This window comes from Moschus berezovskii, chromosome 6, assembly GCF_049115385.1.
Source record: "Moschus berezovskii isolate FMDL1 chromosome 6, NW_MosBer_1.0, whole genome shotgun sequence".
NCBI classification, from domain to species: Eukaryota; Metazoa; Chordata; class Mammalia; order Artiodactyla; family Moschidae; genus Moschus; species Moschus berezovskii.
This window is the reverse complement of record NC_142465.1, coordinates 49,580,917-50,147,713: the sequence shown is the minus strand read 5'-3', so window position 1 is coordinate 50,147,713 and position 566,797 is coordinate 49,580,917. Positions and strand designations below refer to the sequence as shown.

The 566,797-nt window shown below is 39.7% G+C and overlaps 6 protein-coding genes, 2 long non-coding RNA genes and 1 other non-coding gene across 31 annotated transcripts; 6 read left to right on the top strand and 3 right to left on the bottom strand.

Moving 5' to 3' along the window:
* Positions 1-57,575: 57,575 nt before the first annotated feature.
* Positions 57,576-86,035, bottom strand: SAXO6 (stabilizer of axonemal microtubules 6). Of its 2 annotated transcripts, XM_055396030.2 has the most exons (15): positions 85,430-86,034; positions 84,291-84,405; positions 81,994-82,355; positions 80,793-80,927; positions 76,600-76,767; positions 75,121-75,224; positions 74,940-75,039; positions 69,318-69,347; positions 68,808-68,983; positions 67,490-67,783; positions 66,586-66,698; positions 66,379-66,488; positions 60,804-61,056; positions 59,147-59,206; positions 57,576-57,775 (listed from the first exon to the last, which is right to left on the bottom strand). In XM_055396030.2, exons 1-15 carry the CDS (start codon positions 85,445-85,447, stop codon positions 57,663-57,665), a joined length of 2,151 nt encoding a protein of 716 aa, XP_055252005.2. In that variant the 5' UTR covers positions 85,448-86,034; the 3' UTR covers positions 57,576-57,662. The 2 variants fall into 2 exon arrangements, with proteins under 2 accessions (XP_055252005.2, XP_055252006.2); XM_055396031.2 differs by lacking the exon at positions 69,318-69,347 and having other exon boundaries at positions 85,430-86,035.
* Positions 86,036-120,605: 34,570 nt separating this feature from the next.
* Positions 120,606-251,875, top strand: LOC148777610 (uncharacterized). 14 transcript variants are annotated; one of them, XM_088837019.1, is made up of 7 exons: positions 120,606-120,838; positions 133,108-133,153; positions 141,981-142,184; positions 147,462-147,604; positions 179,606-179,752; positions 193,562-193,639; positions 249,609-250,104. In XM_088837019.1, exons 4-7 carry the CDS (start codon positions 147,518-147,520, stop codon positions 249,753-249,755), a joined length of 459 nt encoding a protein of 152 aa, XP_088693145.1. In that variant the 5' UTR covers positions 120,606-120,838; positions 133,108-133,153; positions 141,981-142,184; positions 147,462-147,517; the 3' UTR covers positions 249,756-250,104. The 14 variants fall into 14 exon arrangements, 3 of the variants coding, with proteins under 3 accessions (XP_088693145.1, XP_088693144.1, XP_088693146.1); XR_016037597.1 differs by lacking the exons at positions 141,981-142,184; positions 179,606-179,752; positions 193,562-193,639; positions 249,609-250,104 and adding exons at positions 148,557-148,652; positions 250,145-250,274; positions 251,776-251,875; XM_088837018.1 differs by lacking the exon at positions 141,981-142,184.
* Positions 193,781-341,055, bottom strand: LOC148777609 (uncharacterized). Its single transcript, XR_016037607.1, has 3 exons — positions 340,913-341,055; positions 194,755-194,817; positions 193,781-193,907 (listed from the first exon to the last, which is right to left on the bottom strand). It is a non-coding gene; the product is annotated as an uncharacterized LOC148777609 (long non-coding RNA).
* Positions 341,056-344,149: 3,094 nt separating this feature from the next.
* RAP1B (RAP1B, member of RAS oncogene family) lies at positions 344,150-389,142 on the top strand. 3 transcript variants are annotated; one of them, XM_088837013.1, is made up of 8 exons: positions 344,150-344,319; positions 379,073-379,154; positions 380,161-380,229; positions 381,436-381,492; positions 382,356-382,496; positions 384,256-384,399; positions 385,041-385,157; positions 387,897-389,142. In XM_088837013.1, the coding sequence occupies exons 2-7, from the start codon at positions 379,098-379,100 to the stop codon at positions 385,125-385,127; spliced, it is 555 nt and encodes a 184-aa protein (XP_088693139.1). In that variant the 5' UTR covers positions 344,150-344,319; positions 379,073-379,097; the 3' UTR covers positions 385,128-385,157; positions 387,897-389,142. The 3 variants fall into 3 exon arrangements, with proteins under 3 accessions (XP_088693139.1, XP_055252759.1, XP_088693140.1); XM_055396784.2 differs by having other exon boundaries at positions 344,151-344,310; XM_088837014.1 differs by lacking the exon at positions 344,150-344,319 and adding an exon at positions 344,808-346,190.
* A 30,218-nt stretch (positions 389,143-419,360) lies between these two features.
* Positions 419,361-470,650, top strand: NUP107 (nucleoporin 107). Of its 2 annotated transcripts, XM_055394940.2 has the most exons (28): positions 419,362-419,500; positions 421,851-421,942; positions 422,721-422,807; positions 423,456-423,571; positions 425,452-425,596; positions 430,606-430,709; positions 435,543-435,670; positions 436,326-436,374; positions 442,282-442,353; positions 442,759-442,847; positions 446,841-446,919; positions 448,402-448,515; positions 450,898-450,988; positions 451,133-451,209; positions 453,229-453,288; positions 454,047-454,192; positions 454,318-454,366; positions 458,840-458,909; positions 459,218-459,336; positions 460,028-460,066; positions 460,385-460,535; positions 460,857-460,969; positions 461,579-461,681; positions 462,270-462,430; positions 463,045-463,170; positions 463,544-463,657; positions 469,565-469,732; positions 470,319-470,650. In XM_055394940.2, the coding sequence occupies exons 1-28, from the start codon at positions 419,493-419,495 to the stop codon at positions 470,424-470,426; spliced, it is 2,778 nt and encodes a 925-aa protein (XP_055250915.1). In that variant the 5' UTR covers positions 419,362-419,492; the 3' UTR covers positions 470,427-470,650. The 2 variants fall into 2 exon arrangements, with proteins under 2 accessions (XP_088693138.1, XP_055250915.1); XM_088837012.1 differs by lacking the exons at positions 458,840-458,909; positions 459,218-459,336; positions 460,028-460,066; ... (6 more) ...; positions 469,565-469,732; positions 470,319-470,650 and adding an exon at positions 455,056-458,832 and having other exon boundaries at positions 419,361-419,500.
* Positions 457,959-458,090, top strand: LOC129537322 (small nucleolar RNA SNORA38). Its single transcript, XR_008681989.1, has one exon. It is a non-coding gene; the product is annotated as a small nucleolar RNA SNORA38 (small nucleolar RNA).
* A 9,189-nt stretch (positions 470,651-479,839) lies between the features above and the next one.
* Positions 479,840-497,042, top strand: SLC35E3 (solute carrier family 35 member E3). The gene is made up of 5 exons (XM_055395732.2): positions 479,840-480,592; positions 481,405-481,515; positions 485,361-485,519; positions 490,501-490,583; positions 494,850-497,042. The coding sequence occupies exons 1-5, from the start codon at positions 480,191-480,193 to the stop codon at positions 495,034-495,036; spliced, it is 942 nt and encodes a 313-aa protein (XP_055251707.1). The 5' UTR covers positions 479,840-480,190; the 3' UTR covers positions 495,037-497,042.
* LOC148777608 (uncharacterized) lies at positions 495,209-506,369 on the bottom strand. Its single transcript, XR_016037595.1, has 3 exons — positions 506,256-506,369; positions 497,257-497,378; positions 495,209-495,292 (listed from the first exon to the last, which is right to left on the bottom strand). It is a non-coding gene; the product is annotated as an uncharacterized LOC148777608 (long non-coding RNA).
* Positions 506,370-534,512: 28,143 nt separating this feature from the next.
* On the top strand, positions 534,513-561,610 carry MDM2 (MDM2 proto-oncogene). Of its 6 annotated transcripts, none has more exons than XM_055394355.2 (11): positions 534,513-534,869; positions 535,593-535,677; positions 538,469-538,543; positions 540,679-540,812; positions 543,054-543,103; positions 546,660-546,727; positions 546,864-546,960; positions 550,639-550,799; positions 556,185-556,340; positions 557,345-557,422; positions 559,590-561,610. In XM_055394355.2, the coding sequence occupies exons 2-11, from the start codon at positions 535,597-535,599 to the stop codon at positions 560,163-560,165; spliced, it is 1,476 nt and encodes a 491-aa protein (XP_055250330.1). In that variant the 5' UTR covers positions 534,513-534,869; positions 535,593-535,596; the 3' UTR covers positions 560,166-561,610. The 6 variants fall into 6 exon arrangements, with proteins under 6 accessions (XP_055250330.1, XP_055250328.1, XP_055250332.1 ...); XM_055394353.2 differs by having other exon boundaries at positions 534,513-534,880; XM_055394354.2 differs by lacking the exon at positions 534,513-534,869 and adding an exon at positions 535,307-535,453.
* The last annotated feature ends 5,187 nt before the right edge of the window (positions 561,611-566,797 follow it).

The following is a 566,797-nucleotide window of genomic DNA, read 5'->3' as shown; positions in this document are numbered from 1 at the left end:
CAATATCAATTTAAACTTGAAAATATTAATGCTGAACAATCTGATTAGTATTTTTCTTAACATGCAAGTATTTTAAGAATACAGTGAAGTAGTTCATTTTACGTGCACTCATTCTAAACAACGCACAAGTGCCCAAAAAGTATTTCCAAAAACCTTATAACACTTTTTATTATACACATGAAAGTCTAAAGAAGAGAATCTGGCAATTTGATGATTACAGTTGGTTTCTATTAAAATACATTGAACTCTAAATAATACCTAAAACTGAAACCTTCCCAAGGAGGTGGGATCAGGGGACAATGGCACTGATCTATTGCTAAGGGAAGAATGTAAATTTGTGCAGATTAGTTTGATCAGATTTTTCTTTTTACAACAAGCTTGGATCAGGAGCATCAAAGAAGGCATGTGAATAATTGTAGAAATTTGAATATTTTGTGAGATTGCACAGGCCTTAGGCAAGGAGCCACAGTGAAGAGTTAAGACATCATGAGGACACTGAGCATTTGGGAAGGTAATTAAAAGGAAAGGTTAGGGAGAGTACATAAAAACCGTACCCACTGCACAAGTTTGCTTGAGCTGATTCATGAATGCCAGATGAGAAAACTCTTCTTTTCCAATTTCCTACTATATAAGATATGACCATTTTTGTCCAAAATGCTATATAATTATATTAGCATTAGAGTTAAGAGTTAAGCTCTTTAACTCTATGCATAGTTACGCTCTCTATGTAGAGTTAAAGTATATAATGGATTAAATTAGGCTTCTGTTGGTTTGCCTGAGAACCTTACAAACATACATAATTTTGTTCCCAGCAGAAAATAAATTCTGACATTATTGAATTATATGCTCTTGAGGAAAAAGTCTATCTCTCTCTTTCATCTTTGTATTTCCAGCACTTAGAACAGTGCTACACACATAGGAGGGACTTGTTAAGAGCATATTGAGTGAATAGATAATAGATTAAATAATTTACTAAGTGTCTTTGGGAACCTGCATGGAGGTAATTTGGGAATTGCCTTCTTATGTTGGGGTTTGACCCAGTACTACTTGCCAGCTTCATTATTGATCCTGTATAAGGAATTAATAGTTGTGAAACAAAAATAGAATGCCAGAAAATTGCAAACCAGTCTTTAGTAGCAGCAATACATCTAATGTTCACTATGTGGCCCTGACGAACAACCATTAGTAAAATAGTGTTAATGGAACTAAGATCTTAGATTTTAGTGAGCTTGACAAGGACTACTAAGGGGAAAGTCTGCTCTAGGGCTGTATGTGGATTTCCAAACCATCACACAAGGAGTCTCACAAGTATGTGCCATTAGGAGAGATAATAGATACATCATAAAACTGCTTCTATGAAAACAACTATTCATAGAGACGTATGTGTGCTAAATAATTCCAGATTATTAATGTGTCTTCTCTAAAGTTATTTCTTTGTGAATTTTCAAGTCTATCCCAGAAGTCACACTGGAGAAAGGGCAACTGCAGCATCATGCTCCCTGGCCCCAGACAGATAGACTGCACCCATGGTTGATCGTAACTACATGCAACAATCTGCCTGGCCTAATGCCAGGACGGGCTAACCAGAGTCTCCAGCCAGAGGCAGGCTTTGTGTCTCATTCAAACACCATCCCAGCACCTAGAACAGTGCCAGACACACAGCAGGTGATGAATGATGAATATTCACTGACTCCTTGATTACACTCCTTCCTGACTCATTGGCCGATGCTTGGAAATCCACAGTCCATTCTTTAAAGTATACATCTCTCTAGAAGCAGGACTTTAGGTAGCTCAGGTAAGAAGTTTTGTATTCATCATACTCTTCAGTACAATATACATGAGCATTGTTCCATATGAGGTTCCTTCTGTGTGTGTGTGTTTGTGTTTGTGTGTGTGACTCCTACCCTCATTGTTCTCTTTCCCTCTGCACCCATCACTCACCACCACCTCTAAACCTGCCATAAACAAGTGCTCTCATGTATTTGGCATACATTTGTAAATATATATTCATCCTTGTAAACTGCTGTTTAGTGGGGGTACAATTTTTATTTCATAGAAATGGTTCTCTTTCTTAATCTTTCACTCACACTGTGTTCTTGCAATCTATCTGTATTGCTGTGTGTAGGTCCTGTTCCTAACATGACATTCTATCCTGTGTGTCTCCACGTTTTATTATTGGTTCCCACGTTTTATCACTTATTACTTGTAAACCACCTCTGCTTCACTGCTCTACAGACATCACAGCACTAAGCAACCTCATCTCATCCAAGTCATTTTAATGGTAATTTTGGAGAGTATTTTTGAAATAGTTACCCAGGAATAGCGCTACTGGCCACAGACATAACTTCATTTGCTAGACACAGCAGAGTCAGTATTGATTTACTCTCTCATATCGGTGAAGTAATATTTCTGTTTTCTAAGATACACACACACACTTGACATCATTCAGGTTTTAGAGGTTTAAAATGGCATCTCATTGTTAAAATTAGCATTTTTCATATGTTTGCAGCCACTAGGGTCCTTTTTTATAAATCGATTGTTTCCGTCAATTGCCTGTTTTTTTAATGGGCTTTGGTCTTTCATTGTTATTGTTAATGATAATTTGTGTGTGTACCCTATATATTTTATGTATTATTTTCTTTTGGGTTGCAAGCATAACAAACTCTTCTCCCAATTTGTGTCCTGCCTATTAACTTTGTCTACTTCTCCTTTGTTGAACAGAAAATGTGATTTGGATGTCATCTTAAATTTCTTTTTTTCCTTGTATGATTTGTACTTGCCAAGGATTTGTGTAAAAAGTCTCCCTTCATCCTTAGGTCACAAAGATATTTCTCTGTCTTTTCTTTTTTTTTTCCAGTTTATTTATTTTAATTGGAGGCTAATTACTTTACAATATTGTATTAGTTTTGCCATACATTGACATGAATCTGCCCCGGTGGAACATGTGTTCCCCATCTTGAACCCCCCTCCCACCTCCCCCCCCATACCATCCCTCTGTGTCATCCCTGCACACCAGCCCCAAGCATCCTGTATCATGCATCGAACCTGGACTGGCAATTCGTTTCACATATGATAATATACATATTTCAATGCCATGCTCCCAAATCATCCCACCCTCGCCCTCTCCCACAGAGTCCAAAAGACTGTTTTATACACCTGTGTCTCTTTTGGTGTCTCATATACAGGGTTATCATTACCATCTTTCTAAGTTCCATATATATGTGTTAGTATACTGTACTGGTATTTTTCTTTCTGGCTTACTTCACTCTGTATAATAGACTCCAGTTTCATCCATCTCATTAGAACTGATTCAAATGTATTCTTTTTAATTGCTGAGTAATACTCCATTGTGTATATGTACCACAGCTTTCTTATCCATTCATTTGCAGATGGACATCTAGGTTGCTTCCATGTCCTCGCTATTATAAATAGCGCTGTGATGAACATTGGAGTACACATTGTCTCTTTCAGTTCTGGTTTCCTCAGTGTGTATGCCCAGGAGTGTGATTTCTGGGTCACATGGCAGTTCTCTTTCCAGATTTTTAAGGAATCTCCACACTGTTCTCCATAGTGGTTGTACTAGTTTGCATTCCCACCAACAGTGTAAGAGGGTTCCCTTTTCTCCACACCCTCTCCAGCATTTATTGCTTGTAGACTTTTGGATAGCAGCCATTCTGACTGGTGTGAAATGTACCTCATTGTGGTTTTGATTTGCATTTCTCTGATTATGAGGGATGTTGAGCATCTTTTCATGTGTTTGTTAGCCATCTTTATGTCTTCTTTGGAGAAACGTCTGTTGAGTTCTTTGGCCCATTTTTTGATTGGGTCATTTATTTTTCTGGAATTGAGCTGCAGTAGTTGCTTGTATATTTTGGAGATTAATCCTTTGTCAGTTGCTTCATTTGTTATTGTTTTCTCCCATTCTGAAGGCTGTCTTTTCACCTTGCTTATAGTTTCCTTTGCTGTGCAGAAGCTTTTAATTTTAATTAGGTCCCATTTGTTTATTTTTGCTTTTATTTCCAATATTCTTGGAGGTGGGTCATGGAGGATCATGCTGTGATTTATGTCGGAGAGTGTTTTGCCTATGTTCTCCTCTAAAGTTTCTGGTCTTACATTTAGATCTTTAATCCATTTTGAGTTTATTTTTGTGTATGGTGTTAGGGAATGTTCTAGTGTCCTTCTTTTACAAGTGGCTGACCAGTTTTCCCAGCACCACTTGTTAAAGAGATTGTCTTTTCTCCATTGAATATTCTTGCCTCCCTTGTCAAAGATAAGGTGTCCATAGGTGCATGGATTTATCTCTGGGCTTTCTATTTTGTTCCATTGATCTATATTTCTGTCTTTATGCCAGTACCATACTGTCTTGTTGATTGTGGTTTTGTAGTAGAGACTGAAGTCCAGCAGATTGAGTCCCCTAGTTCCATTCTTCTTTCTCAGGATTGTTTTGGCTATTCAAGTTTTTTTGTATTTCCATACAAATTGTGAAATTTTCTAGCTCTGTGAAAAATACCATTGGTAACTTGATAGGGATTGCATTGAATCTATAAATTACTTTGGGTAGTATACTCATTTTCACAATATTTATTCTTCCAATCCATGAACACAGTATATTTCTCCATCTATTAGTGTCCTCTCTGATTTTTTTTACCAGTGTTTTATAGTTTTATATATATAGGTCTTTTGTTTCTTTAGGTAGATATATTCCTAAGTATTTTATTCTTTTCGTTGCAGTGGTGAATGGAATTGTTTCCTTAATTTCTCATTCTATTTTCTCATTATTAGTGTATAGGAATGCAAGGGATTTCTGTGTGTTGATTTTATATCCTGCAACTTTACTATATTCATTGATTAGCTCTAGTAATTCTCTGGTAGTCTTTAGGGTTTTCTGTGTAGAGGATCATGTCATCTGCAAACAGTGAGAATTTTACTTCTTCTTTTCCAATTTGGATTCCTTTTATGTCTTTTTCTGCTCTGATTGCTGTGGCCAAAACTTCTAAAACTATGTTGAATAGTAGTGGTGAGAGTGGGCACCCTTGTCTTGTTCCTGACTTTAGGGGAAATACTTTTTCAATTTTTCACCATTGAGGATAATGTTTGCTGTGGGTTTGTCATATATAGCTTTTATTTTGTTGAGGTATGTTCCTTCTATTCCTGCCTTCTGGAGGGTTTTTATCATAAATGGATGCTGAATTTTTTCAAAGGCTTTCTTTGAATCTATTGAGATAATCATATGGTTTTTATTTTTCATTTTGTTAATGTGGTGTATTACATTGATTGATTTGCGGATGTTGAAGAATCCTTGCATCACTGGGATAAAGCCCACTTATTCATGATTTATGATCTTTTTAATGTGTTATTGGATTCTGATTGCTAGAATTTTGTTAAGGATTTTTGCATCTATGTTCATCAGTGATATTGGCCTGTAGTTTTTTTGTGATATCTTTGTCAGGTTTTGGTATTAGGGTGATGGTGGCCTCATAGAATGATTTTGGAAGTTTACCTTCCTTTGCAATTTTCTGGAAGAGTTTGAGTAGAAAAGGTGTCAACTCTTCTCCAAATTTTTGGCAGAATTCAGCGGTGAAGCCGTCTGTACCTGGGCTTTTTTTGCTGTAAGATTTCTGATTACAGTTTCAACTTCCGTGCTTGTGATGGGTCTATTAAGATTTTCTATTTCTTCCTGGTTCAGTTTTGGAAAGTTGTACTTTTCTAAGAATTTGTCCATTTCTTCCAAGTGGTCCATTTTATTGGCATATAATTGCTGATAGTAGTCTCTTATGATCCTTGGTATTTCTGTGTTGTCTGTTGTGATCTCTCCATTTTCATTTCTAATTTTATTGATTTGGTTTTTCTCCCTTTGTTTCTTGATGAGTCTGGCTAGTGGTTGTCAATTTTATTTACCCTCGCGAAGAACCAGCTTTTGGTTTTGTTGATTTTTGCTATGGTCTCTTTTGTTTCTTTTGCATTTATTTCTGCCCCAATTTTTAAGATTTCTTTCCTTCTACACACCCTAGGGTTCTTCATTTCTTCCTTGTCTAGTTGCTTTAGGTGTCAGTTCAGTTCAGTTCATTTCAGTCACTCAGTCGTGTCTGACTCTTTGCGACCCCATGAACCACAGCACGCCAGGCCTCCCTGTCCATCACCAACTCCCAGAGTTCACTCAAACTCATGTCCATCGAGTCGGTGATGCCATCCAGCCATCTCATTCTCTGTCATCCCCGTCTCTTTCTACCCCCAATCCCTCCTAGAGTTTGGTTATTTAGTTGACTTTTTTCTTGTTTCTTGAGGTATGCCTGTATTGCTATGAACTTTCCCCTTAGCACTGCTTTTACAGTGTCCCACAGGTTTTGGGTTGTTGTGTTTTCCTTTTCATTCATTTCTATGCATATTTTGATTTCTTCTATGATATGTTGGTTATTCAGCAGCGTGTTGTTCAGCCTCCATATGTTGGAATTTTTAATAGTTTTTCTCCTGTTCCGTTTGCGTTCCGTCACTCAGTTGTGTCTGACTCTTTGCGACCCCGTGGACTGTAGCCTAACCAGGCTTCTCCATCCATGGGATTCTCCAGGCAAGAATACTGAAGTGGGTTACCATTTCCTTTGAGATCTAATCTTAATCCATTGTGGTCAGAAAAGATGCTTGGAATGATTTCAATTTTTTTGAATTTACCAAGGCTAGATTTATGGCCCAGGATGTGATCTATCCTGGAGAAGGTTCCATGTGCACTTGAGAAAAAGGTGAGATTCATTGTTTTAGGGTGAAATGTCCTATAGATATCAATTAGGTCTAACTGGTCTATTGTATCATTTAACATTTGTGTTTCCTTGTTAATTTTCTGTTTAGTTGATCTATCCATATGTGTGAGTTGGGTATTAAAGTCTCCCACTATTACTGCATTGTTGTTAATTTCCCCTTTCATACTTGTTAGCATTTGTCTTACATATTGCGATGCTCCTATGTTGGGTGCATATATATTTATAATTTTAATATCTTCTTCTTGGATTGATCCTTTGATCATTATGTAGTATCCTTCTTTGTCTCTTTTCACAGCCTTTGTTTTAAAGTCTATTTTATCTGATATGAGTATTGCTACTCCTGCTTTCTTTTGGTCTCTATTTGTGTGGAATATCTTTTTCCAGCCCCTCACTTTCAGTCTGTATGTGTCCCTCGTTTAGAGGTGGGTCTCTTGTAGACAACATATATGGGGGTCTTGTTTTTGTATCCATTCAGCCAGCCTTTGTCTTTTGGTTGGGGCATTCAACCCATTTACATTTAAGGTAATTATTGATAAGTACGATCCTGTTGCCATTTACTTTATTGTTTTGGGTTCGAGTTTATACACTCATTCTGTGTTTCCTGTCTAGAGAAGGTCCTTTAGCATTTGTTGGAGAGCTGGTTTGGTGATGCTGAATTCTCTCAGCTTTTGCTTGTCTGTAAAGTTTTTTATTTCTCCTTCATATTTGAATGAGATCCTTGCTGGGTAGAGTAATCTGGGCTGCAGGTTATTTTCTTTCAACACTTTAAGTATGCCCTGCCATTCCCTCCTGGCCTGAAGAGTTTCTGTTGAAAGATCAGCTGTTATCCTTATGGGGATCCCCTTGTGTGTTATTTGTTGTTTTTCCCTTGCTGCTTTTAATATTTGTTCTTTGTGTTTGATCTTTGTTAATTTGATTAATATGTGTCTTGGGGTATTTCGCCTTGGGTTTATCCTGTTTGGGACTCTCTGGGTTTCTGGGACTTGGGTGATTATTTCCTTCCCCATTTTAGGGAAGTTTTCAACTATTATCTCCTCAAGTTTTTTCTCATGGTCTTTCTTTTTGTCTTCCTCTTCTGGGACTCCTATGATTCAAATGTTGGGGTGTTTAACATTGTCCCAGAAGTCTCTGAGATTGTCCTCATTTCTTTTCATTCATTTTTATTTTTTCCTCTCTGCTTCATTTATTTCTACCATTCTATTGTCTAACTCAATTATCCTATCTTCTGCCTCCGTTATTCTACTGTTGGTTCCCTCCAGTGTGTTTTTTATCTCATCTCTTGCATTGTTCATTGTATATTGACTCTTTTTTATTTCTTCTAGATCCTTATTAAACCTTTCTTGCATCTTCTCAATCCTTTTCTCCAGGTTATTTAACTGTAACTCCAATTTGTTTTCAAGATTTTGGATCATTTTCACTATCATTATTCGGAATTCTTTATCAGGTAGGTTCCCTATCTCTTCCTCTTTTGTTTGGGTTGGTGGGCATTTATCCTGTTCCTTTACTTGCTGGGTATTTCTTTGCCTCTTCATCTTGCTTATATTGCTGTGTTTGGGGTGGCCTTCCATCTTCTGTCAGTTTGTGGAGTTCTCTTTATTGTGGAGTTTCCTCGCTGTGGGTGAGGTTGGACAGGTGGCTTTTCAAGGTTCCCTGGTTAGTGAAGCGTGTGTCGGTGTTCTGGTGGGTGAACCTGGATTTCTTCTCTCTGGAGTGCAATGAAGTGTCCAGTAATGTGTTATGAGATGTCAATGGTTTTGGGGTGACTTTGGGCAGCCTGTATATTGAAGCTCAGGGCTATTTTCCTATGTTGTTGGAGAATAATTTGTGTGGTATCTCTTGCACTGAAACTTGTTGACCCTTGGGTGGTGCTTGGTTTCAGTGTAGGTATGGAGGCGTTTGATGAGCTCCTATTGATGAATCTTCCCTGGAGTCAGGAGGTCTCTGGTGTTCTCAGGATTTGGACTTAAGCCTCCTGCCTCTGGTTTTCAGTCTTGTTCTTGCAGTAGCCTCAAGACTTCTCCATCTGTCACTTCCAAGGTGGTTCCCTCTGTTTTAGTTTCTGTTTGCTGGTCTCTTCAGTGTCTAATTTCCACCCTGACACTAGGGGGCAGTGGTGGACACTTTTTAAGGCTCACTTGTTCAGTCGTGCTGTGAGAAGGGAGGAGCACTGCAGACAAATATCTCTGGTGTCTGTGGGACGTGCTCGCAGTGTCTCGGCCACACTGGGTTTGCCCCAGCTCACGGCGTGTGTGCTGTCCCAGTCTACACTGCACAAGCTCTAGTTTGCTCAGCTGGGAACTGCCTGAGGCCAGCGCTGTGTTGCATGCACATCCCAGGTCTAAGCTGCTCAGGTTCAGGTACTCGGGTACTCCACAAAGGCACAGACTCGGCTGGGCCTGAGTTTTGTGCCCTTCCCTGGTCTGAGCAGCTCAGGTGACCAGGTGTTTGGCGAGCATGGTGGCTGCGACTTATCACCTCCCCAGTCCCTGCCACTCAGTTTTCTGAGTTTACAAGAGGCGCACCTTCTCAGGAGGATGTCGACCATCCAGAGACCTAAGAAGTCTTGGTTAGCAATGAAGCCTGCTTGCAGTTTGGTATCAGGTGCCTGTCTGGGGCCGCGACTGCCCCCTTCTGGCTCTGGCTGCCCTCCCCTGCCTGTCTCAGCAGGGGATTGGGGATGAGCCATCCACAGCCGGCTAGTTCTGCTCAGTCCTTTGTTCTGTGAGCAGGTCTGGCGGAATCGTCAGTTCAGTTAAGTTCAGTCACTCAGTCGTGTCCGACTCTTTGTGACCCCATGAATCGCAGCATGCCAGGCCTCCCTGTCCATCACCAACTCCCGGAGTTCACTCAAACTCATGTCCATCGAGTCGGTGATGCCATCCAGCCATCTCATTCTCTGTTGTCCCCATCTCCTCCCGCCCCCAATCCCTCCCAGCATTAGAGTCTCTTCCAGTGAGTCAACTCGTCGCATGAGGTGGCCAAAGTATTGGAATTTCAGCTTTAGCATCAGTCCTTCTTAGGTTAGGGCTTTTCACCTTTCCACGGGTAGTTATCCCACAGTCTGCTTTGCTATCTCAAGTTAGTTCCCTTAGATTGCCGTCGGGGCATTCAGGCCCAGTCCTCACTCTAAGCAATGCAGCCATGCCTCCCTGCCCAGCCCCAGTTTGCTAGTGGCAGATGCGGGAGTCTGTGCTGCTTCTGTGCTGGGAGTTACCATTGGGCACCTAATCTGTGGGTTTTAATTATTTATTTATTTTTCCTCCAGGTTATGTTGCCCTCTGAGGTTCCAAGGTTCACCACAGACTCAGCAGTGAGAGTGTTTCCTGGTGTTCAGAAACTTCTCTCTTTTTTAAGCCTCCCTTCCCGGGACAAGTCTCCGTCCCTACCTCTTTTGTCTCTCTTTTTATCTTTTATATTATTTCCTACCTCCTTTCGAAGACAATGGGCTGTTTTCCTGGGTGTCTGATGTCCTCTGCCAGCATTCAGAAGTTGTTCTATGGAATTTACTCAGCGTTCAAATGTTCTTTTGCTGAATTTGTGGGGGAGAAAGTGGTCTCCCCGTCCTATTCCTCCGCCATCTTCCTCCCTCCCCTGTCTCTTCTTGTATTTACCATATAATTTTGCCTTTCACAATCAAGTTTTTAATGCCTTTTGTATATGATGGAAAGTAGGAAATCGGTTTTTTTTTCCTCTTAATGAGACAGTTTTACCAACACAGTTACTAAAACAGTGAGTCCTTTATCATATGTGAATTTCTTATTAACAAACAGTTATCTTTGAGCTCTCTGCTTTTTTCCCATTGATTTACTTGGTTTTTTCTTTTTGTTCTTGAGCCAGTTCCATATTTTTTATTACTGAGTCTTTATATCTAGATGTCTACCCTCTTTTCTCTACTTTTTCAAGGCTGGCTTAGCTATTCATGAACTTTTGGCATATATTTTACATAAATTTTATAACAGATTTGTCAAGTTCCTGGAAAAATGCTGCAGAAACTTGAGAATATCGTTTAAGTTAAAGACTAATTCAGAGAGAATTAGCATCTTTATAATATGAATTCATCCCATTCCAGAGCATTTACCATCTCTTTGCTACATAAATGAGATCATTTTTATACCCTTTGATAGCGTTTCCAGATTGTCTCCCTGAGGTCTGGTTGTATTTTTAATTCCTAGCTACACCCTAGTAGAAGATATGAAGCTTTTATTAATCACTTTTAATTGGTTGTGAATGAGTACCAACTTGGCTTGGAGAAAGAGATTATGGGATGCTCATTTCCTAAAAACAAAACGAGTATGCAGTTTTCTTCAAGGTCAGTAGAGAGAAGAGCTAGAGGTATCCAGCAAAGAACAAGCTAGAGACTATCTAAGGTTCCTAAACATGAACTTTCTCTGCTTTTCAGTTCTCCTCGAAGATAACCCTGTCAGCACCCAGGACAACTTCCTACCATGTCCAACCTTCTTCTTAACACTTTGCCCACAAAGACACTTGTCAACCATAGGCACCTTTCTCTCCTTCCTGAGGACTAAACCTTATAAATCTGTACTTTACCTCATCTTAAAGGGAACACTATACCACGGGGATGTGTCATAATATAAATGAGTACAGTTTCCTCTCTAGTAATACCAAGTACTCAAACTGACTGAAATGACAAAAGAAAGCAATGTTTATGCAATTCCTCACTACTCTAGGGCTTAGACACAGAATTTGGCATTGTCTTCTTAATGTCTGTCCTTTACTAGCATAGATTTTTTTCTAATCTGTCGGTCCATCCCAGTCTTTCTTTTCATTGATTATTTTAACTAGCAAGTCACTATTAAAAAAAATCCTAATTCACATATGCTTATGCCACCAGATATTCAAAGTCATTGCTAATTACCTATTATCAATGAATCTTTTATCCCAACTCTCTAATCAGTTTTAGGGTTATCAGTTTTTCTCACAATCTTTTGCCCAGGTTAAATTGTATTTTAAAATGTTGCTTTAAAAATTCATATTGAAAATTCTGTGTATCTTAGTGTAGTTTTACCAAACTTTCTCAGTCTCTGATGGGAAAATTGTGGGCCAAGTAAACTAGACCTTTCCTAGGTTTTCTTGACCCTGTTGAACTTGTTAAAATACAACTGACAAAATACAGTTCCAATTCTGAGGTAATTTGGTTTTAAAATATCACAAACGTCAGTCCTGAGAAAATGCCCCCTTTCCCTTTTCTTTGTCATTGTCCTAATTCAAAGGCTGTTTGTGCTATAAAGAGGGTGAAGCATTACCAATGTAGGTTAGTTGGACAAGATTTCACTCTAAATCAGTGGCAAGTCTGAAACGAAATATGTTTTAAAAGACGTGCCATTTTGTTATTACTTCCACATTCTTAACAACCAGGCACACTAAGCTAATCTATTTCAGTCTCTTTAACAAACATCTGTTTTGTTTCTATTAGAGTATAGTACCAAGTCAGGATTCTTGAATCCATGTTTAATACTTTTGAAAAATACAGTAATAGTTAACATAGTAATTTGGTTTAGTAGCCTTTGAATTTATCTGAAGTGGGAGGAAGTACCTTTGAGAGGAAACATAAGAAGTAACTAAATACTGAGTAGAGAACTAGAATTGAAATTGAACTCATGAACACAGCTTTAGAGAAATTGTGCTGTGATTCACGGGGTCGCAAAGAGTCAGACACTACTGAGTGACTGAACTGAACTGAACTGACAGGCCCTTCAAAGAGTAGGGAGGGAATTATATATAAGAATCAGATGGAAATAGTATTGTAACACTTAAAAGGCTAAAAGAGAGAAGAGTTAACAATAAGTAACAAACAAGTGGAAACTTTCATCCAGTTGAATGGGTCAAAGAGGAAATATCTGAGTGAGGCTTACCAGGAAGTAGAGCAGTGACAGTACCACGTGCTGGACGAGAAAAGGGGGAATCTGCTTTATTTATTCACTTATTCACTTGCCCATTGTAACATCAGCTCCATAAGAGCACAGGTGCTCTGTGGCACTGTGCTTAAAACATAATTTTCTATATGTATGTTGCAGTAATGAATGTTTTAACATCACTATTCCTCAGAATCAGTGACACCTTTTCAGCAGTGACCCTGTCCACATTTTTCTCTAATTTGGACAATAATTTCCAGGGCTGTTTCTGCTCAGTTCTATACTTCTCAAGAAGGGCTGCCCTTCACTCTGTTCAGGTTACTCTTCTTAGGTTATGGACAAAGCCAAGGCCATACTTGATTTCTAGAGCTCATCCTGCACATCCTACAGTTAGTCTCTTTTCAAACCTACTCTCTCCAAGCATGATAATTCCTACTTCTTTATCTTGAGAACTCAGTGTAATAATGACAGCTGAATATCTGCATGTGCCTAGTACTGTCTTGGGCATTCAGTTCAGTTCAGTTCAATCGCTCAGTCGTGTCCGACTCTTTGCGACCCCATGAATTGCAGCACGCCAGGCCTCCCTGTCCATCACCAACTCCTGGAGTTCACTCAAACTCATGTCCATCGAGTCGGTGATGCCATCCAGCCATCTCATTCTCTGTTGTCCCCACCCCCTCCTACCCCCAATCCCTCCTAGCATCAGACTCTTTTCCAGTGAGTCAACTCGTTGCATGAGGTAGCCAAAGTATTGGAGTTTCAGCTTTAGCATAAATCCTTCCAATGAACACCCAGGATTGATCTCCTTTAGAATGGACTGGCTGGATCTCCTTGCAGTCCAAGGGACTCTCAAGAGTCTTCTCCAACACCACAGTTCAAAAGCATTAATTCTTCGGTGATCAGCTTTCTTCTTTTTTTTTTTTTTTTTTACTTCATTAAGAATTTTTTTTTATTTTTTTTTAATCAAATAATCCAATTTTATTTATTTTTTCAAGTTGAACAGACTAAATTTCTTTAAACAAACTTACTTATACTCCAGAGTCCTTTAAAAACTTAATAGCATTTATACATTGAAGGTATTTGATTTTCTTGTAACTAGCACTTCAAATGCAACAAGCATTTGAAGCAACAAGCATTTGACCCAACAAGTAAAACTTTTTACAGTTCATAACTTTTATAAATAAAATAAATTAAATGTACAGTGAATAAGTTCTCTGAAATATTTCAATATTTCTGCACGTTTAGTAACATCGTAAAATACATTTCAACTAAAATTCACAAATCTAAAAACCTGTTAGGCATTTTTAGGCGTTTTAAGTTGGAAATGAAGACCAATGTTACATCGTAATATGCCAATTACAAATAGTACTTCAAATAGCAAATACTACAGTTTGTCCCAAACTTTAAAAACTATTCATGAACTCAACACTGAACTATTGATGGCTATGAGAATTGTTTCCTAGCCTTTTTGAAAATTTCAACCCATTTACGTTTAAGGTAATTATTGATAAGCACGATCCCGTAGCCATTTTCTTTATTGCTTTGGCTTCAAGTTTATACACTTTTTCTGTGTTTGCTGTCTATAGAAGATCCTTTAGCATTTGTTGGAGAGCTGGTTTGGTGATGCTGAATTCCCTCAGCTTTTGCTTGTCTGTAAAGCTTTTGATTTCTCCTTCATATTTGAATGAGATCCTTGCTGGGTATAGTAATCTGGGCTGTAGGGTATTTTCTTTCATCACTTTAAGTATGTCTTGCCACTCCCTTCTGGCCTGAAGAGTTTCTGTTGAAAGATCAGCTGTTATTCTTATGGGAATCCCCTTATGTGTTATTTGCTGCTTTTCCCTTGCTGCTTTTAATATTTGTTCTTTGTGTTTGATCTTTGTTAATTTGATTAATATGTGTCTTGGAGTATTTCGCCTTGGGTTTATCCTGTTGGGGACTCTCTGGGTTTCTTGGACTTGGGTGATTATTTCTTTCCCCATTTTAGGGAAGTTTTCAACTATTATCTCCTCCAGTATTCTCTCATGATCTTTCTTTTTGTCCTCTTCTTCTGGGACTCCTATGATTCGAATGTTGAAGTGTTTAACATTGTCCCAGAGGTCTCTAATATTGTCCTCATTTCTTTTAATTCGTTTTTCTTTTTCCCTCTCTGTTTCATTTATTTCTACAATTCTATCTTCTAGTTTGCTTATCCTGTCTTCTGCCTCTGTTATTCTACTGTTTGTTCCCTCCAGAGTGTTTCTGATCTCATCTATTGCATTATTCATTGTATATTGACTCTTTTTTATTTCTTCTAAGTCCTTATTAAATCTTTCTTCCATCTTCTCAATCCTTTTCTCCAGGTTATTTATCTGTAACTCCATTTTGCTTTCAAGATTTTGAATCATTTTCACCATCAAAATTTGAAATTCTTTATCAGGTAAATTCCCTATATCTTCTCCTTTTGTTTGTGTTGGTGGGCAATTATCTTGTTCCTTTACTTGCTGGGTATTTCTCTGCCTCTTCATCTTGCTTATATTGCTTTGCTTGGGGTGGCCTTTTCCTCTTCTGGCAGTTTGTGGAGTTCTCTTTATTATGTAGTTTCTTCGCTGTGTGTGGGGTTGGACGGGTGATTGTCTGGGTTCCCTGGTTAGGGAAGCCTGTGTCGGTGTTCTGGTGGGTGGAGCTGGATTTCTTCTCTCTCCTTTAGAAGACAATGGGCTGCTTTTCTGGGAGCCTGATTTCCTCTGCCAGTATTCAGAAGTTGTTTTGTGGACTTTACTCCGCGTTCAAATGTTCTTTTGATGAATTTGTGGGGTGAAAGTGGTCTTGCCGTCTTATCCCTCTGCCATCTTGTTCCTTCCTCCCCAGAACACTAGATTCTTATATTCCACTTGGTCGTGGAGTATCTCTTCCCAGTTGCTCCAGCAAGGCGCAGCCACTGTACCTTACCTTGGACGAGGGGTATCTCCTCAAGGCCGCCCCTCCTGCTTTGAATGTGGCTCAGCTCCTCTCGGCCCTCCGGTGCCCAAGCAGCCACCGTCTCCTGGACGTGGTACAGCTCCTCTCGGCCACCGCCCTAACCCTGGGCGCGGGGTAGCTCATCTCAGCCACGATTCTGCACGTGGTCGGTTGCGCCGGAGCCGGGCGTCTCCCGCGTCTCGGTGATCAGCTTTCTTCACAGTCCAACTCTCATGTCCATACATGACCACTGGAAAAACCATAGCCTTGACTAGACGGACCTTGGTTGGCAAAGTAATGTCTCTGCTTTTTAATATGCTATCTAGGTTGGTCATAACTTTCCTTCCGAGGAGTAAGCGTCTTTTAATTTCATGGCTGCAATGCAAAATGACTAAGACATGGCCCTGACCTCAAGAAGTTTATTAATACAACTGATTTGATAACATTTTTAATTAAAGTGCATGTCCCAGGCACTGGATGGACACTAGGGGTGCACAAATGAATAAGGTGAATTTCTTGCTTTTGGAGCACTCAGAGTATAATGGAGATGGTGACTACTCAAAGAGAAAAATAATATTCTATGTATTATTAACCTACAAGTTAACATTAAAGGAATAAAACATGTTATAATGGAATTATAGTAGAGGTGTCTGATTACAATGAAGTAGGGACTTCCCTGGCAGGCCAGTGGTTAGGACTCCAAGCTTCCACTGCAGAGGGCGTGGGTTCTACCCCTGGTCAGGGAACTAAGATCCCACATATCCTGTGGCATGGCCAAAAAATATATATAAATAAAATATATATAAATAAATAAAATTTTTAAAAATTTCACAAACACAAAACAAACAAACAAGAGAACGGTCAGAATCCAAATATACTTGAGCCACCAATGGGTAAGATTTAGAGTTAATGCTAGTTTGAGTTTGTGACCAAAAAATATTTAATATTTTCAGACAATTCGGTATAAAGAAAAAAAAGTCAGCTACTTAAAATGTTTTAGGAACGAATGATCTGTGAAGCATAGTCCCATACAGTGCTGGTGATCAGCCTGAATGGTCTGCCTAATAGTTGGCATATCCAGAGTGTAGAGGTGCCATATGTGGGGGGAGGGGGTACCTGAGAAGCTGCAGCCACTTAGGAGAAAGAGATAAATGGAATAGGAAACCTTGACTCTGAGGGAAACTTAGGCCAAATTTAGAAGCTTTGGAAGGAATCACTAGACGGCTGCCATTGATTATAGCTCAGCAGCCCAAAGGCTTCTACCAGCTTTCTCCTTTTAGTTGTTTCATGAGCTCAACAGATTCCATTCTATTCTCAGGGATTACTCCTCCTCCTCTACTCCAGCTGAAATGACTGGGGTGGGGGGGCAGAGGTGGATGGGGTGATGGGGTGGGTAACTAATTGGAATAGAGATGAAACATGGCTTCCCCTGTGGAATGGGGTGCAGTGGGGGGAAAGGATAAGAATGGCATGCTGGGGACACAGAGCTTGTATGTTTTGGAGAGAGGGGTAAAAGGGAATTGTTGGCTCCTGGATTTTGTCCTCATAGAATTGACCTTCTCACCTAAGACAGAGATCTGCTAAGTGAAAACTACTAGAAAACAAACATTCTAGTTGTTTTGACAAGTTCTCAACAGAGCCCGAGAAGGAGCATGAACTGATTAAGACCAAAACCCTTCTACTTAGACACTCGGTCATCTGGAGGCAACACAGTAATGAAAATGGATATCTTCAGCTTCAGTGTAGACTGTCCTCATCTCCACACATTCTCAACAGAGGGAAGCACAGAGGAGAGTTGTTTATGCTGAACTTGACCCCAAGGCAGGACTTCATCCAAAAGCATCAAGGATGGGAAAAGAGACATTCCTGCTTGAGGAAGATCTTTGGCATGATCTTTTAAACTCTCTTTCATACAAACACCCTTTGCAGTTCACTGTTGGGATCTTTTCAACATTCCCAATCTTCCAGTCCCACCCAGAAGCTCTCTTTTCAGGCTCCCTAAGAATAACAGCCGTGAAATTAAAAGACGCTTACTCCTCGGAAGGAAAGTTATGACCAGTCTAGATAGCATATTAAAAAGCAGAGACATTACTTTGCCAACAAAGGTCCATCTAGTCAAGGCTATGGTTTTTCCCGTGGTCATGTATGGATGTGAGAGTTGGACTGTAAAGAAAGCTGATCGCCAAAGAATTGATGCTTTTGAACTGTGGTGCTGGAGAAGACTCTTGAGAGTCCCTAGGACTGCAAGGAGATCCAACCAGTCCATTCTAAAGGAGATCAATCCTGGTGTTCATTGGAAGGACTTATGCTAAAGCTGAAACTCCAATACTTTGGCCACCTCATGCGACGAGTTGACTCACTGGAAAAGAGTCTGATGCTGGGAGGGATTGGGGGTGGGAGGAGAAGGGGACGACAGAGAATGAGATGGCTGGATGGCATCACCAACTCGATGGACATGAGTTTGGGTGAACTCCAGGAGTTGGTGATGGGCAGGGAGGCCTGGCGTGCTGCGATTCATGGGGTCACAAAGAGTCGGACACGACTGAGCGACTGAACTGAACTGAACTGAAGAATTGAATTTAAATTATTTAACCTGGCTTCATCTTGGTCTCTGAATCTGATTTGTTCTGCTAACCACTTAGACATTTTCAGGCTGTTCTCAGCCAACCATGAAAATATGCCCCTGTTGGGCTTTCAGAAACTCTGCCAGCTCCTGAGACTGAGAAAAAAAGAAAGGACGTTTGATGATGTCAGTATAGTTACTGTTGGAAGGAAAAGAGGCGGTTTATCTGTGGACAGCATGACACTGACTGAGTCACATGTTCTAGTCTTTCTTTCCTTTTCCTCATTAGTAACGGGGTCAATTGTTTGCATTTCTCAAAAACTATTATCTTCAGTTAGAATTGATTTGAAGCAAAACTGTGGAATAAAACAAGGGTGCTTTGGGACCTTCTTCTCTTCCTTTCCACACCATTTCATTCACCATCATCTCTCTAGCTCCAGCCTCTTCCCAGACTCTTTTATATCTCACTAAGTCATAAATCATAAAACTAATATCATCCATAATTTTCAGCTGCTGCCTATGTTTTATCTCATTTGCTCCTCATAATAACCTCTCAAATCATGTTATGCCAAATTCTGCAGAGAAGAAATAGGAAGATCAGAAAGGAGAAATAACTTTCTCCAAGTCACACAGCTACACAATGACAACTTGGGGCTAATGAAGGGTTTTTTCCCTCCCCATGCTATCTCAGAGTGAGGTGTCAAGCTAAATGCTTCTCCAACAATAGGATTTCAGATATTAGTGATCCAGGCAAAGCAAAGATTTGGTCAGCAAAGAAAGTTTCCTGGAATCCATGAATCTATACCACTTTCTCTTCCACTAAGTCACGCAGTACCTTGTGTTCATTCCTATCACGGCACATGTGAATTTGAATTTAAACTGCTATTTCTCTATTTCCCCAACTACATGGTCAATTCCACCACAGCAGGGAGCATGGCCGGGTCAGTTTTTATTTGCTTCTCCATGTAATTCCATTAAATACTGTGGTCTGTCTGAGTCTGTCTGTCTCTCTCTCTCTCTCTCTCTCACATACACACATATTTTCCAACACTTTATAGGGATGGCCTGGAGTAAAATGAAAAGAACAAGAAGTGAGGTGATGGCTATTCTACATAACATCCAACAAATTACATGATTACTCAAACTGGACCTAGAGAGTATTTTTAATAGGAAGTGTCCCTCTACATTAGGAGCAGAGATTGAGAGAGAATGACAAGGAAATAGAAGAGTGCCGTGGATATCAAAAGGAGATAAGGAACAAACCACCTCCTTCCTTATTTTGTGAAGGATAAATGCTGCACCTATGTGATCCCAGCCTTGCTGTGGTTCATTCTCTGAGCTAAGATCAGACCGGGAATTTCACTCAAAGAAGTCTTCTCAAAAACGATGCTATCTTCACGTATCACAAAAGTTATCCAGTTCTTACCACCATGTGCAGACACACATGCCCCCAGAGTGACCCAACTCCAAAGACCAGCCAGGTTCACAGCTTTTCCACTCTCTGCACAGTTACCAGGCCACCCTGAGGGCACTGTAGATGAAAAATGGAAGCTGTGGGTAATTGTTAGTCAAATGCATTTCACCTGCCTTCACTATTCAAGCTCATTTTAAGACTTGCGTGTCCTGCAAGTGTCTTGTAGCCTAAAAGTATTTGCCCAAGTGGTTTTCCAGGAACGTGGAATCAGCTGTGTGTAGTCGGAACTGAAATGGTTGAGACTAGTTAGGACCACGGACTCTCCAACTGGACATGGGTGAAGATCCACTCATGATCTTTTGACCTCAGAGAAGCCAAAAACTCCACCCTCAGATGGTGCTAAGCACCTCTACATTTGAACGTGCAGAGGCCTGGAGCTTAATTACACCTTCCCAGTACCACAACCACTGCACCTTTTCTCAATCACCTTTCAACAGGCTTCCCATGCCTCAAACCACTCTGCAGCTTCATTCCTCATCCTGTAAATACCCCAAGCCCCTCGCTTTCAGGGAGGGGGATCTGATACTTGTTCTGCCATCTCCTCTCTTGACTGCCTTGGGAATAAACCCTGCCTTTGCTCCAAACCCTCGCACCTCAGAATTTTGTCTTGCTGCACTCAGGCAAACAAACCCGGCTGGGTAACAAACCCACAAAGGTAGCCACAACTCTTCTTTACTAGACCTGTTCTCTTCCACCTTATGTTGAACCCAGACTGCTCAGGGTGTCCAGTGTTTCCCCCATGGAGGCACAGCCTCAGCAGAAACATGCCATACCCTGGACCTTACCTCCTGTTCCAAACTTTATCAAAAATTGTTCTGACCTTTTTTTCCACTACCCATTGTGGCACCGGGTAATTATTTGAAACAACTTGTTGTTATTGTTTTTCAGTCACTAAGTTGTGTCTGACTCTTCTTTACTCTGTGAACTGTAGCCCACCGGGTTCCTCTGTCCATGGGATCTCCCAAGCAAGAATATTGGAGTGGATTGCCATTTCCTTCACCAGAGGATCTTCCCAAACCAGAGATCGAACCTGCCTCTCCTGCATGGACAGGTGAATTCTTTACCACTGAGCCACAAGGGAAGCAACTGAGACAATAATGGATAACTAATCTAAGCACTAATAGCTAAGAAATTCTAAATACCAATAGGCATTTTTGCATAAGTCTTTAACATTTTAGCTCAAAGGAATGACTAGTGGGAAGCTGATACAAAAAGACCAGCTTGTAGAGGAAAGATTTTGGATATGTGTCTCTGGGCAAATTTCTTTGGCTCAAAGAAATGAATATGTTGATCTAGGCCCTATCCTGACCCTCTGACTTTCTTACAACATTAAAATTTCTGTGACTTCTTTGGAAATATTTGTGGTTGGCTACAACTCCAATACTTTGGCCACCTCATGCAAAGAGTTGACTCACTGGAAAAGACTCTGATGCTGGGAGGGGTTGGGGGCAGGAGGAGAAGGGGATGACAGAGAATGAGATGGCTGGATGGCATCACCAACTTGATGGACATGAGTCTGAATGAACTCTGGGAGTTGGTGATGGACAGGGAGGCCTGGCATGCTGTGATTCATGGGGTCACAAAGAGTCAGACACAACTGAGCGACTGAACTGAACTGAACTGAACATTCACTGTAGTTGATAGAGTAGAGGATTTTATTTAGATTCTCACATAAGATCCCAGAATGTATGACTGCATTATTTGGCACCAGGTTGGTTTGGGGGACTTTATAGCATGCACACTACTAGGCTTCCCTGGTGGTTCAGATGGTAAAGAATCTCCCTGCAAGGTAGGAGGCCTGGGTTCAATCCCTGGATTGGAAAGATCCCCTGGAGAAGGGAATGGCAGCCCGCTCTAGTATTCTGGCCCGGATAATTCCATGGACTGTATAGTCCATGGGATCGCAAAGAGTCAGACACACCTGAGCAACTTTCACACACTACTGGGTAGCCAGGATGTTCAGAAAATCTCTTCCAGAGACCCTTCTGAGAATGTGTTCTAATATCATGTTTGCCTATGGGATTCCCCTGCATCACCCTGGTGGTTTAGTATTCTCGACAATGACATACACAATGAAGGGGATTGAGGGAAAGAACTAGAAGCCAGCATCACTTTACCTCAAGAGCCACAAATGCTTCCTTCTTTCATTTTTTCACACCCACAAACAGAACCAAAACTCTACCTTGATCTTTTGAGATAATCCACTTTTCTAGATGTCTATATTTGTCACACAGTGTTGCTAGGTGCTGGCAAAAGCATCATTCATCATAATGATTTAAATTAATTGAATTAATTTGAAATAAAAGTTCTGACATTCTGATAGAGGTTCTGTCCTGAAATCCTGATATGGGCACCTAAAACCTTTCCGTGAATTTACTAAAAGTCACTTCTTCCCTCAAGTCAGTCTCTCACAAGAGCGTTTATTGAGTGACTTCTGTGTGCCTGACACTGGTCTAGTCCTCATTATGAAGGAGGAAAGAAAGATAAGGCAAAACTCCCCACCTTATATTTGAGTCAATGAGACAAACACAAAGAAGTAGCAAACTGGAAACATTAAAATAACAGATGTTGCTGACATTAAATATGATAGAAATTTAGAGCAGGGTGAGTGTTGGGCTATACCCTGTAGGTCTACAAGCCCTGTGCTTGACCAGCCTCAAGACCGAAGAAAGAGCTCTGAGTCATTGACAGAGATGTAGATGGTTGAATGGACAGGAATCTTACTTGTCTGAAGCAAGGTCCTGGAGCAACACCCCACCATGTTATGAAGTCTTTGCTATGGGGAGCAAGCCAGTTATAGGGGTAGGTTGCCAGTTATAGATTGATGTCAGGTTGACACAGTGGTTACCAGGGAAACCAGGAGAAAAGCAGACCCTTCACTGCCCCTTTGATAAGCTATCATAGTGGAGCCTTTCTGATGTAAACTTTAGAACAATCATAAACTGGTGCCAGGGGAAAGTATGTAGGCATTTACTGATTCAGCTCTATAATTAAGATAGAAATTTAGTCAGGTAAGTAGGGTGTAAGTGAAGTGTACTGGTTGAGCAGCGGGTGTGCAGAGAGCAAGAGAACAGCCATCTTAAACAGCAGGATCATAGTGAGAAACACGTACAAATTTCTTGTTAAAAATCTCTCTTTTTATAAATCTTGCTATCTTTCTTTTTCTATTTTTATTGGAGAAGAGAAAAGAATTTGACCTTCAGGGCCCCAAGTGAAGCTAAAGGGTTATCCTTGACTGTTCACAGTTTCTGCTCTGAGACATTCATAAAGGAATCCAAATGCAGGGTAACTTGACTTTGGAATATCAACCTTTTAGACCAGCAGAGACTCAGCCCAAAATACAGGCACCCCTTTGGATGTCCACGCCCCCAAAACTGAGAATAAGTCAGAATCATTTGAAATTAGGGAATCCCATTTTAGCAGAAGTGGAAGCATCACAAACTCTGTACACTGCTTTGAGTTGTCATCAACAGATAATTAATAGAAAGTTAAAATCCCTTGACTAGGGTGTGGGGGTGGTCGTAAGAATGCATACATTTATCGAAATTCATAGAACAGTGCTTTGAAAAAGGATGCAATTTACTAAACGTAAATTATATCTCAATAAACCTGATAAAAGAAGAGAAAGAAGGAAGGAGGGAAGGAACAGAGGGAGGGAGGCAGAAAAAAAGAATTTGGCTAATATTTGACTCTTGTATTCTAAAATCTAATTGGGATTGAAAAACTAAAGTGGGGCTTACCAAAAGAAGGTATTAATGCCCAGTTTTGCCAGTTTCAAGGCAACAGTTTTCTCCTGAATAAAACTGCTTGATAATAGAATAGAATGGACTGTCTTGTAAAGGAACAAATTCCTATCACTAGACTGTGACCCATACTTATATAGAACTTACTCTGCTAGGTGGTTTGCATGGCCCATTTGTGATCCTTACCATAATCCTCCAATAGAGGTATTTTACAGATGAGGAAACAGAGACTCAGAGGACTGATGTGATTGCTATTTGGTCATGGAGCAGAATCTCTTCATGCACTGGATAGATATGCATTGATTCCAAACAAGTGTCCATTGCTCTGTTGGACATGTTTATCACTGTCATGGATCTGGCCCTATCTTCACAGAGAGTACAATCTACCTAATGAACAACAATCCCCCTAAAAGACCATCATCTTATAGTGTGCCAAGCGCTTACAGTGTATCAAGTGTGTTGGAGTTGGGGGTGAGGGACACAGGAAGCACAAGGAAGGTGTACTTACCCCCAAACTAGGGAAATATGAAGAAGTGGCATCTAAGCTAAGATCTGATGGCTAAATGAGGAGTTAATGAGGAGGTCTCAGTGGGAGTGGGGCAGGCTGGTGTGCCAGGGACGGGGGTAATGGTTTAGTTATGAGTGAAGGAAATAATACGTGGGAAGACCAGGAGTTAAAAAGGAAAATAGTGCATTCAAATAACTGAAGTAAGTTCCACATGGCTTCAGTGCTATAGGAAGATTAGCAAGAAATCTTCCCCAGATATGCACATGACTCACTCTGTCATCTCCTTCAGGGTTTCTTTCTCTCTCCCCTCTTTAGAATCAATTTTTAGTTCCCAGGGATTTTCCATATACCTTCCAACTCCATGCTTAAGTTCCCCATTATCAACATCCCACACCGGAATGGCTTTTTTGTTTCCACTGATGAACCTCCATTGACACACTGAAAGTGAAAGTCACTCAGTCACATTCTACTCTTTGCGACCCCATGGACTGTACAGTCCACGGAATTCTCCAGGCCAGAGCACTGGAGTAGGTAGCCATTTCCTTCTCCAGGGGATCTTCCCAACCCAGGGATCAAACCCAGATCCCTTGCATGCAGGCAGATTCTTTACTGTCTGGGTCATCAGGGAAACCCCCATTGACACGTTATTATCACCCCAAATCCCTCAGATGTTTGCTATAAAACTCTTTCTCAGAGAAGCCTCCCCCATCCACCCTGGCAACTGCAGACACCACCCACCATATAAATTCACTATTTTCTTTTTTTATTAGCCACCTCTTGCTATGCAACAAGGGCTACCCTGGTAGTTCAGATGGTAAAGAATCCACCTGCAATGCAGGAGACCTGGGTTTGATGTAACAGATTGTCCCAAAACTTAGCAGCTTAAAACAACAAACTTATGTTATCTCATATAATTTCTAAAATTCTGGCTCTAAAAATCATGAGGATTTGGTCGTCGAGATGACCAGGGCTGCAGTCATCTGAAGGTTCTTTTCCATGACTGCTGTTGAGAGTCCTTGAGTTAAACAATCTGACAAATCATGGGTGTCACAGAGGGATTCTTCTATCGATTGCTGCATTTGAACCACAGTCTTCTAATGAACTTTCTGATTCAGGGTGTGGTCCATATTGCCATGGCACAAGCCTCATCAGCTCCACTGCTGGAGGCATGGTCCAGAGTTCCACTTTCTGATGATGTAGTCTTACAATTTGGAAATTATTTGCTGCAAGCAACTGATAAATTTTAGCTGTGGGGGAAATTATGATTCACTGACTCATGAAAGTCTCAGACTTTTCATCATATCATTGAAGAACAAATGTCCCGGGACTTCTCTGATGGTCTGCTGCTGCTGCTGCTGCTGCTGCTGCTGCTAAGTCACTTTAGTCGTGTCCGACTCTGTGTGACCCCATAGACGGAAGCCCACCAGGCTCCCCCATCCCTGGGATTCTCCAGGCAAGAACACTGGAGTGGGTTGCCATTTCCTTCTCCAATGTGTGAAAGTGAAAACTGAAAGTGAAGTCGCTCAGTCGTGTCTGACCCCCAGCAACCCCACGGACTGCAGCCCACCAGGCTCCTCCATCTATGGGATTTTCCAGGCAACAGTACTGGAGTGGCTTGCCATCGCCTTCTCCATCTCTGATGGTCTAGTGGTTGGAAATCCACCTGCCAATGCATGGGACACAGGCTCAATCCCTGGTCCAGGAAAGTTCCACAAGGCAAGTAAGTCCATGTGCCACAACTACTGAGACTGTACTCTAGAGCCCATGCTCTGCAACAAGAGAAGTCACCACAATGAGCAGCCGGTGCACCACAGCTAGAAAGTAGCCCCTACTTGCTGCAAGTCGAGAAAGCCCACACACAGTAACGAAGACCCATTGCAGCCCAAAAATAAATATTTTTTTAAAAACTTTAAAAAAAAGAATAACATGTTCCAAAATACATAAACAAAAGAGACATACTAGGCCGAGCTATGATCTCAGGATGATATCCCATTCCGTTTTTAAAAACTGGGAACAACTGCTTAGAGAAGAGACTAAGCAAGAAAACATTTCCCCCAGCATCATGGGAAATGAGAATAGTGGCAGCAACGACAATGATGAGCCAAATTTTCAAATGATGTTTCAGACAGCACTTCCGTTCTGAGGATGAACAAAAGCAAAATAGCTCCCAGAATAAAGCTATAAATAAAAATATTTCTAGGACTTTCTGCACATTTTTGCATAGCAAAAGCAGAAATCTGTAATGCGAAAAATGAAGTTCTCTTGTGATCCTGCCCTCCAGAAAAATCCTCTTTAACAGCCTGGTGCATAGTCCTCCATGTTTTTGCTATAAGTATGCTAACTCAATCATTTTACAAAAGTGAGGTCATGGCATATACAGTTTTGTATTTTTATTTTTGTGTTTTATTTTTTAAGGTTCTTCTTAAGTCAATATACATTTTTCTTAAAAAGTCCTGCTTAAAACTGTTTATAACCATGTCTAAAAAATTATGCCACAGGAAAGAATATTTTCTTTCTTTGGTAGCTACAGATTATCATCCAACAAATAGGGTATTTGAGTCCCTCAGCTCTATGGTGATCTTCATCAGGAGGAAAGATGAATAAATCAAAATGTAAATATGGGCACATCAATATGATACAACAATTCTAGCTGTAAGCCCATCATTTTTCCACAAAAATAATCAATGACATAGAAACATATTGCATTGTGCAAACATTACGCAAAAGGTAATCTGTTGCCTACTTTAAAGCTAGAATTTTCTTCAGTGCTGGAAATGGTTGTTGTTGCTGAAACTTAAGGAATCAGAGGAAGCAGAGCCAAGCTGAGATGTGTTTCTGAAGGCATAAGAAAGGTAGAATGTTAAAAGATTCCAGAAACGTGGATGAAGGGATTGACTTTCTTTTTCCCCAAAAAATGTCAGTCTCTGATGTCAGAGGATCTATTTACTCACATGAAGGAACAAACTTTCAATTTTGAAGGGTACAATGAATTGGTCGATTAAATATATCCCAAGTCATCATACCCTTCAAAATTGAAAGTTCGTTCCTTCTCTCAGCAAACAGCTGTACCTTACCTCCTCCACGCTGGCACCTGGGCTACACTCTGAGGATGGTACACAGTTCTTTTCTTCAATGGGTTTAAACTGTACAAAGTCAGAGGCAGAGTTTTCTGAACATAGAGAAAACACTCCAAGCTAGAAATCCTCTGAGCTGACTTGTGAAGGGAAATACAACTTATGCAGCCCAAGAGGTATGCACAAAATCACCTTTGAGTAACTGTGTGCAAATATGTGAGTATGAAAGTCTTATGGGAAAGGGAGAACTAGAGAGAAAGGAGGCTGGAGAGAAATGCAAGGGCTATTAAAAGATCTTCTTTCTTGCAAGTTTGTACTTTATCCTGAGGGCAACTGTACCTGAGCAGGACCCTGTGGGGCCCTCCTGGGACAGACCTTCCCCCCCCGCAACCGATGTCCCCTACCTCCTCTTGTTTGTAGAAAACCTTTAGCTTCCTAGGCCTTCTCCAAGTTCCAAAGAATAAATTTAATCAGAGAAGTGAGCAAATGTAGGAAAAAAGGGAGAACGGTCAAGCCAGACAAAATAATGATAGTTTAACCATTAAACAAAGTCAAGGACCTTTAGTTCTTTTTTTTAATTAGTTTATTTTACTTGGAGGATAATTACTTTACAATATTGTGATGGTTTTTGCCATACATTGACATGAATCAGCCATGGGTGCACATATGTTCTCCCATCCTGAGCACCCCCTTCCACCTCCCTCCCTACCCCATCCCTCAGGGTTGTCCCAGAGCACCAGCTCTGAGTGCCCTGCTTCATGCATTGAACTTGCACTGGCCATCTATTTTATATATGATAATGTACATGTTTCAATGCTATTCTCTCAAATCATCCCACCCTCGCTTCTCCTACAGAGTCCAAAAGTCTGTTCTTTACATCTGTGTCTCTTTTGCTGCCTTGTATATAGGATCATTGTTACCATCTTCCTAAATTCCATATATATGCATTCAGTTCAGTTCAGTTCAGTTCAGTCGCTCAGTCGTGTCCGACTCTCCGCGACCGCATGAATCACAGCACCCCAGGCCTCCCTGTCCATCACCAACTCCCGGAGTTCACTCAAACTCATGTCCACAGAGTTGGTGATGCCATCCAGCCATCTCATTCTCGGTCGTCCCCTTCTCCTCCCGCCCCCAACCTTTCCCAGCATCAGAGTCTTTTCCAGTGAGTCAACTCATCGCATGAGGTGGCCAAAGTATTGCAGTTTCAGCTTTAGCATCAGTCCCTCCAATGAACACCCAGGATCGATCTCCCTTAGAATGGACTGGTTGGATCTCCTTGTGGTACAAGGGACTCTCAAGAGTCTTCTCCAACACCACAGTTCAAAAGCATCAATTCTTCGGCGATCAGCTTTCTTCACAGTCCAACTCTCACATCCATACATGACCACGGGAAAAACCATTGCCTTGACTAGATGGACCTTGGTTGGCAAAGTAATGTCTCTGCTTTTTAATATACTATCAAGGTTGGTCATAACTTTCCTTCCAAGGATCAAGCGTCTTTTAATTTCCTGGCTGCAATCAGCATCTGCAGTGATTTTGGAGCCCAAAAAAATAAAGTCTGACACTGTGTCCACTGTTTTTCCATCTATTTCCCATGAAGTGATGGGACCAGATGCCATGATCTTTGTTTTCTGAATGTTGAGCTTCAAGCCAACCTTTTCACTCTCCTCTTTCACTTTCATCAAGAAGCTGTTTAGTTCGTCTTCACTTTCTGCCATAAGGGTGGTGTCATCTGCATATCTGAGGTTATTGATATTTCTCCCAGCAATCTTGATTCCAGCCTGTGCTTCTTCCAGCCCAGTGTTCCTCATGATGTACTCTGCATATAAGTTAAATAAGCAGGGTGACAATATACAGCCTTGACGCACTCCTTTTCCTATTTGGAACCAGTCTGTTGTTTCATGTACAGTCCTGACTGTTGCTTCCTGACCTGCATACAGGTGTCTCAAGAGGCAGGTCAGGTGGTCTGGGATTCCCATCTCTTTCAGAATGTTCCACAGTTTATTGTGATCCACACAGTCAAAGGCTTTGGTATAGTCAATGAAGCAGAAATAGATGCTCTTCTGGAACTCTCTTGCTTTCTCCATGATCCAGCGGATGTTGGCAATTTGATCTCTGGTGCCTCTGCCTTTTCTAAAACCTGCTTGAACATCTGGGAGTTCACGGTTCACATATTGCTGAAGCCTGGCTTGGAGAATTTTGAGCATCACTTTACTAGCGTGTGAGATGAGTGCAATTGTGCGGTAGTCTGAGCATTCTTTGGCATTGCCTTTCTTTGGGATTGGAATGAAGACTGACCTTCTCCAGTCCTGTGGCCACTACTGAGTTTTCCAAATTTGCTGGCATATTGAGTGCAGCACTTTCACAGCATCATCTTTCAAGATTTGAAATAGCTCAACTGGAATTCCATCACCTCCACTAGCTTTGTTCATAGTGATGCTTTCTAAGGCCCACTTGACTTCACATTCCAAGATGTCTGGCTCTAGGTCAGTGATCACGTTATCGTGACTATCTTGGTCGTGAAGATCTTTTTTGTACAATTCTTCTGTGTATTCTTGCTACCTCTTCTTAATATCTTCTGCTTCTGTTAGGTCCATACCATTTCTGTCCTTTATCGAGCCCATCTTTGCATGAAATGTTCCCTTGGAATCTCTAATTTTCTTGAAGAAATCTCTTGTTTTGCCTTTTCTGTTGTTTTCCTCTATTTCTTTGCAATGATCGCTGAGGAAGGTTTTCTTATCTCTCCTTGCTATTCTTTGGAACTCTGCATTCAGATGCTTATATCTTTCCTTTTCTCCTTTGCTTTTCGCTTCTCTTCTTTTCACAGCTAGTATTTGTGTTTCTCTTTCTGACTTACTTCACTCTGTATAATAGGCTCCATACACATCATTAGAACTGACTCAAAGGACTATAGATAATATTCTGAACCACATCCTTTGAGGTGTTTTACAGACATTGAAAGCCCCACCAGTGGAAGAAGTTACCTGTATGCTGCTCATAAGCACATAGACCCCAGACTGGCTGAAATCAGAAGACTGATGAAGCTGACTCCCGATTACCTCACCACCAACCAATCAGAAGGATGTCCACAAGCTAATAATTCATACTACAACCCTGCCGCTCACCCTGTCTTTGGAAACCTTTTCCTGAAAGCCACTGGAGAGTTCAGGCCTTCCGAGCATTAGCCGTTCACATTCCTTGTTTGGCACCCTACAGTAAATGGTGCGCTTTCCTTCACCAAACCCATTGTCGCAGATGGGTTTTACTGCGCTCAGGTGAGTGGACCCAAGTTAGGTTTAGTAACTCAATGTCAAGGTGCAGAAAGGTTACAGAGCCAGAAACCAATGAGCTCCTGCTTGTTCTTTAGAAAGAGCATTCTGATGAGACTGAAAAGAACAGTTTTGGCAAGATTGGAGATAGAGAAGTGAGGTAGGAGGCTGATGCAGAAATGGGAAGATAGTGGGATAGAGTGACCGATTTGGGTGGAGAGAAAAGTGATGGCTGCAAAACACATGAGTAGGACGGACCTAGGATCACTAGAACATACAGATTGATGGTGTATTAAGACAGAGGGAGAAGAAAAAAGTTGACTACTCTGAATTTTCTACCGTGAATAGCAAACAAACGGGGTTTCATTCACTGGGCATCTAAAAGAAGAGCAGCTTGGAGACAGAAAATAATTAGTCAGTTTGGTTTGGACCACATTAGTACAGAGGTCCAAGTAAGCTATTGGATAGAGGGATAAGGATCTGAGCAGAAATACCTGATCAGCTTATTAGATTATTATTGACTAGAAACTCACCATCTTATTGATAGTTACTGAAGTCATGGGAAGGGATGAACTCACCCAGAGAAAGGATGTAGAATATGAAGAGTTTCCATAGAGAAGTAAAGACATTTAATCAGTAAATGTGGTAAAGTGATGCTGAAACTGAGATTTCTGCAGAGTATAGTGAGAACAGAAAGGGTGTGGCCAACTCTACCTGGAAAGCTTAAACTGAGTGTGGTAAGTCCAGTAATATCTTACACATGGACAAGGAAAGAAAGATCACAGCAAGCAGAGGGCATGACTAAAGAATGGCATGGAAATGTGGAGCAGCACAAGGTGTTTGGGAAACCATGGATAGTTTGGAATTGCTGGAGAATAGGATGCACAGAAGGGTAAGAAAAATTTGTCAAGAAAAGAAGCTATAGAAGTAAAGCAGACTGAGTCATAAAGGGTCTTGTTTAGTGATCAAGAGTCAGGATATCAGCATCTTGGAACTCAGTTTCCTTTGATGGCAAGTGGGTGTAACTGTGTACACCATGAGAATTATACATAATGTGTGTCAGGTCTCTAGCACAGTGCCTGGGACACAGAGGTGTGAAGTAAATGCTAGCTTTGCTTTGATGAAACTCTCACTCTGGCTGAAGTCTGGAAGCTAGATTAAAGTCGTGAGAATAGGGGTACAATACTGAAAACAGGCAGGAGAATCGAGAAACCAGTGAAACACTGTAGGTAAGCAGTCAGAGTCTAGCTCAAAGGGGGAGCAAAGTGAAGGAGGATGAGCTGAGATATCAGATGTAGAATCAACCACCTAGGGGCTGGAGATGGGTGTATGGGATCAGAGAAGTCAGAAGCACAGGTTTACCTCCCTGGGTGGCACTGTTTGTGAAACTGGGGACCATTTTGGGGAGAAATGGCAGTGAGCTAGTGAGTACAGTTCAGGATTCTGAATTGGGAAAGCCTGTGGAGTACAGTTAAGCAGCTGGATATACAGGTGTAGAGTTTAGGAGAAGGTTTAGTCTTTCCTAGAAGAGAAAGGGGTTGTTTTGGAGCATTTATAGAATGAGAGGAAGTCTTAAATGATGCCAATATTTAAGGAATGATAGAGAAAGAGGAGCTGGATTTAAAAATACAATTGACTCTCACTATTCAAGGTAGTTAAACTCTTTAATCCCCCAAGTTTATTGAGATGTAATTGATATAAGACATGTAAGTTTAAGGTATACACATGATGATTTGATACACACATGTATATACTGTGAAATGATTACTAAAACAAGGTTAATTGACACTTTTATCACTTCACATAATGACTATATTTTTGTGTGTGATGATAAGATTTAAGATCTACTCTCTTAACAACTTCCAAGTACATAACACAGTATCATTAACTATAGTCACCATGCTGTAATTAGATCTTCAAAATGTATTCATCTTATAACTGGAAGCTTATACCCTTTGACCAAATTTCCCACACACCGCACTCACACCCCAGCCCCTAGCAACCACCATTTTCCTCTCGGTTTCTAGGAGTTCACTTTTTTTTAGATTAGATACAAGTAAGACCCATATTTTCTTTTCTCTTATTTCACTTAGCATAATGCCCTCAGGTCCATTCATGTGGCCACAAAAGGCAGGATTTCATTCTTTTTGTAGCTGAATAATATCCAATGGTGTATATTTCTATACATGTATAACACATGTTCTTTTGTATTTATCTGTTGAAGAATACTTAGGTTGTTTCATGTCTTGACTGTTGTGAATAATGCTGCAGTGAACACAGGGGAACAGAATGTCTTCAAGAGAGTGATTTCATTTCTTTCAGATATACCCAGAAGTGAGATGGCTGAATGATGTGGTAGTTCCATTTTTAATCTTTTGAGGAACCTCCATGCTTTTTCCTTATGGTTGGTGGTTATGTTCCATAAAGTCTCCATGAACACTGAATTGGCAATTACTGAGCAATTGCTCTCAGGGAAAATATAAGGTTAGGTTCCTGCAAGTCTCTGGTCACAGCATTTTTATCAATGTATCAATTATAACCATTTTTTAAACCTGTGTTTAAAAATACCTTTATATATATATATATATATATATTGTTGATTCATTAGCACTGAACTTGGAACCAATAACATTATAACTCATACTTGAATGAAACTTATCTAACATGCATATTTCACATCGCATGTATTTTTTCTGTAAGGTACATCACATCGACCTTTATCTGTAAGGTCTATAAGGTGTCTTGCACTTAGGATCCCTTGACAGGACTTTAGCATTATGCTGGGGGAATGAGGGGCATGTGGCTGGGCAGGCATTTTAAACTGCAAAATCGTTAGTGTAAAGCACCAAAATTAAAAAAAAAAAGTGGTACTAAATAGGAAATTAAACAAGTATACCACGAGAGCTTAAACAAAAAAGCAGAGCATCACCTTGTTGTACATTGGCTGAGAAGAAGAAAGTGGGGCAACTCATATTTTTCACTGTTCTGTGCATGTTTGCAAATGACTTCGAAAGCACCATGTATTTTGGTTTAAGGGTTACAAATAAATTTTATGGTAGGTGAATTCACAGGTATGGAATCTTCAAATTGTGAGGATTGACTATATATTCAGAAGAAGAAGTAAGCATTTTCAGAAGAAAGTGTGCTGTGGAAGACTGTTGATAAAAGAAGAAAATCATGAAGGTGTTAACTTCCACATAAAGCTCGGGTAAAATGAAGACCAAATAAAAATCTGCTGGTGTTTGTTAGAGTTCTTTCTTAGGAGTGGTTGAAGCAAGAACATTGTTGCCAAGTTCTGGAGAATAATTGGAGGGTGAAGAAATGGAGAGAGTGGAGATAGAATTGTTTGAGGAAGCTTGGGTATGCTCTTCAGAGGGGGCAACATTCAACACTGAAATGGAAGCTTTCTGAAGGAAGGGATTTTCTTGTGTTCATGGCTGCTTCCTCAGCACCTGGGACAGAGTCTGGGGCATGGATAGGTGCTCTCTGCATCTCTGTTCCCAAGAGGGCTGGTCTGATAGAGCTGAGATCACGTGCCCACCCCTTAACTTTACAAAGAAGAAGACTGAGGCCAAAGAGGCCTAATAATTTTTCAGTAGTCCCCCAGCGAGCTAGTGGAAGAACCACGACTAGAAACCCAAGGCCCCTCAATCTTCAGTGTCCTTTTTCCCCGCAGCATGCAGCCACAGATAAGAGAAGGAGTGGGGTGAGTATTCTGTATCATCACCACAACAGAGATTTCAGCAAATGAATAGGCTTGGAGGACTTCCTAAGTGAAGAAAGCTAACTGTGAAACAGTGTGCTTAACATGACCCTACTGTTTTAGATAAATAAAATAAGAACAATCTAGGCAGCATACCTTTGAAAAAAAATGGTTTCCTCTATAAAGTGGCATTACAAAGGACCTTCATTTCTCACAGTACGTATTTCTGCAGTCTTTGGATATTTCTAACAGTACATATTACTTTAGTTAAAAGAAAACTGAAAAAAAAAAAAGTTTAATGCCTGTAGAGAAAAATCTACCATTGTTAACAATGATTAAATGTTGTCTAACTATATGAGTGATCAATGCAAAGAAATAGAGGAAAACAACAGAATAGGAAAAACAAGAGACCTCTTCAAGAAAATTAGAGATTCCAAGGGAACTTTTCATGCAAAGATGGGCTCGATAAAGGACAGAAATGGTATGGACCTAACAGAAGCAGAAGATATTAAGAAGAGGTGGCAGGAATACACAGAAGAACTGTACAAAAAAGATCTTCACGACCAAGATAGTCACGATAATGTGATCACTGACCTAGAGCCAGACATCTTGGAATGTGAAGTCAAGTGGGCCTTAGAAAGCATCACTAGGAACAAAGCTAGTGGAGGTGATGGAATTCCAGTTGAGCTATTTCAAGTCTTGAAAGATGATGCTGTGAAAGTGCTGCACTCAATATGCCAGCAGATTTGGAAAACTCAGCAGTGGCCACAGGACTGGAAGAGGTCAGTCTTCATTCCAATCCCAAAGAAAGGGAATGCCAAAGAATGCTCAAACTACCGCACAATTGCACTCATCTCACACGCTAGTAAAGTCATGCTCAAAATTCTCCAAGCCAGGCTTCAGCAGTATGTAAACCGTGAACTCCCAGATGTTCAAGCAGGTTTTAGAAAAGGTAGAGGCACCAGAGATCAAATTGCCAACATCCGCTGGATCATGGAGAAAGCAAGAGAGTTCCAGAAAAACATCTATTTCTGCTTCATTGACTATGCCAAAGCCTTTGACTGTGTGGATCACAATAAACTGTGGAACATTCTGAAAGAGATGGGAATCCCAGACCACCTGACCTGCCTCTTGAGAAACCTGTATGCAGGTCAGGAAGCAACAGTTAGAACCAGTCATGGAACAACAGACTGGTTCCAAATAGGAAAAGGTGTACGTCAAGGTTGTATATTGTCACCTTGCTTATTTAACTTATATGCAGAGTACATCATGAGGAACGCTGGGCTGGAAGAAGCACAAGCTGGAATCAAGATTGCTGGGAGAAATATCAATAACCTCAGATATGCAGATGACACTACCCTTATGGCAGAAAGTGAAGAGGAACTCAAAAGCCTCTTGGTGAAAGTGAAAGAGGAGAGTGAAAAGGTTGGCTTGAAGCTCAACATTCAGAAAACGAAGATCATGGCATCTGGTCCCATCACTTCATGGGAAATAGATGGAAAAACAGTGGAAACAGTGTCAGACTTTGTTTTTTTGGGCTCCAAAATCACTGCAGATGCTGATTGCAGCCATGAAATTAAAAGACGCTTGCTCCTTGGAAGGAAAGTTATGACCAACCTTGATAGTATATTAAAAAGCAGAGACATTACTTTGCCGACCAAGGTCCGTCTAGTCAAGGCAATGGTTTTTCCTGTGGTCATGTATGGATGTGAGAGTTGGACTGTGAAGAAAGCTGATCGCCGAAGAATCGATGCTTTTGAGCTGTGGTGTTGGAGAAGACTCTTGAGAGTCCCTTATACTGCAAGGAGATCCAACCAGTCCATTCTAAAGGAGATCAATCCTGGATGTTCATTGGAGGGACTGATGCTGAAGCTGAAGCTCCAATACTTTGGCCACCTCATGAGACGGGTTGACTCACTGGAAAAGACTCTGATGCTGGGAAAGGTTGGGGGCGGGAGGAGAAGGGGACGACGGAGAATGAGATGGCTGGATGGCATCACCGATTCTGTGGACATGAGTTTGAGTGAACTCCGGGAGTTGGTGATGGACAGGGAGGCCTGGCGTGCTGTGATTCATGGGGTCGCGGAGAGTCGGACACGACTGAGCGACTGAACTGAACTGAACTATATGAGCAAAACACAGAGCAAGTTTTGGGAAGATACCAATCACAGCCTGGAACAAACACTGAAGCTTTCTTCAAACACCAGAGGGATCTAGGAGAATTAGAGATGACAAAATTATTACTGCAAAGTGGGAGAAAGAGAAAGTGTGGGGAGAAATAGGGAGGCATTCCCACTATGGGGTGTGGTGAAGTTACCCTGAAACAAACCACAGATAATCTGGGGATGGATAACACGGGCACCTACTGAGAAAATGACTCAGAAGTTGGCAGCATTGAGAGCAGAGGGTTTCCTGCCCACTCCCACTCCCACCTCCTCAGCCAGCTCACATTCACCCATGCACGCACAACCCTGCCAGGCTCCTGCTTGAGCACAGTTAGTAAGTTACTAAGCCCCTCAGAGCTAACTTCATCTGAGCTATCGGAGGATCCAATGCAGTGATGCATACAAAGAGAGAAGCGCAGCAGCAGACCCATAATAGGCTATTTTCACAGCGGCTGAATGACAAGCAATCCTCATATTGCATACACCTTGGGGAAACTCACAGGATTTGTTTTATGCTACAGGTACACTTTCTCTTAAGAAAATACTGTTCTACAGCATTGCCTGGAAGTGGGAAGTACTAGGTGTACACAGGTCCTACATAAAGATGGTGCTGGAGACTCTCCCATATGGTGGTTCTGCTTTTTTCTTTTTTTAGAACATAGTGGACAAGAAATGGTTTAGGAGTCTTATTAGCCAAAGTTCAAGGTGGCATTCCCTTTTCTTTTCCAGGCTCTAAAGTAACAGGATATTTTTGAAAGTCAACCCGGGGCAGATTCATGTCAATGTATGGCAAAACCAATACAATATTGTAAAGTAATTAGCCTCCAGTTAAAATAAATAAATTTTAAAAAAAGTCAATGAACAAAAGATTTAGAACTCTGAGAGACATGCCTCAACCATAACACTTTCAACCTAGATTCTGTCTGGTAGTAATTAGATATTTCCTGTATTAGTTTCTCAGAACTCCTCCAAAGAAGTTCCATAGTTGAAATTGCTTCAAACATCCGAATAAAACAAGAGACCACCTCCCCTCTTACCCCTAAACCCTCACACTTCTCATGCCCCTCTGCAAATTAGGAGCATCATCCATTACCTGTCTCATACATAACTGCCCACTGCTGCTTCCCATGCTAGGAGGCTAGTGATGGAAGCACCTCTGGTTCTAAGGTGTATTGACCTGTAAAAAGGTGAGACTTTCAGACTCAATATAATTAACAGGAGTGACTTTCTCATTTGAAGCACTAAGAGAAGGTCTTTCTCTCACCCCCCAAAAGCAATACTATAAATTAATATTTATATTGATTAACATAATATAAATATTATAAATTAATAAAATGTTGTATATATGCATAATGGAATACTATTCCACCATAAAAAAGAATAATGTCATTTGAAACAACATGGATGGATCTAAAGATTATCGTACTAAGGGAAAAAAGTCAGAAAGAAAAAGACAAATATCATGTGATACCACTTATAAATGGAATCTAAAACATGATGCAAATGAATTTATTTATAAAATAGAAACAGATTCACAGACAGAGAAAGGGGATGGGGGAAATAAATTAGGAGTTTGGGATTAACATATACACCGAAGAATTGATGCTTTTGAACTGTGGTGCTGGAGAAGACTCTTGAGAGTCCCTCGGACTGCAAGGAGACCCAACCAGTTCATTCTAAAGGAGATCAATCCTGGGTGTTCATTGGAAGGACTGATGCTAAAGCTGAAACTCCAATACTTTGGCCACCTCATGCAACGAGTTGACTCACTGGAAAAAGAGTCTGATGCTAGGAAGGATTGGGGGTGGGAGTAGACGGGGACAACAGAGAATGAGATGGCTGGATGGCATCACCGACTCGATGGACATGAGTTTGGGTGAACTCCGGGAGTTGGTGATGGACAGGGAGGCCTGGCGTGCTGTGATTCATGGGGTCGCAGAGAGTCAGACAGGACTGAACGACTGAACTGAACTGAACTGAACTGATATATAAAACAGGCAAACAACAACAATGAGGACCTACTATACAGCACAGGGAACTACACTCAATAATTTGTAATAATCTATGGTAATAATATACCAAGAGCAAAGTCAAAAGATAAGTGAAACAGGGAAAGATACTTGTAATTCGTTTCAGACAATGTAAGCCCTCCCTCCCTTTTCCTAGAAAAGGAATATAAATGTCCTTAAACATATGAAAAGATTCTCAATTTCAGTCATAAAAATACAACTGTAAATCAAAACTGTAGTGGGAAACCGTTTCAGGCTTTTCAGATTGGCAAAAATCCAAGAGTGTGACAATACATTCTATTGTCAGGGCAAAGGAGAGAGAGGCTCTTATCTAACACTGGTGGGAGAATCCTTTGAAGGATAATTTGACAATAACCATCAAAAGGGTATTTACCCATCAACCTAATAATCCTACTTCTGGAAATTTATTCTAAGAAATAGATGTGTAAGAGAAAAAGTCATTCATGCAGATTTATTCATTGCAAGGTTGTTTATAATTATAAGATTTCAAACAATCTGAATGTCCATTAAGTTTATCTTAATGCCCTACTCACAAATTAATGGGGACTAGTTAGATAAACTATGGTATAGCCACACAATAGAATACTGTGCTGTGCTGTGCTTAGTTACTCGGTTGTGTCCAACTCTTTGCGACCCCGTGGACTGTAGCCCACTAGGCTCCGCTGTCCATGGAATTCTCCAGGCAACAATACTGGACTGGGTAGCCATTCCCTTCTCCAGGGGATCTCTCTGACCCAGGGATCGAACCCAGGTCTCCCACACTGCAGGCAGATTCTTCACCATCTGAGCCACCAGGGAAGCTACACAGATGTAAATAGTAAAAAGTGAATAACTTCTATGTGTTAATATGGAAAGATCACCAATTCTTATATTGTTACATAAAAAGAAATATATGTTTGGTTCCTGCTTCCTGGTACAGAACTCCTAAAACCCTTTTAATTTCCTGGGTAGTAAGGATGACAGGAACACCTTTTGTTACTTGTTTTTTTCTGTCCCAGGTTCCTAACACAAGGGCTTTTAAGATCCTTGGGATCTCAGATTGATGAGTTATTTTTATAAGCTGATGGAGTGCCTTGTGGCTTCCCTGGTGGCTCAGTGGTAAAGAATCCACCAGCGAATGCAGGAGGGTTCTACCTAGGGTTCAAACCTTTAAGATGGACTGGTTGGATCTCCTTGCAGTCTGAGGGACTCTTAAGAGTCTTCTCCAACACCACAGTTGAAAATCATCAATTCTTCGGTGCTCAACTTTTTTATAGTCTAACTCTCACATCCATACATGACTACTGGAAAAACCGTAGCCTTGACTAGACGGACCTTTATTGGCAAAGTGAAGTCTCTGCTTTTTAATATGCTATCTAGATTGGTCATAACTTTCCTTCCAAGGAGTGTCTTTTAATTTCATGGCTGCAACCACCATCTGCAGTGATTTTGGAGCCCCCCCAAAAGAAAGTCAGCCACTGTTTCCACTGTTTCCCCATCTATTTGGCATGAAGTGATGGGACCGGATGCCATGATCTTAGTTTTCTGAATGTTGAGCTTTAAGCCAACTTTTTCACTCTCCTCTTTCACTTTCATAAAAAGGCTCTTTAGTTCTTCTTTGCTTTCTGCCATAAGGATAGTGTCGTCTGCATATCTGAGGTTAGTGATATTTCTCCCAGCAATCTTGATTCCAGCTTGTGCTTGATTCCAGCCCAGAGTTTCTCATGATGTACTCTGCATATAAGTTAAGTAAGCAGGATGACAATATACAGCCTTGACGTACTCCTTTCCCTATTTGGAACCAGTCTGTTGTTTCATGTCCAGTTCTGACTGTTGCTTTCTGACCTGCATTCAGATTTCTCAACAGGCAGGTCAGGTGTTCTGGTATTCCCATTTTGTGAAGGATTTTCCACAGTTTATTGTGATCCACACAATCAATGGCTTTGGCATAGTCAATGAAGCATAAATAGATGTTTTTCTGTAACTCTCTTGCTTTTTCGATGATCCAACAGATGTTGGCAATTTGATCTCTGGTTCCTCTGCCTTTTCTAAAACCAGCTTGAACATCTGGAAGTTCACAGTTCATGTACTGCTAAATCCTGGCTTGGGTAATTTTGAGCATTAATTTACTAGTGTGTAAGATGAGTACAATTGTGCAGTAGCTGGAGCATTCTTTGGCATTACCTTTCTTTGGGATTGGAATGAAAACGGACATTTTCCAGTCTTGTGGCCACTGCTGAGTTTTTCAAATTTGCTAGCACACTGAGTGCAGCACTTTCACAGCATCATCTTTTAGGATTTGAAATAGCTCAACTGGAATTCAGTCACTTCCACTAGTTTTGTTTATAGTGATATTTCCCTCTAACCTCCTTTCCCTTTTTTGTGTGTGATGAGAACATTTAAGCTCTATTACTCTCTTAACAGCTTTCAAATTTCCTTTCCCCATATTCCCCATGCCTCAGACCACCCTGCTGCTTTTACTCCTCATCTTATAAATACCCCTAGCTCCTCACCTCGAAGGTGTTGGGTGGAGGGCTTCTTCTCCTGTCTTCTCTCAACTCTCTCTTTGCTGCAGACCTCAGCTTCTTAGCATTTTTTCACTTGCCAAGCTTCAGGACAAGACAAACCTGATTTGGTATCTCCTGCTATACATTATATTGCCCAGATTTTATTCATCTTATAGCTAGAAGTGTGGCCCCTTCAATCAACATTTCCCCATTTCTCCTACTCCCCCCTGCCCTTGGTTACCACCACTCTACTTTCTACTTCTATAAATTCAGCTATTTAAAAATCCACATACAATTCTGATCATATGGCATGTATATTTCTGATTTCACTTAACATGGTTGGACCTTGAGGGCATTATGCTATCATAAAAGGCAAGATTTTCTTTTCATGGCTAAATAAGATTCAATCAACAATGGAATCAAATTGGAATCAAGATTGCAGGGGAAATATCAATAACCTCAGATATGCAGATGATACCACACTTTTGGCAGAAAGTGAAGAAGAACTAAAGAACCTCTTGATGAAAGTGAAAGAGGAGAGTGAAAAAGCTGGCTTAAAACTCAGCATTCAGAAAACTAAGATCATGGCATCCGGTCCCATCACTTCATGCCAAATAGATAGGGAGACAATGGAAACTGACAGACTTTATTTTGGGGGACTCCAAAATCACTGCAGATGGTGACTGCAGCCATGAAATTAAAAGACGCTTGCTCCTTGGAAGAAAAGCTATGACCAACCTAGACAGCATATGAAAAAGCAGAGACTTCACTTTGCCAACAAAGATCCATGTAGTCAAAATTATGGTTTTTCCAGTAGTCATGTATGGATGTGAGAGTTGAACTATAAAGAAAGCTGAGCACCAAAGAACTGATGCTTTTGAACTGTGGTGTTAGAGAAGGCTCTTGAGTCCCTCAGACTGCAAGGAGATCATACCAGTCAATCCTAAAGGAAATCAGTCCTGAATATTCATTGGAAGGACCAATGCTGAAGCTGAAACTCCAATACTTTGGCCATCTAATGAGAAGAACTGACTCATTGGAAAAGTCCCTGATGCGGGGAAAGACTGGAGAGAAGGGGCTGACAGAGGATGAGATGGTTGGATGGTATCACCGATCCAATAGACATGAGTTTGAGTAAGCCCCGGGAGTTGGTGATGGACAGGGAAGCCTGGCGTGCTACAGTCCATGAGGTCGCAAAGAGTCAGACACAACTGAGCGACTTAACTGAACCGAATATTCCATTGTGTGTATATACCACATTTTCTTTATGCGTTATTCCTCCATGGACACTTAGCTTGCCTCCATGTCTTGGCTATTGTGAGTGATGTCACTATGAACATGGGAATACAGATACCTCTTCAAGACAGTGCTTTTGTTTCAATCAGATAAATACCCAGAAGGAGCATTACTGGGCTTTTTCCAGAATTTTGACAGCAATACCATAGATATGAACACCGCTTCTACAAGACTCTTAGGCAAGCAAAACTTTTTATTAAAAGAGGTTGTGCACAAGGGAGAAGGAAGGAAAATGCCCGCTCCCTGAATGGGAAGGGCTGAGTCACTTTTCTAAGGAAAGGTAGAGTTTGTCTCAAGACCATTGATTTCCAGAAATCAAACATCTTTGATTAGCAGCAGGTGGCTATCAGAAACAGGTAGTCCTTTTGTGAAGAAAAAAGAATGCATGAAAATTCTATTCAGGAATGCACCAGAACAGATAAGGTTAAAATAATTGAGGTTGTTGTCTTGTGATAACTAGATACATTTGTTAGTGAAACAAAGTTCATCTTTTATCCCTGCAGGCTTTTTTGCTTCCCCCTCTGGGACTCTGGCCCCCAGGGCCTGTTTTAGCTTGTAAGACCTGTTTTGGCCTAGGCTGTTCCCCGGTCCTTTTCCAAGATGGCTGTACTCTTGTCTTCCGGTCTCAGTAAGACTACTGGATCATCCTATGTGTGTGTGCTCAGTTGTGTCTGACTCTGCAATTCTCTACCGCTGAGCCACCAGGAAAGTCCTGCAGACCATATGGTAGTTCTATTTTTAACTTTTTGAGGAACCTCCTTGCTTTTTTTCCATAAGAGCTGCACCAATTTGCATTCCCACCAACAGAGCAGGAGGATTCCCTGTTCTCCACACCCTTGCCAACACTTGATAAGTGCTCTTTGACAGGTGTAAGCAGTTTGGCTCTAGCTGCTGTATCATCCTCTTGGTTGCATTCTCTCATTCCCTTGTTCACAGTAACAGTAATATCTGTACCCTAGAGGAGACACAGTAAATGCTATACTTGGTGACTAAGAACTGAGCCGCTGCCCAGAGAAATCACTGCATTGGGACCTTGGTACAGGGGCATTTATCTGTTACTTGCTGAGACATCTCAAGTTCTAAGAAGCTGGTGCTTATCTGGGAATCTCATCTAGGGAAATCCAGCCTACTTAATTCCAATGGTATTTTTATGACAGTTTTGCAAGTTTTCAAAGGGGAATCAAATTTAGTAAGACCTTTATTATTGATGCTTTTGAACTGTGATGTAGACTCTTGAGAGTCCCCTGGACTTCAAGGAGATCCAATCAGTCCATTCTAAAGGAGATCAGTCCTGGGTGTTCTTGGAAGGACTGATGCTAAAGCTGAAACTCCAATACTTTGGCCCCCTCATGCGAAGAGTTGACTCATTGGAAAAGACTGTGATGCTGGGAGGGATTGGGGGCAGGAGGAGACGGGGACGACAGAGAATGAGACGGCTGGATGGCATCACCAACTGGATCGACCTGAGTTTGAGTGAACTCCAGGAGTTGGTGATGGACAGGGAGGCCTGGCGTGCTGTGATTCATGGGGTCGCAAAGAGTTGGACATGACTGAGTGACTGAACTGAATTGAAGACCTTTATTGGAATCAATGCACTTGACTGGCCTACTTTCGAAAGCAGTTTTGCAATGGTGCATTTCCAAAAAATATCAGCATTTACAATCAATGTGCATATAAGGATGTTTATCAAGTCCTTAATGAGACTGAAGTATCAGAAGAGGGGGAGGTTGCTTTGATCTGGAGAGGCAGGATGGAAAAAGCAATGGAGTTGAAAGAGTAACTTCATGGTTTCACGCTGAAGCCCAGAACTGGATCAACCTCACTTTAAATCCCTCCTCTACCCCCGACTAGTTCTGAGGAGCTCAGAAATCTACTGCAGTCAGTTAACTCTCAGTTGAAATGCCACTGATTTGAGGGAAGGCTGTAGGTACCCTTTTCCATTGCTCCGTGGTAGTGGAGAGGAACATACAGGCTTTAGAGTTAAGAGCTGGGTTCAGATTCCAACTTAACCTCCATTTTCTTAAAGGCTGCTGCTGCTGCTGCTAAGTCGCTTCAGTCGTGGCCGACTCTGTGCGACCCCATAGACGGCAGCCGACCAGGCTCCGCCGTCCCTGGGATTCTCCAGGCAAGAACACTGGAGTGGGTTGCCATTTCCTTCTCCAATGTGTGAAAGTGAAAAGTGAAAGTGAAGTCGCTCAGTCGTCTCCGACTAGTAGCGACCCCATGGACTGCAGCCCACCAGGCTCCTCTGTCCATGCTATTTTCTAGGCAAGAGTACTGGAGTGGCTTGCCATTGCCTTCTCCGTTCTTAAAGGCAGATGGGAGCTAAAGTCATAAGATCATTCTGAATATTTAATTAAATAATATAAACAAAGAACAAGTCACATAAAACCCATTGATTATGTTGCAGAGAAGCCAATTCTGGCTCCATGTTAGAAACTGTTTCTTTGACTTTCTTTTCCTTGTTTTTGTTGCTATAATCATACATAATAACCTGCCTCAGAGGACCCAGACCCTCTGTTTTGTTGAGTCGCTCAGTCATGTCTGACTCTTTGCGACCCCATGGACTGGAGCATGCCAGGCTTTCTGTCCACCTTCTCCTGGAGCTTACTCAAATTCATGTCCATTGAATCAGTGATGCCATCCAACCACCTTATTCTCTGTCATCCCCTTCTCCTCCTGCCTTCAATCTTTCCCAACAATCAGGGTCTTTTCTAATGATTCGTTTGTTCATATCAGGTGGCCAAAGTATTGGAGATTCAGCTTCAGCATCCTCTATTTGATTGTAAACGAAAGTGCTTTTGTTCCACTCAGAGAGAGATAATCTGACCCTGCCTACCTGTGAATCCGTTCCGTTCCGTCGCTCAGTCGTGTCTGACTCTTTGCGACCCCATGGACTGTAGCCTACCAGGCTTCTCCGTCCATGGGATTCTCCAGGCAAGAATACTGGAGTGGGTTATCATTTCCTTCTCCAGGGGATCTTCCCGACCCAGGGATCGAACCCGGGTCTCCCACATTGGAGGCAGACGCTTTAACCTCTGAGCCACCAGGGAAGCCCACCTCTACCAAAGGTTGACCATTCCCAGAGAGGTTTTGCAAGACTGAAAACCCTTTCACTTTCCTTCCCCACTGCCTCTCCCTCCCTATTCTGCCTTTAGACGTTAGCTCCTCATTGCTTCTCTAACTCTATAAAAGAACCTGGCGTCCAGATCTCGCAGGAGGGTTCCTCTGAGACATTAGTCTGCCATCTTCTCAACCAGCTTTCTAAATAAAGTGATATTTCTTGCCTCAACACCTTGTCTCTCAGATTCACTGGCCTGTCATGTAGCAAGATGAGCAAGCTGGAGTTGGTAGCAAATCTGGCTTAGCCAGCCAGGAGCCTTGCTGCTTGTGACTAGACGGCCCCAGTCAGAGAATATTGGAGCAAGGCCCTTGCAGCTGCTGGGACCATTTGTCCTGAGGATCTTTCCTTCAAGATTCCCTGAAGCATCACTGACTGTCCCCAGCGTTTGGCAATTGAGACAAGGAACTGACAAACTTCGAGTCAACGGATTTTTTTTTTTAATTAATTTACTGTTATTGAAGTATAATTACTTTACAGAATTTTGTTGTTTTCTGTCAAACTTCAGTCTGAATCAGCCATAGGTATACATATATCCCCTCCCTTTTGAACCTGCCTCCCATCTCTCTCCTGAGTCAACGGATTTGATTTCATTTGTAGGATAAGTCTAGCCAGTTCAGCCAGTTCATTTGTTTGTGTTTTTGTGCCACCTTTTCTGTTATGGGTTTATGGGCTCGATTTTGGAGAGTAAGTTGCCCCAGTGTATACACCGGGAAAATATTTCCCCCTTAATTTGGGCATTTCCTTTACAAGACAAGCCAATTTGGTTGGGGTACCCTGCTGGAGAGAGGAAGTTTTGTTGGACTCTAACTTGAGCTGGTTCATTGGGGAATTGGTTACTGTGGGGCAAGCCTACCCTAGTTGAAATTAGTTTGTTTTGTAGGGTAAATTTATTTGCCTGATTTGGGAATCAGTTCATTTATGCATCCATGCTGAAATTTATGTCATTTGTGTTAGAATTTGCCTATGTCTTTTATGTTTTGGTGTTATCAAACTTATAAAAATGGGAAATATTTCATCTATCACAAAGGAAAGCTCTTTGGGGCATATATTAGATATGTTAAATAAGAAGAGCTATGGCCCCTGAATGGCTCACAATTAAATAAGCTGGCAGTTAGAATCACTTGGCAAAGGAGAGGAACACTCTGAAAATGAGGAAGCCTGGTGACTCCCTTGAACTTGAGGCATCTGATTCTAAATTTTCCTGGAAGAGCCCTGGGTAACTTTGTTAGTGGGGAGCTTCAGCGCCAGTTTGGGAAGCTTCCCATAGAAGAAAAACTCCAACCTTTTGGAGAAAGGCCACAGGTTTAATGGGACTGGGAAGTCACATTAATGTGACTTACAAGCTGGCTAGGTTTTGGTTTATTCTGGTACTTTGGTAACAGGCAGACATCTGGTACTGTTTCCTCTAAGGCTTCCTCTATGTTTTCCTGCTTCTTTCTTCTCTGAGAACAGGCAAGAGGTTGTGGAAGCAACTGAGGAACTCTGACCAGGGTTACTCTCTGGTAACTTCGCGTCAGCACCTTGTCTCTCGGATTCATTGGCCTGTCATGCGGCGAGCACATGAGTTTGGACTTGGTGACAGATTCTGTCGTTTCCCTTCTAGTAATGGCTGGCATTTACTGTCTGTTTGCTGTGTACACAGTGCTGTGCAGGAATCCTCTATGGATCTGAAACAGAGCAGGACCCCCTATGGTCCTTATACAGCCTGCCTTTTGTCTGTGGAAAACTTTAGTCAAAGAGTAAGCTTAATCTGAGAAGTGAGAAAATGCAGAAACAAAGGAAAAGAGTCAAGGGAGACAGAATAATAATAGTATAGTCATTAAGCATAGTCAAGGACCTTCAGTTCCTTCTCAAAGGCCCTAGATAGTATTCTGAGCCATACTCTGTGAGCCGTCTTACAGATGTTGAAAACCCAGGTAAAGTTAACTACATGATAACCAGACTGTAGCCATGACATAAGCTGCCACAATTCTGAGAACTGGCCTAAAGAAATGAAAACAAACTGACTTTGGAACTGAAGATTAACTGTACCTAAAACAATCAAGATGTTGCTGGTCAGACCACTGATGACTGATTTTAAAGAGAACCGTCAGAGTTGGCTGTGCTGTTTTTGCATATAGCTCTGTCCCTCTGTCTATAAAAGCTCTTACCCTCTGCTTGTCAGCTGGGAAAGTTGGCCTTTGGACAGACTTCTGCCCTCTCCCCCGGTTGCCAACATCCGAAATAAAGCAACCTTTCCTTTCAGCCAACCTACTGTCTTTAAAGTCTTCTGAGCAGTGAGCAGCCAGACCCCAGTTTTGGTAGCAGACCTACTCAATTAATCCTTTACTTTTAATGACTACATATTGAAATTAAGTCAAATAATCTTATATAAAAAATTGAAATTGTGTGTAACCAGTGGTTTCTTTTATTAACAAATCCTTCAAACCTAAAACAAAAGTAAAACTTTTGGCAAAACAGGAGGACAGAAGAACACAGTGTTGCAGCAAACACTAGGCGCTCCTGTGTACCTGCCTCTCCATCTCTTTGGTTAAACCTGCTGCCTTCCAACTGCAGCACCTGCTCCCCTTGGCCTGAGGGCTTTCTTGTCCGTGCAGGAGTCACAAGAATGTTGATGCTACTGATGCTTATTCACTTTCTTTCCATCCTGCATCCTTCAGTTGGTGACTGATGGGAGCTCCCTCAACCCTCAGTGCTCAGATATGAGCTCCCAGAGCTTTCCCCGCTGTGCCAAGCTCCAGTTATCTAGCACGGTAGCTCGTTTAGCAATACATTCATTTACTGGATGTTTCTCTGAATCTGCAGGGTAGGTGCATTGCTGGAGAGGCAGGCTTCAATGTGAACAGCATCCTCTCTCTTCTCTTAAACTTCTCTTTCTAGTTCCACTTGGGTGGGTGGTAGAAAAGAATCAGAGCAGAGACCATATTCAGGGTTCAGATGAAAAAGAGGCCCGTAAGTGTAGTGTACCTCTTAGGATTGACCCGCATTAGCCCTTAGGCCGCTGCTCTAACTTCCTGTCTCACTTGCTAATTAGAAATGTTCTAAATGGTAAATTGAAATAACTTTCATTCCACCCAACTTCCCTCATCTCCAATAAAAGTGAGCAATTTTATGAAATAAAATAGAAAATAGTTAAAATTTTTGAATTCTAACTATGCATCAGCATTAAGTGCTTCAGGTGCATGGAATTCTTTAATTCTCACAATAACCATTAAAAACAACTTATGCTTCTTACCCTACTTAATATACTCATTAACTGGAGCTCAGAAGATAGGTAACTTGCCAGGATCACACAGCAAACAAGAGGCAGAACCAAGATTTAAACATCCTTTTATCTGGCCCAAGAGCATAAGCTCTGCTTAAAATGAGTATTTGGGGGTGTTTGTTTTTTTTCAGCTTCATTGTATTCTTAATACTGTTAAAGAAAATCTATTGTAGGAAGACTTATAGAGATTGTACCATTCACCCAGAGAAAGATATGGTAATATACTCTAACACATCTGACCTTGAATCCTTGTCAAGTCTCAATTTGAGATGGCCTCAAAGGCCAAAGGAAATGTGAGTTCCAGAGAAACTGGCATCTTGGAGCCCGGGTAAACCAGAAGGCAGAGACAGGGCAAATGTTCTTTAAAGCAGCTTGATTTGATAGAGAAAAATCATGTAAGATTTGTTTATATTTCTTACTTATTTAGTGCACATAAAGGAACAGTCGGAGAAGGCAACGGCACCCCACTCCAGTACTCTTGCCTGGAAAATCCCATGGACAGAGGAGCTTGGTAGGGTGCAGTCCATGTGGTCGTGAAGAGTCGGACACGACTGAAGCGACTTAGCAGCAGCAGCAGAGGAACAGTAGTGTTCTAGTATCATCAGTAACACACATGCAAACATCCATGCACACACACACAACCATGTAGACCTGGATTTGTTATTAGTGACTAGGAAACAGAGTTTAACAAAGGGAACCTGATGCAGAGAAAAGGAAGACTAGCTGGCTGGCTCCAATGCTCTTCAAAGAGAAGGCAATGGGAATTAGTTGTTACAGAAAATTTGAAAATCCATAAATCATGAGTGGAAAGTGATTTTTCTCCAAATATAGAATTAAGAAAAAAACTAAATGAATAGCAAATTACTTTGCAATTTGCAACAGTGACTTATTTAATCCTAAAGGGACACCAGGATTAACACTGTGCATGGCAGAAAATATCTGTGGAATTTTTGCATGCTGTTTAATAAATAAATAAATGAACATAGTCACTAAACTTATAAGGATTGTCAGAATTTTAGGAGCTTCTCTAATCAAAAGTGTTCTGCCTCTAAGGTTTTTTTTTTAACATATTATTTAAGTAATTAAAGAACTGTACATGTTGCTATATTAGTCTTTACTAATCTTTTAAATATTCAAACTATAAACACAAATCCAAATTTAAAAAACTACAAAATTTTTTCTTGGTCCCCACAGCTTCATTCTGAATGATGAAAAAAACTTAAGGCCTTGACCTGTGATGCTTTTAAAGTCTTGGCAGCTACAATTCACTGTAATTAAGTAATCAGGCTGCAGTGTTTAATGCTGGGTTATACACTTCAATTAATACAGTACTTTGGATGTTTCATCTTTGCAAAATTACAAGTTAAAATTATTACTTGTTCTTTACGGAACAAAAGTGTGAGCATTGTCATACAAACCTATTTTCAATTTTCTTTGTTTTTTTTCCAGAACCTTAGATGTTTTGACCTGAATACAGTAATTTTTAACGGGAACCTTAACTGCTAAGGTACTTACTGTGGGCAAAATTTCCCTGGGTGATATGTTCAGCCTCTGACTACAATCGAATTTATGAGTGTGGTGCTTCTACATTTTCCCATAGGGTATGGCATTTAGGTTAGTTTATATTTCCTTCTTAAAGTTAACAAAACTCTGAGTTTTAGTTAATTCATCTCTAAAAAAAAATAGCTTGTAGCAAATGTAGAAAATCTTTATTGACTGTGCATTCATTCAGGGACCAAGTTCGCCTATCTTTCCTTTCATCAGTAATTATCGTGAGTCCTCTGTCTCTGCATTGTCTGAGTCATACCTGATAACATCTCCAATTCATGGTTCCTCTAATACAGTTTGCATGTATCAGGTAATTGATTCCACCTTCTAGAATCGCTGAGTCACAACACTAGACTCACAGTCTTCTTTGCTTTACCACATAACGGAAATAGACAAATCATTTCAGCACCCCTGCCCCAAACTGCCTCTGTGTGAACGGAATGTAGGTCATGCATGGCAGACAGTGCTGCGATAGGAGATGCCACAAAGTCAGGATACGTTGTCTCCGGCTTTTAAACTTAAATTCAGCCTCTCCCTTCCCATTGTTTTATATCTGTGTGTATTGTGTATATTAAGTGTATATATATGACATAAACGCACATATTGCTGTGCAGGCTTTTCTCTAGTTGAGGCTAGCGGGGGCTACTCTCTAACTGTCATGTGCAGGCCTCTCACCGCGGTGGCTTCTCTTGTTGCTGAGCACAGGCTCTAGAGTGTCTGGGCTTCAGGAGCTACCGCACATGGGCTCAGCTGTTGTGCCTCTCAGGCTTTAACTCACAGGCTCAATAGTTGTGGAGCATGGGCTTTAGTTGCTCTAAGACACGTGGGATCGTCCCCGATTAGGGATCAAACCCATGTCTCCTGCATGGCAAGTGGATTTCTTACTACTGAGTCACCAGAGAAGCCCCCATTCTCTCCATTGTTTTAATGAAAATTTGCCTTCAAAATAGCAGAAGTAACACTTTCAGTTGAAAATGAAATTTCAGGTTTGGCTGCTCGCTGCTCATAAACCAATAATTTGAGAGGCAAGTGTAGTAGAAAGGAAAGTCACTTTAATCAGAAAAGCCGGCAGTCTGGGGAGAAGGTAGACTCATGTCCTGAGACCAACTCCAAAGGTTCTGCTTAGCCATGACAGTTTTTAAAGGAAAAAATGGTAGATGGGGTGGGGTGGGGAGAGAATCTCAGAAGGTTGAGTTCTGCTTCCTTCTCTGTTGAGTACAGACTGGCTGACTATCTTCAGATGTCTTGCCTGGATGATCTGCCTGCAGAAAAGCTTAGGGGGCTGCTGTGGGTAGACTTTATTGTCCTAATCATTAACTGCTTGGTTTTGTACTTGGTGGAAGAGGGACTTCTGCTTGGCTGCAGAATGACATTTGGGTAACATACATGAAATGTCCTTACAGACTTTAAGTAATTTAATTGTTAAGTCTTATAGGTGAGAAACAGACTCAAAGGAGTTTAACCAGCTTGTTCCAAGTTGAGTTGGGACTCCACTGTAACCCCAAAACCAGTGGTTCCCAAACTACCTGAATATCAAAATCACCCAAGGAAGACATATACAGATTCCCAGGCCCCATCTCTGGATAGTCGTATGGGTGGATTGTGGATAGTGTCCCTTTACATTCTAGTATCTGCTATTTGTGGCTTATTTTTATTTTCTAGGTAGACTTCAGCCAAGAAAGGAAACTAAACCACTTTATTTTTATAATCCAAGGAAGATGTGAATGGTTTAGTAAATCTTATAGCAGCTTATCTTGAGCTGTTCTTTTCACCTTCCTGAAGTGGACTGTTTTCTCTATCAGGCAAATTATATGAAAAAAAACACAGAGATTTGTGTAGTGGCTGCTGTGGTAAGTTTATAAACTGCCTTTGAGGGTAATGGGGAGGAAACCCTAGCCTACCATTTTCAAATGGTCAATTTCAAGCTATTGATTGTTTAACAACCTGCTCACAAAAGTTCTGAATATTTAGCAAGTGACCCAAAAGTCAGCTTCACTATACTATTGAGTGTAAAATACATAGTCAGAAACTGAAAATTTTCCCAGCATTATCGAAATTGTCCATTATGTGGCTCCAATTCGTTGTGTGGTTTGAATTCCCCAAACATCATTATATCTGTTAGCTTCCTGCTCTGACTTCCAAAGGGACTTAGGTGGCCCCAGGCATCTCTCAATTGCCAAGAACACAACCCGATATGGTCCTCGGGAGTAATGGGTAAGGAGCATTTAGTGGAAGAGAAGCAGATTCCATTTTTATATTTAGTCATTTTTAAAAATAATTCTTATTTAGTTAATTTATGACTGTGCTGGGTCTTCGTCATTTGCGTGGGCTTTCTCTAGCTGCCATGAGAAGGGCCCGCTTTTGGTTGAGGTGCACGGGCTTCTCATTGCAATGGATTCTCTTGTTGTGGAGCACAGGCTCTGGGCACTCAGGTTTCAGTAGTTGCAGTTCTCAGGCTCTGAAGTGTGGGCTCAGTAGTTGTGGCGCTTAGGTGCTTCCCAGCATGTGGACCAGGTTCACATCTCTGGACCAGGGATGGAAACTGTGACTCCTGCATTAACAGGCAGATTCTTATCTACGGCACCACCAGGGAACAGATGCCATATTTAGGATAACTACTTTTTCTTCTTACCTGCGTTATAGCAGGTGTAGTACAGCAGGAGAGCCGTCCTCTGAGAGAGGCTGCTACCCTTAGCAGGACTTGTAGGACCATGTGAAAATGAAATATGAAACAGAGTTTAAGACAGTTTGAATCTGAAAGGAACAAAAAAAGGCTGGAGCTTTTTATGCCTCCACTCACCACGGGAGAAAGATGCATAAGGTCAACTCAGATTGCAGGATCACCATTAGTGAAGATACCACTGGCTTGCTTTTAATTCGATTGGCTAGACTGCAGGCTCTTTTCTCAGGCAGGGCACAACCCTAGCTCATCCAATGACAGGGACTGTTCTTTTGTCTGTGGTAGCCTTTGCACCACTGACTCATCTTGAAAGAGCGATGATGGCAGCTTAACAAAGACTGTGCCCTGAGCATGCCATCATGACTAATGACACCACATGTAAAAGGTCCTAAAACATTTTCCAAAACCAAACATAAATAATTCTAGGATCATTCCATTTTAGAGTATTTGTTCCCTTGGTAAACTTCTAGAAGTTGTGATAAATACTTTGGGGGTGTCTGCAACTGCAACAAAGGTACATAATCCATCCTGAGCTCCCTGTGTAGCCAGCTGCAACACTACTTATATGAGAACAAATTTGTTTTGAATGTTAACTCATTTTTATTCTGATTGACTCTACCAGTACAACAACTTGTTTCCCATATACTTTTTTAACCTGACTAGAAAGAAAAATGTTTATCTTCTAAGATGATGTAGTTAAAAAAAAAATTAACTTCCAAATGAATCAACCAGGGAAAATTGAATCACAGTAGGACTCACATATTTAGTATAAACACTCCAGAGTAGGCAGTGTGGATAGATTGAATAAGATGTAGATCGAACCCACCAGCTATCAGGTCTTAGTCCAGTCATTTAAGAGGGTTTTCCCATCTGTAAAATGATAATATGTATACTTAAATCTCAAGGTAACATATTCCACCAAGTACTAAGCATGTTTTGTTGTTGTTTATTCACTAAGTCATGTCCAACTTTTTGTGACCCCATGGACTGTAGCTCATCAGGCTCCTCTGTTCATGGGATTTCTCAGGCAAGAATACTGGAGTGGATTGCCATCTTCTCCTCCACGGGATCTTCCCAACCCAGGGATCAAACCCAGGTCTCCTGCTTGGCAGGCAGATTCTTTACCACTGAGTCACCTGGGAAGCCCCACTAAGCATGTTTATCATGTGCTTTACCCTTAATCCTCAAAATCATCCTTGAAGAGTTCTTAACTTAGGAGTTCAGACTCCCATGAGATTGAGATGAGATGCAACATGAATATCCATTCCCATACATGTATACAAAACTTGAATTATATGTATGTGCATTTTAACCTGAGTTCTCAACCAGGGACACATGAGCATCTCAGCATCTGGGGTGAAGATAGGAGCAAAGAACAGAGGCAACTGCTGTGCTACTTCCATTGTGATCCTGATGTTTGCTCCCCTGTCTAGTTTGAGATACCAATTTCAACAACAACAAAAAAAAATCACCAGTTCATAATAGGGTGTACCATATACTTGAAGTTATATTAAAGATTAAAAAAGTTGAATTACCTAGGATTTTCCAGAGAAATGAAAGTTTATGTCTATTGCACAATAGATTTTAATTATTCATGATAGTCCCAAGTTGCAAATAACCCAAAAGTCCACCATAAGTGAGTGGATTAAAAGGGAACATAGGTGCCCAACACATAGATGACTTTCAAAAACATGCTGAGTGAAAGCCAGATAAAAAAGATGGTTCTATGTATACAAAATTATTATAAACCAATACTGACAGAAAGCAGATTAATGATTTCCCCGAGGACTGGGGTGGGAGGGGTGGATTGAACAGCAAAGTGAAGTGGGGAAACTTCTGATGACGGAAAAGCAGTGTATCTCGGTTGTCGTATTGGTTTCACCGATGTATACATTCTTTCCAAACTCACTGAGCTGTAAAATTTTTACATACTTTTTTAAAGATTCTTTTTATGTGGACCATTTTTAAAGTCTGTTTTGAATTTTTTACAGTATCATTTCTGTTTTGTTTTTGGGTTTTTTGCCACAAGGCATGTAGGACCTCAGCTCCCCAACCAAGGATCAAACCTGCACCTCCTGCATTGGTAGGCAAAGTCTTAACCACTGGACCACCAGGGAAGTCCCTGAACTGTAAAATTTTTAATAACTGCAGTTTATTATACATAATTGTGCATGAGTCTTTTTGAATTCTGATTTTCTCAGGGTATATGCCCAGTAGTGAGATTGCTGGGGCTTAGTAACTATTTTTTTTTATTTTTATTGGAGGCTAATTATTTTACAATATTATATTGGTTGGTTTTGCCATACATTGACATGAATCCGCCCCGGGTGTACATGAGTTCTCCCTTCCGAACCCCCCTCCCACCTCCCTCCTCCCCTTATCCTCCCTCTGGGTCATCCCCGCATACCAGCCCCGAGCATCCTGTAACATGCATCGACCCTGAACTGGCAATTCGTTTCACATATGATAATATACATGTTTCAATGCCATTCTTCCAAATCATCCCACCCTCACCCTCTCCCAGAGTCCCAAAGACTGTTCTATACATCAGTATCTCTTGTGGTCTCGTATACAGGGTTATCATTTGCGTCTTTCTAAATTCCGTATATATGTGTTAGTATATTGTATTGGTGTTTTTCTTTCTGGCTTACTTCACTCTGTATAATAGGCTCTAGTTTCATCTCCCTCATTAGAACTGGTTCAAATGTGTTCTTTTTAATGGCTGAGTAATACTCCATTGTGTATATGTACCAAAGCTTTCTTATCCATTCGTCTGCAGATGGACATCTAGGTTGCTTCCATGTCCTGGCTATTATAAACAGTGCTGCAATGAACATTGGAGTACATGTGTCTCTTTCAATTCTGGTTTCCTCGGTGTGTATGCCCAGGAGTGCGATTGCTGGATCATATGGCAGTTCTATTTCCAGTGTTTTGAGGAATCTCCACACTGTTCTCCATAGTGGCTGTACTAATTTGCATTCCCACCAACAGTGTAAGAGGGTTCCCTTCTCTCCACACCCTCTCCAGCATTTATTGCATGTAGACTTTTGGATAGCAGCCATTCTGACTGGTGGGAAATGGTATCTCATTGTGGTTTTGATTTGCATTTCTCTGATTATGAAGGATATTGAGCATTTTTTCATGTGTTTGTTAGCCATCTTTATGTCTTCTTTGGAGAAATGTCTGTTTAGTTCTTTGGCCCATTTTTTGATTGGGTCACTTATTTTTCTGGAATTGAGCTGCAGGAGCTGCTTGTATATTTTGGAGATTAATCCTTTGTCAGTTGCTTCATTTGCTATTATTTTCTCCCATTCTGAAGGCTGTCTTTTCACCTTGCTTATAGTTTCCTTTGCTGTGCAGAAGCTTTTGATTTTAATTAGGTCCCATTTGTTTATTTTTGCTTTTATTTCCAATATTCTGGGAGGTGGGTCTTGGAGGATCCTGCTGTGATTTATGTCAGACAGTGTTTTGCCTACATTCTCCTCTAGGAGATTTATAGTTTCTCGTCTTACATTTAGCTCTCTAATCCATTTTGAGTTTATTTTGGTGTATGGTGTTAGGAAGTGTTCTAGTTTCATTCTTTTACAAGTGGCTGACCAGTTTTCCCAGCACCACTTGTTAAAGAGACTGTCTTTTCTACTCTTTATATTCTTGCCTCCTTTGTCATAGATAAGGTGTCCATAGGTGCGTGGATTTATCTCTGGACTTTCTATTTTGTTCCATTGATCTATATTTCTGTCTTTATGCCAGTACTCTGTGGAATGTAAGCAAATAGTTTGTATGCCTACAGTTCTTTATAACCTCATGATAACATAAGATCTTTAAGGCCCTTATTGTGAACCAGTGATTTGCAAAAGTACTCTTGACCAAATTAAGCACTTTAGAAAGAACAGACTATACACTTGTCTTTTCCAGTGAGTCAACTCGTCGCATGAGGTGGCCAAAGCCTGGCGTGCTGTGATTCATGGGGTCGCGGAGAGTCGGACACGACTGAGCGACTGAACTGAACTGATACACTTGTCTTCTAACCAGCAGGCATCAATATTCTGTGTCTTATCTTCAACAACTTCTATCTATTGTAAATATTTATGTAAATATTTTATTATTATATTTTATGAAATCCATATTTTTTAGAAAATTAAGTTTATCATGATTTGCAAGAGTAAGACCACAGAACATGTCCTAAGAGTAAAGAAGTATAATCAAAAAGTTTGTGTCAAATTTTTAAAAAATGAGTCTGCCCTGTAAATTCTACATTTTTTCCTATATTTGTGCAAAAGTATTGTGGACTTAGTTTTGCTGCATTTGGATAAATGCAAAAGAAGTATGATGTGCTTAAGCTGTTGTGAGTAAAATGTTTTTAAAAGATAATCATTTGTTCCATGTAATAACTCTCTGGAGAAGCCAAACCCTTGAAACGCTTGAAACAAACAGAACTGAAACAGTTGATCATTTTATTTCAAAATATCTACAAAGTTTTAATTTTTCATTATACAAATTTTTCAAAATTCAGACATTATTCAAATGTAAGTCAAAGTCCTTATACAAACAATACACACAAAGATCAAAAATATACATATTCTCTCAGCAAACTTTGTTACATAAATAAGAAAAGTATATACAAAAGCTAGTATTTTCAATATGAAGTACAATTATTTTAACACTGAAATCACAAACAGAAGGTACTAAAATAAACACCACAGCAAAAGTTAAAGGAACAACAAATTCATTTTATGACATCTACAATTGTAAAGATACAGAAAGCCAATCTTCAGGTAATCTATACTTCACATCTAGATCTTAATTTTTACTTTACTTTATTCATATTTAAGAATATTCTCTGGATAGGGGAAATTCACAATTCTACCAGCTAGCCCTGACACTTTATACAAGTTAGAACATGTGAAGAACTATATCATCTATGTCTTTATACTTTGGGAACAGATGCAAAAAGAATCCTTCAAAAGTTAAAATTTCATGAACCTGTGTTAAAAATTTTCCAGCAGATTGAATTGAGTATTGCAAAAAAAAAAAACCAACCAATTCTTTTTAAGTGGGAAATGTTAGCAAAAAATCCTAATACTTGAAGTCTTAACATAGTAAAGCAATAATGAAAAAGTATGCAATGGTTCCCCCAGATAAAAGCAATTCAACTAGGTGTCTGCCTAATTATGTTTTGCCCCAGAAATTCTCCTTTCTTTTCTGAGCTCGTGCCAGAGTTTGAAAAGCCTGGAGACTAGAAGCTGCAGAGCGAGCAGAAATTTCAGATAATCTGTCCTCATCTGCAATGAAAGAATTATATTCAGTGCAAAAAATCTCTTATAAAAATACTATGTTTCAAAACATCAAGAAAAAATTAAAAGCATCAAGCTCTGTAATGTCAATATTGACTATCTGAAACACAATCTATTAAAATGTAAGATTAGTATTTTTAGGATGATTCACAGTAACTTTCCAAGTTTATCATATTTAGAAATCAAACATTTCAATATTAAATGAGCATTCTGTTTTTTTCCTGAAATCATGCTATGTCATTACACAAACACATGGACTGTGATTTTGGTATTACTTGGAAACAATTCATCATCATACTGTCTTGTCCTACTTTAAAAAGCACAGCTGTTTGAGCAAAAGAAACCTTCACATTTTAAAAACAAAATATCATACCTTCACATGGTACCCACATCACATTTCTAAAGTAATTTCACCTAATAGAGAAATGATGTCTGACTTTAATATGCTGCTGCTGCTGCTAAGTCACTTCAGTCGTGTCCGACTCTGTGCGACCCCATAGACAGCAGCCCACCAGGCTCCCCCGTCCCTGGGATTCTCCAGGCAGGAACACTGGAGTGGGTTGCCATATCCTTCTCCATTTAATATGCTACCCTTCATTATTACTGAAATTCCTCATTCTGAGTAAGCAAATCAATTATCAAGTTACTTGTAAACACTGTTCTTCCATTAAAAAGAAAACAAGACAGGATTCAGTGTCCAGATATTGGCATTTCAAAACATAACAACTTGATTTCTAGATCACTGAATTCTGAAAGGAGTCTCAAACTTGCTAAGAGGAAAGAACCTTCAATGTGTGTGAAGCCATAATACATAAAGTATTCAAACTTACTTTCAAATCCAAAATTTATAAACAGTAATTTTATACTTCTTAGGTTGCATTAAAATAGTAATTTCAATTGTCCAACATCAAGAATTCAAAATTCCTCCTGCCATCATTAGAAGTAACCGAATTTTTCAGAATAAAAACTACACAAGAGAAAAACACTCATTTTCCCTAATCATGTATTTTTTGAGAATATACAGACATTTGAAGAAAACGATGGATGTAATGCTAGGCCGAATTCCTGAGCCACCAGCCAGCCAGGGTGGAAAACAGAGTACTGATCGTTGGTGTGAGGCATCTCTTGCCATCCATTTGCTTTAAAACAGATTCTTCAAGGCTTAGTGCCTAGTTTATTCATATATAAAATGGGGATAGTTTACTCCCTTCACAGAGTTTTAAGGATCTAATGAAAAGATACCTATGGAAGTACTCTGTAAACTATAAAGTGCTAACCGAATGTAAAATCATTATACTATTATAAACTACTATCTAATAAAATATACTTTTATCTTGTGTTATTTGACTATTGAAATACCTTCATCATTAAAGGCTTCATGCTGAGGTAACTGGAAATTGTTCATCCTTGATTTTCCCACTTAAAGAAAAAAAAAAGCCATAAGAAATTATCCTTCAAAGCCACACAACAATATATCTTACAGTCAACTTGAAGAGAAGGTAGACTGTTAAAAAGTTTAATTTTATACCTTTAATAGAAATTCCTGCCAAAGGGCCATTCATTAATTCATAATATGCTTAACAAATATGTAAACAAACAGGGGATAACCTCCTGGGATTCTTCCCAATGACAATACTAATCTAACTTGAAAGAAATACAATAAGCTTCTCTTTAAAGATGATAGTTGGACTATACACATGCACAAAAGCAATATAAACCTAGGACAAAAAAATGGGAAACAAGAAAACAGAAACAAAAGTTTGAAAAGTGGAAAGCAAATGAAAGGCAGTGAGTGTGTGGTTATCATAGCCAATGGAGCCGAATCCTAAGGCAGCAGAAAAGGGAAACCAAGAAGCAATCAATTTGCTCCCCTGATGGCTGGGTGGTTGGGAGTACTGAGTACCACTGAAAGTTGAAGTGAAGGGAAAACTGAATCAGGAATCTAATTGTCTTTCTACAAAATAGTCTACCAGATCCATTTTTAATTTTGCACAGCAGGGTAACTGCCCATCTCCCAAAAGAGGAATTGAGGTCTTATTGCTAAAGAAGGTTTATCACAGCTACTTTGACTGAAAGACACCAGATTCAACTGGGGGAAAGGAGAAACCATATTCCAAATAGAGGCATTATGTATATGCATCGTTTATCTCCTCAACCAGGTAAGACAAGCTATCCATGAAATAATAAAAGAATACTTACATAAAAGGAGTATGCAATGTTTAAAAAAAAACTTAGAAATTTAAAATGTAGCAACATATTTTAAAACTCAAGTAGAAGATAAAAGTTAGTAACCCTTTCCAATTAAAACAAAAACACAGATGGAAAATATGACAGCTAAGATAAGAAAACAGCATCGTCAACATGTCTAACATCTGAAAAATAACAGTGCCAGAAGGGAGGAAGAGAGACTGGAGGGGAAGAAATTACTGACTAAATAATTTAAGAAAATGTCCCAGAACTGAGGAACATGACTTTTCAGATTGAAGAGCTCTACTGAGTACTAGCAAAATGAATGAAAAGGGACCCACCAAAAAAGTTCAGAGCACTAGGTATAAAGAGACGATGCTAAGAGCTGTCAGGGGAAAAAAAAAGTCACACACACAAAAGATCAAAAATAAAAAGTGCATCAGATTTCTCAACAATAATAATGGACGTCAAAAAAGAACAGAGCAATAGCTAATAAAACTGAAGGAAAACATTTTATGACTTGAATTCTATATCCAGGTAACATTTGGTAATGTCTGAAGACATCTTTGGTTTTCATACCTGGGGAAGAGGTGCTATGGCATCTAAGGGGTTGCCTATACATTTTTGGAAAAGAACGTGAGAGACATCTCACACTTAGAACAAAGTGAACGTGGGTACAGCACAATTTAGTGTGTCAAATATGAGATTTTTTTCTGTTTAAAGAAATCTATGTTAACTAAAACTAAATAACAGTATACTTACAGCCTTTGTATACATCAGTATAGCACTTTCATTTTAATAGACAAAAAATTAAAACCTAAATAATTACCATTATGCTGGAATTCTGGATCTCTCAGGGAGCCCTGAATTCGACGAGAAGGATGCCAGTAGGATGGGGCGCCGGGTGGAGAAGCAGATTTCCCAGGTGTGTTAGGTGGGTATTCTGGCATTTTTGAAACTGGAAGAGTTGTCTCAATAAATTTGGGGATACTGGGTTCAGAATCTTCCCTCAAAGGCAAGGGATCAACTGTTTTAATACCAGCAGCTGGAGAAGTCAGGAGGGATACAGCACGACTGTCTTTCTAAATGACAAAAAAAAAAAAAAAAAATAGCATATATTTGGGTATACATATATAAGTAAAACAAACATTTAAATACACAAATAACCATAAATGAAATAGGGAAAAATATGGGGAAAATTTATGAAACCTTCACGTGGGGAAGATTTTATAAGACTAACAACCAGTATAATGATATTTAGCTAAATAAAAACAATATGTAAATACTTTTAAAAAAAAAGAAAAATGACAAACTTGGGGAAAATACACAAGTTATTGGATTGACAATGAATTACCATTGTTACATAAATATTTCTTTAAAAGTAGCAAGATAAACCTAATTTAAAGGTAAAATAAGGATGTGAAGTAAAAGTGAAGTCGCTCAGTCGTGTCCGACTCTTTGTGACCCCATGGACTGTAGCATACCAGGCTCCTCCATCCATGGGATTTTCCAGGCAAAGGTACTGGAGTGGGTTGCCATTTCCTTCTCCAATAAGGATAAATATCAACAATTCATATACAAACTACAAACAGCAAACACATTCTATACCTCACTTATCAAATAATTTCAAAATACAAGTATTAATATAAGTACTAACTTTTCACTTAACAAATCATAAAAATAAATTTTAAGAGACAAACTGTAATACCCTGAGCTGACAAAGATGTAGAAAAACTGGCACTCTCATCAGTGTTACTGGTAGCACAACCTTACAGGGGAGCTGGTAAATCACAGCAAAAGCCTCAATACTGTGGTTCTCTGACCACAAAATTAATACTTAAGGAATATTTACATAAACAGAGGTAACAACAGTAAGAAAAAAAATGTAGGTAAAGGATGGATGATTTCTTTACAGCATTTTTTCAAAACAGGAAAATTAAGATATAACAATAGGCATCTAGTTTTAAAAAATGTTTCAACAATAAGCATCTAGCCTTTAAAAAAAACTATAGTATAACTATAGATATCATATTCACAATTAAAAATCAAATTATAAATTAATGACATGGGAGTACATTTATAATACACTGCTAGGTGAGGAAAAATATATTATGAAAACTTATCTACAGTATAATAAATAAATACACTTTATGTCAAACTCAACAATGGATGTTTCTACAGAAGGTATGATTTTAACTTTTTTGGTTTGGTCAGTATTTTCTGTTTTTCCACAATGATTATGTATCACGAGGGTCAAAATCCCTGTATAACTTCACTTTTAGGATAATGTAAACCAGTAAAATCAAATATAGCGCCAAATTTTCCTGATTATTCCTTGCAATTGTTGCCTTTAATTATTAACTTCGAGTTTATCAATGCAATGTTCAAAACACTACTTTCTGATCTTAAGCATGATTTTCTTCTATTAGAAGGCTTGGCTTATTGCTTCAAAGGGGAGATAGCCTGAGGTCTCACCCAAAATAACAGATTTTTAAAAATCAAGATCTATTAATAAGATAAAAAACACAAATCTTCCACTTGCTTCCCTTTTTAATTACGAAGATGTCTTATGAAAATTGATTTTTTTCTTTTTGTACATATATACAGAATTTGGAATTTCTGTCAAATTGATTTTATTATTGTTAAAACCTGAATTAAATCTGTAGAATACTTGTAGTACATGGGGTTCCCAGGTTTAATTTAACTGACTTCATGATCTGTTCTTGAACCTAAAAATCTCCATACTGGCCTCACTGCTTCTACTCTCCCCCAGCATAATGTGCTCTCCACTGAGCAGCCAGTAATTTTATTTATCAAGTGTATCAGAGATTTATATTTGTTTAATAGCTGGAAATCCTCCAAGGGCTTCCCACTGACATTAGAACAACATCCCCACTCCTTATCCAGCCTCCCTTCCCAACTACATTCCCCACCTCTCCTCTGCCTCCTTCCTCCAGGCTCCACAGGCCTGTTCCATCTGTGAAACTGTCACTGTTGTACACGTGCTGTTCTTTCTATCTGGAAAACAATCACTGGCCCACGTCTCTGCACTGGGCACCTCCCTCATTAGCCAGGTCTTGTTAAAATGTCACCTCCTCAGAGGTGCCTGTTTTGATGACTTAAAAACAGTCTCACCCACCTCTTGAAGGTTGTCTGCAATTTTATTTAATTCACAGCACTCACTACTATCTGAAATTCTTTTAAAAAATCATTTGTCTATTCTGCCAATGAAAATGTAAGTTTCATGACGGCAGAGATTTTATCTTGATTACCGATGAATCCCCAGATCCTAACAGTGCTTGGTACACTGTAAGAGCACAGTAAATTGTGAACTGAATGAATGAAAATGAAACTCCTGATATTCCCCTCCAAAGATGGCTGTGGTGCAGACTTCTCTTACTCAATGCATGGCACGCTCCATCAACCCTGCTGGGTAAGTCAGAAACCTAGGAGGCATTATCCAACCTAGAACCAGGCCTTGATGTTCTTCCCCTCACACAATTCTTTAATTTCACTCATGTCTGTGCCCACCTTCCTAGTCCAAGCTATCATAGCTCCTACCTGGACTATTGCAACGGGCCTTCAGAGGTATCCATAGTCTATTCTTGCCTTCCACGGCAGCCAGAAAGATCTTGCAAAACATAGATCAATCACAACACTCCCATATTTAAAATATTTCAATGGCTTTCTGTTTTACTTGAGATGAAAGAAATTCTTCGTATTGCTCTCTTTTCCAACCTCATCTTGCACCTGCTTCCTGCCACTCATATGACTGGCTTTCATTTCTTAAAACTCTATGTCCTTTCTCTCCACAGATCTTGGCATATGTTATGCTTCTCCCCACACTTTTTACCTAGTTAGCTCTTCTCTGTATCTCAACTCAATTATGATGTCTTCAAAGAAGAATCCTTGACATTCAAGAAGCTTCCTGGTCTTCATTACTGGGTCAATTTCTTCCAGAATAGCAGTATATACTTCTCTGAAACAATTACTAGTTTTAATTTTACTTTTTGGGGGGTGTGATTCTCACAGGACTGTAGGTTCAGTAAAATCATGTACCATGTCTGAAAGTGAAAGTCACTCAGTTGTGTTGACTTTTTGAAACCCCATGAACTATACAGTCCATAAAACTCTCCAGGCCAGAATACTGGAGTAGGTAGCCTTTTCCTTCTCCAGGGGATCTTGCCATCCCAGGGATCGAACCCAGGTCTCTTGCATTGCAGGCAGATTATTTACCAGTTGAGCCACCAGGGAAGCCCAAATATACTGGAGTGGGTAGCCTATCCCTTCTCCAGCGGATCTTCCCAATCCAGGAATCGAACCAGGGTCTCCTGCATTGCAGGTGGATTCTTTACCAGCTGAGCTACATGGGAAGTCCAATGTACTATGTCTACTTTCGCTTATTATCACAAGCACAGAATCTAGCATGTAAGTAAATGGATAAGAAACATATGCTGAATAAAGTGAGCTAACAAACACTTGGGTTTTTAATCTCATTTACAAAATGTACAGATGGTACTTGACAAACCAATACCATGAAAACTCTACTCTCAAGTCTTATGAGACAGTGCTATTTAAGAATTAAAAATGTGGGCTCTGAGAAGAGACTTCCTGGGGACAAATTCAGCTTCACTGTTTGGCAACTGTATCACCTCAGTTTCACCTAAGTGAGAATATTAACAATATTTACCTCACAGAGTCATCATGAAGACTGAACGAATTAATACATGTAAAGTACTTAGCACAGAGCCTAGAACATAGTAAGTGTTCAGTAAATGCTAGCTATTATGATCATCTCCACGTAAGTTTCCCAAACTGCTGCTGCCCCATAATACTCCCACAATTCAAGGTATGTCATTAAAAGTTACCAGCAAAAAATATTTCTGGATATTATGATAGTAATTCTTGTTAACTCCCATGGTAAAAAAGATAGGATGATATTAAACAATGGCAACTGAATGACAGGGATAATTTATTGCTAACTGAATACATTGCTAATTGCTAAATGAATTATCGATATAAATTTATTGATAATTCAATGACTTATGGATTTAATGTTATGATAGTAGCTTTTTTAAGGAAAAAAGGGGGGAAAATCATTGTGTATAGCAGGTTTAATGACTCCTCTGCCTACCAGCAACCAAAGCGTAAACAATGGAGAAAAAAAAACAAATCTAGCTCCTGGTATGGCTACCATTATGATCCAAATGATTGTCACCTCTTTCCTGGATACTGCGATTGATTAACTAGTTTCAATTACTTGCTCTTGCACCTCTATTGTCCATTCCCAATACAGTAGCCAGAGTGACCTTGGAAAAACCTAAGTCAAATCATATCATTCCTCTGCTCCTCCAAAGACTCTGCATTTCATTCAGAATAAAATGCAAAGTCTTTGCTGTGACCGCTAAGGCCCTACACAATTTAATCCCTCATTATGCCTCTGACCTCACTGCCCATTCTACTCTCTCTCTTGCTCTCATCTCCAGCCATGCTGACTCCCTGCCTGTTCCTCAAGGAATCAGGCACCTACTCAACTGGAGGACTTTGCACCTGCTGCTCTTTTTGTAAAATGCCTTCCTAGATATGCATATAGGTCAGTCCCTTACCTGGTTCAGATTCTGCTCAAATGCCATCATCTCATTGAGAACTTCCCTGGCCAATTCCCACTTACTTGCCCTGCTTTATTCTTCTCCTTAGCCCTTGCTGCTGCTGCTAAGTCACTTCAGTCATGTCCGACTCTGTGTGACCCCATAGATGGAAGCCCACCAGGCTCCCCCATCCCTGGGATTCTCCAGACAAGAACACTGGAGTGGGTTGCCATTTCCTTCTCCAGTGTGTGAAAGTGAAAAGTGAAAGTGAAGTCGCTCAGTTGTGTCCGACCCTTAGCGACCCCACGGACTGCAGCCTACCAGGCTCCTCCATCCATGGGATTTTCTAGGCAATAGTACTGGAGTGGCTTGCCATTGCCTTCTCCGCTCCTTAGCCCTTATCACTATCTAAAATCCTGTGTATTTTACCTAATTATCCTGTTTACTGTCTCCCTCCTCCTCTAGAATGTGAATGCAGTGAGGGCCAGGATTTCTACCTGCATCTTTCACTGCTACATCTCCAGTTAAATCAGTGCCTGGACAAAACTGTCAGAGTAGATGCACAATCAATAGTATTGTTTTTCTTCTCTCTCTGTTGTCACTACTGACAGTATTTGAAAGTATACAATCAAAATACAATGGCAATACCCTCAAAAACAATTCAATGCCTTTGCCTTCTGAAGGTAAGTTAATAACATCATCTCCACATATGACAGACAGAATTTTCTAAAATCTGAACCTCTCATGTATTTATTGCATGTGACTAAAATAATCACTTCCTAAAGAGATGTTTTTCTTCAAAGTGTAAATATTTACCTTCCTAAAGTCACTCTTCAAAGTTTCTAAGCCATCCTGAGAGGATATTCCTTTCCTCTGTTCTATGATTGGAGGCTTCACTTTAGATGGAGACACTAAAACAGCACCGCCTGGAAAAATACAGAAGATGCCACTGTTTCAATTTAAACTAAATTATCACGTGGAGGAAGCAGGTGAAATAAGAACTGAACGGTGTCCGCCTATTACCAACAGCTGGAGTGGTAAGATCATGATGAGTCCTCTGGATTCCACCCAGTTCTCTCAGCTTTGGGGTAGGAAGCCTGCCTCCTTTCCCTGAAGACACAGAAGGCGACTCTGACCTACAAATTAAGACAATTATGAAGCATGTCCTCTAGAAAATATGACAAAAAAAATACTTTGCCATCATTATGCAATTAAAGCATAAACCTATAAGAGAAGGCCACTTTGCTTCTGAAAAAATAAGAAATCCACACGCAGTTAAGAGAAACTGACTACTGGAAAAGAGGGGAGATCACTGCAAGTCAGCAACACACTGGAGCATTCTTCCCCTGAATCAGAGCCTAGGTTCCATTAGCTGCAAAACTCGTGAATGAATAATAAGGGGGTTGGACTACGGACAAAAAGCACTATAATCAATGGTAGAGAACCATTCCCCAAAACAATTTGCATATAAATAAACAGAAATTAGCTATTTGCAGAAATCACTTATTTTAACATCACAAAACTTTCTTTTTCAGTATAACCTTCTGATATAAAGAATATTAGTTATTTTTCCTTAAGTCATAAAGGAAGTCATTCTTTCAGAGATATCTGGCTAATCATATCTTGAAAATCATAATTAGCAGGATATAAATAAAAAGAACACTAACTACTTCCTCCCCAAGTAATTCAGTGTTCAAGTGTTCAATTCCCAATTAGTACAGTGCAACTAATGATTTGACTCAAATTCCTGAGTGAATCAAATTATATAAACCATATAGAAATGCCTATTTCATGACATTAAAGTAAAATCTGCTTTTTATTAGTCATGAAACAAAAAATGTAAACTACTATCATTAGTGACAAAATGAAATACTTATTATCTGTGAACAATAATGCGTCTACATACTGATTAATTTAAAACACTTACTCTTCTTTTATCTTGTCTGCTTCAGATTTTTCCTGTACTTCCAACTTCTCCAGCTCTTCCACATTAACTGGCTTGTCCCTTTCCTCCTCCTCCTCCTCCTCTCTTGGTTGTTTCTGTACGTCTTCAGTGGTGTCCTCAGCATCCCAAGCCAGACGCCTTGTAACAGGTATGGGAGCATTTGACACACCCAGTTTCTCTGTGGTAGTTTTCTGGGGCTGTTCTTCCAAGATAGTTCTTTTTTCTTCTAGCTGTGTAGAAGGACATTTCTGCAAAGTCTTATGGCTTGTAGGATCTCTGCATAACAAAGTAAGTTTTATTTTAAATTTAGTAGTTTGAGGTTTCTAGTTGATACTTATTAAGTCTGTCATTTCCTTTCATGGTTCACAACTATGTTTCCCACTGATATTGCTTTGCCCAGATATTGAAGGGAAAAAAAATCAAACTAAGAATTCATTTTATAGACGTTAAAGTTATAATGTATTAAAATATTCCAAAATAAATTTACGTCCTTTTACGCCTACCATCACACATATATGCCTGTACTACTACTGACAAAACTCCTATGTATCTTTCAATTGATAAATGCATACATAAACTAGGACCCCCTAAATGGTTTAACTTGTCCAGTTACTCAATTAGGGTTTGTGCACAAACTCGTGTGTACTTATACACCAAATTTTCAAATTTTGTATTTTAGATTAGGTTAATCTTTTTGAGTCACTGTTAAAGAACAAATTTTGTGGACTTTTAAAATCAGATGTCACATAGTTAGAATTTACAGTTCAATTTGGTATATATGATCATACTAATACTCTATGAAAACAGAAAACTATTTGCGGCAAATCAACGTGCTATTCCTCTTAATAGTTTGTGTTCACTTTAAAACCTAAAATAGAAGATAACTGTTCCACAGAATCAGGGCCAAAGTTCCATATTAATCACAAAAATCCATTAATGAATGATAATGGATATGTACCAATAGCTAATATTCTCTAAGTTTTTATTATTGTTGTCTTTTGTTTTACTTTTAAAGTTTTATGTCTACTGCTAGTCATCCCCATTTTACTCTTAATTGCTAACAAGGAATATGATAAAATCCAAACTTCCAGATTTAAATTATGCATTATTTCTACATAGGTGTGTAAAGCAAGTATGTATAGCTTTACTTTTCACAAAAAATAAACTAAAAGTAGTTAGTGGCTGATATATTTCCATTTGACTATACAAATTTTGAGTCTTCATATCATTTTCCTACATAATTCTACGATCCACATTACTCGATAACATACTTTTCCACCATCCACTAAGAATATCTCACCCAGCAAGATCGAGCGCTCTGATGTTGCTGCTAATGGTTCTTTCTGAGCTCGTGGTTGAGGAGACATCCCAACAGCGGTTGTTTTCAGACAGAATCTGATTCAGATGGTCCCGAGAAAAATGGGTTCCCTGAACTCGTTTCCTATAAAACTCAGCCTTCTCTCGGAGTTCTTTAACCTACACAGGAAAATTGAGATACCATGTATTATTTTAAACGCTCCTTGCAAATACCACCAAGTAGCATATCCAAGACACTGCACAAATACTGCCAGAGACCAAGGAGAAAGAAAGGCAAATATAGCCACATATATTCATAAGGCTATGTGCATTTTTAAGCAGAAATTAAAGTAGTCAAGCTTAAGCACAATGCAATTATTTTATTTCAGGCCAGCAGGCAGGGAGAAATTTGCAGCAGCTAAGAAAAACACTAACACCTACTTCTTTCTTCAACTGAAATTACACAAGTACTCTATGCATTATTACAATTTTGAAAAACATGAAAGCGACCAACCTCCGCATACCACATGGCATTTAGAGACGCCTAGGGGAGGAATACAGAAACATACTTAATGACAGGTTAATGCCATAATTTAATATTAATGGGAATCAGTGAAATATCTTATTATTCTTCCTTCTAAATATATACCAAAACTTGTCAATCAATATTTTTTATAGTACTTTTAACATTTAATTTGGTAACCAAGATACCTTAACATTGCCTTGAAAACCAACGACATTCTTGTATGAGTGGAATGCTATCCACCACAAGGTAATCTAATGACTATTTAAAAGAGTACTAACATGCCAGAAAGCCCTAGCCTCAATCTTTACTTCTTGGCTTATGTACAGCTGCTACTACCACAGAAGTGCCACTGAGACAGTCTCATGACTTCCCCCTCCAAATTCCTCAACATTCCCTTTTAATCAGCCAAACCAGTATTAAATACATAATTTAAAAGACTATCACAATAATAGATGTAATAAATGTGACAAGGTAACAGGATACCCAAAAAAAATATTCTGATGAACTATATATAAGGTGACTCACATATTAATTCCCTCATATGAAATAATATATTTTCACATGAAAAGGAGTCTATTATACTCACTGGCAGAGAAGGCAATGGCAAGCCACTCCAGTACTATTGCCTAGAAAATCCCGTGGATGGAGCAGCCTGGTAGGCTGTAGTCTGTGGGGTCGCTAAGGGTCGGACACGACTGAGCGACTTCACTTTCACTTTTCACTTTCACACACTGGAGGAGGAAATGGCAACCCACTCCAGTGTTCTTGCCTGGAGAATCCCAGGGACGGTGCAGCCTGGTGGGCTTCCGTCTATGGGGTCACACAGAGTCGGACACGACTGAAGTGACTTAGCAGCAGCAGCAGCAGCAGCATACTCACTGGAACTCTTTCATTTTATACATTATACTGCCACCTTCTGACTTTCTTAAATACAATTCCACAATGTAAAAAAATTAAGTTGCAGCTTAAAACTGTTTTCAATAATCTGTTTGATTTATTCTCAAAAAAAAACTGTGTAATTTTTTCCTATCATAAAGACAGAGTATTAGCCTGAAAAGGCTATCTGGATGCTGTCTGCTAAAGCTGCTCTTCTCTCACTTGAAAACAAAAAAGCATATAATGAAATTAGCACTGTGAAAGCAACTGGAGAAACATATCCTCAGCTCCTTAAGGATACTACTGATGCAGAGGGAGGCAAGCGCTACGTCTAATGAATCAGCCAAAGCAAAGGACAGCACCTGCCAGGGCAAAATACCCCCACAAAATCCCAGTAGAATCCTATTGCTCTAATGAACCAAACCTGAAACATTTCCAAAGGATAATTCAAAATATTGTTTTCGTCAAATGTTTTCTTCACTGTCAAAAAAAATTGAGCCATATTCATTTACCTTTTTTTTTTTAACTTACAAAAAATTACTAGTTAATGGTTTTTTTCATTTAACAGGTAGAATTGAGACATAGGGATTGAGTCTGAACTCTTCAGGGTATTCCGAATGCACAGGAACCTTGTAATAAAGTGCCTTGATAGAACCCAGATTTTATTTCTAATAAGCCCCTGCATGCTTCAAATGTATCATGGTCACCCCCATCACCTGCATGATAAAATCTTCATGTCTTAGGATCACTTCCTCTCAAAGCTCTTCGTGCATATCCTCATCAGTACTTAGTTCATTTTTCTGGAATTATTGCTTGTGTCATTCTCCCCTGCTAACCTACAAATCCCTTGAGGTAAGGAATAATGTAGACTTTCAACATTGATTTCACAACCTGTTCCTGAATGTGGACTAAGTGCTAGGCCTGAGCTACACGGCTGGTCGCAAAACTCAGCAAGAAAGGGCCTGCACTCAGTGAACTCACAATCTGGCAGAGGAGGCCGACTTCCTCCTATATGATAAATCATTATCATAACACTGGTATGATCTATGCCATAATAATCAAATGAGATATAAACTGAAGGAAGGTTTCAAAAGGGGGTTCTACCAGTCCTGCGCCGAGTGAGGGCTGAGCAAGAAGGAGCCATGGAGAAGGCTGCATCTATCCATGGGGAGGACATCACTGACTGATGAATGAGAGGATGGACAAACATCCCCCAGTTTTATTTGACACTGATTCTTTTTAAAAAAGGAAGTGGAGATACAGAAATTCTGTAAAAACTTTATTCAGCTTTGTCTGTTACTGACATTTAAAACTCAATGTTTTAAATTGACTTTATCAGCAATCTTTGTTAATAATCTTCATGCTAATGTTGCGATATTTTGCAAATACATAATTTTAAATTTCTGTAATCTAAACTAATATGAAAAAATAGGAGGCTGATATTTTCAAAGTAAGGTGTTTGTTCCGCTAGAAAGCATAAAAAAAAAACAGTGGCTTGAACTCAGTGTTAAAAACAATCCTCACAGCCAAAAACTAGAGTCACTAAAAAATATATGAATAAGCCATGGCAAACAATTAAAGCAATACACACACCCCTTCCCAAGCCAAGTAATATAATCAGATTACATGACATAAATGCTGTAAATAAAATGTCTTCCTTTCTGAATTTCTCTTTCTAAATTAAGAAAACAACTAAATTTGTTTAATATTTAAATGTAAAAATTCAAACTCAGAAAATTGGGGAATAAAATACTTCTTTTTCCCAAAATTCATCCCCTGAAAATGAAGAGTCATCTTATACCTAAAAGTCCTTAAAAGTCTGTCAAATTATAGAACGTCTCTCAAAAGTGGCACTTCATCTTGAAACAAAGTCCAATTTCTGGAGGCACATTAGAAAAAAATGATCTCAACCAATGTAGTTGGGATGATAAGAAAACTACCTAAAAATCAAGGAAAAAAGGCATTTAACACAGATCCAGTAGTTAATCTGAGGATGGGACTTAACAATTGCAACTGTTGGTTGTTATTAAAAAACAACCCTTGAAGTGAGCATTTTGAAGAGGAATAGTGCCACTGGTTATAGTTTGGAGGTAACAATTACTGGACCAAAAAATCAACAACCTTAATGTTATGTGAATACGAACTTGGGACTTGGTTTAAAATACCTAGTGAGTAGATTATTTATAGATTCAAAAAGTACAATATCTCAAAGAGGGAAATAAAGATGACACATGGACTAGAAAACTGTAACACGACTTCAAGGGAGTTAATAAAGTCACCGATGTCCAAGTGCATTTGAAGAGTGTGAATAATACTACATGAAATGTTAGAAGTAGGATAATGTGGGTATACCTTAATTGTTGGTACAGCAAAAGCAGCCACATAAAGTATCTTCCAGGGAAAAAAATGTATATAAGATTTAAGTAAAATATTAAATGTCTATGACCTGGTCAACTAAAACTGTTATCACCATCAGTGATCACTAATCTCATAACTAAAAATTCTTATTCTTTTCTAACTCCAATTTGCTTTTTGAATGATTTTGACCATGAAGTTAAGGCAAACTATTCCACTAATTTAAACACTTTCAACCACCAGTTCAGTTCAGTTCAGTTCAGTCACTCAGTCGTGTCCGACTCTTTGCGACCCCATGAATCACAGCACACCAGGCCTCCCTGTCCATCACCAACTCCCGGAGTTCACTCAGACTCATGTCCATCGAGTCAGTGATGCCATCCAGCCATCTCATTCTCTGTCGTCCCCGTCTACTCCCACCCCCAATCCCTCCTAGCATCAGACTCTTTTCCAGTGAGTCAACTCATTGCATGAGGTGGCCAAAGTATTGGAGTTTCAGCTTTAGCATCAGTCCTTCCAATGAACACCCAGGATTGATCTCCTTTAGAATGGACTGGTTGGATCTCCTTGCAGTCCAAGGGACTCTCAAGAGTCTTCTCCAGCACCACAGTTCAAAAGCATCAATTCTTTGGCAATCAGCTTTCAACCACCAGTAGTAATTAATAAAACAAATGCCCCAGAAAAGTCACATTACCATAGGAATCTTAAAAGAAAGAAATCTTAAATAGGAAATCTTAAAGAAAGATCTTAAATTAACAACAAAAACAAAAATGTCTTCTTCCATGAGGGTAAGAATAAGGATTGTTACCTTATCATGACTTTAGATGTAACAATCCTTCGTAGTCCATTAAATGTTTAGATCTAAACCTTAACTACGCTAAAGCCTTTGACTGTGTGGATCACAAAAACTGCGGAAAATTCTTAAAGAGATGAGAATACCAGACCACCTTACCTGCCTCCTGAGAAATCTGTATGCAAGTCAAGAAGCAACAGTTAAAACCGGACATGGAACAACAGACTGGTTCCAAATTGGGAAAGAAGAATGTCAAGGCTGTATATTGTCACCCTGCTTATTAACTTATATGCAGAGTACCTCATGAGAAATGCTGGACTGGATGAAGCACAAGCTAGAATCAAGACTGCCAGGAGAAATATTAATAACCTCTGATACGCAGATGACACCACCCTTATAGCAGAAAGCGAAGAACTACAGAGCCTCTTGATGAAAGTGAAAGAGGAGAGTGAAAAAGTTGGCTTAAACCTCAACATTCAGAAATAAGATCACAGCATCTGGTCCCATCACTTCATGGCAAATAGATGGGGAAACAGTGAAAACAGTGATAGGCTCCAAAATCACTGCAGATGGTGACTGCAGCCATGAAATTAAAAGGTGATTTCTCCTTGGAAGAAGAGTTATGACCAACCTAGACAGCATATTAATAAGCAGAGACATTACTTTGCCAACAAAGGTCCATCTAGTCAAAGCTGTGGTTTTTCCAGTAGTCATGTATGGATGTGAGAGTTGGACCATAAAGAAATCTGAGCACCAAACAATTGATGCTTTTGAACTGTGGTATTAGAGAAGACTCTTGAGAGTCCCTCAGATTGCAAGGAGATCCAACCAGTCAATCCTAAAGGAAATCAGTACTGAATATTCACTGGAAGGACTGAATGTGAAGCTGAAACTGCAATACTTTGGCCACCTGATGCGAAGAACTGACTTACTGGAAAAGACCCTGATGATGTGAAAGATTGAGGGCAGGAGGAGAAGGGGATGACAGACGATGAGATGGTTGGATGGTATCACTGATTCAATGGACATGAGTTTGAGTATGCTTCGGGAGTTGGTGATGGACAGGGAAGCCTGGCATGCTGCAGTCCATGGGGTTGCATAGAGTCAGGCACTCCTGAGCTACAGACACTACTGAACGGACTGAAACCCTAACTACCAACTCATCTTAATTTTAAAAAGTGTCAGGCCAAGAGATAATCTTTCCAAAACAAGGAGCTAACAGTGGGTGCAGTCAGACAAACTAAACTTGAAAAATGAATCAGTCTTCACTTAAGAGAGTGGAGGTCTGCAGGTTATAAAATAATCAAGTCTATAATGCTACAACTCTATAAACTGACTTAATTAACGTAAGTAGTTGATTTTAAAAATATTTTTAACTTTGAAGACCTTATAATTAATCTCTAAGGAGCTAGTTGGTATTAAAAGGAAAAGCAAATACACTGATCAATAATATCTAACTGATACTTCTGGTGGTATCACTGTATCATATATCTTCAAATTGTAGTCTCTACTACTAGGTAAAACTATTGAAATTAAACTGAAGTAGTATCAGAGAAAATGTGGGTTTACTGAGCTTATATACTCACCTGATTTGGTATGTTTTCCTTCACACGTGTCCAAGCCCCAGCTTTATATAAATACTGGGCTGGGCTCAGAAATTTTGCTCTATATTCTGAATTCACCTTCCTAACAGAAATGAAATGAGAGTAAATATTTCACCGTGCTGATCAGCTAAATACTATGATATTTTTCTTACAAAATACATACCCAAGCCTTTGATGTCTCCAAGGAGTAAGTTTCTTTTTAGGCTGGTTTGAATCTTTTGATTCCATCTCTGCTTCTGATTTTAAAGGATCATCTGTTTTATTACACTAAAATGAAAATAATTTGAACTTTTCATGCTCCATTTATGTTATACATTAAAGTGAAAATACAGATGTCATAAAGTATATTTGGATACTGAATTATAATTGCTTTTAAAACTAAGATTTTACTACTAAGATAATGCAGAAATCACAAGTCAACAAGCAAGTTTTGAAACTAGTATATCTGGTTAGTTTCTTGAAGTATATAGCTCAGGATATGGTTTCATTTTCTAACAGTAAAAATTTTACATACTTGGCTAGGAAAAATGTTTTAATTATATCGTTTACTTATTTAGATGTTCAACTACCTTTTGAACATTGGTCTTACATTTTCCTTTGATATTCTAAATCTACACTTAATTGTTACAATAATTAAATGGAAGGTCCCCAAAAGTAAGTTAGCACATTGCTTTACTGAATAACTTAACAATTCTTTTTCCCTTTAAGAATATCGTAAGTCCAAATAAAAAAGTATTATACATTATTATACACATACATTATATATAATATGTATGTATGATTTTTATAATACATATATGTTTATTATATATGTATAAATCATTTTACTTTTAGTCATATAGTTTTCACTCTTAGAATCCATAAAATAGGTATGACATTCCAGGAGATTCAAAAATAGGACCTATCCCTGATTTACCTATAATTTACAATAGTTTTAACTTGATGATGCAACTCAAATAGATGTAATTTTTTACAGAAGTAGGTGTTTGTATGTACTGAGGTAAGTTGTGTGAATTATACTGGCTATAATTTGGTATACTAAAGCTTCAGTTTAAAATAACATGTGTCCATGTGTATTTCTGTCTTAATTTTCATTATTTAATTTAAAGTATGTGTTTCTATCACAACTGTAACCCCTGAAGTTCACATTACTGAAAGGCCAATCACTTGATATTAGGCATAGCAGACTTACCTGCTATATTATTAAGCATTCGTTGCACTATATTATCAGAGAAGGCAACAGCAAGCCACTCCAGTACTCTTGCCTGGAGAATCCCAGGGACGGGGGAGCCTGGTGGGCTGCAGTCTATGGGGTCGCACAGAGTCGGACACGACTGAAGCGACTTAGCAGCAGCAGCAGCACTATATTATACTTAATTATTTACATCTCTGTCTACCCCATGCAACAAGAGCTCGTGGCCCAAGAGCTGCTTAAGACTTAGTGTGGTTATAATTGTATCCTCAGTACCTACCAGTGCCTGGCTTCTACCAAGCACTCAATGAACATCTGACATTTAGTGAACAAATTAATGAACTAGCTAAAAACAAAAATCTCAAATGGTGGTAAGTAAAAGAAAATGTGATATTGCAAAGTAATTGGCCTCCAACTAAAATTAAAAAAAAAAAAAGAATTGACAAATACCTTCTTTTCAGGAGATACTGTTTCAAAATTTCCGTTTTCCTTCAAATGACTTCTTAATTTTGGTTCTTTCACTGGGGATAAGCCCTTAAAATTTCTTTTGTATTCAGTTTCATGGATGACTGAGTTACCTTTGAATTGTGGAACAAATTTGCTTTTATTGTGGAAAACCTTAAAACAAAAATTACTTTAGTTTAGTTTTGTTAAATATATAGAACTCAGAACTTCAATTCCTTAAAGCGTTTCACATATAAAGTTGAATCATCAGGATACAAAAAAGGGAAAATTATATACGACTATAATTTCATTTCACATGGCTAATTAATAGCCATTGCAACAAAAGCAAAAATAGGCAAATGGGATTGTGTCAAACTTAATAAAAACTTCTGTACAGAAAACAATCAACAGAGTGAAGAGACAAACTATTGAGTACAAGAAAATACCTGCATTCATCTTGTAAGGGGTCAATTTTTAAAATATTTAAAGAACTCAAGGAACTCAACTGAATAGCAAGAAGCAACCTGATTAAAAAATGGGCAAAGAGGCATAAAAACAGACATATAGATCAATGGAACAGATGAGTCCAGAAACAAGCCCACGCATATATGGTCAATTAATTTATGACAAAGGAGTCAAGAATGTAAAATGGGGAAAGGGTTTCTTCAATAAATGCTGCTAAGAAAACTGGATAGTCACACGTAAAAGAATGAATCTAGACCACTATCTTATGCCATATATAAAAATTAAATCAAAATGAATTACAGATTTGAATGTAAGCCCTGAAACCATAAAACTGCTAAAAGAAAACATAGGCTAAGCTCCTTGACATGGTTCTTAATGATTTTTTGGATTTGATGCCAACAACAAAGGCAACAAAAGCAATCATAAACAAGTGGGACTACATCAAACTAAAACATTTTATACAAGAAGGGAAAACATCAACAAAATAAAAAAATAACCTATGGAATGGGAAATTTTGCAAATCATATGCGATAAAGAGTTAAAATTCAAAATAATAAAGAACTCATAAAACTGAATAGAAAAAAAACCCAGCTGATTAAAAATAGGCAAAAGAACTTTTTTCCAAAGAAGACATAAATGGTCAACAGGTACATGAACGCATCACTAATCATCAAGGAGTAAATCAACGTCAATGAGACTTTACCTCACATACATTAGAATGGGCATTAACAAAATATGAAAGATAACAAATATTGGTGAGGATGTAGAGAAAAGGGAACCCCTGTCCACTATGTGGGAATGTAAATTCATATAGAAAGCAGGAATGAGGGGTCCTCAAAAAATTTAAAATATAATTATCATATGATCCAGCAACCCTATTCCAGGTATATATCCAAGGGAAATGAAATCAGTATCTCTAGATAATCTACACTGCCATGCTCATTATAGTATTCACAATAGCCAAGATATGGAATCAATCCAAGTGTCCATGACAGATGAATGGATAAAGAAAATGGACTACTATTTGGCATTTAAAAAGCAAATTCTTTCATTTGCTACAACATGGATGAACCTGGAGAACATACGTTAAGTAAAATAAGCCAGGCACAGAAAGACAAAAATACTACATGGTTTGATCCCACTTATATACGGAATCTAAAAGAATTCATAGAATAGTGGTTGCCAAGGACTAGGAGATGGGGTAAATGGAGATATGTTGGTCAAACGGTACAAAGTTTCATCTATGCAGGATAAAGAAGTTATGGAGAGCTAAAGTATAGCATGACTACAGTTAAAATACTGTAAAAAAAAGTGAAAGTGTTAGTCGCTCAGTCGAGTGTCCCACTCTTTGCAACCCATAGACTGAAGCCCACCAGACTTCTCTGTCCATGGAATTCTCCAGGCAAGAGTACTGGAGTGGGTAGCCATTCCCTTCTCCAGTGGATCTTCCCAAACCAGGGATCAAATCTAGGTCTCCTGCACTGCAGGCAGAATCAATCATTTGAGCCACCAGGGAAGAACTCAGTAATACTGTACTGTATACTTAAAATTTGCTAAGAGCGTAGATGTCAAGTATTTTTAAGTGTTGTACATTCACACACAAAAACAAATGGCAACTATGTGAGGCAACAGATGTGTTAATTTGCTTGACTATAGTAATTATTTCAGAATGAATGCATATATCAAAATTTTATGTTGTAATCAAAATTACAAAATTTTTCTCAATTATACCTCAATAAAACTGGAAGGAAAATCCAAAGGCCAACTTTTGATGCTCACTACTATGTTCCAAGTAATAGCTATTATAATCAAAATACTACTTAAGTCAAAAGAAATAATGAATCATATCTTTTCTCCCAAAGTTCCCTACCACTCTGTTAGTTTGGCAATAGGATAAGTAAAATAGGCAGATTTTAAATCACATGAAAATACACATTAGCTTTACAAGGCAACTTTATCAGCTCTACAGGTTTTTACCTCCTTGACATCAACTTTTTTCTTCCTGCAACAATAAAATATTCTTAATATTTTCAATATCTGACATGCATTTGTTCATTTTTTTTCCTTTGCTTACTTACTTTTAGCCTGAAGCAAGGAAAAAAATCAGGTAATTATCATGTTTCTATTTATAAATGTTTCCTTTTATCCTTATTATTCCATGATATGGTTTCCATTTTATGGTATATTGCCACTGATTACAAAGAAAGTAATGGAAAAGATATGGAGTTCAAATAAGGTGTTTAATTGCTTCATAATGCTGAATAATACACCTACACTTCAAAACCAAACAGTATATCTTTTTAAGTACAGTATAATCTCAAGAACTTTTCTGCCATAAATTGTTCTTACTCCTTTATATATAAGACATCCTTTCAGAAAACAAGTGTCTGATAAAACAAAAACGAATAGCTCCTTTAGGAGTTTCCCCATCAACAAGCATGGAAAAAAATTCTGTCACACAACTCTCCAATCCACAGGCCTGAAACTGCTGATACGCTTTAACTAACAGAGCATTTCTTTACAAAAAATTCTCTGAAATCTTCACTAATGAAAGCAATAAAGCTAGTAGTAAAGGTATTTGCTAGTGGCTTATACTTCTGATACTATAAAAAGAACATTTCTACACAAAGCTTTTCACTGAAATATGTAAAAGTTGTCAATAGGGCTTTGATTTGAATTACCTCTAGCTTATATTCCATAAAAACTAAACAATCACAATTTTCAGGCCATATTTTGTAGGTACATTTTCTATCTAAGAACACTTGTGAGCCAGCAAAAGAAGTATTGATTCTATTCACTAGGTTTATAAAGGGAATGTATTGCTTTAGGCTATATTTTATGTTCCTAAAATGTTATATATATTTCAGGTTTTTAAAAACTGAATAACAAGTAAGCCTAAATCTGCTACAATTTATAAGAGTGGAAATATTATCTTAGTATAAGATGACACGTTATTGTCTTTCTGAATCTAATTATCCTCTCAGTCTTTGGGGATGTATAAAATACAGAGGTGGGTGAGAAAGAAAAGACTAAGCTGCCATGAACCTTTGGGGATATTCTAAATGGAAGTATTTCCTACTTAAACCTAGGAATATAGTTAAGAACATAAATGAGAGTTAAGAGCTAAGAACTTTTTAGAGAATTATAGTAGTAAAAAAAACAGTATATTTTAGTAATGGTAGCCCAATACTAAAACTGTATGAGAATACAATGAAACTTTATATCATTTCTAGTTACCATTTTAGCTTTTGAATTTTATAAACATAAATTGACAATTTCTATCACTGCTCATTTGATATAAAGACAAAATTATATATCTTGCATCACCTCAACCTATTTTTTTACTTATTAAAGTAAATATCCAGAGCAGTTATGCCTTTCTTAGAAAACATAATATATTAGTCAATGAAACACAACACTTCAGAATAAAACCAATTTAATAATTTTTTAGTAAGTAAAAAAAATTCACAGCATGCAAAAACTTACCAGTCCTCAAGTTTTCATTACCCTGTCTCATATTTAGTATATGTGATGGATCTGGCAACAATGATCATCAGTAGCCTAGGACAGTATAATATTACTGCTATAAATCAGAAGTAATAGGATGATTTTAGTAAAATTCTCATTTTTACTTTTCTAGAACCTATCTCCAGATCTACTAATTTCTTTCTATGTAAACTGTAAAACTAGATTAGATAATGGCACTCAAAAATGTATTGCATCCATTAAACTACCTGACTGGCTGCAAAAGCTGGAGCAGGTTGTTTAGGGGTCTTCCAAACAAACTGCCTTTGATATTCAGAATTCCTCAAAACATTATGTGAAGGAACAACCGTCAATCCAGCTTTCTTCTGCAGAAGTCTATCCAACTGTTGGGGGAGAAAAAAAAAAACAGAACATTTAAAGTTATTAAAAATTTCCATTCAAACTTTTAACTGTGATTTAAAAAATATATAAAAATCTACACTCCTAACAAATGTAATTGTATAGTATAGTATTGTTAACCATATGCACATTGTTATAGAGCAAACTTTCAATCGGATAATGTTCCTTTTAAATTGTGACTCTTTAAAATTCCTTTCTTAATACTGTCAAGGAATTATTGTACATCCCAGCAAAAGGTAACACATTTCTCAGTTCCTTCCTCCAATTATTCATAAATGGATCTACTAGTAATAAACAACAGTACATCACCTCACTCACAGCTTGCTTTTGGGACACCTCTTCCCCTGCCCATCAGACTTACATGTTACCTCCCTTGATTCCCTTGTGTCCCCTGGTTTTCCAACACTTCTAAATGCCTCTCCGTGGTTCCAGTCAGTGGTTGGCATGAAATGGGGAGGAAGCAGTAGAGTGGAGAAAACTGTGGAAGGCAGTGAGGTGTCTGCACAGGGCCCTGCGGCCTCTGCTTATGTGCTTGCAGGGGACTTCCACAGGCCAGCTGTGACATAAGAGAGCAAAACTGCAAGATCTTTTGAGATCCAGCCAGACCTCTCCTTTCTTTTGCATTTTGCCAACTGAGGCTTTGTTTTTTTTCCTCTGGTATACAACAAGAAATTGAAAAGGGCCTAGGTATAAGTCAGCTCACCATCCCTGCCAGAATAGCCTACTCCCCTTCTCTGTCTCAACTTGATCTCTCCCTTAGGACTCAGGTGCTGATATATGATAAATGAAATCCAGAGGCAGAGGCAGACTGTCTTCCCAATGAAGGGATATCTGAAAATAACCAGTACAAAATGGCAACTGTTAAGAATAGAATTAATTCATAACAACTCAAGTCAACTATCACCTTATCGTCTATTCTACAGACTTTGAACAAGAAAACAGCAGAAAAAAATTAAGCACAAAATGTAATATTACTGAAATGATAAAATTTATAGAGAATTCTATGCTTCTGAAAAGAAATACAGTGAATGCACATACTCTATCACCTACATTTTCTGAAAGAGGCTTGGTAGAATGTTTCAGCTCCACATTTTCATTAGCTGGTACGTGGTTTGCTTTTACATCCTCCTTATTTTCTACAATATCTGAAGCCCCCTCAGTTCTAGAGTCTGCAGAGTGAGATCTGGTTCTCTTGGGACCCCTGGAGGCTTCTACTGCAAGAAGTCTTTCTTGGTTAACATCTTCTGTTTGTTCTGCCTCCTGTGATTCTGGTGTTCTAGGAGCTTCAGTTTCTGGTGATAGGACCACATCATTCTCTGAGGTAGCTCCATTCCACTCAAGAGATTTTGAAATCTGTGGGTCATGATGAGGGACTCTTCTTTTCGAAATAAAACTGGGCTCTTTTGTGATTCCTACAAAATATAATATGCAAAATTAGCAGAAACCAAAGAATAAAGCCACAAAGACAACTTTGAATCACATGTATGAGAGAAGAAATGGAATTTAAAATTCACTTGAGATACACAATATCCTTCCAGTTACAGGATAATAAAAAAAGTACAGTTTTTCAATGTAAAATCTCTAATTTTGCTTTAAAGAAATAGTAAAAGTTTGACCATAATTTTAAATTGGGGTCACGATGTTCAAGTTATCCTCACACAAGTCACTAGAATTGCAACGTGATGGACCTGGCAAGCCAGGCGGAATGTGTTGCCTCCGTTTCTAATTACTTTCCTGTGCTACTTAGTAGAACAATGGGCCCTGGTACTGTCAAAATTTGGAACTTTTCACAAAGCTTCTCTTATGCAGTGCAGACCAAGATGAGAAGGGATGAGATGTCATTATGCTGGATCTTGGCTCTGTATCTGCCTTGAGTTCCTGAGAAGTTAAAGAGAATGAACCCTTTGAACCAGAGCTAAGATACTATTTCTCTATATTTCTCTCTGGAAAGCAAATGTCCAAAAAACTTAACCTTCTACCCAGGTAAGAGGAGCTCTGCAGAATGACAGCCACTGAGATACTGCCCTAGTTTGGAGCTATTCTTTAAATAGAAAGAAGACGGTGTAGGATGGAGAAGAAAGATTAAGACTAGAAGAGAAGGGAAGGTGGACAGACAATCTGGCATTAGCTAAAAAGAAATCTTTAGCTTCTATCATGGACGTTTTGGCCGTTGGACCCAAAGTCTCCATTGGTGCAAGTCTCCCCTAGACCACGGTCTTCACACTGGATGCATATATGTCTGGAGGCATATAAAGACATCTGGGTGAGGGGTGCAGAAATGGCAGCTTAAGGGAATCACTTTCCAGATCCTCACTTCCATATGTGCCACTTCCTGACACTGATCTGCCTAAGGGCTTCATCTGCCATCTGTAGTTTCCTTTCTCACCGTTCCTTTCATAATCACCCTTTGCCCACTTTACAAAAGAAAGACACGCCTCTCAACCACCCTATGGAATAAAAAAAAAAAAAATTGTCATAGGTGGGGAGGACAAAGGAACAATTCAAGAAAGCACAACTCCTGACGCGGAATATTTGACAAAGCAAAGAAGGCAGAGATTAGAAATAACAAAGGAACAGTACCTTATTTTATCTAGCTCCACTACATTTGAGAGATTTATATTGAGACACTTAATCTAATAGAGCCTCAAATTCGTGGAATTCTGGTCATTTGGAGAAGATGATGAGCACCACCCTGCCTAAGATGCAAGGACACTTGGGCTTTGAAGCCAGGCTCTGGGCAAAGGAGCCTGACAATTCAGAGGAATATTAAAAGAACCACCCACACTAGTCCACTCTTCCCTTTGTTCTCCAAACCTAATCCTGGAAATATGCTCTTCTTACTAATTTCCAGACTTGGCATCCCACTCTTTGAGTCTTTTTCTGGCTTCAAACATCTAAGATTGGAGGAAATATCCTACACATCTGCACTTTCACAGGGGTCACAGGAGGAGCACCTAGCCCTTAACAGGAACATCTCATTCATCACTCCCAACAATCCTGTGCAAGGGGCTTCCCAAGTCCCGCTTGGTGAAACAGGCCCAATTTGTCCAAAGTTACACAGCAAATGTGGACTCAAACCCAGGTTTATGCATTCATTAAAAAAAAAAGTTTTAATAAGCTTTAGAATGTGCCAAGGCCCTATGTCAAGTACTGGACAGGAACACAGTGATGAAGACAGAGCTCTGTTCTCAGAGATCTTATATTCTAGTGAGGGAGAATTAAGCAAGCAGGTTGAATCAAATCAGTCTGTCTCTCTCTCCTTCTATCACACTCTGGGAAACCACAGATTTTTAATCATTTTGCCCAAGGTTTATTCAGTTATAATGACAACTAATTGTTCAACTTACCTAACTGATCTGATCTAAGTCCAGCCCATGGGTGTCTTCTCCCCACTGAGGAATTACAGGACTCTGACAAATACGACTTTTTCCACAGAAAATTTCTCTGGTATTCACTCAACCCCTGTAATGCAAAGTACAATGTAATTAATGAAAGTTGTTTTAAAGTATATATCAGTAAAAGTCATTTCTGAACCTCTAAAAAGAGTGGAAATACTTAAGACTAATTAAACACAGAAGAGCTCCTTAATAATAGCTCCTAATATTTACCCAACCCTGCGCTAAGCAGTTCAGTATTATAACCTTAATCCCCACAACCACTTGAGGCAGATGCTACTACGAATCTGAGGCTCAGAGTGGCTACCCTTTTGCTGGATGTTGGATTCAAAAGCTTGAGCTTTTGTCTGAAAATGGGTGGCAATCTAAATCCTCATCACTATAATTATCCTAACTAATGAAGTTCTCAGTAAGTACACAATATTATATTGCAATATTATGCCTAGTTCCTTGTGAAGTTTCGTAAAGTTAACCAAGAAAGACAAATTCCCCTCCCATTCTGAATACAAACCCTCAAGATAAAAGAAAACTGCAGGGCTTGTGGAGCACTATGGTCAACTGTTATGCTGCAGGGTGCTTGACCATGACAGCTACCAATTACCTGGAACTATCAACAAATCTTAAAGAAATGCATGATTATGAATAATGTGTTTCTTATACCCTGTCTTTAATCTTGTCAAGGTTCCATTTCTCAAGTCTTTAAAAGACATAAAGCACTCTGAAGTTTTAAAGGGAAGGGGTGTTAAATGCTTAGCAGTGATGTGGTCCACAGGTACCCCAATCTGAAGCCGCCACAGTTCCCATTATAAAGTGCCCTCTATATACACGCCTCTGAGCACCTCCCCCCCAAATAAATCCATCTCAAACAATCTAACTCTTCCACTCGACAACTCAGAACGGAGTTTGAGCGGAGATGGGGCTAGGTAAGAGGAGATGAGCATCCTCCGGGATAGTGACAGGCAGGCTCGGGAGCTGACAGGTTCTACGGGGCCGAGGGGCGCGGCCCAGAAAGCCAGTGAGGTTCCGGCACGCCACACCCGCCCCGCCCTAATTCCCCACATCAGGCTTCGGGCCCGGGACCCCGTCCTCACCTTGAAGCGCACCGGCATGTCGGCCTGAGCTGGAGCCCCCGCCACCCCGACAGTTAACGGGACAAAAAGCTCCGAGGGGGCGGGGCGACAACAGTAGCTTCCCTAGCAAAAGCTTCTGCCCAGCGTCCGCGACTACGCGCCGGCGCACTCCGCGATTCCCTCCTTGAGCCCTGTCACTCTGCTTTTCCCCGCCCATTCAGAAGCCTAAGAGCCAATTGAGACTCGATAAACCCCATGCCGTCATTAAGATTCGACCAATTAGTGTCGGAAAGGAAAACGCCCGCCTCCCGAGCCAAATCCCGCGGGCTGGTAGAAGTGGCGGGCCCAAGGCCTGCCAATGAGGCTCCCGGACCCGGGGTGGGCGGGACCACGCGGGAGCTTCGTCCTGAGGAGATCTTGATGGCGTCTGGTTTGTGGCCCACCCTGCAACAATGGTTTAACTGCTGGGATTCGTTGAGTCACCGAGCTCGCTGGGCCCCGATTCTTGACGTCATAAACAGGACGGTGTGTTTTTAATTCCAATGTGTATGACAGAACCGAATGTTTCTTTTTATGAAGTGAAAATATTCAGGTCTGTTCTTTGGAATATCAATTCCTGTCATGAACAACCACGCTACACTGTTTACTATCATATCAAAGGAAAGAGGCCAGAAAATAAATATAGCTTAGGCAGGCCAAAGCCCATTTTTTTTATTGCATCTTGAAAGGCAAACTGCTGTCTTCTGGTGATGTTCTTGCCTCTCACAACCCCTTGCCCTAGAAGATATACATATAACTCCTAGATTAGGACGCATTCATTAATGATGGTTGTGAGTCTCAACTCTCAGAGCCTCGGCTTTGTTTCTCCTCTCATCCTTTTTAAAAAATGAAATTTCGCTTGATTTTTATGAATTATTGCTGTCATCATCAATAAATATTTCTTGAGATTCTACCTTTGAGAGAATGCCATGCTGACCCTAACAACGGAAAAGAACTCTAATCTGCTTGGGGAGAGTGAACATATAGTCCGTAATAGTACAATGTATCACGTGCTAAATTGCCAAATAAGTGGTATTAACAACATAGGAATTGGAGGAAGGAGTCATCCCTAAAAGTGATGGGTAGAAAAAAGTTCAGGAAGAAAGATTCAGACTCAGCCTTGAAGATTAGAAGAACTAAAATAAGTAAAGAAAATGAAACAGTTAAAGGATAGATGTCTGAATGGAATGCTGCCAGGCTTCTTCCAGGAAGAACAAACGCAGTCTCATTTTACTTTCGTCACTTGTTAACTGAAGAAAAGGATACCCTCTTGTAAACTTTCAAATATTAATATTAATCCTTGATGCCCTCCTTTAAGCATTTTCTGCAGAGGCTTGTCTTCTGAATCCTAATTAATGTGTCTGTTCTTCATCATCTGAGATACTTAAAAATTCATTTGAAGGAGCCACCTGATATCTGAAATAAAGAGAATATTAAATTAGTCCCTGTATAGCCATGCATCCAAGGGGCCCTTGATAAATATTAATTGGCAATGACAGCATCTCTGTTGTGTAGATTAAGAATGGCACAAACAAGATGCAGTGAAACATAAAACAAAAATCCTCTGCAGGAAGGCAGACCAGATCTAGGATCTTATAGGATAGGAAAGATACAGCTCTGGTTGTACACAAAATGAGAGTTTTATAGCCAGTTTTGTGTTTCACCAGCTTTTAACACTTCACTGCTGCAGGCCACAGACCCAGTACCCTACCAAGTTCCACCTATATGTTCTGGGGAGGCCCTAGGAAGTATCTCAAATGCACTTACAGCCACCACATAGAATTTGCCCAGCAGCACTGTCACTTCTTACAATAGTCACACATCTCTAGGTGTCACTCTTCCTGTTGACACTAACATTTACTGGGGACTGAGTCACTACTGGGCACAGACAGCATGGAGCCTCCTTGGCCTGCTCAACCCTGCTGGCAATCTGTGGCAAAGAGCCTCCCTACACTTTTTGTGTTACCCCTCTTATTGACGGAATACCAAAGTGTCTCACAGAGTTCTTCCACTTATGTTTTGGCCTTCCTCTTCTCCAAATGGCTCAAAGTGAAGTGCATAATTAGAATCTAGGCCAGAAAATAATTATTTTAACTGATGGGTAGCATTCTGTAAGATAAGGGTGTCACAACTGGCTCCCTCTTCCCTTTCTTGATTTCTCTGTTTCTCATGCAGACAGATTCTGTTTATTGCCTATGAGCAACTAAACCAATACAACCTCTAAAAAGGCAAGTTGGTGATGCTTTTCACCCAGCAATTCCACTTTTATAAATTATCTTACAGGTATACTTACCCACATGTGAAAAACATATTGTCTATACCTGGTGGCTCAGAGGTTAAAGCGTCTGCCTCCAATGCGGGAGACCCAGGTTCAATCCCTGGGTCGGGAAGATCCCCTGGAGAAGGAAACGGTAACCCACTCCAGTATTCTTGCCTGGAGAATCCCATGGACGGAGAAGCCTGGTAGGCTACAGGCCACGGGGTCGCAAAAAGTCGGACACGACTGAGCGACGGAACGGAACGGAATATTAACAAATGTTGGAAACAACTTATATATCCATCTGCAGGGTACTAGTTACATACATTATGGGTCCTCCGCGGCCAGGCAGGAACAGGTCATGCAACAGGTCTGCACAGCAGTGCAGGCTGCTCTGTTCCTTCTGGCTTTCTGACTCAGCACAAGTACATATTATGCATATCTGTCAGGGTCTGGTAGGGAAAACAGAAACTACCAGGAGCATTTCAACAGAGAAAACTTAATATAAGCTATGGGTTATTGGAAAACTTAAAAAAGCTAAAAAGAGAAAGAGAGCATGGTAATTCCAGGAAGTGCCTCACATCCTGAAGCTGGAAGAACAGAGGGAAAATGTTGAGGTTACTGGAGCACAGGGCTTCCCTGGTGGCTCAGACAGTAAAGAATCTGCCTGGAATGTGGGAGACATGGGTTGGATCCCTGGGTCAGGAATATCCCCCTGGAGAAGGGAATGGTAACCCACTCCAGAATTCTTGCCTGGAGAAGCCCGTAGACAGAGGAATCTGGTGAGCTACAGTCCATGGGGTCACAAAGAGTCAGACACAACTGAACGACTTACACACACACACACACACACACACACACATTGGGGCACAGCTTCAGGTTGGCTGGAGAAATTTCATGGGAGTTGGTCAGATCACTGAAAAAGAGTCATTGCCTAGCTGGTGCTGGTGCCTCTGAGGGGACAAAATGAGGCTGCCAGAAAAAAAGAGGGAAGGAAACAAGGAGACCGTACCAACTGCCACCACAGAAGTAAAGGTCATTGTTAAGGAGCCGCAGAGAGGAACAGCTAGCAAAAGAGAATTTTCCTATCTCTCTAGTGTCCTCTCTTAGCAGACCTAACAGGGAACTAGCAGAATCCAAAGGGTCTATAGGTTCCAAAGGGTGAGACTAGAATTGAGACAACAGTTATTAACTTACACACCCCTATACAACTCTTAAAAAGAAATAAGCATTGTTTTGAGCTGACTTGGAATGATTCTCCCTCGTCCCCTCACCAAAAAAAGACAAGTTGTAAAAGAGTGTGTGTGGTATACCTGTTAACTGGAATAAAAGAAGGACAAAGAAAGAAAGAAAGATGGTACCATTCATAAACACTTTTTTCTTCACAAGTCTAACTCCATTAGTAGCAGCTATGAAGATGAATGTTTTATTCATAGTTTTCAATATATGGAAATTTTATGGTATTGATAATTATCATTAGGGTTATCCTCCTACTTAAAATGACTCCTTCCATTAAGCCTTTCTAGAGTCACTTTGATTTATATCTATCTCAATAGGGCTCTTGATTCTTTTGGAGACAAAAATGTATCAAAATCGCTTAAAGCGATTATTTGTACTTGAAGTGTAAATACACTACTCATTCTACTAGGAACAGGAAGTCAATCATCTTCACAAAGCTAGCAATCTCCCATCATTTTCTTGGTAACAACTGAAACATTAGAGAATTTGTATTTGCCTCTAACTATATTTTCATTTCGGAGAAGGCAATGGCAAGCCACTCCAGTGTACTGTTGCCTAGAAAATCCCATGGATGGAGGAGCCTGGTAGGCTGCAGTCCGTGGGGTCGCTAAGAGTCGGACACGACTGAGCGACTTCACTTTCACTTTTCACTTTCACACGTTGGAGAAGGAAATGGCAACCCACTCCAGTGTTCTTGGCTGGAGAATCCCAGGGACGGGAGAGCCTGGTGGGCTTCCGTCTATGGGGTCACACAGAGTCGGACACGACTGAGTGACTTAGCAGCAGCAGCAGCATATTTTCATTTAGCCAACAAATGTATTATCTATAAGCAAAACAAAAAACAAAAGTTGAAGAAAGAAGATACAAAGATGAGTAAGACACAGTAGGACAGACATGTATACAAAGAACAAAGGAAATGATAGAGAAGGAAGCTGCTGCTGCTGCTGCTAAGTCACTCAGTCGTGTCCGACTCTGTGTGACCACCTCACGCGACGAGTTAACTCACTGGAAAAGAGTCTGATGCTGGGAAAGATTGGGGGTGGGAGGAGAAGGGGACGACAGAGAATGAGATGGCTGGATGGCATCACCGACTCGATGGACATGAGTTTGAGTGAACTCTGGGAGTTGGTGATGGACAGGGAGGCCTGGCGTGCTGTGATTCATGGGGTCGCAAAGAGTCAGACACGACTGAGTGACTGAACTGAACTGAACTGACTGAACATTAACCCTATATGCGAGACAGCAAAAGAGACACAGATGTATAGAACAGTCTATTGGACTCTGTGGGAGAAGGCGACGGTGGGATGATCTGAGAGAATAGCATTGAAACATGTATATTATCATATGTGAAACAGATCACCAGTCCAGGTTTGAGGCATGAGACAGGGTGCTCAGGGCCGGTGCACTGGGATGACCCAGAGGGATGGGATGGGGAGGGTGGTGGGAGGGGGGTTCAGGATGGGGAATACATATACACCCATGGCTGATTCATGTCAATGTATGGCAAAAACCACTACAATATTGTAAGGTAATTAGCCTCCAATTAAAATAAGTAAATTAAAAAAAAAAGAAACAAACAAAAAAAAAATTCCCTGCATGAGTCACAGTTAAAATATATTAAAACAATGTTTTTTTCAACTGACCAGAATTTTAAAAATTTATAAATCCTTGTGTTATAAAAATATGTGGAATTATAACTTAACAAGCCGCCATAGAGTGTTTGCTCTTAAAACAAGTAGGTCTTGCTCAGGAGAATAAGGATTTTATTAAACAAATGAATAAATCTGTGAACTTAATATTCATAAATAAATAAATAAATTCCATCATGGGCAACGCCTGATCTAAAGGACGTTTCACTTTCTCTTTTGTTATGCCCTCAGGGAGCTGAATCCAGGCCAGAGATCAGGAAGATTTTAACTAACTTTTGCTCAAGATTCTTCCCCAAAAGGTAAATTACTTGCTCTCTGTTTGTCTCTTATTCTCTTACTGCTTCAGAAATGAGAGTAAAGCTGGTTAAGAAATCACCATTTTAGCACCATGGTGAGACATCATCCTCATATATGTATATGTATAACTTTCTCTTAAATACCTGACAAGGTAGCTGAAATTCTAGTTTCCAGGCTCAGCAATGTTCTGGCACTTGTAACTTCCCCTCAGGTCACACTTACATGGGCTTCCCTTGGTAAATCTTGAGCTCATTTCAGTTCAGTCGCTCATTCGTGTCCGACTCTTTGCGATCCCATGAACTGCAGCACGCCAGGCCTCCCTGTCCATCACCAACTCCCAGAGTTCACTCAAACTCATGTCCATCGAGTCGGTAATGTCATCCAGTCATCTCATCCTCTGTCGTCCCCTTCTCCTGCTGCCCCCAATCCCTCCCAGCATCAGGGTCTTTTCCAGTGAGTCAACTCTTCACATGAGATGGCCAAAGTATTTGCATTTCAGCCTCAGCATCAGCTCAGCCTTTGCCAAAAAAGTCTGACCACTGCTTTCTTTGGCATTTTTCCATAGGTATTAACTGCCTTTTCCTCAAATGAATGAATTTCTGATTGCACAACTGAAAAAAGGTAAAAAAAAATTAAGTCAATGGATTCTGCCTTGGAAGCAGAATTGCTGATACTTCACGATTTTTGTCAGCAAGAACCAAATAAACAGTCTGTGATTAAAGCTTACGACTGAGCCAAGTGCAATTTTCCTTACAGACTTTTAGCCCTATATGCCTTTGTTGACAAAGTGTCTAGCTTTTGAATCAGTGGGGCACCTTTTGGAGGGACTCCAGTTCTTTCTGACAACACGGACTTTTTGTGTGTGAAAGCCTGAGGGACTCCTTGCCATACAAGGCTGTGGCTGAGTACAGTAATTCTCAGTAAGGCATAAACCACTGCAAGCCTTCAGTTCAGTTCAGTTCAGTTCGGTCACTCAGTCGTGTCCGACTCTCTGCGACCCCATGAATCACAGCACGCCAGGCCTCCCTATCCATCACCAACTCCCGGAGTACACTCAAACTCATGTCCACAGAGTCGGTGATGCCATCCAGCCATCTCATTCTCTGTCGTCCCCTTCTCCTCCCGCCCCCAACCTTTCCCAGCATCAGACTCTTTTCCAGTGAGTCAACTCGTCACATGAGGCCAAAGTATTGCAGTTTCAGCTTTAGCATCAGTCCCTCCAATGAACATCCAGGCTGCAAGCCTTACATATCATAATAACATTGTGCCTCCACTGAACAAGGTACAGAGAACAAAATTGTGGGGGGGGGGTGATGAAATTCCTTCCATTTTAAAGCCTTCACAGCTTAAGATCCTGTTATCTAAGAATTACCTTCTCTTATCTTCACTGATTACTCATCATCTTAAGTCACCATCCCTACAGATTTTTCTAGAGTTGTTAATTCAGCAGATTTGGAAGTTTTCATTTTCTGACCACTTAAAACATGTTGTATCTTAAAGATCAGATCAAAGGATGTTATCCACTTGCCTTCCTTAGAATCTTGTAAATTTCTAGTCTGCCAAAATAAATTTTGAAATGGTTTTTTATCACATAGTTGTGTATATACCTTGATAATTGCAGCTCAAGACCAAATATTGTTTCTGAAATCACTGTTCTTTCTATTAGCGTTGCTATATCAAGTATCAATAAGGGAGCAAGAATTTCTCAGCACATAAATCAGTTTTCCTTTCCTTAGTGACTGATAGTTGTTGGTTCCCTTAAGAAATTTGTGTTTGAATTTTGCTGAAGCAATGAGTTCACAAATTCTTGGTACTGTGTTGTTTATCCTTTACTCTTAACTTCTGTTAATTGAATTAATGGTGATTGATAGTGTAGTGAGTGATATCCCCAATTGTGAAATACACTGAATTTAAAGAAGTTGTTTCAGTATTATTGAGAACTACCTGAATTTAAAGAAGTTGTTTCAGTATTATTGAGAACTACCTGAATTTAAAGAAGTTGTTTCAGTATTATTGAACTACCTGTGAAATAAGTTTTGGTATAATGCTCACTTTAGTTAATCATAGCTGTTGCAGACACTGAGGAGGACTTACTCCAAGTCCATTCCAGCCTCCCTCTCATGTCCTGCAGAAACTAGAAAGGTAAAAACTCCCTTTGACCTTAGATGGCTTGTCTGAAATGCAGGGAACCCAGATTCAGTCCCTGAGTTGAGAAGATCCCCTGGAGAAGGGAATGGCTACCCACTCCAGTATTCTTGCCTGGAAAATCCCATGGGAAGAGGAGCCTGGCGGGCTATAGTCCATGTAGTCACAAAGAGTCAGACATGACTGAATGACTAACACTTTAGAGGGTTTGCAGATGAAGTTCAGTTAAAACTTACATTCTGTTCATAAGAAGCACTTAATGAATTAATTGGAAGAAAATGAACTAAGCAGAAGAAAGGATATGTTTATAGGTATCTGCTATCATGGCATAAATCATGGCAGTAACAGCAGCAGCATGATTCTGAGTTAACAGCTTCCTCATTACAGGAGAGGTGACAGGGCTCTGGAAACAGGGCTTGTAGCAGTGGCTTGTTAATTTAGCAGTGAGTGTCCTGCTTCTTGGAGAAGGAAATGGCAACCCACTCCAGTACTCTTGCCTAGAAAATCCCATGGATGGAGGAGCCTGGTAGGCTGCAGTCCGTGGGGTCGCTACGAGTCAGACATGACTGAGCGACTTCACTTTCACTTTTCACTTTCACACATTGGAGAAGGAAATGGCAACCTGCTCCAGTGTTCTTGCCTGGAGAATCCCAGGGATGGGGGAGCCTGGTGGGCTGCCATCTCTGGGGTCACACAGAGTCGGACACGACTGAAGTGACTTAGCAGCAGCAGTCCTGCTTCTACAACTTCATGACTTTAGTGAATCTGTCATGTGGCATGGATCCAGAGTCTACTTCTTCAGATATCCCAGTGAATCTTTAAGCCACTTCTATCTGTTACCATAATAATGTTGTATAGCAATTATTTCTAAATGCAGCAACTTAAAACAATAACCATTATTATTGCATGAATCTATCAGTCAGTTCTACTGGTTCAGGTTGAGCTTGGCTGATCTTACTGAGCTTGCTCATGTGTTTATGGTCAGCTGATGGGCTAGCCAGAAGCTGACTGGTCTCAGATGGCCTCAGCTGGGACAACTCATCACTGCCCCATGTGGCCCTCATCTTCTAGCAGCCTAGACTGGATTGTTCTCATGGAGTTCCAAGAGGAAGAGCACGGTGTACAAGGCCTTTGAGGATTCGGCTTAGAAACAACACACAGTTTCTACCACATTCCATAGGCAAAAGCAAGGTTCAGTGAGAAGGAAACAGACTCAATCCTTTGATGTGAGGAGTTACAAAATCACGTTGTAAAGGAGGAATGAAAAAATTGGGGCCATCATTGCAATAAATCTGCCTCAACACTAAATGCACTGAAAATACTTTTTCTGTTTTGAATTGCTAGAATAAATTACGTTCTCTGCAATTTAACTCCAACTTGCACAGTGGTGGATTTAATACTTTCATTCATCTCCAGTCCCTCTTAAAACTCTAAAAAATGACAGTAAATGAGGAAAACAGGTATAAACTGATATGGTCGAAGAGAAAGGCAGAGGCAACAATGGCGAAATAGAGATACCAACAATACTGGTGATATGAAGAGCAGTCTGTGGCAGACTGGGTTCTCTGGGAAGCAGACTCTGAGATGTGGTTACATGTGCCAGATGTTTATTAATGAGGGCCCTGGGGTTCCACACCTGTGGAGGGAGAGCAAGGGAGCAGGAGTGAGCAGAAGTCCAGTTGCAAGACCAGCCTCACCACAGCCTCAGCCAACTCCATAGGGAGTCCAAAACTAGCCTGGCCCACCAGAGTTGTCCTGCATTGGACCCCATTGGCCTCCCTAGGAAGTGTACTGGAGAGGGCAGTGGCAACCCACTCCAGTACTCTTGCCTGGAAAATCCCATGGGCAGAGGAGCCTGGTAGCCTGTAGTCCCTGGGGTCGTTAAGAGTCGGACGCGACTGAGCGACTTCACTTTCACTTTTCACTTTCATGCATTGGAGAAGGAAATGGCAACCCACTCCAGTGTTCTTGCCTGGAGAATCCCAGGGACGGGGGAGCCTGGTGGGCTGCCATGTTCGGGGTCACACAGAGTTGGACACGACTGAAGCGACTGAGCAGCAGCAGCAGGAAGTGTATGGCCTTGGACACGGTGGCTGTCTGCAGTGAAGGTAATCCCTAAAGGGGTTGAAAGCAGGATATAGCCTGCTGAGCTATATTTTTGTATTATTTTATTATTAATACTTTATTCTTTAATTTAAAATATAATTTTATAAATTATATATTTAAATACAATTTTATTTTAATTTAAAATATAATTATTTATACTTTATACATTATTATATTATTTATATTTTTTGAGCCAAGCTCAACACAGCCAATAGCAGCAGGATATGGACAATGTATCACTGTAAGCATCTTCCTACTACATAGTCAGTGTTATAACAAGTAGCATATGTTTGAAGCCATGGGCCAAAAAATGTCTGTTCCCACTGACAGCTAGTCTCAATGCAGCTATTAGAGTTTTAGACCCCAAACCTTCAGGAGTGAAGAAGGGTACCTGCCAGCACTTGGCTCCCTTCATTCAGGCACTAGGCCTAGATCTTGCTGTGCACTTTTCATTCCCTATGCTGATCTCCCCTGCCTTCCCATGTGGCATGGTGTTATACTTGGCCTCCACAGAATATCATCCATAGCCTTGTATTTCCAGAGATTCAAGCAGAGTTGATGCAAGGCAATTAGGAAAGCCAGATCCAGGGGCCAGAAGGACATTCTGATGAGGGGAAGTGCACAAAAGGCGGAAGAAGGATGGGAATTAGACATGAGAAGAACACAGGAACCTCTACTCTAGAGGGGAGCAAGGAAAACAGAAATAATCTGAGGATCTGGACCCAGAACTCATCTTTCTACCTATAGATGTGTAAAACACAGCATTAAGGAAAATTATCAATATTAGTGAGCCCAAAAGAGATAAAATATTGGCTTCCTAAAATTAATGACAATTATAGTCATTTATAAACTCATACTACCATTGAGATGGCTGGATGGCATCACTGACTTGATGGACATGAGTTTGAGTGAACTCCGGGATTTGGTGATGGACAGGGAGGCCTGGCGTGCTGTGATTCATGGGTCGCAAAGAGCAACTTAGTACCATGAAGCACAATAGCACATATACATGTCATAAAGTGTGTGTTCAATATATTAATTGGAAAGCTAAACTCTGCAACTCTGTGAACAGTTGTTAGTGTTTGTTACTACTTCCTTGTGATCCAAAGCTCACACCACGGCACTAGAGAACACACAAGCCAGAGGGCAGCTTCCTTCTCTTCTCCTGAGAGAGAACTCTGTGGAACAAATCCATGTTTCCAATAAGTGTTCTTTTTCCGATAGAAGTCACTCTGTTATTGTAGCTGTATTATTCTCTTGATCATGGGCTTTTACTGTTAAGAAAGTGTTTGTTTCGAATATATGCTTTATCTTAGACAAGTGCAGTAAGGTATGTGTAAATACGTCGTGAATTGAAAAGTGTTATAGAAATGAGCAGTTTTTGCTATTAGGTATAAAGAACCTTTTATACAACTTCTCATGTTTGTTGTTCCTAAATAGTTAGAACTGGACATGGAACAACAGACTGGTTCCAAATAGGAAAAGGAGTACGTCAAGGTTGTATATTGTCACCCTGCTTATTTAACTTATATGCAGAGTACATCATGAGGAACACTGGGCTGGAAGAAGCACAGGCTGGAATCAAGATTGCCGGGAGAAATATCAATAACCTCAGATATGCAGATGACACCACCCTTATGGCAGAAAGTGAAGAGGAACTCAAAGGCCTCTTGATGAAAGTGAAAGAGGAGAGTGAAAAGGTTGGCTGATGCTAGGAGGGATTGGGAGTAGGAGGAGACGGGGACGGCAGAGAATGAGATGGCTGGATGGCATCACCGACTCGATGGACATGTGTTTGAGTGAACTTCAGGAGTTGGTGATGGACAGGGAGGCCTGGCGTGCTGTGGTTCATGGGGTCGCAAAGAGTCGGACACGACTAAGCGACTGAACTGAACTGAACTGAACTGAAACAGTAGAACTCACATGGTTTAACAATTTTTCTTTTTTCTTATTGATGTGTAATTGCCATATAACATTACATTCATTTTAGGTGCACAACATAATGTATGTACTGCAGGACGATCACCACAATAAGTTAACATCCATTCCCATACATAATTGCAAAATTTTTTATCTTTTAAGAACTACTCTTTTATCAGCTTTGAAATTGTAATATAGTGTTATTAATTATAGCTGCCATATGGTATATCACATTCCCATGACTTATTTTATAACTAGAAGATTGTACCTTTTGACCTCCTTCACTCATTTCTAACATCATTAATCTGTTCATCTCAAGTTTATTGTAAACAATACCTTTTATGATTAGTGTTATTATTTATTTTTTTTTTGGATTTTATTTTATTTTTTACATTATTGTATTGGTTTTGCCATACATTGACATGAATCTGTCCCGGGTGAACATGCATTCCCCATCTTGAGCCCCCCTCCCACCTCCCTCCCCATCCCATCCCTCAGAAAGAAAAACACCAATATAGTGTTATTATTATTGTCTAATATTTATTGAGTTCTTGATGCATGTCTTAGGACTATATATACTGTATCAGAATGGTTCTGTTAGGAAAACAGAGCCACTATAAGTGGTATAGGAATAAGAAACTTCATACAGAAATGACAGCTTACCTAGATAGAGAGGAGCTAGGGAAGTAAAGGTCTAGAAGGTGGCAGCTGTAGGAATGGAGAGTCACTGGTGACTTCAGCCTGAAGCCCTGGAGTGTGGGTGGAGAATTTTAGCTCATGGGAGAGCTCTGAGAATGCTGCCAAAACCACAGCGTGAGAGCTCATGAAGAGAGCCGTGAGCCCCTGTGTCTGGTGAAGCCCTGATGAACCTTGGCAACTGTTATCCCCAAAACAATGGACTCCCTTCATATACCTTCCAAGTCTTGCACAAGTCACAAACTCAAATTCTCACAAACTCTAACCTGGAACCACTAGGAAGGGGGATTCTGGGAAAGGTAGTTCCCAGCCTTAGATAGAAATGATGTCAGTGGTGCCAACTTACCAATAGGCAATGCAGCACACAGACTGCTCTATTATCTACAAAGGACACGTTGCTGCTAACATCTAGGGGCAGTTAAAATTGGGGTCACAAAGAATCGAACACAACTTAGCAACTGAACAACAACAGCAAAAAATTATGAGATACTCAGTAATTTGCTTGAGGTCACAGGCTAATAGGTGGCAGAGCTAAAACTCAAATGGAAGTTTGTTTGATGCCCATGATCATACTTCTGATAACTATTCTCTAATGGCCCCTCAAAAGATCAGTAGAAATACTGATTATCTGTCATAATATTTCTTTTCATATTATTTCCTGTCTCTATGAGTACCGGAGGCATATGTTATGCAGTCTAGAACATTGTGGGTAAGAGATACAGATCCCAGAACTAAAATGATGTGTCAGGGCTGCTTGTCTCCTTACGGCTAATGGGACATTTCTGCTGCCCGCAGTATCAAGTGAACTGCTAGGCAGCTTCCAGAGCTACATTGTCAGAAAGTTTCTTTTCTTCTTCTGATTGGAGAAAAAAATAATAGCTATGCTACTCAATTCTCCAGTTTTCTCCACATACTATGCTCTAAACGATGTACCTTGAACCTCCTTTTGGAGAGAGGTAATGCTTTCCATTACCTCAAGATGAGTGAGAAGAGCTTCAAGGGAACATTTGGAGAGCCTGACGTGGAGAACCTCTTTGGACTCTGTGACACAGAAAGGCTATTATCTCATTCCTGCCTGGGACACACAAAATAGTGAAAGATTACAGCTAAGTTTTCTGGTTTAATGGCAGAATGATGAGAGGCGGCTGCATTAGAAACAGACTACATTTCTGCCCACAGTAGGGCAAGACTGTTTGAGTTTCCTAGTGAGCCAAATTGAACAGATGAGAGGGAGCCAATTGACAGTCATCATGTTCACTCCTACCTAAGATTGGAGGGGAAATGTGACCCAACAGTGGATGGCCAGAAGTCCAGGTGCTGAGGGTGGTATCGCAGTGGCTACTGCTGTACAGCCCCACCTGCACCAAGAGAGCTGTGGTCAGAGGTGGGCACACCTCCAGTCCCTTGAGGGACAGAGCCAGCAATTGGGCACCTGCCCCATCAGAGGAAATCATCAGGTTACAAACTGCACAAGCTACAAAAGGTCTTTTTTCTTATTTAATCCTCTCTCCTTTTGAGCCTGGCCCTGAAAAGGTCAGAAACAGCACCTAGAACATAAGGAAGAGAAGGAAGGTAAAACACTGAAGGAGAGAAATCAGTTATGCATCTCTCTCCAGTCAGGCACGTGTCTGGGTGGAGAGAGGCAGGAGGAAGGGAAAAGGGAAGTGAATCAGAGTTTTGTACTTCGTGAGAACTTTAAAACCACTAACTGGAGGCTGTTTTGTGACTAAAAGCAAACAAGGGATTTCTTTTTTATCTGAATGACTAAAAAAGTTTGGGACCTAGATGAGATTCAGTCCAGAAAGAGGATTTAACAGGAAGAAATGGGAAAGAATAAACCTGATTTATGTTTTATCCTATTCAGTCCAGCTTGTAAGTAAAATGATTATACCAATACAATGGGAGAACGTAAAGGAACTTGTAGAAACTAAAGACATTATAGCAGAATTGTAAAATGCCATATAAAGAGCTAGAAAATAAAATTGAGGACACCTCCTGGAAGCTGGATCAAAAAGAAAAATAAATCCATGAAAAGACATAAAAGTCATAAATCTACAGTCATCAAAGAGGTCCAAAATCTGACATAATATAGGAGTTGAAAATGAGAAAAGAAGAAGAAGAAATGTAGAGGGAAAAAATGCTAGAAATATTTTCAGAATTGAAAATATGGGCTTATAAATTAAAAGTGCATATGTATTAATTATTTAGCAAATATTTGAAAATATCTTATGAGCTTAGTCATATTCTAGAACTACAGCAAAGACTAAAACAAGCAAAGTTCTTGCCAAGGGGCTTGCATCTTACTGGGAGGAGCTAGGTAATAAACAATGAAATAATAACATGATATGTGAGAAGGGGGTAGATGTTATTAAGTAAAATGAGGACACAGGAATATGGAATGATGGCGTGGTGGGAAAGGATTGCTGTTTTAGATCAGGTGGTCCGCAAAGCTGTGCCAAAGGAGTGATAAGTGCAGACATGTTGGAAATGTAAGCAGAGCAAGGGCAAAATTCTTTTTCCATTGGTTTATGATAAGTCCCAGTTACCTTGACGAGGATAATAGGAACCCAAACAGGTGAATGAATGAATCAAGGCATAGGAGCAGCATATGCAAAGGCCCTAAGATGAGAACATCCTTGGTTTTTTTCGGGAATGCCCGTGTAGCTGGAGTAGAGGAAGCCTGGGGGGAAATAATAGGTGTGACCTTGTAGGCTTGGCAAGGACTTTGCATTTATTCTGAGATAGACAAGAATCCATTGTAGGGTTCTAGACATCAGAGTATCATTATGCAATCGACATTGTTAAAGAACTAACCTTGTTACTGTGAGGAAAACAGACTGTACAAGGTCTAGGCAGGGTGGAAGCCAGGAGACCACGCTAATCCAGGCAAACATTATCGGTAGCTTAGAGTAGGATAGTATCAGTGGAGATAGTCAGATATAATCTGATTATTGATAAATCTTAAATATATATTGGATGAGACTCGCTGATGAATTGGAGGCCATATGTGAGAGGAACAGAAACACTAAAGTGAGGCCAAAGGTTGTAGCCTAAACAACTAAAAGAATGGAGGAGGAAATTCTTAGATGCAAGGTGCACATGCAAGGACCAGAAGCAAGGGTGAGAAACTGGCAGTCATTTGAATTTTAATATTAAGATGCCTAAGAGACATATAAGTGGAGATAGCACATTTATTTCTTTGCTAAATAAATAAATTTGGGGAGGGGTGTGGCATCAAGTTTATCTTCCTCAATACCCTGTATCTATCTCAAGGACTAGACAAGTGACCATATTTTAAGGACCATTTCCAATACTGAGACTTGACAATCCAATAGTCCTCTCCTCACACTTAAGTAAAAGCCACTGATTCTCTCCTTTTAAAACTCCTGTAGGATCTTTTCTTCCCTATATGTATGCCCTTCCTTTTCCACATTACATTCTCCCTGTTGCCTCTGGCTTCCTGAAGTATGAAACTAAAAGTCGCTCAGTCATGTCCAATTCTTTGCAACCCCATGGACTATATAGTCCACGGAATTCTCCAGGCCAGAATACTGGGGTGGGTAGCCTTTCCCTTCTCCAGGGGACCTTCCCAACCCAGGGCTTAAACCCAGGTCTCCCACATTGCAGGCAGATTCTGTACCAGCTGAGCCACCAGGGAAGCCCGAGAGTACTGGAGAGAGTAGCCTACTTTCTCCAGGGGATCTTCCCAATCCAGGAATCAAACTGGGGTCTCCTGTATGGCAGGTGGATTCTTTACCAGCTGAGCTGCCAGGGAAACCCTCTTGAAATATGTCTCTCTTATTAGTCTCTCTTATTTTGGAAAAAAGAAAAGAAATCCCTCCACTTGGCCATCCTGCCCTTTCTTCTTCATTTCCCTGAGAAGACTATCTTTTCTCCATTTAGTCTCTGAGGAAACTCTTTCTCCTTAGCCTTGATTTCTATTCCCAGACCCATCCCTGAACCAGTCCTTTCAAGGCTAAGCCAGCAGCCTGTTCTCTGGTCTGTTCACCCTCACGGAGGCTCTGCACGCTCTGCACGTTTGTGGGCTCGACTTCTCAGTGCGGGCCTCCCCCAGGATGCATTCTTGGCCATCTGCTCTCCTATCTGCCTGCTTTCTACTTCAGAAAGCTAATCCACTCTCATAACTTCAATTAACACCTCTGTGCTGACAATCCCAACTGTTGTTTTCAGGCTTCACTTCCTGTCAGAGTTTGGACTTCCTGAGAGTACTAAGCACCGTGGTGGTCTAGCGCAAGCACTAGAATCAGATGGCTTGGGTTTAAATCCAAGTCTAACTGCATAAACTGTATTAACTATTCAACCTCTTGTCCTTCGTAAAAGGGGAATAATAAAAGTACCTATCCCAAACAGTTTCCATGAGGATTAAATGAATTTACAGTGTAAAACATATAGTGTCTGGTACATAGTAAATGACAAGTATCAGCTATCATTATTGGAGGTCATATTGTCATTGCCAACTATATTTATACAACACCAGGCTCCTCGTTTGCTTCTCTCCTCTTTTAATCAATTTTCCTCCAGTTTTCTATGGGATCTCTAATTCCCAGATCTAGAAAGTTGAATATTTGTAATAACCTTTGACTTACCTCTACTTCATTTCCTCAGTCCAGTCAGTTAACAGATAGGCCTCGCTAACTTGCCTAGTTTTTCCTCAAAATGCCACTTCAGGCTTTTTCTTTCCTCTCTTCCTTCTGCCATACCCCAGACTGGCCCCCATCTCCTCACACTGCCACAGCCAGAGCAACCACCTCCTCAGTGGTCTCCACGGACTTAGCCTCCAACCTCTGAACTATGGAAAATCTTCTCAAAGTGTTTGTCTGTTGTTCTGTTCTTCACTCAGAAATTTGCTGTTCTCCTCTGTTTCCACTCCATAAGACAGAGAATTCTCTAAGTACAGTGAACTTTCTGGAACTACCATAATGAAGCTCCGTTCTGTTCCACTCACCTGCTTTGCCAGCTCTGTCTCCCACTGCCCTAAGACCAGCTGACACTCTCTCTGGTCTCTCTGCTTTCTTGCATGTTATTCCCGCCTGGAATGCCCTCCTCACTTTGCTTCATCCAACTCATTCTGCCTGTTCTTCCACTCAGCTCAAACTCAACCTTCTCCCTCAAGAGCATAAAGCCATTTAATCTCATTCTTTACTGCTGCTACTGAAACCAGCGTTTGATTCTGATTACATATTGTAGCATGTTATTCCATATAGTTTTAAATATGTCATTTTTTGTATTAGATTATAAGATCCTGGAGGGTTGTAATGTTTCCTAAACTGCAGTGTTCCTGTTCCCCTACTGCACACCTAGGGAAGTCATAAGTAAATGGTAAAGATTCAGAAAACTCAACTGATAATATAAAATAATAGTAATAGTAATAATGCACACTATACTATATGCCAAGTACTCATCTAAGGGGTTTTATATTTATTAACTTTCTTAATCCTCACAATAAGTTAATAAAGTAGAAATATTATTATTACAATTTTATAGCCAAGGAAACTGAGGCACAAAGGGATTAAAAACATGCTCATGATTGATTGCTGACCCAGAGTAATCTTCACATATGGAGATATGTGAAAGAATGCAGAATATAATCTAGGAAGATTATATTTTAGAAAATATATTGAGTACCCAAGAAAAGAAATTCTAAGATTCATCCTCACTTCAGTTATGGGAAAATTTCATTTCTGGGTTGTGAAGGGAAAGGCATAAACAAGGGATCACCTAAATAAAAAGATACAATTTGTCTTCTCTTTATTTCTCTGATTCTAAATGAATCACAGAAGAGACCTAAAAAACATCTCATCCCACCTTCCACCTCCCCACTCCCATTTTATAAGTGAGGTCATTAGGATTATTTTGAAAGCTCGCCCAACCATAGCCATCAGTCATTATGAAATAAGCATCTGTGTAAATTGGCAACTGCCTTGCCCTAGAAGGAGATCCATGTTCCATGGTGTGCTGTGAAATTTACTTACTCTCTTCTTTATCTTGCCACAAGGAAGTTTGGCTATATCCAAATAATGAAGTGCTGTATTAACTTTGTCTGTTTGAAAATCAGTTAAGTATTCCCCGTGAATAACAACTCGTCCACACCTACCTGAACTCCAGTTCTTCACTCCAGAAGAGCACAACAGGGCTGAGTGGTCCCTCTGTGACTGGCCGAACAGCCCTTACTCTTACTGAAAGCACCATTTCCTAAAGCTAGGCTCTCCCCTTCCCCCAACCCTCATCACCTCCTGTGTGAAGGAAAGACTGCAGCTTGTTTCCAGCACACAACTAAGGTAGTGAGTTGAAAAGTTGAACAGATCAGTCTTTTTCTGTGGCCTAAGTAGGAATCTGTACCTCCTGGCTTTTTGTGAGGAGGGAAAAGCTGTGGCGTGTTACCTCAGAAAACTCTGCCCCGTAAGAGACTGGCCATTAAGAGGATCTGCCCTGGTTGTCACACAGGTTTTGCAGACCTGGTTAAAAAGTTCTTGAAATGGTTATCTTTGTTTACAGTAGTAAGTTAAAAAAATAAAATGAAAATTAAGAAAGCTTGTAATATAATCAATATTTTATGCCACCTGATTAGTATTTGAATATGTTTTTGCTAAGCTCAGATGACTTCCATATAGGTGGGAAATTTCAGATTTCATTTTATTGAAGACAGTTAACATCACTTTGAAACAGTAGTTATCTACATGTCATTCTACCCCTGGAAAAATATTTGTGCTTGAGGAGGTTTGAGCTGCCACATGCATTCTTTACTGGCGTTCAAATGGATTATTCACTGTCTTGCCTCTAGCATCAGTTCAGCTTTAATGGCTTCTATTCTCCAACAGTGCTGAAAGTGACTTGAGGCACTACAGATTCCAAAAGCAGCCTGCTGGATGATGCAGAGAAGCTACAGGGAGCATACATTGTGAGAGAAAGGTGAATGCAGTTTCCCTTAGACAGGTGTGCATTAATGTAACCATGGTTTTTAATCTCCTCCGATACTCTCCCTGCAACTATACAAGCTTTGTATAGTATATTCAAAGGAAACATGATAATAGCTAACAGCTGGACACTTTCTAGTACTTTCTTATCAAGTCTTTCTAGTTTGCAGTTTTCCAAAACAAAGGGTATCCCTAACGCTTAAGCCCGGAAGCTTGATTTATAAACTTAGAATAATGAACCCTGTCAAAATTTTATTACCAATTGGTTTGTATCATAATATATGCATGGAGCAGCTTTTGTACACAAGGATGAGTTATTGTAATACACTAGCATTTTCCATTTTAAGCTTTCTCTTAACTCGGATATTGTAATGTCTCCTTTGTTTTTGTTTACTGCTACTGCTGCTAAGTCACTTCAGTCGTGTCCGACTCTGTGTGACCCCATAGACGGCAGCCACCAGGCTCCCCAGTCCCTGGGATTCTCCAGGCAACAACACTGGAGTGGGTTGCCATTTCCTTCTCCAATGTGTGAAAGTGAAAAGTGAAAGTGAAGTCGCTCAGTCGTGTCCGACTTGTAGCAACCCCAGCATTTTCCAATTTAAGCTTTCTCTTAACTCGGATATTGTAATGTCTCCTCTGTTTTTGTTTAGGTAGCTGCCAGTTAGCCAGCTGCCATAAAGATAGCCATCTCCATATGATTTCTTTTGGAGCTGCAATTCACATATTAAAGTGGAATCCATCTTTCATCTCCTTGGTTGATGAACAGAAAAGATCTGTTCACAACTAGCCTAACACCTGTGTGTTCTCTGTCAGAAAACTCAATCCCACAGTAAATCTTGGACTGTGTGTAATCATTCCGGTCTTTCTGGAATCCACATACGCCAAGACATTTGCTCCACAAGACAGCCTGGAACCAAGGTGTAATCAAGCCTTTCACTGGTCCCACTGGATTGGCTATGAATCATCTTCCTTCCTTACCCAGCTGGCACAGATAAATAGCAACTGAATAGCATGTTATCTCCTGAAGAGTATAATTTCCTTAAATTACCATAAGGTAGCAGTTGCTGTATTCACTTGCTGCTTTTATAAGGCCAGACCCATCTCAGCAAGGCCAAACTAATCTCAGGAAGCAACTCACATGTGGAGAAAACCCATTGCAGAGTTCAAAACCTCTTAGGAGATGGATTTTGCAGAATCATCCTCACAGTCACCTGCCTGGGAAACTTAAGCTGATTGGACCTGAACAGCATCGCAGCTCCAAGCAAAGACACCACCTTTTGTTCTCAGTTTCATTTCACTGCCTAAATCCTTCTGTCACCTGCCTCTTCCCTAGGGGCTAAGCTAATAGGAGATTGTTACACCTATCAGCAAGTCCATCTGGTTCACTGAAATTTATCTCACAAATTGTAGCTAGTCAAAAGATGGAAGAATGGCACAAAGTAGTCTAATTTCTGTAAATCCTGCCCCACCATCCAACTTTGTGAAAAAGAAGCACTAGCTTAGCCTTCATTGGAGCAGCAACCTGTAAGGTAATGGACCCTTTCAGAGCATTCATATATGACCTGAATTGGGGCTGATATTTATTTGTCTTGTTCCTGGTATTTTATTCAGGTTAAATTTGTAATGCTTCCATCTTCCAGCGAGAGTGACTTTCTTTCTTAATCTTAATAAGCTGGGGGGAGTGCAGATTTTCTAGGTATATACAAAAGGAAATAATGTATTCACAGTATCGACAAAGAGCAAGGAGATCTTTTTTTTTCTCCCCCTTGTAGATTCCTGCTGAATGTTTTAAGAGTCAGTAGGAGTTGTGGTACCTACTCATGTTTTAACCATGGGTCAGATTGGCAGCACTCTTCTCCTCCAGTCTGTGGCTAGGACAGTTTCCCCTACTATATGCTGTGGTAGTAAAATACTCACACACTGGGCCCCTGCCCGTGTTTGAATCCTGGCTCTGCTACACTGGCTGTGTAAGTTAAGGCAAGTTTCTCAGTCTCAACATGCCTTGCTTTCCTCTATTTGCAACATAGGGATAATAGTGCCTGCCTCATGAGATGGTAGTGAGGATTCATTTTGTTAATGTAGGTGAAGTATTTAAATAGTGACTGGCCAATCATAAGTGGTAGATATTATTAGAATTATAGTTCACAGAATACAAGTTCCAAGAGATGTTCCTGAGGAAACAAGAATCTGTGGTCGAATAAGATTGGAAATGTTTCACATTAACATATTTCATCAAACCTATAAAGGATTGCTTATGTACCACTAAAAAAGAAAAGGCAGTGCCAATTAAACTAGGCCATTCTGCTCTTCCAAGGATTTGGCACTTCTCCTGAATTTTGTTGCATTGCTCTCTGGCAAATGGCAGGCAATCTTTTTACCCCTACCTTAGCTAAATGGTAAAGAATGGTAGCTAAATGGTAAAGAATTTCCCTGCAATGCAGGAGACACAGGTTCAATCCCTGGGTCAGGAAGATCCCCTGGAGAAGAAAATGGCAACCCACTCCAGTATTCCTTCCTGAAAATCCCATAGATGGAAGAGCCTGGTGGGCTACAGTCCAGGGGATTTCAAAAGAGTCAGACACAACTTAGTGACTCAACAGCAAGGACAACACAGTAACAAAATATATCCTCTGCCAGTTGGTATTTTCCTTTAAGTTCTATTAAGCACTTGATTATTGTTTTGCAAGAAAATACGGCATTGCTCTTAACCCTGTATGATCAATTTTGGTTGCTGTAACATCGTACATACACCCCCCACTGCTCTGTTTTCAAACCTCCTGGCATATACAGTAACATTTCATTCCAGTGCCAAATCATGATGCGATCTTTATAAAGACATTTTAAAGAGCAATTAAACGTACATATGTTGTTCTAAAAATGTTCCTAACTCAACTGACATACGACAACAACAACTGTGACAAGTTCACATGTGCCCACACAGTGACCACCATCGACAACTGCTGCTTGACCAACAGCCACTGGAAGATGCCTCTGTCCATGAGAAGCATCCTAGCTTTGGAGATGATAAAATGTGGGAGGAAAGCGCTGCTTAGAATCGATGAAATATTTATGTCCCCCTTTAGGAGATTTCAATGCATGTTAGCATATTAAAGGTGGGAGGACGCCCCGCAGTGAAAAAACCATCGTTCCTTATTGAAGCCAATGTATTGGGCCACACAGACATCTTTACAAGCTGCACCTATGAACACGTTGGAATGTGCTGAAATAGAATCTAACAAATCTGAGCATTATAAAGTAATTGGAAGGGATTTTTCCAGACACTCTATAATCAGGTAGCAGCAAAAAGAAGGCTGACTGACCCTGATGGGGTTCAGGACTTGCTAACCCAAAATATGGCACCTTGGTATATTGAACATTTTCAGCTGAAGGGAGTTTGAGAAAACAGAAACAAGAAGGTCACTCTGACGTTCTCCCTTCATAGCCTTCTCCCTGGATAAGTCATAAAACCCTTATGTGAGAAGTACCTTCCCTATACCCAGGGGAAAGAAGCATGATTATCTCTGAAGACAAATGGACCCTTAAAGAATCCCAACACACATACCTTGCTAAGTCTGCTCCAGTTTACTATACATGCTTCTTCATACTCCCTAACCTATCATATTTCTACATTGACCACACTTCATCAAACCCAGCATAAAACTACATAGGTCTGTTTCTTCAGATCTTCTTTTCATTATCACAGGCTCCCATGTCACATAAAACTTACATTCAATAAATTTGTAATGCTTTTTTTTTTTTGGTATGTTCATCTGTCTTTGTCAGTTTAATTCTCAGACCTAGCCAAGGACTCTAAAAGGATCAAGAAAAAGTACCCCCTCACCAAAACTCCTAGAGACTAGTGACAAGTCAATATCTCCATACTCTCTTTTTTTAAATAATTCTTTTAAATTTTGTCACAGTGCACAGCATGTGGGATCTTAGTTCCCCACTAGGCACCTGCAGTGAAAAAATGCCAAGTCCTAACCACTGGACCACCAAGCCAGGGAATTCCCACTATCTTGACACTCTTAAAAAAACACTTGCCTTCATCCCAGTCAAGGATTTCCACCATGATGGTACTAACTCCTTAGAACTGGTCAAATTTCAGTTAAGTATCATGCAACGAGTCGACTCACTGGAAAAGACTCTGATGCTGGGAAAGGTTGGGGGTGGGAGGAGAAGGGGACTACCGAGAATGAGATGGCTGGATGGCATCACCGACTCTGTGGACATGAGTTTCAGTGAACTCTGGGAGTTGGTGATAGACAGGGAGGCCTGGCGTGCTGTGATTCATGGGGTCGCGGAGAGTCGGACACGACTGAGCTACTGAACTGAACTGAAACATTCTTGAGCCCTCAATATGTATCAAGCTCTGAGCTACAAAATGGTTAGTGAACCTCAGTTTCACCTGTAAAAATGAAATAATAACAACACATAATAATAGTGCTTATTAAAAGTAATAATAACAGTAATTATTGTAGGTATGCCATTGAGATGTATGTAAAGCACTTAATACAGTGCCTGACACAGAATGTCACAGGGTTTATTCCAGTAAGGGAGATGGAAGGGAAATGCAGAAAATGCTGAAGAACTTGGGGCCACTGTGAGCCATGAGAACCACTTCCACTCACTTGTTCCTTATTCTAAAAGGGCAGGTTACCATAGAGACCACCAAGCAAATGTCTTTCTGTACTCTGGTTTAATTTAACTTTAGGTTCAACTCATTCTAGTTCGTTAGTGCGCTCTAACCAGAAGAATTGAATGAGGCTTCAGCCAGCCTGGCCTCTGGTCACCTGCCCCCTGAAAATCCTGGGACATGGCAGAGCAAAGCAGTGACCTGTTCTACCGTCAGCATAGCATTTGAGATGAGAGCCAGCAGTGAGAGGGAGAGAGAGAGGAAGCATGTATGGGCACAGGGGGTTAAGCCAGACATAAACATCAACTCAAGGCTTTCACTTCCAGTCCCAGATTGGCAAGCTGAGGGAAGGATAGCACCTCAAATCCTGCCTGACAATCCCCGCTGGCCCCCTGAACCGGGGGCTGCCTGGAACTTCATGAAACATACAGGCCTGCTGTTTACCAGGGCCTGCTTGAATTAGAACCACACCAGGTACAGAGAGTTTGAAGACAGGGAAACTTGTCCTCAGGGCACACACTTCACAGCCCAGTGACCAGTCCTTCCTTCCTGTCAAAGAGGCTTAGCCAGAGGCCCCTACAGTTTTGTAGTGCTTTTCACATCCTCACAGCTACTCCATGGCAAGACGTCTGCCGCTTAGATGTTAGTATCCTGCTGGGAAGGAGAAACTAAAGTGAAAGAGAATGGTTTAAAGAGGATTATCTGAAGGATGGGAAAACTATTAAATCAGCGTACCTTCTTTTCCTGTTTTTCATCTTAAGTGACTCAAAAGAAGGGAAGGGAAAAGGGCGGGGGGCACAATTTAACACTGAAAAAATGACTACTGGCAGCAAGTTTCAATAGAAGTGGTTCAGGATGTTCCCTTCAAAGCAAGATACCGTTTTCTGTTACTGTAGGGTCAGGTTTCACTGTATTAGTTTGATAACTGAAAAATACTTGGTAGCATGGAAAAACATTTGAAATATTCACTAGGGGATTCATATGTTTCATTGCTCCAGATTAAATGTTGTAATAATGAACTGTGGAAAATTCTGAAAGAGATGGGAATACCAGACCACCTGACCTGCCTCTTGAGAAACCTGTATGCAGGTCAGGAAGCAACAGTCAGAACTGGACATGGAACAACAGACTGGTTCCAAATAGGAAAAGGAGTATGTCAAGGTTGTATCTTGTCACCCTGCTTATTTAACTTCTATGCAGAGTACCTCATGAGGAACGCTAGGCTGGAAGAAGCACAGGCTGGAATCAAGATTGCCGGGAGAAATATCAATAACCTCAGATATGCAGATGACACCACCTTTATGGCAGAGAGTGAAGAGGAACTCAAAAGCCTCTTGATGAAAGTGAAAGAGGAGAGTGAAAAGGTTGGCTTGAAGCTCAACATTCAGAAAACAAAGATCATGGCATCTGGTCCCATCACTTCATGGGAAATAGATGGGGAAACAGTGGAAACAGTGTCAGACTTTATTTTTTTGGGCTCCAAAATCACTGCAGATGGTGATTGCAGCCATGAAATTAAAAGACACTTACTCCTTGGAAGGAAAGTTATCACCAACCTAGACAGCATATTAAAAAGCAGAGACATTACTTTGTCAACAAAGGTCCGTCTAGACAAGGCTATGGTTTTTCCAGTGGTCATGTATGGATGTGAGAGTTGGACTGTGAAGAAAGCTGATCGCCGAAGAATTGATGCTTTTGAACTGTGGTGTTGGAGAAGACTCTTGAGAGTCCCTTGTACTGCAAGGAGATCCAACCAGTCCATTCTAAAGGAGATTAATCCTAGGTGTTCATTGGAAGGACTGATGCTAAAGCTGAAACTCCAATACTTTGGCCACCTCATGTGAAGAGTTGACTCACTGGAAAAGACTCTGATGCTGGGAAAGATTGGGGGCGGGAGGAGAAGGGGACCACAGAGAATGAGATGGCTGGATGGCATCACAGACTCAATGGACATGAATTTGAGTGAACTCCAGGAGCTGGTGATGGACAGGGAGGCCTGGCATGCTGTGATTCACAGGGTCGCAACGAGTTGGACACGACTGAGCAACTGAACTGAACTGAACTGAAGAATACTTTAATGTGCCAAATAATCTCTCAAGAAACAGAGAATATCAGATTTTCAAAAATCTAATTGAACTCACTTACAAAATGTTAATAAAGACAACCTAATATCCATCAAGGTGGATAGCCCCATAGGTGAAGTAACTAGTATTAATTTGATTGCATTTATCTTCAAGAATTACAGTTTAAGCCATTTATTTATGGTAGTTTCTTAATAACTGAAGCAAAACACCACACAGACATTGAAATCTCAGTAACTTGCCACACTAATAAAGTTCATAACTTTAAGTTGGCTTGGCTTCTCCTTGCAAACATTAATAGGGATAAAGGACAACTTGGTGAATCATTAAAGGTTGTTCCCACCTACAAGGAGGAAAGAAAGACTAAAATAGAAGAGAACAAAGGAATAGAAAAGCTGCTGCCCAGAATTACCCTCATGAAAATGAGTGGGGGCTAATCTAGAATAGAAAGGTGGTGGTGGAGGTATAGGGAAGCATAGAAGGAAAAGTTTAGTAGAGATGGCATTTGTAAACCAGTGAAAGAACTTAAAAACAGTAAGAAGAGGGAGTTAATCTTATTTTTGCAGCAGTCTCTGCAACTGCCTGGAGAATGGAAAGAGGCCCTGGAGCAAAAGATAGCATATATCATTGGTTTCCATGGTGATGACTATCAGTGTCACCGTCAGAACATTATGACTTCAGAATAGGAATGAGGATATAATAATAGCATATACTGACATACTCCTTTAATTCCTCCCCAAGTTCTTAGCATTTATTCATTAATTTTAACAATGCCTGTGAAGTAGAGAATATTATCTATTTTATTTCAGTGATTAAGAAACCAAGACAGGAGCAGTCTAAATGGACACAGTCCCTGAAAATTAATATTTCTACTCATCTTTTACTCTACAGCATAAACATGTGAAATAATCAGTGTGAAAGACTATTCCATTGGTTTTATGATAAGTAATAGGTCCGTCTAGTCAAGGCTATGGTATTTCCCGTGGTTATGTATGGATGTGAGAGTTGGACTGTGAAGAAAGCTGATCGCCGAAGAATTGATGCTTTTGAACTGTGGTGTTGGAGAAGACTCTTGAGAGTCCCTTGTACCGCAAGGAGATCCAACCAGTCCATTCTAAGGGAGATCGATCCTGGGTGTTCATTGGAAGGACTGATGCTAAAGCTGAAACTGCAATACTTTGGCCACCTCATGCGACGAGTTGACTCACTGGAAAAGACTCTGATGCTGGGAAAGGTTGGGGGCGGGAGGAGAAGGGGACGACGGAGAATGAGATGGCTGGATGGCATCACTGACTCTGTGGACATGAGTTTGAGTGAACTCCGGGAGTTGGTGATGGACAGGGAGGCCTGGCGTGCTGTGATTCATGGGGTCGCGGAGAGTCGGACACGACTGAGCGACTGAACTGAACTGAACTGAACTGAACTAATACGAGTATTTTGAGTTAATCATGTTTGGAAAATGTACTAGCATTGTATGGAGGAAAAGCGATTTCAGAAATTAGTGAAAAATGAGTGAAAAGGTTGCCTTAAACCTCAACATTCAGAAAACTAAGATCATGGCATCCGGTCCCATCACTTCATGGCAAATAGATGAGGAAACAATGGAAACAGTGGCTGATTTTATTTTTCTGGGCTCCAAAATCACAGCAGATGCTGATTGCAGCCATGAAATTAAAAGACGCTTACTCCTTGGAAGGAAAGTTATCACCAACCTAGACAGCATATTAAAAAGCAGAGACATTACTTTGTCAACAAAGGTCCATCTAGTCAAGGCTATGGTTTTTCCAGTGGTCATGTATGGATGTGAGAGTTGGACTGTGAAGAAAACTGAGCGCCAAAGAATTGATGCTTTTGAACTGTGGTATTGGAGAAGGCTCTTGAGAGTCCCTTGGACTACAAGGAGATCCAACCAGTCCATCCTAAAGGAGATCAGTCCTGGGTGTTCATTGGTAAGACTAATATTGAAGCTGAAACTCCAATAGTTTGGCCACCTGATGCAAACAACTGACTCATTTGAAAAGACCCTGATTCTGGGAGAGAGTGAAGGCAGGAGGAGAAAGGGATGACAGAGGATGAAATGGTTAGATGGCATCACCGACTCAATGGACATGGGATTGGGTGGACTCCGGGAGTTGGTGATGGACAGGGAGGCCTGGCATGTTGTGGGTCATGGGGTCGCAAAGAATCTGACGTGACTGAGAGACTGAACTGAACTGAACAGCAATTCATATATTTATCTTTTAATAACAAAACAAGAAAACCCCAAATTTTAACCTGTTCAATGGATAAACTTTTCCTTCAAAACTTTTTGCATTGAAGATTATCAGTCCATCTTCCCCAGAGGTTACTTTCATTGCAACTGGAATTTTTTCAGGGTTCCCTCGCCGCCGCCCTCCAACCCACCCAGGCTTTGTTTCACTTTAGTCTTCTATTCTGTCCCATTCTCTCCTTCTTCATTTGTCTATCCCATGGTTCCCTGCATATATACCTTCAAAACCAGGAGTAAGACCTGTGACCATATCACTATCAAATTCTTAGTTCTAGTTGACATGGAAAGGAAGTTTGTACCGCAGTTGAGAAGACTTCAGAGTCAGACAAACTGGATTCTAATTCTTCCCCAGCCACCTACCAGCAGGATGACCTTGGACCAACTACTGCCCTAGCCTTAAAATAACATGATATCAGTATATACTTCCCAGAATTTTATGAGAATAAAATGGAGAATGTATACAGGCTCAGATGGTAAAGAATCTACCTGCAAATTTAGGAGACCTGGGTCCGACCCAGGGGTTGGGAAGATCCCTGAGTATTCTTGCCTGGAGAATTCCATGGACAGAGGAGCCTAGAGGGCTACAATCTATGGGGTTTCAAGGAGTTGGACACAACTGAGTGACTTTCACTTTCATATACAGAGCAGTTAGCAATTATTATTCTTGGGGCTATGAAAATCCAAGAGTCCCTCCCTAGCTAGTTCTCCTTCCACTTTCTCATACTCTATTTCAAATTCTTCACCTTGGCTCTCAGGCTTACACTAGCCTCCTTGTGGAGGGTTCTCTCTATTCATATCTTGAAGACAAAGAAAAGTGCTCAGAAAAGCTATGTTCATGCTTGGGATCTATGAAGACGTCAGGACGTGGCCACAAGGCTGTAGATCCAAGGATCAAAGTTTTCTTTCTCTGTGCTTCCCTTACAGTTTGTGTATTCTTGGACAAGCTGCTTAACTTCTCAGACCTCAATTTCCTCTTCTGCAAAATAACATCACAGTGCTTCATAGGTGGTCAAGGGACCCCATGAAAGTTAAATGTGATTATGAATATGAAAACTGCCTTATGCAGGAACACAGAATATAACAGATATGTAATAAAGGGAGAAAAAGTAAGCATGCAATTTAGAAAGGAAATTATGGCAAATTTTTAAAAGTATTATATGGTAATTCTTAGGGATATAAAGCCTGACCATAGAAGAAAAGCAGTAACCACAGAAGGGAATGTGGAGCAAGCCAAGGCAGGTAAGGGGAGGGAGGAAGGAAAAGAGGTCAGAGAGAGGACAGGAAGTAAGTTGAGGTTAAAACTCAGAAAGAGTCTTGTTGTCTCCCTAACATTTGCTGCTGGTACTGCCAAAAAAACCTGTGAGGATATAAGTTTGTGTCCCCAGGCAGGCGGGCTGCCAAAGTTTAAATTTTACCAGGGAATTGGGCGTCGGTGGGTTTCTGAGCCCCAGAAGCTTTGATCTGCCTGTCTTTTCTGTCTCAGGTCCATAGAAAAGGTGATGTACTTGCCTGCTTACATAAAAGCTAAAGGATGACCCAGATGGCCTCTATGTGGCTTTAGGCCCAGGAGACTGATTGATTGACTAAGGTTTGGTTTCCTTTCTTCCAATGAGCAATAAACCAAAAGCTATCGCCACTAGGTGGCATGCCCCAAATACTATTTCACTTTGAAACTGTTAGAAAAGTTGGTGTGTCAGGGAACCACAGCCATCCAGTAAGTCAAAAGCATTGTTAGAGGCAACAAAGTAAAGACGATTTAAGGTTGTCAGTTTCTCCCTATTAAAAACCAAAACAAACAGTCATGACCACCACAACAAACAGTCTTGTCCAGAATAATAAAGTCAGTGTGTTTCTCATGGGCTTATCTGAAGGTCTCCTTGGAAGATTTGCATCCCCTCACCTCTCCATCTGTGTCCTTTGCCAACCAAAGTGAGTGTCTTCACAAGACTCCAAAAGTGGAAGCAGGTATCTAGGGTTGTCTTAGACTAGACTAATGTCCAACCAAATAAGTAAGATAAGCTTTAGTTGAGGTAGGACAAGAAAGGTCCCCATGTGGATCTGTTATAGTTGAGGAAGGACAAGAATGGTATTTAGCCCAAAATGAATATACTCCTTTTGGCCTAATAAATTTCTCTTTCTGAATGTCAGTGCTACTGCCAGGACCTCCATATTTAGCTATCAGTCATTCACCCTTTGCTGTGGATTGGTTTTTCTCTGCTGTCTTTTCTTCTAAAATTACTATTGGTGATCCTGTGAGAATAGAATTTTGGTCCAATAGCTAAAAAGAAGGATAACTTTGCAGCACATGAAAGGAGCACCCAGAAAAGACAGGACAGAGTGGGTCCTTGAACTTGCTCTACGTGTGATTGCTGATGCTCACCGAACATTTTTGAGTGAGGAGAGGAGAGGAGAGAGTAGATGGAGAAATAATTGAAAGGAAGTGCTGAAAGAAAGGGACGTAGCAAGATACGTTTTGCCTAATTCACAGATTTGCCTAGGACTATCTGGATTATAAAGCCTCAGTGATGAAATGTGAAGAAATACAAGCAATTTGGTGTTTTCTAATTTTAAAACTCTAACAGGAAACTCCCCAAGTTCTCTGTTATTTAAGTGAATACATGAGACATGAAAATAAATGTAAGGATGGATTTTTAAAAAAAGCATGTATACACACATAAATGGGTATTACCCATTTCAAAATAGAAAACTTAGGAAGCTGATCACTCATTTTAATGATGCAAACCATTTTGTCAGTTTCTCTCTTTGAATTGACTTTAGCAACTGACACAATATCTCTTGAAAAGCCACACTGCTAACAAAGCATCATTCTTTTTGAAGATGGATTTCATTTGTTGATAGAATCAAACATCATTTGGAACTAAATCTGGCAAAGAGGAAGGTTAATCAATAAGAATGCTCCATTTCTAGTCAAAAATGAGATGTGACTTTGAAGTATTGATCAGATGTATGTGCTCTGAGATCAAGCTGGGCCCCAGTCCCCCACCCGATTCCAGTATTGCATGAGCTTTGTGAATATAAGCAAGTTATGAAATCATTTTGTGTCTCAGTTTCCTCATCTATAAAAGCAGATGGTGATGATACCTACTTGATGATGTTGCTATGAGACAAGATAATGTGCATAAAATACTTCCATGGTGCCAATACATACTATTTACTAAATAAACAGTAATATTGGTAGTAGTGGCAATAGCAATAATAAATGTAGCCACAACCATAGTAATAGGTGGTTTATGAACCCAGAGACAATTAAAGTATACAGTCTCCCAGAGTAGCAGCTTTCAATAAGCACACTAATTTGCATGTGTGCTCTGACATATTTTTTAATGTTCTTTTTTGCTAATTAGCCAATCCTTATATAAACTCAAGTAGTACATATTTTCCAAAGAGCTCCCCCAGTCATTAGAGAACATTCAAACAGGCCGTTTCTGCATCAGTGGTTTTAAACTATTGTACTAATACATTAAAATTAATTAAGATACTCTATTCTCCAGGGCTTCCCTTGTGGCTCAACTGGTAAAGAATCTGCCCACAATGCAGGAGACCTGGGTTCGATCCCTGGGTTGGGAAGATCTCCTGGATAAGGGAAAGGCTACCCACTCCAGTATTCTGAGCTGGAGAATTCCATGGACTGTATAGTCATCCATGGAGTTGCAAAGAGTCAGACATGACTGAGTGATTTTCACTCACTCGTTATTCTCCGGACATGTCAAATTGTATGACTTTTGTTAATTCACAATAAAGATGTACCAAGCTAATGCAAATCACTTTAAAAACTGCTAAAATAGATCTAGTCAGTCATTGATTAAAATAGATCTCATGAATCACAGATTAAAATAGATCTAGTCAGTCAATGAACAGATAATTATTAACAATGAATTTTGGACAATACCAGCTGGCCTCTGTGTTAGCCACCAGAGATACAGGGATGAACCAAAAAGACATAGCAGACCTCCAGGAACTTCTTGGGTTCTTGAAACTCTTTCTAGCTAAGACACATAGACACGCATACATACATACACACACACATACAGACACACACACACAAACACACACACACAGAGGGCATCATTTCTGGAAGAACAGCCAAGACACTAGCAATATTGGTTGCTTCTAGGGAGCAACCATTCTGTAGCATTTTGTACTGACACACCACGTGCTTTGGTCTTCCCAGTGGTCATGTACAGTTTTGAGATGTGGACCATAAAGAAGGTGGAGTTTCAAAGAATTGATGCCTTTGAACTATGGTGCTAGAGAAGACATCTTCAAGTCCCTTGGACAGGAAGGAGATCAAACCAGTAAATCTTAAGGGAAATTAACTCTGAGTACTCACTGGAAGGACTTATGGTGAAGCTGAAACTCCAGTATTTTGGTCATCTGATACCAACAGCTGACTCATTGGAATAGTCCCTGATGCTGGGAAAGACTGACAGCAGAAGGAGAAGAGGGCATCAGAGGAAGAGATGGCTGGATGGCATCACCGAAGCAATGGACATGAACTTGGGCAAACTTAGGGAGATGGTGAGGGACAGGGAGGTCTGGTGTGCTGCAGTCCATGTGGTAGCAAAAAGTCAGACACACTGGTCAACTGAACAACAACCACCATGTGCTTGTGTTCATTACCCTTTCAAAAAGTAAGTAGAAACTAAAAGTTAAAATTTTTATATAAGCCAAGAAATTCAGCAGCTCATATCTATGACTCAGATCCATCTATTCTAACTATGTGAAATCTTTGCATTTCCCTCTTAATGCAGAAAGAAAATTAATCATTCCCTGCAAGATAGTACTGCTATTGATCCCCAGCCCATTAATTACTCCTAATTTCCCTTGTAAGCATAAAATAACAGCTGTGCAATCCGTCAATCCATGTGCCACAGTGACAGCCTGTTGAAATGCTTGGCTAAATGAATTTGGTCATGGTGGGGTGATCAGGAATTCCTCATATGACTGCATAACTGTTCTGTAATGGCCAACAGGATCTGCAACCCATACAGCAGAGCTGTTTCAGCATCCTACTCCTCCATCAGCACCATGTCTAACCGAGGCGCTAGGCAATGACCTTCCTCCAAGAACTGAGGCTCATTTTCTTCTTTAAAGCTCATTGCTATGTACCTGACTCCAGAGAGCAGTACTTCCTTCAGCTTTAACCTTGTCGAGAAACCGTCAATCAATCTAACAGCAAACATTTATTCATCATCTCCCACGTTCGGGGCACTGTGATGGATGCTTTTGGGTTTGTCAAGCAATATAAGATGTGGCTTCTAACCTATAAGAGTTTATTGTCTAATTCAAGAGATAGAATATTTAACAATTCAAAAGGTGGAATTGTAAAAGGCGGAATGTTAAAAGTGACAAATTAAGAGGTGATGGGGGAAAGGGAGCTGCTGCTGCTGCTGCTGCTAAGTCACTTCAGTTGTGTCCGACTCTGTGCAACCCCACAGACAGAAGCCCACCAGGCTCCCCCATCCCTGGGATTCTCCAGGAAAGGGAGCTAACATTTATCAAATGCCTATACATTGTACTCAATGCTTCACATATGCTTTTCACTTAATCATCCTGCCTTGCTTTCAACTTCATCTTACAGACTTAGTGATGAAGAAAGTTGCCTAAAATCATCCAGATAGATAAAGGCAGCACCTACATTAAAACTTCAGTAAATGTGATTTCAGAGCTCTGCTCTTGTGAATCCAAAACTTTGTTCTTCCCAGTGTGTAGAATACCTCTCCAAAGAAAATAAACACTCTAAGAATTCACTGGAATAAGTTATCAGTTTGATAGTGCCTGAGACATAGTTGGCAGGCAACAAGTAGTTGAATGAGTGAATCTGGTAGTCTTTGGCACACAAAGGTTTTGTTTTTATAAAGCATGGATCAAAGTAAACCACCTGTGAAGAGGCAGAGAGAAAGTGGGTATAAAATTTTAAACAAATTGCAGAATTTGTATAGTATAATCTCATTTTCAAAATTATATATTTGGGTATATAATATGGAGCACTGTATGTTGGCAGTTTGATAAACATATTCTATCTACATCAGCCATATAATATACTCTTATACAAATGTTTGCAATTGCATGAACAAACCTCTGAGAAATACACACCAAACTATTGGAGACTAGAAATGACATCTGAGGGAGCAAGGGAAGACAAGCTTTACGTTATACATTTCTCCATGAGCTGATTTATAATGGGATGTGTTATTTTATAATTTCAAAAGGAAAACATCTGAAAAAACTTGAGTATCAGTCTTATTTCCATTTAAAACTTTCTATTTTCATTTTTAACTTCTCAAAGAATGTTTCCTTTGGACTTGGAGTGTGTGCTAACTTCCATGGTAGTTCTGTCTCAGGAATTCTTTCTTGGCTACTATAGAAGACATTTTACATGTGTCAGTGCCATCCAGAAAGCAAAGGACAGTGACGCTTTCTTTTTATCTTTAGGGTTGCATTTTTAAAAAATATTTCCTGTTTTTATTGGCATGGTTATGAAATGTGAGATAGCACACACAGGATTGCCACCATTCCCATTTTCGACCTATCTTTGTGTCCCACACATTCTTCAGATTCCTATCACCTCAGTATCTGTAGTTTCCACACGGAGAGCATAACAGTGTGGTGCAATTGTCCTTTGCAACGCAACAGACCAACAGAAGGATGCCGAGCCCTGCTGCAGTTTCACAACACAGAGGGTCTTTCCACTTCAGCTGGACAGATGCCCAGAAAGGCTGGGCGGAGGATACTTGAGGTCTCTACACAGAGGCCAGGCCTGTCAGAACTGAAATGGCTCCACCCAGTCAGCAAGGGACGCTGCACATGGGGCAGTCTGCCTTGCATCCCTCTGTTTTGTTGTTTAGTTGGGCAATTTGGGCAGTTGTTCATGGGGCAACAGGGACTCCACCACCTACAACTGGGCTCTCACTGCTGGGCTTCTGAGAGTTACTTCTGCCTGTTGGTGACCACGCCCTTTCCCAGACTGGGCCACAGGAAGTAGGGCCGGGAGGGGAGGAGGCCCTGCAAGTGAGCGGTGGGAACCACACAATCTCTGTGCTGCTGACCAAGATCTACTCCACCCCTCACCAGAGAAACTGGCCCGGAACCAGCTTTCCTCCTCCTCCCCAGCCCTCCTGCCCTGAATGGCTGACTTGGGTGAGGTTTACATTCATTTTCTTCATACTTAAAATGTTTGGGTACAGGATCAACTTGCTCACCACTCAGACTGCACACACGAAGCCTTACCTTGAAGTATGCTCAACCTCCATTAATCAAGTCACACATATGGGAAAAACAACTAGATAGCATTGTATATTTTTTCTTTTTTTACTGATGGTAACAGTTGTTGCCAATTACTTGGTTTCGGTTATTTGCAGCTGGAATGTAAAGCCTTGGTACAAACTTTCTGAAAGGTAATTTGACAGCATGGATCAAAAGCCTTACAGATGTTTATATCCACCAGTAATTCCACTTCAGGGAGTTGAATCTAAAGGAACGCAAGATGTACACACAGGATTTTTTTCTTTGTAAAGTTACAACCATAGGGATAGAATACTTTAAATAATACTTCAGAGCATTTTTTAAAGGAATGAGGAAATGCTCATGATAAATGAAAAAAACCTATATTTATGTAAAAGATACAGTCTGTGAAAAATATGCATGTGTAACATACGTGTAACATATGGATGTAAGTGTTGTATGTGCAGAGAGGGAGCACTTTCTTTCTCTTGAACTGCCTTCTATCCTGGGTACCACCCACTGCGCCCTCTCCGAGACTGCCTGCTGGTCACTGGCTGATCTCCTGTGCTGCATCCTCCCCTGCTTCCAAGAGAGACATTTTGGACGCCCTCGGGTCTCTGTGCTCAGTCTTCCTCTCCATCTGCATTTAACTTCCCTAGACCAGTCACCTCCTGTCCATCCTCTCTAGGCTGATGATCCTCAAGTTAAAGTCTGCAGTCCCATCTTCTTCCCCAGAACTCTCACCACATATCCAATTGCCTACTCGAAATCTCCACTGGGGTATGAAATTTTCAATCAGGCTTCTTATATCCAAAAATAAACTCCTGGTTTCCACCACCACGCCTCTCCCACACACACTTCTCTCCCATTGTTCCCCACCTCTGTACCTGGATCATCATTGCACCAGAAATGGGACTAGAAATCTGAGCATCATCCTTTTCATGCCTTCCTTCCTTTCATCCAATCCATCAGCAAGTCCCCTTGCCTCTGTGTTCAAAACATATGTGCTCAGTCCAATAACCTTTCACTATCTCCATGCTCGGCTCTCAGCCCAGGACACCAGCATCTATTCCCTAGACTTTTGTAAGAGGCTCCCAACTGGTCTCTCCGCATCCACACTGCCTGCCTACAATCCATTTTCCATACAGCACCCCATGGTTATTTAAAAATATTAATAAATCAGATCAAAGACGAGAAATCTGTAACCAAAATATTAAGTTGCCCAGGAATGATGAGATTATGAGCTGTTCTTATTGTCTCTGTCTGCTACTCTGTTATTTGTCAATTTTCCAGTGACAAACACATTTTACTTTTACCGGCAAGAAATCAAAATGTTGTTTGGGAAAACCAAAATCATTACAGATTTCAACCTGAAATACTAGTATTTCTCTCCTATAAATCAGTCTGGCAGACCAGCACCAAACAAGCTACAGAGCAGTAATGAATGCTCAATTTCCAGATCCAGCCCAAGGAGCATTGGAGGAATGTCCTAAACCAACGTAGCAAATACATAGCACTTGTAATGCCATATCTCCCTCCTGAAGGTATAGCGGACGTCACTAAATGATTGCTGCTATTGCCAGCTGAGCTTAGCTGCAGCCTTGAAATCCTCAACACAGAGGCAGCCCCTATCACTCAGTTAGGATTGACACTTAAGAGCAAACATTAGTCATCTGTAATTAGCATTCTATGTGAAGACTGAAATGTTAAAATATCACTCTCCTTTTAAGTGAATATAATCTGCTAAATATTTTCAAATTATCTTTACATCTAAAGCTTTATATATTTTCAAAGACTCCTATAAGGTCAGTAGGGCAGGTATTTTTATTTCCTTTATAAATAGAACTGAGGGGCCCCAGGGTTTAAAGTCACACAGCAGAACTCTGGTCTCCTTATGCTTGTCCGTGGTTTCCATAAACCTCTGCAGGCTACGAGAGAGGTCAGAACCACACACCAGACACTGACCACAGCAGCGAGGGAGGTGGGGGCCTGGGTTAGCACCAAACCCGAGCAAAGATGAACTGCAGGTAATGAGTAATTCGTTACTATTAACAACTTTGAAAACAAATAGTAGAGAAACAGACGAAGCGGAGTTCACAAATATCATAACAAAAGCCATCATCCTCTTCAGGGTCAGGGCCTCTGGACGCCACATATGTTTGTTGGGTACCATAGCAACTATGACTGGCCAGCTATCCATTTGACCTATTCTGAAGTACTAGCTTTTTATTTGGGACTCCCAAGCTTGCAAAGAACAGATTGCTCAACTGGCTTTAGTATCTTTTCACACTTCTTTGTCACCTTCTCTGCAGTTGTACACAGGTTCAGTGACCAAGAAAAATAAAGCATTCACGTGACCACTACAAAGTAGAGTACAAATTCCCACTGCTGGTCCATCATCGAAAGTAAGCAGCTTATTCCATTGGCTATGAAGTAATTCTGATTGCCATCAGAGATAGTGTGACCCCTGTCCTTGGCAAGCCAATTAATGGAAGTTCCATGGTAGGAAATAAGTGGAGAAAACTCCTATTCCCAAAGGACTAGGCATGGCACTTGAAAATAGAGACTATCAAGGAGATTAATCTTTCTGTAATGTTAAGGACCATGCTACAACATCGGAGAATGGGGAAAATCACCTTCTCTTCATTCTCCCTCCCCACCACACACCACTAACTGCTCCACCTGCCCGCCACCCTCCTAAGGCATTCCCCTACAATCACATACCCCGAGGTTTATGTACCCATCTCTCAACCTTTTTACTCTAGTTTTGGAATAAAATGCTGTTTCACTGATCAATAAGCAAGTAAGTGGGGGGAGCCATTCTCTGGCCAGAGAATATCTTCTTCTTGATGTATATAAGAATGACCCTGGTAATAGACCTGTTCTACAATTTTTAGGTGCAGGGATGGAGTGGGAGTAGGGAGAATATAGAACACTGGGGTTGTGTTATCAATCCCACGTCCTTTAAACCTTACTTCACCCTTCCCACCCTCCTACCCTCATTACCAGCTCCTGGAATCCAAAGCTCTGTTTCAATTAAGGGCAAGAATGTCCTTACTTTGCCTGGATCACTCCTCCTACTGCTGGCAGATGAGATCCTAAGACCTTCAGGTACACTGGGAGAGAGTGATTATGCAACAGCACACAATAATGTTGAAAGAGCGTGGGCTGAAGTCAGAACACCGGGATCAGAACACGGTACTGGCCCCTTCCACTTGTTAATTATGTGTATGGACTCTGTGTCTAATTTCCTCTGCAGGATAATAATGGCTATAAAGTGTGATGTGCTCTTGTGAAATTAATGTAGCACCATGGTGGATACCATCAATGCCAATTATAGATGCTAGAGAAGTAAAATGAGATGAGAAAAACAAAGAGGGTCTAGCCATATGAAAGAAGTAACATAGCAGCAAACTGCTTATCGGGTGTGCCTAAGTGCCACGAAACCCAGTAACAATCACGTATCTATTAAATATGTGCCAGACTGAGTCTGTTGCAAATTCAACTCAAATACAATAATCAGATTTATCCAGGGCCCTTTGCTCACATTCAAAAGAGAAAAAGGATCCCTTCCATCTCCATGCCTGCTCCAGGAAGTGAGGGAAATGGCATCTCTAATGTGCCCTGGGTTACAGTCTCCTAAGTCTGCCAGTGGCCCAATGTCCACTTGCACCATCTGTTTTATTCTGTGCTACTTACGCACCTTCCAGCTCTGTCATTTCCATGGATTCTCAGGTTTGGGCAAAGGGAAATAGGGATCCCTGTCCCTGTCTCTCAGGGACAGCTGACAACGTGACTTCCTTGAGGGGAACTGACAAGTGCTGCATGGGAATGGCAGGCCTTCCCTAATGGGAAGGGCAAGGCAAATGGGATCCAAGCAAGTAAGTGGGTGAGGAGGTAGTTTGCCCCAAAACGATCAGTGACAGGCAGAGTTACCAGTGGAAGAAGCCAAAAGCTGTGTCAGGTGTAGGGATTGCTGAAGGGAGAGAGAGCACCAAAGTCACAGGATTCAGAGGCCAGAAGGAAAGTGCCCCCAAAGAAGGCCATTCGATGGGGCTGGGAGGCAGCAAGCCTTTCCATTAGCAGAGCTCGCTCTCGAAAGTTCTCCTTGTGGGGAGCCTCTCTTGCACTTACAGGGCCTGACTCCTCACAGCAAGACTCAACTAGACCCCAAACAAGTCTAGTAGAAATGAACCAAGCTGGGTAAAATTCTATTCCATCAGACCAAATGGCAGAGTTCAAGGGAAAGCCATGATTCCACATTCATGTTAAGACCACAGAAATAAAAGGATGTTCCCTCAGGTTACCAAATCTGTATGGAATCTGCTGTCATCTTAAAAAAAATGGCAGCCAGCTCTGGACTCCACTTCAGGAGTGAGGTTCCCCTCTCACTAGAGGAAATATGGACATCAAAACATAAGGACATATGTTAATGAGGGGAGTGTAGTCTTATGTTTGTTGCCTGGTAATGACTGGGTCCCAAAACAATAGGTTTGGAAGGAGTCTGGTCCTCCACACCCAACAGGGAGAATATGGGTCACAGGGTGAGCAGAGATCTGTACAAGAACTCACCAGTGAATTATCCCCATCCTACCCTCCCCACCACACACAAATATTTTAGTTTACGCACTGGAGGAAGCACAAACTGGAATTAAGATTGCCGGGAAATATATCAATAACTCAGATATGCAGATGACACCACTCTTATGGCAGAAAGTGAAGAAGAACTAAAGAGCCACTTGATGAAAGTGAAAGAGGAGAGTGAAAAAGTTGGCTTAAAGCTCAACATTCAGAAAACTAAGATCATGGCATCCGGTCCCATCACTTCATGGCAAATAGATGGGGAAACAGTGGTATCCAAACTCCTGACCACAGCCTACAAGGCCTGGCATGATAGGGGCCCTGTCTGCCAGCCAGCTGTCATTGTTTGGTGTCACTGGCCTCTTTGCTCACCCTGACCCAGCCCCTCTAGGCTGCTCTCTGTCCCTTCTCCCTGCCTCAGAGCCCTCTGCACCTGCTGCTTCCTCCTCCTGGGGCCTCTGACACCACCTGCCTTCACCAAGGGCTCTTTTGCATCCTCGGGCCCCAGTTTAACATATGCTAAGAAGTTGTCCAGGAAATACTTATTGAGAACCTGCAGTGGGCCAGGCTCAGCGGTGAACTGCAAAATCCCTGCCCTCCTGGAGCTTACATTTGAGACTGATCCGTTCCGTCCCGTCGCTCAGTCATGTTCGACTCTATGCGACCCCGTGGACTGTAGCCTTCCAGGCTTCTCCATCCATGGGATTCTCCAGGCAAGAATACTGGAGTGGGTTACCATTTCAGTAAATAAATAAATCTGAAACTGAAGAAAAGAAAACACAGATGGGGCTAAGTAAGGAGGAAGGTGATTATTCTACCTAGAGATTTTTTCCAATATTCTCTGACTCGTTCTTTGTCTGTTTCAATTACAATGCCCATCACACTGTGTAGGTTTCAATGTATAGGTTTGCTTGTTTTTTTTAACCTCTTCCCCAATAGAATACAATTCTGTGAAGGCAAGAACTGCTACTGCCTTATTTTATATGTACCCCAGCACTTATGGTTGATGTAGTAGGTGCTTGATAAATTTGTTGAATAACTGGGTAAAGAAAGGATGGAAAAGGGAGGAAAGGAGGAAATGAGGTGAAAAGTAGGAACTAGAGGGACGAGTAAAGGAATCAGAGAGCCAGGAAAAAGACAAAGAGAGTGGAAGGGGATCTCAGTGGATATTGCCCTCAGGTGGACCATAAGTTATTCGTGAGTGAGCGTGTGCTATGTGTGTGAGAGAGAGAGAGTGTGTGTTGGTGGAAGTGTGGGAAATGAGGGTAGAGGTTGCCTTGAGTCCATCTAAAGGATTTATAATAGGATAAACAGAAAATTTAAAACTCTCACTTCCCTGAGAGGAGTAAACAGATGCTCAGAGTGATTATAGAGCTTAGTGGGCTAAGAATTAGGCAAGTCTGCATTCCAAAAACTGAACTGAGACACTGCCCAGGGAAGAGAGTGAGAAGAGGGACAAATGTTGTCCCTGTGTCCTTAGGGCCGCCTTTGGGAGGTACACGTTCTGGTTGAAAAGGAAGTGACTTTGATGAGGATGAATGAAATGACTGCTCACATAAATTGCTGGTGGGAATATCAAGTGAAAAATAACACTTTGCCAAAGCAGTTGAGCAGCATGTAATAAGAACTTTAAATGCCTATTGACCTTAACATTTTACATTGGATGTTTTAAGGAAATAATTCAAAATACAAAAAAGCTTTAAGCCCAAAGATAAACAAAGATACTTATAGCAAAATTATTAACAAATCGTAGCAGGAAAAACAATCTCAAATGTCCAAAAATAGAACAGAAATTAATCAGAGTACATGCACCTGATGAAATAGTATGTGGTCATTAAAAATAAAGTTTACAAAGCCGGACTGCAGTACGCCAGGCTTCCCTGTCCATCACCACCTCCTGGAGCTTGTTCAAACTCATGTCCATTGAGTCAGTGATGCCATCTAACCATCTTGTCCTCTGTCGTCCCTTCTCCTCCTACCTTCAATCTTTCCCAGCATTAGGGTCTTTTCTAATGAGTCATTTCTTAGCATCACGTGGCTGAAGTATTGGAGCTTCAGCTTCAGCATCAGTCCTTCCAATGAATATTCAGGACTGATCTCCTTTAGGATGGACTGGTTGGATCTCCTTGCAGTCCAAGGGACTCTCAAGAGTCTTCTCTAATACCACAGTTCAAAAGCATCAGTTCTTCATCGCTCAGCTTTCTTTATGGTCCAACTCTCACATCCATACATGACTAATGGAAAAACCACAGCTTTGACTGGACAGACCTTTGTTGGCAAAGTAATGTCTCTGCTTTTTGATATGCTGTCTAGGGTTGTCATAGCTCTTCTTCCAAGGAGCAAGTGTCTTTGAATTTCATGGCTGCAGTCACCATCTGCAGTGATTTTGGAGCCCCCAAAAATAAAGTCTGTCACTGTTTCCATTGTTTCCCCATCTATTTCCCATGACGTGATGGGACCAAATGCCATGATCTTGGTTTTCTGAATGGTGAGTTAAGCCAGCTTTTTCACTCTCCTTTTTCACCTTCATCAAGAGGCTCTTTAGTTTCTCTTCACTTTCTGCCATAAGGGTGTCATCATCTGCATGTCTGAGTTTACTGATATTTCTTCCTGCAATCTTGATTCTGGCTTGTGCTTCATCCAGTCCAGCATTTCACAGGTTATGCTCTGCATATAAGTTAAATAAGAAGGGTGACAATATACAGCCTTGATGTACTCCTTTCCCTATTTGGAACCAGTCCATTGTTCCATGTCTGGTTCTAATGGTTGCTTCTTGGCCTGCATACAGGTTTCTCAGGAGGCAGGTCAGGTGGTCTATATTCCCATCTCTTTAAGAATTTTCCACAGTTTGTTGTGATCCACACAGTCAAAGGCTTTAGCGTAGTCAATGAAGCAGAAGTATTTTTTTATACTTTATAAAGTTTTATATAGCAGAAGTATTTTTAAACTTTATGTAGTTTTATATAGCAGAAGTATTTTTATATTTTGTATAGTTTTAGGGAATAGTGGTATCTAAATTCTGCACCAGAGAGATAAAAGATGAGAAAGATAAATACAGGCAAGTAAACAGAGGGAAAGGCCCAAGAAAGGTGGAGAGGATCCCAAGCAGAGTGAACAGCTTGTGAAAAAGACCAGAGGCAGCAAGAGAAGATGTCGCTTGTTTAAAGAATTAAAGGAAATTCCATTTGGCACTAGTATAACATGATAGGGCTCGGAGGATAGGAAGCTGAAGAGACAAGCAGAGCCAATGCTGCTAAGGAGTTTGGACACTGAGGGCAACAGGAAGCCTTTGAAGTGTTTTAAGGTCTGTGTTTTAGAACGATTTCTCCCTGGCCCTATGACTAGATTGGAGGGAAAGGTGCAGGTTTCAAAGCTGTTTCCCTAATCTAGGGGAAAAGAAGGATGGTTTGTATTGAGGTAGAGGGATTACGGATAACTTTTCCACTTTTATATTTTTCTGTCATTTTAAAACTGTATTTAACAAGCATGTGTTCTTTTCATTAATGGGAAAAATAAGATGTTTAAAGGAAGATGAACTTTATGGTATTCTGCCTGAAAGTTCCTCCGAGCCTTTGGGACTATCTGCTAAGCCCAGAGCCTGTGTCCATACAAGAATCCACACCCACATGCTGACCCAATGCCCTGGGAACCACCCAGTATCTCTACACAGAGAGGGTGGAATATTCCATCTTCCAGGGACTCGAGGTATTTTGGGCAGAAGTTGTAGCAACATAGAAAAGAGAGCAATGATTTGCATTTCATACATAAAACCCAAGTGTTCATTCATTCACAAATGTACCTACAATGTGTCAGGCATGGTTTGAGGCACTGAACAAAATTACAAAGTCCTGGCTATAATACATTCTAGCAGGCAAGACAGATCACCTACAAATACAAATCCAGCTAACTGTGTTCCCTATGTGATAAGGGAAAAGCCTTGTGCCCTCCTGCTACTTATTGGCAAGAATGTTTTAGGAAACTGAGAAATAACTGCAGGTTTGCTGATTCACACCCATGCCAAATGGGGCACCTGTTTACAGAGACCTATGCTGCTGCAGTTTTTTGTGACTAAATTGAGTAATAGAGCTTTCAGCAACAATTTCATATGTATGTATGTACATTTACAGATGTAACTCATTCCTCCAGTCTTCCCAGACAGTGGACACAAATGAGGTTACAATAACAACTCCCATTTTATTAATGTGCTCTCCTGACCACTAAGGAGGGATCTCGGCAGTCTTGTCTTCCATGCTTCTATTTGGGGGCATCCAAGGGCACCTCATGTGTGTTCACAAACAGGCTTTTTATATTCTTCTACCCCAGCCTCATCAGGGTTTTATGCTACAAAAGCATCCGTTTAGAGCAGTATCTCATTGAAGCCCTCCATAAGAATTTTGCTTCCCTGCCCAGGGAGCAGTTTTCAGAGATCCCCGAATAGCAACTGTTGAGGTGGAAAAATTCTCTTCAGAAGAGGAAAATAGGAAAAATATCCCTTTCCCTTCATGCTATGAAAAGACCCAACCTGAGCCCATGTTAAGTGTTCAGGACTCGAAGCTGGAATTCAGGAAGTGATTAACATGTCTGGGTGCACTCTGAGGAGCATTTTCTCACCTGGTCCTGGAAGGTGAGATTGTTGATCACCATTTGTCTCAAAGTTCAGTTCAGTCACTCAGTCGTGTCCGACTCCTTGCGACTCCATGAACCGCAGCACACTAGGCCTCCCTGTCCATCACCAACTCCCGGAGTCCACCCAAACCCATGTCCATTGAATCGGTGATGCCATCCAACCATCTCATCCTCCATTGTTCCCTTCTCCTTCTGCCCTCAATCTTTCCCAGCATCAGGGTCCTTTCAAATGAGTCAGCTCTCCGTATCAGATGGCCAAAGTATTGGAGTTTCAGCTTCAGCATCAGTCCCTGCAATGAACACCCAGGACTGATCTCCTTTAGGATGACTAGTTGGATCTCCTTGCAGTCCAAGGGACTCTCAAGAGTCTTCTCCAACACCACAGTTAAAAAGCATCAATTCTTCAGCACTCAGCTTGCTTTATAGTCCAACTCTCACATCCATACATGACTACTGGAAAAACCATAGCCTTGACTAGACAGAACTTTGTTGACAAAGTAATGTCTCTGCTTTTTAATGTGCTGTCTAGGTTGGTCATAACTTTCCTTCCAAGGAGCAAGCATCTTTTAATTTCATGGCTGCAGTCACCATCCACAGTGATTTTGGAGCCCAGAAAAACAGCCACTGTTTCCAATGTTTCCCTATCTATTTGCCATGAAGTGATGGGACCAGATGCCATGATCTTAGTTTTCTGAATGTTGAGCTTTAAGCCAACTTTTTCACTCTCCTCTTTCACTTTCATCAAGTGGCTCTTTAGTTCTTCTTCACTTTCTGCCATAAGGGTAGTGTCATCTGCATATCTGAGGTTATTGATATTTCTCCTGGCAACCTTGATTCCAGCTCGCTCAAAGAGTTGTAAAACAAAAAAACCACCAAAAAAAAAAAACAAAAACACCTTTATCATCTGCTTATAGACCCCTCTCCACTAAGCACAAACCTAATCCACAGACTGGTCTGGGAAGCCCTGTGGTGGCCTCCTCAATGCCCTCTTATCAGCTCCAAGCCCCATGCACAAATCCCCACTCAGGCCAAGCAACACAGCTGGGGCCATTCAGGGTCACCAAGTAGGCCCAGATGTGGCTAAATCTCAATTCAAGACAGGTAAGATGGAAAAAAATCCATTCAAAAAGATCAACATGGTTTAGGAGAGTGTTAGGGTAGAAAGTCCATTCTGTACCACTGAGAAAGAAGGGATAACCAGAGAGGAGAGCAGGCTGGGATCAGTAGTCTGCCCCTTAGGACAATGAGCAGCATGATGCAAATGGCCAGCCCAGGGGAAATACCCTTCCTCCTTCCTTCCTGCCTTGCTACGGGGCCTGCTACTTCTCACACATGATCTTCTAGTCCATTCTAAAGAAGATCAGTCCTGGATATTCATTGGAAGGACTGATGCTAAAGCTGAAACTCCAATACTTTGGCCACCTCATGCGACAAGTTGACTCACTGGAAAAGACTCTTCTAGTTTAGAAGCCTGCTATGGAGAACAGAAGGTCTCAGGGAATCAGTAAGTGAAGACAGAAGAGATATTGCCAAGAACTATCTCTAAATTTTAATTCTGGGCTGTCATCCAAATTTTCTTTGACTGCAAGCTTTGCTTTGTAGAGGTTCAGTGTCCTTTCAGATGGCAGCTTTGGGGCCCTACCACCATCAGTTCTGATGCCACTGACTGAAGTTAGTTATTTACACAGATAGACCTCAGTCCTCTCCCTACCTGAAACAAGCCAGAGATCCTGAGGGAAACTCCCAGAGACAGAAACATTAGTCTCAAAGCCAATTCAAGTGCTGCTTCCTCACAAAGCGCACCTGGAGCTCCCACTCCCTATCCAAATTCCTTATAAACTTTCTTCTTCCTATAAAGTTCTACAAGGCTGTTTGCTCCCTTTGCCCTGTGGTGCAGTGACTTCTATGCTTTTATTTCCCAAACTGACTTCTATGACAGTTTAGCAGTTGGGGCTAAACTCTCTGTGACAGATGCCAGACTTTACAGCAGCCGCCCTCACAGCACCACACAAAGTCCCTTCTGTAACAGACAGCAGATAATTAGCCAAGTACATTCCCAGGAGACTACTTACAAAGGCCATTTTCCTTGGCCCTAAAATGGAAGGACACAAGTAGTAGGGAATATTTACCCAGTCTATTGTAGTCCTCAGGGACAAGCCACAGAGGCTGTGATTCCTTGACTCAGCATGAGGGCTCCTCAGTCTTTCTGTGACTCCAGCAGAAGTGGTCAAGGATTTTCTGACACTGTCTTTTCTCCAAGTCCCTGCTGTCATGTATTATGGTAACATTTGGATGTTTTCCACGGGGATAAAGACCTACCCAGAACTGATAACCCAGCCAGTCCAAGCATCTGTGACATAAAGGCCTACAACTGTTCTGGTTAGTCAGGGCTCTCTCCCTGGCCTTCCCCATACATCTTTAGGGGCCAGTTTCCCTAAACTTCCTCTGAATGCTCCATTGCCTTTGTTTATCCTCTTCCCTCAGGCAGACCCATATCCATCCCTTGAAGTCCAGCCGAAGAGTCACCTCCTGTGTGGAATCCCTCTGACCTCTTCTTATAGCAGGGAGAAGAACATTCTTTCCTCTCCCTTCGCCAAGCCCTCTGTATCCATTCTCCCACAGCACTTATTTTAGGCTGAAATTGCTTTCTGTTTCCATCTCCCCCACTCATGCGAGCTTACATTTCGCTCATCTTTAGCAGATCCAGTAAGCACGATGTCTGGCAGGAGAAGGAGCCCCTCAGCAAATGTTTCTTGAATGAAAGAATGGGCATGACCCTTGCAAATGTTTTCCAAAAACAGAAAGCAAGGAAATCCCCCAAAGCACTAAGATTAAAGTTATTATTTTGTTCTCTAAATCATGTCTTGCTTTTTAAAGTTAAAAATAATAATGGCTAATATTTATCAAGCACTAGTTAACACATGTTAAAATTCAAAGCAATCATCTGAGGTAAAGATTATCACTACCTTGTTTTACAGAAACGGAAACTGAAAAAGATTAAGAAGTGTCCACATTACATAGCTGGTAAGTGGGAGTCTGTTTGGTTTGAAAGCCTGCTTTCTCAGCTACCACACTTTCCACACAGCCCTTCCAATACGAATTACAGTATGAGCATTTTCTTATATCTTTAAACTATATTTAATGTCTTTATAAAGGACAAGTTTCTACACATGACTGTAGTACTTTGCTACTTGGAGTGTGGTGTGCTCACCTGGTCACTTGTTAGAAATGCATATCTCAGGTTCCACCCCAGGTCTACTGAATCAGAGTCTATATTTAACATGACCCCCTAGTGAGGTGTATCAGGGCTTCCCTGATTGCTCAGTTGGTAAAGAATCCGCCTGCAATGCAGGAGACCCCAGTTCGATTGCTGGGTTGGGAAGATCCCCTGGAGAAGGGAAAGGCTACCCACTTCAGTATTCTGGCCTAGAGAATTCCATGGACTGTATAGTCCATGGGGTTGCAAAGAGTCAGACTTTCTAGTGAGATGTATGTGAGTTAAAGTTTGAGAAGCACTGCTTTAGATCAGGAGTCAACAAACAACAATCCATGAGCCAAACCCAGCCCATCCTGTTTCTGTACAGCCCAAGAGCTAAGGATGGCTTTTACATTTTTAAATGGTTGAACATTTTTTCAAAATAATAATACTACTTTATGACATGTGAAAATTATGTGAAATTCACATTTCAATGTCCATGAATAAAACTTAATTGAAACATTTTTTTTTCCTGTTACTTACTGCCTGTGATTGCTTTGGCGCTCCAATGGCTGGTAAACTTGAGTAGTTATAACACAAAGTATTTTCATACATGTATGTGGATATTACTTTTTTCTGATTTTTATTCATTGTGTAAACTACAAGGCAGATCAGGAGAAGTCAAACGAACTCACCAGCTTCTTTTGCTTTCTTCCCCTGTGCATGCATGGTAAGTCGCTTCAGTCGTGTCCAGCTCTCCACCAGGGTCCTCTGTCCATGATTTCTTCAGGCAGGAATACTGGAGTGGGTTGCCATGTCCTCCTCCATGGGATCTTCCCAACCCAGGGATTGAACTTGCATCTCTTAGTCAGGTTCTTTACCATTAGTGTTACCTGGGAAGTTTCTTTCTTCCGCCATCTTCTCTAAATCTAGTCTTTCCACCTTACTTAATGTCTAGTTTTTCACGCTCATATTTTTCATTCTTCTTAGTGTTAACGTAAAATTTGACTCATTGACTCCTTGTCCTTGACTCCTCTTTCCTACCCTCCTGTGTCTAGTCTCCATTTTTCAGCCACGGGCTATCTCTTGTCCCTAGGCTGTGACAGTCTGGTATCTTCATATTCCACATATAGGCCCCTACAATCCATCTTCCATGTTGTTGCCAGAATGATACATATATTTTTGGCCATGCCAAGAGGCTTGTGGGGATCTCAGTTCCCCCACCAGGGACTGAACCTGGGCCAGTAGAGACAGTGCCAGATCCTAACCACCGGGGAACTCCCAGAATATCTTTAAAACAAAAAGACAGCCTCTACTCAAAGTTTATTTGCTTCAGAGATAAAATTTTAAATCCTAATGGTCATCCAGCCAACCCTCCCTTTCTTAATAGCTTCCACTTCACCACTTTTTTGTTTTTGAACATGATTAGCATATCAGTGTCAGAGAAGGCACTGGCGACCCACTCCAGTACTCTTGACTGGAAACTCCCATGGACGGAGGAGCCTGGTAGGCTGCATGGGGTGGCAAAGAATTGGACACGACTGAGCGACTTCACTTTCACTTTTCACTTTCATGCATTGGAGAAGGCACTAGCAACCCACTCCAGTGTTCTTGCTTGGAGAATCCCAGGCACGGGGGAGCCTGGTAGGCTGCCGTCTATGGGGTCACACAGAGTCGGACACGACTGACGTGACTTAGCAGCAGCAGCAGCAGTATGGGCCACAAAAATATTTGCTATCTGGTCCTTTACAGGTGAAGTTTGCTGATCCTTTCCCAACTCTATCCCATATTCACTGCCACCAGCTCATAATGGGAGTAGGAAAGAGGACAGCCAGCATTCGGGAAGACCAGAGGGGAAAGAGCATCCTTAGGGAGAACCAGAGTTCAGTTGAGGCCAGAGGCTGCAGGAACTGCTGGAAGGGGATTTACCATTGAGTAGAAGTCCAGAGGGAGGGGGAATTGGGCTGAGTGTGTGGTGTGGTAAGACAGTGGTGGTTAGGGAGAGGAGGCACAGAGCAGTGAGCAGACCAGAGTACAGAACACAGCCGCTGTGAGGAGGGAGCTCCTCAAAGGTGCATGGGAAGGCTGGCCAAGGCCAAGGATGAAAGGTCAGGTGGAGTTCTCAGCTTCAAGTTTCCCCATGGAGCACAAGTGCAGTTGTTTTGAGACTGCTGCAAGTTGAAGGGTTGGGTGTGTCCCGGTTGTTGAAATTGGCAGACTTTTCCTGAGGTTTCCAAACTGTGAGGGTGAAAAGGCATTCTCATCCTTAAGAAGAAATTGTAATATTGATATGTATAGGGATGAAATTATCTCTCTGCACCTTTATCTTGAGATGGAATTGGCTGCCTAAGTAAGGAGCTTGTTACACATGTAGACTCCCCACCCCACCAGAAAGAGCTTCATTCAGTGGGAATCTGATTTTAAAAGATGACTAATACTTTGAGAACTACTGCTTCAGTGAATGAAAGAACTCAGGCCTCTGGAAGGGGTCGGCTTGAATAGGTCATGCTTCTGAAAGGGATCATTTATATGAATGAGAGATTGTTTCCTAGCTTCTGATGGCATACAGGACATCAGGAAGAGGCAAGAGCAGTAGAGAAGAATTGATGGGCTCTCTCTGCTAAACCAAGAAGCAGGAGAAATGGGGGTAAGTTTCAGGCACCTGGGAAACTCTAGGAAAGGCATTAGCCAGGAGAAGGCCTTGAAGGAGCTCAGGGACTAAAGCTAAGGGTTCTGATGCAGAGGACACCACCAAGTGAGATTCAATATTCAAACAATGCCATAGAGCAGAAATATCTGCCTCTCCCTATGACATGGGGCTTCCCAGGTGGTGCAATGGTAAAGAATCCACCTGCCAATGTTGGAGATGCAAGATACCTGGGTTTGATCCATGGGTCAGGAAGATCCCCTGAAGGAGGAATGGCAACCCACTCCAGGGTTCTTGCCTGGGAAATTCCGTGGACAGAGGAGCTTGGTGGACTACAGTCCATAGGGTTGCAAAGAGTCAGATATGACTGAGTGACTGAGCACACACACACACATGACTTGAAGATCTCAAGTGATTGACAGATGAGGATGCTCAGGGCTGAGTTATGAAAGGCAAATGGCAGATCTAATATGTATTTAGATTATTTTCTGAACTTTCAAAAATTTCACCCCTATTTCACTGCTCCCAGTGTCTTTCACAACTGTCCCCCATATATTTATTTTCTCAGATGCTAGATGGGGGCTCAGTACCAATTAAATTATGACACTGGCCCCCAGAGAGTCTCTGACACCAGGGCATATATGCAGGAGCAACTTATTTTTCACAAGTCACAAAACTAAAAATATCAGATAGTGTGAATACAAGGCATCATCTCATACATCAATAATTCAGTTTCCGAAAAAAGATGGATAGGGAGAAGAAGGTTAGGATAGGAAATTAGTTCTTTTTAAAATACGCTTTAGACCTGCCATGCAAAAGCAGTCATCTTTTCTGTTTTTCTGTGTTTCCATTCACTGAAGGAAACATGCTGGAAACAACTACATTTGAGGCACAGCATGAAACATCTGTCCAAACTGTTTTGGTTTTTCACTGAGACATTGGTTTGGTTTTTGCAGGCAGCACCTTGCTGTCATGAGACAAAAAAACATTCCCAGGCTCTTTAAGGTATTATGTAGGGTTGCTATTAGGAACTGAGTGCACTTAAACAGATTCTCAGCCCACCCAGGAATATAGGTCTGACCCTTAAGGATAGTAAGTCAGGGAGTCAGACCCAAGAAAGGCCGACACTCCCTGCCCAGTTATTTTTAAACCCCAGAGGCTGCTTCTGCATATGATATCACTTATGTAACTTCTTTCCGCAAGGACCCCTCTGCTTCCCCACCCATTCCACCCATAACATCAGCACAATGACACATGAGCTGCTCCACCCCACTGCGAATTTGCCAACAGGCTAAGGATGTGGACACTGAGTAAATAAACACACAACAGTGAAATTGGCTTTTGTGCAACCAGCTTTCAGGAGTTACATTTTGTTCCTTTAGGTTTAAAATTTCAGTGCAATGGGATAAGAAAATTGCTCAAACTATATTGCAAAGCTGATTAGGAATTTCCATCATTAGAAATACCATTATGTTATTTTGGGATAAAAGACTTTTAAATTTATACTGCAGCTTCCATGTATGAATATTAATCTAGAACAGTTCTACTGGTTTCTATATGCTGGATTTACACATGAGTTTGATAAAAATCATATATTAAATCTTTTAAATAAATTCTAATAGTAATTAGTGACCATCCACTCTAAAAAGTGAGCACTAACTAATGGGATTTTGCTATAAAGAATCTGGTCTATTAAACACGACATTAAATATTCATCTATTTAAAAAGCTGCAAATGTCAATGAAAGAACAAAGCTGTCAAATCTAGGAGTGTTTCATTAAGAAATACTGACGGGATTTTTATGAAGTTGGGGACTCAGACAAGCTTTATCTGCCAGTGAGACAGCCATTCATATTTTTGTTGTTGTTAGCAAAATACCAGAAGAGCATAAAACAGCAATATGCTAACCTGAATTGAAATTTTTCATTTTCTATATTTCTACTAGCCCAATCCTATAAAACCTTTATATAACTAAATTAGCATCTATTTTGATGGAAAGCTGTTGACATCGGTACTATAATTAATTTGATACCCATGGCCAGGCTAAGAGAGGACTAGAATGGATAACTGGAACATCAAGTCATTTAATAGGGTCATTTTAGCTGTTTCTTTTCATCTTCTATACAACTAAGTGTTTCAGATGTGTATGCTTTTGGCTGCAGGTAACAGAACATCCAAATAACAATGGTATAAAAAGAGTGTTTCAGTTGTTTGACCCTGCCCAAAATTTAGTGGCTTAACATCTATTTACTCATGAATCTGCAATTTGAGAAGAGCTTTGGTTGGGTGGAGGTGGGGGGCGGGGCTTGTTTGCTCTCCTTGGCATCAGCTAGGGAAGCTTGAAGACTAGGGGCTAGAATCCTTTGAAGGCTGATTCACTCATGTATTTGTCATTTCTTGATGAAAAGAGAGTTCAGGCTGGGACAGCTGGGGCTCCTTGGGTATCTCAGTCTCTGTGTGGTCTTCTGAAATGGTTTCTCCAGCATGGCAACTTCAGTGTTCACTACTTCTTTTTTTTTTTTTTTTGGTTGTACCAGGATTTAGTTGAGCCATGTAGGATCTAGTTCCCTGACGAGGAGTTGAACTTAGGTCCCCTGAATTGGAAATGTGGAGTCTTAGCCACAGGACCACCAGGGAAGTCCCTAGACTGACTTCTGACATGTCAATCTGAGGTTCTCAACTGCACAAGAGAGAGAGGGACTGATAACAAAACAGAAACTGTATCACCTTTTATGACTTGTGGAGTCATTCATTATCACTCCTACTGCATTCTATTTATTGGAAGCAAGTCATTAAGGCTGCCCTATATTCAAAAGAAGAGGAATTAGGCTACATCTTTGATAGGAGGAATGTCAAGGAATTTGTAGCTACATCTTAAAATCACCATGAAAGGATTTGTTCTCCCTATATAATATCTAGAGGGAAGCAGTTCTATATAGTGTAGGGCTCCACGATGTAATAAAAATCAAGTTTTTTTCCTGTAATTCTGCTCTACCATTTTCAGTACATTGCCTCATTGTCTCAAAGTCACACGATGACTGTTACAGATCCAAACATCATAACCATGTTTAAGACCAAAAAATAAAGTGGAAGAAGGAAAAAAAAAAAATTAGCTTCTAGCTCCTTTTTTCAGGAAATAAAAGACCCTTCCCAAAACCCTTCTCAACAAAATTCCACTTATGCTGCACTGGCTGGAACTCTGTTCAAAGGCCACCCCTTGCTTCAGGGGAGGTAAGAACAGTGACTATTCAGCTTCTCCAATCTCTATTGTAGAGGTAGGCAAGGGTGGAGAGATCTGAAAATCAGCCAAGCCACGCTTTTGCCCTCCATATCAGACCCATAAAACTCCTCCCATGACTAGGAGGAGTTTCAAAGACCTGTTTCTCTTCCCTCAGCCAAAATTAACAGTGAAATGACTTGAAAATGTTTGGCAGAGGGAAAATCTTTCAGCTAATGAATGGAATCACTTTCAACTATATATTTCCAAATAGGATCAAAAGCTAAATGTTGAATTTAATGAATCATTTGTACAGTTTAACAGGAAGCAGAATTGGGTCATCACAGAAATATTTGCCAATGAGATAGGGAGGACAAAGAAGAGGGGAGACTACTAACTTCTGACAAAATGTTAAAGCTGCCTCACAGATTACCTTGGGTTCAGAGGTTCAGGGCTAAATATAATTTGGGAGCAAGGCAAAAAGGAACAATTACCTGATAACCCTAACCCAAATCTTATATCTTACTTTATGGAGCTTCTTTTTTTAGGCTTCTGTTGCCACTAGTGAATAAAAACAGGAAAAATACTGTGAGTTGATGGATTTTATTTAACCCAACAATTATTTGAATTTTAGCTTTAAAGATTTTATAACATTTAACTAAAGAAAAGAAAATTAAAACCCCTCTCTTTCCTCCTCGAAAGCATAGAGCTCCCTAAGTCTATTGACTTGTGCTGTGGTCTCACACAAGAATAAAGAAATCGCACTACACAGGTATTTTCTGGATACACACAAGCTTTAACACATGACCCCAACAACAGCTAAGACTGAAGAATGAGACAACCAGATTTACTGACTCTGATGGTGTCGAGAGGTCTTTTTCAGGTAAACTAGGAGAAGGCAATGGCAAACCACTCCAGTACTCTTGCCTAGAAAATCCCATGGATGGAGGAGCCTGGTAGGCTGCAGTCCGTGGGGTCGCTAAGGGTCGGACACGACTGAGCGACTTCACTTTCGCTTTTCACTTTCACACATTGGAGAAGGAAATGGCAACCCACTCCAGCGTTCTTGCCTGGAGAATCCCAGGGACGGGGATGCCTGGTGGGCTTCCGTCTATGGGGTCACACAGAGTCGGACAAGACTGAAGTGACTTAGCAGCAGCAGACATTCATGAAAATACATGTATGAAAGGGCAAGAGCTGAGCATGAAGAAAGAACATGCCCACAGTGAGAATGCCCGTAACCCCTGGCATTAATTCCCAGTGCGTTTAGGGGAATAGTGAGAGTTGGTGATGGACAGGGAGGCCTGGTGTGCTGTGATTCATGGGGTCGCAAAGATTTAGACATGACTGAGTGACTGAACTGAACTGAACTGAATCCTAAAAAAAAAAAAAAAAAAAAAGGAATGGGGAATAAGAAACCTTCCCCTTCATAATGAAAGAATTCTGACATAAAGAAATTAAATAATTTATCCAAAGTGATAGGCTACATATGAAACAGAAAAAAAGCCCAAGCATTTACATTTATAGTTTAATTTGGAATAGAAAGTCATGCAGGTCTTTATTCTAAACAGTGACCAACTTGATCTAACACAAAATACATACCTCAAACAAAATCATATATATTATGGGAGTTACCAATCCTTTTCATAATTTATAAGTTATTACTTTATTTTCAATGTTTCTATCATCTGCAAAATTTAATTAAGAAGCAAAGAATCAGTTTATAGCAATCACCATTCCATATATTTATTACTCATATTTCAAATTACAATCATGTTATGATGACTCTTGATCCTCATAGAGTACAACAAAATAATAATTTGAGCTTTTCCTTATTAAAAAAAAAATTTAAAGACAGACTGTAAGATACTTCTGATATTCCCAAGCACATAGCAAAATTCCAAAGTGCAGAAACTATCATAAACTTGTAACTCTCCAAAGCAACTGTCAAGTTCCAGGCTCAGGATAAGAGGCTCATACTCTCAAAATTACTTTAGATAGTCAACATCTCTCACAAACTCATACATATTTTTCATGTATGAAAATATTTTGAGATCAAATATTTCCCACATTCATTTCTAACAAGAAATACCAGGGTTTTGATTGAAAAGATTCATTAGATATTACTCAATTATGTGACAACATTATTAGTCCCCATTAAACATTAATTTGCTTTTTATCCTGCAAAAACTAACATAGATGTAAAATAGGCATTGGCCACTCCTAGAACGTACATCTGATGATAAGACAATGAGCAAGTTGATGGTAATTTGATACATGAGCTGTTGTTTGTTCCATGCCTCCTTTTCCACTACTACTTTTGCCAGAAATGAAAATCAACAGCAAATGCTTCTGTTTTCTACATTGTGTCCAACCTCCTTATGTGTGGGACATACACACACTAGTTTAGATCAACAAGCACTTATCAAGTATCTACTGCCAGGTGCCACGCTGGTATTGTAGACAGTGCCAAAAGGGGCAGCCTCTGGCTGTCTAAACTCTCACTTGAGGTCATCATTTGCTAACTGTGTAGCCTCAGGCAAGTTCCTCAGTCTTTCTAAGCCCTAACTTATTTATCTGCAAAATGAGAATACTAATAATACTTTCATGGGAGTTTTGTGAATATTAAATAAGATAATTCATATATAGAGCCTGGTATTTAGTGAGTGAAATGAACTTTGCCATCATCACCACCATCATCATTATCACAGCATGATCTCTTAATCTTTATTTCCCCAGTTGGAGGAAAAGACACATAAACAATTTTCTTTTTGTGTTTTGTTGATCTCAGAGGACAGGTACTTCGAGTAATGTCTCTGAACCGAGAGCTGAAAGATGAGTAGAGTCGGCCAGATGAAGGAGAAAGGTGTTCCAGAGGGAAGAGCTTGAGCAAAGTCACAAGGAGCATATTGTGCACAAGAACTGGCTGTGGTTTTCTATTTTTAGACAGGAAGTTCAAGATGGGGAGTGGTCAAAAATGAGCTTCATAAGGAAGGTGAGAACCAAGTCATGGGAAGTCTTACACACCACCTTAAGCCAACTAGATTTCTTTCTGTAATTTCCTAAGCTAAGTTATATGAAGTACTGGTGTTCACAGAGGTAATTCACAAGGTGTTCTTCAAAATAATAGCTTTACTGAAACTTGTGTCTGGAAATATCCTTAATGTTACCTCTACTGAGTGATTCATAATGCATATATGAATGCTTACATATATATCAGCATACTGAAGGCTCTGAAAAGTCCTGCAACAAAAGGGCCTTATTATCTCAGGTTAGCCTGATATTTATAATTGATTAGCTTCCCTGGTGGCTCAGAGGTTAAAGCGTCTGCCTCCAATGCGGGAGACCCAGGTTCAATCCCTGGGTTGGGAAGAAGGAAATGTTAACCCACTCCAGTATTCTTGCCTGGAGAATCCCATGGAGAGAGAAGCCTGGTAGGCTACAGTCCACGGGGTCGCAAAGAGTCGGACACGACTGAGCGACTAAATGGAATGGAACGGAACTGCAAGTCATCATTTTTACAGAATGCTGAGATTTTTCTGGGTTTTAATCAGAATAGTGAATTAGACACTATAGCTAAGTAAAATCACTCTAGCTACAGAGATGGATTTCCAAGGAGTATGACTATAGAGTGTGAGTGAGATGATGATGATCCAAGGTGGAGGAGATGTAAAGATTCAAGATATATTTAAAGGTAAAACTATCAGAAGTTTTACTGATAGAGTGGAGTGAGGGAAATGGCTGTTTAGAATGATACCTCGAGTTATGGCTCGAGCCAAAGAATAGTAGTGCTACTCGCTTCAAAAGAACTATAGAAAAATATGACATAGAGGAAGGAATGAGAGGTAGGTAAGATAAAGAACTCAGTTTGGGACATGATAAGTTTGAAACACCCATGACATTACCAAATGAAATTATCAGTTCAGTTCAGTCGCTCAGTCGTGTCCGACTCTCCGCGACCCCATGAATCACAGCACGCCAGGCCTCCCTGTCCATCACCAACTCCCAGAGTTCACTCAAACTCATGTCCACAGAGTCGGTGATGCCATCCAGCCTTAGCATCAGTCCTTCCAATGAACACCCAGGATCGATCCCCCTTAGAATGGACTGGTTGGATCTCCTTGCGGTACAAGGGACTCTCAAGAGTCTTCTCCAACACCACAGTTCAAAAGCATCAATTCTTCGGCGATCAGCTTTCTTCACAGTCCAACTCTCACATCCATACATGACCACGGGAAAAACCATTATAGGTGGCAGTTAAGTCAACAAACGCTTGTTTAGTCCCAATCTAAACCAGGGTCATCTGACAAATAATGCCCTGATCATCCTAGTCTAAACTTCAAAATTAATTTCAGATTCTATAATGCATTATATTAATTTTACCATCAGCATATTTACTTAGCATAATGTACTAATATTAGCACTTGGTTATATTAAATAATTCAGGGTTTTCTTAATGCATTTCTAAATTCAAATATGCAGATGGACATATACAGACAGATGAATCTCAAATCACTCAAGATAAATTAAATTCTCACTTAAAATATAGATATGCAATAGAACTACTGTCATAATTCAGATTGGTGTTACCACCTATATAAATGAATTTATTTTTCATGTATCATTTATTAAAACTGATTTGTTTTCTTCCTGTTCTAACCCTAAGCTCTATGAAAGCTTCACCTTTATGCCCTGAGAGTCTGAAACAGTTGTTGACACACAGAAAATGTACATTAAAATTTTGTTGAATAAAATTAATTAGAGCAGGTCACAGTAGTAAATACAAAAGAACAAATTTCCAACTCTATTCTCTCCCTAGTTGATCTCATCTACCTTGTTAACTTTCAATATCATCTACATGCTGTTATCAGCTCTGCCCTCCCTTGAAAATCAGACTTTACTTTCCAGTCTTATTTGACTTTCCCATTATAACATTCAACAAGGACCTTAAACATAATTTATCCCTGGTGACACTGCTAATTGTCTGCTTCCATAATATCCATTCACCCCTTCAGTTCAGTTCAGTTCAGTCGCTCAGTCATGTCCGACTCTTTGAGACCCCATAAATCACAGCACGCCAGGCCTCTCTGTCCATCACCAACTCCTGGAGTTCACTCAAACTCATGTCCACAGAGTCGGTGATGCCATCCAGCCATCTCATTCTCTATTGTCCCCATCTCCTCCCGCCCCCAATCCCTCTCAGCATCAGAGTCTTTTCCTGTGAGTCAACTTGTCACATGAGGTGGCCAAAGTATTGGAGTTTCAGCTTTAGCATCAGTCCTTCCAATGAACACCCAGGACTGATCTCCTTTAGAATGGACTGGTTGGATCTCCTTGCAGTACAAGGGACTCTCAAGAGTCTTCTCCAACACCACAGTTCAAAAGCATCAATTCTTCGGCGATCAGCTTTCTTCACAGTCCAACTCTCACATCCATATGGAAAAACCATAGCCTTGACTAGACGGACCTTTGTTTGGACCTTTGCCAAGTAATGTCTCTGCTTTTTAATATGCTATCTAGTTTGGTCATAACTTTCCTTCCAAGGAGTAAGCGTCTTTTAATTTCATGACTGCAATCAGCATCTTCAGTGATTTTGGAGCCCAAAAAAATAAAGTCTGACACTGTTTCCACTGTTTTTCCATCTATTTCCCATGAAGTGATGGGACCAGATGCCATGATCTTTGTTTTCTGAATGTTGAGCTTCAAGCCAACCTTTTCACTCTCCTCTTTCACTGTCATCAAGAGACTTTTGAGTTCCTCTTCACTTTCTGCCATAAGGGTGGTGTCATCTGCCTATCTGAGGTTATTGATATTTCTCCTGGCAATCTTGATTCCAGCTTGTGCTTCTTCCAGCCCAGCATTCCTCATGATGTACTCTGCATATAAGTTAAATAAGCAGGGTGACAATATACAGCCTTGACGTACTCCTTTTCCTATTTGGAACCAGTCTGTGGTTCCATGTCCAGTTCTAACTGTTGCTTCCTGACCTGCATACAGGTTTCTCAAGAGGCAGGTCAGGTGGTTTGGTATTCCCATCTCTTTCAGAATGTTCCACAGTTTATTGTGATCCACACAGTCAAAAGCTTTGGCATAGTCAATGAAGCAGAAATAGATGTTTTTCTGAAACTCTCTTGCTTTCTCCATGATCCAGCGGATGTTGGCAATTTGATCTCTGGTGCCTCTGCCTTTTCTAAAACCTGCTTGAATATCTGGAAGCTCACGGTTCACATATTGCTGAAGCCTGGCTTGGAGAATTTTGAGCATGACTTTACTAGCGTGTGAGATGAGTGCAATTGTGCGGTAGTTGGAGCATTCTTTGGCATTGCCTTTCTTTGGGATTGAGATGAAGACTGACCTTTTCCAGTCCTGTGGCCACTGCTGAGTTTTCCAAATTTGCTGGCATATTGAGTGCAGCACTTTCACAGCATCATCTTTCAGGATTTGAAATAGCTCAACTGGAATTCCATCACTTCCACTAGCTTTGTTCGTAGTGATGCTCTCTAACGCCCACTTGACTTCACATTCCAAGATGTCTGGCTCTAGGTAAGTGATCACACCATGGTGATCATCTTGGTCGTGAAGCTCTTTTTTGTACAGTTCTGTGTATTCTTGCCACCTCTTCTTAATATCTTCTGCTTCTGTTAGGTCCATACCATTTCTGTCCTTTATCGAGCCCATCTTTGCATGACATGTTCCCTTGGTATCTCTAATCTTCTTGAAGAGATCTCTTGTTTTTCCCATTCTGTTGTTTTCCTCTATTTCTTTGCACTGATAGCTGAAGAAGGTTTTCTTATCTCTCCTTCCTATTCTTTGGAACTTTGCATTCAGATGCTTGTATCTTTCCTTTTCTCCTTTGCTTTTCGTTTCTCTTCTTTTCACAGCTATTTGTAAGGCCTCTTCAGACAACCATTTTGCTTTTTTGCATTTCTTTTCCAGGGGGATGGTCTTGGTCCCTGTCTCTTATACAGTGTCACGAACCTCCATCCATAGTTCATCAGGCACTCTATTTATCAGATCTAGTCCCTTAAATCTATTTCTCACTTCCACTGTATAATCATAAGGGACTTGATTTAGGTCGTAACTGAATTGTCTAGTGGTTCCCTACTTTCTTCAATTTAAATCTGAATTTGGCAATAAGGAATTCATGATCTTAGCCACAGTCAGCTTCTGGTCTTGTTTTTGCTAACTGTATAGAGCTTCTCCATCTTTGGCTGCAAAGAATATAATCAATCTGATTTCGGTGTTGACCATCTGGTGTTGACCATCTGGTGATGTCCATGTGTAGAGTCTTCTCTTCTTACAGAATGTGGTCCACTGGAGAAGGGAATGGCAAACCACTTCAGTATACTTACCTTGAGAACCCCATGAACAGTATCAAAAGGCAAAATGATAGGATAATGAATGAGGAATTCCCCAGGTTGGTAGGTGCCCAGTATGCTATTGGAGATCAGTGGAGAAGTAACTCCAGAAAGAATGAAGGGATTGAGCCAAAGCAAAACCAATACCCAGTTGTGGATGTGACTGGTGATAGAAGCAAGGTCCGATTCTGTAAAGAGCAATATTGCATAGGAACCTGGAATGTTAGGTCCATGAATCAAGGCAAATTGGAAGTGGTCAAACAGGAGATGACAAGAGTGAACGTAGACATTCTAGGAATCAGTGAACTAAAATGGACTGGAATGGGTGAATTTAACTCAGATGACCATTATGTCTACTACTGTGGGCAGGAATCCCTTAGAAGAAATGGAGTAGCCATCATGGTCAACAAAAGAGTCCGAAATGCAGTACTTGGATGCAATCTTAAAAACAACAGAATGATTTCTGTTTGTTTCCAAGGCAAACCATTCAATATTACAGTAATCCAAGCCTATGCCCCAACCAGTAATGCTGAAGAAGCTGAAGTTGAATGGTTCTATGAAGACCTATAAGACCTTTTAGAACTAACACCCAAAAAAGATGTCCTTTTCATTATAGGGGACTGGAATGCAAAAGTAGGAAGTCAAGAAACACCTGGGGTAACAGGCAAATTTGGCCTTGGAGCACGGAATGAAGCAGGACAAAGGCTAATAGAGTTTTGTCAAGAGAAAGCACTGGTCATAGCAAACAGGAACCATGGTTGGTATTGAATCCCCTTCATCACTGAACAAGAAATCTTTAAGGCCCTTCCCATAGTGGAAGGGTTGGTCCCAGAGCCTGGGCTGGGGCCGAGACTGCAGGTAGCCAGACAGGGAAGCAGACAATCACAGATACATCTTGTTTTCTTCTTTTACAGTTGAGGAATCTGAGGCTCAAAGAAGTTACACAGTTTGCCTGAAGACTCAGTAAACAATGGAGTCAAGAATGGATCTCAGAACTCCTAATTCCAAGATGGAAGCTGTGAACTGGCTTTTAGAAATGGACTGGCAATGTCAAATAGTAAGTGACCTGGGCAATGGGTTAGCAGTATGGTTAAAAATGTGTGCTTGGTAGCGAGACTCCAGTTATGCCAAACACCTTATGATCTTTAAAGAGCTACTAACCTTTCCTGAAAACAGGTTTCAGTTCAGTTCAGTTCACTTCAGTCGCTCATTCGTATCCGACTCTTTGCAACCCCATGAATCACACACGCCAGGCCTCCCTGTCCATCACCAACTCCCCGAGTTCACTCAAACTCATGTCCATCAAGTCGGTGATGCCATTCAGCCATCTCATTCTCTGTCGTCCCCTTCTCCTCCCACCCCCAGTCCCTCCCAGCATCAGAGTCTTTTCCAGTGAGTCAACTCTTCACATGAGGTGGCCAAAGTATTGGAGTTTCAGCTTTAGCATCAGTCCTTCCAATGAACACCCAGGATTGTAATAACAACGTCTGCCTCTTGGAGTTGCTCTGGGAATTCTATGAAAAAGTTCGTGTGTAAAAATCTGATTGCCCAACATACAGTGAGTGACGTCACTCAGTCGTGTCAGACTCTTTGCGACCCCATGACTGTACCCTACCACGCTCCTCCGTCCATGGGATTTTCCAGGCAAGAGAACCGGAGTGGGTTGCCATTTCCTTCTCCAGAGAATCTTCCCGACCCAGGGATTGAACCCCAGTCTTCCGCATTGTAGGCAGACGCTTTACCGTCTGAGCTACCAGGGAAGTCCAACATATAGTATCAACATACAGTAGGTTTTCAATAAGTGGAAACTGTTTGAGCGGCTGTTCCTCTTATCCTGCTGAGTGATGACAAGCTCTGAGGCAGCCCAGATCTTTCCCCTAAGCCATTTTACCTCCTTACACTTAATAGACTACAAGATGGCATAAACATAACTTTTATATGCACTGGGCGTATATTCTGGCTCAGAATATCAGTGCTGAAAGGAACATTAGAATGTTGTTATTTTTCAGTTATGTCTGGCTCTTTGCAACCCCATGGACTGCAGCCCACCAGGCTTCCCTGTCCTTCACCATCTCCTGGAGCTTGCTCAAACTCACTTCCATTGAGTAAGTGATGCCTTCCAATCATCTCATCCTCTTTCGTCCCCTTCTCCTGTCTTCTGTCTTTCCCAGCATCAGGGTTGTTTCTAATGAGTCAGCACTTCACATCAGATGGCCAAAGTAATGGAGCTTCAGCTTCAGGGTTGATTTCCTTTAGGATTGACTGGTTTGATCTCCTTACAATCCAAGGGATTCAACAGATGAGAAAATTGAGGGTCAGAGCAGTCACATATGTTGCACAAGGTTTTATAGCTAGTTATCAGGAAAGCAATTTAAAAATCTTTAATTTGCAATTTAAAAATTTTCAAAGCTGTTAGGAGGAGGTAGAAAAGAAGAAAACTTAAGAAGTGAAATTGTGACAGTTTCCTGTAGCCCTTCAATCCTGAACGTAAGGCACGGGAGAAGACCTGCCACCCCTGAGAAAACCTTGACCACTAATGATGCTCTGGCCAAACCTGTCCCCACTGTCAGCGTACACAGGTGAAGTGATGCTTCCCAGCCAGCAGGAAGTATTGCTTTCAGATATTCATCCCATATCAGCCCACCCTTCAGTTCAGTTCAGTTGCTCAGTCGTGTCCGACTCTTTGCGACCCCATGAATCACAGCACGCCAGGCCTCCCTGTCCATCACCAACTCCCGGAGTTCACTCAAACTCATGTCCATCGAGTCAGTGATGCCATCCAGCCATCTCATTCTCTGTCGTCCCCTTCTCCTCCCGCCCCCAATCCTTCCCAGCATCAGAGTCTTTTCCAGTGAGTCAACTTGTCGCATGAGGTGGCCTTAGCTGATGGTATAGTCTGTACTGAACAAAGGAAACTCAACCTTGGGTGATACACAACAGAAGTTAACAAAAGGGTGGGAACCAGTATCTTGGAAAGCATATGGTAGGTATGGGATTAGTAAAAGGATCAAAGGGGGAAAAAAAAATCCTTTTATAATTCTTGAGTAGATTGCCTTAACTTGCTGAAAGATTAGCTGAAAAGTGAATGAAATTAACAAGCAGGTGTTAGATGGGGATGCAGGGCATTAGAGACGGTGTATTGAACTGAACAAGTAATAAAGAGCCTCAAGATTGAGGCCTGAGGAAAACAAATGTGTGTGCTTGCACATGTGCACACATATATATTTAGCTGAGAGTGCCTGTCTTCCCCCCTTTGCAGTTAATTTAAGAGCTGCCCTCAAAGGCAAATTAAATTGTGTCCACTGTGCTATTTCTAAGCATTGGGGGAGGTCTGGGGGCATGATGGGAGAAGTGGTGGGAGTATGACAGGGCAAGGCAGATAAGGATGAAGGAGAAGAGGTTCCAAACTGAAATTGCTGGGTCCACCTGCTACACATTAATTACGCAACAATTACTGTCTATTTAGTGTCACTGCTGCATCTTTTAAGAAAAAGAAGTACATTTGGGAAACACTTGACAAATCTACTCACCAAAGAAAGAAAAGGTTAGAATTCTGTGTATTTTTTAGCTACATATATTATTAAGAGAAACTAACTTGACCCCGCTTGATAAAAACACAGCAAGTGACTACTGAGCAAAGAAATCAGCCTAAACATCAAAGTTTTCCATTGACTACAACCAATGTTCTAGTCCTGTCTAATAGTTTTTAAGTACCCAAATGATATTAATCTGTGCACTGTTTTGCATTTTGAGTTAAAAAAGCACTTGGGGGGGGGAGGAACAAGATGGCGGAGGAATAGGACGGCGAGACCACTCTCTCCTCCACAAATTCATCAAAAGAACTTTTGAACGCGAGTAAAGTCCACAAAACAACTTCTGAATGCTGGCAGAGGACGTCAGGCACCCAGAAAAGCAGCCCATTGTCTTTGAAAGGAGGTAGGAAAAAACATAAAAGATAAAAAGCGAAACAAAAGAAGTAAGGACGGAGCTCCGTCCCGGGAAGGGAGGCTTTAAAAAGAGAGAAGTTTCCAAACACCAGGAAACATTCTCACTGGCGATTCTGTGGCGAGCCTTGGAAGCTCAGAGGGCCACATAACCCTCTTTTTTTTTTTAAGATTTTTTTTAAAACCCACAGATTACCCGCTAAACGGTAACTCCCAGCGGAGAAGCAGCGCAGACGCCTACATACGCCATTAGCAAGCGGGGGCTGGGCAGGGAGGAGCCGGCTGAACTGCTTAGAGAGAGGACTGGGCTTGAATGCCGCAAGAACAATTTGAGAGAACTGGGGAGAGCAAAGCAGACTGTGGGATAGCTTCCCCACGAAAAGGCGGAAAGCTCTAACCTATGACTCGGCCAGCCCTGCTCACAGAATAAAGTACTGAGCAGAGCGAGCCGGCTGCGGTCAGCCCATCCCCCATTCCCCGCCGAGACAGGCAGGGAGCGCAGCGAGAGCCGGAGCGGGCAACCGCGGCCCCAGAAAGGCATCCGATACAAACTGCAGGCAGGCTTGTTGCTATTCAGGACTTCTTGGGCTCGGGCCAGTCGATATCCCCCTGAGAAGGTGCGCCGGTTGTACACCAGAAAACTGAGTGGCGGGGACTGGGGAGGCGATAAGTCGCAGAGACCGCGCTCGCCAAACACCTGGTCCCCTGAGCTGCTCGGACTGGGGAAGGCACAAAACGCAGGCCCAACCAAGTCTGCGCCTTTGTGGAGTACCTAAGAACCTGAACTTGAGCCGCTCAGACCTGGGAAGTGCATACAACCCGGTGCTGGCCTCGGACAGTTCCCGGCAGAGCAACCTAGAGCCTGTGCAGTGTAGACTGGGACAGCATATGTGCTGTGAGCGGGGGCAAACCCAGTGTGGCCGAGACGCTGCGAGCACTCCCCACAGATGCCAGAGATAATCGACTGCAGCGTTCCTCCCTTCCCAGAACAGGACTGAACAACTGAGCCTTAAAAAGTGTCCACCCACCCCCTAGTATCAGGGTGGAAATTAGACACTGAAGAGACCAGCAGACAGAAGCTAAAACAGAGGGAACCACCTTGGAAATGACAGATAGAGACATCTAGAGACTACTCCAAGAATAAGACCAAAAACCAGAGGCAAGAGGCTTAAGCCCGAATCCTGAGAACACCAGAGAACTCCTGACTCCAGGGAACATTAATTGATAGGAGCTCATCAAACGTCTTCATACCTACGCTAAACCCAACGGTCAACAAGTTCCAGAGCAAGACATACCACGCAAATTCTCCAGTAACACAGGAAACTAGCCCTGAGCTTCAATATACAGGCTGCCCAAAGTCACTCCAAACCCACTGACATCTCATAACTCATTACTGGACACTTCATTGCACTCCAGAGAGAACAAATCCAGCTCCACCCACCAGAACACCGACACAGGCTTCCATAACCAGGGAACCTTGACAAGTCACCTGTCCAACCCCACACACAGCAAGGAAACTACATAATAAAGAGAACTCCACAAACGGCCAGAAGAGGGAAAGGCCACCCCAAGCAAAGCATTATAAGCAAGATGAAGAAGCAGAGAAATACCCAGCAAGTAAAGGAACAAGATAAATGCCCACCAACACAAACAAAAGAGGAAGATATAGGGAATCTACATGAAAAAGAATTTCGAATTTTGGTGGTGAAAATGATTCAAAATCTTGAAAGCAAAATGGAGTTACAGATAAATAACCTGGAGAAAAGGATTGAGAAGATGGAAGAAAGGTTTAATAAGGACTTAGAGGAAATAAAAAAGAGTCAATATACAATGAATAATACAATAGATGAGATCAGAAACACTCTGGAGGGAACAAACAGTAGAATAACAGAGGCAGAAGACAGAATAAGCGAGCTAGAAGATAGAATTGTAGAAATAAATGAAACAGAGAGGAAAAAAGAAAAACAAATTAAAAGAAATGAGAACAATATTAGAGACCTCTGGGACAATGTTAAACGCTCCAACATTCGAATCATAGGAATCCCAGAAGAAGAAGACAAAAAGAAAGACCATGAGCGAATACTTGAGGAGATAATAGTTGAAAACTTCCCTAAAATAGGGAAAGAAATAATCACCCAAGTCCAAGAAACCCAGAGAGTCCCCAACAGGATAAACCCAAGGCGAAATACTCCAAGACACATATTAATCAAATTAACAAAGATCAAACACAAAGAACAAATATTAAAAGCAGCAAGGGAAAAACAGCAAATAACACACAAGGGCATTCCCATAAGGATAACAGCTGATCTTTCAACAGAAACTCTTCAGGCCAGGAGGGAATGGCAAGACATACTTAAAGTGATGAAAGAAAATAACCTACAGCCCAGACTACTGTACCCAGCAAGGATCTCATTCAAATATGAAGGAGAAATCAAAAGCTTTACAGACAAGCAAAAGCTGAGAGAATTCAGCATTACCAAACCAGCTCTCCAACAAATGCTAAAGGATCTTTTCTAGACAGGAAACACAGAAAGGGTGTATAAACTCGAACCCAAAGCAATAAAGAAAATGGCTATGGGATCGCACTTATCAATAATTACCTTAAACGTAAATGGGTTGAATGCCCCAACCAAAAGACAAAGGCTGGCTGAATGGATACAAAAACAAGACCCCCATATATGTTGTCTGCAAGAGACCCACCTCAAAACGAGGGACACACACAGACTGAAAGTGAAGGGCTGGAAAAAGATATTCCATGAAATAGAGACCAAAAGAAAGCAGGAGTAGCAATACTCATATCAGATAAAATAGACTTTAAAACAAAGGCTGTGAAAAGAGACAAAGAAGGAAACTACATAATGATCAAAGGATCAATCCAAGATGAAGATATAACAATTATAAATATTTATGCACCCAACATAGGAGCACCGCAATATGTAAGACAATTACTAACAAGTATGAAAGGGGAAATTAACAATAATGCAATAATAGTGGGAGATTTTAATACCCCACTTACATCTATGGATAGATCAACTAAACAGAAAATTAACAAGGAAACACAATCTTTAAATGATACAATAGACCAGTTAGACCTAATTGATATCTATAGGACATTTCACCCCAAAAAAATGAATTTCACCTTTTTCTCAAGTGCACATGGAACCTTACCCAGGATAGATCACATCCTGGGCCATAAATCTAGCCTTGGTAAATTCAAAAAAGTTGAAATCATTCCATGCATCTTTTCTGACCACAATGCAGTAAAATTAGATCTCAATTATGGGAGAAAAACTATTAAACATGCCAACATATGGAGGCTGAACAACACGCTGCTGAACAACGAACAAATCATAGAAAAAATCAAAAGAGAAATCAAAATATGCATAGAAATGAATGAAAATGAAAACACAACAACCCGAAACCTCTGGGACACTGTAAAAGCAGTGCTAAGGGGGAAGTTCATAGCAATACAGGCACACCTCAAGAAACAAGAAAAAAGTCAACTAAATAACCTAACTCTACATCTAAAGCAACTAGAAAAGGAAGAAATGAAGAACCCCAGGGTCAGTAGAAGGAAAGAAATCATAAAAATTAGGGCAGAGATAAATGCAAAAGAAACAAAAGAGACTATAGCAAAAATCAACAAAGCCAAAAGCTGGTTCTTTGAGAAGGTAAATAAAATTGACAAACCACTAGCCAGACTTATCAAGAAACAAAGGGAGAAGAACCAAATCAATAAAATTAGAAATGAAAATGGAGAGATCACAACTGACAACACAGAAATACAAAGGATTATTAGAGAATACTATCAGGAATTATATGGCAATAAAATGAATAACCTGGAAGAAATGGACAAATTCCTAGAAAAATACAACTTTCCAAAACTGAACCAGGAAGAAATAGAAAATCTGAACAAACCCATCACAAGCACAGAAATTGAAACTGTAATCAAAAATCTCCCAGCAAACAAAAGCCCAGATCCAGACGGCTTCACAGCTGAATTCTACCAAAAATTTAGAGAAGAGCTAACACCTATTCTACTCAAACTCTTCCAGAAAATTGCTGAGGAAGGGAAACTTCCAAACTCATTCTTGAGGCCACCATCACCCTAATCCCAAAACCTGGTAAAGACCCCACAAAAAAAGAAAACTACAGGCCAATATCACTGATGAACATAGATGCAAAAATCCTTAACAAAATTCTAGCAATCAGAATCCAACAACATATTAAGAAGATCATACATCATGACCAAGTGGGCTTTATCCCAGGAATGCAAGGATTCTTCAATATCCGCAAATCAGTCAACGTAATACACCACATTAACAAACTGAAAAATAAAAATCATATGATTATCTCAATAGATGCAGAGAAAGCCTTCGACAAAATTCAACATCCATTTATGATAAAAACCCTCCAGAAAGTGGGAATAGAAGGAACATACCTCAACATAATAAAAGCTATATATGACAAACCCACAGCAAACATTATCCTCAACGGTGAAAAACTGAAAGCATTTCCCCTAAAGTCAGGAACAAGACAAGGGTGCCGACTCTCACCACTACTATTCAACATAGTTCTGGAAGTTTTGGCTACAGCAATCAGAGCAGAAAAAGACATAAAAGGAATCCAAATTGGAAAAGAAGAAGTAAAACTTTCACTGTTCGCTGATGACATGATCCTCTACACAGAAAACCCTAAAGACTCTACCAGAAAACTACTAGAGCTAATCAATGATTACAGTAACGTTGCAGGATATAAAATCAACACACAGAAATCCCTTGCATTCCTATACACTAATAATGAGAAAATAGAAAGAGAAATTAAGGAAACTATTCCATTCACTGTTGCAACGAAAAGAATTAAATACTTAGGAATATATCTACCTAAGGAAACAAAAGACTTGTACATAGAAAACTATAAAACACTACTGAAAGCAATCAAAGAGGACACTAATAGATGGAGAAATATACCATGTTCATGGATTGGAAGAATAAATATTGTAAAAATGAGTATACTACCCAAAATAATTTATACATTCAATGCAATCCCTATCAAGCTACCAAAGATATTTTTCACAGAACTAGAACAAATAATCTCACAATTTGTATGGAAATACAAAAAACCTCGAATAGCCAAAGCAAACTTGAAGAAGAAGAATGGAACTGGGGGAATTAACCTGCCGGACTTCAGGCTCTACTACAAAGCCACAGTCATCAAGACAGTATGGTACTGGCATAAAGACAGAAATATAGATCAATGGAACAAAATAGAAAGCCCAGAGATAAATCCACGCATCTATGGACACCTCATCTTTGACAAAGGAGGCAAGAATATAAAATGGAGAAAAGACAGTCTCTTTAACAAGTGGTGCTGGGAAAACTGGTCAGCCACTTGTAAAAGAATGAAACTAGAACACTTCCTAACACCATACACCAAAATAAACTCAAAATGGATTAGAGAGCTAAATGTAAGACCAGAAACTATAAAACTCCTAGAGGAGAACGTAGGCAAAACACTCTCCGACATAAATCACAGCAGGATCCTCCATGACCCACCTCCCAGAATATTGGAAATAAAAGCAAAAATAAACAAATGGGACCTAATTAAAATCAAAAGCTTCTGCACAGCAAAGGAAACTATAAGTAAGGTGAAAAGACAGCCTTCAGAATGGGAGAAAATAATAGCAAATGAAGCAACTGATAAAGGATTAATCTCCAAATTATACAAGCAGCTCCTGCAGCTCAATTCCAGAAAAATAAATGACCCAATCAAAAAATGGGCCAAAGAACTAAACAGAAATTTCTCCAAAGAAGACACAAAGATGGCTAACAAACACATGAAAAAATGCTCAACATCCCTCATAATCAGAGAGATGCAAATCAAAACCACAATGAGATACCATTTCACACCAGTCAGAATGGCTGCTATCCAAAAGTCTACAAGCAATAAATGCTGGAGAGGATGTGGAGAGAAAGGAACCCTCTTACACTGTTGGTGGGAATGCAAACTAGTACAGCCACTATGGAGAACAGTGTGGAGATTCCTCAAAAAACTGGAAATAGAACTGCCATATGATCCAGCAATCGCACTCCTGGGCATACACACCGAGGAAACCAGAATTGAAAGAGACACGTGTACTCCAATGTTCATTGCAGCACTGTTTATAATAGCCAGGACATGGAAGCAACCTAGATGTCCATCTGCAGACGAATGGATAAGAAAGCTTTGGTACATATACACAATGGAGTATTACTCAGCCATTAAAAAGAATACATTTGAATCAGTTCTAATGAGGTGGATGAAACTGGAGCCTCTTATACAGAGTGAAGTAAGCCAGAAAGAAAAACACCAGTACAGTATACTAACACATATATATGGAATTTAGAAAGATGCAAATGATAACCCTGTATACGAGACAGCAAAAGAGACACAGATGTATAGAACAGTCTTTGGGACTCTATGGGAGAGGGTGAGGGTGGGATGATTTGGGAGAATGGCATTGAAACACGTATGTTGTCATATGTGAAACAAATCACTAGTTCAGGGTCAATGCATGTTATAGGAAGCTCGGGGCTGGCATGCGGGGATGACCCAGAGGGAGGATAAAGGGAGGAGGGAGGTGGGAGGGGGGTTCAGGAGGGGGAACTTATGTAAACCCGGGGCAAATTCATATCAATGTATGGCAAAACCAACCAATATAATATTGTAAAATAATTTGCCTCCAATAAAAAATAAATTAACTACAAAAAAAAAAAGCACTTGGTACAAATATGTAAAGGAAAAAAGCAGTTAATATTGCAGACTACCCACTAGCACTATCCACTGAGACATCATACATTAATAAGATGGATCTCAAAGATCACAGGTCTTCCTGGAGATGTTGCCTCAACAGGAGAACCACAAGTGTTATGCAAAAAAGAACTGTCCCCAAATTGAGGAACATTGACACCAAATATATCTGTGTACTCCTCCTGATGAGTGATGCACACATGTTCACTGGTAACTACCACTCCAGAAGCTACTATTCATTGCCTGTATGCCGGGGCCACCGGTTTTTCTATACATGGGGCTGAAGTTAGGTGCTCTGCTCAACTGGCAGCTTTCTTTTTTTGTGGAGACATCCTTGGGGAGGCCCAGTTTTTGTCCATATTCTTATATCTTCTGGTCTTGGAATTTTGATGGTGCTTGTCCTTTTGTCTTCATGGAGTATTTGCAAGCTCACCTGCAATCTTCTCTAGCCTTCCTCTCCCTCCACTTTTTTCACAGATAATATTTTAGCTTGGTGGGAAACTATTGTTTGCCTAGGAGCTGCTGGGTTAACACAGTTTTGTTGGGATCTTCTGTGTTATGTTTATTTACATATTTGTTTTTGTCTGTTTATACCATGGCTTTGATCCACTTTAGTCATTTGGGGAACTTATATTTAAATACAGACCCATGACTAGAGTTATGAGCACCACTTTCAAGATGTTTTTCTTTAGTCTCATCCATATTTTAAACTGCCTTGGCCACATAAATACACATAGAAGTAACTGGAATATAATTTCTATATACCTCTACTGGCTATGTTGGTCTACCTCTAAGACAAATGTTGTCAACTGTCTCTTGCTTAAGTAAATTAGGTAGGAGATCAGTAGCGGCTCTCACAAAAGGGGAGATGGAATTGGAGCCATCAACAGGATTAGATTTCACCACATTCCATTCCCTCTGGAGCCAAAATGCCAACTCAATTGGCATCAAATATCTTGGGTTTACAAGGTATGAGAAAGAACCAAAGGGTAATAACATCTCTTATGAGAAGAGTGGAGATTCCAGAGGGAGGGGACATGGCCACAAGTCTGTAGGCCTTAGAGGGGGTTGTAATAAAAAGAGGGATTGAGGCAAGAAGGACTGACAATTTAGAAGACCCTCTTCCCCAAATCTAAATCCTTGGAGCCCCTTCTTCTGTGTAGAACATAGGGAGAAGACTTCAGTTTAAATTGGCACTGCTTCTTTTCCTCTTCGGAGAAGGCAATGGTACCCCACTCCTGTACCCTTGCCTGGAAAATCCCATGGACGGAGGAGCCTGGTAGGCTACAGTCCATGGGGTCGCGAAGAGTCAGACATGACTGAGCACCTTCACTTTCACTTTTCACTTTCATGCACTGGAGAAGGAAATGGCAACCCACTCCAGTGTTCTTGCCATCCCAGGGACGGGGGAGCCTGGTGGGCTGCCATCTATGCGGTTGCACAGAGTCCAACACAACTGAAGCAACTTATCAGCAGCAGCTTTTCCTCTTACACTGCATAGTTCTTTTTGAAACATATCTGATCCTAGGACCAAAGTGTCATCAGGGCAGAAAAGAACAACCTCCAGATACTGCTGAACAGTGCAGCCTTTGCTCTAGTGATAAGGCAGCCCAGAGGCCCCCAGCCTTCCCCAAAGACATGACTACAACAGTTCTTCCATCCTTCTCAGTGGAGAGGTTCAGTAAATCAAGCACTTCAGTGATCCACAAAATATTGAATCTTCCTGAATCTGCATGAATTCTGTCTTTCTGTTTCTAGAGTCCTTGCGAAACTAACATGTTGATTTGGAGGATTTCAGAAATCATGAGTTTCCTAAGAACCAATACGGAAGGGAGATTTATTTATCTACTGCTATTCTTTGGGATTGTAGAATTTCTGTGCCCAGGTTTTCTTAAAAAAAAAAAAAAAAACTTCAGAAAAATAAAAACCCTAAAGGGAAATATAGGAAAGCCTCCTAGACAAATGACCATCCATAGGAATGCCTCCAGGACAAACAACCATTTGGGTTATACAAATGGAACATACTTACAGTATCTTAAATCTGGTAGCTACTTAATCAGATGTACGAAAAAGGGCACAGAGAGGACATGGGTTCTCAAATTTCAATGTGCCTCAGAATCACTGGCGGGACTTGCTAAAAGTGAAGATCCGAGGGGGCCATCCACTGAGATTCTGGAGTGGGGTCCCCAAATCTATGTGTTTCATAAGAACCACCGGAGCTTGTTGCAGGTGGTTCAGTGAACAAATTGTTAAAAGACATCAATTTGTCCCAGGAGCCTCAGTTCCTACCTTCTCCACTTGCTCTCCTTCCCTTCTCCTGCTCCCCTAAAACAGCTCTCATCAAGGCCACCATAACTCCCATGTTCCCAGTCTGTGATCCGTTCTCATCCCCTCTGGCATGACCTAAAGGCAATAGTTGACCCAGCTGAGCACTCTCTCGCCTTTGAAGCGTTCTCCACTTGGCTCAAAGGGCAGTCCTCTCTCTTGGTATCCCTTTCCCTTTCTACTTACTGTTTCTCAGTTTCCTTGGCTGACCTTACCTTTCTAATTTCTAAATTTTGGAGTGCCCCAGGGTTTCAATTTATTGGACTTTCCCCTTCTCAACCTACACTCATTTCTTCAGTATTTTCATCCAGTGCATTGGTTTAAATGCTCTATTAATGCTGGGAATTTCTGGATGTGTGTTTAGAGTCCATTCTGCTCTCCTGAGCAGAGTTATAGATCCAGTTGCCAACTCGGCATCTCCAGTTGGATGTCTAAGCAGTATATGATAACATATGCAAACACCCTGACTGATCCTTTCTCTCTCAAAACCTGCTTGTTCATCAATGTTTTTCAGCTTTCAAATGGGTAACTCTTTTCTTTCAGTTGCTAAGTCTAAAACCTTCAGTCACCATTGACTCCTCAGTTTCTTCATATTCCACATCTAAACCATCAGCAAATCCAGTCAGCTCTACTAGGAAAAACATCCAAATCCAACTACTTCTTGCCATTCCCAGTACTCTCAACCTGGTCTAAGCCATGATCACCACTGGGTTACTGCAGTAGCCTCCTAACTAGTCCCAGTGCCTGCTCCCCCCACACTCGGCAACCAGATTGTGATCCTCTTCAAACAAGAGTCAGGTCACATCATGTCACTCCTCTGCTCAAAACCCTCAAAAGCCTTCTTGCCTCAAAGTAAAATCCAAGTTCCCCACAATGATCCACAGGAAACTTCATTGTCTAATCCAGTGCTGCTTTCCCGACCTCATCTTGCCTCCTCAGCCTTTGCACTAGCTACTCCTCTGCCTAAAAGGCTCTTCTCCCAGGTGCCCACGCTTGCTCACTCAGCTCCTTTGGGTTTCTGTTCAAATGTCCTCTCTTTAGAAAGGTTACCTAAATGTGGTAGGCAGTGTCTAAGATGATCTCCACCTCCTAGTATTCATACCTTTATACAATCTCCAACACTTGTATGTGGGCTGAATTTAGTGTCGTGCCTCTAGCGAATAGAACTAGACAGTGGCAATTGATGTCACCTCCGAGAGTATATCACAAGACTGTGGTCTGCATCTGGGGCACACTCATCTCTCCTTTGCCTGCTACTCTGTGGGAAGCCAACAACCATATAGACAGGCCCAGGTGGCAGGGACTGAGGGTGACAATAGCCTGCAAAGAACAGAGACCCTCAGTCCAACAGCCTGAAATGAACTGAATCCTGCCAACTCTTCCAGCTGACACACTGAATGGATCTTTTGAGAGACTTGAAGCAAAGATACCAGCTAAGCCTTTTCCAGTTCCTAATACACAGACACTATAAGTTAATAAGTTTATGTGTGTGTGTGTTAAGCCATAAGCATTTGGGTAATTTGTTACTTGGCAATATACAATTAACATTCTGATCATCCTATATATTCACAAAATCCTGTTACCCTTGCCACCTAGTATTCCTATTCCTTTTACCCCCAGAACTTTCTACATAACCCTGAGCTCTCAAAACTTTGCACTTTATCAGTTTGTTTAGTTCTGTCTCTACCCACTAAAATAAAAGCTCCATGAGGCAGGGATATTGCTAGACTTTTTTCACTACTATATTCCCAGCACCTAAAACATGCCTGGAACATAGTAGGCACTCAATAAAAATGTGTTGGGTGAACCAGTGAAGCTGAGTAAGGGAAAGACCTTCATAAAATGGTGAAAATACAACTCACAAAGTTGTGGCAAGTGTTCAATAAGCAAAATACACAACACCTCTGGTTCTTAGTAAGTGATTAACAAAGTAAGGTTCTCCCTCCAAAAGAAACTTTCATCAAATGACATTAGTACAAACAGATAAAATTGTAGTATTTTTTCAGACTGGGATGCTTATTTGCATAATTCTCGGCAAAGAAGAAGGGACAGCTCATTTAAACTAAGATACAAAGCGTTATTAGTTCAGTGGCTGTTTTAATTGTGGGTATTACCCAACTTGTCTCCACTCTTCAGGATCTCTGAAAGCAAACAGCACTGCACTAAAATGTGAGCCACACCTTCAGTTTTCTATATTGTTCTATAACTCAGTTTCCTTTCAGCATTAAGGACTTTGAATTCATCAGAGAAGTTCTTTCAGACCTCTACAGGCTCTGAATTAGCTTCTCACTTTGAGAGTCATTCAGGGAAAAATAAAAAATAGTTCCTTCTGTCACTCTTATTGAATGGCCTCTTAAAACCCCACTGTCTTCATAACCATTGCCAGACAATAAGATAATCCCCTGAGCAGTAGGCAATTATTACCATTTCTAACCATTGTGCAGTTGCCTCTGAAACAAAATCATTGAGTTATATGATCTTCAGTTATTATGAACTTAGCCATTCTCCAGCAGGAAGCAGTGTAAGCAGACCATTTCTACAGAACAATAATGTTTAAAACTTTAATATCAGCCAAGCAATAGGAGCAATTTTCCTAACAGGATTGAACTAAAGATAAATGGATGTCTGACAAGCTATTCAACTGCACTGATGTTTCTTGAAGCCTTCAGGAACTGTATGTTGTTCATTGTTTTATCCAAATCTGGCACAGTTCCTGTTACATGAGTGGTGCTTAGAAAATGTTTGTGGATTATATAGATGAATAGGCAAATGAAAACATTATGATAAGCCCCTGAATGACTGTCTCCTTGTATAAGCTAATCCACCTGGCTGCAGTATCTGGGTGGTCACTTCTTTCTTGCCTGAATCAACTGATGGCCTCACTCATCTAAGTAGTTAAATAGACTTTCAAAATCCTGACCTGCAACTCCTTGAACATGTATATTGGTCCTGATACTGCCACTCTCAGGCTTGGTCTCCCCGTCTGTAAAGCTCGCATAATAATATTTACCTCACAGGATTATTAAAAAGATTAAATTAGCTAACATGTAAACATAATACCTATAACAAACACACCTAGGCAATCAGTACATAATTGTTCATTAAATCTAGCTTTGTCCTCTGTCTCTATGATCAAAAATATCCCATTTGACCCGTTCTTTCTCAGTTAGTTTTATTTCCCAAACCCCTGGGGAAATGTTGGCCCTTAGTACGGAGAAATTTATGCACCAGCCTAATATTTCCATCATTGTGTCTGCTAATTTCTCTTACTGAAAATTTTTCTATCTACAAAGTGCTGTTGAATACATTATTCTTTGAGCTCACAACCTAAAAGATTAGTAGGACAAGAGCTAAGGCCCTGTTTTACAGATGAGGACACTGAGGTATAAAGAATTAAATTATTTACACAAGATCACAAGATGGGAAAGTGGAGTCTTAGCCTCAAGCCCAGAACCTTTTCATTAAGCCGTATAGTCTCTAGCAAGTGAATTGAGTCAGAAAGCCAATAGAAGAGCCCAGATACATTTGCCAGTCAATATTCTGCCTGAAGCAGCACAAGTAACATAAGATACTGGGCAGGCAGCCCCTTCTGGAATCTCAAACCTGGGTCTTTATAAATTGACCTACCAGTAAACATCTATAACCCACCGTGGAAGGGAGCCTTTGAAAGGGTGGTGCCAAGCCTCCTTTCATTCATTCCCTTAGTGTCAGGTGATGGTGACAGGCATGGGCCACTCCCTCCAGTAATTGCTCTGGTGACAAAAATCTTGGAAATGAGAGATATTTGTGTGTTTGTGTGTGTGTATGCACATCACAATCCTGTTTTACTGGTCCTCCAAATACAGAGCCCCAAGCTACCCAAAGGGGATCTTTTCTAACCCTTTACCACTTTGTAGCACAGCCAGCTAGATCCAAGAAGGAGGAGTATTCACAATCATTGACCACCTACTATGAGCCAAGCACTGTGCTAGGCCCTTGATATATAATATATCATTCAGTAAAATGTTCAAAACAATCGCTATCTCCCTGTAGTGGACAAAGTAGTACCTTCCCCACCTCTAGTCCCTGTTTTCTTGGTAACCTTTCCAATTCTGTTAGGGTGCCCACACCTCCTCCACATAGTCCATATGTTCTAGAGAATCTGACCTGCCCTACTCCTAGGAGGTGGGACAACTGGATGGGCTTAAAATGATCAGTATAAGCACATCCTCTGGTTACAATTCAGGAAAGACATGTGGCCGATATTAGGTCAATAAGAAATTTGCTGGGAGTATTAGAAAGAAGCTCAGTTGTCCCTCTCCTCCTCTACTTTCCTCTTCTCTCTCTTCCTAGAAAGTATGCTAAGTTAATATGAAGACTGGAATCACCATAGTCATTCAAAACCAGCCATAGAGTGATGCTGACTCCACAAAAGGCAGAGCAAAGGGATAGGAAGAAATCTGTTCTCTGATGATGTCATTGCACACTGACTCAATTCTATAAAGTTTTCCCCACTTCTCAAATTCTCTGTATATGGGAGTCAAATTATAGCATTTATCAGTTTACCTCGTTTGAGGTGGGCATTCTATTACTCACAACATAGTCTTAACTGTATCAGTTAGGGTAAGGCTAGGCTGTCGTAACAAGGACACTCAACAATAACGAAATGGCTTAAAGAAGTCAGAGACCATTTCTCTTTCTTGTAACGGTGGACATGTATTCCAGGTGGGCCACAGGTCTGCTCCATGTATTCACTTAGAAATCCAGGATTTTCCAAGTCATTGCTTTCTTACCTATGGTCTCGTCCTCAGCTCCGTGGTCAAGGTTAGGGTGCTGTGGTTTCAGTCTTGTAGAATGGGGAAAGAGCATGGAGGAATCTTATGTTTCAGAGCCAGTTGTGTCACACAGCACTTCTGCTCACATTGCTCTGGCAGGGGATTCATCCCTTGGCCACACCTGACAGCAAGGCAGACTTAGAAATAAGTTAGTAGCCATGTGCCTAGCTACATGACTATTACCACAAAAGAAAATAAGAATGGATTTTGATGAACTGCTTACAGTCTTAGCCACATTAACCATTATAGAACCCTTTTTATAGAGGAGAAAAGTAAGGCTGAGAAAAACTGCTTAAAGTCACGTAACCAGTAAGTGGCAGAGCCAGAATTTGAACCCAAATCTCCAACTCTCACTCCTGCACATTCCATAAGGTAGACTCTTCCATGTATATAGTTATGCCTCTCTACAATTCCAGTTCTTAAATAACATCGCCCACCATCAGCAACATATATATAGGTATAGGTTACTAACCAGAGTTCTGTCAGTTGCCTGGTTCCCTGTAAAGGTTGCTGCCTCCTCCTTAACTCCCAACCAGTATGTTCTTTCCCATTATCTAGGGGAAGAGGTGTTGAAGGAAGGACTGAGGCAATTGCCCCAGGTCTGGCACACAGAAAAAGAGGGTCTACATAGTTATACTCACCTGTAATGGTTGTTACTTGAGAACTTCAGGAGAAATCAAGAGACAAACTGAGGTCAGAAGCAGAGACAGAAAAGGTATGACATGTAGAGGAGCAGGGGAAATGCATAGGTGGAGGATGGATGGCCATTAAAGTCAATTTAAAAAGAGACTGAATGGAAAAATTGAGGATCTAGTACAGACTGAGTGAATTTAGATCATTACAGATTTAGTCTGTGTCAGAGCATTGCTCTTATTAAAAAGTATTATTTTCTAATTTGAATTGGCAGCACGTTCTTTAAAAGAACAAAAGAAATACAAAGTAAAAAAAAAAGCACCTCTCTTCCACCCTATGCCCCAGGCACCAATTCTTCTCCACTAAGGGACTGATTATTATCAATTTCTTGGATATCCTCCTGGACGTGCTTTATTCCAATCAAGCAAATCTAGTATAAGTATTCTTTTTTTTCCTCTTCTGTTACCCAGTTTTCTGCACCTTAATTTTCTGTCACTTAAAATATCTTGGAGATCTTTCAATGTGTGTACATAAAGAGTACCATATTGTTTATGACTGCATCATATTCCATTATATGGATATGCCATAATTTATTAATCTCTTAGTGATAGATATTTAGATTGTTACAGTCTTTTCCTATTACAAATAATACTGCAATGTAACCCTTAGAAACTTGTCATTACCTATATCTGTGAAAAAATCTGTAGGATAAATTTCTAGAACTGGCTTTGATTCATCAAAGCATATGCCTAAGTGCTCAGTCACTGGGTCATGTCTGACATCCCATGGGCTCTAGCCCACCAGGCTCCTCTGTCCATGAGATGATCCTGGCAAGAATAGTGGCATGGGTTGCCATTTCCTCCTCCAGGGGATTTTCCATACCCAGGGATTGAACCCATGTCTCCTGAGGCACCTGCATTGCAGGTGGATTCTTTACTACTGAGCCACCTGGGAAGCCCATCAAAGCATATCAGTTCAGTTCAGTTCAGTCACTCAGTCGTGTCCGACTCTTTGTGACCCCATGAATCACAGCACGCCAGGCCTCCCTGTCCATCACCAACTTCCGGAGTTCACTCAAACTCATGTCCACTGAGTCAGTGATGCCATCCAGCCATCTCATTCTCTGTCGTCCCCTTCTCCTCCTGCCCCCAATCCCTCCCAGCATCAGAGTCTTTTCCAGTGAGTCAACTTGTCGCATGAGGTGGCCAAAGTATTGGAGTTTCAGCTTTAGCATCAGTCCTTCCAATGAACACCCAGGATTGATCTAGATACTCATAATTTTGAAGGATATTTCTATATAACCCTTCATAAGTTTGTAGCAACTTATTCTCCCACCAGCACCTGTCCTCTCACACTCTTAACAATACAGCTTATAATTTTTTTTTATCATTACCAATCTAATTCATGAAAAAATGGGTGTTTGTATAAATTTAATTTCTAGTTCTCTTACTATGAAACTGGTTTTTAAGTATATTTTTTAAAGATTTGTATCCCCTTTTCTACGGGACTGTTTTCACATTTTGGAGGGGGTTGGCCATTGGTCTTCTTCTTATTGATTTGTGGGAACTTTTTAGATATAAAGAAAATTAGCCATTGTGTGTGAAATGAGCTCCAAATATTTCCCCCTTTATAACTGTCTTTTGACTGTGCTTATGATGTGTTTGCATTGCAGAAAAGCATTTCTTTTATTCACTCTGAAGCATCTCATTTAATTGGGAGGAGCAACTCCTGAAACAAACCAAACTTCACTACACAGATAAGAAAGGAGTATGAACATGAGAGAATTTTACTGTTGAAGGTTTCCTCTCCTGTTTGACTCCATCCTTAATTATTCCCTAATGATGATATACAGAACTTACCCCACTGAGGAAAATTAAGGTTTCTGACCATGACTTCCAACAGTAACAGTGTGCAAAGGAAGTCAATTTCCTGCCCTTTGGCATCCAAACTAAACCATAGAGGAAAGTAATGTTCTAAAAATCCCCAGAGAATGTTGTTGACACATCAGTTTTCAATCTTTCTGAACTTACTTCCTCAATACAACTCAATTATGCAAGTTCGTCTTAGGTTGTTACTCAATGAATGGGACTGGGCTGAAGAAGAATGAGTCTGTGGATAGGTTATCAGATGACAGGGAAAGAAAAGAAATGGAGTAAAGGAGTAACAGAAAACATTAAGTGTGAGTGAGAGGCATTTCATAAGAGGAATGAATGTATAGCTGCCACAGGCAGGCAATCAGATTTCCCCACACAGTGGAGGATGGAATTCTTTGCAGAAGGCCAAACATCAGTCTCCGTCATGAACATTTCAGGACCCCAGAGACTGACAGTAGGGGGTGGGGAAGGCGGATGAGCGATGCCCCTTTTCAAGGTCTAGGAAGGAATGTAAGCAGCATTTCTTTAATGTCACCAAGCAGATGTGCTGAGACAGGCTCTGGAGAAGATTCTGGTTCCTTCTGCTTTCTCAGCCTGATCTGTGGCAGTTGCTGAACACCCCAATCTTACATCTTAGCTGGTCAGTGTCTGAGTGAATTCTGACTCTGCCTTGCTGGACATTTCCCCACTCCTCGATGAGTATGTAGTCTAGAACTCCGGAGGTGTACTGCTGTCTTCTCTCGTGCTTTCCCCTTCCTCTAGGCTTCACCTTCCTCACCACCTAAAGCACAAGGCTGTGCAGCATCAGGCAGGGAAGCCCTTCCAAGGCCTAGGCATCTGCCTGGCTTCCTGACTCCCATTCCGGTGCCTGTTCTTGCTGGAGCATTGCCCTGAACTTCAGCCTCTTTGGCAAGGACACTGACAGCCTTGCTGGCCCTCAGCCACCATCCTGTTCCTCTCAGCAGCCGGCAGCATCCTGTTTCAACCTGAATAGCCCTCCCCATGACCCTCTGCCACTCCCCTTCCTGACCACCAATTGGATAAGTGTTTCCATGATCCAGTGCTCAGTTTTACCCCTGCTGTGCTTCCCTCCCTCCACTAGATGGGACCCCATGGACATCTGTACCAGCCAGGTCAAGCCCAGTTTCATTACATATAAAGACCAACTAACCCACTTTATTTAAGCATGTTTATTAACTCATGTAACAGGAAGCCCAGAAATGGGAAGATTCCAGGCTTGACTAATTCCATGGCCCAAGTTGTCACGGGGGACCTATAGTTTCTCAGTTTTCTGCTCTGGCATTGCTACTATGTTGTTTATCCCTTTCCCAATATGGGCACATCAGCTCTGAACAATCAGTGGTGGGCTGGCAGCTCTGAACAATCAGTGGTGGGCTGGAGTCAGTAACCTCAGGCTCCCAGGAGCCAGTTACTAAATTTGCCAGTCAGTTGTTGAGCTATTGGTAGCTTGAAATCAGTCATTATGAGAGAATACATACCACAGAAATGGAAATAGGAAAATGCCACAAATCAGGGCTCTTTGTTTTTTGGAGAGTGGGTTATGACTGCATGACATCATCACACAATAATACCTAGAGACAGAATGGGTCTACTTCTCAAAACATCTTTTTTGAAAAGTAAAGAAACATCTAGAAACCTTACAGAATATTTCCCAACTCCTATCTCCTTGGCCTGACGGTGTCATGTGCCCATTTTTCAACCAAAGATTGGCAGATCAACAGGGTTATGATGACACAACCTGAGTGCCTGAGAGCTGAAAATCAGAGTTCTCTTAGCTAGAAATAAGGTGGGAGACGGCAGTTAGGTGAGCAAACAGAGGGTTTGTCACACACACACGCATACACACAGCCCGTCTACTCGGCTGACTGAGAGCTTATATCTCTGCCTTGGCCCACTGTGGAGTTTCCAGTAGGTTTAAGGGACATACAGGTTACAAAAGCTGAGCTGTTTGCAAGCCTACCTCTGTAGAATAGTAAAAGACAACAGAAATCAATGAGGGGCCATTTTTTCTTAGGTTCTCGGCAAGCACCTGGCTTCTTTGAAGCACGGTTAAATAAATAAAAATTGTCCTGTGTTTCCACTCAGTAATGCTTTTTCTATAAAGAAATTCACATTCCAAAAGAATTAAATGTTAGCCAGGAAGAAAATAACATTAGTTTTTATGTGTTGACATGCAATTTAAATTGAGTTAAATACAAAACTAGATTTGGTTAAGCAGATCACTCAAAATTAACTTTTCTCAGTTCAGGTTTAACCTAATACTGATTTCTCTCCACCTTGAGTAGACTCTTAAGTTTGCTCACCTGAATCTTTCTTTTTTTTTTTTTTTTGAGTTGGTCCCTCTGAAGATTGCAGAACTTTTCATTGATATTGTAAAGACTCAGGCTCTATGCTGTCTGTCTTCATGTGACTTTCATTGCCCACAGGAAGGGATCTCAAGCCTGCTCTCTGAAAATTTCAAGAAAGTGTCTAAATTGCCCTTCTTTGCATCCTATCCAACTTCTTGTGCCTTTTCCCTTCCATTAATGAAAACAGAAATAGAAATCTTCTGACCACATATGCCTATGTTTGTCATAAACAGTCAGGCTTAAATATATTAAACTTTTATACAAGTCTCTCAGTTCAGTTCAGTTCAGTTGCTCAGTCGTGTCTGACTCTGCGACCCCATGAATCACAGCACGCCAGGCCTCCCTGTCCATCACCAACTCCCGGACACATACAAGCCTCTATATGGTATAAAAACAAGTACAGAACTCAGTCTTCATCTTCAAAGAACTGATAGTCTGGTTACAAGTTACATACAAACAGTGAATGAGCACTATAAAAAGAAAAAAGAAAGCAGACATTTGAGAAAGGGAGAAATCATTTTTGAGGAGGTGGCAGAAATTTTGTTTTCTTTATTAATGTTTTTCACTATTTTGTATGAAATTTTGAAATACACAGAAAAGTTGAAATAACAAGAAACACCATATCCCCATCAGTTAGATTTAACAACTATTAATATTCTGCCATATTATTTTCTACATAAATATTTTGCTGTACTTTACCCTAAATACTTCAGCATACTCCTCTTAAAAAGGATATTTGCCTAAAACCCACAATAGCTTTATCATATCTAAGATTACTAATAATAGTTCTTTAATATCATCTAAAATCCAGTCGATATTAAAAATTCCCCGATTTTTTCCCCAAATACCAAAAGCTGTTTTTACAAACCAGGTTCATATTTCATATTTGGTAGTTATGTCTCCTTAGTTTATTTTAATCTAGAAGTGTCTTTGTCATTTTTAAAATAATATTGGCCTCTGAAGACACCAAACCAGCTCTTTTATAAACTGTCCCAAATTTTGGATTTGCCTGATTATCATTTCAAATTGTTGTTTGACTTGTTTTTCTAGTCTTGGTGTCTTGTTGAAGTGAAAGCCTGATCAGATCTTGGCCAAATCAGTCCAAGTCCTGACTGGAAGCAGATGGCACAAATAATTTAACTGAAGGGACTGTTTAAGGGACTGTTTACAGATGTGTGGACAGGCTAGAGAACACGGTGGTGGGGAAGCACGCAGGAACTACCACCCTGGAGGTGGAGCAGTGTTACTGAAGCATAGCAGGAGCTAGGGCTTCAGAAGAGGGGCCCCAACCGGAGATGCAGGTGTGAAAGGAACAGAGCAACACCAAGAGTGCACCCAGGTGAAGAGTGAGGTGATAAGAAATAAACACCCCAAACCTCTCTCCCTTATCCTTCAAATTTGGGCCAGAGCCTCCACTGGCCACATCTAATTAGAAGCCAAAATGTGAGGAAGCCTGAGCCTGAGTGATTCATTGTGCAGAAGGGCATCACTGGGGGCACAGAGCAGGATGGAGAGGTACCAAATGGATTTATAAGGGCAAATAGGGAATGACCAGCACATAACTTAGACTTTTTCTGGCTAGAATGCTTCATAGGTCATGCTGTGAATTTCAAATTATATCAGAAGCGGAGAAGCACGGTGCTATCTTGTCTTGCCATTAGCAAAGCTAAACTTCACCAGTTAAAGTGATGACAGCCAGATCTCACCACTCAGACGTAAAGGTGTGTTTTCACTTTAACAACAAGCAAGTAATCTAAGCAGAGAGCCTTTGGCACCAAGGGAATGTGCTTTTGCCCCAACAACTTTTCAGAGAATCATTTCAACATCTCTTGATGATTCTGATCTGAATCAGTTATTTCACTGGGGTTGCAAAGTGTTGATTTTTCTAACTCTTTTATTGCATATTTGATTGAACCAGGTGAAGTTTTATAGATTAAAAATGGATTTATATCAATAATTTCATTGGGTTCAAATTAAAATATTTATTACCTAGCATTTTTTAGGAAGGAAGTCTTTCTCTCCTCAACCAGGAAAAAACTACAGTTCCTCCTAAATAGACAAGGTAAATGTTTACTTCCTTTCCTTTATATACGATTGTCAAAATAAGAGCCACCACTGAATGAGTGGGACTTCCCTTGTAGCTCAGTCAGTAAAGAATCTGCCTGCAATGGAGGAAACCCAGGTTCAGTTCCTGGGTTGGGAAGATCCCCTGGAGAAGGAAATGGCAACCCACTCCAGTATTCTTGCCTGGTGAATCCCATGGACAGAGGAGCCTGGCAGGTTATTTACATGGGGTTGCAGAGTTGGACATGACATATTGACTAACAGCAACACCAGCAGCTATAAGATAATATCATTTCCAAAGAAAAGCAAAACTAAAAAATAAGAAAAGAAAGAGAATAAATTTATCAATATTTTCACCATCTTAATACAACCATTTTAAATATTTTTATGTAAGTCCTCAGTTGTTAGGATTTGAATAGAGAGAGATGACAGGGGGAGATTCCAAAGAGGAGAGTGCATGTCTTAAAGTATGTGCAGTACTTGAAACAGGTTTGTATGAGACACTGTTCATCTGTAGGTCTCTGTTCACACTGTATTTCCTCGATACATAAACTTTCCCCTATTTCTGCCTGTCGAAATCCTGTTCATCCTTCAAAAGCAGTTCTCTGGTTCCCTGCCAAGCCTTATTCTATCTACAGTGCATTTCTGTGAACCTGATACCACTTTTCACTTTATCTTTTAGAGGTACTTGTGTAGCTTTGTTATCTTCCTAACTGGTTGTCAAGCTCCTTGAAGTCAGGGGTTATATTTGGTTGTCATTATATTCTTTGAATGCAGAGTCCCAAAGAATAGCAAGGAGAGATAAGAAAGCCTTCCTCAGTGAACAGTGCAAAAAAATATAGGAAAACAATAGAATGGGAAAGACCAGAGATCTCTTCAAGAAAATTACCAAGGGAACATTTCATGCAAAGGAAAGTGAAGTCGCTCAGTCATGTCCGACCCTTGGGGACAAAGATGGACACAATAAAGGACAGAAATGGTATGGACCTAACGAAGCATAAGATATTAAGAAGAGGTGGCAAGAATACACAGAAGAACTATACAAAAAAGATCTTCATGACCAATATAATCATGATTGTATGATCATTCACATAGAGCCAGACATCCTGGAATGCGAAGTCAAGTGGGCCTTAGGAAACCTCACTATGAACAAAGCTCATGGAGGTGATGGAATTCCAGTTGAGCTATTTCAAATCCTAACAGATGATGATGTGAAAGTGTTGCACTCAATATGCCAGCAAACTTGGAAAACTCAGCAGTGGCCACAGGACTGGAAAAGATCAGTTTTCATTCCAATCCCAAAGAGGGACAATGCCAAAGAATGCTCAAACTACCACACAATTGCACTCATCTCACACACTAGTAAATTAATGCTCAAAATTCTCCAAGCCAGGCTTCAATAGCATATGAACCATAAACTTCCAGATGTTCGAGCTGGATTTAGAAAAGGTAGAGGAACCAGAAATCAAATTGCAAACATACACGGGATCATTGGAAAAGCAAGAGAGTTTCAGAAAAACATCTATTTCTGCTTTATTGACTATGCCAAAGCCTTTGACTGTGTGGACCACAACAAACTGTGGAAAATTTTGAAAGAGATGGGAATACCAGACCACCTGACCTGCCTCTTGAGAAATCTGTATGCAGATCAAGAAGCAACAGTTAGAACTGGACATGGAACAACAGACTGGTTCCAAATAGGGAGAGGAGTACGTCAAGGCTGTATATTGTCACCCTGCTTATTTAACTTATGTGCAGAATACATCATGAGAAACACTGGGTTGGATAAAGCAAAAGCTGCAATCAAGATTGCTGGGAGAAATATCAATAACCTCTGATATGCAGATGACACCACCCTTACAGCAGAAAGCAAAGAAGTACTAAAGAGCCTGTTGATGAAAGCAAAAGAGGAGACCAACCTAGACAGCATAATAAAAAGCAGAGACATTACTTTGACAACAAAGGTCAGTCTAGTCAAAGCTACGGTTTTTCCAGTAGTCATGTATGGATGTGAGAGTTGGACTATAAAGAAAGCTGAGCGCCGAAGAATTGATGCTTTTGAACTGTGGTGTTGGAGGAGACTCTTGACAGTCCTTGGACTGCAAGGAGATCCAACCAGTCCATCCGAAAGGAAATCAGTCCTGAATATTCATTGGAAGGACTGATGTTAAAGCTGAAACTCCAACACTTTGACCACATGATGCAAAGAACTGACTCTTTGGGAAAGTCCCTGATGCTGGGAAAGATTGAAGGCAGGAAGAGAAGGGGATGACAGAGGATGAGATGGTTGGATGGCATTACCGACTCAATGGACATGAGTTTGAGTAAATTCTGGGAGTTATTGATGGACAGGGAGGCCTGGCATGCTGCAGTCCATGGGGTCACAAAGAGTTGGACACGAATGAGTGACTGAACTGAACTGCTATTCTCAAAGCTCCTTACTGGGTAGCTGACATGTAAGAGGCTTTTAGTAAACATTTGTTACATTGAGTTCTGGAGCATCCAAAAATGAGTCTAACAAATTAGCACTGTATTTTCTTCCCAGATTGTAGAAAACCTACATGACCATCTTTGGATGACCATCTTTCACCCTAATTATTTATTTTTGAAACCTAGGGCTTAGGTTATTTCTAATTGTGAAAATATACTCAATATTACTTATTACGATCCTTTCAATTGCCTGGTAACGCTTCAATTTACTTTTAAGGCTGCTTCTAATTTTCAGACAACAGTCTTAAACACCTTCAAGGAGAAGTTATTAGTTTTTAAATAGACATATAAAATGTTCCACATTTACATGTAAAAATGTCATTAGATTGAGAGGTGTGAAAAATGTTCTGATGGCTCATAAAGGAAGTGACTGAATTGCCTTCATAGTAGGCTGTGAAGAAAAAGACACCTTCTTTAAACTCTCTGTGATAGAGGCAGATGGATACATTATTGTAAGAGACCTGGAGGTCCCTTTCAGCTCTCTGATTTTAATTGAATTATATAAATTTACACAGTCCCACCTGTCTTGTGACTAAACTCAATTGGTTTAGCTCTTAACCTCATTATTGGCAAATAGTAATTTCAGTAATACTTGACAACAAAGAAATCCACTGGCCTCCGTTTTCTTGTCTATAAGATGGGAAACCTGAGCTGACTAAACTCCATGGTCATGAGGCACGTTAACTCCATAAACCTTTTGAGAGTTTAGTTAGTTCAGGTACATGCCTTTAGATAGTTCAGGTACATGCTTGAAACTAACCTTTAGATAGGTTAGGTCCATGCTTTCTATGATATTGACTGAAAATTATTTTTTTGTCTGTCTTCCTAATAGCTGATAGTTTTTTAAAAGAAAAAATTTAGCTCTATTGAGTACCATTAGATGTCTAACAGTAGTATTACAGCTGAGGAAAAGGGGAAGGGCAGACAAACATACTAAAAGATATCTGGACATGGATTTGAATCCCAACTCTGCTACTTACAAGCTATATGACCTTGGGAAATTTCTTACCCCCAGTATTTGCATTAAAACTAATTAACAGCCACTACCTCACAGCCATTAAAATGGCTACTATCACAAACACAGAAAATAGGAAGTGTCGGTGCTACTGGAATAACACCAACTATTCCAATACTGGAACTCCTGTGCCCTGTTGATGGGAATGTAAAATGGTACCGTGTTGTGGAAAACAATATGGCAGTTCTTCAAAAAATTAAGAATAGAATTATCCTATGACCTAGCAGTTCCATTCTGGGTATATACTTAAAAGAATTGAAACCAGGGTTTCAGATATGTGTGCACCCATGTTCATAGAGGCATTATTTACAATAGCTAAAACATGGAAGCAACACAAATGTCTATGGATGGATGGATAGCAAAATGTGGTATACACATATAAGGGAATTTTATTCAGTCTTAAAAAGAAGGAAATTATGACACATTACAACATGGATGAAACTTGAGAATATTATGCTAAATAAACCAGTCACAAAAAGACAACTAGTATATGATTCTGATTATGTGAGGTACTTAAAGAAGTTAATATCATAGAGACAGAAAGTAAAATGGTGGTTGCAGGAGCTGGGGGGAGAAGGGGATGAGAAGTTATTATTTAATAGGTACAGAGTCTCAGTTTTGTAAGATGAAACAAACTGTGGAGATGGGTGGTGGCAATAGTTGCACAATATGAATGTACTTTGAAGAAGGGCATGGCAACCCACTCCATTATTCTTGCCTGGAGAATCCCTCTTTTCTTTGTCCAATCCCATGACACAAGCCTTCATCTTCTACTGATTCCATTTGTCATTAAAGTCTGTGCCTTGTTGGAGCCTTAAACTCAAGTCTTAGGCCATATGAAATTTCTGGCTACCAACCTAGTTAGTCCTCTGCATTTCTGTACTTAACATTTTTCCTTTGATGTTGCAGTCTAGGTTAATAGAGGCTGTGCTTCCTTTGATGTTTATTTGTAAAATGAAACCTGAAAAGAGGTCAGGGCAGTAGATGACCAAGGAGTAAGGAAGTGGATGCTTAAAATTTGAGGAGAATAAAGACCATTGGACTAAATAATTTATGCTTCCAGTGAGAAACATCAGAACATTTTCACACTACCTATTTACTACTGAGTCTAATGCAATGCACATTAGATTGCAATGCAGTCTAACACAATGCACCCAAGAGTTTATTATGAAACAAAAATCACACACCCCCAAACGTCATCCTAAGGACCACAGCATGGATTAGGACAGTACCATAAACCAGTAAGGAGCTAACAAGAATCTGATTTCTAGTTCAGCTTTGAATAAATAAGCTAGGTTGCCATGGAATATTTACTTACCTCTCTGAGGCTACCTCTTCTCCTTATAAAATTTGGGGGTTGAATCAGATCTGGCCTGTAAATCTCTTCCTGCATTTATATTCTATGTTTCCAAACAAGGTATAGTCAGACCTTCAGTGAAAACTAAAAAGAAGAGTTAAAGCAAGGTAGGGGGAACAGAGAATGACCAGAATTCTATTTGAGATGCCACAGGAGATGTCCCTCTAAGGAGATGACATTTTCACAGGTTGAAGGAAGTGAGAGAGCCAAAACAAGTTATCAATTTAAAAGGACCATTGAAGAATGGAATCCTGGGGCTTAAACGAGTAGAGAAAAGAGAGAAGTTGAAGTCCTAAGAAGTCAAGTTGTAAAACAGAAGTTGTCCCAGAGTGATGTTTTTCAAATTCAGAGTAATGACCCATTGGTGAGTTATTACATCAATTTAATGGGTCATGATGAGCTTATTTTAGAAATTAAACTAGAAGAGAATGGACTTACCTTACATCACATAGAAGAAGGGCAAGAGACTGTTCTGTGAAACTTTTGTTTCAGTTATACGCATATATATGTTAAGTCACTTTGTAAATTTTACTTCTCACTGTGAGTCATGGTCAAAAAGATCTGAAAGCCAGTGGCTTAGAGAAATTCCAGATATGGAGTACAGATAGCAGTGGCCACTTTTCATTCAAAGATTTATGTGGGTGGGCCAAGTTTATTTAAAGGGGCCAAAAAAGAACATAAAAACACTGTTCATGGGAGAATAAATGCAGTCGTTTTGGAAACATTTTGTTGATATATCGCAGAATGAGTACTTTCATTTTCACAAACCTATCCTGAAGTGATAACCCAAAACATGCAATCTTATGCACTGAGATTTCATCACATTATTTATAGAAGTAGAAAATTGGAAACACCTAAAAGTTCAACTTTAGAGGAATGGATAAATTATTATACACCCTGCATCAGCTCTCTGAAATTGACCTAGAAGGAATGGGGATCTCACTAAAAAAAGAAAAACTAAACAAAATAAAAAATGAAAATTATGACTGAATCTGCTTAGAGGTTACTGTGGGTTCACTTTCCCATCCACTGGCTTCTTCACTCCTTGGTCATCTGCTCCCTGACCTCCTTGCAGGTTTATGGCAGGGTGTCTTGGCCCCATTTGTCATCTACCCTGTGGATTTTGGAACTCTACATTTTTGGACTCTTTTCTCATCTGAAATTTCTCTGTCTTAAAGTAACCAGTTCTAGTTCCAGTTCCAGTTCAGTTGCTCAGTTGTGTCCGACTCTCTGCGACCCCATGAATCACAGCACGCCAGGCCTCCCTGTCCATCACCAACTCCCGGAGTTCACTCAAACTCATGTCCACAGAGTCGGTGATGCCATCCAGCCATCTCATTCTCTGTCGTCCCCGTCTACTCCCGCCCCCAACCTTTCCCAGCATCAGAATCTTTTCCAGTGAGTCAACTCGTCGCATGAGGTGGCCAAAGTATTGCAGTTTCAGCTTTAGCATCAGTCCTTCCAATGAACACCCAGGATTGATCTCCTTTAGAATGGACTGGTTGGATCTCCTTGCAGTACAAGGGACTCTCAAGATTCTTCTCCAGCACCACAATTCAAAAGCATCAATTCTTCGGCAATCAGCTTTCTTCACAGTCCAACTCTCACATCCATACATGACCATGGGAAAAACCATAGCCTTGACTAGACAGACCTTGGTTGGCAAAGTAATGTCTCTGCTTTTTAATATACTATCTAGGTTGGTCATAACTTTCCTTCCAAGGAGTAAGCGTCTTTTAATTTCATGGCTGCAATCAGCATCTGCAGTGATTTTGGAGCCCAAAAAGAGTTCTAGAATCTCATTATTTGTTGGTATCCTATCCGTACCACCTCTTGTCTCCTCTCTTCCTCCTACTGAACATGTCTTCTCACTGGACCTGCCTGATACTGAAATTTGACCCATTAGGAAGGTCAGGGACTTCCCTGTGGTACAGTGGATAAGAACCCACCTGGCAGTGCAGGAGACACAGTTTCGATCCCTGGTTTGGGAAGATTCCATATGCCTTGGAGCAACTACCCTTATGGCAGAAAGCGAAGAAGAGCTAAAGAGCCTGTTGATGAAGGTGAAAGAGGAAAGTGGAAAAGTTGCCTTGAGTCAAGATTCAGAAAGATCATGGCATCCAGTCCCACTACTTCATGGCAAATTCATGGGGAAACAATGGAAACAGTGACAGACTTTATCTTCTTGGGCTGCAAAATCACTGCAGATGGTGACTGCAGCCATGAAATTAAAAGACACTTGCTTCCTGGAAGAAAAACTGTGACAAACCTAGACAGCATATTAAAAAGCATAGACATTACTTTGCCAACAAAGGTCCATCTAGTCAAAGCTATGGTTTTTCCAGTAGTCATATATGGATGTGAGAGTTGGACCATAAGAAACCTAAGTGCCAAAGAACTGATGCTTTTGAACTGTGGTCTTGGAGAAGACTCCTGAGAGTCCCTTGGACTGCAAGGAGATCCATCCAGTCCATCCTAAAGGAAATCAGTCCTGAATATTCATTGGAAGGACTGATGCTGTAGCTGAAATTGATGCTCCAATACTATGGCCACCTGATGCAAAGAGCCAACTCATTGGAAAAGACCCTGATGCTGGGACAGATTGAAGGCAGGAGGAGAAGGGAACAACAGAGCATGAAATGGTTGGATGGCATCACTGATTCAACGGACATGAGTCTGAGCAAGCTCTGAGAGATGGTGAACGACAGGGAAGCCAGGCATGCTGCAGTCCATGGAGTCGCAAAGAGTCAGACACAACTGAGCGACTGAACAATAACGGAGAAACTAAGCCCATGATTCACAATTACTGAGGCTGCACTCTAGAGCCCAAAAGCTGCAACTACTGAGCCTGGGCACCTAAAGCCTGTGCTTGGCAACAAGAGAAGCTGCTGCCAGGAAAAGCCTGCACACCACAACAAAGAATGGCCCCCTTAGCCCCCTCTAGCTGCAACTAGAGAAAGCCCTCACGCAGCAACGAAGACCCATCACAGCCAAAAGTATAGAAAATAAAACCAAGGAAGGGCAAGAAAATGGGATATGTCTGTATATGTGAACATTGTTCAGCCACTAGAATTAATTTTCATAAATAATTTTAATGACATGGAGAAATGTTTATAATATCATTGTGCCTGGGTCAACTGCCAAGACCTAGGCCGAAAGAGAAACCAAGGGTTTAAGGAGAAGTGACCTGGGTCTCGCCGGGCTCTCTTTACTGTTAAGCGGTGGGTGAAAGCACAGAAGGAGGAAGTAGTTTCTTAGCATAAAAAAAAGTCACTCTTATTAGTTCATAGGAGTATGGCTAGTTACATAAATAATATGCATAATAGATTTGGGAAGTGTTTAAGGAAATGAGTCCTCTAGATGTAGTACTTGTTTAAATTTCAGATACACCAGGAGACAAAGCAGAAGTCAGAACATGAAGACCTCTGCTCTCTGACCTTCTCCAGCAAGAAGAGGCCACTCCCTCCTACCCATCACTTTGTTACCATGGCCACCACCACAAAAATTACAGCTCTGGACCTGAAATATTGGGTAAGCATTATTTTTAAATGAGAAGAGAGAAAACGCAAATGCCCTCCCAGGTCTTGAGAATAGCAAGTGAACAAAGCTGAGTGTAAGAAAAATAGGAGTGGTAGGGACTAGGATGGATGAAATATGTGGGCCCTACCCTGCCATGCTCAAAATTCTCCAAGCCAGGCTTCAGCAATATGTAAACCGTGAACTCCCAGATGTTCAAGCAGGTTTTAGAAAAGGCAGAGGCACCAGAGATCAAATTGCCAACATCCGCTGGATCATGGAGAAAGCAAGAGAGTTTCAGAAAAACATCTATTTCTGCTTCATTGACTATGCCAAAGCCTTTGACTGTGTGGATCACAATAAACTGTGGAACATTCTGAAAGAGATGGGAATCCCAGACCACCTGACCTGCCTCTTGAGAAACCTGTATGCAGGTCAGGAAGCAACAGTTAGAACTGGACATGGAACAACAGACTGGTTCCAAATAGGAAAAGGTGTACGTCAAGGTTGTATATTGTCACCTTGCTTATTTAACTTATATGCAGAGTACATCATGAGGAGCGCTGGGCTGGAAGAAGCACAAGCTGGAATCAAGATTGCTGGGAGAAATATCAATAACCTCAGATATGCAGATGACACTACCCTTATGGCAGAAAGTGAAGAGGAACTCAAAAGCCTCTTGATGAAAGTGAAAGAGGAGAGTGAAAAGGTTGGTTTGAAGCTCAACATTCAGAAAACAAAGATCATGGCATCTGGTCCCATCACTTCATGGGAAATAGATGGAAAAACAGTGGAAACAGTGTCAGACTTTGTTTTTTTGGGCTCCAAAATCACTGCAGATGCTGATTGCAGCCATGAAATTAAAAGACGCTTGCTCCTTGGAAGGAAAGTTATGACCAACCTTGATAGTATATTAAAAAGCAGAGACATTACTTTGCCAACCAAGGTCCATCTAGTCAAGGCAATGGTTTTTCCCGTGGTCATGTATGGATGTGAGAGTTGGACTGTGAAGAAGGCTGATCGCCGAAGAATCGATGCTTTTGAACTGTGGTGTTGGAGAAGACTCTTGAGAGTCCCTTATACTGCAAGGAGATCCAACCAGTCCATTCTAAAGGAGATCAATCCTGGATGTTCATTGGAGGGACTGATGCTAAAGCTGAAACTCCAATACTTTGGCCACCTCATGCGACGAGTTGACTCACTGGAAAAGACTCTGATGCTGGGAAAGGTTGGGGGCGGGAGGAGAAGGGGACGACGGAGAATGAGATGGCTGGATGGCATCACCGACTCTGTGGACATGAGTTTGAGTGTACTCCGGGAGTTGGTGATGGACAGGGAGGCCTGGCGTGCTGTGATTCATGGGGTCGCGGAGAGTCGGACACGACTGAGCGACTGAACTGAACTGAACTGAACTGACCCTGCCCCAAAGGCAGCTGCTCTCAGTTCCCATCATCTGCTGCCCTGCAGGAATGTGGCCCCAGTGTTGTCAGATATTGATGATATTTTCAGCATCAAGAGAACCTAGTCTAGGTTTTTATATGAAAAACATTTTAAAATAACGTGTAGGCCAAACAAAACTTGTCTCAAAGCCTAACACATACTACACCAAAATGTGAAGAGCTGCTGAGTGATGGGACTTGAGGTAATTTTTTATTTTTATTTTTAGTTTGCATGTTCTAGAACCATAATAGTGAACATGCTATTGCTTTTATAATCAGAGAAAAATTGTCACATGTTAAATTTTTAAAAATTAATTACTAAAGAGAGAGTTAATAAATAATTACTAAAAATTACTAAATGACATTAAAACCACCATCAAACAACAAATGGTACAGGAACTTGCTCTGGGTAGATGTTTACATGAGACTAAAGTTTTATAATATGGTTTCCTTCAAAAGTTTGCAATATATCAAGAAGAATTTTAGCCTAAGCATAGCAACACACTAAGCCTCAGGCTTCCTGATTCTCAGCTTGTGGTCATGATCTTTAGCTACTGTTTCCAGATCAGGGTTTACGAAAACAAATGGTTTGTTCCATAATATTATCAGCATTTCTATTTGATTAAGTATTTAGCCTAGACTCTCCTTGTTCTGACTAGACGTTGAAAGAAAAGAGCATGTAAACCTTCCTTCAGAGTAATTACAGGATAGTCAGCTACAGAGAGAGTGGTTATGAGTATTAAATCAGCTAAAACTTGTAATACGCTTAGATGAATGTCTAACACAAAGCAGCCATGAATTGACTGTTAGCTGTCATTGTATTATGATTGCTGCTAGCATTTTCATTGTTGTTATTTTTTTCATTATTATTCAGAAAACAGCAACTAAAAATGATCATATTTTGCTAGGGAGTAGAAGAGGTGTGAGAGGGAAAGAAAGGGAGATATAGGAAGGAAAGACTAGAAAAAGAAAGAAAAGGCATTTCTGATTTGGTGTTTCTTAACTTGGAAGACAAAAAGGAGGAAATGGAAGAATTGAGACTGATGAGTCTGAGGCATCAGGGTAAGGGTAGTGGGCTCAGAGTGAGGACAAAGTCAGTGGGATGCAGCAAAGTATTATATATCTATTAGACCGCGATTTCCAAGACTCCAGGTGATACCCGTTATAGACCCTTTATGAAATTAATTTAGTTTGTAATAATCCATGTTTTTCTGATGAAAGAGAACGGACCAGAGCAAAACACAGTAGTGCAAACAGTGAAGACAAGTATTGCTTATTGAAAATTTGTTTTTTTCTTTTATGTGGATGTATGTATGTGGAGTTGACAGTCATGGCAATCAAAAACTTTCAAAAATCTTTCACTAGGCCAAGGTGAAGGCTTTCCTCTGCATTGTGATCCTTCTTTAAAAGAGGGGAAATGTGTGTGTATGTCTGTGTGTGTGTGTGTGCGCGCACATGCATGAACACACATACATCAATTACCCTGAAAGAGTTTCAGAAAATGGAACTTTTTAAGAGAGCTGAAAAAAAGCCCCACTCAAATGGAATGCCCTAGATATAAAGATATTATTCCAAGGGCAAGCTGTTAAGTAACAACTAATGTTTATTAAGACCTTCACTGCACTATAGGTACTGGGCTAAGTACTTCACATTTAATCCTGCCAACAGCAAACACTGTGAGAAAAAACAAACTCCAGCAATGCAGGACGGAGAAGGCGATGGCACCCCACTCCAGTACTCTTGCCTGGAGAATCCCATGGGTGGAGGAGCCTGGTGGGCTGCAGTCCATGGGGTCCCTAAGAGTCAGACACGACTGAGCAACTTCACTTTCACTTTTCACTTTCACGCATTGGAGAAGGAAATGGCAACCCACTCCAGTGTTCTTGCCTGGAGAATCCCAGGGATGGCGGAGCCTGGTAGGCTGCCATCTATGGGATCACACAGAGTCGGACACGACTGAAGCGACTTAGCAGCAGCAGCAGCAATACAAGAAACCCCTGGGATCAACAAACACTACAGGTTTACAGCCTTCCCTGTTTTCTCTCCTTCTCTCCTTCTCTTTCTCTCCTCCAGTTTCTTATCACAGGAAAGGAAAAGAATGATAAAAGAGAACAAAAAAGTAAAACCATGAAAATAAAACAGATGGGAAAAACAGGAGAGGAGGAGGGAAGAAGATGAGGAAAGGGAAAAGGGAGTATTGAACGTGGAAATGCTATACCATATGCCTCTGGGAAGTTGTCATTTTAAATATAAAGCCTTCCACGAAGCTCTTTAAGGGGACTTATTATTAAAGGTAGGGTTGAGAAGGGCCAAGGCTGGGTGGGTGTGCTAAAACCAAGCCCTTCTCCTTCATTCTGCTCAAGGTCAGCCTTGGCTGCAAACATTCATCAGATCTGGCCTGACAGCCAGCTTCAGATAGACTGCTTCTGTGAAACCAGTTCGAGGTATTGATGTTAGCATCTTGTGCAGAAGTAGCCTGAAGTCATGCGTTTTCTCTTCTCAGAGGAGCCCTCTATATCTATTTTATTTCTGTGATGCATGCCAGCAGGTTTTGGCTCAATGTTAATGATTTTGTTCCCTTTGAATTCCTGTGAGATTTTATTCCTTTTGGTTTCCAGGAGTTACATGCCACTGTGATTTCAGCCCAGTCACACTTTTGCTGTGATTAAAAGAAACTATGGGGAAAGCTTGCTCTGTATCCTCTGCCTAATGCTGCTACCAGACATGGTTATTAAGACTTCCTTTCAGAGAATGCACGGAATAGATTCTGTTTCCAGGGTCCTGGTCATGTGCCTTTACTGTCAGATAAACTGAGAACTCTAAACCATGTGTCAGTAAAGCGATTATACTCCAATAAAAATTAATGTTAATTGATAAATGAAATTATACCTAAGAACAAAAAAATTTAAATAAAAATTATAATTAAAAATATTAAAAATAAACCATGTGCTATTCACATATACTTTCTACCTGGAGAAGACCCCTTGTGGCTTATGTCAGGTGGACTGTGATTGGGTAGACAAAATTGTTGTAGTTAGTGACCCAGCTCTCACTTCTTAACCATTACGTTACATTACAAACAACCAGCTGATAAACAACTTTATTGTTAGGTATACTTCACCAGCATTTTTGTCATTGCTATCATTTCAATGTTTTGAACTAAGGTTTTGTTTGTTGACTGGCTGCCCCTCCCCCGCACACATACACAAAGACACAGTCATGTCCTTCCTTCGTTGAAGTTAAGGGGCTAGGTTAGGAACACATCTACTTGAACTGATAATTAAGCTATCAAAGTAAATTTAAGGTAAATTTCTAGTTTACCAAGTAATACCAGATTTCAGAAACTCAATTTTCAATCTTCCTGACCCCAAAGAAATCATGAAAGTATCCCCTTTTGCTTTTGTATCTTCCACCTGGGACCCAGATTTTATCTGTGTCAATGACACTCTAAATATAGGATCTTTTAGTGACTCAGGTCATGCAGAGGCATAAGAAAACTTCAGGCTGGGGCACCAGACCCTCATCCAGTCTTTGAAAGCACCCCAAAGCGTTTCAAAATATAATGAGGGCAGCAGCAGCAAAAAAAGAAAAAAAAAAAAAAAGCCCTCAAATCAAAATTAATTTTAATCTATTTTAATTAAATGCCTTTTAGCACTTTGTAGACACAGATGACAATTACAAAATAAAAATCAAAAGGCAAGTGATTCTCTAATCTTGTTTTGTTGCCAAGGTCTAGCTGACCTACTTTTAAGTTGCCCTGCAAAATGTGGCCTCCACCCACTGCCCCTCCTTCCTGTCCACCGCCCTTCTGACCTCTGTACCTCATCTCCCTTCTGGTTCTGCTGGGTTTTTCGCAGACTCCTCCTTCTCCTCTTACTTTCGTCTGTGGGAGGGTCCAGAAGCTGGTCTTGACAGTCCCCTCTTTCCTCAATCTGCTGATGAGATACCCATCCTCATGGCTTCTCCTGTGTCCCTCTTCAAGAGAAACACCCAAATCTCTAGACAGGATCTCTCATCAACTCTCCAGTTCCTTTAATCCAGGGTGATCACTTGACCCCTTTGCTGGGACAGTCCCATTTATGTCTGTCATTCCAGCTTAATTAATAGTGCCCACTTTGACTCTCAGAAAAGTCTCAGACAAAATATTATTTGGTCTTCCTACTCGAGAGTAAGGATTTCGCCCTGATTTTACTTGATCCAACATTTCATTACTCCACTCTTCTTTTTCTGGAATGCTTGTCTTCTTTCCCCACATTGCCATTTCTGTTGGCAGTTCTGTTGCTCTTCCACAGCTCAGAAGCTGGAAGCCTTGGTGCCTGACTGACCCCTCCCTCCGCATCCCACCTTTACCATGCACAGCACCAAGGTCAGAGGAATGGACACATCTCCTGTGTCACTCACCAGCTCTGTGCTCTGTCTCCGTGCCTTGGTATGATATTGTCCTTTGTAAAACAAAGAAGACAGTACTTTCTGACAGGGTCCTTGCAAGGAGTCAATGATGCCATTTCTAAGGGAGCACCTGCCACTGTGCTGACACAGCAAATCTGATGACTTCTTAGATGCACATTGGATTCAACCCCTATTTACTAAGCACCTCCTATATGCCAGGCACTGTTCTAGGTTCTGCAGATGCATCAGTGAGCAAGCCAGTCAAAGATATCTGTCCTTATAGAGCTAGCATCCTAGTGGAGAAATTAGACAACAAACAAAGAACTTGTGTCAGGTGGTGATAGGGAAGGAAAAGCCAAGCAGAGTAAGGTAGACAGAAAGTGTCAAAGTGAATGGAGAAAGGTTGCTATTTTCAGAAGGGTGGTCAAGGAAGATATCATTAATAAGATGACATTTGAGCAGAGACTGAAAGGAGCTGAGGGAATTAGCTCTGTGGCTGTTTAGGGGAAGAACAGACACAGGCAAGTTCCCTGGGGCAGGACAAGGTCCCATGTGTTTGAGGACCAACAGGGAAGATAGCTTCATGGAGTAGAGGGACAAGTAGGCACCAAGTAGAGGGTGAAGTCAGAGGTAACGGGAGCCCATTGGGTGCAGCCCTTATAGATTCTGGTGAGGAGTTCAGCTTGTCCTCTGAGCAAGGCTGGAGCTATTGGACAGTATATGCAAAGGCGTGACTGTCTTGAGAGAAGACTGCAGGAGGTGAGGCCAGAAGCAGAGAGAGGTTAGAGGAGATGCAATAATACAAGCAAGAGATGATGGTGGCCTGGGCCAAGGCAGAGGCAGCCACAGTGGTGAGAAATGAAAACCTTCCCTTTGAAGTCTCTTGGATTTCCCACTGCATTTCTGTCTCACAGCCACAGCTCTGGCCCTGGCCTGCGTCACCTAACACCTAATTATTGCAATAGCTCCTTTCTATCCTCACTGGATCTCCTACCCCTGTTTCTCCCTCTCTCGCTTTCATCATATCGCTTCCCAGCTCAGAGAGAGCAGTTGGGCCCTAGCAGTTAGGCACCAAATCCAAACTCCTCCCCCAGCTCTCAAGAGCTTCCACTGGATTCTATACATTCAGCGTTCTTTCTACCGTAAACCAACCCCAACCAGTGTACCACGAGTTCAGTAGCAGCTCAGAAATTCCCTGGCTTCCTAAGTAACCAACAGATTTGTTATTCAGCATGCAGTTCAAAATTAAGAGCAGTTCTTTTCATTGAAAACTACTTTTAGGTGTGATTACAGCAACAGATGATAATGGCTGACATTGTGTTTACTAAGTGCCAGACACTAATCTAGGAACTTTACAAACAGCATTCTCCTTTATTGCCTACAACACCTCTAGAACACCCCTATGAGATGGATATTACTATCATCATCCCCAATTTTATTGATGAGGAAACTGAGGAACAGAAACAGTAAGGAAATTGCCTTACCTCACAGACGCTGAAATGGGAAGAGGTGGGTGTGGAGCTGGGATTTGAATCTAGAAAGTCCAACTCCAGGGTCAGCACTCGTAGCCAAACCCTGTATTGCCGCCCATATTTGGACATTCTGTCTCAGATTTCTTAATGTGAACTGTTAAATTGTCGGTGTGAGTACTGCAGGACTCTCATTACCACCCCCATGCCTTGGCTTAGCCTCTTCTCCACCTCCCCACCTAGCTCTGCCTTGCCAAGTCCCACCCAGCTCTCAAGTAACTCAACCTCCTGTTCTTCCACAAAACTTCTCTAAGCATATTAGACCTCGCTGACCTTCCATTCTCTGAGCTTTTTGAAATCCATTGCAAATCGCCATGTTTTCTGTTTGTTTTTCTTGTATCTTCCCAACTGCACTGCATTCTTCCACAAAACTTCTCTAAGCATATTAGACCTCGCTGACCTTCCATTCTCTGAGCTTTTTGAAATCCATTGCAAATCGCCATGTTTTCTGTTTGTTTTTTCTTGTATCTTCCCAACTGCACTGCAAGCTGCTTATGTAGAGCAGCTATAAATTATATATCTTTTTATATCTTCACAATATGTAAAGCAATTCTGGGCCACTCAGCTTAACAGACATTTTAAAATAAAGCCTACAGCAAACCAGATCCTGAATAGGTCCTAGAAACACAGTGAAGACAGTGCTTAATAACCTTTCTTGCCCAGTTAGGAGGATCCAGGAAAAATGCTTCCTGAAACATAATCATCTATTCCAATTAACCCTTTGGCATAAATGCCATCAGTGACACTATTCATATACAAATACATGATTTTCATGTTATTTCAGTAAAAATTCATTGAGTACCTATCTTGTCCTAGTTTGTGTAGAATGCTGTGCCAAATTCTTGTTCCAAGAGGAAATAAGAAAAAATCCCAGTCAGAGATTTCCCAGTCTGTACTACCAACTCTCAGTCTATGTTGCCATCTGTCTCAGAGCATAGTTAGACATAAAGAACAGAACAGTCATTCAAATCTGCTTTACGTGAAAGAGAGTATAGGAAATCTCACAGAAGAGCAGGATAAAAGGAACACCTTTTCACCCACAGTATAAAAGGCCTGTGGGTGACTGTGGAATAAAGAAGGACCTAAAAAGTTATTCTCCATCTTTCTGTCCCCCGTCCCCTCTCTCTTCATCAAACCTACTCCCAGATTGCCTCCTTCCACTCTGTCTTCACCTGATCCATCATGGCTTTCACAAAATGTTATTCTCAGCCTCCAAACACCTCCATGGTGGACTTCCAGGAACGACGTCACTGTCTATTCCCTAGCCTTTCCATATTCAATCTCAAATTTCTAGCAAGAGAATCCAACAGGTCCACTGTGTGATAGGTTTCCAGATAGCTGGGGAATGGGGAAAGGATGCACAGGTCATGTTGAATGGCACGTAGGGCTTCAGGGGACCACTCTTCCTGAGGCAGAACCCAAACCTGTGGAATGACATCCTCTGTAGAATATAATGTGATCCATGGTACAATAGTTGCTTAGAACACAGATGCACCTCAAATTCACATTCTGTACACTTCATAGATTCACGGAATTAGAGAAGAGTAAGAATTATAGGAATCACTTGACACAACCTTCACACTTGTGCTCATGCATACTTAGTCACTCAGTTGTGTCTGACTCTGTGCAATCCCATGGATTATAGCCAGCCAAGCCCTTCTATCCATGGGATTTTTGAGGCAAGAATACTGAAGGGGGTTGTTGTTTCCTCCTCCAGTGGATCTTCCCGACCCAGGGATCAAGCTTGCATCTCCTGTGTTTCCTGCGTTGCAGGTGATTTTTTACCTGCCAAGCCATCAGGGAAGTGGATACTTGTGTTCAATGGAAACCAAAGCCCAAGAGTGTTAGGGGTACAGCCCTGGGTAGATCCTATAGTCTTTGACTCCTAAAGTGCTTCCTATTTCATGGCCAATATTTACCAAACCAGCAGCCCTTAAAGACCACCTCTGATATGGAGGTACCCAAAGATAGTCTATGCATCATTTTGTGGGTTTATTTATTCTTTTAGTATATTTTCAGTACCAACTTAGGCATCTTCACATATATTATCTTATTTTGAACTCATAACAATTAGGAGAAGAATCTTTAAACCTATTTCATAGATGATAAACTGAGACTCAAAGAAGTCAAGAGACTTTCTTATGGTTTATATACTCAGTATTGGGTTCAATTCAGTTCAATCGCTCAGTCATGTCTGACTCTTTGCGACCCCATGAATCACAGTACTCCAGGCCTCCCTGTCCATCACCAACTCCTGGAATTTACCCAGACTCATGTCCATCGAGTCAGTGATGCCATCCAGCCATCTCATCCTCTGTCGTCCCCTTCTCCTCCTGCCCATAATCTCTCCCAGCATCAGGGTCTTTTCCAATGAGTCAACTCATCGCATGAGGTAGCCAAAGTATTGGAGTTTCAGCTTCAGCATCAGTCCTTCCAATGAACACCCAGGACTGATCTCCTTTAGGATGGACTGGTTGGATCTCCTTGCAGTCTGAGGGACTCTCAAGAGTCTTCTCCAACACCACAGTTCAAAAGCATCAATTCTTCGGCGATCAGCTTTCTTCACAGTCCAACTCTCACATCCATACATGACCACGGGAAAAACCATAGCCTTGACTAGATGACCTTTGTTGGCAAAGTAATGTCTCTGCTTTTCAATATGCTATCTAGGTTGGTCATAACTTTCCTTCCAGGGAGTAAGCGTCTTTTAATTTCATGGCAGCAATCACCATCTGCAGTGATTTTGGAGCCCAAGAAAATAAAGTCTGACATTGATTCCACTGTTTCTCCATCTATTTGCCATGAAGTGATGGGACCAGATGCCATGATTTTAGTTTTCTGAATGTTGAGCTTTAAGCCAACTTTTTTACTCTTCTCTTTCACTTTCATCAAGAGGCTTTTTAGCTCCTCTTCACTTTCTGCCATAAGGGTGATGTCATCTACATATCTGAGGTTATTGATATTTCTCCCGGCAATCTTGATTCCAGCTTGTGCTTCTTCCAGTCCAGCATTTCTCATGATGTACTCTGCATATAAGTTAAATAAGCAGGGTGACAATATATAGCCTTGACGTACTCCTTTTCCTATTTGGAACCAGTCTGTTATTCCATGTCCATTTCTAACTGTTGCTTCCTGATTAAAATGGACTGGAATGGGTGAATTTAACTCAGATGACCATTATATCTACTACTGTGGGCAGGAATCCCTTAGAAGAAATGGAGTAGCCATCATGGTCAACAAAAGAGTCTGAAATGCAGTACTTGGATGCAATCTCAAAAATGACAGAATGATCTCTGTTTGTTTCCCAAGGCAAACCATTCAATATCCTGGTAACCAAGCCTATGCCCCAACCAGTAACTCTGAAGAAGCTGAAGTTGAATGGTTCTATGAAGACCTACAAGACCTTTAAGAACTAACACCCCAAAAAGATGTCCTTTTCATTATAGGGGACTGGAATGCAAAAGTAGGAAGTCAAGAAGCACCTGGAGTAACAGGCAAATTTGGCCTTGGAGCACAGAATGAAGCAGGGCAAAGGCTAATAGAGTTTTGCCAAGAGAACACACTGGTCATAGCAAACACCCTCTTCCAACAACACAAGAGAAGACTCTACACATGGACATCACCAGATGGTCAACATCGAAATCAGATTGATTATATTCTTTGCAGCCAAAGATGGAGAAGCTCTATATAGTCAGCAAAAACTAGACTGGAAGCAGACTGTGACTCGGATCATGAACTCCTTTTTGCCAAAATCAGACTTAAATTGAAGAAAGTAGGGAAAACCACTAGACCATTCAGGTATGACCTAAATCAAATCCCTTATGATTATGCAGTGGAAGTGAGAAATAGATTTAAGGAACTAGATATGATAGATAGAGTGCCTGATAAACTCTGGATGGAGGTTCGTGACATTGTACAGGAGACAGGGACCAAGACCATCCTCCTGGAAAAGAAATGCAAAAAAGCAAAATGGCGGTCTGAGGAGGCCTTACAAATAGCTGTGAAAAGAAGAGAAGTGAAGCGCAATGGAGAAAAGGAAAGATATATAATCATCTGAATGCAGAGTTCCAAAGAATAGCAAGGAGAGATAAGAAAGCCTTCCTCAGCAATCAATGCAAGGAAATAGAGGAAAACAACAGAATAGGAAAGACAAGAGATCTCTTCAAGAAAATTAGAGATTCCAAGGGAACATTTCATGCAAAGATGGGCTCGATAAAGGACAGAAATGGTATGGACCTAACAGAAGCAGAAGATATTAAGAAGAGGTGGCAAGAATACACAGAAGAACTGTACAAAAAAGATCTTCATGACCCAGATAATCACGATGGTGTGATCACTCACCTAGGGCCAGACATCCTGGAATGTGAAGTCAAGTGGGTCTTAGAAAGCTTCACTATGAACAAAGCTAGTGGAGGTGATGGAATTCCAGTGGAACTATTTCAAATCCTAAAAGATGATGCTGTGAAAGTGCTGCACTCAATATGCCAGCAAATTTGGAAAACTCAGCAGTGGTTATAGGACTGGAAAAGGTCAGTTTTCATTCCAATCCCAAAGAAAAGCAATGCCAAAGAATGCTCCAACTACCACACAATTGCACTCACCTCACACGCTAGTAAAGTCATGCTCAAAATTCTCCAAGCCAGGCTTCAGCAATACGTGAACTGTGAACTTCCAGATGTTCAAACTGGATTTAGAAAAGGCAGAGGAACCAGAGATCAAATTGCCAACATCTGCTGGATCATCAAAAAAGCAAGAGAGTTCCAGAAAAACGTCTATTTGTGCTTTATTGACTATGCCAAAGCTTTTGACTGTGTGGATTACAATAAACTGTGTAAAATTCTGAAAGAGATGGGAATACCAGACCACCTGACCTGCCTCTTGAGAAACCTATATGGAGGTCAGGAAGCAACAGTTAGTACTGGGAAGGCCCAGGATATATACCCAGTCTGCTAGTGCACATGTGCACTCAGTTTTGTCCCCTGTTAGTGATCCCATGGACTGTAGCCTACCAGGCTCCTCTGTCCATGGGGGTTATCCAGGTAAGAATACTGGAGTGGGCTGCTGTTTCCTACTCCAGGGGATCTTCCTGACCCAGGAATTGAACCAGAGTCTCTTGCATTGGCAGGCGGATTTTTACCACTGTACCACCTGGAAACCCCATTAAACCCTGTCTATCTGACTTTAAACCTTTGCTGATTCTGCTGTGCCATGGTGCCTTCACTCTTCAGAAATCAGTTAGGTGTCAATCAAAAATAAGGAACTGGAGGGGACTTCCCTGGTGTTCCAATGGTTACGAATCTGCCTTGCAATGCAGGGGACACGGGTTTGATCCTTGGTGGGAGAACTAAGATCCTACATACCGTGGAGCAATTAAGTCTACATGCCCTGGAGGTTGTATGCGACAACTGAAAAGTCCGTGCACCACAATGAAAGATCCTGCAACTAAATCCAAAGCAACCAAATAAATAAATGTTTAGAAAAAAATAAAAGAAGGTATTGGAAAATCAGACCGACAAGTTCAGGGGTCAAGGAATTAACATGTACAGGAGTGGGGTGTTCACCCAATGGACACAATGTCCTCCATATCTGACAGTCATGACTTCTAGCACTTCCCTCCTTCAGCATTCATGCCTCCATAACAGAAGACGAAAAGACAAGAGCATTTTCCAAAGAACAGATCAATTCCATTTGAGGGGAGGGGAAAGCTGGTTCTCACATAAGATTGTTTTTTTGCAGCAGTGATTCATTCTATCAAAGGCATCACTGCTGCCTTTGATATGGACGCTATCATTATCAGCCCCTTTGGAGTCAATCTTGAACCCATGTAAAATTTGGTTAGCCTGGTGAAGTTCTTCACAGTTCTCTAAACAACTTCAAATGCTTCTGGATAACTTGTACCTATGTTCTTGGGTCCAAAAAGGAGTGACGCATCCAATGTTTAAATCCCGGAGTGGCTCCAAAGAATAGTACTTCAAAGAACTCTTCACAAGGCAATTTCTTAAAATGTGTATATTTTTACTGCCTATTGATTTAAGGTTCTTTGCCATGGTGGGGATTTATTACCCTTTAAAATGCAATTCTGGACTTCAAATCTATTTCATGCTCTGGTTTCAAGAAACCCTGATAAAGTCCTCTGAACAATTCAACTGGGGAGAGGATGAGCAACCTTCTCGGCTTGCCCAGGACTGAAAGAGTTCTAGGGATTTGGGTCATTCCATTCTAAAATTAGGAAATTTCCTGGCAAACCAGAACAAACTAGCCACACTAATATAGAGATGATTTTGAAGGGTAAGTCTTTTGTCTTATTGTCTGTAGAACCAACGAGCAATGCAGGATGGATGATAATTGTCCTTTCGTGTCTTTCTTTAAACATCATATTTTTATAGGGATGCAGAAATCCCAAAGTATAAATGTGTGACAACAAACACAATAGATCAAACAGTGATTCTTAATACTTCCAAATGCAGATGAAATACATCAAGCAAATGAAGAGCAAAACTGCCACAGGTGACAATGATTCACTTCAATATGTAAAGGCCTGGCAGGTACGTCTACATAAAAGAGAGTCTTTAGCAGTCAGCTCTGTGGTATTTGATTCATTGTTATGAATCAAAATGTGCCAGATTTCACTCTTCTAGTGGTGAGAGGCAGGGGTGCTTCAGTCCCAAGCTCCTTGTCCAAACTCTTACCTCTGCCTACATCCAGCAGTGTTAGAATGGTCAGCCCAGCTGATATGCACGTTAATTAAATCTTCAGTAGCAGCTGAAGAGAGGAAGCCAAGCCTGGTGAGAGCCTAAATTTCTTTAATCCTTTCTGAAGAATATAAAGAGTTAAAGTTTTACCAATCTAGCCTCTAAAAATTCCTTCAAATCTCAACCCTGCAGTGCTAATTGATTGATGTCATTTATAAGTAATCTAATAATGTTGAATAATTTATTTTAAAATGGGAGTTGCTGAAAATATATGGCCATACTAATCTCTTGTCTATTGAAGAATATTTTTGGGATTATCATATATGATTTCAGGTCAGGATAGAAATTTGTTTTGTTGTTTGAATAATCTTCAAATACCTTATTTTAGCATTCATAATAAGGTGGATTTAGAAAATGAGTAATTTTGAGCCAGTGGGTGATGCTGAATTATAAACTCATCATCCCACAAATATAGTCCAATCACAGTGCTAGATGGTATGAGGACAGAGAAATAGTGGTGAACAGAGAAATGGTGCTTGCCCTCCCGCACTGGTTTTGAATCTAGTTGGAAGCCTGATATAAATGAGTAAATAAATATGCAAAAATAATTTCAGACTGTGATAAATAAAAATTAATATAAATCTACTTTCAGGTTTCATATCATTTTATCTATAGCTCTTTGAAGCCTTTATCACAGCCTGTGAAACCTCAACATCATACATTATTCAACAGTTTTTTTCTCAACTCAGTCTTTGTTACTTCCTGCTTCATTAAAAAAAGCCCTCATGAAGAATGATTTAACATTACATCATAATTTTCCTACCAGAGGAACTACATTATCCACCTCAGGCTATTAAAAATTCTTCATTACTTTTTATCATTTTATTCAATATTTTAAAAACTTTGGAGACAATTTACAACATCAAGATGCCAGGCCTTACAAATAAGTTAAAAGTGCAGTTTCTCACCGCTCATGAGGCCTCCTTTCCTTGCTGATAAGATTAACACCTGTTCTTTCTGGTTCCTGGTTCCTAGAACAAATAGAAAAATAAAGGGAGAAATCTGTGTTCTGTCTAAGTATCAATACAACCAGTGCCGCATGCTGGAGAAGGGACATGGAAAACAAAGCTGCATTAAGGGCACAAGACCCCATCTGGCTTCTTTTGAGAGAACAGTCTTAGACTGGCTGCCCCTCCCCTACCCAGCCTCCATGCCTCCCTCTCTTCTCCCCCGTAGTGACAGCTCCCCGCCGCAACCCCCAGCTTTCTTAAGAGCCTTCTCCTCAGGTAAGCTTAATATTCAAGCAGGACTCAAACTCCCTCATATAAATGTGTCAGTGATTGATGACAACAAGGATATTACCATTTTAATAAGAATCAAAGTCGTTAAGAAATGAAACTCTGAGCATAAGGTCTAGCACTGGTGAGTGACGGAGGTAGTATATATTTGGCCAGCCTAGAGATCTTGCCTGGGCTTCCCTGGTAGCTCAGATGGTAAAGAATCTGCCTGCAATGCAGGAGACCAGAGTTTGATCCCTCAGTTGGGAAGATCCCCTGGAGGAGGGCATGGCAACCTATTCTGCTTCTCTTGCCTAGAGAATTCCATCGACAGAGGAGTCTGGCAGGCTGCAATCCATAGGGTTGCACAGAGTCAGACACAACGGAAGCAAGTAAGCAGCAGCAGCAGCAGAAATCTTGCCTAAAAACCAGCTGGAAATAGGATTCTGATTGCTTCTGATGCAAATAGTGTGGCATTCCACAGTCATGATACAACATCAAGTAACGCTGTTTTTTTTATTGGAGTAAAATGCTTTACAATGTTGCGTTAATTTTTGCTGTACAACAAAGTTAATCAGTTGTGTGTATACATATATCCCCTCCCTCCTGAGCCTCGCTCCCACCCCTTTCCCATTCCATCTAGGTCATCACAGAGCACCAAGGTGAGCTCCCTGTGCTATGTAGCAGCTTCCCACTAGCTATTTTACCCATGGAGAAGGAAACGGCAACCCACTCCAGTGTTCTTGCCTGGAGAATCCCAGGGATGGGGAGCCCGGTAGGAGGCCGTCTATGGGGTCGCACAGAGTCAGACACGACTGAAGCGACTTAGCAGCAGCAGCAGTCTATATATGTCAATGCTTACCCTCCCAGCTTGTCCCATCCTTCCCGTCCCCCCGGTGTCCACATGTTTTCAACACATTATAGAGTGACACCCAGGCAAACTACTTAGCTGAAAAAAAAAAAAATTCCCTGTAAACACACTCAGTCCATCTTGGATTATCTTGTGTAACAGTTTTTCAGTGTACTGAGATGTCTCCATCTAATGTATTGTTCAGATTCAGATTTTTTGTGCTGACATTTGTCTCTCCCTCTAGGCAGCACTTTCCTCTGAGTCAGTACATGGAAAACATTGTCAGACAGCCTCTTGACTATTAAGTACAAATTAATCTTTCCAGGAGTCATTACAAATGTTTTGTTCTGAATGCCTTTATGCGATTATTGTGAATAATAATAATAGCGATTATGTAACTGGATATTTCCTGCATACCAGGTGCTCTTCCTCACGATGTTGCTCATGCTCACAACAGCCTCCACATTCGTTATTATTATCCCTCTTTCTGTAGTTGAAGGAATCACCCAAGGTCATACAACTGCAAAGAAACTCTCCTAAAAAAAAGCCTGTCTAGGTTTTCGCTCCTGCACATGTTAGGGACAATAAAGCAGGAAAGATACTGTGTTCTGGCTATTATATGGGGCACATTAAGCCACAAGGTTAATAGATAAGCACCCTTTAAAACCTCTGTGTTCTCTGAAGAATATTTATGAGTCTGGAGGTGAGTCAAGAATGAAACAGCCTATTGAAGAATGTAAGAACTATAATCAGCGCTATGGGACTCAGCAAAAACGGCTAAAACAGAGGAAAGACGGTTCCAATTTAGACTCACCCTTTCCAAAAAGCAGGCGATAATAGAGCACAACCTGACTGACAACCACAGGTTTAAAGCAAGTGATGTCAGGACCAACCCTCCCTGACAAACCCAACCTGTCCCAGACAAATTTTCAAGCGCTCACTCTTCACTGGGTGTTATTATTAACCTTGCTATCATGGGATAAACCAGGGTTTCAGTCACCAGCGACCTGGGGGCGGCTTAAGTATGGTTCTCCATTCTGTCCTCCCTCCCACTCTCTCCATCACTGCTGCCGGCAAATCAGCCTAAAAATAGTCCTAACTACCACTGGTATACATCATCCCAATCCACAAAGTCCTTTCACGTACCTTATTCCATTTAACCCAGTGAAATAAGTATTATTAGTAGCCCCATCTCAAATAGGAAGATGGTTCAGAGAGAAGTTGTAACTTTATTTTTTTATTTTTAATTGAAGAATAGTTGAATTACAATGTTGTCTTAATTACTGCTATACAGCAAAGTGATTCAGTTATACATGTATACATTCTTTTTCATATTTTTTCCATTATGGTTTATCACAGGATATTGAATACAGTTCCCTCTGCTATACAGTAGGACCTTGTTATTTATCCGTTCCATATATACCAGATTGCATCTGTTAATCCCCAAATCCCAATCCAAGCCTCTCCTACCCACCTCCTCCTTGGTAACCACTGGTCCGTTTTCTATGTCTCTGTTCTGTTTCACAGATAGGTTTATTTGTGTATGACTTACTTTAAATTACTCTGCCAAGAAGAGATTCAGAACCACGTCCAAGTTTTCTGGGTCCTCCCTCTAACTCAAAAGGAGACCAAATGAAATCCCACCAAAGAAAATGTGCTATGTGATGTCATTTGCTCTACTTTATCTCAGGCTTTAAGATTTAAAATTCATAACAATCTAGTAGATTTAATGGTTTCCTACCATTAACCTACCCACCTCCAACAAACGCATCTAAGTCCCACAGGACTAATATTTTGTAACTTAATTTCATTCATGAGAGTTTATGCAGAACATTGCTCTCCATCGGTTTCTCTTCCCCCTGCCCCAAGAGGTTCATAGACAATGCACATGAGCATCAGTAAGTGTTAGATGTGTACACGGAAGATAAATCCTCCTACCTATCCTGCGTAGGCCTGGGGTTGATTTTCACTGCTTAGTTACAAACTTCTGAGGGAGACAGCTTTTATAAAGCGCACACACACACTGAGTATTCTTTGTCTCTATAGGACAGGCAATAGTACTCAGTTTTACTATTAAGATAGAAGCTCATCCTCAATGGAAACAGCTTCTGTTCATTTAGAAGTGAAAAGCAAGAGAAGAATTTAAAATTCCTATAATCACTACTTAGGTTAATGGTCAGTAATTCAAGAACCAATTATCAGGTTTGTGGATTTTCTCTGTTCCTACATTACCTCCGCTTATTGCCTACTTGACATCTTGGTCTTCATTATTACCTCCTGCAGAGGGTGTTAAAGAAAAAGAATGGAGGTGAGATGCAAAATAAAATTTTAATGAATGATTATTAAGCACCTTCTTTGTGCCAGACACTGAGATAGGTATGAGAGTCCTAATTAAATAATACATGGTCCCTGTATGTGGATTAGTGCAATAAATGCTTTATTAAAGACATGTATAAAGTTTTATGAAAACTCTAGTAAAAGAGCAATTAGCCTGGAAAGAAGGGTAGGAGGTAAAAACAACAGATAAAAGAAATAACACTTCTGATGGGACTTGGAGATGTTGAAGTCTAAGAGGAATCAAGGGAAGAAGGATGAGGAGAAAAGAGGATAAACGGGGACAGAGGACTGTAGGCAATGGGGTTTGGAAGTATGCATGTGCTCCGAGAACAATGAGTCCCTGATATGGCCCTAATGAACACTGGAGACAGATGACACTGGGGTGATTTCATGAAGGGTTATGTGGATGGTGACTGTATATCCTGGTTTCTCTGAGTTAGTTCCAACTTACGGCACAATTTCATTTGTTATACTATTTTAGTGTAATTTTACACTAAAATACTATTTTAGTGTAATTATGATAGCACTCCCTTTTACTCTCAAAAGTATCTTGGTTTGGGCAATAAATTGTATGGTTGTGTGTATCAGACTCAGGCATCTGTCATCACGCTCCTTCACCCATGGCAGACATTACTAAATTATCGTGGTATACATTCCTGGAAGCTTCCCTGGTGGCTCAGATGGTAAAGCGTCTGCCTGCAATGTGGGAGACCTGGGTTCGATCCCTGGGTTGGGAAGATCTCCTGGAGAAGGAAACAGCAACCCACTCCAGTACTCTTGCCTGGAGAATCCCACGGACGGAGGAGCCTGGTAGGCTACTGTCCATGGAGTCGCAAAGAGTTGGACACGACCGAGTGACCTCACTTCCACTTTCACACATTCCTGGGGAAGCCCGCACTTGTATTCTGAACCTTCTTAGAAGTATCGCTCCAGACATAGGTTGAAACTGGAGTTACATATTCCTTGCACAGTATGGGCCAGATAGGGTACACACTGGCAGCTCACAGACTATATCTGGAGGGCATTTATATTCTGTTTGGCCCACACTAGATTTTCTAAAATCCTGAAGCCAACATTTACTATCATGAGATTTAACTTAGAAATCTATTTTTCTGGCTTTATGTGAGAAATGGAAAAATCCAGCAGCACAGGACCTGTGTCCCACCATAGTGACAAGTGGCTGAAGCTAGATGGTAATACCACCATTTTGTCCCAATGCTACCTGAGTTCATCAGCCAGCAAGATGTCCCCTATTGATCCTTGCTTCTTAGCACCCACACCCTATGTAGTCCCCTCCCACACTGTATCCAGTCTGGTAGATATAACCAGCAGAACAGTACAGAAGTGATACCATGCCACTTCCATGTCTATGTCATATGTCTGTGTCATAAAACACACTGTGACTCTGTCTTTCTTGTGCCACCTGCTCTGGAGGAAATCTGCTGGTGTGTCATGAGGAGAGGAGCACGTGGTGAGAAAGTGCGATAGCTGTGTGAATAAGCCTGTTTGAAGTGGATACTCTAGTCCAGTCAAGTGTTCAGATGACTGAAGTCCCCACAGGCATCTTGACTGAAACCTCAGAAAAGATGTGAGCAAGAACCACTCAGCTAAGATGCCTCCAGACTCCCTACACTCAAACACCGTGTGAGAAATAGGGTTTGTTGTTTTCAGCTGCTAAGTTTTGGAGCAATTTGTTACACAGCAGTAGATAATTAATATACCAACATAACTGAGTTTCTTACAATCTACTTGCCTGTACCAATTATGGTACTTACATTATGCTAAAAACAGTTGCGGTTACATCTGGGCTGTAGAGGAAGAAATATTGTTGAGGATTCTAAGCAAGAAAATGAGATGGTTAGATCTGGCTTTCATCATAGTAAAACTGATGGTAAGAGACAGATGTGTGTTGTTTAGACAAAGTTAATACTTAACACTGGCATCTCTGAAAAGGCAGAGTCAGAAGGAAGTTCAAGTTTCCTAAGAAGCTTATGAATAGATCTTATAACCTAACACAATGGGGATGTGATACTGTATTATGTCTAAGAGAGTAAGCTCTAGAATGAGAATATGTGACTTAGAGCCCCCATACAAATTTTATATATATTTTCCAAGTTACTTATTACAAATAGCCTTTGGTTTCCTTATCTGAAAAATGGGACTTGGAATGCATTCAGCTGCAAATAATTGAATGGCCACTAACAATGGCTTCAAAAATTATTTTCTTACATAACTGGAAGTACAGTGGTAAGCAGTTGCTGGACAGTTTGTCTGTTTAACAATACCATCAAGATCCCAGATTTTTCTGCCTTTTAACTCTACCTTTCTTAGCATGTTGGCTTCTTGCTTTATGTTTCCAAGATGGCTACTGCTGGTCCATCACATTTATACCAAAGGCAGCTCCAGCCATCACATTTATACCTAAGGCACAAAGAAGTGGGGATAGGCTAAGAGTGTTACTCTAGTCTGTGTGTCCCATTTCATCAGGAAAGAATAAAACTTCCAAGAAGCTCCCCCTCCACAAACTTCTGCTTACATCTCATTATCTAGAATTGGATCACAAAGCCACTTAGCAGTGATGGAGGCTGGTAAAGTGAGTATTTAGATGGATACACTAATACCCCATGCAAAATTTGGTTCTGTTAAGGAAAGGTTGGGGGCGGGAGGAGAAGGGGACGACCGAGAATGAGATGGTTGGATGGCATCACCGACTCTGTGGACATGGGTTTGAGTGTACTCTGGGAGTTGGTGATGGACAGGGAGGCCTGGCGTGCTGTGATTCATGGGGTCGCGGAGAGTCGGACACGACTGAGCGACTGAACTGAACTGAACAAACAAGAAGAGGGGATAATGAATATTAGATATTCAGTTGCCCAAAATGATACAGTCAACTTCAGATTATTGATATAAGGGTTACAGTAAACTGAGGCATGCTTTAGAATATAGTGCCTGGCATGTATTAATAGTAAGAGCATAATAGATGGTCAGTTCAGTTCAGTTGCTCAGTCTTGTCCAACTCTTTGCGACCCCATGAATCACAGCACACCAGGCCTCCCTGTCCATCACCAACTCCAGGAGTTCACCCAAACTCATTTCCATCAAGTTGGTGATGCCCTCCAGTCATCTCATCCTCTATCGTCCCCTTCTCCTCCTGCCCCCAATCCTTCCCAGCATCGGAGTCTTTTCTAGTGAGTCAACTCTTTGCATGAGGTGGCCAAAGTATTGGAGTTTCAGCTTTAGCATCAGTCCTTCCAATGAACACCCAGGACTGATCTCCTTTAGGATGGACTGGTTGGATCTCCTTGCAATCCAAGGGACTCTCAACAGTTTTCTCCAGCACCACAGTTCAAAAGCATCAATTCTTCGGCACTCAGCTTTATTTATAGCCCAACTCTCACATCCATACATGACCACTGGAAAAACCATAGCCTTGACTAGACGGACCTTGGTTGGCAAAGTAATGTCTCTGCTTGTTAATATGCTATCTAGGTTGGTCATAACTTTCCTTCCAAGGAGCAAGCGTCTTTTAATTTCATGGCTGCAGTCAGCATCCGCAGTGATTTTGGAGCCCAGAAAAATAAAGTCTGACACTGTTTCCACTGTTTCCCGATCTATTTCCCATGAAGTGATGGGACCAGATGCCATGATCTTCGTTTTCTGAATGTTGAGCTTCGGCCAACTTTTTCACTCTCCTCTTTCACTTCCATCAAGAGGCTTTTTAGTTCCTCTTCACTTTCTGCCATAAGGGTGGTGTCATCTGCATATCCGAGGTTATTGACATTTCTCCCAGCAATCTTAATTCCAGCTTGTGCTTCTTCCAGCCCAGCGTTCCTCATGTTGTATGCTGCAGAGAAGTTGAATAAGCAGGGTGACAATATACAGTCTTGATGTACTCCTTTTCCTATTTGGAACCAGTCTGTTGTTCCATGTCCAGTTCTAACTGTTGCTTCCTGACCTGCATACAGGTTTCTCAAGAGGCAGGTCAGGTGGTCTGGAATTCCCATCTCTTTCAGAATTTTCCACAGTTTATTGTGATCCAGACAGTCAAAGGCTTTGGCATAGTCAATAAAGCAGAAATAGATGTTTTTCTGGAACTCTTGCTTTCTCCATGATCCAGCGGATGTTGGCAATTTGATCTCTGGTGCCTCTGCCTTTTCTAAAACCAGCTTGAACATCTGGAAGTTCATGGTTCACATATTGCTGAAGCCTGGCTTCGAGAATTTTGAGCATGACTTTACTAGCATGTGAGATGAGTGCAATTGTGCGGTCGTTTGAGCATTCCTTGGCATTGCCTTTCTTTGGGATTGAGATGAAGACTGACCTTTTCCAGTCCTGTGGCCACTGCTGAGTTTTCCAAATTTGCTGGCATATTGAGTGCAGCACTTTCACAGCCTCATCTTTCAGGATTTGAAATAGCTCAACTGGAATTCCATCACCTCCACTAGCTTTGTTCATAGTGATGCTTTCTAAGGCCCACTTGACTTCACATTCCAAGATGTCTGGCTCTAGGTGAGTGATCACACCATTGTGATTATCTGGGTCGTGAAAATCTTTTTTATACAGTTCTTCTGTGTATTCTTGCCACCTCTTCTTAATATCTTCTGCTTCCATTAGGTCCACAACATTTCTGTCCTTTATCAAGCTCATCTTTGCATGAAATGTTCCCTTGGTATCTCTAATTTTCTTGAAGAGATCTCTTGTCTTTCCTATTCTGTTGTTTTCCTCTATTTCTTTGCATTGATCGCTGAGGAAGGCTTTCTTATCTCTCCTTGTTATTCTTTGGAACTCTGCATTCAGATGATTATATCTTTCCTTTTCTCCTTTGCTTTTCACTTCTCTTCTTTTCACAGTTATTTGTAAGGCTTCCTCAGACAGCCATTTTGCTTTTTTGCATTTCTTTTCCATGGGGATGGTCTTGGTCCCTGTCTCCTGTACAATGTCACGAACCTCCGTCCAGGGTTCATCAGGCACTCTATCTATCAGATCTAGTTCCTTAAATCTATTTCTCACTTCCACTGCATAATCATAAGGGATTTGATTTAGGTCATACCTGAATGGTCTAGTGGTTTTCCCTACTTTCTTCAATTTAAGTCTGATTTTAGCAATAAGGAGTTCATGATCCGAGTCACAGTCTGCTTCCAGTCTAGTTTTTGCTGACTATATAGAGCTTCTCCATCTTTGGCTGCAAAGAATATAATCAATCTGATTTCGATGTTGACCATCTGGTGATGTCCATGTGTAGAGTCTTCTCTTGTGTTGTTGGAACTTGGCAAAACTCTATTAGCCTTTGTCCTGCTTCATTCCGTGCTCCAAGGCCAAATTTGCCTGTTACTCCAGGTGTTTCTTGACTTCCTACTTTTGCATTCCAGTCCCCTATAATGAAAAGGACATAGCTACTGAAATTACAATAGTCCAGGCACAAAATGATTCAACCTTGCACTAGGACATGGCAGAGGGAATTATTCTGACACCCAGTTAAGCTGAAATTTTTGAAAACAAAGACAAGTGAAACTATTAGTGAAAAGTAAAAGATTTGGCTTTGTTTTTATTACCTTTATTTCTTCTTTCTCTTAGAACCACTGACATGTGTGTCTGTTTTCCACATCATCATCTCTTTTCTTTCTAGTTATTTTATAATTGTGTGCCTTTGTTAGAACTTAAGTATTTATTGTTTTTAAAATCTAAGGGAAATATAAAATTTGTTTTCTTAAATCTACTTGATTAAAAAACTTGTTACAGAAACTTTACTTCCTAATTAATAGCCTACACAATTATATAATCATATAATGCTGGGCACTATGACCTGCTCTTTGCATATATTTGTTTTTTTTTTCTTTAAATTTTTTTTCATAAATTTATTTTAATTGGAGGCTGATTACTTTACAATATTGTAGTGGTTTTGCCATACATTCATATATTTGTTTTAGAGACAGCTTGCCAGTGGATAGCTTTCTATGAAGAAATAGAAATATCTCCTCTATTCATGCTAAAATTATTTGCAATACTGTAGTCATATGACATGAAATGTTTCTAGAACTAATAGCAGGCAACACAACTACCAGGAACCCAATGACACATTTTGCTGAACCCATCCCAAGGCACTTTCAGGGCGGATCAAACAATTGGTGGACCCACCATACATTTTTCTAACCACAGAAAGCATTTTGGAGGCCAGGATTCAAAACCCATTGGCAGCTATGTAATTACATAGTGTTAGAGACCAGAGAGGTAAGTGGCGTGGGATATAGATTGAAAGAGAAAGGAAGGAATTGGAATATGATACCCCCCATTTCAAGCCCTCATTACGCCCTCCCAGTCCTTCCCAAATACACTAAGTCCTCTAAAATTTGCTTAATAAGGGGGAAAGAAGTGAGCAAAATTACAGAAGAGAGATTTCCAAGTTCTTTCTAGATATGTACAGCATCATTTAGCCTTTCTGTATTTTCCATTTTTTTTTTTACTATAAATATGTATCACATTTGCGATCAGGAAAAGAAAAAGGACAGAATATTACAAAACAGGGCAACAAAGGATTAAGTGGCCTAAGTTCCTCTATGTCTCTGACCTGATAGGGTCAAAGCAATTCTCCCCTCAACCTCACGAAATTGGAAGTTTCCACCCTAAAGTATGAAATATCATTCCTTTATCTTTCACTACTTCAGTTTCTGATAAACTCAGGGTCAGCAGTTACATGACTGACCTGGAATGATTTCACATTGCTGCATGCGGCGCCAGGCTTGGGGCAATGAACTGGAGCAAATGACTGTGTAAGCAGCTTCTGGAAAGACCAAATTGTAGAGCTGCTACAGACAACTTACTCTCTTTTGTTATTTCTGATTAGATCTTTTTACTTTTTTTGTTGTCGTTTTTTCTTAGAGGAGGCAAGGGTGTCTCATTGAAGCCTGGAGGAAATGGCTGAATTTTAATGGAATCTAATTGGCTCCCATGGTTATCTCAAAGGAGCTGTGGTCATAAAAGTTAATTAAATTAGATTCATTTGCATATTCAAGACCATTCCCTTCCCTCACTTTAAAACCAGATAAAGAGAAGATGTGTCCCCTGCTTCCTGAACAGGACACACAGCAGTGTCCAGATTGCTTTCTTTGTATGCTGGGAATTATTCCGAGTGGCAGGTTATTTTTTTAATCCTCTACTTAGGTGAGTATCAACCCAAGAGTTAAATTGGTATGCATTGCAGTTCTTGCTTTCAAATACAGAACTAGTCTTTTATAGAAAGAGCTTTGCCGTGCTCAAAGACTGAGGTAATTTTTCTAGACAAAAGGTGAATTCAGAATGTTCAGTAGATAAGAAACTAGCAACAGATACAGCCCCAGGACTGTCCTGTTTGTGTGTGTCCTGGCATGTTTATCAGCAACAGCAGTGTCTATAGCTTTATTATGGGTCAGAGGGATGGAACAATGGGACTTTATAAGCAGCTGTCTAGTCTAACCTGCTGCCTGTGGTAGGCCCAAAATAACCAGCTGAAATGGAACTCTGGCCTGTTTTCTGAAGCCTCTGGGGAAGGCTTCCTCTATATTCCAACCCATTTTTAACAATCCTTAATATCACACCAGAAAGCATTCCCTCGTGTCAAACCTATAACCCTCTGCTCCTGATTTAGTGTTGACCCTGTGCAGGCAGTGCAGGGGTGGGCAGTCAAGTTCAGCCCCTACCCCAGCACCTAGCTTCTTTGTACATTTCCTAGGGACATCAACTAGTGCCTGGGTCAGGCTCAATGGATTAAAGGCAATGTCTGCCCTACTTCCCCCAGCCACTCTTGCCTGTTAATACACATAAAGGTACATCATTAACATCATTCAGTTTATGATAAACTCAGGGTCAGCAGATACTGACTGACCTGGAATGATTTTGCATTGCTGCATGTCTTCCTATGAGGGAAGACAGGGTTGATTTTATTTTTAGTACTTTTTCTTCTTTAATGAACACAAATGTGCCAGGCACTATGCTGTATTCTTGAGAAACAACGGTGGACAGGACAGACCAAGGCCCTGCCCTCGTACCTGAAACTCAGATAAACTACAAAGTAATTACAAGTGGAGTGAGCATTTCAGAAAAGTGTTAGTTACTAAGAAATCACACAACAGACTGAGCTAACATACCAGAAGGACAGGGGAAAGCTTTCTGGATAAAGTGATATTTCGCATGAAACCAGAAAGAGAAATAGGATTTGTCAAAGTGGGGAAGGGCATCCATGGCAGAGGGACAAGCATATGCAAAGGCCCTGTCAGAGAAAGAATGGCATGTTTGAGTGTGTTCAGGGTCTCCAACTCCTCATCTGGAAAATGAGGAGTTTAGTTGTAGACCATCCTAATTCACATTCTGGAATAATTTAGCAAATAGTCCCCACACAGTTCAGTTCAGAAGTGGGTCACAGTAGTAGCAAGCTAGCCTACATTTGGGCATAAAAGGAAGAGCTATTCAGACACAAGTCAGTAGCCTTTCTAGAATTCATATTTTTTTTAATTGTGGTAAAATATACCTAACATAAAATTTAGCATTTTAACCACTTTCAAGTATAAATTTTAGTGGCATTGATTACATTTAGTGTTGTACAGCCATCACCACTATTTCCAAAATTTTTTCACCCCAATTGACTGCTATTTTTACAGTGACTATAGTTTCTCTTTTTTTCCCCCAGTTTGATTACAATATGATTGACATACAACATTGTATTAAAGGCATACAACATTGTATTAAAGGTATACAACATTGTATTAAAGGTATACAACATCCTGATTTGATATAAGCATATATTATGAAATGATTATCACAATAAGTTTTGTTATCTCCGATTCACTTTTAAACGAGGCTGGGCAAGTTCCACAAGTGTCCTTACAAGCCATGAACTTGATTGTCTGTCATGACCCCTGATTTGGACCTTGAGAGACCAGGCACTGCTCTCAAATTAAATGATGCTTCTTACCCCTTGTACAAAAATGAGTACCAAGGAGGCTTCCTTGGTGGTCCAGTGGTTAAGATTCCACCTCACAATGCAGGGGACACGGGTTCAATCCTTGGTCCAGGAAGATTCCACATATTGTGGGGCAAATAAGCTCCAGCACCACAACTACTGAGCCTGCACTTCAGAGCTGGAGAACCTCAATTACTGAAGCCCAAGCACCCTAGCACCCATTCTCCACAAGAGAAGCCACAGCAGTGAGAAGCCTGCACGCAGCAACGAGAGAGCAGCCCCCTGCTCTCTGAAACTAAAGAAAGCACTCACACAGCAACAAAGACCCAGCACAGCCAAAAATAAGAGTTAATTAAATTAAAAATTTTTTAACTGAGTACAAAGGGTAAACATAATCTGTTCAGTAAAAGTCTATGTAGTTGTCTGCTCCCTCCACATCCAGCAAGGTCCCCTTGTTCAAGATCGTAATGCTTAATACCCCAAATGTACTGAGGCCCACTTGTGTGCCTTGCACTGAGCTAGTTGCTTTGCACTTGCCATTTGACAAGTGGTTGATATTACTCCCATTTTACAAATAAAGAAATAGGCTACAGTGAAACCAGACTTTCAACCCAAGTCAGTCTGCCTTAAAAAATTGGTTCACCTTCTCCCTAAATGCTTTACCAAACACAGCCAGAGGGGAGACCTGGGAAAGGGGGTTGAAAAATGAAGGAGAGCAAAGAAAGACAGAAATTGAATCCAAGCTCTCACTACTAAGCCTACCTCAGACTTGTGACTGGTTTTGTCACATACCTTCTAGCATCTCAACTTTTCTTATCTCTCTAGCCCATGGAATTGATAGTATTTACTGCCCCACTTTTCAAGGATAACATGTGGCTCAGTTACTTAACGAAGTCCTTAGAGCATCATGTTGTTTAGCAGGCAGAAAGGCTTAACAGCCCAAGGAAGGGCTGAGCTCCCCTTGCCTCAGGTGGTAACAGAAGGCCCTGGAACTATGAGGACAGGTGAACTGCCCACCCTCCAGAAGCCTTTGCCATGAATCTTGAGAGAACCAAAAATAAACATAAAGACAAGGGAATGGTCAGGTAAATTAATATGAAGAGTACAGATTCCATTTTCTTTTTCCCTCAAGAAGTATGCAGTGAGAATTTAAAGCCCAAGGCAGGAGAATGGGTTAAAAATACCAATAGCCAACTGATGCTTGTCTTATAAAAAGAGCATCCTGTTTTATATAAGAAGGCTATAGAAAAAAAGCGGAAATGAAGTCAGAGTAGTGACAGGAGTACATACCAACACCACAGGAATTTTGAAGGCTCAAAATGAAACCAAATTGTGATATAATTTTAAAAAACAGGATTCTAAATGTGAAGATTCTTAAAAAAAAAGTTTGTCCCTCAGGGTATCAGACATCATTATCTTGGTTTGCAGGGCCCTCTATGGCTTACCTCTCCAGCCACATCTCTTCTGCCACCATGAACAACTCTAAAGAAATGCTTGAACTCCTTTTATTTGCTCTCATCCTCTCTAGCTCTTTCTCTCAGGCCCTTACTTCCCTTCTCTGACACGTTAGCCTAGGCAGAGTCTCGCAATTTATACCTTCTAACAGTTCTGTGCTCACCTTATTATTATCCTTGTAAATACTGTTGAACATCCACTTTCCTGCTAGATCTGCCCTCCAAGGGCAGGGTCCATGTCTGCCTTGCTGATTACTACACTGCCAACCTTAGCATAGTTGTGAATAAATGAATGAATACTGGTGGCCTTCTAGGTTTCAATCGCTAACGTCATGACAAGCAAGCAATGGTTTCCCTAGTTCTTGTATCTGTCAGAGTTTAACAAGAGAAGCATAACCAGTGAGAAGTTTTTGTTTTTTTAATCTGTCCATTTATTTATTACAAAGAATTGTCTTACACAGTTGTAGGAGCTGGCTCAGCAAGTCTGACATCCACAGGACAGGGCGTTGAGAAGGGACATTACAAGTAGGCTGGGACCCCCCCCCCCTACAGGGATGAATTTGGTGATGATGGTATCCTGTGGAAGCCAGAGCTCTGGTCCTAGAGCTGCATGCATACACTTGGCCCAAGAGTGAGTGGAAATGAGGAAAGAGCCATCTGTAAAGATAAGCAATTACAGGCCCAGCTGCAGCTCCACACCATTGAGGCAAATGAGCAGATCAGCAACAGCATGGGTGTTTACCTAGAACATAGAAGAAGATTCTAGAACTTTTCAGCTCTGCTACATGGACTCTCTGATTTCAGGAAGGGTTTAACCCCTCTTTTTAAATGCCTTCTCTGAACTGGAAAAAGCTGATCAAAAGGTCCAAACTTCTGTACTGGGGGTGTGGCATACAATACATTGACCACAGTTAACACTGCTGTATGGTATATTTGAAAGTTAAGAGAGTAGCTCGGAGAAGGCAATGGCAGCCCATTCCAGTACTCTTGCCTGGAAAATCCCATGGACGGAGGAGCCTGGTGGGCTGCAGTCCATGGGGTCGCTAAGAGTCAGACACGACAGAGCGACTTCAGTTTCACTTTTCACTTCCATGCTTTGGAGAAGGAAATGGCAACCCACTCCAGTGTTCTTGCCTGGAAAATCCCAGGGACGGGGGAGCCTGGTGGGCTGCCGTCTATGGGGTCGCACAGAGTCGGACACGACTGAAGTGACTTAGCAGCAGCAGCAGCAGCAAGAGAGTAGCTCTTAAGAGTTCTTATCACAAGGAAAAAACAAAAACAAAAAGTATGTATCTATATGAAATAATGGATGTTAACTTATTGTGGTAATCTTTCACAATGTATGTATCTTAAATCATTATGCTATACACCTTAAACTTACACAGTGCTGTGTCAATTATATCTCAGTAAAACTGTAAGAAAAAAGCTTTCCTCTGATTGAGTTACCTAGAGCAATCTCCCTTATGATTAAAGTCAACTGATTCTGAGCTTTAATGACATCTCAAAATCCCTTCACCATAGCATCTAGATTGGTGCTTTGTTGAAGGAAATGGCAACCCACTCCAGTACTCTTGCCCGGAAAATCCCATGGACGGAGGAGCCTGGTAGGCTATAGTCCATGAGGTTGCAAAGAGTCGGACACAACTGAGTGAATTCACTTCACTTCATATGTGTGCTACAAAATAGCTGCACACCTCCCTTTCATTCTCCATTTTTTGCAAAAAGACTCTCCCTTATAGCCCACATTCACCAGAAACATACTGGAAGGGAATTCTGGAGGATGTAATTCAGCCTAGCCAAGTGGGCACATCACAGGTCATATAGTAAGTCAACTATCTTCTTAATCTTCGGTTTGACCCTGAATGAAAAAAAGGAGTGACAGAAGCTAATGATATTCAGAAAGGGGAAGGATTCCTTTGCTAGCAGAAGTAGTGCAGAGGCAAAGAAAATGAGCTCATCTGGATAGGAGTGCAGAGCTCACCATCCTAGAAGGGCATGTTTCTGAGAAGTGAAGGAGGTACAAGGGAGCTCTTGTAGCCAGAATGGCAGGTCATAGGCATGTATTCCTATGAAAAGTTGAGGATCCCCCATTCCAGGTTTCCAAGTTGGAATACAGGAATTCATCAGTGAATGTCTGTTGAATGAATAAGTCAATCAACAAATGAATGAATGCCTCCTTCAAACTCATTTATTAAAAAAAACTTGAGGCCCTAGGTGAAACATTGTTGACTCTCATAGAAGGTCCCTAGGAATGGAAGAGATAGCAGATATACAAGGGCCAAAGAGCCCAGGCTATAGGCCAAAGGCTGTCTTAAGAAAGGTCACTTGACTGAAAGAGAGCAAATTATCTGTCATCAGTCCCTTAGTGGGCACCGGATACTTCCCTGTTGCCATTTCTGCATTGCCAGAGCCACACATGCACACAGGACACAATAGGCTTTGTGCAGCTTCCAGCACAAAATTAGGAGCCAGAACTGAGTGTCTAGCTGACAGTGACAGTTTGGTGATTACAGAAACCTAAGTGTGTATATCTTGAATAATCAGTGACTGAATCATGGGCCTTTAAGCTTAGCCTATGCCAAATGCCTCAGGGAGAGGTTTAAAAACACTCAGAATTTGCTCACTGGCTTAGAGTGATTGAGTTATGCTGTGGGCCCGGTAAATTCCTTGCATGGCTAAAAATAGATAAAGGGCAATTCAGTAACCCAGGGGAATTTTATCTGCCTCTTTCATGCATCCAGAGATGCTGCTTACGTAAAGCCAAAATAAGCACCACCAAAAGGGCACTGAGAGAGATGGATAAAAGGTGACGATTCAAACAGAAACCAAGAAAACAAGCCAAAGATCAGGACGAGTCCCTGTTGCAAAGATCTGAGTAAGAACTGGGCCTATGAAGATGATACAGTGCTTTGAACTTTCTAATAGCTTCTAAGAGGCAAACTTAGAAATCTCTTCCCAGAGAAAGCCAGAGGCTCCAGCTGTTCTTACTCTACACATCAGGCAGAGCCCTTCCTCATAGGCTCTCGGGGAGTTACAGTTCACCCTGGCAGAGCACACCCGTCTCCCTTCTAGAAACACTGGCTCCTCCCTGACCTCAGGCAGAGCACCAGAAAGTCAATTAAGAACCATTTTAAAGTGTGATTCAAGCAACTCAGAGATAACCAAAGATACAGAAAAGTTCCAGGAGTTTCCCTTGGCCAAGTTTACCACCGAGTTATTTTATTATACAAGTGGTTTTTAAAGGAAATCATTTATCAGAAGGTTGCAGGAAAGGTCTATTTCTGGTCTTCAGCCCCCCCGGTGGAAATAGTCTAGGATTGGCTGAAGGTACCTCTGAGAGGCTGGAAATTCAGTTCTTGGTCAAGTGTGTCACTGTTTTAAAACATTCTAACAAACCCAACAGCACCATCTGTAAGGACTGCATAATTTGCAAAATTTCTTGCTAAATCAGCTGGCCAAACGCAGAGCCAATTACTTTGGCTTCCATACAACACCATGCTGCAGTCGGGAAGTATTTTAAGTGGATAATAAGTAGTCTCTTCTCTCAATGACTATATTCAAATAACTTCCACTGCCTAAAATATGCGAAGTTCCCAGTCAAAGCTGCCTTTGGAACCCCTGCCCCTTAACTTAGAGCTTTAATCTTCACGGGGAAGTAGGGGGTGGGTAATTAGATCTCCCTTCCCCAGCAATATTTTTAAAAGCATTTGTCTAGCAAAGACCTCATACACTTCCCAGCTTACACATTCACATGCACAGTAGCACACACACAGCACAAACACTCAAAACACACACAGCTCACACTCGTTCTGAGATATGCAAGGCTTACACCTTGCATCTAAGAATGGCAGCCAAATTTTCCCTTTATTTAGTTACAATATCTAAAGTTATTTGGAGACAAAAGGTGGCCTTTTATTCTGAGTGAGGATTTACAGATAGGAACTATTTTTTCTGCCTTTTTCCCCTAAGAAAAAGTTTCTGTTAGTTTTCCATGGACAATATTCTCTGTCTGTGTGCAGCGGTGGGGAGTGGGAGGGGAGTAGGTAATAATAAAAATGGCAAACAGATAGAAGTGCCCTATGTGAAGAAATCAAATTCAATACTCTTTATAGCCCACCTCCACTACCTCCATCTCTGTAAATTAAGGTATGAACAGATATGCAATAAATGCTTGCTTGTTGGATTTATTAAGTGAGCTTCTCCCCCAGGTTACTTTAGAATCTTACCACTCAACCTGCGGGCCACTACCACCACCACCAGCATCACAAGCTTGTCAGAAATGCAGACTCTCAGGCCCTACCCCAGACCTCCTAAATCAGAATCTGCATTTTACAAAATTTCTAGGAGACTGGCAAGCTACAGTCAATGGGATCACAAACAGCTGGACACAACTGAGCGACTAACACTTTCACTTCACTAGGACATTTGTAAGTAAACTAAGATCTGAGAAGCACCATTCTGAATACATCTTGATTCTTACACTGTTACTGTTAGTCCAGTAAATTCAGTCACTTCTCAAAGACTGTGTCTTGTTCAGGGATGTTCTCCTGGAGGCGAGCGAGTAAGAGCTGATATTATCCAGCACTAACTGTGTGCCGGGAGTAGACAGCACAGAGTTCAAGTGATGCGAGTGGCACAGCCAGCAAGGGAGGCAGCTGGGTCGGAACTCAGTCTGCCTCTGGGTCCACATTTTCCATCACTAGGCCGCTAGGCCGGGGCTGCTAGTCAGCAGAGGCACTCACTAGTGGCATTTGGGGCCTGGCAATCTTGTGGGACTGTCCCACATTCTCCAGGACTTTTGACGCCCCAGCCACCACCCACTAAGTGCACGGAAACACCCAGTATCCTGACAACCTAAGAAACCCCCACGCTTTACCTGACACCGTGGGGGTGGCACTAGTTCATGAACCAGTGTTGTATGGCATTCATGTCGTGATTTGAGAAACTAATCTCTCGGGATTTGTTTCTTTCTTTACACCTTTTTTAACCTTTTTATAAAATTATTTGACATTTGATTTTTCATTTCAACAGAAGGATATAACTATTGCCAGCCTAATCTATGCAGACTAAAATATAAGATCCTTGCCTTCTAGCAATTGACAGTCTCATCAGGGAAATAAGGCCTCAGCAATTTAAGGCAGTCAAGGATTAAGTCAAGAAATGACAAAAAAAAAAAAAGACCTAGATTCATATTCTGGTTTTATACTATTTATTACTTGTGAGCTGTCCCATCTGTAAAATGGGGGCTTTATTAAATAATGCATGTGAATATCCAACACAGTGCCTGCAGCTAATACATGCTTAATAATGATAGCCATGCCCTCAATCACAATTTCCTCCAAATCAGTGAAGATATAGGACAATAGTGCGGTGGAGAAAAGATGAAAGTGTTTTGCAGCTTGCATTTACACAGAATCTCCTGGGGATTTTGGGATTTCTTCAGTATCATGACTTTCAAAGAAACGCAAAACAGTATAAGCCTACAGAAAAGTTAAACTTCCTGCACCCAGGAGCAAGGATATATTTATGACTAGTCAAGGTCTTTACGAAGTCTGAAGAAATAAATATTAATACATGCACTGCTATGGGACATATTTTTAATTTTTATTTCAATTCAAATCTGTCATCTAATTTATTTCCAGTTTCACTAAAATGCCTTTTAAGCCCAGACCTTGGCTAAATCACACAGCTCATAAATAAGTGTCCATATAGAAATATGTTTAGTTCTTCAGTTTTACAAAGTCCACAATTTCAGCATAAAAGAGGACAAAAAAAGGATCCCAAAATATCTTAAAACAGCCAAGAAGTTTTGCTACTACTACTGAGTTAAAATAGCTTGCGGCAAAATTCTTGTTTCTACTGATTTTTACCAAAAGGACTATAACACTTGGCAGAAATGAATAATTAGCAAAATCAATTAATTAAGGCCTTGTCAACACTCCTCTTGTCACCCCACTCACACCTTTGCTGTAAATAAGCTTTTTGTGCCTTCATTAGAGGCATTAGCTCTTCGTATGTAAATAATAATGTCCTCGAATTTAAAATGATTAAATATCAGAGAAAAATTTCAGTCCACCCTTTCTGATCTAGCCAGGATACTGAAAACACAGCATTATTGCCTTACTTAACCTAGCAAATTCAACACAACCATATATACTCCCAAATCCATTAATTTCCAGATTCACCTTCTCTCCTGAGGATGTAAGCCAGAATGCTATCTTTAGTTATCACACAGACACACACACACATGCACACACACACACACACACCATAGTAATTAAAGAAACCACCCATTTCCTTCCTCCTAAGTTCCAGGAAGCCATGTTATTTCTGTGGACCATTTCTATTTGCCAACTGTTCTCCAGAGCTTCTAAGGGAAACTAAAATGTACTAGGAGCTACTATCTAAATGACAGCCAAGAACACACCTCCCTTCAGAGGGAAAAGCACTGTATTTTTTGCTGTTGTATTTATGGACGTGTAAAAAAACTGTTTGTCTAATTATCTGTTTAATAGTTTTCCCCTAGCAACCTGTAAACTTTATGAGAGCAGGGAAAAGCCAGGTGGTTCCTTCTCAATGCATATGTGTTGGTGTGTGTGTACGACATACAGTCTGAGCATCTCATTAAAATCCTGAAAGATTTAAAGCCCCACAGTCACCTGAAAAGAAATATTTGAAGGAGCTTCTAGTATCTACAGGTAGGTAGATCCTTTGCATCATCCCCTCTTATTTTGTCTCCTCTAATTACCCCATTTAAGTTAATGCTGATTATTTTTTTATCTCTTCCCATCTTCCATCATATCACATTGTTTACAATTGGTTTTTTAAAATGTTTGTTTACATATTTCTCTCTTCACTTTAATTTCTCAGTGTGTTCACCTCTTCCATTTACCCCGGGGAAGGAGGTAGCTTCTTCCATCACTTCCCTTCTTCAGTGTAAACAGTGCTGAATTAGGAATATAATCTCCAACAAACAACTATTTCCCACTCCTCAACCCCTGGTCTTATTATAACACAAGAAAGCCATATCTCTACCAAGCGTCACACGCAGATCATTTTGTCATGAAACAAGAGGTAGGAGGTCCTTATTTTCTTCTGATATGAATCCAAGGCAGATATCTTCTGTCTCCCAAAAGGGAGCCGAGGCGATACAAAGCTCCAGAGCAATTTCTTGCCCCTCTCAAATCCCTCCCAGAAGACCAAATTACTTTGTTAGAGAAGCTTCAAACTGCCTCAAACCCCAAACAGGATGAAAGGTTTAGCAAGGTTTATGTAACTGACACTTATTTTCCTCACTACAACCAACACAAAAAAATAATCTCCCCTTCCTGCTCCTCAGATGATGCCCTTCACTTCCTGTCCAGGTCAGATTCCGGCACTGGGGTCCACCCAGGGCGCCACTTCCTGCCGCCTCAGAGCACTCTTCATTTCCTGTGACCTTACTGCCAGTTTGCCTGTTGGGCTCGTGTGCTTCTGAGCCTGTCACATTGTTTGTTTACCTCCTGCTTGTGCTTTACTCCTTCCGAATTTATCTCCCAGACCTGTTTGTCTCTCCTGGTTCTTTGCCCATTCACCAGCCTCACCCTTCCTTCAAACCAGCTCTTTCACAGAGCGATTCAGTAACTAACTAAAGCCAGAGCTTTTTAATATCCTGTTGACTCTGGTTTGCTCTATTAGCTTAATGGTAAAAATCACCACCCCCTGCAGAATTCTGTCTTTTAAAGGCCTAGAATTTCACACTTCATTAGGAATATTTTATATCTGAATTGCACTGCTTATCAATCTGACAACCTACGCCAGCATTCTTGCCTGGGAAATCCCATGGACAGAGAAACATGGTGGGCTACAGTTCACGGGGTTGCAAAAGAGTCAGACACAACTGAACAACTGAACAATCAACTATGAGCCATACCTTTGTTTTTTGTTTGCTTGTGTTGTTTATTTTTAACACTGAGCAAAACTGGACCTACCAGCTACCTCCTCTGACCTCCTAGATTAAATTAGTTCCTCTAGTATTCTTTCTCATCACACCCTGTGTCGGTCGGGTCCTGCCCCAAAGCCACAGGCGCAAAGTCTTGCACCAAGGCCACAGAAATGGAGTCCAGAAACAAGGTCATCTCCAGAACTGACTGAGCCCCTTTGTAATCTTTGCCACAAGCCCCCCGATCATCACCAGCAGGCTTTCTGACCCCAAATTAGGCAAAAATGCCCACCCCCCTAGTAGTCACCCTATAGTGCCCCAACCAATCACCTAATGGCAACTTCCAGCAGAAATTTTCTTTAACTTGAGGCTATAAACATTGGCTACTAACCCAAGAAAAGAATCCACTCTCCCTAGTCTGTCAGGCCCAATGTGTTTGCAGTGCCCAAATTATATCTGCTCTCTGTTCTTAATAAACTCACTCCTTTCTGAAATGCTCTGTGTCTGGAAATTCTTTTCCAATCCGTGTTCAGACTGCCTCAACACCCTATACTTTTTGTTGTTGTATTTATGGATGTGTAAAAAACTGTTTGTCTAATTATCTGTTTAATAGTTTTCCCCAGCAACCTGTAAACTTTATGAGAGCAGGGAAAAGCCAGGTGGTTCCTCCTTAAGCCGTCCTCTCTTCTTTTCTGCCCTCCTCACTTTCTGTTGCCAGCACAAACACAGGGCTTGACACATATTAGATGATTGAGAGAAACATATCAACTGCGCCATGCACTCACAAAAAGAAAATGGAAACTATGGGAGGTGATGGATACGTCAGTTAGCTTAATTGTGGGGAATATTTCACAATGTTTACATATATCAAATCATCAAATTACATACCTTATATATATATACTTAAAACATTTTTTTCTTTTTCTTTTTTTTGGTGGAGCTGGGCCTTGGTTGCTGTGCACAGGCTTTCTCTAGCTGTGGCAAGTGGAGGCTACTCTGCATTCGGTTCCTGGACTCATTGTGGTGGCTTATCTGGTTGTAGAGCACAGGCCTTGGCACACAGGCTTCAGTAGCTGCACCACGGGGGCTCAGTAGTTGCGGCCAACAGGCTCAGTTGCTCTGCAGCACGTGGAATCTTCCCAGGTCAGGGATCAAACCCGCTGTGTCCTCTGCACTGGCATGTGGATTCTCATCCACTGTACCACCAAGGAAGTCAAAGTATATATATATTTTTTTAATTGCCAATTATACCTCATAAAGCTGAAAAGAAAAAAAATGCATTTTGAATGGACAAATGAATGGACAATAACTTTCAATGCCACACCTAGTTCTCACCTCCAACCAGGTGGCAAGTTGGCCCTGGAAGGACCAGGGAAGCATATGGGCAGCCCCTGGTTGATTATATGGACAACGTTTCTGAGATCCTTCCTGGAACAGCATTCAGGGTACACCTGGTGGTTAGACTGTGCTTAACTGCAACAATGCCTCTTTCTTTAATATTTTCCAGGAAAAAATAACCTTCCTTTATAAATGTTCTCTATGTCTTTGTGTCAAAGTATTAAACTGACATCTCTGGGCTCTGTGGTGACAGGTTTGCCATACATACAGGAAATTCTTTTTCAAACGTGAATAGAAGTTGGCAAAGATTGCTTTTATGCACTACTTTGCAAAAGCCACTAATGTGAGATGAGTTGCATAATAATAAATTATTCAAGTCATAAATCTGAAGAAATCAGTTCATTATGATCAATATAATTTAAGAGAATTGGTGTGTGGGATTCAATTTTTATAATGTAATTAGTTTTTAAATATTCAAGTTAAAAGAACTAAAATCATCATGAAAAGTTTTGTCTCCTGTTTCTAATAGGAAAATACTGCATTTTGGTCTTTATACTAACAAATCTAAATTATGTTTTTTCACTTAGATAAAAATTCCTTTTTTAAAAATATTAAATCATGTCTTACTGGTGATACTAAAGTTGAAAAGTGTTTGAAGAATGATGGAAAGCTAGCTAAGGCCGTTTGCTAATGAATTTAAGCTGTCTCATTATGTGAAAATTTATTTTTTCAATAATTATAAGTTGACAATTTTGAGAACTGTCACCTCTAAACCACAAAGAACTTTTTTTAAACTGTTGAATTTTCCAATTAGAAACTTCAGATTATCACTCTACTCATATGTCCAACATAAACTATGTCATTTCCTTACACTCATTTTTGTTTTCTCCACTGGCCAAGATAATATATGGCCTCTAATTTTCAGATTCTTCTGTGCTTGGAGAATTGGTGTTTACACACCTCATTAAAAGTATATACTCAATCTACAACATAATAACTTTAAACATTGTGATCAACTGCACTTCCGTTAGACTCAACAAGTCCTTGTTGTTTTAATACAGGGTTTCTCAACCTGGGCACTGCTGACATTTGGACCTGATGATTCCTTGTTGTGGGGGCTAACCTGAGCATTGTAGGATGTTTAGCGTATCCTTGCTCTCACCCACTCTACCTGCTTGGTCTTAGCACCTCTCAGTTGTGACAACCAAAAATATCTCCAGACACAGCCAAAAGTTCATGGGCAGCAGAACTGCCCCCAGTTGAGAACCACTGTTTTAATATTTCCTTCCAAATAAGAAGACACTATTAAGTCAATACTTTTCTCCTTTATTCTTTATCAATAATACTAAAAACCATTCACTTAACATATACTGTGTGCCAAATAAGCACTTTACAGTTAGTAATAATCATTAACTCCTCACCACAAAACTATGACGTAGGTAGTATTGGCTCCATTTTACGGAAGAGGAAACTGAGGATTGAAAAGGTTAAATCATTTGTAAAGGTACAGTTAAGGAACAATCTAAAATCCAACTGACACTGGAGCCCATTCTCTTAATGCTGTACCCAGTAGGTCTGACCCAATCAGGTCAAGAGCTGTAGTCAGAATTCCCAAGTTCAGGTTCCAGCTATACCACTGCGATCTTAGGGAGATCATATAAACTTCCTGAACCACAGTTTTCCATATGTAAAGAGATATCAGTTATAATTTATATCTCACAGCATTGGGAGGATTTAATGAACTAGCATATGTGATCAGCTCAGCAGTCATAAAGTATTATTATTCTATAAATAAAAGTATATTAATCTTCTGATATACTTTTACTTCAGCAAATTAGCTAGAAAAGGGAAGGCAATTTAAACAACATTCCTAAAAAACCAAAAATAGTTGTGGCAACTATTATAAAACTTAACCTCTCTGCTTTGCAGGAATGACAAGTTTCAAAGAAATACACTGCTAAATCTACTATAAAACTATATTTTATAATAGTCCCACTTTTGTCTGAGTTCCTCTTCTTGTAAAACAGACCTTAAAAAAATATGTATTAAAAAAAAATACCTGGAATAGATCTCTGACCATTTCCTTCAGTATCTTTTTTCAAAACCATAATTTTAAATGGTACCTCCCTTGTCTACCCTAATTAAGCATATTGGCAGCAGATAAGTATTCACTTTTTTTTTTTTTGGACATGGAGTACAGCACTGTGTGCATTTCCCTCTTTGGGACTTGTTTTTCTCTCATGACAGATTAAATACTTGTAAGAAATTTTAAAATAAAAATAAATTTTCATCCATTTTTAAACAAGTGGTACAAATGTCCCTAAAGCCCAAACGCAATCTCAGGGAACCAACTTTGGCATTCCAACGGTCCAACTGATCTCCCCAAACATGGCAGCAAGTTCCCAAGATTCCTTTGGAGACGCAGGAGCCATTGGCTCCCTAAATATGCCAGGTGTTTCTGTCCCATATTCACTTCTGTAATGCTCTATTAAGAGCATCAAAACATTAGCTTCACGGGGGAAGGGGGAGATGAATTGTGTTTTGTTCATTGTTACCAGTATCTTGGATAGTGTGTGACATCTATTATATACTCTCAAGTTGGTTTGAATCTTAGATCCACCAATTATAAGCTGTGATTCTAGGCAACTGACTTAACCTCTCTAATCCTCAGTTAGCTCATCTGTAAACTAGGGTAATAATAGTACCTACTCATAAGGATATCACAAATAGCACTTTAAATGCTACTGTTAAAATATCAGTACTGTGCCAGGCACAGTAAGCACTCAGTATTTTAAGTTAGTTACCTGTTTCATTGCCTCTGCTTAGAATCTCTTCTTCCCATCCTTCTCTTTATTCCTGGCTAGTTCCTCTTAGGATCTCAGCTCAAACATGCTCTTCCACTCTGCAGAATTCACATCCAAGGGTACTGCCACCAAGCTCTCATTCTCACAGTCTATTTTAGTAAAGGTTCTTCAGGAAGCTGATGATCCACAAAATTAGACAGCCCTTTCACACTATAACCCTTGGTTTCAGTCACCTCATTAGAACAAAAGACATTTCTATCACCTTATCACTAGGGAAATTCCAAGGATTTTAGGAACTCTATGCCAGGAAGCAGAATTAAAAACCAAATTTCTTTCTTTTTTACCACGTGACTTACTAAATTATTGCATCAGTTGAGGATGCCTTTAGCTGCAAGTAACAGCATGCCTAAGTAATGTTGTTGTTTAGTCACTAAGTCATGTCTGACTCTTTGTGACCCCATGGAGTGTAGCCCACCAGGCTAATAGTTAACTTTAAAAGAAAGGATTTAATTTTTTCACAAGCAAGAAATCTGGAGAACTTTCTTGGCTAGTGTTGGTTCAGTAACTGAGCACAGGCAGAGCTCAGGGGCAGGGCTGTAGTTCTCTTAGACTCTTCCTAAGTTGTGAGAAAGCTATAGCAGCTCAAACATCATATCCTCATACAATGGGTCTCAAAGGCAGAAAATAGACTACAGAGAAGAGCAAAGAGTCTCTACTTTCTTCCTCTTATCATAGGAAAATATTTCCCAGCAACCCCTGGTATTTGATCATTCATTTATTCACTCATTCAACAAATATTTGTTTAGTGGCTCTTACATGCTATGCACTTTTCTAGGCACATGAGATACATCAATGAACACATAACAAGTATCTTTGTCTTCAGAAAGTATACATTCTAGAAGAATACAGAAACGACAAATAAACATAATTTTAAAAGTTAAGTAGCATGTTAGAAACTAATAAGTGCTGTGGATAAAAGAAGAATTAGAGCAGAGTAACAGGGACTGGGAATGTATTTAAATAAGGTGGTCAAGGACCTCATAAGAAGGGAACATCTGAGTAGTCTTGAAAGAAGCAGGGAGCTATGTAAGGGGAAAGCATTTGAGAAGAGAGAATAGTCAGTGCTGAGGAGGACAGTTCTGGGATATTCGTGGTCCAACAGGGAGGCCAGTACAACTAAAACAAGGTGAACCAGGGAGAGGGTGGTCAGAGACAGACTCAGAGAGCTACTGAAGCAGGCCTGGTCATTTAGGGCCTTACAAGCCAAGGCAAGGATTTCCCCATCCTGCAGAACAAGGGGTGATCATATGATGTCTGCACATAACCAGGATCTGTTACCAAAAAAGGGTGGGGATGCAAGTCTAGGGGTTTGGGGGAGATTGCAAGCCAGTAACGAACACTCTGTCTCAATAATAGGGTATGTGGATAAAACTTTTAATGTCACAAAGTGGTTTCCCCAGTGGCTCAGTGGGTTAAGAATCTGCCTGCAATGCAGGAAACACAGAAGATTTGTCTTTGATCCCTGGGTCAGGAAGATCCCCTGGAGGAGGAAAATGGCAACCCACTCCACTAGTCTTACATGAAAAATCCCACCGACAGAGGAGCCAGTCCAAAAGGTTGCAAAGAGCTGGACATGACTGAACACCTAATCACATATCACAATATCACAAAGAGAGGTAATGGAAATTTGGAAATTCCAAGTGGAAATTTGGAAATGTTCAGTTCAGTTCAGTTCAGTCCCTCAGTCGTGTCCGACTCTCCGTGACCCCATGAATCACAGCACGCCAGGCCTCCCTGTCCATCACCAACTCCCGGAGTTCACTCAAACTCATGTCCACAGAGTCGCTGATGCCATCCAGCCATCTCATTCTCTGTCATCCCCTTCTCCTCCCGCCCCCAACCTTTCCCAGCATCAGACTCTTTTCCAGTGAGTCAACTCGTCGCATGAGGTGGCCAAAGTATTGCAGTTTCAACTTTAGCATCAGTCCTTCCAATGAACACCCAGGATTGATCTCCTTTAGAATGGACTGGTTGGATCTCCTTGCAGTACAAGGGACTCTCAAGAGTCTTCTCCAACACCACAGTTCAAAAGCATCAATTCTTCGGAAATGTAATTAAGCCTTTTTTTCTTTAGTAAGACTATTTAAAATCTCAAGAAAAATCCACCATCATTAAAGTTAATGAAGAAATGCATTTTATGTAGAATTTGAATTTCTCCCTTTTCCTGATTATCCGAGTAATTCTGTCTCTTGCCTCAAATCCCAATCCCCCTGGTTTGTCAGTGGAGACTGAGACTTGCTATTACAACACAGAATGCTTTTGTAAATTGACTCATGCCCTCGAGCAGTGTAGCAGAGTGACTCAGAACGTGCCACATCAGCATCAGACTGCCTGGCTGCCTATCCAGGCTTAACCATTTTTGCCTTAATTTTTCTCATCTGGAAAATGGGAGGGGTGACAATAGCAGTACATAATCAGGTTTATGGCGGGACATAAAAAGCACTGAAAACAACAGTAGACCCACAGTGTGCACTTATTTATTAATTATCTGGTATTAGTTAGCTGTTATGGAGTAATTTGCCAGGTCACCTAGAGATTTGCTATCTTTGCTCTGGCTGCTGCAGCAAAACCTTCTCATCTGCAAGCATAAAACTATGAATTCTGGGAGCGTGGTGGGCTCTGCCTTCCAGCGGCCCTCTATAGATGAATTACCTGGCAGCCCTCATATCTCTAGGGATATACTCACCACATTCTCTTTAAGATGATGGGAATTGATTTTTATCTTTAATTTTTGCTTACAAATAATTCATCTGTTATGAGAAAAATAACAAGCTCCAAAGGGAAAATGCAGACACTCATCTGTTCCTGTACTGCCTTGAGTCAAAGGATTGTAATTATGAACACCAATAAGCTTAATGAGAAAAAAGTTTAAAGTTATAATTTCAATTTAGACAATCCACTGAGGTCTAACTCTACCCATGGTGGTGGTGGTCTAAAATTCAGTTAAACACCATCTCATTACTTATATTAGTCAGGATTCTTCCTGATGCAAGTAACTGAGAGCCAACTAAAACTAACTTAGAAAACAAAGGTGGGGAGGTGGGAGTGGGGATAGAAATTTATTGGCTCTTGCAACTTAGAAGTCCAGGACATTCTAACTTTAGATGCAGCTGGATCAGGCTCAAGTCTGATCAATAGGGTTCTCTGCCTTCAGGCTCTGCTTCTCTCTGTTGTGCTCACTTCCTTCTCTCCAAGTGAGAATTCATCTCATCAAAATGAAGGATAACAAGGGAAATGTATGTTGAGATGCTCAAAGCAATGGCTACCACAGTAGATAATATCTTGATTTATACATGGTTGCTAATAAAGAAATGAATTAGAGACCTATTCCCTTAAAGAATCCAAATTCTACCCATTATTCAGAGTCTGCCAGGGAGCCTTACTCTAATAACCTCAGCCTCTAGTGATGGACCTGGAGAAGGAAATGGCAACCCACTCCAGTACTCTTGCCTGGAAAATTCCATGGACTGAGGAACCGGTAGGCTATAGTCCATGGGATCACAAAGAATCGGACACGACTGAGCGACCTCACCTCACCTCTAGTGATGGATACCTTATCAAAACTCTGAACCACTGTCTGCCTGGTTTATTTTGCAAAAGAGCAATGCATTGCTTTGTATTATTAACTTTCAGTTCAGTTCAGTCACTCAGTTGTGTCCGACTCTTTGTAACCCCATGAATCACAGCACACCAGGCCTCCCTGTCCATCACCAACTCCCGGAGTTCACTCAAACTCATGTCCATCGAGCTGGTGATGCCATCCAGCCATCTCATTCTCTGTTGTCCCCATCTCCTCCCGCCCCTAATCGTTCCCAGCATCAGAGTTTTTTCCAGGGAGTCAACTCGTCACATGACGTGGCCAAAGTATTGGAGTTTCAGTTTTAGCATCAGTCAATATGGACATATATATTTTATATCTCCAACTCAATTCTTTTTTACAACAACAATTATTTTTTCTTATTATAAAAGTTATATATATTTCAAATTATACATGGTGGATTGAACACTCATATTTTGTCATTGATTTCTCCCAGCTTCCCCTGCCCCATATCCAAGTGAGGTAAAAGGATTTTGTTTAAGGCATAAACACACAAAGAGGAAGCAAAAGCAGCAGAATATTGGGAGCTGGAAAGTCAAGGACCTGAAACAGCTTTGGGAGAAGCACAGAAGTAAGCTGCTCTGGGCTACAAAACCCCAGAAAGGCTTAGGAATGAGAGGTTCCAGATACCTCTGAAAGTAGGGGTCGGTAAGGGGGGTTGGGGGGCGGGGGAGGCCTGAAGACAGAAGGTTTGGTTGAATGTCCATATGAAAGCACTCTGTCCCCAGCCAGCCCTGTACCCGGAGGATCAGGGCAATTGCCCCTCCCCAACCTAGTAGAAACCAAATGGGAGGTTTCTTACATCTGTAGCACTTATGATCTGCAGAGGTACTCTCTGACCTTGGAGGTTTCTATGCTGACTTTTTATGATGGGCTGCTTTTGTGGGATCTCAGAGCACATCCATTAAAGCCTTCTGAATAGCCCCTAGATATGGGCAATGCCTCTCTTCTGACCTCCGATTCCTCTCTCTGACTCAGACCATCTAGGATCACACCTCCTCTACCAGAGTCACAGCTCTCTTTTGGGCCATCTTCTTTAGCAGGATTAAAAAATGGCTCGTTTGTTTTGCTCCTATAAGTCCCATCTCTAGACAATAAGATACTCAAGCTCTTGCCAGTAATCATGAATGAAATTGTAGCTTATTCCCTGTGAAGACTTGTCTCTCTTTGCTGTGCCAGCAGCAGGTGGCTCCAGCCTTGATCTCTTGCCCTCAGTATTTTCAGCACAAAATCAGTGACTATCCCTTTGCCCTCAAACCTCATAGGATTTCTGTTTTTCTCTTGAATGGTCCTGATCCGCAAAGGGAGGGAAGTCCTTCTCCATTTCCTCTCTAGTGGCCAGAGGAGAGACCATACAGCACACACTATCGATGCTATTGGAAGGAGACTTCCCTCCCACTCTGATCTGCAGCTCTTTGATATCCTAGAAGTAGATAATGAGCTCACAAAACCAGTTTTAAAGCATCTTCTTTGCAAGCCCGGCATGTGTTGTCTAGCATCTCACTTTGAAATATGGTAGTACTTGGCATCTATTTTTTCCAACTCAAACTTTGGGGACTTAGTGGCAATCAAGGCATGAAAAGTTTCAGTTTGATAAACTGAAACACAGCGATGATGTGTTTGAAGAGTGGTGGTGGTGGTGTAGCCGCTAAGTCATGTCTGACTCTTGCAACCCCATGGACTGTAGCCTGCCAGGCTCCTTGGTCCATGGGACTCTCCAGGCAAGAACACTGGAGTGGGTTGCCATTGAAAAGTGCTCTAGTAGAATTACCTCACACAGAGAAGGACCACTCCTTTTCCTGGAGTAATTGGGAAAGATCTCACAGAAGAGGCGATACTTTGAACTGCTTTCTAGGCACAAGATATACTATATGCAAAGCAGGAAGTTATGAGTAAGGCACGTTCTGTGAAGGGTGCAGTGAGGTGAGAGCACAGGGTGTACTGTAATGGTGGGAGATGAACCTCAAAAGCCAGAAGTTTCGTGTGCCATGCTAAAGAATGTGGCCTTCTTCTGAGTACCAAAGGAAGCTACTGAAGGGGACCTGGTGATGAGATGTCTGACTAGTGCAAGTAACTAGGGAGACCAAGTAAAGCCTAAACTGAAGGGAGGAGAGACCAGGCAGTTGAGTAGATAGGAAGGGATTACAGTGGAGACTTGAGGGGATTCTAGGTCTTGCACCTGCTTCTTAATTATCTGCACTTACTTATTATTATTTTGACTTCTAGAGCATTATGCTTGTGGAGACAACTATTAGTTTTGCTTAATTTTCCACTGAGGTCATACTTTATTTTTAGAAGTGCATTCTATGCAAAATATATGTAAAATAAGCTCAGACCAATGGTTCCAAGGGCTTCCCTGGTGGCTAAGATGGTGAAGAATCGACCTACAATGAAGGAGATCTGGGTTCAATTCCTGGGTCAGGAAGATCCTCTGGAGGAGGTCATGGCAACCCACTTGCCTGGGCAATCCCATGGACAAAGAACCCTGGTGGGCTACAGTCCATGGGGTCACAAGAGTCAGACACAACTTAGCAACTAAACCACCAATGGCTCCAGAAACAGGACTGTGCAGCCCCTGAGAAAAAGAAAACCTTCGAGGTCTTGTTTCTAATTGGATTCATCTTTATGAAAAGTCACTTGAGAATTATTTTATAAGTCAAAAAAAAGTGGATAAGTCTGCCACAAAACAACCACTTTCCAGACAAAAAATATTCAATATAATCACCAACATCTGAATTGCATCCACTAATTATTTGCTTGCATGTCTTGTGTTTTGATAGATTATTTCTCCCAAACACTACCACATATGTGTATGTGTTATTTTCACTGAAGTGTGGGGCTAGTTGTCTCCTAAAAACGCTGAGACAAATAATAGCTACATCACATAAATACAGACCAGTCCATGCAATTTGGCTCCATGCTAGTAAAGTAATGCTTAAAATTCTCCAAGCCAGGCTTCGGCAATAAGTGAACCGTGAAATTCCAAATGTTCAAGCTGGTTTTAGAAAAGGCAAAGGAACCAGGGATCAAATTGCCAACATCTGCTGGATCATGGAAAAAGCAAGAGAGTTCCAGAAAAACATCTTTATGCTTTACTGACTATGTCAAAGCTTTTGACTGTGTGGATCACAATAAACTGTGGAAAATTCTGAAAGAGAAGGGAATTCCAGACCACCTGACCTGCCTCTTGAGAAACCTGTATGCAGGTCAGGAAGCAACAGTTAGAACTAGACATGGAACAACAGACTGGTTCCAAATAGGAAAAGGAGTACATCAACACTGTATATTGTCACCTGATTATTTAACTTATATGCAGAGTACATCATGAGAAACGCTGGGCTGGAAGAAGCACAAGCTGGAATCAAGATTGCTGGGAGAAATATCAATAGCCTCAGATATGCAGATGATACCACCCTTATGGCAGAAAGTGAAGAAGAACTAAAGAGCCTCTTGATGAAAGTGAAAGAGGAAAGTGAAAAAGTTGGCTTAAAGCTCAATATTCCGAAAACTAAGATCATGGCATCCGGTCCCATCACTTCATGGCAGATGGATGGGGAAACAGTGGAAACAGTGGTGACTTTATTTTTCTGGGCTCCAAAATCACTGCGGATGCTGACTGCAGCCATGAAATTAAAAGACGCTTGCTCCTTGGAAAGAAAGTTATGACCAACCTAGGTAGTATATTAAAGAGCAGAGACATTACTTTGCCAACAAGGGTCCGTCTAGTCAAGGCTATGGTTTTTCCAGTGGTCATGTATGGTTGTGAGAGTTGGACTATATAGAAAGTTGAGTGCTGAAGAATTGATGCTTTTGAACTGTGGTGTTGGAGAAGACTCTTGAGAGTCCCTTATACTGCAAGGAGATCCAACCAGTCCATCCTAAAGGAGATCAGTCCTGGGTGTTCATTGGAAGGACTGATGCTGAAGCTGAAACTCCAATACTATGGCCACCTCATGCAAAGAGCTGACTCACTGGAAAAGAGTCTGATGCTGGGAGGGATTGGGGGCAGGAGGAGAAGGGGATGACAGAGGATGAGATGGTTGGATGGCATCATTGACTCGATGGACATGGGTTTGTGTGGGCTCCGGGAGTTGGTGATGGATAGGGAGGCCTGGCGTGCTGTGATTCATGGGGTCACAAAGAGTCGGACACAACTGAGCAACTGAACTGAACTGAACTGAATAATATTAATATGTTTCACACTACAAGGCTAAGGATACCTTTTTCTCAACATTATTGTTTCACCCTTGTATTTTCTTAATTGAATTCCCAATTGCCTATAATATCAGCCTTCACCAAACATGTTAATCATGTTTTCAGTGGGATTATGAGATTTTTCTTAATCAAACATGAAGCAAATTTTAATACTCAAATCTCACTAGAAAAACACAGAGGCTTCTTGTTAAACAGTTTCTATAAAGGTCCTTTCTCTTACCAAACTTGATTGTAGATCAGTATCAATCAAAAGCCCATTGGTCACATGACCAAAGTGCCCCAGGGAGTACTTCCCCAAGTCCACTGTCATCTTACAGGAAGTGCCCATGACTAGGCTCAAGTTCTGCTTTCTAAACTCCCAACCTCACCTGGACTCCTTGAAGGGCAAACTGTATCATTTTCTTCTCAGTCTCCTCTGAGCCCCACATCAGGCCTGGCACACAGTAGGCCTTCAATACATTTTTATTGTTTTATTGAATTTTAATAAAACACAGCCAGACTTCTTAGAAATCATATCATAGATGTTTTGGAAGGTTTTTTTTTTTCCTTTGGAGTTTACTCACAGTCAGGAATTGCTTTATTGCTCTCACAATAAAAATTAAATCAAGGAAGACTCATTTCTAGAAGGAACTGGCACTTGAGTGATTTGGGGGTATTCCATGTCTTCCCTTGACTCTGCTTTGGTCTCTACTGAACAACTATGCCTTTAGCTTTAAACAAAGAAAAAGAAAAGGAGAGGAAGAAGGTTAGAAATATTGGGTCCATTTTTATGAGGAGAAAAGACACACTACTATTGTCAGAAACTACAGGAAACATTTGTTGAGCCTGCTAATTCAGGCGTGACTACAGGACCAAGTGAATGAGTTGGAAGATCCTGCTTTGGAGAGGACAACCTATGAAGGGCAAGGAGGCCTAACTTCTAACTTGCTGCCTTGTACTGTGCTTAGTTGCTCATATCTGACACTGCAACTCCATGGACTGTGGCCCGCCAGGCTCCTCCATCCAAAGGATTCTCCAGGCAAGAATATTGGAGTGGGTACCCATTCCCTTCTCCAGGGGATCTTCCCAACCCAGGGACTGAACCCAGGTCTCCTGTATTGCAAGTGGATACTTTACCATCTGAGCCACCAGGGAAGCCGCTCAGTTCAGTTCAGTTCAGTCACTCAGTCGCTCACTCGTGTCCGACTCTTTGCGACCCCATGAATCACAGCACACCAGGCTTCCCTGTCCATCACCAACTCCCGGAGTTCACTCAAACTCATGTCCATCGAGTTAGTGATGCCATCCAGCCATCTCATCCTCTGTCATCCCCTTCTCCTCCTGCCCCCAATCCCTCCCAGCATCAGACTCTTTTCCAGTGAGTCAACTTGTCGCATGAGGTAGCCAAAGTATTGCAGTTTCAGCTTCAGCATCAGTCCTTCCAATGAACACCAAGGATTGATTGATCTTTAGAATGGACTAGTTGGATCTCCTTGCAGTCCAAGGGACTCTCAAGAGTCTTCTCCAGCACCACAGTTCAAAAGCATCAATTCTTCAGCGATCAGCTTTCTTCACAGTCCAACTCTCACATCCATACATGACCACTGGAAAAACCATAGCGTTGACTAGGCGGACCTTGGTTGGCAAAGTAATGTCTCTGCTTTTTAATATGCTATCTAGGTTGGTCACAACTTTCCTTCCAAGGAGTAAGCATCTTTTAATTTCATGGCTGCAATCAGCATCTGCACTGATTTTGGAGCCCCAAAAAATAAAGTCTGACACCATTTCCACTGTTTCCCCATCTATTTCCCATGAAGTGATGGGACCAGATGCCATGATCTTCGTTTTCTGAATGTTGAGCTTCAAGCCAACCTTTTCACTCTCCTCTTTCACTTTCATCAAGAGGCTTTTGAGTTCCTCTTCACTCTCTGCCATAAGGGTGGTGTCATCTGCATATCTGAGATTATTGATATTTCTCCCAGAAATCTTAATTCCAGCTTGTGTTTCTTCCAGCCCAGCTTTCCTCATGAAGTACTCTGCATAGAAGTTAAATAAGCAAGGTGACAATATACAGCCTTGACATACTCCTTTTCCTATTAGGAACCAGTCTGTTGTTCCATGTCCAGTTCTAACTGTTGCTTCCTGACTTGCATACAGGTTTCTCAAGACGCAGGTCAGATGGTCTGGTATTCCCATCTCTTTCAGAATTTTACACAGTTTATTGTGATCCACACAGTCAAAGGCTTTGGCATAGTCAATGAAGCAGAAATAGATGTTTTTCTGGAACTCTCTTGCTTTCTCCATGATCCAGCAGATATTGGCAATTTGATCTCTGGTTCCTCCGCCTTTTCTAAAACCTGCTTGAACATAGAAGTTCACGGTTCACATATTGCTGAAGTCTGGCTTCGAGAATTTTGAGCATGACTTTACTAGCATGTGAGATGAGTGCAACTGTGCGGTCGTTTGAGCATTCTTTGGCATTCCCTTTCTTTGGGATTGGAATGAAGACTGACCTTTTCCAGTCCTGTGGCCACTGCTGAGTTTTCCAAATTTGCTGGCATATTGAATGCAGCACTTTCACAGCATCATCTTTCAGGATTTGAAATAGCTCAATTGGAATTCCATCACCTCCACTAGCTTTGTTCATAGTGATGCTTCCTAAGGCCCACTTGACTTCACATTCCAAGATGTCTGGCTCCAGGTGAGTGATCACACCATTGTGATTATCTTCATCATGAAGATCATATTAAAAGACTCCTAAACTACCTTAACAACCCTCCAATGTTCCATTTACAATTTAAATGCAGAATAAATGTGTTGAAAATATTCATTTTAATGTGTATATTAGCTTGGGGAAAATTTTCATAATAGAGCAGATTTTATGTTTTTGCATAGATTTTACATAATCCAGATATTCTTGGATAATCAATGTGCATTTATGACAGTTTTATAGGACTTGGGGCATGTTAAATTTTTTGAAAGGATTACAGCTGCAGCTTTATCTTGTTGACATGTTATTGATCATGATTATATTTTATTTGATTCTAAGTCCTTGTTGTTCAGTCACCCAGTCATGTCTGACTCTGCAACTCCATGAACTCCAACATGCCAGGCCTCTCTGTCCCTCACTATCTCCCGAAGTTTTCCCAAGTTCATGTCCATTGCATCAGTGATGCCATCCAGCCACTGCATCCTCTGATGCCCTCTTCTCCATCTACCCTCAGTCTTTCCCAGCACTGGGACTTTTCCAGTGAGTCAGCTGTTCCCATCAGATGACCAAAATACTGGAGCTTCAGCATCAGTCCTTCCAAGGAGTATTCAGGGTTGATTTCCCTTAAGATTGACTAGATTTATCTCCTTGCTAGCCAAGGGGCTTTCAGGAGTCTTCTCCAGCACCACAGTTTGAAGGCATCAGTTATTCGGCTCTCTGCCTTCTTTTCAGTCCAGCTTTCACGACTGTAAGTACCCACTGGGAAGACCATAGCCTTGACTATATGGACCTTTGTTGGCAGAGTAATGTCTCTGCTTTTCAACACACTGTCTAGGTTTGTCAAGGCTTTTGCCAAAAAGCAATCATCTTCTGATTTCAGTGATTTTAGAACCCCCCAAAAATATAGGAATATATATTTATGGCTACAAAATGATAACAGGAAATGCTATAGGAAGGAGGAGACTGACTGGCAGATTGTAAGAAGGATAATCAGCAAAGACTTTCCAGAGAAAGGAGGCTTCGATCTGTTATTTGAAGGAAAGGAAATGAAGATGAGAAGATACGATGTAGGTGGTTAATTATTGTTATTTAATGTCCATTGAGCAGAAAGTGTTTCATTTCTTACCTAAGTCATTCTCCTTTACCTACTCCAGTTACTCACACCAGGTAACAGAAAACTCATGGCATAAAGTGAACCCATCTGTTTTCCCTTATAATGTAACAAGTCATTATTGATTACCTACCATGACCCAGGTACTCTCCTGGGTGTTAGAAAATATAAAGACAATTGTAACTTGGTCTTTGTTCTCCAAAAGCTCATAATCTAGTAGGGGAGACAGATAAGCAGATACAGTGCAGTAAAGTAAATGCTATAACAGAGATAGCACTGGAAGACAAAGAAGCAGATATTAAACCTACATTTGTGGCACAAAGAAAGCTCTCCAAGAAAGCATATGAAAGAATGAAGATGAGCACAGTCAAAAAGAGGCCCTGCTGGGCCTGTCAAGGGCAGCAAGTCCATTCTACTGCCCTGCCTCTTGGAGAGAAGTGCATTCATCTAAAGGATGCTAGTGCTCCATGGAGAAGACTCAAAGCCACTGTGCTTCTGCTACCAAGGCTAACACTCTCCCCCTAGCACCACTCCTCCACTGGACATCCCTGGTGGTCTCACTGGTGACAGACCCGACCCGGCATTCCTCCTCTGAAATTAAGTCAGAGGAAACAATGATCTCTTTCTAGGACTTAGACCACAAAGTTTAAATACATGTGAGGTTTGGTAATTCACAACATTGTACCCCAACCCCTCGCATCTTTGGAAATAATGAAGTAGGTGTACAAGTTATAGCCACTTCTCAGCATCTCATTAGTGTCCCAGCACCACCTCCTCCCAATCCCTCTCCAATTCTCCCTTCTGTGACCCAGCCCAAAGAAGCCTTATCTCTGCTACTATTCTTTTAAATCTTAATACAAGGATCAAGACTCTGCCAGCTTAACCAAGAATTTGATACCTTTGTCCTCTGACTCTAACTCTCCTTCTGAACTCCTAGGTGGCCAGATTAGGGGTGGTATGGTGACAATGTTGGGGGCAGGGATGCAAGAGTCCATAGAATGAAAGCAGAATTTTTTTTTAAATCTACTGGTATGTCACCCATCTTGCACAGATGGTTTTGATTGTCTATCAGATGAAGCAGTTGCTGCTGTCCAAAACTGCAACTGAAGAAAACTCTTAACATGCTTGAGAAGTGAAAATTATTCGAATAATTAAATCCACACCTGAGATACATCATGGGGTAAACAAGCTTTTTGTGAGGTGACCTATTTAGAAAATGAAATACCAATTGCAATCAGAAAAAAAAAAAGTTCCAAAGCCCAAACTTTATTTATGTGTATTATATAGACTCAGACGGTAAAGAATTTGCCTGCAATGCAGGAGACCCAGGTTCATTCCCTGGGTTGGGAAGATCCGGTGGAGAAGGGAATGGCAACCCACTCCAGTATTCTTGCCTGGAGAATTCCATGGACAGAGGAGCCTGGCAGGAGTCACAAAGAGTCAGACACGACTGAGTGACTAACATGCACACAGATGATTTTGCTAATATGCATTGTGCTATGTCTAATCTTGGAGATTCATAAGTGCACATGCTTATGGTTTGTGTATCTATAGTATCGAGAGCTCTTTGTTTCTATCATATTATAGATATATTATCAGGAATATGGACTTCCCTGGTGGCTCAGATGCTAAAGAATCTGCCTGCAATGTGGAAGACCTGGATTTGATCCCTGGGTCAGGAAGATCCCCTGGAGAAAGTAACAGCTGCCCAGTCCAGTATTCTGGCCTGGAGAATTCCATGGACTGTATGGGGTCACAAAGAGTTGGACACGACTGAGTGACTTTCACTTACTCATCAGGAATATATGATCTTTTTGATTCAATTCAGTTAAGCAAATTCCCCTGATATAAACTAATTCATCCTGATTTTTGGCAGTGACTGGCCAACCTCCTACAGATCTGGTAATGATAAGAAAGGGCTCTTGTGTGTGTGCTTTATCACTATGATCCTGTGTAGCAGCCACATGCACAAGCATAAATCTCCCCTGATGCCCCTCCCCCCACCCTGGAGTAGATCTCTAATATATAAGCCCAGTATTTACAGTAGCTGCTGCTACACAGCCGCCAGAATAGCTTTTAAGTGACTACTTCTCTTTACTGGTTCCATCTATCTCCACAAACTCTATCTGGTATGTTTGAGTCCTCCAAGGTTCAGTGCTCTGGCTTATTTCTTATTGATTTATCTGTCTGTCTAGGTGATCTCATAACCTCAAACTTCTAAAGCCAGCCCAAACCTCTCCTCCAAACACTTCATACTCATGTCTAGCTGCCTCCTTGAAATTCTTCCATGGAAGTAGCTCAGACTTAAAATACACAAAATAGATTTCCTAAGTCCCTACTACCACCTGCAAACATACACACACACACAAAACATGCCTCCCATAGTATTCCTCCTCTCAATAAAAGGCAACTTCAATTCATCCAGTTTTTGGAGTTTCTCAAACTGAAAACCTTGGAGTCATCAGTAATTCCTCTTTCTCTCATATCCAGTCTATTCCCAGGATTCAATGACATCTGGCCCTTACCTCTGCCATCACCCTGAACCAAGCCATTGTCACCCCTCATCTGGATTATTACAATAGCTGGGTAATGGGCCTCATTCCGTTCCCATAGTCCATTCTCCTCAGGGTAAACAGAATGAGTGTCTTAAATAAGTCCAATCAGATCAGTTCTTTGCTTATAATAAAGTCCTAAGTACTTCACCAAAACTTATAAGACCATACATGATCTGCCCTTCCTTGACCTTGAAGCTCTGAGCTTATCTCATCTCCTCAGTTCCCTCCACACTCACTTAGCTCCAATTGTACAAGCAAACCTCAAACATGGCACAAAACTTCCCTGCAACCTTTGTACTTTCTCTCTGCCTGGGCTGTTCTTCCTTGAGGTAACCTTTATTGCCTTCAAGTTTCTGTTCAAATGTCACCTTATCAGCGATGTCACTGACCATTCCATGTCAAAAGCAAAGCCCTTTGCCCAGTCGTCCCCTTTTCCTCTCAGCCAACTTTATTCTTCTACATAGTGTTTATCAACTGACATTACACTCTTGTATCTGTTAGCTGTCTCTCCACACTGCTGGATTTGGTCCATGAAGACAGGGACTTGGGGTGTTTTATTCTATACCCTACCCACAACAAATAGACCAGATATTGGCACTGGATCTGTACTTTTTAAAAAACCTGTTGAATAAATAAATGAAAGAATTTCAGAGACCTTAAGACATCGTGTTCCCTAATGCCTGGCCACACAGCTGCTGGCTGAAGCTGGAGGATGTTCCATTGGAACTGCCCTACTTCAGCCAAAACAGCTCATGATAACCTGAGTTCCATGATAAGCATCAGCAATACATCTGGAAACATTCTCCTACCCTGGTACCCAACCTAGGAGGGCCTGCACCTGGAATATTACATGCAGCTTTAGCTGTTATGTCTCAAGACAGGTCCAAATAAAAGCAAGGAAAAGGAAAGGACTGCCAGAATAAGCAGTAGGATATTTCAGTCTGGAGTGACAAACAATGAAGAAATATAATCAAAATCTAGAAAATAATGTGATGAAGCCCAAAATGAACTTGTATACCAAAGCCACGATATTTTAAAAAATGGTGGGAAACCCTTTAAAATGTGGAAGGTAATACAATGTGATAGAAATTTCATGGGCAGTGAGATAGATACACTTGTGTTTAAACTGAATATTTAGTTGCATGATCTTGGACATGAACTAGTACATACATATACAAGTAAGATCATAGGACCTGTGCCTTCCTCTGTCATAAAGAAAACACACCTACAAGGCACAGACTATCACCTTTCTGTGATGAGAAAAATAAATAAAAGGAAGGGTTTCCGCCTCCCCTTGTTTTTTATTGAAGTATAATTGATTTACAAAAGGAAATATTAAAGCAGTGGCAAGTTTAGATAAGTTTTGTTATAGAAGAATCAGGTGAATTCATAAGAGATAGAAAATATACATCTTATATTCATTCTGCATTTTACAGTCCTCAAACTGTTTTCCCTGGCTTTATCTCCTTTGACCCCCACAAGCTATCTCATAAAGTAAGAAAGGTAGATATTATTAAACACATTTTACAGATGATGAAACTGAGGATATGTTTTTTAGGTCCTCTTAACACAAGTTTAGTGATCTTCCCACTACTCCACAGGACCTCCTTCTAGAATTTAAATCACTTCTCAGAAAAGCTTAATCAAGATTTTCCTGGTGGTTCAGTTCTTAAGAATCTGCCTGCCAATGCAGGGGACATGGGTTTAATTCCTGTTCTGAGAACTAAGATCCCACATGCCACAGGGCAACTAAGCCCGTGTGCCACAACTAGACAGCCCATGCTCTAGATAGAGCCAGTGAGCTGCAACTTCTGAAGCCGTGATACTCCAGATCCTGAGCTCCACAAAGTAGCCTCACTCTCTGCATCCAGAAAAAGCCTTCTCACAGCAACAAAAGAGTCCCAGGCCACACAACAAAGACCCAGCACAGACAAAAAAGGAAAGGTTAGTCACTAAGGAGTCACTCATCATGGGTAATGAATGAAAACAAAAACATCTGAGGATTTAGTCTGTACGTCAAGAACAATCAAACTCTTTCTCAGCATACCTCTAAGGCCTGTTACGAAAATATTCAACTGGAAGAGACCTCGCTCTAGTTCTCCAGACCAAGTTTCTCAGGCCACTGTTAGCTGCCCTTAACTTTAGGGCATGAACGTAGTCCATCAAGAGGCGTGCCCATGGACTGGCAGGCGTTTCCTCCTGCCTCTGGTTTGGAGGGCATTTGGTGGGGTGGGGTGGGCAGGCTGTTCTGCATTTCCAAAGGTGGGGACAGACCTGGAAGCTTGGGTCTTCAGTCACAATAGTCCCAGTTACCAGAAACAGCTAGACCAAATTTTTAACATCTGTTTCCACAGCTTCAAATATTCACCATTTGTCGCATGTCTTTAAACAAATGCCAAACAAGGAGATTCAATTATTCAGTCAGTCTAATAAGGAATCAGTTTATGCTGAAGTTCAGTGCTGAGTTTATGTAATTTCACATTATGGGTCACAGTGAAAGCTTTACACAAGCTTGTAGCTGCAGTCAGGGAAGTCTTGCCCTGCTTTGTAGTTAAATTAGTATCTAGGCAGAACTGATCTTCAAAGGAGAAAAAGCCAATCACAACATACCAGTTTGGGGAATGAAAAATAACAGAGAAACAGCGTCCATTCATCCATTCAATAAATATTTATTGTGCTCTTTTGAAGTGGCAAGCACCATCCAAGATATTGGGAATATAAAGTGGAAAGGAAACAGTCCATGGTCCCAGGAGCCCAGAGTTTGGTGGGCAGATAGATACTGCACATCTAGGTCATTTACAACACAATGTAATAAATATTATGATGGAAATAAATTGCAACGTAAAGTGGGAGTCTATGCTGCATGAATCTTAATTGTTGCTAGGAGATATCACCTCAGTAATTAGAGTGACCTACTCATACCAGACCACCTGACCTGCCTCTTGAGAAACCTGTATGCAGGTCAGGAAGCAACAGTCAGAACTGGACATGGAACAACAGACTGGTTCCAAATAGGAAAAGGAGTACGTCAAGGCTATATATTGTCACCTTGCTTATTTAACTTATATGCAGAGTACATCATGAGGAACGCTGGGCTGGAAGAAACACAAGCTGGAATCAAGACTGCTGGGAGAAATATCAGTAACCTCAGATATGCAGATGACACTACCCTTATGGCAGAAAGTGAAGAGGAACTCAAAAGCCTCTTGATGAAAGTGAAAGAGGAGAATGAAAAGGTTGGCTTGAAGCTCAACATTCAGAAAACTAAGATCATGGCATCTGGTCCCATCACTTCATGGGAAATAGATGGGAAAACAGTGGAAACAGTGTCAGACTTTATTTTTTTGGGCTCCAAAATCACTGCGGATGCTGATTGCAGCCATGAAATGAAAAGACACTTACTCCTTGGAAGGAAAGTTATGACCAGCCTAGATAGCATATTAAAAAGCAGAGACATTACTTTGCCAACAAAGGTCTGTCTAGTCAAGGCTATGGTTTTTCCCATGGTCATGTATGGATGTGAGAGTTGGACTGTGAAGAAAGCTGATCGCCGAAGAATTGATGCTTTTGAATTGTGGTGCTGGAGAAGACTCTTGAGAGTCCCTTGGACTGCAAGGAGATCCAACCAGTCCATTCTAAAGGAGATCAATCCTGGGTGTTCATTGGAAGGACTGATGCTAAAGCTGAAACTGCAATACTTTGGCCACCTCATGTGACGAGTTGACTCACTAGAAAAGACTCTGATGTTGGGAAAGGTTGGGGGCGGGAGGAGAAGGGGACGACAGAGAATGAAATGGCTGTATGACATCACTGACTCTGTAGACATGAGTTTGAGTGAACTCCGGGAGTTGGTGATGGACAGGGAGGCCTGGCGTGCTGTGATTCATGGGGTCGCGGAGAGTCAGACACGACTGAGTGACTGAACTGAACTGAACTCATCCAGTTAGCCTGGAACTTGCCTGGTTTTACCACTGATAGCCCTGTGTTCTGAGAAATCTCCCAGTCCCAGGCAAATGGGAATGGTTGTTCACCCTACCTGTAATGCTGAACCCCCCACCCCAAAAAAATGTTATTTTGCTCTCTTTGCAAAAGATCGTATTCACTCTGAGGGTCACGTAGGATCAGAATGACCTCATCAGACTGAAGATTTAGTAGCTGATGGAAAAATCAATGACTTTTCATGACTCTACCAGACACAAATGAATCAGCCTGCCATGTTAACAGAGCTCAGACATGGTTTCCCCAGCCCTTGACTAGAGTCCTAAGCCATCTGTTTCACCTGCATGAGTGTGCATCTATTTATCTATAATACTGCAAGAGATGTGGTATCAGTCAGTGATGTCACTAAATCTTGGTAATGGATAGTCACAGAAACTTATAGGCAATGTAGGTCAGGGGGCCATACTGTTCATCTCCTTACTCCAGGAACCAGGTGGATGGAGCAACCACCACCTCCACCATTGTCTGTCTCCAGATCAGAGGGAAAGAGAAACAGACTTCCTACGTAGGAAAACATTTTTTCATCATCCACCAGCAAAACCTAAAACAATGCCAGCTGACTTTAGGCTTTTTTGTTGCAGCAGCATACCCTGGCTTATCCCAGTGGATAAGTGTCCCCTGTGGTGCAGATAAGGAACCAGAGGTCAAATTGCCAACATCTGCTGAATCATGGAGAAAGCAAGAGAGTTCTAGAAAAACATCTATTTCTGCTTCATTGACTATGCCAAAGCTTTTGACTGTGTGGATCACAATAAACTGTGGAAAACTCTGAAAGAGATGGGAATACCAGACCACCTGACCTGCCTCTTGAGACACCTGTATGCAGGTCAGGAAGTAACAGTCAGAACTGGACATGGAACAACAGACTGGTTCCAAATAGGAAAAGGAGTGTGTCAAGGTTATATACTGTCACCCTGCTTATTTAACTTATATGCAGAGTACATCATGAGGAACACTGGGCTGGAAGGAGCACAAGCTGGAATCAAGACTGCTGGGAGAAATATCAATAATCTCAGATATGCAGATGACACCACCCTTATGGCAGAAAGTGAAGAGGAACTAGAAAGCCTCTTGATGAAAGAGGAGAGTGAAAAGGTTGGCTTGAAGCTCAACATTCAGAAAATGAAGATCATAACATCTGGTCCCATCACTTCATGGGAAATAAATGGGGAAACAGTGGAAGCAGTGGCTGACTTTATTTTGGGGGGCTCCAAAATCACTGCAGGTGCTGATTGCACCAGGAAATTAAAAGACGCTTACTCCTTGGAAGGAAAGTTATGACCAACCTAGATATCATATTAAAAAGCAGAGATATTACTTTGCCAACCAAGGTCCGTCTAGTCAAGGCTATGGTTTTTCCCATGGTCATGTATGGATGTGAGAGTTGGACTGTGAAAAAAGCTGATCGCCGAAGAATTGATGCTTTTAAACTGTGGTGTTGGAGAAGACTCTTGAGAGTCCCTTGGACTACAAGGAGATCCAACCAGTCCATTCTAGAGGAGATCAATCCTGGGTGTTCATTGGAAGGATTGATGCTAAAACTGAAACTCCAATACTTTGGCCACCTCATGTGACAAGTTGACTCACTGGAAAAGACTCATGCTGGGAGGGATTGGGGGCGGGAGGAGACAGGGATGACAGAGAATGAGATGGCTGGTTGGCATCACCAGCTTGAAGGACATGAGTTTGGGTGAACTCCAGGAGTTGGTGATGGACAGGGAGGCCTGGCATGCTGTGATTCATGGGGTCGCAAAGAATCAGACACGACTGAGCGACTAAACTGAACTGAACTGATGGTGCAGATCTGACCAGTAGAGGAACTAAGAGTGGTGAAGAATGTTTGGTGACCTCTTAAGGGGTGATGTGAATTCCCTGGAACACTGTCTCCTCAGATTACTCGTATAAACGGTCTTGTTTTGAAACCAAATTTAGTGTTGAGGTTAAGGTTAGGGTTAGGGTGCTGCTAAGGAGCCAAAATTCCTGGTGTAACCTTTAATACAAACTTGTCAGTTGCTCACAGAAGAAAAACTTCTCCCCACAGCCAGAGACTAGCTGTGGTCCCACCCAGCTGTTTTTCTGACAAAAAATGAGCAGCTGGTCATAAGACCAGAAAGTGTGTTTGGCACAGCAATGCCCCTCCCTGCTACTGAACAAAACAACTATGCCGCATCATTCTCATGTCTTTAAAATGGACTTTTTAAAGCCACTGGATCATTTGGAACAGATTTTCCATGAGTTTTATAACATTTTAACTTTATTCCCCTACATTTGAGTTTCATTGTAAGTTTCCTGTTCATGCTAAAGATAGTCATAAACAAATTCTGTGGTATCTCAAAAAGGGAAACATACGTACAGTCTAATTATCATCACTTTTCTCTGAGAATGGAAGAGTTCTGCTTCTTATAAGGTGATATTCATTCAAAAATTGCCCTCTGACAAGCAATAAACGAAACATCCAAGCTAGCGGCCTCTCCTTTTCAGAAATCATTAGAAAGAATTGTGTGGATAGCCATAACATCCAATTATAGGGTGAGCAGCAAAAAGGATTTTCCACTAGGGATCATCCATCAGGAGTTTCAACATGGCTGAAACTTTTTTATAACAGAAATCATCCATTAAGTTCTGATGAACATATGCAAAACATATTGCCCCTATAACTGGAACATCAAAAAATTCTGACCTTTTAGTTAAGTGAAATGAAATGTTTATCATAGTCTGATGGTCGTTTAAAAAAATCATTGAAGTTTAATTCTGTTTAGACGACTCCCGTTATGATCTTGCTTGGAAATGAGTTGTCCTACAGCATGAGTTTTATGGTGACTGATTTCCTCCTTTGCTCAACACAGCAATTTCTTGGCTGTGCTCTTACGTATTAAAGCACATTCTCTAGAGTTCAATTTAGTTCATTTCTCTCTTGATGACATCAGGAGTGAAATTTCAGCATACTCTCATAAGGATCCCTGGACAGGAAATTGTCCAACAGAGAAACTCCAGTGAGACAGCAAAAGACTAGCTTGCATCTGAAGTTGAAGATGTCGGATGGGAGCTGACAAGATGTCGTGGGAGCCAGGAGACAAGCATAGAGGAAGTAGTTCCTGGAGATAGGGAGAGAGTCTCTTGGGCAGCACACAGCCCAGGAAATAAGTAGCTCTCCTAAATGACAGCCCACTCCAGTATTCTTGCATGGAAAATCCCATGGACAGAGGAGCCTGGCAGGCTACAGTCCATGGTGTCGCAAAGAGTTGGACAGTGACTTCACTTTCACGTTCTCATTATTAAAGGTCTCTTAGGTCCCTCCTTTGTTCACGGGCAGAGGACCTTCACAGACTTACAGGCACTGGGAATTCTAGAGGAGGCATTTTGTGGAGATTCCCAAAATGCACTCTAAGTATAAAGGACTACAGAGCAACATTACCTGCAATACACAAATCAGTCCTAAAAAGGAACGGAAAAGGAATCAATATTTCCAACATGAGAGCCTCAGATCCCTAAGTTTTCATGAAAGGATTGAAAGGAATCAGAAACTATGCTCAAGATTTCCAAAAAATCTCATTCACTTACTTTTTGATTCCTTCAAAAAGTGTGTTTCAAGGTCCTACTATGTACAAGGAGCTCTGTTAGGCCCTGGGAATTAATCAGCAAATGAGACAGGCCCTGGTCCCTGACAGGATGAAGCTTATGTTCTACTGGAGTTGTTCAGCATTATACAATGACTCTCAAAATCAATTATTTCATTAAACTTGTAGTAAATGTTGTAAAAGATAAATATAGTAGGATAGCATGGAACAGGAAATATTACCTGGTCTCAAGTCCAGGGAGGGCTGCACTGAGGACACGTTGTAGAAATTGAAAGCCACCAAAGGAGGGGCCATAGTGACCTAGGCAAAGAGGTTAGGGAAGAACACTGCTGAAAGAATGCAAAAGGCAAAGACCCTCTCAAGGGATAGAGGGACAGCCAGGTGACTGGAGAGCAGAAGATGGATGAGTAAGTGAGGAAAAGGCAAGGCTGTGAAGGCCATCAAGGGCTTGGGGCCTGAGCTGGGAGAAGTGAAATGGTTGACTGTTAAATTATACAAGTAATAGAAATTGTGAGGACTTCCCTGGTAGTCCTGTGGTTAAGAATCTGCCTTGCAGTGCAGTGGAAATAGGCTCAATCTCTGGTTGGAGAACTAAGATTCCACATATCTTGGGGTTACTAAGCCCGAGCTGCAACTAAAGAGAAACCCATGCACTGCAACAAAGACCTGAAGCAAACAAATAAACAATTAAAAAAAAAAAGAAATTGTATTACTTGTGATCAAATAAGTCAAACAAATCACATAATACAAAAGAAGATGAAAAACTCCATGAGAGACTCCTTTCTCCATCTACCCTCCACTTCAGCCTCATGTTAGAAGTAGCTACGATGAACAGTTTTGTCTGTGGCCTTCCAAATCTAGTGCTATAAAAATATTTTAAAGGGAGAGTTGCTTTGAATTATACTTACATAAATTACTTTATACAATGTATATTATTGTGGACATTTTCTTTTTATTTAGTAATGTGACTTGAAAATCTTTCCATACTTTCATATTTAGCTCTCCTGCATTCACTTACTTAACTATTTTATTAACGGACTTTTTTCAAGGTTGCAAGTAGTATTGTAGAAGCCTTCCAGAAGTATGGCTTCTAAGCCTGATTGAAAACTCCTTCTCTGACTCTAAACATTAGAACTTCTCAGCCAACTATGATCAAAACAGAAGGCATAGAGAGAAAGGGCCACCACACTGGGGAACATGGAAGTTCAACAGACCTGGGACCTGAACTTGTTGAACCCCAAGTTCAACAGAACCTGGGATTGGGACTTGGTGGTAGGATGGGTGGAACAGGCAAGGATAGGGAGCAGACATAACATACTGTCTTTTAAAAGCAAGATAATAATAGTAATAATGTTTTCAATACATAGCTAAGCTTAAAAGGTGAAGAAACTCAAAGGTATCAGAAACACAGAGAGATTGCAAAGCCAGAATGGAAATGTCAGTCTTGGTTAGAGGTAGACGCCCAGGCATCAGAGGCCTGAGGTTTTCATGCAAGCAGGAGTAAAAGATAAGTCCTCAGGCCTATAAGAACCAAGCTCCTACAAGAGCTATGATTATCAAATGGTTGTCAATGAAAAAGTATCTGAAACACAATCTACAACTCCAGAGTAGTCATGGGTAAGCTCACCATAGCCCAAGACCTCTCTTGGAAAAAAAATATATCACCTTGTTAAGTTGAAACTTCAAGCCTGCACCAAAGTGTGTAGGAACCCCAAGGCAAAAAATTAGCATAAAAACTTCCCCATGGAAAACTGTAAAACATTACTGGAAGAATATAAAGAAGATATAAATTAATTTAGGAGTGTACCATGTGCAAGGACGAGAAAATTTAATGTTGTAAAGATGTCAATTTTCCTCCAAATGATCTAAAGACTCTGTGCGATTCCAATTCACAATCTCAGCAGCTTTTTTTTAATATGGAAGCTAACAAGCCGATTCTAAGATTATATGGAAAGGAAAAGGTCAGAAATACTCAAAACAGTCTTGAAGATGAAGGTGGGAAGACTTACTCTACCAGATATCAGGACTTAGCATTAAGACAGTACGGAATTGGCATTAGGATAGCAAATTTTTCAGTGGAACAGAAAGTCCAGAAGATATTCATGGATATATGATCGAGACACCATTATAGAGCTGTGGAGAAAGAACAGTCTTCTCAAGAAATAGTTCTGGGTCAACTGGGTCAATCTTCAAAAAAAAACAAAACAAAACTTAACTTCCACCATAACCCCATCTTTTTCCAGATGAATTATAAATCTAAGTCTGAAAGGTAAAACAATAAAACCTATAGGATTTAACATATAGGAGAATATCTTTATGAACTTAAAGCAGGAAAGAAGGAAAAAATAGGATGAAAAGAACAAAAGAAAGAATGAAAAAGGGGAAGAAGAGACATATATATGTCTCGCCAGCAAAAGCAAATGCAAAACCAAAACACCTCTGTTGAGACTTATCCACAATTTAGAAGACACATGACTCCAAAAATACAAAAGAAAATAAACAAAAAATACCCTCTAAAGATTAGCTCTCAATGAAACTGCAAATCATGCGCAGAAACTAATGCCCAACTGGAGTTGCATTAAATGTACAGAGTATCTTAAAGATAATTGGTATCTTTAGTATAACAGATAACCTATTAAGTATTTACTATGTGCCTGGCACTGGGCTGAATGCTCTAAGCAGATCATTTGATTTAGTCAGATCATTTTACTTGATTCTCATGTATCATACATGAGCTAACTAATATTATTACTCTCCTTTTACAAACAAGGAAGTTAAGCCTTAGAAGAGTGAGGCAACTTTCCTGATTTGACCAGGAAGGAATTGGTGGAGATGGCATTCAAACTCACACCACCAGCCCTCAGGCTCATAACCACCACTTTAAACTTTCTGTGTAGAAACATGAGTGTACTTTCATGGATTCAGGTGTTATTTTTCTGTCCTTCAGTAACAGTTTAGAACTTTTAAAAAATGTGAATTTACATATTTTTATTAAGTCTGTTTCTAGATATTTTATAATTTTTTCTGCTTCAGTGAAGCGGATCCTTTCTGCCATTACATTTTCTAACTGGTTTCTGCTAGAGATTAGGAAATCTATTGTTTTGTTTTGTTTTTTAATCTTGTCTCTGACTACCAAGCTGCCTTGTTAGTTTTCCAGTTGATTCTCTTGGCTATTCCAGGTAGTCAAGGTGAGGTATGTAAATAATGACAGCTTGCTCTCTTTCCCCTGACCACCTCATTTGCCAATATTTGTGCATTTACAGCATAGGGAAAAGTTCATAAGATGGTACTGGAGGCGAAGGGAGTCTTTGAAACATTCCAGAAGAAACACCTCTCTTTTGAGCACAAAATTGTGAAACTGTTTGACACATTCCAGAAATTGGGAGTAGTCTGACATGTACCCTACCTTTGACTATAAGGTAGGGTACAGATGAGGCAAGCAAGAGATGGTAACTTGAAAGGTAAGACAGGGATCTTGAAGAATGACAAGCCATTAAAAGACATTAAATATGTGGCATGATAAGAATTCAGCTTCCCTGGTAGCTCAGCTGGTAAAGAATCCACCTGCAATGCAGGAGACCCCGCTTCAATTCCTGGGTTGGCAAGATCCCATGGAGAAGTGATAGGCTACCCACTCCAGTACTCTTGGGCTTCCCTGGTGGCTTAGCTGGTAAAGAATCACTGGCAATGAAGGAAACCTGGGTTCAATCCCTGGGCTGGGAAGATGCCCTGGAGGAGGGAGGGCATGACAACCCACTCTAGTACTCTTGCCTGGAGAATCCCCATGGACAGACATGCCTGGCATGCTACAGTCCATGGGGTCGCAAAGACTGATTTGCAAACACAACTGAGTTACTAAGGACAGCACAGCACAGCATGACAAGAATTACGTTTTAGAAAATTTAGAAATGAGTTCTTCCCCCCACCATGTGCAAACAGTCATGTCATCTCCATCAAGCCTCCCAGACTACCAGGCCAAGGTACACCGAGGTTTCAGACTACTGCTCTAACATTCTGGGAAACTAAAATATCAGGTCATGGCAAATGCTTAACTGCCCTTGAAGACACAGAATTCAGAGTTTCCACAGCATCTCAAAGGGTCTCACCTACTGGTATCAGAGAAATGATTATTTGAATTGATTCTTTAAATATCCTACCTTCAGTTCAGTTCAGATACATCTTATATGTGATTCAAACAAAAGCTTTGGATGTGTTTTTATTATAGATTTTTGATCTCTTGTATTAGATAAAGAAATTTATTTTCTATACCTAGTTTGTTAGAGATTTTTTACCACAAATGAGTATTGAAATTTATCAAATGCTTTCTCTGTATCTTTTGAGATGTTTCTCCTATAATCTATAGGTGTTTCTCCTATAATTTATGTGGTAAATTATCTTGGCTATTTTTGGTTCTATTTATTTGTGATGAGCCAAACTTACATTTCTGGGATAAGTATATACTATGCTTTTTTAAAAAATTCATTGTTAAATCTGTCAAAATTTTGTTGTGATTTTTTTAATCTATGTTTATGAGTGAGACTGACCTATGATTTTTTTCTATACAGTCGTTGATTTTGATTCTAAGTTACATTCATCCTTTGGAAGAATACTCCTTTCTTTTCATTTATCTGGAAAACATTCTGGACATTTAGAATAATCTGTTTCTTGAACATTTAGTAAAACTTCTCTGTAATATGTGAAAAAAAAAAAAAAGAAAATTTAGAATTACATTTTAGAAAAAAAACCCACTGTCACCAGTGTGGAGACTCAATTGAGGAAAGTAACACTAAAGAAATGGGAAAAGATTGGGAAAAACAATAATACAAGCAAAAAATCATTCGTGGAGTAATGGGAGAGGGCATGTATCTGTGAGAATGGAATCCCTACTCATTCAACTCCTTGAAGGTGTGATCTTGAATCAGTTAGTCAATCTCCCCAAGCCTCAGTGCTTCTGATCTGTAAAATTAGGATACTAACACCAACGCGGCATGGCTATGAAGTTTCAGATAATGTATGTGAAGTACACTAAAAAATGGTAGCCCTTTATTATTGAGCTATACAGTAGCAGTGAGAATAAAGTTGAAGTCACAGATTCTAGAAAGGGATCTCCATCTAAGTGCCATACCAAAACTATCACTTTCTCTTCTGAGTTATCAGAGTTACAAGTCATTGAGGGAGATAAAGCTGTGTATCAGCACCCTTTCAGCCACACGCCAAGTCCCACCTCTCCTGGGCTCTTTGCTTTCTCTTCTCCCTACCCACACTCCACATTTAAGACTACTGTGACTATTGGATTTGCATCATGAAACAGCTGGAGTGCATGGCTCAAAAATTAGTATGCCAGCTAAACAATGAAAACAACAAAACAACCCAGTTAAAAGGTGGGTAAAGGGTTTGAGTAGGCATTTCTCATTTCTCCTATGAAGATATACAAATGGTCAACAAGCGTACAGAAAGATACTATCATTAAGAAAATGTAGATCAAAACAACAACGAAGTACCACTTCATACCCATTTGGGTAGCTATAATAAAAGAATTTTTAAAAACACAGAAATAACAAATGTTGGCAAGGCTATGAACCATCTGGAACCTTCTACATTGCTGGTGGGAAAGTAAAATGGTTCAGCCCTTTTGGAAAACAGTTTGGTGGTTCCAGAAAAAATTAAACATAGAATTATCAAATGACCCAGTAATTCTACTCCTACTCTCAAAAGAACTGAAAATATGTGTTCAAACAAGTCCAGGTACACACTTGTTTGGCCTGGCATGGCCTGATTATTTATGTTCCCCAAAATCACATGTTAGAATCCCAACACCCAATGTAATGATGTTAGAAGGCGGGACCTTTAGGAGATGAGAGTGGAGCCCTCATGAATGAGGTTAGTGTTCCTATAAAAGAGATCCCAAAGAGTTCCCTAGCCCCTTCTACCATGTGAGGATACAGCAAGAAGTCTATGACACAGAAAAGGGTGCTCACCCAATGGCAAACCACTCCAGTATTCTTGCCTGGAGAATCTTATGGACAGAGGAGCCTGGTGGGCTATAGTCCCTGGGGTCACAAAGAGTCAGACACGACTGATGGACAAACACTTTCACTTTCAAGTGAAAAAAAGCCACACAAAAGATTATATATTTTATGATTACATTTCTAATAAACATCCAGAATAAGTAAATTCATAGAGACAGATCAAAGACTGGTAGTTATCAGAGGCAGTGAGAAGGGAGAGTGAGAAACAGTCACTTATATGTGTGTGGTTCCCTCTTGGAGTGATGAAAACAGTACAGAACAGAGGTGAAGGTGGCACCACATTGTACAAATACTAAATGCCACTGAAATGTTCACTTTACAATGGTTCATTTTATCTTACTTTCACCTCAAGGTACATAAATAAAATATATGTGTATTTTAACTGCTATGAAAGCCTCTTCACAGAAAGTTGAGGTAACAAGTTTACAGCCTCAAGTCACCCCTGAATAAAAGGTAGTTTGCATTAAACCACTATGGTACCCATTCCAACCACAGTCTTTAATGCCCAGGCATGCTTTATTGTTTAATAACACCAACAGCCCCAACTGGAGCACTGCAGTCTCCTACTGATGTTATTACCTCTAACTAGTTGCAAACTTCATTGGGAGCCCTTATTTTTCCTCTTCATTATCTTGCCTTCCCACAGTCCCTCTGAACACTCCCTGCCTTGGGCAAAAGTCTCCAGGGGCCTTTTGCAAGCAATTTTTCTCCTGCTGAGTATCTGAATTTTCTTTGACTGATGCCTCTTTGAAAGACCTCACATACTGTTATATGAAACTAAGTCTTTTTTGTCTAGACTATAAGCTCCATGAAGGTGGGAGCTCCTTGGTTCACCACTATACTTAGCACAGAATGTAAAAAGAAACTTAAGTATTTGGATGCCCATCTCAGCAGACCTGGTTTTGCTATTTTGCCTGCTTTTGAGTAGAACAGCATGCGAACAAAAAGCCAGATATTTAAATGATTTTTCAGTTTTTGAAAAATCATTTAAATTTGGCTTTATTTTGTGTGCATAGAAAAGGAGACCAACTAGAAACTAGCTAATGCTTTTCTTATGTCGTCACTCTCTCCCCAGTCAAAACACCACCTTGGCTCCCATGCTGCTGCTGCTGCTGCTACTCTGTGCAACCCCATAGATGGCAGCCCACCAGACTCCCCTGTCCCTGGGATTCTCCAGGCTAGAACACTGGAGTGGGTTGCCATTTCCTTCTCCAATGCATGAAAGTGAAAAGTGAAAGTGAAGTCGCTCAGTTGTATCCGATTCTGTGTGACCCCATGGACTGCAGCCTACCAGGTTCCTCCATCCATGGGATTTTCCAGGCAAGAGTACTGGAGTTGGTTGCCATTGCCTTCTCCATTGGCTCCCATATCAACTGATAAAACACAGAATCCTTCTCAACCTCTTCCACCTGCAGCTCTTCCATCCTGCTGGTTCATTACTGCCTGATGGTAAAAATTCTAGTATAGTAATTCAATATAGTTTGAAAAGTGAAATACCATTTTCATTTGTTTCTTTCTACTCAGAATCCAAATTGCTTAATTAGTTGCATTAAAAAAAAAAAGACAAAGCATTAAACACCCTCTTACTTCACTTTTTTTCTTTTATTCAAGGTGACTCAATTCTGTCCAGTTACTGACTTCCCTGGAAATACCAGTACTGGAAGCTGAGATTATAATATTTCATTGCTCTACACAAACAAATCATTAATCTGGCCTTAAGGCTCAAAGAAAGACTCTAAAGGTAATAATTACAAGCAAGTGGTGTCCCAAAAGAAAAAGATGTTTTGACACTGTTAAGAATCACCATGTGTGGGTGCCTCCTGCATTGAACACAATATGTAGGAAGAATATCAGTTTGCTAGTCAGAGAGTTTGGGGTTTGAATCTCAGCTCTGCCATTTACTGTGTGAATTCAAGCAAGTTATTAAACATCTCTGAACTCATTAATCTTTAAAAATGGAAATAATGATTAAGTCATAGGGGTTTTGCATGCATGAAATATGTTATTGATTTACAGACTTACACATATGAGACTCTCAATTAATAGTTATTATAAATCATCACACTAAGCAGAACTCATCAGTGTGAAATTTCACTGATCTCTTGTTTAAACATACATGTATCTCCTTGCCTCATTTTCAGGCTGACTTAATAATAAAACTGTCAAAAGAGAAAAGGAAAGCAAACACTATAATGTACCAAAGCCATGAGAACAGTTCTCAAAAACTCTTAATATATATGGACTCTGTTAGACCAAACAGGTCGTTTTAACCATATTTACCACATGTAAACCATTTTTCTGCTGCTTTCCTCATCACAACCCTTAATTTTCTATCACAAATATACACCCATGTTTCCACAGCATACATGGATCCCCATCTGGTTTTAGGATATGAAAACCAGATTTAATTTTTTTTAAAAAAAGAAAAGAACTTCCAAGAATATGCTTTTCAACCACTGTCTGACTTTTAGGAGGTCCAGAAATGACTTGGATACTAAACTGAATTTAAATTAATTCAATAACTGTTTAGAGGATGCCTATTACATTCCTGCCCTGAAGGAGGGCATGGCAATCCACTCCAGTATTCTTGCCTGGAGAATTCCCTGGACAGCGGAGCCTGGTGTGCTACAGTCCATGGGGTCACAAAGAGTCAGACATGACTGAAATGACTGAGCACACACACACACCCTATATTCCTGACCCAGAAGTGATTCAAAGGTAAATGTAATACAGTCTGTGCCCTCAGGTAGCTTACAATCTAGTAAAAATTTGGTAAGATCAACAAAGCAGCAGTTTGTTCCAACTTATTCTTCCAACAAATCCACTTTATCCCAGGATAGCCTGTTCAGTGGATCTCACAGAAACAGTTCAGACAAAATCAGTTGGAAATGGCAGAGGGAATTTTCTAAATTCTTTGGACAGATAATCTGACTTTCCGTTCCGTTCCGTTCAGTCGCTCAGTCGTGTCCGACTCTTTGCGACCCCGTGGACTGTAGCCTACCAGGCTTCTCCGTCCATGGGATTCTCCAGGCAAGAATACTGGAGTGGGTTACCATTTCCTTCTCCAGGGGATCTTCCCGACCCAGGGATCGAACCCGGGTCTTCCGCATTGGGGGCAGATGCTTTAACCTCTGAGCCATTTAAAAGATAACAGAACAGTAAAAGTTTTCTGAATTATCTCTTGTGGTTGGCTCTGTGTTTGTATTCACTAGGTAGTTACTCAATTATCCTTTCCTATGCAGATGGCACCATTGTATATAAACCCATGACAGAGAAGCGCTGGCAAGAATATTTGCAGAACAAGGTATTTCCAATTTTGTACCAAACATGATGACATTTAAGCAACTCAAGGGAAATAAATTTATACACTGTGCTAGATATTCCATGCTAAAAATTTTTATGTGATATACTAGGTAAATTCCACATAAAATAGTTTTCCCTAGGAAGCAAAATGTTCAGGAAGACACCCTTGTTGGTTTTTTATTTTCTTTTCAACTCAAAGGTTAATCCAAAATTTGACCTTATGCACAGTACCAGCACACAGCAGAGCCAGACACTTGCAAATGAATGTTGCTCTCTGGTAGCTAAGCCCTCTTGGGGGAGAGAAGCAATGTTACATCATTTCCGCTCCACCATTGGGGAGCTATTTATAGTCCAGCAGTCTAATGAAAACCCTAGTGACCTGGAAAGTTAATGTGATATGCTTTTCAGTGTCTTATTGACACCCAAGGAATAACTCAGGATCAAATCTAAGGTATGTGTATTCTCTCTCTCTCTCCCATTCAGTATGAAGGCCAGAAATAATTACGTGGTCTGTATATATTCAGATTCTTGTATTACACAGCTAATAATTGAGACACTGCAAAATAATAAACTTGTACTAGAAACACCTTCGGAAAAATGATCAACCAAATTGTGGAGATAATTACAGTCCAACAACACCCAAAAAAAAAAAATCACAGTATCCCTCCCCATAAAAATTTAATGAAATTCAGAGGTTATGTCAGAAAGTGAAGCCAGTAGAGTGGAAAATGTAGTCTAAAAGAAGTTTAAATGTCAGTTACATATGTTATTAAAATGATAGCATAATTACTACTGGTATAAGGGTGTGTCCTAGTTTACTAGGCTCCTCTCTTTTTGCACTTGGATCCACAAGGACTCCACTGCCTTCAAGAAGACTCTCCTCACTCCTCTCAGACCAGGTTAGGTGCCCTTTCATGTGCTCCTTGTCTAACCACTTGTCAAGTAAGCCTGGCAAGAATTCTGTAAGATAGATGCAGTTTTGATCGCCACTTGACAGACAAGAAAACTGAGTCCAGAGAAACTGAGTTTCTCATTAAAACCACAATGCAGAGCCAGGAACCAAACTCCTATCAAATGATTCCAAACCCCATTTTCTGACTGTGGGTCACAGAGCAAAAGACTTCTCTTCCACTTACTCTATGATTGCAACTGCTGAATATTAGGAAAGTAGGAAGATGAGCAATTGTCTCTATTGACTTTGGTCAAGAAACAGAGCGCACTTGAGTAATTATGACAAGAGTGCATTGAGCATTAATGTGTGCCAAACCCTTGGCTGAGTGCTGAGTGCGTTCTCTCATTTCATTCTCACTTGTTGTGAGGCACAGATGTGATCAGTACTGTGCTTTTACGTTTTATAACTTGAGAAACTAAGGCTCAAGGATGTTAAATAATCTGCCTAGGTCCACAGTACTAGAAGGGGCTTCTCAGGTAGCTCAAATGGTAAAGTATCTGCCTGCAATGTGGGAGACCTGGGTTCAGTCCCTGGATTGGGAAGATCCCCTGGAGACGGTAACCCACTCCAGTATTCTTGCCTGGAGAATCCCCATGGACAGAGGAGCCTGGTGGGCTACAGTCCATGGAGTCACAAAGAGTCAGACCTGACTGAGCGACCAACACACACACACACACACACACACACACACACACGGAATCACAAAGAGTCAGAACTGACTGAGCGACCAACACACACACACACACACACACACACACACGGAGTCACAAAGAGTCAGACCTGACTGAGCGACCAACACACACACACACACACACACACACACTAGAAAGTAGGAGAGCCAGGCTCTCTACCCAGGTTTCTGACTCTGAGTCACTTGCTGAAACATCACACATGTTGCCCATTTCAAGCGCCACCTGGCTCACTTTTTCCTTAGATATTTAAGGGGGAAAAGTGTAGGCTACAATGTGAGGGCTGTCCTAAATTATCATAATAACTGCTGAGTTTTTCCCCACTCCCTTTTTTTAAACATATATAGACATACAGTGGGCTCCCCTAGTGGCTCAGTGGTAAAGAATCCGCCTGCCTAACAGGAGACACGGGTTTGATCCCTGGGTCAGGAAGATCCCCTGGAGAAGGAAATAGCAACCCACTCCAGTATTCTTGCCTGGAAAATCCCATGGACAGAGAAGTCTGGCAGGCTACAGTCCATGGGGTCACAAAGAGTCAGACACAACTTAGCAACTAAACAGCAACAACAAAGACATACACTAGGAACTTGTTGAGTTTCAGCAAACTCTGAGTGACAGTGAACGCCAGGGAAGCACGCTGCAGTTCACGGGGTTCCAAAAAGTCAGATACAACTTAGCCACTGAACAATAAAAACAAGAACTTTTTTGAGACTTGGGTTTGGATTCTGGCTTAGTCACTTACTAGATGGAGTGACTCTTCACATTATTGAACCTGCAAAATTCAGTTTTCCCATTTGACAAAAGAAGCTAATATGACCCAACAAACAGGGGAGTTGTACCCAAAGGAAAATCACATCATACGAATCATCTAATATACAACCTAGCGGTCAGAGGTCAACCAATAAATATCAAACCTGTCCCTTTCCTTTTCCCTGGCTTCTAGGTTTAAATATAGGCATAAATCAAACACACACTAAATAACACAAAAAGCTTCACTCATTCATTAACTCACTCATTCATCTTGACATATTGTTGACCTTTCTTGAATCTCTCCAGTTAGTGAGATTTTAAGATGACAACTTCCTAAAACTCTTGAGGGTGTTTTTTTGTTTGTTTTTTTTTTTTTTCAGTTCTATATCTGGATGGCAACAGTCTCTTGAACAGTTTTTTTTCTGAGTTTGTAGAAGTGCACAAATTTATCTATATTTTAAACATAATATCCACGACAGCTGCTGCTGCTAAGTAGCTTCAGTCGTGTCCGACTCTGTGCAGCCCCACAGATGGCAGCCCACCAGACTCCTCTGTCCATGACAGATAGACTCTTTCCACAATCATCAAGTAAATGCCTCCTAGACCAAGAACCATCCTTACATCACCCCTGTCCCAAGGAGCACATAGTTTATTGGGTAAACAAGCACAAGAATAGCTAAGACACCGTGTTGTAATGATGCCATAATAGAGGCATATACCAGGTTCCATGAGATCAATTAACCCTGCTCAAACTGTTAGGACTGGTTCACAGAAGGGGTGACATTTGCATTCAGCCGCAAAGAATGAGTCAGCTTTGCCAAGAAATAATGAGCATTACAACATCAGAGTCAAATTTCAAGGAGGGTATCTGGTTAAAGCTCTGACTACAAGAATATCACATCAGGGAAAATTCTCTCCTTTAGCTTGGTCCAGATAATGAAAGACAAAAAGCCATGATGACTTTTAGAGTTACCTAAAAGTGATGGTTTCACAAAGCAAATGTGTGGTTAACTATCCCAAAGCCACCACAGTATAGCACTTAGATTTCTAGACAGGGGGAATTTCTTCTTTGAGGGCACATAAATAATGAATATGTGTTATAATACAGATTACTGAAGATCATAAGCCTTCTTTTTTCATATGAAGGATTGGTATCTTTTAAAATATTGATGCCTTTGTGCAAGTTACTTGAATTTTACAGTAAACTCAGGAAAGAAAATGTCAACACAGGACATCAGGTCCTGGGAGGAGACAACATGACTGATGGTCCCTCCCCTCCACTGACCAAACTTTGTTTCTGGGTCCAGCTTGTGCCTTGTGCCTTGTGCCTTGCCTGTCAGAGCAAATCCTCACCAGAGACACCCGTGCAATAGACACAGCCTGGCATGCTATTTCCTCAGATAACGCCGGACTACTTGGGTTTATAGGATTCTTGATCTTATTTCCACTTGCTCTGGTTACGTAATGAAAATAGGTTCAACCTTATAACAAATCTTGGAGGAAGCTAATGTCCATTTTTATTTGGTTTAAGATGAAGGAAGGAAGGGAGGGAGGTCTGTCCTATTAAATAGTAACTTTCCCCAAGTCAATGGTTAGTAGAAACATTCCATCTCTATAACCACTATGCCTAACTCATTCTTATGATTTCAAGTATTTTATTCTTTTTCCTTAAGCTAAAATTATCATATTTTACAAAAGCTTTTCCTTGTACCTCCCATCATTTAGTCTTTAAGTACCTTGTGAAATAGATATTCTTGTGGTCTCCATTTTTCAGAAGAGAAAATTAAACAGTCCCTCTCACCCACTATCACCCCTTCCCTTCACTACTAAATTTTACTAAACTTTCCAGATAAGTCTTCATTTTCTCCAGGAAGACTTACTTACTAACATCCTTGGCCTGGGTAGCAGCAGAATACCAGTTGACCAGGAGCTTGGGGTGGTCAGAGCCCCACAGACCAATTACCTCAAGGTTTGAGCTGTCCCATTCATTCTCCCCCCATGTCGTATGAGTAATATAATTTTCCATGTGCCAAGATATGAAAAAGGCTGAGAAGTCCCACCATAGGACAATGGCTAAGAGCATGGATTTTTAAAGACTACTTAGCTATGTGACTTCAAGCAGTAATCTAACTCATCTGGGTGTCAGTTTCTCCATCTGGAAAACGGAGATAATAGAGAGCACTCCCTACCATGTAAACTATCTCATTTGCTTTTCAAAACAGTCTACAGGTAAGTACTGTTATTCTTCCATCATACAGAAAGGAGACTGAGGAACGGGAAGGTGAAAGCCACACAGATACATCACCCACTCTCATCCCCTCCCCTGCTATCTCCACCACCCCAACACCAAGGGACTTGCAGACCTGCCTCTATGTAATCAGAGCAAAGGAAAGAGATCTGGGGAGATAAAAGTTGTGGTTATACTGCTGGGAAGAGGGGATATCAATTTCCCATCACCATTTCCTACAAAAGATGGTTTCTGCACTTGACCATGGTCCCAAGAACTGGTTGACTACAGAAGGTGGACAGAATTGGGAGCTACACCTTGTGATAATCAACACTGCATGGAGGACAGAGAGGCATTTGAATCAAGGCATTGCAGTAAGACAGGTAAACTTTGCACGGGGCCACCATTGCTTAGGGACACTGCACTGCAGGGAGTCCCTCTCTGATGGGGCACAATGCAGCCCCTCCATGGTCTCACCTATGAAATGAAATATGGAAATTGTGATGCTTTCCCCATGGGACTGTCATGAGTATTAAATGAGGTAATGTAAGTGAGATTCTCTCTGCATCGCAGGCCCACGATTAATGTTAACTCCCTTGCCACACTTCTGTGACCCAGTGTTTAAAGCCTAGATAAATACTTTGAGTGTGGGAAGAGAGGGGTAGCTTTTCATAATGTCAGATTCAACTTAAAAAGAAAAGTCTGTGTTTGCAGAGTTCTATCGCCTGGGATTACCAAGCAGAGTCTGAAATTTATTAACCTTTTTAGTCATTTGTAAGTACCAGCAAGAGGACTTTTTTGAATAATCAAAAAACTTTCCTATTCTGGCAGCCAAATAAAAGGAGGCCAGGTGTTCAGGATTAAAAATGCATTACCCCCACCACTGACTTTCTGGGGATGGTGTCAAGTATTTTCTCTTTCACAATATGTACCAATTCTAAAGCAGAGAAAGAGAAGGGGGAAGTGAACAGAGGTGATGAGAGGAATTCAGGAAAAGTGGGGGTGGATAGAAAAGTGCAGGGTGAAAAGTGGCCCAGAGAAGATGGAGGAGAATCCTATTTTTAACCAATTATAGTCCTCTGCTGCTGCTAAGTCACTTCAGTCCTCTAAGCGCTCCTTAAAAATAGATCCTCTTCCTGCCCACAATGAATTTCATGGACAGTATCTGGGGTTCCTTAACACCATTAGTGTGTCTTTGGAGGTACTGATACCATGTATCTTTTGGGCAAAGCTGGGTAGGCCTTTTAGATACACACCACCAAGTTTCCTCTAAAAATGTTTCTAAGAAAAATATCCACATCCACACAATCGTTTTCTTCAAATCATCCTCAGGATAAACCCAAGGCTATTTTCTTGAAGAAAAACTAATTTCTGGTTGCTAATAATACTACTAGCATACATTTTGAGTGTGTGCTCTCTATGCCACGCACCACATTAAGCTCTTAACATTGATGTAATCTTTCAGCAGATGGGGAAAATGCCGCTTCAGAAGACAAATGCCGCTAGACAACTGAACCAGGGCCACAAAGCTCCTAGGTATAGAATTAGCATTCAAACACAAGTCTCCCTTCAAACCCTGACCTTCTCATGCACGTGTGCATGGTCTCTCACAGACTCATTACAACCCCGTGGACTATAGCTGGCCAGGTTCCTCTGTCCATGGGATTCTCCAGGCCAGAATACTAGAGTGGGTAGCCGTTCCCTTTTGCAGGGGATCATCCCAACCCAGGGACTGAACCCAGGTTTCCTGCACTGCAGGCAGATTCTTTACCATCTGAGTCACCAGGGAAATTTCTGCCCTATTACCTGCTTTTGAAACCTCAGTGGCTGCCACTCCATCATCTAGGCTAAGCTCTGACGCTCTCAGAGAAAGAAACAGTCCATAGGAAAGGCAAAAATGAAGACAGAGCACCGGTTGTAACAAAAGGAATTGTATTGCAACCAGCCCTTCAAATGTTGTACACAACAAGCTCATGGTGCACTGTGAGGCCATTCTGGAGCCCACAGAATACTTCAGAAAGGCTTCTGTAATTTCAGAGTTTAATAATATGAAATTAGACCCAGAATCCTCAAACAAACCCATTTCAAAACTACAATACCCCTGGAAATGAGCACTTCCATTAGATTTGAGACCATTACGTATCCGTTTCTCTGTGAGGGGAAATAGATGCTTTTACGTTGGAACAAATACAAAACATCAGTACATTTTCATCCAGTACAATTTCCTAAATTCCTTCTATCCAATTTCCCAATTTTGTCAGATATTTGAAACTGAACTAAAGCTCTCCTCTTGGCCCAGTTTCTAATTCACTTTAACTCTGCAACAAGATTTTTCTCAGGTTTTTATCAGAGTCCTATTTCTTAGATAGGGCTTGGGTTTCCTTATTTCAACAAAATGTCAAAAAATATGAAGCAATGCTCCAGAAACAAACTTTTGCTATTTTCTCTATAATATAATCATTGATTCTTCATGCTATTTTTGCTCCATATATGAGTATACACGTTATAAAGGTGATCATCAATTACAAATCCACTACAACCAACAGCTTCTGGTACTTAGGCAATGAGGAATGTCTCTAGAGATCACAAACAAAAGTTATTTATGTAAGAGATTAAGCATCCTAGCATCCTAAATACAAAGAAAATAATTCCTCAATCTTATGTGTATGAAGAAGGCTGCATATACCACAATCAGGAAAAGTCTCATATTTTAAAAATACAATAAAGTGTTTTCAATCCTTCAGTCATCCTCAGTTATGAAAAATCCTCCAACGTTTATTGTGCAGTTACTATTTATAAGATATTCTCTAAAATGTCATTGGGGTACTGGGATAAATAATAAATACATGGGTCACTACCTTCAAGAATCTTTCAGTCTTGTAAAAGGTGGTAAGAAATGTGTTTGAAGATATAAAGAAATACGTAGATGACACAAACAGAAAGATATACCATGTTTTTGCAATGGAAGAATTACAGACTCAGTGCAATCCCTATCAAATTACCAATGGTATTTTTCACAGAACTAGAACAAAAAATTTTTAATTTATATGGAAACACTAAATAACCCAAATAGACAATCTTTAGCAAGAAGAACAGAGCTGGAGGAATCATGCTCCCTGACTTCAGACTACACTTCAAAGCTACAGTTATCAAAACAGTATGGTAATGCACAAAAACAGACATATAAATCAATGGAACAGAAAAGAAAACCCAGAAATAAACCCATGCATTTGTGGTAATTAATCTATGACAAAGGAGGCAAGAATATACAATGGAGAAAAGACAGTCTCTTTAATAAGTAATGCTGGGAAAACTGGACAGCTACATGTAAAAAAATGCAATTAGAACATTCTCTAATACCACGTGAAAAAATAAACTCAAAATGAATCAAAAAGCTAAATGTAAGACCAGATACTGTAAAACTCCTAGAGAAAAACATAGGCAGAACACTATGACAGAAATCACAGAAATATTTTTGGACCCATCTCTTGCAGTAATGGAAATAAAAGCAAACAAACAAAAGAACCTGATTCAATTTAAAAGCTTTTGCACAGAAAAGGAAACCATAAACAAAATAAGAGACAACCTATTGCTGGAGAAAATATTTTCAAACAATGCTACCAAGAAGGGATTGATCTCCAAAACAAACAGTTCATACAGCTTAATATAAAACAAAAAATAACTCAGTCAAAAAATGGGCATAACATACAGGAATATGAAAAGATGCTTAACATCACTAGTTATTAGTGCAATGATGCAAAGTGGGCATCACTGCCATTTTCTATGAGCAAATCAAAAGTCAAAAAAGCAGGGACAAACAATGTCCCAGACTCTAATAAAATATCAAGACTTCAACAGTATCATAATGTATATAAGAAAAATGAAAACTAAGGAAAGGTCAAACACCTTGGTGATTAAGAGGTTCTTAAGGCTCTTAAGAACCTTGGCCACCTGATGCAAAGAGCTGACTCATTTGAAAAGACCCTGATGCTGGGAAAGATTGAGGGCAGGAGGAGAAGGGGATGACAGAGGATGAGATGGTTGGATGGCATCACCGACTCAATGGACATGGGTTTGGGTAGACTCGGCAGTTGGTGATGGACAGGGAGGCCTGGCGTGCTGAGGTTCATGGGGTCACAAAGAGTCGGACACGACTGAGTGACTGAACTGAACTGAACTGAATGCTTTTAGGGTTTTTAAGATTTCTGGAAAGTCCTAATGGTGAAAGACAGTGAAAGAAAGGAGTTAAGAGTGGGAGATGTTAAGGAAGTGAAACCCACTTTTAGCTGAAGCTCAACAGTCAAAGAGAAGGGAAAGATGAAATAGTACTTCAATGGAGCAACAAGCCTGAGAGGAAAATGGTTCTGTTTCTTGTTTGTAAGGTAGAATATACCCCTGCATATTGGTGGAGGGAAAGAAAGGGGCCAATGGAGAAGAGCTGAAGGTACAGAAGCAAGATCTGGAGCTTATAGGAGAAGATGTGCTCTTTGCCTTCCCTCTGTTGTCTGCTCCCTGAGCTCCGCTTGAAGCAAGGGCTCTAAGAGCTGATCGATGGTCAGGCTGAGCTGATATAATCACTGCTACAAGGTATTAATAATGAATGAATGTTATGTCTTCTATGCATTATTTTAATAACCTTTTTTAAGAGGACTGTTGGAAAGAGACCAATGTATCTTTCCAAAGGGTATTTTTAAAATGCATAGTTACTACAAAAAAGTATCGCTGCACAGTAAAAACCAACATATATCTCATTCTCCTAACAGAATGTGTCCTACAAAGAAGGAAAAGGTGAAAAATATTATTAAAAATAGAATGGTTTTATACTGGGTCCAAAACTCTATTGTAAAATGACATAGACCTACATTACAGACAAAAAGTTCAAACAGAATAATAGAAGTTACCACTTAGTAAGAACTCACTATATGCTAGGTCCTATGTTAAGCATTTCATACACATTTAATCCTTATAATACCTTATGAAATGGGTGTTATTACCTTTATTTTATGCTGAATGAAATGAGTCTCAGAGAATTTATATCCCTAAGATATAATTGCACTATTCTATACCAGTTTTTATAAATCAATTATGGCATCACCGACTCCATGGACATGAGTTTAGGCACGATCTGGGAGTTGGTGATGAACAGGGAAGCCTGGCGTGCTGTAGTCCATGGGGTCACAAAGAGTCGGACACGACTGAGCAACTGAACTGAATGGATTCATTTAAACTGAGTGTTAACCATGTTCAGAGAAGTGCTGGGTACTTCCTATTCTCACAGCAGCCATGTAGTTGTGTTTTTATTATCCTTAATACAGAAGCAAATCTCAGGGCCAGAAAAGTAGCCACAGAATACTAGAGACACAGGATACTGGGCTCTAGTATCATATGCTCTGATGCCTACATAGATTTTAAAAAATAAAATCAAGAAAGACTCTTTAATTTAAATATGGTTTCACAGGATCATTTAACATATCCAACAAGTATGAGCCAAATCTCCAATTCCTTGACAGGAATAAAGTATAGTATAAACATGCAAGAATGAGCATGTGGTCTCTAGCATGTAAACTTAGCAGTGTAGTTAAAAATCTTTTAAGTCAAAATCAAATGTCAGTCATGAGACACTGAAGTGTGATATGTTCAGTACTTTCCCCTTTATAAAACAGTCAACAGTTGACGTTCCAAAGGGAAAGATGTGTTTGCCCTATGGTGCATTTCACTATTAGTGTCCAAGCGCACGTTGGCTTAGGCCTTTAAGGGCCCGAGCTCATCACTTTTCCCTGAATTCAAAAATAATAACCAGAATAAAAAAAATAGTGCAAAGCATCTCCCAGCAAACCAATGTCACTATTCCATTTAGCAGAAAGAAGACACATTACACTAAAAACATTCTGAAGCCATACTGCTTTGGTTTATATCTAGGCTTTTCTACTTACTCACCTATCTGATCTTTGGTGTTATTTTTCACCCTCTCTGTGCCTCATATTTTCAACTGCAAAATGGGGATACAATGATAATTGAGTTAATGTATACAAAGCCTGGCACATAGTAATGAGCACCACATAAATGTTAGTTGTTACACACAATTGGATGTTTATAACACTACTTGTCGGAGAAGGCAATGGCAAGCCTCCCCAGTACTCTTGCCTAGAAAATCCCATGGATGGAGGAACCTGGTAGGCTGCAGTCCGTGGGGTCGCTAGGGGTTGGACACGACTGAGCGACTTCACTTTCACACATTGGAGAAGGAAATGGCAACCCACTCCAGTGTTCTTGCCTGGAGAATCCCAGGGACGGGGGAGCCTGGTGGGCTTCCGTCTATGGGGTCACACAGAGTCGGACTCGACTGATGTGACTTAGCAGCAGCAGCAACACTACTTGTGATTACCATATTCTCAGTTGACTGTGCCTGGATGGATAAATAAAAATTATAACTTTTTTAAAGGCATGTTTTCAGTGTTCTTCTGGTGCATTCTTGCAGTGCTCCAGGAAAAAGAAAAAAAAAAAACTCTTTGGGAAGACTTTCTTCATCTCTCTTGCCATCAGGCCTGGCTGTACCATTTGCTGGGCCCAGTGAAAAATGAAAATGTGGGGCTTCCTGCTCAAAATTGAGAATTCCAAGATGGCAACAGCATGAAAGGACAGTTCAGTTCAGTTCCGTTCACTCAGTCATGTCCGACTCTCTGCGACCCCATGAATCACAGCACGCCAGGCCTCCCTGTTCATCACCAACTCCCGGAGTTCACTCAAACTCATGTCCACAGAGTCGGTGATGCCATCCAGCCACCTCATTCTCTGTCGTCCCCGTCTCCTCCCGCCCCCAATCCTTCCCAGCATCAGAGTCTTTTCCAGTGAGTCAACTCGTCGCATGAGGTGGCCAAAGAATTGGAGTTTCAGTTTTAGCATCAGTCCTTCCAATGAACACCCAGGATTGATCTCCTCTAGAATGGACTAGTTGGATCTCCTTGCAGTCCAAGGGACTCGCAAGAGTCTTCTCCAACACCACAGTTCAAAAGCATCAATTCTTCAGTGATCAGCTTTCTTCAGAGTCCAACTCTCACATCCATACATGACCACTGGAAAAACCATAGCCTTGACTAGGCAGACCTTGGTTGGCAAAGTAATGTCTCTGCTTTTTAATATGCTATCTAGGTTGGTCATAACTTTCCTTCCAAGGAATAAGCATCTTTTAATTTCATGGCTGCAATCAGCATCTGCACTGATTTTGGAGTCCAAGAAAATAAAGTCTGACACTGTTTCCACTGTTTCCCCATCTATTTCCCATGAAGTGATGGGACCAGATGCCATGATCTTTGCTTTCTGAATGTTGAGCTTCAAGCCAACCTTTTCACTCTCCTCTTTCACTTTCATCAAGAGGCTTTTGAGTTCCTCTTCACTTTCTGCCATAAGGGTGGTGTCATCTGCATATCTGAGGTTATTGATATTTCGCCCAGAAATTTTGATTTCAGCCTGTGCTTCTTCCATCCCAGCATTCCTCCTGATGTACTCTGCATATAAGTTAAATAAGCAGGGTGACAATATACAGCCTTGGCGTACTCCTTTTCCTATTTGGAACCAGTTTGTTGTTCCATGTACAGTTCTGACTGACCTGCATACAGGTTGCTTCCTGACCTGCATACAGGTTTCTCAAGAGGCAGGTCAGGTGGTCTGGTATTCCCATCTCTTTCAGAATTTTCCACAGTTTATTGTGATCCACAGTCAAAGGCTTTGGCATAGTCAATGAAGCAGAAATAGATGTTTTTCTGGAACTCTCTTGCTTTCTCCATGATCCAGCGGATGTTGGCAATTTGATCTCTGGTGCCTCTGCCTTTTCTAAAACCTGCTTGAACATCTGGGAGTTCACAGTTCACATATTGCTGAAGCCTGCTCTAATTTTGAGCATGACTTTACTAGTGTGTGAGATGAGTGCAATTGTGCAGTAGTTTGAGCATTCTATGGCATTGCCTTTCTTTGGGATTGAGATGAAGACTGATCTTTTCCAGTCCTGTGGCCACTGCTGAGTTTTCCAAATTTGTTGGCATATTGAGTGCAGCACTTTCACAGCATCATCTTTCAGGATTTGAAATAGCTCAACTGGAATTCCATCACCTCCACTAGCTTTGTTCATAGTGATGCTCTCTAACACCCACTTGACTTCACATTCCAAGATGTCTGGCTCTAGGTGAGTGATCATGCCATGGTGATCATCTTGGTTGTGAAGCTCTTTTTTGTACAGTTCTTCTGTGTATTCTTGCCACCTCTTCTTAATATCTTCAGCTTCTGTTAGGTCCATACCATTTCTGTCCTTTATCGAGCCCATTTTGCATGAAATGTTCCCTTGGAATCTCTAAGTTTCTTAAGAGATCTCTTGTTTTTACAGAGCCCCTCTAAGTGCAGGACTTTGTGGGTACACATCACATACCCACAAAGCTGACCCTGCTGGGCATCTTTTCTTCAGTAAGAAGGTAAGATTCAGAAAGGACTCTAACTTCACTCAGTTGTTTATTTCTTGGAATATTTGTTAATAACCCTACCTTGCCCAGGAAAAAGTTTTATAAGGTATTAATAATTCTCCTTCTATGGAAATAGTCTGAGAATCAAAATATTTTTCAGAAAATCAACTTCCTACTCCAGGACAGATATTCAGTATCTCATTAAATGTAACTGCTCTCCTGGAATGCGAGAAATCAATCTTTGAGTTAATAAGGATTCTCTCTGTTCAGGTGGCTCAGTCAGTAAAGTGTCTGAGACCCAGGTTCAATCCCTGGGTCGGGAATATCCCCTGGAGATATACCCTTGAAAAGTATCCACCCCAGTACTCTTGCCTGGAAAATCCCATGGACAGAGGAGCCTGGCAGGCAAGGGTAGTACAAGACTGAAAGACTTCTTGGGGTCTCAAGAGTAGGACACGACTGAAAGACTTCACTTTCTTTCTTTCTCTCTGTTCACTGATAAGCTCAGAAACATTTCCTGGGCTGGGAACTGCCCCCAGTTGCCTCAAAGCAGGGGTGGAGCATGTGAAACCTGAGGCACAGGAGTGAGTCCTCACCTCCAACCAACAGCGTGAGTCCTGTACCAACAACTACAAGTTTTTATTCCCTTTGAGAGAGAGAACCAACTGAATTTTTTAGCATGCTTTTTCCCTTGCAGTTTTTTGCAAATTGTAAGTTTCCTAAATCATTCAAGAATATTCAAGGCTGAAATCAATTCACATTCGTTCTGTATCACTATTAGTGATAATATCAATTGAACAAAAAGAAAAATACCAAGCCCCTTTTCTTAATGAAGAACCTTGATTTTATTAGGTTCAAAGAGCAGAAAAGTATAAGCCTGTACATTTCAAAACCATCTAGTGCTTAGCCTAGATTTACCCCACATGTCCTCCCTCTGGGCAGCAGCAAGGAAAAGCTCAATTGATAAAGGACCCAATGTTTACTCAGTCTCTTCGGAAACATCTTTGAACTGACAGCTGGGGAGGAGCCACCATTTGTTGAATTCAGTTGCTCCATTATTTTAACCTAGGCCCCCTTCAGAACGCTCAGCATTCTTGAATCTTCAGGAGTTGTTTAGAAGCAAGAGAGGGGTGGTTTTTGCCACTACTGGCAGATATTAATCACACTAAAATAGTAATACCTGCTTAAATCAGCTCATTTTCTCATGCTGCTCTTTATCAGCATTTGAATTTGAGTTGTGGTTGGCAAGACCAAAGCCAGGAAGCCAGACAGCCCTATAATCAGATCATGGAATAAGGCCAGGTTTCAGTTATTGAAGCAAAAGGAACCTTGAGTCCAAAGGTAGATCCCAAAGTAAGGGCATATGCAGGATAGAAGAACCAAGAAGTAGAGCCAAAGCAAGTCCACATGCCAGGGCACATGTTCAAGCAGTAGCAGGGCAGGTGAGCAACAGAAAGCAATATAGCATGTGAGTGCCAGGCAAGCAGTCCATATATGAATAGTGCCCCATTTTAAAGAGCAGAACTTATATAACTCAAACAACCCTGAGTAAAGAAGGTATCAGAAAGAATTCAGGACAAAAAGCATTGTCTGGAGGGATGGTTGTATCCGTAGGACTCCTTGTTTGTTGCAAAGTACAAACTTGAGTACTGAGGACCTGGATCACAAAGATTAGAACATATTACCATAATGAGAGAGCTAATGCTACCTCAAAAAGCTACTGACCCAGAGCTTCTAATAAGTGCCCTGCTTAGGAAAAAGAAAGACTGGTCCCAGAAGATTTGGCTGGAAGGACCTGTAGGGAAAGGAAGTAATGACAATGGTGTGGAGGAATGGCTCCTATCTGTTCAAGAGAGCCAATTGTTAAAATTTAAGGAATTTTGTAAGGCAGCTGTTAAACACAGTTATTAGTAAAAAATTAAATTATATAAACTTCAGTTCAGTTCAGTCGCTCAGTTGTGTCCAACTCTTTGCAACCCATGGACTGCAGCACACCAGGCTTCCCTGTCCATCACAAACTCCCAGCGCCTACTCAAACTCATATCCATCACGTCGGTGATGCCATCCAACCATCTCATCCTCTGTCATCTTCTTCTCCTCCCACCTTCAATCTTTCCCAGCATCAGGGTCTTTTCCAATGAGTTGGTTCTCCACATCAGGTGGCCAAAGTATTGGAGTTTCAGGTTCAGCATTAGTCCTTCCAATGGATATTCAGGACTGATTTCCTTTAGGATGGACTGGTTGGATCTCCTTGCAGTCCAAGGAACTCTCAAGAGTCTTCTCCAACACCACAGTTCAAAAACATCAATTTGTCAGTGCTCAGCTTTTTTTATAGTCCAACTCTCACATCCATACATGACTACTGGAAAAACCATAGCTTTGACTAGATGGACCTTTGCTGGTAAAGTAATGTCTCTGCATTTTTAATATGCTATCTAGGTTGGTCATAGCTTTTCTTCCAAGAAACAAGCATCTTTGAATTTCATGGCTGCAGTCACCATCTACAGTGATTTGGGGGCCCTAAAAAGTAAAGTCTCTCACTATTTCCACTGTTTCTCCATCTATTTGCCATGAAGTGATAGGACCGGATGCCATGATCTTAGTTTTCTGAATGTTAAGTTTTAAGCCAACTTTGTCACTCTTCTCTTTCACTTTCATCAAGAGGCTGTTTAGTTCTTCTTTGCTTTCTGCCATAAGGGTGGTGTCATCTGCATATCTGAGGTTATTGATATTTCTCTGAGCAATCTTGATTCCAGCTTGTGCTTCATCCAGCCCAGTATTTCACATGATATACACTGCATATAAGTTAAATAAGCAGGGTGACAATATACAGCCTTGACATACTCCTTGCCCAATTTGGAGCCAGTCTGTTATTCATGTCCAGTTCTAACTGTTGCTTCTTGACCTGCATACAGATTTCTCAGAAGGGAGGTTAGGTGGTTTGGTATTCCCATCTCTTGAAGAATTGCATGATCCACACAGTCAGAGGCTTTGGCATAGTCAGTAAAGCAGAAGTAGATGTTTTTCTGAAACTCTCACTTTTTCAGAAACTCTCACTTTTTCAATGATCCAGTGGATGTTGGCAATTTGATCTCTGGTTCCTCTACCTTTTCTAAATCCAGCTTGAACATGTGGAAGTTCACGATTCATGTACTGTTAAAGCCTGGCTTGGAGAATTTTGAGCATTACTTTGCTAGCATGTGCTACTGCTGCTGCTAAGTCACTTCAGTCGTGTCCGACTCTGTGTGACCCCACAGACAGAAGCCCACCAGGCTCCCCCGTCCCTGGGATTCTCCAGGCAAGAACACTGGAGTGGGTTGCCATTTCCTTCTCCAATGTGTGAAAGTGAAAAGTGAAAGTGAAGTCGCTCAGTCGTGTCCGACCCTTAGCGACCCCACGGACTGCAGCCTACCAGGCTCCTCCATCCATGGGATTTTCTAGGCAATAGTACTGGAGTGGCTTGCCATTGCCTTCTCCGTTGCTAGCATGTGAGATGAGTGCAATTGTGCAGTAGTTTGAACATTCGTTGGCATTGCTTTTCCTTGGGATTGGAATGAAAATTGACATTTTCCAGTCCTGTGGCTGCTGCTGAATTTTCCAAATTTGCTGGCCTATTGAGTGCAGCACTTTCACAGCACCACCTTTTAGGATTTGAAATAGCTCAACTGGAATTCCATCACCTTCACTAGCTTTGTTTGTAGTGATGCTTTCTAAGGCCCACTTGACTTCTCATTCCAGGATGTCTGGCTCTATGTGAGTGATCACACCATCGTGGTTATCTGGGTCATGAAGTTCTTTTTTGTATAGTCTTTCTGTGTATATAAACTTAAAGACATATTAAAATCAAAGGTAATAAACACTCAAAATTCATCATTTCCTAATTATTTTATTACCTTTTACTATAACCTGTGCTCGTCAAGTCATTTGTGTCTATTGTAATGTGTGGGGAGAATATTTTTTAATGGTATAATACTGTGTATCTCTTTCTACATCCATATTCAGTAGTAACATCACATTGGTAGCTTGCAACTGGCTGTGACAGATAAGAAATATGGTCAATAATATTTTAATAATTTTGTATGGAGACACATGTTTACTAGACTTATTGTAGTGATTATTTTGTAATGTATGCCAATGTCAAATCACTATGTGGCATACCTGAAACTAATATAACATTGTACATAACTATTTCAATTATATATGTATATATATATAATTTTTTAAAGACTGCCTGTGACAGAAGCGTGTATACCATGGGAATCAAAACACAAAACAAATCAGAGCTTTGGGCAGGGAAAGGGAAGGAAGAAGCTGTTCTTGCCTGGAGAATCCCAGGGACGGGGGAGCCTGGTGGGCTTCCGTCTATGGGGTCACATAGAGTCGGACACGACTGAAGTGACTTAGCAGCAGCAGCAGCAGCAGCAGCACACCTCTGGTTAGTGTCCCCATTACAGAGTTTGAGACTTGAAGAGTATAATATTCATGGTTGTGAAAAGAATAAAGGATTTTGTGACTGCTGCTTGCAAATTTCTAAACCTAGCAGATAGCAATCTTCATGATCTGACCCCAATCTTCCTGCACAGGTTTAGCCCAGATCCTCTATTTTCTGGCCTCAACCATCATATAACACATTAGGTTTCCTCATGCCTCCATTTATTCAACAGTGACCGAGCTCCTACTGAATACTGGGCACTGTGCTCTGGATTGAGGGTTCAGGAATGTAAGGAATCCTTTCTGCCCTCAGGGAGCTCACAATTTAGGAAAGAAAGGGAAGCAACAAACATACACACACTTGTAACAGGGCATGGCAAGTGCCATGATGGAGACAGGCATGAGCATGTGTTTTGTGGGAACACAGGATATGCACCCATGAGTAAGGGTAACGAGAAAAGCTTCCTGGAAGACATGACAGTCGAGCTGTATCTTCACGAGGCAATATGCTTTAGTGATTAAGCGCATGGCTTCCTGAGTTTATTCTAGGGTTCAAATCCAGCTCCACTAGATTACTAGCTGTTTAACCTGGAAGAAGTTACTTAACCTCTCTAAATCTCAGTTTTCTCATCTACAAAACCAGACTCCTCCTTCACAGGGTTTTTGTGAGAATTAAATGTAATCATAAATGTAAGGCATTTAATGTAAAGTTGATGATACAGAAATACTTTTACAACATTTGTCTTTATATTAAGTATTAACCAAGTGAAGAAGGGAGTGAGGAATGTTTCTGGTAGAGAAAATGGTGCATGAAACAACCTAGAGGCATAAAAAATTATGACATGTTTCCTCAAATGAATTTTTTAAAATACAACTGCTACCCAGCCTGGTTTCCGTCTATGGGGTCGCACAGAGTCGGACACGACTGAAGTGACTTAGCAGTAGCAGCTACCCAAAACAACTGCAAAGTGGGAATTTACCATCTTTTAAAAGAATGTCTGTTTCTATAACTTTCTATAACTACCACTCCAGTTGTATGACCTAAGAATCATCTTACACTCCTTCCTTCCACCCATTCCATGTTCATTCAGTCACCAAGTCCTGTAGGTGAGTGCTCCTCAGCCACTGAAGACCTTAAAGTATTTTGAGTAGAGTCACGACAAAATATGCTGCTGCTGCTGCTGTTAAGCCGCTTCAGTCATGTCCGACTCTGTGCGACCCCATGGATGGCAGCCCACCAGGCTCCTCCATCCATAAGATTTTCCAGGCAAGAGTACTGGAGTGCAGTGCCACTGCCTTCTCCAATGACAAAATATATTATTGGGTTTTTGAAAGATAGGTCTGGAAACAGTATGATGGATGCATTGGGAATGAGAAGAGACAAATGAGCCTAGAGAGACTAGTTTGGAATCTACTTCAGCAACCCCAGCAAAAAGACGGAGAAGAGTTGGAGAGAAGACTGGTTCCACAGACATGAAAGAGGTTGAAGTGTGAGAACCTTGATGAGCAATAGGAGTGGGGAAGATAATTTCCAGAATTTTGTCTTGGTTCACTGGGGCCAACCATTGATCAGAAGACTAAGAGTAAGGAGGGGGTTTTGGAGGGAAATAACACACGCAGTCTTTCCTTTCTGCTCAGTAGAAAATTCAAAGCTTCACACTTTTCTCAAGTCTCACAGGAGAGCCCAACAGAGGATCTCACTTGTTTATCCTTCAGGGAAAAAGAAATCATCAAGCAAGAATCTCTCATTTCCTTATTCCCACTGACTAACTCTTCTGTATCTTCCTTCACGCCCCAGTGGAAGAGGTTACCCTCTCAGGTCTCACCCAACCCTGTGCCCTCAGACCTCAGCCCCAGTGAGAGTCTCTCCTCAGAACCTTTCCCTCTCCCTCATTAACTCTTTCCCGCAGCACATAGCTTTCAAATGTTCTCAAATCCTCTTCTGCCTTTTGCTTATTCCTTGCTTTTCTTTCTTCTTCTTCATCTTTTTAAAAATATTTATTTATTTGCTGGGCCAGATCTTAGTTGCAGCACTCAGGATCTTCAGTCTTCACTGATGCATCTGAACTCTTAATTGTGGCATGCAGGATCTAGTTTCCTGGGCAGGGATCGAACCCCAGACCCTCCGCACTGGGAGCACAGAGTCTTAGCCACTGGACCACCAGGAAAGTTCTTATTCCTGGCTTTTCTTTAACCTCTTTTCTCTAAGATAAATCTCCACTGCTAACTTCAAGGTACGTTTGCAATGCATTATCACTGTTAAAAGCTCAAAAATACACAGAATATGAAGGAGAAATCATTTGTAATTCCACTATCCAAAAATAAGTCTTGCTAATGGACTGGTATATTTCTTTCTTTCTAGTAATTTTTCCATGCATATATCCAAGTATGCATAAATGTCTACTTTATAAATATGTTCACTTCAAATTCTACATGTTTTGCCATGCTATTAAAATTTTTTTCCATAAACATTATGTTAAATGATATATAAAGCATCTATTATCTGGCCTAAATGTATTTAATTACCTCTCACTTGAATTTTTTTAATGTTTCTAGTAATTTGTTAACATAAATAGCACCAAGTATTATAAACATCTTTATTCATATTTCAGATTGTTTCCTTAGAATAAATCTGTAAAAGTGGGACTCTTGTGTTAAAGAGTATAAACATCTTTCAAGACTTTGATACATAGTTCCAAATTGCTTTCCAGAAAGCTTGTACTAAAATACATTCCTATTCACTCTGCTTTTGTTAGATTTATTATAATTTTCTTTTAAAAAGAATTTTTTTCACTTAATGATCAAAAATGAGATCTGATTTTGTTCTGCACTTCTTCAATTAAAACTGTTGATCACTGAACTGTTCACTTAAAAATGATTAAGATGATAAATATTATGTGTATTTTACCACAATTTAAAAAATTGAAAAAAAGTAAGGTTGAAGTGAAGTCACTCAGTTGTGTCCGACTCTTTGCAACCCAATGGACTGTAACTTACCAGGCTCCTCAGTCCATGGAATTTTCCAGGCAAGAGTACTGGAGCGGGTTGCCCGTTCACTTAAAAATGATTAAGATGATAAATATTATGTATATTTTACCACAATTTAAAAAATTGAAAAAAAGTAAGGTTAGGTATTTTTAATATTTATTAATTTCTACTTGAAGAGATCTCTTGTTTTTCCTATTCTGTTGTTTTCCTCTATTTCTTTGCATTGATCGCTGAGGAAGGCTTTCTTATCTCTCCTTGCTATTCTTTGGAACTCTGCATTCAGATGCTTATATCTTTCCTTTTCTCCTTTGCTTTTCGCTTCTCTTCTTTTCACAGCTATTTGCAAGGCCTCCTCAGACAGACATTTTGCTTTTTTGCATTTCTTTTCCATGGGGATGGTCTTGGTCCCTGTCTCCTGTACAATGTCACGAACCTCCGTCCAGAGTTCATCAGGCACTCTATCTATCAGATCTAGTCCCTTAAATCTATTTCTCACTTCCACTGTATAATCATAAGGGATTTGATTGAGGTCATATCTGAATGGTCTAGTGGTTTTCCCTACTTTCTTCAATTTAAGTCTGAATTTGTCAATAAGGAGTCCATGATCTGAGCCACAGTCATCTCCTGGTCTTGTTTTTGCTAACTGTATAGAGCTTCTCCATCTTTGGCGGCAAAGAATATAATCAATCTGATTTCGGTGTTGACCATCTGGTGATGTCCATTTGTAGAGTCTTCTCGTGTTGCTGGAAGAGGGTATTTGCTATGCCCAGTACGTTCTCTTGGCACAAGCTGGAATCAAGATTGCCAGGAGAAATATCAATAACCTCAGATATGCAGATGACACCACCCTAATGGCAGAAAGTGAAGAGGAACTCAAAAGTCTCTTGATGAAAATGAAAGAGGAGAGTGAAAAGGTTGGCTTGAAGCTCAACATTCAGAAAAAAAAGATCACGGCATCTAGTCCCATCACTTCATGGGAAATAGATGGGGAAACAGTGGAAACAGTGTCAGACTTTATTTTTTGGGGCTCCAAAATCACTGCAGATGCTGACTGCAGCCATGAAATTAAAAGACGCTTACTCCTTGGAAGGAAAGTTATGACCAACCTAGGTAGTATATTAAAGAGCAGAGACATTACTTTGCCAACAAAGGTCCGTCTAGTCAAGCCTATGGTTGTTCCAGTGGTCATGTATGGATGTGAGAGTTGGACTGTGAAGAAAGCTGATCGCCGAAGAATTGATGCTTTTGAACTGTGGTGTTCGAGAAGACTCTTGAGAGTCCCTTGGACTGCAAGGAGATCCAACCAGTCCGTTCTAAAGGAGATCAATCCTGGGTGTTCATTGGAAGGACTGATGCTAAAGCTGAAACTCCAATACTTTGGCCACCTCATGAGAAGAGTTGACTCACTGGAAAAGACTCTGATGCCGGGAGGGATTGGGGGCGAGAGGAGAAGGGGATGACAGAGAATGAGATGGCTGGATGGCATCACCGACTCGATGGACATGAGTTTGAGTGAACTCTGGGAGTTGGTGATGGACAGGGAGGCCTGGCGTGCTGTGATTCATGGGGTCGCAAAGAGTCGGACACGACTGAGCAGCTGAATTGAACTGAACTGAACTGAATTTCTACCTTCCCTAAATATGTATTCTTGTCCTTTGTCCATTTAACTATTGGACTCAATAGTTTTCTTATTGATTTTTATGAGTCCTTTATACAGTAAAGGAATTAAATCTCTTGCTGTCAAATTTATTGAAACTATTTTCCCTATTAGTTTTTCTTCATGTAAGTTTGCTTATGAGCTTGAATGTTTATGGAGGAGAGGGTAGCATAGACACATTTTAAATTTATTATATTCAAATTTTTTAATGATTTCCTTTGGGTTTTCTTCTGTTTCTATTATGCTCAAAAAGTTCTTTACTAGCCAGCCATCAAGTAATCATAAGCCATCATAAAATCATCTGCATGATTTTATTACAGATATTGTTCTCCAGTCCTAGGTGTAAAACAAAATGAAAACATTCATTCTCTATCTCAAGGAACTCCCCTAGCCAGTGAAAGAGACAGACATATACACAGGTAAATACAAACATGTAAACGATTGGCAAGAGTGTTCACCCTACTTAACAAAGGCTCATGACTAGGTCAGGGGGCCAAATTTGCCTAAAGCAGTTCATCTTGTGATTTTATCATCCATTAATTTTGGACCATGTAACACATGCACAAAATTGTGCTATTTCTAGAAATATATGAAATGGGAATATGATCACCCATTCCAACTAATCAGCGCCTTCTTCCTGGCTCTGAAGGTTTTAAAAGCAATGACTCATAAAATATTTCCCAGGCAACCGTCCATCCAGTTTCTTCCCACAAGTCTGAATTTGTCAGCCTGTCTCAATTTTGCCTAAGAAATTAAATCTCCATTTTAGTTTTATTAGCACTTTTACTGGTTTGCTCTTTTTAAAAGAAAATATGCAAATTATAATGAAAATAAACAAGAAATGAAAAGTCTACAATGGCGATGATTTTTAGTAAATGACCATTAGTAAAGATTTCCAGAAATTAATCAGAACAGATAGGTGTGGCAACCACTTGTGAAGGAAGCCTTCATAGAAATGCTTAGGGTTCTAGGAAATATTGAGTCTTATACATTGATAACAGGAGTACAACCTTGCCATAGGATAATTTTTTTCAATATGACTTAAGAGGCTTAAAGGGGTTTTAACTTTTGAAATAATAATTCCATTTCTTTAAAACTATTTTAAAGAAATCAGAGATTTATATATCATTATAGTGATAATGTATTATGGCAAATATTCTAAACAGCCTCAGAAATAAAGGAAAAGATTAGATGAATTATTAATAGAGCTGTACTACAGAAAACTACATAACCATTCAAAAAATGGTTTCCTTTGGGTTTTCTTCCATTGAAGAAACAAAATTTTTTATGTTTTTAAAAATTCTTATGTACAATGACATAAGACTATGCTTTGGATAGTCCAAAATGAAAAAAATCAGGTTACAAAACTGTGTATGGTTGATTCCAATTTAGATATAAAAGAGACTGGAAGAAAATACACCAAAATAGTTTTCTCTGGCTAGTGTGATTACAGATGGTCTTCACATTCTGGATATTCAAAATTTTCTACAATAAACTAAGTTCTATAGGGGGAAGGAGTTATTTTCTATAAATGTTTGCCCTGTGCAGTAAAAAGTCAATCCTTGTGATTGGCTCTGAGAAGGCCTATTTCCACCCACACCATTTCCAGAAAAGGGGAAATGTTTAGAGGTCTAGAGCATACTGAATGCTCCTATGGAAAGGATAAAAAAAAAGATATGCTTCACACTTTACCTGAGAGATGTTCCATATTCATCTCTGTTCCCACCCAGGTCTTACAACATTCTCTATAAAGACCCATCACTTCTTAAGGAAAACAAAAAAATAGAAAAATGCATTGAGTGTCCACAATATGCAAGGTAATTTTACATGCATTATCTTATTTTATCCTCACAGAAACCTATAACATCGACTTTGAATATGTCTAGGCAACTCACCCAAAGTTATAGATATATTAAGTATTAGAGCCAAGATATGAAATCTAGGCCATTGACTCCAAGTCAAGAGCTTATCACAACTGCCTCTTTTACCTGCACCTGTATATCCAAGTATTTATACATATAGTCCAAAAAGTGTCCATGCTATTTCAACTATTTGTCAACTTAGAGAAATGAGACTTTTGTATTTTTCACTAATCTGTTAAGTATGTGATTATTTATATATCATATATAAATATTGGCTATCTGTGTTTTATTTAAGCTCTGGTTCCCAGTAACATCAATACCAAAAACAAGTTCCAAACTTTTTCATGAAGAATAGATACATGGTTTTTCTCAAACAACAAGCCTTCCCTAACATTTTTAAAGGATTTGTTTTAAAAGAAAAATTGTGTTACAGATTGTGTATTTAAATTTGTCTTTCCAGATTCACTTCTTTAAATCACTTTCCAAATAACTAGAGATTTGTGTTTATCTTTTTGGCAATCCCTTTGTACTTACCATTCCTCCCCAGTCCCCCATGCTTCCTGCCACACCAAAGAAATCAATCTCTCTCATCTCAATTAATCCTAGACTAAAACCAATTTGAAATTTTTGTTCAACATTCACCACGATAGTTTTCTACGACTGGCCTAGTTCTGCTTTAATCATTTACCATTTCTCTTATTAGTGATGTATATGTTCTAAATCATTCCACACTTCTCCATATATCATCTTGTGTTTGTTCTTCATTTTATTTCTACCTATTTACATTATACATTTCTCAGGAATCATGATTACTTCTTTTTTCTCTTAAATCACCGCACATGCTTTATTAAGTGTTATGTACATTTCTTTATTTGATATGTACATAATGGGTGTCCAATAAATGCTTGTTAATCAAATGTTCCCAGCTTACCCCTGTTTACCTACAAACATATATTCCCAAGAAAATCAACAAAATGGAAAATAAATAGGTGAAGAATAAAATACCACACTCTGCATTAGCATATAACACTATGCTCTCTTTCACCTCACTAGGTTCTCTTAGGCTGGGAAAAAGAAGTTTGGTATGTTTCCTAGCCATTTTAGGAATTTCAGAATTGATGGCCAACTTCAGGGTCTGTCATTGTGACTGAGTTATCAGTGGAAATATTACAAAAGTTAAACTAATTACATTAGTTTGGTCTTTTCTGTGGAAAAAAATTAGTAATGTGCAAAAATATCACAATGTATTAATCTAGCCCTAAAGCTGCTGAGTCCCTTGGACTGCAAGGAGATCCAACCAGTCCATTCTAAAGGAGATCAGTCCTGGGTGTTCACTGGAAGGACTGACGCTAAAGCTGAAACTCCAATACTTTGGCCACCTCATGCGAAGAGTTGACTCATTGGAAAAGACTCTGATGTTGGGAGGGATTGGGGGCAGGAGGAGAAGGGGGCGACAGAGAATGAGATGGCTGGATGGCATCACCGACTCGATGGACGTGAGTTTGAGTGAACTCTGGGAGTTGGTGATGGACAGGGAGGCCTGGTGTGCTGTGATTCATGGGGTCGCAAAGAGTCGGTCCCGACTGAGTGTCTGAACTGAACTGAAAGCTGCTGAAGGTTTCATAGTAAAAAAAAAAAAAACTTATCTGAGGTAAAAGCTTTTATATATAAGAATTTCTAATAACTAAATGTATGACCTTATTCAAATCATTTAACCACTTGAGTAGCAATTTCTTCTACAGAATAGGGGTAATTATACACTCCACACCTTACATGGATAGTTTTAAGGATCCTATGAGGTAATGTATGTGAAAGCACATTATAAACTCAGCTGAAATATACAAACATGAACTTACTTTTTTAATGCAGAGTTCCCCACATGCTCTTTCAGTTATGATTTTAAAATATTTTTAATTATTTGTGAGGATGATGCATATGCTCCCCATTAATAAGTGACAACACTTTCTGGTCTTCATTAGTACCATTTCCATCTCCTTGCTTTCTGCTGGCTTTATTGAATGATAATCACCACAAACCACATGCTCGTTAAAAATAGACCTGTTTAGCCACTGGTTATCACAGTTATCCTTTTATTCTTCCAGTGCAGACTGTACCCTCAGCTACAGTAAAAGAGCTGTATTCAGTTAAAATCCTTGCACAGTCTTATAAGTGGACAGATAAATAAGTCCATTTTAACTATGAAAAATAAACTGTGTTCCTTAAACAAGTTTTCATTCATTTTTATCACACACTATCACTTTCTCTATCAAAACTTTGCTTTAAAAAAAAAAAACTTTTCTTTTTTAATTGGTCCTGGCAAAACTCCAAATATACACTCTTCCAAATGCTTAATTATTTGACATTACAATTCCCAAAATATCCCTAAGTAGTTAGAGGACATGGAAGAGGGGAAAAGGTGTGAAAAACATTACGGGTAATCTGGTGCCTTGAACACATGTTTCCAGCTGTCTCTCTCCTATTATCTTATCAAAACAATCCAGGAAACAAAAATACATCTATGTGAGCAAACCTACATCAGCAGTGGAAATGGAACTAAGGAAAAGGTACAAATACTAGCAACATTGAAGACAATCTGCTAGACATCAGTTCAGTTCAGTTCAGTTCAGTTCAGTCGCTCAGTCATGTCTGACTCTTTGAGACCCCATGAATCACAGCACGCCAGGCCTCCCTGTCCATCACCAACTCCCGGAGTTCACCCAAACTCATGTCCATCGAGTCGGTGATGCCATCCAGCCAACTCATTCTCTGTCGTCCCCTTCTCCTCCTGCCCGCATTCCCTCCCAGCATCAGAGTCTTTTCCAGTGAGTCAACTCTTAGCATGAGGTGGCCAAAGTATTGGAGTTTCAGCTTTAGCATCAGTCCTTCCAGTGAACACCCAGGACTGATCTCCTTTAGAATGGACTGTGGCTGGATCTCCTTGTAGTACAAGGGACTCCCAAGAGTCTTCTCCAACACCACAGTTCAAAAGCATCAATTCTTTGGCAATCAGCTTTCTTCACAGTCCAACTCTCACATCCATACATGACCACTGGAAAAACCATAGCCTTGACTAGACGGACCTTTGTTGGCAAAGTAATGTCTCTGCTTTTTAATATGCTATCTAGGTTGGTCAGAACTTTCCTTCCAAGGAGTAAGCGTCTTTTAATTTCATGGCTGCAATCAGCATCCACAGTGATTTTGGAGTCCAAAAAAATAAAGTCTGACACTGTTTCCACTGTTTCTCCATCTATTTCCCATGAAGTGATGGGACCAGATGCCATGATCTTCGTTTTCTGAATGTTGAGCTTCAAGCCAACTTTTTCACTCTCCTCTTTCACTTTTATCAAGAGGCTTTTTAGTTCCTCTTCACTTTCTGCCATAAGGGTGGTGTCATCTGCATATCTGAGGTTATTGATATTTCTCCCGGCAATCTTGATTCCAGCTTGTGCTTCTTCCAGGCCAGCGTTCCTCATGATGGAATGCTGCTAGACATGGAGCAGACTAACATGTGCTAAAGAAGGAACCCTTGTGTCCAGAGGGGCTTAAGAAAAGGTGATTCCAGCAGGCACTTAGTCCCTCACAAGGAGGGACTAAGACTGATAGAAAAGTCAGGGGCATTCAAGAAAGCCACCACAGAAACTCCTAGAAAAGTACTGGTCCGAGAGAGTATACAGATGGGCTTGCTCTTGACACAGACATGTGCATTTTTTTAACCTAAATATATACTCTGCTTTGGATATTTTCCCATAATATATAGATCTACTGCACTATTTCTAATTTTTCAGTCACACTACTGTATAGCTTTATCACATCTGTATATACTGCTGAATTAATAGTTAACTAAATTCCAAAAAGTAAATTGCTAATATAAAGGTGTGTGAATTTCATTTTGATTAATACTGCCAAACCGCCTTCCTTAAAACATCAAAGCCACCTATTTTGCACCACCAAAGTATGTGTCAATGTGTCAATATCTACAAATCCTTACCAATTACCATGTTTTAATTTTTTAGTTTTCATGTTATCTCCATATTACAATCTTAAAAAAAAATTTTCTTTTTAGCCACTCTAGAGGGCAAAAGGTGACATTTCATGTTCTTTTATTTTTCTTTTCTTGAATGACTCATGAGGTTGAGCATATTTTCACACATTTGTAAACCACTGTATTTCTTCCTCTGAAATTTCTACTTTTTTCCTTTTGCTTATTGTTCTCTTGGTTTTTGTTTTTGTGGTTTTTTTGTTTTTTGTGTTTTTTTTGGTTTATAAGCAGAAGAGTAGTTAAGAGAACAGAAGCTGGAGCCAACCCAACTGGATTCAAATCCCATCCCTGACCCTTAGCAGATACATGACACTGGAGAAGTTAATTAAGCACTCTGTACTTGTTTCCTCACCTGTAAAATAATAATGCTAGAACCAATCCCATAGGGCTACTGTGGGATTTTGAATGGCTTAAAATTAAAAAGCACTTAGAACAATGCCAGACAGAGAAAAATGCTTGATAAATGTTAGCAATTTTTAGGAGTTTATTGACCAGGACTGACAGGAATCATTTATCTGCAGTGATCCTTTTCTTCCACTCTACTTCTACTCTTTTTCGTTTTGTTTTGTTTTAATCTGACTTAAAGTGTACTAAAGTTTTTTCATTTTTATAGTTAAATCTGTCAATCTTTTCCTTATAGAAAAAGGTTCTTTTTTTAACTGAACTATATTTGATTTACAATACTGTGTTAATTTCTGCTGCACAGCAAAGTGATTCATTTATACATACATATTATTTTCATATTATTTTCCATTATGATTTATTGCAGGATATTGAATATGGCTCTGCTGTATTATACAGTACAATACTATACAGTCCTAATATACTATACAGTAGGACCTTGTTGTTTATATATAATATTTGACATTTGTTAACCACAACCTTCCAATCCATCTTGCCAGCCCTCCTTGGAAACCTAAGTCTGTTCTCTATCTCTGTGAGTCTGTTAGAAAAAGATTCTAGTATCATGCTCAGAAAAGTAATTCTCACTTCAGGATTTTATAAAGGCTTCTTCCACATGTCCTTCCAATGATTTTATAATTTTTTTTTTTTTGACAGTGGGCTCTTTAATCAATTTGAAACTTATTTTTATAAGCTGGGTGATGGACAGGGAGGCCTGGCGTGCTGTGATTCATGGGGTCGCGGAGAGTCGGACACGACTGAGCGACTGAACTGAACTGAACTGAAGATAAGGCAAACTTCACTCTTTTCTTCATGGATAGCCAGTTGTCCTGCTCCCCTTCTACTTATTAATTTGAAATACTCAGTATGCCAAAGTTACAACTGGAATTGCATTATTTCCATATCACCTTGGAGAGAATTTGTAATTTTATAATATGAGTTGTCCTATCTTAGGACATAGTAGTTTCTCTGTTCATTCCAATCTTGCCTTGTGTCCTTGGTTAAAGTTTTGCGGGTTTCCTTTATAAATCTTACCCATTTCTTGTTCATATATTCTTAAACACTTCTTTAATTTGCCAGCTGAGTTCACTAATGTAATGAATTACATTAATATATTTTCCAGTGTTGAATCATCCTAATTGACTATAGGGTTCCATTTGATGATTTCTTATGAAATATGCCAAACATACAAAAAAGTATTACACATATTTAATTTATATTATGCTATGCTGTGCTTAGTTGCTCAGTCATATCCAATTCTTTGAAACCCCATGGACCAGTCTCTTCTGTCCATGGGGATTCTCCAGGCAAGAATACTAGAATGGGTTGCCATGCCCTCCTCCAGTGGATCTTCCCATCACAGGGATCAAACCCAGGTCTCCCACATTGCAGGCAGATTCTTTACCATCTGAGCCACCAGGGAAGCCCATGAATACTGAAGTGCATAGCCTACCCCTTCTCCAGGGGAATCTTCCAGATCAGGAATCGAACCAGGGTCTCCTGCATTGCAGATGGATTCTTTACCAGCTGAGTTACCAGGGAAGCCCATGTTATACTTACATCTTATATTTAATTAATAGTTAATATACTATAAGTTAAATACCTCTGTATTATTCACCATTAATCTCTATCAAATCTAACATTTTGCTACACTTAAGTAACTGAAGGGAGGATAGAAATTCATTAGTACAGTCCCTTAGGCCCTTCCCTTGCTCCCTACTCAGATAGCCATTATCCTGAGTTAAAGGTTTATCATTAGCATGGACATGTTTATAATATTAATTATGAAGAACTCACAAGCAACATGAAGCACTATGCATTATTTTTCAACCTGCATATAAAATGTATGATACTATATTATCATTCTGAAGTTTGGATTTGCTTTTTGACTCAAAAAAAATTATAATTACTGATGTCTATAGTTCTAGTTTACTTATTTTGATAGGAGTATGCGGAGAAGGTAATGGCAAGCCACTCCAGTAGTACTCTTGCCTAGAAAATCCCATGGATGGAGGAGCCTAATAGGCTGCAGTCCATGGGGTCGCTAAAGGTCGGACACGACTGAGCAACTTCACTTTCACTTTTCACTTTCACACATTGGAGAAGGAAATGGCAACCCACTCCAGTGTTCTTGCCTGGAGAATCCCAGGGACGGGGGAGCCTGGTGGGCTGCCATCTATGGGGTCACACAGAGTCGGATACGGCTGAAGTGACTTAGCAGCAGCAGCAGCAGCATAGTATTCCAGTTTATGAATATATTACACTTTCATTTGTTCATTCTTATGCTGATAGACATTTAGGGTATTTCCAATGTTTTCCTATTATACACAGGGCTATGATGAAAACTTTGTGCACGTTCATAGATTTTCCTTAGGGCTATACTACCCACTACATTAGCCATTTCTCTAAACAGCTTGTTCATATCTTTACCCATTTTTCTAGTAGATTTGCTGGTATTTTTATTTTACACTTGTAGGAGTACTTTGTATAGTTAGAATATAAATATTCTATGAGTTGTATGTGATATAAACATTTTCTCCCATTCTGAACGTTTCTATCAACTTCGATTATGGTGTCTTTTGTTAAGCAAAGTTCTTTTAATTTTATCAATTTTGCCTTTATGCTATAGACTTTTGACTGTGTTATTCAACAAATCCTTCCCTATTCCAAGGTCAAAAACATATTTCGTACATTGTCACCTAAAATGTCCTGAAATATTAAGGGCTTTCATATTTAGGTCATAAATCGCTCCCTAGAATTAGCACTTTAGTATACGGTATGATAATTTTCCCTTCTATGTGGATAGCCATTTGTTCCATGACAATATTTTGAGTAGTTCTGTTCCCAATTATATGTAATGTCACATGCTATACCTCTATATGCACACGCCTCTTTTCTACGCTATTCTGTTACATATATGTATAGTGGGTCCTCTATATTTGTAAGTTCCATAGACAGGGATTAAACCAACCACAAATTAAAAATATTTGGGAAAAAATTCCAGAATGTTCCAAAAAGCAAAACTTGAATTTGTCATGCATCAGCAGCTATTTACATGGTATTTACATTGTATTCAGTATTATAAGTAATCTACAGATGATTTAAAGTACACAGGAGGATGTGCATACATTATGCACGAATGCTATGCCATTTTATATAAATCACTTGCACATCTGTGAATTTTGGTATTGGGGACATTCTGAAACCAATCTCCTATAGATATCCTGAGGGATGACTCTATTTGTATATCTTTGCAAAAATATGATATTATTTTAGTTGCCTTAGGTTTACAGTAGCTTAGATGATAAAGAATCTGCCTGCAATGCAGGAGACCTGGGTTCAGTCCCTGGGTTGGGAAGATCCCCTGGAGAAGGGAATGGCTACCCACTCCAGTATTCTTGCCTGTTGAATCCCGTGGACAAAACAGACTGGCAAAGCTACAGTCCATGGGATCGCAGAGTCGGACACGACTGAACTAACATTTTCACTTTTCCCAGTTTATAGCAAGCTTTGATATGTGATGGTATAAGTTCCCCAAATTATTCTTCAAAATTTGGCTCATTGTTCTTTCTAATGAATTTTAGTATCAGTTTGACAAGTTCCACAGACAGCACTGAATTTGTAGATTGATTTGGAGAAAATAACATGATTATAATATTCAATCTTCCTTCTCACAAAAATGGTATGTAGTTCTATTTATTCAGATCTTCTTTAATGTAATTCAGTGATGTTCTATTTTCTCTATAAAGAATCAAGTTTATTTTGTTAGATTTATTCAAACATACCTTATTATTTTGTTGCTGTTACGTATTATATATTTTTCTACTAATTTTCTAAATAATAATTACCAATACAGGAATGCGATTCTGTCTTACAAACCTGCTGAATTTTTCAATGGTCTTTAAATTCTCTATAGACAATCACATCCTTTGCAAATAAATTTTTATCTTCCTTTTCAATATCTTATTTTCCTTATCTTAATGCATTTGCTAGGCCTACCAATATAACACTAAACAGAAGTACCAGAGGCCTCTTAGTCTTGCTCTTAACTTGAGCAAGAATGAATACCTTCAAATTTTCACCACTAAATATGATGTAAAGTATTGTCAGGATTTTAAACTTTTCCTTCTATTTGTAGTTTTCTAACAGTCTGGATATGTGAGTGGGTGAGTGTATAAATGAGCTCTGAATTTCATCAAATGCTCATTATGCACCTACTGAGATGGTGATCAGAAAGACAGGAATAACAAGAAACTTATTACTGTATACCCTTTTGTACTTGTTGAATTTTTATCAGGACTTCCATTTCCAGTATTAGGGAGGGCTAAATAACTGGAACAATCCTTCAATTGAAAATACTAGATAAAATATTAGTAAAATCTCCCCCCAAAAGAATTAGCAAAATCTTAGAAGCATCAAAGGAATGTTAAGAAGAAATTATTAAGATGGGAACCCAGAAGTGAATAGGACACTGAGGGCACTTGCCAAACCTAGTCTATTTCAGCCTTGGTTTCCATGGCCTCAGGAAATGTGGAAGAACAGAAGACAAAGCCCTGAGCCTGCATGGGGAATCAAACAGAATACTCATTTCCCAGAGGACTGGTAAAAGGATGAACCTCTGGTGTAAGAATAAATCAAAAAGAAGTCCCACAATTCCTGCCCTAGAGAAAGCAAGAATAAAGGAAAGGAAGTCCCCTGATGAGTTGTAATGACAAGCCAGCCCTCATGAGGATTTACAAATTCACACAATCTGGATGATCCAAGAAAAAGTAAAGAACTGATAGTGGTCCCAGGCACACAAGCAAAGCAAACATAAATCCACACTGGAAAAGCTCACCATCATTCAGGGCCTCAAAGAATGCTCACAAATAATTTTCTAAAGAAAATGAGCAGCTCATAGTCACATAGGAGACAAAGAACTAAAGCAAAAACCAGCAGAAATAACAGAAAACAGAAACAGAGCGGCAAAACCTCTGATACAAGAATTATCAAGCACAGATTACAAAATGACTATGATTATGCTATTAAAGTCAAGCATGAAAATAAATCCAGATAATATTTAAGAAACTATACAAAATAACCAAGCAAAAATTTTTAAAGACTCAAATAGAACCTCAAAAACTGGCAACTATAATCACTGTAATTAAAAACTAAATGGATGGTTTTAACAGCATGTTCAGTTCAGTTCAGTTCAGTCGCTCAGTCATGTCCAACTCTTTGCAGCCCCATGAATCACAGCACGCCAGGCCTCCCTGTCCATCACCAACTCCCAGAATTCACTCAAACTCATGTCCATCGAGTCAGTGATGCCATCCAGCCATCTTATTCTCTGTCGTCCCTTCTCCTCCTGCCCCAAATCCCTCCCAGCATCAGAGTCTTTTCCAATGAGTCAACTCTTCGCATGAGGTGGCCAAAGTATTGGAGTTTCAGCCTCAGCATCAGTCCTTCCAATGAACACCCAGGATTGATCTCCTTTAGAATGGACTGGTTGGATCTCCTTGCAGTCCAAGGGACTCTCAAGAGTCTTCTCCAACACCACAGTTCAAAAGCATCAATTCTTTGGCACTCAGCTTTCTTCACAGTCCAACTCTCACATCCATACATGACCACTAGAAAAACGATAGCCTTGACTAGATGGACCTTTGTTGGCAAAGTAAATTCTCTGCTTTTTAATATGCTATCTAGGTTGGTCATAACTTTCCTTCCAAGGAGTAAGCGTCTTTTAATTTCATGGCTGCAATCACCATCTTCAGTGATTTTGGAGCCAAAAAAAATAAAGTCCAACACTGTTTCCACTGTTTCCCCATCTATTTCCCATGAATTGATGGGACCAGATGCCATGATCTTAGTTTTCTGAATGTTGAGTTTTAAGCCAAGTTTTTTACTCTCCTCTTTCACTTTCATCAAGAGGCTTTTTAGTTCCTCTTCACTTTCTGCCATATCAACAGCATGTTAGGCACAGCTAAAGAAAGAACTGGTAAAAACTGAAGTAGAGTCATGGATGTAGAAAACAAACTTATGGCTACCAGGGAATAAGGGCGAGGAGAGGGGAGGGATAAACTGAATGATTGGGACTGATATATATACACTATTTTATATGAAATGGATAATTAATAAGAACCTGCTGTATAGCACAGGGAACTCTACTCAATACTCTATAATGGCCTTTATGGAAAAATAATCTTAAAAAAAATGGATATTTGTATATGTATAACTGATTCACTTTGCCATACACTTGAAATTAACATAGTGTTGTGACTCAACTATGCTTCAATAAAAGTTAAAAAAAAAAGAAAGGCATTTTTGAAATGGAGGATAGATTAGAAAAACTTGTCTGGAAAGAAGCACAAAGAGGCAGAGGTGTAAAATCTGAAAGAAAGGTTAAAAGACATTGAAGATGAGAAAGCAACACGCCTCTAAATCAGAATTCCAGAAGGAGAAAAGAGTGAGAATGAGACAATATCTGAAGACATAGCAAGAGGGGAATTTTCCCAAGTGAAGGATCCTCACCACAAATTCAAGAAGTGAATTACAAAGAGGGATGAATTTTGAACTATGTGAATGTATTACATATTTGAAAAACGTTGTAATTTAAACACCGTTTTGAAAAACAAACAACTTTGGGAAGAGAGGGGCAAGAGACTACAAAGAGCCTACAAAGTAGATTGCATGCTGTTATGAACTGTTTGATTAAATTTCCCTTTGCAAATTAACTTATACATCAGAAAGTATACTGAAAATAAATGAAAAAAAATCCATCTAATTATTTAGCATTTTAATATATGAAAAATGCTGATCCAAATTTCCCTTAAATCTAGAAGTTAAACATTATTGAAGTACATATTCTGGAATGTTCTCATGTTTTTTAAAAAAAAATAAAAGTATTGGCTAAGGAATCTACCCTACTGAGTACTTTTTAAACTGGAATTTTGGTTCAATCACAGAAACATAAATTGAATCAGAAACCTGAACTAAAATGAATCCTGAATCAAAAACTCAAAATGAACTACACTAATCTGCAGAAAATACACAAAGGGAACCAAACCCAAATATGGTAATAATTTTTTACAGAACCAAAATTCTCTCAGAAAATCATTTCTGTGTGCCTTTTTTCTCTTTCTGATATATTTTTAATACTTTTAGATAAAATATTATCACAGGAAGGCCTGGCGTGCTGTGATTCACGGGGTCGCAAAGAGTCGGACACGACTGAGCGACTGAACTGAACTGAACAAGATAATGTGTCCTTAAGAATTACCAGTTGGATATTTAATACATTGGTCATTCCTCTCTTCTCTTCAGACACCCTGAGCCAACCCAGTCTGAGTGACAAGCTGAAAATCAAGCATTAAAGCAAACCAAGCCTTAAAAGGAACTCTAGAGAAGCCAGGAAAAACACAGTGAGAAAAACTAAGAAAGAAGCTACAAGTCCCTGGCTCTGTTCTTAGGTGGAAAAGGTTCTGAAAGAGGAAAAGAATATGAAAGCTAATCTCTAGTTTGCTTTTTTATTTAAAACTCTCTCTCCCTTCCTCCTGATCTTTTCCCTCTTTCTTCTCTCTCTTTTAGAGCATCATTTTTCCCTACGCTTCGTTTGTTTTTTATTTCCATATCTTTGAATTCTGTGTTTTCTGCTATTATCTCTCCCATTTGTCTACTCTCATCCCTTTTATCCCCATTCCTTTCCCTTGTCTTTTTCTACTTTTTTTCTTTCTTTGAGGACTATTTTTCTATTCTCCAATATTTCCCTTCTTCCATCTTTTTTTTTATTTCAATTATCTGACCTTCAGTTCAGTCCAGTTCAGTTCAGTCGCTCAGTCGTGTACGACTCTCCGCAACCCCATGAATCACAGCACACCAGGCCTCCCTGTCCATCACCAACTCCCGGAGTTCACTCAAACTCATGTCCAGAGAGTCGGTGATGCCATCCAGCCACCTCATTCTCCGTCGTCCCCGTCTCCTCCCGCCCCCAATCCCTCCCAGCACCAGACCTTATTCCCCATCAAAAATAGAGGATGTTTATAATCTTATGAAACAGATTTGACAATATTTATTTGCTTTATGCAACATGATGATATATTTTGTTCAAATACATGGGGAGAACTGACATTTACACACTTTTCAGGACTTTTTGTTAAATATTATTTCCAATTTTGCACTACTCCATAATTTGTAAGAGCATTTTTCAGTGCACATTGGAAAGCAATTCAAAATTGGTGGAGGATTTTAAGATAATGCTAATGATTTTCACTATGTTAGTTAGCCTTTAAGATTTTTCCCCAATGATTCCCCCTCCTGGTATTTATGTTCTTTTGTAGTCCCTTGACCTGTTGTATAAGGGTTGGTTTGCGTGACTTGTTGAACATGGTGGAAATGATGGTGTGTGACTTCTAGGGTTAGGTGATTTAAAAAAACATAGCAACTTCCACATTGCTTACTTGGATCACTTGCTCTGCGGGAAGTCAACTACATGTTGTACTGACACTCAAGCAGTCCTGTGGAGCAGTACACAGCTTGAGGAACTGAGGTTTCCTGTCAGCAGCCAGCACACATTTGCCAACTATGTGAGTGCACCATCTTGGAAGCAGAGCCTCCTGTCCCTGTTATGCCTTCAGATGATTGCAGCCTTGGTCAACATCTTGACTGAAACCTAATGAAAACACCCTCCAGCAAAACATTCAACTAAGCTGCTCCTAATTCCTCACAGAAACTGTGAGAGATAAATGCCTATTATTATTTTAAACCACTAAATTTTGTGGTGATTTGTTATGCAGCAATAGGTAACTAAAATGATTACAGTACTCTTTCAGACACAAAACCAAAATAATTTGTGTGTAAATTAACACTTGAAAACAGTTCTTTCTTTACTCCACCAGTAATAAATAGATACTCACCAATTCCAGAAAGGAAATTTTTTAAAGTTCCTGGAACTTCCTTTTATGCACTTAGCTTAATTCAGGAGTCCTTTGATATTCTTTTCATATGAAAATGGAAAAAATAGTATACATAGAAGAAAATTTAAACTTCTTTGTCTAATGAGCCTCAGTTCAGTTCAGTTCACTTCAGTCACTCAGTCGTGTCCAACTCTTTGCGACCCCGTGAATCACGGCACGCCAGGCCTCCCTGTCCATCACCAACTCCCAGAGTTCACTCAAACTCATGTCCATCGAGTCGGTGATGCCATCCAGCCATCTCATTCTCTGTCGTCCCCTTCTCCTCCTGCCCCCAATCCCTCCCAGCATCAGAGTCTTTTCCAGTGAGTCAACTCGTCGCATGAGGTGGCCAAAGTACTGGAGTTTCAGCTTTAGAATCAGTCCTTCCAATGAACACCCGGGATTGATCTCCTTTAGAATGGACTGGTTGGATCTCTTTGCAGTCCAAGGGACTCTCAAGAGTCTTCTCCAACACCACAGTTCAAAAGCATCAATTCTTCGGCGATCAGCTTTCTACACAGTCCAACTCTCACACCCACACATGACCACTGGACAAACCATAACCTTGACTAGATGGACCTTTGTTGGCAAAGTAATGTCTCTGCTTTTTAATATACTATCTAGGTTGGTCCATTAAAAAAAAGAAACCCCTTATGACAATGTATCACAAGTAAGATCATCCAAAAAATGTTCAACTCTCAAAACAATGCATCTGCATTCTGAAATACAATCAGCCCTCTGGATCTATGGACTTTCAGAACTTGAACATTTTCAGATTTTGGTAATCACAGGAGTAGGGGATCCTGGAAACAATCCCCACAATCAAGGGCCAAGGGGCCACTGTATATTCTTTTAATTATCCGTAATATGTAACCAAAGAATGTTTTTGGTATTTGCTGTCATTTCAAAGGACTTTATACATTCCCTGTTCACAGTTATATTTTCTCTTTTTACAATTATATTTTCAAATAAATTTTACATCAAAAGTAATATTTAATCTTACTAAATCTCATAGTCATTATTATCCAACTTCCACTATTGAACATTTTTTAATTTAAAAAAAGTGAACCCAACCTTCTAATGACCCAGGAATATAATCTAACACTGCTATAAACTTAAAAGCAAAAACTGAACATCAAAACATCTCTCTATTTGAAAACTGAACTCTACAGTTACATCACTTAATTGTACCTCTAGATACTTTGAGTGCAGAGCAACCATAATTCTGATTTTTTTTTCTTGCAAAGTATCCTGATGGGTATAATGTGATGATCGTTTACATGATCTAAGATTAGGATGATAATCAGAAAGAATTAGATCAGAATACCAGTCACTGAATCCTTCAGTATGTCTTTACAATAATAATCTCATTGTATTTGTAGTGGCATATGAGGATTCTGATAATCTCTACAGATTAGATGCTGAGTGAAATTCATTAAATGATTCAACAAATACTTTATCGAGCTCTGATTACATGCCAGGCATTATCCTAGAGCTTGAGAAACAGAAATGAATAAAGAGTGTCAGTTCCCTGCTTTCATGGTCTTCACATTACAATGGCTGGCAGGCAGACCAAAAACAGATTAAAAATTAAACGAACAGGATAGCTGTAGGTGGTGATAAGTATCCTGAAGAAATTCCAAAGAGTGATGTGCAGGGTAAACCTTTGTAAATGATGGTCAGAGAAGGCATTTTTCAAGAGATGATGCAATCTTAAAGTTTGAGTCCAGTCATTCCATTTGGAAGAAATAATGACACTGTATCATTTCTTTAGGTGATATACTATTATTTTTATATCCCAAAAGTGCTAAGACATACTAAGTGAGTGAGTGAAAGCTGCACAGTCATGACTCTTTGCAACCCCATGGGCTATACAATCCACGGAATTCTCCAAAGCAGAATACTGTTATGGGTAGCCTTTCCCTTCTCCAGAGGATCTTCCCAACCCAGGGGTCGAGCCCAGGTCTCCTACATTGCAGGCGGATTCTTTGCCACCTGAGCCACAAGGGAAGCCCAAGAATACTGCAGTGGTAGCCTATCCCTTCTTCAGCGGATCTTCCCTACACAGGAATTGAACCAGGGTCTCCTGCATTGCAGGCAGATTCTTTACCAACTGAGCAATCAGGGAAGCCCTAAGACACACTGAGCGAGGATCAAATATATTTTTATCCATTGGTTTATACTGTGGTCCTCTAGATCTGATCCTAGAACAGATATGATGATCTTGTACAAAGGTACCAATTTGTTCGTACATCTTCACCTGCATTTTAGCAACGTGGGTAACAAAAAATCCCTGGGACTATCCGTTCCGTTCCGTCGCTCAGTCGTGTCCGACTCTATGCGACCCCGTGGACTGTAGCCTACCAGGCTTCTCCGTCCATGGGATTCTCCAGGCAAGAATACTGGAGTGGGTTACCGTTTCCTTCTCCAGGGGATCTTCCCAACCCAGGGATCGAACCCGGGTCTCCCGCATTAGAGGCAGACGCTTTAACCTCTGAGCCACCAGGGAAGCTCTCTCATTCTCCAGGATTTTGAAAAACTGGTGGTGTTGGACATTTATGAAATGTAAGGCTGGGATCTTAAATTTCTTTGATATTCTACTAAAAGCATTATTTTCCTTCTGCCAGCCTCTTAAATTAGCATTATTTTGAAGTCTAGCCAGTTCAAAGACTGCAAAATCAACTATGATTTTTAGTGTTTATTGCATCACATTTCCACATACCTCTCCACGACGTAGCTTAAGACACACAGTTGCTTCCCGTTAGCGACCACGGTATCACAAAGTAGTGATTCTGCCCATAAAGTAGCTGGTTTAACCAAGGTGCCATAAGGCGCTCTCTAATCCCTTCAGAGATTTCAGAAAACCATCTAAACCTGTGAGCATCTAAAAAATCCCTAACACTTATTCTGAGAGGTTGTTCTTTGCCTCCACTCTTGAGTCCACAGAAGTTAACTCTTGTTCTACTCAGTTGATCTAGACACAAGTCCAGCCCTTACCTTATACATGTTTCTATTTTTAAAAAAAGACTTGCATCAAATATTTAATCAGTTTTTCGGAGAAGGCAATGGCAAGCCACTCCAGTACTCTTGCCTAGAAAATCCCATGGATGGAGGAGCCTGGTAGGCTGCAGTCCGTGGGGTCGCTAAGGGTCGGACACGACTGAGCGACTTCACTTTCACTTTTCACTTTCACACATTGGAGAAGGAAATGGCAACCCACTCCAGTGTTCTTGCCTGGAGAATCCCAGGGAAGGGGGAGCCCGGTGGGCTTCCGTCTATAGGGTCACACAGAGTCAGACACGACTGAAGTGACTTAGCAGCAGCAGCAGTCATTTCAGCGAAGCTGTGTCCGGGAGGGAGCCAAGAAAGAGCCACGTGAGCAGAGACGAGCGGCTCCCCGCCCTCTTGATGGCTGCGGCCCCTCCCCCGCCTCTTCTGACGCCGCGCTGGAAAGTTTTGCCAAATTGCTCCCTTTGTCTCAGAAACATTCCGCCCACACCCTAGCCCCTCCGGGGCTCTCTCCTACTCTCCCAGCTCTTATCAGGGTATTTTTCAAAGTAAATCCATTTCCCTTTCTAGGAGGAATTCTGGTGCCAACTATTAATAAAATAACCTTCCTCTGCTTTGTTACACATGATGCACCACTTTTCATCTTGGGGCCGCTTGGGATGGACAGCAGGAGGTTCCGTGTAGTTTAGAGCTTGGTAAGCCTGACTTTTACCAAAAATAAAGAAGTTTAAAAACAAAGTGGAGCCACCGGGAGGGCTGCTTAGAGGGGAGGAACTAACAAGTGGTTTTCTACATTTGCTCAAAGGGGAGGCTGCTGATCTGTAAAGTTTGTCACCGCTGACTTCCAAAGCTAAGTTACATAAAAAGAGCATAACTTTTCACTTTCTATAGGGTTGTATTTTGGTGCAAACTGACCACGCATAATGAAATTTGATGCATTTCAAGTTGCTTGGTGTAATCATAGGGTTTTGCATTTTCTGATCCTCCCCACTTAATTGAGGGATTGCCACACACCAGATGACATCACGAATTCCTTAGTTTCATTAGAAACAGCCCCTGCTCTGTCCACTTAGGTTAGGTTGTGAGAATTGCTTTTCTAGAGGAAATAAACTTATCTGAAAGCCACAGAAACTTTCTAAATATAGGGTAGCTTTCAGAAACAGCAGTAGCTAGTGCCTTCAGGATACTTTATTTTTATATGGTTAATGAAATTTGATTCCTTTGAAACTGACAAGTAAATGTAAGTAAAGGAAAAACTCAGTTTTTATGGAAACATTTCATGGGGATCTTCCTTTTCACATCATTACATGTTCCTTGGCTCAGTTGATAATGGACATGTAAACTGCTTCATGCAATTGAATGGAGTATAATTTTCAGTTAATTTGGGGGTGTGATTATTATTCAAATATTTATGCATAATTATTATAAACAAATGCCCATACAATTAATTTATCTGGACCTATATATCCATGTTCAAGCCTCCCTCTATTCTTTCTTGACCCCTGCTTGGTAATTTCTTTTTTGACTCACTTTAATCTTGTTTTACCATCACATTGCTTTTTAATAAGACAGTCCTTGCCATCTTTCTATAATGAAATGCTGTTCATGGAGCTTGATCTGTATAACCTAAATGATTTTTGCAGTCAGTACCACAGAATTATTTGTCTCAGACAGAGAGTGAATGATTGTCCTGTTTCTTAAGCAGTTCTCCTTTGCAAATACCCAATTTACAAAGCTTTTCAAAGGTATTAATAATAATAGCGATGAGCCTCCTAATCAATTTTCCTCTGTCTCTGACCATCTCATGGAAAAGCAGGTGACAAGAATGTAATCCAGAAGAAACAGAAATGACTGTTTTCTCAGCAAAGCTGTTTAGAACATCAATTGTCTGGTTTCCACAACTGCGAATCTCTTCATATGCCCAGGACCCCTACCAGCTCCGTAAAATCAGGCTCCCAGGGAAGACCACAAAACAGTAGGATCCAGTCTATCTAAGTACATGTTCAAAAAAATAAGGTGACCGTTTAGATGTGAAGGATATGCTTTTGAGAAATACACCATGAATTTAAGAGCATTCAAATCCCCTTTCTAACACCGGACAATACCTGCAAGGAGAACATGCAGATTGTAACAGGCATATTTTCAGGAAGCTGGAGGGCTAATTGCAACACACAGTCTTGTTAAATGTGGATTCCATTCACATTGTGGATGTGACAGTGTATGGATATCATGAGGACGACAAGAGGAGTAGAACAGTTCTTTCCCTCAAGAAAGGAATATCCTCCCAGAGAATGGAGAGGGTATTCGTAGTAAAAATAGCACTGACTAGTATTTACTGAATGTTTGCTATGTGTCAGATGCCCCACATGCTTACCTTATATAATCTTCATGACAACTATTTAAAAGATGATTAAGGAAGACAATTTAGGTGATACAAACTTTATTTAACACTTCATGAAGTGGATAGTTTATATCCCAAGAAGTGGAAAAGGGGGCAGAAGGCAGGAAGCTCTGATAGGATAAAGAATAAAGAACAAGGAAAGACAAACAGAAAATATCTGATTGGCTGGAGCCTCATAGTCTACCTTGTTTGGACTGAAAGACCCAGACTTGGGTTGGCGTTTGGGGATTGATTGACTGTATATCCTGCATTTCTGGTCATGAGGAACATTTACAAGGATGTTACCTCCATTTCTGTTTGCTGAGGTGACATAGAAGCAGCTTCATCTGAGCCTAGAAATTTGTTTCATCACAACCTGGAAATACAAGGAATGTCATTATCCCCGTCTGCAGATGAGAAAACTTGAGACGGATTAAAAACTGCACCAAGGCCAGTGGCAACTACTGAGCCCACGTGCTCCAGCTACTGAAGCTGGAGTGCCCTAGAGCCCGTTCTCTGCAACGAGAGAAGTCAGTGCAATGAGAAGCCTGCATACCGAAAATTAGAGGGTAACCTCCACACACCGCAACTAGTGGGAAGCTCACACTGCCAAAAATATATAACTGCATCAAGGCCAGAAGAAAGTGCTGAAGTAGAGATCCAAACACTGAGTCTGCTGCTAGGGATCCCACCCCTAGTCCTTCTGCTTATGATCAGGACATGACGGGGAGACCGGATATGCCTAAGGCCTTCCAGGGAAGGGGGGTCCATGACATAAAGGGAGAAAAGCTTTGCAAAGCTTGGAATGCTTCCTTTTTCTCTCCCCAACTTCCCCTCCCACCCCACCATGTCCATTCACTTGAACTGAGAAAACTAAAAGTGTTATTCAGAAAAAAAAAGAAACCAAAAAATCAAAAGATGAGAGAAAAACATTTCCATTTGCCCGGTCTCTCCTCTAAATATCAGCTGCCTGTTTGTTTCAAGTGAGAAGTTTGGGGCCTGAGTTATTCTCATCATTGCTTAGATTTGCCCATTTACTCATGTAATCAAATCGTCCCTCCAGACTCACTCTGACAACTTTCATAAGGAAAAGGAGCTCCATGGAGTAGTGACAACATTAATCATACTCATTTTATTCCATGTTCTAAAAATGTTGAGAGTTGATTTCCAACCATGGTCCCCAATTTTATGGGCAAAGTTCCCAGCATCGTCAGTGGGGGCAAGTTTCACACATCAACTCTAACAGCTGAACTTGTAGGAAAACTTCATTGAATTCAGTACCCAAATGCATTAAGGTTTTTCAAAGATTTAAATCCTGATTAGGGAAACATGGGTAACACAGAGAAGAATATTAGATCTCATTCAGTCGCTTCCATTCCCAGACTGTTACTGTAGCCATTTATGATTTTTAGGTTGACTCAAATGGACACACAGATAACTAGTTAATGCAAACATTAATAACCCCATATGATTAAAAAATAAAGAGAAACAAGATAGGAGAAGAAATTAACCCTAACAACAGAAAATAATACAAGTAAACAAAGCAAGCCTCAATCTCCACACACCCCAGCCTCACTGATTTCCGCTTTCTGAACATATGCACATTTCCGCTGAAAACAAAGTCCAAACCAGTGCTACATCTTAATAACGTCCTACCTTCCTCTTTCACTCCCCTGCTCCCTTCAGCAGTGAGCAACTCCACTAGGCGATCTAGGTCTCAGCAGCATTTATAGATTTGTAGTTCAAATTTTTTTTCTAAGAGCTGAGGAAGAGACTAACAGATGTTCTTTGGTGGCCCTTGCCCTGGCTCCTACAGGGATACCTCCAAACAGGGCAAGGAGCAGACCCTTTTAGACTCTGTGGGAGCCAAGACTGCACAGTCACACAGCCTCAGATCAGCATTTAGATCTGGACTCACACATCCTATATAACCCTGAGTACAGTAGTGAAATCCCTTTGACTTCAGTTACTTTATAAATAAAACACACTTACCCTACCAGGGCTTTCATCTGAATTAAATAAACTTTGTATGAAAAACAAAGTATCGGAAGCAGAGCAGCATTCACCAGCCTCTATTTGTGCATCTTTCTGCCCACCCCCACCCCATAAATACCCACAGCTTCCTATGATTGATAATGATATCAAAGAGTCTTTCCTCTCTAGGTCACATTACCTTTTCTGGGTTTTTCCTGCTCTCTCTCCTTCCATTCTGTCAAAATGACTTATCCTCATGCTCCCAGAAAATCTGATCGCCACCATGGGGGTTGCCTGCTTTTTATTTTCTGTGTTTTGTCTTTGATAATAACAATCTATATCTGCTTCGCCAGGATAGTCTGAATGTTTGTGTCCCCCTTAAAATTCATATGTTGAATGCCAATCCCCAATGAAATTGTATTTGGAAGTGGGGTCTTGGGAAGGTGATTAGGTCATGAGGGTGGGGCCCTTATGAATGGAATTAGTATACTTATAAAAGAAACTCCAGGAAAGTTCCTTCCCACTGTCTGCCCTGTGAGGACACAGAAAAAAAAAAAAGCCATCTATGAACAAGGAAGCAGGCTCTCACCAGACACCAGATCTGTGAGCACTCTGATCTTAGACTTCTCAGCCTCTAAAAGTGTGGGGCTTTCCCTGCTGGTCCAGTGGCTAAGACTCGAGCTCCCAGTGCAGGGGGTCCAGGCTCCATCCCTGGCCAGGGAACTAGATCCCGTGTGCCACAACTAAGACCCACTGCGGGCAAATATGCCTTTTCCGGGGCTTCCCTCATAACTCAGTTGGTAAAGACTCTGCCTGCAATGCAGGAGACCCAGATTCAGTTCCTGAGTCAGGAAGATCCCCTGGAGAAGGAAATGGCAATCCACTCCAGTATTCTTGCCTGGAAAATCCCATGGACAGAGGAGCCTGGCGGGCTACAGTCCATGGGGTCGCAAGAATCGGACATGACTTAGTGACTAAACCGCCACCACCACCGCCGCCACCATATAAACCACTCCAGCTATCAGTACTTTTGTTAGCAGCCTGAACAAAGACAGTCCCAAAATTTTACAGAGTACCTTGATAGCCAAGCCCTCATTTGATCCTTCTGATGAAAGATACATGGGATGGGTGTTACTTTTTTCTCATTTTATATAAAGAAATCAAGGGTCCAAGCAATGAAGGGATTTGCTCAAGGTCACATCAAGAAAGAAAGAAGTATAGCCAGGGTTTAATAAGAGGCTTTCTGCTTGAGATAACTTGCCCTTTTCCACTCTTCATGGATTCATGCGACAAGTATTTGTTGTGATGTCACCTTTGCACTGAGCATCATTCCAGAGCTGAAGCTACCTTGGGCAAAGCAATGCCTCTGCCCTCATGGAGCTTAATTTAAACTACATTAGATTTATCCAAATTAAATTAATTATTACATAAAAACAACTAAGTGACTTGCTGTGCTGAGACTTATAAGTGCTATGAAAAAAATAATGAAGCAGGGAAAGGGATTAATGAAAATGATTGGATAGGGGTGAAAGAGGAGGCCTTTTTAAATAGTATCCTCCTGGAAGACATCTGTTAAGCAAAGACCTCAATCTGGTGAGGGAGTTAGTGATGTGAATATCCACAGAAACAGCATTCCAGGCAGAGGGAACAGTGAGGACAAAGGCCCTGAGGTGGGTGTGTGCTTGGTGGGGTGAGAGAACAGTATGTTCATGGAACACTAATTTTACTGGTGGTTATTAGGTGTTAGTTGACAGAAGCTTTCTGTGGTCCAGTAACTTTCAGAACCTCTGGGTAAAGCAGAACTTCTAAGAGCCTCCGGCCTGTGCAGGCGCCCTGCAAATCTTCCCTGAGCCAGAGGCAGCGTGTGGCATTGCACAATGTTGTTCAACCATGGAAACCTTTCCTCAAGGAGTATCTCAGGGGATTCTTCCTCCACAGAATACTCTGGAAAATGCTGCACCACACCCTGCTTTTACTGGAAAGAGGAAGCTGGGCTCGGAGCTAGAGCTTCAGGCATGGCGTGAAGCCTTTAGAGTCCACCCGCAGAGGCACTAAGATCACAGTGGGCAAAGGCTAGCTCCCCTTATCCACAGGGGTGAACATTCAGCCGATCCTGGGTTCTGTCAACTATCTGAAAGTGCTCTTGGTTCTTATTTCCTGTCTGAACCTCTGGTGTTTCTCATGCTTTAACCCTGGTTAGCTGATTCCCAGCCCTGCTGGCCTTCCTCGGGGCTCTCATTTGGGGAAATAGTAACAGGGCAGAAGAGGAACGGTGTAGAAATATGCTGAGATGATGCTTCCCCTCGGGTCAGAGGTGGGAGGCAGGGCAGGGGGGATTTCCAGTGTCCTGCACCAAGTGTGCAGGGGGGTGGCCTCCCAACAGCCCATGGCAGGAATTCCTCTCAGCTCCATCATGGGCTCTGAGCTCTGACTGCCTGGGACACATCCAGCAGCAATGCAGGTGGGCAGTGCTGCAGGAGGAAGGCTCCGTATGGCAGGAAAACTGCCCCCTGTGAAGAACACTGATCGCTGCCTCACTTGGGAAGTATTCCCAAGCCCTCTGCAAGCTGGGAAACCAGGAAATGAATGGGAAGCAGCTGGAGTGGGCCAGGACAGCCTGGAGAGAGAGAAAGAGGGCCAAGCAGGGGCCAGACCCAGGGCTCCCAGCAGAGGTCAGCTGGCCCTGCTGCACCAGAGGAGGAAGCGAAGGGGCAGAGGCTGGTCCCTGGGATATCACCCTGCAGGCTTAAATCAAGTCGCATCAGACGAGTGCCAGCAGGAGTCATCTGTTGGTTTAAAAAAAAAAAACAACTGTATAACTAGACCTTGATTCCAGATGTTGCTTACTCTTAAAAGACATAAAATGTAAGTGCTCAAGTGTAAATACCAAATGAATTCTTTCTTTGAGGACTTTCAAAGGAACCTTGCAAAATATCTGACCACAGATTAACAAATACATTCCACATAAAATTAGAATTTTTTTCTTTATGATGTCTTGTCACAGGAGTTAAAAAGTCAACTCAGGACTATGATCCATGCACAACTGAGAAATCCTACTGAAAACTACAAATGCCAGATGCCCAGGTCAAAATTCATGAGCATTATCTCTTTATGTGATGTAACAGATAACGTTAAAAATAATATCTATTGTAGCTTTTATTGTGTTGAGAGCTTGTGAGGCAGCAGACACTTCACACACAGCATTTAAAAAAAATTTTTTGTTGTTGAAGGATTGTTGCTACAATGTTGCTAGTTTCAGGTGTATAGCAAAGTGATTTAGGTATGTGTATATATATATATATATATATATATATATATATATATATATATATTCTTTTTCAGATTCTCTTCCATTATAAATTATTATGAGATGTTGAATAGTTCCCTGTGCTATACAGTAAATCCTCATTTATCTATTTCTCTATGGTAGTGTGTATCTGTTAATCCCAAACTCTTAATTTTATATCTCCCCACCTTTTCCTTTGGTAACCATAAGATTGTTTTCTTTGTCTGTGAGTCTGTTTCTGTTTTGTGAATAAGTTCATTGAATCATTTTTAGATTTCACATGTAAGTAATGATATGATTTTAAAAAACATGATATTTGTCTTTATCTGATTTACTTCACTTAGTATGATCATCTCTAGGTCCATCCATGTTTCCTCAAATGGTATTATTTAATTCTTTTTTACAGCTGAGTAATATTTCACTGTATATACATAGATATATATACCTCATATTCTTTATCCATTCATCTGTCAATGGACACTTAGGTTGCTTCCATATCTTGGTTATTGTGAACAGTGCTGCCATGAACATAGGGGTGCATATATCTTATTGAATTATAGCTCTGACTCTGTATATGCCCAGGAGTGGGATTGCTGGATCATTTGGTAACTCTATTTTTAGTTTTTTGAGGAACCTCCATACTATTTTCCATGGTGGCTGAACCACCTTACATTCCTAACAGTGTAGGAAGTTTCCCTTTTCTCCACAAGCTCTCCAGTGCTTATTATTTATGGTCTTTTTGATGATGGCCATTCTGACCAGTCACACATAGCATTGTTAATGTTTACAATACGCTAGCATTACTAAGCATGTTTTACAAATGAAGAACCTGAGTTCAGAAAGGTTAAGTAACATGTGCAATGCCACAAGTTTAATTAAGTGGTTAGTCTAGGGTGCAGACCCCACTCTCCTGAACTGGACAGTCTGTCTTCCTTGTATCACCTGCTGTTTGTGTTAATCACGTCAGTAGCACCGTAAGGTAGTTAGACCTGAGGATGTGAAGTCCAAGAGATGATTAAACTGTTTCCTTGCACAACCATCCATCCACCATCAATTTATAAACTACATTGTTTTGCTATCCTCTTTGTCAGATATTGGGAAAATTAATAATTATTTGCATTGGTGCTTTGAAAGAATTAGAAGAAAAATGCTAGATTAAAAAATTATTGTACTACAAGATAAATCAGACATAAATTGGACTGGTTTGACTACTCTGTTACCCACAGGCTAGTAGTTTTAGGTCCTTATGTGAAGCTGCTGGCTTAGATTTCCCTGCAAGATATTAAAAGCAGTTCAGCCACAGTCACTACCTTGCCAGCTTTTGGGAAACTTGGTGTTCTTCTCATTCTCCCCTACTCCTCAAACTGCCCTTTAATTCTGAACACCCTTTCAGAAGCAGGTAAAAAAATGCAATCACATAACATATCAAATTGGACTCTGCAGGATCTATGGAAATCTCATGGATTTTATGGAGATCATGTGAAAATCTCATGGATCCTCATACACTTGATTGCTTAGGTAATCACTTTTTTTCTGTCCCTATAACATATGATTCCAGAGCTCACTCATGTTTTTAACTAAATCCTTTTTGTTTAAGTTGCTATTATTTTAATAAAGTATTCAATTATTCAATTCATTAGCCTACTACTGTGTGCCAGCTACATGTTCCCAGAGAAAAACGAGAAGGGATTGGTTCCCATCAAACAATTAGCCATTGAAGTTGTCTTTACATTTTGTTCTTATTAAGAAGGCTGTGCATTTATACCTTTTTTTCATCTACATATTATTGCAGTACACAACCAGAGCCGGAAATAGTGCCTAAACTCTCAACCACAGTTATCATTTGACTAGTATGTAATAGGTAACCCCAGGTTGTCCAGTTTCAGTTAACAAGTGGTATCTGTGTAAAAAAAGAGAAGAGAAAATACACTTTATGTGAATATAATCTGCACACTGATATTCATGATCATGTCTTAGAAAGAGTACCATGTTATAAAAAACACTTTTTCATAGTTTTTATTAACAGTCTCTATTCCCATGCTATGTCCATAGATTGAAAAGATCTACAGTTGAAAGAGAAATTGAGGGAAATTTTAATTTATTTACATAAAACCACCAAGAAAGTTAATAAGAGCATGCAGTCTGGAATCTAGTTCAATTTAAGTTCAACATTAAAGTTACTGCATAAAAATTCTTTGTAGTAAAATGAGCTTTAATTTTAAGAGGCTTTGTAGCCATTCTTGTAATCATTCAAGGTCAAAAGCAAAAAGAGCAGAAAAAGAACAAAGCTTGCCCCTGTTTGCAAAAAAAGTAGCAAATTTCCTTTCAATCTTTCCCTACTTCAATTATTAGGAACCAAGTCTTTCCCAGCCTGGTGGTGGTTTAGTCACTAAGTCATGTCCGATTCTTATGACCCCATAGACTGTAGCCTTCCAGGTCCCTCTGTCCATGGGATTCACCAGGCAAGAATACTGGAGTGGGTTGCCATTTCCTTCTCCATTCCCAGCCTACTTCTAAGCAACTATATCCGCTCTTATCTGCCTACCACCTGAATGACTACAGCTTTAAATGATTTATTTTAGCATTTACACCCAAAGCAACATTCATTTTATGGACAGGTGGAGTTAGTGCTACAATCTGAAGACAGTAGAATAACTTCCCTTTGGCCTGAATAACCTGAACTGTGAAATTCTTCTATGAAAAAATTTGTTTCTTTGGGCAAAGATATTGCCTCCTAATAAAACATGAATATTCACTTTTTATCATGCATTGGAATCACCTTGAATCACTTTGAATAATTTATTCAAAGACAGATTTCTGAGCCCCATGTCTAGAGTTTCCCATTCTTTAGGGTAGAGCCCCCAATTTTGCATTTCTCACAAGTCCTTGGGTGATGCTGATGCTCTTTGTCTAGGGACCACACTTTGAGAACTTAGTATGTATCAGTTCTGAACATCTGAGGTGATACCACATTTGTTGCCATCAGGGGAAAATAAGATATAAGTCTGGGACCACAAGCATAAGTAGGCTATATGCCCAGCTCTAAGAAACAAAATGTCATGGACAGGGTAGGTGTAAAAGAAACTAGGAAGCAGCAGCAAAAAAAAAGAATAAGAAAAACACTGCAGGCACAATGACAGAAAATACTTGTGAGAAGAATATCACCACTTAGAATTTACAATTTGGATGCTTGATGAAACAGTTTATAAGAAGTAAAACAGCATTCCTGGTATTAAACTTGAGAATGCTATCACTGTTTAGGGTCCATTAATTGCATTTGTGTTTTGCTGAAAGAGGGCACTTCCAGGTTAAACAGGGGAGAGTAAGCTGTGTAGGTGTGTCCTCGACAATGCTGGAATAATCAAAAGGTGAAGAATGCTTCTTGAAATCATGGTGAGCTAATGGTTATGCTTTAATAGTTTTAGTCCTTTCTCTTTTTTTTATTTTCATATATTATGTATGTGTATATATACATTGGTTCCAACTTCTCCCTAATTGCCTTTCCGCAAATATCACTTCACTCCTCTAAAAACATAGAACTGTATTTTAGTTAAGAGGACTAAAAACGTATAACTAATTCTAGGGATATCATTTGGTCATCAACCTTTTCTTTGTATTTATTCTTGAAATTTCTCAGAGGTAAAAAAAAAAAAGAGCCACTTTCTTTTTCCTTTTAGAGTTCCTTGTCTCGTTAAAATAGAAAAAATACCTGAACAAGGTTACAAAAATTACATAAATATTAACATTTGGCAATGTCATACTTTTAACACTCTTTGCACCTCACCCACCCACAGAACAATGTGATAGTCACAAGATAATTGTGATAAGATTTATTCTAAAACAATAATTCATGGGAATGTAATCCAGCAATAAGATATACATTTAACATTGTAGAATGCATCTGGCAGTGAAACTCTACATATGACCACGTTTGGCAATGGTATACCAAAAATCCAAATTTAATATTATTTGTGAATATGATTGTCCCCGGCCTTAATAAGACCTTATCCCTATGAGGGGAAAAAAAAATATTTGACAATGTGCTTTCTTCTAGAACAAGGAAGAAAAAGGCATATTTTTATTTTGGATTTCCAAGTTGACCATTCAAATCTCAGAAAAGGGGAGCTTAAATCTGAGTTCCTTTGAAAGCATCATCCTATCAAGAAGAATTTATTATGCAGCATGCAGTTATTTATCCCACACTGTCCAGCCCAATGGTTTAAACACTGAAAACAAAAGAAGCCTTTACCATGCCAGTCATGTCAATGGCAGAGCACAAGTGTATTCATATTATTCATTTATCAAATGTTACAATAATGGCAACACAAAAATTTAATAACCTAACTTTATCGTTCTTAAATTATTAAAATATTATAGAAATATGGTTTAAAATAAACTGCCTATGAGGCATTTTTCTAAGAGGAAAAAAATTGTACAAATATTTATGGCTTCAGATAATTGTCAGTATATTTGCCAGTTGAAACATATCATGATTCTACTTGATTATATAAATTTGAGCCTCACTATTAAGCAATGCTTTCCTTAATTTTAAAATATGGTGAACAAATGATTTTTCATCCTAGCTTTGATATTGTCAAAGTCAACCTATCACCACGTTTATCTGTCTGTTTATAAAATGTATAGTTCATTTTTCTTCAACCTTTCGGCTCCACTAGAAATGCTGGGCAACAGAAAAGAATGAGTTTACGACTCAACCAGTTTATTAGGTTACTCTTTGCAATGACTATAAATGCTGCTGTCAGTCTCATTTTTATGGTGCTGATAAACGAAGGTAACCTGTACAAAGGAGTTAGTTAAATGATCCAAAATATCATTGCTCAACACTGCAGATGCATTAATTTGTAGTCCTATAATTGGAAAACAGGATATGAAGGCTTTAGGGACTGACTGGCCAGCTGGTCAACCAAATAGATTACCATTATTACAGGAAAAAGAAATGTCATACAGCTCTTCCCTGAGTGTATCACAGGATTTATTTTGCAAATCCTTTTCTTTTTCTTTTTTATTGGTTCATTTGCAGATTTTATTTGCTTTAGCTTCTAATTAAAACATGCTTTACAATGACTGTGTCTTTTCTGGAAATTATCTGTACTCATTTCTATAGGACAGTTTCTCTTCTTAGCAATATGAAGTGATGTTTGTGGTCACTTTGGAAAGTAGCACAGTTAATAAGATTACCATTAAGTCAATAACACAATGAAATGCAGGGGGACTTTAGTTCTATGCATTTCCTTCTCGTAACATTATTTGATGTTCTATGAGCACATTGTTTCAAGTAGTTAAATCATATCATATATAGGAACTATACAAATTGAGATACAAAAACATAGAAAATATGAGATGTATGGAAAGAGTAACATGGAAACTTACATTCAGTTCAGTTCAGTTCAGTTCAGTCGCTCAGTCGTGTCCGACTCTCCGCGACCCCATGAATCACAGCACGCCAGGCCTCCCTGTCCATCACCAACTCCCGGAGTTCACTCAAACTCATGTCCATAGAGTCACTGATGCCATCCAGCCATCTCATTCTCTGTTGTCCCTTTCTCCTCCCGCCCCCAACCTTTCCCAGCATCAGACTCTTTTCCAGTGAGTCAACTCGTCGCGTGAGGTGGCCAAAGTATTGCAGTTTCAGCTTTAGCATCAGTCCTTCCAATGAACACCCAGGACTGATCTCCTTAATAGATAGTCAATGGGAACTTGCTGTATGGTTCAGGAAACTCAAACGGGCTCTGTATCAACCTAGAGGGATGGTATGAGAGGGAGATGGGAGGAAATTCCAAAAAGGAGGGGATATTTGTATACCTATGGCTAATTCACATTGAGGTTTGACAGAAAACGGCAAAATTCTGTAAAGCAATTATCCTTCACTAAAAAATAAATAATTTTTTTAAAAAAAACAGAAAACAAAATGTGTTGGGGAATCAATACCTATATTCAGGGGTTAAAGAAAAAATTCAGTAAAATTACAAAAATAATATTGAGACATGATTTAACAGAGTTACTGTCAGGTGAGGCATTATTCCATATTAAGTGATTATACCAAAACCAAAAATACCATCGAAAACACATTTGATAGATGGAAAACTCATTCAAGAGTCCCAAAAAAAGAGTTAAAAATATACAGATCCAGTGGCTAAGACTCAACACTCCCAATGCAGGGGGCCTGGGTTTGATCCCTGGTCAGAAAACTATGATCCCACATGCCCACAGCTAAAGATCCAATACATGACAACAAAGATCCCACATATCACAACAAAGAACCCAGCACAGTAAAAAAAAAAAAAAAAATTGTACACGTAAACACATCTAGACCTCAACAATAATGAACATATATTATTAACATAGAAACCTGTAAGGTTAAAAAGTAAATTTAATTATTTTTGAAAGTGAGAAGAACCTTATTTTCAAAAATCCTGAATTAAAATTAAGTATTTACTGTGGGAAAGATCTAGCCTTGTGTAAGGTAGTGTATTCAAGTAAATAAAGGTGTGGGAAAAACATATGTTCATCATCCTGTGACCAAAAGTATAAAGGAGGGACTGTCCTGAAGAAGACTTTTTTTTAAGGGTGAGGAGGGAAGAAAAAACAGCCAAAGAAAAGATCATGATAAGCTTTCTGAAATATCAGAAGATTTCCATAGTCAACCCAACCAGGACCCTCCCAGTGATGTCAGAAACATTGCTTATTGATACCAAATTCTCTGCTTCACAAGAGAGGCTTTTTAATTTTGAGTAGGAATCGGCTGTGGCTAAATCAAACCAGAAAAAGTAAACATCAGGCTATGAAATGTTGAAGACTCTTCACACTCTAGAAATAATTTCTGTGTGTTTCTAAGAATTCACAGGAGAAAACTTAAGACTATAAGATTTGCCTAATGACGCTTTTTCAGGATATCGGGCATACATGCATGCTAAGTAGATTCAGTCGTGTTTGACTCTTTGTGACTCTACGGATTGTAGCCCACCAGGCTCCTGTCTATGGGATTCTCCAGGCAAGAACACTGGAGTGGGAATCTTCCAGGGAATCTTCCCAACCCAGGGACTGAACCCACATGTCCTGCGTCTACCTGCATTGGCAGACGGGTTCTTTACCACTAACAGCACCTTGGAAGTCCCCATTTAGAACATACATGCAGTTTATTTCTGAGTCTCCAAGAAGCTTTCCCAAACGTGGCTGTCACATTCTATCCCTGGTGGAATTCCTAATTCGGCCTCTCATCTCTACGATTCAGCCATAATTGAGAACAGATAGAATGAAAATCAACCTGAAGCCCATTCATGGAAATCACGAATGCCGTGATCTCCAGGAGAGCACTATCAACAAGCCTTCCCAGACATGCAGGGGAAAAGGACCCCATCTTTTAGATTCTCTTCTCTCTAGGATTAAGCTTAATGATAAGACTTCCCTAACCCAAACACTACACTACCCAGCCTACCTCAAACAGTTGGAAACTACGACATAGGAGTACCTCGTTGCCATCCTTGTTGAAAAGGAAATTTTGTTTGAAGACATTTTCTTACTGGCCTTATCCCAGCTCAAGGACCCTTTATTAGCCACTGTGTGATGCTGCTTCCACAAGGGAGGTAGGTAGATGAAACCAGTTGAAACCCAATCAAATCTAGAAAAGAATTGTGCAATTATAATGTATAAAAGTATTGGAGTTTCAGCTTTAGCATCAGTCCTTCCAATGAACACCCAGGATTGATCTCCTTTAGAATGGACTGGTTGGATCTCCTTGAAGTACAAGGGACTCTCAAGAGTCTTCTCCAGCACGACAGTTCAAAAGCATCAATTCTTCAGCGATCAGCTTTCTTCAGTCCAACTCTCACATCCATACATGACCACTGGAAAAACCATAGCCTTGACTAGGAAGGACTGATGCTAAATCTGAAACTCCAATACTTTGGCCACCTCATGCAATGAGTTGACTCACTGGAAAAGACTCTGATGCTGGGAAGGATTGGGGGCGGGAGGAGAAGGGGACAACAGAGAATGAGATGGCTGGATGGCATCAGCGACTCTATGGACATGAGTTTGAGTGAACTCCATGAGTTGGTGATGGACAGGGAGGCCTGGTGTGCTGTGATTCATGGAGTCGCGGAGAGTCGGACACGACTGAGCGACTGAACTGAACTGAACTGAATGTATAAAAATGTAGCGTTATTTCCCCATAATTTGTTAATTATGTTGATCTAGATTGACATGATTAATATTACAAAAACAAAAACTGCAGAGGCCTCTATCATTTTTAAGAATTTTAAATGAACTTGAGACCAAAGAGGTTGAGAACCTTCTCTTAGGGAAAAACAAAGCAGGTTTTAGAAAGAAGGATCCCCTCACTGCCCATTGCCCTCTAGTATTCCCTTCTCTCCTGCCTTCACACAAAGCCCTGCCTAAGCAATCTTTAGAAATGTCAACCTAGTCCTTCAATCCACTGGCCTTTTTTGTCTGATTCTCCTACATACTATTCAGTGGGATGTCATAGCTCTATTACAGAGGAAGCTCTGCATTATCAAACAGAGAACCTGCCCTTCTCAGAAGCTGCTCTGATCTGCTACAACAAAAGTATTTTCTCTCTCTAATGAATACATTTTTCTCCCACAATATTTTTGGAATTATTAAGAACTGTGGCCATTTTTCTATGATTCTAGCCCATTCTTACTTTCGTGCATCTTTATTGCATTAGTGAAGCTGTTCAAGCAGAAAGATATTTATGGGGACATCTCCTAGTCAATAAAATTTCATTAGATCATCACCATGCACCTGTTGAACTTTAATTATTGTGATTTTTGTCATATGCATAAATACGTTCAAATGAGTAAGTTGTTCTAATCCTAATTAATGAGTAAAGAGAAATTCATACTTAGGAGCAAATTATATCCTTAATGAAACATCCACATGCTTAACTTGCATTTAATACTGGTGCAAATGTTTTAAGTTACTTGCTACAGATATATGTATTGATACATGAATATTTCCTGTGCTTTCTTCCTATTTATTCAATTCATATTTGAGTAAAGTGAATTTCCTCTGCTCTAATTCTGTTACGTTGCATTGCGATTGTTTCATTTCTAAGACTTGCAGCCAGTACTTTGGGACCTCACATAGCAATTTTCATGTCACAGGTGCACATTCTGACAGACACTGGATTGACAGTTGGCCCATATAGCAATATATACCAACATTGCTTCTCTTCAAATGTTGTAAAGGCAAAAGCTCTATTTCTTAGATTCTTGAAGCTAGATGTGTGTGTGTGTGTTTAGTCACGTCCAACTCTTTGCAACCCCATGGGCTGTAGCTTACCAGGCCTCTCCAGAGAATTTTCCAGGCCAGAATACACTAGTAGGTTGTCATTTCCCACTCCAGGCGGTCTTTTCCACCAGGGATCAAACTGGCCCCTCCTGCATTGCAGGCAGATTCTTCACCACTGCACCACCTAGGAAGCTACTTGAAGCTAGCATTCTGGGTTAACTGAGGCTCCACCAGTCAGATCCAATTGTGTGCTAATTGTTTTGGAATGGAGTTAAGTGAGGCCAGAAAGAGCACAGGGCACCATTTAGATATGGATCATGCTGGATCTGATATACGTGGCAGCTGTGTGATGCTGGAGTTAGGCCCTCGAGCAAGACTGCTGATTTTACAGATGGTTTCTTGATCATGGCGGGAACAGCAGTGAAATTCTCTGAGAGCTTTGATAGTTGGTGGTGGAAACTAGGCCTATGCTATTTCTTCACCCTCCTGTCCCCAGTGCTTCTGTAGGCCTTTTAAAATCCTTCTGCTGGTTAGAGTTGACCCTGTCCTCTCAACAGTGACCAAGACTTGCATTTAAGGCCTTGTTTATCATACATGATACTATCATTGAAAATCACTTTCTTTACCCATGTCACAATTATAGGACATGTAACTGGCATCACTTAATGGTTCCATGACATAACCATTTAATTTCTACCTGGACTTAGAAAATGCATTATCAGAAGTTGACAGGCCAATATAGAGATGGGATTGTTTCTTTGTTCAGGGTTTCAGGTATGGCTGGTTTGCTGAGGGATCTGCTACACTTACTCTTCTCTGATTATAGCTTCAGGCATCCTGCAAGTACAACATACCTTGCATGTATGCAATACTTTTATAGTTAGTTGTAAAAGTGCTTTCACAAACATTACCTCAGTTAAAGTTCACAACAAACAGGAAGCACCAGGAAAAGAATAGTCATCTTAAAATAAAAGAATTAAACCTTTAGGGAAGTTCAGTCATTTGTTGAAGGTGTTGCAGATACAGAGTAGATGCAGGGATAGGACCCAGGGCATTTATCTGCTAATTTGATGTGCTTTCTCTGAATATGGGTATACCTAAGTACCCATGTCGGAGAAGGCAATGGCAAGCCACTCCAGTACTCTTGCCTAGAAAATCCCATGGATGGAGGAGCCTGGTAGGCTGCAGTCCGTGGGGTCGCTAAGGGTCAGACACGACTGAGTGACTTCACTTTCACTTTTCACTTTCACACATTGGAGAAGGAAATGGCAACCCACTCCAGTGTTCTTGCCTGGAGAATCCCAGGGACGGGGGACCCTGGTGGGCTTCTGTCTATGGGGTCACACAGAGTCGGACACGACTGAAGTGACACAGCAGCAGCAGCAGCAGCAAGTACCCATGTATATAATGTCATCATAGCTGCCACCTAATATCCACTCTCTTTTCTCCCTTAGAAATGAAACTCCAGTTTAATTGGAGCCAACAAGACACCTTATTACAAGATTACATTTCCCATACTGCCTTAAACCTGGGTGGGACCATGTGACTAAGTTCTGGTCAATGAAATATAAGCAGAAATGCTGAATGGCTTACTTATCGAGAAGGCTGCTAAAAAGCTAAGTTGGCTGAGAGAAGAACTTTTTATCTTTCTGTCTGAAAAAATTTTTTAAATTTTATTAGTATTTCCAGGTTTCTCTCCTTGGCCCTCTGTTAGAGGTATTCACTCAACCAGGGCCATCTCACATGCCCCTGGCTTTGGTGCCCATCACTTTACATACAGTCAACTCCTGGTCCTGTGCCTCTCACAGGCAATTCCTCTGAGCTTTGAGCCTGCATTTCTAACCATTTCCTTGGATATTTTCAGGCACCTCAATCCAAGATGTCCCAAATTGAACATCTTTCTCCTCAAACCCTTTTTGCTACTTGAATGCAAGTGTGATGGCAAGAACATCTGCATTGAATCATAAGACTAGACATTGCTTGATAAGAATGGAGTAGCAAAAAGAGAGGGAGACTGAGACAGTAACTTTACCTCGGGACTTTTTTATACACAAGAGAAAATATGGTAAATATCTATTTTGTTTAAGCTACTGTGGTTTGGCATTTCCAATTATATGCAGCAGATCTTAATCCTAATTGATACCTATAATTTTCCCAAATTGTTTCTATTTTAAGATTATAGTCTTTTAAGTAGATGCTTTTCCCAATGAGTAATCAGAGAATAGAGTGATTTTCTCAAGATAATAGTTATTCCCAAGTTCAGAGACAACCTCTGGATATATTGTCAGATCCATATTAAACTTGGAAAAGTAAAAGCTAGATTCTCACATATGCATCTTGAAGAATAAGGACTTAAATTGAGTAGCATATTATACATACTGTGTATTCCCCTCAATCTTGGTACAGGAGGACTTATACAGAAATCCACAATCTACCTGAATTCATGCCTGATATATTGTAGATAGAAACACAGTATATCTTGTTTGGCTATTGACTACTGGGACCTGCTCATATCCCTGGCCATGGGCTGGCTGGTCTTCTTTATGTTCAAGAGTTCTGACTCAGACCTGTTAGACTGAGGGCCAGTCATCCTTGTTGAAAGCTGGAAAGGTAAATGAGGCTCTCTGGACACCACACAGAGAGTTTGGCTTACAGGCTACATTTGACCAAAGCACCCTCAGGTATGACTCCCTGTGCTATACAGGGAGTTGCTTTTCTGTTGGGTATATAATTGTTTGTATCTCTTAACTTCATACTCCTAATCTGTCCCTCCCTACCTTCCTGCTTCCCTTTGGTAACCATAAGTTTGTCTGTATGTCTGTGAGTCTGTTTCTGTTTTGTGTATAGATGCATTTTTACTATTTTTTCGAGTCCACATGTAAGTCATATCATATAGTATTTGTCTTTGTCTGACCTTTTTCACTAAGCATTATTTGCTCTAGGTCCATACATACTGCTGCAAATGGCAATATTTCATTCATTTTTATGGCTGATTTAATATTCCATTGTATACATATGCTACATCTTCTTAAGTAATCATCTTTTGCTAGGCATTTGGGTTGCCTCCATTTTTGGCTATTGTAAATAGTGATTCTATGAACACTGGGGTACATGTATCTTGTCTAATTAAAGTTTTCAATTTTCCTTGATATATACCCAGAAGTGGAATTGCTGGATCACATGATAGCTCTATTTTTAGTTTTTTAAGTAACTGCCATAATATTTTCCCTAATGATTGTACCAATTTACATTCTTACGTTTATGAGGGTTCCCTTTTCTCTGGTGGAGCCCTTTTAGAAAAATATTTTCAAATCTATGAAATTAAACTAATAAGATTATAAGCCAATAACATCAAAGTACAGTCATCAACAAATTTTTTAAATTTAATATTATATTAAGATATGTGCTTCCTTATTAAAGCATTCAATTTTAAGATGTATAATAATATCTGGCAATTACTGTGACTTTAGAGAGAGGGATAAATGATATTTGTGACATTGGTAACAACAGTAATGTAAAGGGAAAATACCTATGATTTCCAAGACAGAATCATGGGTATTATCAATGGGTAATATTAAAACTATTGTAGTTTGTGGCCTACCTTCATAAGGGAAGAAAATTCTAAATTTCAGCCAGAGATTAGTGAAAATAAATATATATTTTGATTTTTTTTTCCAATCAAGTCTACTTAATTCTAAACAGATATCTTGGGGATCTATGATTCCCAGGTTAAGAACCCTACTTTAAATCATGAAAGAATCCTCATGAATTCTGCATTTCATTAGAGACCACGTAGGAGTTCTGGTTTATAAGACAATTTTGAACACTTGACAGGATTGGTCCTGGATTTTAGCTCCTTTCACAGTTCAAGAACCTTGTGAAAGCTGTCATATATGGATATCTGATTCCAGTGACTATGATCCGGGGAGACCTGCATCGTACCGTGTTAATTCCATTGCAAATGACAAATGACATCAGATTGCAGTGATAGGCCAGGGCACGGTGGTGGTAGTTTGTTGCTAAGTCATGTCTGACTCTTGTGGTCCCATGAACTGTAGCCCGCCAGGCTCCTCATCCATGGGATTCTCCAGGCAAGAATACTGGAGTGGGTTGCCATTTTCTTCTCCAGGGGATCTTCCCAACCCAGTGCATGGATTAAATGAAAAATGAACTACCTGCTAGCCCCTGAGGATCTCTTTGAGGGTGCATTGAGACCCAGGAAGATGGCTATGCATTCACTTCGGAAAGATTCAGTTTTGGCTGATCTGCAGATAAAAGACTTTCTTTGAGGTGTCCTTCTGAACATTAAAATCAAATATGAAACTAAGAAAAACAATAAAAATCACATTCTTTGAAAAATTCCCCATAAACATTAAGCTCTCCCCAAAATCCATTTTAGTGAAAGAAAATTCTGCCATAAAGTGGTACTTGATAAGAACAGTTTGAAGAAGCAGTTGTAGTATCTTTGTCTACTGTTGAAGAGACACGCCCAAGTAAAAGATGATGAGGTGCTCATCACACAAACAAAAAATACTTGAAATTTTTTCAAAAATATAGGAAATCTAAAAGGATAGCCTCGGTGTTTATAAAAATGAACAATAACCCAGGCTTAGCAAAATTTTGGAAGCCTAAATTTCAGTAAACTCAGTGAAATTAAGAAAAACCAAGAGAAAATATTTCTCACTTAAAAGATACTTTTAAGTGGAACAAAACTTGAGGATAAAATTATCTTTTAATAAAAGATGTATTCTGTCGAGATAATGTGTCATTAATTTCATTAACAGAGGCAGAAACATACAGAAAATATATAAATGTGTCCTGACAATTCTAAACACAGAAACGCACCACACAAGACCAGATTTAGAGTCAGTTCAGTTCAGTTCGGCCTCTCAGTCATGTCCAACTCTTTGTGATCCCATGGACTGCAGCATGCCAGGCCTCCCTGTCCATCACAACTCCCAGAGTTTATTCAAACTCATATCCATTGCATCAGTGATGCCATCTAACCATCTCATCCTCTGTCGTCCCCTTCTCCTCCTGCCTTCAATCTTTCCCAGCATCGGGGTCTTTTCAAATCAGTTGGTTCTTCACATCAGGTGGCCCAAGTATTGGAGTTTCAGCTTCAGCATCAGTCCTTCCAATGAATATTTAGGACTGATTTCATTTATGATTGACTAGTTGGATCTCCTTGCAGGGACTCTCAAGAGTCTTCTCCAACATCACAGTTCAAAAGCATCAATTATTTGGTGCTCAGCTTTCTTTATAGTCCAACTCTCACATCCATAAATGACTACTAGAAAAACCATAACTTTGACTAGACAGAACTTTGCTGGCAAAGTAATGTCTCTGCTTTTTAATATGCCATCTAAGTTGGTCATAACTTTTCTTCAAAGGAGCAAGCTTCTTTTAATTTCATGGCTGAAGTCACCATCTGCAGTGATTTTGAGCCCTAAAAAATAATGCCTGTCACTGTTTCCACTGTTTCCCCATCTATTTGCCATGAAGTGATGGGACTAGATGCCATGATCTTTGTTTTCTGAATGTTGAGCTTCAAGCCAACTTTTTCACTCTCCTCTTTCACCTTATCGAGAGGGTCTCTAGTTCTTCTTCACTTTCTGCCATAAGGGTGGTGTCATCTGCATATCTGAGGTTATTGATATTTCTCCCAGCAATCTTGATTCCAGCTTGTGCTTCTTCCAACCCAGCGTTCCTCATGATGTACTCTGCATATAAGTTAAATAAGCAAGGTGACAATATACACCCTTGATGTACTCCTTTACCTATTTGGAACCAGTCTGTTGTTCCATGCCCAGTTCTAACTGTTGCCTCCTGACCTGCATACAGGTTTCTCAAGAGGCAGGTCAGGTGGTCTGGTATTCCCATCTCTTTCAGAATTTTCCACAGTTTGTTATGGTCCACACAGTAAAAGGCTTTGGCATAATCAATAAAGCAGAAGTAGATATTTTTCTGGAACTCTCTTGCTTTTTTGATGATCCAGTGGATGTTGACAATTTGATCTCTGGTTCCTCTGCCTTTTCTAAATCCAGCTTGAACTTCTGGAAGTTCACGGTTCACGTCCTGTTGAAGCCTGGCTTGGTGAATTTTGAGCATTACTTTGCTAGCTTGTGAGATGAATGCAATTGTGTGGTAGTTTGAGCATTCTTTGGCATTGCCTTTCTTTGGGGTTGGAATGAAAACTGACCTTTTCCAGTCCTGTGGCCACTGCTGAGTTTTCCAAATTTGCTGGCATATTGAGTGCAGCACTTTCACAGCATCATCTTTCAGGATTTGAAATAGCTCCACTGTAATGCCATCACCTCCACTAGCTTTGTTCGTAGTGATGCTTTCTAAGGCCCACTTGACTTCACATTCCAGGATGTCTGGCTCTAGGTTGGTGATCACACCATCGTGATCACCAACTAATAATACTAATAATACATCTCTCTCAATAAATCCTGCTGACAAGGAACTAAACATACCTGAGTCAGTCACTACCTTTGGTCCCTACAGCCACAAGACCAGCTCTGAAAAGAGTAGCTGTTTTTGTGCTCAAGCTGATCTCATTTAGAAAGGGTTCAACAGTTCAGTGATTTATTAATTTGTTAGTGGTGAAAATTTTTTCCATAAAATCCCATTATCTGGAATGCCTTAGAAATAAGATCTTAAAGTTAGCTATATTTCCTGGATACAGAGATGATCCTAGACTCCATCCATAAATCGTCAATCAACTATAACAACGTATTGAGGAATGTCCTAGTTTCCATGCCCACTTCAGGAACCCTGAGCTCTCTCTGTCATATTGGCTAAATGCCCATTTGAACAACAATCTCAGTCACCATTGACTAAGTGTCTACTACATCCAGGGATCTTTCATAAAGTGCTCCTGCTTCTTAACAATCCTGTGGAGAGGCATTAATGTCTCCAACTTATGAGTAAAGGAAGTTCCAAATTTTGAATGACTTGCTCAAGGTCACAGGATTACCCAAAACTAAGATTCAAACCTAGGTCTTCCCAGTTCCAAAACCTATATTTACATCCCTCATTTAAAAGACTAGCCCAGGTCAACAAGATGAGCCATCACCTTCTTGGGCAAATGTCTCTTCTGATTCCAGGGTCAGCCAAGCTGAGCCAGTGCCTTCACACTGACAGCATTGCTAGTGGTGGCAGGAAAAGGGAGAATAAAGCAAGAACAGTAAAAATGACAGCCTGAGCAACAGGAGTCACAGCAAGGTGGCCAGGACAGTAACAATAGCTGTGGGAAGCTAGAGTTGCCACCAGGCCCAAGTCGTGAAGCTCAGAGGGGACCCAGAGTGGAGAGCTAAAGTGAATGCTCACCTCAGCTCTCCCCATGGCCCACTTAGTTCATTACCCAAACACTGTCTGAGTGACCTGAATCAGGAAGATAGGTCGATGCCTATGAATGAGCATAAGTGCCAATTCCACCCAAATAGCAAGGTGCTGGGGAAGTGTCGTTCATGACAGAGTCAGCTGCACTGCACCCAGGCACAGGCAGAGAACATCCTCATTCGCTTTTGTAAGACATAGACTCACCCACTGCCCGAGAGCCATCCTGGGATTGTCTCTGCAAAGATCTTTGTACGAATCATCCCTGAGTGAGCAACTTGTATACCCCTCCGGGAATGATGTGTGTCAGGGACTCAACTAGATTTAAATATCAGATTTTTTTATTTTTCCTTAGGAAGAGCAGGAAGAGACAGAAGGGAGGGAAAGGAAGGTCCTAGAAAGAATCTGGTCTTTAGACTCTCCCTTCCTTCTCTGCACATCAGCACATCCCTTTCTCGGCATACTTTCTCTTTCATCCCTGCTGTCTGGTTGCCCAAATTTTCCCTCGATGGCCCCCGTTAAAGGTTTCTTTTCCTCTGAAACTCCCACTACTCAAAATGAACTTCTTGCTTATTCTCCCTCATTTCCCCCATTCTCCTCAGAAGTCCCTTCCCCTGGTTCAAGAATTCGAAAAGCATTTTAATTACACTCATTTATCCCAAGCGTAAATAATAGACATCCTGCTTCAGGGACTCCTCCAGATGAATGTCTGATAGGAAGCAGGTAAGCACTGTGGAGAAAAGCTTTGAGCTGAGGGCCTTTCCCTCGAGCATGTCTGTGAGTGAGTCCTGATGGAGAGTAGAGATAAGGAGGTCTCACCCACTCCTAGTGAGAGGAAGAGAAGAAGGAATTGGGGTACCTAGGGTTTTCTTCAAGAACCACAGGGGTAATTATGCAGCCGAGTCTCCCCATGTGGCTGAGGTGGGGGAGTGCTCCATGGCCCATGTGTTCTTGGAGGTCCTCAGTATATCAGGGCGATGACTATGAAGTGTTGGGAGTTTGGACACAGCGATAACAGAAAACAGGTTTTGCTAAAACAGAGCTCGTCCATCACTCCACTCTGGGTGTTGACTCTGACTCTACCAGGATTGGTTCTGGTAGTGGAACCTTTCAGATTCCAGCAAGAAACTGATGAGGAAAGAGGAGAATGCTGGCTGATTCCTCCATCGATACGGAAGGAGATGAGTGCTTATCCCTCCTCCAAGAGAAGAAGAATTCAAGAGAGCTTCCTGTCCCTTCTCCTTCCAAACCACCTCTCAGCCCTCTATCTTTTGTTAGAAAACCACAGCCTAAGCCTCAGATTCACAAAGGGCCTTCGAAGCGGGCCTCAGAGCAGTTTCCTGCTCTTCTTCAGTTTATTTTTCACTCTCTTGGCTTGGTGTACAAAATAAATACGACACTCTAAAATGAACTACTTACCATTTATGCTGTGTTATCATGTAACACAATAATAATTATAGCTATCATTAAATATATGCCTAACTTTATTATAAATGTCCTTTGATTGGAATCCTAAACTGTTCACAGATATTCATATTTGGTAATTTATTGCTCAAGTGGTATGATCATTCACTCAGAACTTTAAAAATATTAGGGGAACCATTAATTAAGAGGCCAGGTTCTAGTCCCAACTCTGATTATAATTAGCTATGTGATTTGGGGCAATTCCCTTAGTCTCTTTGGGTCTGATTTCCTCAAATATAAAACAACGTAATTGAACTATAAAGCTCTCTAATTTACCATCCATCTTTAGAATTCCACAATGTTGTGATTTCACTAATGCTGAGTATCCTTTAACACTATTAAGACTTTTGAGAATCTTACACAATCTTGAAAAATTATTATAAAAGCTACATGTACTATCATGAGCTCTCCTGGTGGCTCAGATGGTAAAGAATCCACTTGCAATGCAGGAGACTCAGGTTCGATCCCTGGGTCAGGAAGATTCCCTGAAGCAGGGAATGGCTGCCCACTCCAGTATTCTTGCCTTGAGAATTCCATGGACAGAGTAATCTGGTGGGTTCATGTGGCCCGTGAGTCCATGCGGCCCCAAAGAGTTGGACACAACTGAGCAACTAACATGCTATGATAGCCTGACATCCACTGGACGTTATGTCTATCATAGACACTATCCCTGATATTTCACAAAACAGTCTCATTTAATCTTCTCAACAAACCTATGAAGTATGTACTATTGCCCTGATTTTAGAGATAAAAAAACAGAGGCTGATGCTCCTGCAGTCAACTGAGTTGGAATTCAGTTAACTATATGGATTCCATATGGTTCCAAAGTCCGTGTTCTTCAAGCCACATTGTGATGCCTTCAAAATAATTTTGCAAAATGTAAATGAGGCAAGAGATGGGTTTGAATGTGTCCCAAGTTGGAAATATACCTTGTCTATTTTTCATGTGTGGTGTGTGTATATGTTTATATGTGTTTCCTCCTTCTTCTCCTCCTCTTTTCTCCTTCTTCTCCAAATAAATTTCTCTGTAAACTGACTTTTTCTATCATCTGTTTCTTTCTTACAAAATAAAAGTTTAGAACAGCCACAAATATTCCTGTAACTGGAATTAATTAGTTGTTGGAATACCAGATAAATTCAAATTTATTAATTTATCCTAAAAGTAAAAAATCATATAGAAAATATCCAGTAATGATTCACTGTCCATATGCAGAGGGAGAAAGTGCAGTGAGACGCATAGGCTTTGGAACTAGATAGTTGAAGCACAAATACCAACTCAGTGCAAAGTTCTGAGACCTGGGGTCAGTTACTAGACTTCACTCTTGAGAGTCCCTCGGACTGCAAGGAGATCCAACCAGTCCATTCTAAAGGAGATCAATCCTGGGTGTTCACTGGAAGGACTGATGCTAAAGCTGAAGCTCCAATTATTTGGCCACCTCATGCGACGAGTTGACTCACTGGAAAAGACTCTGATGATGGGAAGGATTGGGGGCAGGAGGAGAAGGGGACGACAGAGGATGAGATGGCTGGATGGCATCACTGACTCGATGGACATGAGTCTGAGTGAACTCCGGGAGTTGGTGATGGACAGGGAGGCCTGGCGTGCTGTGATTCATGGGGTCGCAAAGGGTCAGACACAACTGAGCGACTGAACTGACTGACTGACTGACTAGACTTCACTGGTTATGCATTTACTCATCTGTTAAATAGAGGCAGTAATGCCTGTCTCACAGAGTAATAATAAAAACCCAAGCTGTTAATGTAAGTGGAGAAAGCTAGCTACAACAGTAAGAATGGATGTTGATTAAGGACAGGGACTATGCTAAATATTGTACTCTATTATCTAATTAACACTCCCAACTACAACTGAACTGTGTCCGGTCATTATCTCCATTTCACAGATATCAAAATCAAGATATGTAAGATTAAGTAATTTGCCCAAGTCATGCAGGTGAGGGTGGTGGCACTTGGATTTCAATCAACAAAGTCTATCTTCAGGGGCCAGGCTCAGAGTATAGAGAAATTTGATAAAGACGTATTTACTTCACACCTATAAAAAGTTTTAAAGAGTTAGAGTAAGAAACTGATCAACACATTATTTGATGAAGTAAATTTAATTTCTAACCTTAAAAGCCTTGGATTTTGTAGAGAATATTGTATCAGAATGTTGGAAAATATAGAATGACCTACTTCAAGTAAAGAAGCCTTAAATAAGGTCTGTTTTAAATAGCACGCCCTAGAGTATTCACCACAAAAATTGCCAACCATTTATCAAGTGAGCTACCAGTATGTATGTGTGTATGTGTGTGTGTGTGTGTGTGAGAGAGAGAGAGAGAGAGGGTACCTCATCCACTGCTTTATCCTCCAGACATTTGGTAAATAGACTTGTGATATCATTTTTGTTTTTGACACAAAATAATTTAACCTGAACTTGACCCTTGAGCTTGAATGCAATGTGAAGCAAGGTTAGTCACATTTTAAGGGAAGGTATTTAAGCATCTGAGACCCTTATTAGATTTCTAACTTTTTGTTACTGGATTTTTATCAAATAATAGAAATCCCACAAAGGAAGGAAGGAAACAAAGAAAAAAAAGGAAGGAAGAAAGAGAAAGAGGGAAGGAGGGAGGGAGGGAGCTTCAAGCTAAGGCAGAATACAGCCACAGACCTCCAAATCAATAGGAGAGTATTTCAAAAATAAATTTGAAAGATGATGTCCATCAAATACTTCAAAAGCAAAATTAAATGAAACACACGCAAATAAATAAATGAAACACTTTTAGTGAGACAAAAACATACTGTTTGTGTATTTATCATACACATTAAAATTCAGATTTACATTCTGTAGCTTTGATAACAAAGGAACCAGTCTAGTGTCGTAAATGAGGAAGTAAAGGTTTCATTGGCAATAAAATGCAGCTACTTAGTAGGAACTGGGAAAGGAGTCTGCATGCTTGTGGCTGTGGACAGTTGGACAAGCACTGTGACATGACTTCTTTTACAGGAGGGCAGAGGTGCCCTTTCTCATTAGAAATCACCAGTTCTGGGCTGTTTCAGCCTTGCTATTTAAGTTACTATGTGGTTTACAGTCAATTATTTAAACTCTGAATGCATTAGAAATGATGATACAACCACAATTAGGCTATGTAGTGCGTTTGAAACTCTTAGAAAAGTAGTTTGAATGAAATATCAGTGACATGATTTCTTCCATTTCTGTTTGTCTTCAATGTATTTCAGGTGAGATGAGACTAAAAATATATATTTCAAATATGGCAATTTGCTTCATGTTTACGGCAAATAAGAAGAGCGTAGATAGTGAATTCTTGCTAATGGGTCTCTTCTTTGGGGTTACTCTTCATGTTCAAGGTGGGGTAAAGTGTGTAAAATTGTAGAAATATGAAGTCCATTAGATGAGAGGTGTATTAATCAAGAATAAAAGTTCTAGCAAATTACATAGCCTACATCCTCAATTTTATTTTCTTGATTAGTTAGATTTTTTTAAATGCTAATTATAGTGAAATTCAATAGCAGGGAGAAGGAAAAAGTAACCAAACTGACCACAATTTATTTTTCTTTAAGTCAGTTTGTTAATTGGGTTAGAATCCTACTGTTAAAAGAAAGAGGACTAGAGAAGATTATTTTTAGCTTGTTGCTCTAAAATTCCTTAGTGCTTCTTTCAGCATTGTGACAAAAGAAGAATAAATGTCTAAAAGTGATAAAAAGTTAGTTTCTTTCACATTGGCAGCCTGGTTCTAATGATCAGACAGTTTGATTTAAAGACATCAGACCTGTGTTCTGTTCATTCTGTTCGTTACTAGTTCCCAACCTCTAGCTTATGTTGGTGGAAGTTTTACCATTCCCAGCATTAATGTATTGTGGTTGAGTGCTTTATCACTTTACACCACAGCCTCATATGTATTCACTTCAAACTATTTACCAGCTCACTGTTTTTTTTCTTCCATGAATAATGCATAAGAGAACAAGTGGAATCAGCCTTTTATTTCTCCACCATCAAAAATAAAAAAGAAGAAACTCTGGTGCCAACTCTTATTGAACACCTTTCCAACCTAAATCTTTACCACTGAACCACTGGGAAGCCCTGCTTATTCCATCTTGGATGACTTCCCAGAACCAACCTCCATGCCTTGTAGACAGTATATATTCAATAAATTTTGATATTACTTTTCTTTTTAAGGTATCATCTTTATAGAAAAGAAAATGAAGAAATAAAAAGACTTGCCCAAGGCTACAAACTGATTAAAAAAGAAAGTGCCAATTTGGAAGATAGCTTTAAGGTGTTTATCATTCCTTTATTAAATAGACCGATAAAATTATCCCCATCATTGAGTTACTTTATCAGAGGACTTTAAAGGGACGTTCCCAGATTTGCCTGGCTGTGCTCGCATGACTTCTGGCCATTCATGGTAAAACCACAAACCTCACCACCTCTGAGGTCACTGAAAGCTTTATTTACTGGAATGATGGCCACATGGATGTTAGACTGTTTACTCGGATTTGCCTCAAAACACAGTGCTGTCAATTGTCACAAGGTGGAAGGGGCTGGGCTCTCTAACCAGTATTTAGTAAAAGGCTTCCCAAAAGTCCAGGTAAGGCAGAAGTTGCAGGTGACTCACTGTTCAGAGCCCTCATCCTGAGTCATTCTCCACCAAACTTCTCAGGATAGTGTGAAGGAGAGACAGAGCCAGAGCATCATGACCCCAGGGAACTGTGAAATAAGCCATTCTTTTCTCTGATTTCCCACTGCTCTCTGTGCTGCCTTCCTGGCCACGACTGCCCCTCATGCTGCCACACCTTGTCACTCTCATTGTTGCCTTCCTCACTCAAACTCTCTTTCCTGAGTCTTCAGATCCAGCAATTAGTTTCATAGCAAAGAAGCTCTTTTGTGCTAAGTTGCCCCGGTTGTGTCCGACTTTTGCGACCCCGTGGACTGTAGCCTGCCAGGCTCCTCTGTCCAGGATTCTCCAGGCAAGAATACTGGAGTGGGTTGCCATTTCCTTCTCCAAAAGAAGCTCTTACTTCTGGTCAAGGCAATCTCTTCCTTGCCAGGAAACACATTCTCATTCTACTATAACCTTTTAAAGTTAAGGCCACTGTTCTCATTCTCTAGTCCAAGGATGACAAGCAGGTTTCATTTCACATGTTAATTCCAGCTGGTTGGTTAGTGGGGCCTGGGGTGCTGGGCTCGTCGGGGTGCTAAGGACATACCTAGGCTCAGTGGTGGAGAGGACTGTGAAAGTGGGTCGGTGCTCTGTGCATGGGCATGTCTGCCATGTGTTGGTCATCCCTGACCACAAGGAAGTACCATCAATAGAGGGAATCTCCAGAGACGCAGGAGAAAAGAACTATCAGAGCAGTTCCATGTGACTGACGTATTTAACTAGATCAGACTCCATGGCTTTCTGCAAATTATTTCATTCAAGAAGCCTCAGACTTTATCATACGCAGAATCAGTTTAGACCAGAAATGCTATCCAGCAAATACAATGTTCTTATGAGGTTTTAACTAACATATTATCTGAAGCACTGTCCCATTTTCATATTTTTTTCTTATTGTTTCCTTCCAGAGTAAACGCTGGAACTCTACCTTTTGGTCCTAGTTGTAAACTGGGTGATTACTTACTTTTTCTTTGGAGAGCTCCGGCTGAACACATTGTTTTTAATTTCCCTTTCTAAAAGCAATGTTATATGATGACATTGGGTAGCTACCTCACACCACTGAACTGAAAATGCTGTGAGAGTTGTAGCGTGATCTTGATTTACTATATATTCACGGAAATATGAAATATTTGAAAAATAAATAATTCTCATCACTACTTTCAGATCTAATATACTTCCAAGTAAGTACAGAAGGGATATTTTCACTTAAAAATATCCTTACTTGCATTTGACTTCCATGTAATTTGCAGAGGTGCTGGAGGCCATGGCTACCACCTAAAGACCTCTTGTGGCCACCCCTAAGACTTTTGCACTTGCCATTAACAAGCAGACTGCTTCAAAGCCTGTCCTTTCAAAGCCCATCAAAGTGACCACTGCCAATGCGTAAAAAACCATTACCAGCAACAGGGGTCTCCTTGCATTCACTATCAGAGGTACTGCCTAGTCACCAAGTCACCACCAATGCCACTTGTGCAGCCAATGAAGGAACCAAGACCAGCCCAAGAAAACATGGAAAGTGGGAAAATGTCTTCATGCTGGCCTTTAGCTGTCATCCAAAAAAGACTTTAAGCTCTGCAAGGGTGGAGACCGTGTCCTTTTTACTCATTTTTGAAACTTTAGTAGCAGAGTGTATGATACACAGCTGGAACTCAAGAAATCATTATTGACTGTGTAGATGATGGATGGAAGGATGTATGAATGGGGGGAGGACGGATGGATGGATGGGAGGATGAATGAATGTTGTTCCCTTCCGGTCCTTTGTGTTAACATGTTGGCATTGGCATGAAATAAACAACAAACCCCTAGATGGCTGCAGAAACATTTGACAGTTTTAGTTTGACACAGGAAATAGCTATCAAGCAGATGATTTTTTTTTTTTTTTAGTATCAGGAGAAGCATTTTTGATGTTGTACTCAAACTAAAAGTTGTTTTCTTCCTGTCACAGTTACTGCAGTATGACACATTGAAGAGACAGAAAAGAAATTTCAGGGTATTCTCAGGCAACTGTAGAAATCAGCATTTTCCTTGGAGAATGATTTCTTATAGCCCAGTAATACCTGAATCTGTACAATAGCAAATAAGAATGGGAATAGCTAGAGCTATGTAAATATAGTTCTTAAAAGACTCCCTCCCTAAAGTTTCAATGCTTAGTGTCCAATGCTTCGACTCCATTGTCTATATATGATTTACCAGTCCTGATAAGAGAAACTCACTACACTAGGGTGGTTCAGTGAGGGCATGGAATGGGACTGGGCATAAAACATTATGAAGCCCAGACGAGATTCAGCAAATAATGTTCGACTAAAATAGAGATTTCTTCTTTCCTAATTATTTTTTTTTCCAATTTTATTTATTTTTTTTTCAAGTTGAACAGACTAAATTTCTTTAAACAAACTTACTTATACTCCAGAGTCCTTTAAAAACTTAATAGCATTTATACCTTGAAGGTATTTGATTTTCTTGTAACTAGCACTTCAAATGCAACAAGCATTTGAAGCAACAAGCATTTGACCCAACAAGTAAAACTTTCTACAGTTCATAACTTTTATAAATAAAATAAATTAAATGTACAGTGAATAAGTTCTCTGAAATATTTCAATATTTCTGCAGGTTTAGTAACATCGTAAAATACATTTCAACTAAAATTCACAAATCTAAAAACCTGTTAGGCATTTTTAGGCATTTTAAGATGGAAATGAAGACCAATGTTACATCGTAATATGCCAATTACAAATAGTACTTCAAATAGCAAATACTACAGTTTGTCCCAAACTTTAAAAACTATTCATGAACTCAACACTGAACTATTGATGGCTATGAGAATTGTTTCCTAGCCTTTTTGAAAATTTCAACCCATTTACGTTTAAGGTAATTATTGATAAGTACGATCCCGTAGCCATTTTCTTTATTGCTTTGGGTTCAAGTTTATACACTCTTTCTGTGTATCCTGTCTATAGAAGATCCTTTAGCATTTGTTGGAGAGCTGGTTTGGTGATGCTGAATTCCCTCAGCTTTTGCTTGTCTGTAAAGCTTTTGATTTCTCCTTCATATTTGAATGAGATCCTTGCTGGGTATAGTAATCTGGGCTGTAGGGTATTTTCTTTCATCACTTTAAGTATGTCTTGCCACTCCCTTCTGGCCTGAAGAGTTTCTGTTGAAAGATCAGCTGTTATCCTTATGGGAATCCCCTTATGCGTTATTTGCTGCTTTTCCCTTGCTGCTTTTAATATTTGTTCTTTGTGTTTGATCTTTGTTAATTTGATTAATATGTGTCTTGGAGTATTTCGCCTTGGGTTTATCCTGTTGGGGACTCTCTGGGTTTCTTGGACTTGGGTGATTATTTCTTTCCCCATTTTAGGGAAGTTTTCAACTATTATCTCCTCAAGTATTCTCTCATGGTCTTTCTTTTTGTCTTCTTCTTCTGGGACTCCTATGATTTGAATGTTGGAGCGTTTAACATTGTCCCAGAGGACTCTATTATTGTCCTCATTTCTTTTAATTCGTTTTTCTTTTTTCCTCTCTGTTTCATTTATTTCTATAATTCTATCTTCTAGTTCGCTTATCCTGTCTTCTGCCTCTGTTATTCTACTGTTTGTTCCCTCCAGAGTGTTTCTGATCTCATCTATTGCATTATTCATTGTATATTGACTCTTTTTTATTTCTTCTAAATCCTTATTAAATCTTTCTTCCATCTTCTCAATCCTTTTCTCCAGGTTATTTATCTGTAACTCCATTTTGCTTTCAAGATTTTGAATCATTTTCACCATCAAAATTTGAAATTCTTTATCAGGTAAATTCCCTATATCTTCTTCTTTTGTTTGTTTTGGTGGGCAATTATCTCGTTCCTTTACTTGCTGGGTATTTCTCTGCCTCTTCATCTTGCTTATATTGCTTTGCTTGGGGTGGCCTTTCCCTCCTCTTGCAGTTTGTGGAGTTCTCTTTATTACGTAGTTTCTTCGCTGTGTGTGGGGTTGGACGGGTGACTTGTCCGGGTTCCCTGGTTAGGGAAGCATGTGTCGGTGTTCTGGTGGGTGGAGCTGGATTTCTTCTCTCTCCTTTAGAAGACAATGGGCTGCTTTTCTGGGAGCCTGATGTCCTCTGCCAGTATTCAGAAGTTGTTTTGTGGACTTTACTCCGCGTTCAAATGTTCTTTTGATGAATTTGTGGGGGAGAAAGTGGTCTTGCCGTCTTATCCCTCCGCCATCTTGTTCCTTCCTCCCCAGAACACTGGATTCTTATATTCCACTTGGTCGTGGAGTATCTCTTCCCAGCTGCTCCAGCAAGGCGCAGCCGCTGTACCTTACCTTGGACGAGGGGTATCTCCTCAAGGCCGCGCCTCCTGCTTTGAATGTAGATCAGCTCCTCTCGGCCCTCCAGTGCCCAAGCAGCCACCGCCTCCTGAACGTGGTACAGCTCCTCTCGGCCACCGCCCTAACCCTGGGCGCGGGGTAGCTCATCTCAGCCACGATTCTGCACGTGGTCGGTTGCACCGGAGCCGGGCGTCTCCCCCTTTCCTAATTATTTTTACCTATAGGTTTTACTAGTACCTCAGTCAAAATGACTGAATAGAAAAGAGAAGAAGCTTTATTGAGATATAACTTACATACCATAAAATTCATCCTTTAACAAGTATATGTTTCAATGATTTTGGTAAATCCATGCATCACAGCTATCTAGCTTAAGAACATTTTCTATCACCTTCAAAATTTCTGTCATTCCCATTTGTAGTTAATCCACACTCCCATGCCCAGCCCAGGCAATTATTGTTCTGTTTATATGTCTCTGTAGCTTTACCATTTCCAGAAATTTCATATAAATAGGATCATGCAATATATAATCTTTTGTGTCTTTCTTCTTTCACTTTGCATGGTGGTTTTGAGATTCACCTATGTTGTGCATATATCAATAATATGTTTCTTCTTATTGCTAAATCAATTTGGTTCAATTCAGTCGCTCAGTCGTGTCCAACTCTTTGCGCCCCCATGAATCACAGCCTGCCAGGCCTCCCTGTCCATCACCAACTCCCGGAGTTCACTCAAACTCATGTCCATTGAGTCGGTGATGCCATCCAGCCATCTCATCCTCTGTTGTCCCCTTCTCCTGCCCCCAATCCCTCCCATCATCAGAGTCTTTTCCAGTGAGTCAACTCTTCGCATGAGGTGGCCAAAGTATTGGAGTTTCAGCTTTAGCATCACTCCTTCCAATGAACACCCAGGATTGATCTCCTTTAGAATGGACTGGTTGGATCTCCTAGCAGTCCAAGGGACTCTCAAGAGTCTTCTCCAACACCACAGTTCAAAAGCATCAATTCTTCGGCGATCAGCTTTCTTCACAGTCCAACTCTCACATCCATACACGACCACGGGAAAAACCATAGCCTTGACTAGACGGACCTTGCTTGGCAAAGTAATGTCTCTGCTTTTTAATATGCTATCTAGGTTGGTCATAACTTTCCTTCCAAGGAGTAAGCGTCTTTTAATTTCATGGCTGCAGTCAGCATCTGCAGTGATTTTGGAGCCCAAAAAAATAAAGTCCGACACTGTTTCCACTGTTTCCCCATCTATTTCCCATGAAGTGATGGGACCAGATGCCATGATCTTAGTTTTCTGAATGTTGAGCTTCAAGCCAACCTTTTCACTCTCCTCTTTCACTTCCATCAAGAGGCTTTTTAGTCCCTCTTCACTTTCTGCCATAAGGGTGGTATCATCTGCATATCTGAGGTTATTGATATTTCTCTCAGCAATCTTGATTCCAGCTTGTGCTTCTTCCAGCCCAGCGTTCCTCATGATGTACTCTGCATAGAAGTTAAATAAGCAGGGCGACAATATACAACCTTGATGTACTCCTTTTCCTCTTTGGAACCAGTCTGTCGTTCCATGTCCAGTCCTGACTGTTACTTCCTGACCTGCATACAGGTTTCTCAAGAGGCAGGTCAGGTGGTCTGGTATTCCCATCTCTTTCAGAATGTTCCACAGTTTATTGTGATCCACACAGTCAAAGGCTTTGGCATAGTCAATGAAGCAGAAATAGATGTTTTTCTGGAACTCTCTTGCTTTTTCCATGATCCAGTGGATGTTGGCAATTTCATCTCTGGTTTCTCTGCCTTTTCTAAAACCAGCTTGAACATCTGGAAGTTCACGGTTCACATATTGCTGAAGCCTGGCTTGGAGAATTTTGAGCATGACTTTACTAGCATGTGAGATAAGTGCAATTGTGCGGTAGTTTGAGCATTCTTTGGCATTGCCTTTCTTTGGGATTGGAATGAAGACTGACCTTTTCCAGTCCTGTGGCCACTGCTGAGTTTTCCAAATTTGCTGGCATATTGAGTGCAGTACTTTCACAGCATCATCTTTCAAGATTTGAAATAGCTCAACTGGAATTCCATCACCTCCACTAGCTTTGTTCATAGTGATGCTTTCTAAGGCCCACTTGACTTCACATTCCAAGATGTCTGGCTCTAGGTCAGTGATCACACCATCGTGATTATCTTGGTCATGAAGATCTTTTTTGTACAGTTCTTCTGTGTATTCTTGCCACCTCTTCTTAATATCTTCTGCTTCCGTTAGGTCCATACCATTTCTGTCCTTTATCGAGCCCATCTTTGCATGAAATGTTCCCTTGGTATCTCTAATTTTCTTGAAGAGATCTCTTGACTTTCCCATTCTGTTGTTTTCCTCTATTTCTTTGCATTGATCCTGAGGAAGGCATTCTTATATCTCCTTGCTATTCTTTGGAACTCTGCATTCAGGTGCTTATATCTTTCCTTTTCTCTTTTACTTTTCGCTTCTCTTCTTTTCACAGCTATTTGTAAGGCCTCCTCAGACAGCCATTTTGCTTTTTTGCATTTCTTTTCCATGGGGATGGTCTTGGTCCCTGTCTCCAGTACAATGTCACGAACCTCCGTCCATAGTTCATCAGGCACTCTATCTATCAGATCTGGTCCCTTAAATCTATTTCTCACTTCCACTGTATAATCATAAGGGATTTGATTTGTCTAGACCATATCTGAATGGTCTAGTGGTTTTCCCTACTTTCTTCAATTTAAGTCTGAATTTGGCAATAAGGAGTTCATGATCTGAGCCACAGTCAGCTCCTGGTCTTGTTTTTGCTAACTGTATAGAGCTTCTCCATCTTTGGCTGCAAAGAATATAATCAGTCTGATTTTGGTGTTGACCATCTGGTGTTGTCCATGTATAGAGTCTTCTCTTATTGTTATTGCTAAATAGTATTATATAATAATACCACATTCAATTTAACCAGTCAGTGGACATTCGGACTATATTCATATTTTGCCAAGAGCCAATGCACGTGAGCTTGCTAAGTCACTTTAGTCATGTTCGACTCTGCAATCCTATGGACTGTAGCCCACCAGGCTCCTCTGTCCATAGGCTTCTCCAGGCAAGAATTCTGGAGTGGGTTGCCATTTCCTTCTCCAGGGGATCGTCCTGATCCAGGGATTGAACCTGCATCACTTATGTCTCCTGCATTGTCAGGCGGGTTCTTTACCACTAGTGCCACCTGATCCATTTTTTAGCTATTAAGAACAATGATTGTGTGAGCATTTTTAGACAAGTCTTTTTGTGAACATATGTTATTTATTTCTCTTAGGTGTGTACCTAGGAAAGGAATGGCTGGGTCATATGCTAAGTTTATGTTTTACTCTTTAAGACATGGCTGAACTATTTGCCAAAGTGGATGTATTGTTTTATGTTCTCACCAGTACTGTGAATGCATTCCAGTTTCCCCACACCTCCCATACTTGATAGAGTCACTCTTCATCACAGTCATTCCAAAGAGTTTTTATTGGTATCTTACTGTGATTTTTAATCTGCATTTCCCAAAACAAGGATGTCAAGCATCTTTTCATGTGTTTATTAGTCATTCAGATAGCTTCTGGAGAAATACCTTTCAAATCTTCTGCCCATTTTTCAATTAGTTTGTCTTATAATTATTGAATTTTAAGTGCTCTTTTCTTTTGGACTCAAGTTCTTCATTAGATATATGATTTACAAATATTTTCTAGAAGTATTTGGCTTGTCCATTCTTTTAATGGCACTTTTTTTTTTTTTACCATTTTAGCCTACTTTCTATTTTTTCTTTAATTTATTTACTTCTTAATTGAAGGATAATTGCATTACAGAATTGTGTTGGTTTCTGCCGAACATCATGAATCAGTTAATGGCACCTTTGAAAGAGCCTGTTTTTAATTTTGATGAAGCCCAATTTACTAATTCTTTTCTTTGTGGATTGTGCTTTTGATGTTACATCCATATTTTTTCTTTTATTGTTTTTATTTTCTTTGTTTTACTTATTTTCTTGATATCTGATATTGTTGCGTCTGTATTTATGCCTGAGTTCAGCCAAATAGGTATTTTATAATGAAGTGTTTATCTGATTGTGTTCCTCTTTCTTTCTTAAAGTTACATATTAAAAGAACCCCACTGGGTATTTTTAAAGTGAGGAGAGCCCATTTGATAATTTCAATGAATATTATGATGCCTCAAAAGTCGGATAATAATAGTGATTTATCCAGGGTTTACTGTGTGCCAGGCACTGTTTTAAGCTCTTTGCTGGTATTAACTCATTTAATCCTAATGTTCTCATGTAGTAAATACTATCATCACTCTAGAGAAAAGTAAACAGACACACAGAATACTTAAGTGAGTTGCCCAGGAAGTGATGGTGCTGGTATTCAAGTTCAGGCAATACAGCTCCAGAGCCAGTGCTCTTGACCACCTCACACTATTCTGTCTAAGCAACTCCCTGTACTGAATGACTCCCCAAATAAGATCTGCATCGTAGGAATATGTGGTAGTTCTCATACAGTGTTAGCCCAGCCCCTCTTCTCTGGAAACTGCCCACAAGGAGGGTTCCTGTTTCTGTTGTGTGAACTTGTCACTGTACAGATCCCCGCCCCTTCCTGCCCCCACAGCCATTGCTGATCAAGTCAACTGTGAACAGTCACCTAAGCTGAACACAGTATTCTCACTCTTACTTGAGGCTTAAGGTATACTGGAATCAGGAGCCAAGTAAAGTCACTGATCACTATAGGCTGGGACCTCTACCAACTACCACTGTCATCTCAGAACCTTCCTTGGTTCCTCTTTTCCTGAGATCTGTAGTGGTTTGGCTGCTAAGTCGTGTTCGACTTTTTCCAACCCCATGGACCAGGCTCCTCTGTCCATGAGATTTTCCAGTCAAGAATACTGGAGTGGGTTGCCATGCCCTCCTCCAGGGGATCTTCCCAACCCAGGGATTGAACCTGGGTCTCCTGCCTTATAGGCAAGATTCTTTACCATCTGAGCCACAGGGGAATTTCCTGAGACCTGGTTGCCCCATAATTCCAGGATTCCCCGAGATACCTCCCTATTCTTCTAACCTGCTCCCTTTCTGCTTAAGGTACCTCAGGCTGGTATCTACTAATTACAACCAATAGACCATCATTATCCCAGGCAGCCATGACTGAGGCCCACACTGTCCAAGGGTCCATAGTTGGCCCCATCACTATGTGGGTTTCAGGATCCCTACCCAGACCTGCTGGGCTCCTGGAGCACTGGTGACACTTGCTTGTCAAGAGTGTTTTCCAAGAAGTAGTCTTTCTAGGCTTTCCAGGAGACAACAAGCTTATGTGATAAACTGTGCTAATGAGAGAGAGCAAGCACTGGAAGTGCCTGCTTCTGACTCCCAGGTATGTACTCTAACCAGGGCTTTCTGAAGACAAGTGCCCTTTTGTTTTCCAAACTGAGTGACTTTAATAGTGGCTATTTCAGGTCAAGAAGGAGGTGAAGAAATATTTCAGGGTGAGAGGAGCTTTATTGTGCCCTCTGGTTCACCTCCTCTGAGTGGCAGCTTCCTGCCTTAGCGGGAAGGCAAGTGGAAGGCAAGTGGGTGGCAAACAGAGCCACCATCACAATCATCCAGGGACAGTGGTCGTCTCCAGAAGATGATTTCAGAACCTGAGCAGCTCCATTAGTGACACTAACTCCAACGACAGTAACAAGCAGCAAGAAGTTCTGGCTTGGAGAGGGTGGTTTGAGAGAAAGAACACAGCATTGGAGCCAATAGACATTTAAATTCCAGTTCACTGCTCACACAGCAAGTTCCGAGCCTGTTTCCTCATCTTTTAAATGCAGTGATGACAAAAAAAAAAAAAAAATGTTTTTTAATAAATAAAAAATTTTCTAAATGTAAAAAATGCAATGATGACAGTGGTCACATTGAAGGGTTGAGGATTTGTTTGCAAAAAGCATGGCACACTATCTCCTTTGTATTATTCAGGTTTACCCTTTTCCAAAAGCAGCAACTTCACAGCTTTTTCTACTGTTTCTTCTACACACACACACACACACACATAGATGAAAAATGATTCACAAAGAGATCATAATTCTGAGTGTAAAACTGAGACATTTCACAATTATGGTTCTGTAATTATTCAAGTTAGCAGATGTATCCTCAGTTCCAGCTGTCCAGAGAGCCATGATCCAGGCTGGAGAAAATTTCCCCGTGGTTGCAACTTGGAGAGTATCTCTTGGATTATGCAGCAAATGCCACCGAACTATTGAAAAACGATCTCAAGTTTCAGATTATTCAAAAATCAACATTATTTTCCTTGCTGCTTATTTCCTTGCTGAGAGAAAGTGGCTGAAAATTTCATTTCCCAAACATAAAGGGATACTTTTAACACGATTCCAGTACCTTTGTTTTTTCCACCAAACTTTGCAAACTCATCAAAATGTCATGCTGTTCGTCAGTATCTCTGGATCAGCTACCTTCGCAGCTGATCTAGATCCTGAATCACCTTCCTGGATCCACATAATTAAGAGATCTAAATCTGGAGTAAATTTCCAAAACCCATAGGAAAATCTACCCATCTAACTTGGGCTTTCCTTGTGACTCAGCTGGTAAAGAATCCACCTGCAATGTGAGAAACCTCAGTTTGATACCTGGGTTTGGGAAGATACCCTGGAGAAGGGAAAGGCTACTCACTCCAGTATTCTGACCTGGAGAATTTCATGGACTATTTAGTCCATGGAGTCACAAAGAGTTTGACACGACTGAGCGATGAAGTAGTATAATCTTTAAAAGTGAGTTAAATGTAAATAAATGATCATAAAATTACAGTGTCTAACATTGATTGAGTGCTATATGCAAAGCAACATATTAATATAAACGATATTAGAGAGACTTGTATTTAACTCTCACAAACCTTTTGCTTGTTTGTTTAGGGAGGAAACAGGTTTCGTTAGGAACTGTTGCTCTCCCCATCATATATTTAAGTATGCACTCTTCTTAATCCAGATTTTAGGTGAAGCAACTCAAACTCAGGATGTGGAAACAGTGTGGATTCTCAAAGCTAAGTGAAGTGAAGGAGTCATAATTTGAACACAGGTTTTCTGACCCAGAGTCCAGTTTCTTAACAGTTTTTTTTTTTTAAATCATAGTAAACTTTGGGTAACCTAAAATCTACCAATTTAACCACCTTTATGTGTGCAGTTTCAGGGCATTAAATACATTTACACTGCTCTGCACCCTTCACCACCATCCATCTCCAGAACAATTTCATCTTCCCAAATTAAACCTCTGTACCCATTAAACACTAACTCCCCATTACCCCCAGCCTCTGACAATCAACATTTTACTTTCTGTCCCTATGAATTTGACTACTCTAGGTACCTCATATAAGTGGACTCAGGCAAATTTGTCTTTTGGTGTCTGGTTTATTTCCCTTTGCATAATACTGTCTTCAAGGTTCACCTATGATATAACATGTTTCAGAATTTCCTTTAAGGCTGAATAATATTCCATTGTATGTATACACCACATTTTGTTTCTCCATCTATATGTCAGTGGACACTTGGGTTGCTTCCACCTTTTGGCTATTGTAAGCAATGCTTCTAGAAACAAAATAATCTATTCTCCCTGACCCTTCAGTTCTTTGGGAAATATACCCATTAACCAAGACATTGTAAATACTTTCCTTCTCTTGGCTATTGGTCAGTTACTCTTTGCTTTTTGTTTGTTGTTTGTGAATGTCTCTATTCATGAAGCAATTATAAATGTGTGATTTTTCAGGGAGATTCTTGTGTCATCTTAAGCTAGTAGCATGGAGAACAGCAGGAGGAGGCCAGGCTAGCTCACAGCTGGAGTAAATGCAGGAACATGCAGGCACACTGGTGAAACAGACAGAATTTTTCAAGCCAAATACATTTTAAACATAATTTCTCTCCCTTGGCTAACATAGCCCTTTGACATGCCTTCTTGGGCATTAAAGACATGACAAGCCACTGGAGAATTTAGATAGAGACAGTTAGGAGGGCCAAGGGATCCCAGTGAAAAGAAGCTGTGGTTCTGAGGTCTACAGAAAAGCAGGAAGGAAATGTATAAGCATATTAATGATGTTAAAGTCCGTCTTAAAAAGGCAAAAGGATATAATTTAAAAAGAAAAAAGAAATGGACAGAATCAGCTAGAGCAGGAGGGCACTGAGAGATAAATGTCCTTAGAAGGCTGTTTCTGTCACTGTTCAACTTTTATCAGACTTTTACCAATTTTTATTGGAATCACACTGAGTAGTTACTTTCTCACATACATTCACCTTACATCAAAATAATCTACTTCCCCTGATATACACTCAAGTAAGACTTGGACTCTTTTTTTTTTTTAAGCTGGGTGAAGGATCTATCAGAATTGTCTTTTGATAGTTTTTCCCTATTGAAACCACCCTTCATTAATGTATCACTATAGCAGTGTGGCTAGATGGAGAGACCATGAGCCGCTGGGAAAGAGTCTGGGACTTTGATTCTGACCCTGTTTCAGACTGACACCATAGTCCCATATTTTTTACTTCACCTCTCTCAATCTATTTCTTAACCTGAAGACAGGGATAAAAATATCCAACTCAAAGGATTTTTTAAAGGAGCAAATGACATAAGTTATAGTATGCAGTATATTCATTTCTTATCTGGATTTTGAGATAAATAGTTTTCAATCCATCTTCCATATTTTTCTACATAATATAAATACGTGAAATGAAGATCCTTATTTTCTCAGTCTAGCATTTGTAGATAAATATGTGATATCAAAGCTATAGAAATTTTTCTAAAGCTATGAACTTCTGCCACAGTTACCCACCAAAAGTTATATTATTTATACAGAAGTTGCAAGATGAAAAAAAAGGCACATCACAAAAGAAAAACACAAATGGTTATCTACTCAACAAAAGGAAGAGAGCTATTAGAGATTGAAAGAGATTTAAGATAATATTTAACATTTAAGATAATATTCAATTAAATATTGTGTTTGAACTTGTTTGGATGACAAATAGAACAAATCAACAGTAAGGAGCTATCCTCAATACAATCAGAAAATTTTAAATTTGGCCTGGGGATCATATTTTGTTACGGAATCTTTTTAAAGTTTATTAGGCATGATAATGACATTAGAGTTATATTTTTTAAATGTTCCTATCTGTGGGAAATGCATACTAAGTTATTTATAGGATTTTCCTTAAACTACTCCAACCAGAAAAAGAGGGGACAGATGAAACAAGAGTGGCAAAAATTAGGATAAATGTTGGAACTGAAGGATGTGTACATGGAGGCTCATTAATTCTTCTATGTGTAACTGAAATTTTCCATTATAAAAAGTTTTTTAAAAAATTAAGACCACTTTTAGTGAATGGATGGAGGGAAGGGCAAAAGTACATAAATGAACCAGACAATGAAAATGGAGAAAAGTGGTCATATTTTAGTGGTTTAGGAAGTACAGCTGATCCTTGAACAACATGGGTTTGAACTGTGCTGAGCCACTTATATATAGATATTTTTCCAAGAGTAAAAACTATAGCTCTGTAGTACCTAAAGTTGGTTGAATCTGCCCATGAGGAACTGAGGATCTAGAGGACCCTCCCAACTCATAAGGAGATCCAACTACAAATTATATGATTTGGATGGAGGGTCAGTGGCTCTAACCCCCATATTATTCAAGGGTCAACTGTAAAATCAACAGGACTTGGTGAAGAATTTGATATGTGGAGTAAGGCAAAGGGAAGTGATAGTTCTCAGTTATAGGGAGCTGATACCATTTGTTGATAGGATTCCTGGAAGAAGAGAATGTTTGGGGAGGTCAGTCAAGGAAAGGTTTCCTGGAGGCAACTGGTTCTATACATCTGGAGCTCAGCAAAGAAGTTTGAACTGGAGATATAGACCTATGAGCCACTGGCACTTAGTTCAGTTCAGTTCAGTTCAGTTGCTCAGTCGTGTCCGACTCTCCGCGACCCCATGAATCACAGCACACCAGGCCTCCCTGTCCATCACCAACTCCCGGAGTACACTCAAACTCATGTCCACAGAGTCGGTGATGCCATCCAGCCATCTCATTCTCCGTCGTCCCCTTCTCCTCCCGCCCCCAACCTTTCCCAGCATCAGAGTCTTTTCCAGTGAGTCAACTCGTCGCATGAGGTGGCCAAAGTATTGCAGTTTCAGCTTTAGCATCAGTCCCTCCAATGAACATCCAGGATTGATCTCCTTTAGAATGGACTGGTTGGATCTCCTTGCAGTATAAGGGACTCTCAAGAGTCTTCTCCAACACCACAGTTCAAAAGCATCAATTCTTCAGCAATCAGCCTTCTTCACAGTCCAACTCTCACATCCATACATGACCACGGGAAAAACCATTGCCTTGACTAGACGGACCTTGGTTGGCAAAGTAATGTCTCTGCTTTTTAATATACTATCAAGGTTGGTCATAACTTTCCTTCCAAGGAGCAAGCGTCTTTTAATTTCATGGCTGCAATCAGCATCTGCAGTGATTTTGGAGCCCAAAAAAATAAAGTCTGACACTGTTTCCATTGTTTCCCCATCTATTTCCCATGAAGTGATGGGACCACATGCCATGATCTTTGTTTTCTGAATGTTGAGCTTCAAACCAACCTTTTCACTCTCCTCTTTCACTTTCATCAAGAGGCTTTTGAGTTCCTCTTCACTTTCTGCCATAAGGGTAGTGTCATCTGCATATCTGAGGTTATTGATATTTCTCCCAGCAATCTTGATTCCAGCTTTTGCTTCTTCCAGCCCAGCGTTCCTCATGATGTACTCTGCATATAAGTTAAATAAGCAAGGTGACAATATACAGCCTTGACGTACACCTTTTCCTATTTGGAACCAGTCTGTTGTTCCATGTCCAGTTGGCATACAAAGCCATAGGAAAAACCAGAAGTGCCCAGAAGAAAGTATCCAAGAAGAAAAGGGCCCGGGATCAAGCCCTGGGGACTCCAACCCTTAAAGGTCAGGAGGAAGAAGGGATAGCAATAGAAAGGGGAAGATGAGAAAGCTGGAGAGAAAAAGCCATGAGAATAAAGTGCCATGAAAATTAAGGGAAAAGTGTTATAAATGCTGATTAGTAGCAGTTGAAATAGTACTTTTGGAACTGTGTTTTTCAGTGTCAATGGATTAAAACAGGCTTTTTTTTTTTCACCTTTCCTAATAATCAAGTCATATTTTAAGGTATCCACACTATAAACTTTATAGCATTGTTTCCATTCCATAAATATTTTCAAGTTACAAACTGTTGACGTGAAGAAAGTTTAGAACACAACCAATCCTTCACTGAGGACTGTCACGTTATTCAGTCACTAAGTCATGTCTGACTGTCATAAGGAAAGCAAAAGGAAAGTTTAACAAGCATTTGTTGAACTCTTACTATGTTTGTACAAAGTTTTATTGTGCCAGAGGATGCAGTATGAACCAACATGTATTGAGAATCTTTTCATGATGACGTAGCCAACATTTACAGAGTGCTTAGTTTGTGGTGGGTACTATTCTATTTGCGTTGTTAACTCTTTTAATCCTCACAATAAAACCATAACATAGGTTCTATTGGTGTACTCCTTTTACAAATGAGAAAACAGGAACCAGAAATAAGTTCCCTAAGATGAATGGAGACTCCATTTGAACTTATAATCTGAGTCCAGCACCAATCCACTTAATTGTTACTTTATATTACTTCCATTTTTATACAGGATCCCTTATTTTAAAATATCAAAACTATATTTCAAATACTTTTATGTACATTTTAAAGATTACTAATAAGAAACTCTGAAAGGTTAAATAACTGCCAGAGGTCACAAATCCACTTCAATCAGCTTGGATAATCCAATCAAGATTGGCAAGATGTCCCCCTAAAATACATTTTTATTTCTAATATGTGATGCCAGGCAGTTTGGTAAGTACAAAGAAGTGTAAGATATGTTTGGGTTCTCAAAGATCTCAGGACGGAGAGAAGACAAAAACAATTTAAGTAAGGCAATGTTTGATGAGTACCAAATGAGTGTTACAAGCAATAATTATTAAGGAAATTCAAAGAAGCAAGAAACCACAAGGTCTTGAACGATGACTAAGATTTAGAAAATTACAAAAGAGACAGAAGGGATTTTCTGGCTGAAAGAATAGCCTTAATAAAGGAATAACAGGACAGTATGGTGCCAAATGAAAGTAGGCAAATTAAGATATACTTTTCAACTCTATCCACATTTTTATATATAGCCCTGATCACTTAGCTTTTCTAAGCTTCAGCCTTCTCATCTGTATAATGGATTATTCAAACCAACCTCCTGGAATTGGTCATCGTTACTTAAGTATGTGATTCATACACCAGACTTGGGAGTGATTGAGAATGGAAGCCAGGACTGTCATAATGATAGTCTGAGAGGACACCTAACTTTTGGGCATCTTTGGCATACTTTTATTAGCTGTTTGATTTGGAGACAGCCCAAATTCTGAAAGTACTTTTATGTGGTTTTTGAAGATTGTCTTAATTTAAGTTTCTTTTGAAAGTTTCACGACAGGGGGAATTTTGTGAAGCTGGTTCTTCCAGTGGTTTTCTGCTTCAACATTCATTTACACGATGGCTCTGGGAATGTCATTTTCATTTGTATGGTTTTTCTCAGCTATAGCTTAAGAAAGGGGAAAAATTTTAAGTATAATCTGTTCCTTACACTATAGACATTATCAATGACAAAATTATAGAACTCTTAAGAGTTATTTGACGTGGTGTAGGCAGACCTGGTGGTCGAGATTACAACTACTGAAATAGAGTACAGACAGAATTTGAAATATATCTTGAGACAAATAAGCAGTTATTATAGCTATTACACAGAGTAGAAACCATGCCAAACTGCCTCATTTTTCTTATATATAAGTATGAGGTTTCCCCAAATCAGAAATATTAGAGAAACACAAACTACCCTAGGAGAGTATGAGTCCTAAGTTGTTTTCCTATAATAGCAATGGTCTACTATGCTTGCCTGTTCTCTCACATGATTAAATGCTAGAATTTCTAAAATAACTGCATAGAGTTTGAAACACAATCACGAACCAAGAAAACAGAACAAAAGTGGCCTGGGATTTAAGTCATTGTTTTTCCTCTACTGTATCAACAAACAGCCTTCTTATCCTTCTCAACCTCCAACCCCAGCTATGCAGGGTGTTGCAAAGAAACAGAACTACATTTATATAATCATATATTACACACACATACACACACACATGTACACACTTACACAATAGAAAAACTTGTAACAAAGTGTCTTGAAAGGATCAAATTTTAATATTATCCATTTGTGAATGAAATAATCTAATAATATTTAATGTTAATGATTCTCAATGCTACTGATAACCATGCTTAATTGGAAGTTAAACAGCATGACTCTTGTTAATGCTAATAATCATTAATTGTTAATTAGGAAAGTTGTAAATGTGAAGGTTCTTTAAAATCTAATTTTGCATTTGCAATAAGACCTTTACTTATGTGGACCATTGAAATGAAACCAATGAGGTATAAATGGTATTTGAAGTATAACATTTAAGAGAGCAAATACATAGAAAATCAGAAATATAATATCAGGTTAAATACAGCAAGAATTATGGGTGAGCACACTATTAATCCACTTCCCCTAGAAAGGGGAAAACTAATTTTGAGCTTCTTCTTCTTCTAGTCCCAGGAGCTAAGATACGGTTATTTTCTCTATCTTACAACAGTTTTGTAAGGCAGAGGTTATATATATCCCCATGTTGCAGATGAGAAAACTATGCCTTGATAGAATTAAGGAATTTTCCCAAGACTATTTGGAGAAGGAAATGGCAATCCACTCCAGTACTATTGCCTGGAAAATCCCATGGACAGAGGAGTCTGGTAGGCTACAGTTTATGGGGTCACAAAGAGTCGGACACGACTGAGTGACTTCACTTTCACTTTCATGCAGCTAATTGGCTTCCCAGATGGCACAGTGGTAAAGAATTTACCTGCCATAGCAAGAGATGCAAGAGATGTGGTTCAATCCCTGGGTGAGGAAGATCCCTTGGAGCAGGAAACGGCAACCCACTCCAGTATTCTTGCCTGGAAAATTCCATGGACAGAGGAGCCTGGTGGGTCTATAGGGTCACAAAGATTCAGACATGACTGAATGATTGAGCACCACCATCACATGCAGCGAGTAAGGGGTGGAGCTGAACTCTGACTCTGGTGTTCTCCACTATTCCACAGTACTTAGGGAACAGAAACTCCAACACTGCCTATTACAGGAAAACCACCATGCCAAACATGAGAAATATACATCTTATAGACTTTATCTCCTAGTACCAGTAGGACCCACTAGATGATTTGAGGGACCTAGCGCAAAATGAAAATGCAGACCTCTTTGTTCAAATATCATTAAAAATTTCAAGATGGTGACATCAGAGCTCACTGAAACAATTATGGGGATTTTCTAAGCACAGAGCCCTATCACATGCCCGCAAAGCTGGCCCTGAGTACAGCCGGGCAAACAATGGCAGCCCACAGCCTGTTTTTGTTACAGCCATGAGCTAAGAATAATTTTCACATGTTTAATGATTCTTTTAAAAAGAAAAATATTTGAATTATATGAAATTCAAATTAGTATCCATAAATAAAGTTTTATTAGAAATAGTCACATTCATTATTTATGTATCCTATGGCTGTTTTTGCACAACAAAGGCAGAGTTGAGCAGCTATAAATCTGGCCCACAAAACCTTAAATATTTTCTATCTGGCTTTATAGAAAAAGTTTGCAAGCCACTGCCCTAGTAGGAAGGTAGAAAATAAGCGACAAAAAAAGGGAGCAGTAGTGTTACGGGGATTCAGTAGAGAAGAGACCACATTAAATTGGAACTATCAGAAAAGATGCTCTTCCTTGGAGAAAGTAAATGGACCTTGAATGAAGGGCAGAGGTAGGAAGGAGCATTCCAGGCAAAGGAAATCACCTCTGCACACCAGAGAGGTGGGGAAGCACTATGTCTGGGCAAGATGAGAAGTCTACTCTGACTGTAAGCCATTTTTAAGTGGAAGGGAAAAATAAGATACAAGGATTTTAATTTTAGTAGGGCAGGGGAGTAACTGAATACTCTCTTAGGAGGAGAGTGGCTTGCTTAGTAAGCTTTAAGGTAATATCTGGCAACAATGTGTAGAATGGATGACAGATAGGAGGCCACAGGCAAGGTAGGAAGGTGCCCCCGAGGTCCAAGAGTCAAGAAGAAATGCCAACCCAAACAGCGCGGTCTCAGGAGAAATGAATTACTATCTGACAGACGTGCCAATTGACTGATGGCTTCAGGAAAGGCAGAAAAAGGAGTATCAGGATTTAAGACTGATAGTCTAGTCTAATTTAAATTAGACAATTTAGGGTAATTTAAAAGATGATATAATTAACAAAGGAGAAGAAACTGGTTTGGTGACAAAGGTGATGAGTTCAGTTTGCACACATGACCTATTAAAGTTGCCAGTGAAATAGCGTGGCGAAGTTTTCAAGGTGACAGGAGCTTTCAAGAACTCAAATCCAAAAATGAATTCAGTGCTTAAAAGATCTTTGCCTGGAAAATCCCATGGACAGAGGAGCCTAGTGGACTACAGTCCATGGGGTCGCAAAGAGTCGGACACGACTGAAGTGACTGAGCATACATGCATGCTTAAAAGATGTACAGTCTGGCATTCTCCGCATAGATATAATAGCCTAAAAGAGTGGAACGATTTTCAGTCTAACAGAAGAAAACAAATGTTTTTCTTTTCTTACATATGTATTTTAATTAAACTATTTTACATATTCTCTCAAACTCAAAATAATTCTAGCTCCAATCTTCTAAAACCTACTCTTTCTGGGGAAAAAAGAAAATCAATTGCCCAAAGGTCAAAGAGTTTAAAATGAGAGAGAGAAAGGAAAAAACAGTATAGCCAAGTAACATTGCTCCCATGAACTCAGTTTCAGGCTTTCAGAGTTTTCAAAGTTTTATGCAATAATTGAAAGGTTAATAAATTTAAGTTTATTGGAGATTCATTCATTCAGAATTTACAGTAATTCCTACAGACTGCTCTGACACTTGCCTTTGAAATCTCCATTTTCAAAGGGTTTTCTAAGGAAACAAATTACTAAAATATGTAACATATTCAATCAACCTAAATCATGAAAAATCTAGAAAGCACTTACATACAAAAAAACTAAGAATAATTATAGTTCATTCTTATCTATTTCTTTAACTTAGTTTTCAATTACTAGTATTCTTAAAAAGAGTAAAAACATATTTTCGCTAATCTTCCAAAGTTATAAAAATTCATAAAAAATTATTTCAGGAATGCCTTATAACAGGGTCCAGTTAAACTATGGACTAAGCAAAAATAAATCTTTAATGACTTCCCAATCCTAACTTCTCCCTGCACTTTGCTGTTTGAATACTTTTGTCCACCAAAACTCAATTTCATAAAAGCTAACATCTTGTATAAAGGATAGTTGTATTTCAGTTTTTTCTCTACTAGTGGTAAATTCCACTGCTAAGTCCCCACCCTTTTTGAAACGAGGCATTTTGGAACAGAAAGTGCTTTCTGTTGCCCAGTAGTCACATCATAAAGACCCCTATGGGTAATTCTTTTACAGTGGTCGAGTCATGCATTTAAATATGCGCTTTATTTTACTCATATAGTTGATTTAGGTACAAAGTTGTTCAGGATTATGGATTGATTAACTGAGTTTGACGGGGTAATTTGGAAAGAACTGTAATGGATTAAGACACCTGACCTTTCAGGAGAAACCATTTCAAGAATGAAAAAGACTGTGCCCTGGCCTAGGCACCTTCACGGGAGCTCTAGGTGTCCACTGTAACAGCGCTGTTACTTCTCCGGCCACTTTCCCCAACACAAAGGAATACGCGAGCACCAACTGTTTGGTGGCGTCGGTGATTAAACTACAGTTTGCACTAAAGGCATCTTTTGAGTTTCGGACGGTTTCTAAGCCCTTGTCACCAGTGTAAAACCAATAAGGTCTCAGAAGTCAGGCGAGGCCGAGGGACAAGGTGGAGGAGGAAGAGCAACACCGCGGAGGAAGCGCTGCGAAAGGGGCCCGGCGGGGGCGCGAGCGGCCCCGCCTCTCGGCTCTCTCGCCCCGCCCCCCGGTGCCGCCCCTTCCCGGGCCGCGCACCCGCGCGCCCCGCCCGCGGGCGGAAGCGAGAGCGAGGCTGAACGCCTGACGTCAAGGCGACACCGCCAAACCTCGCCCAGAGTCAGGCGTGTAAACCAGCCGGAGCGGCGGCGGCGGCGGCAGCAGCGGGAGAGGCAGGACCGCCGTGGCGCCGGGAGCAGCGAGCCGGAGGGAGCGTGAGGCGACGCTGGCTGCGGGCCCCCGGTGACAGCGCGAGAGGTTCGCGGAGTGCGTGCGTGGCCACGGAGGGGAGCGGCGGCGGCGGCCGCGCGGGGCGGGGGCCGGGCGCCTGCGGAGGGGCGCTGGTGGGGCGCGGCGCGGGCCGGGCGGGGCGCGCGCGGCGGCCAGGGGGCCAGGGCGGCGGCGGCGGCGGCGGCCTCGGAGCGCGGCAGGTGGTGCCGCGGCCCGGCGCCGGGGCGGCGGGCGCGCTGCCTTCCAGGCCGGCGGGGACGAGCCGCCGCCGCGGGGGAACGGCGCGCTTTGCGGAAGGGGTCAAATGTCTGAAATATGGCGGAGGAAGTGAGAGCCCGAGGACCCCCCCACCCGCCTGCTCTTTTCTGCCCGCGGCCGCCGCTGCCTCTCAGCTGCCCGCCGTCCCTCGCCGGAAGACTCATCTCCCCGCCCCGGAGCCTCCTTGCCGGCCGCCTCGGTTCCTTCCCGGGTGTGAGTGGAAGTTAGAACGGAAACCAGAAAGTTGTCTTTTGCGGAGACTCCGCTTCCCCCAGTCCCGAGCAGGGGCGGAGAGCTTTCGGGGGAAACCACTCCCCGGCGCCTTGCGGGCTCGAGCCTGACAGGGGAAAAGTTTGCCTGAAACCGGGCTGGTTTGCTCCATTTGTTGCGGGAAGTGGCAGGAGGAAGGCAGCGGAGGGAGCCCCACCTAATCTGGCAGCAGCCACCGCGAAGAGAAAAACTGTTAAAGGGGCCTTTCCCATCGTCAGCAAGAGGAAATCTCTTTCTCTTACAGAGGGAAAGAAAATCCAGGAAGTTTGTCCTCTTCTCTTTTTCAGACATCTCGGTGTGTCTAACACTGACTGTCAGCTCCGTGAAAATTATTTAAAACTACCCCCATTCAATCTAACCATCCCTAGTTTTTCTTCTGAAAACACCGATAGCTTTTGGAGAAAAGACTATCCTTGCTGAGTTTAAGCTGACGATTTGCTTCCTCTAAGCTTGCTCCCTCTTACTAGTTTAGAACAACATTTTTGCCCTGCAGCTCTTGTTCGGAGTGAAGATGAGCAGTTGTGTTACTGTGGGAAAATCACGTTTTAACGGGGTAGTTGACACTGAAGATTTTGATTTTAATATTTTAAAATTCAAGCTGATTGGATTTTAGTTTTTTTAGCAGCAGCAGTATAGCATCTACTATATAAGCATCTAAAATAATTTATAATTCTTACAAAACCTCAAGCTTTCAACTCGAAAATTCTTTTTTTATCCTCTTATTTTGTAGTTAGAATGCTGTTTGGACTTGCTTAACAAAATGTTAGCAAGAGGTAACATAAAAAGGGGAGACGTTCATTTAACTTAAAGCTGGTATCACTCGTGAAAGCTGAACCTTGAATAGTATTTGAGTCATAATGTAGTCATGGGACTTTTTAAGGGCCGGAAAGGGCTATTTAGATCATCCAGTCCCACCCTCTGAATTTACGGTGGAGGAAACTGAGGCCTAGAAAAGATAAGATAACTAGTCAGTGGTCCTGCTGACTTGAAGGACAGTAGTCTATCCATAGAAGAGAAGCTGGAGGAAAAAATACGACGTTTTTATGGTGAATTATTACATTTTGTAGAGGATAGACGTCCCATCATACTCCAAAAATATAAGTACCTTAGTGTAGAAGAACCCTTTGGGTAGTTTCATTACCAGGTTTTAAGAGAGGAAGTTGATATTCAGAAAGATTAAATAACTTTAAGGACACAGAGCTATGAATGATAGTCTTATTTGAGCCCATCCATACTTTTGGTCTCTGTATTATTGTGAAGGTGGTTTCACTTGCGTTTTCTTTTTATCATTCATAATAAATTGTGAGACTCCGTTATCTGAAGAAGCCAGAAAGTAAATCTTTGAAACACCTGTATCCAGTTTGGTTTTAATGTGCCAGGTATGGGAATACAACTGAAGAACCCAATAATAAACTGACTTAATTTTAAAATGTGGTATGGGTTGATGACAATGGTATGGGTTCCTTCTGCCCCAACACCCTCCCCCACCCTATGAAAATCGTCTCTTCTTTCTATGACAAGTATCGCTTCCTGCCATCTGTTATCTTACCTGTTTTTTGTTATCCCACTAAATTATAAACTCCATGTATTGTTTGTATGCCCTGAAACACAGGCATAGTATCTTAACGTAGAGACAGTACCGGTTTGTTAAATGTAAGTACCATGAGAGTAGGAGCTTGATCCATTTTATTCTCTACTGTATCTTCCTTCCTAGAACCTTGCCTATGCATGCAGTGTTTAACATTTATATTTAGGTATTAACTAATGAATATTTAAAAGAGATGATATTTGAAGAGATCTTTGTATTCCTTCAAAAAGAAACATTTCCACATTGGCTTTGGAGCCATTTTAACTTTACAGATTGATTTTTATCCTCAAAGCAATCCTGTACTGTGGCATTTCGGTATTTTTTCTTAGCTGTAAAAAGTGAAAGAGAGTCCCCATGGTAAGGAAGCCACCATGTAAGGAGGGTGTTATCAAGTGGGTCCTCTAATATAATTCAAGATTGGTAGAAGGCTGATTCGGAGATTAATAACATAGTAACTAATTATACATGTTGTTTTAAATATAAAGTCTAAGCTTTAGATGAGAAATTATCCATGTTCAGTTTTCTTTAACTTTTGTTATAGGTATTTGATCAGTGTTTATTAAGGCAGTGAAATTAAATAGGGAATGGATCTCATACAAATAGAATTTGGTTAATTTTTCAAAGGTGTCATTTATTTTTCTTCCAAAAGTGTAAGTAGACAGTTTTATTATTGAATATCAGGATCTTATTGGTATGCATGTGTCATTTTCCCAAAGACTTAAAATAATGTGTTTTTGGGTTATGTGTTGGTAAAGAGGGAGTGGTTATTGATCTGTAGTGTTTAGATTTGACTGACATGGGGAGTAGTTTAGTATTTATGAACTGAATAGTCAAAAGCTGTCTTCTATTATGGCAGTAATGTCACATGTTCAGTCTGTAGAAAATCTTGATGAAGATTGGTTGTAAACTTTGTAAGACCATATAAGGTTGTAACTAAATTTATGCCTTGATTTTTTTTCTTCTCTCCCATCATTTTTGAAGACTCTTAATGAGTTACCCTTTTCAAATTGGATTTCTTTTAGAAAAAGTTAAGAAACATATTTTGGCTGTTGTAATGATTCATTGTAACATTAGACATCTGCAAATGACTTGCCCTTGTGCTGAAAACCTAATGTTTTTCAGTGTTCTTGAAATATTTTGCAGTAGTACTAAAAGGTACTAATTATTACCTTTTGAGAACTAAAAGTCTTTTTCATTTATTAGTCCTTTGGAAATTTTATGAATACAGTGGAAGCAGTAGGTACAAGGAATAGAATGAATTTACTTTCAGTAACACTGGCTTGCTGTTTAATCTCATAGTTTGTTTGAACCAATTTGGTCACTGGATTCTAAGACCAACCCCTTTAATATTATAATTTGTATTTTATAGAGGAAAAGTTACCAGGAACTTTTTGCTACCTTAAAAAAATTAAAATCACTTTTTAAAGTACACCACTAACAAAAACAAATATCAGTTCTCCATACTTCCTAATACTGGTGTGTTTATTACCGATATTAGTCAAATATAGACTGCATAGCAATTGATTATTATTTCAGTAATGTCTTAAAGAATTTTTCATTGTATCAATAGTGGATCAAGATATTTAAACTTTTTTAAAGGAGCCAGCCTTAAAACTTAGAAAGAAATGACAATTTGAAGAAATGTACCAGGGTTTTAAATAATATTTAAATTACTTATCAAAAGAAAAATTACTGGGGGAATTCCCTGGCAGGCCAGCAGTTAGAACTCCACATTTTAACTGCACAGGGCCTGGGTTCAATTCCTGGTCAGGGAATTAAGATCCCACAAGATACCTGAGGCCAAAAAAAGAAAAAGGATGTATATTTGCCACATGAGCTGAAGAATTTCCGTCTGGAATTTACTATGTAGAACAATATTCTGGGATATTACTAAACCTAATATTGTATATGAGGTGCTCAAGTACTAGAAATATGTTCATGTTTAAATTAAGAATCTTAGTCTGTTAAAAACTTACAGAAAAATTATCTAATGTTCTGACTTTGAATTTTATGTTGGACTGGTTTCTAATGCTTAACACTTGTGCTTTTACTATTTTGTAATTTTGTAGTTGTGCGAGCACTAGGTGGTCTTGTCCAGTGGTGGATGGTGAAAGGTTTTAACTTGTACAGGTAGACTTTAAGATATTAAAGGAAGAGAGCATCCATTTAAAGCAGTTAGACATAATTTTTGATCACTTATACATAATTTTGATCACTACTGCTTTCTTGAAATCATCACTTTTACTACATGATAGAACTTCTTCTTGAGTTTTTCAGTAGTTGCTTTGAGTATTTATTTCTGTAAATATGTACTTTTAATAAAATAGTTTTCTCTCCTGTATTTGAAACTTAGCATTTTGCTAAGTAACTTTATTTTGAAAGTATACAGTGGACTAACTGCCCTATTGGTGGATCACTTCTACCTGTTGCTTTCCTCTTTGCCTTGTGGGAAAGAAACCAAGATGAAAGAAAATCTGTTTTGTCCATTTAATAGCAGTTTTTGGCAAAAGCTTCTAAAGAGGAAATGGAAAATGTTACTCAAAATTCTGATTATCTGTGTTTTCTATAATTTTTCCTTATTAGAATATATTTTTCAAGTCACTGTGTTCTAAAAAAAAATGGAGTTTCTAAAAGTTGTTAGATACTGGGAATAAGGACTATAAATAAAAGCTCTTTTTGTGTAATTAATAGTTTGTTGGTGTCAAAGTGGTGTTCATATTGCATCCAACTTTTACCTTGTCTTTTAAGGTTGTAGTGTGACTGCATTATGCTAGCATAGTTACATCTGCTGCTTCTAAGATTTGTAAGTTATCGTATCTTACAAATACGGTAACTCCTCGGTATCTATAGCAAAACTGAGGAATCTCTCAGGAATCTTGACTTCTGTACTGTACAGATAATAACAAAGGATGGTAATGAGGTATATAAAGATGTGCATCTATTATTGTGCTGCTCTTGAAATTGTTGAACTTGAGATATTACACAAAAGTGCTTTGGCTACAGATAAGTATAATGAAGAAAATTAGTATCACCTGTAATCTATCAGTGCAGTGAATTTTAAGACAAAATTTGTACTTCTTTTCTGATGTTTTCCTAACCTCTTTGCTTCCTTGGTGGGAAAGATGACATATACTTCTTAGAGATGTTGAGGATTCAGTGCATTATTCATAAATGTTTATAAAATACACTAACGGGTAGTATTCTTGTTCTCAAACCTTCTCTTCACCTTTAGCATTGCTAGTGCCAAGTAAAGTTGATTAGGTTACCTAATTTTTAAGATTCCTACTAAGGTGTGAATGAGAACTAAGGAAGAAAATTGTGACTGTGAACAAATAAATTGTCTAGCTCAGTGGTTTTCAAAGAATGGTTGAAGAAATCCTGGGGATTACCTCTACATTTGCAGGGAGTCTACAACTAGAAAACTTTTTACAGTAATACTGAGATGTCCTTTGCGTTTTCACTGTATTGATAGCTGTACCAATATACAGAAGCAAAAGTCGATAAAGCTTGACATCTTAAATCAGGTCACAGTACCGCACTGTATTAGCAGTCATTGTATGTATTCTTCATTGCCGTATACCCACACTTTAAAAAAGAAAACCTAAATACACTCGATGAAGAAGTTGAAAAAAAATCAGACATCACCTTTGTACACATCATTTTAGTATACTATAACTAAATACAAAGTATGCTTAAAATACTTTTCTCTTTTTGCTCCTTATTATTTGAGTTTCTAGCTGAATCAGCCACTGTTTTAATGAACTCTGTTTTTACTTAAAAGAATGCTTGACAGACTGAAGAAGTTTTTCAGACTTGGGTATTACATTTTCTCAAAAGTGAACCTTTTTCTTTAAAAGGAAAAGATTGACAGTATTTATGAGCAATGGTTAAAGTTCTGATTTTCAAGTGAAAATTAGAATTTTGTAAAATTTGTGTTAGTTAGCCACTGTGCTCTTCACAGCTTCTCAATATCTTAAAAAAGTTTTCTGATGATATTGGTGATGTTAATGAACACGGTTTTTAAAATACTATGTAATAAAATATGTCAGTATTTGAAGATCGACATGACTCTATAAGCCAGTATTTTCCAAGTCACCAGTGCATGAAAATCGTGCAGGGATAAGAAATCCTTCCAAAGTTCTAGCTAGACCACTGAATCTTAACGTTAGCAGAACACAAGGTTTATTGATTTATTGATATATTCCAGTATATTGAAGCTAATAGAGGATGGTATAGCATCAAAAGAGAATATCAATATTTATTTGAAAGGCTGTTAAGATATTCCCATCTGTTTGTCTGGTTATTACTTTTTTGTTTGTATTGCTCATTTTTCCGTGCTTTACAATATATTGAACATATTTTTGTTGAGGGGGGTACGAGAAGAATAGGAACCGTAGATGAACACTGTGAGGCAAGTTTAGTTTCTTGGCAGTTTTCTTTTTGTTTGTTTTTTTTCTTTTGAGCAGTCTAGTCAACATTTTGGGGGGGGGGGAGTTGCGCAGGGCGCACATCTCACTGCTTGCAGAATCTTCGTTTCCCAGCCAGGCATTGAACTGCCAGTTTCTCTGGCAGTGAAAGCACCAAGTCCTAACTACTGGACCAACAGGGAATTCCTCCCATTCAATTTTTGATCACAGTAATAGATTATGTAATTTTTTAAGCCACTTTCTGGTTTTAATACTTGTTTTGTACATCTGATGACTTAACTATAGATAGGTTGCATATGCTATATTCAAGTTTTGACATAACCTTGAATAGATTTTTAATAGTTGTCTTTCATAATTTTAGGATATGCAGTAGCTTTCATCTGGTGATTCAGACAGTAAAGAATCCCCGCCTTCAATGTGGGAGACCTGGGTTTGACCCCTGGGTTGGGATGATCCTCTGGAGGAGGTATGGCCACCCACTCCAGTATTCTTGCCTGGAGAATACCCAGGACAGAGGAGCCTGGCGGGCTACAGTCCATGGGGTCACAAAGAGTTGGCCATGACTGAGCGACTAAGCACAGCACAGTAGCTTTCATATAGTGAAGTTATGTATTTTTTCCCCTTTCGAGCTTAATAATGTCTCCTCGACCTGAGAATTTGACATGATACTTTTCCAAAACAAATGATGTTTTTACCTTCTAGAAGAAAGATGTTTCTTCTTTATGTTTATTTAAGAGCAAACCTCATTAAACAACCATTTTTATAAAAGTCGTGTCTTAGGGTTATTCCAAATTTTAAAGAATTTTTAAGCTAACCTGCATGCAGTTCAAGTAATTTCAGGTTATGAAAGAATTAAGATACATAAGTTACAGTCTGTAGTGTACCTAGTTTGTTGGAAATTTAGTGTCAGTTATTTCCCTGGAAATAATGGGTGTGTTCTGTGAAGAAACAGAGTATTGAGTCTGAACATCACTACTTGAAAGAACAGGGTTTGTATTAAGAGAGGATACGACGTGGTTTGCTGCTACTGCTGCTAAGTCACATCAGTCGTGTCCGACTCTGTGCGACCCCATAGACGGAAGCCCACCAGGCTCCCCCATCCCTGGGATTCTCCATGCAAGAACACTGGAGTGGGTTGCCATTTCCTTCTCCAATGTGTGAAAGTGAAGTCGCTCAGTCGTGTCCGACCCTTAGCGACCCCATGGACTACAGCCAACCAGGCTCCTCCATCCATGGGATTTTCTAGGCAATAGTATTGGAGTGGCTTGCCATTGCCTTCTCCGACGATGTGGTTTAGAGACATGTAAAAAGGTATAACTTCAGGATGGTTTCAGGGATTAAGTATTATAGAATTCTTGCTTCCATGAGCTAATCCTGCAGTAAGGTAGGGGAGTTTAATAGGAAGCTTTCGTGCTCCCTATATTAAATAATTAACTGGTCAGCCATTCTGGCTGTTCTGAATTAGAAAACATACTGAGATCATATTTTATGTCCTGGACATGCACACTAGTCACAAAGTTGCCACTTGCTATTGCTTATGTAGTTCTGTTTGCTAGCTAAAAAAATGTTTGAAATTCCCTCTATTTTAGGCTTTTTTATACTTAAGCTTTTTTTTTTTTTTTTTGAGAGCTCTGTCCCATATTTGGTCATCCTTCAACAAAGAAAAGATTAGATTTGCAAGCTTTTAAATATAGAAGAGCATTTCTTGACACTTGTCTACTGTTTACGTGAAAGCAATGATGGTAATAATAGGCAATGAAGAGGTGAAAGGGCAGGAAGTAGAACAGAAAAAGAATGAGAATGGTGATTAAGAAGTTCTCTTTTTAAGGAGCAGGACTGCTATTGAGCAAAAATGGTAAACTCCACTTTGAAAAACACTATGGTGCTTTAGTGATTGATATATCTTGTCCACCAGAGGGTCCTCTGTAGAGGATAAATCAATATTATCTATCAGAAATCATGGTTTTAGAGTAAAAGTTTCATTACTCTGTGTGTGAGTTGAGACTACTTTGCTGTTTTTACTCTCAATTTGTCTCCCCTCCTTCCCCTGCTGTGTCCAAAGTCTGTTTTCTATGTCTGTGTCTCTATTCCTGCCCTGCAAATAGGTTCATCAGTACCATATTTCTAGATTCTCTATATATGCGTTAATATACAACATTAGTTTTTCTGTCTGACTTCACTCTGTATAATAGGCTCTAGGTTCATTCACCTCACTAGAGCTGACTCAAATGCATTCCCTTTTATGGCTGAGTAATATTCCATTGTGTATATGTACCACGACTTCTTTATCCATTCATCTGCCAATGGACATCTAGGTTGCTTCCATATCCTAGCTATTGTGAGTAGTGCTGCAGTGAACATTGGGGTACATGTGTCTTTTTCAATTATGGTTTTCTTAGGGTAAATGACCAGTAGTGGGACTGTTGGGTCGTTTGGTAGTTTTATTCCTAGTTTTTTAAGGAATCTCCATTCCGTTCTCCATAGTGTCTCTATCAATATACATTTCCACTAATGGTGCAATAGGGTTCCCTTTTCTCCACACCCTCTCCAACATTTATTGTTAGTAGATTTTTGATGATGGCTAGTCTGACAAATTGTATAATTTTAGTTGAGAGAATACAGTGTTCAATGGTTTGTCCTTATCAATTCCCGTCATAGGCTATTTCTTACACTGATTTTTTTAAGTGTTACATTTATTTCCAGCTATAATCCCTCATTATTTTGGGCATCTGTCTCTTGAGGACTCATTCATCTGACTGCCTGTTATTGAGAGCTAGTTGTTCTCAGTTACTGTATGTTGTGATTAAAATCCGTTATTGTGCACAAAAGATTCTTAGCAAAGACATGAAAATTTAATCATCACAAAATGTAAATGGAAGTTCCAAATAATACCCAAAAGAGTGATATAGATGAGTGCTTATTGAATCAAAGGAAGAAGTGAAAACTCTTAGACTTTAGTAGTCCAAGATGACCTTGAAAATGAGGTGAGAGTGTACATGATATTGAAGGGGTAAGTTTTAGACTAACAGTGAACCCCAGATAAACAACACAGAAATTAGAAAAGTGAAAAGTATGTTCAAGAGTATTTTGCTGTAGTAGATGTTTGTGAAATGGATTATAGGTCCATAATACTTTACCTATAACCCTTGGTGCGAGGTGATTAGGAATTCAGAACTTTGGGGAAAGATTTGTTTTGAATTTTATAAGAGTAACCAAGCAGTTGATATTTCTAAAGTGAAGCAGGAATAATTACAGTAAATGGGATAAATAAAAACTGGAAATTGCTTCACATCAGTGCTTAGGTGAAATCTTTCTGTATAAAAATTTTATATTAGGTCAGGTTTTGCCACTAAATTAAACTTTAGGTTTCAGAGATTTTCTGATTTCAAATTTTCTGAGAAATGGATCTTAAATAGTTGGAAAATCTTTATTACTTTGTGTCTTTGGTGAGGACAACAGGGTCTGAAAATGTCCCCCCATCCTTGTGGAGGGTTGTGTATTATAAAATCTGAATATCTATGTTAAATGTTTGTGACATTTTTCCATTCATAGATATGAATGTGATTTGTTCTGGAATCCTTACCCTTAACTTGAATTCTAATCTATCTGCTGGTAGTCAAGAGCTTCACTTCTAATTTCTTGAGATGCGTGAAAACAAATATTTTCCCTCACTAATGAGGATATCTTTGTAATTGATACAATCATTTCAGTCTGCAACCTGTTCAGCAAACAGTATTGAGCACCTTTGGTGTAAGTGTTAAATTCTGGACTCACAAATTCAGGAGGCTTAGAGAAAATGTGGCTTCACTAGGAACATAGTAAAATATCTGGTTAACCTTCTTACTCCCCCAAATTTAGTCATCCCTTTGGAGTGGTGGTGTCTCTTTTGTGTGATGTGTGGAAGCTAAGCTGTTAAGAGTGGAGCATTTGAATGACTGAGGGTTGTTTAAAATGTTCTGGAGGCCTCAGGAACACAAAGACCTTTCTGTACTGAATTGGGAACACTGAATTGGAAGCAAAAAAAAAAGGGATATAGGTCTTAGGATCTTGAGGAAAGGAGGTATTATCAGTACTTTTAAACACACACACATATCCAATTCCTGTGGTATTGAGAGATGTTACTGATAACCACTGGTCTAATATCAATTTTCCTAGACTTTCGGGACTTTAAGATTTAAATTTGATCTGACCTTGAGACATCCTGTCCAACCATTCCCATCAGTGCCTTCGATTTGCCACTTCTTAAATATCGAATGCATGGCTCTTTACTTCCTATCCCGCCAGGGTATGGCCAACACCCTGGCCAGGCTGCATCCAGCAGAAACATAATATCTGACTATAGTGTCGTATGTGAACATACAGATGTGGGTGTTCATGTTTATCTTTAGAGAGACTCTGTTTGAAAACACGCAGACCTAAATGAGTCTTGGTGGATAATCTGAAAATGCCAAATACTAGCTTTTGCAGACTCCCTTGGTAGCTGGGGCACAAGTACTTGACATAGGCCCAAGAAACAAAGAACTTTTAAAAATAATCTGAAAGGAAACTTTGCAGAGCCCTAGTGGCATGAATACTTTAATGTTAGGCTGTTTATTATATTAACTACTTCCATAATCAAAGTGAGAAGATTTAATAAATCAAATTTAGCTTCACATGTAAAGAATACACTTTACCCAAGATACCCTTTTCAGTTTTATCTGTAAAACATGATGGAGTTTTGAGATATGTTTGAGTCTTAGCTTAAACTCTCCTAATAATACTTTTTTCATCCTCACAAATAAACAACTGAATCTGTGGAGCAAGTGAATAAGGTGCCTCTTGAATGTTGTAAAATAGAGCAATATCAACCATGCCAGAAGCAAAATTGTTGTTTTTGAGCCAGTCCTAAGCATTCATGTGGACCATTCTCGATTCCTTTCGGGGTTTTCTGTTGAGGTTTTTGCATATTATTTTGCAGCTAATTCATCTTTGTGAGACTATCAGACAACAATGCTGGCTTTATAAAATATTCTACAGCAGAAGTTTTCAAAGGTTTTTTATTTACAATCCTGTTTCTCCTTTCCTTAAACCATAACAAGCATTGATCATTGAGAAGTGTACTCTTTTCCCTTTGTGTCCAGAATCGTTATTAACAACTGCACACCAGGTAGCCATTAATATTTTGAGTAGCTATTTGAACTAAAGACCTTTTACCACCAGTGAATTAATAGACAAGATCTATCCTTAGCTCTTCCAGGACAGTATCAGCAAACTTTCTGTAAAGGGCCAGTTAATAAATGTACTTTGTGGACCATATAATTTCTGTCACAGTGACTCAACTCTGCTGTTTTCGTGTGAGTAACTGTAGACAGTATGCAATTGCACGGCTGTGTTCCAACAAAACATTATTTACCTATGACAGACATGGTAAAATTTGGCCTGTGGGCTGGAGTTAGCCAACCTGTGCTCTAGGGCTGGAAACTGGTTTTGATTCATTCAACAAATAATTGTCTTTGTATTCCAGGCACTGTGTTAAGTGTTGGTTATACGGCAATTAACATTATGTATAGATCTCTGGCCATGAGGTATTTAAGTCTTAACTGATTATTTTTGTAATGCTTTCTATGTGCTTAGTCACTTAGTCATATCCAACTCTTCTTGACTCCACAGCTTGTAGCCCACCAGGCTGCTTTGTTCATGGGGATTCTCTGGGCAAGAATACTGGAGTGGGTGGCCATGCCCTCCTTCAGCAGATCTTCCCAACCCAGGGATCAAACCCAGGTCTCTTGCATTGCAGGCAGATTCTTACCATCTGAGCCACCAGGGAAGCCCTTTAATGCTTTAGGTATACTCAAAGCAGCTTGAGGAAAAATGTAAGAAATAAGTGAAATAAATGTTAGTCGCTCAGTTGTATCCGACTATTTGCAACCCCATGAACTGTAGCCCTTTAGGCTCCTCTATGGGATTCCCTAAGCAAGAATACTGGAGTGGATTGCCATTTCCTTCTCCAGAGGAATCTTCCTGACCCAGGGATTGAACCCAGGTCTCCTGCATTGCAGGCAGATTCTTTACTGTTTGAGCTTCAGGGAAGTCCAAAAAATACGTCCTGCCCCATATATTTGCCTCATTTGTCAGTACAGATGAGATCTTAGGCAAGTACCCTAAGTGCCATGTCCTATGGTAGTGGTATTAACAGTAATGTCAGGATGTTTTCGGTACCAGATGGTGAGGTATGAAAGTTAGCATCTTGTTATAAAGGGGCGGGGGGGGGGTGCGTAGGATGCGTGGGTCTGGTATCTGCTCTGTCTGAATGTAATAGCTGCTTTGTATTCATACAGTGGTATGGGATAAAACCGAAATGACCAGTTGTCTTAACTGTCTTCTGTCAGTCTCTTGCAGTTTCTTTCCAGCATATTGCTGGATAACAGCATATTATGCTGCATATTTTCTATAATATCTATGCAGCATATTGTTCTAACCTCTTAATTTTGATTTTCATCATATTTGTTATAGATCTTACAGATCAATTCATGCATTTTAAAAGTAGGTCATATATTAACCATTTAATAAAATGCTGAACTTTTCTATATGTATTATCCTGGTTTCTGTTAGAACTCCTTTTATTCATTTAAAAAGTACCTCATGTATTAACAACACATATATATATGGAATCTAGAAAAAAGATACTGATGAACCAATTTGCAGGGCAGCAGTAGAGACACAGACATAGCGAACAGACTTGTGGACAGTGGGAGGCAGGAGGAGAGGGTGGGACAAATGCAGAGAGCAGCTTGGACACATATACAATACTGTATGTGAAATGGAGGCCAGTGGGAATTTGCTGTATGACTCAGAGAACTCAAACCAGGGCTTGGTGACAACACAGAGGGGTGGGATGGGGTGGGAGGTGAGAGGAGATTCAAGAGGGAGGGGATATATGTAGGGGCTTCCCTGTTGGCTTAGTGCTAAAGAAACTGCCTGCAATACAGAAGATGCAGGAGACCTGGGTTCGATCCCTGCGTTGGGATGATCCCCTGGAGGAGGGCATGGCAACCCACTCCAGTATTCTTGGCTGGAGAATCCCAGGGACGGAGGAGCCTGGCGGGCTACAGTCCGTGGGGTCACAGAGTTGGACACGACTGAGGTGACTAGGTGCGCGTGCGTGACTGAATCATGCTGAGGTATGGCAGAGATCGACACGATACTGTAAAGCATAGAGCGGTTATCCTTCAGTTAACAGTAAATTTTTAAAAGGAAAACTGTCTTTAATTTTCTTTGTTATAGTTTTCTTCAAAATATCCACTACAGTTGATTACGAAATGAGTCAGATCTCTTGACCAGTACTCAGAGATCTTCGTTTTATCTTAACTGTAGACTCTCTCGCTATTTTTACTGTCTTGCTCTTCTTTACCTTGAGATCCACTCAGACCATGCTTTCTTTTGTAGTCTAATCATATTCCTACATTTTGCTGCCTTCTGTGCCTTTGCTTTCACTTTTCTCTGGTATGTTTTCCTTAATGCCAAAACTTTTAGTCATTTGCTATCTTCTTCATAAATCTGTTCCTGACCTTTTCCTCAATTTCCATAGTATTTTTGTGTTTCTCACAGTTTCCATGATTTTTGTCTCATCTTTCTTAAAAAATTGTAAGCTTCTTGAGAACAAGTATGTTTTGCTCATCCTTGTAACCCTCATGATCATTTGCACTGAATGCATATTCAGATACTAATTCAATGAAAGCTGTAATTTCCTACTTAAGCAAGGGACATTGTTCCTTCAAGACAAATTCCTTGGATTTTTATCCAAATGAGAAAAGTCACGTCAAAATACATTGTAAATACTGTTTGTTACCGTAAACACTCAAACTTGGCTCATACAAGTGCTGCTATGCACAGTTTGCTTTTTAATTTCCATGTTTTGTTTCAGAGAAGAAAATGATAGTGAAAAAAGGTAAGCTTTGTAGTACATTTGCAAGATTTTTTCTAAGCTTTCACAGTTCCACATCTTTAAAACTATGAAACACGAGAGGAAGAAAATTCCTATCAGTATGTGTTCCACCAAAGGTGACTAGCCACCTTGTTTTGCTCGGACTGAGAAGTTCCTGGGACACGAAGACTTAGAATGCTAAAACCGAGACTGTTGGTCACCCTAAGTCCACTCTACGATGCAGCTGTCTTTTTTGCTTATAACTGTTTGTTGTTGTTCAGTCGCTAAGTTGTGTCCAACTCTTTGCAACCCCATGGACTGTAGCCTGCCAGGCTCCTCTTTCCATGGGATTTCCCAGGCATGAAGACTAGAGTGAGTTGCCCTTTCTTTCTCCAGGGGGTCTTCCTGACCCAGAGATCCAACCCATGTCTCCTGCATTGGCAGGCAGATTGTTTACCACTAAGCCTTCTCGAAAGCCCTATAACTGTTAGGACAGTTTAATAAATGCCTATTAACTGGGCGATTGGCTTCAGAGGAGAGCATGTTGGGACACTTGGGCTTTTATTAAGTTTCTGAATATTACTTATTTTGAACAGACATTCTTTAATGTTCAAATAAAAATACATTTGACTAATTATCTGTCTCCAGTACTCTTGCCTGGAAAATCCTATGGACGGAGGAGCCTGGTGGGCTGCAGTCCATGGGGTCGCTACAAGTCGAACGACTGAGTGACTTCACTTTCATGTATCGGAGAAGGAAATGGGAACCCACTCCAGTGTTCTTGCCTGGAGAATCCCAGGGACAGGGGAGCCTGGTGGTATGCCGTCTATGGGGTCGCACAGAGTCTGACACGACTGAAGTGACTTAGCAGTAGCAGCATGGTACCCTTATCAGAACATAGTGCTAAATTTTTTAACATCTGTCACATGATTAATGCTTTATTTAAATGTACTTTTTTATTAGATACAGCAAAGTCCAAGGCAGCTTGAAATTTACCTCTTTCAAGTGGTTTAAGCTTTGACCATGGATTAACAGAGACTGTGTTTGTAAAGAAACATCTAGGCTAATGTGTGCATAGTCATTCCTGTGCTGGAATTAGCTTTTGTGTCTGTTCATGTTATGTAAATCAGAATTTGGCTGAGATATCTTTAATAGCAGGTGTATAACTTAAAGTGGCTACTAAAAATCCTTAGCGATTTTGTCAGCAGTTAAGCCATTGTGGGACAGAAACTATTCTGGGACACGCACTAAGTAGTGTCCTTAATTTGATGGCTAAAATAGGCTCTTCTGGGATGGTATTTTTGGTTGTTATTCTTTCTTTATTTTTCTTGTTTTAAGAATGTAAATAGATTCCATTTGATATTTTAGCTTTTTATGGTTCTTTTTGCCCCCTTGTGAGACTTGCAGGCTTATATCCTGGACCACATTGTTGTAGAAAAATTTTTGTTCCCTTAAAGCAAGTGTATCCAACATCATAGTCTTCTGTAGAAATGTAAACAGAGATCTGGATGTTGAAAAAACTTGAGAAGACAAGAAAACAGGAACATTGACATTAAAGTTGAGAAGAGCTATATCCTTTTCACATGAGAAAGAAATCTGCCCTTTTTTGCTTATAGTGGTTTTCGTTGATTTTTAATGCATTTTATTTTTAGGCTAGACTTTCTTTAAAAACAATATGGAATAAACACTGGCAGTAGTGTCACCGTAGCAGTTGTCTCTGTCCCTGGAGAAATCAGAAGTGGGATGTAAGGTGCCCGCTCTCCCGTGTACAAAAGGCTTCAGATAAAGAGGAAAAAGAGTCCAAGGACACAGTGTAGGCAAATAATTTTTATATGTTATGGTTGGTTGTACAGTACAAGCTAGTCACTTGAGTGTTTTATACCGAGAAACTCATTAAGCCTAGAAGCGTTTTTGGTTTTGTACAGCATTTTTTCCTGTTGATATTTATTTTTCTCATAAACAGGCAAAACACTCCATCAGAGTTCATTTGATAAAAGTTTACAACTAAAACTCTAAAACCTTAAAATTGAGATTTGTTGTTAAGTCGCATCTGACTCTTTGTGACCCCGTGGATTGCAGCACACCAGGCTTCCCTGTCCTTCACTATTTGACAGCGTCCTTCCCTATCTCGTAAACTCACGTCCTTTGAGTCAGTGATGCCTTCCAACCATCTCATTCTGTTGCCCCCTTCTCCTCCTGGAGTTAGTCTTTCCCAGCATCAGGGTCTTTTCCAATGAGTCAGTTCTTTGCATCAGATGGCCAAATTATTAGAGCTTCAGCATCAGTCCTTCCAGTGAATATTCAGGGTTGATTTCCATTAGGATTGACTAGTTTGATCTCCTTTCTGTCCAAGGGACTCTCAAGAGCCTTCTCCAGCATCACAGTTTGAAAGCATCAATTCTTCGGCGCTTAGCCTTCTTTATGGTCCAACTCTCATATCCATACATGACTACTGGAAAAACCATAGCTTTGACTGTATGGACCTTAGTTGGCAATGTGATGTATTTCATGGCTGCAGTCACTGTCCGCCGTGACTTTGGAGCCCAAAAAATAAAAGTGTCTCTTTGTTTCCATTTCTACACCGTCTATTTGTCATGCAGTGATGGGACCAGATGCCATGATCTTGTTTTTGAGTGTGAGTTCTAAACCAGCTTTTTCACTCTCCTCTTTCACCTTCATCAAGAGGCTCTTTAGTTCCTCTTTGCTTTCTGCCCTTAGGATGATGTCATCTGCATATTTGAGGTTATTGGTATTTCTTCCCACAATATAAATAAATTGTACATTTCAAATTAATAAGCCAGAAATATTGAGTGGAACATACATGGTACATTTATAATCTTGCTAAACAAATCAGTGTTCTGTTCTATATCTGAAGCCTTTTGAATGCAGACATTGAGCATCTTTCTGATCTCTTTAGGAATAAAAGATATCCATACATGGTCAGTTTTTCCTCCACTGTCTTTGAGACCTATCCCAAAAGGTAAAAGATCCGTACTACCAAACCTGTCCCTCTCAGGTCCCCTATCTGCTTTAACGGCCTCTGTGCCCGTTTGTTTGACCCTGCTGCCTCTCACGTCCCTCTCCTCACTCTAGTCGTCCCGTGCTCTCTTGATTCTGACAAAGTGTCCATTCTCTGTATTCCTTCTGTTGCTGTCCTGACTTCAGTCATAATCTTTTGCTCGCACCAAACTCCTCCCTAGAGTTCAGAAAACTAATACTCTTTCTCTGCTTTCTTTTAAAACACATATGTTCATTTCCCAACTTGGAAACTCTCTGTTTCTCGTTTCTTACAGAATACAGGTCAGGAGTCCCCTTCCTCTTTTCCCTACCACCCTTTCCCGTGTACTCATGATGTAGTGAATGCTCATGCTAACCTTTTTGTCCCAGAACGCCCTCATCTCCCAGTGAATCTGCCTGTTTCTTAAACTATCCCCTGGTCTGGATTAAATATCCATTTAGGGAAACCTTGCCTGGCATATCCTTAGTGGTGGTTTAGTCTCGCAAGTCGTGAGCAACTCTTACAGCCCTATGGGCTGTATTCCGCCAGGCTTCCCTGTCTGTGGGGTTTCCCAGGCAAGAAGACTGGGGTGGGTTGCCATCCCCTTTTCCAGGGGATCTTCCCAACCCAGGAATCGAACTCAGGTCTCCTTCATTGCAAGTGGTCTCTTGCAGTGTGGAAGACATGGGTTCAGTCCCTGGGTCCGGAAGATACCCTGGAAAAGGGAATGGCTACCCACTCCAGTATTATTGCCTGGAGAACTCCTTGGACAAGGAGGTCCGTGAGCCGCAGCCCATGGGGTCACAAAGTGCCGGACACGACTGAGCACATCCTTCTCGGCAGTCAGCTCTCCTCTGGGCAGTAGTGTTTTGTTCTGTAAACTACGTGACTGTGAGCTCACACAGTACAAATGCTGTAAACAGTTTAAACTTAGAAAGCATCTTCTAGGATATAAAAACTACTGAAATACAGCTATCATATTTGTTTTTTCTCACGTTTCTGGAATGCCCTGCCTCTCTATCTTTGCAATTAAAGCTAACATCTCTCATCTGGTCATGAACATTCAAGTGTGTAATAAATTAATGTTTTCCCTTCATATTTGCATCCTGTATCCCCCTTTTTCCACATGAGAAATAATGAGAGCCCTTGAGAGGTAATGGAGTGGAGAGAATGGAATTGATTTCAGAGACATCAAGGTAGAATGGATCATACTTGGTAATGGGGTGAAAAAGAGAGACAAATGACAACTCCCTGGGGTATACGGTTTTCTATAGTATGCTGTGGTGTGCTTTTGAAGCCTTTCCGGTGCTTCAGGTTTTAAGCTAGACAGGATAAAAAAAAATTTACGTACCATTGTGTTAAGTATTTTGCGTGGAATAAGTTACTTTATTTGAATTTTTTTTTAGCTTAAAGAAGTACTATTTTTTCCCATTTTCAGATGAGGAAATGAGGCACAGAGAGGTTAAATAATATGACCAAGATCATTTAGCTAATAGTGTGTGTTAGAACCAGCATTCTAACCTGAGTGATCTAAAATCTGTGCTCTTTAACTTTGTTATATTTGCCTATTTTACCTTTGGTTTTTTTCCAATTTAAAATATAGTTAACTAAGGCCTCTTCGTTATGTGTATATATGGAATTGTAAGATATGTAGCAAATAATAAAGCTAGTGTCCACACTGAGTTACCTAAATTCATTTCAGCAAGCACAGCAGATCTTTGAGTCATTATGTATGCCTATAGAATTTACAATTTACAGTTGGATCTGACAAGAGGGAAAAAGCTGGCAGGTAATTTTTAGGACATGTCCAAGGACCTGGGGGACAGGGGGGGACACAAATCCAGCTGATAGAAACTAATAAGGTGATCTTGAGCCCCCATTAATTTATTCTTGCCTCCTTTTGAAACATTGTTGGGGGTCTCCTTTTTTGTGATTTTTCGTTTTTTTGGTTCACTTAACTACCTTGCTCATGAATTGACAAGAAATCTATTAAGATTTCTTTATGTGGTGGTTCTGCAGTTGTCAAATTACAGATAGTTATTACTCTAGTTTGAAGAAGGCAATGGCACCCCACTCCAATACTCTTGCCTGGAGAATCCCATGGATGGAGGAGCCTGAAAGGCTGTAGTCAATGGGGTCACTGAGGGTCGGACACAACTGAGTGACTTCACTTTCACTTTTCACTTTCATACATTGGAGAAGGAAATGGCAACCCACTCCAGTGTTCTTGCCTGGAGAATCCCAGGGACGGGGGAGCCTGGTGGGCTGCCGTCTATGGGGTCACACAGAGTTGGACACGATTGAAGCGACTTAGCAGCAGCATACTCTAGTTAGTATATTCTCTCAGAGATGTGATCAAGTACTGAACTAAAGGTAACTGCAGTAAAAAGTTCGATAATAAAACTGTAAACAGCTTAAATTGCACATCATAGTGTAAGTTGGAGTAAGCTTCATTTACTGACTATTAATCCATCAAAAGTGTGAAAGGAAGAATTTTTTTCCTCTGTGAAGTGTTAGGTTAGAGAAAATATGGTCAGGTTAGAGAAAATGCTATGAACAGTTTGATGGTCTGCAAATTCTGTGCTCGAGTAGATTTAGAAATCTAGTTTACAAAAAAGACCTTTTTCTTGGTGGAGTAAAAAATTAGTAAGATTGCAGACATTTTCCATTTGTCCTCTCATATCAGTAGTATTCATTTTTAAGTTACTGTTTATTTTGCTGTTCCCTGTTAGTAGTTGTTTGGTTTTGTTTGTTTTGGAGGGTGTTTTGTTTTTTGGCTGTGTTGTCAGACATGTAGGATCTTAGTTCCCCCACCAGGAATTGAACCCGTGCCCCTGCATTGGGGGTGCAGAGTCTTAACCACTGGACCTTTTAATTCCAGAAGCTCCAGACGTTTTATTTTTAAGAGAGGGTATGAGCTAGTGTTTGGACGTCTTAATTTTTCCTCCAAAAAAATAATTTTTTAATCTACTCAGAAGTTTTGAACCTCTAACATTGTGTCTAAAAGATTAGTCCAGATTCTTTCAACATTTGAATTAGTTAATTTTATTTAAGAGTGAGAAGAGGGCACAGGAATCCTCTTTAGCTACTAAAATACTACTTTAGGAGTAGGAGGCAGAAAGGAGAAATCAAATATCTCTTTCCGAAAGTGTTCAGTGGGAGAGGTAGTGTCACTTGACTTTAGGAACCAGTAGTTAAGTGTTTTTACTTAGCCCTTTATAGTTTAAGATCACAGAATTTCAAATGGGAGTGGGGTAGGGGTATGTAGGGAGGGTTGTAGCTAAACAACTTGAGGATAGGAAAATCGCTTGAATTACCAATGTTTTAGTAGAATTTTATTTATTTTTAATTGGAGGATAATTGGTTTACAATGTTGTGTTTGTTTCTGCCTGAGTATGTTTCTCAGCATGAGTCAGCCACAGGTATATATATATGTCCCTCCCTCTTGAACCTCTCTCCCATCCTCTACCACCCCTCTGGGTTGTCACAGAACATTGATTGGGTTGAGCTCCCTGTGTCACACAGCAAATTTTGGGAGAATTTTAATTTGAGTGTAGCTATTTGGAGATCCTTTTGACTTAATATTTTAATGGAAATGAGTTATAAAATGTTGCTATCACTTTTTAAGTATTGATTCTTATAACCTGACTTCTCTGGTGGTTTAGACAGTAAAGCATCTGCTTATAATGTGGGAGACCAGGGTTCGATCCCTGGGTTGGGTAGATTCCCTGGAGAAGGAAATGGCAACCCACTCTAGTACTCTTGCCTGGAAAATCCCAAGGACAGAGGAGGCTGGTAGGCTACAGTGCATGGGGTCGCAAAGAGTTGAACACGACTGAGCAGCTTCACTTTCTTTCACTTTCTTATAACCTACTTTTTACATTTATTAATGAGATTGATTTAAGAGTTAAGAGCAGGTAAGTGTCTCTGGAACCCAAAAGTTGTTGGTTTTCATACTATTCCTGCTCTAGAGCGTTTTCTTTTCAACTGAAGTTACAGATCCTATAGGGCAAGTATAAGAAACTAATTTTTTTTTAATTGAGTTTTTTGAGATATATGCCCAGAGCATCTCATGCTGCTGCTGCTGCTAAGTCACTTCAGTCGTGTCTGACTCTGTGTGACCCCATAGACGGAAGCCCACCAGGCTCCCCCATCCCTGGGATTCTCCAGGCAAGAACACTGGAGTGGGTTGCCATTTCCTTCTCCAATGTGTGAAAGTGAAAAGTGAGTGAAGTCGCTCAGTCGTGTCTGACCCTTAGCGACCCCATGGACTGCAGCCTACCAGGCTCCTCCACCCATGGGATTTTCTAGTCAATAGTACTGGAGTGCAGAGAAGGCAATGGCAAGCCACTCCAGTACACTCTTGCCTAGAAAATCCCATGGGTGAAGGAGCCTGGTGGGCTGCAGTCCATGGGGTCGCTACGAGTCAGACATGACTGAGCGACTTCACTTTCACTTTTCACTTTCACACATTGGAGAAGGAAATGGCAACCCACTCCAGTGTTCTTGCCTGGAGAATCCCTGGGGCGGGGGAGCCTGGTGGGCTTCCGTCTATGGGGTCACATAAAGTCGGACACGACTGAAGTGACTTAGCAGCAGCAGCAGTACTGGAGTGGCTTGCCATTGCCTTCTCTGAGCATCTCATAGTATGTATGTATTTATTTTTTTGGCCGCACTGCATGGTATCCGGGATCTTGGTTCCCCAACCAGGGATTGAGTCTGTGTCCCCTGCATTGGAAGTGCAGAGTGTTAACCACTGGACCACCAGGGAAGACCCTTAATTTGTGTTTAATGTCAGGATTTGTGTAATTCATTTTCCATTGGGATTCCTGATAACCTGTCAACAACTAATGAACTTAAATGGTATTTTATCTAAAAATAGTTAACTTGTTAGTGGCCTTCAAAAATTTTAAAATACTTCTTTCCTTTGCTGAAATGAATTATTAGTCTTTAACTCATTCTTTTATTTGACAAACATTTCTGAACCAAATAGGGAACACCAAAATATGGTAATGACTAACATTTAAGGCTTTTATAGACAATATGTGTTCTTATTTAACCTGACCACTAAATCTGAAAATTGGAATCACTGTTTTATAGATAAAACAGAAGCCTAGAAATCAGTGAAAACTCACTGGTAAATTGAATAAGTAGCCAGTTTTCTAGATCTTCTTATTTCTGGAATCCATGTTTTACAACCCTGGACTGGAAAGGTAGTATAGTTTTTACTCTTATGATATAAGGAGAAATTAACTTTAACTTTGGTCCTCAAACTTAAATGACTTCCTTATTGATAACTGAATTGGCCATACTTGGCTAAAGAAAGTTTCTAAAAATGTCAGTTGAGTATTTGTTTGGTTTCACCTTCTTAAAATATAGGATTGTTTTGTTTATTAAAACATAGGTCCATCTTTTTTTTTTTTTTTTTTTTGCTTTTTAGGATAATCTTGATTTCAGGCATTTTCATGGTAACTTTATGGATACAAATTTTGTTACTGGATTAATATAAACAAAGTTTACCAAGTTCCTTTGGTTTGATGGTGTATTGTATTTTATCCAGAATAGAATTAAAGCAATCTTTAATTAGAATCCATTATTCAGTGTTTTATCAGTCAGCCTGGTGACATTTGGTCCCCAGTCCACATTTTTGCATATTTTATTTTAAACTTTTCTCTTGCAACGACCTTTTGCTTCTTTCTATATTTTACTTCCCAGTCTTAATCCTTGTGATCAATATGTATAATCCTGTACAACCAATCTCTTCATTTGGGTTGATAGTTGAAGTATATTTCCTGAGGGAGAACCTCATGCCTAGGCCCTAATCTTAAATTAGCTTGAAAGAACCCTTGATTGACTTCACAAAACATTTTGGAGTAGCATGCCAGAAGGAAGAAGAAAATGTAGAAGGCTTTTTGCATCTTGCCTTCCTTGTGTGCCCAGTAGTGCTGATTAGATAGGACAGCAAATGAATAGGAAGATTGTCCTTATTGTTTCAAGCCTTTTTATTTAGCTTTGTCTGTATTATATTTGAAAGATAATTCTAAAATGTGTATAATATTAAACCTCCATTATGTAGTTAGGAAAAGAATATTTACGTTATCATTAAATTTTATTACCAAAACAGAATTTCAGTTGGCCCTTGAATAGCATGAAGGTTCGGCAGACAAAAATTCAAGTATAACTTTACAATCAGCCCTCAGCATCCAAGGAGTCAGCCCACCTCCAGTTGTGTGATATGAATTTATTTTTTTAAATAATTGGACCCCACATGGTTCAAACCCATGTTGTTTAATGGACAGTTATACTAATTAAGAAGGAGAAGTATAACATTAGGATACTTTAAAAAAGTTATTTCTCTTTATAATTCTTCAAAACTTGATGTAACAATACATTTTGGAATTGAAAGGGACCTTAAAGTTCATCTAGTTCAGAAGTAAAAAAACTGGTGGCCCAGAGTCCAGGTCTCCATAACTCAAATAAGTGTGTTGGCTTTCACAATATTCGCAGTTTTTAGATTTGGAATGATTTTAGCTGTATAAATGTTCACTTTATTTGGCCATAATCCACACGATTCCCTAATATAACACCTTGCTGCTGGAGGCATTTACATGCCTTCAACTTCTAAAATAGAGCCAAGCCTCTTAATCACAAGATAATACTGCCTTCTACAACCTTTTGTTTCCTCTTAGAAAGCAAAACAAGAGAGTGTATAATCAAGTCCTAGCAGCCTGTCAGAAAGAGGAACAGTCCCTATGGGCTGAGATAGTGTGAAAATATTTCGGATGTTTCTGACATTACCCTTCTAAGGACTGCATCCCAAGTATTTGTGAGTCAGGAACATTCTGTCCTGATCCATGTGTTATTTTTTTCTACAGTGCGGGATAATAATGAATATCCTCCTATATAAAGTTAGCAAAGGAAATCACCAAGGGACATTTTGTACATATTGAATAATGCTACCTCATAAGACCAGCTATGTTTAGAATCCTCCAGAAATCCCATTTATACCCCAATTAGCAAAGGAAGGAGGGACATTGAAGTCTTGAGCTCTCTTATCCTAAACAAATGTCTATAGCTATCTCAAATCCAAATTTAAGTTCAGCCACAAATTAATTGAACATCACCCCACCAAAGATGTTGATTTAAAAATACTGAGCAGTGACATGAATCTGCCCCGGTGTACATGTCAGTGTATGGCAAAACCAATACAATAATGTAAAGTAATTAGCCTCCAATTAAAATAAATAAAAAAAATACTGAGCAGAACAAAGCCTGATGACAGAATCTTTTGTTGAAAATAAGATTTAATATCAATTTGTTGAAATGACTGAGTACTGAGCTAAATAGTACTTTAAGTCCTTCATTACCTCCCTGAGTAAAATAATTTCTCCATTCCTTGCTATTTTCCTTAACTAGTTTTATACTTTTTTCTCCTTCAGTTCAGTTCAGTCGCTCAGTCGTGTCAGACTCTTTGCGACCCCATGAACCACAGCACGCCAGGCCTCCCCGTCCATCACCAACTCCCGGAGTTCACTCAAACTCATGTCCATCGAGTTGGTGATGCCATCCAGCCATCTCATTCTCTGTCGTCCCCGTCTCCTCCTACCCCCAATAATTAGCATGTTTTATACTGATTTTGTCTCCACCCTCCCCAACTGTAAATTTGGGGGTCAGGGTATTTTATTCACTGCTTTATTCTGTTTGCCTGGAACAAAGCCTAACATGTAGAAGGAACTCATATATGCATGTTGAATATTGAGTGCTGTAATACAGTAATCTTGATAGAAGGTGCCATTTCTTAGATTTTCCTTTTTAATTCTCAGGTTTTAGCGCAATTCTTGGTTCAGAGTAGGTCTTCAGTAAATGTCAACATGAACTAAAGAGCCAAGAGGTTTTTTTACTACATCTGTTTTTCAGTTTGTAATGGTGTTTAAAGTTTCCCCAGTGTTTTTTGTTTGTTTGACTGCATCAGGTCTCAGTTGCAGCACATGGGATCTTGGTTGTGTCATGCGGGATCTTTTGTTGTGGTACACAGACTCTAGTGGTGCCTGGGCTCAGTAGTTTCTGCAAGTGAGCTCTCTAGTTGTGGCGTGTAGGCTTAGTTGCTCCATGGTATCTGGGATCTTAGTTCCCCTACCAGGGATCAAACCCATGTTCCCTGCACTGCAAGGCAGACTCTAACCACTGGACTACCAGGGAAGTCCCTCCCCAATGATTTTTAGATTTATAATCTTGTAGTTCTTAATTCGGAGAAGGCACTGGCAAGCCACTCCAGTACTCTTGCCTAGAAAATCCCATGGATGGAGGACCCTGGTAGGCTGCAGTCCGTGGGGTCGCTATGGGTCGGACACTTTTCACTTTCACTTTTCACTTTCACACATTGGAGAAGGAAATGGCAACCCACTCCAGTGTTCTTGCCTGGAGAATCCCAGGGACGGGGAAGCCTGGTGGACTTCCGTCTATGGGGTCACACAGAGTCGGACACGACTGAAGTGACTTAGCAGCAGCAGCAGCAGCAGTTCTTAATTAGGGACAGTAATGTCTGACCTTGGGTGTGCCCTGGGTCTTGTTAATGAAGAATATTATATGCAATGTGTGTTCATGCATATGCGCGCATGCCCTGTCATGTCTGACTCTGCGACCTCAAGGACTGTAACTCACCAGGCTCCTCTGTCCATAGAAATTTCCAGGCAAGGATAGTGGAGGAGATTGACATTTCCTACTCCAGGGTATCTTCCTGACCTAGGGATCAAACCCATATCTCTTGCGTCTCCTGCATTGATAGGTAGGTGGATTCTTTACCACTGCACCATGTGGGAAGCCCATTTATACGTAATACAGAATAGTAAATATTTTTATCAATATTTTATAATTATTATTCATTGTGAGTTGAGTGATTGGCTAAACTTGGCATTTTTGAGTTATATATATCGGCCACCTTTTTTTTCTGGTTTTATTGAGATAAAATTGATGTACAGCACTGTTAAAGGTTCAGGTGTTCAGCATAATGAATTGACTTAGATACATTGTGAAATGATTACCACAAATTAGTGAACATCCATTGTCTCATATAGATAGAAAATTAAAGTAGAAAAAAGTATTTTTCCTTGTAATGAGAACTTTTAAGATTTACTCTGTTAAGAACTTTTGTATAACATAAGCATTATTAGCTTTATTTATCATGTTGTACATTATATCCCTAGTACGTACTTATAACTGCAAGTTTATACCTTCTGCCTGCCTTCGTGTACGCCCCCTTTTTTTAAAATTCCAACAGATTTCACCATTTTTAAGTTATAATAACATGCTGCAATTATAAGACAACTCCATGACTCCTCTTTCACCTTCTGGCTTTAGTTTTCATTTGTGTATTATAAATTTACTGTTTGTTAGTAATAAAACTGTCAGGAAAAAAATTACATTTTAAAATTATTCTAAATACTGATAGATTAGTATATATTAATATATATATATTACTTTTTGTATTGACAGCGGGAGTTTCCTATAAGATACGTTCCAGTTTCAGAGCTGTTAAAATATATTTTAAAAATGCCTCTTAGATTTTAGTGGAATATAGTAAGTATAGCTAAATTTATAATATAGTTCAGTTGGTTTTTAACATAACATATTCCAAACTGGATGTAGTAATAGGAGGACTAAATTAAGGGTGGAAACCCACATATGATTGGAAAACAGTTTTAGGCTATGCATTGTATCTTTTTGCCTACCTAGAAGAAACTTTCTATTAATAAACTAGACAAAAACTGAATGGCAGTGCTCCTCCTACTTTCTTGGTGTTTTATTAAACTGGTAGGTAAAAAGGTAGGCAGTTATTCTCAGATGAGGGAACATCAGTTCTGCTACACTGTATTTAGCAGTAGCCCAGACCATTGCTATTACAATTATTTTTAAAGCTGTCTTTACTGATTATTACTATGTGCAAGGACTCTTGAGGGAAATTACCACATTTCATATGCCAGTCACTGTTTGAGGTTCTGGGGATATAATAAAAGACAAACATTGTCATTTTTGTGGAGTTTACGTTGTTGTATATCCATCTCACAACCTTACCATATAGGCATTACTATCTCCATTTTCCCTGTAAGGAAAGTGAAGCTCTAAAAGGTTTCATGATTTGCCAAAGATATACAAAATCAGGATTTAAAATGTAGATGCCATGAACCACTGTGCCATGCTGTCAAAATTGTCCCTCTTTGGGGTTCAGTGAATGAGAACAGTTGTTTTCAGTGACTCAAACACCAATTATCATAACCCCTTTGAAATTCTGATATAACTCTACCCATCTTAAAATTATGCATGAAATTTTAAAAACTGAACTAATGGCCATCGCCAACCAGTCAGAGTTGGCATTCATAATGAAATCCTTTTTTTATCCTTGGCTTAGAATCTGTAATCAGTTTTTCAAAGCTGGTGTAGTAGAAGGCACAGATTTGAAAAATAGGTATTAGTTCCAATCTTGGCTTTTTTTTTTAAGGAAAATATTATCTCAAGAGTTGGTATTTTGTAGGATTTAAATAAAAATATTTTGCTTTTTTGTCCATATAAGGAAATATTGGCAAAAAAATTAATGAAAGAGGATGACTAACTTCATTTGTGGTTCCTTCTTATCAGTGTTCCTTGTTAGAAAGCCGGTTATTGGTAAGTTAAATGTGTTTTGTCACTGTGTTTTTGTATTTGAAAGTCTGTTGATGATTTTCATATTTCCTACTTGAAAATTTGAAAAGTTTTCCAATTTCCTGTGAACTTAGGGCTCTGCAGTTAAAATTATTGTTTGTGTTACTAAGATTAAATTGATAAATGTTATTTATAATTTCCACAAGCTGGAAACAAACCAAAATATCCATGAGCTGGTGAATGGATAAAGAAAATATCATCTATATCCATACTACGCTTTTTATCAATAATAAATAGAAGGAACAAATTACTAATAAAGCAGTAATATGGGTGAACCTGAGATTTAGAAAAATCTTTAAACATAACTCCAACTAAATTCTAGACAAGTTTTTAAATTCAGTTTCTACAGCTCTGACTTCTACTCTAGCAATTTAAGAGATTTCTTTGCTAAGAAACCGTCAAGAAAGGTAGTGCAGTTCAGTGGTGTGGTCAAGGAGTAAGTGGAATAGAAAGGCATTGTGGGAAGTATAAAGAGACAATGGTTCAGGGAGAGTAGGTTTCCAAAGGTTTGAGCAGGGGAGTAAAGGAAGGCTGTCTTAGTCATCTTATTTTGAATCTTTGGAATACCAATTAGAGGAGTTGATTGTTGAATGTTATTTTTTTCTCATAATTTTTCTGTGTTTATAATTCCTCTGAAGGTGTTAATTTTTACATTTTAAAAGTTGGCCGTAAGTCCTTTTGTTATGCTGTAGTTGTCAGAGTCCCCATTTTTGTAATTTACCGATGTAAGTGCAAGAGTCAAGATTATATTGGAAGTTTATAAAAGCCACAGAAGTTTTTCCTAGAAAAGGTATGGCCTTGACAAATAAGAAAGACATCACTAGAGTCAAAAAAAATGGTGTTGGGGTAATAAACTGGGAAGAGACACATTGGGAACTGTTTGGATGATGGAAGTGTTTTAAATGTTAATGAGAGTTGTGTTTGAGGTTGGAAGGTATTGGCATATGCCAAAATTCATTTAACTGTATGCTTAAGATCTGCTTGTTTACTGGATGTAAATTGTTCCTCAATATGATCTAAAGTGAAAATGAAAGTGAGAGAGAGTAAAGGTTGCTCAGTTGTGTCTGACTCTTTGCGACCCCATGGACTATACAGTCCATGGAATTCTCCAGGCCAGAATACTGGAGTGGGTAACCTTTCCCTTCTCCAAGGGATCTTCCCAACCCAGGGATCGAACCCAGGTCTCCTGCATTGCAGGTTGATTCTTTACCATCTGAGCCCCAAGGGAAGCCCAAGAATATTGGAATGGGTAGCCTATCCCTTCTCCAGGGTATCTTCTCAACCCAGGAATCAAACCGGGGTTTCCCGCATTGCAGTCGGATCTTTACCAACTGAGCTATGATGGAGTATGATATGATATAAGTGTGCTTTAATTTTTTTTTCCATCAAGGCATTTTATTTTCACATTTGTATTATCCCTAGAAAAAGAATCCCAGAATTTCTCTGCTGTGTTTTTATCTTGCTTCTTCATGGTCTGTGATGCCAGCTGAAGTTGTCAGTTCAGTGAAACCATACTGACAGGTTGCTGCTGCTGCTGCTGCTGTCACTTCAGTCGTGTCCGACTCTGTGTGACCCCATAGACGGAAGCCCACCAGGCTCCCCCGTCCCTGGGATTCTCCAGGCAAGAACACTGGAGTGGGTTGCCATTTCCTTCTCCAATGTGTGAAAGTGAAAAGTGAAAGTGAAGTCGCTCAGTCATGTCCAACCCCTAGCGACCCCATGGACTGCAGCCCACCAGGCTCCTCCATCCATGGGATTTTCCAGGCAAGAGTACTGGAGTGGCTTGCCATTGCCTTCTCTGAATAATGGCATAAATCTGTATAAATGATAAAAGCACCTCTTTCTTTTTTTTTTTTTTTTTTTACTTATGATAATATACATGCTACAATTCCATTCTCTCCAATCATTCCACCTTCACCCTCTCCCACAGAGTCCCAAAGACTGTTCTAAATGCCTATGTCTCTTTTGCAGTCTCTTATACAGGGTTCAGGTTACCATTTTTCTAAATTCCATATATATGCATTAATATACAGTATTGATGTTCTTCTTTCTGGCTTACTTCACTCTGTATAATTGGCTCCAATTTCATCCACCTCATTAAAACTGATTCAAATGCATTCTTTTTGATGGCTGAGAAATACTCCATTGTGTATATGTACCAAAGCTTTCATCTGCAGATGAATGGATAAGAAAGCACCTCTTTCTTATTAATTGAGATCTACTTTTTCCTGTTCTTAAATATTTCCTATAGTAAGAAAAAGATGATTATAAGAAGCCAGCACTCTAACTTGTTAAATTTAAATTTATTACATCTTTTAAAGTAGTATGCTAAACTACAAAAGCAAAATTTAGAATCACAAACCAATACCCACTTATCAGAAAAGGAAGAAAGGGGGAATGTAGAGAAAAAAAAGAATTTGAAGATTGAAAAGCAAAAGTTTAAAAAAAAAAGAAGGTATATCATAGAGAAAAAAAGATTTCAATGCATTCCAAAAATAAAGCAATTTGCATTTTCCCAATTTTGTGATGACTTTTTCTTTCCCCATGTAAATTGAACAATTAGGCTCTCTATATCTTAAGTTATTTCAACTTTATCTGAGAGTCTAACACAGTACTCCAAAGGCAGTATAATCCACTGAACTGAAAAATAAATAATCTCTAAGCTTTCATTCTGGCTTTGCTATCACTTATTCCCTGATTTTAAGAAGAGTCTAGGGCTGATGTTTTCCATCTATAATATGCATGACAGGTTAGGAGCATATTATTCTGCCATTTTTCTAGATCTTTTAGTGGCACCTCAGATCTAGGGTCTGATCACTGCACACTTGTTTGACCTGCCTGTGAGTTTCACAACAGTTTTCTCAACTCTGCAATCATTGATTTCAAATTCGCTCTTGTCATCATGCTTCATTATCATATTATCACAGAAGCTGACTGGAGCAAGCCTAGTGAGAACCTGGTACTTGGCTCTCCTTTCATCATTATTGAGGCTCTGGAGAGTATCACCTGGGACTTTCGTGTGCACCATTATAGCAGCACAGAAAGAGTTTAAAAAATTCTTTTTAACAAATGTGTTCTTACAAACAGATCTTCAGGTCTATTGACCAAGCAAAAGTTGGGCAGGTGCTCCATAATCAGCCCCACAGTTCATGATCCTGTAATGCTGTCATGAAAGTGAGTGACCCACGGTGAAGTTTGGCCCATCACTTACCTTTGCCTGAATTGGTCACTGATTGTACTCATCTTCAACCTTTAGTGAGTGGGGCCAGTTTGAATTTCACCGGAGGCTTTTCAGACCTATGTGTCCATCCATTCCAAACAGCTCTCCCTTATACAGTGAGTGTAAACAAAACAGTTCAGGACAAAACAGCACATGAGACAAAATTTTGCACAAGTAGACTAACAAAAAGCAAGTAGCTGAAGAATTCTGAACTAATAGCAAAAATACGTATTAAATAGTACACTTCAGGCCAAAATCAAAAGCCTAAATTGCTTTATACAAAAACCTACTTGGTATAAATTCTACAATAACAGATTTAACAGTGTGAGCTCAAGGAACTGATTGGAGTACCCATCATTGTTGTTACTGACTCACGTGATAGGAAAATCTAAGAACAAACAAGTTGGACACAGGCAGCCCATTCAGTACACTTGTTTGTCTGAGGGCATCATTTGGAATGATGCCAGATGAGGATCTTAAGTGGACTGTCAAAGAATGAGTGACACCATTCAATAGCTGAACTTATTGATTACTTAAGGAAAAGCTACCCTGGTCTGACATTGCCTGTCCTGAACAGAGCAGACTACTAGTCTTACAGAATCTTTGCTTCTGCTGCTAAGTTGCTTCAGTCATGTCCGACTCTGTGCGACCCCATAGACGGCAGCCCACCAGGCTCCCCCCGTCCCTGGGATTCTCCAGGCAAGAACCCATTTCCTTCTCCGATGCATGAAAGTGAAAAGTGAAAGTGAAGTCGCTCAGCCGTGTCCGACTCCTAGCAACCCCATGGATTGCAGCCTACCAGGCTCCTCCGTCCATGGGATTTTCCAGGCAAGAGTACTGGAGTGGGGTGCCATTGCCTGCTCCGTACACAGTCTTTAGGGAATTTCAAACTCCAAAGATCCAGAAACTTTCAAAGGCAGGAATGAATTAATTATCAACTGTAAAAGCAGTGTCAGTCAAGTGAGACAGTTGCTGATTGTTGGCATTTTGCTGGGTGTTCACTGAAGTCTCTCTCTCTTTTTTTTTTAAAGTTATAAACAATTGCAAAGAAGTGAATCAAAAAGTGGCAAAGCCCAGCTACCTAAAGGATAAAAGATGCAGGGAAATAAGTCTGTTTGTATTAAACTTAGTTGATTTGCTCTTTGGGATGCTGTTTAGTAAATTATTGACCTCAAAGTTACCGTGGTCCCTCTAGCTGGGTTCAGAAATTTAAAAAACACCAAAAAAGTCAGTTGCTAACTTTCCCACTTACTTTCCCACAAATTTGAAGGTGTCTTTCATTAGAGTCCTAAGTTTATTTTAAAATATTTCTCAAATATTAATGTAGGTCTGTGTGGTTGGATAATGTCTACATGGAACTGAATAGAATTACCACCTAAGTAATCCTATTTTTAAATTAAAAAATAGGATTTACATTAATTTACTTTACATTAAAAGAAGTAAACCTGACCTCAGTTACACATTTACGGAAAACAACTTATTTGTCATAAATTAAATGTACACTACTATGTGGGATATCCTTAAAACTGAAAGGTGGTTCAACTTTTATTTAATATCTTTTTTCATGAAATATCTGGTAAGAACTGTGCGGTTCACAGAAGTTACAGAGACAGTGTTCCAGTACTGGAGAGAAGTCTATGGAAATGATAAGTTCACTAAGTTTAGAAATAAAATATAGGAACTAGTAAGTGGGAAAGTTAGCAACTGACTTTTTTGGTGTTTTTTAAATTTGGTCTCTTCCAGCCCCCACCAACCCCCCAATTAAGGAATGGAGAAAAATACAGTAAGTGATCCATAAAGGCACAAGTGAAGGAGAAATTTCTGAAGAGTCATCCTTGGCATTAAACACGGCATCCTAAGGAGAAATAAAAGGATGGCATATAGTAGTAGTGTTAGTTGCTCAGTCATGTCCGACCCTTTGGCAACCCCATGGACCGTAGCCCTGTTCCAGGCTCCTCTGTCCATGGAATTCTCCAGGCAAGAATACTGGAGTGGATTGCCACTTCCTTCTTCGGGGGATCTTCCCAACCTAGGGATCGAACTCAGGTCTGGGTCTTCTGCATTGCTGGGAGATTCTTTTACCATCTGAGCTACCAGATAGATAGAACACAGAATTTCTTCCAAGAGTATGGACCAGAAGGAGAGAACATATAAACAGGTTTAATACAAAGAAATATGTCAAAGTGAGTCCATTCTTAATTGACTTTCAGAAGTAAGAGTCTATCAATAATAGCCTGGTCACAGAAGTAAATGGTTATTGGTGGGTTAAATGTGTTCAGATCAGTCCTGGTATTGTGTTACTATAAGTAAAGAACTGTCATCTCTTGATTGAAGAGGATTTAAAGCCTGGTCTGGTGGCTACTTTTGTACCATAGCCATTGGCAAATTATTCTTTTCCCTCGAAATGTGGGAGGTTTGTATTCTCATGTTATTCCCCATCCTGGAAACTTTGAGGATCTTCTTTCTCTCTCAGTAGTAAGCTGAAATTTTAAAATGATGAGCCTTGTTATGGATTATTTCTTTTGGGTTTTATGTTTATTTGATTTCCCCTGTTTCATCATGCTGAATACTCAGTAGACTTATCAGTCTGGACACTCATGTTCTTGAGATGTACTTGTGATTCCTGAGCGTTTTCAGTCTCTGTGCCACCCATCCACACACCACCCTCAACCTTCTCTCACACACACACGCACACAAACTTCAGTAATAGATATTTTGTCAGCTTTCTCTGCTAACTCGTTTACCATTTATGTGTCTCAGAGACCAGCAAGTTTTTTCTATGAATGCTTCATGTTAATAGTAAATATTTTAGACTCTGTGGACCAGATAGCTTCTGTTATAAGGACTTAACTCTGCCATTACAAGACAGCAGCCACAGACAATACACATATGAATGGATGTGGCTGTATTTCAATGAAGCTTTATGTACAAAAACAGGGAGTTGGATTTGTTTGCAAATCCCTCCTCTATCCTGTTCATCTTTACCAGAAAGTTAGCTCAGTTGAGGGCAGGAATTTTATTTGCTATTCATTGGGGATATCCTTATGCTTAGTAGACCTCAACTCCTTGTGATTCAGGATTGCAGGTGGTTCAGAAAAGGAGATAACATGTCTATCACTGCCATCTTTTAGCCAATAGAGTGCCCCTTAACGCAGTTTTTCAGTCCCCCCTCTTTTTTCCTGATAGAAGTTAAGTATTTTATAGTAACTGAATATAGGATAGGGCTAAGACTCATGTCTAGAATTCTGCAGTTTCTTTCATCTGATATTTTATAAAGAGCCCTACCAGTAGCAAATGAGTAAATTTGTTTATGAAATGCTCCATCTTAATATGGTATAGTAGTCATTTTAAATGCTTGAATGTTTTGTTTGTATAAGAAGCACATGAATGCAAAGATTACTTAAGAATTCTTTTTTTTTTTCTTAATAAGGTACTAGCTTTTACAAGTTTGCACCATGCGTGAGTATAAGCTAGTCGTTCTTGGCTCAGGAGGCGTTGGAAAATCTGCTCTGGTAAGACATTCTCACTGTACCCAAGCTATTCACTCTTAAGACATGTTCTTTTTCTGCTGAGTGTTAGGTTTTACTTAGTTTTTGTTAAGGTGAAATCTCATTGATTTTAGAAGTAATATAATATTTTTTCTTGTAACTTAGTCAACTTTTAGTTGTATCTGAGTAGATCATATTCTCTCTGGAACATGCATTCCAGACCAGAATACAGTTTGGACTTAAGCTTGGTTTGGACTTGAACACATACAAGTCTATGTCTGTCTGCATTTCAGAGCAAGATAGAAATAAATTTTGGTCCATTTCATTGTGAGTTGGCTTAAAATATAAATTTTATGTTACAAAAATTAAATAACTATATTTTTTAAACTTTTTTCAAAGTTTACCTTTGACTGTCCCACCATGTTTTTTATATCAAGAAATAGAAAAGTAAGAAAGAAGACACAACTTGACAACGGTAGGTAGGAAGGGGAGAAATTTAGGGAAAATAACTTGGTGAATAGTTCAGAGTTTAGTGAAGCCCCACCTTAAGACAGAGTGACCATCTTACTTTGCCACTTATTTGTCACATAAACACCCAGCACAGACTTTGACTTGCCTGGATCAAACTGAAAAGTGTGTACAATGGAGTATGAACTGCGTTTTCATTTGTAAATATATCCAAAGTGATGGGAAGGCATTGTGAGTGTGCACATATGTGTGTTCACCAAATAATTAGCCACGTTATAATTAAAATTCACATTTAAGCTCTAAAACTGAAATAGGAACCATTTAATAATTTTTAAATATATGAGCTCTAAATTTAGACCTACCCAGTAAGGAACGTTATGATTATTAATTTTTAAAAAGCTTTCTGAGGTAATTTTCCCAACAAATACTCAGGTTCGAAGGTAGTTGTTGTTATTTTTTTTTACCAGTGGTGTACCTACTTATGTGAAATTAATATTTTTGGATGTGCAGACTTGCATTTGTTCTTTTTGAGGGAGTATAATGGTATGTTAATTTTTTTCAGACTGTACAGTTTGTTCAAGGAATTTTTGTTGAAAAATATGATCCTACGATAGAAGATTCTTATAGAAAGGTATGTTACTTTAGAAGGCCTTTGCTTTCAACTTTACTGTAAACATAAATTCTTGTTTTTAGCTTAATAAATATTAAATGTTGTCTATAGAGTATAGGATGAGGAGCTGAGTTAATTTATAAAATTAGTGGGGAGAACTCAAATCTGATTATTTCATGGCATTGCATGTTTACCATCTTACAAGAATCTTAATCCCTCTTGCATTATCTCTCTTCCTTGCTCACAAAGAATTTTAAGTTTACACTGACCCCCAAGTTGTGATTTGCTGCAATTGACTTTAGAGTTGAGACATCCATTTCAGGTGGTAGTTCCATGTTTCTCCCTGCTTTCTGCCCGCTAAAGACTGAATACTCTGACTCCCTCTTTTTATACAAAGATGTAAGTACAGAAGTCTCCCTAACCTTCCTATTTACAACTCCTTGAGAAAGTTCCACTGCTCAAATAGAAAAGTTTATTTCTATGTTCATTTATATAACACGTGATAATAAAACTTAATATGCAGACATTTTTAATTTAGAAGGGAGAGAATTACCTGCCACTCTAAAGCAGCCAGCCTGGCCCCTGCTTCAGTGCAGGCACCGTGTTTCCATTCCTCTTCTGTGTCCACAGTCTGCCAAAACTAGAAACCCTTTCTGGACCCCAGCTCTGAGGCAGCATTACTCTTTTTTCCGCATCTGTATCTTTTTTTCCTAGGAAGTGTTAGGTTTAAAGTGCAACAGGGATATATAATTTATTTGATAGCTCTCCTTCCTTGCTACCAAAAATTTTGTTCCAATATAGTGAAGGGGATGTAGTTATAAGCAATAGCAAAGTACGTCTAAAGTATGGCAGAATTGATGTAGTTACTTCTGACATTATTGGAACTATTACTGCATTAAATAAAAATTTTTTGAGCTGATTTGAAATTATTTCCTCTCTAGAATTAAGTGCTGAGTGATTCACATTGAGGTTGGAGCTTGTATATCTTATAGATATATTAAATTGAGAACTCATGGTTTTTATACTTAATGCAGTTTGAGGGTCAATAGACCTTAGTTATCCAGCTATTTTTTTCTCCTGTTTTGTTAAAGTATGTATTACTTGAGATATTAGTATCAAAGTTGCTATAATCTGTGTCTGTTTTAAATATTGTATTAATATTATACATATTAAAGTAGTCTTATATACAGGAAAAAAAATGAAGATCTACCTTAATTTCCCCCCTAGCAAGTTGAAGTAGATGCACAGCAGTGTATGCTTGAAATCTTGGATACTGCAGGAACGGTATGTAAAACAGTACCAAAGTATATGCACAACTTGTGCCGTATTGACCTTTTAAATGCTAGTATTCTTATAGACAAACATTATTTGTTAAATTGCGTTAAATTTAACGTTATGCGTTAAATCTTAAAGCTGTCTTCCTTATCTTCTTGAATTCTTTTCTTGTGTGCATGGGTCATTTACTGAAGAAATAAGTAGAAAATTTGTATGAATGAAAGTTTTCATAGCTTCACCTAGTACTTTTAAAGCAAGTTAGACTATAAATACCTGAGATTCCTCAGTGACTGTGTGAAGTATTTTGAATAGTATCTTTCATCCTTCAGTATATTTACAGAACAGCTAGATCTGATGGTATCTGAAGGTGAAGGGAAGATTTACTCTGGATGTGTGGTATTCATTCGTCTAATATTTGAGTACCTGATATGTGTTGTGGCTTGTATTCTTACACGCAGAAGTTTACAGTCTAGCGAAGGAGGAAAAGTGTGGGAAAATGGCACCATGTAGGTAACTTGCTGGTGAACCTTGGAGAACTGGAGCATTGTGAGCTAGCTATGAGTAACTTGGTGATTGGATTTGGGTGCCTTCCATATGGTGTCTTGAAAAGCTGCCTTTAAGTAGTATTTGAAGATGGGACATTTCCAGTTGAGTGCATTTACTGCACATAAATCTGCTCTGGTGTATTATTTTTAAATAAAACACTTATTTCTTGAAATACCAATTTTTCAAATAGCCACGGACTACAGTTTTAAGAGATGTTACATAACACTACTACATTCCTCTTTGAACTCTAATTATAGACTTCGAAAATTGTCAAATTAACTGTCAAAACATTATTTTTTTAAAATGATTCTTTCTTTTGACTGTAGGAACAATTCACAGCAATGAGGGATTTGTACATGAAAAATGGACAAGGCTTTGCATTAGTTTATTCCATCACAGCACAGTCCACATTTAATGATTTACAAGATCTGAGAGAACAGATTCTTCGAGTTAAAGACACGGATGATGTAAGCTGGCTTCATAATATATTTTCTTTCAAACACTTATTGTAGTGATATCCAATTTAAAAGTTTAATCCAATTTAAACTTCATCTATTTTGAGGAATTTGTTTTTCAAAATCTTTTTCTTTGAAAGGGAAAAACGTACCTTTAACACTGTATATAATGTAAAAGGTGAGAAATACCTTCCTCCTGTGTAAAATAAAATGTATACCCTTCCTATTTTTTTCCCTTCATATTTTTAAATCTTGCATTTGGTGGAGAAGGAGGAGAGGTGTTGGTGACAAATATTACTAATAGAGCAGATGACGTTCTGGTAGATTTAAGAGCCTTTTTAATAGGAATCAGAACAACATGTGAACACATCTCAAGCAACTATGACAGCAGGAGCAAGAAAGCCAACAAATATATTCAATTCTAATGTTAAGTAACATGCCCCTTCTGAGTACACCATAGTGGAGTTTAACCCTGTAGGAAACTTCAAAAGGATTTTTTAAATTCCTCATCACGCTATATATATAAATTCATCTTGCATCAGAATCACCTGTAAAGCTAGTTAAAACAGATTGCCAGGTCCCACTCCCAGAGTTTCTGATTCAGTAGGTCTGGAGTAGGGCTCAGGAATTCACATTTCTAACATATTTCCAGATGGTATTGGTGCTGCTGGTCTGGGTATCACACTTTTAAGAACCACTGTACTATGTATAGTTTAATTATAGCAAATATTTTGAGAGCTTTGGAGCACGAATTAGAAATATCCTCATTTCCTGGACTTCTGAAGCAGGAGGACTTTGGGGGACCTTGATTCATGGGGTCGCAAAGAGTCGAACATGACTGAGCGACTGAACTGAACTGAACCTACTTAAAGCAGCTTTAGTTGGTAAAGCTGTTTACCAGTGTCTCTGGTAACTACTATAGTTTTCTATCAGTTACATGAAACAGGTATTTATTAGTATAATACTATATATCTGTTCCTTAAAAAGCCACAAATCTTGATTTTCTAGTTTGGACTTTTTCCAGAACTTCTTTAGAGTCAATCTCTAAAGGATTCATAGGAGTTTTACAGAATAAGGATTAAAATTTTTCCCTGTAGTGTCCAAAAACATGATTAATATGGTCTAGATTTTTAGTAAATTAAGGTGATTTTAATTTTTGGCTTTTAATAGAGACTATATAAAAATAAAAATTCTACCTTGAATTTTATCTCCCTTCTAAATTTCTCCTTTTTGTTTTATGAAATTGAGAATGAGTTATTTGATAAATACTTGTTAAGAAACATCTGAAATTGATTTATGTCCCTTGGAGAAACACTTTAAATTTTTGTAATATATTGACTTTTTATGATATTTCCTTTTGCATTTTCTTTTTAAAAGGTTTTGTGTTTTCTTACTATAATAAGTTCATTGTGAGGAACTTCCCTGGCAGTCCAGTGATTAAGTCTGTGCTTCCACTGCAAGGGCATGGCTTCAGTCCCTGATCAGGGAGCTAAGATCTGCATGCTGCACAGGGTGCCTAAAATAAAACTCTGTTTTGATACAATTTTCATGGTTTTTCCTCCCTCTTTTATAAGTAGGTCATAGCTGGTTTTCTTAAAAACTTATGTGAGAAGTTCTTAATTGTTAATGCTTTTATATTTAACTGTCAGTACACCTTATTAATTTAGTGTTTTTCTCTGGCATAATATAAAAACTAATCCTTATGGTTGGCTCTCAGAAATTTGATTTGAATTTATGTAGCATATTTACTTATTTGTTTTTACCTGTTTAGGTTCCAATGATTCTGGTTGGTAATAAGTGTGACTTGGAAGATGAAAGAGTTGTAGGAAAGGAACAAGGTCAAAATCTAGCAAGACAGTGGAACAACTGTGCATTCTTAGAATCCTCTGCAAAATCAAAAATAAACGTTAATGAGGTATGGTATAATAGAACTCTTGATTTGGAATTTAGCATTCAGAATTAATGGAAAATAATGAGTGTGTATTAACACAACCCCAAGTTAATTAAGTATATTAATTAGCATGCTAAACAAACAATAATACTGTTTGAGCCTCTGTTAAACACTGGTGGTACAGTAGAATTTACTGTAAAATGAAGTAAGATTAGATGGAAAAGAATAGGGGTGGGGAAAACAGATTTAATCTTCAGATGTATGAACAGTGTTACATAAAAGATGAAGACAAATTCAAGAAGGCATGAATGGCTCTTGCCTTAAAGGAACTTAAAATTATGTTGTAGAATAAGAATACATAGAGTCAAAGGAGAGGAAAGGATTGTTCTCTTTGGATGATGGTGAATGTTCTGACTAAACTAAGGTTTCTGCAGCTACTCAGTATTTACTTTAAGGAGAATGATGTTAACCCTCCCAAAAAATAAACAGAAAAGCACTTGACAATTACAAGAATACCTGGCTTTACTCTCATTCCTTAAATGAGCAGAATATTTGTTTTCTGCAGAAGAGTTATGGAAAGTTCAATTTTTTCATTGTACTCTTTCACTTGTAGTTTGGGGAGGGGTTTCCCTGCAAATTAAAAAAAAATTAATAAATGTTTGCAGATCTTTTATGACCTAGTGCGACAAATTAACAGAAAAACTCCAGTGCCTGGGAAGGCCCGCAAAAAGTCGTCATGTCAGCTGCTTTAATATATTAAATGCATTGTAGCTCTGAGCCAGGTATGTTAAATTTATCTTTTCTTCTGTTTCTTCTAATTTTTAACCTTAACTTTATTAAAGGTCAAAAAGCAAGTATAGAATTTTCTGTTGTAGAAAACAAATGGTTACTTCTTATGAGTTAATATGATATCCTAGTAATTGAAATAATTATTTCACTTATGTATGATCATGAGAAGTAAGATATTTCACATAAGTATTCTAAATGAGTTTATCCAGTATATATTCATGTCTCAGTGGGTCACTGGTTTGTGCTGACAACATAGTGATGATCAAAACCAATCTTTTCTGCTCTCCTCTTTGTTGCCTTAAGCTAATTAAGATCTAGTGTAAAAGTCAGACAAACCATTGCAAAATATTATAAATGCTGTTGGTGGAATACATGCAGCATGGTACTGATAATTAAAACCCCTGGCATCACATACCAGACAAAGTACTGCCTATATGTGAGTTAAATTCTCACAACAGTTCTGTGTGGCAGAATTATTATAATTCCCATATTACAGATGAGTGAACTGAGGCACAGAAAGATTGTTCAAGCCCTATAGTTAATGAATAGCAGAGTCAGAATTGAATCTAATGATCTGAGTACATGGCTCAGAATTTGAACTCTGAACTGATTCCCAAAGTCCATAATTAGTCACTATGCTATTATGGGTACTATCAAGAGTATTTAACTGGGGCACCAAACCAGTCAGGTATGAACTATGAATCCGGGGAAAGTCTTAGAGTGAGAGCATCTAAGTTGAAATCTGATGGATAAGTAGAAATAGGGTGAAGAGTTCCTGGGCAGAGAGAACCATGGATACAACCTTGAGATGAGACAGCAAAGGAAAATTGAGCAAACATCACTATAGCATAGTTTTTGAAAACAGTTATATCAAATGAGTTAATACTCTCAAAGCAGTTAGTTCAGTACCTGGCACGTGGTAAACCCTCATCTGTTAGCTGCTGTTTGCCAAGTATCATTAAGCCATATATTTTTACTGTATTCTTATCCTTGGGAACTTCGGATGTTACTAGCTCTGCTTCTTCCCATGTGAAATGACCCTGTACAACTATAGTACTCTCATTCTGTAGTTTTCTAGAGTTTTGTCCCTACTCTCCACTTACGACTTTCTGCTTAGAGATATAACTTTTCATTTTTTATATCCTCTCCTTTTCAACCACTTTCCCATTCTTAACAGCACACTTGTGCCTGAGCTCACACTGCCATCTGTCCTTTCCAATTTGCTCCATTTGGTCTGCTAAGATTTAGAAAACTTAGGAAACTCATTCAGTCTCTAAACGAGGGATTAAAGTTCAAAGCGTTTGTGGAAATTATTTCATTAGCCACATCTATATTAACAAACATTCTGAAGCAAGTCTGATTCCCAGAAAACCAATATAAAAAGGAAGCATTTTTTTTAGCCCAGGAATATGTACAGAAAATCATCCAAAGTAAATAAATAAATGACAGACTGATGAATTCTGATTTTACCCTTTTAAGTTTAACTAGATAAGATTTTAGTGTAATAACAGCCTTTTCTGACATTTCTCTTTAAGTAGGATCTGTTTTATAGAATTAAAAAATATATAACTGTCAACTGTAGAGAGCCCTCATGAAATAAATTCATTTTATTGACTTCTCTGCACCAGCTTTTTAGCCACTTACTGGAAGAGTAGGGAAGAAAAGTCTTGGAAAGCTTGGTTAGATGTGCATTCTGTACTCATGATGTAATTCTAGGATTATAAACACTCTTACAGACCAGCCATTTTGTTAGTATTGCTGCCTGTTTGATTCTAGTCAAGTTGACTTGATGTAAAATTTTAATACGGAGTTTTGTTTTTGTTTTTATTTTTTTTTATTTAATAAATGGTACAAAGCACAATGCCAAAAACATTAACAGTTAAAATTTCACCAAATGAAAAAACCCTATAGAATACGCAGTTGTAAAAAGCTACATTAAGTTATTTTACAACTGTCTCAAGCTGCAAAAAGAAAAAAAAACCCAATGCCATACCTAAGTTATCCCTCTCTCAAAATAATGCCATTTATGTTATAAACCATGAGCACCCCATCAAAAGACGGGAACTGCTTTTGTTAATTCATATATATATATATATGACTGTATCACTTTGCTATACACCTGAAACAAACACAATACTGTAAATAAAATATAGTACAATATAAAATAAAAACAAGTAACAGGCTTTTGGGGCTTTACACCGAGTTAGAGTTCCTATCAGAGAGATAACAGCACCACAGCCATACTGAATCCTCATGAAGGAGGCACATGAATGACTGGATTACAAGAATTACAGGAATGAGAGCTGCACACTTCCCAGAAACTACAGCTCACAGAAAACCAAAAAAGGCACGAGATACAGACCATTTACTTATGAATGTATAAAACTCAAGAGAGTCCACATTATTCCTACAACATGTTGAAAGTGCTTCGGAATTCACACAATACTCATTTTCTTTTCGTTTTCCTGCTTTTAATCTTTGGGAGGTAATACAAAGAAATTTGCTTTTAAGTACATTCAACTTTCGTTTGAGTGGCTTTCAGGAAGGCAGCAGAATGTGTCTACCCATGCTTTGCTGTGAATCATAGTACACGGTCATAATGTGATGTTGAGGATAGGGAGCTGTGTTACATTTATTTCTGACACTTTAGCACTGTTGTCTTAATATGTCCTTGTGATCTTTAGTGTGCTGTTTACAACCTGTGTTTTCAATTAATTGTCTCCTTTTGACAGGTCTGAAGAACTGTTGCCCAATTCAACAGTGCCAGCATTCCAACTTTGTTAAACCTACCAACATCTTAAATGGACTTTCTGTGGTGGTACCCTTTAAGAGGCGGATGAAAACTACTACATCAGTTTGCACATTCTAATCACTTTCCAGTATCACAGAGAGATTTTTACTTATATAATAGTCCTAGAGTATGCAGCTGGTAAAACCAGAGGCTACAATCCAGTATTACTGCTAAGAGACATTTTTCATCCACCAATGTTGTACATGTATGAAAATGGTGTACTGTATACTTTAACACACCCCATACTTTGTATTGGAGAGTACAATAATGTAAATCCTAAAAGCACCACTATTTTAGCATAATAAAAGAAAGTCCAAAGAGCTCCTATATAGACTACTCCAGATAACTTTGCTTCTTTGATACTTGTAGCTTATTGTAATTTTTTTTAAGAAATTCAAGGTCATTATCATTGTATTGTACAAATAAGCGCTTTGATTAACACAGCTATATAGTTTTTTTAATTTTTAAAAAACCTGTGGAGACAGTGATCTTGTCTTTAAAATATGATAGTCCTTTCGGTATAATGTCTTAGATTAAAGACGTTGCCTTTAATATCTGTTGGGAAGGAAATGTCCAGACTTTTCAAATCTTTTATTATATGTTTCCTTTTTTGTTTACATAGGGAACAATGTTTATAGTTGTGTGTACAGTGGGGGTCTACAACAAGAAGTGTATATTTTCAAACAATTTTTTAATGATTTAACAATTTTTGTAAATCATTTTCAGGCTTCTGCAGCTGTAGATTCTCACTGTGAATCCCCTGCTTGCTCATGCATAAGTGTATTTGCAATACCAAATATACAGGTTTAGTATTTTTGCCTGTTAGTGATTGTTTCCCATGTGTAACGTTTTGGTTGAGATGTTAAATGGTGGAAGAGTACTGTGGATGTGAATGTGGGAAGTAATTTTAATCATGTGTAATTGGTCACAAGGCCTAAGTTGCAGTAACTATTGCTGTTTTATTTAACAATGCCTTGTTACTTTGTATGCATTAACGTTTGGGTGTAAAGATTGTGTGTCTATCCAACAGGGAGCCACAGTATTTAAATTGACCAACCTAATGTTACAACTACTTTTAAGGTGGCCAAATGTAAACTAAAAGCCTTAATTAAAGTGGTGCAATTTTGTATAACTTAGCATCAGTAGTTCAATAAATTTGGATTGCCATGCAAGGGCTTGCATTATAATTACTTGCCACTTGAATGTGTTTTGTGTAATGTTTAACAGTGCTAGTTAAATAAATATGGGTTTAACTTCTTTTTAAATGTGATAGGTGCATTTTGCATAGTGTGGTTTCATAATTTAATGTTTGGGCAAGCCAGACTCATTTATTAATTACAGAAATGATGAGAGAAAAATGTCAAGTATTTTTCTTAGTATTGTTTGAATATCCACATAACCATCTTTTGAATTTTTCCTTTGGAAAGAGTTCTGTAAATCAAGCAATATTACTTACGAACGTATGCCTTCTGGGTAGTGTTCAGTAGCTCTTTGAGGTATAGGAGGAAGACCTGAAAATACTTCAGCAGGTGTTACACTTACAGATTTTTTTTAAACTAGAGGGTGCAGTTACACTTATGGTCATAAAAATCTTTTAATGAAGTGTACTCAAGTACTACTTTTTATATAATGGGTCTTTGTCTCAGATGTGCTGTAATTCTGTTCTTTTTTGAAATCTGTATATGAATCTTAAACTTTCTCAAAATATTTTCCAACCACTGGAGAATATCAGCAATTAATTAGTAATACCATCTAATTTAGGGATGTCTGTTAATCCCTTAGATACTTGGTATTTGAATGAGACATTTAGAAGCTTTTATTTTAAAAAGAAATCTTATTCCTTACATATTTAACTTACAGAGTTCCATGTATTTAAGGTTCAATGTATCTAAAGAAAAAAATGTTGTTCTCTCAGAAATCCCATTTAACACACTTGAATTGTTTTTATTTATAGTCATTGGGAGAAAATTAAATCTGAAAAAAGTGGCATTGTGGAGCATTGAAATCACTTCAATTTGTTATGTCCTGTTATATCTCTTTGGTCCTTTTTTGGGGCACCACCATTAATTCACTTACCTTAATAAATGTTTGTTGCCTACCAGCTATGTGCCAGGCTGAATTCTAGGCTCTTAAAAACAGATAAATATTCAACAGATAAACTGAAGTAATTTCTATATCTGAGGATAGAGCAGCAACCAAGAGCAACTTAGGACCCTGCCCTCCTAGAATTTATACTCCATTTAGGATTTTTCAGCCTCAGCACTGTAAATGCTATGTGCTAGATAATGAGTTTTCCCCTCACATTTTGGGATTTTTAGCACTATCTCTAGACTCCACCCACTGGATGTAATACCACCCCCAAGTTGAAACAACCAGAATTATCTCCAGATATTGCCAAGTGTCCTTAAGTTAGATTCAGGGAAGAGGGAGAGGGGTATTATTGAAGGGCAAGATTGCCCCCCCCCAAAAAAAAAAGATTGCCCCAGTTGAGAACTGTCAATCTGATGGGAACCAGTGCATTAATTATAGATAAGGTTAGGGATACAGAGTGGACAGTTTACTATAGTGAATAAGAACATGGGCTCTGGAACCATATTTCCTGGATTTCTAATCCCTGCTTTTCCACCTCCTAGCATGTAAGCCTGGGTAGGTTCCTCAGTTGCTTTATCTGTAAAACAGGAATTTTAGTAACATCTATTTCATAGGCTTTAAAGGGGCTTCCCAGGTGGTGCTAGTGGTAAAAACCCTGCAACATAAGAGATGTGGGTTCGATCCCTGGGTTGGGAAGATCCCCTGGAGAAGGACATGGCACCCCACTCCAGTATTCTTACCTGGAGAAACCCATGGACAGAGGAGCCTGATAGGCTACAGTCCATGGGTTCACAGTTGGACACAGCTGAGGCGATTTAGCATGCATGCACAAAGAGAGTGAAGTACTTGGCCAGTGTCATCCTCCAGGTCAGTATTTGTGTTGTTTCTTATTTTGTATCTTGCCAACAGAAATAGGGCTGGAGTTTGGCAAATGCACCATTGACTCCCATACAAAATAACTGCAGCTTAGGAATGCAAATCATGGACTTTTCTGGTGCTTAAATGGGGGGGGGGGGAACTAAAATAATTGAAGAACTTGAGTTCTTCTTCATGTCGCCAAGGATACTTGGAGAAAGGTTTAAGTTTTTGGAGAAAACAGTGGAATTTCACTTTTTTCTAAAAAGTGTAAAAACCCTGTTTTAACTTTCATGTTGATTCAGCTCTTTTTCTTAAATGTATAGTCTTTACCACATATGGATATTATGAGTAGAAAGTTTTAAAATCTCTATTTATGAAAATGTTTGCTTTTTTAAAAGTCATCTCATCTTTAGATGTGGGGCAGCAAACTTAGAATCAGTATTTTTACTGCAACATTTTTTATTCTAGTTTATCTGTTTTCATTGAATTTTAACCCTTATCTATTATTCTGCCTCTTTAAATCACAAAATGTAGAGTTTATTAGTATTTTATAATTAATACTTCTATGATCTTGTCTTAGAAATCAGTGTTTGCAGTTTTATCTCTCAGACTAACAATAAGCCTTAAATTGTGACTTATAAGACTCAAAAAAATTTATTCTGTAATTTGTTACAGTGCATCCATACATCTGGTATTTTATGACTGCGTGAAAGAAGTGAAATAGATTGAAAATAGAACTAAACTTCTGTTCCCTTAACTGACCATTAAAAGAAGAATGTATGAGTCCTTGTTATTGATGATACTTGTCAAAACTCTAAACCTATTAATGGAACAACTAAGTTTGTAGGCTTAACAGTTTATCTTTGAAAGCTCGAAATAAAATACTGCTAAATAGGTCAGTTTTCTAAATGCTGCAGAAGCATTCCATATGTTGCACATAGTCTGAACTTGGTCCCTTAAAACCCTTTGGGTCATCTATAGATTATTGACCTTACAAATGATTTATTTTTTCCAAAATTAGGGGTATCCATGCAAATTTTGTATCAAAAACATCAACAAATGCATTTGGTATCATATTTACTATGTTCCAAGCACAGTTTACTATGCTAGCGTGGATAGAGCAGGGATGTTCTGCCTCACAGAGCTTAGATTCTACTGGGGGACCGGTAGTCATCAAATGAGCAAAGGTCAATTGGTAGGTAATCTATTAAACTATCTCAGAACTTCCATTTGGGACAGTTTAATGATTTAGGAAAGCATAGTATAATATGTATAAAGATTTTATCATTTATCGGCAGTTAATTGATTGAAAGGGTATGGGGAGAATTTTTACTGTTCTTTTGTTGTGTTGCTGCTGCTGCTGCTAAGTCATTTCAGTCGTGTCCGACTCTGTGCGACCCCATAGATGGCAGCCGACCAGGCTCCGCCGTCCCTGGGATTCTCCAGGCAAGAACACTGGAGTGGGTTGCCATTTCCTTCTCCAATGTGTGAAAGTGAAAGTGAAGTCGCTCAGTCATGTCTGACTCATAGCGACCCCATGGACTGCAGCCCACCAGGCTCCTCTGTCCATGCGATTTTCTAGGCAAGAGTACTGGAGAGGGGTGCCATTGCCTTCTCCGTTTGTTGTGTTACAAAACAGTAAACCTGATTTTTAACCTTACAAAAGCAGATTAAACTTAGTTTAACCTGATTTTCCTTATACAATGTCTTAAATACAAAATTATCCATATTTAGTGTTTGAGTCAGAACACAGGTTTTTTTCCTGAAAATTAAATAATGCAGATTCTACAAAATTTGAATATGAATAATGTGTTCAGTTACATCAAAAGGTTACAGGAGTTTTCAAAAGCCTTCAGTGTTTTTGTCATCTGTCATTATTACTCATTCAAATTTCTATTTATAGTGTGTTAATTTATGTCCCCTGAGAGAACTAAGTTCATAATGGGAAATTCTGTTACTGTCAAACTTGTGAATAAGAAAGGTGCTGTGCTTGGAGGAGAGGGGAGTAGCAAAAAGTAAATGAGAGAATAAACCCAGCCCCTGTTGCCAGGGTTCTTAATGTTTCAGTGGTGGGGAAGGCCAGTCCGAATAAGCAGAAATCCAATACCTCATTTCTAACCACAGAGTTTATGTTCCATTATCCATACTAATCCAAGTGACTAACAGTAAAAATTGTATTTTGCTTCAAAATGTGTGGACTGTTGATTTTTATTTCTCTTTTATTCAGGTCAGTGTTGATTAGATTCTCAGAGCAGATCAACCAGTGATAGAAAACTAGACAGAAATGAGTGTCTTTACATACTGGAAATGGAGAAGATTAAGTAGGTACAGTACAGAGTGGGTACTAGAGAGCCACTCTGCTGTTCTAAATGGGAGTAAAGGAAAGCAGTGTATTTTTTTTTCAAACTTAATTGAAAGAAAATCGCCTCAGTATTAATATTGTATTGCCCTCTGCTATACATCAACATAAGTCAGCCATAGGTGTGTATGTGTGTTATGTATATGTATCCTCTCGCTTTTTAATGTCGCTCCCACGTCTTACCCTCTAGGTTTTGAGAGTCCCGGTTTGAGTCCCTGACTCGTACAGCAGGTTCCCATTGCTTATCCGTTTTACATATGGTGGTATATATCCTTCCATTACTCTCTTCATTCAGCCCACCCTTCCACTAACCCATGTCCATAAGACTGTTCTCTATGTCTGCATTGCCATTTTTGTCATGTGAATAGGTTCATCAGTATCATCTTTCCAGATTCTATATATATGCATTAATACACGATATTTGTTTTTCTCATTCTGACTCAGTTCAGTCACTCAGTCGTGTCCGATTCATTGTAACTGCATGACTGCAGCAAGCCAGGCCTCCCTGTCCATCACCAACTCCGAGTTTATTCAAGCTCATGTCCATTGAGTTGGTGATGCCATCCAACCATCTCATCCACTGTTGTCCCCTTCTCTTCCCTCCTTCAATCTTGCCCTGCATCAGGGTCTTTTCAAATGAGTCATTTCTTCACATCAGATGGCCAAAGTTTATTGGAGTTTCAGCTTCAGCATCAGTCACTCCAATAAATATTCAGGACTACCTTTATGATTGACTGGTTGGATCTCCTTGCAGTCCAAGGGACTCTCAAGAGTCTTCTCCAACACCACAGTTCAAAAGCATCAATTCTTTGGTGCCCAGCTTTCTTTATAGTCCAACTCTCACATCCATACATGACTACTGGAAAAACCATAGCTTTGACTAGACAGAGCTTTGTCGGCAAAGTAATGTCTCTGCTTTTTATTATGCTGTATAGGTTGGTCATAACTTTTCTTCCAAGGAGCAAGTGTCTTTTAATTTCATGGCTGCAGTCACCGTCAGCAGTGATTTTGGAGCCCAAAAATATAAAGGCTGTCACTTTGGCCGCTGCTTCCCCATCTATTTGCCATGAAGTGATCAGATGCCATGATCTTAGTTTCCTGAATGTTGAGTTTTAAGCCAACTTTTTCACTCCTCTTTCACTTTCATCAAGAGGCTCTTTAGTTCTTCACTTTCCTGTCATAAGGGTGGTGTCATCTGCATTTCTGAGGTTATTGATATTTCTCACAGCAATCTTGATTCCAGCTTGTACTTCATCCAGCCCAGTGTTTCTCATGATGTACTCTGCATATAAGTTAAATAAGCAGGGTGACAGTATACATTCTTGACATACTCCTTTCCCAATTTGAAAGTCTGTTGTTCCATGTCCAGTTCTAATTGTTGCTTCCTGACCTGCATACAGATTTCTCAGGAGGCAGGTCAGGTGGTCTAGTATTCCCATCTCTTGAAGAATTTTCCAGTTTGTTGTGGTCCACACAATCAAAGGCTTTGGCACAGTGAATAAAACAAGTAGATATTTTTCTGGAGCTCTCTTTTTCGATGATCCAGCGGATGTTGGCAATTTGATCTCTGGTTCCTCTGCCTTTTCTTAATCCAGCTTGAACATCTGGAAGTTCACGGTTCACGTACTGTTGAAGCCTGGCTCGGAGACTTTTAAGCGTTACTTTACTAGCATGTGAGATGAGTTCAATTATGCGGTAGTTTGAACATTCTTTGGCATTGCCTTTCTTTGGGATTGGAATGAAAACTGACCTTTTCCAGTCCTGTGGCCACTGCTGAGTTTTCCAAATTTGCTGGCATATTGAGTGCAGCACTTTCACAGCCTCATCTCTTAGGATTTGAAATAGTTCAACTGAAATTCCATCACCTCCACTAGCTTTGTTTGTAGTAACGCTTTCCAAGGCCCACTTGACTTCGCATTCCAGGATGTCTGGCTCTAGGTTGATGATCACACCATTGTGATTATCTGGGTCATGAAGATCTTTTTATAGTTCTTCTGTGTATTCTTGCCACCTCTTCTTAATATCTGCTTCTGTTAGGTCCATACCGTTTCTGTCCTTTATTGTGCCCATCTTTGCATGAAGAGTTCCTGTGGTATCTCTAATTTTCTTGAAGAGATCTCTAGACTTTCCCATTCTATTGTTTTCCTTTATTTCTTTGCATTGATCACTGAGGAAGACTTCCTTATCTTCCTTGCTGTTCTCTGGAACTCTGCATTCAAATGGGTATATCTTTCCTCTTCTTTGCCTTTCACTTCTCTTCTTTTCTCAGCTATTTGTAAGGCCTCCTCAGACAACCATTTTGCCTTTTTGCATTTCTTTTCTTGGGGATGGTCTTGATCCCTGCCTCCTGTACAATGTCACAAACCTCCATCCATAGTTCTTCAGATAACTCTATCAGATCTAATCTCTTGAATCTATTTGTCACTTCCACTGTATAATCATAAAGGATTTGATTTACGTCATACCAGAATGGTCTAGTGGTTTTTCCGTACTTTATTCAATATAAGTCTGGATTTGGCAATAAGGAGTTCATAATCTGAGCCACAGTCAGCTCCCAGTCTTGTTTTTGCTGACTGTATAGAGCTTCTCCATCTTTGGGTGCAAAGGATATAATCAATCTGATTTCGGTGTTGACCATCCGGTGATGTCCATGTGTAGAGTCTTCTCTTGTGTTGTTGAAAGAGGGTATTTGCTATGACCAGTGTGTTCTCTTGGCACTCTATTAGCCTTTGCCCTGCTTCATTCTGTACTCGAAGGCCAAATTTGCCTGTTACTCCAGGTATTTCTTAACTCGCTACTTTTGCATTCCAGTCCCCTATAATGAAAAGGACATCGTTTTTGGGTGTTAGTTCTAGAAGGTCTTATAGGTCTTCATAGAACCATTCAGCTTCTTCAGCATTACTGCTTAAGGCATAGACTTGGATTTCTGTGATATTGAATGGTTTGCCTTGTAAACGAACAGAGATCATTCTGTCGTTTTTGAGATTGCATCCAAGTACTGCATTTCAGACTCTTGTTGACCATGATGGCTAATCCATTTCTTCTAAGAATTCTTGCACACAGTAGTAGATATAATGGTCATCTAAGTTAAATTCACCCATTCCAGTCTATTTTAGTTCAGTGAGTCCTAAAATTTGCCACCTCCTGTTTGATCACTTCCAATTTTCCTTGATTCATGGACCTAACATTCCAGGTTCCTATGCAATATTGCTCTTTCTGACTGACTTCACTCTATAATGGGCTCTGGGGTTCATCCATGTCACTACAACTGACTCATAGGTTCCTTTTTAATGGCTGAGTAATATTCCACTGTGTATATATACTGCACTGCCTTTATCTGTCTCTATGATAATGGACATCTAGGTTAAAGCAACAAATTTTGACAGCTGTGTGAAAGATAGCTCAGGAAGTGTGATGTTAGAGCTAGAGCCAACCCACCCAGTGTGTATGCTGCTTGATTCTGTAAGCATGAAGTGATTTGCTGGAGCCCAAAAATCTTTTAAAAGGAGTAACTGGAGAATTGGTTAGTGGCTTAGGTATGGGGGCTGAGGGAAGGACAGACATAGTGGATTATATTAGCCAAACTGGAGGAGATGAACACCAATGGTGATAAAATACAGAAGCCAGCACGGAATTTTGGTTTTTAGTGCATGGAGTAAAGAACTTTTTGGTATGACAAAGTTTAAGTGAGATGTTTTAAAGAGTATCTTCTGAGGAGAGGTGGATTTTAACAGACTTTGAAGTCATTGGTGTACAAGAGGCAACTGAAACCACAGTGAATGAAATTATAAGGATTAAGTATAGAGAAATATAAGAACACCTGGTCTAAATGGGGTGGGGAAGAGAAAGATTGGAGTGCAAAGGATTGCGCTTACAAAGATAAGGGCAGAGAAGGCAGCAAATAGCCTTCTATAGCCAGAGAATACAGCATCTTCAATGGCAAAGGAGTAAGACTGTGACCCCACTATTTGTCTTGCACTGTTCAGTCACTCAGTTGTCCGACTCTTTGTGACCCCATGAACCACAGCACGCCAGGCCTCCCTGTCCATCACCATCTCCCAGAGTCAACCCAAACCCATGTCCATTGAATTGGTGATGCCATCCAACCATCTCATCCTCTGTAGTCCCCTTCTCCTGCCCTCAATCTTTCCCAGCATCAGGGTGTTTTCAGATGAGTCCGCTCTTCGCATCAGGTGGCCAAAGTATTGGAGCTTCAGCATCAGTCCTTCCAATGAACACCCAGGACTGATCTCCTTTAGGATGAACTGGTTGGAACTCCTTGCAGTCCAAGGGACTCTCAAGAGTCTTTTCCAACACCACAGTTCAAGAGCATCAATTCTTTGGCACTCAGCTTTCTGTATAGGCCAACTCTCACATCCATAGGCCAGCAGTAATTCATTCTCTAGATGTATCATAATTTATATTTGTCTCTTCATATACTTCTTGGTGGGGGATTGGTTACTGATCTAAGGAAATGATGGGATAGTTTTGGAAATGCCATCATATTAGTACCAGGTCCTTGTATGTCTGCAGCAGCTACAGGTACATTTCAGTTATTGGCAGGTTTAATTCAGACCACTGCAATAAAGTGAATATTGCAGTAATGGAAGTCAACGAGTTTTTTAGTTTCCCAATGCATATAAAAATTGTACTATAGTGTATTAAGTGTGCAATAACATGTCTTAAAACTACATACCTCATTTAAAAGTACTTTATTACTAAAAGATGCTAATCATCATTCGAGCCTTCATCGTGTCCTAATCTTTTTGGTGGTGGGGAGTCTTGCCTCAGTGTTGATGGCTGCTGATGCGTCGGGAGTACTTGCTGAAAGCTAGAATGGCTGTGGCAGTTTCTTAAGGCAACAGTGAGGTTTGCCACATGGGTCAGCTCTTCCCTTCATGAACAACTTTTCTATAGAATGCAATGCTGTTTGGTAGTGATTAACCCACAGTAAAATTTCTTTCAAAATTGGAGTCAGTCCTCTCAAACCCTGCTGTTGCATTATCTACTAAGTTTACGTAATAATCTAAATCCTTTGTTGTCATTCAGCATTTTCATAGCATCTTAACCAGAAATAGATTCCATCTGAAGAAACCACTCTTGATCCATAAGAAGTGACTTCTCATCCATTTGAAGTTTTATTGTGAGATTGCAACAATTCCGTCACATCTTCGTGCTCCTCGTCTAGTGCTAGTTCTTTTGCTACTTCCACCACATCTACAGTTACTTCATCTACTGAAATCTTGAACCCCTCAAAGTCATCCGTGAGAGTTGGAGTCAGCTTCTTCCAAGTTCCTATTAATGTTGATATTTTGACCTCTTTCTGAATCAGGAATATTCTTGGTTGTTTTTTTTTCCTTTTCCATTATGATTTATTATAGGATATTGAATATAATTGCCTGTGCTATAGAGTAAGACCTTGTTGTTTATCCATTCTATATATAATAGTTTACATCTTCTAGTCCCAGACTCCCAGTCCAACCCTCCCCAACCTCCCTACCCCTTGGCAACCTCAAATCTGTTCTCTGTGAATTTTCTGTTTCAGAAATAAGTTCATTTGTGTCATATTTTAGATTTCCAATGTAAGTGATATCATGTGGTATATTTCTTTCTCATTTCACCTAGTATGATAATCTCTAGGTCCATTCATGTTGCTGCAGATGGCATTGTTTCATTCTTTTTTATGGCTGAGTTCTATTCCTGTGTCTGTGTGTTGTGTATACACCACATCTTTATCCATTCTTCTGTCGGTGGACATTTAGGTTGCTTCCATGTCTTAGCTACTGTAAATAGTGCTGCTCTGAACATAGGGGTACATGTATCTTTTCCAATTATTGTTTTGTCTATATATGTGCCCAGGAGTGGGATTGCTGGACCATATGAGCAATTGTATGTTTTTTAAGGAAGCTCCATCTAGTTTTCCGTAGTGGCTGCACCAATTTACATTCCTACCAAAGTACCAGAATGTTCCCTTTTCTTCACACCCTCTCTAGCATTTGTTATTTGTAGACTTTTTAATGATGGCCATTCGAATTAGGAATATTCTTAATATCATTTAGAATGGTGAATTCTTTCCAGAAGATTTTCAAATTACTTTGCCCACATCCATCAAAGAAATCACTGTGTGTGGCAGTTATAGCCTTACGAAATGTAGTTCCTTAATAAAACCTGAAAGTCAAAATTACTCCTTGATCCATAGGCTGTAAAACAGATGTTGTGATAGTAGGCATGAAAACAACATAAATCACCTTGTATATCTCCATCAGAGTTCCTGGATGACCAGGTGCATTGTCAATGACCAGTACTGAATTTGAAGGAATCTTTTATTATGAACAGTAGATCTCAACAGTGGGCTGGTATGCTGTCATCCAGGCTTTAATTTTCTATTTATAGTGCATAATCAGTAGTGAGTGAGTGAAGTTACTCAGTTGTGTCTGACTCTTTGCGACCCCATGGACTGTAGCCTACCAGGTTCTTCCGTCCATGGGATTTTCCAGGCAGGAATACTGGAGTGGGTTGCCATTTCTTTCTCCAAGAGATCTGCCCAACCCAGGAATTGAACCTGGATCTCCCGCATTGTAGGCAGACGCTTTACCGTCTGAGCCACCAGGGAAGTCCACTAAATTATGCTAAATCATAGTAGATTTAGCATAATTCTTAAGGGCCCTAGGATTTTCAGAATGGCAAACGAGCATTGGCTTCAACTTAAAGTCGCTAGTCATGTTAGACCCTAACAAGAAAGTCAGCCTATCCTTTAAAGCTTTGGAGTCAAGCATTGACTAATCCTCTCTAGCTATGAAAGTCCTAGATGGCATCTTCTAATAGAAGACTGTTTTGTCTCATCAATGATCTATAGTGTAGCCACCTTCATTAATTATCTTAGCTAGATCTTCTGGGTAATTTGCTGCAGGTTCTACGTTAGCAATTGCTGCTTCACCTTGCACTTTCTGTTATGCAGGCGGCTTCTTAAATCTCAGGAACCAACTTGTGCCAGCTTTCACTCTGCAGTTTCCTCACCTCTCTCAACCTGCATAGAATTGAAGAGAGGGCTTTGCTGTGGATTAGCTTTTGGCTCAGGGGAATGTTGTGGCTGGTTTAGTAGTTCCACTGTAGTTTCACTACAACTTTCTCCATAGCAGCGAGAAAGAGTAGCACTTTTAATTTCCTTCAAGAACTTTTCCTTATACTCACAATAGGGCTGACTGGTACACGAGGCTTTGGACATGCTTCTCTCACTAAGTTTAATCATTTCTGGCTTCTGATTTTAAGATGAGAGACATTCAACTCATTCTTTCAGTTGAACAAATACAATAATAATGGAAAAGTTTGAATATTACAAGAATTATCAGAATGTGACAGCAAGCAAAATGTGAGCAAATGCTACTGGAAGAAATGGTGCCATTAGAGTTCCTGGATACAGGGTTGCCAAAAACTGAATTTGTAAGAAACGCTGAATCTGCAAAATTGCAATGAAGTAAGGCATGAATAAAGTCTGTTTCAGAACCAGTGTTGACAAATTCAGCTGTACCAAGTCCACAAGGCATCTTTCAAATATGTATCATTGAACTATTTCTCCTTTCCAATGATACATTTTTGTTCCTCTTAATGTTACCAAGTCCAAGCTTGCTCTCCTCACTGCACAGCAGACCAATGAGAGTGAGAGCTGAAGTGTCGGGACAAGAATACAACTTTATTCAGTAAGTCAACAGACTGAGAAGATGGCAGACTAACGTCTCAACCATCTTAGGTGGGTCTGGATGCCAGGTTTCTTTTTATGGATCAGAGATGAGGAAGCAAAGTAAAAAGGCCATTAATCTTGCAGATATCTTCTAGAATGGCAAGTCTCCTGCGGGGAATCTGTGTACTTCTTTCCTGCCATCTACAGGTGGACAGGGTTCTGAACAAAAGCACTTTAGTTGAACAGGAAAGGGGCAGGATTCTCTGAGGCAGACCTTTATGTATGATTATAATAACAAAAACAACAGAAAGCAAGTCAAATATAGTTTCAACATGGAGTCAGAATTGACTTCTTGCAACATTATTTTTCTTTAATGTGACAGCTTGGTGCTTTATCCCATAAAAATGTCTTAGGAAGGTAAATTGCTGTTACCTGGGTTCTCATTTTTACAACATGTTTCTTAATATTTTCTAAAAAGATACTATTGTCCTAGCTAGGCAGTATATATTAGTTCCTAGGGCTACTATAACAAATTACCACAAATTTGGTGACTCAAAACAAATTTTATGAGGGTTGTAAAGGCTGAACTGAACTGAAAGGCCAAAAGTCCAAAATCAAAGTGTTGTCAAGCCTCGCTCCCTCTAGAAGCTCCAGGAGAGAAATCGTTCCTTCCTGTCCATATTCCTCGGCATGAGGCCTTGATCTCTCCAAACTGCCTTTGTCTCCGTATATCTGTGTGTCTCACTGCTCTTTAAAGATACTTGTGTTGGCATTCAGGGCCCACTTCAATAATCCAGCATAATCTCAAGATCCTAAATCATACCTGCAAAGACCCTTTTTTTCAAATAAAGATAAAATTCACAGGTTTGGGGATTAGGATGTGAACATACCTTTGGAAGCCATTATTTGCCTACCACACAGTGTTTTATTAATTTTGCAATGACAAAGACCAGCATAGGTCTAATCTAGGATAATTCAGAATGTGCCGAATTGAGTCAACAGACCCAAGGGTCTCAGAGACCCTACCTACAAAAGCTTCAGAATTAAGCTACTCTGCAGAGATCCTTCCAAGGGAAAACTGGAGTCAATAGAGACCTTCAGGAATCAAGAAGAGGTCCAGTCTGGGCTATTTCCACAATTCTAGAACCAATAGAGTGAAATTCTGTTAACCATTTATCCCTGAATTACTTTATTACTTACTACTGAATTACCTTCCACTTGGGTTAGCACACATCCTGTCTACACAATATATTTTGTATTATTCATTGATCAATGATGACAGAAGCTTCCCCCTTCTACTGACTTAGATTTAGGAGTGATAAATAGCAAACTTTATTTTCTCTGCTTTTCATTTCCAGACACAACAAAAAGAGTTTTCCCTTCACCTCACCCTCTCACCTTTAATCAGACTTGAATGATTGATATTAGAAGAAAATGAGTGTTTCTAAAACCAGTGTCATGGTTTAGAAGGTTTTATTCAACTCTCACACTGAATTGAATGTTTTGTTTACTGCCTTTATTTTTAGAAATAATAATGGATGGGCACAAGAATTAAATGGTAAATATTCATTTGGTTGGAATAAACTACATTGGACATTCAAGCAAAGTAGGGATTAATTCAGTTCAGTGGGGTTTGGGGTTTTATATTTGTTAGGACATACTGCATTAGGTTTCTGCAGGGTTTCTCAAAAATGAATTTGGACCTTCTCCAGATAGGCTTTATCTGTTTATTATTTCTGATAACTATTTGAGGTAATGGTAAAAGGAGAGAGTAACCATCTGTAGGATTTACATGTTTAAGATACAAACTTAGACTTCCCAGAAGTTGATTCAATCATTCTGTATCAGAACTGTTCTGGAAAATGTTCTCATTTCATTCATTTATTCCTTTGGATCTTCAAACTTCACTAAAGCATGGCTTGGATCATGTAAGATGATGTTAGCCACCACCATGCCACCCAATGCTGTCATAGAGGATGGCACCACAGAAGAAAGAGGCACCCAACATGTCTCCCTTCATCCTTCCACTCTGAACCAGTACAGGATATTCTGATGGTCAGGGCTTCCTCCCCTTTTCAGGATGTGGCTAATGCTGGATATAGAATTAATGATTTTGTTGCCCTGGGCTCCCTGCCAAGGTTCTTGTTCGGGGAGGGTAAAGAGGACAGATCTCAGGGTGTCTATCCAAATAGGATAGAAGTAAAATGTCAAACCATGTCAGTCCTGGACAGTGAAGACAGTTTACAGTGCCACCTCCCCCCTAATTGTCTGCTGGAAGATATCAACAGCTCATCTCCCCAAGGCTATTGTATCATAAGGGAGGGCTTTTTTTCTTAGCTCAGTTACTTGTGAAACTCACTGAGAGGAGCTGTGCTGCTAAGTCACTTCAGTCGTGTCCGACTCTGTGACCCCATAGACAGCAGCCCACCAGGCTCCGCCGTCCCTGGGATTCTCCAGACAAGAACGCTGGAGTGGGTTGCCATTTCCTTCTCCAAGAGGATCTGTAGAATTAGTCAAAATTGGCTCAACTGCTCTCACTTTGAAGAAGAGAACAAATTCTAGGAAGCCACAGATTTTGTGACAGGTCTCCTTGACCTGCACACAAGAAACTAAAAAACATCCCATGAGTTAAATCAAAATATATTCAATATCTAGCATTAAACCTAGTGTGACTGTAACTTCTCTTTTTGAAAAGAAAGTAACTGTGAAGTGGTAATGTTTCCTGAGATAGCTGCTATAAAAATTATGTACTAATTTTTATTTATTACATAATAACAATCTATGAATCATTTCCAAACATAGACTATTTCTCTGCTCTCTTGCTGTCATTGTATCATGATGAAAGTATCACAAATAAAAACTTATGAAAGTTGTTATCAAGGCTTCCCAAAACCAATTAAAATGGAGAATGATGAAAGAATTAAGAAAAATCAGCAATAGCTGAATTCTTATTCTTTGGCATGATGTTGCCATGAGAAACTTGAGATTGAAAAACTCATAAACTCTTGATAGTTGAGAAGTAATAACAATATTAGTTATTTCTTGGACCCCTTACTATGTGCCACCCACTGCTCTAAGCAGTTTCAGGTGTTTATCTTATTTAGCTTTTAGAACAATGCTATAAAATGCTATAAAATATTAGTGTTCCCTATGGAGAAGGCAATGGCACCCCACTCCAGTACTCTTGCCTGGAGAATCCCATGGATGGAGGAGCCTGGTAGGCTGCAGTCCATGGGGTCACTAAGAGTCGGACACGACTGAGTGACTTCACTTTCACTTTTCACTTTCCTGCATTGGAGAAGGAAATGGCAAACCAGTCCAGTGTTCTTGCCTGGAGAATCCCAGGGACAGGGGAGCCTGGTGGGCTGCTGTCTATGGGGTCGCACAGAGTTGGACATGACTTAGCAGCAGCAGCAGCAGCAGCAGTAGTGCTTATGGATGCCTTGTCAATAGGCTGAAACATTAGAAACACTAGAAAATGAAATTATTAAAAATGAATACCTTAAAGGCTCAAAAAGTTTATTAGAATTATTCAGGAACTTAGGAAAGTAGGGCTTCCCTTGTGGCTCCTCTGGTAGAGAATCCGCCTGCAATGCAGGATACCTGGGTTCGATCCTGGGGTTGGGAAGATCCCCTGGAGAAGGGAAAGGCTATCCACTCCAGTATTCTGGCCTGGAGAATTCCATGGACTGTATAGTCCATGGGGTAATAAAGAGTTGGACGCGACTGAGCGACTTTCACTTAGGAAGGTAACTGAATATAGAATAAATATGCCAAAAATCAATAGCTTTTTTTCTGTATTCACAATAAGTACTTAGGAAGTGAAAGTGAAGTTGCTCAGTCGTGTCTGACTCTTTGTGACCCCATGGACTGTAGCCCGCCAGGATCCTCTGTCCATGGGATTTTCCAGGCAAGAATACTGGAGTGGGTTACCATTTCCTTCTCCAGGGCATCTTCCCAACCCAGGGATCGAACCCAGCTCTTCCAAATTGCAGGCAGACTCTTTACCGTCTAAGCCACCAGGGAATCCCTATCATATCAACTTAGGAGTTGATACGAGGGTAAATATTATAACAAAAATTATAAATATCTCAAGGAATAAAGCAAACAAGAAAGAGTTACATAAAAGTCTTATTGGGGCTTCCCTGGTGGCTCAGTGGTAGAGAATCTGCCAGCAGACACAGGTTCAAATCCCTGATCTGGGATGGTTCCACGTGCTACAGAGCAGCTAAGCTGGTGCACCAGAACTACAGAACCTGTGCTCTGGAACCCAGGAGCTGAACTGCTGAGACCGTGTGCTACAACTGCTGAGCCTGTGTGCCACAACTACTGAGCCCGTGCACCCAGAGCTCGTGCTCCACAAGGGAAACCACCACAGTACGAGACCTGAACGTGGCAGCTGGAGAGTGGCCCCCACTCTAGTGCTCCACATCTAGAGAAAAGCCCGTGCAGCAGAGCAGATCCAGCACAGCCAAAAGGAAATTTAAAAACTATTTTTAAAAAAATAAGCCTTATTAAAGAACATAAATCATAAATCTAAACAGTCTTTATTCTTGAGTGGGGAGACAGTATTATAAAATTTCTCCATATTAACATTTTAATGTAATATGATTCTAATTTGAATTTCAACTGGTGAAGTATTGAACTAAATGATCTTAAAGTTCAAGTGAAAGGAGAAATAACCTTAATTGGTAGAGCTGAGTTGAATCCAGAAGTAGCTTCTAGTATACAACAAGTTACTCTATGACAAAATTTTATTTCAGTAAGAATGTTACTTGGAAAATGCTGACGCAACTAGCTATCTGTTGGAAGAAAATGAAAGTGCAACCCCTTTATCACACAAAAAGCAACTTCCAGATATATTAAAAATTTTAAATTAAGTATAAATTAAAACAAAGCTAAGAGACTGGAAGTATAGTCTGGAGATATGGGAGAACTTCTTAGCAAATTTAAGAAACTCAAAAGCTACTTTAAATGAAAATATTTTATACATTTAAATTCATGAAATTAAAGAATTTATAAATTTAAAATTTGGCAAAATATATTACAAAGTCAATTGATTTGGGAAGCTACAACAAAATATATAGTTGTTAATATCTATAAAATACAAAAGGTTCTTAAGAATGGAGAAGAAACAATCCAAAAGAAAAATGGGTGAAAGATGTTAATAGGCAGTTCAGAGGAGAGCAAATTCAAATGGCCCATAAACATAAAAAGTTGCTCAAAGTAACTAGTAGTCAGAGAAGTGCAAAACCATGTACCAGAGAACCCCCAAAACAGGCAAAATTTGAAAAGGAGATAACAACAATCCGAGAAGGGAGGTGAGAGGGCAAGAAAGGAGTCATATCTGGCTGATGGAAATGTGCCTTGTAGAGATTTTGGTAAGCAAAAATCTTAATTTGCTGTCTGCTGCTGCTAAGTCACTTCAGTCGTGTCCGACTCTGTGTGACCCCATAGACGGCAGCCCACCAGGCTCCCCCGTCCCTGGGATTCTCCAGGCAAGAACACTGGAGTGGGTTGCTATTATCTATTAAAAGTCAAACGGCATATTTGACTCAGCTATCCTATTCCTGATAACTACACCAAAGACACACACACACAAGGCTGATACAATGTAGTAGAAAAAACAGAACCAGGGTGAATGATCATCAAAAGTGAATACATTATGATGCATTCATAATATAGAATATTATGCATCCATTAAAAAAGAATGTGATGTTTGATGGTTGACTTAGAGGGATTTCTCTGAGGTATTGAAAGTGAACAAAGTAAAATGCAGGGAAGGCTTGTGTGTGTGTGTGTGTGTGTGTGTGTGTATTACATGAGCCTGGAAAAGGTACTGAAAAACACCTTCCAGGTTGTTAACATGGTTATAGAGGAGAGAAGGTTAGGGAAGTTAGAGCTAGGGAGATTTGAGTACATAAGGGAAGAAAAGAGAAAACACACCTATGGGAAAACAAATCAGGATCACAAAGACATAGAGAATATCCTCATTGTCAGTAGTACGTAAGTAAGTTTCTGGAATATAACAGCTATCTGAATATCATTACTATATGTAAAACATCAGTGTCAACATGTGGGAGATAACATGCAATAATAAAAATTATTGTCCTAGCAGTTGTAATATGGATGACTTAAATTATTCCTTTCCCCCTAACATTCTTATGCTACCTCTAAGTAAAAATAAATTTTTAAAAATTTAAGTAAAGTCAACTTTATGGAGCTAAATCAGAAAAAAAAAAAAGTCATTCAAAAAGCCAAAGGAGTTTAGCTTCTTCTATTACTTGAAATTCAACCTTCTTACATAGCTGAAGAACTTCAGCTGATCTTGTGAAGGACAGAGAAACAGGATTCCCCTAGGATGGCAGGCAGTTTCCTAAAGAATTAAACTCAATCATTTAAAAATTGCAAATAGGAAACCAGGATGGATTTGGAAGCACAGATGTACTTAATGCCCTTTTGTGGCACAGACTCCAGCTTCCTAACAAATTTCAAGGGCAGACCGACACAGCTTTTTCTTGGCATTATATCCCACTGCCAATACTTACATTATATCATTTTAGGCTTTTAAATGTTCTTCTATTTATAGAACCTGCATAGTTGGCTCCTATAATGACAATATGTTTGTGGCTCAAAATATCCTTAAAGTATTTTAAAAGTCAATTCCCACTCTTGATTTATGAACTACATATGCTACATTTTCAGTCATGAAAATAACCCCTTGAAAATTGTGTTGTTAAAGAACAGATTCATAGCATCGTGGGTGCATGATGCATCCTCTTTAGGATACATTTTCATAGAACATCTAATAAGGTATTTACTTACAGAAAAAGATAACTGGACATATATGGTGTCCATTCAAATTTTAAAATTATTCGCTACGTTGTTTCTCAAAAAGTTATCATTTAGTCACATACTAATAATGTGCTTGTTTTCCCTGTTTTCTTTTAACCTCTCCTTGCCCTCTTCCACTGGGTATGCTGCATATGCCTCCCATCTTTCTGACATCTGTCAGACACAGAGATCTGGACAATGACCTGCATTTGGTAAAGTGGAGTGAAGGCTGGATATCTTTATCTGTGTGCCTAGCATCATAGAAGCCACCCTATGGATTCTTAATGCAAACCCTAGAGAAGTGGAAAGAACCCCCCTGTAATGTGTGAGGTTGAATTTCCTGCCTTCAAACCTCCAAACCAGGCAGGATGAGGGCTCAGTCAGAAATAAGATCATGTAAGAAAAAAATTTTAACATGACTTAGTCAAATTTATGGGGTAAGTTTCATGCTAGCGCCCTTCTTTTTATAATAAAAGCTAAACAGAGTGTAAATCATGCTACTTAGAGAAAACAGAACAAAGCAATGCTGTCTCAAGGGCCCTAAGAAATCATTCATCAGAAATGAGAGTGTGTATTTGATTTACAGGATTTCTATGCCAAGCAGAGAAGTATGCAAAAACAGCAAAGCAAAATGCATAAACTGCAATATTGGTTTGTGATTTAGCTGGAGAATGTCCTGTATCAACAGGGAACAATGGTTTTAGTTTTTCAACACCCCCAAGATCATGTTCTCTATTGATGATGACTGAGATGTCTGTAAGAAGTCACTGAAATTGATTTATTTGTCCAGCAAACTTTCTGTCAGCAAATTCACCACTACCTTCAAAATGTCACTGACCGCTCAATGCTTTCAAGCACAAGCCACAGTGAAACCTGTATCGAGCTCACCCTTACCGTCAGAATTCTAAGAAGCAATAATATATTTATGATTTCATGTTAAAAATCTCTCAGACATCACTGTTTAAATCACAATTCAGCAATACCAGTAACTTGAAATTACAAAATTTTACATTTCACCACTCCATTTTCCTCCTCACATTGCACACAATTTGAAAGGATTAAGAGAATAAGCTGTCACACATAAATTATTCAAGAGTTCTTCCTGTTTTTAAGCTCTACGAGATTGAGATGATAAAGAAATCTTTTGAAGTGGTAGAGAGTACTGTGAGGTATCTGTATATGACTGAAAATAATATAAATGCAAGTAAGTTCAGTCTGATTATATAAAGGTAGACACTCCTATTTGTTGAGGGATTGAATGTAGCACATGTAGTTGGGCTTCTTTTGTGGCTCAGCTGGTAAAGAACCCACCTGCATGTGGGAGACCTGGGTTTGATCCCTGGGTTGGGAAGATCCCCTGGAGAAGGGAAAGGCTACCCACTCCAGAGTTCTGGCCTGGAGAATTCCATGGACTATATAGTCCATGGGGTTGCAAAAAGTTGTACACAACTGAACAACTTCCACTTTCACTTTGAATGTAGTTGTATCAGTTGGAGATGACCCACTCATTCAAGAAAAGTTTGAGCACCTACAAAGTGACAAAAGGTGGAGGTGAATAAAACAGATACAGTCCCTGGCTTCTTGGAGCTGAACATACTAAGCCTTTGTATAACTACATATATGGTATCCATTCAATACTGTATGTGATGCATTATTATTTTAGCCTATGAAAGGACAACCCACTCCAGTATCTTGCCTGGAAAATCCCATGGACAGAGGAGCCTGGTGGGCTACAGTCCATGAGATGGCCAAGAGTCAGACACGACTGAGCAACTAAGCGGCAACAGCTTTGAGTGGTTTTATATACCAAACACTGCTCTAAGTGATTTGTCTATGTAAACTTACATAACCCTCATGATGAATCTCTTCAGTAGGTACTGTTATTATACAGAAGCAGGGAGGTAATTTGTCCAAAGCTCCAAAGAGTAAGTGGGGGAGGCAGGATTCAACCCAAGTCTGCCACCTCTTAAATTGCTACATAAATAATATTTAATCACCAGGGCAAATTTTTGAGGACAATACTCTTAATTTTACAGAAGAGGAAACTGAAGTCTGAAGAGGTGAGATAATTCATCAAATGTTAACTGACAAGATCCTACCCACTGTACACGGCGTTCCTAAGATGGACAAACAAGGGTCAGCTAGGCTCCATATTTAAACTTTAACCCCATTTGACCTCAGGGTAAAGCATTTGCCTTCGAACCAGATACCACCGCCCCCCCTCCCTCCTGCGTACACACACACAAAATTCATATCTGAAAAGACATAATGTACTCAAACCGTAGCTTCTGTGATCACCACGATGACCACATCCTCTCCTGGCCTCCTGACAGTATCTCAGGGAGTCCGTCCATCAGCATTTCTCTTATACATGAAATTCCAATAATACACACAATTTACACTCCACTCTTAAATATATTTTTCCTCCTCTGACTTATGAACTTCTTAAAATTTAACATTTTTTTTCTATCATTTTTGCTCCATGATCTCTCCAGACAAAATTTATATCTTGCAGAACCCCCCTAAAGTCCATTCAAATTCTGTTTTGCTTACCATCACTGGTGTTTAACTGCTTTACAATATCACTTCTACTTATGCATAAAATGTGTGTCAGAATTTGATTCTGACCACCAAGATGCATCTTGAGCAGGAAGCCAAATTAAACAAAAATAATTTAAGGTTCATTTTTGTTTATAGTTTGGTTTATATGTTTAAGACTAAAATATTTGCACAACAATGTGAAATGTATTCTGTGCCACTGAATTGAACACATGAAAATGGCTAAAATGTTAAGTTTTATGTGATATGTATGTCACCACAATTTTTAAAATAAAAGCTAAAAGATCTAGTCAATGTCAAGAAGGGGAAAAAAAAGAATAAAACATTGCCAACCAAGCCTTAATATCAATTTACAAGATCTAACAGCTTTACCTCATAATAGGTTTTGAGACTATTTTAAGAAAATAATGGCCAAATTCTCTGACTACAATGGTGATCTAAAATATTTATGTATTCCAAGTTTATTATCAATTAAGGATGTTTGAATAGGTAAGTTTGCATGATTTAAAAAGAAACATGAGCAAATGTCCTTTATCTCCCAATCAATATCTCCCAGGTACAAGCACAGTGCTAGTACATAACAGATACTTTATAATTATTTCTGAATGGATGAATAAGGATTTTTCAAGATTATGTCTATTGAACTCCTTTATACGGAGAATAAAAGGAAGCTTTGCAGTTATATTTGTCAGTGGTGGTGGTGGTTTAGTCACTAAGTTGTGTCTGACTCTTGTGACCCCTTGGACTGTAGCCTGCCAGGCTCCTCTGTCCATGGGATTCTCCAGGCAAGAATACTGGAGTGGGTTGCCATTTCCTTCTCCAGAGGATCTTCCTGACCCAGAACCTGGGTCTCCTGCAATGCAGGCAGATTCTTTACCAATTAAGCTATGAGGGAAGCCCATATTTATCAATATAAAGTATTAAATATAAAGTATCAATGTAAAGTATTTTGAGCTCTTTATATAAACAGGGGGAAATGCTTTTGGATAACAAAAAAAATGCATGACAAGAAAAAAAAAGGATTGGAATTGGTTCAGTTCAGTCTGTTACTAATCGCTCTATCACTACATCTCAAGTTTGATGTTGTAAAACAAATGGATAATTATTATCAGAGTAAGAATAAGAAAATTTTTAACATGTATAACATGCCACACATATAATGACTGCTATTATTGTAAGGCTTTACACATATTCAGTTCAGTTCAGTTGCTCAGTTGTGTCCGACTCTCTACGACCTCAGGGACTACAGCACGCCAGGCTTCCCTGTCCATCAGCAACTCCCAGAGCTTGCTCAAACTCATGTCCATTGAGTCAGTGATGCCATTCAACCATCTCATCCTCTGTCATCCCCTTCTCCTCCTGCCTTCAATCTTTCCCAGCATCAGGGTCTTTTCCAATGAGTCAGTTCTTTGTATCAGGTGGCCAAAGTATTGGAATTTTAGCTTCCGCATCAGTCCTTCCAATGAATATTCAGGACTGATTTCCTTTAGGATTGACTAGTTGGATCTCCTTACAGTCCAACGGACTCTCAAGAGTCTTCTCCAATACCACAGCTCAAAAGCATCAATTCTTCGGCACTCAGCTTTCTTTACAGTCCAACTCTCTCATCCATACAAGACTGCTGGAAAAACCATAGCTTTGATTAGACGGACCTTTGTCGGCAAAATAATGTCTCTGCTTTTTAATATGCTGTCTAGTTTAGTCATAGCTTTTCTTCCAAGAAGCAAGTGCCTTTTAATTTCATGGCTACAGTCACCAACTCACTAAACTTTCATAATAACCTTATGATCTTGTACACTGTTACAAAAAAAATAAATGGAGGCAGACACTTGCACCCAAGGTCACATAGCTAGTACTTAGAGGATCTAGGATCACCCCAGACAATCCAACTCTCAAATCTGAGCTTTTGACTACTTTGCTCTATTGCTGTTTTTGTGTTTAGTCCTCAACTACCTTAAGAGAATATCTTCATTTTCAGAGGTGAGAGTTAGTATAAATAGCTGATAAATTGCAGAACTGAGATTCAAACCTGGGAAACCTGAATTCCAAGACCCCTCTTAACATCTAGGCAATATTGTCTCCTGAGTCAAGCTAGATCTTAAAACCTGCACACAATTTTGATATACATCTGACAGCAAATGTGCTGCGTGATAAATCACTTAAGTCGTGTCCAACTCTTTGCCACCCCATGAACTGTAGCCAGCCAGTCTCCTCTGTCTATGGGATTCTCTAGGTAAGAAGGGTTGCCATGCCCTGCTCCAGGAGATATTCCCAACCTGAGGATTGAACCCATATCTCTTACATCTCTTACATCGGCAGGTGGGTTCTTTATACATGTGGTTTTGGTTCAGCCAAAAACTGATATTTGTATTCAATTAATGATTCATTGTTATTTACTATACTTTTGGTTTGTGATTCAATTTAGTTGAAGTCCATGACCTGAAATAAATCACTTGATCTTTCTGTAATTCTACTTCTTTAGATAAAAAGATTATTAGGAAATTTTAATAGCATGTTGGCAATTGGAGATACCAAGGGAACATTTCATGAAATGATGGGCTCAATAGAGGACAGAAATGGTATGGCCCTAACAGAAGCAGAAGATATTAAGAAGAGGTGGCAAGAATACACAGAAGAACTGTACAAAAAAGATCTTCACAACCAAGATAATCATTAAGGTGTAATCACTCCCACTCACCTTGAGCCGGATATCCTGGAATGTGAAGTCAGGTGGGCCTTAGGAAGCATCACTAAGAACAAAGCTAGTGGAGGCAATGGAATTCCAGCTAAGCTATTTCAAATTCTAAAAGGTGATTCTGTCAAAATGCTGCACTCAATATGTCAGCAAATTTGGAAAATTCAGCAGTGGCCACAGGACTGGAAAAGGTCAGTTTTCATTCCAATCCCAAAGAAAGGCAATGCCAAAGAATGATCAAACTACTGCACAATTGTACTCCTCTCACATGCTAGTAAAGTAATGCTCAAAATTCTCCAAGCCAGGCTTCAGAAATATGTGAACCATGAACTTCCAAATGTTCAATCTGGTTTTAGAAAAGGCAGAGGAATCAAAGATCAAATTGCCAACATCCGCTGGATCATCGAAAAAGCAGGAGAGTTCCAGAAAAACATCTATTTCTGCTCTATTGACTATGCCAAAGCCTTTGACTGTGTGGATCACAATAAACTGTGTAAAATTCTGAAAGAGATGGGAATACCAGACCAACTAACCTGCCTCTTGAGAAACCTGTATGCAGGTCAGGAAGCAACAGTCAGGACTGGACATGGAACAACAGACTGGTTCCAAATAGGAAAAGGAGTATGTCAAGGCTGTATATTGTCACTGTGCTTATTTAACTTCTATGCAGAGTACATCATGAGGAATGCTGGGCTGGAAGAAGCACAAGCTGGAATCAAGACTGCCGGGAGAAATATCAATAACCTCAGATATGCAGATGACACCACCCTTATGGCTGAAAGTGAAGAAGAACTAAAGAGCTTCTTGATGAAAGTGAAAGAGGAGAGTGAAAAAGTTGGCATAAAACTCAACATTCAGAAAACTAAGATCATGGCATCTGGTCCCATCACTTCATGGCAGATAGATGGGGAAATAATGGAAACAGTGACAAACTTTATTTTCTTGGGCTCCAAAATCACTGCAAATGGTGATTGCAGCCATGAAATTAAAAGACGCTTGCTCCTTGGAAGAAAAGCTATGACCAAACTAGACAGAATATTAGAAAGCTGAGACATTACTTTGCCACAAAGGTCTGCCTAGTCAAAGCTATAGTTTTTCCAGTGGTCATGTATGGATGTGAGAGTTGGACTGTAAAGAAAGCTGAATGCCAAAAAATTGATGCTTTTGAACTGTGCTGTTGGAGAAGACTCTTGAGAGTCCCTTGGACTGCAAGAAGATCCAACTAGTCAATCCTCAAGGAAATCAGTCCTGAATATTCATTGGAAGGACTGATGTGGAAGCTGAAATTCCAACAGTATAGCCACCTGATACAAAGAACTGACTCATTGGAAAAGACCCTGATGATGGGAAAGATTGAGGGCAGGAGGAGAAGGGGATGACAGAGAATGAGATGGTTGAATGGCATCACCGACTCAATGGACGTGAGTTTGAGTGAACTCCGGGAGTTGGTGATGGACAGGGAAGCCTGGCGTGCTGTAGTCCATGGGGTTGCAAAGAGTTGGACAAGACTGAGTGACTGAGCTGACTGACAGTGTATCTTATAAACCCCCCCCCAAAAAAAAAGAAAAGCAAAATTCTTCACTGTTTTGGATATGGCAAAAAAATTTAAGCACCTACCATAGTTTAACTCACCTGATTCATACCTGACTCATTGGAATTTTTTTGTTGTTCCTTTTGTTTTTTTATTGAATTTTTAATGAATTTATTAAAATATTCCTTTGAGTTTCAATTCAACTATGTTACATATTATGAAAATAAACTGCTTTTTTAAAAAAGGCACAGTAAACTAGACAATAACAACAATCAAGACAAAGTCTTCAAATCTCACCAAAGACAACCACTATCAACGTTTTGTGTAATCTTTCAGATATTTTTTTAATGACTTCCTTTTTTTTAGAGCAGTTTTAGATTCATAGCAAAAGTTAGAGGAAAATACACAAATTTCCCATATCTTCCCCGACCCCCACTCACACATGTAGTGCCTCCCCCATTATCATCCTGTATCACCAGAGTGGTATATTTTTTTCACAACTGATGAACCTGCATTAGCATCATAATCAAAGTCCACAGCGTTTCCAAAAGGGTTTACTCCTAATATTTACATAAAGGTTCATTCACTCTTGGTGTTATACATTTTATGGGTTTGGACAAGTATATATGATATGTATCCACCATTATATTATCATACAGAATATTTTCAGTGCCCTAATAAAACCCCTGTGCCCAATTCATCCTTGATCACTATGATTTCAGCTCTCCTATTTAGTATTTTTACATTGTTTCTGAGCATATTGATGTGCAATACATATCCACCCGCTTCCCTGATTTAAAACAAAACAGAAACATTTCCAAGTTATTATGAACTATCTCTAAACATCCTTTTATGACTGCGTAGCACTTGTGATGTGGGCATTGATTACTTCTTTTTTGCCTCTGCTTGGTAGACGTGGAGAACGTAAGGCAAGTGGCCACAGAATGTTTGGAGTTGCAGTGGAACATGCCTACAACACAGAATGTGAGATAAAGAGAATAAATGTGAGATAAGATGGTGCCAGAAGGTTGAGTCAAGTAGTCTGAAGTTAAAGATTGACATCACATAGGAACTGAAATTTGAGTACATGATCAGACTTATGTTTTTAGAAGATCACTCTTCCAGCAAGAGGAAGAAATAAGTTCAGCTGGAGGACCTACAGGGGAGAGATGAGTACCTCTGCCCTGTGAAACTTCCCTCCTACTGAAATCAAACCCCAGCTTTTGGCTTGGGCAACTGCATGTGGCCATTTGAGAAGATGCAAAATGTAGGAGACAGAGGGTTGTAGTTGTGTTGTTTCGGTGGGACTTGAGCGAGGAGCCTCAAGCTTAGAATCAGAACACATTGAATTTCAGATCCTTTCTATCCTCAAAGTGGACACGTCCAGTAAAAGCAAGATATGGACTAGAAGTATAGATTGAGAATCTCGGAGGGAAAAGTTGGTGGTTTAAAGACTGAGGATTGTGCAGGGTTGAAAAAAAGAGAGCTTAGGTTAGGATTTAGAAGAAAGTGAATCAACATTTAAGGGAAAGGCAGATTTCAAAAGCCCACATAGGAGACTAGTTAAGAGAAGCCAGAGAGGACTCAGACCGGAGGAGCCCATTAGTAAACTCCTGACACCCACCTATAGGAAGGTGGCAGACAAGAAAGTGGTCTACAGGGTCAAATGCACCCAAGATGATGAGAGACGAAAAGTAAACTTTTACTGACAAACAGATCTTTGGTGACTTTTCTTGAAGCAGTTTTCATTTAGCAGTGAGGGTTGAAGTCAGACTGTGTTAAGCTGTATTCTTAATGTAAATAGAGACAAACCTTTTCTCTTTCAAAATATTTGGCTAATTTAAGAGTGATGGAGATGAGGAATACTTGACATGATAAAATGTTCACACTGTTAAGTGGAAAAGCAGATTATAAAACAGTGTTATAGTCTAATCTCATTTGTTCCAGTTACCTATGGCTAGGTAACAAGCAACCCCCAAATGTAGTGGTGTAAAACTGAAACAGAAGAGAATGGGGCAGGGTAAATCCTTTTAAAAAATGATGTAGACTTTGAAGTTCCCTGGTGGCTCAGTGGTAAAGAACCTACTAGCCAATGCAGGATATCTGAGTTCCATCCTGGTCTGGGAAGATCCCACATGAACAACTAAGCCCATGCACCACAACTGAGCCTGTGCTTTAGAGCCTGGGAGCCCCAACTACAGAAGCCGGCATGCTCTAGGGCCTGTACTCCTCAACAAAAGAAGCCACTGCAGTGAAAAGCCTGCACACCACAATTAGAGAGAAGTCCCTGCTCGCCACAAGGAGAGGAAATCCCACTCAGCAACGAAGACCCAGCACAGCCAAATATAAAGAAATAAAATTATTATTTAAAAAAATGACATCGCCTTTGAGAATATGACATAAACTGTTAGAACCAGTTAGGTCCAAGATGACAGAAGATTCAACTTCCTGTAGACACTGAGCCTCATAAAGTGAAGTTAAAGTTGCTCAGTTGTGTCTGACTCTTTGTGATCCCATGGACTATGGAGTCCATGGAATTCTCCAGGCCAGAATACTGGAGTGGGTAGCCTTTCCCTTCTCCAGGGGATCTTCCCAACCCAGGGATCGAACCCAGGTCTCCTGCACTGCAGGTGGATCTTTGCCAGCTGAGCCACAAGGGAAAGGGAAAGTGAAAGTGAAAGTGAAGTCACTCAGTCATGTCTGACTCTGTGACTCCATGGACTGGGACCTACCAGGCACCTCAGTCCATGGAATTTTACAGGCAAGAGTACTGGAGTGGGTTGCCATTTCCTTCTCCAGGGGATCTTCCTGACACAGGGATTGAACCTGGGTCTCCTGCGTTGCGGTCAGACGCTTTACCGTCTGAGCCACCAGGGAAGCCCAAGTCACAAGGGAAGCCTCAGCCTTATAAGCTCATTGTAATATATTAGTATCTGGCGTGCTGTGATTCATGGGGTAGCAAAGAGTCGTACACGACTGAGCGACTGAACTGAACTGAATTGAAATAACAGTTGCCATGACAGTTCTGAGGCCCACCCACCGTAAAAGGCCATCAAGTGGTGGTGGCCCAATTCCTTGAAATCCTCCTGCCTTCCACAAAATAGTTGAAATAATTCTTCCACTTGTTAGCCTATGAAATTACTGCTGCTGATTAGTGACTAAATCATGTCTGAATCTTTTGGGACCTCAAACACTATAGCCCTATAGGCTCCTCTGTCCATGGATTCTCCAGGCAAGAATACTGGAGTGGGTTGCCATTTCCTTCTTCATGGTATCTTCCTGACCCAGGGATCGAACCCACGTCTCCTGCTTAGCAGGCAGATTCTTTACATTGAGCCACCTTGGAAGCCCCAGTCTATTAAATTACCCAGCCCATAGAAATCATTCCTTATTTCTGGGCTTGCTGTTGCCTTTTGAATGGGGCACTTTTAATTTTTTGTTGTGGACCATTTTTAAAGTCTTTTGAATTTGTTACAACATTGCTTCTGTTGTTTATGTTCTGCGCTTATTTTGTTGTTGTTGTTGTTGTTTGGCTCACTCAGAGGCATGTTTAATCTCAGTTCCCAGACCAGGGATGAAAACTACACCCATTTCAGTGGAAGGCAGTGTTAACAATTAGACCTCTAGGGTAGTTTCCTGGTACACCTTTTAAACAAATGTTCCCTCTATACATATAAACTGAACCTTGACGTAATCCTTTGCTCCAAACTCCTTTTCCCTTTTACTGTGTGCCTTATGGTCAATTACTGCAAATACATTTTACGAATAAAACACTTTACAATTCATTTGCCAGGGGACACATCGCAAGAAGCTGAAACACTGGCTCCTACTTTGAATAAACCTGATTCCAATACTGACAAAAAAAACACATTAAGACCACATTTCATTTTCCATTAAGAGACAAGTACTCTTTTGTACAAGAAAAATTAGAATTTGGAAAAAACGAGGGTACTAGGGTGAGACTCAAATAGTTATTGAAGGAGGAGAAAATTAACATTTCGATGACTACTATGTGCAATGCACATTTGACTTCTCGTTTTAATCCTCCCAAGAACTCTGTGATGAACGCGTTATCTCCATTTTACAGGCGAGGAATCTGCAGCGCCGGGGTTTCTAACCTAGATGGAGTTCAACGCCACGTTTTTTCTAAACCCCACGCTGTCTCAGCAGGAATTAGGTATGAAGTCCTCCTGGAACGTTTCCCAGGATTAGGGTGGAATATATCAACAAATGCCTAAGGAAAACGTAAACTTATTCCTTTAGGGCTAGAATATACAGCTTTTTGACTACTGCACTTTGAAATAGAGGGCGATACCAACACCTTTTATACTTTTTAAGACAGGTGATCATTTTCTCCTTAATAGGGAAATATACCAAGTAAAGAATAATTAGCCACTATGGAAAACAGTTTCAAAAACTGTAAGGGGTTTACACTATAGCTCAAACAAGGTGAGTACAGTCAGAGAGATACAAGATCCTCCAAGATGTAGGGCAGAGCCGGCACGTCTGAATTTAACGTCCAGGGTGTTTCCAATAGAGTATGAAGAAATGGCTTCACGTTTTTCTATACTATCAATATACATCAGGACCTCCAGTAGAACCCCGGCGCCTGGACCACGCCCACAAATGTCAGTCAAGCAAAGTGGCGGCCGCGCAGCACCTGCCTCGCCCCTGGTCCGGCCCTGCCCAGCCCGGAGCCATTCGTCGCCGACACAACTTTGCGCCTGCGCAGACCGAACGTGAGGCTGCCGGCCAAAGAATCTGTGCATGCGCCTAGAGGGAAAGTTGGTTCTTTTTCCCTCCCACCCCTCGCGAGAACGTGAGAACTTGCTTCCGGGTCGAAGGGTTTACTTCCGGTGAGCGGGCAGGCTGAAACGCGGTTTCTGAACTGGAGCTGAGTTTGCAAAGTTCTCGGTGGAGAAGGCTATAGCCATGGACAGGTAAGTTCTGGTTGTGACGGCTGAACTCGGACACTTTCCTCTCCAGCGTGTTGGAGGAATGAAGCAGGTGAAACCCGACTCAGAGGAAGCAGACGAGGGCCTGAGTGCTGACCCTAGGCCTCCTTTTCCGGCTGGGAGACTGCAGCTAACGGAGAAAGGCCGCTTGGGCCGGGGACGGATATGGTTAATGATAATCTTCTGGTTCCCACGGCAACTCTGCCATCTACTCTTTTTCACGCAACACCTTACGCTCCCGGGGTGGGCGAGGTCGGAGGTGGCCCGGCATTCGAGATGCTGAGTTACTGCCCGAGATCACAAAGCCAGACAGTGACGGAACGGGCTCTCACCCCAGACTTCCTGATTACAGGTTTCAGCACCAGATCTTTATGTGACCTCGGAACTATGGTAGGCCCCTTCATAAAGATGAGTTATTCAAGGTTCTTGGCCTCGGGGAATGTATAGTGAAGGAGACAACGGAGCAGTGCGGAATAAGTGTTTTGTACTGCTTTGTGGAAAAGCAAATGGAGCAGTGAAGTCTCCTTGTCATGGAAAGTATCAGGAAGACGTCTCAAAGGAGGATACATTCTAGGTGGTCTTTGAATAGTGGCAGTAGCCTACATCGAGTGCCTTAACCGCTTTATATTATTGTTGTTCAGTCGCTAAGTGGTGTCCGATTTTTGCGACCCCATCAACTGCAGCCGGCCAGCTGCTCTGTCCCTGGGATTCTCCACGCAAGAATACTGGAGTGGGTTGCGAAGTCCTCCTCCAGGGTTTCTTCCCCACCCCAGAGATTGAACTCGCGTCTCCTGCTTTGCTGGCGGATTTTGTGTGTGTGTGTGTGGAAGCATTTGCGATGCTATATTAGCTATTTTAATCCTTTTAACAATCCTATGAGGGTAGCTACTGTGATCCTCTTTTCACACATAACATTGAGGCTATAAGAGGTTAAGGAACTTGATCAGTTAGGAAGCTAATAAAGGAAGCTAAGAACCAAGTTACCAACCTGGATATGTTTTTCTAGACTCTAGGGGGCTGTTTGATGAGTAAGTATTCACCAGTATTGAATGTAGGCCTCTGAAAAGAAGCATGGGTACAAAGGTGTAAGGATATGAAAGTGTAGCTGAATGGTCACATGCAGTGTGTGTTTGTATGGAAGTGATGTTTGTGGCTGAACTGGTAAGCTGGAGTCAGATTATAAAAACCATGGTAGGAAATTTGGACTTGATTCTGTAGGCCAGAGATATCTATCTGAAGATTTTAAGTGGAGGAAATACACATTTTTAAGATACAGGTCTCATAATACACACAATTTATTTTCTAGACGTTGGGCTGAGAATGTCTGTGACTATAATCTTGCTGAGACAGGAGACACCCTAGTACTCTCTGGGAAGAAAAGCTTGAAGGATCATTTCTTTCCAATTTATTAGATTTACTTTTTACTTGGTCTCCCAAGTCACCAGCTTAAACAGAAGTATCCATGATTTGAAGTACTTTGGAGACTACAGAACATCCTTTTAAGAGTTCTGCAACTTTAGGAACCTCCTCAATCCAAGGAAGAAAGGTTTATCTTCATGAAGCAATTATTTAAAGCAGTTTTAGAATATAGATTTAGATTCCAAGTGTTAAAATAATTCCAGAGGAGGAGAAAATCAACAAGTCAGTCAGAGAAGACTTTAGGTAGGTAAAATTTGAGCAGGACTTTGAGAGATAAGCTGGATTTGGAGTTAGAGAAGTATTAGCAACAAAAAAACAAAGACTTGGCAGTTGTGATGATCTGTGCCTTGACTTATTCCTTTAGGGCTAGAATATACAGCTTTTTGACTACTGCACTTTGAAATAGAGGGCGATACCAACACCTTTTATACTTTTTAAGACAGGTGATCATTTTCTCCTTAATAGGGAAATATACCAAGTAAAGAATAATTAGCCACTATGGAAAACAGTTTCAAAAACTGTAAGGGGTTTACACTATAGCTCAAACAAGGTGAGTACAGTCAGAGAGATACAAGGTCCTCCAAGATGTAGGGCAGAGCCGGGCTTCCCTGGTGGCTCAGAGGTTAAAGCGTCTGCCTCCAATGCGGGAGACCCGGGTTCGATCCCTGGGTCAGGAAGATCCCCTGGAGAAGGAAACGGTAACCCACTCCAGTATTCTTGCCTGGAGAATACCGTGGACGGAGAAGTCTGGTAGGCTACAGTCCACAGGATCTCATAGAGTCGGACACGACTGAGCGACGGAATGGAACGGTGCCTTGACTGACTTAGGATCCTTTGCTTCAGTGATAATGATAAAGGTTTTTGCAGATGCTGCATTCTCATTTCATTCATGTGAATTTGATTATTGCCATTTTAGAAGTGGCTTTGGAGAGATGTCATCTCCTGTGATCCGGGAGGCAGAGGTGACTCGGACTGCGCGCAAACAGAGTGCCCAAAAAAGAGCTTTAAGTATCCTTTGCATTTTAATCATCATTATAAAAATTGTAACATGTTTGGAATTAGCATTATAGACTTTCATGAGCGATATTAAACACTAGCTGTAATAATAAAATACTGTGGAAATTAATTTTTTTAACTCTCCAGATGTGTTATTTAGTAAATACAATGCTGAAATTCAGTGAGATTGATATTTCCTTGAAAATAAGGATGTTCCATTTTACTGCTAACTATCGTATTGTGGTTAGCTTTTGCTGAGATTAGATTTTCTTTATTATTTGAGATCTAAGAACTCTTAGTTCAGTGTGTGGTAATCTAAGACTTGAACTCTTAGTACAAGACTGTAGTAACTGATAGTTCAGTTCAGTTCAGTCGCTCAGTCATGTCCGACTGTTTGCGACCCCATGAATCACAGCACGCCTAGAATTTAAAGGGGAAAGGGAATTATTTACTCTTTGCATAGAAAATATGGTAGCTATAAAATACCTTGTCCTTGAAAACTGTATTCACATATTTTGTATAGTGTAAATATGGTTCATGCTGGGAGGGATTGGGGGCAGGAGGAGAAGGGGACCACAGAGGATGAGATGGCTGGATGGCATCACCAACTCAATGGACATGAGTTTGGGTAAACTCCGGGAGTTGGTGATGGACAGGGAGGCCTGGTGTGCTGCAATTCATGGGGTCACAAAGAGTCGGATACGACTGAGTGATTGAACTGAACTGAAATATGGTTCATTCTAACTTTAATGATGTTCTATACGAAAAACTTTCTTAACATTTCCTGTAGTTCGGGCATCCCAAGATGAAATTTTTTCTAATACCACTCCAAGAAACCAGGTTATGCCCCGAACTCCCAGCTCATTTCGACAACCTTGTAAGATTTTTTTGCTTTTAAAGCATTTAATAATGATAATAGTAATAGCAGCTAATACTATAATATGTATTATATTTTATAAGTTATTTTTAATTAAGAGCAAATAATAGGGATTGCACTTACTATTTGTTGAACTCTTACCATGTATAAGGCTTTACATAATTGCATAATAGCTGTGAAGTAGATTGTCTCTGTTTTGCCAAAACTGAATATGAGACCTAGAGAAGTTGATATGTGCAGTCAAAATAGCTAGGTAAGTATGTAAGTAATGGAACCAAAATTCAAATCGTAATCTGCTTACTTCAGAGCCATGTACTCTATACTGTAGTATGCTTTATAAAATTAGGATTTGATAAATTTATGAACTCATGAGTGTCTTTTTTTTTCTTTTTATGTTCAGTTATGTTATAAAGAAAGCATCTCTGTTTGCAGTAAAGTTTTTTTGGTTGGCTCAGTAGTACCAAAAGTTCATATATAGAAAAAAAAAGTTAAATCTTCATATTATAGAAATGTTAATATTGAAAGTATTTATTTGGTTAGAATCTAAATAATTGAAAAGTGAAAATTATTTGTTTTTATTTGCTTGTTTCATTTTCATGATGAATGCTCATGCACTTCGAATTCTTTTTACTAACTTCTTACTTATAGTTACTCCACCAAGCCGGAGCTTACTGAGACAGCCAGATGTATCCTGCATTCTTGGAACTGGAGGGAGGTCTCCCCGGCTTACACAGTCTTCAGGGTTCTTGGGAAATCTGTCTATGGTATGTAGAAAAATGGGGCTGAAGTTTTCTCCCTTTTTTAACTATGGTATGATAATATTTAGCTTAAACATTTTTAATGAGAATTGAGGTCTTATTCATAATAAAAGTAACTCAGTTATGTAGGTTGAAATCATTTTTTGGTTAGACTTCCAGAAAACTGAGACCCATAAGCATCTCACGTCATAGGTGGAAACGGTGACACCAGCAGCAGTTAGATGCAAATAAAATATACTAATCTGACAGTTTACTGATCAGAATAAATAAATTCTGATTGGTTGCTAGTGGCTGTAAAAACTGAGCCCTGTTTTGAAGCATAGAAGAGGAGGCCAAGAGTAATCAATGAAGACTGTCATAAAGAAGAAGAACAAAGCATTAAAGGAGAGACAAGAGAAAATTTGAGGAAAAGTAAGTGAGACACTCTTCAGGAATCATTATGATACAGTATTTAAAATAGCAAAAGAAATGTCATATAGACTGTGATGCAGAATGACCTGACCTAGGTGCTTAAAATACCCTATAGAGAAAGAAAGAATTGTGCCTAACTGAGAAGATGAAAACGGAAGTTTTGTTGGACTAGTAGAGTGTTATGGCTCATTTAGTTCCAAGAACAAGATGAAAAGGGCTCTTTATTTGGCTCTGTGGTTATTGAAAAAACAGAGTTTTACACACACCAGAAATGGCTCTGTGGTTATTGAAAAAACAGAGTTTTACACACACCAGAAATTGTCTAAATTACGTGTCTTCAAATGAATGGTTTTGCATTTTAAACTTCTCCTTGTCTTAGAAGGTTGAATCAATCTTTGAAATATTTTAGAGTGTTAGTATCTAACAGTGATTTAGTCATTGAACAGTTTTACGCTGGTTAGGAAGCTGGTTTATTTTGGCAACGTTTATTCTTATTCTACTTAAAAACATGAGTGAATTGACTGCTTCTAGGTTTCAGCATAAGATGATGACTTTTATTATTTAGTGCTTTAGAACTGCAAGTGTAATAGTAAAATTATTACTCTTTTAAAGGTCAGGATAGAGTAAATATGTATTGATTATTACAGAATGTTTGGCAGTTACTTTGTAGTCAAAAATGTTTTCTTGATTTTGTTTTGCCAATTTTAGTATCAGTTGTGAGAGGTGGTTGAAGGAAGTACAATTATTTGTTACTTTGGTTGATTTTAAGTACACCATGTGTCCACCATGTGTCTGCCTACAAAACATTTTTCTGAATACAGAATATCACTGCTGTGTAAGATTTTCAGTTTGATCTGGGTGCTAATAATGATGAGTAACCAGAAGGAAATCAGTCTTGTGGTAGCTGAAGCTAAACTCTCCTCAGCCCATAGTTACTATCTCGTTAATATATAAGGTCCCAGCACCCATCTTTAGCATTTGCCCTTGGGGAGACTAATTTAAAGGTACATTTTTATTGTTGCTCATGCCTGGATTTTTTAACACATTGCATTTGCTTGGTATGTCTCAAGTACTTTAATCTGTAAGTTTCTAAATCATCCTTTTTATTCATTACCATTTATTTGTTTAAGAAACTGAGTCATTCATCCCATAATATTTCCCAAAATTAAAAAAATTGATTTGAAGTAGTCCTAGAGAGTAAAATCCATGAACAGAGGAGCCTGGTGGGCTACAGCCTGTGGGGTCATGAAGAATTGGACACAACTGAGTGACTAACACTTTCACTAGAGCATGAAAGTATGGAGTGGTGCAAAGAAGAAAACAAAGCCATAATATCCTTAACAAAATAGTCACGTGGCTATCTTTTAAAAGTGAAAAACAACATACTCGTTTTAAAAAATGTTAATAGTATTAAAGTCTTTATTCACTCAGCGGCAATAACTGCATTACTTGTCTGTGTCTCCTTTACCTTGTAGGTGACTAACCTGGATGACAGTCACTGGGCCACTGCTTTCTCGTCGCAGCGCGCGGGGCTGTTCACAGACACGGAGCCCCACGGTGTAACGGAGGACGTTACCCTCAGTGCTGTTATGTTACGAGAGGATGATCCTGGAGAAGCTGGTAAGATAGCTTTGGTCTTTGTTTATGACACTGTAGTTTGTCATTTGACTAACATCAAGGAAATTATCTCCTATTCCTGAATATTTAAAAATATTTTTTGTTACACTTATTAGTTATGGCAATGGCTGTGCCACTTGATGATAATGGGTTAGCCAAAAGTTTGTTTGGGTTTTTCAGTGAAATTTTTGGCCAACCCAGTAGTAACTCTAAAAAGTTGAGAACCTCACTTTAGTTCTCAGTTGGAGCAGCATCTTGCCATTTAATCTTTTCAGTGTAAATAACTCCCTGTTAGGTTTAGACTAGTCGCTAATGCTTTTATTCTTTCCAAACTTGTGCTGTTGAGAGAGCTTCTCTTTTTAATGTTTATCTGAGATTGTTGACATGTTTTGGCCTGAATGCTAATGCTGTTTCTTCAAATAGTATTGTGACCATTCTGACTTTAGACGGGTTATTACCATTCCCTTTTGGGAAAAAACATTTGCTTTTAGTGTGTTTGTACCTGCGCATTATGACATAAATTCTTTGTTAATTTATCATCATAGACTAAAATATATGAGTGCTAGTCAGTATGCTTACCACTGTATGCAAGTTAACTCATTTGATGGTCCATTAAATAGATAACAATAAGTATTTCTTTTTCGTGGAAAGGAAACAGCTGCTCAAAATAATTAAGTAACCTGTTTGAGCTCACCTGGCTAGGAAGTGATGGCACCAGGATTTGAAACTGAGCAGTTTGATTTCAGCACCCTTCTCTTAACACTGTGGTGACCACTGCGTCTTTGTAGTATATGCCAGTGATAAGCATTCAAATATTGAGTAACTCAAAAATGCTTTGTACTTAATATATAAAATATAAGAATTTCATGTTTAGTATGAACCATGGCTGAGGCCTTAGATATTATACAGTATTATATAGGGTGGATTTATTTTCCCTGAATAAAGCATGTCATTTTAGGATCTGCTGTAACTTTCCCAGTTACTTTGTTATGGTGTACTTAAAATATAATTCACGTGTTTTAAAATTTGACTCATGTTTTTCTAGTAATTGTTGACAGGCTAATAGCTAATATATCTTTGGAATCTTAAAAGACTTGTAGGTAACAGAAGACTAAATAGATAAATTGGACATGAAAATATGGGTCAGAAAATATAGTCAATAGAGTGAAATATATTTGCAAATCAATAGTCAATAGAGTGAGAATATATTTGCAAATCATATATCAGAGTGAGAATATATTTGCAAATCATATATCAGAAAACTAATATTCAGAATATAGAAAGAACTACAACTCAACAGTAGCAGAAAACAATCCAACTAAAAAATGGACAGAGAACATGTATAGATATTTCTCCAGAGAAGATACAGAAGTAGCTATTATGCGCATGAAAATTTTCTCAGTGTAGCTCAAGTGGTAAAGAATCCACCTGCAGTGCAGGAGATGGAGATTCAGTCCCTCGGTTGGGGTGGTGCCCTGGAAAAGGAAATGGCAACCCACTCCAGTATTCTTGCCTGGGAAATCCCATGGACAGAGGAGCCTGGTGGGCTGTAGTCCAGGGAGTCACAAAGAGTCGGACACAACTGAGCACTGGATGGATGTAGTAATCATTAAGGAAACACAAATCAAAACCACAGTGAGACAGCACCTCACACCCATTAAGACGGCTACTATCAAAAACAAAAAAATCCCCAAATAAACAGGAAATGGTAAATGTTGGCAAGGATATGGGAAATTGGAAGTCTTGTATGTTGGTGGTGGGAATGCAAAATGGTGCAGCACTGTGGCAAACAATATGGTCATTCCTCAAAAAATTAAAAATAGAATTACCTTATGATTTAGCAGTTCTACCTCTGGGTGTATTCCAAAAGAAGTGAAAACCAGATTTTAAAGAGATTTGTACTTCCTCGTTCATAGCCCTGTGAACAAAAGATAGAAGGAACCCAAATCCCATTGATGGATAAAGGACAAAATATGATGAATACTTTTTAGTGGGGTATAATTCAGACACATGCCACAACATGAATGAACTTTGAAGACTTTATGCCTGATGAAATAAGCCAGTAGCACAGGGACCAAATACTGTATGATTTAACTTATGTGAGATACCTAGAGTAGTCAAACTCATAGACATAGAAAGTGGAATAATGATTTCAAAGGTCTAGGAACAGGAAAGAATGGAGAGTTACAGTGTTAGGACTTTTTGTTGTTTTTGTTTTTTTTTTTTTTTTTTTTTGAAATTAACATTCTCTAAGTTTAACGTGTATGACATATTGCTTTGATACACTTGCATATTATAATACAATTATTAGTGTTAGCTAACACCTCCAGGATACTTTCACATTATATAATGATTTCTATGATAAGAGCATTAAAGATCTCCTCTCTTAGCAACTTTGAACTATGTAGTGCAGATTTATTGACTATGACAATGCTGTGCATTGTATTTTCAGAATTTACTCATCTTCTCACTGCAAGTTTGTACACTTTAACCAACATCTCACAATTCCCTTATCCTCCAGACCTTGGAAACCGCCGTTCCAGGCTCTGGTTCTTTGAGTTTGGCTTTTTTAGATTCCTCATGAGTGATACAGTACAGTATTTGTCTCTCTATTAGCTGTTAGATTTATTTTACTTAATACCTTCAGGGTTTATCCAGGGTCTATCCTGTTGTAAATAGCAGATCACTTTTTCATGGCTAAAAAATATGCTGGTTGTGTGTGTGTGTATGTATGTTTATGTATGTTTTAATATGTTGTTGTTTAGTCACTAAGTCATGCCCAACTCTTTTTTGTGACCTCATAGACTATAGCCCGCCTGGCTTCTCTGTTTGTGCAATTTCCCAGGCAAGAATGCTGGAGTGGGTTGCCATTTCTTTCTCCAGGAGTTCTTCCTGACCCAGGGATCGAACCCACATCTCCTGCATCAGCAGGCCGATTCTTTACCTCTGAGTCACTAGGGCAGGCCTATATATATACACAGACACACACATACATATATATGTGTGTGTGTATACACACACACCCCACTTTTCTATTTATCTGGTGATGGACACTTGGGTTTTTTCCCTGTCATAGCTGTGGTGAACAGTGTCACAGTGAAAATGAGAGTACAGCTGCCTTTTCTTTTCATTTATTATTTTTGGTCACACTGGGTCTTCATTGCTGTGTGCAGGCTTTCTGTAGTTGGGGCAAGGGAGTTGGGACTACTGTTCATTGCAGTGCACAGGCTTCTCGTTGCAACGGCTTCTCTTGTGGAGCACAGGCTGTAGGTACATGGGCTTCAGTAGTTGTGGCCCACGGGTTTACTTGCTCCACGGCATGTGGAATCTTCCCAGACAAGGGATCAACCTGTGTCTCCTTCATTGGCAGACAGATTCCCATCCACTGTACCACTGTATCTATAGGGAAGTTCCTATGGATACCTTTTTGTTAGCCTGTTTTCATTTCCTTTGAATATATACCCAGAAGTGGTATTGCTAGATCATTTGGTAGTTCTATTTTTAATTTTTTAAGAAACCTTCATACTGTTTGCCATAGTGGCTAAACTAATTTATGTTCTCACCTGTAGTGCACAAATGTTCCCTTTTCTCTGCATCTTCACCAACACTTGGCATTTCTTGTTTTATTGGTTGATGATAGTTGTTCTTATACATGTGTGGTGATATTTCACTGTGGTTTTGATTTGTATTTCCCTGCTGATTAGTGATGTTGAGCATCTTTTCATGTACATGTTAGCTATTTGTGTGTCATCTTTGGAGAAATGTCTTTTCAGTTCCTCTGCCCATTTTTAAATCGTATTGTTTGTTTTTGAGTTTTGTGAATTATTCATATATTTTGAAGATTAACTTTTTATCAGATATATGGTTTGCAAATATTTTCTCTCATTCCATAGGTTGCCATTTCATTTTGTTGACTGTATCTTTTGCTGTGCAGAGCTTTTTCATTGATACAGTCCCACTTGTTGATTTTTTGCTTTTGTTGCTTGTGCTTTGGTGTCATATCCAAAAATTATTCTCAGGACAGGTGTCAAGAAGCTTTTCCCCTGTTTTTCCCCAAGCGTTATACAGTTTCAGGTTTCATATGTCTTTTTTTTCCTCCAAGTTTTGGCTGTGCTTGGTCTTCATTGCTGCTCATGGGCTTTCTCTACTGTGGGAAGCTGGGGCTGCACTCTAGTTGTGGTGCGTGGGCTTCTCATTTTGATGGCTTTGCTTGTTGCAGAGCGTGGGCTCTACGACTAAGGGATCAATCGCTGCGGCACATGGGCCCCAGAGTGCAGACTCAGTAACTGTGATGCACAGCCTCACTTGCCCCAGGGCGTGTGGATTCTTCCCGGACCAGGAATTGAATCCGTGTCCCCTTCATTGGCAGGCAGATTCTTAACCACTTGACCACCAGGAAAATCATCATTTAAGTCTTTAATCCATTTCAAATTCAGTTGTATGAGTTGTATAAGATAGGGATCCAGTTTTGGTTTTCTGCAGTGTGATTTTCCAGTTTCCTTGGCACTGTTTATTTAAAAGAAACTATTCTTTCTCCACTCAGTATTCATGGCTCCCTTGTCAAATATTTCTTGACTATATACGTAGAAGTTTATTTCTGGTTTCTCTATTCTGTTCCATTGAATTGTGTGTCTTTTTATGCCAGTGCTGTTTGGAATACTAGCCTTTGTTGTATAGTGTGAAATCAGGAAGTGTGATGCCTCCAGCTTTGTTCTTTCTCAGGATTGCCTTGGCTCTCCGGGATTTTAGGTTTGCAAAAAGCAAAGAGTTCTGTGGTTGGATGGTGGTTATGGTGGCACAGCTCTGTGAATGTACTTTCTGCCACTGAACACTTAAAAAAATGGTTAAAATGATAAATTTGATTACATGTATTTTACCACAATTATGTATTTTAAAAACATTGTAGTTTCAAAAAAGGATTTAGAGCTATGTTTTAAGTTTTCAAACAAACAGAATGACTTAGAAGTATGTCACTTAATTTGTCTATTCCTCTTCTGTTTATTGTGTTCTAGCATCCATGAGTATGTTTTCTGATTTCCTGCAGTCTTTTTTGAAACACTCCTCAACTACTGTTTTTGACCTTGTAGAAGAGTATGAGAACATTTGTAGTAGTCAGGTAAGTTATTTCACTTCATTGTTGGTCAGGCTTCAGTAATCAAGTTTTTTCTAAACGACATTAGCTTGTGAATTTCTTTCCTATATTTAAGGAGATGTCTTAGAGACAGTTAGAAAGTCAGCTAGAGCAGATCTACTTTTTACTTTTTACACATTGAGAATCTTTATAGTATTTCTTCTAAGGACAGAAGGATTTTGCAACTTGGAGAAAGGAAAACCCAAAGTATACAAAGAACTTAAAACTCAACCATAAGAAAATGAACAATCCAATTAAAAAATGGACAAAACATGTAAACAGACACCTCATCAGAGAAGATCTGCAGATGGCAAATAAGTATATGAAAAGATGTTTAGTATCAACATTGTAAATCAACTCTATTCCAGTATAAAGTGAAGATTGAAAAAAATTTTTAAAACACATCATGTGTCATTAGGGAGTTGCAGATTAAAACAGGATGCTACTATACACCTGTTAGAATGACCAAAATCTGAAACACTAACAAAACCAAATGCTGACAAAGATGTGGAACATGAATTCTCATTTATTATTTTTGGGAATGCAAAATGATAGCACTTTGGACCATAATCTCTCAGTTTCTTAGAAAACTAAACATACTCTTGCCATATCATCCAACATTCATACTCTTTGATATTTACCCCAAAGATTAAAAAATTTATGTTCACATAAAAGCTTACACTTAGATGTTAATAGCAGCTTTATTCATAGTAACCTGAATTTGGAGGCAATCAAGATGTCCTTTAGTAAAAGAATGGGTAAGTCAACTGATTCATCCAGTCTGTGGAATATTACATAGCCCTTAAAAAGCAATGCACTATCAAGCCATGAAGAGTTGAGGATGGACCCTGAATGTATATCACTAAGTGAAAGAAGCCAATACGCAAAGGTACATATGGCATGATTCCAACTGTATGATATTTTGGAAAAGGGAAAACTTAAAACAGAATAAAAAGATCAGCAGTTGCCAGAGTTCAAGGAGAGATAAGGATAGAAAGTGAAGCACAGTAGTTTTTTAGGGGAGTGGTATTTAATAAGTAGAAGTAGGATTTGTAGGAGATGGTAACTCATCCCAGTATTCTTGCCTGGAAAATTCCAGGGATAGAGGAGCCTGGTGGGCTACAGTCCATTGGGTTGCAAAGAGTTGTACGAGACTGAGCACATTATAATGATATTATATGATGGGTACGTCCTTATACATTTGTCAAAACCCACAGAATGTACAGCACCAACAGTGAACCCTTCCGTAAATTATGGACATTGGGTAATAATGACATGTCCATGTAGTTTTATTGATTGTAACACATGTACCAATCAGGTACTGGACATTGATAGTGGGAGGTAAGAGTGTGTGTATATGGGGCAGAAAGTAATGAGAACTTACTGTACTTTATTCAGTTTTGCTGTGAATCTAAAACTGCTGAAAACGTTGTTTATTTTAAAGAAAAAGAAAACAGCTTCAAGAATAATTGAAATAATAGTAATAGCCAACCTTTTTTGAGCATTTATATTAAGAAACACCTGGAGTAACAGGCAAATTTGGTCTTGGAGTACAGAGTGAAGTAGGGCAAAGGCTAATAGAGTTTTGCCAAGAGAACGCACTGGTCATAGCAAACACCCTCTTTTCAACAACACAAGAGAAGACTCTACACATGGACATCACCAGATGGTCAACACCAAAATCAGATTGATCTGTTCTTTGCAGCCAAAGATGGAGAAGCTATGTAAAGTCAGCAAAAACAAGACCAGGAGCTGACTATGGCTCAGATCATGAACTCATTATTGCCAAATTCAGACTTGAATTGAGGTAAGTAGGGAAAACCACTAGACCATTCATATATGACCTGAATCACATCCCTTACGATTATACAGTGGAAGTGAGAAATAGATTTAAGGGACAGATCTGATAGACAGAGTGCCTGATGAACTATGGATGGAGGTTCCTGACATTGTATATGAGACAGGGATCAAGATCATCCCCAAGAAAAAGAAAGACAAAGAAGCAAAATGGCTGTCTGAGGAGGCCTTACAAATAGCTATGAAAAGAAGAGAAGCCAAAAGCAAAGGAGAAAAGGAAAGATATACCCATTTGAATGGATTCCAAAGCCGAGTTCCAAAGAATAGCAAGGAGAGTTAAGAGAGCCTTCCTCAGCGATCAATGCAAAGAAATAGAGGAAAACAATAGAATGGGAAAGACTAGAGATCTCTTCAAGAAAATTAGAGATACCATGGAAACATTTCATGCAAAGTTGGGCTCAGTAAAGGACAGGAATGGTATGGACCTAACAGAAGAAGAAGATAATAAGAAGAGGTGGCAAGACTACACAAAAGAACTGTACAAAAAAGATCTTCATGACCCAGATAATCACGATGGTGTGATCGCTCACCTTGAGCCAGACATCCTGGAATGTGAAGTCAAGTGGCCCTTAGGGAACATCACTAGGAACAAAGCTAGTGGAGGTGATGGAATTCCAGCTGAGCTATTTCAAATCCTAAAAGATGATGCTGTGAAAGTGCTACACTCAATATGCTAACAAATCTGGAAAACTCAGCAATGGCCACAAGACTGGAAAAGGTCAGTGTTCATTCCAACCCTAAAGAAAGGCAATGCCAAAGAATGCTCAAACTACCGCACAATTGCACTCATCTCACACGCTAGTAAAGTCATGCTCAAAATTCTCCAAGCCAGGCTTCACAGTACATGCACTGTGAAGTTCCAGATGTTCAAGCTGGGTTTAGGAAAGGCAGAGGAACCAGAGATCAAATTGCCAACATCCGCTGGGTCATGGAAAAAGCAAGAGAGTTCCAGAAAAACATCTATTTCTGCTTCATTGACTATGCCAAAGCCTTTGACTGTGTGGATCACAACAAACTGGAAAATTCTGAAAGAGATGGGAATACCAGACCACCTGACCTGCCTTTTGAGAAACCTGTATGCAGGTCAGGAAGCAACAGTTAGAACTGGACATGGAACAACAGACTGGTTCCAAATAGGAAAAGGAGTACGTCAAGGCTGTATATTGTCACCCTGCTTATTTAACTTCTATGCAGAGTACATCATGAGGAACGCTGGGCTGGAGGAAGCACAAGCTGGAATCAAGATTGCTGGGAGAAATATCAATAAGCTCAGATATACAGATGACATCACCCTTATGGCAGAAAGTGAAGAACTAAAGGGCCCCTTGATGAAAGAGGAGAGTGAAAAGTTTGGCTTAAAGCTCAACATGGCCTCTGGTCCCATCACTTCATGGCAAATAGATGGGAAAACAGTGGGAGACTTCATTTTTTGGGGCTCCAAAATCACTGTAGATGGTGACTGCAGCCATGAAATTAAAAGACCTTACTCCTCGGAAGAAAAACTATGACCAACCTAGACAGCATATTAAAAAGCAGAGAGAGACATTGCTTTGCCAACAGAGGTCCATCTAATCAAAGCTGTGGTTTTTCCAGTAGTCATGTATGGATGTGAGAGTTGGACCATAAAGAAAGCTGAGTGCTGAAGAATTGATGCATTTGAACTGTGGTGTTGGAGAAGACTTTTGAGAGTCCCTTGGACTACAAGGAGATCCAACCAGTCCATCCTAAAGGAGATCAGTTCTGGAAGGACTGTTCTGGAAGGACTGTTGTTGAAGCTGAAACTCCAATACTTTGGCTATCTGATGCAGAGTGTTAACTCATTTGAAAAGACCCTGATGCTAGAAAAGATTGAAGGTGGGTGAAGAAGGGGACAACAGAGGATGAGATGGTTGGATGGCATCACTGATTCAATGGACATGAGTTTGAGTAAACTCCGACTTGGTTATGGACAGGGAGACCTGGTGTGTTGCAGTCCATGGGGTCGCAGAGTCGGACGTGACTGAGCAACTGAATTGAACTGAATGTTATTTCAATAATCAGTTTCTGAATTGTTCCATTATAAAATCAATAGCTTCGTTACATAAGAAAAGCATTAATAATCACCTAGTGAATCACTGGAGTTAGGATTCCATTAGAGGATTTATTAAAGGAATGAGAAGTACAGATAATTCTTTTTTTAAACACTGACCTTAATACAGAAGTAGCATTACCCTGTGAATCCATTTTAAAAAGGTGGGGAAACCTGTTGTTTTGGTGTGTTTTTTTTTTCATTTTCTGAATGAGACCAATCCTGTTTCTTAATGCCCTTGATAAAAGGTAATATTCACAACCTTTGAGAAAAGTTTCCTTTACCCTGGTTCTTAAATCTGTTAAGTAATTTGGTGTGTGTTTGTGGAGAATATCTGTATGTTTCATTAGACTTTCATAGAAAGTCCTTAAGTGGTAAAGAGCTGCTGTTTTACAACAAGGAGGGATTTTGGTTAAGTTTTGACAAAAAAAAAAAAAAAAAAGGCAGTGTTTTTGTACCAGTCATCAAAAGTCTTTGTTCCAGTAGGAGAATTTTTCTTAATTTTTTTATATGGTATAAATTTTTCAGATAATTTGAAAGGATCTTATTTTTAATGTTCATTCTGCTCTGTTGGTTCATGATATGTGATTTTACCAGGCATAGGTTAGATTTAGCTATCTTCTGGGTTGATCTTCAGGGAGAAAAATATACTCATCGCTGTTACTGTTGAATCTGAAATCTAGAGTATGTTAAACTTTTACATACACACTCACCTAGACACACCTTCAAATTATGGCCCTTTCTAATGGGAATGTTATGTTACACTTTAAAAAGGTAATAGACAGGAAAGATTTGTAATGTAAATATGTACTTTGAGCACTATGTACTTGAAGAATACAAAGTTGTGACTCAGAATTACAGAAAACCTCTTTACATTTGTGTCTTTAATTCAGGTAAATATACTGAATAAAATCGTGAGCCGAGCAACACCTGGACTTCAGAAATTTTCAAAAACAGCCAGTATGCTCTGGCTTCTTCAACAGGAGATGGTTACATGGAGGCTGCTGGCTTCTTTGTATAGGTAAAGTTGTGTAGGACTCAGAAATAAACTCGCGATTAACTTAGAAGTTAGAATGAGGTGTGTTTGGAAATAGGTTCTGCCATTTTATGATGTGTATCATGTCTAATGCCTTTAGCTGTCAGAGGTGAGTTAGGAGGAAAGAGGGGAATATTAAATCATAAAGTTGGTAACTACCAAAAATTGGATATTTGTAAAGATTTAAGGAATGTGTTAAAAACAGAGCAATATTTAGAAGAAGGTAGATTAAGGAAAAAAGTAAAAGATACACTTTATGTAATGTAGAAGTCTGAGGGAAGTTAACCAAATTTTTCTTAGATGCGCCTTGGTTTTGGCTCTCATTCTGTTGCTTTCTCATTCCAGTGAGAATACGTCAAGAGAATCGTATTTTTTCATTTTGGCCATGTGAATACGTTACGTTGAAAAGTTTATGCATTAGCAGGTGGCCATCAAAAACTTTGTATTGTCTTTGTTTTTAGTAAATACTATTTTTGTCAATATTAGAGTCAGAAGGCATTTACTACTTGATTCTTGTTTTTAATGCATGTTGGCTAAGTTATCCCAGGTGGAATGCAGGTTTGTGCATATATTAGCTTAATGGTGATTTCATTTACTCTTGTGAAATATGGCTTTTTCATTTTGTGTTGTTTTTCCCCAGAGACCGAATACAATCTGCATTAGAAGATGAAAGTATGTTTGCAATTACTGTAAGTTTTATATTGTTTTTTCCTTTATAAATACTTAAAAAGTTAAATGGTTTTAGTAGTAGAATTTGATTTTTGATCTTCCATCTAGAGTTTCTCCATTTTTAAAATTTTACAAGTAAATAAAAGATACAGTAAGCAAAACTGAAGTCCATTGAAGAGTGAAAGGTGTAAGTTCTGTTTTATCCTTCGTACTGTTCAGTCTAACAATTTAGTACGTATCCTACCAGACATTTTCTTTGCGTCTTTATACATATATTTACACAGAAGTTTTATGGGTGTTTTTTTAAGATCAAGTTATTTGGGAAGAGCAATCACAGTGTTCTAAAAATGCCTTCCTTTAGACCAAGGACCCTCTTCTAAGACAGTGAAGGATGTGTTTCACTGAACTTGAAACATTGAATTTCTGGGAAATTTGAAGGAGTTGTCCCTTGGGCCGTTCAGTAGAAGTTTTTTTTTTCGTGCAGTTTGGGTGGGGTGTTTCAGTGACTTGGTTCCTAGTAAAGGTATTAGTTGTTGTTCAGTCGCCAAGTCGTGTCCGACTCTTTGCAACCCCATGGACTGCAGCACGCCAGGTATTAGTCAAGCTGTTAAATTGTGCAGACTTGTCTGCAGTGCTGAATGTATTTTGTCCTCTTCTAGACTTCAAGCGGAAGATAGAGCCTGAAGGGAATGAGTCACCCGACTCTGTCTCATTCTGTAAATCGTCTCCTCATAGTTTTCTTCAGCTCCCAGTAGACCTGTGGGAACCTAGCCACTTTGCCCCCCTTCAGAAGTCAGCACCTTCTACAGTTAGCTCTTGAACAACATAGGTCCAGTTAATATGCAGATTGGTTTTTTTCCCCTTTAAATGCATACTACAGTATTACACACTCTGCAGTTGGTTGAATTCTCAGGTGCAGAACCTCCAATACAGAGGAACCAGCAATATAGAGAACCAGCTGGAAAATTATGTTTGGATTTTTGAGTACAAGGAGGATCGATAACCCTGACTTACCCTTGCATTGTTCCAGGGTCAAATGTATTTCTTTTTTTCTTTTAAAGCAGAATAATTTTCAAGTACCATAACTCCAACCTGTCAAAAGTCAAACCCACTCTTGTTTTTCAGTGGATAGCACCATGACCAATGAACATTCTCTAAGCCAGCACTTCTCAAACTTTGCTGTGCACATCAGTCACCTGGGGATCTTGTTAACTTGCAGATTCTGATTAGGTAGGTCTGGGATGGGCCTCCGAGTCTGCATTTTTAACAAGCTCCCAGATGGTGCTGGTGTAGTTGGTCTGTAAACTGCACTTTGAGTAGCCAGGGTCTAGACTGGTCTCTGCCTCATCTCAGAAACAGCTGCACGTTGTGTATCAGACTTTACCGGCTCTGTCTCTTCTGTTGCAGTTCTGGTCTCTCATCTTGTTTCTGCTGCCACCACTTAAGCCAAAACTTTCATCATTTTTCTTAGGAATTATGGCAGTAACTTTTGTCTAGTTACTGGCTTTCCTTTGGCAGGGATGGTTTGAGGGAAGGGTTCTCTTTTTTTTTCTTTTTTACCATATCGTATGCTCTCATTTATACATTATACTGAGAGTTTTTATTTTTTTAATTTAAAATTTTTTTAAAAAAATGTATTATATTTTTGGCTGCACTGGGTCTTCATTGCTTTGTGCAGGCTCTCTAGTTGTAGTGAGCAGACTTCTCACTGTGGTCACTTTTCTTGTTGAGGAGCGCAGGTTCTGAGTGCATGGGTTTCAGTAGTTGTAGTCCTCAGGCTCAGGGTCTTAGTTTCTCTGTGGCATGTGGAATCTTCCTGAATTTAACCTGTGTCCCCTGCATTGGCAGGCAGATTCTCATCCCCCAGGAAAGTCCACTGAGAGTTTTTATTATTCATCAATATTTTTTAGTTTTTTTCATGTCAATTCGTATAATTTTACCTTATTTTTTCATAGTATGCTAAAGTATAAATGTACCATAATTTTTTTCAGACATTCTGCTGGACATACTTAAATTGTTCCCAGTATTTTTATTATAGTAATCAATGCAACGAACATTCACACTTACCTACATATTCGAGGATTTCCTGTATTTCTGGAAGTGAAATCGTTGGGAGAAAGTTTGAGAGATTGTTGTGTTGCCTTCCTAATGAAATGTACTAGTTCACATTGCCATAGTATGTGAAAATGTTTGCTCTTCTATCAATCATTTGATTTTGCCAGTTGGAGGGGAACTACCTCATTTTAATACGCATATTGTTAATCATTAATAAGATGGAGTGTTTTCATTCTGAAGTATTTATATTGTATGAATTCTATTCTTTGCTCACTTGTCTGTTCATTATTTTCTTTTTCTTTCCTCAATGATAAAGATAGTCTTTCTGTCACTTGTCTTTCAGGTTTGTTTCAGGGGTCTTTGTCAAGCAGGCATTTCCGTCTTTAACTGATCAACATCTGTCATGCTTTCCTTTATCATTCACCGTATCTTATTAAGGAAGGCCTTTCTTACCCATGTGAAAATTATTCTCACTGTTTTCTTCTACATGTTTTTCTTTTTCTATACAAGAAGTTAATTCATCCAGATTGTGAAGGGAGCAAAAGATTTAACTTTTCCCCAATGGATATCCATTTATCCTGACACCCTTTATCATATTTATGAAAGTGAAAGTCGCTCAGTGGTGTCCGACTCTTTGTGACCCCATGGTCTATACAGTCCATGGAATTCTCCAGGCTAGAATAGTGGAGTGGTTAGCTGTTCTCTTCTCTAGAGGATCTTCCCAATCCCGGATCAGACCCAGATATCCTGCATTGCAGGTGGGTTCTTTACCAGCTGGGCCACCAGGGAAGCCCAGGAATACTGGAGTGGGTAGCCTATCCCTTCTCCAGTGGATCTTCCTGACCCAGGGATTAAACTGGGATCTCCTGCATTGCAGGCAGATTCTTTACCAGATGAGCTACCAGGGAAGCCCTATCATATTTATACATAGTTCTTTTTTGTTTTGATTGCTTTATTTGAAAACCAGTACTATACAGCTGAGTCACTCTAGCTCAGGAGTTTTGATATTTTGTAGGGTAAGTCTTCTCTTCATTTTAAAAAACATTTGGGGTTATTTTTGCACACGTTTTCCCAGATAAACTTTATCATTTCCTTTTTTAAAAGTCCTTTTGGGAAATTTATGGAAATAATATTGAATCTGTATATTAATTTGGGAAGACCTGACATCTTAACTATGTTGGATTTTCCTATTCATGAATATGGCATCTCTATTTAGATCTTTTATAGATTATATAGATTTGTGCTCTTCATAAAAGTCATTTATAAAGGATTTACATTAACCTTGTTGAGAATAACTTTCCTTTCCTATAACATTTTCTAATGATTTACATGTAAAGCTCATATTTGACCATCTTTTGGACCTCTCATTAGCTCCAGTAAGTTTTAAATTTGATTTTACTGGGTTTTCCCTGTTGGCGGAAATCATCTACTAATAATGAATTTCTTTTACTCCTTCTGCTCTGTTGTATTTTTACGGAACGCTTACTCTTTATTTTTATTTTTTGATTGTTTTTGCCTGTGCTGGGTCGTCTTTCTGTGCATGGGCTTTCTCTGGGCAGCGAGCGAGGACTGCTCTTGGTTGCAGCGCGGGGCTTCTCGTTGCTGTGGCTTCTGCCGTGGAGCATGGGCTGTCGGCCAGTGGGCTTCAGTAGTTGGGGTCCACAGGCTCTGTGCTTGCAGCATGGGAGCTCTAGCGCTCAGGCTTAATAGTTGTGGCACATGGGCTTAGTTGCTCCACAGCATGTGGGATCTTCCTGGACCAGGGATCAAACCCATGTTCCCTGCATTCTCAGGAAGATTGCTATCCACTGTACCACCAAGGAAGTCCATAGTCTGTTATTCCTCTTACTTGCCTTATAGCATGGACTAAGAACTCCCATATAATTATATCAATGATAGCAGGTATTCCTTTCTTGTACTTGACTTTTGATAAGAATGATTTTCTTTCAGTGAAGAATTAAGAATTTTTTTTTTCTCCTAACTAGCTAAGAGTTGCAGTCAATGCTTTTTATCTTCTGTAGATACTTGTTTTAAATTTATTTTATTTTTGGCTGCATTGGGTCTTTGTTGCTGCGTGGGTTTTCTCTAGTTGCAGCACATTTCCGTGGCATGTGGAATCTTCTCAGATCAGGGATCAAACCTATGTCCCTTGCATTGGCAGGTGGATTCTTAACCACTGGACCACCAGAGAAGTCCTATAGATTACTGTTTTAATTTATTAGCATAATGGTTTGCATTAATAGTTCTCCTAATGTTGAACTATCCTCAAACAAAATAAACTTTGAGTCATGATATATTCTTAAATATGCTGCTAAATTTTATTAGCTGATTTTTTTTAGAAGTTTCCCAAATATGTTTTCTTTTTTAGTGACTTTTTCTTATCTAGTTCTAGTGCCTCGAGTTGTGCCAGCTCTGCAGAACAAGTTCATACATCTTCCATCTTTGTGTGTGTGTGTATGTGTGTGCGCATGCGTGCATTTTGTTTGAAAATTATAGTAATTAACCTGTTCTTTGAATCCTTGGTAAAAATATGCCTTTAAAACCATAAAGACAAGGTGCTCTTTTAGGGTTTAATTGTTTTTGTGTTCTCATTACAAAAAGTAACCTATGTTTAAAGCAACTAATAATAGTCACAAAAGAAGACAAGATACTTTTATAATAAATGATTTCAACCATGTTTGTTAACTTGCTTTTTCACTTAAGATATTTAAAAATATTTTTTCCATCTTTTAATTTATTTATTTTACAAATACTTATTTCATTCCCAGCCAGTGAGATGCACATCTTGGAAGATTATTTATCTTATATTTGACTATTTATTGAACTCACTTATACATTTTAATAGTTTTTTGTTGATTATCATGGTATTCTAGGTAAAACTAGGTATTCCTGTAAAACTGCACATAGTGATGACTGTGACTCTTTTTCCATATTTTTAACTACTTAGTGCTTTTTCTGGTTTTATATATTAGCTAGAACTAACAGTAAATTTGAATAATTGCATCAATTCTTATTTTTTCCATCCTCTGGATTCTAAAAGGAGTGTCTCTCTTTACAGTTAAGTATATTTGCTATAGGCTTCAACTATTAATAGCTACTGCATTACATTGGCAAGATATTCTTTTATTTCTAATTTATGAGGATACTTTTATCAAATGACATTTTGGCATCTATCAAGATCTCCTGGAGAAGGGGATGTCTACTGACTCCAGTGTTCTTCCCTGGAAAATCCCATAGACAGGAGCCTGGCTGGTTACTGTCCATGGCGTCACAAACAGTTGGACACGGCTGAGCACACAGACATGTTCGCAAGATTCATGTATATCTCTTTTCCTTGAATCATGAATAAGATGAATTAATTAATAGATTTGGTCATTGTGTGTTATCCTTTTACTGTATTGCTTGATATAACTTGTTAATATTTATGTCAAGTTGTCTAAGTCAGTCTTTAGAACCTTGGATTGTTCTTAAGTTTTATCATCTATCAACTTCTGTGTAGAATGAAAAGATTTAAAAATTTTTAAATGTTAATTTCCTAATATGCCTCATGACTGCATCCTGCCCTTTATTGTGAATTGTTTCATTTTGTTTTACGTTTTATTGTTCTCTAAAACAACATCTCTGGAGAAATAGAATTTAAAAATTTTAAGTGTAACCAAGAATTAAAATATCAAGTAAGAGTAGCTGCTCGTTGATCTAGCAGTTTGAAATTTATTTATAAAAAATTTTCAAAGGTGAATATACATATTTGCTGTCTTAAAATAGTTATGGGTGATAAAATATACTTATTTCAGATTTTCTTTTACCATTCTGTTGAGATAACGTTCCTTGAGCAGCATCTTTTCTTTTTTTCCATCAAATTTTTTAAATAGGCTCTTAATGCCAGTGAGAAAGCAGTTGTGGAAGCATTGTTTCAGAGAGATTCACTTGTCCGACAAAGTCAGGTATGACTAGAGTTTTTACATTTTGGGGGTGAAATATGGAGAAAAGGTAAATGACATTTAAAAAATGGAGTTTTTTAGATATGAAACTCTTTCCTTAAATTTTTTTCTTTTTCATCTTTTAATTTATAATTAAAAGGAAGTAAGCACCTTGTTTTTTGGTTTTCAAATAATAGCCCTAGCATTTATAGGAATAGCCTGTTAAAAACTGTATTATTCCTCTAGAAAATTTCTTTTGCCATAATATTTATACATCCTTAAAAAGTAAAAATAGTGGTAGAAAAAGTTGTTACTTGGTATTTTTTGAATTAGAAACTTTTTCTTTTTAATTGTAGGAGTAGTGCTACTTCTAATAAAATCCTTAACAAAATTTATAGTTAATGCTCTTTTCTTTACCCCCTTCCCTAGCTGGTGGTGGATTGGTTAGAAAGCATTGCTAAAGATGAGATTGGAGATTTTTCCGATAATATTGAATTTTATGCAAAATCAGTATATTGGTAAGTCACTAAACTTTTACTCCTGAAGTCATTTAATGTTGATTTTGTTTATTCATCTTTTAACAAACATTTATTCAGTTCTTGCTGAATTCGGTCTGTGAGCAAAACAGATAAAAGCCTTGCCTTTATGGGATTTATAATTGTGTAAGAGTTAGACCGCAAATAAATATATCCTGTTAGGTGTAAATAGCTTTGAAAGAAAAAGGAATCAAGAGTTGATGGATCGAGGATAATAATGGGAGTTATTTTCAGTAGAAGAGGTGACCAAGGAAAGCCTCTCTAGGGAAATAAGGTTACAGGTAGTAAGAGTAAGAGGCTTTTAAGAAATAAAGGAGGTCAGGCATGCAAAACTTGAGTGACAAGTGGTCTGGGCAAGAGCAGGAACTGCAGAGACTTTAAGAAGGTAAAGTATTTGCCCATGAAGGCTAGTGTGAACACAGCAAAGAAAAAGAATAGTAGTTAATGAGATTGAAGAGAGCCAGCTAATATAGGACTTTGACAGCCAGCCGAGCTAAGGGTTTGGACCTTTATCCTAAATGTGATAGGAAGCCTCAAGAATAAAAGAATGACATGATCATGTTATCAAGCACTCATTTTCTTAATAATCATAGTTTGATCATCAAGAGAATTCTACCATGTTTCCAGCTACTTATGTGTGTGTTTTTTCCCCCTTTTCCCTACATTCTGCAGTGCTTCTAATTTATTGTTAAAACCTTGAAACCAGAAAGCAACCCCCAGGTTAAAGGGACAATTTATTTCAAGAGTTAAAGAAAAAGTTCACTAAATAGGAAGGAACTCAAAAAAGAGGGGATATATGTACACATATAGCTGATTTACTTTGCTGTACAGAAGAAACTCACACAATATTGTAAAGCAACTATGCTCCAATAAAAAATAATATAAAAAAGAGAAACGTTTAGTTTGCCTTTGAATTCAGTAACGTGTATAAAGTCTGCAAATCAATTTTTTTTCTGCTTAACTAGAAAATTAATGCTACCAAATAAATATTTTTTAAAATCTTAAATCTTGATTCATGTTGACTTTTCTGAAAGAAATTTCCATTTTCAGAAAAAATTTTAAAAATGCTTGTTTAACTGTGTGGCATGTGGAATCAAGTTCCATGACCAGGGATCAAACTCAGGCCCCCCCTGCATTGAGAGTGTGGAGTCTTAGCCACTGGGCCACCAGAGAAGCCCCAGAAAAAAAAATTTTTAAGTTAAAATATCTGTTAAGATTTTTGCAAGTTTTTACCTCTTGGTCTCCTTTTTTTTCCCCAATCAGTAAAAGAGAATAGAGAATACTAAAATAAAGCCACACATATATGGTCATTTGATTTTTAATAAGGCATTGAAGCAGCCCAGGATGGAAAGAAATGTTCTTTGAACATAGAAAACTGTGAATCTGTGTGAACCAAGATTAACCTTGATACCTCCCTTGCACCATTGTGCATGCTAAGTCGCTTCAGTCATGTCTGACTATGTATGACCCTGTGGACTGTAGCCTGCCAGGCTTCTCTGCCCATGGCATTCTCCAGGCAAGAATATGGGAGTGGGTTGTCGTGCCCTCCTCCAGGGGATCTTCCTGACCCAAGCATCGAACCTGCATCTGTTAGGTCTAACCTGCATTGCCAGGTGGGTTCTTTACCACTAGCACCACCTGGGAAGCCCCCCTTGCACTGTACCCGATAGTTAATTCAAGATGGATCATAATCCCAGTTGTAAAAGCTAAAATTTAAAGCTTTTTAGAGGAAAATATAAGAAGACATTTTTGTGACTTGGAGAATAAGTGTCACAGAAACCAGTAATGGGGAAAGAGTGATTTGACTTTACCAAGATTGCTGCTGCTGCTAAGTCACTTCAGTCATGTCCGACTCTGTGCGACCCCATAGACGGCAGCCCACCAGGCTCCCCCGTCCCTGGGATTCTCCAGGCAAGAACACTGGAGTGGGTTGCCATTTCCTTCTCCAATGTGTGAAAGTGAAAAGGGAAAGTGAAGTCGCTCAGTCATATCTGACTTGTAGCGACCCCATGGACTGCAGCCTACCAGGCTCCTCCGTCCATGGGATTTTCTAGGCAAGAGTACTGGAGTGGCTTGCCATTGCCTACTCCTTACCAAGATTAAAAACTTCTTATTAAAAGACATAATTGAGAAAATGAATTGGTGGCAAGCCGCAGATTGGAAGAAACATAAAGAACCTGTAGTTCATAAATGAACTCCAACTTGTAACAAAGAGATAACAAAGAGAATAAAAAAGACAAAGATCTGAACAGATAACTTACAAAAGCAGATAAATAAATGGTCAGTATGTGAAGTCAAGTGGGCCTTAGAAAGCATCACTACTAGCAAAGCTAGTGGAGGTGATGGAATTCCAGTTGAGCTATTTCAAGTCTTGAAAGATGATGCTGTGAAAGTGCTGCACTCAATATGCCAGCAGATTTGGAAAACTCAGCGCTGGCCACAGGACTGGAAGAGGTCAGTCTTCATTCCAATCCCAAAGAAAGGCAATGCCAAAGAATGCTCAAACTACCGCACAATTGCACTCATCTCACACGCTAGTAAAGTCATGCTCAAAATTCTCCAAGCCAGGCTTCAGCAGTATGTAAACCGTGAACTCCCAGATGTTCAAGCAGGTTTTAGAAAAGGCAGAGGCACCAGAGATCAAATTGCCAACATCCGCTGGATCATGGAGAAAGCAAGAGAGTTCCAGAAAAACATCTATTTCTGCTTCATTGACTATGCCAAAGCCTTTGACTGTGTGGATCACAATAAACTGTGGAACATTCTGAAAGAGATGGGAATCCCAGACCACCTGACCTGCCTCTTGAGAAACCTGTATGCAGGTCAGGAAGCAACAGTTAGAACTGGACATGGAACAACAGACTGGTTCCAAGTAGGAAAAGGTGTACGTCAAGGTTGTATATTGTCACCTTGCTTATTTAACTTCTATGCAGAGTACATCATGAGGAACGCTGGTCTGGAAGAAGCACAAGCTGGAATCAAGATTGCTGGGAGAAATATCAATAACCTCAGATATGCAGATGACACTACCCTTATGGCAGAAAGTGAAGAGGAACTCAAAAGCCTCTTGATGAAAGTGAAAGAGGAGAGTGAAAAGGTTGGCTTGAAGCTCAGCATTCAGAAAACAAAGATCATGGCATCTGGTGCCATCACTTCATGGGAAATAGATGGAAAAACAGTGGAAACAGTGTCAGACTTTATTTTTTTGGGCTCCAAAATCACTGCAGATGCTGATTGCAGCCATGAAATTAAAAGACGCTTGCTCCTTGGAAGGAAAGTTATGACCAACCTTGATAGTATATTAAAAAGCAGAGACATTACTTTGCCAACCAAGGTCCGTCTAGTCAAGGCAATGGTTTTTCCCGTGGTCATGTATGGATGTGAGAGTTGGACTGTGAAGAAAGCTGATCGCCGAAGAATCGATGCTTTTGAACTGTGGTGTTGGAGAAGACTCTTGAGAGTCCCGTATACTGCAAGGAGATCCAACCAGTCCATTCTAAAGGAGATCAATCCTGGGTGTTCATTGGAGGGACTGATGCTAAAGCTGAAACTGCAATACTTTGGCCACCTCATGCGACGAGTTGACTCACTGGAAAAGACTCTGATGCTGGGAAAGTTTGGGGGGGGGAGGAGAAGGGGACGACGGAGAATGAGATGGCTGGATGGCATCACGGACTCTGTGGACATGAGTTTGAGTGAACTCCGGGAGTTGGTGATGGACAGGGAGGCCTGGGGTGCTGTGATTCATGGGGTTGCGGAGAGTCAGACACGACTGAGCGACTGAACTGAACTGAACTGAACTGAAGTCATGAAAAAATGTTCAACATTGTTAGTCATCTGAGCTAAAATGCCCTTTTGTATTTAGAGTTTTGCATGTTTTTTCTGAGTTTCAACTCTTACTGTGACTTGACTTGATTCTTTAAGTAGACCTATACAAATTGTTCTTCTAAAAAGAAGTTGTATGTATATTTTCAGGGAAAATACTCTGCATACCTTGAAACAGCGGCAGCTGTCTTCTTATATAGGAAGTGTCCGTCCTCTTGTCACTGAATTGGTAAGTGTTCTTTGACATGAAAGTTGCCCTCAAAGTTAAGTGATTTTCTTAAAGACTGAGAATTTTCTTCTGTTGGATCCTTGTTTTAGATTTCTAAAGGACCGCATATACTATTTAACTCTTAAAAAGTACTAAGTTGCATTTGAATATAATGTCATGTATTGAGCCCATCTGTGGCCTATGGATTGTAAATTGTAAAAGAGAGTGTAGAAAGTATTCTTGATTTGCTGTCATTAAAACAAATTAACTTTGACCTTATAGCAAAGTTTAACTCTTTAACTATAAGATGGTGACCTGTGAAGGTTCTTCTATGTAGAAAGCAGGGAGAGAAAATCAAGCTTTGTGAATTAGCTTGAGGTTACAAAAGTCATTCTAGGATATGAGTAATGGGAGTAGCAGTGGGTTTGAAAAAATGAGAGTCTGATAATTGTAGAAATGACAAAACAGAGCTTTGTGATAGGTGGAGGCATGTGAACTAAAAGTTTATAGTGAAGAGTGAGAGAAGTAAGTAAGAACTGAAAAAATGGGTAAAACTTTATTTCGTAACAAAAGTGCGTTTTGATTAAAATTATTTGGAAACTACTGACAGTGGTTGTAATGTAGCAAAATTATCCCACAACAAACAACTAAAAATCATTTATCCTTAACTTCTGAAAAGTGATTTCCTTTTGTCAGAAAGAAACCATCTTCCAAAATTGGATGGTTATATCTGCAAAAATATTTGTGGAACTAGCCAATTGACCTATTATGCATTCCATTTTTTGAACTGATACTTGTATTACTCAGTAACATTTGGAATAAGAATTACTTCCTCCTTTTAATTCACATTAAAATAGCTTTTCATCTGAAATTCATCATGTAGATAATGTGTGCTCTTTGCCGCAGAAGTGAGGCCAGTGTTATCCCTAGTGTTTAAATGCACATTTCTTTCTATTCGTGAATGGTAGTTAGAAATAACTGTTGGAGGGTAGAGGTATTTATCAGAAATCTATTTTAAAATTTCTTTTGTTGGACATGGGTTTATTTTTATGTACTTTTAATCCCATACTGGGCTCTCGGGAAGAACCAGCTATGTACCTTCTAGTCACGGCATGCATTGTAATTCCTGGAGTTTCTCTGCTCATTCTCCATCTAGGCCTAATTCTACTTAGGATTAACTTGGCCACATAGTTGCTACAGCAGGGTAGAGTTCAAGTCTATTTAAATTATGAGTAGAATTTCTAGAGTTTATGTGCTGGACTAGTGATATCTCTGCCTTGCCTGACTAAGGCATGCAGCTTGGTGGACCAGTGGAGTCTGTTTTGAATGGGCAGCAGACAATTATGTCTATTTGGAACACTTACGACTTTTTCATTCCCTTTGTTACCTAACTAAATTAAATTAGTTTATTTCAGTATATAAACTCAGGAGACGTTTATCATGTCTCAATGATTTTAAATTATATATGGATATAAAGGATTTATAGTTGATTAATTTTTGTAGGACCCTGATGCTCCCATAAGACAGAAGATGCCACTTGATGATCTGGATAGAGAAGATGAAGTCAGATTACTCAAATATCTTTTCACTCTAATTCGTGCTGGAATGACAGAAGAGGTAAATGATACATTTCCTGCTTGTCCAATGTCACAAAGTCACAGACTATAAGTTAGAAGGGATTTTTGTGACAAGTTAGTATACTTCCTCAATGCATTAATGTTTTTCACAGTATTTCTGGGTCTAAAGCCTAACATTTTCAATGATAACACATTGTTTCAGAAAAGCAGTGCACTTTAGTTTGCATATCTCTGGTAGAAAATTCTTTATAAGAAGTTAAGCTTTGGCTTCCTGTATTTGTACTTTGCACTCTAGGCATAGCCTCATTATTTCTAGTTTGGAATCTCATTGCTCTTCTAGTTGACACTGTGTAGCATTTGAAGACTATGATGCCCTCAGACTTCTTCCTTTTAACTTCACCTCTTTAAAATGTAACCTCCTTTGTGATAGTTAAGATCTTGCATGTAGGATGTGAAGTATCTAATTACAAGCTTACTGAATGGTTTTGTGGACTCCTTTAAGTGAGACAGTCTGATGCAGAGGTGCTTCAAGCATTAGATATTATGTTGTACCTGTTTTGCTCTACTCTAGATGATGTTCTTTAGATAGAAATATGTTAGTTCAAGGTGTTGTTTGTTCTTCTCTGTTACAAACCACCAGCATATATTAAGTAATTTCTTATAGTAGTAACCCTTGGATTATTAAACGTCATTCTTAGTTTTTAATTAAGAAAAGAAGTAACATATATTCATTTATTCAGAAAATATTTAAGGCCCAGCCACTGTGCCAACTTACGTGCAGGATATTAGGAGTCACAATGGCAAACGAGATGTATTTTTGACAAGAGAAAACAAAAGTATAATCACATTACTGAGAGGCTTGAAAACCAAAAACTTCTGAAGTCCTACTACTTTTGCATAATCACAGATAGGTTTTAAATAAAAATTTACTTACAACCCTTTTTCTTTTGTACCTGTTTTTAACATAATTGTAAACACAGTATACCTCCAGGTTTTGTTTTTTTTTTTAATCTTTATGGAGATACAATTCAAATACTGTACCGTTCACCCACTTCAAGTGACTAACTCAGTAGTTTTTTGCATTATTGATTTTTTTCATTATGATAAAAGATATATAACAAAATTTGTCATTTTGACCATTTTCAAATGTTAATTTCAATGGCATTAAGTACTTTCTTAGTGTTGTGCAGTCATTACCACTGTTTCTAAAACTTTTTGTCACTCCAAACAGAAACTCTGTAATCATTATGCAGTAATTTCCCATTTTCCCTTTCCCTCAGTATTTGGTAACCCAGTCTACTTTCTGTGAATTTGCCTGTTTTAGCTATGATGTAAGTGGAATCGTATAATATTTGCTCGTTTGTGTCTAGCTAATTTCACTTAGACAAATAAGTGTTTTTACGATTCTGCAGTCAGATTTTGTACTGCCTTTTTTCAGATAACATATCAGATATTTAAAAAATATTTTTCCATGTTGCTACATTATAGCTTTAATTATAGCATTTATAACTTTTATGAGCTATAAATTCCAAATATGTTTGGAGTATGATGCTTTTTAACTGGTTGTATTAATCAGATTCTGTCGGTTCAAATGACAGAAACCTAACTCAGATTACTTACAAGCAGGGAATTGATTCGTTCCTGGAACAGAAGTATAGAGGGTTATATCCGCAGGATCCAGGGACTCAGAAGATGTCATTACATACTGTCCAGGCTCTTGACTCTGCCATCCTCAGTGATTTCACTCTCAAGAAGCCATTTGTATCGGTAACAGCCACCAGCAGCTCCATTGTTATATCTTCTTGCAAGTGAGCAACCCCAGCAAAAGGAGTGTCTCTTTCCCAGTATCTGGCAAGAGTCCTAGGAGTGATTCTTGTTAGATCACATGCCTAATGGTTGAGTTCAGAGGTGGAATCGTATGATCTACTCAAACCATGTGAACTAAATGGGGGAGAGATGGTTCCTGAGAGATTTTGGACCAACAAACATGTCTTATCTCAGTGGTACATCAGGTGCATCTGATGGGTCACATTTAACTTAAAGACATATCATGTTTATGGCCTGAATGAGCAGTAGCACCCTGTCATTATAGAGACTAACTGGTTTTACATAAATCAGGGGTCATCAGCCTTTTTAACCCATTTGTCTTTAGCAGAATTAAATACTTGTGGGCACCATGAACACCTAGTGGTGAGCCCAAAATCAAAGAGCAAAGGGATTATTAGGGAAAGAAAGATAGGGACCACAGGAAGACATGCATATGTGAAATGCCATTACTAATTTGTCTACACCGTCCTTTGTGACATCTGTGCCATAAATTATCTAATCCTTTGTTAAATTACTTATATTTTTCTACAAAGCACGTGTATTTCTTTGGTACTGGATTGGTTATATGGCCAACCACTTTTTCTTGTTTCTAAAGGCACAGCGACTCTGCAAACGCTGTGGCCAGGCATGGAGAGCTGCAACACTTGAAGGCTGGAAACTCTATCATGACCCCAATGTTAATGGAGGTATTTTAATAGGTTTTATTCTGAGAGTTGGGATATATTTAACTCTAAATAGCAATTTTGGGAAGTATAGCTTTTGTTTTTAGAAATTATTGAAGTAAGATCTCATTTTAAACTGTAAACTTTATTTCTTTTACTGTTTTATAGGAACAGAATTAGAACCTGTTGAAGGGAATCCATATAGATGCATTTGGAAAATAAGTTGTTGGAGAATGGCAGAAGATGTAAGATATAATAAAATATTTACTGATACTGATTTTTACTTTTAATACACTGAAGGCCTGCTGAAAATGCTGTGGAATTTTGAGAGTAGTTAAGAACTAAAGTTCCTGTTTTTTAGAACTTTGAATCAGACTGAAGAATAGGGTAAGCTTTCTTAATCAGAGTTATTCAGACACTGAGTACTAAGAATTAAGTGCTGAACTAAGGCACAAATACAAAAAAAAAAAAAAAAAGAGTAGTAAATGAAGTCACAGAATAAGCACTGGGCTGGGTTCCCAAGTGAACTGAATCGATCTTTTTAAAATTTGAGTTGTTGGTCATGAAAAACAGAGGAGGGAATTCTAGATAGGATGCCTAGGTTGGGAAAACTCAAGGGAAGTAGGTCTATCAGGTTGGAGCAGAAAGCTCACAAAAGGAAATATTATCACTTCTGCTGTGACATGACCTATGCATTCCTAGCAGTCTTTGCAGCAGGACAAATGGTGCAGAAAATCCAGAGCTTTGAGGGAAAATGGAGTTAAGAGCACAATACTCAAAAACCATCAGTAATGCTTAAAAAGATAAAAACTTAATAAAATCCACAGTTTCACTCTGTTAAATAAACAGGAAATACATAACTAACTGCAGTAAATATGGCAGTTTACCTTTAAAAATAATTGGGAGTTTGCTTGTGGTACTGGATATCAGAGGGTTGCAGCTTGTGAGTTACTGAGAAGTGATAGAAGGAGGCTATCTGAAGTCAAACAAAATTGTAACAATTGATGCAAAAGGATTTAATTTAACACACACCTGGAGAGCCCAGGGGGCTAGTGGATGTTTGAGGAGTGTCAGTCTTGTGTATTTCTAAGTGTCTTGGTTCAGTTAGGTGTTATTTCCTGTATTCGACCATTGTTTTTTGTGGATGAAATTGTGCATAAAGAAATGGGACGTGTTTGTATTATGTTCAAATTGTTCCTTGATAAGTCAATTGCGTTGGAACAAATTCACATTTTCAAAACAAGCACTGTACCAAAACTGACTGTAGTGGGAAGATGACTGAAAAACATTAAGAGCAGGCAGTGGTGGTCCTCAAATGTTGCTCCAAGGAATGGGAACTTTGTACCATGCTGCTGCTGCTGCTAAGTCACCTCAGTCGTGTCCGACTCTGTATGACCCCATAGACATAAGCCCACCAGGCTCCCCCGTCCCTGGGATTCTCCAGGCAAGAACACTGGAGTGGGTTGCCATTTCCTTCTCCAACTTTGTACCATAGATAGCAGTAAACCATCAAAACCGTGAGGACACTGACAGCAGTGCTTTAAGAAGATTAGCATGGCAGTGGAAAATAGGCTTAAAATGGAATAAACTAAAGACTGAGAAACTAGTTAGAAGCCTATCAGAATTATCCAGACACTAAGTAATAAGGGCCTGTCCTAGGTTAATATGGCGAGTAGAAGAGAAAGGAACAAAAAATGGTCAGGCCCAGAAATTGGAAATAGAAGGCAGAGGAAGACTCAATTCTGTAGTGAAGTCTCTGAAGTCTCGTTTGGATCATGAGAAAACAGGAAATGTCATTAACAGAATCCAAAAGTAAAATGGGATGATTTGGTGAAAATAAATAATTCTGCTTAGGAATTTGATGCAAACTGGTACATGACAGGCTCCAAGGGCCTTGTTTTGATGTTCTTGGATCAGTATCAGGTAGTGTTAGGTATTTAGAAATTTTATAGGAGAAAATATCTATGCGGATCTATCTGGAATAAAATTTGACTATAAAATAATCAAAGCATCCATTAGAGTTGAATCTGCTTTCACTTTGTATTTGAAATTTAGCTGCTTTTCTTGAAGATTTCAGTATTGACTATATTCAAACTAAGGGATCCTTCCTTCTTAGTCCCCCAGTAGATCTTTCTAAAGTTTAGAAACTGTTCGGGAACAAATAAGTTCAGTTTAGAAGATACTGCAGAATTCCAGATTATGAAAAAAATTGACATACTGAGATAAACAGTAGTTCAATTTTATTTATATTCATTGTATTTCAGGAGCTTTTTAATAGATATGAGAGAGCAATTTATGCAGCTCTAAGTGGGAATCTCAAGCAGGTATGCAATGTATTTTAATAATTCTTTTTTCCTATGGAATGGAATCAGCTGAATGAAATATTCTAATACAGTAATCCTATAAGCTTCAGCTAGTTTCTAAGAACAGCAATGATAATTATGAAATAGAATGGTAACTTGAGCTACTTAATTTGATGTATGCCATATACCAAATGATGTTTTAATCTGTGCAATCAGACTTCAGTGTCTCAAAATTGTAAATATAATTACAATACACATTTATAACTTTTGTTACCATAGCTTTATCCAGAAATGTACCACTAAGGCACAGTATGACTGTTTGAATTGTCGCACATACGTGTGCTTCTCACAACTCCCTCTATCCCCTGCATTTTATAGCTATTTTGAGGGATGTTATTTTAATTAGTTGAAACACCATCTTATATCAGCATGGAAAATTGATGCTATGAGAGTCCAAACTTCTTAGAAGATGTGGCTTGAGGGATTTCCCTGATGGTCTGGTGGTTAAGACTCTGCGCTTCCACTATAGGAGCTACTGATTCCATCCCACTGTTTCCATGTGGGAACTAAGATCCCACATGCTGCCCACTGTGCCCCTCCACCAAAAAAGTTGTGGTTTGGGGAGAAGTTGGAGACACAGGGTTATTTGGTATGATAATTTATAATCCACATGTTTTATGTTATTACGGTGATTTTATAGTTCATATCAAGAGGTTCAACTGCTTTTCCTTTTTTTTGCTGACTATGTCTGCATGTTTCTGTTTTGGAATGGGGTAAAGCTGCTTCCTGTCTGTGATACCTGGGAGGACACAGTGTGGGCCTACTTTAGGGTGATGGTGGATAGTCTGGTTGAACAGGAGATCAGGACATCAGTAATGACTCTGGATGAAACTGAAGAACTCCCTAGAGAATATTTGGAAGCAAAGTGAGTCTATTGGTTTGTTTTTCATCATGAGGATTTTGTAGTATGCTCTGAATTTTTATTCTGTAGTCTTTGTTCATATTATATTAATGTTACTTTATCCGTTTTCTCGATTTTTGTTTCAAAAGTTGGACCTTAGAAAAGGTTTTTGAAGAACTTCAAGCTACTGATAAAAAGGTAAATATTAATATTTTAGGATAATTGGAATTGGAAACTAAATGTTACATTGTTGTGTACTATAGCTGAAAGGCACAAAAGTATGTGGAATCTTGTTATATTCTCTCTTCCTTTGGCTTACTTAAGGAAGAGATATGCTTTAAAAGGAAGAAACTTAATTGCATATTATATGATACATCATTTCTGTTTATTTGGTTTAGAATTTATTTCACTGAAATATATGGCATGCATGTAGGCTAGTTGATTTCTTCTTGAAAAATTAAAATTGGAATGGAAAATTAACAAAACTTTATTTTCCTGGATCTCAAAATAATCTAGTATTTTTTAAAGTAATATTCTTAAAACTTTTTTAAAATGACCTTAGTATATACTTGTAACAGAATAATCTAAAAATGTATTATATAAGTAAGACCTTTATAAAATTTCCTCCCAGCCTCTTTATGATTATTCTCATTCACTGAGATGATAAAACATGGATATGTATCCTTCATATCCTTCTCCACACTCTTACAAATATATGTAGATATTCCAGTATAGGACTTTGGTTTTTAGAGGTGGTTTTTCATGTCTTTCTACCTGCATTAGTTTATGGCTCCCTCCTTGGCCCCACTGCCCCCAACCCCATTTAATGAGACTGTCTTTGAGTTAATGCATATAAATTTAACAACCTAGCTTATTATTTTTAATAGGTATACCTTATGGCAGAAAGTGAAGAGGAACTCAAAAGCCTCTTGATGAAAGTGAAAGAGGAGAGTGAAAAGGTTGGCTTGAAGCTCAACATTCAGAAAACAAAGATCATGGCATCTGGTCCCATCACTTCATGGGAAATAGATGGAAAAACAGTGGAAACAGTGTCAGACTTTGTTTTTTTGGGCTCCAAAATCACTGCAGATGCTGATTGCAGCCATGAAATTAAAAGACGCTTGCTCCTTGGAAGGAAAGTTATGACCAACCTTGATAGTATATTAAAAAGCAGAGACATTACTTTGCCAACCAAGGTCCGTCTAGTCAAGGCAATGGTTTTTCCCGTGGTCATGTATGGATGTGAGAGTTGGACTGTGAAGAAGGCTGATCGCCGAAGAATCGATGCTTTTGAACTGTGGTGTTGGAGAAGACTCTTGAGAGTCCCTTGTACCGCAAGGAGATCCAACCAGTCCATTCTAAAGGAGATCGATCCTGGGTGTTCATTGGAAGGACTGATGCTAAAGCTGAAACTGCAATACTTTGGCCACCTCATGCGACGAGTTGACTCACTGGAAAAGACTCTGATGCTGGGAAAGGTTGGGGGCGGGAGGAGAAGGGGACGACAGAGAATGAGATGGCTGGATGGCATCACCGACTCTGTGGACATGAGTTTGAGTGAACTCCGGGAGTTGGTGATGGATAGGGAAGCCTGGCGTGCTGTGATTCATGGGGTCGCGGAGAGTCGGACACGACTGAGCGACTGAACTGAACTGAACTGAATATTCTATAGAATGATATATCCTTTTTTAATCATTCCCCTTTCGACAATCATTTGGGTTACTTCTAGCTTTGCAGTGAATGTTCTTGTTAGTCTTACTTATGTTTATCTACTAGTCCTGTTTCTTTACAATAAGTTTTCTGAAAGCAGGGCTGCTGAGTTAAAGGGTATATGTATTTTAAATTAATTCCCTGGTTGTAGCAATTAATTCATATTCCTACAAATAATTTATTAATATGGCCATTTCCCTGCCTTCTCACTAGCCCCACATGTCATAGTTTGTTTTTGCGAACCCATCAGATGAGGTGGGAAGTAGAAACTCACTGTTCTTCTCATATTTCCCTGTCTATTCATAAGGCTGAGCAAGTTTTCCTGTGTTTATTGACCATTTTTTAATTTCTTGTATAGTGAAAAAAAGTTAACAGTTTCTCTATCAAATTTTTGTTTTTTTTAGTCAGTCTGTTTTGGAGATTCTAGCAAATGAAAATAAATGAAAGTCATTTTATTTTCTAGCAAATGAAAGTCATGGAATAAATACAAATCTAGAAAGAGGGGAACATTTATATATGACAAAAGTATAAATCTAGAAAAGTGTGCCTCAATAAGTTACTATAATTAAGAGAATTTTTAAAGTATCTAAATTCAAGATAAAGTTGAATTATCTTTAAAGGCAAAAATTATAGCCTTTTTGTACTTGTTACAGCTAGTAAGAAAAGGATTTCAGTTCAGTTCAGTCGTGTCCGATTCTTTGTGACCCCATGAACCGCAGCATGCCAGGCCTCCCTGTCCATCACCAACTCCTGGAGCATACCCAGACTCATATCCATTGACTCGGTGATGCCATCCAACCATCTCATCCTCTGTCGTCCCCTTCTCCTGCCCTCAATCTTTCCCAGTATCAGGGTCTTTTCAAATGAATCAGCTCTTCGCATCAAGTGGCCAGAGTATTGGAGTTTCGGCTTCAGCATCAGTCCTTCCAATGAACACCCAAGACTGATCTCCTTTAGGATGGACTGATTGGATCTCCTTGCAGTCCAAGGGACTCTCAAGAGTCTTTTTAGTCCAACTCTTACATCTGTACATGACTACTGGAAAAACCATAGCCTTGACTAGACGGACCTTTGTTGACAAAGTAATGTCTCTGCTTTTTAATATGCTGTCTAGGTTGTTCATAACTTTCCTTCCAAAGAGTAAGCGTCTTTTAATTTCATGGCTGTAGTCAGCATCCGCAGTGATTTTGGAGCCCAAGAAAATAAAGTCTGTCACTGTTTCCATTATTTCCCCATCTATTTGCCATGAAGTGATGGGACCAGATGCCATGATCTTAGTTTTCTGAATGTTGAGCTTTAAGCCACCTTTTTCACTCTCCTCTTTCACTTTCATCAAGAAGCTCTTTAGTTCTTCACTGTCTGCCATAAGGGTGGTATCATCTGCGTATCTGAGGTTTCTAATATTTCTCCCAGCAATCTCGATTCCAGCTTGTGCTTCATTCAGCCCAGCGTTTCTCATGATGTACTCTTCATATAAGAGTGAATAAATATCCCCCAAAAATCTCATTTAAATTACTGACCAAAACTGTAAGATGCTTAGGAATAAATGGCCGTGGGTTTGAGTACCTCCATAAAAAAACTATAGAATCTTATTGAAAGACATAAATAAATAGATTTAGTACATTCCTGGATGAGATGATTTGTTGTTAATATCAGTCATTCCAAAGTTAACATTGAAACCTATTGCTTTGGGGTATGATTTCTGAACAGAAAATTTCCAAGTAAAAGAGTAAGTGAGAATAGAAATAAGATTTAGAAAAGAACAGTAGCGATGTTCCTTAATAATAAAATAATATAAAAATTTAATAAAACAATGGAATTGGCATAGGAATAAATAGATCATCAGAACACAAAAGTCTGTATTAGATTCAAATATATATGAGAACTTAATAAAGGACAGGTGACCTTTCCTTTCAGAGGAAGAGGGTTTTATCTATATACATGGTATGGACATAATTGATTTTCCATCTGAAATAAAGCTAGATCTCTGCCTCATGACATGCATTACAGTCAGTTCCAGGTGGAGCAAATATTTGTAAAAAAGAAAGACTGCTGGAAGAAAATTTAGACAAAATTAAAACCCTCCTACAAAGGCAGGTCTATGGTTTCCTGTCTTTTGGACACATAAGTATTGGAGGCAAGGAAATGTGGATTTGGAGAAGTCTGATGCCAGCTTCCTTGCTGCAGGCTCAAGATCAACCATCCCACATAGAAAAAAAAAATTGACCAAAAATACAAGAATTATTTTCTTTAGGAAAAAATTGAACAGCAGGTTACTTGTAAATTTTTTCTACTCTGTGCCTAATCACTATTTTGATGCATTTTATTAGTCTTGCCATTTTCAGATGAATGCTTTCAAAAACCACTGTCTATGTTGAAGGAAATCTTATAGTTTATTTTCCTTTGGTCACCTGTCCCCTTCTCTTCTGGTTCACCATGGATGGTCAAGGAAAACAGTAAAATATATTAATAAAAACAAAAGTTTCATAACATTCACAGAGATTAAATTGTTTTATCACAGTTCTCGGTTTCAAAAATAATGTTCAACCTTGAGTCCCAACGGCAGTATCTTTCTCATACTTTATTTAGTTTTCCTAATACCCTTCATTTCCAGCTCTTTCTTTGTATGCATGCATGTGTGCTAAATGGCTTCAGTTGTGTCTGACTCTTTGCGTCCCCACGGACTGTAGCCTACCAGGCTCCTCTGTCCCTGGGATTCTCCAGGCAAGAGTACTGGACTGGGTTGTCATGCCCTACTCCAGGGGATCCTCCCGACCCACGGGTCGAACCCATGTCTCCTGCGGCTCCTGCATTGCAGGGTGATTGTTTTACTGCTGAGCCACCGGGGAAGCCCTTTGTTTATATATGTTCCTTCAACACTTTATGTTTTTAGCTTACCAATGAGTATATACTACAGAATGACCATAATAAATTTACAGAAAATGTAAAAAACTTTTTCAGAGAGTTCTAGAAGAGAATCAAGAACATTATCATATAGTTCAAAAATTCCTTATCCTGGGAGACATTGATGGTAAGATATATTTTATTTTACTTTGCATGAGTTCTTTGGTTTTTTAAAGTAATTTTCTAAAAAGTTATCAAAGCAGTGCATGTGACTTACCACATCTTGTCATCTCTTTCAACCTATCTGACTGCAACTATATAATTTTTAGAAAATAAAGTTTGAATTTAATCCAGAGGCTGTTTTATATGATAGTTCATAAGAATAAGACAGTGAATTGATAGAGTGCTATATAAATATAATAAATGTCCTTGGGTATTGTTTATGTCTCTTTTTTGACTTGTATCCATCTAAGTCTTTGCTTTGATGGTTTGTAGGTTTGATGGATGAATTTAGCAAATGGCTTTCCAAAAGCAGGAACAGTCTACCTGGACACCTCCTCCGCTTCATGACTCACCTCGTTTTGTTTTTCCGCACTCTGGGACTACAGACCAAAGTAAATAAAAACGAGCTGTATACTCTTCTCTGCAAGGCTGACGCTTTATACATCTATTGTCAGGAAAACATGCTACTTTGGGGTTTTGTTTTCTAGAAATGGTGTCCATTGTCTCACATTGTCACTCAGTAATAAGTCACTGCAGATGACTCATTAATGTTCTAACCTGTGACTGCAGAATGCTGATGGTTACCTGGTTTAGAGACAGTTTATAACGTCAGTCCTCATCAGTACCCCACTCTAAATCAACCAGCTAAGCTAACTGAACCAGACTCAGTTTTCTGTGGGATTTTAAACCTTTGTTTTCTTTTTCTTCTGTCCTAAATGATTGGTAACATTTTGGGCAGAGTATGCATGGAAGGCAGAATGATGTAGTTGAAAGCTGGGGTTTTGGATTAAAAATCTTGGATTCACATTTTTACTCAGAAGCTTCTAGTGGTGTAAATCTGGGTAAATAAAACCTCTTTAAGTCTTACTTCCTTCCTCTGAAATGTGAACAATAATAGTAATTACTCACAAAGAGTTAGGGTAAGTTAATACAAGAAATTTGTTAAGCAGTTAGCCTGGCATGTAGTTATTGCTCAGTGGTAAATACTAAAAATCATTATGGCAGGATTTTTATTAGATACATTGGTGGTACACATAAACAGCTGTATTTATAATTTAATTATATCTTTTCTTTCCTATGAAGGAAGAAATTTCCATTGACGTTTTAAAGACATACATACAGGTAAACTTTGGTAAAACAGGTAAAATCAAATCCACAGTTTGATTCTTTTTTCCTTTGACCATTTTAATGAAAACATAAATCAGAATGATAGTATTTTAATATCTAGTGGCAGAAAGGTCATCAAAATACATAAATACTTTTAATTATCATAAATACTTTCTTTTGGAATTTAAAATTAATCCTGTTTAGCAGTACAGCTCTATGTCTGTATGCATCTCTCCTAAATATGTTTAAAATTTTGAATTGAATAGCGCTGTTCTTCCTAGAACTTGCTTTATTATTTACATATTAACATTTTGATCCTTTTCTATTTTTCAGCTTTTAATAAATGAGAAACATACAAATCTCATAGCATTTTATACCTGTCATTTGCCTCAAGACCTTGCTGTTGCCCAGTATGCATTATTTTTGGAAGGTGTTACAGAGTTTGAACAGCGCCACCATTGCCTGGAACTGGCTAAAGAGGCAGGTAAAAATGGAAGGCTTCATCTGTTGGGCTCTGTAGGCAGATTATCATTTTGTCTTAGTAACATATATCCTTCTAGTTTTAAATCCTATTTCTCTTGAGAGGAAAAGAAGGAATGAAGTTTTCAATGAAATTCTGTTTTGGAATGAAATAACTTATGCTGTATCTTATGTAAAATATCTTTTAATTTTGGCATTTTCTTTTATAATTTCTTTCATATTTTAAGGAATTGTTATCCCAGGTTTACTAAATCATTGCGATTATTTAAAGAATATTAGTGTGAATGATTAATTCTTGTTTTTGTCCCTTCAAAAAATTCTTTAGATTTGGATATTGCAGCTATAACAAAAACTGTAGTTGAGAATATTCGAAAGAAAGATGATGGTGAATTCAGTCATCATGACCTGTCCCCAGCACTGGATACGGGTACTACTGAGGTAATATGAGGATAAAAAAGGTATATTATGTAACTCTGAATAATCCCTCATTTTATGCTCTTATAAATGTCTACTTTAAAATGGTCTGGCTTCTTTCTTTTTTTAAGAATTTTTGTCAGCCAAGTTATGAAAATTGGCAGCAAACTTAAGGTCTTGTGTAAGGAATTGCTTAGTAGTAGTTTTATGTTAAAGGAAGCTTCTTTAATGGTAAAAACCTGAGCATTGAATTTTTACTCATCAGATTATTCTAGATACTTGATCAGTTAACTAATTTTTATATGGTTTATTTATTCCTTATTTTCAGAAAAGAATAGAAAGTTTTATCTAGGAAAGAAAAAGTTGTAGCACTTAAAGGAATCAGATAATTAAATTGGTGGCACATCAGATATATAATTCCAGACTGACAGTCCAGTAAGTTTTTTCTAAAATTTAATAGAGAGCTATTAAATGTGAAAATAAACCAAGAAAAGCTATTTTCTTTCATAATTTTGTATAACCTGAAGGAAAATATTCATTAGTAGTACAGATGTAAGCCAGTTCTATTAATGTGAAGAATATCTTAGGAAAAAAGCACAATTGACATGTCTTTTTTTCCAATTAAATGAATAGGAAGATCGATTAAAAATTGATGTAATTGACTGGTTGGTATTCGACCCAGCACAGAGAGCAGAAGCACTAAAACAAGGCAATGCAATAATGAGGAAATTCTTGGGTATGCTCTATTTTATATTCTTTTTTCAAAATTTTTTTTTCTGTTCTTAAACTTTGTTGTTTTTTCCTAACCCTTCCAGTTGGGTAAGGTACAAAATACCCACTCTCATGGCTGATATTGTGAAACAAAACATATTTAATAGTGACTTTTTATGTCCCACTCAATTTTATATATAATCTCAAAGTTTTGGAAAATGGAATTTTTTTTTAAGACATAGTATGTAAAAGTAACTGTGGGATTTCCTGGTGGTCCAGTGTTTAAGACTCAGTGTTCCATTGCAGTGGATTTGGGTTCAGTCCCTGGTTGGGGAAGTAAGATTTGGCATGCTATGCAGTGCAGCCAAAAATTGAAATAAATAATGAAAACAAAAGTAACTACATTTAATTAATCCTTTATGTGACTGTCACACTGAAATAAGGAAAAGCCCAGCCATTAGGTAGAAAAATCACCCCAACCTTTAACAGAAGTACCTTGGGACCTGAAAAGGTTACAGGTCATTGTGAAAGTTGAAGACTAATAACTTGACTCCTTTAGAAACCACTGCACAGAAATCCGTATATATTGAAAAACTATATATCTTTTTCACAGCCTCAAAAAAGCACGAAGCTGCAAAAGAAGTATTTGTGAAAATTCCTCAGGATTCAATAGCAGAAATCTATAACCAGTGGGAGGAACAAGGAATGGACAGTCCACTTCCTGCTGAAGATGATAATGCTATCCGAGAACATTTGTGCATCAGAGCTTACTTGGTGAGATTGTAGAGAAAATCATGAAGTGCCCTTCTTTATGATGACTTTCCTGATTCACTATCAAACCTTAAACTACTCTTTTGAAAAGTGGTGATTGACTTACTATATGTTACCTCCCTTGTGACTGTGGAATTCACTGATCCCTAAGAACTTGGAAGTCCTGACCTTATCTTCATGTGCATGAGCCTCTAATCATTGTTAACCAACACACAATGTGTTTTCTTAAGATTCTTTGAACTCTTAACTCAACTTTAGCATTTCTGCTTTTGGCAACAACTGAAAAAAAGCACGATAATCTGTATTATGACTAAAATAACAACATACTCATTCAAAATTCATTCAGCAAATAATGAAGTGATTAGCTAGGTTTTAGTCTGAATTTCTTTGCTTCCCTCTGGAAGCTAATAGGCTCATCAAGGAAACAGATAAATACATGAATATCACAAGCAAAATACTTACTCACCGTAATTTTTTTGTATAACAAAGAAATATCGAACAGTTTTATTTCTTACTACTACAGAATTACTTCTAAGAACCAAATTTTTAAAAATTTTGTTGAACATATGTGAAAAGTTTTCATTTTTTGTATTTTTCTATTTTACTTTACATTTTAGGAAGCCCATGAAACCTTTAACGAGTGGTTTAAGCATATGAATTCAGCTCCACAAAAACCTACTTTGACAACTCAAGCAACTTTTACTGAGAAAGTGGCTCATGAACACAAAGAAAAGAAATATGAAGTAAGTTAAATGCAGATGAGACATGTCTCATTGCATCTCAGAAATACAAGTCATATATTTAAGATCGTTTCTTCAACAGTTATATTCCTATTATAAGAGTTGATCTTCCTTATTACTGTTCTATTTTGAAGAAAGAAATCTGTTCAGTTATCTTTTGTAGAGAATTAACCAAACATGAAACGTACCTTCAGGTGACAATAGTGTTCATTTACATGGTAAACATTTTAGTGTTTTATTGAACTGCAGTCTGTTGATGTTTATTTTATATTTGGTTTACTGAATGTCAGTTCTTTAGAATGCTGTTCCATATATGTACATCTCTGTACTTTACAAATATATTCCATTATATATCTGCCTTATATCTGTTTTCCAGATGGATTATGGTATTTGGAAAGGGCATTTGGATGCCCTAACTGCTGATGTGAAGGAAAAAATGTACAATGTCTTGTTGTTTGTTGATGGAGGGTGGATGGTGGATGTTAGAGAGGTAAGCTCTGTGCATTGTTTATAGCTAAAAGCAAAAACAAACAAGCTACATCTTTTTTTTAAAGTTCTTTCTCTGAATAGGAGCAGTTACAGATCTTGTATAACCTTTGTACTATATTATAACTGAACATCCCATAATTTAAGTCTAACCTGAAATACTAGTTAGGGAATATATGAATGTCTCACTCCTGGGTAAACTATTTCTCAATTCTGGACCAAAAATCAATTATTCATGTATTCAATTCAGTGTGTAGAGGTGGAGATAAGTCTGGTAGAGTGAGTAAGACATACATAAAGCAGTGGCTCTCACCTCTGAACTGTCCATTTAAATCACCTGGAGAACTTTTAAGAAATACTGGGTTGATTCCACTAGTGGCTGCCAGTGGGGAGAGGGAAGGGGGAGCAACATGGGGTTGTGGGGTGGGAGGTACAAACCACTGGGTGTAAAGTAGGCTACAAGGACATATTGTACAACATGGGGAGTAAAGCCAGGATTTTGTAATATCTAAATGGATTGTAACCTTTAAAGATTGTTTTAAAACAAAACAAAAAAACCTTTTAAAGGGTCCCAAAAAGACATGACAATTAAATAAAATGTGTGATTCTAAACTGAAGCCTGTGTTGGAGAAAAAAAGATGCTATAAAGGACAGTGTTGAGTCAGTGATGTTAAGGTATTATATCACTGTTAAATTTTCTTAAGTCGTTAACTGCACTGTGACTATATTAGAAAAATAATTCTCTTTATGAAATAAACTTTGAAAAATTTAGAGGTAATGGAACATGATTATGCAACTTGCCCTCAAAGGATTTTTTTTTTTTTTTTTTACAAAAAAGTGTGTTTGTAGATGCACACACAGAAGCAAATCATAAAGTAGACACAAAGCAGGGTAAAGGGTACTGAGATATTCTTTGTACTGTTGTTGTAATTTAGTTTGTTTGAAATGATTTTCAATTTAACAATATTTTTAGATACTAAAAAAGAACGACTGGGTTTCACCTCCACAGATTCTGGTTTAATTGGTCTGAAGTAGGGCTGGGATTTAAAAAATATATTTTTTTAATTACCTGGAAAGCGTTAATGTGTAGCTTGGGTTGAGAATCAGTAACAGAAGTACTAAATGCCAAAAAAAAAAAAGCACAGATGAAGTATTTTGTGACTTCAGGAAAAGAAAAGGCTGCTTCTGCCCAGAAGAGATCTGGACAGAATGCTTCAAAGGTATAGCATTTGACTGAACCTTGAAAGAGGGGTAAATTTGGATGAGTAGGGGTGGGGGAAAGGAAGAATGCTGCAACTAATAATGTTGTGAGGGAAAGGTACTGAGGCTCGCTCCTGGAGCATGACTGAAACAGTGCATTAACTCAGTTCCAAGGATTATAAATGCTGTATTCTTGGATAGCGTTATTTTGAATAGAAAAATCCTACGAGTGTTTTTGGTATCTTCCCTTCTGCATTCCCTGAATCCTAATATAGTCATTTCTTTTTTATTGTTTGTTTTGTTTTTTTGCTACTACATTTTTTCTCACTTTACTGGCTTCCATTTTCTGACCAGAAGCAAAACATTAAGGACAGTTTGATGTTTAAATACTAAAAAATACTAAAACTACCCAGGTAATATAAACACTAAAGCTTCTTAGGTAATTTAATTAAAAAAAAAAGAAAAGGCCAGCCCTACTTCAGACTAATTAAACCAGAATCTGTGGAGGTGAAACCCAGTATTTCTTTTAGTTTACTACTACTGTTTGCTGCTACTCCTGATGTAGTAATTCTCTTAAAAGTTTCCACATTTTATATATAAATTCATAATCAGTTCAGTTCAGTCGCTCAGTCGTATCCAACTCTTTGCAACCCCATGAATCACAGCACGCCAGGCCTCCCTGTCCATCACCAACTCCTGGAGTTCACTCAAACTCATGTCCATCGAGTCGGTGCTGCCATCCAGTCATCTCATTCTCTGTCGTCCCCGTCTCCTCCCGCCCCCAATCCCTCCCAGCATCAGACTCTTTTCCAGTGAGTCAACTTGTCGCATGAGGTGGCCAAAGTATTGGAGTTTCAGCTTTAGCATCAGTCCTTCTAGTGAACACCCAGGATTGATCTCCAACCCTGCTAACTTTATAGTTTGAACATTTTTGTGTGTGTGGGGGGGTTCTTTTTATTATCATTTAATTCATTAATTTATTTTTTAACTGCTGGGTCTTCGTAGTTGCACAGGCTTTTCTCTAGTTTCAGTGAGCAGGGGCCACTCCCTAGTTGTGCATCAACTTCTCATTGCACTGGCTTCTCTACTGGAGAGCACAGGTTCTTGGTGTATGGGCTCACTAGTTGCCATGCACAGACTGAGCTGCTCCATGGCATGTGGGACCTTCCTGGATCAGGGACCAAAACCCATGTCTCCTACACTGGCAGGCGGACTCCTTACCATTGAGCTATCAGGGAAGTACAATAGTTTTGAATCTTTAACAGGTTCCTTAATGTTAAACTTTTCTTTCCTGATTTATGTTGGTGCTCATGAATATGAAACGTTAGTGTTGCAAAATACTATTGGTATTTCAGGTTTGAAAAGACTCAATGCCTTATTTATGCATAAACATTTATACTTAAGTATTTGGTATTCTAAGAATTAATCTTAGATAGTGGAGAAGGAAATGGCAACCCACTCCAGTGTTCTTGCCTGGAGAATCCCAGGGACGGGGGAGCCTGGTGGGCTTCCGTCTATGGGGTCACACAGAGTCGGACACGACTGAAGTGACTTAGCAGCAGCAGCAGCAGTGAAAGTCACAGAACAGACACTTTGGAATATTTTTAAAATGCAGTTGGAATGGAAAATTATGAATGATACCATTTTGTTTACACACATTTTAAAATCAACATTCTATGTCAATCACTTCTTCAAATCTAATCCAAATAAGAAGTGATTTCTTGAACTAATTATAAAGGATGATATTTTGAGTTGAGTTTAGCTTAATACTCTTACATATTCAGCAAAGCAGAAAATTATCCAGGGCTCCTGCTAACACTTACATAACTTGTATAAGGATTAGGAAATGGTACCCGTTCTCTAACACAGATAGATTTCATGTCAAGTGCACATGCCCTGTAGAATGGAGGACGGATTAGATTTCAGCAGCCACTCATTTACCATCCAGCACCACTGTGCAAGGCACAGCTGTTCAACAAAGCCCTGACCTGATACACTGGCTCGTATATCTGCACCTCACTTTTTACATAACTGCAGGATGGTCCCATTCATGTTGGAGGCTGGTGGCACACAGGGGTGGCAGAGCAAATGGAGCAGGCAGGCCATCTCTACTCTTCACCACCTCTGCCTCCACCGCATTCCGGTTGAAGTGTCAGCTGTCTGCCTTGCTTCCGCTCTTTTGTATACAGTCCCTTCATATAGTATTTTCTTTTAAAATCAAAGAGCTATCACTCTCCTACTCTCATCCTTCTGATGGCTTCTCATTATACTTGAATAAAAACCAAAGTTCTCTTCTTGACCAACAAAGTCACTGGTCCTGACTGCCTCCCCAGTCTTTGTATCTACTCTTCTCCCCTCATTTGTTCGAACTTTCTGGCCTCTTTGCTGTTCTTCTGCCTACAATGCTCTTTCCCTGAGATAACTGCATGGATGACTTCCTTAGCAGCGTACTCCAGTGTTATCTCTCTTTAGAGACCCTGCTGCAGCCCCACCCCCCATCCTCAATAGGGCACATACATAGATATACACATATCAACACATTCCAGTTAATGATCTTTTCTCACATATAAGGCACTGTACATCCCTGATGGAAAGAATCTTTTTGTTTTATATATTTACAGGATTTTTCAAAGCTTTTGTTCATTCAGATGAGAAAAATATAGGTAGTAGCAGAGCAATTTGTTCTGTTTACCTTGTGGCAGACTGCTGGGCCCATCAGGCATGATTCTGGATGCTTGATGGCAACCAGTCTGCTGGTGTGGGGGTCCCCTGCAGTCAGCAGAAGAGATCACACTCTAATACTTGGCAGCAACAGGATTTAGGAGAGGCAGGTGCCAGAATCCATCCTGTGAGACCAGGTTATCAAAAAGCCAGCTGCTACTTTCAGTTGGTAAGAGATCTAGGAACCACAGGTACTTTGCCTCTTTAGCATAGGGGAAAAGAGAATATTGGAGCACGAATGACCCAAAAAGAAGCAGTCCTCTCATTCTTACTAGGCTCCAAGTAGGAATCACCAATATGAATTATGAGTGAGGCCTCAAGGTGTTTTAAATCTACCTCTGAAGGGAATGAATGCTTATTTGAGAAAATAAATGAAGGTGCTTTCCCTTTTAAAGATAAGAAAATACAAAGCATGCATTTTAATATTTGCTTCCATGTATCTGTATCTCAAAACAGAACAAAAAGATTGATAGTAATTTTTCCTGTGCATAGAAACCTGACATATGTCAGAGTTAGTACAATTATTCTTTGGTATAATTTCCAGATTACATTCTATTGCTTCACACTTCTACTTATAATATCTACCTTCGAAAAATGTTTTAACAATTTAATATCTCATGTGAACATATTTTTAATGATGAATATAATTGTCATAAGGAAAGATTTTAATTAATTAGATATCTTATTAGGCTTTTCAAAGGAGCAGTTGTTATTTTTTCTTGTCCCGTTTTCTTTTACACTATTATACAAGACTTCCTGGTAGCTCAGATGGTAAAGAATCCGCCTGCAATGTGAGAGACCTGGTTCAATCCATGGGTTGGAAAGATCCCCTGGAGGAGGGCATGGCAGCCCACTCTAGTATTATTGCCTGGAGAATCCCCCTTGACAGAGGAGCTTGGTGGGCTACAAACAGTCGGACATTACTGAGCGACTAAGCATAGCACACAACATACGATACATGTTACCTTTTTTGTCTTGGCCTAGCTTGCAGGATCTCAGTTCCTCAAGCAGGAACTGAACCCAGACCATGGCAGTGAAAGCCCAGAATCCTAATCCCTGACTAGGCCACCAGGAAACTCCTTATGTTTTGTTCTATACTTAGTCCTATGGATTTCCTTTCAAGTTTTAAGATTATTTCAGAAATTTTGGGTACCTTTTTATTTAAATTATTTTACTTTTCAACTTTGTTATAAGAAAATGTAGTGAACATAAGAGGTCTATTCTTTTTTCTATACTCTTGAGTGTCTACAAAACTTTTTAGAAAGATCCCTGTATACTTACAAGGAAATGCTTATTGTTTTCTCAACAGTAAGTTTTCTCATATATGTTAGTTCTGTCCCATTCACTGTTTTATTCAGATCTTTGCATTCTTTTAATTTTTCTGTTTTTAAAAGATTATACAAAAGCATCATAAATTCATTCTAAGTATTAAAAAAAGTATTTGCAGTGAAGTTGTCCTCCCTCTGCACCTCTCCCCTCATCCTGACCCTTCTTCCCAGCAGGAATCACAGGGTATGAAATGCCCTTTCAGACTGCCTGATATCTGCCTCTGTTTCCTTCTATGTATATCCAGGGGAATAGTTATTATTTTCTATTCTGATTTTTGTTCATCTTAACGTTTTTCATTTTATGCAGATGTTTATTTAAGACATAGTAAATACAGTTTCAGAAGCATTTTGTTTTCATTATCAGACTTGTGACTCTTCTGAAGTGTATTTTGTTCATCTTCATGTTTTTTGCCAAAAAATCGTGTCTGCTCGATACTGTGATTGAAACCTTACCTTGGGAATATCTTCGTGGTCCAGTGGTTAGGACCCCAAGCTTCCACTGCAGGGATCACAGGTTTGATCCCTGGTCAGGAAACTAATATCCCACAAGTGGAGTGGCACAACCGAAAAAAGAAACCTTGCCTTGTGTTATTTTTAATGGGCCTAATAAGCTTTACAGAAACTCTTTAGGTTCTACTTGTTGCATTTTGGTTTGTGTGTAGGATGCTGAGGAAGACCATGAAAGAATACATCAAATGGTTTTACTGAGAAAGCTTTGTCTGCCAATGTTGTGTTTTCTGCTTCACACCATATTGCATAGTACCGGTCAGTATCAGGAATGCCTGCAGTTAGCAGATATGGTGTCCTCTGAGCGCCACAAACTGTATCTGGTAAGTTCTAGAGCATTTGCACTTTAAAATTTTAATGATTTGATGTCCTTTGTAGTAATATTTTGGGCGTCCCAGGTAGCATTAGTGGTAAAGATCCCACCTGCCAGTGCAGGAAACATAAGGGACTCGGGTTTGATCCCTGAGTCAGGAAGATCCCCTGCACAAGGACATGGCAACCCACTCCAGTATTCTTGCCTGAGAATCCCCATGGACAGAGGGGCCTGGTGGGCTACAGTGTATAGGGTTGCAAAGAGTTGGAGAAGACTGAAGTGACTTGGCATGCACACATGTAGTATTTAATTTTGTGAGATGTATATATTCTTTAAATGTTGTAAGATTTTCTTATTGATCCAGTTTTAATGTTTGTGCTTTTTTATACAGAATGTGTTTACATATCTAAGCAGTTAGAAGTATATTGACTGGCCCAGAGAAGTAGCTTTGAGCTATGCTAATATACTGACCTCTGGCTACATAAATCTTAAAGAGGAATTTCTTCTTGCATTAAGCTAATCAGGTTGATTAGGTGACGATAAATTTACACTCTTCTTTGTTCTCATTCTTAACATTTTCTCTTTTTTAAAAACAGGTGTTTTCTAAGGAAGAATTAAGGAAATTGCTACAGAAGTTAAGAGAATCCTCTCTAATGCTCCTCGACCAGGGCCTTGATCCATTAGGATATGAAATTCAGTCATAATTCATTCATTCTTTTAATCTAGATAATTTCCATAATGAATGGAGTTTTTTTGTAAAATATGTATATTTATAATTACTGGGTTTTTTTTCTTTTCCATTATCACGGGGAAAATGTAAAATTTAGCATTGAATTTTGTACTTTTAAGAATATTATGATGAGACTTTGAAATTTTAATGTATTATATCATTTCCCTGTGTTTATTAATAAAACTATATAAAAATTAATATTTTTGTTCATATAAATTCCAGGAATGCCCCTCTGTGATGTAATAAGAAGTTAAATTTTCTATTCTACTTTTTCCCTTTGATCATAAGTACTCTGAAATCTTAAAATGATAAAAACAGAAAGTCCTGATACATTTTTAAGCCAGATACGTAATTCCTCATCATAAAATTTAGTGTTTTTTAAATATTACAGTTAATTAGATGAACAAAGTAAGAATGTTTTCTAAAATAATATTATGCTGTTATTTTACTTTGAAGCCACTTCTGGTTTATTAATTCTCATTCAGTAAACCTGATCTCATAAGTTACAGCAGGTAAAGACTTAGCATCGTATCTGGCACACAGCAAACACTGAATACATTGGGGACTATAAGATGAGTAAGATCTTATCTAGCCCTTCTAGTAGTCTTTTAAATGCCATTAAAAAATACAAGTAATCTGAGTAGGAAGGAACTATCTCCAGCTAAGGGATTTCTGAGGAAGTAGTATTTGAGCTGGAGTCTGGGTAATGCACTGAATTTGCAAAGACAGAGATCAAGAAAGGTAAGGCACTACAAGTTTAAGAAATCGTATGAACAAGGCCTACAAATGATGAGAGCGTGTTTGTGAATCAGCATTTGTGCCAACTTGACTGGCATGTAGGACTCATAAATAGAAGATAGCCAAAAGGGAGAATGTGGCTCTAAGAGGAAACGAGACGTAGATTAGCAGCTCACAAAGCTGGTTGATCATCTGACTCGTCTGGTGAGTTTCTTCCATGTATTTACAGATGCTGCCCCAAGAGCCTGGGATGGGAGTCATAGGATTTGTATTTGGCATAAATATAATACTCCATAGTGATCTTAATACACCATAAGTGATCTAAGTTCAGGACATTCTGGCTTAAATCAGAGATGGGTATTGATCCTCCTGTTTCCAAGGCAAACGGCAGTAGTTGACCATGAAATTGGCCTGGCATCACTTGGGAAGACGTGTAGAGGTTTCAGACTCTGCCTCAAGTTTTGATTTATGCTAGTTCAGGTGTTCCAAAGATGAATTGTTTACCTAACAAAACCTTTTTAATTCTTAAACCTTGGTAGAGCAGTATGAACTGACGTGAAAGTGTAAATCTAACAAAATCTGTATAGGATTTTATTTAGAAAACTACAAAATGCTAATGAAACCAAAGGAGCAAAATAAGTGGGGACAGATAACATGTTTATTAATTGGAGATTCAACATAGTAAAAATTTTAATTCTCCCCCTGTTGGTATACAGGTTTAACACAATTCCTATGAAATTCTAGCATGAGACAGAGTATGTAAATTGGTATGGTGGAATTAATACTTATTTTCTTAGGTGTGATACTGGTATTGTGGCTGGGTAGGAGAGTGTTCTGGGTAGGAAACATACTGAAATATTTAGAAACAAAAGGTCATGAAGTCTGTACTTTGAAATGGTTTAGCTTTAAAATAAAAGTCTACATAGATAAAGCAAATATGAAAAAATGTTAACCAGTGAATCTATGGGAAGGGCACAGGATTTAAATTTTTTCAAATAAGAAATTGGGGTGGAGTGTAGTAAATTATGAGGAAAACAACTAAATATCTATGCAAAATAGTCAACCTTGACCCTTAGTTGATACTGTACACAAAAATTAGAGGTATATTATAAACCTGAATAAAAACACTAAAACTGTAAAACTTTTAAGAAAAATAGAGAATATCTGTAACCTAGAGGGTAGGTAAAGATTTACTATACAACAGGCAGAAGGCAGTTACATTAAGGAAAAAGTTTGATGACTTAGACTTCATCAAAATATAAAATTTATGCTCCGATATGAAGATGACACCACTTTAATGGCAGAAAGTGAAGAGGGACTAAAGAGCCTCTTGATGAATGTGAAAGAGGAAAGTGAAAAACTGGCTTAAAACTCAAGCATTCAGAAAACGAAGATCATGGCATCTGATCCCATCATGGCAAAAAGATGAGGAAAAAGTGGAAACGGTGACAGATTTCATTTTCTTGGGCTCCAAAACCACTGCTGATGGTGACTGCAGCCATGAAATTAAAAGACGCTTGCTCCTTGGAAGAAAAACTATGACAAACCTAGACAGTGTATTATAAAGCAGACCTCACTTTGGCAACAAAGATCCATATAATGAAAGCTTGAGGTTTATCCAGTAGTCATATTCAGATGTGAGAGTTGGACCATATAGAAGACTGCTGAAGAATTGATGTCTTTAAACTGTGGTGTTGGAATAGACTCTTGAGGTTCCCTTGGACAGCAAGGAGATCCAGCCAGTCAGTCCTAAAGGGCATCAGGCCTGAATATTCATTGGAAGGACTGAAACTGAAGTTTCAGCTGAAGCTGAAACTCCCAATACTTTGGCACCTGAGGCAAAGAGCCAACTCACTGGAAAAAAAAACCTGATGCTGGGAAAGATTGAGGGCAAGAGAAGGGGGCGACAGAGGGCAAGATACTTGGGTGGCATCATTGACTCAATGGACATGAGTTACAGTAAACTCTGGGAGATGGTGAAGGACAGGGAGCCCTGGCACGCTGCAGTCCATGGGGTCACAAAGAGTTGGACATGACTTAGCGGCTGAACAACAACAATGCTCTTGCTCTTTAAAGATACCATTAGGAAAGTAAGGCACAGAGTGGGAGAAAACGTTTGCCAAAGGATAACTGGCCAAAAAAAAAATGTTTCCAGCATATATAAAGAACGCTTGCAACTCAGGGCAATTTCCCGTCGGTCTCAGTAGTTAGGACTCTCACTTCCATTTCAGGGGGCTTGGGTTAGATCTCTGGTGGGGGAACTAAGATCCTGCACACCTTTCAGCGAAAGAAAAAGGAACTCAGAACTTAATACTAAGACAAAAAAAAAGTAAATACTAAAACAGATGATTCTTAAAGAAGGACAAATACCTAACCAGTGAACCCATGAAAAATGCTCAGATCAATGGTGAACACAGATTAAAACCATGAGATGTCACTACACATCCATCAGAACGGCTAAAATCAAAGACTAACAACCAACTGTGAGATGTTTAGTAACTGACTTGGACACAGTAAAATGGGGGAATGTTTTGACTATTATAATCACCTACACTTTAACCTAGAAATTTCATGCCTACATATTTTACATGAGAGAAATGAAAGTAAATTCCACAAAAAGACCTGTACAAAATATTCATACAGCATTATTTATAATACCTCAGACTAGAAACCCAAATGCCTATCAATAGGAGAATGACTAAACAAAGGAGTACTACTCAGCAACATGAAAAGGAAAAAATTGATCTATTCAGCAAAACCTAGCCACAAATAGTAAATACTATATGATAATTTATATGAAGTTCTAAAACAGTCAAAACTAGTCTAAGGTGAAGAAAAATTAGAACAGTGATTTCCTCTTTGGTGTGGGGTGGGGATTTTCTATGGAATCTTTGTGGTGATGGAAATGTTCTGTACCTTGAGAGGGGTGTGGATTACAAAGTGAATCCAAGTGTCAAAAACTGTTTAAGATTTGTACATTTGAATGAAGGTAAATTGGCTGTTTAAAAATTAAATGTGGGAGTGGGTATACAAGAAACAAAAATGGCAGTTGGTGAAGCCAGAAGATGGGTACAGGAAGGTTCACCATACTATTTTAATTTTGCATATGTTCAGAATTTTTCATAATGAAAAGGAGGGGAAATGGGCTGGAAGCCATAGAAATTTGGGTTTGAATCTTACTCTCATCTATTCTAGCTGCAATCTAACACTCATGACCTCTATTCCAACATCTGTCAATGAGACTAAGGATAATAATCACGTTTCAGGACTAGTAAGGGTTAGGGCTCCTGTACTTTGGTGAAGAAGGTAGAGAAAGCCACTTAACCAAATACATCAGCTTGGAGATGTACAAAAGTTCTGAAACAATGGGTAACGGGGTGCATGTCAGAAATTGAGGTTAGGCTCATGGATGCCTTGAATCAAGGCAGTTGGAATCCATTAAATATTTTTATATTTTAACCTGAATTTCAAGAGTTCATATTTTAACTTCAAATATTCTAAGAGAAATAGAGGAGTGATAAAAATAAAATCTACCAATCATATTAAGATTATCAGTCTAAATCTTATCACAAGGAAACAGTGAATTGAGTAGACTAAAAGAAGACAAGCTATCTAAGGCTAGGTTCTTAATGGGAGCAAATGAGGGTAAACAGTTAGTAAATCACTGCTGGGTTCTGCAGATCCAAACTGGAAGAGAGGGTGGCAGTATAAACATACAATTGAAAAGGCACACAGTTCTAGTAAGAGTTGGTAGAGTTTGGTGGCATGACAGGAAGAAAAGTGTTATCTGGAAGACGCTGTCAGGAAAGCCAGACTTTAGACTTTTCCTAATTAACTTCTCATCTTAATTTGAATCATTTCCTTGGGGGATGACTTCCTCCCCAAGTTAGATCAGGTTCTCTTAGTACACATTCATAGAATCATATTTTGTAACTTCTTCAGAACTTCCATTTGTTGTGGTTTATAATTGTATGTCTTATCTCACTGACATCTATAAGAAAGGGTTTTGTCTGGCTTAACTTGCCAGTATCTCCCAAGTACCAAATACAGTGCCTGGCACAAAACAGGTGCTCAATATTTGAATAATTCTGAATTCAAAGAGGAAATGAAAACTGTCAATCAAACTAAAGAATTAAGGAAAATGAGAATATTATATTGTCCTGAAGACTGTTTGTAAAGCTATTCTAAAAGAGGAAACTCACAGCTTTACATCTTTTTAAATAAAAATAAATGAATTAAACTTCCTATTGAATAAATCAGGAGAGAAAGAATGAAAAAAGTAATGAAACAAAATCAGAATTTTCGAAAAGGCCAGTAAAACAGTTACCCACAAGGCTAATCAAAGGACAAAGAAAACTCAAATGCATGTTTAGAATAAATAAAGTGATGTAACAACAGATGAAATAAATTGAAAATATGGTAAAACACTATGCACAGTTCTGACAAAATACATTAGAACATCTAAGTAAAATGAACACTTTCCTAGAACAATGAAAAGTCAAACTTAAAAAATATATATATCTGAATAGTAACTATGATGAGTATATATGTAGGTTCATCGTACAGTCTACTCTTCTGTATGTTTAGATTTTAAGAAATAAAATCTTTAAAAATATGCTTTCAAGAAGTAATGCTTTCCCCTGTCTGATAAGGACTAAATTTGCTCAACACTAACAGTAGCTAGATGTTTTTCTGGAACTCTCTTGCTTTCTCCATGATCCAGCGGATGTTGGCAATTTCATCTCTGGTTCCTCTGCCTTTTCTAAAACCTGCTTGAACATCTGGAAGTTCACGGTTCACATACTGCTGAAGCCTGTGTTGGAGAATTTTGAGCATGACTTGACTAGTGTGTGAGATGAGTGCAATTGTGCGGTAGTTTGAGCATTCTTTGGCATTGCCTTTCTTTGGGATTGGAATGAAGACTGACCTTTTCCAGTCCTCCTGTGGCCACTGCTGAGTTTTCCAAATTTGCTGGCATATTGAGTGCAGCACTTTCACAGCATCATCTTTCAGGATTTGAAATAGCTCAACTGGAATTCCATCACCTCCACTAGCTTTGTTCGTAGTGATGCTTTCTAAGGTCCACTTGACTTCACATTCCAAGTTGTCCAACTCTAGGTCAGTGATCACACCATTGTGATTATCTTGGTCATGAACATCTTTTTTGTACAGTTCTTCTGTGTATTCTTGCCATCTCTTAATATCTTCTGCTTCTGTTAGGTCCATACCATTTCTGTCCTTTATCAAGCCCATCTTAGCATGAAATGTTCCCTTGATATCTCTAATTTTCTTGAAGAGATCTCTTGTCTTTCCTATTCTGTTGCTTTCCTCTATTTCTTTGCATTGATCGCTGAAGAAGGCTTTCTTATCTCTCCTTGCTATTCTTTGGAACTCTGCATTCAGGTGCTTATATCTTTCCTTTTCTCCTTTGCTTTTCGCTTCTCTTCTTTTCACAGCTATTTGTAAGCCTCCTCAGACAGCCATTTTGCTTTTTTGCATTTCTTTTCCATGGGGATGGTCTTGGTCCCTGTCTCGTGTACAATGTCACGATCTTCCATCCAGAGTTCATCAGGCACTCTATCAGATCTAGTCCCATAAATCTATTTCTCACTTCCACTGTATAATCATAAGGGATTTGATTTAGGTCTAGACCATATGTGAATGGTCTAGTGGTTTTCCCTACTTTCTTCAATTTAAGTCTGAATTTGGCAATAAGGAGTTCATGATCTGAGCCACAGTCAGCTCCTGGTCTTGTTTTTGCTAACTGAATAGAGCTGATTGCAGCCATGAAATTAAAAGACGCTTACTCCTTGGAAGGAAAGTTATGACCAATCTTGATAGTATATTAAAAAGCAGAGACATTACTTTGCCAACAAAGGTTCGTCTAGTCAAGGCTATGGTTTTTCCCGTGGTCATGTATGGATGTGAGAGTTGGACTGTGAAGAAAGCTGATCGCCGAAGAATTGATGCTTTTAAACTGTGGTGTTGAAGAAGACTCTTGAGAGTCCCTTGGACTGCAAGGAGATCCAACCAGTCCATTCTAGAGGAGATCAATCCTGGGTGTTCATTGGAAGGACTGATGCTAAAGCTGAAACTCCAATACTTTGGCCACCTCATGCGACGAGTTGACTCACTGGAAAAGACTGATGCTAGGAAAGGTTGGGGGCGGGAGGAGAAGGGGACGACGGAGAATGAGATGGCTGGATGGCATCACTGACTCTGTGGACATGAGTTTGAGTGAACTCCGGGAGTTGGTGATGGACAGGGAGGCCTGGCGTGCTGTGATTCACGGGGTCGCGGAGAGTCGGACACGACTGAGCAACTGAACTGAACTGAACTGATAGAGCTTCTCCATCTTTGGTTGCAAAAAAATATAATCAATCTGATTTCGGTGTTGACCATCTGGTGATATCCATGTATAGAGTCTTCTCTTGTGTTGTTGGAAAAGGGTGTTTGCTATGACCATTGCATTCTCTTGGCAAAACTCTATTAGCTTTTGCCCTGCTTCATTCCGTGCTCCAAGGCCAAATTTGCCTGTTACTCCAGGTGTTTCTTGACTTCCTACTTTTGCATTCCAGTCCCCTAGAATGAAAAGGACATCTTTTTTGGGTGTTAGTTCTAAAAGGTCTTATAGGTCTTCATAGAACAGTTCAACTTCGGCTTCTTCAGTGTTACTGGTTGGGGCATAGGCTTGGATTACTGTAATATTGAATGGTTTGCCTTGGAAATGAACAGAAATCATTCTGTCGTTTTTAAGATTGCATCCAAGTACTGCATTTCGGACTCTTGTTGACCAAGATGGCTACTCCATTTCTTCTAAGGGATTTCTGCCCACAGTAGTAGATATAACGGTCATCTGAGTTAAATTCACCCATTCCAGTCCATTTTAGTTCACTGATTCCTAGAATGTTGACGTTCACTCTTGCCATCTCCTGTTTGCCAACTTCCAGTTTGCCTTGATTCATGGACTTAACATTTCAGGTTCCTATGCAATGTTGCTCTTTACAGCATCAGATCTCGCTTCTATCACCAGTCACATCTACAACTGGCTATTGGTTTTGCTTTGGCTCCATCCCTTCATTCTTTCTGGAGTTATTTCTCCACTGATCTCCAGCAGCATACTGGGCACCTACCGACCTGGGGAATTCCTCATTCAGTATCCTATCATTTTGCCTTTTGATACAGTTCATGGGGTTCTCACGGCAAGTATACTGAAGTGGTTTGCCATTCCCTTCTCCAGTGGACCACATTCTGTCAGACCTCTCCACCATGACCCTCCCGTCTTGGGTGGCCCCATACGGCATGGCTTAGTTTCATTAAGTTAGACAGGGCTGTGGTCCATGTGATCAGATCGACTTGTTTTCTGTGATTATGATTTCAGTGTGTCTGCCCTCTGATGCCCCCTCCCAATACCTACCTTCTTATTTGGGTTTCTCTTACCTTGGTCGTGGTATATCTCTTCACAGGTGTTCCAGCAAAGTGCAGCCGCTGCACCTTACCTTTGACTATGCCAAAGCCTTTGACTGTGTAGATCACAATAAACTGGAAAATTGTGAAAGAGATGGAAATACCAGACCACCTGACCTGCGTCTTGAGAAATCTGTATGCAGATCAAGAAGCAACAGATAGAACTGGACATGGAACAACAGTTTGGTCCAAATCGGGAAAGGAGTACGTCAAGGCTGTGTATTGTCACCCTGCTTATTTAACTTCTATGCAGAGTACATCATGAGGAACGCTGGGCTGGAAGAAGCACAAGCTGGAATCAAGACTGCCGGGAGAACTATCAATAACCTCAGATATGCAGATGACACCACCCTTATGGCAGAAAGTGAAGAGGAACTCAAAAGCCTCTTGATGAAAGTCAAAGAGGAGAGTGAAAAGGCTGGCTTGAAGCTCAACATTCAGAAAACGAAGAAGATGGCATCTGGTCCCATCACTTCATGGGAAATAGATGGGGAAACAGTGGAAACAGTGTCACTTTATTTTTTTGGGCTCCAAAATCACTGCAGATGCTGATTGCAGTCATGAAATTAAAAGACGCTTACTCCTTGGAAGGAAGGTTATGACCAACCTAGATAGTATATTAAAAAGCAGAGACATTACTTTGCCAACAAAGGTCCATCTAGCCAAGACTATGGTTTTCCCAGTGGTCATGTATGGATATGAGAGTTGGACTGTGAAGAAAGCTGATCCCCGAAGAATTGATGCTTTTGAACTGTGGTGCTAGAGAAGACTCTTGCGAGTCTCTTGGACTGCAAGGAGATCCAACCAGTGCATTCTAAAGGAGATCAGACCTGGGTGTTCATTGGAAGGACTGATGCTAAAGCTGAAGCTCCAATTATTTGGCCACCTCACGCAACGAGTTGACTCACTGGAAAAGACTCTGATGCTGGGAGGGATTGGGGGCGGGAGGAGACGTGGACAACAGAGAATGAGATGGCTGGATGGCATCACCGACTCGATGGACATGAGTTTGAGTGTACTCCGGGAGTTGGTGATGGACAGGGAGGCCTGGCATGCTGTGATTCATGGGGTCGCGGAGAGTCGGACACGACTGAGCGACTGAACCGAACTGAAAATGCTAACAAGTCGATCCAACCAACACACAGGAAACGTCCAACAAGAAAGGGGTCCCAGATTCGTAGAGCCGGCTTTAGCTAACTCAGCGGGTAGAGCCTCATCCGGAGCGCCACGCGCCTGCGCAGGGAGGCTGCTCTGCCAGCTGCTCCAGGGCGGAAGCGCGGGAGCCTGAGCCACGTGACCACGGCTGGCAGGAGGCGGGGCGCGCGGGCCGTGCTGCCGCGTAGTCGCAGGCTGAATGGGCGGCGGCGGAGCATGTGTGCTTCCCTGAGGTTGCTACTCTGCTGGGACCCGAAGGTTGAATGTCCGTCCGCGGCCGGACCGTGAAGCCGGCGGCTGCGAGAACGTGGCGGCGGAGCAGGAGGCAGAGGGCAGCCGGAGACAGGCCGGGCGCCCCTTTCCGACTCCGCGAGAGTCATGGCATCGCTGGCGGATCGAGTGCGGGGCAACGGGCGCATCGCAGCCGGGCTGCTACTCAATCTCCTGGTGTCCATCTGCATTGTGTTCCTTAACAAGTGGCTCTACGTCCACTACGGCTTCCCCAACATGAGCCTGACCCTGGTGCACTTCGTGGTCACTTGGCTGGGCTTGTACGTCTGCCAGAAGCTGGACATCTTTGCCCCCAAAAGTCTGCCGCCTTCAAAGCTCCTCCTCCTGGCCCTCAGCTTCTGTGGCTTCGTGGTCTTCACCAATTTATCTTTGCAGAATAACACCATAGGCACCTATCAGCTGGCCAAGGCTATGACCACGCCGGTAATCATAGTCATCCAGACCCTCTGCTACAAGAAAACCTTCTCCACCAAAATACGGCTCACGCTGGTGAGTAGCTTCAGCCGGGTGGGGTGCACCTCTAACAACTCACTTGGACCACCTTTCTCCCCGGGAAGTTTGAATGCGTAACCTTGTGCCATCCTCTTTCCCATGATCGTGAAGTCCACACTTGAGTCATTTGTGAACTGCACGCTTATGTGGGAAAGGTGAAAAAAAGCCATCTTGGCATTCTGTTGGGCTTTCAGCACAGTAGTGAGGTTTAGTAACTACTGTTTGATGGAAATCCTTATGCTGTGATTTCTTTCTGAGTAAGAAAGCAAGCTGTATTGAGTGATGCAAATCTGTATCAGATTAAGTGGAAAATCTCAAACTGACTTTATGATAAACGTTAAATGTCTCTCAGAATATGTTTGCGTTGACATACTGCAGAAGTTTCATAGTCTTTACATAAAAAAAGATGGGCTAAAATAATTTTAGTACTTCATAACTTACAGAACTTAAAATTTCAATGCTTTTGTTATACCCGTGTGCTTATATGTTGTTTAAACACTAGATTTGTAGTCCATTTACTCTGATGTGCTTGCCTGTGGTATATTCATGCAAAGTGCAATGCATCTACTCATTATTTTACCCAGAATTTTAAATAAAATTAAATGTGAACAAAAATATAGAATTATTTTATTCAACTTTGAGGAAGTAGGATTAACAGTTCTGTTTTTTTTTCACATGAAAGAATATTTGTAGAGGTTCATTGTTTCCTAGTGACATTTTTATGGTTAACCTTGCAAGACACTGTGAAAGGAATACTAATTTCTTGTCTCATAAATTTAATCTGAACGTTTACCTCTTTTTCTTTACAGATTCCCATAACTTTAGGTGTAATCCTAAATTCTTATTACGATGTGAAGTTTAATTTCCTTGGAACGGTGTTTGCTGCTCTTGGTGTTTTAGTTACATCCCTTTATCAAGTGGTTGGTAATTTATTTTTTCTTTATGTGCCTTTTAGCAGATTTCATACATTTTGAAGCTGTGCCCCAAGGTTTAGGCAATACAGTATAGAGACAATAGACTGTTGGGAAGAAAGCGTAATTGCATAAATTGTCTGACTCAAGTTGAAGAGAAGAAAGGAGACAGAAATGTGGGTGTTCACCAAGTATCTCCCTACCTGTTTGTAAGTGTATAATACCCACACTTTACTGTCTGAGTTTCGGGTGATGGTATAATGTTTTTTGGGAAATCCTTACAAAATGAGTAATAAGACTTTTTTACTTGAGGATTGTGTTCCTGGGTTTTATGGTATTTGTCATTTATTCTTTAATTATGATGTTAATACAGATCCAAAAAATTGAACAGGAAAGGAAAATTTCAGATTTATAAATCTGTGCCTCAAAGGCTATGCTGCTGTTACAGCTTGTATATTCTAATCGTTTGTCTCTGTCAGTATTTTATAGCCTGGGTATTTCACTTCTTGCACTAGCCTGATGCCTTGCCTGTGGGAGGCATTTACTGAAAACTTGTTCATGGATTTATTTACTTCATTACCGTAAAATCTCAACAAGTATTTTTTGTATGTTTCTTATATGGTGGAGAAAAGAATAATGAATGGCGAAGGGTACAGTGAAACAGTATTTTCTCTATACTGAAAACCTTGGACTGAAAATTCTGGGTGTGCCTGCATGGGGAATCAGAGCCAAATGTGTGATCAGTTTTACTTTGTTCACAAGCATTCACTAGTTGTAAACTAAGGCATTTTTATTATGGATGTTAGGAATTTAATGATGCAGCCTTAGCATTTTCTAGTACTGGTTAGTTCAGAAACATTGTTATGTGAAAATTCTGGGGTTGAATAAATTTCTTAGTGGCAGAGAAGCAGTTTAAATAAAAGAGAGCAGTGACATGAAAGGATGGCGCACCCACTCAGTCTTGTCACTTGGCCTCGAGATAGTCTTCTACTGCAGAGAGAAATCAGAGGAAGCTCAGGTTTGTGCTTTTAAGAAAAGTGCATTTGGGCATACTGAGTTTAAATTTTTAATTAGATACTGTTTTTTTGTTAAGTGGACTTTTTTGATTCAGTATGAATTATTTGTTAGAGCAAGAAATTTTATTTGTTGAATATTAGAATTTCTTGTATCCTTTATGTATAACTTCAATTCAGAGTACTCACAGGACTCACTGGCCATGCCAATATGACCATTTTTGTTCAGACAAGTTTCAAAATTGCTATAGATTGGAATCAAAGAATTCTGTATCTCTCAGGTAGATATTTGAAGTGAGATTGACCAAGGAGTGATTGTAGACTAGACTAAGTTATGGGCAAAGTTTTTGATTATTGGTAAATGGTTAAAGTATGGTTACAGGATAGATATACTCCCCAAAAAATTCATTTTAAGGAAAGTTGTATTTTCCTATTGTATCCTTGTATAATTTCCAAGTTATTTCTTCTCATACTACTAGGGCATTGAAAGGAATTAAGAGATGAGTTAAGAGCTGAATGAGTTAAGATGAATTAAGAGCTGTTAGATTTAGTTGTAGAAAGACGATTGAGTCTTTCCTTCATTCAGCAGACATTTCTGCTTTATACTCAACCTTGATACAGAGATGAAAAGCAGCTATAATCCAGTATCAGAGAAATGCATGGAGAAAGCTGATCACAGGTAGTATAGCTCAGGGTATGAGGAAAGTTCTGAGGAACACCACGGAAAGAGAGACAGTTCTGCAAGGAGGCGGTGGTGAGGTAAGTCTTTATGGGAAAGTTCAAATTGAAGAATGCATAGCAATTTGGTTAGCAGAGAAATATAGCAGAGGTCTTTCTTTGCAATGATGTGTGAAAATACAGAGCATTTTTGGAGAAGTTGGTTCTTTTGGTGAGACTGGACTGTAGTTACATAGTAGAAAGACCAAGGCTGAGGGGTGGGTGACCACCAGATGGCAGAGTCTTGAGTATCATGTGGAGAAGTGTGCCCTTTACCTTGCAGGCACCAGGACAGGAGTTCAGAGAGGGCAGTGACTTGATCATTCCCTGTGTTCTAGAAACTTCTGGGGGCAGTGAAGGATGAATAAGAGGGAAGACAGGTTGACAGGCAGAACAATCTGGAAGTGCTCCATGGTTTAAGGGGAAGACAGGAAGGACATGAACAAGGACAGTGGTATTGGACATGGAAAGGAAAAAAACTCCAGACACCTTTTAGAGAAAGAATTAGTAAGACCCAACTGAATGTGAGAGTGCAGACCCTACTGAAAATGAGTCTGATCCTTGGAGGAGATTATATCATTAATTATTGGAGCAACACAGGAGGAGCTCATTTGGGGAAAAAAGTAATCAGCTTAATTTTAAATAAGCTCCTGCAGCTGATCTAAGTGAAATGGTCAGTAAACTGTCAAAGGAGTCACTTAAAGGATGCTCAAGGAAGAAGGTCAGAGCTCTAGGAGTCAGCGGATAGGAAAAGATAAGTTGGGGAGGTAAAAGAGGAAAGCCAGACATCTCCCTTATAGATAGTAGGGAAGGAAGAGGTGAGTGAGAAAGCAACACAAACCAGAGGTCAGGTTCTTCCAAGAGCAGTTGCAGGTTCTGCAGAGGGCTCCAGCCGGAAGGGGGCCGAGGGCAGTCCATCAGTGTGGCCGCTGGAGGTGAAGGTGCCCTGTTGGGGAGCAGTTTCATGAGAAGGGTGACAAGCAGAAGCCAGGCTGCGCTGCAGTGAGGGCAAGTGGAGGCCTGAGAGTCACCACCATTCCAGGCCTGCTATCTCGTGTCAGACACGCAGCTACCCACAGGGGCTGCTAAGGCCACGCAGGGCTGTGCGTACACCCGCTGCCTTCATTTTCACTCACTGTGGTGTCCCAAGCAAAAGAATCGACTCTTTGTCCTTCATGTTCACAGCAGACTCTTATTAAGGCTGGCAGGAGTATGCTTTGCATTTCCTGCTCTTTTATTTTTGTCTTGGTGAATTTCTATAGACTTAGCGTTTATGTAACAGGATACCCGGACCTACAGGGAAAAGAATTATGTAGGAGCCATTATTCAAAAAAGCCTGGCTGTTCTTGCTAGCTCTTATATTCAGATAGTCCTATCAAACTTTCTTTGAAACCTCTTTTTTCAGTTACATTTCTGAAGCATTTTGAGAACTGAAAGGGTTTGAGGCTGTGGAGTGTCTGTTCTAAGGATAGCCTTTTTAGGGGTTGTGATTATCTGTAGTTTTTTGGGGGGGATTATTCCCAGAAAAGTCAGCCATAGAGAGGGAAGTTCCTTCTACTCTGCCACTGATTGAGTTTTCTGAAGTTAACGAAAAGCCCTCACATACCTTTCTGACCACACACGTTGGTGGCCACCTGGGATGAATGAGGTTTCTGTTAGTCTCGAGTTAGGAGTCCTCCCTGCCTCCCACTCTTCATTTTGGGGGCCATTTTTAGAAAGAAATGAAGTCTCACAGTGCATCTGTATTCCTGCTTATCCTGCTTGTGAAGATTAGCCTGCTTATTCCTGCTTATAAATATCCATTCCTGCCTGATTTTCCCAAGATCTCTGATACCTATGCATTGATTTTCCATATTTACTAGGATCTGGAGGGAAGAGAGGATTTTTATTTTCTCCTTTAATAGAAAGAAGAAAATTGATTATCAGACATAGAATATAGAAAACTCCTTTTATCCAAGGAGCTTAAAGAAAATACATATATATTATTGATCTTTGAAATCATAGGCATTTCCCCTTCCCTCAGCCCTGCCCCTCATTCCCGTGTTTGTGGCCAAAGTTGCATCTTTTCTTTGTTGAGTGCCTCTGTGTTTTTCTGCCTAACTTGTTCTCTCTTCTGAATTTCAGTGGGTGGGAGCCAAACAGCATGAATTGCAAGTAAACTCGATGCAGCTGCTGTACTACCAGGCCCCGATGTCATCTGCCATGTTGCTGGTCGCTGTGCCCTTCTTTGAGCCAGTGTTCGCAGAAGGAGGAATGTTTGGTCCCTGGTCAGTCTCTGCTTTGGTAAGTTCTAATTGTTTGGGTGGGTGTCTAAGAAACAAGACAATGATAGTTATTAATGCAATTTTTAGTTTTCAGAGTGCTAGCTCAGATCCATTCTCACATTTAATCTTTATAATCACACTTTAAGGGAGTCAAGGTAAGATCATTTTTTTTTTTTTAAATTTTATTATTTATTTAGTTCATTATTTGGGGGTTGTTCAGGGTCTTTGTTGATGCGCAGGCTTTTCTCTAGTTGCGACAGGCAGGGGCTAGTCTCTAGTTGCGGCGTGCGGGCTTCTCATTGCGGTGGCCTCTTATTGTGGAGCTGGGCTCTGGGGCGTGCGGCTTCAATAGCTGTGGCATGTGGGCTCATGTAGCTGGGGCTCCCGGTCTTTCGGACACCGGCTCAGTAGCTGTGCATGGGCTTAGTTGCTCCGAGGCATGTGGGATCTTCCTGGACCAAGGATTGAACCTGTTCTTGTGCATTGGCAGGTGGATTCTTTACCACTCAGCCACCAGGGAAGCCCAAAGATTATTTTTTAGATGAAGAAACTGAGGCAGAGAAAGATTAAGGGACTTGCTTAGGGTGCAACAGCTAGTCAGTGGTAAAACCAGGACTAGAATTCAGGCCTCCTGATGCCTGGTTACTATGCTAAGCATGCCTGTTTGTTGTGCAGTCGCTCAGTTGTGTCTGACTCTTTGTGACCCCATGGACTGCAGCACGCCAGGCTTCCCTGTCCTTCACTATCTTCTGGAGCTTGCTCAAACTCATGTCCATTGAGTCAGTGATGCCATCCAACCATTTCATCCTCTGTCATCCCCTTCTCCCCCTGCCTTCAGTCTTTCCCAGCATCACGTCAGCCCTTCACATCATCTGGTTGCCAAAGCATTGAAGCTTCAGCTTCAGCATCAGTCCTTCCAATGAATATTCAGGGTCGATGTCCTTTAGGATTTACTGGTTTGATCTCCTTGTTTGCCAAGGGACTCTCAAGAGTCTTCTCCAGCACCACAGTTTGAAAGCACCAGTTCTTCAGTGCTCAGCCTTCTTTATGGTCCAGCTCTCACATCCGTTCATGACTACTGGAAAAACCATATTGGCTTTTCCACTATGGCTGCAGTCACCTTCCACAGTGATGCCAGGCTATATAGCCCACAAATATTTTGGGCGTTTATTTTTTTATAATGAAAATATAGCTTTGTTGATTTTATTGTAATAATATAAGGAGTTCATATTGTATATATTTTTGAACATACATAAAATTATAAAGTGAAAGTTCCCGTGAATCCTGCCACACTAGGATAATCACCTTTACCGCTTTGGTAATGATCATATCATGGATCTGTTTGAATCCACAGATACATGCATGTGTGTGTATATTTGATTTCATGTATATGTAGCCATATTACTTATGCTGTTTTTATCCTGGGTTCCTTTTCCCCAGCCCCGCTACCCATACACACTTCATCATCCCATGATCCCACCCCTTCTCCTTGAAGTAAGTCATGTTAACATTCTGGTGTTTGTTCTTGCATGTTTTTCTCTGTGCGGTACATACCCTCATATAAACACACACAACTTGCCCAAGCATACATACACATATGTATACTTAACTTATACACTTGTTTCTTTTACAAAAGTGGGATCATGTTACACAGATTTTCTTTTTTTTTAGAAATTCAAGCAAGGCTTTATTTGGGCCCCTGCTGCATTAAACGCAGGGACTTATGATTTTCTGTATCTTGCTTTTCTCACTTAACAATGTCTCATAAAAATATCTTCACATCATTCTTTTGATGCCTGTATAATAGTTGCAGTTTTTAAGTACCATAAACAATATTGCATAAACAGCCTTGTACATGTGGCCTTACGAACTGGGACTTTTTATTCTGTGAAATAGAGTCTTAGAATGGAATTGCCAGATCAAAGGGGTCTGTACTTTGGGGACAGTGTTTTAATAAAGTTAGGAAGTATAGTCCCCCTACTTAGGAAAGGAACTTCTGCTTCCCATACATTTAACGCAGGGCATGGGCTTGTCTGTTTTGTTGGTGGTGGTAATTTATCAAACCACTGTAGTTTGGGCACCTTAGACTAGGAGGGGAGAGGCTTTATGTGACTTGTCATTTAAAAGTGAGGACCTCAGCAGAAAGACCATAAATAAAGGTCAAAGAAACAAGAACATAGCAGTCTGAGACCACTGAATAAGGGAGAATCACCTTCATTTCTTCTTGTCTCTAGAGGGCATCATTGTCTCAAAGTCTAATTGTGTTTTTAATGATGTGAAGGTCATTAAGAAATAGGCTTGTGACATACTGTAAACTCTGTAAAATTAACAGTGATACATTCCTAGAAACAATTTTTAAAATCTTTAAGGGGAAAATTTCTCTTAGTTAAAATTTTAGTGGACCTTACTGTTGTTTAAAGAAAGAAAGTAAGGTATTACTGTTTCTAATTAAAAGATTGCAAATCCAGCTCCCCTGGTCTAGTTACAACTGCACTGATTTAAAAACTGAGAAAACCCATATGGGACAGAAAGAGTCTTCAAATATGACATGTTTTCTTTGGAATTTAAACTCCTTAATAATTCAAATTGTAACTAATATTTTCTCTAAATTCTAATTCAGCAGTAAATAATGGTTGTATAACCTTTTTTTATTTTATATTGGAATAGTTGGTTAACAGTGTTATGTTATTTTCAGGTATATAACAGAGTGATTCAGTTATACATATACATGTATCTATTGTTTTTCAAATTCCTTTCCCAATTAGTTGTTGTAGAGTATCGAGCAGAATTCTCTGCACTCTACAGTAAATCCTTGTTGGTTATCCATCTTCATTGTAGCAGTGCGTACATGTCCATCCCAAACTCCCTAGCTATCCCTCTTCCCCACCCTTCACCCCTGGTAACCATGAGTTTGTTCTCTATGAGTCCGTTTCTATTTTCTACAAAAGTTCATTTGTATCTTTTTTTTTTAAAGATTCCGCATATAAGCGTTATCATATGATATTTCGCTTTCTCTGTCTGACTTGTTTTCTAACTTTTAAAATGAAATTGTGGGATTGTGTGGACAGCATGTCGTGCGTGTCTGCAGTGGGACAGCCATATTGTCTCCCATTCTCGGCCAAGCAGGTTTACTCATGTCCTGTGCACACACCTCGGCTTTCATTCCTCTGCCCTGACCCATACTATTTCCTGCCCCTGTTACTTCTTTTTCTCATCTAAACTTGCATTTGAAATCCAATGACTTTTCTTGCTATTCCAGCCCAAAAGGACATCTCCTGTCTAGAGAAGCCTATAGAACCTATTGTCTGTTTGCCTATTAATGAAGTTAGAGCTCAAGACTGATTTTCTTTTCTTGCCTGAGCTGTGCGTCTTGTAATGCACTGTTGTTTAGTTGCTCAGTTGTGTATGACTCTGACACCATGGACTGTCGATGGGGATTTTCAGGCAAGAATACTGGAGTGTGTTGTCATTTCCTTCTCCGGGGACTCTTCCTGATCCAGGGATTGAACCCGCATCTCCTGCAAGCCTCCTGCATTGCAGGCAGATTCTTTACTGCTGAGCCACTGGGGAAGCTTCATTTGATTAAGAGGTAGCATAGCAGAGCCAGTTAGGAGCAGAGTCTCCAGAAGCAGAGTTTAGATCTTGCCCGGAGTTTAGATCTTGCCCTTCCACTTACTGTGTGTCTTAGGCAAGTTACTTTACCTCTTTGTGCTCTGTTTTCTTGTCTGTAAAAAGGGGAAATATTTTATTCTCTCATGGCTGTTTGCAACAATTAAATGAATTAATACATGTAATATGTTTAGAACAATTCTTGTTGCTTAGTCAGCACTATGTAAATATAAGCTGTGATTACATTATAAAGATTTTTATGATGTCCTTGAGTGGTTTCTGAGATCTTTGAGGGCAGGAACCAATTGTGTTCCTTATAAGGCCTAGCCTAGTTTTGTGGATGTCGAATGAATGCCTACTGATTCAATTTAAATAAGAATAAAATGAGCAATTCAAAGGAAAAAAGGTGTGAAAGGATATATGCCAATGTATTAACTGTTGTGAGTGGTTGGGATTATAAGAATTCTTTATGAGTTCTCTTCACAGGGAAAAATATTTTTTTCTGTATGTGTAATTTTGTATATGTGTGGATGGTAGATGTTCTCTATTCTTGCTGTGGTAACCATTCCATAATGGTTGGTTTATGGTTTAGTTGCTCAGTCATGTCCGACAGTTGCAACCCCATGGACTGTAGCCCGCCAGGCTCCTCTGTCCATACATTCTTCAGGCAAGAATACTGGAGTGGGTTGCCATTTTCTTCTCCAGGGTATCTTTCCCACCCAGGAATCGAACATGGGTCTCCTGCATGGCAGACAGATTCTTTCCCAGCTGAGCTACAAGGGAATCCTAGTTTGTAATGTGTGTAGATCAAATCATGATGCTGTACTCCTGAAACTTACACAGTGCTGTGTGTCAATTACATCTCGGTAAAAGTAGAAGGAAAAATATTCTTTATGTTCTTTTTGCTCATCTTTATTTTCTGATTTTTCCATAAGGAATATATATTACCTTTACAATAAGAAATTATTACAAAATAATTTTTCACTGGATAGATAAGAAAAACTAACCTGGAAATTTATATTCACAGTCAGCATATTGCTGAAGAATTTTCCATTGCATTTTGTAGACAAAATTGCAGTTTCAAATACTACTCATTCTGCTTTTACCCTCAGTTATTGCTTTCTCTGAACTTGATTATCTCTTTTTAAAAATCTTATTTTGGGAAATTCCCTGGCAGTCCAGTGGTTTGGACTCCACGCTTCCACTGCAGGGGGTCCCAGTTTTGGTACCCTGATTGGGGAACTAGGATCCCACAAGGCACTGTGGTGCAGCCAAAAAAAAAGGTCTTGTTTTTAATGGTTGATAGAAGTGCCTGATGAAGTATATATTCACTTGATGATTGTAATGATTGTAGCTGCTTTGCATTAATGATTTTTTTGGTTTATTTGTAGCTGATGGTCCTGCTCTCTGGAGTAATAGCTTTCATGGTGAACTTGTCGATTTATTGGATCATTGGGAACACTTCACCAGTCACGTATCCTTTTCCTAACAATTCACAAACGCATAGTCTTTTATATTCTTCAAAACTCTGTCACATTGATTTCTTTATTTGAGTCTCACACTTAAACTATTGCATGGCCTAAATTGAGTAGAGTGGGTTATTTTTAGGCTTTATGGAGATTTAGCAAACTGTGAACTGGGGAGATGGGTTAGCTTTCTGTATCATAAATGCTTTTGAATTTTCTTAAGGAATAGGTGAGCTTTTCCCTTATCAGAATTAATGCAGAGCACCACTCCTTGCACATAAGCATTTGTTGAGTGAATACTGAGGTAAATAGGTTTCCCATCACTTTTCAGTGATTGATAGTTTGATAATAATACAAAGGAGTGGTTAATCTAAGTAACAATAATTTCAGACCAGTCACTCTGACTTGCGACTTTATTTTTGTACTTGTCTGGCTGGGTGTGCCTGCTTTTCTCAATATTACTTCACATCAAGAAGTGAAGTTATGACTTGAAGATCTTATTCAAACTCAGCTGCCCATTTTTAGCATTTCACCTGTAATGAGTCAACACTGAACTGTCCACAAAGTATAAAAGCATCATATTTGACAGCTATCAATAAATAACAACAGTTCTAATAGTCATAATTTAAAAAAAAAATGAAAACAACACTTACTAAATGTTTCTTCTGTGCCAGGCACCTTCTGTGTTAATACACCTTCTGTGTATTAACATTTAGTTTTTATAGCAGCTCAACGAAGTAAATTCTGTCTCTGTTCTGCAGAAGACGAAGTGGAAGTGCAGAGGGGTTGAATAACTCACTTGGAGTCACCCGGCCGAGAAATGTGGTGTCCAGGTTTGAACCTGGGTGGTCTAGCCAGGACTTGTGCTGCCAGATCAAGGCATCTAAGTATGTGCCCTAACTAAGAACATCCATTCATTCATCCAACAAATATTAACTAAATGCCCACTGTAAACCATTCCTTGACTTAGTAAATATTGACATACTATCTACTGTATGTCAGGCATTGAAGATACAGTGGTGAGCCAAAGAGACAAAAATCTCTGCTCTCACAGGCTTAAGTTCTCAGGAGAAAGGCTATAAATAAGAAAAGAAATGTGCACATGCAGTGTTAGATAGTATTAAGTGATAGGGAGAAAAAGATGAAGCAGGGAAGGGGTTGTGAAATATTGGGGACAGGGTGCAGTTTTATGGAAGGTAGACAGGAAGGCCTCAGCAAAATGGATACTTGTGAGTAAAGACCTGAAGGAAGTGAGGTTGCTCCATGCAGAGTGGGATGGATAGCATTGCCAGGCAGAGGGAACAACAGGCGAGAGACTGGAAGGAACAAGAAACCTGTGTAGCTGGAGCAGGGGGAGCACAGGGTGGCTTTAGGAGGACTCAGAGTAATAGGGGCTCAAACTGAGCAGAGCTTTTACATGAGATGTGAAACCATTGAGCAGGGACAGGATATGATTTTGTGTCTGTTTTAGTAGGATCCCTCTGGGCTATTGTGTTGAGAACAGGCAAGGCAAGGATTTTCAACCTCAGTGCTATTGACCTTTTGATCCAGACAGTTCTTTGTTGCAGAGGCCTGTCCTGTCTGTTGGAGGATGTTTAGCAGCATTTCTGGCCTCCGTTCATCAGACACCAGTAGCACCCTTTTCCCCAGTTACGAAAACCAAAAATGTGTCCTTTCCCTGCTGACAGAATCACTCCCAGTTGAGAACTACTGCATTGAAAGGGACAAGAGATGAAGGGAAACCATCTGCTGCCGCTGCAGTATGCTAATATAGAAACTACGCTGGTTTGGTACCAGGAGAGTCACAGTGGACGCAGTGAGAAGTGATTGGACTCTGGATGTATTTCCAAGTAGAGCCAGCAGGTTTTGCAGGCAGATTGGATGTGGAGAGTGAGAGAGGAAAGAAGGTTGACTCACCCAGTTTTGAGCCTGAGCCCCTGGTGGAGTGCAGTTGCCGTGGACTGAAATAGGACAGCCCGAAGGAGGTGTGGAGGTGGAGAGGAAGACCAGGTGCTCAGTTTGGGGTGAAACAAGTCTGAGAGTTCAAGATCAAGGTCTTGGCCAGAGGTATTCTGGAGAGAGTTGGTGGTGTATAGACGTGGTTTGAAGCAGTGAGTCTGGCTGACATTACTAAGCACACAGAGGAAAAGATGGTGTCTAAAGACCAAGTCCTGGGTCACTTCAGTGGTTAGAGTTTGCAGAGATGACAGGAGCCAGGCGGAAGGGGCAGTCGAGGTGGAAGGAAGGAGGAGAGGGTGGAGAAACCAAGTGAGGAGGAGGGGAGTCAGCTGTGTCCAAGGCTGCTGCCAGGTCAAGTTCAGGTAACTGAGGAAGGGGCTTGGTGAGGTGGAGGCACTGATGATTTTGACGAGAACTTCAGAGTGTCCACGTGGAAGCTGACTGGAAGAAAGTGGAGAATTAGAGGAGCTGGAGATGTTGAATATAGATTGCTCCTGTTTGTTGCCTTTCCTCTCATATAAATATCTTTAACAGACCTTGACCACTTAAAAGAAAGGCTGAGGAGTAAGGAAATGCTGACATGTGGGAGCCAGTGCACTCGAAGATAGCTCATAATTGAAAATGAAGCCTGTTTTATTATGGTTATAATTAACATCCTTGAGAAGGTCCTCTGTCCCACAGGAAAATTACCCCTGTTGAGGCAGGCAAGCACAGGTACCCTGGTGACCTGACCTGTGCTCTCCTGCCCAGAAGAAACTTCCTGGTTGCTTAGTTGGGCTCCAAACAGAGGAGGGAACCTGGACTTTGAGGTTGGACAGGTCCAGGCATGCAGGTGCAGCTCTTCTGCTGCCTCAGCGAGTTGTGGGAGATCTCTGGTCCCACTCTCATCATTTATGAAATGGGGGTCATGGTACCTACATGATTCGGTTGCTGTAAGTGTCTGAGAGAATGTGTGTCCAGCACCTGGCCAGTGTTTATTAGGTGTAAGTACCGCTGTTAATGGGCTTCTCCGGTAGTTCAGCTGGTACAGAATCCACCTGCAATGCAGGAGACCCCTGTTCAATTCCTGGATTGGGAAGTTCCCCTGGAGAAGGGATAGGCTACCCACTCCAGTATGCTTGGGCGTCCCTGGTGGCTCAGACAGTAAAGAATCTGCCCACAATGTGGGAGACCAGGGTTCGGTCCCTGGGTTTGGAAGATCCCTTGGAGGCGGACATGGCAACCCATTTTTACCTGGAGGATCCCCATGGACAGAGGAGCCTGGCAGGCTACAGTCCATAGGGTCACAAAGAATCAGACACAGCTGAGCGACTAACGCAGCACAGCATGCTGTAAATAGCTCCCATGTAGGGACCTTACCGGGTGCTCGAAGCCTTGCATATATTAGCTTAGTTAATCCTCACAATGATGCTGGGGCAGAGTGGCAGCTCTTTCTAGTACTGTTATTAGGGAGAGTACATGGGTACGTATCAGACATCCGAAATATAATAAAGTACTAATTCATATAGAAAAAACTATTTAAAATTCAGTAAGAATAATTTGTAAAGCTACCAGTTGTGTCTTTAGTTAGCCTTTTAAATGAACAGTGATTTGGAAATACCTTAATCCAGCAGCAAGTTACAGGCAGTAAATTCAACTCAGACATGGACTTTAGAGTTAAATAGACCCATCTATGTTTGACCTCTGGCTCTGCCACTTACTAATTCTGTGATCTAAGTTACTTAAAATCCTCGAGCCTCCACTGTTGTAAATGGGAAGAGTGATATTGCAGTGAAGGGAAATATGACGCTTAAATATTATAAAATGGTGTTAGATATGCATCTGGCACAGTGCCTGGCATGTCACTGGTGCTCAGTGCTAGTCCCTGCCCTGTCCCTGATTCCCTCCTAAACTTAAGCACACTGGCTGTGTTGACCTTTGGTCAGCCCTCTCGTGCCTTAGGCGTCTCACCTCATTTGCCAAGGGAAGTTTAGAAATGGCTCCATAAAACAGCATCACAAATTGCTCTACAAAAGAGCTTCTCTGCGCCTTGTTTTGCATCCCTTTCCCAACTTTGTATCGCAGCCCCTTTTCTCTTCTTTGGGGAGAGTTGAGGGGGTCTCCTGTCACTGATTAATTACTAAAAGCTACCCGAAGAAACTAGGGTTCACCCAGGACTTCACTGAAGTTCCTGTTCTTTAGACTTGGGAGCTGCTCTTCAGCCTGTGTTTCGTGTACTTCTCTCCAGCCATAGGGGGTGTGTGTGTGTGTGTGAGGAGAGAGGATCTAAAACATCTAGCTTGTTATTCTTTTTTATCCTTATCTGTAAACCTCAGCTATAACATGTTTGGACACTTCAAGTTCTGCATTACTTTACTTGGAGGATATGTTTTATTCAAGGATCCATTGTCAATTAATCAGGGTCTTGGCATGTTATGTACATTATTTGGCATTCTTGCCTATACCCATTTTAAACTTAGTGAGCAAGAAGGAAGTAAGAGTAAATTGGTGCAACGTCCTTAATTAGGATTTTGTAGAGAAAAAGTCGCCTGAAGACAACAAAAAAGGTATTAGGTGGGCAAGTTACTTTCAAAGAAGAAATGAAAATTATGTTACAAAATTCATTAAAAGATCGTTTACAAAAAGTCATGCAAAGGAAATTTTATTCATAAATATGACTTACTTGGGAATTTTCTGGTGGTCCAGTGGTTGAGACGCCATACTTTCACTGCCAAGGGCGCAGGCTCAATCCCTGGTCAGGGAGCTAAGATCCTGCAAGCTGTGTGGCATGACCAAAAAATAATAATAATAAAATTAATTAAAAAGTAAAATAAATAGAACTTTCTCTTTTAGAGTACCTTTTAAGAAAAACTTTATCCTCTAAAGCATGGCTCATGCTTCTTTTCAAAGGTTATTCTATGAAATATATAGGATGGTTTGGTTATATCAAATGAAGTACATGAAGTTAAAGTTTTATAATGGTGACAAAGGAATTCAGATCACTGTACCACAAATGTGTAATGGCTTTTAAGGAAGGACACATAGGATTCCTCTACTTGCTCATAGGTGGTCCCCAATATGAGTTCTATTATAATTGAAGCCAAAGTATTCAAGTCAGAATTTAAAGCTAGCATTTCTATTTTAGTTGTTTTAGTATAACTTCTTGCTTTTTTCATTTACAGAAATGACATGTGATTGCTAGAAAGCAAAGTGCAGTAAAGGAGATCATAAGGCAAAAACCAGTTCTAAAAGTATTATTCCTCTAGTAGAAAGTGGATGTAAGAAGTTAGTGTTATCAAAAAACCTACAGTTTCTGTGGGTGTTCTCTTGTTGAGCTCTCAGTGAGCTCTAGAAACTATACATGAAGTTCAAAAATAAAAGAGCTCCATGTTTAAATGACTCAAAGAAAAGACTACAGGAGAAATCGAACAGGTTTCTTCTTATCCTGGTGACTGTTCTGGCTTCTTTGAGCAGTTCATGTTGATAATTGCTTAAGACTACCTCCTAGCCGTCACTCCCCCATACCCACATGTGAGGTATCTGTGGCACTTTCTTTGACACTGTAAGGTTTGGAGTGAATTGTGTCAGCCTTTCTAAGTGGGCTAAAGAAAATTCTTGAGCAGCAAGTCAAGGTAGGTGTTATCAGAGATTAAGCAGAAACTTGGTGAAGATATGAGAAAAGATTTGAAAGAGAAGTAGAGAAATAGTCAATATTTAACAAGTTCCATGAATTTTTTTAAAGGGGTAATTAAATAAGTTCTAGGGGAAATACATGATTTTACTTAAGAATATAATAGTGTCACATATTGAACTGCCAGATCTATTACTGGCTTCCCACTCTTGACATTTGAGAACTCAAAGCAGTTGTTGGTAACCTCTCCCAGTAAATTGACTGAGCCGGATAATCCCTCTTATAATAATTCTTTTTCCAAATGTTATTTAGAAACTTCAAGTGAGAAAAACAGCTCTTTGGAGGACGAAATGTCGCATGTATAAAATACACCTTTTAGGACCTTTTTTTTTCCTGGCCTATTTGAAATGAAAAGCCTCACTGAAAATCAATTTTGACAGAATTTCAATGTATCAGTCAATCTGTTGTGTGATTTTTATGTGTGGTGTTCTGTTATTGTTTTAAATACTTCTGGTTCTTCTCAGTTTCCAAAGATACATTTTATTGTCCATAGAAATACAAAGCAATTTGTCTTGCTCGATGAGCTTCAGGAGTTATGTTTGTCTAAGGAATGTTCTCTGTGTTTTAAATGAATATATAATTGTTTACCAAAAGCTGGAGAAAAGTACTTCAGTATTTCAGAGGATCATTTGACTTCTGTGTACTAACAGCTGAGTCGATTTGTGCCGTTTACAGATTCTTCTTAACTGTAAATACAACTTGGGGGGTTATAATAAATGTTGGGGGAGAGTTGTAATAAATGACTGATGTCAACAGGAATTCAAGGAAGGCTGGAACAAGATAGCATGGAGTGGGGTGGTTATGGATCTATAAGTGAATAAAATATATACTACTGGAACTAGAGTCTGATAAACATTTTTTGCCCTGAAGACCGTCTTCCTTTGAAAAGGAAATTCCTGGGGGGAAAATGTACCAGATGATGAGGACCAATCGTGTAGACAAACCAGTAATTCTGTGCTGTGGAAGAAAACATGCTGGCTTTCCTTTTGTTAAGGATGTAATTGCACTTGTTTTTTTTATTATATAGTAGATGACTGTACTGCAGTTTTTACCTATTATAGATAAAGAGAACCCGACGTTATTACTCTCAAGTTGCATGTTAGAACCAGTAGAGGAAGGATGGCATCTGTGTGTATGCAGGAGTGACGCTGGCCAGCTCCCAAATTTGCATCACCTAAGGAAACAGAAGAGAAGGGGATGACAGAGGATGAGATGTTTGGATGGCATCACTGACTCAATGGACATGAGTTTGAGCAGACTCAGGGAGATGGTGAAGGACAGGGAGGTCTGGCTTGCTGCAGTTCGTGGGGTTGCAAAGAGTCGGACACGATTTAGTGACTAAACAGCAACAGCAAAGAAAGTTATCTCTTTTTTAAAATAACAGAAAGGGACATCCCTGGTGGTCCAGTGGTTATGAACCTGCCTTTCAGTGCAGGTGGTGTGAGTTTGATCCCTAGTCAAGGACCTAAGATCCCACATGACTTGGGCATCTAAGTCTGTGCCACACTACTAATCCCGCACACCACAACTAGAGTCTGTGCGCCACAAGGGAGATCCGATGTAACCAAATAAGTCAAAAAATAAATATTTTTATAAATAAAATCACATCAAGAAGAAATCCTCTGTGAAATGAAGCCAATGTTCTCCTGTTTATTTTTAAAAATACTTTTTAAACCTTGCTAGTTTCAAATCACTAGTCATCTTTTCTAAAAAATCTATTTTATAAGCAACTAATAGAGCACTCCACTTTGACCGCATTGGTGATTAGTTGTTGGGTGAATTAATATGCAGAATGGTCAAAGGAGAAGGTCTGAAGAAAAGAATGAAGACTGTAATTATTAGCTATATTCTGTTTTGCCTTTCTGTTTGCAGACTTGAACTAGATTATAGTTGCTAACATCAGGACTAGGATGATCATTTCATTCACTCAACAAAGATTTATTAAACATATTATGTGCCAGTTACTGTGCCACACACTGTGCAAAGACAGTCCTGTGTTCCCTGTGATCTTAAACATTACTCCAGCAGAAAAGATAGAAATTAATAAAAAATTTATTATTTCAGTCTCAATGGTTCTCAGGAGCACGTAACAAAAGAATTTGGCCTAGGATTGGCTGTCAGCAAAGGTGTCCATGAGGAGAGGACAACTGAGCTGAAATTTGATGGCCATGTAGAAGTTAGCTGAGCAAAGAGGGAGCTGAGTAAAGAGAGAGGGGGATTGCATTCTGGTAAAAGGGAATAGTGCATGCAAAGGCCCTTTGGTTGGAGGAATTTGTGATGAGTTTTAAATTGCAAAAAGGATGGAGTGTAGGAGCTACATTTAGGGGAGATGTGGTATGACACGAAATTGGAAAGGAAGGCCAGAGATTGGAAAGGAAGGCCAGCCCTTGGACCACAGAATAGCTTATAGACTGTGTTAGGACTCTAGTAAGAACAAGACAGAGTGTTCTGAGCATCGTCACAGTCAGGGCCTTTGTTTTGAAACACATAGAAGAACCAGAGAGAGGCTGGGAGAGAGGAGACAGCTGTAGTGAGATGTGATCGCTTGGAGAGGTGGTGGTGAGATGACAGAAGTGGGTAGAGCAAGAGGATTTTGTAGACGGGATCAAGTGGGCTTGAGATGGATTGGAAATGGAGAGCATGGGAAGGGATGAAGTCAGGAATCACGTGTATGATTTTGGCAGCTTAAAAGAGGAAGGTGCCACTTTCGAGATAGGAAACACGAGAAGAGGTTGGGCTGGGAAGTGTGGAGACTGAATTCATACATAGCTATCTCGACTTTGAAGCGTCTTTGAGAAATCCAGTTAAAGTTATTAAGTAACCAGATATATAGGTCTAGAAGTCAAGAGTCTTTTTTTAAATTGATATGTAATTAATTTACAAATTAATTTCAGGTGTTCATTCTATCAGTTGTGTCCAACTCTTTGCAACCCCATGGACTGCAGTACGCCAGCCCTCCCTGTCCATCACCAACTACCAAAGTTTACTCAAACTCATGTCCATTGAGTCGGTGACGCCATCCAACCATCTCATCCTCTGTCTTCCCCTTCTCCTCTTGCCTTCAATCTTTCCCAGCATGGGGTCATTTCAAATGAGTCAGTTCTTCGCATCAGGTAGCCAGAGTATTGCAGTTTCAGCTTCAGTATCAATCCTTCCAATGAATATTCAGGACTGATTTCCCTTAGGATGCACTGGTTGGATCTCCTTGCAGTCCAAGGGACTCTCAAGAGTCTTCTCCAACACCACAGTTCAAAAGCATCAAGTCTTCAGTGCTCAGATTTATTCACAGTCCAACTCTCACATCCATACATGGCTACTGGAAAAACCATAACTTTGACTAGATGGACCTTTGTTTGCTTTTTAATTTGCTGTCTAGGTTGGGCATAACTTTTCTTTCAAGGAGTAAGCGTCTTTTAATTTCATGGCTGCAGTCATCATCTGCAGTGATTTGGTGCCCCAAAAAATAAAGTCAGCCACTGTTTCCCCATCTATTTGCCATGAAGTGATGGGACCAGATGCCATTATCTTAGTTTTTTGAATGTTGAGCTTTAAGCAAACTTTTTCACTCTCCTCTTTCACTTTCATCAAGAGGCTCTTTAGTTCTTCTTCACTTTCTGCCATAAGTGTGGTGTCATCTGCATATCTGAGGTTATTGATACTTCTCCTAGCAGTCTTGATTTCAGCTTGTGCTTCTTCCAGTCCAGCATTTCTCATGATATACTCTGCATATAAGTTAAATAAGCAGGGTGACAATATACAGCCTTGATGTACTCGTTTCCTGATTTGGAACCAGTCTGTTGTTCCATGTCCAGTTCTCACTGTTGCTTCTTCACCTGCATACAGATTTCTCAGGAAGCAGGTCAGGTGGTCTGGTATTCCCATGTCTTTAAGAATTTTCCACAGTTTGTTGTGATCCACACAGTCAAAGGCTTTGACATAGTCAATAAAGCAGAAGTAGATGTTTTCCTGGAACTCTCTTGCTTTTTCGATGATCCAGCGCATGTTGGCAATTTGATCTCTGGTTCCTCTACCTTTTCTAAATCGAGCTTGAACATCTGGAAGTTCATGGTTAACGTACTGTTGAAGCCTGGCTTGGAGAATTTTGAGCATTACTTTGCCAGCGTGTGAGATTAATGCAATTGTGCAGTAGTTTGAACATTCCTTGGCATTGCCTTTCTTTGGGATTGGAATGAAAACCGACTTTTTCTATTCCCATGGCCACTGCTGAGTTTTCCAAATTTGCTGGCACATTGAGTGCAGCACTTTCACATCATCATCTTTTAGGATTTGAAATAGCTTAACTGGAATTCAATCACCTCCATTAGCTTTGTTTATAGTGATGCTTCCTAAGGCCCACTTGACTTTGCATTCCAGGATGTGTGGCTCTAGGTGAGTGATCACACCATCATGATTATCTAGGTCATGAAGATCTTTTTTGCATAGTTCTTCGGTGTATTCTTGCTACCTCTTCTTAATATCTTCTGCTTCTGTTAGGTCCATACTATTGTGCCCAGTTTTGTGTGAAATGTTCCCTTGGTAGCTCTAATATTCTTGAAGAGATCTCTAGTCTTTCCCATTCTTCACTGATCACCGAGAAAGGCTTTCTTATCTCTCCTTGCTATTCTTTGGAACTCTGCATTCAAATAGGTATATCTTTCTTTTTCTCCTTTGCCTTTCACTTCTCTTCTTTTCACAGCTATTTGTTAGGCCTCCTCAGATAATCATTTTGCCTTTTTGCATTTCTTTTTTTATTGGGGATGGTCTTGATCATTGCCTCCTGTAGGATGTCATGAACCTCTGCAAATGGTTCTTCAGGAACTCTGTCTATCATATCTAATTCTTTGAATCTCTTTGTCACTTCCACTTTATAATCATAAAGGATTTGATTTTAGGTCATACCTGAATGGTCTAGTGGTTTTCCCTACTTTCTACAATTTATATCTGAATTTTGCAATAAAGAGCTTATGATCTGAGCCACAGTCAGCTCCTGGTCTTGTTTTTGCTGACTGTATAGAGCTTCTCCATCTTTGGCTGCAAAGAATATAATCAGTCTGATTTCGGTATTGACCATCTGGTGATGTCCATGTGTAGAGTCTTCTCTTGTGTTGTTGGAAGAGGGTGTTTGCTATGACCAGTGCGTTCTCTTGGCAAAATTCTATTAGCCTTTGCCCTGCTTCATTCTGTACTCTTAAGGCCAAATTTGCCTGTTACTCCAGGTGTTTCTTGACTTCCTACTTTTACATTCCAGTCCCCAATAACGAAAAGAACATCTTTTTTGGGCCTTAGTTCTAGAAGTTCTTGTAGGTCTTCATAGAACCGTTCAACTTCAGCTTCTTCAGCATTATTGGTTGGGGCATAGACTTGGATTACCGTGATAGTGAATGGGTTGCCTTGGAAATGAATAGAAATCATTCTGCCATTTTTGAGATTGCATCCAAGTACTGCATTTCGGACTCTTTTGTTGACTATGAATGGCTGCTTCATTTCTTCTAAGGGATTCTTGCCCACACTAGTAGATATAATGGTCATCTGAGTTAAATTCACCCATTCCAGTCCATTTTAGTTTGCTGATTCCTAAAATGTCCATGTTCACTCTTGCCATCTCCTATTTGACCACTTCCAATTTGCCTTGATTCGTAGACCTAACATTCCAGGTTCCTATGCAATATTGCTCTTTACAGCATCGGACTTTACTTCCATCACCAGTCACATCCACGACTGGTTGTTGTTTTTGCTTTGGCTCTGTCTCTTCATTCTTCTTCTTCCCTACTGATATCCAGTAGCATATTGTTTTTTCTTTGGCTCTGTCTCTTCATTCTTCTCCCCTACTGATATCCAGTAGCATATTGGGCACCTACTGACCTGGGGAGTTCATCTTTCAGTGTCCTATCTTTTTGCCTTTTCATACTGTTCATGCGATTCTCAAGGCAAGAATACTGAAGTGGTTTGCCATTCCCTTCTCCAGTGGACCACGTTTTGTCAGAACTCTCCACCGTGACCTGTCCATCTTGGGTGGTCCTACATGGTATGGCTCATAGTTTCATTGAGTTAGACAAGACTGTGGTCAATGTGATCAGATTGGTTAGTTTTCTGTGATTATGGTTTTCAGTCTGTCTGCTCTCTGATAGAGAAGGATAAGAGGCTTATGGAAACTTCCTTATGGGAGAGATTGACTGAGGGGGAAACTGGGTCTTGTTCTGATGGGGGATGCTCTGCTCAGTAAATCTTTAATCCAATTTTCTGTTGATGGGTGAGGCTGTGTTCCCTCCCTGTTGTTTGACTTGAGGTCACTCTGTGGTGGAGGTGATGAAGATAATGGCAACTTCCTTCAAAAGGTCTCATGCGTGCACTGCTACACTCAGCGCCCCCAACCTTGCAGCAGGACACCGCTGACCCACGCTTCTGCTAGAGACTCCTGGACACTCAGAGGGAAGTCTGGGTCAGTGTCTGTGGGCTCACTGCTTCTTTCTTTTGGGTCCTGGTGTACACAAGGTTTTGTTTGTGCCCTCCAAGAGTGTTTCTTACTGACTTACTTCACTGAACATAGTATTCTCTAGGTCCATCCACATTGCTGCAAATGGCAGAATTTAATTATTTTTTAAGGCTGAGTAGTTCCATTATGTGTTTTTACATATGAATGTGTGTGTGTGTGTGTATTCATATGTACCATATCTTTACCATTCACCTGTCGATGGACAGTTAGGTTGCTTCCATACCTTCAGTTCAGTTCAGTTCAGTCGCTCAGTCCTGTCTGACTCTTTGCGACCCCATGAATCACAGCACGCCAGGCCTCCCTGTCCATCACCGACTCCCAGAGTTCACTCGAACTCATGTCCATCGAGTCGGTGATGCCATCCAGCTCTGTCGTCCCCATCTCCTCCTGTCCCCAATCCCTCCCAGCATCAGAGTCTTTTCCAGTGAGTCAACTCGTCGCATGAGGTGGCCAAAGGATTGCAGTTTCAGCTTTAGCATCAGTCCTTCCAATGAACACCCAGGACTGATCTCCTTTAGAATGGACTGGTTGGTTGGATGTTGTAAATAGTGCTGCTATGAACATTGGGGTTCATGGATCTTTTCAAATTAGAGTTTTCATATTTTTCCAGATATATACCCAGCAGTGGAATTGCTGGATCGTATGGGAGTTCTCTTTTCAGTTTTTTGGGGAGCCTCCATCCTGTTTTCTATAGTAGCTACACCAGTTTACATTCCTGCCAGCAGTACAGGAGAGTTCCCTTTTCTTCACATCCTCATCAATACTTGTTGTTTGCAGACTTTTTGGTGATAGTCGTTCTGACAGGTGTGAGATGATATCTCATCATTTTGATTTACATTTCTCTAATAATTAGCAATATTGAGCATCTTTCCATGTACCTGTTAGCTATCTGTATGTCTTTGGGACAGGAGATTTTGGGGTGGAGTGGAGATAAACAGGGAGTTTCTGGGGTACACCTGATGAGGATGAAAACAGACCAGAATGAGTTTACCTTGGAAGACAGTATAATGCAAGACATCTACAGCCGAGCTTTGAGGAACTCCACCATATACTGGTAGTGGTAGGTATTTCTACAGAGGAAGCTGAAAAGGAGGAGTCAAAGAGGTAGGAGGACAATAGGGATGGTATAATGGGAGAGAGGGTGGCCAAAGGTGACCACTCTTTGGTATTGCTGGGAAGTCAAGGTAGACATGCACAGAAAAACAACCACTGTGTTTGTTGACAGTTTATTGTGAACCTTAATGAGGCTGTTTCTGTAGTGTGATGGAGGCAAAAAGCAGGTTGAAGTAGGCTGAGTGGTCGGTGTATGAGAGAAGGATATGGATCCAAGAGTACAGACAATTCTCTTGCTATTGCAGCAATATTGAATGCTGTTTGACATGAATTTTTTTTAAAATTATTATTATTACTTCAGGTTTAAAATTGCAAAGTACCAAATATTCCTGTGTACCCCTGGAAGAAGTGCACATACTTCTGTAACAGAGATGATCTTTTACTCTGAAAAGGAGTTTTATTTTTGGTTGTTGATTATATTCTTGAGATGTGGGTTACTATTAATAAAATCAACAGTTACTTTTGACAACTGCTGGCTTACTTGAAAACAATCTTTCAAACCCACCAAGGGGTGATCAGGTGTGCATTTTCTTATCTCTGTTACCGCTAAAGTTAAAAAAGGGGAAATAAACCTGCCACGAAAAGGACCAGTCTGGGGGCAGGTGAGTCACTGTGGAGCAGGGCTGGCTTGGCCCTCAGAATCATGGCTCCCAGTCCAGACTCTGCCTTTGGCCAGGGTGACCTTTGGCTGTGGGGAAACCCCTTGCCTCTTGTTCTCAGTTTCTTCATTTGTAAAATGAGGGCTTGGATCCAAATGATTTCCAAGGGACCCTCCATCTCTGAAATCCCCTGAGTGTGCTTTTTCAGATTAAAATTATAATTTCTCATTTGCTTATATTGAGAGTATATTAGATGAAATTAATGAGAAAGATTTTGTTTGGTCCTTGTGAGAGCTGGTTTCTTGTTCATATGCACTTTGTTACTCATATATTCTATTTTTAGAAAGTATGCAAAGCATTAATCTGTTATTTTTATAAAATATTGGAAGACATGATTTAATTTGATTTATCAAAGCTGCTTTACACTTAACATGATATCATTGGGAGGTGAATTATTGCCAGTTTAATTATTTATAGATATCTGGAGGCTATTTTTGCTATACTGTTTTTAATTGGGAAAACAGCACATCACCCAAACCATAGTAATTCACATTTTTCTATTTAACTAAAATCTCATAAACACTAGGCATGCCACATGAGCAAGCCTGCATATTTATTTAACCAGCCAGCCAGTACTATGTCTTTTTTAAAGAAGACTTTAGTTTTCAGAGTCATTTTAGATTCATATTCACTCTAAATTTTGATTTTTTTCGTTACTCATATGAAATTATTTTTCCTTTTAAAATGAAATGATCTGAATCAACCATATGGCTTCATTTTTTTTTCCTGTTTTCATTTTGTCCTTACGCTGCCCCCAAAATATCAGTTTCCTGTTTTCCCAATTCCTGTATTCTCAATTTAAAATTAGAGCCAGCAGTTTGGTGCAGGAAGTTGATGAGTGGGCCTTAACCCAGGAAGTGGGAGGCTCAAAATCAACTAGTCTATTGAGGAGATCTCCTGGGATTTTCGGAACTGCGCTTTACCACAGGAATGAGCAGACTCTCCAGGTCTTTCTCTGCCTGGAGTTTGAAAGCAAGACTAACTTGGAACTGGAGTTCTTAGAATTATGGAATGATACCCTGGCCATGTTTGTTAGAAATAGAAAGCTTTGTACAATTTAACAAAACACTATACAGGGGGTAAAGAGGCAAAAATGCTATGGAAGACGTAGTTGGTTTCCTAACTGAAACCCATTCCTGTTATTGTTCACCTTCACTGTAGAGGCTAGAAATGCTAAATTCTCTTATTACCATGTTGCCACACCCCCAAAACATGGATGTCTAGAATTGTGCTAATTGAGAAGGAAGAGGTGAGAGAACCTTGTCCAGTAGTGCTGAGCTGCTTAAGCAGTGCCATCAGCTGCCTGTCTCTGGTTTTCTTGTTCTAGAAATTTGTTTAATCCAGTTTTGATTGCTACGTGCAGCTAAAGGTATACCAGTGAACATCTGAGGGTAAAAAGGGACAAGAAAGGAGGACTCGATCTGATAGACTTTGCAATCCAGAAAACAATAAGTAAATGGTAAAACCATTTAACCAGTAAACTGGTTAAAAGCAAAAATAGGCTAGTTAGCTAGCCTGCCCTTGGGTCTCCTTGCATTCCATAGAGCACCAAAGCTTAGGGGGCGAGGTGGGTGAAAGAAAGGGAGTGGTCTGATGGACGTGGGGCTCACAGATGGAATCTACACATAGCGCTGCTGGCCTGGGGGTGAATGAGCCAGTTCCATCCAAGAGCAAACTTTGCAACCACGTGGGAGGTGGCCTGCTCGGCCCTCCACCATCCTCTTTGTGCTCCCTAACTTAGATCATCCCTAATTACCCCGAGCTTCCTTTGCCCCAGCAGCCTCACCTCCACTACTTTTCGCAGTTCTTCAGTTTGAGGTGATAGATGAAGGAAGCAGTATCACCAGTGACTGCAAGGTCATGCCTGGGTCTTGGAGCCGGGCATCTGTATGAAAGTTCTGCAGATATTCAGTAAAGGACATAGGAAAAACTCACTCTCATAATGGTCCAGGACCTCTGTAAAAACGATAGGAAGACAGAGCATCACTAGAGGGCCTCCCAGTGCCCACACACACAGGAGTATGGACATTGGCCAGAACCTGTGTGCTGAGAGGAAACGCCTCATTATCATGAAATGATTGCCATGGAGAATTCAGCCAAACAGAGGACTATTCTTCTGAAATCAAAGAACATCTTGAGAACATCCAGTGCTTATACTCAAACCACAGTCCCCATAGGGATGTCAAGCCTGTGAATCTCTTATCCCTAAAAAAAAACTCAATGCTTTTCTGAAACTCAGGGATTTTGCCAAGGAAACAAGCCGGAACTTCCGTCTGCTCCTCCCCTGACAGAGCTACGTGTGGCTCCAGAGAAGCATGGCCTCTCATCATGGATACTTAATGAGTACCCACGGGCACAAATGCTGTTCTGTTTGTCTCCATTCTAACCCAGCCTTGATCTCCTCTGTCCTGCTGTGAAGATGCCCAGGTTAAATTATCCACTAAAAACTGCAGGGATTCTTGTGCTCTGCATCACCCTTCCCATCTCCCTGTCTTTCTTCCATTCTGGATGGGCCAGAACCCAGAGGTGACAGGTAAAGGATGAGGACTTATCCTTTGACAAACTTCTGGACTTGACGCCTGTGATGTTGCCGCTTGCCCATTAATTCATGTTGAAAGTTCTCTGGATGAACAAGGATCCTCTGTTAAAGGGAAAAAAAGCAACATCATTTAAAGTAGTATTCATATAAGTAGAATCTTATTTTGCTGAATAAAACCATAACAGTTACCGTTACAAGAGGATTGTCTTGACATCTTGGCATGTAGCCCATAATTACTCTGCTTTGCTAATAATAAGCAATATTGCTTTGCAGAGATGCTTCTTTAACTGATGCATTTCCTAAGTGGTTTCCTGTTGGCCTCTTTTTCCTTCCTCTTCTCTAGCTTCAAATATACAGCAAACCTCCATTCTGACCTCTGCTCTTTATTTACTTTCTTAGAAGATCCTTGAGAGCAGAAAACTTGTCTGTCAGCCATTGGGTAAAACCAGTGTCAGGTACTTACTGGACATTATCTTTCACTGTCAGCTCTAAGTTGGTAATTCTCAAAACCACATCTTTAGTTCCATGCTCCTATCCACGGTTCATTGTTCTTTCCACTGAAAATTATGTTCATTAAAAAAAAAAAAAGCAATTTACTCAGGAGAGAGCTCTTCCTAAAAATAACCAGCATATATACAGTGTACAGCTGGAGTGTTTTGTGTACTTCCCATTTTATCATACAGAATACTGAAAAGTCATGAACTCAAGGGTAAAAACTAAATGAAAATAATTTTCATTGCTTCTTCAAGGATATTCTTAACTGACTTTCAAGTGAAACTGGCTTTTTTTTTTTTTTTCTGTGAGTGCATGGAGCTGAAGACTAGTGACGGCTGGTATAGCTGGTTCCACGACTTCATGCCAAGGTGCCAACAGCTGTACCCTCTGTTGCCTTTGCACCATCAGGGCAAAAGTCAACATGGTGAAAAAAGCAAAAGGAGTCTTATGTTATTATGAAAAGAGTTTTGACCTTATAAGACCTTTCCAGGGGGTCCATGGACCATACTTTGAGAACCACTGCCCTGTGCCTTCAGGGTGTCATGGTAAACAAGACAACAATGTCGCTGCCCCTGTGGAGCTTACATTCTAATGATGGAAGACAGTTGACAAGTAGTGAGGTAAACAGGGTGACTTCATAGGGTGATCACCTGTGAAGAGCATAAACAAGAATGTAGAGGACTTCCCTGGTGGTCCAGTGGTTAGGACTCTGCACTTCCATTGCAGAGGACACAAGTTTGAACCCTGGTTGGAGAACTAAGATCCCACATGTTGAATGATGCAGCCAAAAAAGAAAGAAAGAAAAAAAAGGAGTGTGATAGACAGTCATGAGGGATGGAGGAGGGGCTGTTTTTGAGGAGGCCCCTCTGAGGAGGTGACATCTGAGCCTAGAGCTCAAGGATGAAAGGAGATCTGCCATGCGTAAAACTGGGGAAGAGGATCCTAGGAAGATTATATATATCAAAGGCCAACATCCTGAGACAAAAAAGAGCTTGGCATTTGAAAGAGACAAGAGAGAAGGTAGTCAGGATGCGATAACAGCAGTATTACTTATGGCCCTTAAAATTCCTGTTGGAAATTTCCATGTTATTATCATTAACAATAATAGTATATGTATTAATTTATTGAATCTTTTCAATAATCTTGTTATCCCCATTCTACAGATGAAGAAACTGAGGCCTGCGGAGAATGGGAAAGTTGGTGTCAGAGCTAGTACACCAGGCTGTATGGCCATGGAACCTATTCTCCTAATATTTAGAGGCTGTTTTTGAGAAAACAATTACCCAATAGGTAAGACTTTTTTGTTAGTGCACATAAACCCTTGAGGGTGTGTGTGTGTATAATATATCTATGTGTCAACTACAAATTGGCACTTGCCATGGGCCCTTGCCATCTACCTATCTACCTCTGCAAGGATTAAGTGCATTTGCTGCTACAACTACTGACCTTCAACACCCCCTAAAAAGAGTTTGGGAGGAAGGGCAGAAAATGAGGCACTCTGTGCTCAGGGAACAACAGGCAGATCAGGTCCTCAGATAGTTAGGTATTTTCAGGAGCTGTTTCATGAGCCCAGTTCTTGTATCTCCTCATATCTAGAAAAGCACTAAAATCCTTAATGGGGATGACTATTCCTCTTCACGAGACTGGTAGAAACCTTTTGAAAAAATATGTGCTTGATTGCATGTATCCCCCCTTCACCAAAACCACATATATACTCACCTTCCCCCTCTCCTCCTGCCTCTTTGGGACAGTTTCTCAGAGCTATCTGAGTTGCTGTCTCCCAGGCCACAGTCCTCGTTTTGCCCCAAATAAAACTTAACTCCCAACTCTCACATTGTGCATATTTTTAAGTTGGCAGATGTTTCCCTCTTTTCTTGGAGTCTGGAGAAGTTTTAGTGATGTTCAGTCACAAAGTTATGTCCGACTCTGCAACCCCATGGATCACAGCATACCAAGCTCCTCTGTCCTCCACTATCTCCTGGGGTTTGCTCAGATTCATGTCCATTGGGTGTAATGCTATCCAGCCATCTCTTCCTCTGCCACCCCTTTCTCCTTTTGCCCTCAGTCTTTCCCAGCATCAGGATTTTTTCCAATGAGTCATTCTTCACATCAGATGACCAAAGTATTGGAGCTTCAGCTTCAGACCTGTCAGTGAATATTCAGAGTTGATTTCCTTTAGGATTGACTGGTTTGATCTCTTTGCGATTGACTGGTTTGATCTCTCTTTGCGATTGACTGGTTTGATCTCTTTGCGATTGACTGGTTTGATCTCTTTGCTGTCCAAAGGACTTTCAAGAGTCTTCTCCAGCACCACAATTCAAAAGCATTAATTCTTTGGCGCTCAGTCTTTATGCTCAAATTTTCACATCTGTACATGACTAATGGAAAAAACATAGCTTTAGCTATGTGGACTTTTGTCAGCAAAGTGCTGTCCCTGCTTTTTAACACACTGTCTAGGTTTGTCATAGCTTTTCTTCCAAGGAGCAAGCGTCTTTTTAATTTCATGGCTGCAGTTACTGTCCGCAGGAGCCCAAGAAAATAAAATCTGTCACTGCTTCCAGTTTTTCCACTTCTATTTGTCATGAAGTGATGGGACCAAAGGCCATGATTTTAGTTTTTTGGATGTTGAGTTTCAAGCCAGCTTTTTCCACTCTCCTCTATTACCCTCATCAAGAGGCTCTTCTTCACTTTCTGCCATTAGAGTGGTATCATCTGCATATCTGAGGTTATTGATATTTTTCCTAGCAGTCTTGATTCCAGCTTGTGATTCATCCAGCCTGGCATTTCGCATGATGTATCTACATCAATATACAGTCTGGTTGTATTCCTTCCCTGATTTTGAACCAGCTCATTGTTTATGTCCAATTCTAACTGTTGCTTCTTGTCCTACATACAGGTTTCTCAGGAGACAGGTAAAGTGGTCTGGTATTCCCATCTCTTTAAGAATTTCTGTTTGTTGTGATCCATACAGTCAAAGGCTCTAGCATAGTCAGTGAAGCAGATGTAGATTTTTTTTTTTTAATTCCCTTGCTTTTTCTATGATCCAATAAATGTTGGAAATTTGATCTCTGGTTCCTCTGCTTTTTCTAAACCCAGTGTGTAAATCTAGAATTTCTCAGTTCATACATTGCTGAAGCCTAGCTTGAAGGATTTTAAGCATTATCTTGCTAGCATGTGAAATGAGCACAATTGTATAGCTGTTTGAACATTCTTTGGCATTGCCTTTCTTTGGGATTGGAATGAAAACTGACCTTTTCCAGTTCTGTGGCCACTGCTGAGTTTTCCAGATTTGCTGGCATGTTGAGTGCAGCACTTTCACAGCATCATGTTTTAGGATTTGAAATAGCTCAGCTGGAATTCCATCACCTCCACCAGCTTTGTTCTTAGTAATGCTTCCTAAGGCCCACCTTGACTTCACACTTTAGGGTGTCTGGCTGTAATTGAGTGAACACACGGTCATGATTATCCGGATTATAAGGATCTTTTCTGTACAGTTCTTCTGAGTGTTCTTGTCACCTCTTCTTAATCTCTTCTAGTGAACTAGAAGCTATTAAAGTCACAGACAGGAATCTATCTCTTGAGAAAGGAACAGTAACCATCAGCTTGGTGAATGAAGTTTCATTGAATAATTCTGAAAAGTTTCTCTCAATGTGAGCAGTCTGAGAGGCTTTGATTCTTTATGACGCTTTTGTTTTATTCTAAATGCTATGTAGACAGAGAGCAGTGAGCTGTGAAGCTGAGCAGTCTCCTTTGACAGGTCCCTCTGTGCAGATTGCTGGTTGAGTGACTAGTCTAACTTCCATGGCGGTCTGATAGGAATGTTACAAAAGTGTATTGTCCTATTGCCAAATCTATACAGAGATTCAGGAAGGTTGTAATTCCCTCTCGTGGAGCAAACGTGGCCTGAGACACCCATCCACTCCCTCATCCCCACCCCAACTCTCAGTGAGGGGACCTAACTGTCAGCTTTGACTGGTAACGGGCAACCTTTTAGAAATAAGGATATTAAGACCACCCATGTCACGTTCTTGAGATGTTTGTGCAGATCTGCAGCATGTCTTTAATCCTGTCTTTGTGGAAACTTCTCTGCTTTGCTTCTCAGCCGCATCCCCTCTGCAGCACTGGGTGAGGGATGGAACCTCGCTCCAAGAGTCACTTGAAGTCAGATTTACTCTCTGGTTGTGAGCCCTCTGTCCTCTGGTTTGCAACAGAACTGCGTTTCTTATGAGGCAAACCCCTTTCCACGGCTTCGCCATCTGTACCTTAGCCCAAATAGTAGACTCTGGCTTCTGCTCACTGGGGAGCCCTGCTCTGGGCTTTTAAAACTTTTATGATTCAGTCAAGGTGTGATTCTGTACCTAGTCTCTCTTGACAACAAAGAAAATACAGTATGTGCTTGTTTAATTTTCTACCTCTGACTTTTCTAATATGTAGACTAGAAGTTCCACGAGGGCAGGGTCTTGTCTATTTCTGCTCACTTTTATACCCCCATCCCTGGCACAGTGCCTGACACACCCTATTCATTCATTTAATGACTAGCTGAGTGGTTTCTCTGGACACATGGAAACAGATGTATGAATAGAGTGGAAGATTTAGTCATCCACTCGGTCTTTATTCACTATTCCAAAAATATTTATTCAGCACCGATTATGGGAGACCCTCTGTTCGATGTTAGGAATACAGAATCCATGGGCGAAGCAGTCTAACCAAGGGGACTTTCCCAATTAGGTGGACTCCAAGAAATGGTGCTTTATTCAGTGAGTAGCATGAATCAACAGAGAAGGCAATGGCAAGCCACTCCAGTACTCTTGCCTGGAAAATCCCACGGATGGAGGAGCCCGGTAGGCTGCAGTCCGTGGGGTCGCTAAGGGTCGGACACGACTGAGTGACTTCACTTTCGCTTTTCACTTTCACACATTGGAGAAGGAAATGGCAACCCACTCCAGTGTTCTTGCCTGGAGAATCCCAGGGACGGGGGAGCCTGGTGGGCTTCCGTCTATGGGGTCACACAGAGTCGGACACGACTGAAGTGACTTAGCAGTAGCAGCAGCATGAATCAAGAGACCTTTGCGTGCACCACACTGCTAAGTCTAGGAAAGCAGAAAGAAAAGGAAAACATTTCCTTTCATCCTTTAGATTGAGAGCTCTCATGCCAAAGGCCAGAGAACCCAGCCCTATGCAAAGTACTGAACTGTTGTGCAGTGACACACACATGAACAAGAAAATACTGACCTGTCCCAAAGCGCCGGCTCTCTGCGTAACGGAGGGATCATTCCTCACGGTGTCTTTGTCAGGGTTTCCGTCCCCCAGAGCTGCCCCACCCTCTGCTTGGTTGCCTCTCCCTAATATAAACCTCAGGGAGGCTGTGTCCACATCTATGTCCAGATGCCCCTGTTAGTCTCTCTTTTAAGAACCCAGTTCTTTCCCTCCTAATGCTTCATCCCAATTTAAAATGATAGTTTTCTTTGTTTCTAGCCTTTCTCCTTCACCACACTGCAAGCTCCAGAAAGGCAGGGACTTTGTATGTTTTGATCAGGCCGTCTTTCAAATGTTCTGCACTGTGCCAATAAATATTTGTTTAAAAAAAATAAGGATCACAGCCAAATTCCACCTTAAAATGTTTTGAAACCTGGCTGAGAGGGTTGTAGTGTGTAGAAACTTGTGACACAGCTGGTCACATTGGCTTCAGCTTTCCACGTTATTGCTAAATGGCTGTGCTGGACCAAGTTCTGATCTGGTTTCCTTTTTTAAAGACCTTATTTATTTTTAATTGTGATAAGGACTCTACTTTTTTTTAAATTTGTATTTAAATTTTAAGGGATGTACTTTCACAATATAAGTGATATCAGCTTTACTGACATTTGAGAAAGAAATGTTTTTAAACATCCACTGATGCAGAAACATATGATAAAACGAGTAAATTGATACTGTGGAAGATGATGTAAGTGGAGCCATTTTAAAAGGAGCTGGAACAAGCATTCTGGAGGAACTGCCATGCATATCCTGTTTTTTGACTTCTGAACTGGACCAAACTGCCAATTGTCTGAGAAGTCAGAAGAGAAATGAGAAAGGACCTATTCTGTTGAAGGAACCAGGACTGATCAATGAACTTTAACCTAGTGGCCTCTAGCTTTTCCTCCTCTTTTACCAATGGACACTTCTCCTGATTGATCACCTCATCTTGCACCAACAAACTCCTCCTAAAAAACAACTTGCCTTATCTTCCTCTCTTCTTCCCATAAAAGCCCCGAGCCCTTCTCCTGCAATTAGGACCCTGTTTGTTAGATGCAGAATATTCCCGTCTTCCACCTCCAAGTTGTTACCCTTTGACCAACATCTCCCTCCGCCCTACTACCCCAGGTCTACTTTTAAAAATAGTAATTCACTTTAAAATTACTTTATTAATTTTTGTTCCTGTTTTTTATGTGATTATGTCTCCAAACAATTTAAAGTGATGAGGACACTTTAAATAAGGTGATGAGAGATAGAAAACAGCCTGACCAAGATTTTTAAAAGAAATGACAGCTGGCCTCTAGGCTTGAAAATAAAACCACGGTTAGATTGTAACATTTTTCTGGGCGTTAGAGGGAGCCATACCCTTGGCTTTTATTGTAAACTTCCTATTCTGTTATCTTAAAATGAATCCCTCTTTAAAAGTTTTAAATTTTAGTTCAGTGAATTCCCTTAAATGGGGAAAATGCTAAGAAGTAGAAAGAAGTAGTCAACTGACTTATATTTCAGTATTCAGAAATGCTGCTTATTAAAATTTGCATTCATTCCCAGACTTTTCAGAGAGATTTGAAGGGCCCTGCTGTGTTCATTAACAGCACAGTGACCAGTTAGAAGACTAGAGAGGGAACTGTTGAAAAGGAAGGAATAACTCATGTTGGAGGGTCAGAACCCTAAAATCCTTGTGACTTAGCAAGGCGCAACATGCGATTTTCCCTTTGACAAAACATTATGTCCTGATTTCTCATTTTGGCCCCAGTAATTACTTCTCAGACTGTTATTATGCTTGCTGTTTCATTTCCTCCTCTGATGATAAAGGAAGCTGCTGTTGCTCAATGTTTCAACTGAAAACATCAGACAGGGAAACTACACAAGAAAGTAGGCGAGCACAGGCAGGGTGCATAGTGGCAGGAGTCAGACCCTCTCACATCTACATCATTTTCTTTCTTGCTTTTGCTCTTTTTGTCTCAGTTTCCTATCTTCCAGTTTCTTCTTAACCTCTTTCACGTTTTTTCCTTCTAAGAGACCTCAGCCTTAAGCCCACCAGTGCTCTTTAACTGTTTTGACTCAGTCTTCTTTGACTCAAGAAATTTTTGTTTTCCCTTGGCTGGGCCATGGGGCATGTGGGATTTTAGTTCCCCAATCAGGGATCAAACCCACATCCCCTTCAGTGGAAGCGGGGAGTCCTAACCACTTGACCCCCCAGGGAAGTCCCATCAACTCAGGAATATTAATACAAATAAACAAGAGTCTAGCAATACTTGTAATATAATGTAAAGTGAATTCCTTTCTCTATAAATATAACAGAAATTTTCCTAAGTGATGAAAATAGTTCTGAAATGAATAAACAGAAATTTTTAACATATAAAATTAAAAAACATTTTGTTTTCATTTTCATAGAGACCTAGAACTCCATATCTTTCCAAATATAGTATAGTCAAGGGTATGGGAAAACAAGTACCCTCTTATATTGCTCATAAAACTGTAAATTGACATAATCCACTTGTGGGAAGTTCAGATGTGCAAAAGGATTTTTTCCAGGGAAGTTTATCACAGCACTATTGATAATAGCGAAAAATTGGAAAGCACCTAAATGTCCAACAGTTCTTGGTCTGCTATTCTATGTGGTTCCCTAGTCTTCTGGAAAGACCTGGAGTTTTTAACATTGTACTTGATACATGAACCTCAGTTGGATGAGTGGGACCCTAGAGGTCCAGGGGCCTCTCCAGTTAATAACTGCTAGTCTTCTCTCATTTCGGAGTACAGATACCTTGGTTTCCCCAGTGTTTGCAGTCTGCTGCTTAAAACTTCCAAGTATTTGCAACTGCAAGTCCCTCTGCCTTCCACTCTAGTTAAATAGAAGAACCCTGGTAATTTTTTTTTTTTAATAATTGTATTCCCCAGAACTTAGCTTAGGTACTTAGTTAATTTTTATTGAATGAGTGAGTAAATGAATGTGGTATTTGTGATCTGCCTTGAATGTGATGAGCTCTACTTCAAGATGTAGGCCTGTACTGTTTTGCAGAAATATATCATTTACATGGTAATACTTCAGGGGGAAAATTACTGTGATTCATAGCATTTGAAATGTTCACCTAACCAAACAACAGTTTTGGTTTTAGCCATCCATTCATTCAAGAAATGTACTGAATACTTTATATTTACCAGGCACTATGCAAGCACTAGAGATAAGACTGTAGAACTGAATTCCAGAAACCTGTATGGCTTGAACTGTTTAAACTACACAATTAAAGTCTCTTAAAGGACTTATTTCTATGACAGAGGATGTTTTTCAATTCAGAAAGATTGATTTACTCATTTCTTCCTTATGGCCATCTGCTCCTTTGGCATCATAGTACCTATGAAACTGAATAAAGCTAGTCAAAAGTTTTGTAATGGGCATATAATCAGAGAGAAGGGAGTAGACTAAGTAGAAAGCTAATTCTTTCAAAACATGGAAAGGTCTGGAAATTTTTATGTATTTTTCTATTTCTCTAAGATCAAATTCTTACTATTTATTTCTCCTTTTTATATACTTCCTGTATATAAATGTAACATTCCCTTACTATATACAGTTGTCCCTCTGTATTTACAAGTTCTGCATCTGGGTATTCAACCAACATCAGGTGGAAGAAATTCAGGAAAAAAATTTCAGAAAGTTCCAAAAGGCAAAATTTGAATTTGCCACGCACTGGCAACTGTACAGTACAGTTCAGTTGCTCAGTTTGGTCTGACTCTTTGCATCCCCATTAACTGTAGCATGCCAGGCTTCCCTGTCCATCACCAACTCCCAGAGCTTGCTCAAACTCATGTCCATCGAGTTGGTGATGCCATCCAACCATCTCATCCTCTGTCGTCCCCTCCTTCTCCCGCCTTCCATCTTTCCCAGCATCAGGATCTTTACCAGTGAGTCAGTTCTTTGCATCAGAGGGCCAAAGTATTGGAGTTTCAGCTTCAACATCAGTCCTTCCAATGAATATTCAGGACTGATTTCCTTGAGGATTGAGTGGTTTGATCTCCTTGCAGTCCAAGGGACCCTCAAGAGGCTTCTCCAACACCACAGTTCAAAAGCATCCGTTCTTTGGCTCTTAGTTTTCTTTATAGTCCAGTTCTCACACCCTGCATGACTACTGGAAAAACCATAGCTTTGACTAGACGGACCTTTGTTGGCAAAGTAATGTCTCTGCTTTTTTAATATGCTGTCTAGGTTCGTCATAGCTTTTCTTCCAAGGAGCAAGTGTCTTTTAGTTTCTTGGCTGCAGTCACCATCTGCAGTGATTTTAGAGCCCAAGAAAATAGAGTCTGTCACTGTTTCCATTGTTTCACCATCTATTTGCTATGAAGTGATGGGACCAGATGCCATGATCTTAGTTTTCTGAATGTTGACTTTTAAACCAACTTTTTCACTCTCCTCTTTCACTTTCATCAAGAGGCTCTTCAGTTCTTCATTTTAAGTGTAGTATTATCTGCATATCTGAGTTTATTGATATTTCTCCCAGCAATCTTGATTCCAGCTTGTGCTTCATCCAGCCCAGCATTTCACATGGTATACTCTGCATGTTAGTTAAATAAGCAGGGTGACAATATACAGCCTTGACGTACTCCTTTCCCAGTTTAGAAACAGTCTGTTCTGTGTCCAGTTCTAATTGTTGCTTCTTTACCTCCATACAGATTTTTCAGGAGGCAGATAAGTTCTGGTATTCCCATCTCTTTAAGAATTTTTCACAGTTTGCTGTGATCCACACAGTCAAAGGCTTTGGCATAGTCAATAAAGCAGAAATAGATGCTTTTCTGGAACTCCCTTGCTTTTTCGATGATACAGTGCATGTTGGCAATTTGATCTCTGGTTCCTCTGCCTTTTCTAAATCCAGCTTGAACATCTGGAAGTTCACAGTTCACATACTGTTGAAGCCTGGCTGGGAGGATTTTGAGCATTACTTTGCTAGCATGTGAGATGAGTTCGATTATGTGGTAGTTTGAACATTCTTTGGCATTGCCTTTCTTTGGGATTGGAATGAAAACTGACCTTTTTCAGTTCTGTGGCCACTGCTGAGTTTTCCAAATTTGCTGGCATATTGAGTGCAGCACTTTCAAAGCATCATCTTTTAGGATTTGAAATAGCTCAACTGGAATTCCATCACCTCCACTAGCTTTGTTCGTAGTGATGCTTCCTAAGGCCCACTTGACTTTGCATTCCAGGAGTTCTGGCTCTAGGTGAGTGATCACACCATTGTGCTTATTTGGGTCATGAAGATCTTTTTTGTACAGTTCTTCTGTGTATTCTTGCCACCTCTTCTTAATATCTTCTGCTTCTGTTAGGTCCATACCATTTCTGTCCTTTATTGTGCCCATCTTTACATGGAATGTTCCCTTGGTATCTCTAATTTTCTTGAAGAGATCTCTAGACTTTCCCATTCTATTGTTTTCCTCTGTTTTTTTGCATTGCTCACTGAGGAAGGCTTTCTTACCTTTCCTTACTATTCTTTGGAACTCTGCATTCAAACGGGTGTATCTTTCCTTTTCTCCTTTGCCTTTCACTTCTCTTCTTTTCTCAGCTATTTGTAAGGCCTCCTCAGACAACCATTTTGCCTTTTTGCATTTCTTTTTCTTGGGGATAGTCTTGAACACTGCCTCCTATACAATGTCATGAACCTCTGTGCATGGTTCTTCAGATACTCTATCAGATCTAATCCCTTGAATCTGTTTGTCACTTCCACTGTATAATCATAAGGGATTTGTTTTAGGTCATACATGAATAGTCCAGTGGTTTTCCCTACTTTCTTCAATTTAAGTCTGAATTTTGCAATAAGGAGTTCATGATCTGAGCCACAGTCAGCTTCCAGTCTGTTTTTGCTGACTGTATAGAGCTTCTCCATCTTTGGCTGCAAAGAATATAATCAATCTGATTTTGGTGTTGACCATCCGGTGATGTCCATGTGTAGTCTTCTCTTGTGTTGTTGGAAGAGGGTGTTTGCTATGACCAGTGTGTTCTCTTGGCAAAACTCTATTAGCCTTTGCCCTGCTTTATTTTGTACTCCAAGGCCAAATTTGCCTTTTACTCCAGGTGTCTCTTAAGTGAAGTTGCTCAGTTGTGTACGACTCTGTGATCCCATGAACTGTGGCCTACCAGGCTCTCCGTCCATAGCATTTTCCAGGCAAGAGTACTGGAATGGGTTGCCATTTCCTTTTCCAGGGGGTCTTCGTGACCTGGGGATCAAACTCAGGTATCTCTTGACTTCCTACTTTTGCATTCCAGTCCCCTATAATCTGTCCTTTTTATTATAGGGGACTACAATGGAAAAATAGGAAGTCAGGAGATATGGGTGGAGAAGGCAATGGCAAGCCACTCCAGTACTCTTGCCCGGAAAATCCCATGGATGGAGGAGCCTGGTAGGCTGCAGTCTGTGGGGTCGCTAAGGGTCGGACACGACTGAGCGACTTCACTTTCACACATTGGAGAAGGAAATGGCAACCCACTCCAGTGTTCTTGCCTGGAGAATCCCAGGGACAGGGGAGCCTGGTGGGCTGCCGTCAGTGGACACGACTGAAGTGACTAAGCAGCAGCAGGAGATATGGGAGGATACATATAGATTATTATGCAAATACACCAATCCCCCATGGATGCGGTGGGACAACCGTCTTATTCCAGACAGGCTCTAAAATATGTTGCAATGTCATTTTAAGGACACATCCTGCTCACTTAGATAAGTCAGGGGATAGTTGCCTAGTTCCAGCAGATGATGTTTAAGTCTTTTCTTATTGTGGGCTATACCTGCAAATGGCTAGTTCATCAAAGTTAGAGTGTTATGTATAATAGAGATGGAGTCAGTTTCAGTGAGGAGGCACTAAAATTCCATAAATGGCTTTGGGAAAGTGGATCATTTGTTTTGATAAAATTAAGATTCTCTACCTAACACCATTCATGAAAATAAATTCTAGAGGGATTAAAGACTCAAATGTTAAGAGGCAAAATCCTAAATATATCAGGAGAAAATGTAGGAAAATGTTTATGACTGGAAAATTAGAAGTCGGTTTTAAGTCAGACCCTAAATGCAAAAGACATAGGGAATGAGTTGATATGTTTTACTGCATGAAGATTGATAAATTTGAACAGCATGTATAAGTTCTCTATTACAAAAGGCATCATAAGCCTTCAATAACATGTCTAGCACATGTAAGCAAAGTTCAAAGACAAGTGACAAGGTAGGAGATAATATTTGCCAAATATATAACACAGAAAAGATTAGTATTTAGATCGATAAGATATTCCTACAAAAATGGAAAACTCAAATAAACCAATGAGAGCCTGGAAAAAAAATCATAGGATAAATTACTTGTAGAAAAATAAATGTAATTGGCCAGTGAACATATAAATAGAAGCTGAATGTCACCAATTATCAAGAAAATTTGATAGAATACTGAGATAATTTTCAACCATTATAAAAATTAAACTCATTAATGAAATGTAAAATGTGGTAGAATATACATACACACTGCTAATGGGAATATAAAATTGATACAGCCACATTGAACAGGGCAATTTGGCAATATTGAATAAAATAAAAATAAACATATGCTATGAGCCAGCCACTAGAGATATAGCATCTCCTTTTCAAAAACACTGGTGCTTGTACACAAGAAAACATGTACAAGCATGTCCATTGCAGAGTTCCTCACAGGGAAGAACAGGAAACGCAGAACCATGAAAAAAAGAATGGCTAATAAAGTGTATATTCAAACTGTGTGTATGTGGTGGTTTGAGGCAGTTAAAAGGGTGTGGTAGGTCTATGCCAAGCTAGATAGCTCTCCATAGCATGCAGTTGGGTAAAAAACAAGTTACAGGGACTTCCCTGGTGGTCCAGTGGTTAAGATTTTGCCTTTCAATGCAGGGGTACTGGCTCAGGCTCTGGTCAGGGAGCTAGGATCCCACGTGCCTTGTGGCCAAAACAACCAAAACATAAAACAGAAGCAATGTTGTAAAAAATTCAATAAAGTCTTAAAAAATATAAACAAAGTCTTTAAAAAAAGGAAGTTATAGATATATTTCTATGAAGGACAAGAGTGCGGGTAGGACTTAAAAGGGATTTGATCTCAAATGTTGCCCCTTTTTTAAACAAAACTGAACTGAATGTGTTTATTACTTATTTTATTTTTAAAAAGTTCATTTTCTGATTATTAACTGATGCAGATGAAATATGTGTACTCCCTTTAAACACTTAGAGATGCATAACACATCAAATAAAATTTAAATACATATAAACTTAAATACACATATATACATATATAGCATAACTTGAAATCAAGAAAGAGAGGTTTTCTTTTGTACCAGAAATAAAAAGTGAAGTTGCTCAGTCGTGTCCGACTCTTTGAGACCCTGTGGACTGTAGCCTACCAGGCTCTTCTGTCCATGGGATTCTCCAGGCAAGAATACTGGGGTGGGTTGCCGTTTCCTTCTCCAGGGGATCTTCCTGACCCAGGGATCGAACCCAGGTCTCCCGCATTGCAGGCAGACGCTACCCTCTGAGCCACCAGGGAAGGCCCAGAAATAAAAGGGAGCCCCCAAATCTAAGCAGTAAGTGCTGAACCAAGGGGCTCACAGAGCAAGAGAATCAGTTAGACTTTATTAGTAGGGTTGGGGCTATAACCTCTAGATTTTAGCATCAGAAGCCAACAGATTGTGGGGAAACCAGGTGGTCAAAGGGCATCACCTAACTGTAAGCAAGAGATGTGAGCAGAATTGTCACAGGACAACCATGCCAGGACCACCTCCACTCCCACCCCAGTGCTAGAATATCAACTTAGAAAAGCAGGGGGGGAAGGAAATCTAAATGAAAGACGAGCATTTATATTTGTCTATCTACCTGTTTATTTTTCAAAACCAGACTATTACATTGAAATTCTTAGGATAAACTGTTAAATACCATTCGCACCTATGAACATTTCTGTTTAAAAGAGACTGGACACTGCAGCAACATGGGTGGACCTAGAGATTATTGTACTAAGTGAAGTAAGTTAGACAAATGTCATGAAATCACTTATATGTGGAATATATATATATATATATATACATGGACACACACGCACACAGATGAACTTATGTACAAAACAGACCTAGAGACATAAAAGACGAACTTATGATTACCAAAGCGGAAAGGAGAGAGGATAAATGAGTTTGGGATTAACATGTACAGACTACTATATATAAAATAGATAACAAACAAGAACCCATTGTATAGCACAGAGAACCATAGTCAATGTTTTGTAATAACCTGTAATGGAAAAGAATGAAAAAAGAGATATATATATTTGTATAACTGAATCACTTTTTTGTACACTGGAAACGAACACAACATTGTAAGTCAACTGTATGTCAATAATTTTTTAAAAAATTATGACTTATCTTTACTAATAATGAAATAAAAGACATTGGACTCTGTTTAAATGACTTAAACAACCAGATATAAATAATATTGGACATTTAATTAATTTTCCTATTAAACTCCAGGTACATCCTTAGGAATAATTATAGCAAAATTAAAGTGTTATTTTTTTATTTGCTTGTCTGAGCTGTGGTGTGTTAGATGTGCAACCTCATTATTTGTATAATAATCTATTACAATTTTGTTTACAGATCTATTGCCCTCATCTTTTCAGCATTGTCTATGGTCAAAACTAATTAGAGCTGGTAGAGCATGGTGGGCTGCGACTTCACTTTCACTTTTCACTTTCATGCATTGGAGAAGGAAATGGCAACCCTGGAGAATCCCAGGGATGGCGGAGCCTGGTGGGCTGCCATCTATGGGGTCACACAGAGTCGGACATGACTGAAGCGACTTAGCAGCAGCAGCAGCAGCAGCAAGGCAGTTGTTTTGTTTGCTCCAGCCAATGAGATAAAGTGTGCCATGCTGCCGAGACTCTTAGCCAATGAGAGTATCCTGAATTCCCTTCTGTTTGGTGTAATGCAAGTGCCTCATCTGTGCTGTTTTGGTTTTAATTTTCTGCTGTTTTTTGGGTTTTAGGGAACAGTTTGACCCAAAATGTCTGATATAATCTATGTAAGTGGTAGTGTTGGCTCACAATAAACAAAAAATACCATGACATCTAAAAAAAAAAGAAACCCACACACGTGTTAGGTTGACCTGAAATAGGAGATAGATAATTAGAAGTTGGCTGCCCCTCCTAGATTTGGCAACATGAGAAAAAGCTTGGAGATCTGCGTGCATATGAGGCAGCTCCTCCTCATGGGAAAGGCACAGTGTCTTTGTAAACACTTTGAAGATCAACAGTGGAAACCTCTGGAACCTGTGGTAGATACTAGACAATTCCAAACACCTCAGCGACCAGCAGCAGTTTAAACTGAGTGGTCAGGCAGAGACTGCTGATCTTCAGGGCAGGAATGCTCTGATTCCCTCAAGGCATCCACTGAGCATGGCAACAACCACAACCAAGGTGGGATGATTTGGGAGAATGGCATTGAAACATGTATATTATCGTATGTGAAACAAATCTCCAGTCCAGGTTCACTGCATGATACAGAGTGCTTGGGGCTGGTGCCCTGGGATGACCCAGAGGGATGGGATGGGGAGGGAGGTGGGAGGGGGGGTTCAAGATGGGGAATACATATGCACCCGGGGCGGATTCATGTCAATGTATGGCAAAGCCAGTTTTGTGTATGTGTGTGTAGCAGAGTTTTATTAAAGTGAAAAAGGGACAGAGAAAGCTTCTGACATAGACATCAGAAGGGGGATGGACAGTGCCCCCCTGCTAGTTTTATCTAGCTGTTTTATGTCAGTTAGAAAGTTATTCATCAGATAAGAGAGACACCTCAAGGCTGAGGGAGTTTCAGCAGGCCCCTCTCCCGCCAGCAGGCCCCTCTCCCGCAGTGTGCATTTTTGAGATAGGATGGCAAGAGGTCACTCCCCCAGCCATAAAACAGTTGATACAAATAGTGATTTGTTGAGCTATCATTAGCCCATGGTTTGATGATAGTTAAATTTGATGATAGTCTTAGGAGGAATCATTTTGAAGAAAGGCCAATTCCAAAGCAAATACATAGTTTCATTAACATAGCTCAAGAAAAACATTTCCGTAAGAAAAATGCTCGAGGTTTAGCTCAAGGTTAGAGAAAAGTTAAGTTCAGGTGGAATCAGGTGTCATCATAGCAACAGAATTTTTAAGAAACACTTGCAGCCTATTTCCTCTGTTTGGAGACCCTTGTCTCCTGCATGTTACCCTCTCAGTTTCTCTCCAGAATGAATTCTTCGATGAACTGCAAAGGATGCAGTTTGTCTAAAGGCCTTTCCACACACAACACACTTATATATGTGTTGGTTGTTGCCTTGGTTGTTGGGAGGAAAATTTTAATGCCACCAAAGATTGCTCCACAGTCCTGCAAGGCAGGACTTTAATCTGAAGTCCATGTGGACCTGCCATTCAGAGGCACCTATCCCTTCCTAAGCCAAATTTTCCAGTTCTGGGTTGCATCATAAATTTTTCACTCAATACAAAATTACATTAGTCATGATTCTCAGTGGTATCAGAAACTATTAGTCTGCTATGGCTGTCTTGGCAAATTACCACAAATGAAACTGTCTCAGCACAATAGAAATTTATTGTCTCATGATTCTGGAGGTCAGAAGTCTGAAATCAAGGTGTCAGTAGAGCCATGATTTTGTTACATCACATGGCAAAAGGGAGATTGTGTGGGTTGACTAATTCTTATCACAGGAGCCTTTAAACTCAGAGCTTTCTCTGGCTAGTGGCACAGGGGGGAAACTGAGATTCAAAATACAGGCATACCTTGGAGACAGTGTGGGTTCAGTTCCATAGCTTTGCAGAAAAGTGAATATTGCAATAAAGAGTTGCACAAATTTTTTTTTTTAGTTCTACCAGTTTATTGCTACCAACCCATCTCCCTCCACCCTCATGCACGCTTGCTCAGTCATGTAACCCCATGGATTGCAGCCCGCCAGGCTCCTCTGTCCATGGACTTTTCCAGGCAAGAATACTGGAGTGGGTTGCCATTTCCTTCTCTGAGAGTTGCACAAATGTTTTAGTTTCCCATTGCATGTAAAATTGTTTCCTTTATACTGTAGCGTATTAAGTGTGCAATAGCATTATGCCTAAAAAACAATGTACGAACTTTAATTTAAAAATACTTTGTTCTTAAAAACACTAACTGTCATCTGAGTCTCCGACGAGTTGTAGTCTTTCTGCTGGTGGAGTCTTGCCTCAGTGTTGATGGCTGCTGACGGATCAGGGTGGTGATTGCTGAAGGTTGGGGTGGCTGTGGCAGTTTCTTAAATAATACCACAGGGAAGTTTACCACATCAGTGACCCTCTTCATGACAGATTTCTCTGTAGCATGCAGTGCTGTTTGCTGGCATTTTACCTACAACAGAACTTCTTTCAAAATTGGAATCAGTCCTCTCAAACCCTGACACTGCTTTATCAACTAAATTTAAATAATACTCTAAATCCTTTGTTTTCATTTTAACCATCTTCACAGCATCTTCACCAAGAGTAGTTTCCATTTCAAGAAAGCTCTCACTCTATTGATCCATAAGAAGCAACTCCTCATCCATTCAAGTTTTATCATGAGATTGTTGCAGTTCAGTCACATCTTTGGACTCCAATTCTAATTCTAGTTCTCTTGCTATTTCCCTCCAGTTTACAGTTACTTCTTTCACTGAAGTCTTTAATTCCTCAAGGTCATCCTTGAGAGCTGGAATCGGCTTCTTTCGAACTCCTGTTGGTGTTGATGTTTTGACCTTGTCTCATGAATTGTGAATATTCTTAATGGCATCTAGAATGGTGAATTCTTTCCAAAAGATTTTCAGTTGGCTTTTGTCCAGACTCATCATGAGGAATCACTGTCTATAGCAGTTGAAGCCCTAGGAAATCTAGTTCTTAAATACTAAGACTTGAGAGTCAGAATTACTTCTTGATCTATGGACTGCAGAATGGATGTTGTGTTAGGAGTCATGAAAACAAAATCAATTAATTAAATAGTTGTACATCTCTATCAGAGCCCTGGGGTGACCAGGTGCATTGTCAGTTAGCAATAATATTTGGAGAGGAATCCTTTTTTCTGAGCAGCAGGTCTCAGCAGTGGACTGAAAATATTCAGTAAACCATGTTTTAAACAGAGGTGCCATGGCCTGGTTTGATCATTTGTCTAGACCACTACAACTTTCTCCATCTCAGCAATAAGGCTATTTTGCTTTCTTATTGTTTGTGTGTTCACTGGAGTAGCACTTTTAATTTCCTTTAAGAACTTTCACTTTGCATTCACAGCTTGGCTAACTGGCACAAGAGGTCTAGCTTTTGTCCTGTCTTGGTTTTCAACTTGCCTTCCTCACTGAGCTTAATCATATTTAGCTTTTGATGATGTGAGAGACATAATAAACCAAAATCATGAGAGATGATGAACTGAGAGACTTATGATTCTTCCTGTCATTTGAAAACTTAGAGGCCATTGTAGGGTTATTAATTGGTCTAATTACACTACTGCTGTGTCTTGGGAAATAGGAGGCTCAAGAAGAGGGAGAGAGAAAGGAGATGGGCTGGTTGGTGGAGCAGTCAGAACACACACAACATTTACGGGTTATGTTTGCCTTCCTATACAAGTGCAGCTTGTGGCACCCCAAAACAATGATAATATTAGCATCAAGGATCACTGATCACAGATCACCATAATATAAGTAATAATGAAATGGTTTGAAATAGTGCCAAAATTACCAAAACATGACACCAAGACGTGAAGTGAGCAGATGCTATTGAAAAAATGGTGCTGATAGACTTGTTCGATACAGGATTGCCATACACTTTTGATTTGCTTAAAAAAAAAGCAGCATCCACAGTACAATAAAGCAAAGCATTATAAAATGAAGTATGCCCCATAAGGTGACTCAGCACCTATTGCTGCCTTTAAAGTGAAAGGAGCCACGTGTCGAATGCAGGCAGCCTTCAGGATCTGGGAGCAGCCCCCACTGACAGTCAGCAGGGAAAGGGGGTCACAGTTCTGTAACCATCACACACTGAACGTGGCCCCAAATCTGAAGGAGCTAGAGAGTGGGTTCTTTTCTAGAACCCCCAGGTAGGAGCTCAAGCTTGCCAATCTTGGGTTTGACTTCATGAGGCCTGGAGCAGAGAAACCCAGTTGAGTTCACTTACACTGCTCTTTTTCTAAAAAAAAAAAAAAAATTACTTATTTGTCTATTTTTGGTTGTGCTCGGTCTCCACTGCTGCGTGGGCTTTTCTCTAGTCGTGGAAGGTGGGGGCTGCTCTCTAAGTTGTGATGCACGGGCTTCTCATTGTGGTGGCTTCTCTTGTTGCAGAACATGGGCTCCAGGGCACTCGGGCTCACTAGTCGCAGTGGGTAGGCTCTATATTATTTGCCAGTCCTGGCCTCTGGATCATTGGTTCAGTAGTTGTGGTGCATGGGCTTAGTTGCTCTGCAGCATGTGGGATCTTCTCAGACCAGGGACCAAACTCATGTCTTCTGCGTTGGTAGATGGATTCTTTACCACTGAGCCACCAGGGAAGCCCTCACTTGGACTTCTGATACATAGAACTGTGAGCTAATAATACATTTGTTTTACTTTAAGCCACTCTGTGATAATTTGTTACGCAGCAATAGAGAACCACTACATTATTCTTTTAATATTGGGTTGTGGAGGTGGAGGGAGGGGAAAATGACCTTTCCATGATTGCCTTCCGAATTTGTTTCCCTTTTATGAGCTGTGCATAATCACGGTTCCTTTATATGAACAATCCCAGCTACGTGATGAAGACATTTCTGCCCCCTTTCTGTTGGTTGTTTTGGATTCTCTGTTTAATAGCAGTTGGACATCAGTCCCCTCCATGTGGCTGCTGTCCAAAAGCTAGCTCTCCAAAGGGATCCTCTGACTTGGTCCTGGTGGGAAGTTGGACACGGGGGATCTGAATGAAATTCAACTTCTTTTGCAACAACTCAGCATTATCCACCATACACATTCTACAGTGTCTTGCTGCTGGGATTCTATTAGAAGGCAGTGATCATCTTAGGGGCTATCAGTAAAACTCCTTACACCCCTGCCATCTTCTTAAGGGCCTGTGAGAAACTCCAGCAAGCTTTCCACACCAAGGCAGGCGATAACCACTCAAACTCACTATGTCTCTTTTGCCATTTGAGTGGTTCATCAACTTCCAGACAAGATATGATCAGTTTCAGATTTAGTTGGGGGTATGGGATGTTATAAACTCTCTGTTCCTCCAAAAGGTGACCTATTTTGTTCCTGGTCCTCCCTTTAAACTCTCAGTGGTAAAAGTTATCAAACTGGTTGAACCTGTATTGCCCCTGTGGGAACCAGAGTTTCAAGTCAAGAACTGAGCCTAATTTGAACTTAGTCTTGAAGAACTGAGCAACTGTTCTTCATAGAACAGCATCCCCAATAAAATCTTGAGGATTGTAGCCACCGGTAACCTCTCAGGACAGGATAGGATACCAGTTATGCTCCATAATGGGGCTTCCCCAGTGGCTCAGTGGTAAAGAATCTGCCCGCAATGCAGGAGTCGCAGGAGACACAGGTTTAATCCCTGGGTCGGAACGAACCCCTGGAGAAGGGCATGGCAACCCACTCCAATATTCTTGCCTGAAGAATCCCAAGGGCAGAGGAGCCTGGTGGGCTACAGTCCATAGGGTCACAAAGAATTGGACACGACTGAAACAACTTACTTAGCTGGCACACACACACGTTCCTGTTGCATGATTCTTGTTACAAATTTAATTCATTAGTGTCTTTATAAGAAAAAAGCCATAAGTAAATAATAACTAAGTAGAGTTTATCCAAATAAATACAAAGATAGTTCAATATTAGCAAATCTATCACTATAGTCTTGCCATATTAACATATTAACATGTTAAAGAGAAAAACACTTCATCATCTCCAGATGCATAAAGAAGCATTTGATAAAACTCAACACACACACACATATTTATTTATTTTTTAGTTGACCAGTTTTTAATACTGACACATAGCCTAGAGGGGTGGGATGAATTTGAGGGGTGGAAGGGAGGTTTCAGAAGGAGGGGACACATGTATTCATGGCTGATTCATGTTCTTGTATGGCAGAAACCAACAACATTGTAAAGCAATTATCCTCCAATTAAAAATAAAAAATTTAAAAAATTGTTACAGAAGAATACATATGACACATGTCAAGATGTTTATGACATGTTGAGAAGTATAAATAATTATAAAAAAGTAATATATATCCTTTCATAAATATTCATGGTTTTGTGGTCATTTTTATTAACAATTTATTATCTATGTTTTCTAATATTTTTTATTTTATTTTTAACACCAAAAACATTTTGTATTAGAGTATAGCTGATTAACAATGTTGTGATAGTTTCAGGGGAACAGTGAAGGGATTCAGCCATACATATATGTGTATCCACTCTCTCCCAAACCCCTTCCCATCCAGGCTACCACAAACCATTAAGCAGAATTCCATGTGCTATACAATAGGTTTTTGTTGGTTATTCATTTTAAATATAGCAGTGAACACTTATATATTTTAAAAAGTAAAAACCTGTGAATAGAAAGAAACTTTTATAGTGTAATAAAGGGCATCTACCTAAAACTGACAACAAAAATCAAACTTCAGAAGCATTTTTATTAAAGTTCAGCATATGACAAGGATACCCACTATCATTACTACTATTTCCTAAAGTAATAATTTTTATAATTGTTTTAAGACAAGGAAATAAATTCCCTGGTAAACCAGCAGTTAGGATGCCGTGCTCTGTGCTTCCACTGCTGAGGGCCTGGGTTTCATTCCTGGTCGAGTTACTAAAATCCCACAAGCCACGTGGTTCAGCCAAAAAAAAAAAAACATACATATGTATAAATGTACCTATATATATGCTTCCCTGGTGGCTCAGTGGTAAAGAATCTGCCTGCAATGCAGGAGACTCAGGTTTGATCCCTGGTTCAGGTAGATCCCCTGGAGAAAGAAAAAGTGAAAGTGTTAGTCGCTCAGTCATGTCTGACTCTTTGTGACCCCATGGACTATAGCCTGCCAGGCTTCTCTGCCCATGGAATTCTCCAGAGAAGTGAATGGCAGCCCATTCCAATATTCTTGCCTGGGAAATCCCATGGACAGAGGAGCCTGGCGGGCTGCAGTCCACGGGGTCACAAAAGAGTCGGACACAATTTAGCAACTAAATAACAACAAATATATATACGCACAAGAAAGAAAGAGACAAATTGATGATTTTTACAGATGAGATTATTACATAGAATATTAAAAAGCATGTATTGGAAAATTAGTTATATTTATAAAACAAAATGCAGCAGTGTTACTGGCTCTAAAATCAAAATACAAAAATCAGTAATTGTCCTATTTGCCAAGAATAACCAACTAGAAATAAAACAGAAAAAGATATAATTCAGCAATTATACAATAGCAATAAAATTATAAATTACCTCAGAAAAAAAGTCAAAGATACTAGAGCCCTGGGGAGAAAATGATAAAGCATTATTAAAGAATGTTAAAGGGAGACCTGAAAAAAAAAAGAATGATCTGTTCTCATCTGGGAAGAATCCAAACTGAAAAGATGTCAGTTTAATCTATTAATCCAATACAATTTGAATCAAAATTCCAATGAGATTCTTGTTTATGAATTAGACAACCTGATTCTAAAAATGACATTAAAGAAGAGTCAAAACAATAGTGAAAAAGATAAGGCTAGCTTCCCCTATTAGATGTTGAAACTTACCATATAGATTATTACCCTATGGCTTAGCAATTCCTCTTACAGGTATGTGTATATGGTCTATTGTACTTACAGTTTATAGAGTCAATGTCTAAAAGCATGGAATCAGCAGATAAATATCAAGTTGATAATTATGATTGCCTCAAGAGAGGGAGGGGAATAGGATTAGCAATGAGAATGGGGGAATTTCATGTTTTAATGTTACGTTTTTAAAATATATCTGAAGTAGAAATGACAAATGTGTATTATAGGCAGTGGTAACATGGGTAATAATTATTTTGTGAATATTTCTGCACACTTGAATCCTGTGAAAATAAGCAAAAAGTGATTGTTTCTCTAAAAACGCTGTATTTATAGATACTGTTTGCTGGGATTTGCTTTTTAAATAACACTATCTTCAGATGTTTGCAAAGATATGAGAAATTTCATCTACTTCTGTAAGTTTAGATGGTCTCATAAATATTGTAAAACTTTCAGCATTCTAAACATTCTGGGATAAATATTATTTTTTTTTTTACCATTCTTTAAAGATTAGTCAGTTGTCATTAATAAATGCAAGTAAGAAGTGGCTCTTGGACCAGGATAAAAGTCTATTGTACATGTGTTTGCAGAGCTTAGGTGCCAAAGAATGCAAAGATACTCAAGGTACCTCCATCTCTTAGAACAAAGGAGGGTATCAAGAACAATGCTGCTAAATATTAAGCAGAAGGTGCCTCCAGAGAAGGGCAGAGTAATACAGGACATCCATGGATGGGATGGATGCATGCAGGGAAACAGCAGCAGCTGGTCTGCATTTTTTTCTTAATAGTAAAGTCACAAACAGCAGTAACTGGTTTGTTTTTTAAAAAACCTTTTTATTTTGTATAGGGATATAGCGGATTAACAATGTTGTGATCATTTCAGATGAACAGCAAAAGGACTCAGCCATATATAAATGTGTCCATTCTCCTCCAAACTCTCCTCCCATCCAGGCTGCCATGTAACATTGAACTGTGCTATATAGTCGGACCTCACTGGTTATCCATTATAAATACAGCTGTGTGTACATGTCCATCCCAAACTCCCTGGCTACCCCTTTCCCCTACAGGAACTGCTTTTAGAATGAGCAGATCCAGTGTGTTTTCTTTCTTCATTTTCTTTGACTTCTTCAGTATTCAGTACCATTACTTGGCTCCTCTGGTTTTTGAGACACTACCATATGGCCCGGCATTGGTTGGCCTTCTGGTCATTTCTTTCATTTTCTGCTGTTTGTTCCCTTGCTACCTTATCCTAGTTTAGTCTCTTTCCTTTGAGGAACTCATCAGGTTTTAAGTGTAGAGCCAACTGATAGAAACAGAGTAAAGGAACAAAGTAAGTGATTAAACTGTTAATCCCACTAGGGGATTGTAAGTAGGAAAAAATTATGGAGGACCCCTGTAAGTTAATGATTATTCAAGAAAGTAGGTTTGCTTAACCACAAAATCAAGCAGGCTTGCTTAGCAATAAAACCATACAACAAAACATGCCCCCAAACAATAAAACAATGGTGTCATGACACACACATCCTGCCCAGTGAGCTCGGTTAATAATCCCTAGAACATGCTCTTGCAGATGTAAAAAACAATTTGTGGACCTAGCTTGGCCATGTTGTTGTTGTTTAGTTGCTAAGTCATGTCTGACTCTTGGAACCACGTGGATTGTAGCCCACCAGGCTCCTTTGTCCATGGGATTTCCCAGCCAAGAGTACTGGAGTGAGTTTGCCATTTCGTTCTTCAGGGGACCTTCCCAACCCAGAGATCAAATCCATGTCTCCTGGAGTGACAGGTAGATTCTTTACTGATGAACCACCAAGGATGCCTAGCTTGACCATGTAGGGACAAGAAAACTCCCCTGCTCAACCTGGAGGAGGAACTGATAATGGAAGCATGACATCTACTTGAGAAAGACAAAGAAGTTCTTCTCTCCCTCCCCACTTTTCCTTTGATTATAAAACTATACCGAGTTCGTGGGGTGTGGCATCCCCTTGCCCTCCCGCTTGTAAGCCTCACAAGAGCCTATCCCAGTATATCACTTCTTATCTATCACTTTGCCTCTCACTGAATTCTTTCTCTGCTGAGACAGAAGGGACTGTGGTACTGGAGCTCTTTGGAGGCCCCTGAAATCACACCTAAACTTGATAGCTCTGTCTTCAGCCTGAGTTTCAGTTCTGTGTTTTCTACCATGAACTCTTCATTCTGTAGTGCATCATCTAAAATGCAACAACTCATTCAACTTCCTTTCTTCCAGACTTCTGGTCAGCAGTGTCATTATTTCTTTGGGCGTAAATTCAGAGTCTTCCTGCTAGGTGCTATGATGGCAAGGAGTATGACCATCTTCTTTACCAGTAGGGGCCTTGGAAAGTGCTTGCTACACCAGGTTAATTTTCAGTCTCTTTTCCCTGAAAGATAGAATCCTTGCTTCATCTCTTTTTTCCCCCAACACTCCAAATACTATCACTTCATTTTTGATCTTCATTCTTTGCTTCCATTAGAAAAAAAAAAGACTAATCTGATCAGTTCTGCCCTTTGTTTCTGCTCTACGAATTCTGCCAAGAAGATTTTTTCAAATACGAGACCAAAGAGAAGGGGGAAATTTGGTCCAGAAGAGGCTTGCCAGACTATTCATGAATTTGGTCATGGTGATGCTGTTAAAAACAGTTTAAAGCAATTCACCAGTTTAGGAAACATCCAAATTCTTAAAATTCTTTTTTTTGTATTTTATTCAAGACAAACTTGTTTCTGAAGCAGCCCTTTATATTTTCACTTTTGGGCTTTTAGAATATTTTTCTTGTGCCTGGAATAGTCTCTGTCTTAAATCTTATCATCCTTCAAGGCATAAGATATATCTGAAGGTCTCTGAAGCCTTTGTGCACTGCCTAGTATTCACTGAGCAATCCTGTTTTTCAACTGAGAGCACACACTTGTTCCTTTACTAAGCAATAACAAATTGCATAATTTATCTTTTTATGCTGTTTTCTTCATTGCTTCAGATTTTCTTTTATCTTGTGTCAAGCACACACTTTTACAACCAGAAACTTCACTATATTTTATTTGATAAAGATGAGTTCTTTATAAAGCCCGAATAAATCCCTGAAGATCATGTTAGTAATTAGGTTAAATCAATTTAGTGACCACTATGTTTAAAAAAGATTACTTTCTAGTAGGTTAGAGGGTGGGAGAAGGGACAGATATAACTTTTTTGTTCACAAGGAACTAATCGCTTCCTGGGCGAAGAAGCAGCTGTTCTTTGTAATGAACAGCTCAAATAATGAGCTGTTCTTTACTTTTTGGGTTGAGCCAACTCAATTCTCACGTCCTGGCTCATTTCTGAGACAGCCCTGCCTATGTGCCAAAAGGGGCAAAGTAGGTGAGTCTTCCAGTCCTGAATGTCTAATAAATAAAGATATTTTTAATGGGAATGAATACATTCATATATAGACAAAATAAACCCAAACACTCTAAAAGCCTAAGGCATAACTATTCTCTACCCTCGTTCGTCTGAACGCTAACCACCAGTCTTATTCCAACTAAAACACTGTATGCATCCCTCAACAAGCCCAAACTGTCCTATTTTTAATCATACTTTTAAAAAACAAGCCTTGAAATAACTTATTTGTATACAACTCCAGCAGCCGGTGGTGCGGGCTTAATATATCGCACAGCTGTTAATTTTGGTTTCTCTTTTGGTAGCGGCACTTAGATTCGCATCTGCCTGAGTTTCCATCGCGGTCTGGGAGTGTAAACACACGAAATACAAAAATAGCCAAGGGATAAAGAAGTCCCAAGTTTGGCGCCCAAACTAGGCGGCGGGAAGGTCCAGAGAGGCCGTGCACTCGCTGGGAGCTCGCGGTCTGGTTCTCGCGCGCGCCCAGCGCCCTTTCCTCACTCACGCGTGCTCCGAAACGGCGCCGTCGGGGAGGCCGCCGGGCCCAGCCCCGCCCCTACCGGACGGAGGCGGCGGGGCCTTGGCGCGCGCGCGCGCGCTCAAAAGCCCGGATGGGCCGCGGCTTCCGGCGCCGTGCCCTCGGACGGCAGGGGGCGCGCATCCGGCGCCCCTCGGCCAGCTCGGCAGGTTTAGGGGCCTGCGCGGCCCGGTGTGACTGAAAAGAAAATGGAGCAAGAAGCCTAGTCTGAGGGGTAGCCCTCACCCCTCTGACCGAGGTCCTGCCGTTTTCACCGCCAGGAGCCTCTTTTTTTCTCCGGATCTACTGCGTTCGAGCGCGCCGCCGGCCAGGGCCCTGCGAGGGGAATGGTCGCCGAGGCCCGGGGCGTCGGGCTTCCGCGCGCCCGGTGACGGAAACTGGGGAGCCGCGGGGGACCCCCCAACTCCGACTCCCGTCGCGGAAAACCCCGCTAGTGAGCATCAGGTATCGGCGTGGAAGCGCGTGGGCAGTTCGGGGTTTGCTGTGTGACGTGTGTCTCCCGGCTCGCTCGCGGCCCCGCGCGCAGCCTTTAGGTTTCCGTGGTGGGGGGCGCGGGGCACGTGGGTTTGTAGCCGTTTTGTTGGAAGGAGGCGAGATGGGCGCCGCCCGGGAGGAGGGCGGGGTCTTAGGGCCGCGCTCCGAGCGGGCGGGGGGCTTGGGAGGGGGCTCCGCGGGCGTCCGGGTTAAAGGTCACGTGCGCGGGGGCAGCTGCCGGGCTGCGGGCAGCTTCTCGACCCGGGGTCGTAGTAATGACAGGTGTCTGTTCGGTAGCTTCTGTTACCCAGGCGCTGAGTCTGGGCAAGATTGGGCTGGTTCTGTGGGCAGGTTGACTCAGCTTTTCCTGATGGGCTGGTCAAGTTCGGACACGTTCCGAGTCTGCAGTCGAAGGAGCTAAGCCCTGACTTGTCTCCCGCTGGGGCTATTTAAACCATGCCTTTTCCCAGCTGTGTTCTCTGGCTGTTTGGGAGAGAGAACCTGTAGTCACCTACGTATAGCACTTACTTTATGTTGATCCAGGTAAGGACCCACTTGCTAACGGCTTTACTTTTAGTAAAGGCATTATTTGTCTCATTTCTATATGATTTTTGTCTTTTTTTTAAAAACAGGTGTTTCATTATTTCAAGTTTTTATCGTGTGTTTTTTTTCCTACTCTTAGGCAAATGTGCAATACCAACATGTCTGTGTCTACTGATGGTGCTGTAAGCACCTCACAGATTCCAGCTTCGGAACAAGAGACCCTGGTTGGTATTTTTGTCCCCAGTGTAGCTTTAACAAAAAGTTATTTTATGAGGTGATCTGCTAAATTCCATGGACCCTAATTATAGCCTGGCTCTTTTAAGTGAAATTGTAGTCCATAGCTTAAATTCTGCCACTCAGCTGTAACTGTGGAGCAGAAGTTAATTATACGCATCATTATTTATTTTTCTTAGCTTTTTACCAAACTGAATTTAAAAGTCAGTTTCATTATCTTCTTAAGTATGGATGGTGAAGTTACGGTTTATGTGACTGATTTTTCTATTTTGACCTGTCAGTATTTAACTTTTAAATGGTTTCTGAAAGTCACAAAAATAATTGGTGCTTGTTGTAAAGATTTTAGACATTACAGAAAAGTATAAAGTAAAAACTGAAAATTCTGGCCTTTTGATCACGTTTACTTTTTAGATCTTTTTGTATGTACATAGCCACATATATATGTGTACATGTGAGTTTTAATTATGTTGTTCGGTTTATTTTGCTAAAATAGGATTTTATGTATATATATTGGGCAAATAACATCTCTGTCAATAAATAAAATCTATAGAATTTTTCTTTAACAGCTTCATGGTAATCCACAGCGTTTGTATACCAGTTTAAAAATTTATGCCTTTAGTGATTTTTTTACATTGCTTTTAGTTTTTGAGTATTACAAATAGCACTTTGTTTATATATCTTAACACAAGTGTTAACCTCTCTGTCAAAACTGAATATTATCACTTTATTATTTTGCCATTGTTTAGACAAAGGAATTGTTTAAATTTGTATTTCCCTAATCTTTGGTGAGGTTGGGCATCTTGTCATTTGTTGAATTTGTGTATTTTGGGATTTGCTTGGTCTTATCTGTATACTTTTTTTTAGGCTTATTGGTTTGTTTTTCTTAATAATTTGTAGCTGTGCTCTGTTTCAAGTGTATTTGGTTATTATCATTTATAAGTGTTACAATTAACTTTGCTTATGTGGTCTTTAAAATTTGATTTCTGCTGGCATTTGAGTTTCATATCATGCCTTGGATGAACTCTCCACTCCCACGATGATGCAAATATATTGCTGTATTTTCTTCTAGTTTTTTTTTTTTTTCTCATCTGGAATTTTATTTATGTAAGACTAAAGAATGGTATTTTTTATAATAATTTTCTTATTAATGCATGTCTTTTAAGTCTTAATAAAAAGCTTATGGCTTTTCATTGCAGATTTTTCATCTTGCATTGTTTTACATAGTTTGAAGTTAATATAACAAAATTTTAGAAAAATAACTATGTTCTCTGGGAGAATTGATTCTTTAAATAACTTGAAATAAAGCTCATAATGTAAGCACATGGGGAAAAAACGCATGATGAGAACAATTAATGATTTAATACTACATTTATTGTGTGTTTAAAATTTTTCAGTTATTAAATAATGTTCTGTTGATTAGCAGGAAACAGGCAATTTTCTTAATCTAGTTTTGAGAATTAGATCCCAAACTGGCTTGCTGTCAGATTTCAAAGTTAGATAGGACTGGAGTATACTGAAGGGAGGTGCAGAAGCACCAGCCTGTAGGGGTGGTTGTGTAGCTCTAAAAATTTTGAAGATTTTAATATAGCAACAAATAGGGAGAAAGAACATAAACACGTTACATCCCTGCCCCCTTGCCAGTTATTATCTCAATACAACTTGCAAAGCCTCTAAATCAGAGGCAGCAAACTACAGGCTATGAGCCAGATTTGGTCTGCTGCCTAACTTTGTGAATAGTTTTATTGAAATGCATCCACATGCATTGGTTGCATATTATTTCTGCTTCTGAGTCATATGTCTGGTGAGAAAAGCTTTAGAATATTTACTATCTGCCTCTTTAAAGAAAAAATTTGACCCCTTGATCTAGTTGGCAGGCTCTTTCAGTACAGGTTGTTCGTTGTGTTTGTCATTTTTGTGTTTGTGCAATATCCAGCACTGTCTGGTGCATGGCAGAAGCTCAAAAAATGCTTGTCAAGTAGATAATGTGGAACATAGCCAGCTAAAAGTCAGCGTGATACTGTAGTAGGAGGAAATGCTGGCTTGCCATTGAGGGTTGTGAGTTGCAGTATTCAGATCTGCTCTAAATTGTCCTCGTTAGCTTGGCTTCCCTGGTGGCTCAGAGGGTTAAAGCGTCTCCTGGCAATGTAGGGGACCTGGGTTCGATCCCTGGGTCGGGAAGATCCCCTGGAGAAGGAAATGGCAGCCCACTCTAGTAGTATTCTTAACTGGAGAATCCCATGGACAGAGGAGCCTGGTGGGCTATAGTCCACGGGGTTACAAAGAGTCGGACACGACTGAGGGACTTCACTCACTCAACCTTCACGAACGTAATTGCAGAAAGAAAAGATTGGTAAAGGGACTCAGTGTAAATTACATTTATTTTTTTCCTCTCAGATTATCTTACAGTAAGCTTATTTGAGTACTCAGTTTACAGTTGAGCTTGTAAGGTAGTAAGCAGATGATAGAAATAGCTGGAGGAAAGAGAGTAAGTTTCTCTGCCTTGGCATGAATGTTGATCACAGCTGATAATACTTGAGGGTCCTCTGATTGCTTGCATAATAATTCTGTCTCAGTATTTTTTTCCCCAAACAGTCTGCGGTAGTTGACATAGTCTGTTACATTTAGTGAAGACATTATGACTGACTTTGGGGTCTAACCTTGTGAGGTTGTTAGACATTGTGTTTGTTAACCTTATTGAAATTCTTTATGGATAAGTTTCCTGCAGGGCTTATGGTTCTGGAATGATTTAAAAGTATAATAGCAACTCTTTGTTCTTTATAGGTTAGACCAAAGCCGTTGCTTTTGAAGTTGTTGAAGTCTGTTGGTGCACAGAAGGACACTTATACTATGAAAGAGGTATGCTGAACTAAGTTTCAAAAAAAAAAAAGTCTTCCTCGTTACATATAGCCATGGTGAGAAATTGGCCATATAGAGGGATTTTCAGTAAGTAGTAGTATTAAGTATTGTGCTCATTTGGACTATAATTTGAAGCTGAAAATTCAGTTTATACTTGAATTTCATTTCTCAGCTGGGAACCTCAGACAAGGGGAAGCTCTGTAGGAGTTTTTTGCCTTTTTGTATTGTTAACCCACTTGATGCACTGGTGTAAATAAAGTCTTTTCAGACTGGTAATTCTTTCTCAGAATCATGTTTTTAAATGGATGAAATAAAATATATAGGATTGCAGTGGGAAAATTACATTAAAATATAGTTAAAATAGTAAACAAGTTTGTGATACATGCTTTTTTTATGAACACTTTAATTCAGCAACAGATCTAATAAACTAATTTGGAAGTTATAAGTATAATTGGTATTTTGAGTTGTTTACATCAAGCATAGTATAATATGAGAAATGCTTGTGATTTTTTTTATTTGTGACAAAATCACAGTTATTGTTAATACTTTGTGATTTGTTACCTGTATTCATAATTGAAGGAAAAGCTAAATTTCAGTTAAAAGGTAGTGAGAATAAAGATAGTTTTTTTTCCACCCAAATTAATGGATCCCCTGAATTCTATCCAAGGACTTTTTGGGCATCCATGGATCCCAGGTTAAGAACTTCTGCACTAGAGATACATGAGTACAGTATACTGGTCTTTCTGGGATAGAGGTGAGCTGATTCATGAACATACAGTCTATTTAATGGATACATTTCAATGTGTTCTCTAGCTTTGAATTTGTGCACAAAAGCATGCTTTTCACTGAGGGATTGGGCTGCCTTGGGCAAAATTTGATGTGAATGAAATGTGCCTCTTCCCCATCTCTCATAGTTTATGGGGCTCAGATTACTTTAAAATACTGAAGTACCTTATCTACATCAGGATAGTGGGCAAGAAGAGATTTCAGATCCTTTTCATTTTTAACCACACCAGAAATTTTCTTACAAGATGTTTGGTAGAATGAGTCTAGGTGGTCTTCCTTCTTCCTTTCTCACTGTCTACTATTTCTGATCCACAGTCACGCAGAAATATTCCTTTAAGTTTAAAACCTGCTGAGCCAATTAAGTCTATAGATGGTGCTTGCAGGGAAGTGTCAAGGTAAATGATGTGTTTAGGCGTGTTAACTTGGGTCTGACCTTATGTTGTCATTATAGAATCAGTTAAGGAAACAAAAAATATGACTTGTAACAGAAATAAGGAGAAAATCGATCAAGATCATGATAAAGACTTAAAATGCTTATGTTAGGCTGTGTAGAGGGATGTATATGTTGTCTGACACAGTTTCCAGTTGTAGAATCTTTGTTTTGTGGTATGTGGGTGAGTAATGAAAGCTGGTATGGAGTAGTAGAAAGAAACACTGGACTAAGAGTCAGAAGACCTTCTCATATGATGTATGAAATATCAGAAGAAAGAGAAAGTACTCGTAAAAATACATTGTAAACTGTAAAATATTTAACCATATATGTATGATTCAGGGTCATTATTTTGGTTACTTACTGTATACATTATATTGGTATCTTTGAGGGCTTATTTCATGCATTGAGTTCTCCCCAGCTGTTACATAGATGTAATTAATTGGTCATTATCTTGTCTTCCTCATCTGTGATGACCTCAGGTCATTGAGCTATATGGTATCCAGAACTATTTAGTAAATGACTCCAGGTCACTGCTATATTTTAATTGATGTTTTTGATTCTGCAGCTTTTTATTGTTATCTTTGGTTTTGCATTTTTCTGCCTTTTACTTTCTTCCTAATAAGTAATACCTAGATATCTGGGCAAAGGCGAAGTCTGCCCTCCCCCACCCCTGGCCAAAGACACATTTTAAAGTTTAAGTAAATCAGAAGCAGTGTTTCTACTTCTGTCAAATTAAAAGGAGAACATATGAAAAATTAGCTTTTTTCTTTTTTAAGAGTATAGGATGGTTGTTATTTAGATGTCGTTATTGATGTGGTTGTTGGTTGTTTAACCCTCTTTAGATAGATGTTATTGAGTGTATTTGAAACTAACATTTAATTTTCTTTAATGCTCAGAAATCGTATTTCTATTTCAGGTTATATTTTATCTTGGCCAGTATATCATGACTAAACGATTATATGATGAAAAACAGCAACATATTGTGTATTGTTCAAATGATCTTCTAGGGGATTTGTTTGGAGTGCCAAGCTTCTCTGTGAAGGAGCACAGGTAAGTCTTTAGTCTATAAAATGCCAACTGGGCAAACATTTCAGTTCACTTCCATCTTCACACCATTTTGTCAGAGAAAATTGTTATAATATGTATAAAAGATAGCTGAAGTTTAATTTCTTAGTATTACAGCATATTGTTTGAGAACCTGAGTTCTGGAATCTTACAGGCTTGGGTTTTAGACCTAGCTCAGTCATTTAGTAGCAGTTAAACTAGGTGACGGAGAAGGCAATGGCAAGCCACTCCAGTACTCTTGCCTAGAAAATCCCATGGATGGAGGAACCTGGTAGGCTGCAGTCTGTGGGGTCGCTAAGGGTCGGACACGACTGAGCGACTTCACTTTCACTTTCCACTTTCACACATTGGAGAAGGAAATGGCAACCCACTCCAGTGTTCTTGCCTGGAGAATCCCAGGGACAGGGGAGCCTGGTGGGCTTCCGTCTATGGGGTCACACAGAGTCGGACACGACTGAAGTGACTTAGCAGCAGCAGCAGCAAACTAGGTGAATTGGGTTAAGCCTTAAGTTTCCCCTGAATATGAGGTAGGAATAATATAAATATCCTAGAGGTTATAAGGAAGCAGTGTGTAAAAAAAAAAAAAAAGTGTTTGGCACATGGAAAGCATTTAAGTATTAGCTACGAGTTACTGCATATTAAAAAAAATATTATTGTAATCATTTCCAAAGACAGTCTTTATATTGTCTTGTGGTTAAAGGCTTAAATTTGAGCTCTAGTTACTTTGGAGATTTTTTTCTTTGTCATATACCATTTTGACACTTAATCAGCTGCATTTAACCCAGGTAACATTTCTAGAATTGTTCTGGGAATTGAAGACCCTTTTTCAGTCCTTCTTACTTTACATTTGGAATTCCTTTCATTTGGTTTAGGACAGTTAGTCTCTTCGCAGTGTCTTAATTAATGGGATGAATACTTTTCACCTAAAACATTTAACTAGCTTCTAGTATTTAAGGCTCAATAATGTTATAGCTAAAAAGATAATTAAGTTGGGATATTGATAACTTTAAAACAACTTCACACTTAAAAATATATATTCATTATTGTACATTAAGAGAGAAAGCTAAGGACAGGGAAGAAGTGACTACAGTTTGTCACCAGAAGGTATTTTTACTCATCATTTTGATACTATGCACATGTGTTTTAACTGTTGTGATCATACTTTATTTGATTTCATCTTGCTGTTAAACTAACATAAGTATCTTTCCATTGACCATTTATGTTTAATATTTTATTTTATACTTGGCCTTGGAATATAAGCTTTTATTTTATAAAATAAATAACTTGATAATTTTTCACTATGAATTAAATTTTGATAATGTCTGAAGCTGTAATTTCTGATACTGAAAGTACAGATTTAAAATTATTTTTGACTTGAAGTCTACTGTGTTAAGGTTAAACACTGGTGAAACTACTAACTTGGGAATGAGATATGAATAGGAATATTGGTTTTTGTGAGTTTAAGGAGCTATATTATTAGTCCCAAGGATGAAAATAATTAGCTGGGGTTGGCACTTTCCCGTTAACCTTGAGAATTAGAAATGTGACCAATAAATGTTCTCTAAAATCATTAATTGATTTAAAAAAAGAAGTACCATGACTTCATTGAGTACTGGCATAAGTGAATTGTTTCCTTATGTTTTAGGAGGGCAGAGATTTGTTTTTATTTCCTTCTTTGTTTTCCCCAGTTTCTGGAACAATGACTAGTAGTCAGTCTGTATTAAATGACTGCATACTGTTTCGTCTTTTAATTTTCAGATCAAGATAGAAAATCCTTTAGATGATTGATCCAAAGTTGTTGAAAGTCAAAACTATAAATCAAGTTCCTATGTATTGGGTTTTACATCACCTTCTACCTTTTTAAGGCAGTCCACTTCTGTGCCCAGAGCTAGATAATTTCTGTTTGAAAATAAGAATGTTAACCTGCCTTACGTGTTCATACCAGTTTTTGTGGACTTTTGCTAAAGTCTAAACAATGCATGTTTCAGGAAATGGAGATGGGAAATCTTTCAGCTAGAGAGACCTTAGTGATTATTAAAAATGGTTGTATGTAAATTATTGTGCAACTAATTTTGGTGCTTTTTAGTGTCTAGGAGTTTATCAGTACTTGAATATAATAATTTAAAATTTGGGTTGTAGTGTGATAGTTTATACTAATACACATTTAAAAATCCTGTTCAGCCCAGTTTAATATATTTTAAAATGTACATTTTTTTTCTCTACAAGGAAAATATATACAATGATCTACAGAAATTTGGTAGTAGTCAGTCAGCAAGGTAAGTTAATTTTGAATGCCATAAACCATATACTGTAAAAAATACCTTAAAGACGTTTTGTGGATGTGTAGACATTTTATAATTGTGATTCTCTTTAAAAGTTGCTCCAAGTGTATATTAAATTATAGTAAGGGTATGATAAATTTAACAGGAAGAAATACATAAGAACACAAATAACATAATGCTAAGTTTCTCATGCACATTTGCACTATATCCTATTACATAAATTGAAACCTTGGGATGTTAGGTTAGAATTTATTTGAAAGCTAGATAATTTCAAAAGATTCTGCATGGTAGACATATGGTCTAACCTTGAAACATGTATTCAAAGACTTTGGGAAGTAATCCAGCTACCTAGGTAGAACCATTTGAATGGAAGGGCCCTTTTCTTGTAAATTTTTTATAATAGACAAAGCTTTGTTTACCAGTTTTTTCAGGTGAATGCCATTTTACTTTCCTTCCTTTAGATGCAGTTCTTAACTGGTTATTTTTGGGTTACATAACCCATTAATAGTCTGATGAAAGTGCTAGGTTCTTATTCCTTAAAGATATACCTAAACATACACAGTGATATTCTGGTAAATGTTTAGCAGTCCAGTCTCCAGGTAAAGAGCCTTGATTTGTGGTTACTGGTTTTCATGATATAAATACTCTCACCTTGACCGTTTTCAACTACAAACAAGGGGTTAGGAAGAAATGTACATTTGGCTTGGGAGTGCTGGTAGGAGCTGGCTCCAATATACCATGGACTTCTCGAAGTCTATTTTTGGTCTGTAATTAAGAACTGTTCTTAGAAGCTTGTTTACTTTCCAGAATGAACTGACCACCCCTTTGAGCTCCTATTATTCCACATTAGATTTTATTGTTATATTACTTTGTTACCCTTACTTGCTTTGTATCCTATTCAGGTTTGCAATCTGTGTCACATAGTACAGTGTTTAGCAATAAGGTCTTTTAGTAAATGTGTTGAATTGAATACTTATTCTTCCAAAGTTAGAATTTAAGACCTAGAAAAGGGCATCACCATCTTATCCTAGATGTAATTATTAGCCTGGTAACTTGAGATTTTTTTTTACAGAGCACTTTTTGAAATCAAATGAAGGCAAATAAATAACTAGAGTATCTGTTGTAGTATTTTCAGTTTTCTGAAGTATTATCCCTTATGTATTCATTCATTTAAATAAACCTTTGTTGATTGCTAGGAAAATTGTTTCAATGAGATGGTAACCTGTAGATTACTTCCATTATTTCGATTCTGAGTTTGTTTCAGGTTTTAGTTTACTTAATTAACTTCAGAACTCCTTTATCATTGTTCTCAACCTTACTATACTTAGCACTTCCCTTTTATTATGTCTGTTTTATAACATCTCTTACACTAAAACAAAATATACCGTATTCATATGGACAACTTAAAATCAATATAATACCTTTACCCATAGTACAAAAGAGAAACTTTTTAATGATAATGCATATCATTTCAAAATGTTAATACTCAGACCTGGCTTCACTGTTTAGGTGAAATGTTTCCAAGGGAGTAGTAAAGGGTATTGATTATGATCTTTGGTGATTGTATATATTCCATATCTGAAATTTTGATTTACGCTGTGGGTCTATCAGTTCAGTTCAGTCACTCAGTCGTGTCTGACTCTTTGCAACCCCATGAATCACAGCATGCCAGGCCTCCCTGTCCATCACCAACTCCCGGAGTTCACTCAAACTCATGTCCACAGAGTCGGTGATGCCATCCAGCCATCTCATTCTCTGTCGTCCCCTTCTCCTCCCACCCCCAATCCTTCCCAGCATCAGACTCTTTTCCAGTGAGTCAGCTCGTCGCATGAGGTGGCCAAAGTATTGGTGTTTCAGCTTTAGCATCAGTCCTTCCAATGAACACCCAGGATTGATCTCCTTTAGAATGGACTGGTTGGATCTCCTTGTAGTACAAGGGACTCTCAAGAGTCTTCTCAAGCACCACAGTTCAAAAGCATCATTCTTTGGTGCTCAGCTTTCTTCACAGTCCAACTCTCACATCCATACATGACCACGGGAAAAACCATAGCCTTGACTAGACGGACCTTTGTTGGCAAAGTAATGTCTCTGCTTTTTAATATACTATCTAGGTTGGTCATAGCTTTCCTTCCAAGGAGTAAGCGTCTTTTAATTTCCTGGCTGCAATCAGCATCTGCAGTGATTTTGGAGCCCAAAAAAATGAAGTCTGCCACTGTTTCCACTGTTACCCCATCTATTTCCCATGAAGTGATGGGACCAGATGCCATGATCTTTGTTTTCTGAATGTTGAGCTTCAAGCCAACCTTTTCACTCTCCTCTTTCACTTTCATCAGGAGGCTTTTGAGTTCCTCTTCACTTTCTGCCATAAGGGTTGTGTCATCTGCATATCTGAGGTTATTGATATTTCTCCTGGCAATCTTGATTCCAGCTTGTGCTTCTTCCAGCCCAGCGTTCCTCATGATGTACTCTGCATGTGAGTTAAATAAGCAGAGTGATCTATACATCCACATAAAAACTAAACCTACCTACCTGAAAGTTAACCCACTTCAGTTCATTATTTTCCTATTCAGATCTGTTCATCATCTGAAGTTTCTCTCTTGGTGAATGATACACCACCCATTTATCCACCCAAGGTAGAATCTTGGAATCCTTCTTGACTCCTTTCTCCCTTGTCTTGTGTGTTAGACACCAGGTTTTTGTTGGTTTTTACCTTTTAAAATTTCTCTGAAATTGACCTTTTTTCCATGTCTTAGTTTAAGCTTTAATGCTTTTCATGTATGTAATTGCAATTGCTAACACTGTTTTCACTACCCTGTTCTCTTCTATTTTGGCAGAGTGAGTTGTCACTCCTCTGCTTAAAGTGATTATTTAGGGATTCTTTATTACTCACTGGCCAAAATACTTGCTGTGAACTAGCAGATCAATTTTATTTCTTAGATTAAACCTTTTTAATGGTGAGTGGCTGCAGCCGTGCCTTAGGGAGGAATGTGAAGTATTAGCTGAGAAGGATGCAGTGATTTGCAGTTGGTGGCATGCATGCTGCTTGTTGATATCTGTGTGCTGTTTAGCAAGACATGCAGGATCCTTGATGATCCTGCTTACATTCCAATAGTAATGAATTACCTGTAGTTCTACAGCAAACACAGGTAGTTCACTTCTGGCTGCTTTTTTCACACAGGGCTCTCTCAGTCTGAAATAGCCTTTCCCAGTTGTATTTCCACATACTCAACTATGAAACCTTTCCTGATTCTTTGTTACTCAGACCTTGCCTTATCTCTGCCAAATAATCATTACTCCATACTCCCATCTTCTCCATTAAATTACTTCTCTTAGTGTGTTTATTGTACTTTATGATGATTCTTATGTATCTTCTATATTAAAATGAATTATCTATTTACATCTCTAGTAGCCAGCACAGGATAGCACTTGAGAGACTACAGGTTCAATGTTGGTTGAAAGTTAAACTGTATAAGGAGTTTGTCCTAGATAGCATCTATTGAGTAGCCCTTCCTTTCCTAGTTTGTGATTCTTTGTTTTTATTTTCTATCAGAACCATCAGATTCAGTCACATCTGTGAGTGAAAACAGGTGTCACCTTGAAGGTGGGAGTAATCAAAAGGTAATATTGATACGAACTCATTGTACTATGATGTTTCTTGAAAATTGGGGAAGGTTGTTTAAAACAATGCATTTTTAGCTTCCTGGTGTTATAAGTTTGTGGGTTTTTTTTGTTTGTTTCTCCCTTGAATGCTTAGGACCTTGTGCAAGAGCTACAGGAAGAGAAACCTTCATCTTCAGATATGGTTTCTAGACCATCTACCTCATCTAGAAGGAGAGCAGTTAGTGAGACAGGTATATATGAATATTTAATTGGCACTTTCAAACTGCTTTTCATTTTTTATTGATACTAGTAACGTTTAGACTTAAATTGTGCTTTTTTTTGGTTTATGTGAATGAATTTCTGAGGGTCTTATTTTTATATGATTTAGTTGGCTTAAAAATTGTTTTCTTAGCAACATGTTTCTGGTTGACTACAGCAGGCACAAATTTACTGTATCCTGTATTTTATAGTTGGCTCTGCTAGTCAGCATAATAGAGGATAAGGATTTAAACTGTTTTAGTCATCATTCTTAGTCACCTTTACAGTTAAAGTATTTGTTATTTCTAATAGATAAAACATAGCAATGAGTTTAAAAATAGAAAGTAGCCTCTTAGAAATGAAGATGAGGTAAAGAAAATAGCTGAGAGCATTTTTAATAGAAAAGAGTAGAGGGAGGAGGCTGTTACCCAGTGAAAGTCATAATAACTAAAACTGTATATTTCAAGTGAAAAAAAAGAATTTAGCAGATCAGTGAAGTAATATAGATAAACTCAGGGTAGAGTTTTGTACAGGAGGGCGAAGGGCAGAAAGTGCAGAGGATGTCTTATTAAATACATAGGACTAGAACAAATGGTTAGTTATTTGGGGGTGGGGTGGGAATCAAATTACATCTGTACATTATGCTAAAATGAATACTAAATGAGTTTAAAAGATAAATTAAAAATTACAACATAGTGAAATAGATTCACTTTTGAAATTCGACTTAATATTTTTACTATATTAAAAATTTCAAAAAATCAGTAAGAAAAGTATAAGAAATCCAAATTGCAAATTTCATAGTAAATACAAATGACTAATAAATATGAGGAGGGGTAGATTTTAGTGATTTAGCTTTATAGACAACAAAAAAATTCAAAAAAGATGTCTTTTCTGGTCTTTCAAATTAGCAAAGATAATTTTTTTTAAGTCTTGCTAACTTAAGTTAGAACTGAACTGAACTGAACTGAACTGAACTTAAGTGTTAACACTAATACACACCGGTGGTACATCAGTCAGTATAAATTGATTGACCTTTATGAATTATAAAAAGCTTGGGGTCCTTAACATTATCATGGTTAACTCCACTTCTAGGAATCTCTCCTATGGATATAGTCAGAAATTCAAAGATAATATGTAGAGATATTAATTAAAGCATTATGCATAGTTGAAAACATACACGATGCTAGAGAATGTCATCACTCTAGTCCAGGCCATTGTCATCTCTCACCTGGACCACTGCAGCAGCTTCTGATTTTCTGTTTCTAGTTACTGCTTCATCTGTCCTTTACCATAGTACTAAAAGGGATCATAAAATGTAAAGTGGATTGTGGTATGCCAGATCCCCTTTGGCTATTTTGAAGCTATTAACCTTCAAATAAAACCCACACTTTTACATTGACTTGCAAGGCCTGATCTATTTTTATTCTGGTTTTTGGCCTTTTCCCCCACCTTCAGTGTTTCAGCTACATTGATTGTTTGGTTCTCAAACAAGTCAAAATTCTTTCTAGCTTGCACCTAATTTTTTTTCTGCAGGAATTCTTCTGTCTCAGCCTTGCAAGACCAACTCCTCATTTTTCAATTTTTGCTTAGTTATTACTTTCTCAGAGAGGCTGCCTCTAACCACTCAGAAAAGTAGATCCGTTTTTGTTACTCTTTTCCTTGGTACCCTGCTTGTTTCCTTCATAGCACTCATTATAGCTTGTAAATGGTTGTGTTTTGGTTGCCTTGATGTTTGAATGTAAATCTCCTCTGGTGGTAGGGATGATGGCTGACTTCACTTTTACACTCACTGCCTAGCACTGTGCCAGACAGAAGCCAGTGCTCAGATTTGTGAACTAAATAGTTCAGTTATGATGAACATACATTATGGACACCATATTCTCGGGAAACAGATTCTGCAAGCCATGCAGTGCAGCCAGAAAAAAAATTAGTAAACAATCCCAAATTATACATACAGTGTGATGATATAGGTATGTTTAAGAAGAAATACATTTTTTTAAATGACAGCTGGAAAATTACTGAAATGTTAATAGTAGTTATCTCAATAGTAGTATTATAGATGATTTACTTTTAAATTTCTATTTCTTAAGAGCTTTCTGCAATAAGTAATATAATACTTTGATAATCAGAAAAAGCTCCAAAGGTTATTTTTTTAATAGAGTTAAGAAAATATTCTGGACTTTGAAAAAATATGGATGAGCAGCATGGTTTCAGCCTTCTAGCCCACATCTTTCAGTCAAGGTCCCCTTTCCTAATAGAGAGTATAAACATAGTTAAGAACTTATATCAGAAACTTGTGATCTTAGAGGATATAAATGTGTTTTGGGAATTCAGAGGAAGAAGAGATTACTTCTGACCAAGAAGGTCAAGAGAGGGAAATGGAATGAGCAGAGGTGTGAGTTGTACCTGTTTCAGGCATACAGATTAGGATTATATTTTATTAAATCTCATAACCCTTTTAGGTACTTAACATGTAAGGCTGCAGTGAGCACCCTTGCACATGTGTTTTTAAACGATTGTGCAGGTATTTATCTCCAGTAGAAAAACTGCCGATAAAATGTTACACTGTTTTGGATTTTTACCACTAGTGTATAAAAAGTCCTTTCTCCCAAATCTCTTGAGACTGTTTCTCATTTTGGTTTTTGTCATTCTCATGGGTGGAAAATGGTATCTCATTTCAGTTTGCATTTCTTTGTTCTCTAGAAGGTAAGTCATTTTTTCGTGTTTATTAGTCATTTGTATTTTATGATGTCTTTTACTTGATAGGCAGGAGGACTTTGTGTAAATGGATAGTAACCATTTTCTAATATATATTGCAGTTCTTTCTAAGTTTGACAAGCCTTTTCACTTTTATTTATTGTATTTTATATTGTTATTAAGTTTTAATTAATATAACCTAATCTTGATAATCTTTTTCTTGAGGGCTTTGTAGTGTTACATTATACTTTCTCACCCCTCCCATTTTTATGTAAGAATAGTTGGATGGTTTTGTTCTTTGTGTTTGGTTTTTTAATCCACTTGGAATTTATTTTTATGTCTGGCATGAGGTAGGACTCTTATTTATATTCCTGACAGATTTGGTAACATTCTGAGTTTAAGTTAGAGATAATTTCTTATTTAAAATAAAATGGATCAGGAACTTTCTTGGTGGTCCAGTGATTAAGACTATGAGCTTCCATTGTGGGGAGTACAGGTTCGATTCCTGGTCAAGAAACTAAGGTCGTGTGTGCCACCTGGCCCAATAAATAAATAAGCCACATGGCCAAATAATAATAAATGGACCAATTTTGCTAATTGTGATTCCTGTTAAAAATACTGGGTACTAAGGAAACTGAAACATTAAGAATACCTTCTAGGTAAATTAAATAATTTTGAACTCTTTTATCTTAAAGTTTGACAGAAAAATCCTGAGACTGGTTAGTAAAAACTCTAGATGGACTAAATTAATTGTGACTGGATAAAGTTCTGAAACAAGCTTTAAAAGTTTTTAAAAAATGTAATGTTCTGCCATCAGTTGGACAGATCAGTAAAAGTGTTGACTTTTGAAGCATTCGTTATTTTTCTGTTTAATTTCATTGAAACAGTTTTAGTACAGATAGGTAACTTAAGACAGCTCAATTTTTAAATGAATTACAGTATAGCAATTTAATTGTTTTTCTTTACATATTCAGAAGAAAATTCAGATGAATTACCTGGTGAACGACAGAGAAAGCGCCATAAATCTGATAATATTTCCCTTTCCTTTGATGAAAGCCTTGCTCTGTGTGTAATAAGGGAGATATGTTGTGAAAGAAGCAGTAGCGGTGAATCAACAGGAACTCCATCAAATCCGGTAATCCTCTAAAGTCTAGTTCTGGCATTCCTAATAGGCATTCAGACAGAATGTTATGTGATTGATGTATGATTGCTGCTATGCTGCTGCTGCTAAGTCGCTTCAGTTGTGTCCAACTCTGTGCAACCCCATAGATGGAAGCCCACCAGGCTCCGCCGTCCCTGGGATTCTCCAGGCAAGAACACTGGAGTGGGTTGCCATTTCCTTCTCCAATGCATGAAAGTGAACAGTGAAAGTGAAGTCGCTCAGTCATGTCTGACTCTTAGTGACCCCATGGATTGCAGCCTACCAGGCTTCTCCATCCATGGGATTTTCCAGGCAAGAGTACTGGAGTGGGGTGCTGTTACCTTGTCTAATGATTGCTGCTATACACTTGGTAAATTTTTTTTCTTTCAAATGAAACTATAGATCTTCCCTATGCAGTATTGCTCTTTACAGCATCGAATCTTGCTTCTGTCACCAGTCGCATTCACAGCTGGGTGGTGTTTTTGCTTTGGCTCCATCCTTCATTCTTTTTGGAGTTATTTCTCCCCTGATCTCCAGTAGCATATTGGGCACCTACATCTATTTCTGCTTTATTGACTATGCCAAAGCCTTTGACTGTGTGGATCACAATAAACTGTGGAACATTCTGAAAGAGATGGGCATACCAGACCACCTGACCTGTCTCTTGAGAAACCTGTATGCAGGTCAGGAAGCAACAGCTAGAACTGGACATGGAGCAACAGACTGGTTCCAAATAGGAAAAGGAGTACATCAAGGCTGTATATTGTCACCCTGCTTATTTAACTTATATGCAGAGTACATCATGAGAAACGCTGGGCTGGAGGAAGCACAAGCTGGAATCAAGATTGCTGGGAGAAATATCAATAACCTCAGATATGCAGATGACACCACCCTTATGGCAGAAAGTGAAGAGGAACTAAAAAGCCTCTTGATGAAAGTGAAAGAGGAGAGTGAAAAAGGTGGCTTAAAGCTCAACATTCAGTAAACTAAGATCATGGCATCTGGTCCCATCACTTCATGGCAAATAGATAGGGAAACAGTGTCAGACTTTGTTTTTCTGGGCTCCGAAATCACTGCAGATGGTGATGCAGCCAAGAAATTAAAAGACGCTTACTCCTTGGAAGTAAAGTTATGACCTACCTAGGTAGCATATTATAAAGCAGAGACATTACTTTGCCAACAAAGGTCCATCTGCTGCTGCTGCTAAGTCACTTCAGTCGTGTCCGACTCTGTGTGACCACATAGACGGCAGCCCACCAGGCTCTGCCATCCCTGGGATTCTGCAGGCAAGAACACTGGAGTGGGTTGCCATTTCCTTCTCCAGTGCGTGAAAGTGAAGTTGCTCAGTCGTGTCCGACCCTCAGCGACCCCATGGACTGCAGCCTTCCAGGCTCCGCTGTCCATGGGATTTTCTAGGCAAGAGTATTGGAGTGGGGTGCCATCGCCCTCTCCAAAGGTCCATCTAGTCAAGGCTGTGTTTTTTCCAGTGGTCATGTATGGATGTGATAATTGGACTATAAAGGAAGCTGAGCACTGAAGAATTGATGCTTTTGAACTGTGGTGTTGGAGAAGACTCTTAAGAGTCCCTTGGACTGCAAGGAGATCCAACCAGTCCATCCTAAAGGAGATCTGTCTTGGGTGTTCATTGAAAGGACTGATGTTGAAGCTGAAACTCTTAATACTTTGGCCACCTGATGCGAAGAACTGACTCGTTTGAAAAGACCCTGATGCTGGGAAAGATTGAGGGCTGGAGGAGAAGGGGACGACAGAGGATGAGATGGTTGGATGGCATCATCAACTCGATGGACATGGGATTGGGTGAACTCCGGGAGTTGGTGATGGACAGGGAGGCCTGGCGTGCTGCAGTTCATGGGGTCGCAAGGAGTCGGAAACGATTGAGCAACTGAACTGAACTGATAGATCTTCCCTACTCCTATCCCAGGTTTGGTGAAGAGTGGAAGATAATGGAGTTGCACTGGAGTGTGTTGGTAAAATTCGTACCAGTGTTAATAATGTCACCCTACATATTGAAGAATCTTTGTGGGCCACTGCACCAAAGATAATCTTAGAATTCTAAACAATTTTGTCTTGAATATTTATAGTAAAAATACCTTATTACAGCTCTCAGCTGTAATCTGATCTTCACATTTGCCATGTGTAGGTCTAGACATCAGGGAAAGTATTTACTAAGGCCATGAAATATTTGTATATTATTGCATGGATGATGGGAAAATATCAGTACTTTTTGATTACTGATAGAATAATTCCAAAGTATTAGCCAGCATTAATGTTTTTAAGATACCACTGAAGGAAGGTTTGTAAAGAAGTTTTTGCCAACAAGAACACTTAACAGGTGGAATATTTTCTTGTCATTAAACATTTGTCTTTAAAATGAAATTAAAATTGGAATCTTTATTTGTGATATGGCAGTGTCTCATGGCCATTCTTTATATTAGTGATCGTTTTATGGTTTTCTAGAATATGTAAAGGACTGAACCAATTATGATAGTAGCCATGTTCTTTTTGTGTATTCTTGTTACTTTATTATTTTTGCATTTTTTCTTCTAAAGCGGGGGTTTTATTGACAGAGATCTAGTGTGGGTAGAGCTGTTACTTGTTTAGGCCACTAGATGGCATGATGAGCTCTCCCCCAAGAGCACGTTCTTCATTCAGTAGGTGCTTGTGCCTTTGCTGGGCCAGGTTCCTTTTGGCAGTAATGATACAGTAGTAGTCAAGGTAGATATGATCCTTGCCCATATCGGGAGATAAGTCATCAGCAGTCAAACAATTTAAAGTCAGTGAATGCTGTGAGGGGAAAAGTTAGGTCTTGAGAGCAAATATGTGTGATTTAAAAATTGAATCCACCGTGGTAGCTCAGACAGTAAAGCATCTGCCTACAATGCAGGAGACCGCGTTCGATCCCTGGGTCGGGAAGATTCCCTGGAGAAGGAAATGGCAGCCCACTCCAGTATTCATGCCTGGAAAATGCCATGGACCAAGGGGCCTGGTAGGCTACAGTCCATGGGGTTGCAAAGAGTCGGATACGACTGAGCGACTTCACTTCACTTACTTAAATTAAACTTGATGTGTCACGAACTTCATGCTTGGATAATTTTATTCCTTACAGATGGTTTTAATAGAATAACTATGCCCCATTTAAACTTAGAGTCTTTGTTAAAGTTGTTTTAGAATTCTAGCTAAGTGATATTAAAAGTTTTTGTTCATTCTACCTGGAATACTGCCCTGTAACCTAAGCAATATAGAGGGTATTTTTTTTGTTGTTAGTCCTATGCTCTCTTCTTAAAATCCTCTTTATTAAAATAAAGTTCTGTTGTTTTTCAGGTAAAGTCCCGAGTTGTGAAAGCTTTTGGTTGGGTTGATTTTTTGTTTTCTTTCCCTCTTCATTTTAGCTTATCTCACATGAGGTGGTTGTCTGGTGGTGTCATTCATCAGTTTGGGAAGGGAGCTAAAGGAAAGTGCCTTTGCCTCCCATCTTTTCTTTCCTTTGGGTTTAATATATTGGAACTAAGGCTATATTCTAGGCTCTGTACTAGCAATAGATGGGAAAACTAAGACTTGGGGGTTTCAAATAACTTTAGATCACATAACTAATAATTGTCACAATAGAAATTCAGAAGAACAGATTTTGATATTTTTTTAGATCAAGGCTGTCTGATGCTTTTTAAATACACAGTGTTTAAAAGTTTCTAGGTTTTTCTTTTTTGAACATCAGGTGAAACTTTTGAAAACTACCTTAAATTTTGCTTTCTTCAGAGAACCCCCTAGATAGGCATGGGCCAACTTTTTCTGTGAAAGGGTGGATGTTACTGTATTCTGATTTGACTTACGATTTTAGCGTGATTGTTAATAGTTCCCCCCCTTTTTTGTAGGAATTAGAACTGCAGTTTGAATGTTACATTTACTACTGTTTTCCTAACATCATGATTTAAAATATTTTAATCTTTTTGACCTTAGTGGTTATAAAATAATATACCTTGTTTTTATAAATAAATGTGCAGTTCAGTCACTCAGTCGTGTCCGACTCTTTGCGACCCCATGAATCACAGCACGCCAGGCCTCCCTGTCCATCACCAGCTCCCAGAGTTCACTCAGACTCATGTCCATTGAGTCGGTGATGCCATCCAGCCATCTCATTCTCTGTCATCCCCTTCTCTTCCCGCCCCCAATCCTTCCCAGCATCAGAGTCTTTTCCAATGAGTCAACTCGTCAAAGGTAGCCAAAGTATTGGAGTTTCAGCTTTAGCATCAGTCCTTCTAATGAACACCCAGGATTGATCTCTTTTAGAATGGACTGGTTGGATCTCCTTGCAGTCCAAGGGACTCTCAAGCGTCTTCTCCAGCACCACAGTTCAAATATTAGTGATCATTTAATCCAAACTCATGTTTCATGGATGAAATCGTTGTGGCCATTACAAACTGAATGTGTCTAAGCTTAAAGACACTTAGTGGCAAATCTAAAATAAGAATGTATGTATCCTGACTACTAGACCAAAGTACTTTTTCTGTTTCTAGCCTTTTGTTTTTTGTCTGTTCTTACCCTTAGCCACTGATGGCAAATATTACAGGACTGAAGGTCTTAGTTTCTTATACTGTTAAACAGAGTTTTAAAATAGGAATCACATGAGCAGATACAAAATTTTTAAAATAAATTTTTAAAATTATATATGAAAGCTCTTCCAAAGAAATTCTCAAAGTTCATTAAATATAAATCATAATTATTGTATGTGTTATAACTACTAGCATCAAGATATAAAGATGAATAGAAATGGTCTTAACTCTTGAAGTATGTGTAATTCAGATAAACATGCATGCCAAATTATGTTTTGTATAACTTGTGCGTGAAAATAATATATGAGTAGCACAGATTCATGGGGTCACAAAGAGTCGGACACGACTGAGCGACTGAACTGAACTGGACTGAGCACAGGTATTAAAGGTGGGAGTGTTTTTTAGTTGCATTATTGACAAAGCCTTCGGCAAAAAAGAATGAGCAGGATTTGAAAACTCAGGTTACTCCAGTTAGGGAGGAATTGTGTGGAAGTTGAAGTTTGGTTTAGAAAACAGTCTGGATCTGGCTAATTTTTCATATTTAGTGAAGGGGAAGCAGGGTGTTTAGTTGGAGAAAATATGAAAATGTTAACATAGATGTTACTGTATGTACCTTGAATGCCAAGGGAATTTGGCCTTTTTCTTAAATGGAGCTTTGAACAAAGAAAATATTTATCTAGTTGTAACTCGGAAGCTTAACCTAGTGTCCGTTTGTAGAATGGGACTGAGGGGAAATTAGGTACACAGGGGATGCGTTAAGAAGCTGTTACAGGTAATGTCCATTAAATCATCTTTTTTTGCCTGATTTTAGGATCTGGATGCTGGTGTAAGTGAACATTCAGGTGATTGGTTGGATCAGGATTCAGTTTCAGATCAATTCAGTGTAGAATTTGAAGTTGAGTCTCTTGATTCAGAAGATTATAGCCTTAGTGAAGAAGGACAAGAACTCTCAGATGAAGATGATGAGGTAGTTTTTTTCTTTTCTCTGATTATATTCTAAAATTCTTATATATGTTCCATATTCATTAACTGAGGTTGAAATAATGTTACCAGATTTCACATCACAATTTTTGACTCTTGATTTATTCAGATTAGAATATTGGTTTGTGGATTTGAGGCTTTGTAATTCCTTATTGCCTTATTTATATTTTTAAAAATACAATGTCAAGAAGTCAGTAGGCCTTAATGAGCATTATAATAGTCTGCTCATTTTAAAATTAATCCATTTCTCCTCTTTTCACTGTTAATTTACTTTTTATAAAAATAAAGTATTAAAGTCACATACTGCCACCAGAAATGTTTCCTAGAAATGACCAGATTGAACATTTCTAGCTATTTCACTGTTATTTAATACCTGCATATTTATAAAACAAAACTGCTTGTATTGAATTTTTTACTTTATTCGTTTTAAACATCCTCTGTTTTCACGACGTTCTACGGCAGTGGGTGAGGATTTTATTGTCCTCTGTTTCTCTCCCTTTGTATTCACTCATTCCATGTGACCTTTGTCTCAGATTTCTCATATACAGCACAATTGGACCACAGGTTCCACATCTGCAGATTCAACCAGGTGCAGCTTGGAAATATTCAAGTTAAAGGTTTCCAGAAAGTTTAAAAATGCAAAACTTGAATTTGCTGTGAACCATCAACTGTTTACATAGCATTCATGTTGCATTTACAACATTTTACATAATATTTACATTGTATTAAGTATTATAAACAATCTGGAAATGATTTAAGTATAGAGGAGGATGTACATAGGTTGTATGCAAATACTGTGCAGTCTTACACAAGGGCCTTAGGTATCTGCAAATTCAGGTATCCTCAGAGGGTCCTGGAACCAGTCTCCCCACAGATACAGAGGGATGACTGTAGTATAGATTGTTTGTTTAGGACTTAGCACTGGCAGGTCTTAACTGGTTGAAGAAGAAAAGTGATGAATCAATGCTAATGTTGTTTTGTTTGTTTTAGGTATATCGAGTTACTGTGTATCAGGCAGGCGAAAGTGATACAGATTCATTTGAGGAAGATCCTGAAATTTCCTTAGCTGTAAGTATACATTTATTTTTTTCAAGGAATCAAAAAATAGCATTGAAATCAAGATTAAAAAAGTATATCTAGTCTCCTACTTCTTGACAGAGATAATTTTTATAAAGTTAAAATTGTGAAGTTTTAATGACTTTTGAAGTATTTTTGTTCTTTTATTGAGTTGGAATCTGTTGCTGCTCTTTTTAGTTTTTTGTGTGTGCTGAAATTTGAACTTTTAAAGAACCGTATTATGGAAGATTTTGAGTATATATAGCACAAAGAATAGTACTGTGTATCTCCTTTGTACTTACATTCAGTTCTAACATTTACCAACATTTTCTCAGTCTTACCAAACATAAATATTTTCATATTAATTTGTATTAGAAAATGCAGAATTTTCTATTAAGAAATTTGGACTTAAACATTTACATTATGCCTCAGAGTTCTTGAGGTATTGAATGTGTATTTTTTTAATTAAATATTGTTGTTTAATTTTTGTTTTTAATATTGCCTTTTATTTAAGTAGGAAATCTCATTTTTCTCTTTTCTGAGATAGAAACAATTATTAATTATCCAGTTAAAGCAAAAGAAAAACTATAAAACTTTAGGAAAATACTATATTAGAAAATATAATTCAAGTAACTAATTGACTCATTTGATGTCAGGTTGAATTAAACATTTTAGATATAGGTCTTACAATTTATCGAACTCTTGAAGCACTTTCCTGCCATGTCCAACTCTTTGCGACCGCATGGACCGTAGCCCACCAGGCTTCTCTGTCCATGGGATTTCCTAGGCAAGAATACCCGAGTGGGTTGCCATTTCCTTCCTCCCATATTACAAGACCTTTGTCTTTGGTTTTATCATTTAGTAGAGCCCTGCTTTTACAACTTGAAAGAACCAGTGTGGGAGGATGATTGGTCTCGACCTTTATTGCTAATATGTCATTTGTCAGGCAACTTAAAAATGGTTATATTATTCATGGCAAGATAAACGGGACCTCTACGGCAAGTTTTACATGTACAGTGTTTCAGGCAAGAACAGTGCTTCTGTTAAGGCAGGGAGATAAGGATAGTTCAGTGAAGAGGCTTGTGATGTGGAGTTTGTTACCCAACTTGCATCATGGGTGGAAAGATTTGGGAAATAAAGTTGAAATAAGGATGAAGCAGTGAGCAGTTACAGAGATGAGAACCCAGAAAAGGATAGACAAGTAAGTGCATGCGTTCTGGCTAGTGACAAGGATGGCAGAGTTTTAGCTGGTGGTGATTGCCGAGAACGTTTAGCATCTCCTTTGTGGGTGAAATTAGGGAATACCCATTTGAGCCCTGGTTTTATAGAACTTCTAAAAGAGATTTAGTCAATGGCAAACTGGATAATAGTTTTGTCTAGATTGATTTGGTAAACTCTGGGCAAGGTATCAGATCTGAGCTTTTAAGGGAGTACAGTGGGTACAGGCCTCTACAGAGAAGATCCCATAGCATAGTACTTGGGTTAAACTAAAGGAGGTGGTGCAGTGGTAAAGAATCTGCCTGCCAGTTCAGGACACACAAGAGATGTGGGTTCGATCCCTGGGTTGGTAAGATCCCCTGGAGTAGGAAGTGGCAACTTGCTCCAGTATTCTTGCCTGGAAAACTCCATGGATAGAGGAGTCAGGTGGGCTACATACAGTCCATGGGGTCACAGTGAGTTGGACACGACTGAGCACACACACACTGTATAGCCATTTCTTAGGGATTCCCAGGCATACTCCTGCCAGTGCAGGAGATGTGAGATTGATCCCTGGGTCAGGAAGATCCCCTGGAAGAGAAAATGGCAACCCACTCCAGTATTCTTGCTGAAAATCCCATGGACAGAGGAGCCTGATGGGCAATAGTCCATGGGTTTCAGAGTCGGATACGACTGAGCACATGCACACTGAATGAACCAACCGTATCTGTAACTTTATAGGTACATGTTAAGGTCACGGTGAATACATTTTTCATTTTAGAATATTTCAGCGTAGTTTGGAAAAAATAGGTATTTATAATATCATGTTTGAGGAAAGACTTATTGTTTTATATAAAACATGAAATGCTGAAATTTAAATTGTATGATAAACATTTTGCCTTAGACATATTGAACAAGTTGCTTGCATTGCTGGATTGGTTATTGAAGGGTTATAGAAGCTAACTCTCTTGTTTCCTTGAAGGACTATTGGAAGTGTACTTCATGCAATGAAATGAATCCTCCCCTTCCACCTCATTGCAACAGATGTTGGGCCCTTCGTGAAAATTGGCTTCCTGAAGATAAAGGAAAAGATAAAGGGAATATGTCTGAGAAAGCCAAACTAGGAGACTCGATGCAAGAAGAAGAGGGCTTTGATGTCCCTGACTGTAAGAAATCTACGGTCAGTGATTCCAGAGAATCATGTGTTGAAGAAAATGATGACAAAATCACACAAGCCTCTCTGTCTCAAGAAAGTGAGGACTATTCTCAGCCATCGACTTCTAATAGCATCATTTATAGTAGCCAAGAAGACGTCAAAGAGTTTGAGAGAGAAGAAACACAAGACAAAGAAGAAAGTATGGAGTCTAGTTTTCCCCTTAATGCCATTGAACCTTGTGTGATTTGCCAGGGTCGACCTAAAAATGGTTGCATTGTCCATGGCAAAACAGGACATCTTATGGCATGCTTTACATGTGCAAAGAAGTTAAAAAAAAGGAATAAGCCTTGTCCAGTATGTAGGCAACCAATTCAAATGATTGTGCTAACTTATTTCCCCTAGTTGAACTACCTGTAAAAACAGAATTATATATTATAAGCCTAAAAATTTAGACATGAAATTTGTTTTTATTTTTTTAGCTGTTTCAAAGCAAGATAATACCTTACATGTAGATTTCTCCCAATAGTGATTATTCCTTTTAGGAAAATGCCTATTCTGTTGCTATTTTATATTTGGCTTTCAGTGTAATTTAGATTGGATTTAGTACCTTTCATGTAGAAAAAAAAGTTCCTGTGAAAGATTTAATATTTAAATTTTAAATACTCTTAAACCTTCCAATCCTTCGTTTCTGTAGTCTTTCAGAGACGCTTAAAATACAGTAAGTCTTGTACATACGAAGATTTGCAACCTTTAAGTTGCGACCTTTCAAAGATGCAAACTGGCATTTGCATACTCAGCCACTAAGTTCACATGTCTTTTCCACGTCGTCACATGCTTGCATCCTCTGCAGCCGGTGCTTTTGTATGCTGTACACTACTGTGCAGAGTACAGTAGTGCAGTATTTTTTATTTCAAGCTCAGGATGTCCAGAAGCAAGTGTAAAAGCAGGGGTGACATAGCTGTTACTGCTGAGAAGCACCAAGTGAGGAGAAGGAAATGGCAACCCACTCCAGTAATCTTGCCTGGAAAACCCCATGGACAGAGGAGCCTGGCAGGCTGCAGTCCGTGGGGTCGTAAGAGTCAGACACAACTTAGTGACTAAACCATCCACCACTACAAAGTGAATTTAAACGATATTTGCTATATATTACCTAATTTTTTGGTGGGAGGGTGGGAGTCAAGGAAGACTTGGGGTTATTTTTTCATCAGCTTCCATTTTATACTTATTTATAATGGCCATTATTTTTACCAATACTGTAAAACTATGAATACTAAAAGTTTCATATAGCCAAGAAAAAAAAAAAACACCAAGTGGTAACAGTGGATGCGAAAGTGAAAACAGTTGAGAGAGTGGACTGACAAGAGGAAAAAGTTGCTGAAGAACCAAAGAGGTTCACAACACAGGAAACAGCATGGGGATTTTCTTTGAGGAGCCACTGTTCGTCTCTGAGACACAGGAGCTAAATGTCGAACAGTACACGAGACAAGAAGGTCGCGGCAGCCGTTCAGAGTGCAGTCCAGTGTTACCATGTCATTTTATGATGAGAAAAACAGCTACCACCCAGACATCCCTGGATCATTTTTCCAAGAGGGTAGACAGAATTGACTCTAATAAGGAACCAGAACCTGTGCCATCAACATCAGGCATGAGTGAAATCGCAGCTTGCTTCTGTCCTGTTGCTGACTGTCCTTCAGCTTTGCTGTCTCCCAGCCCTGCTCCCTCTAGTCAGTAGCTTTTCTTGCCTGTTCACTTGGTGCCAGTCCCTGTGGACCGGCTAAATTGTACCCGTGTAATGTACTACTGTATTTTTTTAAGGTACTGCTACGATAAAAAATACTCTATTTTTGTGTGTGTGTTTAATGTATTATCTGTGTGAAAAGTGTTATAAACCTATTACAGTATAGTACTATGTATCAGATTGTGTTAGTTGGGTACCTAGGCTAACTCAGTTGAACTAAGGAACATATTGGACTTAACAAATGTGCTCTTAGGACTTGTTTGTATGTAGGGGACTTACTGTACTCTTTCTCGATAAAAGAAATATTGGTGCTACATAAGTAGCACTTACACATTTCTCATTCTCCAGTCTCTTTGATATGATTGGGGATAGAATAAATAGAAGACTTGTTTGTTTTTATACTCGCTGAAAATGTCATAACCTCTCTGAATTGTCCAAAAATTATACATTAAGAATGACAGAATCAGAACATAAAATTCTAAAGTAACTCTCAAACTGTGTAGGTTAACATCTTGATTTATATTAAATCTTCAGCAGAATAGTGAAAGTAACTTTGATTTACAAGGTCCCAGTGTTTTTCTCCTATATATGACAGTTGTACATCCTCAACTGAGGATAATAAAATCAACTGAATTATGAGTTTAGGATAGAACTGAGGGATAATTTTGTGCAGCAAGTTTTTGTGCCAGTTACAGAACATGGTATTAAACTTTAAACCTTCCCCCCCACACACACACATACTCAGTTTATCCATGTATAGATAGGTAGTGGCTGAATGGATCAGTACTTTAGCCAAAGAGTGTTCCTCAAATAGAGTAAAGCTTAATTTGGGGTTTATAATACTTAAGCTAGGACTAAGTAGAATTGATCTCTGAGGAGAAAAACACCGTATAATCTTCTCCATAGCTGTGAGTTCCACATCCATGAATTTTAACTTGGTTTGGAAATAGGAAAAAGATACTGGAAAGTTTCAAAAAGAAAACTTGAATTTGTTGTATACTCTCAACTACATAGCATTTGTGTTAAATTAGGTATTTTAAGTAATCTAGAGATTTAAAAGTATATGGGAGAAGGAGAACCTTTGCAAAGTTTATGTGCAAAACCGTAGTATTTTATATAAGGGACTTCAGCATCTTCAGATATTGGTATCCCAGGGATGGGGGGAAATCTTAGAACCATTCCCCTATGGATACTGAACAATAGCTGTACATTCAGTCCGTAACTCAATAATTATGCTATTTACAAAACATTTAAACTGCTAGAAATAATTTCATTCAACATACACATGCATTACTCATGCAGTCTTGATTGTCTAAATATTTTGATGTAGCATATGTATTTATTGATTTACAAATAAAAGATGTACTAAGTGCTTAAGAATTGTTTAAAAAATGTGGTTATTGAATCTTATAAGCAGTTTTCCCATGAGTTTTTTATTCCAGTTTTATTGAGATATAATGGACATACAGTACTCTGCTGTAAGATGTTACAGCATAATGACTTGACATATTAATAACATTAAATGATTATTGCAGTAACTAGTGAACAGCCATTTTAAATAGATAAATTATAATGACAGGAAATTTTTGTTCTTGTGATGAGAATTCAGTTTATTCTCTTAACTTTAATGTTGAACATACAGCAGTGTTAATTACATTTATCATGTACATTTATATCTTTAGTACTTATAATTGCAAGTTTGTACCTTTTTACTGCCTTCATCCATTTCCTCTCCCCCAACTCCCCACCTGATAACCACAGATCTTTTCCTGTTTGTTTGGGTTTTTTGGAAATATAAAGACCTACAATACTGTGTTAGTTCCTGTTATACAGCAGAGTGATGTGGTATTCTATACATTTTCAAATGAACACAATGTCTCATTATGATATGTTACTGTACAAAGATGTTACATAGTTACTGCCTTTTATTCATACACTGTACATTTCACACCATGAGTCATTTACTTTGCAACTAAATATTTGTACCTGATAATCTCCCTCACTTATTTCTTTCCTCCTTTGATCTCTGGCAACCACCCCTTTTTGATTTGTTGTGTTCATTTTTTAGATTCCACATATAGTGAAAGCACGCTGTGTTTGTCTTCTCTGACTTATTTCACTTGGCATAATACCCTCGAGTTGACTCACTGGAAAAGACTCTGATGCTGGGAAAGGTTGGGGGCGGGAGGAGAAGGGGACGACGGAGAATGAGATGGCTGGATGGCATCTCCGACTCTGTGAACATGAGTTTGAGTGTACTCCGGGAGTTGGTGATGGACAGGGAGGCCTGGCGTGCTTTGATTCATGGGGTCGCGGAGAGTCGGACACGACTGAGCGACTGAACTGAACTGATAATACCCTCTAGGTCCATCCATATTGTTGCAAATGGCAAGATTTTGTTCTTTTTTACGGCTAGTCTTGTACAGTGTGTGTATACTACATCTCTACTCATTGTGCATTGATGGATACTTGGGTTGCTTTCGTATCTTTGCTATTGTAAATAGTGCTGCAAACACTGAAGTGCATGTAAATTTTTGAATTAGTGCTTTTGGTTTTTCAAGGTATATACCTGGAGTGGAGTTGCTGGATGATACGGTAGCTCTATTTTTAGTTTTTTGAGGAAACTCCATTCTGTTTTCTGTAGTGGCTACACCAGTTTTTGTACCCACCAAGAGTACAAGGAAGGATTCCCCTTTTTCCACCTTATTTACTGTCTTGATAATAGCCATTCTGATAGGTGTGAGGTGAGATCTCATTGTGATTTTGATTTTCATTTCCCTGATTTAGTGATGTTGAGCATATTTTCATGTGCCGGTTGGCCATCTGTATGTCGTCTTTGGAGAAATATCTGTTCAGATCCTCTGCCCATTTTTCAATAGGATTGTTTTTATTGAACTCCTTAATCTACTTTGAATTTATTTTTGTGAATGGTGTGAGAGAGTAGGCCAGTTTCTTTTGCGTGTAGTTGTCCAGATTTCCTCACACCGCTTTTTCAGAATATTTTATTTTTGTCTGTGCTGGGTCTTGGTTGCTGCTCATGGGCTTTCTTTAGCTGTGGTGAGAGGAGACTGCTCTGTAGTTACAGTGCGAGGGCTTCTCGTTGCAGTGGCTTCTCTTGTTGCTGAGCACTGGCTCTAGGGCTCGAAGGCTCAGTAGTTGGTGGCGTATGAGCTTAGTTGCCTCGCAGCTGTGGGATCTTCCTGGACCAGGGACTGAACTGGTGTCCCTTGCTTGCATTGCAAGGCAGATTCTTAAGCACTAGACCACCAGGGAAGCCCCCAACACCCCTTATTGAAGTGGTTGTGTTTTTCTCATTGTATATCCTTGCCATTTTGTCATAGATTAATTGACCATAAGTTTGGGTTTATTTCTGGGCTCTGTATCCTGTTCCATTGACCTGTGTGTTTCTGTGCCAGTACTATCCTCTTACGATGACTATAGCGTTATAGTATGGTTGAACCAGAGTGTGAGGCCTCAGCTTTCTTCTTTTTCCTCAAGACTGTTGTGGCTGTTCAGGACGTATGTGTTCTCAGTGAAAAATACCATTTTGGCTGTTCAGGGTGTCTGTATGTGTGTGTGTTCTCAATGAAAAATAGCCATTTTGTGTGTGTGTGGTGTGTGTGTATTTTCTTATACAAGTTTTATAATTAGTTGTAGTTCTGTGCAAAATATTAATAAGGATTGAATTGATCTGTAGATTTCCTTGAGTAGTATATAGTCTTTTTAACAAATCCTTCCAGTCCGTGAACACCGTATGTCTTTCCATTTATCTATATAATCTTCAGTTTCTTTTATCGATGTCCTATAGTTTCTCAGTACAGGTCTTTAACCTCCTTAGTTACCTTAGTCTTAAATATTTTATTCCTTTTGATGCAGATTGTTTCATAATTTCTCTTTCTGATGGTTTGTTGTTAGTGTATAGGAATGCAACAGGTGTCTGTATGTTGATTTTTGTCTCTGGCAGCTTTACCAAATTCATTGAGCTATAGTAGTTTCTGTTGGCGTCTTGAGAATTTTCTTTGGTGTGCTATGCAACTTGCAGGATCTTTGTTCCCTGACCAGGAATCCAACCCAGGGCCACCACAGCCTCACCACCAGACCGCTAGGGAATTCCCAGGATTTTCTATGTATAGTATCTTGTCATCTGTAAGCAGTGACAGTTTACTTTTTTGCAATTTGGATTCTTTCTTTTTCCTACGTGATTGCTATGACTAGGACTTCCAATAATACCTTGAATGAAAGTGGCAGGAGTGGGCATCACTGTCTTGTTCCTAATGTTAGAGAAGATGCTTTCGCCTTTTCACCATTGAGTACGATGTTGTTAGCTGTGGGCTTGTCATTTATGGCCTTTATTGTTTTGAGGTATGTTCCCTCTGTACCACTTTGCTGAGTTTCTATCATAAATGGATGTTGAATTTTGTCATATTTTTCTACATCTGTTGAGATGATCATATGATTTTTGTTCTTCAGTTTGTTAATGTGTATCCCTTTGATTGCAGATATTAGTCCATCCCTGGGATAAATGACATTTGATCTTGGTGTATGATCCTTTTAATGAATTGTTGAAATCTGTTTGCTAATGTTTTGTTAAGAATTTTTGCATGTGTGTTCATCAGTGATATTGACCTGTAAATTTCTTTTTTAGTGTTATCTTTGGTTTTGGTAGCAGGATGATACTGGTCTTGTAGAATGAGTTTGGAAATGTTACTTTCTCTATAGTTTTTTGAAATAGTTTGAGAAGGATAGGTGTTAACTCTTCTCTGGATGATAGAATTCACCTGTGAAGCTGTCTCGTCCTGAACTCTGTTTTCTGAAAGTTGTTTTATTACTGATTCAGTGTTATTCCTGGTAATTGGTTTGTTCACATTTTTATTTGTTAGTTCAGTCTGAGGAGGTTGTACATTTATAGGAATGTATCATTTCTTTGAGGTTGTCCATTTATCAGTATATAATTATTTGTTGTAATCTCTTATGATCCTTTGTAATTCTGTGGTGTCAATTGTAACTTTCCCCTTTTCATTTCTGATTTTATTGATTTGGGCTCTCTTTTGTTGTTGAGTCTGGTTAATCAGTTTTATCTTTTCAGAGAACCAGCTCTTAGTTTCATTAATCTCTGTTGTTTTTTAAATCTGTCTCTTTTATTTCTGCTCTAATCTTTGAATTCCTTTCCTTCTGCTCACTTTGGATTTTATTTGTTGTTCCTTTTCTAGTTCTTTTAGGTGTAAGAATAGGTTGTTTATTTGAGGTTTTTTTCTTTCCTGAGATAGGCTTGTAGAACTATGAACTTTTCTCTTAG

Coding starts and splice junctions, on each gene's coding strand:
- SLC35E3 (XM_055395732.2), top strand. CDS start 480,191: ATGGCATCGCTGGCGGATCGAGTGCGGGGCAACGGGCGCATCGCAGCC. Junction 481,516..485,360: donor TTACATCCCTTTATCAAGTG/GTTGGTAATTTA, acceptor TCTGAATTTCAG/TGGGTGGGAGCCAAACAGCA. Junction 490,584..494,849: donor GGGAACACTTCACCAGTCAC/GTATCCTTTTCC, acceptor TGTAAACCTCAG/CTATAACATGTTTGGACACT.
- LOC148777610 (XM_088837018.1), top strand. CDS start 147,518: ATGGAGTCAAGAATGGATCTCAGAACTCCTAATTCCAAGATGGAAGCT. Junction 147,605..179,605: donor TGGACTGGCAATGTCAAATA/GTAAGTGACCTG, acceptor TTTAAATTTCAG/ATACACCAGGAGACAAAGCA. Junction 179,753..193,561: donor CTCTGGACCTGAAATATTGG/GTAAGCATTATT, acceptor TTCCAAATGCAG/ATGAAATACATCAAGCAAAT.
- NUP107 (XM_055394940.2), top strand. Junction 442,848..446,840: donor TATGCAAAATCAGTATATTG/GTAAGTCACTAA, acceptor GTATATTTTCAG/GGAAAATACTCTGCATACCT. Junction 461,682..462,269: donor AATAATGAGGAAATTCTTGG/GTATGCTCTATT, acceptor TCTTTTTCACAG/CCTCAAAAAAGCACGAAGCT.
- RAP1B (XM_088837013.1), top strand. CDS start 379,098: ATGCGTGAGTATAAGCTAGTCGTTCTTGGCTCAGGAGGCGTTGGAAAA. Junction 380,230..381,435: donor TAGAAGATTCTTATAGAAAG/GTATGTTACTTT, acceptor TTTCCCCCCTAG/CAAGTTGAAGTAGATGCACA. Junction 382,497..384,255: donor GAGTTAAAGACACGGATGAT/GTAAGCTGGCTT, acceptor TTACCTGTTTAG/GTTCCAATGATTCTGGTTGG.
- MDM2 (XM_055394355.2), top strand. CDS start 535,597: ATGTGCAATACCAACATGTCTGTGTCTACTGATGGTGCTGTAAGCACC. Junction 538,544..540,678: donor ACACTTATACTATGAAAGAG/GTATGCTGAACT, acceptor TTTCTATTTCAG/GTTATATTTTATCTTGGCCA. Junction 546,728..546,863: donor AAGGTGGGAGTAATCAAAAG/GTAATATTGATA, acceptor TTGAATGCTTAG/GACCTTGTGCAAGAGCTACA.
- SAXO6 (XM_055396030.2), bottom strand. Junction 82,356..84,290: donor ACTTAGATCAGATCAGTTAG/GTAAGTTGAACA, acceptor TATATTTTGTAG/GAATCACAAAAGAGCCCAGT. Junction 57,776..59,146: donor TGAAGCCTTTAATGATGAAG/GTATTTCAATAG, acceptor CTTTCATTGCAG/ATGAGGACAGATTATCTGAA.